The 576,716-nt window shown below is 40.9% G+C and overlaps 1 protein-coding gene across 1 annotated transcript; it reads left to right on the top strand.

Moving 5' to 3' along the window:
• The first annotated feature begins 122,881 nt into the window (after positions 1–122,881).
• On the top strand, positions 122,882–404,659 carry LOC136864930 (homeobox protein Nkx-6.2-like). The gene is made up of 3 exons (XM_067142339.2): positions 122,882–123,566; positions 282,875–283,053; positions 404,459–404,659. The coding sequence occupies exons 1-3, from the start codon at positions 122,882–122,884 to the stop codon at positions 404,657–404,659; spliced, it is 1,065 nt and encodes a 354-aa protein (XP_066998440.1).
• The last annotated feature ends 172,057 nt before the right edge of the window (positions 404,660–576,716 follow it).

The raw sequence follows: 576,716 nt of genomic DNA, 5'->3' as shown, positions 1-576,716 counted from the left end.
CAGTGCCACCGTTCAGTTATCCAGTCTGAACCTACACGGAATTCACAGACCCTTTCATCACAAAGAGGCAATCTACACCTAACGGCAACGCTGAATCACCATTTTCTCCAAACAAGATTTGAGGTCAAAATACAGAGGATTCCGTTTTGATAGACGTTTAATGGAGTTTAAATTGTGTATCTTTCATCAGATATCTTAAAATAAAATTTATAATGTGTAAATAACTGAGCCGCCTGTGAGGGGTAGTGGTTAGTGTGATTAGCTGCCACACCCGGAGACCCGGGTTCGTTTCACGGATGTACCCACGAAATTTGAAACGTGGTACGTGGGCTGAAACGGGATCCACTCAGCCTCGGGAGGTCAACTTAGTAGACGGGGTTCAATTACCACCTCAGCCTTCCTCGAAGTGTTTTCCCGAGGTTTCCGAGTTCTCCTCAGGGCAAATGCCGGGATGATACCTAACTTAAGGCCGTGGCCGCTTCCGTCCCTGTTTCTTGTCTATCTCTTCCAATCCTCCCACCCCCCACAAAGCCCCTGTTCAGCATAGCAGGTGAGGCCGCCTGGGCGAGGTACTGGTCCTCCTTCCAAGTTGTGTCCCCACGACCCAAAGTCTCACGCTCCACAACACTGTCCTTGAGGTGGTAGAGAAGGGATCCATCACAGAGTCCGAGGGAAAAAAACCAACCCTGGAGGGTAAACAGATTTAGAAAGAAGGAAGAAGTAACTGAAGACATGTTTGTATTCACAATATTTTAATTGCGAGGCGTTCTTCTGGCGATATAGGTTTCCTCATAGGTGTGTTGTTCCGATGTAAATTGTCTCTTAATTAAAATAACAAAAATCCGAATATATCCTTGGACAATTTAAAATAATTAAACTTTATCGTACATTCTCAAAAACTGATACAGTAAGTGATAGGGAATTTCGCTTTTCGTCGCTGCCGGGACAAAACCTCCTACGTGAAATATTTTAGCTTAGAACTTTGGCCGGTAAGGTTCTGTCATCTTAGGTGCAATACTGTGTGAATATTGTCAAGGCATTCTCGCTCTTCATAATGTAAGTGCTGTGGGTCAGTATATCTCCAAAAATATTATCAGGATCACATAGGAGGTTTTGCCCTGGCAACGACGTTTTGTTTTCTAAAATAGGATGACTCCAATAACCTATAGTTAAATGACGCCGACTTAATCGACTTTATAACAGCAACAGCAATGCTTCTCCTTCGGAACCCAATTCAGTAGCGCGTTTATGACTGTAGAGTGGTTCGAAATATTATGGTCGATACGAAATACAAAAACCTTAAAGAACCACTTTGACTGTGGTTAAGAGTTAGCCAAAGCTGAACCACTCACGATCCACTGTTTTGTAGTTGCAACGAGATACGTGTGAAGGCAGCCTTAGTCTTGATTTCCTCATTACGTGTGTCATCTTGTCACCTGCTTGTACCCACTTACTCATTATTTGCGACTTTCCTGTGTATTACATCCTGCTTTTGAATATCTCCTGAAGGCACCCAGTTATCACTTCCGTACAGCAATCGGCCTGAAAACAGAGCGATGTCATTTCTGTCTACCTGGGATAAGTAGTGCTGGCTTCCTACGCCCAAGCTGGCGGTTTCGATTCTGGTTCCGTCCAGTGGAATTTGATGGTGTTCAAATACGCCAAAATTGCTGGAACATAACTCCTGCAAGAAAGAAATCCGGCTCGTCGGCGACTCCGACAACCATAAAATTATTTAGTGTGGCGTAATTCCTTGCATTTTTTGGATGCGCTTGTGAACGGTTGGCTTTTGAGAGAGCTCTTGCATTATTGTAGTGATAAAGTAGTTAACACCTATCGAATTAACTTAATTTTGTGTGTTTGTGATTTATTTAGTGCTATTTATATAGTGGCGTTTAGTGCTTGTTGGTAGAAATTGGGAGTAGTGATATTAATTTAAATTTTATAACAAGTAATTCAGTTGGTCTTCAGTAAATTACATTTTCTAGGTTAAGTAGGCTAGCTAGGTGTACCTTGTTTCGAATTTAGGTTTAGGAAATACTTTAAGTAATAATTTTAACTTTAAAAATATTTGTAAATATCTGTTGGTTCGTTGGTATAATACTTACAAAGGCAGATTATCATAAGGAATAGTACCGTAACTTCCGCCGCAAGAGTTCCGGTATTTCGTATAGTTAACCGTTCAAACTATCGCGAAGGTAATAATTTACTATACTAAAAAGCACGATACGCCTGTAAACTTCGATTTAAAAAAGAAGTTAAAGAGATTACACGGTAATTTCACTGGATAATTACGGTACTTAACGTTTTTTGGATTGTTGACGATTGTTGATACCGTACTGTACATTCCGACGAGATCAAAGAGAACGGGCTATAGGCGCATGCCAGTCGTTTAAACAAATACAAAATCGGCCGATTACTTTATTCCGATAATTTGTAGCCTGAGGTCTCGGCTTACTTTGTGCTGTATTTTGCACCTTCTTTCATATATCGATTAAAAGTTAATAATTAAATTCATATAGGGCCTATCGTAATAATATTGCAGTTCAAGCCCCCGGCGTAGTTTTGACAGAAATTATTGTAGACAACCTCTTATTTTTCGGCATTTAAGTACACTTATATTCTCCGTCCCGCATAGTAGGGAAAATAATAGTAATCCATCAGCGGTAAAATTCATGTAACCACATTTCAATTTAGAATTGTAGTGCAGATACGGTATAGTTAGATAGTACAGTATATTACCTGCTATATTCGTGTGTATCTTTGTGCGTGTATCTATTAGAGCATAGTACTAATAATAATCTGTCTAAGCATTTAGTCTTGTTGGTAATCTTTGAGTACAGTAGTCCGTGCAAATTTCAAACTTGCAATTTCAATTTCTGTTTGTGCTTAGTAGTGACATACGGTACCGATATTGTAATTAGGATACGTCTGAACGTAGTTTAAAATTATTATAGTGTACTGTCCAGCAGCATAAGAGTAATATCTTATTAGAAATAGGCGTGCTTAGTTTATTATTGTAAAATTTTTGTGTAGTATAGTAGAGGTATCTGTAGAAACTCTCTTACTAAAATTTTCTTGTTTTAATTAGGACAGGCTTAACTGCAGTATAGAATTGTGTAATTTTTGTGTATTCTTTTCGGTATTCAGTAATTAACAGTAGCTTTTATCTGTTAGGGTGTTGTAGGATAAGGATAGAATACGACTAAGTAGTATTATAGTGTAGTAGTATATTAATTACCTAATTGTCGTGTGATCTTTGAGTACTAATCTAGACAACATTTCCTTCCGTTAATTTTTTGCACAAAATGAGTTATTTTATTTTTCCTTTTCTTTTCTGTTTTCCATAAAAAAAATGGATAAAGAGTGCACGTGTAGGTACTGTAGGTGTGGCGAGGCATTGAGGGGTATGAGGGAGGAGTTGGAGAGTTTGAGGGAGATGATTAGGATTCTCACAGAAGACAGATAGGAGGATAGAAGTCCCTCAAACAATGTACAGGTTACAGTAGGTGTACAAGGGGGAGGGGAAGGAAAGGGGGGAGCTGTAGAAGACAGGTGGTCTAATGTTCTAAGGGGAAGGAGATTGCAGGCTAAGGGCTACATTCAGGATCAGAACTCAGGACAGGTGTCTGTGAGAAATCGGTACGAGCCACTCCAGGTAGAGCAACAGAGGGAAGATGAGGTACAGGGAACTGTTGCTGAGATGTGTGGAAGTAGGAGGAAGTAAAAGGTAGGAAAGGAGAATGTAGAGTAGAGGATATGAAACGATAGGTGGAACAGGGTCATGGGAGGGAGATAAGTGAGTAGAAAGTAGCTTCTGCAGCTATCAGGAAAGATAGGACTGACCAGGAGGAGAGGGGATCAAATGAGGTGAGTAGGGTTGAAGCTCTGGTCATGGGGGATTCCATCGTTAGACACGTGGGGAAAGTGTGTGGAGAAAAGAGAAGCAGGTAGAGTGTTATCCAGGAATTAGGTTGAGGCAGATGCTGAGAAAAGTAGAAGAGAAGAAGGAGGGGAAAGAGAAGGTGGTAGTTTTTCACGTTGGTACCAACAACGCAAGGGAAGTTAATATAGGTACCAACATAGTCGGGGATGTGTGGGATCTGGTAAATGCAGCTCGGGTGAAGTTTAAGAAAGAGGAGATTGTTATCAGTGGAATACAGTGTAGGAGGGATACTGACTGGAGGGTGATTGGGTATTTAAATGAGACTATGGGGTAGGTATGTGGGAAACTGGGAGTGAAATTTCTGGATCCTAACGGGTGGGTAGGAGATAGGGATCTGCGCTCAGATGGCCTTCACTTAAATCGCAGTGGTACGTATAAGTTAGGAAATTTGTTTAGAAGGGTAATAGGGAGGTACATTCAGGGAAACAGTGATGTCCAGGGAGCGGTGATGAGGGTACAGAGATCTGGAAGTCAAGTAGGGGTGACGTAAAAATGTTGGTGTTGAACTGTAGAAATATTGTAAAGAAAGGAATAGAATTAAATAACTTAATAAATATATATTTACCAGATATTGTAATATTAGTTGTATTATGGCTGAGAAATGATATAATGGATGCAGAAATGTTCTCACGGAACTGGAGTGTGTATCGTAGGGATAGGATAGGAAAGGTGGGAGGTGGAGTATTCATTCTGGTGAAAGAAGAATTTGTAATCTACGAAAAAGTTAAAGATGAGAAACATGACATTCTATGTGTAAGGCTCATTACTAAAGATAATAGACAACTTGATGTCTTTGGAGTGTACAGACCGGGAAAAGGTAGTGCTGACACGGATTCAGAATTATTTAAGATAATCAACTATGTGGGAAACGATATGTTAAGGAATGTGATTGTAGCGGGAGATCTTAATTTACCAAATGTCAATTGGGAAGGAAATGCGAACGACAGGAAGCATGACCAACAAATGTCAAATAAGCTAATATGAGAAGGACAGCTGATACAGAAAGTGACGGAACCAACTATAGGGAAAAATATCTTGGACGTGGTGCTGATAAAACCAGATGAGCTGTATAGAGAAACAGAAGTAATAGATGGTATTAGTGATCACGAAGCTGTTTTTCTCGTAGTTAAAAATAAATGTGATAGAAAGGAAGGTTTTAAAAGTAGGGCTATTAGGCAGTACCATATGCCTGATAAGCAGGCATGAGGCAGTTTTAAAAAAGTAATTATGAACTGTGGAAAACGATAAATAAAAATATAAACGGACTCTGGAATGGGTTTAAAACAATTGTTGAGGAATGTGAAAACAGGTTTGTACATTTGAAGGTGGTAAGGAATGGTAAAAACCCACCTTATTATAATAGAGAAATAAAGAGACTAAGAAGGAGGTGCAGATTGGGAAGAAATAGAGTTAGAAATGGATGTGGAAGTAAGGAGAAATTGAAGGAACTTACTAGGAAATTGAATGTAGCAAAGAAGGCAGCTAAGGATAACATGATGGCAAGCATAATTGGCAGTCATACAAATTTTAGTGATAAATGGAAGGGTATGTATAGGTATTTTTAAGGCAGAAACAGGTTCCAAGAAGGACATTCCGGGAATAATTAATGAACAAGGGGAGTGTGTATGTGAGGATCTTAGAAAGGCAGAAGTATTCAGTCAGCAGTATGTAAAGATTGTCGGTTACAAGGAAAATGTTCCAGATAGAGGAGGTGGCTAATGCTAAAGAAGTATTAAAATTTATATATGATAACAATGATATTTACAATAAGATACAAAAGTTGAAAACTAGAAGAGCGGCTGGAATTGATCAGATTTCTGGGGATATACTAAAGACAATGGGTTGGGTTATAGTAGCATATCTGAAGTACTTATTTGATTATTGTTTGGTTGAAGGAGCTATACCAAATGAAAGGAGAGTTGCTATAGTAGTCCCTGTTTATAAAGGAAATGGTGATAGACGTAAAGCTGAAAATTGCAGGCCAGTAAGTTTGACATGCGTTGCATGTAAGCTTTGGGAAGGCATTCTTTCTGATTACATTAGACATGTTTGCGATATTAATAACTCGTTCGATAGAAGGCAATTGAGTTTTAGGAAAGGTTATTCCACTGTAGCTCAACTTTTAGGATTCCAGCAAGATATAGCAGACATTTTGTAATCTGGAAATCAAATGGTCTGTATCGCGATTGCCCTGTCTAAAGCATTTGGTAGAGTGGATCATTGGAGAGTACTGGCAAAAATGAGTACAATTGGACTAGACAAAAGAGTGACTGAATGGATTGCTATATTTCTAGAAAATAGATCTCAGAGAATTAGAGTAGGCGAAGCTTTATCTGACACTGTATTAATTAAGAGGGGAATTCCTCAGAGCAGTATTATTAGAACTTTATGTTTTCTTATATACCGTACATAAATGATTTGAGTAAAGGAGTGGAATCAGAGGTAAGGCTTTTTGCGGATGATGTTATTCTCTATAGAGTGATAAATAAGTTACAAGATTGTGAGCAACTGCAAAATGACCTCGATAATGTTGTGAGATGGACAGTAGGCAATAGCATGGTGATAAACGGGGTCAAAAGTCAGGTTGTTAGTTTCACAAATAGGAAAAGTCCTCTGAGTTTTAATTACTGCGTTAATGGGGTGAAAGGTCCTTTTGGGGATCATTGTAAGTATCTGGGTGTTAATATAAGGAAGGATCTTCATTGGGGTTTTCACATAAATGGGATTGTAAATAAAGGATACGGATCTCTGCACATGGGTATGAGGTGTTTATAGGTTGTAGTAAGGGTTTAAAGGTGAGGGCTTATAAGTCTCTGGTAAGACCCCAACTAGAGTATGGTCCCAGTGTATGGGACCCTCACCAGAAATACCTGATTCAAGAACTGGAAATAATCCAAATAAAAGCAGCTCGATTTGTTCTGGGTGATTTCCGACAAAAGAGCACCGTTACAAAAATGTTGCAAAGCTTGAGCTGGGAAGAACTGGGCGAATGGAGACGAGCTGCTCGGCTGAGAGGTACGTTCCGAGCTCTGAGCGGAGAAATGGCGTGGAATGACATTAATAGACGAATAAGTTTGAGTGGCGTCTTTAAAAGTAGGAAAGATCACAATATGAAGATAAAGTTGGAATACAAGAGGACAAATTGGGGCAAATATTCATTTATAGGAAGGGGAGTTAGGTACTGGAATAACTTACCAAGGGACATGTTCAATAAATTTCCAATGTCATTGAAATCATTTAAGAAAAGGCTAGGAAAACAACAGGTAGGTATTGATTGATTGATTATATTGTTATAATTACTATTCGGTTATTTATTTATTTATTTATTTATTTATTTATTTATTTATTTATTTATTTATTTATTTATTTACTGAATACTGTTAACCACAACTACGAACGTACTGCGTTAACTTTTCATCACCTTGATTCGATCTGACTTATTATAGCCACTTCCACACCAGGAATGATCCATCCATTCCAGTTTTGCAGTCCCTACGTGCCAGGTTTCATTCCAAATTACATCATATTTGTATTAGAAATGATAAGTTTCGTAACATACTGTGTGCATTTATTTTCGAGCTCCAAGATGTTAAATTGCAAGTTTTCTACACAGGCAGTCATTATGATCAAGTAGCAGGCATTTTATTATTACTTTACCATTTTAGTTGGACGGAAAGTTCCAGTGTCATTGTTCATAGCACGGATAATTTTTGATCGAGATTCTCAGTTAGTTTTAGAAAACTTTCCCCACTGGACAAGTACATGTTGTGTACTACGAAGCGCGAATTACACTCTGCCATGGATGTGCGATGCGGTGAAGTCCTCCCCCTTCTAAACGCATGTTTCTTGTCGGCAGCTGTACCGGGAGAGGAGAAGTTCAACATGATAGCTCCCATTTCCCGATTCCATTCTCTTTGAGAGACCTCCGATGGAGAAGACCTTTTCCTCATCGACTCATAGAATTCAAGATAAAACGAATTGCCTGACATTTTGTCATCCAGAAATGTTCTTCTATATAACTTTTAAACCCCCGCTGCTGCTACTATTATTATTGCCTTTTACGAATAAAAATCGATTGAATAAATTTGTCATCCTCGCCCGTTCCAACTCCTATCATTTAGGGCTGTAGCTTCTCAGAAGTTCTCCATGAAAATGGCCAATAAAAACCATTCGTTCAGTGGCAAGCAAACCACGTGCAACCAATGACTGGCAAGGACGCTTCTTACCTCCGTATAAGGAAGAGTGGATTTACGGTTTCCGTCTATTAAGATGCATAGCAATTTAGTGGCGATATGCTGAGCACTCATGTTATTATCTCCATCTCTCGCCAGCTTAAGGGTTGTTTATGACTTAATGTGTTCCTTAATTAAGATCAAATAGCTGCATTTGTTTACACCACCGGCATGGGAATATTAAAACTTATGAACCCGTAATTATGAAATAATAATAACAGATAACTTGTAATACAGTGGCAATAACTAAATTAGAAATGTTCATAATAACATTACCGTATTTGAATAGTAATAATAACCATAGGAATGTAATATAAACTGTAATAATAGTTAAAATTTTACAATGCCTAGTATAAAAATTTGAAACGTCCAGAAGAAATGGTCGCATGTCCATGTAACTTCGCACGCATATGCACCATCGACGAATATGTAAACGATTACAGTTGCAATTTCTTGCGACAGGTAGAACAGTTTTGTTCGTGTTTAGTGTTCTTACCAGGCCCGGTATAAGCGGGCGTGAACATCATCAGATGTATACTGATCACTGTGAAGTACACGGAGATGCCGCCTACTTGTGTGAGACAGCGTTTTTAGTATCTGAGAGAGACTGAAAGGGGCCTCATTGTGGGCCGGCTGCTCGAATCGTGCAACATCCCGATTCGTGGGGCATTCAGATGTGACAGTGGCCTGATATTGGACTGCATGGGAACGTGAGGGCAGGCATACTCGTCGTCAAGTTTCCGGTCGACCACGTCTGACCATCACAATGGAGGGTCGCCTTATTGTGCACCAAGCATAGCCTATCGTGTCCCCTTCACATCTGCGCCTGCCATCCTAGACTCCCTGCAACATTGTGTCATCCCGCAGACTAGCAGCATCCGGAGTGGGGAATTACCGTTCCATGAGTAGGCTGCCCTTAACACCACAACACAACCGGCTGTGGTTGGAGTGGTGCCTTGACCGGGAAGCATGGACTGCGCATTGTGTTCAGGGATGAATCGCGGTTCTGCACTACCATGGAAACAATCGTCTGCGAGTATGGAGAGAAGGCACAGCGGTGATGGTGTGGGGAGCCATCGGGTATGACTTCAGGTTAACATCTCCTTCAGGCCTTGTAACAACACTAAAGTGCTCTGGAGGCCGTTCTATCTGTCACACACCCGCCGATGGTCTGTACGAATTTAAACTGACATCCGAACGTTTCTACCGGGTGCTTCAATATTTTTGTCAGGCAGTGTATCTCCTGCATCACCTGACTTCGTTCGACTGCTCTCCATTACGTACGTTCTGGATTTACAAGGAGTGTTTTCAAGTACGTACTCTTTTGATGTAGAAAAAGTAATGAAATTTTTTTGCTAGGGGCTTTACGTCGCACCGACACAGATAGGTCTTATGGCGACGATGGGATAGGAAAGGTCTAGGAGTTGGAAGGAATCGGCCGTGGCCTTAATTAAGGTACAGCCCCAGCATTTGCCTGGTGTGAAAATGGGAAACAACAGAAAACCATCTTCAGGGCTGCCGATAGTGGGATTCGAACCTACTATCTCCCGGATGCAAGCTCACAGCCGCGCGCCTCTACACCCACGGCCAACTCGCCCGGTAATGCAATTTTTAAACAATTGTTCTTTTACATGTGAGCCTGTGCCTTAAACTACTTCTGAACGTAAGTTTCAGGCACTTGTCATATCGTGAAGCGAGTTCCTGAATTCCATCAGCATAGAAATCTGCCGCCTGATGTGGCATCCACTGCCGAGCGGTCGTCGTGGCGTTGATTTCCTAAATGCTATTTCAGGCGCAGGAACAAGGGGTAGTCACTAGACACTAGGTCACGAATATACGGAGGATGATCAAATTGTCCCCAAACAAATGAAGCGATGAGGTCTCGTGTTCGATTAGACGCGTGAGGTCGTACATTGTCATGAAGCAAGAGAATCCCCCTTGTGTGCATGACAAGCCGTTTATTTTGGATTGCGTAAGCACAACTTCCGATAATCTAAGCGTCCTGACACAATTTCATAAAGAACACTCCTTGAAATTTCAGGCAACTCATAACTTAATGACGAAATTGTAACGCATCTGTTTTCTCGAAACTTTGCATCATCTTTTTGCACCAAGTCCTCAGTATTGACAGACGGTCGCCCACTACGCTTCTCGTAGTGGACATTAGAATTGCTTTCTATAAATGCTCTAAACCCATTTTCTTACCATTCTCTTGCTCATAATGTGTTCTCCATACACTTCACTAATCTGCCGATGACTTTCAACAGCTTTCACTCCTTTTCCATTTAACAATCGAATCGCAGCGCGTACTTCACACTCGGCGGGATCGTTAATAGTCAGTGGCATTTTCAATACGCACAAGCAAACGTAAACACGGACGAATGCTTCCGTAATGGCGTTTGAGGCTAGCCTACAGATGTACAGTACGTACTGAGCGCGCATGCTCTGAACGCTGCAGCGGCCATATTTAAAAACAGTAATTTATTTATTTTCATCTCGTACTCGTCGAAGACTGAGCCCACGCCATCCAGCAACTTCTACAGACACAGACAAAGTAACACTATCAGCGGTAAACCACAGAGTTCTGATATTCTCTCCTTGGATTGTGATTCCCTTTCCAAATTCTTCTTTGATTTCTTTTAACGCTTGTTATATAGGCCTACATGCATTGAAATGGAGAGGGGACAAAGAACAGCCTTGCCTCTCTCCTTTATGGATTGCTGCTTCTTTTTCATCGCCCTCGATTTTTATCACTGCAGGCTCATTTTTATACAGAATGTAGGTCCTCCTTCTTTCTCGGTATCTGATCCCGATCACCTTCAGCATCTCAAAGAGCTTGGTACAGTCAACGTCATGAGCGTGGGCTTGTCCTTAATTCAATCCTCTTAAGATCAGATGAAAAGTCAGGATTGCTTCGTGGATTCCAACATTTCTTCTGAAACCAAACTGATCTTCTCCCAACTCAGTTTTAACTTGACTTTCCATTCTGCTGTTAATAATACAAACTATAACACATTTTTTCCATTTTTCCAGAATTTTTAATATCAGCATGTACTGCAGTAATTCCATACTGAGATAGGCCTATATTGCAAAACATATGCCTTTTAGATAATTTTCCACCAAACTTGGAAGATTATTTTCTTTTCGGTGGTATATTTCATCGTATAGTCTATAAATAGCTTCTAACCCAGTCTGAAAAGTATTACAAAATTAAAATGTATATTATCTTCTTTTCCGTATTTACCGATATTACAGATATGCGAAATTTATTAGACTCAAAGGAGAATTTACAAAATAAAAAGCCTTGGTTTTACTTTTCGCCCTAAGTTGTCTTTCGAATTCGCACCACGGAACTCCCTACCATTCAGTCAAATATTAATTCGACTAAATACAATTTGTGAAATACGATAGCCCTATTACTCGTTTTAAATTATTTCGTTGATATTATATATTTTCTATTTGGTCAGTTGACAATCCTAAAATACCAGTTTCCAAGACTTCGTATAGTACAGTAAATACGAGGGTCGAGTCATAACTCATGGCAAGCATTTTTTTTTTTCGCGAACAGGAGACAACACGGAAAATCTAAGATATGCATTTGAAAATAAAGGGCATGTTCTTATGCATAGTGCCTGAAGACAAATTCTGCCTTCAGGAGATTCTCGTAGGAAAGTGACAGAACACAGGCCATTGGTGAACATTGTTTTATTATGGTGTAGACAGCAAATACACAAGATTACGTACAAAGGACAGGTCTCCACTGGTTACAGACCTTCAATATAATCACCCAGCGTTGCCAGCGGTGGGGCGGGCGCCGCATGTGTATCGCTAACGTGTGACGCGTCTCTTCGAAATGCTGTTACGATGTCATCTTTCTTAGCAAACCGTTGTCCACGTAATGGCTTCTTGACTTTGGGGATTAGATCATAGTCACACACCTAATGCTTCCCGCAGCTCTGCATGGCATTGGCGTGCATTTCTGCCGCGGAGAACTGCTATTTATGATCGTTGCTCCTGCATGTTGACGTCCATTTTGTGACGCTCTTACTCACACGCTAAACTTGGGGGCATGCTTAGACCCACACTGTTGTTTACACCATCTAGTGGCATCATACGCAAGTACATACCATACGTTTCCAAATTCATATCTTAGATTGTCCGTGTTGTCTCCTGTTCGTGAGGGCAAAAAATGTTGCCATGACTTATGACTCGACATCCGTATCACAAAGCCCAAGTACAACAAACTCTCACAGAATCACTTCATTTGATAACATTTTGTCTAAGTATACTCAAAAGAGATGTTAAAATGGTCAACAATGGACTTGAATATTGATAAAAGGGTCAATATTAGCTATAATGTCATAACTGATGTAGTTTAAAGAGATATAGACTAACTTGTGTTCCAAAATTGACTTTAAACAGACAACAAATTACACGTGAAAGAGCTCCACTTTAGCACAAAGATATTTTCACGGTCATTTTTATAGGCAGGGAGTAAAAATGATTGTGATGACCAAATAATCGAAACCTCTGCAGGTATACGACATAAATGGTTTCTTTGGTTTCTAACTACGGATTGCCCAGACCCACTGGGAGCCCTCCCTCCTCTCCCTCGGTATTTGTCAAGTGTGAAAGTAGGAAACCGTGGCTGCCGAAGGTGGGGTTCAAACTCAATATCTTCTGTTAGACTCCCCCTACCTCGTCCATGTCCGGCTCCATGGCTAAATGGTTAGCGTGCTGGCCTTTGGTCACAGGGGTCCCGGGTTCGATTCCCGGCAGGGTCGGGAATTTTAACCATCATTGGTTAATTTCGCTGGCACGGGGGCTAGGTGTATGTGTCATCTTCATCATCATTTCATCCTCATTATGACGCGCAGGTCGCCTACGGGAGTCAAATCAAAAGACCTGCACCTGGCGAGCCGAACTTGTCCTCGGACACTCCCGGCACTAAAAGCCATACGCCATTTCATTTCATACCTCGTCCATGTACACAAGTACTGAATTCTGGTCAGGTACATCTTTAGTTGCTAAATTATTGGTTGAAAAGCGACGAGGATTGAAGCTCGCTGCCTGGTGAATGGTTTCCGTGTATAGCAGTAGTATAAGAGCAGGAGACATAACGTACGTGTGGCGCAGGGCGGAGGGTGTGCACCTGGCTCTCCTTATGCTGCCACAACTGTGGTTTGTTTCTTCATGCCAACTTACAATAAAATCAACTATAAATGCTCGCAGTTCTGCGCTCCTCTGGGTGACGGGTGCAGCACACAGCGACTATTAAGCCCATAATAGGCCTAGGGGTTGGATATAAAATCGACGACACCCATACAACATACACACAAGATATTGCCCGATACAGATTTATATTTGTGGCAGTTTTGTTGTTATCAATAAAACTAGGAAAGCGAGTTCACTCCACTCCTCCTGCACAGGCTTCACAAGCTCCTAATGCCAGAGAATATTTAATATACAGGAAATAATGTGACGGTTTCATTGGTTTGAAGTCATGGTTTTCAATGTCAGCTTTACGGAGATTTAAAAAAAAAATTCAGCCGGACAAGCACAGTTTATAAATGGAAATTTGAGATTCACTAACTGTATGTACGGTATAAACTTCATGCGGAACGAAATAGCTTCCCCATTCAAGTGGAAGTCCAATTCTTGAAACCACATCACGTTAAAAATCTGCACACATACATCTTTCAATGTTCAGTCTCCAAACCACGGTGAATTAAATCTGGTGTTTGAACCTAGCTATGTGACCTCATCTAGTTCCGTATACATTTATCTTCAAATAGTTAAAACTTGAGTCTAATCACCGGGCGAGTTGGCCGTGCGGTTAGCGGCGCGCAGCTGTGAGCTTGCACCCGGGAGATAGTGCTTTGGAACCCACTCTCGGCAGCCCTAAAAATGGTTTTCCGTCGTTTCCGATGTTTACACCAGGCAAATGCTGGGGCTGTAACTTAATTAAGGTAAATACCCCTTCTTTCCCACTCCTAGCCCTTTCATATCGTCGCCATGAGACGTATCTGTGTCGGTGCGACGTAAAGCAAGTTGTAAAAGGAAATGTCTAGTCGCCACCTCCCTCTGCTTCTCTTACTCTCCAAGATCGTGTCAATTACTAGTACACAACCTATCGTCCTCCATTCATCTCACATTATCCACCACTGAAGACGGTTCCTATGAACAGCTTCATCCACTGAGTTCATTGCTACTTAGCCTTTATCTCCTCATTGTGAAAACCGCCTGCCATTGTTCGCATCTGTACCAGCATCCGGCTCCATGGCTAAATGGCTCCATGGCGTGCTGGCCTTTTGTCACAGGGTTCCAGGGTTCGATTCCTGGCAGGGTCGGGAAATTTAACCGTCATTGGTGAACTTCGCTGGCACCGGTGCTGGGTGTAAGTGTCGTCTTCATCATCACTTTACCCTCATCACGACGCGCAAGTCGCCTACGGGAGTTAAATCAAAAGACATGCACCTGGCGAGCCGAACATATCCTCGGACACTCCCGGTACTAAAAGCCATCGCCATTTCATTTTTCTGTACCAGGAACCGTTCTCGCTACTTTCATGTCTGTTAGAGAACATTCAACTCATGAATATGATATCGTGGGTCCACCCAGCGTTCACTCGCGTACAACAAAGCAGACCAACGTAAGGACCTTTTTCTCGTTAGTTCGCTTCGTTCTCACAAGATACCGTTGATCGCAAGTGTGAGTTCACTGTGTTAGCTTTGCTACTCCCTGATTCGATTACACTTGGATTAGTAAACTGTCATCCTGGACGAAAACCCATCTTTAGTACCTGACATGATCCACCCCATCCAGTTTCAGTCCCCGATCTCACATTCAGATCTCTTAAATGTCTTCGCTGCACCTCTTTTGGGGCTACAGCACAGTTTGGTTTTAATGCCAAATTTTCGGCAAAGGCCAAACAGTTTACTATATTTCCACCCAACTGGATCCCTCCCTGTCATATTATACCTCTCAGTAGAAGATCCATGTATGCTCTGAGCAAGAAAGTGCACGTCAAACTCCTGCAACTACATTTAATCAAGGTCGCATTATACAATCAATTCTCACTGAGGACCGCTTGTCAATATAAATGTCTTCGATTGCCACTAATAAGCTACCCCTAATCCCACATTATTTTCCCTTGACACTCTGTCTTATTTGTTAATAAAACTCCTTGTAAATACAAACATTCGCTATTACTGTTTAGACTTTTCTTTCAACTTCACCTTCCACGCTCCTACACAACCTACGACTTGCCCGGTTGTCCTTCTTACACCATGCGTTGGTCTACTTGCCAATTCTATCTGAAATGAGTGGCATTCGAACCAGGGATACTGACGTTGGCAAACCGATTGTACCAGTGTATCATCCTCAATACTCTTAGAGAGGTGTGTTATCGAAATGTGAACTTGCCGCTTTAAAAAATAGCGTTCTGCTACCTGGGGCACTGAAGAATAGGCCTACTAAAGTACTTTTTTATAAAGTGCAGTCGTAACTTGATGTACATCATTTCCATAACTTGAAATTGAATCAGTCGTTGTTAAAAGGGTATAAGGGTCACTTCTATCAAAATCTACATTAACGGGCACATCTAACAGTGAAAAAAGCATGTTGAAATTTTATTATATAAAACAACCAGTAAGATATCCGTGCTTCGCTAAAGATTTAAACTGAATGTTATTATTCAAAGTTTTACATTTTTACAGTCCACTGTCAGCTGAGCCTCTAAAATACACCCTCAGTTCATACGTCAACCGGTTTTGGGGGAATGATTATTAATTTTTTGATTTTTAACACTCATTTGAACCCCATAGGGAAGAATTTGAATGTTTTAAACCCTATCTTATTTAACATCTTGAATTTAAAAGTGACCAACCTGTGAAAGTTTTATTTTGTACGTCGAACAGTAATGCAGGAATTAATAGAGTTTTAGGGGTGAATGTTTATAAATATTTACGAACGTCTAGGATATACGTAGACGACCACCCATCATTTAAAAGAAAGTACGTTCGTGCCTGAAACGATTTCGGAAGAATGGATATTGTGGTTTGAGAGTCAAGCACCATATAACCCGCTTAAAGGAGAAATATTTTGAAGTATACTATATTTTACACCTGGGAAATAAAAGAAGATTGTTCTCTTAAAATTACAACTTTGTACTGAACCCGAGTGACTTAGGCCCAAAGTCAATCATGATTTGATTGATAAAATAATATATGGTACATTTATTGAAATACAGAAGTGTAGTTGAAAATATTTCATCTGTGTAATGTCGAAATAGGAGCGAGGAAGGACGATAGACTGGAGCCTGGCGGATTAGCTCGACACAACATTTAGCTACTTCACAGCAGGGGATCTCATTAGTTGGCGAACAAGAAAATACAAGTCCACAAATAAGTCTTGGTCAGAAAGAGAAGGGGTAGGTGACACAACATGAGTAATGCGCTGGGATATTTTTGGCAGGACGGAAATTCCGTGCCGTCATGGAAAACTACAGCGGTTGCGAGGACATTCGCTAGCCTAAGTTCGGGCAGGTGGAGATTTAAATCACGTGACCGCTTGCCGGCCAATCGTTAAAATTTGATGGAAGACTCAGGGATACCATCTTAAGAGATGATGGATGAGATATTCTCGTAACTTCAAAAGTAATCAGTAATAAATTATTGTGAGTACACGGATCGATGTAATGAATTTATTAGATGTCACGCATGGAAAAATAATCAATAATTATTGACAAGTTAAATAAATTGAAGGCTGGATTTCTTGGAAACCAGACAGCTTGAATGTCATTGGCTTGACGAAGACCACGTTGTAAGGGACGCTCCCGAAGGCGCGAAATGTGAGGAGCTAAATCCACCCGTATCTCCTAAATCTGTGATCGTTAGGAGTTCATATTTAATCCAGCAAATATGCTAGCGGGGTGGATTAATTTGATGTAAATTTTAACGTCCAATTCGGAGTGCAAGTACCGATATTAAAATTCCACCCCCTCCCTCAGGGGTATGACGTCAATGAATCCGCGAGGGAAAGCCTCATCCATATATACGGGACAAGGGATACTCGCCGAAGACACTTGAAATGAATCTCTGGAGTTGAACCGTCGGTCGCAGCTAACTTAGAATTCTACGGGCGTACAGTAACTCAACATTTAATGGCGCGAGCATCCGCCAGTGTTTATAAAATGTGATCGCGCTCAAGCAACATGAACTGGAAATAGTTAACGTAGGACAGTGTTTGTCAGTTATAAATATCAGTGAAGTAAATTAATTGCACTGTAAGAGAGTAATATAAATTGTACCACAATAAGTACGTAAATAACAGACTGTGTGACGAACAGTACTTTAAGGGAATAATAGCCTGTACTTTGCAATATCGAACCGCTATCATGAACACTTCAAGAGTGCCGTATGAAACGGGCGTATCGCGGCGGACGACATAAATCGCGACGGGCGTAAAATTTGACACCTCGTCGTACGTGTCCAGGTCCATTGTGCGGTAATTGGACGAAGATTAAAATAGTGTAAAATATTAAATTTTTGGGTCTAGGATATTAATTTGTTGTATAAAAGTTAAAGTGTTCAGTGTTAACGTTATCAATGGTGAAGTATCGTGATAATTAAGGTATTAGTGTAAAATGGTAATGTGCCAGGAAATCTTTTGTGGAACTAAGCCATCAAGAATGGAGGAGTAAAATAGCAGAGAGGGGCCGAAAGGAGCCTCTCATCTGCAAAGCTGTAATGGAATACCGAGAAACTAAGATGAGTACATAACAATGTAAATAATATTTGCGAAATGTTATCGTGATGGGAAAAATGGGAATAATTTGATTAGACTTGGTTACCTTCTGTAACAAGATGAGTCGCTTAACGACCCCATCCTAAATTTGTAGCACGGACAGTAGTAAATAATAACAATGTAAATAATCGGGTCTTTTTATGTATTCAGTTTGTTGTAGATGTAAATTTTGTAGATATAGGGTAGTACGTTAAGTCATGCATGTATTCATATTTTCTTTGTAGTCAAGAATAATTTTCTTTACATTTGATTTTGGTTATGATAGTTAAATAGACCCGATATGTGTTTTTCTGTTTGTCATTTTAACGAGCTATGTAATGACATTGAAGGAAGGTCCAGCTTCGTCATACCAGTTGTGTTTTGTTGTTGATTAGTATGTTCACAGTTTCAAAGTGAAGTTGTTAAATTTGTGAGAAGCGATTATAATAAAAATATTCCAAGTGAATCATATCTGGATTGATTAGTGCCAGAATAAATCGAAATTGTAAGAGGGGTTAAGCGTTAAACATATTAAGAGTGGACTACCGTGTAACAGGCGAAAATTATTTTTTTTAAATTAATAATAATAATAATAAATATTGCAGATAAAGGATTGGACCGCCTTAAGTAAATGAGCGTTGATAAAGATGTTAAACGGGAATCTAAATTAGAATATGCAACCGATAATAATAATAATAACAATTTAAGGACGATGTTAAATCATCACGGTCAGATTAATAATAATTGTCATAATAAGAACAGTAATGATGCCGTTGGTTGATCAGTGAAATAATTATAATTGCGACCGATATCTTAATATATTTTGGCGGAAGTGACCGGTTCATTAATAATAATAACATCTTGAGTGACGTTAATAATAATAATAATATCTTAAGTCACCTATTCATTAATAATAATAATAACCACAAGAGGGATATAATAATAATAATAACAGTAATAACCATTTGTGTTTGCGTCCCACATAATAATGACGATATTAATCAAACGTGGCAGTGCCAGGAACCGTTGAGTGTAATAATAATAATAATAATAATAATTTCAAGGATTATAATTTCATGGATAAATGAATATTCTGACGATAGTTAATTAATTAATTGGTGACAACATCCCTCGATTCGTATGTTTGAATAATAAGAATGAAATATTAATGTCATTTGTTACCTCGTTATCGTACGGTTCCCGCACGGTATTTCCCACCACTTCTCGTTATCTCATCTATGGCAGTAGTCTACTGAGGCTATTTTGTAACATCTCAGATCATATGTATATAAAATATAAATGCTAATTCAGTGGTATGGCATCAGCTGGACATCGTAAGATAGGAACTGTCCGTGTAATCCATTTTTCGTAATTCACGAGAAACATTACCCAGTCCGAGTACCGGTCTCGGAAAAATGTATATAGCCGGGGTACATCATCTTAGTTAAATCGAGAAGCCGACCGTAACATGGGTTATGCTCGGGCTCCCGATAGAAGGAAGCTATATCCTTGAACAACGGTTCGATTCAAATGGAATCGATCCGTAAGTTATACTCCACTTGTAATTTCTTTCAGAAGCAACCCAGCAACATATTGATACCACTTGCGGTATAGCAAGTGATTTATTTATGTAACATGTGTGGGAATTTAAATATCGTTGCAAAATGTATCAAAGTTTCGTACGTCGGATGGCGTAATAAACTGCTCCTTCTGGCAAATTATTTCAAAGGAAACCATTCTCATAATCTTTTTATTGTAGTTAGATGATGCTTTTTTTAAAGTTAACAGTCACTTCCTAGTCCTATCATGGAGTCCTTAAATTCAAGTTTACAATCGAGCCTTCCCCATTTTTAATTTTTAATTGCTCCGTTCATTCCCGTGTTCATTTATGCCGCTATATTTATATTTGATGGCTTAAATAATGAACCGACACCCCTGAGATAAATGCTAGTCTGGGACTCGGGAGGTGGACGGGTGCAGTACGTCGAACGGTTCTGAATGGATGAGTAACGTGGTGGAACGTTTCACACATAGGATTTAAAATATATTCCGCTATTTGAAATTTTGTCTTCGTCGTTAAACCGTTTCGGAGGAAGTAGTGAATGTATTTGTTTCCGGACCTTCACCTCCATTTAACTCTCTGAGGGGTTAAATTTGTTTCAAATCTTCTGTTAATTAACACCAAGGATAACATTTGACATTTTAACATCGTAATTCAAACGGTTTCATATAAATGCATATATATGTCATCATTCCTCACCCCCAGTCAAAACACGTTAGGTGAGCTTGAATCCGGGAGATAGTGGGTTAGAATTGCACAGTCGGCAGCCCTGGAGATGGTTTTCCGTGGTTTCCCATTTTCACACCAGGCAAATTAATTAAGGCCACGGCCGTTTCCTTCCAACCCCTAGGTCTTTCTTATCCTATCGTCGCCGTAAGACCTGTCTGTGTCGGTGCGACGTAAATCCACTAGCAATAAAACCTTAGAAGTGCATTGTTTTAAGTCCATTTCTTATTTGTACCCTCATAAAAAAGAATTCAACTCCTTTTTAACTCCCTTAAGTTGAGCCCCAGAAAATAAGTGTTTATTTATTTTTAATGGAGATTCCCAATATCAATTTTCAGGTCCGTAACATCCTACCTTTTTGAGGTATAAGTATCCTCATACAAAGAATTGAACACATTTTTCAATTAATTTAACTCCCACTTAATTGGATTTTCCAAACAAATGAATACGTGTTTATTTATTTTTAAAGCAGATTACAAATACAAATTTTCATGTCTGTAACATCTTCTGTTTTTGAGATATGTCCTCATAAAAATAATTCACCCCTTTTTAAGTCCTTTTTATAACTTCCTTGAAGTGTTTTTTTCGAAAACGAAAAATACGTATTACTTTACATTTAAAAGAGACTAAAAATACCATTTTCACGTCTGTAATATATTAAGTTTTGTAGATGTACTGTAGATATTCTCACTAAAAATAATCACCCTCTTGAACATTTCCCCTTAAGTGGATTTTCAGGAAACAAATCGTACGAATTCCTTTACTTTTACAGGAGATTACAAATGCTACTTTTCACGTCTGTGTAACATCTTCAGTATTTGATATTTATGTATCCTCATCAAAAGAATTGAACACCTTCCTCACTTCTCTTCACCCCTCCCATCCCCTTAAGTGGATTTTCCGATAACAAATACGTATTTCTTTATTTTCAAAGAAGATTCGAAATACAAATTTTCATGTCTGTAACATCTTCAGTTTTGGAGATACCAGTATCCTAATAAAAACAATTCCACCCCTATTTTCAGTCCTTTTTTCCTCCCCTTTAAGTGTTTTTCCGAAAACAAAAATACCTGTTACTTTATTTTTTTAAGTATTAAAATACTAGTTTTCACGTCTGTAATATGTAATGTTTTTGAGGTACGCTGTAGATATTCCTGTTTTAAAAGTTCACTACATTTGTCACTCCTGTTCACGCCCCCCCCCCCCCCATTAAGTAGAGTTTCCAAAAACAAAAAATTTCTGTTTCTTCTTTTTAAATTTGATTCCAAATAGCAATTTTCTTGACTGTAACATCTTCAGTTTTTGAGATGTAAGTATCCTCATAAACGGCATTCAAACCCTTTTTCACCCACTTAGGTGGATTTTCATATAACAAAAATGTCATGTTTCCTTATGTTTAAAGCAGATTCCAAATACCAATGTTTACGTCTTTAAACTAAAATTTTTGAGACATAGATAGACTCTTTTTAAAGTTCACCGCCAACCCCCCCCCCCCCCTTTATTTACCCTCATAGCGATGGAATATCTAATAAATCTCCCTTTGTGAGCACCTACATTGTAATGTAAATGTATCCCCAGAATTTAATTTCCCTATGTCCGGTAGTTATGCCTCGGCGATGATGAATCTGTCAGTCAGTCAGTCAGGACACGTTATTATATACTGTACACTAGCAGTTACCCGCGGCTACGCTCGCGTGGATTTCGTAATATGATAAAAGTTGTCATTCCTCGGCATTGTACTGAGACATTATATGAAAAATCCCTAAAGTACAAAAACTCTTCGAAAAATTGAGTTTCATTTACCCCAGATTTATCCTAATAAAAATATATCCCCAAAATTTCATTTCTTCGTGTCCAGTATTTTTTGACTAAGACGACCATGCGATATAAATCTATACATGTGAGAAACAGTCTTATCTCTAGTCGAAAAATATAAATACATGTTTCTTTATTTTTAAAGGAGATTCCAAATGCATATTTCCACACCTGTAAAAACTTCAATTTTTGAGATATAAGTGTTGTTGTTTGAGTCATCAGTCTATAGACTGGTTTGATGCAGCACTCCATGCCACCCTATCCTGTGCTAACTTTTTCATTTCTACGTAACTATTGCATCCTACATCTGCTCTAATTTGCTTGTCATATTCATCCTTGGCTTACCCTTACCGTCCTTACCACCTACACTTCCTTCAAAAACAAACTGAACAAGTTCCGGGTGTCTTAAGATGTGTCCTATCATTCTATCCCTTGTCCTCTTCAAATTTAGCCAAATCGATCTCATCTCACCAATTCGATTCAGTATCTCTACATTCGTGATTCAATCTATCGATCTCACCTTCAGCATTCTTCTGTAATACCACATTTCAAAAGCTTCTATGCTCTTTCTTCCTGAGCTAGTTATTGTCCATGTTTCACTTCCATACAATGCCACGCTCCACACGAAAGTTTTCAAAAACATCTTTCTAATTCCTATATCAATGTTTGAAGAGAGCAAATTTCTTTTCTTAAGAAAGCTCTTCCTTGCTTGTGCTAGTCTGCATTTTATGTCCTCCTTACTTCTGCCATCGTTAGTTATTTTACTACCCAAGTAACAATAGTCATCTACTTCCTTTAAGATTTCATTTCCTAATCTAATATTTCCTGCATCACCTGCCTTCGTTCGACTGCACTCCATTACTTTTGTTTTGGACTTATTTATTTTCATCTTGTACTCCTTACCCAAGACTTCGTCCATACCATTCAGCAGCTTCTCGAGATCTTCTGCAGTCTCAGATAAAATACCAATATCATCGGCAAATCTCAAGGTTTTGATTTCCTCTCCTTCGATTGTGATTCCCTTTCCGAATTCCTCTTTGATTTTCTTTACTGCCTGTTCTATGTAAACATTGAAAATAAGGGGGGGGGGGGCAAACTGCAGCCTTGCCTTACTCATTTATTGATTGCTGCTTCTTTTTCAAAGCTCTCGATTCTTATCACTGCACACTGATTTTTATACAGATTGTACCTAATTCTTCGTTCTCGGTATCTGATCCCAATCACCTTCAGAACTTTAAATAGCTTGGTCGAATCAACATTATCGAATGACTTTTCTAGATCTACGAATGCCATGTACCTGGGCTTGTCCTTCTTGATTCGATCCTCTAAGATCAGACGCAGAGGAATGCTTCACGTGTTCCTACATTTATTTTGAAGCCAAATTGATCTTCTCGCAACTCAGCTTCAACTTGTTTTTCCATTCTTCTGTAAATAATACTCGTACGTGTTAAAAATTTGCAGGCATGAGATACTAAACTAATGGTACGGTAGTTTTCACACCTGTGAGCATCGGCTTTCTTGGGAATAGGTATAACAACATTCTGCCGAAAATCGGATAGGACTTCTCCTGTCTCGTACATTTTACACACTAAATATAATAACCTTGCCATGCTGGTTTCCCCTAAGGCAGTCCGTAATTCAGAGGGAATGTCATCAATTCCAGGTGCCTTGTTCATATTTGCGTCGCTCACAGCTCTGTCAAACTCTGGCCTCAAAATTGGGTCTCCCATTTCATCAAAATCAACAGCCTCTTCTTTCTCCATAACCAAATTATCTACATCTTTACCTTGATACAACTGTATCCATCTTCCTGATGATCGCCCCTTCTCGTGTAGTACCCATCCGGAGATCCGAATGGGGGACTAGTTTACCTCCGGAATATTTTACCCGGAAGGAAGCCATCATCAGTACATCATTCATACAGAGAGAGCTGCATGTCCTCGTGAGTTAGTTACGGCTGTAGTTTCCCGTTGCTTTCAGCCGTGTAGCAGTGTCAACACATCTAAGCCATGCTGAGTATTATTACAAGGCCATAGCAGTCAATCATCTAGACTGCCGCCCTTGCAACTACCGAAAGGCTGCTACGCCCCTTTCAATGAACCATTCCTTAGTCTGGTCTCTCAACAGATACCCATCCGATATGGTTGCACCTGCGGCTCGGCTATCTGCTTCATTGGGACATGCAAGCCTCCCCACCGCGGCAAGGTCACATGGTTCGTAGGGGAGGGTGATATAAGTAACCTTGTAAAAATAATTCAACTCTTTTTTCACTTCTTTTCACCCCCCGTTAAGTGTCTTTTCCGAAAATGAAATTGTACATGTTCATTTATTTTTAGAGGACATTCCAGTTATCATTTTTTTGTTGAAAAATACTGAAGATATAGGGCCTACCGGTACTCATATAAAAATTCACCCGCTTTTAACATTCTTTTCAGCCCCTCAGGTGAACTTTCCGAAAACGAAAAATACGTGTTTCTTTATTTTTTAAGGAAATTCAAAATACCAACTTTCACGTCTGTAACAGCTTCATTTTTTAGATCCTCACAAACATAATTCAACTCCTTCATTACTTATTTTCAACCCCCGCCTTAAGTTGATTTCCCGAAAAAAATTGCGTGTTTCTTTACTTTGAAAGAAGATTCCAAATACAAATTCTCATGTCTGTAACATCTTCTGTTTTTGAGATATAAATCTCCATAAACATAATTCATTTTTTTTCACGTGGTTTCACAGTCCCCCTAAAGTGAATTTTACGAAAAATACGTGTTTCTTCATTTATATAAGAGCTTCCAAATACCAATGTTCACGATTGTAACATCTTCAGTTTTTGAGATATATGTATCCTCATGAAAGGAATTCAACTAAGTTTTCACACCCCCCTGCAAGTTGATTCCCCCCCCCCCACAAATGCGTGTTTCTTTATTTTTAAAGAGATTCCAAATATCAATTTTTACGTTTGTAACATCTTTAGTTTTTTCAATATAAGTATTCTCATACACAGTAAATAATTCAACTAATTTTTCGGTTCTTTCAACCCCCCCCCCCCCTTAAATGTAATTTCCAAAAACAAAAGGATATATGTTTCTTTATTTTAAAACGAGGTTATAAATACCAATTTTGACGTCTGAAATGGGGTAAATGAAACTCAATTTTTCGAAGAGTTTTTATACTTTTGGGATTTTCAGATAATGTCTTAGTACAATTCCGAGGAACGATTACTTTTATTAAATTACGAAATCCACGCAGGTGAAGCGGCGGGGAACTGGTAGTGCCCTGATAAAAATGTATCCCCAAAATTTCATTTCTTTATGTCTAGTATATTTTAGCTCGGCGATGATTATTCAGTCAGTCAGAACATGTTATTTTATGTATATATGTAGATTTAATAACCGCGAAAGTATAGTTTCATTGTTAAAAATGGATATGTAGTGCACATGTCTCCTTCTAACACTGAACTCATGAAATACGTCGGTTGTCCATGGGTCTATCGTTCATCTATGTCTGGCTGTCTCATTCCGCATTTACTGTTACTTTTAGAGTCTGTTTATGGTTCTGCTTGGCATATAACAACAGTAGATTCTACCTTTACCAACCATGAAAGTGCACCCATCAAACAAGTTCCAGTCAACGGAAAGTCTAGCAACTAATTTACAAGATAGACAAACTTATATTAGGAGATTTTATACAGCGATTTCTGTAATAGCAAATGGTACTAGAAGGGAATGATTATCACACACCACGTGACAATTATCTATACTTGATTAGATAATTAGTGAGAGTCTGGAAAGGTACAACTTCAAAAGATACTAATGTCAGGAAACGATTAGTTGTTAATAAGTTTGCAATTACTTGCTACTCGTCGCCAAAGACCTATCTGTGTCGGTGCGACGTAAAACAAATAGCCAAAAAAAAAAAAAAAAATACTTGCTACAACAACTTGCACGGTGATTCACACCAACACCGATAACATTTAGCAAGCTGCACGACACGGCAAACAGATCATTTAAGGGGATCGGTACGGTAAACAACCTTCAAAAATTTGATTTTTCAATGTATTTTTTAATGTTTAACTACACTCTTCTAGTTAATTTTAGTAAAATAATTATTTAAATATCTGCACTAGTTTAGGAGTTATGGTTTAAAATGTTAGACATTACATAGGCTATTTAGAGAACTCTGAACGTTCTGAGATAAGGTATGGCGTATGGTGCATAACATATATTGGTGATGATGACACAAAGTCATTCAAAGCTGTGTCAGATATGCAACCGTATGGTCCTAAGTGTATCAATCACCAAAGCTGAATGTGTTGGACATGTTCAGAAACGTATGGGCACACGGCTGAAAAATCTGAAGAAAGATTTCTAGGGGAAAAATCATTCAGATGGCAAATTACTGTTTGGAAAAAATAGACTGACAGATTCTGCAATAAATATTCTGACGACCTACAGTGGAAAGGCCATAAGAAGTAACTCAACATCAGTAAATGATATGAGAACTGCTATCTGGGCTATCTGGTGCCATAAAAACACATCTGATGAAAATCCACGTCATTACTTCTGCCCAAAAAGGTGATAATTCCTGGTGCCCGTACCAGCGAGCTGTCACTGGAGGCAGAGTTCAAGAATACAGTACAAATACAAAAACACATTACCTTTAGCTGTTAAGGATGTCTTCAACGATTTAGTTGCTACTGAACTGTTGAAAAGGTGTTTAGGAGGTTATACACAGAATGCTAATGAGCCTCTCAATGCTAGGATTTGGAAAATGTGCCCAAAAACTGGATTCTGTGGAAAGACAATTGTGAAGATTGCCACAAATGATGCAGTTATGACATTTAGTGATGGAGTGAAGAGTAGGTTGGCTGTGCTACAAAAAATGGGTATGGATCCTAGTGTCATCTGTGAACGTGCAATGCTACAAGAGGTCGTGATGCGTAAAAAGTCTCCTGAAAAAGAGTATGAGAAGGCACAAAAGAAGCCAGACAAAGCAGAAGAAGATTAATACTGGAAAATGAAGCTGAGAAAACTGCTTTAGAGGGAGCATTTTAGCAGCCACTAGAAGGCTGCTGTGTCTTTACAGCGGCCATATAACTTTACAGTTCATTTTCTCAAAACTATATTTTTCAAAACCATTTCCCTTGTAACTCCTAAATTATATGGTGTATTACAATGCCACTTTTCTCTCATGATCTTAGTGATAAGAGTCTAAAAACTGACCAAACTCATATGCCTAGGGTTGATAATTGTTTGGAAAAAAAATATTTACATGCAAAAAAAGACCAAAATATGCAATATTTAAGTAATACAAAATTAAAGATACCAATTTTGCAAATATAGTTCTGGAAGTGGTCAGTGTTGTAGCCGTAACTTCAGTCAGCACACTTAAGAAAGCATAACACTAATATATTAATAAATGGCCCAGCTATGAAGGAAACGGTGAGCACAGGCACACAAAGAGCCGCCATTTTGAATAATTAATTAGCGAGTTTGATAATGCTAAAATCAATTTTGAGATATGTGCTTGCATAGTAAACATGTAGAATTCTTCATTTAGAAAATTTCGTTGTTGTACATACAGTAGAAGCCGATATAAAAATTATTTAAAATGTCAATGTTGAAGGTTGTTTACTGTACCAATCGCCTTAACAAGAAAGGACCCAATCTGTCGTAGAGATTTGACAGCGCTTCTGATAGGAAGATGGCCTGCGTTCCTCTTCTCATTAAGAATCCTCTACAAACTCAACAAGAGCATCATATCGTGAAATTAATTACAAGAACAGTTCGAACTGTTGACTTCCAAGTTGATTAAAGAGCCTCCATCTGCGGTGGAGAGATGGGCAAACATGGTCAAGGACGTGTGGATATCGACTGCGAGGGTGCAATAAGGTCCTCTGATGATTCAGGAGTCTCCTACAATACTTTACAACATTGACAGTAACCCAAACAAAATCCTCTTTGACTACGAGTGCCAATATTACTAACCCAATTCTGTTCCTTCTTCTTCTTCTTATTCCACCGGGCGAGTTGGCCGTGCGGTTAGGGGCGCGCGGCTGTGAGCTTGCATCCTGGAGATAATGGGTTCGAATTCCACCGTCGGCAGCCCGAAGATGGTTTTCCGTGCTTTCCCATTTTCACACAAGACAAATGCTGTGGCTGTACCTTAATTAAGGCCACGATCGCTTTCTTCCAACTCCTAGGCCTTTCCTACCCCATCGTCGCCGTAAGACCTATCTGTGTCGGTGCGACGTAAAGCCACTTCTTTTTCCAACGATTTTCCCACATCTGAAGGATCGCGGGTGCGAACTGTATCGCAAATGTTGATTTGTTTTACGGCCGGATGCCCTTCCTGACGCCCATCCTCTATGGAGAGATGTAGTAACTATTGCGTGTTAGTGGTGGTTGGTAGTGTAGTGTGTTGTCTGAATATGAAAGGGAAAGTGTTGGGACAAACACAAACATCCAGTCCCCCGGTCAGAAGAATTAATTAGACGTGAAGAAAATCCCCGACCCGGCCGAGAATCGAACCCGGGACTCTCTGAACCGAAGGCCTCAACGCTGACTATTCAGCCAATGCAGCCGACAATATTACTAACCCAATTGTAGGTGTCATTTTTAACCATTCTGTATAAGGGAGGAAAAGGAAATTGAAAAAGAATATGAAAATGAAGCGAAACTACTGCGAGACAAAATTTCGGGACATCGGCATCCTTCAAACCGTATTTATTATTATTATTATTATTATAACTGCAATATTCAATTTACGAGGGAAAGGAGATAGAGTTGAGTGACAGTAAAATGAAAATGAACCCATGAATCCAAGTTTCTCTTCAAAAGTGATACTGTTTCCATGTCACAAACGCGCGATTTATGATAGTTGGAAATGAGCTCTATTTCCTCGCTCATTCATAACATTTAATCTAGTTAGAGGAAATTAAACGTAATGCATGTATCACTTCCTGGAAGCGTTGCACTCATTCCCTAGAACTGCCCTAGAATTACGGAGGAACAATAATATTCCGATTATCAACTTAATAACTTCAGTTATATTGCATCATTCCGGTAATTACTAATGCAATTACACCCAAACATATTTTAAATTGTGTTACAACCTCTTCTATCAAATAGTTCAGCCACGGAATTTCTCGGAATGATGAAAGCCACACGCTAGTGTCCTCCAAGCTTTCTATATCTTCCACAGAAATTTTACACTACATTAATTGGCGTGATTATTGTATCCAATTAGAGTTTGGAAGGGCTTTTGGCCGGCTGCCATTAATGATAGTTTCATAGACTTTCATAATCCTGGCAGGTATTCGTTGGCAGTGCTTACTAAGTCTATAATGTGTGATAAAGTGCAATACCCTGATTAATGTTCTACACCATCCAGCTCTACTATTTAAATTTATGTGCACGGTACACACAGGTGAAATACGAATTGAGAGTCTCACTTTGTCGTGGGTCGTCAACATTGATTTTTCCCTTCTATATGACCTCCAAATTATCATCTTCGACCTGATCACTTATTATCTCCTTCCTTCCTCCTGACCCTTCACTTTATTCTCGTCCTCTCTCTAATCTTAGGGAACATTTTCTTTATCCCTCTCACTTTCTTCATAAACTTCCTCTTTACATGGCACTTGGTGACCCATTCTTTGCTCACTCCCAGAGGACATTATCTTCACCCCCCTTCCCCCCCTCCTTTCCCACACCAGCTAGCATCTGATCCACGCAGTTTTCATACTTTGCCTACACTCAGAGGATATTATGTACACCAAAAGCTACTCCCAGCACTTCATGTTTCACCCAAATTCAGACCCATCTTCATAACAAAGCCTGTTGGCTCCTGTTCACTCCACTATCCACCATGAAAACCTGGCACTTACGGTGATTACCCTGTTGGTGGACATTTCCCGAGGTTTTCTACACATATTCATGGACATGCTGAGATATAATAATATTATTTCAGTTCCTTAAATATCTGTCACAATCCTTCACCAAATCATTTTTGGATACGCATTGGGAAAATCGTCAACATGAGGGTGGTCTTCCGTGGTTTCTCATTTTCACACCAGCCAAATACCGGGGCTGCACCTGATGCTCCTGTTGTTGCTTCTTCATGTAATGAGCTTGAGATATCTTGTTCACCGCCATTGGCTGCCTGATAACATAACCTGAGAGATTTTGGTGTGTCTACTGATTAATTAATTAATTAATTAATTTGATCTGGGTATCTAAACTATACCATTGAGCAGGAAAGTTCTAGGATTATCTTGAGACGAAAGCGGGGTAAAATACATTATATTTAATTTCTATCACATATTTTGAATGAAATAAGTTATAAGATTCAAATTCAGCTCCATTCAAAGATACGAAATGGTACCGTACATTTTTGATACTTCGAAATGACGAAGAGGGGAGATACTCTCAAAAGTTCATCTAAGGCGAAAAAAACAGAAAATATGACTGTCTGCACGGCTCCTCTTAGTTCGTATACGTACAGAGAAAGATTTGACCGTTGTGTAGACTGATAATATTTTTGAAGGTGTAAACTATAATTTGATAATTATCGATGAGAGTGTTTGTTTTTCTAGACCAATTTGTCTAAGTTCACTGACGCCAGTTTTAGCAGCCTGAATGTCTGAATTTCCAATTTCATTGATTGGCGGAGAAAAGATTTTGTTTAGATGCCATAATTTTCAGTGTTGTGTATAACCTGGTCAGAGACAAAATAGTAAATTGGGCTTTCTTTCGGTTGGATACACGTGATAAGTTTCACAAGTTAATTTCTACAGGTGTTCAAAATATACTACAGTAAGAACACTCGTTGTATATGCTCTGCCAGGTCGATGTATAGTATAATAACTAACAATCTCAGAAGTAAGAAGGATATACAATACTGTATAAAACAGCACAGGCAAGAAGGGCCCCTGGAGAAAATGCTTTGTCCACTTCAGACATAGATATGGGTGTTAGAAAGATGTTTTAAAGATATTTGTGTAGAGCAAGATATTGTGCGGATATGAAACATGAGCGATAACTGGTGCAGAACGAACGCAAACGTAAACTTTTGAAATGTGGCGTTGTCTAAGAATGCTAAAGAAGGTAAAATGGGTACACTGAATCAGGAAAGATGGTATACCGAATTGAGATGATGAAAGGAGAGCGATTTGGAGCAATATAAGAAACAAATATAATAATAATAATAATAATAATAATAATAATAATAATAATAATAATAATAATAATAATAATTGTACCGGTTGGTACACCCATACGCCGCACATTTCAATTTTCTGCCTTAAAGTACTCCTCTACAGCTGAAACTCTGAACTTTAAAACTGAATTAATTCAACCGTTTATCAGAAGATGTCACTGTGTTAATTTCGAATTGTGTTTGTTTACTAATTATCAAGAAGTGTGGACATTCTCTTATAGATGCAAAGTGCAAAGTGAAGGAACTTTTCTTGAAGATATTTCATACTCATAAGTTTTCCTATAACTAAATTCCGTTCTTTCATTTGTAGGTTGGCAATATTAATCTTTCTTTCCGCCAGTTTTGAACTTAGCCAATCTCGAATTTCTTTAATTAATTTTGGACCAATCGTGTCCCTCTTCTTCACATTTGATGTGTAAACTTTACCCGACCAATAAACGCATGTGCGTGTGTCTTAATTATTCATGAAAGGTCTCGAATCTTCCACGAGGGTATAAAAACTGCTGATTTTCTTGTCTCTCGGCCACTCGTACAACATCTAGCTTAGTGTATGGAAGTATAGCAGGAGGCGGGAAGCGCCTCTTTCATCCGCCAGCAGCTCTTCTACAAGGTAATAGCCTTTTAACATCTTTAATTCTTGCTAGCTCAGCAGTTTAGCCCTCGGGGAAGGCCCAAAACGTTTTCAAAGTAACCTACCTTTCGAAAAATGTAACTTAGTGCCGGCTTATGTAAAAGTTTCTTATTACTTTAACTGTAAATCGGGGATAGAAAGTGCTTTACCCTCTCGAGCTCCCCTTCATTTTGGCTTGAGGTGACTACGTTTTCATAACCGATTTTCTACCCTTAATGTATTAAAATTTTCTTATACGAGTCACCTCCCTAGTGTGGGATTAGCCCCTGTTTAATCAGCCTAGTGCCCCTTAGGTTTTAACACGTGTTCATGTAGGAGTGCAAGTATACGCCTCCATTCACATTGGTATTTTGGGCCATTTAATTAACTTATTATTTTCTTTAAGGCCCTGTAGGCTCGGTACGAGATACCCCTGTTTAATTCTTGTAAGTTGCGCCTCGATGGCAAGTGTTGTAATGCATTGTATTGCCTTTAATAGGCTTGAAAGACTGAGAGCGGGTCAGCTCTTTCTTGTGTTTGAAAAGTGCCTCTGGGAGGCTTGAGGTTGAAAGTTGGGAGCAAGTGCTCCATGTAACGAGGGGTTTTCTGCCCTTTTGGTAATATGTGGTTGTGAGCTGAGAGCTTAGGAATTGTAAAAATTAGGGCTTGTGGCCCAGATTTTTAAACTCTCTCTAATTCTCAGCTTTCTTGGTCTTGTACCTGATTTGACTTGTTGTTATTTGTTAAAATCTGAAGTTTTTATGTGAAAATTGTTAAGTTTTGAAAATATAACCTTTATTGAAATTTTAATTCATCTTTCGGCCTTGTAGTTAGACCCATTCCAGCCCGCACCTTCTTTCACCTCTGCTGATCACCAAAACACGGTAACAATAATAATAACAATAATAATAATAATAATAATAATAATAATTGTTACGGGGTTACCCGTCGAATGCAGAGGTGAAAGAAGGTGCGGGCTGCAATGGGTCTATCCACAAAGCTGAGATATGAATTAAAATTGCATTAAAGGTTATATATTCGAAAATATCAAAACTTAACAATTTTCACATAAAATTCCAACAAATAACAACAAGTCAAATCAGGTACAAGACCAGGAAAGCCAAGATTTAGAGACAATTTAACAATCTGATCCTCAAGCCCTAATTTTTACAATTTCTGAGCCCTCAGCTTACAACCACATATTTACCGAAGGGCAGAAAACCCCTAATAATATGGAGCACTTTCTCGAACCTTTGAATATCAAACCTCTCTGAGGCACTTTTACCACAAATAAAAGAGCTGACCCGGTCTCAATGTCCTGAGCCTATCAAAGGCCAGCACAGACTTTGCCCTTAACTGCCCTTAAGGCACACTAACAAAGAAACAGGGGTATCTTGTACCCAACCTACTGGGCCTTAGTAGAAAAATAACAGGTTAAGTTAATGGCCCAAAATGCAAAATGAATGGAGGCGAGAATTTGCACTCCTACATGAAACTTCTTAAAACCTACGAGGCACTAGGCCGATGAAACAGGGGTTATTCCCAAACTATGGAGGTGACTCGTATACAGAATAAATTTAACACATTAAGGAAGAGTAGAAAAACGGTTACGAAAACGTAGTCACCTCAAATCCAAAATGAAGGGGAGCTCGAGAGGTTAAAGCATTCTCTATCCCCGATTTACAGTTAAAGATATATGAAGTTTTTACAGAATTCTACATGTTTAAGAGATAGGTTACATGGTAAAGGTTTCGGACCTTTCCCGCGGGTTAAACCGCTGAGCTAGCAAGAAATAAAGATGTTAAGTGGCCATTACCTTATTGAAGACTGCTGCCTGAAGAATGAGAAGCTTCCCGCCTCCTGCTACACGTCCAGACACTAAGTTAACTGTTGATGATGTGGCCGAGAGACACGAAAATCAGCAGTATTTATACCATCGAGGAAATTCGAGACCTTTCATGAATAAAACAGCCACACCCACAGGCTTTTATTGGCTGGCTAAAAGTTACACATCAAAATTGAAGAAGAAAGACATGATTGGTCAAAAATTAATTTCAGAAATAATTGATTGGCTAACTTTAAAACTGGCGGAAAGAAAAGATTAATATTGCCAACCCATAAATGAAAGAACGAAATTTAGATATAGGAAAACTTATGAGTACAAAATATCCTCAAGAATAGTTCCTTCACTTCGCACCAGGGTGCATGGTCATAGTTTTTAGTAGAGACATCTATAAGAGAATGTCCACATTTCTTGATCAATGGAAAACAAAAGAAGTGGAACTCCACACAGTATTAACAACTTCGTAATCACGAAATTAACTGTAGTGACATCTTCTGAGACACTAATGAGTTGATCCAGTTTTTAAAGTTCAGAGTTTCTCCTGTAGAGGAGTACTTTAAGGCGGAAAATTCAAATGTGCGGCGTAGAGGTGTACTACCCGGTACGGACCTCCCCCCCCTAAATGTCCTTCCATGGGGTGACACAGAAGAAGTTTTTTAACAAAATTTAATCATCAATAGAAGAAAATTTCTGCTCCCTTGCAAATAGATTGTGGGAGAATATGGAGGAGACATTAAGAATTTCCAAAGTTTTGTAGAAGAATTTTGAAGAACATTTAAAGCATCCAAAAAATTTTAAAGTCCCCTTTCTTTTGAAGTAGATAGTTAGGAGTTAATTGAACTGCGTCTTGAGAGTGTCTTTGTTGCCGTAGAATGCCAACCACACGATGAAAATTTTGACGGCAAGACCAGCCGCCGCTGCCGTTGTCCAGTCGAGGTCCTCCGGACCCCTCAAGTACCCTGAGATACCTCTCTCCCGCACTATGAGAAGGGTAGTCGTGGTGAAGGACGCCGCAGATGCGCAGTTTATTTACAGTCCCCAGATAAGCTGGCGGTTGGTGCGCCGCACATTAGCCTTTGCCGGGAGATGGACTCCGGCGCGCCGTACACAGGAAGACATCACGGGAGTGGAGTGGGCCCTTCCCCACTTCGGTGGAGGTACTGCGACGGACGGCTGCGGGGCACTGAAACAGTCAGATCTCGGTGGCAGAATTTGTTGGTGAATTTTATTTTAGGGTACGTTCTTTTTGGTGAGGCTGATGGGTCAGTGGCGTGGAAAATTATAGCCACTGGTATGGCTGAGCAGGAGACGGAAGCTTGGTAATGACAGCAAGGAAAATGACAGCAGAATAACCAGAGGGGAGGATCGTACATCAAAGACTTATTTCGATACCAATTAAAATAAATTGGGGCAGAAGACCTCTAAAACCAAATATAACCTTCACACTGTTGCAAAACGTAGATGGCAAAATTAACAGTGACATTACACAGGTTTCACCTGAGACAGGTGTACCCTAAAGATCCTCTCGGTAGCTGGATTGCTCACTAATACTGTAACCAGAGTAAGGAAATCTCAAATGATGCACGGCCCATGAAATCTGGGGGGGGGCAAGCTTGCCCGCGGGAACAAAGTTCTTAATCATGACTGATCTCCTACTTTTAGATTGGTGGGCCTCCGTCCACGATCATATCTTTCCTTAACCTTTTCATGGGAAACTTTAAGATTGGCCTTAGCCTTCTTCCATAGATCTCTATTATTATCGGGATCTATTGTCTCAGGTAGAATATCACTAAGAGACCAAAGGTTAGAAAGCGGCGTGTTGGGTACAAACTTAAACATCAATGCAGCTGGAGTGAATTTATGAGATTCATGAATCGCCGAATTCAAAGCGAAGGCTAACCAATGCCGGGATGTGTCCCACCTAGAATGATCATCATGGTGATAGGCAATTAGAGCCGACCTCAGATTACGATTGACCCGTTAAGCCAGAGATGGTTGAGGATAGTACTCTGATGTTGTTACTGTGAGATGGATAAATGAAAACAGAATTTACGGAAGAGATTGGAGGTAATGGCTTTAGCATTATCGGACACTAAATATTGACACGGACCAAAAGAAGCAAAGGGAATTTAAACAAGAAATAGTGGACTGAGCGGTAGCAAGCTTAGTCGGAAACAACCAGCAAAATCTTGTAAAGCCATCTACACACACAAGGATGAATTTGTTGGTATTCCCCTTTGATTGGGGGAAGTGTCCTACGTAGTCGATATAGAGGCGCTCCATGGGGCGCGACGCTTGATGAGAAGACAATAGCCCTTGCTTAGTGGACATGGTAGGTTTACTAAGCCAACAAGATTTACAGGTTTTTACCAATTCACGAATTTCACCGTCCATACCTTTCCAAATGAACATTTCTCGGATCTTTTCCCGGGTTTTGAAGATGCCTAGATGTCCCCCTAACGGGGTCTCATGGTAGTACTTGAAGATCATGGGTACAAGAACAGCTGGAACCACAATTTTCATCTTCTGATCATGCCTCGATGGGCAACAACATAAAACCCCATTCATCAACACGTAAGGGACGACATGTTCCCCAGAAGAAAGGGTTTCCATAATAGGAGCCAGCACTGGATCTTAACGTTGATATTTTTCAATGTCTCTAAACAACATGAGGGCATCAGTTAGAATGGCATTTATGCCAGGAGGTATGGACTCAGGAAGTGAAGAACTATCTTCCTGTTCGGAGGTCTCTACATCATTCAAAAACATACGGCTTAGTCCGTCCGCCACAACATTTTCAGACCCTCTTATACGCCTAACCTCAAACTGGCAGAAATCCTGATGGCCCAGCGGGCTTTGCGACCAGTACGACGCGGCCTAGCTAAGACCCAACTTAAGGTTTAGTTATCCGTTTCCAAGTCGAACTTGACGTGTTCCAGATAGAGGCGGAACTTCTCTAACGCAAATAAGACAGCCAAACCCTCAAGTTCATAGATGGAATACTTTACTTCTTGAGCCGATAATGTCCTAGATGCATAGGCGATGGGTCGCCTCCCCAGTTCAGTCTCTTGAAGAAGGACTGCAGCCACCGCCGACGACGACGCGTCGGTTTGGACGATGAATTTCCTCGAGAAATCAGGCATAGCAAGGACAGGGGCATTACAAAGAGCTAATTTGAGGTCTTCGAAAGCGGCTTGTTGAAAAGGCCCCCATTCGAATTTGACGCCTTTCCTGCGGAGTAAGTTCAAGTGCGCCGCTCTGGTAGCAAAGTTAGGAATAAATTTCCTGAAGAAATTCACCGTGCCAATGAATCTGGCAATACCTTTGATGTCCTTGGGAGGTTTGAAATCACGGGTGGCCTGTGTTCTAGAATGATCCACTGCAACACCATCGGGCGACACAATATGCCCTAGAAATGACATGGAAGGCTTAGCGAAAGCGACCTTAGATAGCTACACAGTTAACCCTGCCTTACGAAGGCGATTAAGGACCTCTTTCAGATGATCTAGATGTTCTTCAAAGGTCTCTGAATATGCGACGACATCGTCAAGATAATGGTATAAGTACTCGAATTTGATGTCGGAGAAGACCCTATCTAGCAGTCTCGTAATCACAGCTGCTCCCGTGGGGAGCACGAAAGGCACGCGGTTGTACTCATGCAAGTTCCAATCCGTGGCAAAAGCTGTAAGATGTTTGGATTCTTCGGCTAGAGGGATCTGATTATACGCCTGATGAAGGTCTAAGATGGTGAAAAACTTAGCTTTGCGAAACCATGAAAAACAAAAGTGAAGTTTTGAAGGGGCAAAGATTGTAACACCACCTTCCGATCTAAAGCCCTATAGTCAATCACAGGCCTGGAGCCACCTTGGTGTTTCGGGACTAAGAAAATGGGCGATGAATATGCCGACTTATAGGGCCGAATTATACCATCTTTCAGCATCTGATCAATGATCTCTTTCAGAGCCTTCATTTTAGGAGGAGAAAGACTGTAAGGTGGAAACCTAACTGGGATCGAATCCGTAACTTTAATCTTGTATTCGATAAGTTCAGTAACACCAAGAGTATTGGAGAAAACATCTGGAAACGACTGACACAGCTTACGAATACTCTCAGCCTGCTCCTCAGGTAGATGTCTAAGGTCTAACAACATCTCATCCTGGGTTGGCGAAACACATGAACATGACACAGAATTACATTTCAATAAGGGGATTTTACAGTTATTGGCAAACTTGAAGGTGCACGACTTGCTCTGAATGTCGAGCACTAGACCAGTGTGCGACATGAAGTCCGCTGTTAATATAATGGGGCAAGACAAATGCTTAGCCACAAACAGTTTTACTTTCCAAGTGAATTTCGAAATGCGAATTTTGGCATATAGGAAACCTAAAATTTCTAATGGAGAAAGGTTGGCCGAAATGCATTGAACCGAAGACGAACAAGAATCAGAGAACTTACAGACAGACTTTAATTTCGAGTACCATTCAGCCGATATAATGGAACACACACTCCCAGAATCTAATAGAGCGGTAAGGGGTTCATTATTCAACTCAATTTTGAAAAATGGTACAGATGCCGGGAAATCCGCCGCAATCCTAAGACATTATTTGGGGCATTCAAATGTGGGGTTGGAAGACTGTCTACCATGTTCAGAGCCTGAGATTTCGGGTGGTTTACTTGTGGCTGAGCCTTGGAAAGATGAATTTGTCGACTCAGCCGAAGCCACTAGTCACTTTTGATTATTGGTGGAAGTTGCAACAGAAGTTGAGCAGGAGGGGGTGCTATTAGTATAAGGGCAATTCTTGGCTATATGGGAAAACGAGCGGCATTTAAAACAGCCTAGGGATGACCCTGCTCCATTCCTTGCCCCGCTAGATTTAATCAATGGACACTTGTTCCGAAGATGGTCAGGCGACCCACAAGCATAACATTTGCTTGGTGTGATGGTTCGGCGAGGTGGAGGCCGAAAATTACTTGACAACGGAGGGTGCTCCTTCGCGACGTGTAAGGTGTCGGCATATCTAACGATTTCGGCTGAGACAACCATAGCCTCTAATTCAGCAAAGGTTTGAGGACGCGACGCAAAACACAAGTATGACCTGTAGGATGGTGAAATTCCTTCCACAATGGCCTGAACAATTTGAACTTCTGGGAAATGAAGAGCAAATACCCTAGTATAGAATTTAATGTCTTGGATGAAGTCGGCAAGATTTTCATCTAGACGCTGTACTCGGAAATAATACTTCTGTATTAGATAGGACCTTGCCCTAGCCGGAATGAAATTAGCTAACAGGTGGGCGTGGAAGTCTTCTATAGATGACTGATCAGCTATGGCTCTTATTATTTTGTCTGAGAGGACACCTATGAAGTAGGGGTAAATAATTTGAAGAATTTGACACGGAGAAAGAGAAAACACCAAAGCGTGATCTTGGAATTCAACTAAAAACCTTAAGAATGCAATGACATAATTAGTGGAATTAACTGAAAACTTGGAAATACCACTAAGCAACATAGCCAAAGGGTGAGGTAAACTACTGAACCCGGGTGACATAGTAGGTAACGGCCTAGGGTGTGGAGAAGCTGTTTCAGAGAGCGCATTATTCAAAACAAATGGAGGAATGGATGTACGACGACCGGACTCAGTTTCTAATGGGGCAGATGTTTGTTGAACTCCTACGGATTTTCTACATTCTTCCCCCTTGGAAGAATTCTCCACATTTGCTATGTTTACAACCGTGGCTCGATCGGTCTTGGGAGGAACTGTCCCAGTTAACAACTGACTAACTTTATTACACATTTTAGAAAAGTGTTCTACAAAATTACTAGCCTCCTTACCCAGAAGTTCATTTAACTTAAGAGACAATAGATCGCTCACCCCATTATAGAAATGGTACAGTCTAGCCTGTACTCTTTTGAGTTGATTTGGGGATGGATCACCTACTTCAAAAAAACTAACTACGGATACTAGCTCAGTAGTATTATCAGTGATAGTGGAGAGAGCCTCATCAATATCTTTCTCTCCCAAATTTGGGATATTAACTACAAAATCAAGGGAATCCTTAAGTTTGGTGGTATCGGCCGCAACCGTGCCTCCAGATTGAACATTTCTAATGGTTAATTCATAAATTAATTCCTCCTTGGGCAAATAGCCGGGATGGAGGACTTCGCGAGTGCCCGACATGATGGCAAAAGCTTGACAAATTTAGAAAAATAGGAAGGAAAATTCCAGCAACTGAGAAAATTGTTAGAGTTCAAATTAAATGCAATGTTTAGCCGTTAAAAGGGGCTTAATTGAGACCCATTCAACCACGCTCTGCTACCACTTGTTTTGGGGTTACCCGTGGAATGCAGAGGTGAAAGAATGTGCGGGCTGGAATGGGTCTATCCACAAAGCTGAGATATGAATTAAAATTGCATTAAAGGTTATATTTTCGAAAATATCAAAACTTAACAATTTTCACATACAATTTCAGCAAATAACAACAAGTCAGATCAGGTACAAGAACAGGAAAGCCATGATTTAGAGACAATTTAACAATCTGATCCTCAAGCCCTAATTTTTACAATTTCTGAGCTCTCAGCTTACAACCACATATTTACCAAAGGGTAGAAAACCCCTAATTATATGGAGCACTTGCTCGAACCTTTGAATATCAAGCCTGTCTGAGGCACTTTTACCAAAAATAAAAGAGGTGACCCACTCTCAATGTCCTGAGCCTATCAAAGGCCACCACAGACTTTACCCTTAACAGCCCTCAAGGCACACTTGCAAAGAAACAGGGGTATCTTGTACCCAACCTACTGGGCCTTAGTAGAAAAATAACAGGTTAAGTTAATGGCCCAAAATGCAAAATGAATGGATGCGAGAATTTACATTCCTATATGAAACTTCTTAAACCCTACGAGGCACTAGGCCGATGAAACAGGGCTATTCCCAAACTATGAAGGTGACTCGTATACAGAATAAATTTAACACATTAAGGAAGAGTAGAAAACCGGTTACGAAAACGTAGTCACCTCAAATTCAAAATGAAGGGGAGCTCGAGAAGGTAAAGCACTTTCTATCCCCGATTTACAGTTAAAGATATATGAAGTTTTTACAGAATTCTACGTGTTTAAGAGATAGGTTACATGATAAAGGTTTCGGACCTTTCCCGCGGGTTAAACTGCTGAGCTAGCAAGAAATAAAGATGTTAAGCGGTCATTACCTTATTGAAGACTGCTGCCTGAAGAAAGAGGCTCTTCCCGCCTCCTGCTACACGTCCAGACACTAAGTTAACTGTTGATGATGTGGCCGAGAGACAAGAAAATCAGCAGTTTTTATACCCTCGAGGAAAATTTGAGACCTTTCATGAATAAAACAGCCACACCCACAGGCTTTTATTGGCTGGCTAAAAGTTACACATCAAAATTGAAGAAGAAAGACAGGATTGGTCAAAAATTAATTACAGAAATAATTGATTGGCTAACTTTAAAACTGGCGGAAAGAAAAGATTAATATTGCCAACCCATAAATGAAAGAACGAAATTTAGATATAGGAAAACTTATGAGTACAAAATATCCTCAAGAATAGTTCCTTCTCTTCGCACCAGGGTGCATGATCGTAGTTTTTTAGTAGAGACATCTATAAGAGAATGTCCACATTTCTTGATCAATGGAAAACAAAAGAAGTGGAACTCCACACAGTATTAACAACTTCGTAATCACAAAAATTACTGTAGTGACTTCTTCTGAGACACTAATGAGTTGATCCAATTTTTTAAGTTCAGAGTTTCTCCTGTAGAGGAGTACTTTAAGGCAGAAAATTCAAATGTGCGGCGTAGAGGTGTACCAGCCGGTACAATAATAATAATAGTTCAGGGGTTTTCGTGGATCACAGAGGTCAAAGAAGGTGCGAGATGGAATGTGTCTATCTACAATAGTCAAAGATGAATTTTAAAACTTTAAAAACCAGGTTATATTTCCTTTCAGATCTTAAATTTTAACAAACAATTTGCGAGGCAAAAAAAACAAGATATCAGGTACAGAGGAAGTTTTGTTCAAAATAGAAAATAGAAAAACCCGGAAAGGTTAGTTGTAATTGAGCTCCCTATTTACCAAAGACCCTACATCACTAATGTAGCGTTCAGACGGATAGTCCAGGAGACGAATCTCCCAATTTCTTTTACATGATATTTAAAATACAACTATCAAGAAAGGTTACTGGTTACGGCCTTCCAAAGGCACCACTCAATCTTTACACAAATGGATATTACATTTGAAGAGAATAACCTCAATGCTTTGCAATTCAACCAAGGAGGCTGCGTTCCCAAACCCTTAGAGCCTACTCGAGGCGACCTTTTAAGTTTTACATTGGTGATTAGTGCGTCTTTGCTCACTAAAATTCACACTTTTCAGGCCTCTCTAGGCGTTACCATATCAATTACCTTTAAAGTTTACACAGCCGTGCGGTTAGGAGCACGCAGCTGTGAGCTCGCACCCGGGAGATAGTGCGTTCGAACCCCACTGTCGGCAGCCCTGAAGATGTTTTTCCGTGCTTTCCCATTTTCACACCAGGCAAATGCTGGGGCTGTACCTTAAAAAGGCCAAAGTCGCTTCCTTGCCATTCCTAGGCCTTTCCTGTCCCATCGTCGCCATAAGACATATCTGTGTCGGTGCGACGTAAAGCAAAAGTTTACACAAGGGTATCGAGTATCCAGAATACCGGGCCTTCGTGAAAAAGAACAGTTTGAATTACTGGCCTCACACCAGGCAAATGCTGGGGCTGTACCTTAATTAAGGCCACGGCCGCTTCCTTCCCACTCCTAGTCCTTCCCTGTCCCATCGTCGCCATAAGACCTATCTGTGTCGGTGCGACGTAAAGCAACTGTCAAAAAAATTACTGGCCCAAACACAAAAATGTATGGAGGCGTAAACTTGCGCTCCTCGAAATCAGAAATTAAAACCCTACTTGGGCTTGTAGTCCGATGATGCAGAGGCTAACCCCAAGTTACTGAGATGACTAGATGGACAAGTTAATTTACAATTTACAAGAGAAAAGCAGTAACAAATTCGTAGTCACCTCAAGATTAATTGAAGGGGAATTCGAGAGGGTAACGCACTCTCTATCCCCGGTTTACAGTTTAAGTCCTTAGAACGTACATGAAATTTAACATGAGAAGGAAGAAAGTTTAGGAAATTGACTGTTGCATAGTTAAAGATTGGAAACTTCTCCTCGAGTTCAGCTTGCGGAGATAACTACTGAGATAGAAGACTCGTGGCCATTACCTGTGCTGATGTTCTGCCTGCCGATGGATGAGGCCCCCCGTCTCCGCTCTAGCACACACGCTCATATGTACGACGATCAATAAGACAAGTTAAATCCAAAAGGCGTCAGCTTTTATACCCGAGAGGAAGGTTCGAGAAGGCTATCGACTAAAACCGGACACTCCCTCTCCTTTTTATTAGCGGATAAAATTAGTACAAGAAGCGTTTGATTGGCTGAAAAATAAATACACAAAATTTATGATTGGCCAGACTCCATAGCTGGCGGGATGAGTAAGAAGTGCTGCAAACCTTGAATTATCAAAGACAAAGAAAGTCCAATCAGTTCATTCAGAAAACCTATGAACACAAAATTTCTTTAAATTCCTAGTTATTCCCCTTCGCACCAGAGTGCACGACCTCAATTTTTGAATCGAGACATCTATGGAGAAAAGTCCAAACTTCTTGAAATACTTCTTGCGAACAAAAACATGAAACAAATTCATTCAGTTTATGAAACTTTAAAATAACATATTACTCTATCATTTTAGTAGTGACATCTTTTGATCAACGTCATAACTTCTTGCACTAGCTGTTTCAAGTTTTTATATAATAGAGAGCGTTCTTCAAGGCGCTTCATTTAAATGGGCGGATTGAGGTGTACCTCCCGGTACAATAATAATAATAACAATAATAATAATAACTGCGGCCTACGAGTAGCGTGCCTGCATCTTACCCTGAGGCCCTGGATTTGGAGTGGTTCGAGATCCATTTAGCCTTACAATTGAGGAGTTATCTGACGGTAAGGCAGCGGTCCCGGTATCTTGAAAGCCAAGAATAACGATCAAGAGGATCCGTCGCGCTGACCACGCGCCACCTTGTGATCTGTAAGTCTTTAGACTGAGCAGCCGTTGCTCGGTACGCTAAGACCCATCAGGGCTGTACTGACACGAGGTTTGTTAAAAATAATAATCATCTTCTTCTTCTTTCTTTATTCAGCGTCTGTTCTTCCTGCTGGCGGGATCCGCTACGTGGATTCGTTGTTTCCATTTAGTCCTGTCCGGGGCCATGTCGGGGTGGAGACTGATACTCTTCAGATCATTGTGAAGGGTATCGGCCCATCGCCTCTTTGGTCGTCCTTTTGGTCTCCTACCGGTGACTTCCAAAACGACCGAGCTCGATAGCTGCAGTCGCTTAAGTGCGGCCAGTATCCAGCATTCGGGAGATAGTAGGTTCGAACCCCACTGTCGGCAGCCCTGAAAATGGTTTTCCGTGGTTTCCCATTTTCACACCAGGCAAATGCTGGGGCTGTACCTTAATTAAGGCCACGGCTGCTTTCTTCCCACTCCTGGCCCTCCCCTGTCCCATCGTCGCCATAAAACCTATCTGTGTCGGTGCGACGTACAGCAACTAGCAAAAAAAAAAACTTCCAAAACGCAATCCGTCTTCGCGATAGTGTCAGAGTCTGACCTTAGTACATGTCCAAACCAAAGCAGAAGACTCTCGCACATTTCTTCTTGAAGCGGTACAACGCCAAATCTCTTCCTGTGGATTCATTGGAGATGCGATCCAGTTTAGTGACGTCAGCTGTCCATTTCAGCATCTTAGTCTCCATGACACCCAGTCGATGCTCTTTTTTTAGTCATAGTAGACCAACATTCACAACCATACAGTGCAACAGGTTGGATGATAATACGATAGAGTTTTGATTTGCGATTATCTTTCATCTTCCGGTCGCAAGTGACGCCGGTTGTTGTTCTCCACTTAATTCAGGCTGCGGATATCCTTGCATTGACCAGTTAGACAAGTCGGCCAGTAATCGTGGAGCCAAGAATCTTGTCACTCGCGACAGGTCCTCACCGTCTACTCGGATCTTCATTTTACTTAGGCACAGGCCGTATTGAGCCAGCCGACCGCTCGACGCTGGGTTTGGCATTGCAGATCAACCTGGGTCTCAGAGGCCAACATGACATCATCTGCGTAGAGAAGTGTCTATGGCAAAGAACGGTGCAAGTCTGCCGTTACAGTGCCCATCACTAGAATGAACATGATCGGTGACAGCGCTGAACCTTGGTGAAAGCGAACAGTGATGGGAAAGTCAATGGATGCTCCAGCGGCGGCCTGAAAATGGCTTCATGGGTCTACAGAAAGCTGCTGAACCCAGTGGACAAGTTATCCTGGTATACCATGCGCTAGTAGTGATAGCCATATGAGGACATACGGTACGCGATCAAAGGCCTTGTCAAGGTCCAGTAAAGCTAGATGGATCGGCTTGTTCTACTCACGATGCTTTTCATCCAAGAGCCATGCAGCATGGATTGCATCGGTAGTGCCACAATTCTTCAAAAATCCAGCTTGGTTTCTGGAAAGCTCAACGACCTCACGTCTACTTTTTATCATGAACACGTTCGAATACCTCCATCGCGCGACACAAAAGTAGGATCGGTCGGTAATCAGCACATTTATTTGGACTTCCCTTCATTTGAAGATGGGAACGGTGATGCTCCGTTGCCAATCGCTCGGTGTTCGACCCACTTTATTGATCTGTTTGAAGAGTCGTGCCAACCATTCTGCCGCATCCCACTCTTGAGAGTACCAGAGTTCTTCTGGAAGATCGTCTGGGCCAGTAGCTTTCCCCAGCTTCATTTCTTTCAAAAAAGCCTTGACATCTTCGATATCAATGTCCCTGACAGGCCCTTTCACAGCATCAGTGACTCGGATTGGTGGATGGGGAAATTCCTCAGATGAAATCTTCTCGGAATAGCTACGCCAGTGCTCTCTTACCTGCTTCCAATCGACCAATAAGTTTCCTGTTTCATCGTTGATGTCACAGAAGCGCTGGATGTCTTGTGTTTTGGGATGCTTCGTTTTGGTGAGTCGGCACAGTTCCTGCTCGCCCGTACGCACGTCTAGTTTTGCAAAAAGATTTGTAAAATGTGCTTTTCGTAGGTATGATCTTCTTTGCAATAATAATAATAATAATAATAATAATAATAATGACCCGCACAAACACCCATCCCCACAGTGTCCGCACAGGTAGCAACAAGACAAGAAATATAGGTTTAAAAAGAACAAACAAGTGGAAGCAAAATTATCCAAAGGTAAACCAACACAAAAGGTACTTACCACAAATAAGACAAGCGACCAGAGGCCATGGAAAGAAAAAAAGATAACGATCACTGTATGGTTTCAAATACTACAATAATAACACGTCCAGGTTCTTTTGAAGTAAATAAATATATTTAATCAGAGAAGGAAATAATTTTAAGATAACTCTGGACTCAGAACATCAACAGGAAATTTAAAAAAAAAATTAAACAGAGAAATAATATCAAAACATAACTAACCTACGGTTCGAACCGGCCTAGTTCATTGGGACCCAATATGAATTTCATAACCAGCCTATCTTCTTAGTTATAAAATACAAATAAATTATGCTTCTGTTTAATTACCTTAGATTGAGTTTAAAACCTTCAGCGTCATAAATTTAGTTACTTGCATAAAATTAATTAATTAAGTTAATCTTTCTTTACTTGTAAAATACACCAACCAAAGGAGATACTAGGCGAGGAGTTTGTATAAGGTTTCTAAACCTCGAGCGAAACGAAGAAAACCAAGAAAAACCCAAAAAACTAGGGAAAAGGAAAAATCAAGAAAATCACAACACGCGGGCGAACAGTAATACCAACCAATGGGTCAAATCACATATAGCAAATCGGCCCCAAAATAAAGACAACGGGCATAGCGTATAACTTTTCAGACAGCACCGGAGCATGAAAAATTACCATTTTCATTTAAATCATCAATTAAAGCAATAGCCCACAAACGTCCAGTACATTTTCATCACAATCATCATAATATCCATCCCCATGGCAACAACAACAATACAAGTACAGACCCGAGGGAGAGGACCAATAATAATTAAGATCACAACAATGCAATCAACAAACCGCACGAAAAGTTAAAAAAAAACGAATTTCGGAGGAAAATTAAAAGCCGAAAGAAAAGGGGAAATAACAGGCAAAAGAAAAATTCCCACCGGAAAACCTTACGAAAACTGCCTCCCTTAGTATCTTTCACAAAGCAAAAACGTCTCCTCTAACTCGAGCTCAAGACATCACCTCTTTCCTGTTAAAAGGAAAATGCCAAGAGTTTCCAGAACAAATATTACAATCTTTGTACCACATTTTTAAGAGTTTCCAATTTTGAACAATTCTAATTTTGAAATACCATACCAAACACGGGAACCGGTATCTAATCACAACATGCCGCCGAAAAAGTTATTATTATTATTAAATTCAAGTTCTGGTAAATGTTCGACGTCGTATTTCTAGGAGAGGCATAGTATGTGTCACCAACTGAATAGCACCAACTCTTCGATGAAATAGTAGCAAAATGTCATTAGAAGAAAGGATTCAAACTTACAGTCTTCCGGGTGGCGTTGAAGAAGAACGCTGTTACTTACATTAGGCCGAAGTTCAAACAAATAAAACTAGTAGAAAATACAACATCTGCGATGCTCCAAAAGTTCGTCCAGAGTACAGGAACTCATAAATCGGGGAATGTGACCCCGAAAATGCACTGGATCAACCAGGCACCATCTTGAAGTTGAACATCATAGCGGAGCTATATATGCACGTCTGTTCGGTTTCCATGTTCTCGGCAGACCACTCTCTCTTCCTCTTACAACGGTAAGCGGAAGTTGGCTTTCGTTACTCCAGGATCGGGATGCGCCAGAGGTTGCGCAGTAGGTTACAGTCCACGGAAATTAAACGACTCCCGGTAGGGCATATTAACCAACAGAGTTTACAGACCCGATGCAACTTCGAGTAGTTGCGTATAATCAAGTTTCAAATAAATAGTAACTCACCCACAGTCGTAGGAGAAGGAAGCAGTTCATTAATTTAAGTTACTATGAGGATTAAGTCCATATCTCGCAGGGAGATAAAGTGAAATAATTTCCACGGAGATAGACTCCAACTCGAAAATGTCAAACAAGGAGACAGTGTATTAATACTGTCTCAGCCTCCCGCCCAGAAACCACACGTACACTCGTACTTTATGTTACACATACTGCGGTGGTCCAGAAGTATACTAAATTTTGGTGAAGGAGTCCATATGAGTAAACGACACACCGAGATAAGTTCACTTCCATGCACTCCCTTAACACGATTGCATTATGCCTCAGGAACTCCAACATACCAATGTATATGCCTTCCAATTGTAGTTAGTACCTTTAAACCCAATGCTTGTTTAGTTCAGATATCACAAGAATAATAAGACTGTTGTACTACACCAGCCATATAACCAACATGTTGATTCATAGTTCACATACAGTAGATAAATGCATCATGATTACGATGAACTCCCGGAATAATCTTCTTCAAAAGAAAATTAATTTGCAAGTTCTTGGGTATTTTCTGTTACCATAATTATATCACCTCTATACCAGAATATGTTCCAGTTAACGAATGGAAAATTCCCAAACATCAATTTTAAACCTTTTGAGATAGTAATAGAGATATTCTCAAACTTAATATCAGTTTTATATATCGAGTTCCCATTTACCTACCAAGAAATGCAATCTTCTTGTTTCAATACCAAGATTAAACGAAAATTACCACCCGAAAAGGGAGGGACGCAAGGGAGCAAGGAACAGGGAACAAGAAAGGATCATAAATTGGTGTATGCAGTACTACATGATACCCAAGATCCAAGTATTAGCTTTAATTTAAATTTTTAACTTGCGCTCGATTGAACTAGGACCCGAGTATACCACAAAATACCCCAAATAATGTATAACACAAGCAGAACCAAGGTAACCAGAACTAACTCCAACAAGTAGAACAGAACAGAGGCTGACCTTCAACACAGCGAGCTCGCAAAATTCCAAATTTCACAAATACACCAGAAAAGATGCAAATGAATATCCAACAAATGAGGTTCAACATTCCATATACACCATGCATAACCAAGATGAACAAGAAGAAGGAGAAGGAACCAATACACAGTCAATTAGCAAAGTTTCGGGTAAGCGAAAATAGAACATAAAATATGGAAAAATCCAAGGCTAAAAAGGTAAACAAATTCATAGCAAGGGAAGAGTAGGCAGGATCAGTTGGAGACCTCTAAAGATCATTAGGATGGAGGGTACGCGTTTCAGTTTGTCATCAACAACAGACCAACCAACAAACACCAAGCTACCAAAACTTACAGATCAAAATTAAGTACAACACAGGACCATAATTAGCTCCATGGAAGCAACAGGACAGAAATAGGGACAGGAGAAACTCAGGAGGGAACAAAATCTGGAATCAGGTAACTAACCTACTGCATGGAAACATAATCACAATTCATTCCACAAAGGGACACCCAATCAAATTAAAAGGAAATTTAAAACCTCAGATCAGAAGACCCCAAAAGGAAAATAACGAGCACTGACCAACACAGCGTACACTACCGGTTACCCAATAGGGTCTCAGCATTACCTGGTCTATAAATATGTGACTTTCCGATCACACTGTCGCTCTACAGCCAACAGGTGCCTCCCCCTATCTCCCAGGGGAGCAGGCAAATAAAACATAAGTGGCGGCATACGAGGCAAGTCCATGGAAAATGCTCACAGAAGCATGAAGAAGGCAGTTCTCAACTAATAGACCCCATAATCTATTAGCAGGAAGATTCCAGTACCGACTAAGAGAATCCTAATCCGTCCCATACCAGAGTAGGAAACTCAAAGCACGGTAAGATGATCAACACCAATGTCAACAGACACCAAAAAACCACTGAGAGAAGAACACCATAGAGTGGCAGATAAAATTTAAAATGAGCATTACAGAAGAACCAAAAACAGATACGATGACATCAGATCAACCAGAAATGCATGGAGACAGGAAATGAAGAAACCATGAAACACGAAACCAGCAAGTTACAACAAGGCAAGATAGTTCCAAACGAGAAATAAATCCATGTGACGGGTTATTCCCAAATCTACAAAGGCACAAGGTAAAACATCAAGGCAACACATCGCCCATACCTGACATGCCATAACCACAATTACACACACTACAATAATAATAGTAAAACCATAATGACTACCCCAAGCCACGTGTTAGCCCTTAAAGGGATTAAAGGAATACACCATCCTCAACAACATGCTCAGTAATCAATATGCAAATCCCAAAATCAAACTTACGGTACCGTACACTTTCCTCCAAACACAGGATCACGACCAAACCATTACAGGCTAAAAGGAACTCAGTCCTCAGGTGTTATGACCCTACTGCATCACTCAACTCCAAAACAATAAGTAGATAAGGTAAAGGGTTTCACAGAACTCACAACTCGAAATGGAACTAGGCAAATAAGGATAGGTTAAATGAATTTTGCAGAAGAAGTATACCTAGACACATGATGACTTCAACAGGGTACCAAGTCAGATATGCCGAGAACTACCAAATACAAGAACCTCCATATATGATCAAAATTTTCATCAGGATGACGACAAGGTCACAAATTTCAGACAGAACGGGCTAGTTTAATAATTCCACCATAGACAATTCACCAGCAGGAACACTTGAGGCAGGCCGCACGGTACAAATACTTCCAACCAGGTAACAAATACAACCGATAATAGGGTACAAAACACAATGAAACAGAGAACCACATGCAATCAATAGTTGGAAAAGGGTAAACAAGCAAAGACACTAAAATGTCCAGGCACGTGGCCAACAAGTCACCAACCCAATCACCGATTAACAGAGTTCAACTATAGCCCATAACTACCCAATAACAGATGACATAAGGTAACATGCCTCCGTCCACCACCTAACGACACACCAAACGGACACCAACAGCAAGACAGGGTAAAAATGGAAACCACTCATGCAAAAAGCACAGCCAAGTCTCGCAGCTAGCTCTGATCAGCAATCGCACAGCAAACATGGAAACACATCACCACCGACTGGTTGTATAAAACATAAATGATGACTTCCAAGTAGATATAAGGCTCTACGCTTTAAAGTCAAGTTCCGCTCGGGACTAATGGTAACAAGACAAGGTTAGGAAACATTTACCAGACAAAGTAAAGGTAAAGAATTTCGAGGTAACTACCGGCCCAATGTAAAGAAACATCACAGGCAGGATTAATTTCAAAGTTTAACAATCATCAAGAATTAAGTACTCGAAAGAAACGGGTACCGGAATGCACACAATCCCATTTAGGCCAAAGAAGGTAGCAAGGCATAATTTCAATAGCACAGAGCAAATAACAGTAACACATGCCAATCACATAAACCAGGAAAAGTTTAAAACGGGTTCATAAGCACTAACGATGGGAGGATACGATGAAATGCCAAACAGTTCAGCAGTAAATCACACCCATACTGACCAGGCACAAGGTAGACATGCCAATAGTTTAAGTACATGCAAGGTTCGCACGCTGTTAGCAACGCAGTAGGTAAAATCAACAACGATAGTTTCTCGCAGAATGATTTTAGCACAGTCGAAGCATCATGTCAGGAAAAATAATTAAAATAATAGCAAACCTGGGAAGCAATATAAAACGTCAGGACAGATAATGTAATAAGTTCCCAGAGTACAGGCCAACGATCATAATCCAGTAAAACAAATAATGTCACACGCAACATATCCGAGCAAAACCAATAACTCGATTAAACACAATTAATTCCATAACCACAGATTAAATCATTTTCGCAGGTAGACCATGAAAATACTGAACAAATAACCACCAAGAAAATCACAGAGTACACGGCAAACTGTGGTACACTCGTAGCCCAAAGCCAATCGATTCGTGCTCAAGTGTCGGTCATTTCACAATTTTTAAGATAAATGATAATAAATTCAGATTTTAGAGTAGTTGATAAACTTCAAACTCACCAATTTACGAAGAAACAAAGAAGGGAATGATACAAGGCACCTGAAAGCAGTAAGGCAGGCAGGCGGGAAACACACGAACAGCAGCTGGTAGGGCAATACCAACATCACGTACACAATCCAAGAAGGTAGCACACAGCTCGACAGGGAACCGGACAAAACACCCCGAAGATATTAACATGAAACAAATTTTTGTACAGTTAAACAAGATGAATGCATTTCCTTTACATTTTTTATAGATATCTTAACATGCCTTTCATTACCCAGACACACCTTTTAAAACCATACAGTGACAACGTTAAGGGGATGCCAAGAGGGTCAGCTACGAGCCGACGAAACACAATAACACAAGGGTCAACAAACAGGCGAGCAGTTCTGAAGGAACAGCTCGCATACCGCACAGAGCGAAGTGAAAACAAATGACAACCACGCTCTGGAGCTACCACTGACTGACCCGCACAAACACCCATCCCCACAGTGTCCGCACAGGTAGCAACAAGACAAGAAATATAGGTTTAAAAAGAACAAACAAGTGGAAGCAAAATTATCCAAAGGTAAACCAACACAAAAGGTACTTACCACAAATAAGACAAGCGACCAGAGGCCATGGAAAGAAAAAAAGATAACGATCACTGTATGGTTTCAAATACTACAATAATAACACGTCCAGGTTCTTTTGAAGTAAATAAATATATTTAATCAGAGAAGGAAATAATTTTAAGATAACTCTGGACTCAGAACATCAACAGGAAATTTAAAAAAAAAATTAAACAGAGAAATAATATCAAAACATAACTAACCTACGGTTCGAACCGGCCTAGTTCATTGGGACCCAATATGAATTTCATAACCAGCCTATCTTCTTAGTTATAAAATACAAATAAATTATGCTTCTGTTTAATTACCTTAGATTGAGTTTAAAACCTTCAGCGTCATAAATTTAGTTACTTGCATAAAATTAATTAATTAAGTTAATCTTTCTTTACTTGTAAAATACACCAACCAAAGGAGATACTAGGCGAGGAGTTTGTATAAGGTTTCTAAACCTCGAGCGAAACGAAGAAAACCAAGAAAAACCCAAAAAACTAGGGAAAAGGAAAAATCAAGAAAATCACAACACGCGGGCGAACAGTAATACCAACCAATGGGTCAAATCACATATAGCAAATCGGCCCCAAAATAAAGACAACGGGCATAGCGTATAACTTTTCAGACAGCACCGGAGCATGAAAAATTACCATTTTCATTTAAATCATCAATTAAAGCAATAGCCCACAAACGTCCAGTACATTTTCATCACAATCATCATAATATCCATCCCCATGGCAACAACAACAATACAAGTACAGACCCGAGGGAGAGGACCAATAATAATTAAGATCACAACAATGCAATCAACAAACCGCACGAAAAGTTAAAAAAAAACGAATTTCGGAGGAAAATTAAAAGCCGAAAGAAAAGGGGAAATAACAGGCAAAAGAAAAATTCCCACCGGAAAACCTTACGAAAACTGCCTCCCTTAGTATCTTTCACAAAGCAAAAACGTCTCCTCTAACTCGAGCTCAAGACATCACCTCTTTCCTGTTAAAAGGAAAATGCCAAGAGTTTCCAGAACAAATATTACAATCTTTGTACCACATTTTTAAGAGTTTCCAATTTTGAACAATTCTAATTTTGAAATACCATACCAAACACGGGAACCGGTATCTAATCACAACATGCCGCCGAAAAAGTTATTATTATTATTAAATTCAAGTTCTGGTAAATGTTCGACGTCGTATTTCTAGGAGAGGCATAGTATGTGTCACCAACTGAATAGCACCAACTCTTCGATGAAATAGTAGCAAAATGTCATTAGAAGAAAGGATTCAAACTTACAGTCTTCCGGGTGGCGTTGAAGAAGAACGCTGTTACTTACATTAGGCCGAAGTTCAAACAAATAAAACTAGTAGAAAATACAACATCTGCGATGCTCCAAAAGTTCGTCCAGAGTACAGGAACTCATAAATCGGGGAATGTGACCCCGAAAATGCACTGGATCAACCAGGCACCATCTTGAAGTTGAACATCATAGCGGAGCTATATATGCACGTCTGTTCGGTTTCCATGTTCTCGGCAGACCACTCTCTCTTCCTCTTACAACGGTAAGCGGAAGTTGGCTTTCGTTACTCCAGGATCGGGATGCGCCAGAGGTTGCGCAGTAGGTTACAGTCCATGGAAATTAAACGACTCCCGGTAGGGCATATTAACCAACAGAGTTTACAGACCCGATGCAACTTCGAGTAGTTGCGTATAATCAAGTTTCAAATAAATAGTAACTCACCCACAGTCGTAGGAGAAGGAAGCAGTTCATTAATTTAAGTTACTATGAGGATTAAGTCCATATCTCGCAGGGAGATAAAGTGAAATAATTTCCACGGAGATAGACTCCAACTCGAAAATGTCAAACAAGGAGACAGTGTATTAATACTGTCTCAATAATAATAATAATAATAATAATAATAATAATAATAATAACACAGAACAAGCGGCTGCTGCGCGGTTTGGTCACGTATCTGTCAGCTTGCATTCGGCAGATAGTGGGTTAGAAACCCCCTGTCGACAGCCTTGAAGATACTTTTCCATGGATTCCCATCTTCACACCAGTCGAATGCCGGGGCTGTAGCTTAACTAAGGCCACGTTCGCTTCCTTCTCAACCGTAATACCGATCTGTGTCGGTGCTACGTAATGCAAATTGTTTAATGATAATAATAATAATAATAATAATAATAATAATAATAATAATAATAATAATAATAATAACTCCACCTGCATCAGTTAATGGGTGCATTGAGTATCTTATTAAGTATTGTTGCCCGTCGCAAGGCCAGATAAACGTCAGAAGAGGCACCTTCAACTTATTAGCATGGTAGAACAAACAGCTAACAAGGCTTCTACCCCAGGCCCTAGTAGATAGTAGGTTTTCTCGGTCATCGGATTCTGGGTGATGGAGAATATCCTGCGGGAATGTATTGGAGCTTCTCAAATCTCTCAAACCGAAACGCAAGTACTTCATAGGAACCTTAAATACCAGAACATTACTCAAAATCGGAAAACTGAAGGTATTAACAGATGTAATGGACAAATTTAAAATTCAAATTCTAGCATACAAGAAACTCGATATATAGATCAAGATCACTTTGAATCAGGAAATCATAGATTCTGCAAAGGACTGCCGGCAATATCCACATCCAATGAACCTCCAAGACTTGGCACAGCAATCGCAGTCACAAACAAGTATCACTGATTCAGTGCTAATTTCACATTTCCTTCCGAAGGAATTTCACTTCTTTCGATTAAATCGGGAAACTACGCATATAGGCCTACATTAATCAATACACATTTTCCTACGAACAACTCTCACCGAATATATCCACAAAAAGTATATGAATTCTGGGAACTACCACAGGAAGTAACAAACAAAATTCCAGGACCCCACGTCAAAATCCTGAAAAAAATGGCGTATGGCTTTTAGTGCCGGGAGTGTCCGAGGACATTTTCAGCTCGCCAAGTGCAGGTCTTTTGATTTGACGTCCTTAGGTGACCTGTGGGTCGTGATGAGGATTAAATGATGATGATGACGACACAAACACCCAGCCCCCGTGCCAAATTAATTAACCAACGATAGTTAAAATCCCGACCATGCCAGGAATCGAACCAGGGACCTCTGTGGCCAAAGGCCAGTACGCTAACCATTCAGCCACGGAGCCCAACGTCAATGTGCTGATAACAGACTTCAATGCAAAAGTTTGTACAGAAAAGAAATTTAGCAGAATAGGGGGACTGTATCAAGCACATAAAAGGACAAACCAAAATGATGAAAGGTTAATTGACTTTTGCTAAATGTTTGATTTAAAAATAATGTCAACACACTTTCTGGCACTGCCCAGAGAGAAGAAACCTTGGATATCCCCCAATCATCAGGAAGTTCAATTTCAAATTCATCATGTAGCAGTCACCAGGCAGAATCAGAAAGAAATAATGAATGTTAAAGAAAAAAAGGAATTATAGATTTATATCATCACTTATTACTATTAAAACTAAGGTTTCAACCTAACAAAGTCAAAATTAGAACTATAGGAACACCAAGAATTGATCCTGAAATCCTTAAGCAAAATTCAGATATCGTTCTTGGAAATGTGCCCTCACACATACCAGCTAATTGGAATGGTTTCAAATATTCAATACACCAGGCATCGCAAAAGATTGACACGCCACCAATAAGAAGGAAACATAGACGGTTGAACGGCACCTGTGACACAGCAATTGATTAAAGACTCAATAAATGGCAACGATGGAACTTTAACAAATCAGAAGTCAATTGGCAGGAATTCCTTAATATTTACAAAACCATTAGAACAGAAAATCTTTAATACGAACATGCAGGACTGGTAGAAATTGATCAAAAGTTCAAGAAAATAACGCGAGAAACTATTATAAAAAATGTAAAGAGGAACTCAAACGTCCACATGGAACAATAGAAACAAATAACAGGGAAAGTGAAAACTTCTTGCAAATTACTTTCAGAAGTTGCTGAATGCGAAATTCCCAATGACCAACTTGTTTTTGAAAAATTTACACTAAATAATAATAATAATAATAATAATAATAATAATAATAATAATAATAATAATAATAAAAATCCATAGCATGCTTGCAGTCATTCAACCGGGTCAGGAATGGAATGAATGAAGCCCCCATCTAGCTGCGAGGACATATCCATTACCTACCGTACTGTGCGAATATATGTTTGCATGACGAATTTACGCACTCCTAAAATATAATGTATTTAAGGTTAATTTTCCTCTACGCATTAACATACGAAAATAACCACAATGAAAACTGGCCTGCTGGACTGCATATCCATGTGGCAGGGAGGCGTGACCAGTCTTAAGGAGGATAATAGATGGCAACTGCATTGTCAGATACACGGTATTGCTCTCACGGCGACGAGGTGTTTTCCTATAAGTACCAAAGTTCTTCCTTACAACAATGTCGTCAAGATGATATCGCTTTATGCGTTTCTCTCAGAAATGTGCGCTCTCTTAGTTAGAGCAAAGAGAGAGAAATATTCTCCCAAAACGTGTTCTAGGTACACAAGAAAATCTATACAAGAAATTTACTTAGATGGACAAAATGCTTTTTTTTAAGAATTTGACTCAAAACCAAAAACAGGAATTCCCTGGAAAGTTAACGTCAAGAAAGACCTCGAAGAAATGAACCTATGACCAGAAAACGCGCACAAATGGTACCTCTTCGGAACAAGCATCAACTAGCACACTATTTCTCTCGACTAAGAAACCAACCTTCTCCTTTCTGTTTAATACAGCAAATGCAGGAAAACTATCCATAAAATTAGTACAATATCACCAAAATGATAACGGAGTAAATGCTATTCACTAGATACCATGACTTAAATAATCTAGCTATTGTATTCTTGAAGCCCACACACAAGTTTACCTTATCTGGGATTCACACTCCATCTTTTAGTACCTCTGTATGTATAGCGCCAAGTGGTTGGATGAGCACCGAGCTCGACAAGGGAGCTGTATCGAACGAAAACTGAATAATACATAAAGACAATTTTCGTGGTCCCTAGTTGGCCGCGATTGGCTTAAAATAATAATAATAATAATAATAATAATAATAATAATAATAATAATAATAATAATAATAATAATAATAATAATAATAATAATAATAATCCATATAATCGCGCCAATATTACTAATAATACCAATAATGTCTATACTAATGTGGTTATGTTTTGATGAAATCTATTTATTCTTGAGGTTATTCAATGGATTTAAATTGACTCCTTGGATTTTTGACTGTTAAACTAAACTACTACTCTTGGGATGGATGACGTATCTCGTGAGTCGTGGGGTTTCACTTTCTTGCTCTCTCCCCCAAGCAGCGTTATTTGAAGCCCGCTTAATCATTGTAACTACTGTATAGCAAGGAGGGTGAAGTGCACTAAGACATTCAGTTGTAATTCTGCCTGTGGTTTCCTGCCCTTCGACGTGTAAACATTCAGAGACGCTTAACTAATTAGTTTACAGCGCTTACACTGGTGCTAATGGGGGCAGCGCGCCTGCTCTCACCTCTTATTTATGATAATGAATTGGTGATTCGATTCCCTTCTTAGTGTTGGAGAAATTCGCTTTAAATGAGGTCCATGTAAATGTAACGTTCTTCCGCAACTGATCGTGTTATATCGTCATTTCACCAGCACCCCATCCTTTCTATCATACGAGAAATTCAACATACAGTATGGCAGAAAGTAAGTGTTTATATTACAGCACAAAACATACCGAACAACATAATTTCGATGGACTAATTCTAATACCACGTATGTTATAATGGTCTTACTTACGACTGGTCACACCTCCTGCCCACATATAGATATGCAGTTCATCAGAACAATTTTCGGTACCTTCATTTCCCTGAGCTTATGTGCAAAGGAAAATGAAGCCTACAGTACCGCACTGCCGGAATTAATGTTTGCATATCATATTGGCGCTCTCCTACAGTATAATTTATTTAAGGTTCATTTTCTTTTACACATTAGCATAGGAAAATGAACCCCAAAAAAATTGTTCTGATGGACTGCATATCCATACGCGAGTGGGAGGCGTGACTAGTCTTAAGGAAAATAATGGATAGGAAGATCATTGTCATATATACGTGGTATTCGAACTAGGAAATTAATTTGTAGTAATCCATTATCATTTCATTCTATTCTCCCTGTATGTAACATCTTTCCCCTCATCGTCCGTACACTTCCTGGCTATAACACTAATTTCTCCTCTCTCATCCTCAGTACTATTCCTGACTATAACACTAATTTCTCCTCTCTCATCCTCAGTACTCTTCCTGGCTATAACACTAATTTCTCCTCTCTCATCCTCAGTACTCTTCCTGGCTATAACACTAATTTCTCCTCTCTCATCCTCAGTGCTCTTCCTGGCTATAACACTAATTTCTCCTCTCTCATCCTCAGTACTCTTCCTGGCTATAACACTAATTTCTCCTCTCTCATCCTCAGTACACTTCCTGGCTATAACACCAATTTCTCCTCTCTTATCCTCAGTACTCTTCCCGGCTATAACACGAATTTCTCCACCGTTATCCACAATACTCTTCCTAGCTATAACACTAATTTCTCCTCTCTTATCCTCAGCACTCTTCCTGGCCTTAACACTAATTTCTCCTCTCTCATCCTCAGTAGTCTTCCTAGCTATAACACTAATTTCTTCTCTCTCATCCTCAATACTCTTCCTGGCTATAACACTAATTTCTCCACCGTTATCCACAATACTCTTCCTAGCTATAACACTAATTTCTCCTCTCTCATCCTCAGTACTCTTCCTAGCTATAACACTAATTTCTTCTCTCTCATCCTCAATACTCTTCCTGGCTATAACACTAATTTCTCCACCCTTATCCTCAGTACTATTCCTGGCTATAGCACTAATTTCGCCACCCTTATCCTTAGTACTCTTCCTGGTTGTAATACTTTTGTGTATTCCCTAATTATCAGGACTCTTCTTGGCCGTAATACTCTTGGGTCTCCCCTCAACTCTCTTAATCTCCCTGTTGTAATTTTCGTTCTAAGCAGTGCCACATTACGTATGGGACGAAGTTAAGGGATTCATAAATTCCCGAATATTTGCAGTGTCTTTCAAAGGCTTTCTTAGAAACGTCTGTCGAGCATGGAGTGTACTTAGTTCTGAGGGTCAATATCATATTATTATTATTATTATTATTATTATTATTATTATTATTATTATTATTATTATTATTATTATTATTATTATATCGGAGGTACACCAACTCCGTACATTTGAAACGAGCGCCTTTTAGAAGGCCATCTCTAATACGAACTGTGAAACTTCTAGTGGAAGAAATTTCAATGTTTTCGGTCAAATGTCTCTACTGTTAACTTATATGCTCCCTCTGGTGAGAGGATGGACAATTAGTTTTCAAGAGAAATTTTGTAGCCATTAGTTGGTAAAACTGAATTGTTTGTGGATTGTTATCAGCACTTCCATATCTTCCCGCCGGCCTTAAAAATTAACCAATAACGAATATTTGAAATTTATTTCATCAACCAATCAAATTTGTGTGTGTGTTCAGGGCTCGGCGCAGTGATTTCTAGAAACATCCTCTCAGCTGTAAAAGCTGGGACCTTTTGGGGCTCCAGTCCAGCAGTAGAGTGTGTTCGTAGAGGAGGCAGTGGAGGGCTTGCCTCGTCCATCTCCGGAAGGTCCACCAGCTCAAGGTAACCGCAGATATCATTTAATCAGTCTCAGAAATCTAACTCTAGTGGAACGTTTCAAAATCCTATTTTAATGTAATCCTTACATGTAACTTTTCAACAAGTCTTAAGACCTTAGTCTAACTTCGGGAATAAAGAGCGCGAACCCTCTTTTATTCCCCTTCAACTTGGATCTGAGGTGACAATGATTTCGTAAGCTTTAAGATTTATCTCTTCCTTTGGTAATGTAAATTTTCTCGCCATCTAGTTACCTCCGTAGTATAGGCTTAGCCTCAGTAACATCGGGCCATAAGCCCACATTGGATTTTTAATTACCTTCCTGTGAACTTCGAAGGTGTGCAAGTGTTCGCCTTCTAACATTTTGATTTTCGGCCAATGACGTTAACCTTCTCCACTTATTGCCCCTGTTAACTATTCTTATTCTATTTCCTATTTAATGCAATGTAGGCTGTCGACCGAGTAAAACACTGGACATTGGTTAACGTTTACCTAATGTAAATTGTGCCGTTGAGAGGCTTGTATCTTGTAGAGATTGGAGTGTAATCTCATGGAGAGTAATTCTGTGGAGCAAAGACGCTCTTTCTAATCTAAATTTTGGAGCCTCATCTCCTTTCTTGTAATTAATTGGAGCAATTGTGCTCTTGGGAATGGGGCAACATTTGAATTATCTATCTTAACTCCTACTGTACCTGGTTTCAAATAGAGCTGTAGAGCTCTCCCTATGTATTTCCAACTGTTACGTATTGTTTAACGAAATTTAAGGTGTGAAAATGAAACAAAAATCCTAAGAAAGATACAAAATTACAATTTTTTAGAATTTTTAAATTAAATTTTGATCTTTACTCTGTCCACCCATTCATGCCCGCACCTTCTTTCGCCTCTGCGTTTCACTATATACCCGGAACAATTTTTTTGATTCGTTGTGCCCAACTGTGGAGCGCGTTTGAACTTATTATGCATAATGTTTCTTCTTCTTTTCATCCCAATATCTCTTCACTTTTCACTGTGTTCCTTTCTGCGTGTTTCTGTCCAGCCTGTATTTTTTCTTGTTGGTTTCTCTGCAAATTTATGTTTGTTTACTAAGCTTCTAAATTGCATTCTATCTTGAATGGCTTCGTCCTCAATACCCATTTCTTGTAGATCTTCATGAATTTCTGCTGACCAATTGTCGCGGATTTTCAGGTTTAGAGCTAGATTTAGAATTTTCTTTGTCAGCCTGTTGTTATCCATTCTCTTTAGGTGTCCGTAGAATTTTAGTCGTCTCTTTCTGATGGTATCTGTGATTTTTTCTGTGAATTGAAAAAATTCGTGTGGTTTCTTTTTCATCCAAATTCCATTTTTGAACTTTCGTCCTAGGATTTTTCTGAGAATTTTCCTCTCTTGTTTCTCAATGCATTTCATTTGTGACCTGCCGCCAATGATCAGTGTTTCAGATGCATAAAGTGCCTCTGGTTTGATGACTGTATTGTAGTGTCGTAATTTTGAATTTTTTGATATACATCTTTTGTTGTATCTGTTCAATGTGATTTTGTAAGCCCTTTGCAGTTTAGCAGTTCTTTCTTTGTTAGCTTCCTTATTTAACCCTGCTGGCTGAATAATTTCACCTAGATACATGAATTTGTCTACTTGGGAAATTATTGCACATTTGGTGATTAATGGTTGATTGTCGAATCTTGATTTTGATCCTTCCATAAACTGCGTCTTTTCAAAAGAAATTTGAAGTCCGGTTTTTGCGGCTATTTCATGCAATTTTTCTATGGAGTGGATTGCTTCTTGTCTGTTGTTCGAAAGGATCGCAAGGTCATCTGCGAAAGCTAAGCAATCAAGGTGAATTTTGCCTTTAAGAAGTCTGCCAATGTTGAAAATTGGTGGTGGCAAACTGGCCCAGCGTATTCAAAAAATCTTACAGGACATCTGGTTTTCTGAAGAAATTCCGGAGGATTGGAAATGTGCATTGATTCACCCACTTCACAAGAAAGGAGTCAAATCAGATATTAATAACTACAGAGGAATTTCTCTCCTCTCACTCGTACATAGAATATTCTCTAAAGCTCTACTTAATAGATTAGAGAAACAAACAGACCACCTGATCGGAGATTATCAGGCTGGATTCCGAAAAGGGAGATCCTGAGCAGAACAAATCCTAAACCTAAAAACCATACTACAGATTCGCAAAACCAAACAAACAAAATAATCACCTTTGTTGACTTCGAAAAGGCGTATGATTCCATAGATCGGCAGACCCTGTTTGCCGGGCTGAGTGGCTCAGACGGTTAAGGCACTGGCCTTCTGACCCCAACTTGGCAGGTTCGATCCTGGCTCAGTCCGGTGGTATTTGAAGGTGCTCAAATACGTCAGCCTTCGTGTCGGTAGATTTATTGGCGCGTAAAAGAACTCCTGCGGGACTAAATTCCGGCACCTCGGCGTCTCCGAAAACCGTAAAAGAGTAGTTAGTGGGACGTAAAACAAATAACATTAATTAATTAGACCCTGTTCAACATACTAGAGGAATTTCAAGTCGACAGGAAAACGAGGGAATTGATTAAACAAACTCTGACCAACACAACATCATAAGTTAAGTTCCTGGGAGAAATTTCTGAACCGTTCGAAATCAGAACTGGTGTCCGACAGGGAGATGGACTATCCCCACTACTATTCAATTTAGTTTTGGAAAAAGTGATTCGTGAATGGAGAAAAGAAACTAAAGGTATAAACATTATTATTATTATTATTATTATTATTATTATTATTATTATTATTATTATTCTTATTATTATTATTATTATTATTATTTAGTGCTATATATTTGACGGCAGGTTCCGCGGTGTAGCGGTAGCGTGCCTGCCTCTTACACGGAGAACCCTCGTTCGATTCTCGGCCATATCACGAATTTTTACCTGGATTTGATGGCTGGTTCGAGGTCCACCCGGCCTACGTGATTACAATTGAGGATCTATCTGAGGGTGAGATGGCGGCCCCGGGTCTGGAAAGAGAAAAATAACGGCCGTGAGGATTCGTCGTGCTGACCACACGGCAAATTGTAATCTGCAGGCCTTCTGGCTGAGCACCGGTCGCTTCGTAGGCCATGGCCCTTCAGGACTCTTGTGCCTTGGGGTTTGGTTTTAGTTTTACGTTCGGTCTTCAGTTACGTCTCGTTGTCAGAATTTTGCCATGTAAGGAAGTTCTGCCCACTTCTGGGGTGTAGTGGTTAGTGTGGTTAGCTACCACACCCGGAGGCCCGGGTGCGCTTCCCGGCTTTGCCACGAAATTTGAAAAGTGGTATGAGTACTGGAATGGCGTCAAATCAACCTCGGAAGGTCGATGGAGTAAAGGGGATTCGATTCCCACCTCAGCCTCCTTGAGGTGGTCTTCCATGGTTTCCCACTTCTTTTCCAGGCAAATGAAGGGATGGTATCTACGTTAAGGCCACGGCCGATTACTTTTCTCTTCCTTGCCTATTCCTTCCAATCGTCTCATTCCTCACAACACTCCTGTTTAGCATAGCGGGCGAGGCCGCCTGAACGAGGTACTGGCCTTCCTCCCAAGTTGTATCCCAAGGTGGGACCACCTCGTTGAGTCCGCGGTAATAACGAACCCTGGAGAGTAAAAGGATGAAAGAAATAAACAATAATAACATCAATGAGTGGATAAAAAGGTAATATATAGATTGATAAAGGTGGTCGTAATAAGGACGTGTCGGTTTAAAGATTCCCTCCCAAGCCGTATCCAAAATTGCTGGTCTTAGATCGTGCTGAAAGAGATGAGGTGGATAACAGCCTTATCGTGCTGAAAGAGATGAGGTGGATAACAGCCTTATCGTGCTGAAAGACATGAGGTGGATAACAGCCTTATCGTGCTGAAAGAGATGAGGTGGATAACAGCCTTATCGTGCTGAAAGAGATGAGGTGGATAACAGCCTTATCGTGCTGAAAGACATGAGGTGGATAACAGCCTTATCGTGCTGAAAGACATGAGGTGGATAACAGCCTTATCGTGCTGAAAGACATGAGGTGGATAACAGCCTTATCGTGCTGAAAGACATGAGGTGGATAACAGCCTTATCGTGCTGAAAGACATGAGGTGGATAACAGCCTTATCGTGCTGAAAGACATGAGGTGGATAACAGCCTTATCGTGCTGAAAGACATGAGGTGGATAACAGCCTTATCGTGCTGAAAGACATGAGGTGGATAACAGCCTTATCGTGCTGAAAGACATGAGGTGGATAACAGCCTTATCGTGCTGAAAGACATGAGGTGGATAACAGCCTTATCGTGCTGAAAGACATGAGGTGGATAACAGCCTTATCGTGCTGAAAGACATGAGGTGGATAACAGCCTTATCGTGCTGAAAGACATGAGGTGGATAACAGCCTTATCGTGCTGAAAGAGATGAGGTGGATAACAGCCTTATCGTGCTGAAAGACATGAGGTGGATAACAGCCTTATCGTGCTGAAAGACATGAGGTGGATAACAGCCTTATCGTGCTGAAAGAGATGAGGTGGTGTACAGACTAATCTCCCTTCACGGAATGTGTGGAGTAGCAATGAAAACAAACCATCTGCGCAGGCTCGTCCAGCGAGTCGTCAGCTGGGATGAGATGAGGTCTACAGGCAGTAGCACATAGACGCATGCGCGGCCAAGTACAGCAACCTCCCAATCAATCAATCAATCAATCAATCAATCAATCAATCAATCAATCAATCAATCAATCAATCAATCAAGCAAGCAAGCAAGCACAACTGATCTGCATTAAGGGTAGTCGCCCAGGTGGCAGATTCCCTATCTCTTGTTTTCCTAGCCTGGTCTTTAATGATTGCAAAGAAATTGGAAGTTCATTGAATGTCTCCCTTGGTAAATTATTCCATCACCAGGCAAGTTGACCGTGCGGTTAGGGGCGCGCTGCTGTGAGCTCACATCCGGGAGATAGTGGGTTCGAACCCCACTGTCGGCAGCCCTGAAGATGGTTTTCCCCGGTTTCCCATTTTCACACCAGGCAAATGCTGGGGCTGTACCTTAATTAAGGCCACGGCCGCTTCCTTCACATTCCTAGGCCTTTCCTCTCCCATCGTCGCCATAAGACCTATCTGTATCGGTGCGACGTAAAGCAAATAGCTAGTTATTCCAGTCTCTAACTCCCCTTCCTATAAACGAAAATTTGCCCAAATCTGTCTTCTTGAATTCCAACGTTATCTCCATTTTGTGATCTTTCCTACTTTTAAAGACGCCAATCAAACTTATTTGTCTACTAAAGTCATGACACGCCATCTCTCCACTGACAGCTCGGATCATATCACTTAGCCGAGCAGTTCGTCACCTTTCTCCGAAGATTTCCCAGCCCAAACATTGCAACATTTTTGTAACGCTACTCTTTTGTCGGAAATCACCCAGACCAAATCGAGCTGCTTTTCTTTGGATGTTTTCACTTCTTGAATCAAGTACTCCTGGCGAGGATCCCGAACACTGGAACCATACTCTATTTGGGGTCTTACTAGAGACTTTTATACCCTCTCCTTCACCTCCTTACTACAACCTCTAAAGATCCTCACAACCATGTGCAGAGATTTCTACCCTATATTTACAATCCCATTTATGTGATTACCCCAACGAAGATCTTTCCTTAGTCTATATTAACACATAGGTACTTACAATCATTCCCATAAGGAACATTCACCCCATCAACGCAGTAATTAAAACTGAGAGGACTTTTCTAATTTGTGAAACTCATAACCTGACTTTTAACCCCGTTTATCATCATACCATAGCCTACTCTCCATCTTACAACATTATGCAGGTCATTTTGCAGTTGCTCACAATCTTGTAACTTATCTATTACTCTGTGAAGAATAACATCATTCGCAGTAGGCCTCATCTCAGATTCCACTTCTTTCGTAATATCATTTATAAATATAAGAAAATATAAAGGTCCAATAATACGGCCTTGAGAAATTCCCCTCTTAATTATTACAGGGTTAGATAAAGCTTCGCCTACTCTAATTCGTTGAGATCTATTTTCTAGACATATATCCACCCATTAAATCACTCGTTTGTCTAGTGCAATTGTACTCATTTTTGCCATTAGTCTCCCATGTTCCACCCTATCAAATGCCTTAGATAGGTCAATCGCGATACAGTCAATTTGATCTCCTGAATCCAGAAATATCTGCTATATCTTGCTGGAATCCTACAAGTTGAGCTTCATTGGAATAAGCTATCCTAAACCCGAACTGCCTTATGTCGAACCAGTTATTAATTTCGCAATCATGTCTAATATATTCAGAAAGAATGCTTTTAGGAAAGCATCAAACTGACTGGCTTGTAATGTTCAACTTTATGACTACACTCTTCCCTTTATACACCTACTAATAGCAACTCTCCATTCATTTCTTATAGCTCCTTCATGCAAACAATAATCAATTTTTAATAATCAGATAAGTACTTCAGATATGCTACTATATCCCTACCCATTTTCTTTAGTATATCCCCAGAAAGTTTATCAATTCCAGCCGCTTTTCTAGTTTTCAAAGTTTGTATCTTATTGTAAATGTCATTGGTATCATAGGAAAATAATAATACTTATTTAGTTTTAGTCATCTCCAGTCCTAGTAGGAACACTGTCACTTAATATGCGTAGGGGCGATCTTTACCAAGTCCTGATTAAGGCACATGCACAGGCTTGAATGGGAACATTGTATAATGAAAGAGCAGGGTTATGCAAGAATCTCTTGTTCCCTATCAAAATAAAATGGTAATTCGGCTTAATACTGCTTCCAGTTACTTGTGCCAAGTCCCTCATGCCCAGCCTTCCTTGGTATGCAGTTGTTCATGTTGTCTCTCCTTGTTAGGTTTAGATTTGTCCAACATTATCAACCTTGCAGCTCGTCGGTCCTGCCAAGACAACTCTTGTGTAGGCTATTTCTTAACTTCTTTGTGTTCATCGCCAGTTCCCGGAACGCCCCATCCCTCACCCGCCACAACTACCCCCCTGAGACCCCGTCCTCTTGCACTTAATCAGGCATTTCATTACAGTGATGAGTGTTAAATTAATCTTACGACTCCCCCTGGATGTTCTCCTTCCCGATCCCTATCCCCCGCCCCAGCCCGTGTACGACTACAGTTGCCCCGCTGGTTAAATCGAATCACCCACCACTTACTCTGAGCACTAGACAGGCGACGGCGAGGAACTCAAGTCAAGTGGCTTATCGTTTACAGTTTACACACAGGGTGAGTTATACTTGTATTGAAAGGAACGAGATATGTCATTAAACTCGATAAACGGATGTTCTCCATAGTACTTAATTTTTCATGGGTCAATAGTCTAACGCATCAAGATATACATTTTCCACTCTCACAGTTTTAGGCACGTTCTATTTTGGGAAGTAAATAGATTTTGTCCATCTCTGTGGTGTAGTGGTTAGTGTGATTAGCTGTTATCCTCAGATGCTGTTGTTCGATTCCCGGCTCTGCCACAAAATTCGAAGAGTGTTACTAGGACCGGAACGGGGTCCACTCAGCCTCGGGAGGTCAACTGAATAGATTCCCACCTCAGCCGTGGTTTCCTACTTCTTCCTTGTCTATCCCATCAAATCTTCTCATCCCCAACAAGGCCCCTGTTCATCATAGCAGCTGAGGCCACCTGGGTGAGGTACTCGTCCTTCTCCCCTGTTGTATCCCCGGACCCAAATTCTCAAGCTGCAGGACACAGACAGCCCTTGAGGCGGTAGAAGTGGGATCCCTCGCTGAGTCCGAGGGTGAAACCAATCTTGGTGGGTAAAAGGATTAAGAAAAAAAGGAAAAAAGGAAATAATAAATAAATAAATAAATAAATAAATAAATAAATAAATAAATAAATAAATAAAGAATGTTTATTTATTCATACGTCTATGACAGGACTTTTGCATAAAGTTACTTAATCTCATGGTCAGTACAATAGAACCATAGAAAACAGAAAACGAAGTAGAGTACCGGTTACCAAAAACAAAGAACGAAAATCGGAAAATTGGAATTAAAATACACCATCTATTCTTCAGAAGCAAAGGTAAAGTTTTAAAAATATTTCGGTTAAATGATCAAAATCAACAATCGAGTATGCAACAGCCTAAAATTAGCCCAACTTTATATACGTAATGAGTTAATAGAAACCCTTCGATAAAAACAATACTTGTTACTTTCTTCCTCCGTTTTGCCCATATCCTAATGGGGTGGCGTGTGCGAACTGTGTCGAATATGTAGGCTTGATCCTATTTTACGGTAGGATGCCCTTCCTGACAATCTCTATCTGGAGGGATGTATTCACTACTGCGTGTTTCTGTGGTGGTTGATTGTGTGTTGTGTTGTGTTGTGTTGTGTTGTGTCTAGATGAAGAGGATTGTGTTGAGACAAACACAAATTCCTAGTCTCCGATTAATAATAATGACGTGGCCTCCGGTGAGTCCCGGTACAGGTCCATCGAGCTGACGCCTTTTAAGCGACCTGCGCGTGTGTGATGAATTCTAATTCTGAAGACTGCGCAAACACCCAGCCCCCGAAATTTCGGAATAAAACCCCTTGCACCAAAAGCCAATACGCTAACACATTTAGCCATGGAGCCGGCTTTTCCCCGAGTGAGAGTACGTACATGGGGCCTACTATCTGCTGGTTGCTATTATCTGGCTCCTTGTTCTTCGGTTCAGAGGTTTCCGAGTTCGAGCCAGTTGTGATTAATTAATCCGTTTCGGGGACACACACACAGAGAAAACACAGTACCAACCACGGAATGAGGGCTGTTCTGTTTGTCGGGCTGAGTGGCTCAAAGTGGTCAGCCCCCGCGCTAAGGGCACCTAATGCTGTGACACTAAACCCGATCCCCTGCTACGAACAGTTCATTAAGGGCCTTGACTGCCAATATGACTGCAGATACTGGAGTGTAGTGTGTCAGAGAGGCCGCATTACTTGGCTTTCATGACCAGATCCGCTACCACTCATGTCAACCGCTCTTAGATGATCCCACAATCCTGGAATTGAACCTCGTGAGAGGCAGACTCGCTACCCCTACACAATGGGGCTGGCGGTCTTGTGATCCTTCCTTCTTGCGTTCTTAATCCGTTTACCCTCCAGGGTTGGTATTTCCCTCGGACTCAGCGCGGGATCCCACCTCTACTACCTCAAGGTCAGTGTCCTGGAGCGCGAGACTTTGGGTCGGGGGATACAATTGGGAATGCGGACCAGTACCTCGCCCAGGCTGCCTCACCTGCTATGCTGATTGGAAGGGATAGGCAAGGAAGAGGGAAGGAAGTAGCCGTGGCATTAAGTTAGGTACCATCCCGGCATTCGTCTGGAGAAGTGGGAAACCACGGAAATCTGCTTCCAGGATGGCTGAGGATGGAATCGAGCCCCTCTCTACTCAGTTGACCTCCGAGGCTGAGTGGATCTCATTCCAGCCCTGGTACCACTTTTAAAATTTCATAGCAGAGCCGGGAATCGAACTCAGGCCTCCGTTGGCGGCAGCTAATCAAACTAACCATAACACCACAGACGCGGCTCTTGTAATCCTACACCACTTTCATTGAACCCTGTGTTCGCAAATTATAAAAAAGATATATTAGGTGGCAAACGTTATAAAATATTATGCTAATGGTCTGCAAAGGCTTAACTTCAAGAAAAGAAACTCGTACGATTGTCGTTGTTGGTTGTTACTAGAACTGGGAGAAATCGGTCGTGGCCTACATGTTTTTACTTAACGTACGGCTTTCAGTGCCAGGTGTGTCAGAGGACAGGTTCGGCTCGCCTGGTGCAGTTCATTCTACTTGACGCCTATGAGCGACCTTCGCGTCAGATAGGGACAGGGTAAAACCCGGTGTTGGCACTTAGCCTGTTCCTGTCAAATAACACCAACGGGGTATACTGAACGCTTAATGCCTCCATCCGACGGGCGAGTAACCACGAAGTCGCATGTGCCCTCACCCCATTTGAACATGGCGGAGAGTTTTTTGTAACTGAATACGGGCTTCTGGCACGCAGTTCACTGACTACAAATAATCAGACTGGCCAACTATGAAAATAATAATAAAATGTATGGACATATTTAACGGAGCTGGTGGAGTATAATTTCATAAAATCTTCATACGTAATCTCTGATAGAATGTAATTGGATGTAACGAAATGAGCATGTGTCAGGGGTCAAGGACTGTGTATGAACATGGTCCCTAACAAATGAAGCTCTCCCTCCGGTTCGCGAAAGATATAATTTCTCAGCCATAAAGGAAATAAAAGAAGTGCGGAAAACGTCATCAGCCAGATTAAAATGGAATGAAGTTTAAATTAAGAATGAACTTCAAAGCTAAAATGACGTTTAGATGAAGAATGATGATCGCTGGAGGTTGTTAATTGCGAAGTTAGTGTGTGTGACGTCATAACCCTGTCAGGCTCGACGAAGCGGCTTGGAGACAACAATATGATTGGACAGTGATTAATGAAGAGTGGCGCATCCAAGTGGCGAACTGCGTAACTTGAGAGCATTAGGCAGCCAGGGCTAAGTGGTTATGAGCCCTAGCATGCAATGCTTGAAGCTCGCTGGAACTTCTTTTGACACTCAATACGTTCCGATGTGAATATGTGTACCGCCGCGTTACAGGTTAAATAATGCGTGCAGCTGTTAAAAGGAGAACACGCAATAATTTAGAAACCTGTCATATCTCTGAAACCATGGAAGAGAAGCAGCGTTCTTTATCAAAGTTCCTGGAATTTCTTACGGACAAGTACTCTGTTATAAATAGTTCAGTCCCTTAATTGAAAGAGGGACTCTTTCTAAGACTTGAGAAAATCCAAGACTGACAACTTAACCATGTCAGTAAAATGTGGGAAGTAATGAAGGGCAAAATTATCCGTAACAGAACCGAATTCAATGTGAAGAACTGGTGTTTGAGTAGCCTAATCTTATCAGTAAAAAACCTTCATTGGGACAATCCCATTATCGCATTACCATTGCAACATCGCCAGAAAGATAGCCAGGTTACGTACACAGCTTGCGCTGAAAAGCTCGGATGGTACAACTCTTGCTTCCTGAGCGCAAGTCAGCGGGTTCGATCCCTGCTCAATCCGGTGATATAGATACACCAGAAGCGGGTCGGTAGATTTATGGTATGTAAAAGAAATCCTACGGGACAAATGTTTCGGTATCTCGGCGTCTCTGAAAACAATAAAAGACGTAGGACGTATACAATTATTATTATTATTATTATTATTATTATTATTATTATTATTATTATTATTATTATTATTATTATTTCTTTCTTTCTTTCTTTCTTTCTTTCTTTCTTTCTTTCTTTCTTTCTTTCTTTCTTAATCCGTTTACCCTCCAGGGTTGCTTTTTCCCTCGGACTCAGCGAGGGATTCCAAGGGCAGTGTCCTGGAGCGTGAGTCTTTCTGTCCGCGGATACATATGGAGAGGAGGTCTAGTACCTCGCACAGGTGGCCTCACCAGCTATACTGAACAGGGGCCTTGTTGGGGAATGTAAAGGTTGATGATGATGATGCTTGTTGTTTTAAGGAGCCTAACATCGAAGGTCATCGGCCCCTAATGGAACGAGATGGACGACATGATATGTGATAGTTAAAATTTTAAAATATATCCACTGACTAGAGTTAAAAAATGGTGATCAAGAAATATGAGTATGAGATTAAAACAATCAGTGGGTCTAATTCACAATGCCTTATTTTCTAATAAAATAAGAGAAAATACAGGAAACAAAGCCAATAAAACATTGCCTGGAAGTGCAGATATTTATATAATTCACGTTAGACGTTAAAATAACAGCCAACGGCAGTAGCCGTGTTGAAACACCGGATCCCGTGAGATCTCCGAAGTTAAGCAACATCGGGCGTGGTCAAGATTTGGATGGGTTTCCACGCGCTGTTGATGGGGGGGAGGGGGTAAGAGAATGGAGAAGCGGAAAGGAACTGGCCACCCTACCGTACGTAAACTCCGGCTCAGGCACACCTCTGCGGAGGTTCGTACCTGCCTTCGGGCAGCATACACCCTTACCTTATCATAAAATAACACATTAAAATAGGCAACACAAACTAAAATGAGGTCAATGGGATAAATGCGCAATTAACACAAATACATTAGGACAAAGGACATCATTAATTCATTACACACGATTAAAAAACTATCCCTCATAAAGCGGATGACTGCTCGCCATCATGTGAAGGTTGGTAGGGATAAGCAAGGAAGCGGCCGTCACCGTGAGTTAGGTACCATACCGGCATTTGCCTGGAGGAGAAGTGGGAAACCACGGAAAACCACTTCAAGGATGGCTGAGGAGGGAATAAAATCCCCCTCTACTCAGTTTACCTCCCGAGGCTGAGTGGACCCCGTTCCAGCCCTCGCACCACTTTGCAAATTTTGTGGCTGACCCACCCGGAGCCTCCGGCAGAGCCATCTAATCACACTGACCACTACAGCAAAGGGGAACGGTGGCGGGCATCATTATGATCATCATCATTACTCTCCTTGCTGGCCTCTAACCCAGTTTCTTGGCGTCACCATTTCATGTGGATATAGCCCAGTTTTACGGCCAGATGAGCTTCTTAACGCCAAAATCTATTTAAAAGGACATTATATTTTGCGTGTTTATTCGGTGGATGGTAGCTTGATGTTTTGTGTGTATATGAGGATGAGTGTATTCGAAAATGTACAAACAATCAACTCCAAGTCAGAGGAATTAACCAGCGCGGCTAATTTTTTGATCCAGCTGCGAATCGAACCCGTACGCCTTTAAATCGAAACCCAGTACTCTGGCCATTCAGCCGTGGAACCGAAAGAAGATTTCTACATAGGTTAGCAAAACAGTCAAAACGTACGTTGTCCTCGTAATGGAGTGAAAACTATTAATACATAACAATCTTATAAATAAAAGGCTAGGAAAACAACAGATAGGAAATCTTGCTACCTGGTTTTTATCAATTTTCTCTTAAACAATTGATTATATCTCGACCAAACTTCAAATTTAGAATCTACTCATTCAGGAGCAGGTTTCGATATGCATATAATTTAAAAATCCCTTAATAGACTGGGGGATTTGTAGGAGGACCACAAGAGTTTGGTTTCGGTTTTCCTTTCACTATTGATTATATCGTCGACTCGTTGGCTGAACGGTCAGCGTACTGGCCTTCGGTTCAGAGGGTCCCGGGTTCGATTCCCGGCCGGGTCGGGGATTTTAACTTTCATTGATTAATTCCAATGGCACGGGGGCTGGGTGTATGTGTTGTCTTCATCATCATTTCATCCTCATCACGACGCGCAGGTCACCTAGGGTGTCAAATAGAAAGATCTGCACCTGGCGAGCCGAACCCTTCCTGGGATATCCCGGCACTAAAAGCCATACGACATTTCATTATTGATTATATCTCGACCAAACTTCTAATTTTGAGTCTACTCATTCAGGAGCAGGTTTCGATATGCATATAATTTAAAAATCCCTTAATAGACTGGGGGATTTGTAGGAAGACCATAAGAGTTTGGTTTCGGTTTTCCTGTCACTATTGATTATATTTCGACCAAACTTCATATTTAGAGCGTATTCATTCAGAAGCAGTTTTCAGTATACATATCACTTAAACATCACTAAACAGACTGGGCTTTTGTTGGAAGACCAGAAGAGTTTTTTCAATTTTCTGGTAATAATAATGTTATTAGCTTTACGTACCACCAACTACTTTTACGGTTTTCGGAGACGTCGAGTTGCCGGAATTTAGTCCCGCAGGAGTTCATTTACGTGCCAGTAAATCTACCGACACGAGGCTCTCGTATTTGAGCACCTTCAAATACCACAGGACTGAGCCAGGATCGAACCTGCCGAGTTGGGGCCAGAAGGCCAGCGCCTCATCCATCTGAGCCACTCAGCCCGGCATTTCAATTTTCTATTACACTACTGATTATATTTAAAATCTCTAGGCTATACGTGAAACGCCCTTTCATTTTAAATATTTTTGTCATGTGCATCATTTCGCTTACTCTTCAAATGACGGAGAACATTAAGGGCTTCATGCTCTGAAGTCAGTGGCTGACACCCTCCCACAGCGACAGTTATTTGAAGGATCCAAAACAGGAGAAAATCAGCGGATATATAATGTTTCGCTCGTCTTGAAATTTAACCCTACCTAATGTAACTGAACACCGAGGAAACATGAGGTGACAGTCTGTCTGGTATCTATCTGTTATATATTCCTAAAAGTGGAAAACTGCCCGACTTATTTCAACCAAACTACGTATTTGTAATCCATTCACTCTGGATTGTGTTATCAGGTGCATCGGGTGAGTTGGCCGTGCGGTTAGGGGCGCGCGGCTGTGAGCTTGCATCCGGGAGATAGTGGGTTCGAACCCGGCTGTCGGCAGCCCTGAAGATGTTTTTCCGTGGTTTCACATTTTCACACCAGGCAAATGCTGGGGCTGTACCTTAATTAAGGCCACGGCCGTTTCCTTCCCACTCCTAGGCCTTTCCTATGCCATCGTCGCCATAAGACCTATCTGTGTCGGTGCGACGTAGAGCAAAATAGAAAAAAAGTTATCAGGTGCATATGATGTCATAGCACTCACATGGATTTGGTATTTATAGGAAGATTATTCCCAAATATTGTCGATAACATTAGGTCTATCAAAATACTGTATACAACAAGCGCTTAAGAATATGTTAGTTTCGTTCCTATTTCGTTCGTATATATCGTACGACGGCTAATAGGCCTAACGCAGAGGATTCCGAAAAATTGGATTTTTAGTACAAGTCCCCTGGGACATGTCGTGCATGTTACTTGAAGGTGGGGAACCGGAAAATCTAAAGAGCCATTTTATTATTTTCGGTAGGACAGATATTAAGGAAGGTATCCTCGACGTCAAAAAACCACGCCAGAGATCAGACATACAATCCGAAACCTTGAGAGCCATGGAGAATTTCGCAGAACTTCGGGTCAGGTATTGAACCATACAATAAATTCCGAAATCGTCCTCGTTCTCTTCTCTCTTGACTTTGTTCAGCTACTTCCTATTTCCCGTTCCTGCCACGCGCTTTCGTAGGAAAATACCATTATAACTTGTCGCATTAAACCTCTGAATAGAGCCATTTTACTTCGCATAATTCCTGAAGGAAACATGTAATCCACTGTAAATTTTCGTGCGAAGAATAAATAAATAAATAAATAAATAAATAAATAAATAAATAAATAAATAAATAAATAAATAAATAAATAAATAAATAAATAAATAAATAAATAAATAATCGCCTGAGATTATAATATTGCAGACCTTTTGTTTATATATTAACTATTTCTTACAATGAAAATAACCGATCACCTTTATGTCGTAATCATTAGGACATCCACTGATAGGGCCTATTCTGGTTACCAACTAGATGACATAATTGGTATGTTCGAGATATTAGGTCGTGTTATGATTATTACAATCTGATGAGTTTCAATAGTGAAACCAAGAGAGAATTCAGAGGAAAACTATGAAACCCACCGCTGACAATTGTCACTCCATAATAGATAGATTCAAGAAACAAACACCTTTTCAAAAGTGTAGTTCATTGCAGGGTCTCCCGAGTCAAGGAGAAAGATGTCGAAAACTTAACTATGGAGGGTAGCGATGGTTTACTCAGTAGCCGTCCATTCTTTTTAAATTTTTAGGATGTTTCACAACTTGTAACGCCTCACGAATCATTCTTAGTGTAAAATATTTCTGCTTACAAATGACAGATGTTTCCTGAAAAACGATTTTGATGTTCGGCCGCAGCTGATTCCTGTGATTGGCAAAGTGTCTGCGACGTTCCTTAATCAAAGTTGTTACCTGCCTGCGTGTTTGTTGTTTGTAGGTGCAAGCTTTCGTCCAATCTTATTATTATGGAGCCATTTCTTGCCTGCCTTCCCACTATATTATATCATTTTGAGTCTAATTTCATCTACCATGCTCATTTATGACGATGTTGTTTATTTACCAACTCTATACTTCCTTGAGTTTGGGTTGGGTAGAAGTTTTCATTCTGTACCCGGACAAGGTAGGGTGGGCCTCCTAGACGGTTACGCCGTCCCTTAGGCCAGAGAGATTTGTGTTGATGACGTACCTCCATTGTTCTCCCCACTAACTCCACTCTCCGTGACTTCAGCAGAAAGATTTCCATTTGCGTTCCGAAGATTTTCAAAATATTCCTTACATCTGTCCAGTAATTCTCTAGGGCTTACAATGAGTTAATCTGTTTTACCCAGAACGGTATTCACTTCCCTTTCACCTCAATTTCTATGATTCGTTTTTACTGTCCAGAAAGTTTTCCCTCCGTTTGACCAACCCTTTCCAGGTTACTACCAATATCTTTCCACTATTTCGTTCTGGACTCTGCAATTATTTGTTTCGCTCCTATCAATCAATCAATCAATACTGACCTGTATTTAGGGCATTCTACCACGTGGCAGATTCCCCATCTGTTGTATTCCTAGCCTTGACTTAAATGATTTCAAGGAAATTGGAAATTTATTGAACATCTCCCTTGGTAAGTTATTCCAATCCCTAACTGCCCTTCCTATAAACGAATATTTGCCCCAATTATTCCTCTTGAATTCCAACTTTATCTTATTGTGATCTTTCCTACTTTTAAAAGCAGCTCGTCTTCATTCTCCCAAGTCTTCCCAGTGCAAACATTGCAACATATTTGTAACGCTACTCTTTTGTGGAAATCACCCAGACCAAATCGAGCTGCTTTTCTTTGGATCCAGTTCTTGAATCAAGTAATCCTGGTGAGGGTCCCATACACTGGAACCATACTCTAGTTGGAGTCTTACCAGAGACTTATTTGCCCTCTCCTTTACATCCTTGCTACAACCCCTAAACACCCTCATAACCATGTGCAGAGATCTGTACCCTTTAACTGCAATCCCATTTATGTGATTACCCCAATGCAAATCTTCCCTTATATTAACATCTAGATACTTACAGTGACCCTCACAAGGAAGTTTCACCCCATCAACGCAGTAATTAAAACCGAGAGGACTCTTCCTATTTGTGCAACTCACAACCTGACTTCTAACCCCGTTTATCACCGTACCATTGTCTGCTGTCCATCTCACAACATTATCGAGGTCATTCTGCAGTTGCTCACAATCGTGTAACTTATTTATTACTCTATACAGAATAACATCAAATGCAAAAATCCTTATCTCTGATTCCACTTCTTTACTCATATCATTTATATACATAAGAAAACATGCAGGTCCAATAATACTGCCTTGAGTAATTCCCCTCTTAATTATTACAGCGTCAGATGAAGCTTCGCCTACTTTAATTTCCTGATATCCATTTTCTAGAAATGTAGCAACCTATTCAGTCACTCTTTTGTCTGGTCCAATTGCACTCATTTTTGCCAGTAGTCTCCCACGATCTACCCTATGAAATGCTTTAGACAGGTTAATCTCGATACAGTCCATTTGACATCCTGAATCCAAGGTATCTGCTATATCTTGCTGGAATCCTACAAGTTGAGCTTCATTAGAACAACATTTCCTAAACCCGAACTGCCTGCTATCGAACCAGTTATACATTTCGAAAAAATGTCTAATATAGTCAGAAAGAATGGTTTCCCAAAGCTTACATGCAATGCATGTCAAACTGACTGGACTGAAAATTTTAGCTTTATGTCTACCACCGTTTCCTTTATGCGTTCCTCTGCGTACAATTCCCAATATACATCAGCTCTTGTTTGGAACCATTTTTGATACGCCTTCCTTTTACGTTCACTCACTGTCCTGATTTCAACATTTCACTGAGATATTCGTTTTTCCCAACTTTACACACTTTACACAAATTTGTTTCTAGACCGAGCGAGTTAGCCGTGCGATTAGGGACGCCCAGCTATGAGCTAGCATTCGGGACATCGTGGGTTTGAATCCCACCGTCGACAGGTCTGACGGTCATGGCTGCTACCTTCCTAATCCTAGTCTTCGATGTGTTAGTGCAACGTTAAACAAGTAGCAAAAACAAAGTTGTTTCTAGGTGTTCCCTTGCCATTTCTAGTGCAGCAGTCCTGTATGCCACCCATTCACTTTCTACGGGGTCTTTCACTCAATGTGGGGCCGGCCGGTCGCCGGCGCAACGCAGCGGGTAGATGGGCGAGCTGAAGGTCAGACGAGCACATAGCAACTCGCTGAGCTCGGGGCCGGGAGAGCGCCCATATGAATCGCATGTAAATAACAAGCACACATACTAACACATAATCAAAGCAAAATAATTTCTCACCATGTCACAGAAGATGTTGAAGATTTCTTCCACCTGCATCTACACATTTCTGGATTCGTCTAAGGAAATTTTCATTCATACGCATTCAATTTCTCTCGTGATATTTTGTTTGAGTTCATCTACAGTGTTGGCGGCAGTAACTGCAGACATGATAATAGGGCCTTTAATTTTTGAAACCACAATCACTGGGCAGAGATATAGGAATGACATTTTCGTACCATTATTTAACAATATTTTTAAACAGATCTTACGGTTTGCGGTTTTTATTCATGGGAAAATTTTAAAAATAAGGTTTATGCAACAAACCCCCACCCTCTGTGTCATCAAAAAGTTCCAGGAATAGCCGCACATTCCTAACAGGTTTCCTAAATTCAAGCCCAGTTATGATACACTCTATAATGAATCTGGTGCCCCTATCCTTCCATGTGTAGCGGTTAATACCCTTATGCTCGAAGAATGAACTCGTAGCTGCTAATCACATACTAGCACAGAAGTCCCGTAAACGCTTCCCATTCCTATTAGCTTTCATATCTTCCACACATTCACCCATCACCTTTGTATAACCTTAGTTCTATATCCAATCCTCGCATTGAAATAGCCCGAAGCACTATCCTGCCCTTGCTTTTGACCCTGACTACCGTGTCACTCAATTCTTCATAAACCTTATCAACGTCATCCTCATCTGAACCTCACATGGTAAATACACTCAGACAATTCATGTCCTAATTTCCCCACCGCTAAATCTATCCACATTATTCGTTCATTTACGTGCTTCACAGAAACTACATATATATCGCCGTGCTATAGCGCTCATGATGAACAGTCCTACCCCACACTCTGTTCATCCACTTTTAACCCATATTAAGGACACATTATAATCTCTTCCTCATTATCCATACTTTTCGGAAATCATTATCTTCTAACACAACCAGGCTGACTCAGTCAGTCTTAATTTCTCTCTTCCATAAGCACTATTAATATTAACAGCACCCCAACAAATTCCATTTCGTTTGCTAAGTTGTTTCCGAGGAACCCCTCGCATGTCAATTGGGAGTGTGACCCCTCTACCCCAATAGGTCTGAGGCTTGTTTAAAATATTCTGAACTTTTTAATTTCTGTGAAGTAGGATTCTACCCTACGTATACATAATCCCAGTAGAAATCTGTCTTTAAAGGGTTAGTAACCACCATACATTGTTCGGTCCTAGGCACCTGAGCACAAGGAGACCCACGACTCAGAATATGTCCGAGATAACTCCTCCTATTCCATGGCAACTGATATCACGACTTCCAGGACCACTTCCTAAGCCACTCGGCCGTTGCCCATGGTTCACGAACTATGGCTCATTCCACGTTAAGAAAACAGTATTACTCTTACGGACCTACAATGAGTGAACATACCCCCTCTGAGTCACCCATAATTTCTCATGATTAAGGGATAGTATACTGCACTTTTTAATGTATTATGAAAGACAGATAAAAAGGATGAGGCATTTTTTCCCGTGAGATATTAAAATAACTATATAACATTTTATTTTTTATAAATACATTCGTAGGGAGGAAGTACAATGGCGCGAACAGCCACCGCTTCATTGCCTTGCTTCATTTTCCTTCTATGTTGCTCTGGTACAAGCATCTGTGAACCGCGGGCAGATCACTTCTGTAGTTAAGTTCTTTATTGCATGTATGTTTTTAGGCTGTAAATCAGTGCGTACTTGTCTTGTGTGCCTATTTGTGTGATCTCTTTCTTTTAACATTAACACCGTGATTTCTTTTGTAGAGATGTCGTTTACGGTATTTATTTGTTGCGTGTGTTTTTCAGCCTTTATATCAGTGTAGAGGCCTAATCGTATTCTTTTGAGTGAGTGTTATGTGATTAGCCTACGTGTGTGATTTCTTTCTTTTAACATTAATAGTGATCATTAATAGTGATTTATTTGCGTTATGGGTGAGAACGTCCATAAAAATAAACAGGGAGAGGTACTGAGGAAGAAACAAAGGCAAACTCTGCTTAACGTACTTAATTACCTTTCTCGAAAGAATCCAGATAAAAGTCTCAGCTGGGTGGTTAAAGAAACTGCTGAAGCAACAGGCATTTCTGAGAGGACTGTTTATAAAGTGCGATCAGCAGCCACTACAGGACCTTTGGCTTCTCCGATTAAAACAAGAGAACGTAAAACACCACGGAAAGACAGCAGGTCATTCAAGTTCAATGATTTTGTTCGCAGTGGTGTAAGGCGTAAGGCGCACGAGTTTTTCCTTAGAAACCAACCTCCAACCTTGAAGCAAGTCCTACAGTCTGTGAAGAATGATAAAGACCTTCCTGAGTTCATAGAACAACTTTGTATCTTTTGTTGAGAGACATGGGTTTCCAGTACGAAAGGAAAGGACATTCAGCTCGTTTGACGGAAAGAGCGGACATTATATCTTGGCGTCACAAGTATCTGTCAACAGTTAAGAAATATCGAGACGAGGGAAGGAACATATTTTACACTGATGAGTCGTGGGTTAACACAGGGCACACTGTTGGGAAAGAATGGAAAGATAAGACCATTTCATCTCCACGGGATGCTTTTCTGTCAGGACTATCTTGCGGTCTGAAGCCACCTACAGGTCGTGGTCCACGGTTTGCGTTAGTTCATGCCGGTAACGAGAATGGGTTCGTGCCAGGGGCGGAGTACGTGTTTCAGTGCAAGAAGAATACTGCAGATGCTCACGACGAAATGGACGGTGATTGTCATGAGGAGTATTTTAAAGAACGTCTACTACCGAACCTGCCGCCAAACTCTGTTATTGTTCTTGACAATGCCTCCTATCATAGCCGCAAGAAAGAAGCTCTGCCTACGAAGGCATGGAAAAAAGGGAACATGCGGTCATGGCTTCGAGAACGTGGTGTAGTGTATGATGAGAACATGCTTAAAACAGACTTGATGGCCCTCGTAAACATTGTAAGATGGAAATGCGATCGCCACAGAATCGATGAAATGGCAAGAGAAAGTGGTGTCACGGTTCTTCGTTTACCACCATACCATTGTGAGCTGAATCCTATTGAACTTGTTTGGGCGCAAGTGAAGCACTATGTTGCTATGAACAACACCACGTTCAAAACAAGGGAGATGGAAAGACTCACCGATGAAGGTTTCCTACGCGTGTCTACTGAAAACTGGGCGAACTACGTGAAACACGTGAAAAATATTGAAGCGGACATGTGGAAATCTGATTTGATCCAGGACGAAATGGAGCCCTTCATCATTGCTGTCGGCAGTGAATCTTCGTCCGATTCAGATTGATAGAGGACTTCAGCCTGCAGCGGCAAGGACGTAACATTCGGTGAGTACCATAAGGTTGTTGTATAATGGCAGATATCTTACTTTGGTTGTATATTGCATAGTATTTGTGTGTGTTCTGTTATTTTCGTACTGTACAGAATTTGTTACTGAAGATTTTGATGCTGTGGTGTGCAGTGAAAAGTCATGGCATAACTTGTGCCGATACAAAAATTTGCCATGTGTTTTGTTTGTGCTTGCTTTTGTTATTTAGCTGTTCTTTCTTAAGCGCATTTAATTTACCGCTGTTTTCTTTAAAACCGCTTTTAATTTTTACTATTGTCTTTTGTTAAGCGATACGACAGCACAGTAGAACCCCACGTTGCCTGGGGAAATTTAATAATAATTGCTGCTTTACGTCCCATTAACTACTTTTACGGATTTTGGAAACGCTGAAGTGCCGGAATTTAGTCCCGCAGGAGTTCTTTTACGTGCGAGTAAATCTACCGATACGGGGCTAACATATTTGAGCACCTTCAAATACCACCGGACTGAGCCTGGATCGAACCTGCCTGGTTGGAGACAGAAGGCCAGCGCCTCAACAGTCTGAGCCACTCAGCCCGTCTGGGGAAATGTATTAAATGCAATTAAATGCATCATTCACCCTTCGAGCCCATAAAAATATTATTTGTATATTTTTTCCGCCGATTCACCGCACACTTCAATGCTAAGGTTTCTTATGTGCCGTAGTTAACCTCTGATTCTGTACAAACCAAAAATAGCCCCTGTAAACTCACCGTCCTCTTTACTTCATACAAAAAGATTTCAACTTAGTTCATTCCGCTTGTTATCTTGAAGTTAAATATTGAATTTCACAGATGTATATGCCGCCGTTACCCCGTGATAGTGTTGCGCAGAGCCGTTCGATATGGCAACCCTGTTGTCATAAGAGCAATACTGTTTTCTTAACGTGGAATGAACCATAGGACGTGACTGCAGTACCCCCCCACACCACGAACCATAGCTATTAAGATTTTTCAACAAAATATTTATATACTTGTTACATCGCCAGTAGGCTAGTATCACATATTCTTAAGGAAAGTGGCATATAGCAGGCGAGGGTACTGAAATATATTATTTTGATTCATGGTATAGCTATAACTCTTTCACTTTTCTCTTAAATCTTGTATTTAGGTCTATGGGAAACTTCAATGAGTCTCAGCTTCATTCACATTCAATGTTTGTTTGTTTTTGTTTCTTTATTTGTTGTTTAAAGGGCTTAACAGCTAGGTCATCGGCTCCATTCACATTCATAACATTGTTTACATACGTATTTTTTTGTTTTTGGTTTAAGTCGCACAAGTCAGACAGGTATCATGGCTACCATGGTATAGGAAAGGAATAGGACTGGAAACGAAGCAATAGTACCGTTAATTAAGTTACAGCCTCATCATTTGCCTTGGGTGAAAACGGTAAACCTCGGAAAAATCTCCAGAGCTGCCGATAATGGGGTTCGAACCTACCATCTCCCGAATGAAAGCAGACAACCTTTGTGAATGAAGCTTTCTTGACTTTTAGAAATAAACGAATTCCCAATACCGCGTATCAGTGTTTCTTATTTTCCATTATATATATTTAATTTACAGCACGTTATCAGGATAGTCCTTAGAGGCTCCTTGGCCCAGGCGGCAGCGCGTCGGCCTCTCACCGCTGGGTTCCGTGGTTCAAATCCCGGTCACTCCATGTGGGATTTCTGCTGGACAAAGCGAAGGCGGGACAGGTTTTTCTTCGGGTACTCCGGTTTTCCTTGTCATCTTTCCTTCCAGTAACACTCTCCACTTAACGTGGAATGAACCATAGGACGTGACTGCAGTACCCCCCACACCATGAACCACGCCCACAGGCCTGAACCCCAATCCCTCCACTGATATGTTTAGCTAGGGACTGTTTCAGTCATTAATCATTGCCCCAGAGGAGTGCGACAGACTTCGGCAACCGGCACGATTCCTATCCTCGCCACAAGATGGGGGCTTCATTAATTCCATCCCTGACCCCTTCACTAACTGGAAAACAGGTTGTAGGTTTTCATTCATATCAGGATAGTCCTTAACTTAAGTGAATGTAGAATATCCATAACAAAATAACCCGGGAAGGTGCCACCGAGTTTCACACCGGGGATCTTCAAATTCTGCACCTTTCCAAGCCTTCCGTAGAACATGGACAGAACAGTTTTGAATTAGGCTAGCTACTTTAATCCTTGATGGAACCGAATAGGAGATGAACATATCCGGAGACAGGAAGATAGCGAATCAGGTGTACTGCTTGATTCTGTCAAGGTACGAAATGTGTCAAACACATTGACCCCATAGCGCCTCATGTATGGAAACTGGTAATGCAAACAAAATGAGGCAATCTTTCTTGCATTACTGTACATCCTGCCTCGTCAAAGCTGGCCCTGGACGTGGAGAATTAGCTGAGAGTAGCTGGAGTGGAACTCGTGGTTTGAGAGGATGTTGGCTACAGTTATAATGACAGATTCGAGAGCAAAAGAAATAGCAGCAGAGGGGCTGTCAGGATAACATGTTTAATAACATTCAAATAACCAAGAGTCAAACGGCAGAAACTGAAGATATATTTTAGTTTCGTGACCTACATTTACACTTACTTACCTCGAAGCTAAATTAATTATCATAAGGCCTCATCTGTCGTGTGTAGGGAATATGGTCTGACGCCACTTAGGATACCTGCCAGTCAATTTCCACATTCTGTTTTACTCTACCAGATGGCATATTTACCAGGTCTCCGTTGGAAGCCCTACACTTAACGTTTTGTTACTCTTAACGGGTAATCAGCCAGTAAGCCACCAGACGTCTTTAGCTTCGTTGTCTACGTGGTTTCAACCCAGAAACTTGAAATTCGGAGGCCGATAGTGTACTATAAATCACACTGGAGTAGGTCCACCTAGTGTGTACCATTTGGGTCTCATAGGCCCATTCTGAAATACGTCTTAAATACTTTTTTTGCTAGGAGCTTTACGTCGCACCGACACAGATAGGTCTTATGGCGACGATGGGATAGGAAAGGCCTAGGAGTTGGAAGGAAGCGGCCGTGGCCTTAATTAAGGTACAGCCCCAGCATTTGCCTGGGAAACAACGGAAAACCATCTTCAGGGCTGCCGATAGTGGGATTCGAACCTACTATCTCCCGGATGCAAGCTCACAGCCGCGCGCCTCTACGCGCAAGACCAACTCGCTCGGTAATACTTATTTTAAAGTTACTTTATTTTCGTAAATCTTATTTTACAATAACTGCAGTATTATCGTCATATTATTGCCACAAAACCAACAAATGTAATCAGTATTATACCATTTTAGAGTGTATTTTCCGTTTGCATTGTACTAAGACATTATCTGAAAATTCCTAAAGTATAGAAACTCACCCAAAAATTGAGTTTCATTTACCCCAGAAATTCTTTGTAAACCATGTTTCCGGTATTACCTTCTTGGGCTAAGACGACTATGCCACATAGAACTGTACATGCGAGAAACAGTCTTCTCTCAAGTCGAAAAAATAAATACATATTTATTTATCTTAAAGGAAATTACAAATACCTATTCCCACATCTGTAGCATCTTCAGTTTTTGAGATATACTGCACCCGACAGGGGCATGTTCCAAGGACCTCTAGTCAAGACTGGTCATCTAAATATCGCACTATTTAAGCTATATTGTTCTGTGGATAAGTCATATGCTTGTTTTGAGTGGGAGGAAGCCTCCTTGTTGTTAAAAGGACCACAGAGGCTGCGCCCGTACAGTCGGATCTTTCTGCTCTCGGAGGGTGAAGCTATGTCAGTCGTGCTCCCAGTTTTCCTTTGTTAAGTGACTGTGACCTAAAATCGAACAGAAATTGAGTAATTCGAATGAACAGTGCAGTGTATTAACGCACGCGACGCTAATAATTTAATGTTTAAACTGTGTCGACTTGTAAAACACTTGCTTTAACTTGTAAAATTATTATTATTACACAAAGATCGCGACGCGTAGTGATAAATGAACAGTGGCTTAAAGATTCGGGGTAACTGGGTGTTGAATCGCGGACTCCAGTGTGCGCCCGTATCGTAATACCCAGTAACAGCGCTCTTTGATTCGGGACTTGATTATCAAAGTCGCGGCGGCTCGTGCGCGGTGAAGTAGTCTTTGCGACCTTTTTCGTAAAAGTGAAGCTATAATGTTAGGGATTTAAACCTTATTAAAATGTAGATGTGCCAAAGATGAGCACGTAGTTTTCCTTTGTAACAAGTCTGAGTGGCTTTAATTGTAAATATGGGACATTTTAATGATGGGAAATTTATCTGTGGGAGAGGAAATGTATTTCTCTACATAATTTGGGAAGTTCACAATTTATTATTGTTTTATAAGACCAGTAGTTTAATAGATTCAAGGGTTGATAATTTAGGATAAGCTGAAATTGGTCCGGCGTGGTTAGTTATGCGTGTGCAGTGATATTACTATAGGTTAAGTTACGCGAGGAGTAACGGAGCTACAAGAGACGCCCACAGGCCTGAACCCCAATCCCTCCACTGATATGTTTAGCTAGGGACTGTTTCAATTCAATTTGTGTCGCTTTAATCAGTACGTGTGTTACTTTAAAATACCGTGTGATGATTTAATTATGATTTATTTATGATTTAATTACTGGGGGATGACTTCATTGTGATTTAATTGCCGTGGGTGTCGCTTAATTACTGCGTGTGTGAGAGGTAGATCACGTAAGAAAGTCAGAGGACATTTAGACCTAATAATAATAACAATAATGATGACAACTGAGATCATAAATAATAATAACGATAATAAGATGAATATTAATATTAGAAGCCGGTGTCTTGATGTTTAGAGGAATGCGTGGCATTAGCTGCCAGTGGATCAGCTGTGTACGAAATACGTGCGGGAATGAGGTTTCCTTTTATTTTGGAAGTCAGGATGATTCGAATTTTGAACTCACGGTGTGAGATGTTGTAATTGCACACGTAGAGGATAATGAATGAGGAATTGACCTCATTATTATAGTGTGCTCTGCGGTAATGCGAGGTATAGTTGAAGGGGCGGTTTGTTATGCCCTTAATGACTAGGCGAGGCCAGTGACCACCCGCTGCAAGGGGAACAGTGGGCCTTGAAACAGATATACTTTTTTTTTTGTGAATTCCTTGAGTGTGGGGACTTCGGACCAAAAGAGGCTTTGCCTGACTGAATGTTAGTTCGCACGAAGCACGCTGATGGATTTACTTAGCACAGTTGATTAGTTTATTCCGGTAATAAGCGACTCGGTAGGTGATATTTAATATTTTGTTTTATCATTAGTATTTATTTGAATTTAAATGGAACTAGGATTTTCACCTACAGCTGCTCTATTGGGGTCTCCAGATCAGTCCTGGGCGTGTGCACAGTTATTCCACAGTGGTGGGATGTATGATGTGTGTCTCACGTGATACATGTATATAAAATGTGTGATTACCTTGTGATATTTTGTGTACCATGTAGTGATTATGTTTAGCGTCGACGATGGTTCTCTCACATCGGTGCGGCGAATTGTGTATTCAATTGAGAGTTCGGTTTAAACCCCATATGTTTGATCCTTGTACACATTGTATAATATTATGTTCATTTATTCTGTTGAGAATTTTTTTTCTAGAGTAGGCGTCACTCAGACTTGTCACATTGAGTGTAGAATTTATTTGCCCAGTAATACAGGATAGCTTCAGTGTTTATGATAAATGTTTCCGTACACGTTAAGTCATGGCGTACTGCATCGCGACGGGGTAGTACTCAGGCTTATCAGTTCAACACCAGATTCTTTTAAACAATTCACAAGAAATTTAGATTCGATTATGTACCTCATTTGTATATATGTTTCATTTCCACAATCATCAGGATTGAATAAACCCATTTGATTTATTTTAAAAATTAAAATAATGTATTCTAATTCTAGTCAGGTTATGCCCCGTCTTCTCCTAACCTGTACGCCGCTAAGTTATTTTATGTTATTCGCCCACTTGATTTTAACCTTTTAGTGACCCTGTAGAATTATTGCCTGAGCCTATAGGGTAGGGGCCGGGTGCAAAACATAAGTATCCCTATAAAATGAATTCAACCCCTTGTTCATTTCTTCCCACACCCCCACCCCCATTTAAGTGTATTTTCCGAAAACAAAAATACATGTTTCTTTATTTTTAAAGGAGATTCCAAATACCAATCTTCACGTCTGTAACATATTCAGTTTTTAAGATATGTATCCTCTAAAAAGATAATTCAACTATTTTTCACTCATTTTCACACCCCGTTAAGTGCCTTCTCCGAAAACAAAAAGGTACATGTTCCCGTATTTTTAAAGGACTTTCAAATACCAAGTATCTTGTCTTAACATGCTATGTTCTTGACATATAATGTAGATATACCGGTACTCATTCTAAAAATTCACCCGCTTTTCCAATTCCTTTCAGCCCCTTAACTAGATTTTCCTAAAACAATGTAATACGTTTCATTATTTTTAAACGAGATTCCAAATACCAATGTTCATGTCTGTACATCTGTAACACCTTCAGCTTTTGAGATAAATGTATGCTCATAAAAATAATTCAACTTGCTCTTCTTCTTTACTTATTTCCATCCCTCTCCCGCCTTAAGAGGACTTTCCAGAAACAAAACAATACGTGTTTCTCCATTTTGAATGGAAAATCAAAATACCAACTTTCACGTCTGTAACAGCTTCAGTTTTTAAGATAAAGTAGCCTCATAAACATATTTCAACGCCTTATTTACTTATTTTCAACCCCACGCCCGTTACGTCGATTTTCCGAGAAAACAAATGCGTATTTGTTTATTTTTAAAGGAGATTCCAAATACTAATGTTCACATCTGTAACATCTTAATTTGTTGAGATAGAAGTATCCTCATAAACGTAATTCAACTCCTTTTTCACTCCACTCCCTTCGTAACCGTTAAGCTGATTCCCCCCTCCCAAACAGTGCGTGTTTCTTTATATTTAAAGGAGATTCCAAATACCAATTTTCACGTCTTTAACATCTTTAGTTTTGAGATATATGTACCCTCACACAATGAATTCAACTAAATGTTTAATTCATTCAACCCCTTAAGTGGATTTTCCGAAGACAAAAGAACACGTGTTTCTTTACTTTGAAAGAAGATTCCAAATACAAATGTTCATGCCTCTAACATCTTCAGTTTTCGAGGTATAAGTATCCTCATAAAAAGAATTCAAATCCTTCTTCACCAGACCTTAAAACAACATTAATCCCAAGTAAATCTTTGGAAGAAGAACTTCATTTGGACATTCTAATTTGGAATACTGAAGGACTTAAGTCACTTATCTCGCTAATTCCAGATAGCTTTTGGTGCCAGTTTAATATAACCATAGCAACTGAAACCTTCCTTACAGAGCAAATCAGCATACCATATCTGTACAGCAAGTATGCCTTAGCCACTCCAAAAGAAAGAGGAAGACCGGAAGGTGGAGTCAGCATATTCCACAAAAACAACATAGGTGCTGTAAAGGAAGTTCACACAAAAGAAAACATGATACTTATCAGAACAAACAAAATGACTGTTATATGTATCTATATAAGCCCGGCTAGAAAGGTAGATGATGTCATTGAACATATAGTGAAAGCCATTACATTATCAAAAGAAGACCAAAACGGTGATATCAACTGTAGAATTGATAGACTCGATCACAAATCCAGACTTATCCTTGACCTTCTATATGATTAAGGATACACATTGATTAATAGAACGGAAGAAGTTACCTACATTAGTCGCAATGCGGAAAGTACTATTGACCTAGCTTTTGTTAAAGGCGAATGCTATAAAATACTTGCTCGAAAAGTTATGTACCAAGACCCAGTGGCCACATTAAGAAAGCACATTCCAATTTCAGTATCTGTTGACTTCGGTAAAACAAGAGGAAATCTTAAGAATAATTTTCAAATGCTCACCACAAGGAACACAGATCTTGAAGTCCTTGAAAGGAAGATGAGCAGCCTAGAGAAAATCCCACAAATGATTGAGGAGGGCCTCACCGACCTAGCGCTGGACATGACGCTGAATCTCATTAAGGAAGCCCAACTAAAAAGACCTCCAAACACTGCAAAGATATGGTTCGATAAAGAATGTTATGACCTTAGAAAAGAGACTTTAGAACTTCTGCAAAAAGCAAGACAGTCGGACAGTAATTACATACTGGCAGAATATGTGGCGAAGAGAAAAGAATATAAAATAACAATCAGGAAGAAAAAAGCTATATTCTTTGAAAACCTAGCTTTCACGCAAGCTAGGGATGCTCAGAGGGACCCCTTCATCGCTTTAAAGAAGAGAAAGAGTTGTATCACCCCAGACTTCCCAATAGCATCATGGGAACAGCATTTCTCTAAGACTCTAAACGCAAAAAATGTTCAAATAGCTCTACCACTTCGTGAGAACACGGGTCCGAGCCGATAACACAGGACGAAGTTAAAGCAGCAATACTCAGCTCAAAGGATAAAAAGGTTGTGGGACCGGACGGCATATTCAATGAAAATCTGAAAGACACTCTCGATGTACTACTAGATATATGGACCACTCTGTTCAACAAATGTTTCACTTCAGGGAAAATTCCGGAAATTTGGAGACAATCAAAATTAAATATGTTGTACAAAGGAAAGGGAGACAGAGATGATCCTGATTCATATAGAGAAATTGCTCTAGAAAATAACATCTACAAAGTGTATTCAAGAATTTTAGAGAACAGGCTCGTCGCAGAGACCTACACAAATATTCCAGAACAGCAGTTCGGCTTTATGAAAGGAAGAGGAACACTACATGCAGTAGCAAACCTCATCGATAGCATACATGACACAATCAAACATCAAAATGGTAAATTCTTTACAGTCTTTGTTGACTTCAAAAAGGCATTCGATCTACTTGACAGAAAAATTATAATTACAAAACTGGCCAATATGATTGGACAAGATAATCCACTAACCATAGCAGTCAACAATATCCTAGCCTTCAATCAGATCACAGTGCAAGATGGGAAATCATCATCGAACAACATAACTCAGGGAAACGGAGTATTGCAGGGCGACCCTTTAAGCCCCCTCCTCTTCAACATAACCTTAGCAGATATCATGCACGTCATTGACAATAGTTCAGGTGTACTTTATCAATATGCAGGCGATATTGTTATGGGTTCGAGTAGCAGGGAAGAGCGACAAAGATCAATGGACAAACTTGAAGAGTACGCAGTCAAAAACAGCCTTGTGATAAATAAGAATAAAACAGTTCAGATGGTTTTCCGGAAAGGGGGAGAATCGCATCTAGTGACAGAATACAATGTGGAGGGGTGGACCTAGACATAGTGAACTCGTTCTCATATCTGGGTGTCACTTTACAACCTACGGTCACCTCATTTACAGTACACGTAAGAGAAAAATCTTTAGCAGCCATCATATATGACATAACAAACCCGAGTAGACTATCGCTAGACACAGCCATGGCCTTATTTTACGCCAAGGTCCTCCCAGTTCTCACATATGGTATGGAACTTATTTGGGAAAGACTAACGGTGTCCGACCTTCGGACTATTGAAAATGTAAAGGCCAGATTTCTGAAACGAACACTGGCCATCTCCAAAATGTCACCATCACGATTTGCGTATGAATTATCCAAAGAAACTTTTTTACTGGAAGATTTGAAAATGAGAATGCAGCTTCCACATACGCAGCAAGAAGAGGAAGTTCTCCAAGACAGAAAGAGGAAACAAGCAGAAATCAGGCTGGACTTTTACTCAACTGATGCTATGATTGACCGCAGCTGGACCGGTCCAAATAATGGCATGAGAAGTGCTTTGAATGGGCTGGCGGTACATGGGTTTCACCATCGTCTATGCCGGCGATCAGGCTTCCATGAACCGTCTCTACATTGTGTGTGTATGTTGTGTGACAAACATTGCGATCGCTAACATTTCAGCAAGTACAACAAGAGAACAAAATCTTTAATAGAATATGCGAAAGATTAATGTAATTTTAATGCACATTTGTGCGCTATTAAATAAATAAAATCCTTCTTCACCCCAGCCCGTTACGTTCATCCCCCCCCCACGTTCCAAATATAAATTTTCAGGTGTGTAACAACTTTAGTTTTTGAGATACAAGTATCCTCATACAAGGAATTCAACTAATTTTTCAATCAATTCACCCCTTAATTGGATTTTCGAAAGACAAAAGATTACGTGTTTCTTTTCTTTGAAAGAAAATTCCAAATACAAATTTTCATGTCTGTAACATCTTCAGTTTTTGAGATAAAGGTATCCTCATGAAAAGAATTCAACTCCTTTTTCACTCCACCCCAGCCCATTAAGTCAGTTTCGCCCCACCCAAAAATGCGTATCTCTTTATTTTTCAAGGATATTCCAAATACCAGTTTTCACGTTTGTAACATCTTTAGATTTTGGTATATATATTCATACAAATAATTCAACTAATATTTCAATTCTTTCACCCCCCCCCCGTTAGGGTTTTTTAGACAACAAAAGAGTACGTGTTTCCTTATTTTTATAGGAGATTCAAAGTACCAATTTTCACGTCTGTAATGTGTTAAGTTTTTGAGGTGGACTGTAGATATGCTAATTTTAAAAATTCACCCCCTTTTTCAGTTGCCCTTAAGTGGATTTTCCGAACAAAATATTTATATTTCTTAGTTTTATAGGAAATTCCAAATACCAGTTTTCAAATCTGGAATATGTTACCTGTCAGAGATAATTTGCAGATATAGTCTTTTTAAAATTTCACCTCGTGTGTCACTCCTGTTCACCCCCTATTCATCGGATTATCCAATACCACAAAAATACGTGTTTCTTTGTTTTCAAAGGAAATTCCAAATATCAATTTTCATGCCTGTAATCTTTTAAGTTTTCGAGATACTGGTATCCTCATTTTCAAAATTCATCCCCTTTTCATCCCTTAGGGCCGGAATAGGCAGAAATCCTCCCTTAGTGAGCACCAACACGTCTTTACTCGGCGATGATGAATCAGTCAGTCAGGACATGTTATTTTATATATTGTACCCTTTTCGAGGTCTGAGTACATGGGTCGGTTGTTGGCGCTCTTAACCATGACATTAGAATAGAATAACTCAGATGAGATGTTCGAACGAGGCCCGGCATCTGTGTCCCATCTCCCCTACTGGAATGATACGCTAGCTGCATCGGTAGAGCATGCGGGTCAATTGGAACGTCCTAAAGGGCACTAATATATCTATACAGTAGGGGAACATTAATTATGAGAGGAATACTATTTACATATGAAATGAGAAGAATGAATTGTATTTTTACACACAATTTTTAATGCCTGAGAAAGTACATGGATATTATTTACACGGATATGCCACCAAATTAAACACATAAATGTATACACTACGATTTTCTTGAGGATCTAATGTCCTTTCTAGTGCTTTATCTAGATTCGCATTTCACTCTGAAAATATGTAAGACTTGAAAAGTCCAATTGAGATATTTACCACTTTATACACTTAAATCTTTACACAGAAATATAATTAAATGGAGGGATATCTTGTATTTAGCTCGCATTTTTTACACAGTTAAGTTATATATTCAGAATGATAAATTATGTCGTCCCATTGGCGAGTATTACATGTTAGACGTCGAGTGAACCAGGTGGTTGACACATTTATATACGAGCACATTTCAAAATATCTTAAAGTCGTAGCGTACCACTTATTAGAAAACTCTATCTCACCATCTCATAGCTGAGCAAACATTACCTACCGCGTGTTCCATTGGGATGTCAGTTAAATACTATTATACGACTTGGACATTTATACAACGGTGATCCCTGTAACGACACATGTTTAGCGAACTAAAAACCAATACAGTATTCAAATAAATAACACTCCCTGTAATAAATGGCAAATAGAAAAACATTCTGCATTCACGTGATAAACCGTGGACGGTATGATCCATCCGCAGTTGGCGGCAGTGGCCATAACTTCGTCTGGTGCTGCTGAGACACAAACTCAGGTCCTGTGACAGTGTGAGGTATGAACTCCAATCTGAAAGTCCCTAGACGATTTAATTAACGTAAAGAAATGGAGAGAATTCTCTCATATTTCAGAAATGTATATCTACCCAACGGTGTTATTTTCTGAATGGTTGTATGTAATTCAGACAGCGGAGAATGGGGATGACCCCCTAGCAATGCGTTCTTCTCAATGCGATAACAGTATTCTCTCTCTTTCTTCGCCTGGCTTGGCCAAAAATTCCACAAGTCAGCTGTCTGCGATTGTTCTCCCGTTCACTTTCTCGTTCAACACAGGAGACCCAGGCGGTCCAATTAGCGAAATATCTCGTCGCACGACTTTCAACGTCATTACTTTCCTAGGATGCCATATGCATCAATAACACACATCGGCTTTCATCTATCCTTATTTATACCATCAACGCGGAATTTACGCATCGCGCATAGTATTCACTCATTTGTGGAGGAATTTAGATTTCATTAACATCACATTTAATTATATCCATTGTCCGCTTGAAAAGCTTAGCCCCATCTCACGGCATGCCCAATAGATACATGTTATAGATGAAAATGTCCTATCACTCGGGATAAACAAGTTAACTTTCGCGATCCAGATAAAACACAAACCTTGTCACACCTCACTGTCATTCAATGGTTTCTTCTTCATCATCCTTAACTCATATAGGGGGATTACTTGACATTTTACGTTAAGCATCAAAAACAAAGAGCTTTAAAATTTCTGAATGACTCAAATTGGTTATAACTGATGATAAATGGAGTAATCTTAAGTGAACATTAAAAATCCCTTTAATTCCCATAATGCTTCACAATTAATCAATTCTAGGGCCATAAATATATCATGCACCAGTTCCCGTAGTAAAATAAATAAAATACGGTTATCCAACCGTGATGAAAAATCAATACAAATCCTATTAAGGAACTATTACCATCCCTTTGAAAACAGCGAATCCTACACTACATTTCTAAAGAATTAGCATGCATTAAGGTATTTACATTTTTACAGGGAATTTGACTTTCAAATATTCTAAGTGGTAGTCATCTGATCTGGATCACACTCACAGCTCACTCAGGAAGGCACATACAGAGGTTTAGCCGCACATTGCGACTACATCAACAGCAAGAAGTCCTGTGTTCTGCTGCAGTTGGGTCGATGGCATGATGACTTGATAATCCGGGAAGATCTCGATGTTCTACGGCGTGTTGAATAGGTACAGGCCTCCTGCACGACAAACTTCTTTTTTTCTTCTTCTTCCTCTTCTTCGGAGAGTGATGTCACTGGCACACAAACACAATGAGGGGATCTGACTTGATTATAATTGTGATAAATGACGACACATTATAATTACTACGATCAGAGAAACTCATTTACTCGAGCTCTCGAATCAAGCAGCGGTATTGTTCTTGTAGCTCGCTACTTTCTCCTTATTGCCTGCCTAATCCCTATCAGCAGTTTAGGCCCCTAATTACACACGTTCGTAATTTCACTGTCACTAGATTTCTGAGGCTATCATCACAAACGGAGTTTTAACTCGGCCTAATTCAGCACTATGTTTTAGGGAATGCAGATTAACTACTGTGCTTGAGGTTGTTTAGCCGATACCGCCCTAGTCAATTACATCATCAATGAGCCGCTCTTTCTTCTACCAACTGACTATCCATTATTACACAGTTATTTGAGCTCTTATGCTATTCTCTCGGCATTAATAATTTCGTGAATTTAGTTACACGATAGCATAGTCTACTAGTGTTCGATTCACATTTATTTCACTCACGTATAATTTACTCAATCATTTCAGACGTTGCAAAATCGTCATAGTTAGGATTAAAATGCCGTCCTCTGTTAATATCGACAAGCTTACACATCCACTACTGAATAATTATTTCACTGTGAGCTTTTCAACTTCGTAGCCACTATTGAATAATTACTGACTTGCCACTAACTTTGTAGCACTGTAACAAAGAATACTATTACTGAAGAGTCACCCACAGCATGTACCACCTCATAATGCAACTGGAAGAATCGAAGTACGACACATGCTTCGGTTCCCATCCCTTTTTTATAATGAAACCGTGTTAGACTCGAGGGAGAGGGTAAAACTCCTCCTCCTTACGAAATTCGCTCCGTTAATCGGATGTTCTCAGGATCGATTATGGTATCAAATTAAAGCTTGATTACCCGATTTTCCACCGATCGATTCCCATCCAGACAGCTTCGTGCGTTTCTCTAAATCTTGAAGGCATCCCTTGGTAGCCCAGTGAGGGAGGAGCCTATGGCTCGGGGAACTTTCATCTTCGACGTAGCGGTCGGCTTTCTCCAGATGGTCTGCACCTGTCAGGATGTTTGTTTGCTGCGTATATGATCACATTGCAATCATGTAAAACACTCCTTGGCGTCATAAATCACTGTGAAATTCGTTGCTTCTAATGAACCTTTAGTCACGGAAATCTGCCTTGTATTACCCAAATAGTCATTTTTGTTCTTAAAACAGTTGAAGAAATAATGTTTTCCATGGTTGAGTGGAGTGTTCGTGACCTAATTAGCTCTCTCAGCTCGGTGTGAGTATTCTCTTCTCTGTCGCGCCAGAGTGAGAGGTCATTCACTTGCAAGCGAAAGTATGACTCGTTTACGGTAAGTACGCGTAACTAGACTTGCATCCAGGGAAGGGTAAACGTGTGCTAGCTTTGGCGCTAATTAACATAGAAGCGCGCGGAAAACGGCATATTCTATCTAAAGATACCATGATATACTCTTGGTGACGTGATGAACGGTCACAATGAACAACATCTACCTTATAAAATTAGATAAACATTCGTGTTCACTGAAACATAATTTACACAAAGACGGGCTGTGCTTATTTCACAATAAAGCAGTGTTTAGAATAATTTTATTCATTATCATTGCAGCAAATTACAGTTCCGATTTTGTGTTTCCCCCACACATTCTCTTGACATTTAATACAAGTAATTTTCGATTTCCCTAACTTATAACATGTTATTTCCATACGGCTTCTTGGACGCAGTAGTAGGTTTTTGCGTGTTAGGCGTTCCTTGACGGGGCAGGTGTAGCTTGCACTGCATATTCCAGCTTCTTTCCAAGGATTTCCTCCTTAGCACTAATAACTATTATCTTTAGGCCTGCGAGATGCCTTCCTCTTCATTCACCTTGTGGTTTTGTTAAATCCAGTGCTAGCATCCTTAAGTATTGAAGTCGGCGGTTATGGTGATTTTTCCTCCGTTGCGGTTAGTTCAAAATACACACAGTGTATATTGTTTCGAATAAAATACTGCCTTTTATCGATCTAACGTAATGTAGAATGACCCAATTAGCAAACACACACAATTACATTCAACCACGAAACACTACACTTCCGTAACTGCTGCCTATTTACAAAGTCTCTGTCTAATACAAATATATCCCCTAAATTTCATTTCTTTATGTCCAGTAGTTTTGGCTCGGCGATGATGAATAAGTCAGTCAGGACATGTTGTCTGATATATATATAGATAAATGAACAGAACCTAACTTACAAAATTAGATAAACATTTGTGTTCACCGAGACTTAATTTAATTTACACAAAGACGGGCTGTGCTTATTTCACAAAAAACCAGTGTTTTGAATGCTCAGGTATTCTGGCTCGCTGGTACTACATGGGATGACTGAAAATGCTGATTAACTGGCTTCATATTCACTTCGATCCACTCGCTCAGTCATTTCAAACAGCAATTGCACGCACTCAGGTTGAAAATACAGTCTGTCAGCAATCCCTGCGCACGAAGGCTGTCCCTTACCTCGACTCCACTTCAGTCCGGTAACTAACAAAATCCACAACGTCAACCCAGTTAACTTACAGTCAACGTGGCCACTGCACACAGTGAACTACCTAACACTGGCAACTAAATAATAACAATTCAACAATCCCAACCAGCACTACAATACTCCTCACAACAACGACAATTAACATTATTCCAGCTCTACCCAGTATTCTCAACAACTGTTCCACACACTGACTCCATTCAGTACACACACACTCAGTACTCCACGGCAGTAACCCACGCAGTACTCCACAGCAGTACACAAACCATAACCCACTCAATACTCCAGGTCAGTACACACACAGTATTCAATTCAGTACGCCAGGGCAATACACACGCACAGTACCTCACTCAATACTCCACCTCAGTACACGCACAGTATTCAATTCAGTACTCCACGACAGTACACACACACAGTACCTCACTCAATACTCCACCTCAGTACACGCACAGTATTCAATTCAGTACTCCACGGCAGTACACACACACAGTACCTCACTCAATACTCCACCTCAGTACACGCAAAGTATTCAATTCAGTACTCCACGACATTAAAACACACAGTACCTCACTCAATACACCACGTCAGTACACACACAGGTTTCAGTTCAGTAATCCACAGCAGTACACATAGGGTATACAGTACGCAGCACAGTCACCCGCGCCAGAACACACACAGCGCACCACTCAGTACTCAACGGCAGTACCCCAAGCAGTACTCCACGATAGTACACAAACCGTAACCCACTCAATACTCCACGTCAATACACACACAGTATTCAATTCAGTACTCCACGGCAGTACACACACACAGTACATCACTCAATACTACACGTCAATACACACACAGTATTCAATTCAGTACTCCACGGCAGTACACACACACAGTACCTCACTCAATACTCCACCTCAGTACACTCAAAGTATTCAAGTCAGTACTCCACGACATTAAAACACACAGTACCTCACTCAATACACCAAGTCAGTACACACACAATTTCAGTTCAGTAATCCACAGCAGTACACATAGGGTATACAGTACGCAGCACAGTCACCCGCGCCAGAACACACATAGCGCACGACTCAGTACTCAAGGGCAGTACCCCAAGCAGTACTCCACGATAGTACACAAACCGTAACCCACTCAATACTCCACGTCAATACACACACAGTATTCAATTCAGTACTCCACGGCAGTACACACACACAGTACATCACTCAATACTACACGTCAATACACACACAGTATTCAATTCAGTACTCCACGACATTAAAACACACAGTACCTCACTCAATACACCACGTGAGTGCACACACAGATTTCAATTCAGTAATCCACAGCAGTACACACAGGGTATACAGTACGCAGCACAGTCACCCGCGCCAGTACACACACAGCGCACCACTCAGTACTCAACGGAAGTACCCCACGCAGTACTCCACAGTAGTACACAAACCGTAACCCACTCAATACTCCATGTCAGTACACACACAGTATTCAATTCAGTACTCCACGACATTACACACACAGCACCTCACTCAATACTCCACGTCAGTAAACACATAGTATTCAATTCAGTACTCCAGGACATTACACAGTACTTCACCCAATACTCCGCGTCAGTACACATACAGTACTCAATTCACTACTCCACGACATTACAAACACACAGTAACTCACTCAATACTCCACGTTAGTACACACACAGTATTCAATTCAGTAATCCACGGCTGTGCACATAGGGTATACAGTACCCCACACCGGCACCCACGCCAGTACACACACAGCACACCACTCAGTACTCCACGGCAATACCCCACGTAGTACTGCACGGTAGTACAGAAACCGTAATCCACTCAATACATCACGTCAGTACACACACAGTATTCAGTTCAGCACTCCACTGCAGCTCACACAAAATACCACACTCAGTACGCCACGTCAGTTCACACACAGTACACCACTCAGTACTCCACGGCATTACACACACAATAACCTACTCAGTAATCCACGAAAGTACACACAAAGTACTTCATTCGGTATTCCACGGCAGTAGACACACGGTAGCCCCACTCCATTCAGTACTCCATGGTAGTACACACGCACTGGGCCTACCCCATTCGGTACTCTAAGGTCGTACACACACACTAGGCCTACTCCATTCAGTACTCCATGGTAGTACACACACACTAGGCCAAATCCATTCAGCACTCAACAGCAGTTCACACACAGTACATCACTCAGTACTCCACGTGTCTGCGTGTTCCTTAACTCAGAAAGGATTGAAGACGTTTTTTGTAGAATAACTTTTATATTACAAGTAGAAAGGTCTGGTGCTAATTGCAAAGTTGCTTGCATGGTCTGCTTATAGCTTAAGACCAGCAGCGTGTCACGTTTGTGACCGCCGAGTACTGTACTGAACAGTGGTGAAGAGAATGAACCTCGAGAAGGGATTCCTTCCTTCATTTATACTATCTTAATGTACAAAGATCAATACAGTCATAACAGCGTGTGGCTGTTATGACCAACAGCCCTCCTGATTAACATACGCATTGCGTACAATGGGCAGTGCGAGTCATAATGTTGGCTATTCAGTGAGTAATCACCTCATGACTGGCCTTTACAAAGTTTGTCCTGACTCACAGGGAGAGTCATCTTATTTGTGAAATATATGTTATGATTAATATATACAGATCTTAGTAATAACTTGCAGTTTGGAACCTTTCATACAATACATTAAAATTAATGTTCCTGTGAATTAGCAGGAATATTAGACACAGGTGATATTTCGGGTAAGGATATAACTCCTCCCCTCTTTGTCTCTTGTTACTGTCCTCAGTAACATTTGGTTTTCTAGTTCTACAGATTACATATTTTTGATACAGATTTGTTTCTAAATATTAAGAGTATTATACATAGTATGATTATCATAATGGCCATATTAAAAGGAGTAACCTCTTTCTTTACAGTATATTTGGAAGTTAGAGGTTGGAGGTCCAGTTTTAATATATTCACGTCAAGGTGGGAATAATGGAAATGGATTTCATTTCTTGTGAAGGGTTCAAGCATGGAGGAATGGGAAGTTGTGGACATATTTCGTTGGTTTTTGTTCAAGAGTAACTCCCATAGCTGATATGGGGCATGAGATAGTAGAATATACAATACAAGGCCCTGAGATATATACAGGTTTTTTGAGAATTGGGGCATGTTTGTAATAACATAGTAGGTTTTACACTATAAAAAGAATGTGTTCATCTTTTAAGGGTTGGAATAGCTTCACATCGTTTTTCACAACTGTAAACTCACATCCTGTGGTTTCAGTTAAATTACATATGAATATTCTAGTATTAGAATAAACACATACATAAGATTGTGTACCATTTTTACATGAGACACTGGACCAATTTCATGTTGGTCCTTGCATGCAATAACTTTCTGAAGGGATAAGTATAATTTTATCCATAGCTGGTAACGGAGATACTTCATACAGTTGGTACTGGTTTGCATTTGTGATAGGTACTGACAACGCTACAATTAATTCCGAGTCCAACATAAAAACTTGGGTGTTAGTAAATGTAAGGCTTTCATACAAGTGATAGGAGTCCGTATGAATTATAGATTATGTTGGGTAGACAGATTGTAAATGCTTTATAACGCTCGTGAGATACTTTTTGTAAAACATCTTGACGTTTGTCATGTCACTGAAGGAAAGGCTGAAGATATCCTCCAGAGTTGAATTTATCCACACAAAGTAAAATATATTGGAATATTCTAGTATACTTATTTCGAAATTGTCTTTCCGTAACATACTTTGGATTACACTCACATTTAGATTTATCTGGTTGATTTCATTGAAAAACGTTTTAGCGACAGTATTGCTAAATGAGACAAGTTTGTTAATGTGCTGAATTTCATCCGTGCGGCTCTTTCTTAAAGCATTTATTTGACTCTGTAGGTGATCCAAATCGTCCTGGTCCAGATTACAGAAATGAACTTAATTGCACTTCCTAATCCATTGATTAATCCTCTGTTGTACCTGGGTGTACTGGGCAATAGTTTATCTTAGTAATGACGCCCTCGTTATAGAGGTTTGTAGATTTCTTATTTCGGATTAAGGGGTCTAGTACGTAGACAGTTTCTCCGGTTTGGTATGAGTGAGAAAAGGTAGAGGTGTTAGGTTGAACGCTACTACTTCTTAAAACCTGTAACTGCTGGCTTTGTCTTTGGATATATTCATTGATTTGAGGAGAAGGAGAAAAAACACGATCTAGAGCTTTATAGTATGGGCGATAGATTATATTGGTAGCAGAATGTACTGAGGTATTATAGTTCGTGATGGTGTTGGTTAAGAGTTGTGTGAGAGGGGTAAACTTGTCGTGATCTCTTGAAATACGGAATTTCTCTAACAGGGTGGAATTTAGTCTCTCTGTTGGGGAGTTCGATGAAGAATTTAGTGGAGTTGTAGCATGATATTTTATATTAGTAGCCTTGCAGTACTCCTTAATTAAGTTATTCTCGAACTCTCCGCCTTGGTCATAGGTGATTTGTTTGGGAAATCCATGGTGTGAGAAATACACTTGAAGTTGGTTTAGTACGGCAAGTGCTGTGCTATTGGGCAGTACATAGACTTGTCCGTACTTCGAAAATACATCCAAAGGTGTCAAGACACGAGTTTGTTCGAAGTGAAACGTGTCCACGTGTATCTGAGCAAAGGGGTGATCAGCTGTGATCGGACCTTGGTTCGATACTTTGTTGGGGTGTCGTTCATACTTATTCCTTTGACAGAGGTTACACTGATTTATTAGGTTTCGAACGTGTTCCCTCATTTGTGGCCAATAGTATTTTGCTTATAGGTGTTCGACAGTCTGTGTAATTCCATTGTGGTTTGTACAGTGATATTGTAGGATTAATTGTTTCTGTTTGTCATGAGCTTCGACATCTTCCAGTAAATTGGACTTTTTAATTATTAATTCTGAAGTAAAGAGCTTTTGACAAGTCGTAATAAACGGAACCTCTAATGTTAAATCATCAAAGTAGATAGCATATCTGTTAGACGCGATGATTATTCGGAGAAAAGATTATTTAAATCTTGATAGAGGTTTTCGTGTGTAACCAACATGATGTGTCGTGTATGTCTCTTGAACAGCTTTTGTTCAAGGACTTTCGGAATATTACCACATTTAACGATGATCTGGTTTCGGTTCTGATTTAGACTCCTTCCAGATAATTTCAAAGTAAAAATGGGACTTCTTGGTTTGAATGCACCGTTTCGTTAACAATCTCGTCCCGGTATTTGTCACCTCCAGGGATGGCTACATTTGACGTTGTTTCGTCATTCAAGTTTATCTCTACTCGCGAGAGTACGTCTGCTACGCAGTTTGACTTTCCTTTAATATATTTAATGTCAAAGTCAAATTCTCCTAGTTTTACTTTCCATCGGTAAAGTCTAGAACTAGGGTCTTTCAACGTGAAGAGCCATTGCAGTGGACGGTGGTCACATTGTACTTGAAAGTGCTGGCCCCATAAGTAGGGTTTGAAATGCCTGCAACTTTCTACAGTTGCAAGTAACTCTCTCTCGATGGTAGAATACTCCCTCTCGGCAGGATTTAGTGTCTTAGAATAGTATGCAATGGAATGCCCCTTCTGTGATAGGACACTTACCAAAGCGAAGTCGGAACTCTCTGTAGTGAGGACAAAAGTTTCCTCAAAGTCAGGGTAGGCTAACACAGGAGAGTTAATTAGAAGGGTCTTGAGAGTCTCGAATGCGCACTGGTATTCGGCATTCTCAGTATCAATTTTTGATCCCTTCTTCAGACAGCGAGTGGTAGGTTGAGCGACTTTAGCGAAATATTTAATGAATTCCCTATAGAATCGTGCCAAACCAAGAAATTGCTTGATTTCGTTGGTGGTTTTCGGTATGGGGTATCCCTTTATTGATGTTATTTTGTCGGGATTGGGCTTCACTCTGTCTTGCGATACAACGTGAGCAAGAAAAGCGACCTCCTTGTGGAGAAACTCTATTTTGTCAAGCTGTATCTTGAGGTTTACCTCCCTGAGTTTCTGGAGCCCTAGTTCCAAATGTTTGACGTGTTCCTCCAACGATTTGCTGTACACAAATATATCATCAATATACACGAAGCAAAACATGTACAAGAATGGCTGTAAGACATTGTCCGTCACACGGTGAAACGTGGCCGGAGCATTTCGGAGTCCGAACATCAAGTGCCTATTATGATTGGTGAATGCTGTTTTATTCTATGGACCTGTGGTCCATTTCTATCTGGTGAAAACCTTGGGCTAGATCTAGTGTGCTGAGATATTGGCACTTCCCTAAATTGTCGAGGATTTCTTCAATTCTAGGAAGAGGGTATTTATCCTCAATGGTCTTTCTGTTTAATTGCCTAAAATCAATTACCAATCTCCATTTCTTCTGTTCTAAAGGGTCATGTTTCTTTGGTACTATCCAAATCGGTTTACAGTACGGAGATTCGCTGTGGGTTAGTATCCAGTAATTTTTCTACCTCCTCGTTGAGTATTTTCCTTAATTGCGGGGGTATCGGTAGTTCTTTTGATACACCGGATCTTCATCTGTTGTGCGAATGTAATGTTTCATCGCACTGGAAAAGGAAAGGTCACATCCTGGATAGTAGAAGACATCAGAATATTTTGAACAAAGTTTCTGTATAGCCTAATTTTCTAACTCATTCGTGTGTTATGTACGAAGGTGATCTGTTGTGTCTCTGTCTGAAATGGAGTTTCTTTCCAAAGATTGGGTATCTACGTTTTCCAGGGTTTCGACAAGTCTGGGTTCGTAGAACTGTTGTTTCAACTGGGATTTCGTAGGATATAACACTTGGTAATCTTCAGCATGTAATATCGCATCAGGAAAATACATTCCCATGTATTGTAACACAGGAATATATACATCGCCTTCCTGGATGTTAACCGTAATTGCGGTAGACTGAGAGTCTGAAGTGAGTTGAAACATTTTTTGCTTGCTAGGGGAGTGGTAGTAGAAGGGTATGTATTTACCTGCTAAGGTGACCTTCTTCAAACCATAGTCAATTTTCGCTCCTAGCTTAGCAAAATCGGCAGTACCGATCAAAGCATCAAAATAGTTGTGCAACTGCATTACTCTAAAATTCACAGGAAATTTTATGTCATGATCGTGGAAAATAGAGTACTGAACATTATCGTCACCTATGGTCTCAGAGTGAACAGACTGAATGCAAAACGGTTCTTTGAAAATGAAATCCGGAAAGAGCGAATATGCTACAGAGGGATTCATAATGGAGTTGCAAGCGCCGCTATCAATGAGAATTTTAAGACCGCATAGCGTGATGAAAGGCAACTGAGGAGCATTGTAAATGTTATTCAGGTCTGCAGCCATGGAGACTAGGCTAAACGAAAATCCTGAGTGTAGTCCTCGTTTTCGCTTTCAAAGTACTTATTTGGAAAGTAGGTTGAGTCGACGTGAGTGCCGTATGCATTTTCCATCTGAAGACATTCTTCGCTAGAAGAGTTTTCAGAAGGAAAGTCTTCGATCGTTTCCGCGTGGAAGTTCAAAATTCCTCGAATTATGGAAACACCTGACATGGGTTTCGGGAATTGTTGATGTGATTGTTGGGGAGAGAAACGTCTACCAATATGGATGGGCGTAGGGTAGGGACAATTCGTTGAAATAGTTGGTCTCGAAGGTTGTTGGTTTCGTTGAGCTGAAGGCTGAGGAATTTGTTAAGGTGCGTTAGCAGACCAGTGAGGTCGGCTTGGTTGGTTCGGTATATGATGCGCAGGTTGGTTTGAATGAGTATATGTGTTCTGAGGTCTCCCGTGTGAGAAGGGTCTTGAAATCGTGAATGGATTATGACTTGGGTTGTGTGAGGGCGGCTTACTACTCATGAATCTATTTTGAGTTATCACCCGTGTTCCTCTTAATTGATCCATGTAGGTTTCGTGTGATCTGTCATTGTCATATGATCTACAGGTTCTAAGAGCTTCGCTGAGGTCTGTGATTTGAGCGTAGCGTAGGTGTGAGCGATATGGCTCTAATATAAAACCAAACCAAACCCCATGGCACTACAGCCCTTGAAGGGCCTTGGCCTACCAAGCGACCGCTGCCCATACCGAAGGCCTGCAGATTGCGAGGTGTCATGTGGTCAGCACGACGAATCCTCTCGGCCGTTATTCTTGGCTTTCGAGACCGGATGGCTCTAATATACCAGCTTTAAATGTGTGTAAGCTTATTTCTTCTAACTCTCTTAGTTTTTATTCCAAGATCTGGTCTCTATAGTTGATTTTACAGAGCCTTTTGTACCGAAAGTTTAGCAAATCTAAGCGTTCATGGTAATCAGTGTAGGATTCATTAGTTTTCTGAAAACAATTCGAATCGTGTATTAAGAGACTTTCGTCTCTAACATCTCCATATTTTCTTACTAACTTCTCTTTAAATCTCTCGTAACTAGGGTACGCATCTAAATCCAAAATGCTACATGCGTCTCCTTTCTATTTAGATTTTACCACATTGAATGGGAAGTCATTAATGAGGTCAGCATGTGGGACTGTAGGAGCTCTCTTAAAATTATTTAAGGAAGAGTCGCACCTTGCAAGAAAATAATCCAAGCCACAGGAAGAACTTCCGTTAAATTCAGGTAATAGTTGAATATGAGCATATTCAAATTTTGAAAGAAGTTCCTGCTCGGACATATTGGATTATTAATAATATGTAAAAGACATAAAATAAATTTATAAGCTAATAAATTATTCGTTTATTTCAATTGATGATGAAAAGCAAATAATCTATTGGATCTTGCTAGTTCGCATTCAATTGAAAGGAAAAAAGAATTGTAGGCTATAATAATGTTATTATTATTATTATTATTATTATTATTATTATTATTATTATTATTATTATTATTATTATTATGTTTGAATTGAATCAGATTATCTAACTTGGGTTCACCGAAAGTATTCTTTAAAGAAAATGAGGAGAGCGATTAACCTAATTGATAGATCTCACTAATGCACTCCTTTACTTTGTGTGGCTGATGTTTCACTTACAGACTGGAAAAGATGAACAGCGATTTCAGCATCCTCCTGTCCTGGCGTCTTGTCCTTGGTGAGTCGGGTACAGCAGCAGTAGAACGGATAGGCAACAGGCGTGTCGGCAGTTAGTCGGAAAGGCTTCCCGTGGAAGTTGACACTCATCTCCAACAGCTTTGTAGTTGATCTGGCTAGGATCCCAGATCCCAGACGAGCCCCCAGTTTGTGAAATATGTCTTATGATTATTATATACAGATCTTAGTAATATCTTACAGTTTGGAACCTTTCATACAATACATTAAAATGAATATTCCTATGAATTAGCAGGAATATTAGATACAGGTGATATTTCGGGTAAGGATATATAACTTACACACCGTTCTCCACTCCGTACTCCACGGCATTACACACACAGTACTCCACTCAGTGCTCCACGGCACTCAGTCGAGCTAAAGCCCACACACTCCCAGTTTTTATTGGATAATCAAATAAGTAGAAGAAAACGATGCTTGGTTGAAAATTAAATACACAAAATGTCCTATTGGCCAACGTTTTAAGTTGGCGGGAAGAGATCGAAGTGTTGTCAACTGTGATACACAAAAAAACAAAGGCAAATCAACTCAGTCTATAAAACCTCAAAATAACAAGTTACTTTGCAGTCTTAATCGTTCCTCTTCAGACTAGAGAGCATAACATGCATTTTTGTAGAGACATCTGTGGGAGAAAAGTCCAAACTTGTTGCAAATTTATTTTGAAGATGGCGTTCTTCAAGGCGCTTCATTTGAACGAACGGGGCGGGTGTACTCTATCTATCTATCTAGGTATTCTGCCTTATGGCAGGTCTTGTCATGGGATGAACCTCTTCCACTGTTGCCTGTCCTGCGCCAAGTTTTTCATGTCCGAATATTTATTTCCTTGGATATTGTCCAACATTTGATATTTTTTCCTTCCTCTTCCTCGTTTGCCTTTCACCATTCCTTCTATTCCTTCTTTCAGTAAACAGTCCCTCCTCAAACAATGTCCAACCCAGTTCATTTTTCTCCTTCTAATGGTTTGTAAAATACTTCGTTCTTCTCCAACTCTTCGTAATACCTCCTCATTCCTTACCCGGTCTTCCCATTTCACTCGTTCTATTCTCCTCCATACCCACATCTCTAGTGCCTCCAATCTTCTCTCATCTTTCTTTCTCAATGTCCAAGTCTCTGCGCCATACAGCGCTATGCTCCAAATGTAACACTTAGCAAGTCTTTTCCTCAAATCTTTGTTTAGTGGTCCACAAAATAATTTTGATTTTTTCCTAAAGCCTTCTTTTGCTATGGCAATTCTTTTCTTAATTTCTGTTGTGCAATACATATCATCTCTGATCATACTTCCCAAATACTTGAAGTTACTGACTTGCTCTATTTCTTCTCCTCCTATACTAATATGACAACTTCTACCTTTTCCTCCAATTATCATACTTTTGGTCTTCTTCTTATTAATTCTCATTCCATATTCTTCTAGTTTCATGTTGAGTTTATCTAACATTTGTATCATTTCACGTTCGCTTTCTCCCATCACAACCATATCATCTGCAAATCTTATACATTCTACTCTCCTACCTCCAACACAAACTCCACTATTTCCATTAAAACTTTCATTGATTATTTCTTCGAGATAGATGTTGAATAGTGTCGATGATAAAGAGCAGCCCTGTCTTACACCTCTTCCTAATTCAATTTCTTCACTTAACTCATCTCCTATTCTCACTCTTGCTCTCTGGTTTATATACAAATTCTTTATTAGCCTTCTATCCCTCCAATCAACTCCATGTTTCTTCAGGATTGTCATCAATTTGTCCCATCTGACAAATTATTATTATTATGAATAAACACTATTCGTGTCTAAGTTAGCGGCTCGTGAATCGGAATGTTGAGGTGCTGGCCTTCTGATCCGAACTTGACAGGTTCGATCCTGGCTCAGTCCGGTGATATTTGAAGGTGCTCAAATACGTCAGCCTCGTGTCTCAAGATTTACTTGCATGTAAAATAACTTTTGTCGGACAACATTCCGGCACCTATTCGTCTCCGAAAATCGTCAAAAGTAGTTACTGGGACGTAAAACCAATAACATTAGGGACTATTATTATTCCTTTGGTAACTGATTCCTTAGCACAGTTTACGAATAATTCGTTCCCAATTATAGAAAATTCCGGATTATGTGACATTTTTACATGAACTTAAGCGCATTGCCTCTATGCAAACTAAAATCTGTCCTCACGTAAGACTGAAGAGCGCTCATCGGTCACTTAGGCTGCAGTTTCGTTTTTCGGTAGGGAAACAAGTTACATTTCACTCCATCTAAATTTAAATTTAAATTTAAAAATTTAGTGTATTCATCCAAGTGATTTTTTGACATTGATATGACTATAGACGTATAGGCCCTACTACAGGACTAAGTGGCTTGTTTATTTATTTATTTATTTATTTATTTACTTATTTATTTATTTATTTATTTATTTATTTATTTATTTATTTATTTATTTATTTATTTATTTATTTATTTATTTATTTATTTATTTATTTTACATAGCGTGGCTCAGGCTATGAAACCTGCTGTTATTCCAGACAATCCTATATTGTGCTACATTGTATAAACTACAGAGTCTTAAGGTTCCTAATTGCGTATAATTAAATGTGAAATTAAACTTAAAGAATAGTTATAAGCGGAAGGTAAATTTCTGGGAGTTACTATAAAATGCATTACATTATGTACTCATTTCTTACGTCTACGTGCCATTTTCATCACTTTTTAAATACATTTCTACTGTGTACGTCTCTAATTACAGCCAGAAAGGAATTCCAGGAGCGTATCGTTGCAAGTATGAATGCGTTGTCGTAACTTATCGCGCGGTAAATTGGGAATCTTACCTTGTGATATACCGTTTGGAGATGACAAGTATTTAAGATCCGTTCTCAGATATCTGGGTGTGTCTGTGCGGAGGATGTTCTGAACAAGCGAATCCGAATTAACGTTTCTTCTCTCTGCCAAATAGAGTAACGACAGCTGCTCAAGACAGGGTGATATTCGGCAATACCTGGGCATATTTAATACAAAACGGATGCATGTATTATAAGCTAGCTGATGTTTGGCGTTGAGTGTGGTGTTTAGTTTGTTGTATAATACGTCATCATAATCGAAGATGGATAGAATTAAGGTCTGAACAAGTAAGTTCATCGTATTTAGTGGAAGGAGATCCCGTAAACTTTTAAGGAAGTCCAAAGAAAAGAATACTCGTTGGCGAATTTTCGTGGTGTGCTCTACATTTTATGTACTTTTCAAAAGTAAGCCCAAGATTCTCTACAGTTTCGTTTATTTTTATTGATGTTGCGTGCTGGTGGAATTTTAACACTTATAGGCTACTTGCACAACGACGATAACTTCGACTTGGTGACTCCATCTAGATGGATGAAAATTGAAGTAACTTACTTTCCTTCGCTCATTCCTTCCCTATTTCCTGCCACCTTGGGGTCGGGAGTGTATTGAACTATTACGTGTCTCCCTCTTTGGAGGTCAACACTGTGGTGTGTTATATTTAAGTGAAGAGATGTCTATTAAGACAAAAACAATCACACAGTCCCCGAAATAGAGGAATTATACAAACGCGGCTAAAATTTCGGCCGAGAATCGAACGCGGAGACCTCTGTATCGATGACTACTACGATGACCATTAATTCCACTTGCTCGGGGACTGGGTATTTAAGCGCGCCATAATAAATATCTTCATTTACATACACACACCACACTACCAGCCACCAGGTGGACACGCAATTGTAAATACTTTCCTCCGTGTAGAGAAACTCGTGGCGGAACAAATTAGAACCTTCAAATTAACTAAACTTAATTAATTAGGGCGAGTGAAACCTCAGTTTTAGCATCAATAAAAACCTAGCCCATTACGTAGGCCTATAGAACAACATGAAATGGAATATCTCGCCTAAAATTTAGAATTACGGTTCTTTCTTAATTTAAGAAATATGTCTTTTGTTTCGTTCTGCCCCCTGTAGGCGTATGGATACAAGGGAACAAAATTAATTTCAAGGAAAAAGTGAAGAAAGTTGTAAAATATCATTTTAGATTTGAAAGCATTTACTATATTCATACAGCCTAATGATAAATTAATGTTTCGTCATCTTCACTATCACTACCACTACAAGATTTGTGGGTCCACTTTTAGACAACTCTGACACGACATCTGACGTTGAATAGAAATCTCCGCGATACAAACATTCAGCATCATCTTTATTTTAATCAGCCTCACGGTCCTCAGTAATGTTCCCTTACCCATTTCATATTTTCTTTCGAAGTTTTCTTGGCGGTTTCGTTCTTTCTCCGCAATTTTCTCGTCAGGTTTTGTGTGAAATGATTTTCTTCTAACTCTTTCTTCTTTGAGCTTTTTCCAGAATCCTGTTTTTCCTTTTCTTTTCACTCGGTTCTTTATTTTTAAGGTCGAGTTCAAGTTTACTGTTATAGAAAGATCCGGTCAAAACAGCAGTTTTGCCCTATTTTCACACTTTGTTTTCAGGTGATATCTTAGCCTGCCTTGCCAATTCTATTGAATCTACATCCCACTATTTTCTTCTAGTCTTCTTTACACACTTCCTCACCATCTGAAATCGTTGAAAAACATTGTTTGGAGCCTTATGGTAACAAATATTATGGGGGGCGTAACGGTACACCATCCTGTTAGCAACCAGTTCAGCCCAACATTGTCATCAAACTACAGCCAATTACATGTGTTTTAAGAGTACATAGCCAATAGGCCTAGGGTACGTAAGGATAACGGGTTTCCCTTGAGTGGAAACTAGTCAAAGGTTAAAAAAAATATTTTTTGCAAAAACGTCGACAACACTAATTCATTGTGGAATCTCCTTCCAAGCTAAATCAAAACGACAGCCTCAGCTACTAACCGACTTGCTGAAAGAGTTCAACTTATTTCCGCTAGCTTCCCGCACCATCCAACAAGTAAAATTGTGCTATCCTGTTCCTCCCCGAAGTGTATTCGGCTGTAAAGCTAGGAAGAGAAAAAAGAACAAGAACGAGAAGAAAAAGGAATTTCTATTATTCCAAGCGAGCAGCGTACAAATGATTACTGTGGCAGTACTTCAAAGGTAGCCTACGTCTCGTACGGAATTTTCCTCTAATTCTTATTCATTCTGCGAGTCGGAGCGTGGAATGTTAGATAGGGTAGTCTGGAAACTGCATCAAACCAGTCTATGGAAAGATGATGCAAATAACATTATTATTATTATTATTATTATTATTATTATTATTATTATTATTATTATTATTATTATTATTATTATTATTATTATTATTGTCGTTGTTGTAGTAGTAGTAGTAGTAGTAGCAGTAGTAGTAGTAGTAGTAGTAGTAGTAGTAGTAGTAGTAGTAGTAGTAGTAGTAGTAGTAGTAGTAGTAGTAGTAGTAGTAGTAGTTGTTGTTGTTGTTGTTGTTGTTGTTGTTGTTGTTGTTGTTGTTGTTGTTGTTGTTGTTGTAGAGCCTCAGTGCCTCAGGCCGCAGCGCGCCGTCTCTCACCGCTGGGTTCCGTGGTTCAAATCCCGGTCACTCATGTGAGATTTTTGCTGGACAAAGCGTAGGCGAGATAGGTTTTGTATGAGTACTCCTGTTTTTCCTGTCATCTTTCATTCCAGTAACACTTTCCAATATCATTTCATTTCATTTGTAATTCATTAACCGTTGGCCCAGAGGAGTGCGACAGACTTCGGCAGCCGGCAAAATTCCCATCTTCGCCGCTAGATGGAAGCTTCATTCATTCCATTCCTGACCCGGTCGAATGACCGGAAAGACGCTGTAGATTATTATTATTAGTATTATTATTATTGTTACGGAGTTATCTGTGGTAGTTAGAGGTGAAAGAAGGTGCTGGGATGAATAGGTCTCAATCTACGAAATTAAAGTTAATTTAAAATTTAACAAGGTTATATTTTCTTTTCAAGATCAATAAATAACAAATATAACAGGTACACAGTAGCCTAGCAACCAATCAAGAATGTACAATTACGGTAGTTACAAGGATTTGGGCTCTGAGACCCAGACACACAATTCTTGAGCAATTAGCCCAACTTTACTCGAATATACAAGATTCAACAAAAGGGGGAGAAAACCCCTATCATGCCCGGGGGCACTTACTCCCAATTACACAGTAAAGCCTCCTCGAGGCACACAGAAATCTTTTTTTGAAAGAGCAACCCGCTCTCAAAGTTCCAGCCTATCAAAGGCCACACCAAACTCAACTTTCAAACTGACCTCCAAACACATTAAAACAGGGGTAAAAATACCCAACCTACTGAGGCCTATTAAGTAAAGAAACAGGACAATTACATGGCCTCCAAAATACCAACTTGAGAGGAGGCGAAACCGCACTACAAATACGCCTTATTAAAACCTACTTGGCACTAGGCCGCTAATGCAAGGGCTAATCCCATACTAAAGAGGTACGCCTTATTAAAACCTACTTGGCACTAGGCCGCTAATGCAAGGGCTAATCCCATACTAAAGAGGTTTAATTAATTTCGTGTGGCTATTTCTAGCCGAGTGCAGCCCTTGTAAGGCAGACCCTCCGATGAGGGTGGGCGGCATCTGCCATGTGTAGGTAACTGCGTGTTATTGTGGTGGAGGATAGTGTTATGTGTGGTGTGTGAGTTGCAGGGATGTTGAGGACATCACAAACACCCAGCCCCCGGCCCATTGGAATTAACCAATTAAGGTTAAAATCCCCGACCCGGCCGGGAATCGAACCCGGGACCCTCTGAACCGAAGGCCAGTACGCTGACCATTCAGCCAACGAGTCGGACACTAAAGAGGTGACACGATAGGAAAACTATTACATTACGAAACGAAAAAAAATGGTTGAGAAAACGTAGTCACCTCAAAAACAATATGAAAGGGAGCTCGAGAGGGTTAGGCACTCTCTATCCCAATTTGTAGTTACAGAGGCAGAATTTAAATTAAGAGTCTTTTACATTTTAGAGGAAAGTTACATGGTAGAAGGTTTCGAACCCGCCCCGAGGGTTAAACTGCTGAGCTGGCAAGAAAATAAGTTATAAGACGGCCATTACCTGGTGGTTGAACTGCTGCCCGAAGAAAGAGGCGCTTCCCGCCCCCTGCTACATAATTTACACAATGATAGGTGTTACTGAAGTGGCGCGGAGACCCGAAAATCAGCAGTTTATATACCCTCGCGGAACATTCGAGACCTTTCATGAATGAGAACACCCGCCCACAAGCCTTTCATTGGACGACCAAAAGATTACATGTCAGAAGTGAAGAAGAAAACCAGGATTGGAGGAAAATTAATTACAGAAATTACTCATTGGTCGAATTAAAAACTGGCGGAAAGTGAAGGGTTATACAGCCAACCTAAACAATGACTGAAAGAAATTTAACAAAGAACAACTTATGAACACAAAATTTCTCCAAAAACACAGTTCTTTCACTTCGCACTAGGGTGCATAATTGTAGTCCTTCAGTAGTGCCATCTAGAAGAGAATGTTCACACTTCTTACTACAGGCAAAACAAAAATACATCGAAAACGACACCGTTCAGAACACTTCAAAATTTACAAGTAGGGACATCTTCTGAGAAACTAGAGAATTAACACTGTAGTTAAAGTTCAGGTTTCCTCCAGTAGAGGAGTTTCAACTGGCGCAAAGTTTGAATAAGCGGCGTGGAGGTGTACCACCCGGTACAATTATTATTATTATTATTATTATTATTATTATTATTATTATTATTATTATTGAGCAGAGTGACCGCGCGTGTTAACGCACTACCGCTATGGAGCTAAGCTCTCTTCATTCAGGAGACGATTGGGTTCGAACCGCACCGTCGGCTGTCCTGAGAATGGTTTCGCCGGGCTGAGTGGCTGACACGTTTGAGGCGCTGGCTTGGCAAGTTCGATCCTTGCTCAGTCCGGTGGTATTTGAAGGTGCTCAAATACGTCAGCCTCGTGTCGGTAGATTTACTGGCACGTGAAGGAACTCCTGTGTGACTAAATTCCGGCTCCTCGGTGTCTCCGAAATCCGTAAAAGTAGTTAGTGGGACGTAAAGCAAATAACATTATTATTATTATTATTATTATTATTATTATTATTATTATTATTATTATTATTATTATTATTATTATTATTATTATTATTATTATTATTATTATTGACTGGTTTCATGTGGTTTCCTATTTTCACTTCCAGGCAAATGCCGGGACAGTTCCACAAACGATTCCTTCCTCCTCCTTCCCCAATATTTCAATCGCCGTAATTCATTTCATATTCATTAGCTCCTCAACTGAGGTGGCGTCCGGAAAGTCATCCGGCCGTAAAAAAAAACATACCAGAAATGTTTCATCTCACCTCATCTCCAACCCCGTATCAGAAAACGGAACTGTGGGGTATAGGCCTACATACTGTAGGCTATATTATTATTTCTTTTTTTGCTGTTTGTTTTACGTCGCACGGACGCAGATAGACTACATCTTATGGCGACGATGGGATAGGAAAATCCTAGGAATAGGGAGGAAGCGGCCGTGGCCTTAATTAAGGTACAGCCCCAGCATTTGCTTGGTGTGAAAATGGGGAAACCACGGAAAACCATCTTCAGGGCTGCCGACAGTGGGGTTCGAACCCACTATCTCCCGAATACTGGATACTGGCCGCACTTAAACGAATGCAGCTATCGAGCTCGGTTCCATTTTGTTTACTCTTATACCTATAGCTACCTTTCTTTTGTGTTGTTTGTTATCCATTCTCTCAGGTATTTTAAGCAATCTGTCCGAGATATTGGACTATGCTACTTTTAACTGTGATATTTTGAGAGGCGTTAATGATGTTTGCCATGAACGTTTTTTCTTTCAAATGATATTTGAAATCCTATTTTGGCCGCTTGTTTCTTTAACTCTCGTATTTGTTCTTGAGCATTATGTAGTCTGTCATCTGCGAAAGCTAAATAATCTAGGCCTATAATGATTTTATGTCGACTATTATTATTATTATTATTATTATGATTATGATTATTATTATTATTATTATTATGTGCATATGGAAACAATGGATCGCGCAAAGCTCTAACGATTCTGTTTTCTGAGTTGCCATACAGCTCTCATCCTTTCTCCGTGGATCCTTTTTCGTTCCTCTGTCCACTTTGCTCCAGTCTTCTTTTTCACTTCTTTCTCTGGTTGCACTTTCCATCCATTAATTTTTTTTTTTTTTTTTTTTTTTTGTATAGAGGTTTCTGTCCGCGGTGTTATTTGAGTTCATCTGGGCTTTTTACAGATCCTTCTTCACTTCCAGTACCCATTGAATATTTTTTAGATGTTCTATGTAGGTGAGAATCTTGTGTGTCAGTCTACTTGCCGGCAGTCTGCGGACGTGCTCATAAAATTTCAGACGTTTTTTGCGGATGTCTGCTGCAATGTTGGAAAGCTCTTCTGTCACTTTGCGTGACATCAGTCTATATCTATCTTCTGTTTTTCGGAGGCCGAGAATTTTCCTCATGATTCTTCTTTCTTCTTTTAAAATGTTTTCAAGGTCACCTTTCCCATTTAGTGTAATGGTCTCGCTGGCATATAAGACTTCGGGCTTGATTACTGTATTATAGTGTCTGATCTTTGCATGGTGGGACAAGCACTTTTTATTGTAACTTATATGCTGTGAACCCTACCGTAGGCTTTCCGAAATTTTTGTAGGCGAATTTTCTGGGCAGCCTTCTCGCCTCCTGTTGTTTCAAGTATTTCTCCCAAGTACTTGAAATGTGGTACTCGGTTGATTTGCCCATATGTCGTGTTCATATTTTGGATGTTAAGTTTTGAGCAGAAGAACTTGGTCTATTCACAGGAAATTTGTAGCCAACCTTTCCAGCAGAATTCGCTAAGGGTTTCAATTTATTATTAGTCTATAATAATAATAACAATTATTATTATTATTATTATTATTATTATTATTATTATTATTATTATTATTATTATAGGTATTTAGGCCTACTGTCAGTTACCCTCTGAATAGAATATATACGATTTTCTCGGACTCAGCAGGAACCTCACCCCAAATACCACCATCGGTGTCTAGGGAGTGGACTCTCTCAGTTGACTTCATCTGGGGAAATAGATCACTCAGCCCAGATCGAACTGCAACCTTCGAGGGATGGTAATTAGTAGGCCTCATCGAGAAAGGCTGAGGATTTAGATTTCAACCAACCTGTAGGCCTACTCCATTGTCCAAAGGTTTAATGTAGCCTGTCCTTTTTACAGCATGCATATCCGTATTGAAATCTGTCAGAAACTCATATCAAATACGGAACTACCAGGACTGGAGTCACATAATGTAATTAGGGCTGCGATGTTTAGGAAATGTCATATCGTCGTTGCCGGGACAAAACCTCCTATGTGATAATATTTTTGGAGATATACTGCCCCGCAGCACAAACATTATGAAGAGCGAGAATGCCTTGACAATATTCACACAATATTGCACCTTAGATCACAGAACCTTCCCGGCCAAAATTCTAAGCTGAAATATTACACATAGGAGGTTTTGTCCCGGCAGCGACATGTTTTTTCTTTGTCCATAGACTATACTATTTTCTTGTTTGATTGGATTTTGGTGCAAATCAGGTGATTATCGTCACAATTAAGTAATTTGTATGTGTTATAAAAATGCATATTTGGCTATTTTTGGCATATGGTTATATTTTGAGCAATTTTCGTAGAAACCACAAGGCCTATTTCGGTCATATTTCGGCGGTTTGACTACAGCTGTAGCTGTGCAAAATCGTCTTCATCTTATCGAATGCTAACTACTATTCACAAAACTGCTTCTCGGTATCACATCTGCAATTAATACAAGTGGAATACTCTGCCTCTTCTATCAACATTGGGCAGGAATTGTTTTCCAACAGTTTGTCAGAAATTCTGGCATAAATTAAGTCGAACTTTGTAATTATATCGAGTGCAATTATTCCTTTAGATGCTGCTAGCTTAGGAATTCATGCAAGTGTTGAAATTGTGAGAAGTGTTGAACTTTCAGTACAACATTGTCCGACTCGTTGGCTGAATGGTCAGCGTACTGGCCTTCGGTTCAGAGGGTCCCGGGTTCGATTCCCGGGCGGGTCGGGGATTTTAACCTTCATTGGTTAATTCCAATGGCCCGGGGGCTGGGTGTTCATGCTGTCCCCAACATCCTTGCAACTCACATACCACATATAACACTATCCTCCACCACAATAACACGCAGTATCCTACAAATGGCAGATGCCGCCCACCCTCATCGGAGGGTCTGCCTTACAAGGGCTGCACTCGGCTAGAAATAGCCACACGAAATTATTATATTAGTACAACATTCACATGGACTTTCGAAATGTTGTGTGATCTGATAATCTTAGCGAACTTAGTAATTTATAGGTATGTAGCCTATTCACAAATGTTTGATTAGTGAATCAAGGACAATAGACTGTGAATAACTGCTGAACATGAATATTCAGAAAATTAATATTAAAGTAAGAATAAAGAATTGCCGTTTCAATTTATAACTTATTTTAACATTGCCATGTTAAATTAATGATTTTCGGGTCATATTTTGTTATTTTTAAGTCATATTTCGTCACTTTTGAGGCAACATTTCGTCACTAATGAGGTCATACTTGCTTTCTTATTTCGGCTATTTTAGGTCTTAAACATCCCTAATAATAATAATAATAATAATAATAATAATAATAATAATAATAATAATAATAATAATAAAACCTGAGGCTTTATATGCAGGGGAAACTCTAACGCTTCATAGAAAGGGCGAGCTGGAAAATATCCTAAAAGAAGAGCGAAAAATCATGAGGAAAATTTTAGGACCAAGACACACGGGAGAAGGGTACCGCCTCCAAACCCGGAAATCCACAGAAAAATTATCTGATATTGCGGCAGACCTCAGGAAAAGAAGGCTGAAATTTTATGGACATGTTAAGAGGCTTCCAGAAAATAGATTAACCCACCAAGTTCTTGAAAGAGTTGATAAACTGAAGAATTTCCCTTGGATACAACAAACAAAAGTGGACATGAAGAACGCACAAATTCAACCTGAAGACATTTTGAATCGAAATATATAGGCATATAGAAAGGAAATTGACAAGTGGGAAGTTACTCCAGAGAATGAAGTACCAAAAAGAGCAGGTAGGCCTACCAAGTGGACGGAAGAACGGAAAAGGATCTTTAGTCAACAGATGAAAGCATCCTGGATCCTCCGCAAACGAAATCATAAATAAAGCTTCGTTTGTTCTAAAAGGGACCATTCACGTATAATAATAATAATAATAATAATAATAATAATAATAATAATAATAATAATAATAATAAAGAATTGCTAGTGGTCGTACGTCGGACTAACACACACGATGGGATAGAGAGCGGCTAGGACTGGGAGGGAAGTAGGACCGGCAGCACCTGGTAGGAAAATGATAAACTACAGAAAACCATTTTCAGGCCTGCGAATGGTGGGGTTCTAATCCACCATCTCTCGAATACAAGCTTGAAGCTATATGATCAAAAACGTAAGTTAGTCTATTATTATTAGTATATTAACTTATTATTAGCCTATTTATATTACGTCCCATTAACCACTTTTGCCCGACCGGTACGGTTTTCAAAGACGCCGATTTGCCAATACTGTGTCCCTCAAGTGTTATTTTTCGTATCAGTAAAACTTCCGACCTGAGGCTGGCGTATTAGATCACCTTCAAATACAACTGAACGGAGTGGGGATCGAAACTTAATGCCAGTGTTTTACCACTGAGGGTCTATTATTATCATTACCGTGAGAGACGGCAGCGCGGTTCGCGCCACACAACTGTGAGTTTATATTCGAGAGATGGTGGGTTCGTCTCCCCCGCCGGCAGCCCAGAAAATGCTTCTGAGTGGTTTCGGTTTTTCACGCCAGGCAAATGCTCAATTTGTACCATAATTAAAGCCACGGCTGCTTCCACCTTCCAAACTTTGCATCGTCGAAATTCTTATATGTTTTAGTGCGACTGTAAATTACCAGCAAAAGGGGAGTTAGTGTATTATTATTATTATTATTATTATTATTATTATTATTATATGCGAATAGCAAAGTACTTCGAGGCCTGCATTTGCCTTCGTTTGTGCCCATAGGCCTATTTCTTTCATTCTTTTACTGTGTGCTTCTTTGGCCTTTCCTCTTTGTCAACTTGCCATTTGTGAATTCTGGATCTGTAGATGACCCTGTTTTGGATATCTGCTGGTGTAATTCCTGTCTGTTTCAAATCTGTTTTGATTTCACCAATCCATGTTATTGTGTTTGTTTTGGCTTTACTCCTATTTTCATAGAATTCAACTAGCCTATAGGCTATGTTTTGTAAGTCGGTCTGCATGCATTCTTTTAATATGTCCATATATTATTATTATTATTATTATTATTATTATTATTATTATTATTATTATTATTATTATTATTATCATTAGAGCTTCCGTGGCTCAGACGGCAGCGCGCCGGCCTCTCACCGCTGGATACCGTGGTTCAAATCCGGGTGACTCTATGTGAGATTTGTGCTGGACAAAGCGGAGGCAGAACAGGTTTTCTCCGGGTACTCCGGTTTTCCCTGTCATCTTTCATTCCAGCAACACTCTCCATTCTCATTTCATAGCATTTATCACTCATTAATAAATCACCTTGGGAGTGGCGACCCCATTGTAATAACAGCCTATATATGTTTCATTCATTACATCCCTGACCCGGTCAATAACTGGAAAACAAGTTGTAGGTTTTTATTATTATTATTATTATTATTATTATTATTATTATTATTATTATTATTATTATTATTATTATTGAAAAATGAAAACCTACAACCTGTTTTCCAGTCATTGACCCGGTCAGAGATGTAATGAATGAAGTAGATCTAGGCTATTAGTACGATAGGGTCGCCACTCTCAAAGTGATTTATAATGACTGATAGATGCTATGAAATGAAAATGGAGTGTGTTGCTGGAATGGAAGATGACAGGGAAAACCGGAGTACCCGGAGAAAAACCTGTCCCGCCTCCACTTTGTCCAGCACAAATCTTACATGGAGAGACCGGGATTTGAATTATTATGATTAACATTATTATTATTAATATAAGAATTCCGCCAAAATTGCTATAAGCTGAGGTCAGAACTGTAGCCTAGGCCTAAGTAAATTTATTTCCAAAGAGAGTGGGCATGAGAGGTGGATGCCTCAGGGTTGTATTGATACTGTGTCTTATTTTGAACAAAATGAATGTAACCTCTTTGACCTAGTGATTTAGAAAAATATCTTTGCACAGTGCTGGCAATTTCCTACACTTGTGAAGTGGAAGAAAATGGTCAGTAGAGGTGTCAATTGAGCGGTAAAGAGAAGTGTGTCATAATAGGGATGATTCAATATGTGTAGTTAATGCAGGCCAGTTATTCTTCGTGCATGGGGAGCGAAGGGGCGGGAGGTAGGGTCATGGAACACGTGTACTCCGATATCTCAATGGCCTTAAAGGGGATACAGACTGTTGGAAACTGGGTTGATGGGTACTCGCTTGCGGACATAAGTTAACTTTTAACTTTTTGTTAACGTTACACTCATAAAGAATATAAATTGTTGAGTTGCGGGATGCTGTTGGTCAACTACCTCCGCTGCTGAACATTCATTATTACGCTAATGGTTTAGTTAAATCATGATTATACAGTTTAGGGCTTCCTCCACAAATTTTCTGGATCCAGACGGCAAACAAAGGGCTTTGTCTGGTTAACACATTTTACCGCATTTTAATTGAACTACTAAACCTTTATGCAGAGGATATTTGACTTGTAAAACATATTAAATTTATTGTGTGTTTAATATACAACTTATCGATATCTTGCGAATTTCATGATATGAGACATGCATTCTTCAATACTAATAAACATATTTTTGTGACTATATTGAAATTAAGTGTTTGTAAAATAGAAACAAATACTACAGTAATAAAAATTGATAGGCTTGTTCGATTAGAATTTCAAAAGAATGTAGTAAATTCATGAAAACACTGCATTAGTTTTCCTCATAAGAGGGGCCATTATTTATCGTGGAATCCCGTTGTGCTCACCTGTGAACTTAGATGTTAATATAAATTAACATCGTAAGAAATAGCCTACTGTGCTATTGGGTAGGCTACGTGATTTTTATATTTATCATCTGATTGACCAATTGAACGTACCTTTTTTTTTCTATGTTATTTTTGCCTGTTTACAGTTCAATTTATGTTGGAATATTGCGCCACCTAGCGCACAGATTCCAGGATTTGAGCATTTTAATTGCTGAAGAGTTGAGAGCAGAAAGCAGTCGCGTGTGGTCGACCCATGCTGACAAGTATACTTTCCAGAAAATGATATTCCGTCTTGTTTTATCGCATTTTAGCCTTCCTCTCCAGCATGTTTTTTATTATTATTTAAAGCCCCGTCTCCTGTGAATTGTCTTGTTCAACAACACTCAAACTGTGCGATGTGCAGTGTGAGTGAGCTAAGGGGGCCCGAGTGAGGGGGAGGGGTATGGGCGTGGCTTGCCGACTCGAGCGGACGGCCAATGAATCCCACGCATCGATTGTCACTCGTGGAAGGCGGGAAACTCGGGCTAGCCAATGACAAGCGCTGGAGAGCAACAGGCCAAACCCTCGACCCAATGAAATCGCCATCAATCTCTTTCAAAAGTTGCGACGCATCAGGGGGTACAAAAAGGTTTCCCCCTTCCCTCCAGTGCCGGTCTTTTCAGTGTATATTAGGGGTGTCAGCCAGTCCCTCCCCATTGTACACCGCCCTCTACCTCATGACCAGTATTCACCGGTTTAATCCCAGGCGAGCCCTCGGTCGGACGAGTCGTGTGTTTGCGTGCTGAGGCTTGCAGGCTACGAGTGTGCATGTGGCGTAGCGTGTGATATGGCAAGTGATCAAGGTGCTCTCAGGACTATTTGACTTGAGATTGTTTCGCCACGGCTTTCTTAACAGCCGCCACGACGGCTTCCTCACGCGACTTTCAGCCTCACCTCACAACGGACGATTCTCAAGGGACTTCCCGTTCCTCGCTGTCATCCTCGCCGTCTGCATCCCCAGCTCCCAGTAGAGGACATCCTTCCCCAGGACCACCAAACAACCACGGCATGTTGGACTTTACGAATGGGGCTCCAAATTGTGGGGGTCCCGGGTCGATCCCACCTCCGGCTCATCCAGTCGTGCCTTCGCCCTCAGTGTTATCGTTTCTCAATCTGAACATCGACAGTGCAGCGCGCGTGGGGACGGGCAGTAGCGCATTCATGCTGGGCAACCAGCCTCTAGCGGCATTGCACAGCATGGCTGAAATGAAGAGTGCTGCGTTGTTCCATCATCAGCAGCAACAACAACAGCAACAGCAGCAGCAGCAACAACAGCAGCAACAGAGTCACTATTCGGTCCCGCCACATCTCAGCAGCCCCGGCAGTGGTAAAGGCAGTCCTAACGGCTCCACGGCATCCAGCGGGGGCGGCCAGACTACCGCCGCCTCCAACCCTCATGGCATTGACCACATCCTGAGCCGACCGGCGCCCGTAACAACAGCCGCGGCGGGTCCAGGACCAGCTGGCCTAGCGCGGGGCTTCAACGTGTCGGCTACGGCGGCGGGTATGGCGGCGGCAGGAATGGCAGCGGCGGCGGGCATGGCGGCGGCGTCCTACTTTCACCACCACCACAGCGCGGCGAACAAACATCACCACTCTCTGGCGGAGCTGACAAGCCGTTCGCCGCTGTATTGGCCAGGCCTGCAAGGCCTCGTGAGCAACCCCATCGCGTGGCGAGACCGGCTGTCCACCAGTAAGTACCCACACAGTATTCTGTACAGAACACAATCCATAGTACGCAGAACTGCTATCAGTGATATACAGAGCAGCAGTTTCACTGCACAACAAGTCATTTTCTGACAGACACCACGGCTTTGCGGCTCCCCTCATCCCGCCAACCGCTGGCCTCTCAGCCGGGCCCTACCCAAGCTTCTCCCGTAGAGTTGAGTCGAGTTCCACTTGTCTCTGCTCGTTAGGCTAAAGTAACTGTAAGATGGGAGAAATACCTTGTTGTCTTCGATAAAAATGACTTGTTTAGTAAAGTGTACTATTTAATGAGAAGTTTATTTCGGTTTGTCTTCTGCCTCGGAGAATAGAGACTAAGTTACTGTGAGCCTGTTCTCGGAGGCCTGATGCCTATCAATAAAAATCTTACTTCTCTTTTATCCAAATGACTTCACTCTTAAGATACAGAGTAGTATCGGAGGAAATTAGCGTTATTAGCTTGATATTCTATAATTATTTAAGTGCTTTTCCTCAGAAATGCTGTTACATGGACTGGTTGTTCCCTGCAATGAAATTAAAGTTGCAAGCCTATGGGCTAGTAGGGTACAGTGCCTTCAAGAGTATTAGATACTTCAGTTGTTTCATAATTGAATAGAAAATTGTGATAGTAGTGGCATATAGCCTAATATCTTCAGTAAAACTAGATTTATCTACGTTTGCTCAAGTACGTGTAAAATTTCCAATAACATACTGTGCAATTTTTGTAAGGTAACAATTCTAGATCATTTGAAGTCAGTTATTTCTAGCGTCTTGGTGTGGGAAGAAAACGTAAACAGAAGTGGATTAACATAATCTTAGGTAACTGGTGAGCTGAACAGCTGAACTTTCTTCATGTAGGTATAAACGAGAAAATTTCCCGATACCTCAGTCAGGATGATATTCGGTAACAACTTCACTAATGAGATGTCAGAAATTTGGAATAATGATTGAAAAAGGATATGATGAATTTTGAAATGTTAACTTGGAAGGATCAAAAAGATATCACAAAGTCGTTGAACTTCCACAACGAAAATTTTCAATTCAACGTTGTGGAAAACAGCTTGTTTCATAACTGGAATGGACTAGGCATTCTGTTAATCAGCTGATTAACCGAAAATTTAAAAACAAACGAGATATATTTGCTAGATTTGCGAACAGTAATTTCAGATAAGAAAATATTTTCGTTTCATGAACATAAATTAATCGCTTATCTTTCGAGACTAAGTCAACCAAAACATTATGCAAAGTCTCTTATGAAATTTATGGCGTCACTCGCAGAATTATAAAAGATTTAAATTTATATGATAGGCTATAATAGATTATCACACACTTGCGTGGTGCTAAATGATACGTAATAATACGTAAATATTCTGTAGGCTTACGTAGGCCTACTGGATAATGAAGTTATAATAATACTTAAGCCTTCCTCAGATCTCTCATCCATAGGCTGTGTATCACCTAAATGCCACCAGCAAGGTTTCGGTACATTATGCTATTATTGTACAGTACACGACCACAATGCTTCGCACCAGGAGCGTCACATTAAGAAACACTGTTATGCAGTTTCTGTTTTAATATGGCAGAAGAGGTGTGCATTATTAAGATGATCTCCGAAATGAATGTTTTTCTGTACCAAGGACGACACCGATTGTTCGTTGTTTCTTACAGTTTCATTTCAGTCGAACATGAGCCGCAGCACACTCCTTTCCCTTGTCCTCTATTGATGTGATGTGTTTGTTTTTAGTCGTGGGAAATCAGATATAGGCCTACACATGGGTCTTGTTAGCATTCCGCCTACGATTGCTTCGATTGTAAAATTGTCAGTCTAACTTCTCTATAAATGACTTAAACTCTAAATATTAGGTACCTGAATAAATGAATGAATGAACGATCTCCAGAATGCAAGGAAGAATTTCTGACTGAAGCTTAATACAAATTAACTGTAAATTGTAGATATATTTGAATTGGCGATCGCCAGAATGTAGTGAATGAAATAACGTTTAGTTTTACTGAATACCTCCGGGAAGAAGAGTCATAAGTTACATACAGTTCCAGTCAGCTAGGAAGTTTTATTTGTATAACTTACGTCATGATTTACGTAGCGACACATCGGAGAGTTGTTAGAACGGGCTTAAGTTTTAATAGTGGAGTAAAATACGTGGTTTGTAATATTTCTCAGTCTCGAAATTGCGTTGTCTTCCTCTGGAAATATGAAATGAAATCTTGCGTTTCTGACTTCATATAGGCCCTACTGCTGTTCATGGACAAACGAAGGACCGCAATGATTCAGATGAAAGACAGGGTATTAAGATATCGATGACCTCGTTTTAATAACACGCCTGTCTGACAATGCTCTTCCTATCCTTTATTTTCCTTAAGATTTGTCACGCCTCCCAGTCACATATTTATATGAAGTCCGTCAGAATAATTTTCGTTGTGTTCATTTTCCTACGCACGTGTGTAAAGGAAAAGGGATCGTTCCGTACCATACTGTAGGGATATTGTTTGCATGGCGAGTTTACGCACTCCTACAGTATAATGTATTTAAGGTTCATTTTCCTTTACACATTAGAACAGAGCGAAAATGATTCTGCTGGACTGCATATAAATGTGGCTTGGAGGCGAGACCGGTCTTAAGGAATATAGGCTATCGTGTAGTAAGAGCAAGGGAAATGAACCTTACCGTGCCGCACTTCATGGCATATTTCAACACTCCTACAGTATAACGTTTTTTACGTTCAGTGACCTTTGCACGTAGGTCATAAGCAGAAGAAAATGAACACAATGGAAATTGTTCTGATGGACTGCACATATCTATACATATAATACGTAGCTGGGAGGCGCGACAATCTAAAGGAATGTAATGGATAGGTAGAACATTGTCAAATAGCCTACGTGGCATTAGAAATAGGCCATCGATATGTTTTACTTCTTATCATTCTTCTGTTTGACCAAGTTGTAGTACAGCTCACTGACTGACAGTCATTTACGGTTCATTCAAATGGCGTTTCCAAGGTTTCTGTATAACTTATTGCAAGATCGTTCAGGAGACTAACTGACACTACAAAGCGGCAGAGCAGCTGGATGTATTTCAAATATAGAATACACGATATTTAGGTTCTAAATATTTAAATTACAAACCTCTTGATATCGTGTTCAGAGCTACGGGACCTCCTGGTTTACGTGAATTCCGAACATAACTTTTCATTTAACATTTAAGAGTACGTTAAAGGACGGGAATGGAGAAGATGTCTTGAAGTTTTACTTGTAGCTAGTTAGTTTTACCTTTCCATGATTTTAGTTGGTTGTAACAGAAACTTACACATGAACAGCTTCGCCCGGAATCTATTTCAAAACTTCCTCGTTATATTCCATTTATTCGATAAAGCGAATTTCAGGCGATTGGTCCCAGTCTGTGGCACAGCATACAGTAGGATGTGCGTTGTTTAGTATTGTAGGAATTAAGAATTAAGTGTTCTGCACCGTCTACAGTCGTTAATGGATTACACATTATTAGAATTCAATACATTCACTCATTTTACATTTCACAATGCACTGTTCATGTTTATATCCAAGGACTCGTTTCATTGCATAGTTTCACTCTATCATAACGTTTCTACAATCTCTCAGAAAATGTAGCACAATATAAAAATAATTTCTAAACGGGAGTTCTATCTATGAGTAGATTTGTAAGGTATAAGATTTAAATATCGCGATTTCGATTAATATCTTAATTGTAAATTGTTTTCTACTGTCCATATTTTAAAATTGTTGTTTTTCGCAGATATATTAGTCAAGTTTATCATTTATTGAAACATTTTTGCTGAAAACAAGATTGAGCTAACGAAGAACTAACTCTTACCAAGGTGTAGGGCATGAATTTCAGGGAACAATTATTCATTTTTAAACTTGTTGCCTCAAATTCGGCATGGTTTTCTCATAAGCGATAAAATCTCTATTTCCTTGTGTCAGCTACTGTACAGATCGACTATTGGGACGGCAGACTGTTCTAGGCGGAGGTGTAATTAAGTGGGGAATGATTTGAGCATATGGTAATCCATGAAAACCAGTCAGTTAATACGATGTAATCCATGACCTAATCAATAAGAGAGATCAACCGAGGAAAACGCTAATGTAGCAACAAGCGTTTATGTTATAAACTGTACTGTGTGACATGTGACTGCGGTCCACTGCCTTCCTCAACATTAGCACTCTATTATACAGCCTACGTTGTTTCGTGTAGAAGGCCATGCGCACATTATCTTACAGGACGATGGCAGTCCTACAATTCTACAAATATGACGTGTGAAGGTTGACAGATTTTGTACTAAACACTTTAAATAACCATTAGTTTATTAGGAGAAATTAAAATAGGTCACTATATCCAGTAGGCCAAATTGTAAACTTTATTAAGTATGGCCATGAAGTCGAAAGTAGGTTCCGTAATCTCTGGAACACATCGTCGCTGTTCAAGAAAAACCTCGTTTCTCCCAATTCTCTTCCTATATATTATTCTCCTTAAGACTGGTCACGCCTCCCAGTCACACATGGATATGCAACCCAACAGAACAATTTTCGTTGTGTTCATTTTCCTATGCTAATGTGTAAAGGAAAATGAACCTTAAATACATTATAATGCTGGAGTGCGTAAATACGTAATGAAAACAACACTTATATTACTACAGAGCGATGCGGTATGGTTCAGTTTCCTTTACGGATAACGATAGGAAAATGAACACACCGACGTTGTTCTGTTGGTCTACATATCCATAGGCCTATGTGGCTGGGAGGCGTGTCCAGTCTTACGGACAAGGTTAGGAAGAGCATTGGGAGATACAATGTTTTGCTGTAACAGCGACGATATAGGCTAATCATCGGGACTACACTGGTGCATAACCGTATAACAGTGTACGTTCAATCTCTTGGCCTCCAAGTACCCATTAATGGTACTGAACAAAATTATTTACAGCTGATCGAACAGTCTTTAAAAGGGTTCCGTGTAACCATCTTAGCCAGCCACTAAGCTGAGTTCTCTAAGAGCTCGAATTAATACAATTCAGGTCTTCAAATCCAGGTTCTGAGAACATGGAACACTAAACTCCATACGAGAATCTGTGATTATCTTTCCGAGTCCATAGCTGTTTTTTGGAGTCTACATAAGCCTAATGTAGGCTACGATTTACACTGCCACGCAGTCTATAAAACTACCATTAACTTACGTGGTAGTCATGTTCTTCCGAATGTTGTAATAGTCACCACAGATCTGCAGTGTGTTGAAATGAAATGTTTATGGTTCTCAGCATAAGTTACATTAAAAAATCGGTTGTGATTAGATTCAGATACCTTTTTTTTCCTAATAAAGAGGTAATACTGTCACCAGAAGAAAGTCCTTACGGGAAACAAATTAAACACTTAAGTGCCTCTCTTTCATAAATACAAATCTGAACGAATAAAAATCCTAAACAAAACAATGTGCTGACTGTCACTATCCCGATGTTGTCACTACGTACGGCCTAACTAAATTTGAACATAGCGATAATTTGATCGATGATATGTTCTAATTCAATGTAATAAAGAGTCTTACCTCCGAAGTATACAACATTCTCGTCGTAGCTTGGAACTACGATTTATAGGGAACATTGTCTAATACCCGTAGGAAAATGACGTTTCCGCTGATTGTGAGAACTGAGAGGCTGCGTTTCTTACAGAGGCTGCGGTAATTAGCAGTTTAAGAAGTATTCCTTGCTTTTCTGTAAATGGAATATACGCCTAGTCGAATGGATCACGTAGACAGTGTGACACCTTTATTGTTGATTTACTCACCAGGTAATTTATTAAAATGCCTGAGCTCATTTAGCCATTAGATTGCTCTAAACACTGCACATTTGCCTAATAGGGCATATAGTCTACAAGAAATTAATAGACCTATATTTTTCTGGGATGCCTGTTATAGAAGACCACTGAGCTCCTATCACTTGTCTGTATTTAGACTGAACTCAGTTTACCAAAGCTGACCTCACGTAAAATCGAGATGTGGTGACAGGAACCGAGTTTACCCATTATCTACCCAAGTTTTCTGTATATGTAGACTTGTTATATAATATTCTGACATTCATTACATGAAATATCGCATTTTGGCGTTCCATGTCTTACTCTGCGGGAAAGGAAATCGATATCGATATCGATGTGACGACCCTACGAAAGAACTGAATCAGAAATGTAGGACATTGCACTCAAGATTAATTTCATTGGGAGGTTGATTATTTTATGCGTCATATTTATGTATTATAATAAATGCCGCCTAACGCTTCCTTGCGATTGGGATCCGTAAGCTCGATAGAATGACAACAGTCATTGGGTAAATACAGTAGTATTAAAAGAAAATAGACTAATTTCATAAGCAGTAAATATTTCGTTAGTTTCCTGAAGATGTCCTCCTAGAAGATATCGTCGCTCCTATGCCCAAACAACGAATCTGACAATGGTCTTCCTATCTATTGGTTCCCTTAAGACCGGGAGATTTGGCCATGCGGTGATTTTCCATTCGGGAGATAGTGGGTTCGAACCCAACTGTCGGCAACCCTGAAGATGGTTTTCCGTGGTTTGCCATTTTCACACCAGGCAAATGCTGGGGCTGTACCTTAATGAAGGCCACGGCCGCTTCCTTCCCATTCCTAGGATTTTCCTATCCCATCGTCGCCATAAGACCTATCTGTGTCGGTGCGATGTAAAACAAATAGCAAAAAGAAATCCCTTAAGACTGGTCACGCCTCCCAGCCACATAATGATATGCAGCCCATCAGAACAAATTTCGTTGAGTTCATTTTCCTGTGCTAGTGTGTGAAGGAAAATAAACCTTACTCTACCGTACTGTAGGACTGTATGTTTGCAGGACATATTTACCCGCTCCTAGAGTATGATGTGATGTATTAAAGGTTCATTTTACTTTACATATGCGCATGGGAAAATGAACTCAACGAAAATTGTTCTGATGGACTGTAATGTTAATATGTGGCTGGGAGTCGTGACCAGTCTTAAGGGAAATAATAGATAGGAAGAGCGTTGTCACATTCGCGGTCGTGCTAGTCGGAAAGTGTCTTGACAGTGTAGGCCTACAAATAATATTTCATGGATTTTATTTTTAATACTAATATACACTCTTCGTCAGTGAGATATATTTTACCACGACCAATAATCCTTTCCCCGTGAAATTTACCTTTCAGGTGGAACAGAGAAAGACAATTATACAATTTTCGTTTCGAAATTTCAATGAATTCGTTGGGAATAGCCTAACTTATAGCATCTAGCAGTTACTGCATATAGGACTGGGCTGTTCCATTAACTTCATCGATATAAGCATAATCTTTCATCATTTAGCTTGAGAAAACTGAAAAACACTAAATTTACCACAAGGGTAAGTCATCTGAAATTATCATACCTACTGTGGTGTAGAATGTAGGTGGGATTCTCGAACTCCCTTTCTATCCTTCCTTAAATCGAATATATTTACTTCCAAAGGTCTTACAGATGATCCGGCCGCAGTCGGTTATTCGTTCATCAGCTATCCCCGTGTTTTAATGCGACAGCATTGCGTTTCTTAAAATCAATAGTAGCTAAAGGGACGTTACACATTATTATTATTATTATTATTATTATTATTATTATTATTATTATTATTATTATTATTATTATTATTATCGTATTATATAATGAGATGGAATAAGATACTCTGTACAGAGCAGTCCATTTACTATCCACCGCCTTGAGGCTGTTCTTTGCTCAAGAGGTTCACTTAAAACAACGAAGAATGGGTTAAGTTTCCTTAGAATCTAGATTGCATTGTCAATGTTACTGAGGGAAACACTTCAGTCGGACAGCACCTGATAAAGTTACAAATTGCTCTGAGTGGATGATCAAATTAAATTATAGTAAAAGAACATTATTTTGACAGACAGAAATAAAATAACTAGTAGTTAAACATACAGAAGTATGTTTCATTTTCATCTGCTTGTTTTACTTCCATTTTAAGATGTTTGGTTTATTATTAAATGTAATTTACTGTTGCTCAGTTTCATCACTTGTCCGAACTAATTTGGAACTTCATACACAACATGGTAACTGACTGAAAACCAAGAGAAAGTTCCAATGCCAATCATCTTAGAATAAAAGTACAGTTAGCTAAATTGCACAAATAGGAACGACGCTCAGTTGTTTGGCTTGTTTCCGGGTCAGTAGAATGCAGTTCTTCGAAGTCGTAAATTTTATAGTTTACTTCACAGATTCAAAGTCAGAGCCTTCATTGTGGGGATGTACTTTTCGAGGCACGGAGACACATAATTTCAAGTGCGGTATAAGACAGGAAAACCAAATGCCACTCCGTTGTGATAATATTAGATTTCTTCGGAAAGTTGTCGTTAGGTTACAGAAAGAACAGCTGCATATTAACGGACTGGAACCTTCTCTATCTTGTTGTTAGAACTATTCATCGCCACTCCATTCCAACGTCCAATAAGCTTCCTTTTCCGAAGCTCCAGCCTCATGTGGAACAACAGCAAGGCCCTGTGCTCTAACTTCGGAGACCTAGGCCTATAGATTTACAGGTGTGCCAATGGCTTACCTGAGTTGAAACTTATGATCTCCTAAGAGTTTGCATGGCTGAGCAGATGTTGCCTGCTCATGAAGTAGCGGAAAGGAGCATTTCCATTATCAAGTGGCCTAGATAACTCTGATAATTAAGACAAAGAAGTAAAATAACTAACTCCGAAGGAATTACTGAGACATCATTTTTAAAAAATCATACTTTTCATAAGTTGACTTTCACAGACCACTCGTGATGATATTCTTTTTTTATACATGTTAGCAAATTGTATATTGTCCGCTTTGTATTATTTCATGAAGTTCCAGGATTTCTACAACCGTTTACAAGTAGGCCTAGTCTATATTAGGCGTCTCCGAAAACTATGAAGATGTATTACAATTGTTCATATTTTGTTAATCGTATCACTACTGCAAAGCGAAGCACGTCAATCGTAATATTTATAAATCTTCCCTGTGCTGTTTTCAGTACAAGCAAAGCTTAGTATGAGATTGATTTTGTGTAATATACCCGAGGGAGGACACAAAGAAAAATTCTTATTTGTGGCAGAAAAGGGTATGTACGTAAAGAATAAAACATAGCCACCGCATAGCCTAGATGCACATATTTACTAGGGGAAATGCTGTGCATTTTGCCCGTTTAGTGGCAATAGTACTACTGTAACTAAATTAATTTAAGAGAGGCCGAAGTGTCAGAATTTTGCTCTGATAAGAGATTTTGTAACATGATATGCTGAGCGCCGTTAAATGTCACCACCTGCGTTCTTTAGGCGGCCATCAAACTGGGTCGCTTCTTATCGACTACGATACGCCTCACGGCTACCAGGTCGAGTAGCTCAGACAGTAGAGGTGCCCAGCTGAGCCCGCATTGGCGAATTCGATACAAGGAAGGTGCTCAAATACTCCAGCGTCGTATCGGTAAGTTTAACTCCTGAGGGGACACAATTCTGGTACCTCGGCGTCTCATAAAACCATAAAACTAGTTAGTGGAACGTCAAACTAATAACATCTCACCCCACATCTGCAGATCCAATTTCCACCGAGGGTTTCCAGGCTGACAGGCCATTAACAAATAACCTAGCTTGAAATGCGATGCCGACACCTATGAACAAGGACTGAATCGTGCCACGTAGTTGTAAGTTTACGTCCGGAATGCAGCGTGTTTAAACCCCATCTTCGTCAGCGCTAAAGATGATTTTCCGTGGTTTCCATATCTACGTCGTGCTATTGTCGCGTTGTATCTTAATTAATGTCGCGGCCTCTACCTTGCTAGTCCTAGCCACCTCGTCTTCCAGCGTCCCAGAAAACCTGTGTTAGTGTGACATGAAATAGACACGAAAAGAAGGAATGAAAGAAGGAACGAAAGAAAGAAAGAAAGAAAGAAAGAAAGAAAGAAAGAAGGAAAGAGAGGGAAGGAGAGAAAATTGAGCAAGTCGAACGATTGACAGATGTGTTGGCCTATTTAGAGTCGAGCGCTTTTGAACTGAACCATGATTATCTTTGTCTTACAGACATAAATCTCTTAACGTTACACTGTTTTAATTAACGTTCACCATATGCATGTAATCAGTTCAAGTAGCTATCCACGTAATAGATAGCGGTAAGGGGTATCAAACATATTTTCCGGACTCCGAAGAGTGTGACAGAGAGAGAAAGAGAAAACACTGTTGAAGATGCCAGGAGCAGTTTCTGGTGAAACGTCGAGAGCCAGGAACCCAATTGAACCACAGTCTAAAAGTCTGGAAATTTTCTTCAAGCGTATGTCTCGTAAATAGTGCGTATTTCGTTATCACGATTTAGACTTATTTTCTAATTATTTAAACATAAGAGGCATGGAGGCCACAGGGATAGTTACAAATAGAGGATTCTGGAGACATTGAGTTAATTCACGTACGCTTGCAGACTAAGGCCCCATTCACAATGCAAACATAACCGTAAACTTAACGACGTAACGTAACCGTAAAATTAACGTAAAATTTGTGGTGTTCACAATGGAGGAACGTAACATTAACGTAAAGAGTACACAGCAGCCAATCAAAACACTGCCATGTTATTTAGTACGGAAGTCAGGTTTTGGGCTATCTCGCAGTTTTATATCTCAATACCTAACTTAGATGGAATCAAACAACGTGGTAGCGGACTTCATATTACTTCAAACATCTATTGCTTTGCTCCTGGGAGCTGTGTAGGCCTACGGTACCTGAAAAAGGCAATGTAAACAACGGTGCAGAAAATGGGTTCATCCCTTGAATCAAAGAAGGTTATCTCAGGGCGATTTCGGTAATCTACCGTAAGAAATGACCCTCATCAGTTCGTTTTGGACATGCGGATGAAACCTGAACTGTTTGCCTTTCTTACGATTTGCTTCCCCTTTTCTAATAAAAAGAAATGTAAGGTCTCCTTTACCGACATCTATGACCCTATCTACCACACCCCGATGAGATGTTTGGATCTATTTGTTTGGATGATATCGTTTTCGTAAAATAGTAGTCCGTCATAATGTTAAGAAATATACAGGGACACTGTTTTATTTATTACAGGGATTCTCTCTCGTCCGTTTGCCAGCGCTGCGAGCTCGTCTCCCGCCATTTATTGTCAGATTTCATTACTACAGGATATTAATTTCCACCAATTATTTTTAGGTACAGCGTATTTGTAATTCTTTTTCCTTCTATCATACATAGCCTATACACAAAGATTATTTTGAAAGAGAATTACAAGTGTTTCGTCGAAAGAAGTCATTATATCGTGCACAACACACAGTGTTTACCTCTGCTCTGATTGGCTGGTTCTTAAAGTTAACGTAAAATTAACCGCAAGAGCTTGGAGTTTGCAATCCCTTAATTTTACGGACTCGCAGTTAAGTTTACGTCGGCGCATTGTGAATGGATCCATTAGATAAGATGGCCGCTAACTTCTAGGTTAACGTTAATTTTAAGTTTACGTTACGTTACGTTTGCATTGTGAATGGGGCTTTACAGCTGAAAGGCATAACAGGCTATAATGAAGATGTAAGCTACGTTAACATGATTGAAACAGGAAGTAGTGTTCAGGATAATTGATCGAGTCAATGATTAGGGTTTTGTCATTATCAACGTTTAATAATAATAATAATAATAATAATAATAATAATAATAATAATAATAATGATTCGTCGTTATACTTTTCTGGATTTCCGCCGTGTGTAAGGAGACAGACTGTCAAATAAAATGATATTTCATGTGGTTTAACTCCGAGACTCTTCATGAAGCGTGTCCGGCTCCATGGCTAAATGTTTAGTGTGCTGGCCTTCGGTCACAGGTATTCCGGGTTCGGTTCCCGGCAGGGTCGAGAACTTTAACCATAATTGGTTAATATCGCTAATGTCATCATAATATATTCATCATCATCATCATCACGACGCGCAGGTCGCTTATGGACGTCCAATCAAAAGACCTGTATCAGACGAGCCGAACATGTCCTCGGCAACTCCGGGCACTGAAACCCATACGCCAATTCATTTCATTTCCTGAAGTGAGAAGATTTCTAGTAAATCTTTTTTTCACGCAGCAAAAGCTGAAGGAAATATCAAGTCTTGTGTATGAAGCCGTGGAAGCGTTTAAACAAAAGTGTAGCTCATTCCCTCCAGGCTATTTCTTTTATAATACAACTCCTAAAAGACGCTACAACCTCTGAAAGACGTTAAGGCACTAAGATTCGAACTAAAGCTCGTAGATAAGAGAGTGATGCAGTGAAGTACACGTGCTAAACTTGGGAAGTTCAGGCTATGAATTTCATCACCTCGCCTGCGTGGAAATCGAGTGGGTGGAGAAATACTTGGCCAGAGGCGAGCAACTGATCGATCGCCTCCAAACCCCGCCTTAAATACAGCACTACATGGCCCTTACTGATTTCACACTATAGGGTGATAACGAAATTGTGAATGAATGATTCCTTGTTTAATGCAACCTTGACCCTATTGCTATCCAGTCTTTTTTTTGCTAGGGGCTTTACGCCGCACCGACACAGATAGGTCTTATGGCGACGATGGGATAGGAAAGGCCTAGGAATTGGAAGGAAGCGGCCGTGGCCTTAATTAAGGTACAGCCCCAGCATTTGCCTGGTGTGAAAATGGGAAACCACGGAAAACCATCTTCAGGGCTGCCGATAGTGGGATTCGAACCTACTATCTCCCGGATGCAAGCTCACAGCCGCGCGCCTCTACGCGCACGGCCAACTCGCCCGGTGCTATCCAGTCTAACAGGGAGGGTTTAGTGGAAAGGAGGGTTGCGGTGTGGATTTTATCCCAGCCTACGTAGTAGGCCTATGATTCCTTTACTGACATTTCACTTTATTTTCCCTTGGATACACGAAAATTATCGGCATCGTTCTGTTAGCATATTTTACATCTATATCGGTGGCCTTGATTGAATACCTCGTATCTCACAAAGTTCTTCCTACCCATTATTTCCCTTAATACTGGTCACGCCTTCCAGCCATATTTGGATAGGCAGTCCATGAGATACGAGGTATTCAGTCTAGGCCATCGATATATTGAATGTTTCTATCCTTTTCTTCTTCAACTTCCTGTGCTTTCATTAATTTATTGGGGTGGGTACGGGATATGTACTTGGCCTAGTTTTACAGTCGGATGCCCTTTCATGACACTAACCCTAAATACAGGGATGTATCCCCTATCCTAGGCTGAGTGGCTCAGGCGGTTTGAGGCGCTGGCCTTCTGACCCCAACTTGACAGGTTCGATGCTGGCTCAGTCCGGTGGTATTTGAAGGTGCTCAAATACGTCAGCCTCGTGTCGGCAGATTTACTGGCACGTAAATGAAGTCCTGTGGGACTAAATTCTGGCACCTCGGCGTCTCCGAAAACCGTAAAAGTAGTTACTGGGACGTAAAGCAAATAACATTATTATTATTGCATTTCCTATTGCGTGGTTCTGTGGTGGTTGGAAGTGTGGAAATGTAAATGAAGAGAAGTGTATTAAAAAAGATGCCCAGTTTCCTGAACTAGATAATTAACCATTCTCAGTTAAAATAATCCCAGGCCAGTCCGGGAATCGAACCCGCGGCCCTTTGAACCGAAAACCAGCACGCTGACGATTCAGCCAAGGAACCGCACTATTCTATTTAACTTTTCTATAATTTTCATAAATAGAACTGTAGGCTAACGAGCTCCCAACGCAATGTGGCTAATTAGGGCACTAATTGAGTGACGTCACGAATAATGAGGTCGGAAAAGTTGGTTAATTGCAGTTCAATTTTATTTATGGGGTTCGTAAAACCAATCTCGCTTGCAGCGTCGTGTAATTCAGTTTAGTGTGGGGAGCATTACACATGCTGAATTGTAGCCTAATAGTTTAGCAAATTGCACGGCACGATTATTTATTATTGGTTAGTATTATTGATCATGATATTATATATCAGTGTTCGGTTTTCTTGCAAGGTATAGCATACTTATTTACGGTAATACAGATTCAACCTGGTAGTGGTGAGGACATAAACAAGGGACGGATGTTGTTGAAATGTCATCTTCTTTCCCTTCGCATTAGAACGTTGCTCAGTTATATAGACATTCATTCTGCGATACTGCAAAGGTTACTAACGCGTTTATATTTTGCATTCATTTGCATTTTTGCCGATTTGGGATGATTAGTCATTATTTAATATTTCAAGTGGGTTTTCTGTCAATATTTTGAAGAAATTTTCGATATTTTTTTAAAATTGAAGCACGTATTTATGTATTGCCGGCCGGCCCCGTGGTGTAGGGGTAGCGTGCCTACCTCTTACACGGAGGCCCCGGGTTCGATTCCCGGCCAGGTCAGGGATTTTTACCTGGACCTGAGGGCTTGTTCGAGGTCCATTCAGCCTACGTGATTAGAATTGAGGAAATATCTGACGGTGAGATAGCGGCCCCGGTTTAGAAACCCAAGAATAACGGCCGAAAGCATTCGTTGTGCTGACCACACGACACCTCGTAATCTGCAGGCCTTAGGGCTGAGCAGCGGTTGCTTGATAGGCCATGGCCCTTCAAGGGCTGTAGTGCCATGGGGTTTGGTTTATTATGTATTGCCAGATTGATCAAAATTGCCAGATTGTGTGAAGGATAACGAACCTTACTCTACCGTACAGTAGGAATGACGTAGGCCTATTTACGCACACCTGCAGTATAAAGCATTTAAGCTTTATTTTCATTTCTTCATCAGCATAGGAAAACGAACACAACGAATATTGTTCTAATGGACTGCACATCCATATGTGACAAGGAGGCGTGACCAGTCTTAGACGCTGTGGAATACGACGTTTTGCCGTTGCAGCGACGATATGGTTAACCCTAGAACTGCTTCAGGTTTATCTGACAAATACTGCAGTAATTGTCCACAATGCACAGAATTAAAAACGTTTCTGAAAGGATATCATAATCATAACTGAGCCTTATCATACATCAATATAAAGCTGAAATAACAATTTTGATAGCCTACGAATAAAATATAATTATCTTTCCAAATCATTCATAAAAAAGGATTTTTATAAGAAATGTTTTCCTACACTAAAAAGTATATTTTCACTTACAGTATGTCTCAAGAAGATGATAGTGGCAAAACACAAAGTGTCGTTGTCATTACTCATCTAGCAGTCTTCATGTATTTCTGTTCACTTAATCACAGAAAAAACATCGGGTAGGCTGCCATTTTGCTCACTGCTCCCTCAATGTCGACACGAAAGTACTTCCACTTCTGCAGCCAAATAATAATAATTTCGTGTGGCTATTTCTAGCCGAGTGCAGCCCTTGTAAGGCAGACCCTCCGATGAGGGTGGGCGGCATCTGCCATGTGTAGGTAACTGCATGTTATTGTGGTGCAGGATAGTGTTATGTGTGGTGTGTGAATTGCACAGATGTTGGGGACAGCACAAATACCCAGCCCCCGAGCAATTGGAATTAACCAATGAAGGATAAAATCCCCGACCCGGCCGGGAATCGAACCCGGGTCCCTCTGAACCGAAGGCCAGTACACTGACCATTCAGCCAACGAGTCGAACTGCAGCCAAATAATAGCCTACGATCATCACTTGTTTCTCAAAAGCTTTCAAAATTAAGGTTAAAACTATCCGTAACCAGCATTACTTGACACTAATATTATGTGATGATTTATAATATACCTTAGTTTGAATTCGGACATCGTCTCTCAGAGGGACGACCGCACTTGATCAAACAGCTGCAGTTCTAGGGTCAAATGTGCTAAATACCTTTCATGGCCGAGCAAACTGATCAGCAGTTGTTGGTGACTAAGATAGTGTAAGGAAAATATTTATAACTGTGTCTTGTGTATCCGAGCTATGTGCAGAAACACAATGTACACCTCTGATAATTAAGAGAAAGTATTTTCTAACGTGTCTCAAGCACCAGCCTTCACCTCCGCCCCTACAGCCGGTCATTCAACCCCTAGTACCTGAACGCCAAGACAAAATGGAACGGAGAAGGGACTTTCCGCTTCAGTACAGAATTATGCTCCCAAGTGTGTACTGTAATTCTGTGCAAGACAATGTCATAAGTGAAACCACCACATAGAATATTTTTAAATCAGCTGGTGAATGAATTTGTAAAGGACGTGTTTACGACAGATGGGCGTGTTTTGTTTTGTAAATAGTACGGTGTTAAAAGAGAACGGAAAATAAGTTTTTTTACAGCGACACATTAAACGAAAAATCATCTGAAATCTGTAACGAGTGTGAAGAAAAACGAGTGTTTCCAGACTCCTCGGGGAAAAACTAGGAGATAATTACTTCTGTAAAAACAAGAGGTGTGCAGTACACAGAACAGGGATGTACGAGTAGGCATATTACCTGTTAAACCATTGTAACACAGTCGCCAGAATTCAGTTTAGTCAAATTTTTTAAGTGTTTTTTTTTCTTATTAGGCTATATAGTATTTTTCCATGCATTTAAGGGCATTTTATTGATCATTCTCAGTGTATAGGTCTACTTAGATCAACAGAATCTACCCCCTTGTTATGTGTATTGGCTCCCTTTAAAATTCTATCTCAGGCGATACAAAGTGCTGGACATTTGCTCTGATAGTTCTATAACGTAACTGTAGATATAAGGAAAAGATAAAACTTAGGCCTACTTAAGTACTAGGGTGATGCAAAACACGCTCTATTCTTGGTTCATAGTTGTGGAGCACGGCCATGACCGAAATTTGCTTCTCAAAGACGAGGTGAGCTATTGACCCTTGACACCCGCTCCTTCAGGCGCTATCTCAGACACAGGTAGAAGTGCTGCCCTCCTCTGTCCTTGTTTCTACTAATGGTGGAAAGGTGTGTTAACATATCAACAATATCTAGTTTGCAAAGATTAGCACCGTTATTAATCAGTTCTTGCTCTCATTAACGTGGGTATGTTTTTGAGCTGACGCCTATTCTCTTTACTTTTCTATAATTTTCATAAATATAACTATAGGCTAACGAGCTCCCAACGCAATGTGGATAATTAAGGCAATAATTGTTGAGTGACGTCACGAAAAATGAGGTCGGTAAAGGTGATTCAGTCTAGTGTGGGGAGCATTACACTTGCTGGATTGTAATAGTTTAGCAAATTGCTCGGCACAGTTGTTTGTTAATGTTTAGTTCTATTGATCATTATTCTCGGGCACTTTAGATTACACGCTCCACTCGGCGTCTCCGATAACCGTAAAAGGAGTTAGTGGGGAGGAACCTTTGGTCGGTGCGAGGTGAAAACCCTCACTTCCCCTGCGATTTCGCACCCTGGTTTTACGCTTCTGCCAGTTCATGTTGCCTGTACTGATGCACACTTCAGTACACGAAAATATAAATTTTAATTCATAGATTATGAAAAATTACTTTTGTTATTATTGAAGGAGTCCCCTTGATACATCAAATGGAGTGAACTTTGGAACGGGCCGATGACCTTCGATGTTAGGTCCCTTTAAACAACAAGCAAGCAAGAACATTGGAACTTTGAATATAATCTTCAACATAAAACCCACAAATAATTACAAAATGTATTGTTATCGCTTTTTGAAAGATATAAATCTAATTCTCAGTATGGACATTGAAGAAATAATGCCAAACTTAATAGTAATATGAAAATGAACTACAAAATCAGGGCAAGAATCATTGGAACACAGAAAGCAATTCCAATAACAATACTGATATTATGCACATCTGCAGCGGATGTGTCCATTTAACATCACCCTGAGATTTCGCAAGCATTACAGAGCCTTGGTGTGGATTGCAAATGTCTCTTTTCAACACCAAACGGTGGCCCTACCTATCATCTGCAGTATCGCATCAAAACCGAACATTTCGCAAAACTCTTAGGAGTCCCTTTTCAGCATCAAGTGGTCCATTTAGGATCCCGTCTGCAAAGTGACGATGGCATCGATCAGGAAGTGTGAATTCAATATGGTTTAGATGCAGGGCGTGAGTCGGTCCACAACAGTGTACCGCCCAGCGGCGACGTGTGTGCCCTCTGCACAACATGGAGATACGCATGTTACGTTGGACTCTTTCAGTGTCACTCGTTGATCACATAACCACCGACGCGATCCGGCAGAGGAAGGGATTTGTTCCCATTCAAGAAAAAAAAATGCGGAAAGGGTGACTGAAATGGTATGGCCATATCCCGTCGCTCGAGATGTATACAACTTCACTGTCGATGGTAAGCGCCCACGTGGAAGGCCGATACAACGGTGGCAAGGCACTCTAGCTGCAAACATGAAGATTGCTCAGCCGACAACGAACGTTGCGTCTGATCGTTTCTAATAGCGTTCGTCGGTCCTGCACCTGCAGACAAACGCTAAGTTGAAGAAGAAGAAGAAGATTGTTATTTCAATGAAAATGTGCTGGGTACCATTACACTGTCGTTTTAGGTACTCCTTAATGACATACATGTACGCTGTTAAGAACATAATTAGTCGATGTGTCTCTACTACGGAAATTTCAGCTAGAGGTCCGGTTGATAAGTTTTTTTTTTTTTTTTTTTTGCTAGCTGCTTTACGTCGCACCGACACAGATAGGTCTTATGGCGACGATAGGACAGGGAAGGGCTAGGAGTGGGAAGGAAGCGGCCGTGGCCTTAATTAAGGTACAGCCCCAGCATTTGCCTGGTGTGAAAATAGGAAACCACGGAAAACCATCTTCAGGGCTGCCGACAGTGGGGCTCGAACCCACGATCTCCCGGATGCAAGCTCACAGGATAAGTTTTTACCAGATTGGCTGCAGATATAAACACCTTACTGGACGCCAGGATCAAAATAACGATGACGAAGTAATTATCCAATTTTCTTCGATTACTAAGGAAGTGCCCAAAAGTGCCAAATACATAATGTAGACCAACAAAGAGTATTATGCAATATGAAGTAATTCACACCCAGCTCTAGTTTAAATGAAACTGGCCAGTGACAAACCGTTTACTATCGAAGCAATCTATAGATTCGTCACAAGACTTGGTAATATATGAAGCCATCTCTTTCTAATTTCGAGTCAATCAATTAATTTATAACTGCTAGGTTCTTCAGACTGACGAAACTCATTTTGAATTAATAAGTTTATAAATTATCTGAATGCCTTTGCTGGCAGGACCTAGTGTTTACAGTGCACTATGTCTTCTGGTATGGGCTATATCAAATTTGTTATTGTCATTGACCTGTCTCAGTCTCATCCTTGGCTTTGATAATATGAAAGTGACTGAGGTATGAACGATGCTAGTAATGCCATTCCTTATACAGCCAGTCCCTGCTATTAATGGTGTGAAAATGTTGCTCATAGGATCGGTTGGTGCATGCATTTCAGTGGGCTTGACAGACTGATATGTAATAGCAACTTCTGGCTCGGTGAGGAAAGCAACGGGAAACTACCTCACTCCTCATTTCCCTGGTACGCCTCTTCAGTGATGCCTAAGCCATCTATGACAGCTGATGGCAGAGCTGTTGAGGATCCAACCAGCCTTAGGGCTGAAGACTGAACATACACACATAAATTATCTGAAAGAGAAAACACTGGAGAAAGAAACAACTTAATTAAAATAGAATGACATGTTTCGTTCTTAAAGGAATACCGTCAGATTGCATCAAATCACACTTAACAAGTTGGAATTGTATAAACATTTATTTCTGTTTAAATGCTTAGGACTGGGAGAGATGACCGTGCGGTTAGGGGTGCACAGCTGTGACCTTGCATCCTGGAGATAGTGGGTACGAACCCCAGCCGTCAGCAGCTCTGACGATGGTTTTCCATTTTAACATCAGGCAAATGCTGGGGCTGTACCTTAATTAAGGCCACGGTCGCTTCCTTCCCACTCCTAGGCCTTTCTTATACCATCGTCACCGTAAGATCTATCTGCGTCTGCGTGACGTAAAACATATTGTAAAATAAATCTTAGTACCTTGAAATCTGGCGCCGGCCCCGCGGCTTAGGGGTAGCGTTCCTTCCTCTTACCCAGAGGCCCGGGTTCGATTCTCGGCCAGGTCAGGGCCTTTTACCTGGATCTGAGGGCTGGTTCGAGGTCCACTCAGCCTACGTGATTAAAATTTAGAAGGTATCTGAACGTGAGATAGCGGCCCCGGTCTAGAAAGCCAGGAATAACGGCCGAGAGGATTTGTCGTGCAGAGAACATGGCACCTCGTAATCTGCAGCTGAGCAGCGGTTGCTTTGCAGGCCGTGGGCCTTCGGGACTGTTGCACCACCACTTTTTTAAATCTGGAAGTTATCTTAATGAAGCCCTTTTTTTCTCTCGACCCAAGCATAGAATGCGATGTGGGAGTTTTTATTCGAGAACTCTCTTCTCTCTTACAAAATACCGTTGATCCTAACTGCTATGCTGCACCTCCATTTAACTTCAGTTAGTGTAACTTAAGCCGCTACTACCATCCTGGAATAATACATATCGTCGTTGCCGGGACCAAACCTCCTATGTGTTAATATTTCTGGAGATATACTGACCCGCAGCACATACATTATGAAGAGCGAGAATGCCTTGACAGTATTCACACAATATTGCTCCTTAGATGACAGAACATTTTCGGCCAAAGTTCTAAGCTAAAATTTTTCACATATGAGTTTTTTCCCCGGCAGCGACGATATCCTAAGTAGGCCTATTTAAAATGATCTACTTGCTCCAGTTTCGTCTTCCTTACCTGACATCCAATTCCCTGTCTCTTCCCTCCTAACATCACTTTGGTCTTCCAAATGCTAATTTTCTTATCACACTCCCTGCACATAATTTCGAGCTCCAAGCTTTCAGCACATTACGTGTCAGAATAGCTCGACGATTATGCCTATTGCATTTTAAAATACAATATGCTGAATGTTAAATTCAGCATTTTAAAGCATTTACACCTTTCTAATGCTGTATCTTGTACTAGATTGGTGGAAAATAATATAATAATTTGGATTTAATACTAGAATATAATTTAACCATATACAGGGTCTTTTTCTAGCTGACTCCGCAGCACCACTCTGAGCAATATATCTCGGCAAATGAGTGACCAGGCTATCGCTTTCCGTGCGTGTTCTCCTGACACACGGAGCAAGCCATAAAAGATACCCTGTAGTTCCGCGTTCCCACCCATCATTACTAAATAAGGAACATTTAAAGGAGATGGATAACCCTCAACAAAACATAAGACCGTAAAACACATTTTAAGTGTAATTTTTACAGTGAAATATGAGCATTGTTTGTTTACTTGGCAGAAAATCAGTAATGCGGATTCTTTTCTATTTAATGTATTACAGTCGCAGTGCTGATGAAACATAAAGACACATTTTCTAATATATTCTGGACATACTTCACGTTGATCACTATCATTCAAAACTACAAACTCTAATTCGGTCGAATCTTTAAAGAAAACCTAAATCAAGGACTATAAATTTGTGCGAAAACAAAAAACAAAAAAAACTTGAATTTTAAGTCTTATTCTTGTGATTCTATGCTATGCCTTTTAAGGAAGTGAAGATATCTTCATAGGAAACGAGATATGTATTCCGCAAAAAAAAAAAAAAAACGCAATTAAATGTATGATACAAGAAAAGTGTTGAGTAGGTAGACCATTTCACTTGACAATTGGATATTTTGTCAATAAGGATATTGGAATGAGATGAAATTCATTAATTGTATTAGCTTATGTTTGTCAGAATAATGTACTGAATTGTATTGTTCATCTACTCAGAAAATTTCGGTTAGCAACAAACTAGGCTGCGAAACTTTAGAAAAAATGTGTTGTATGAAACTAGATCAACCTTTCAGTCCAACTACCTGTCCGTGATATCCCAATCATACACAGATTTCCAGAATCCTTGAATTTCCTCCTCATTGGCTAGGGATCCCTCAAATTTCTACATAACGTAGAAAGATGAGTCTGCCAATCAATCACCATTGAGTTTCATTTGGAGCAGTCGTCCAGGGGGCAGATTCCCTGTCTGTTGCTCATCTAGTGTTTTCTTATATAATTGAAAAGAATCTGGAAATTTATTGAACTCCTCTTCCTATAAACGAATATTTGACCCAATGTTTCCCCTTGAATTCCAACTGTATCTTCATATTTTGAAGTTTCCAACTTTTAAAAACACCACTCAACTTATTCGTCTACTAATGTCATTCCACGACATCTCTTCACTGACAACACGAAATATACCACTCAGTGGAGAAGCTCGTCTCCTTTCTCCCAAGTTTTCCCAGCCCAAACGTCCCAATACTTCCTCAACATTACTCTTTTGTCGGAAATCACCCAGAACAAATCAAGCTGTATTTCTTTCGGTTTCTTCAGTTCTTGAATCAAGTAATCCTCGTGAGAGTCCCATACACTGGAACCGTACTCCCTCCTTTACATTCTTACTACAACCCCTAAATACCCTAAGTTTAAAACAAATGCTATTTGTTCGAGGCGTCGACGTATACAGACAAGTTGGAATTGTATAAACATTTATTTCTGTTTAAATGCTTAGGACTGGGAGAGATGACCGTGCGGTTAGGGGTGCACAGCTGTGACCTTGCATCCTGGAGATAGTGGGTACGAACCCCAGCCGTCAGCAGCTCTGACGATGGTTTTCCATTTTAACATCAGGCAAATGCTGGGGCTGTACCTTAATTAAGGCCACGGTCGCTTCCTTCCCACTCCTAGGCCTTTCTTATACCATCGTCACCGTAAGATCTATCTGCGTCTGCGTGACGTAAAACATATTGTAAAATAAATCTTAGTACCTTGAAATCTGGCGCCGGCCCCGCGGCTTAGGGGTAGCGTTCCTTCCTCTTACCCAGAGGCCCGGGTTCGATTCTCGGCCAGGTCAGGGCCTTTTACCTGGATCTGAGGGCTGGTTCGAGGTCCACTCAGCCTACGTGATTAAAATTTAGAAGGTATCTGAACGTGAGATAGCGGCCCCGGTCTAGAAAGCCAGGAATAACGGCCGAGAGGATTTGTCGTGCAGAGAACATGGCACCTCGTAATCTGCAGCTGAGCAGCGGTTGCTTTGCAGGCCGTGGGCCTTCGGGACTGTTGCACCACCACTTTTTTAAATCTGGAAGTTATCTTAATGAAGCCCTTTTTTTCTCTCGACCCAAGCATAGAATGCGATGTGGGAGTTTTTATTCGAGAACTCTCTTCTCTCTTACAAAATACCGTTGATCCTAACTGCTATGCTGCACCTCCATTTAACTTCAGTTAGTGTAACTTAAGCCGCTACTACCATCCTGGAATAATACATATCGTCGTTGCCGGGACCAAACCTCCTATGTGTTAATATTTCTGGAGATATACTGACCCGCAGCACATACATTATGAAGAGCGAGAATGCCTTGACAGTATTCACACAATATTGCTCCTTAGATGACAGAACATTTTCGGCCAAAGTTCTAAGCTAAAATTTTTCACATATGAGTTTTTTCCCCGGCAGCGACGATATCCTAAGTAGGCCTATTTAAAATGATCTACTTGCTCCAGTTTCGTCTTCCTTACCTGACATCCAATTCCCTGTCTCTTCCCTCCTAACATCACTTTGGTCTTCCAAATGCTAATTTTCTTATCACACTCCCTGCACATAATTTCGAGCTCCAAGCTTTCAGCACATTACGTGTCAGAATAGCTCGACGATTATGCCTATTGCATTTTAAAATACAATATGCTGAATGTTAAATTCAGCATTTTAAAGCATTTACACCTTTCTAATGCTGTATCTTGTACTAGATTGGTGGAAAATAATATAATAATTTGGATTTAATACTAGAATATAATTTAACCATATACAGGGTCTTTTTCTAGCTGACTCCGCAGCACCACTCTGAGCAATATATCTCGGCAAATGAGTGACCAGGCTATCGCTTTCCGTGCGTGTTCTCCTGACACACGGAGCAAGCCATAAAAGATACCCTGTAGTTCCGCGTTCCCACCCATCATTACTAAATAAGGAACATTTAAAGGAGATGGATAACCCTCAACAAAACATAAGACCGTAAAACACATTTTAAGTGTAATTTTTACAGTGAAATATGAGCATTGTTTGTTTACTTGGCAGAAAATCAGTAATGCGGATTCTTTTCTATTTAATGTATTACAGTCGCAGTGCTGATGAAACATAAAGACACATTTTCTAATATATTCTGGACATACTTCACGTTGATCACTATCATTCAAAACTACAAACTCTAATTCGGTCGAATCTTTAAAGAAAACCTAAATCAAGGACTATAAATTTGTGCGAAAACAAAAAACAAAAAAAACTTGAATTTTAAGTCTTATTCTTGTGATTCTATGCTATGCCTTTTAAGGAAGTGAAGATATCTTCATAGGAAACGAGATATGTATTCCGCAAAAAAAAAAAAACAACGCAATTAAATGTATGATACAAGAAAAGTGTTGAGTAGGTAGACCATTTCACTTGACAATTGGATATTTTGTCAATAAGGATATTGGAATGAGATGAAATTCATTAATTGTATTAGCTTATGTTTGTCAGAATAATGTACTGAATTGTATTGTTCATCTACTCAGAAAATTTCGGTTAGCAACAAACTAGGCTGCGAAACTTTAGAAAAAATGTGTTGTATGAAACTAGATCAACCTTTCAGTCCAACTACCTGTCCGTGATATCCCAATCATACACAGATTTCCAGAATCCTTGAATTTCCTCCTCATTGGCTAGGGATCCCTCAAATTTCTACATAACGTAGAAAGATGAGTCTGCCAATCAATCACCATTGAGTTTCATTTGGAGCAGTCGTCCAGGGGGCAGATTCCCTGTCTGTTGCTCATCTAGTGTTTTCTTATATAATTGAAAAGAATCTGGAAATTTATTGAACTCCTCTTCCTATAAACGAATATTTGACCCAATGTTTCCCCTTGAATTCCAACTGTATCTTCATATTTTGAAGTTTCCAACTTTTAAAAACACCACTCAACTTATTCGTCTACTAATGTCATTCCACGACATCTCTTCACTGACAACACGAAATATACCACTCAGTGGAGAAGCTCGTCTCCTTTCTCCCAAGTTTTCCCAGCCCAAACGTCCCAATACTTCCTCAACATTACTCTTTTGTCGGAAATCACCCAGAACAAATCAAGCTGTATTTCTTTCGGTTTCTTCAGTTCTTGAATCAAGTAATCCTCGTGAGAGTCCCATACACTGGAACCGTACTCCCTCCTTTACATTCTTACTACAACCCCTAAATACCCTAAGTTTAAAACAAATGCTATTTGTTCGAGGCGTCGACGTATACAGATCTTTTGCCCCTAATTACTCTCATAATCATGTGCAGAAATCTGCACCCTTTATTTATAATCCCGTTTATATGGTTACCCCAATGAAGATCTTTCCTTATTTTAATACCTGGGTAATTACAGCGATCCCCATAAGGAACTTTCACCCCGTCAAAACAGTAATTAAAACTGAGAGGACTTTTCTTAATTGTGAAACTCACAACCGGTCTTTTAACCACGTTTATCATCATACCATTGTCCGCCTCCTTAGCGTACCGGTTAGTGTTAATAGCTGCCGGCCTCGTGGGCCCGGGTTCCATTCCCGGTACTGCCAGGAATTTAAGAATGGCAGGAGGGCTGGTATGTGGTTGAAATGGTACATGCAGCTCACCTCCAGTGGGGGTGTGCCTGAAAAGAGCTGCACCAGCTCGGGATGAGGACACGAGTTTGCAGTTTGCATCATACCATTTCTCACTGTCCATCTCACAACATTGTCGTGGTCCTTTTGCAGTTGCTCACAATCTTGTAACTTATTTTTTACTCTATACAGAATAACATCATCCGCAAATTGTCTAATCTCTGATTCCAGTTCTTCACTCATATCATTTTTATATATAAGAAAATATAAAGTTCCAATCATACTGCCTTGAAGAACTCCCCTCTTAATGAGTACAGGATCATATAACTTAATGCTTCACCTACTCTAATTCTCTGAGTTCTATTTTCAAGAAATATAGCCATCCATTCATTCGCTGTTTGTGTAGTCTAATTGCACTCATTTTTGCCAGTAGTCTCCCATGATCTATCGTATGAAATGCCTTATTTAGGAAAGATATTCTACATGACAGCCTTCATTTTCTCACCTACAACAAAAACGAGGAAATGGGGAACTTAAAGAGTTTTAAAATTGACCAATTCAAGTATATTCCTAGCTCAATTGCAAATGTGACATCAATGAACAATATGCTCTAATCAGGAGAATCAGCTTTCCCCTTTATCACTTGAGAGTGTTTCGCTTCTGTATAAGTGGTGCTACTAGACGATAAATACTGTAGTGTTTGTGGTAAGAGCATTATGTGCTGGTTTTTCCATCTGAAAAGCTAGCTACATCAAGTTAATTACATTTGCGTGCACAACAAAAATCATAAACCAGAATGGTGACCATGATTCCAAGCTATGACGATAAATAATGATGTTTGAACGAGCGAGTTTATGGACGCAAATATGCAGGCATCATATCTCCCATTTAGATGATGGTGCTACATTAATATAGAGCTTTCACCTGTCATGGTTTCATGAGCCTTCTTAATCAACACTAGTCTCACTTTTGCACATGCTCGGTTAGTTCCTAGGCGTGTCACTGCTAATATGATCGCTCAGGGATTGAGAAGGCCACGACCCGCCTGAGAGTTAATTGCAGCTGCATGGCTCCATAATCATACTCATCAGCATTGAGTCGCATCCAGAGTAAGTTTCAATTACCGCTCTGCATTTACGATACAAAACGGTGTTCTGTGGAGGCAGGAGTTGCTCTCTTGCAATTAGACTAGCGATTCCAAAACTTACCATCACCGTAGACCCATCTTTCGATGGGTTACTGGGTTTTTACTGGGTTTTTCTGAGCCCATGAAACTCTCGAATGGAATATGAATAGCTTATACAGAGAGCGGAAAAACATTTTTTCGTACTTATAAAACTTAGGCCTACATACACACACTATTATTAAATTAAGTCCTTTATTGTCATCCACAGCTTTCTATACCATGCTGGCTCGCTCTACAATTGCCTGATAAACTAGGAAAGAATGTATTACCTTCTATAAATTGTAGCCAGACATTTACCTGAGAGAACTGTTTAAGAAGACATATTTTACTGCCACAAGGACTGAGTAGTGGGCGTGGCATACTGCAGTGCATGATTCTTTAATTTTTAAATGCCATTTGTAGTTCAAGTTTAAATGTAAAATTTTGGGATTATATTCTACTTGATATGTACCTTCAATACAACCAATAAAAATAAGTTGTGATTTTTTTTTCATGTTTTCTGTCTACGTCTCCCCTTAAAGGAGTGTTGCTGAGTATTGTGAGGATAGGAACGATAGGTCTGCGGTGATTATTTCCGCCTGCCTACTTCCCAAACGCTTTGTAAATAATAGTAGTATTATTTGCTTTAAGTCCCACTAAATACCTTTACGGTTTTCGGAGACGACAAGGTACCGGAATTTAGTCCCGCAGGAGTTCGTTCATGTGCCATTGAATCTACCGGTACGAGGCTGACGCATTTGAGCACCTTCAAATACCACCGCACTGAGCCAGGATCGAACCTTGGGGCCGATGACCTTAGATGTTCGATCCCTAGCTCTGCCATCAGCTGTCATAGATGGCCTATGCATCACTGAAGAGGAGTACTAGGGAAATGAGGAGTGAGGTAGTTTCCCCGTTGCTTTCCTCACCGAGCCAGAAGTTGCTATTACATATCAGTCTGCCAAGGCCACTGAAATGCATGCACCGACCGACCCTATGAGGAACGTTTTCACACCATGCATAGCAGGGGCTGGCTGCATAAGGAATGGCATTACTAGCATCGCTCATACCTCAGTCACTTTCATATTGTCAAAGCCAAGGATGAGACAGAGACAGGTCAATGAAAGTAACAAAATTGCTCTAGCCTATACCAGAAGGCACAGCGCACTGTAAACACTAGATCCCTCCAGCAAAGGAATGAGTAGAGCCTAGTATGCGCTGATCGTTGAACCTGCACCTAGTGTCAAAGAAGCATCGGGAATATTCAAAAAAATACGCAAATGAATGTTGCGTCGATTTGAACTGTGTCGCTAGGTTGGATGGATACATTTTGATCAGCTGCTCTGAGGTACTGTACGTCTGTCCATATTCATTGTGTGCAGCTAAAAGGAAAAAGAGAGAAAGGTGTGGCACGTTTATGTTGGAGCGCCGGGAAGTTTGGCAACGAATCGTTTAAGATCATGTCTCCGGAAATAATCATTCGTAGACCTACGGTTCCTACGATAACAATACTTGTACTTTTACACTCTCACACTTCTCTAATTTTTCCTCACCCTGTATTCTGGAGCTAATATTGACCCTTTCAGGCCAGATTGTTGTCCCACGAAATACAATTTTTATTTCGATGACTTTGGCTTCTTAAAAGGAAAAGAAAACACGAGTTCATCAAAGAAAATATTCTTCTTCTTCTTCTTCTTCTTCTACTTCTTCCATCATTTATTCCACACCCTGCTAGGGTCACGTGGTTGAACGGTGTCGCATGTGGTGGGGTTTATACATTATTGTTTGTTTCTGTAGTGGTCTGTAGTATGGTGTGTTATCTTGTGAGCGTGTGCGTACAAATACAAATGCCTAGTCCCGGAGTGAGAGGAATAAACAAAATGGGATTAAAATTCAAGGCTCGGCCGGGAAATAGCCTTGGAAACCAGAATATAGTGATTCAAAACAACGAAACTAATTTTACAATTCAACAACTGTCCATTGTGTTGGTTGAAATACAATTGGGCAACCATTGCTCAAGTCCTTGAAAGCCTCATTCTCATCCCGGCCTGTGTTGCTTGGGGTCGAGTTAAGGGCGAATGAGGGTGAAGTGTGGAGGGGGTTCGCTCGCAATTCGTGTCCACACCAACTATAAATATACAGGCATATTAGTCTCCATCATATATCGTACGCTTTTATTGGACATTTTCAATTTTTAAAAACACGGCGCCACCTTGTTTCTCGCGATTCCCCCTCGAGGGATGAGCCTGTGGCTAGCAAGCGCACATAAAGGAAAAGTTTGGGTTATATAATGTAGTCTGACAAACAAAAAATAGAGTAGCCCTTGGTGCGCGAGCCATATCGCGCTCTATATGGACGGACAAGACCTTTATACGTGTACATCACGGCCTAACTTAATTAGGGGGGGAGGGGGGCAATCGTCCTAATGGGAGCTCACTTCTGTTACAAAAAGTGAACGAGACGCGACATGCGAAAAGAAGATAATTCTATCCCCAATAGCGCATCATGATGTATAAAAACATACATCACCATTATACGCTCTCTTTTAATTAAAATGGCTATAATAGAATAATGGACGATGAGCCCGACAATTACTGATAAACACAAAACAAAAAAATCAAATTGAACATAAACTTTGTTGTGTGAACTAACAAGTCCTCTCTTCCTGTCTCAATGATCACAAGCGTAATGACCTGCGTTCAACACTCACCTGAAGTAGTATAGAGTAAAGTGGCAGTCCCGAGGTGCCTCGCTTCAACCGTAGTTCTCTCTTTACGTCTCACCTGTTTTTTTCCCAGGTTGTTCGAATAATTTGAGGTCCTAAAGTTCAGCAGTCACTGGCCTAGTGTTATTGGCTGTCTCTTAGCCGGAGGTTCCGGGTTTGATCCCGCCAAGATCAGGGACTTTCATCTGGATCTGAAGACTCAGTCTACATGAGAACAATTCACTCATTCCGGGGAAAAACAGATAAGTCAATTTTTCGTTTTTTTTTCTTTCAGTTATTGCAGTAACCTACTAAGGTGAATGCTCTCTATCCTTTGACACTAACAATATTACTCATTCCGTTAATATTGAAGAAATAGTCCAACTCTTTGTCTGAATGGTCAGCGATGAGGCCGTTGGTTCGGAGGGGTCACGGGTTTGATTCCCGGCCGAGTCGGTGATTTTAATGGCGTCTGATTAATTCTTCTTGCTCGGGGACTGGGTGTTCGTGTTTGTCCCAATACTTTCCTCTTCATATTCAGAAAACACTACACTACCACCCACCACAAGAACATGCAATAGTGATTACGTCCCTCCATACGTAGGGTTGGCGTCAGGAAGGGCATCCGGCCATAAAACAGGACCAAGTCCTCATGTGCGGCACAGTTCGCCAGACGAAGAAGAAGAAGAAGAAGAAGAAGAAGAAGAAGTTAATATTGAATAAATAGCCAAATATTACTTTCATATAATTCAAGAATACAAAACAGTCCCCGGTAAAACCCAGATAAGTTGAGTTATCTTGTTAATATTCTGAATATTGTTAATAAATATGGCTTCAACAAGCTAAGTCAGTTTGTCTTGCGTCTAGTATATTTCCTGTAGTTATTGTGGAGGTGAACAATATTATATTGTAAATGAATTATTGGCAGTGAATTTACACAGCTGTTTCTGTTAAAAAGAACTAATAAATCTTACAAGTTAACAATAGACAAGTATGACTTACGCGCTTTGGTTTCTACTGGTTCACATAAAATGATAATGTCCGGTCAATATAGGACACGTCCGCCTCTGTGGTGTAGTGGTTAGTGTGATTAGCTGCCACCTCCGGAGGCCCGGGTTCGATTCCCGGCACTGCCACGAAATTTGAAAAATGGTACGAGTCCACATAGCCTCGGGAGCTCAACTGAGTCGAGGTGGGATCGATTCACACCTCATCCATCCTGGAAGTGTTTTCCCGTGGTTTCCCACTTCTCTTCCAGGCAAATGCCGGGATGGTACCTAACTTAAGGCCACGGCCACATCCTTCCCTCTTCCTTGTTTATCTCTTCCAAGCTTCTCATCCCTCCCCGCACAAGGACCCTTTTCACCACAGCAGGTGAGGCTACCTGAGCGAGGTACTGGTCATCCTCCCCAGTTGTATCCCGCGACCCAATGTCTCACGCGCCAGGACACTGCCCTTGAGGCAGTAGAGGTGGGATCCCTCGTTGACTCCGAGGGAAAACCAACCCTGGTAGGTAAACAGATTAAGAAAGAAAGAAAGAAAGAAAGAAAGAAAGGAAGGAAGGAAGGAAGAACAACTTAGGACAAGTCAGTTTCATTCACGATTCAAAGCAGATGCAACCAAAACCATTATCTAAAAAGCTGTTTAGTAAACGCAGAATGGTTTGACAACATTCGGTGATTTCGTATTATTAAAAACATTCTTTCCCTGAGAACTTTAATTTTTTGACTTACCTTGTTATTCCGTGGCATGAGTGAATTGAAGAGGGGAACGGCCGAACGTCGTAATCTGCAGACCTACGGTTTGCGCAGTGGTCTCTCTGTAGGCAAAGGCTCATCGGCGCTGCATCGTCATGGGATTTGTTTGTTTGTTTAAATGTGTGTAACGTCGGCGGTCGTCGTCACATGGCTTGAGTTTAGAAGGCCAACACGCTCGTCAGCTCGGCGGTGGTCATCAGTCATCAGCCCACAGACTTGTTTTATGCAAACCCCACCTGCTCTATCCTGTGCTTAGCTCCTTCGTCTCTGCATTGGATACAAAAAGTAACGCCACCGAGTCACGCAACAATCAGCTTTCATTCGAGAGATGCTCGGTTCGAAGCGCACTGTCGGCAGCTCTGAGGGTGGTTTTCCGTGGTGTCCAACTTTCACACCAGGCAAATGTTTAATAAAGGCCACGTACACTTCTTTCCCACTCCAGGCCTTTTCCTATCCCATCGTCTCCATAAGACCTGCCTGTGTTGGTACGACGTAAAACAAATTGTAAAATAAACAAGGCCCTTGGAGGAGTGGAATTTAGAGACATCCACTATCCGTTACCTCATCATTGACTGGGATCGTGGTTAGTCCAATGCCCGTCAACCTTTGTCCCCTGGAATTAACCAGATTCTCGTTTATGGTGCAGGCTGAGTGATCCTCAAAGCCAAGTGCATCTCCAGAATTGGAAGCCTCAGTTGTAAGCTTTTCGAATTCCTAACAGGGAAATCGAACCAATATCCTTCCGGCTGAACCGAGCTCTGCTGGACAGTCCTTATTCTGATGTTTTGGTACAGGCCTCTTCATGTCGTGTTCTCCCAACACTTCTCTCCTGTCTACTGAAAGAATCACCACCGAGCAAGTGGCTGTGCGGTTTGGGTCACGTAGCTATCAGCTAGTATTCGGGAGATCAGTGGGCTCGAATCCCACTATCGGCAGCCGTGAAGATGGTTTTCTGTGGTTTCTCATTTTCACAACAGACAATGTCCGGCTCCACGGCTACGTGGATAGCGTGATGGCCGTTGATCACAGGGGTCCCGGGTTCGATTCCCGGCAGGGACGGGAAGTTTAACCTTAATTGGTTAATTTCGCTGGCACTGGGTCTGGGTGTATGTGTCGCCTTCATCATCATTTCATCCTCATCACGATGCACAGGTCGCCTACGGGAGTCAAATCAAAAGACCTGCATCTGGTGAGCCGAACTTGTCCTCGGACTCTCCCGGCACTATAAGCCATACGCCATTTCATTTACCAGGCAATTACCTTAATTAAGGCCACGGCTGCTTCCTTCCCAGTCCTAGCCCTTTCCTGCCCCATCGTCGCCACGAGACCTATCTGTGTCGGTGCGACGTGAAGCAACTTGCAAAAAAAATCTCACCTCCAAAATATTCCCGAGGATTCTGTTCTCTTTCTTTGTAATCTCACCTTCAACATATTCCCAAGGCTTCTGTTCCCTTTATTTCTAATCAACTCTCCGCGTAAATGCCTTCAGGAACGTGTTCTTAATTATAGTTTTTTTGAGGCGAACATAAAGGCTAATGTTGGTTAAATTTCCAAGTTCGTTAAAAATATTTAAGAAATATTTAGGTAAACAATTGATAGGGAATCTGCAACCTGGGCGACAGTCCTAAATGCAGATCATTGATTGATTGATTGATTGATTGATTGATTGATTAATTGATTGATTGATTGATTGATTGATTGATTGATTGATTGATTGATTGATTGATTGATTGATTGATTGATTGATTGATTGATTGATTGATTGATTGATTGATATTCTCTTCTTCAGAAAAGATTGTCTACATTGTGTGTCTTTGTTTCTTCCATCACTAGTTATTTCACCAACTGTTAATGTCTCACTTTATGTAAGATTTTATTTAGGCCTAATTACCTGATAAATGACCCACCCCCCGCCCTATGGCACTACAGCTCTGATAGGCCTTGGCGAACTAAGCGACCACTGCTGAGCTTGAAGACCTGAAGATTAGTAGCTTGTGCGTAGTCAGCTTAACGTATGTACCCTTCGGGTTTTCTAAACCGGGGTCACTGTTTTACCATCTGATAGCTCCTCAATTATTCTCACATCAGCTGGGTGGACCTGGAACTATCCCTCAAATCCTGGTTAAGAAGTCCCTGACCTGTACGGGAATCAAACCGGCGCCTCCAAGTAAGAAGATGTTCACGTCTATTTCTTTTCTTTCGAACAATGATGTGAGTGACGGAGTGTTCGTTCAGACCTTCGGCATTGGATTATTGACGGATCTTGACGTTTCGTGACCGAATAAGCGGGTTTTGAAACAGAAATGTGATCTCCTTTCGAGGCATTTGCGCTGCAGATCGACATCATGTTACTTGCCCCAGGCGACTGAGTTAGAGGGTTGTCCCTACATTGTTAATGGATGACATTTCTTTTACATTCTGTATAGCCCTGACAGCATGAACGCTACTGAGGTATGAGTGGTGCTGAGTAATGTCTAGTGCATCTGAATGCTATGGTTCATGTTGCAATAGCATTTTCTAGCACAGTCAGAAATTGACTAGCAAACTACGCCAACGTTTATGAAAACTGCAAAACCAAAAAGGAAACACATGATTGGAATAAACGTTTTACCACAGATTACGTAAATGACAGTACACACATGATTAAGTTTACAGATCGCTAAATGAGCTTTGAGCTAGAGTATCTCCACGCACTGCAACCGTCGTGACAGGGAATCAAAGAGGTTCTGGGCACATTCCTGGGGAATCTCACCCCACGCAGTTTGTATGCGAGTCCGAAAATCATCGACACTTGTTACTGGAGGACCGTGACGACAAGTGGCCGATGCCCGACGGGTGACATGTCAGGCAAACGTGCAGGCCAGTGATGCAGTGGTACCTGTCGTTCTTCGAAGAAGGCTTGCACATTCTTTGCCACGTGTGGCTGGGCACTGTCCTGCTGAAATGTGGCATGTGAAGTTGCCTGAAGTAGGGGGATTACCTTGGGCTCTAAATCCTCCCTCATGTGCCGGTTGCCGTTCAGATTACCTTTAATACGTAGGAGGCAAGGTCATTTGTTATACCCAATGGCGTCCCAAAACATCACACTTGGTGTTTGCCCGCTATGCCGCTAAAGAATGCTGGCTGCTAGATAGCGTCTAACACGTGTTCGGCCATCGTTGTAGGACAGGTTAAAGCGGGACTCGTCTGAAAACACTACATTTTGCCACTGAGCACACGCAAGTGACGGCGTTCGCGTGCCTACAGCTGTCTGAGTGCGGTTTCTGAACAATAGAAACAGACGCAATTGCATTTGTGCAACCAGTACAGTCCATAGCATACGGCGTCGAACCGTCGATGAAGACAGGTTTACACCTGTTGCAGTCCTCGAGCGTCGAGCCAGCACTGTTGATGAATATGTACTGTGCATTATGGCCTTTCGGACAATAAGATGATCATCCCGTACTTCGGCCATATGCGTGGTCCAGTCGCTGCGTACGACCCCCTTCTATCTACTGCTTCGACATGCGCATCAGTGTTGTAGCAGATGCACTTTTCAAGACGAAACGTCACGGTGTAACAAACCCACTTCCCGGAGACTGATCATACTGCCCCGTTCGAACTCACTCACATGCTGATATTGCGCCATTTGAAGTCGACGAGGCTTAGCAGCTCTCCACTGACTAAACTTGGCGTAACACTGCCGTTCTCCGCCACACAAGACAAGGCCCTGTTAGGGATACATGCACCTCATCTCTCTACAATCCTAATCACTTATTGCTGACACATTGTTCTACACATCCATCGAGTTTGCATTCATCCGCGCCTTTCTTCCACGTCAGTGAACCTCACACCTCATCTTGCTTTTCACGCCATCGGTTACCGCTGTTTCCCCATAATCCCATAGGACTTTCTTTTACCTCTTAACAATGTACTGGCACAGCCACGTCTTGTGGCGCCGATAGGACAGCAAAAGGCTAGCAAGAAATCGACCGTGGCCTTGATTAAGGTACAGTCTCAGCATTTGCTTGGTATGAAAATAGGAAACCGCGTACAACGACTTTCAGGGCTACCAATAGCGGGGTTGGAACCCGAATGCAGGCTGACATCTGCGCCACTAAAACTATGCCGCCATTCGCAGGAGTTAGTCAATCAAAACACTCCCCACTCACATCAGTCAACTGCGCCAGGATTCAATTTTGTAATCTCGGAGACAAAAGGCGTACAGCTAATATCTAAACTATGTATTCAGAAAAACGTTCAGCCTCCTAGCATTTTAAATCAAGATGATCAATGTTAGAATGTAGCCGGGAATAAAACGTTTATCTTTACAAGGATAAAGAAGTGTGCAGTATTCTCCACACACGGTACAAGCAGTAGTTATTTACGTCATTTAGAATTGGTTTTAAATTATTCTTCCCTACTCTCCTCCCTCTCTTCGAAAAAAAATTTCCCTCTGTGTAGGTCTCTACCAAATATGCAAATCGAATGCAAATACGTCTACAACATTGCAAAACGTGCATTCGCGGTATTTGAATGGACTTCAGTATAACTGTAGAGCTACTTCTCAGTGTAACCTCAACCGGTAGTCTTCAATTATTATTATTATTATTATTATTATTATTATTATTATTATTATTATTATTATTATTATTATTATTATTATTATTATTATTATTATTATTATTACCTGGCTCCATGGACGAATGGTCAGTGTAATGGCCTTCAGTTCAGAGGAGCCCCGGGATTTATCCGTGGCCGGGTCGGAGATTTACACTGACTGACAGAGCAAATGCAACACCAAGAAGGAGTGGTCAGAACTTTATGCCAATTGCAGGGTAGACTGACGTCACTGAGGTATGCTCATGATGTGAAATGCGCCGCTGTGCTGCGCACGTAGCGAACGATAAATGGGACACGGCGTTGGCGAATGGCCCACTTCGTACCGTGATTTCTCAGCCGACAGTGATTCTAGAACGTGTTGTCGTGTGTCACAGGACACATGTATAGCTAAGAATGCCAGGCCGCCGTCAACGGAGGCATTTCCAGCAGACAGACGACTTTACGAGGGGTATGGTGATCGGGCTGAGAAGGGCAGGTTGGTTGCTTCGTCAAATCGCAGCCGATACCCATAGGGATGTGTCCACGGTGCAGCGCCTGTGGCGAAGATGGTTGGCGCAGGGACATGTGGCACGTGCGAGGGGTCCAGGCGCAGCCCGAGTGACGTCAGCACGCGAGGATCGGCGCATCCGCCGCCAAGCGGTGGCAGCCCCGCACGCCACGTCAACCGCCATTCTTCAGCATGTGCAAGATACCCTGGCTGTTCCAATATCGACCAGAACAATTTCCCGTCGATTGGTTGAAGGAGGCCTGCACTCCCGGCGTCCGCTCAGAAGACTACCATTGACTCCACAGCATAGACGTGCACGCCTGGCATGGTGCCGGGCTAGAGCGACTTGGATGAGGGAATGTCGGAACGTCGTGTTCTCCGATGAGTCACGCTTCTGTTCTGTCAGTGATAGTCACCGCAGACGAGTGTGGCGTCGGCGTGGAGAAAGGTCAAATCCGGCAGTAACTGTGGAGCGCCCTACTGCTAGACAACGCGGCATCATGGTTTGGGGCGCTATTGCGTATGATTCCACGTCACCTCTAGTGCGTATTCAAGGCACGTTAAATGCCCACCGCTACGTGCAGCATGTGCTGCGGCCGGTGGCACTCCCGTACCTTCAGGGGCTGCCCAATGCTCTGTTTCAGCAGGATAATGCCCGCCCACACACTGCTCGCATCTCCCAACAGGCTCTACGTGGTGTACAGATGCTTCCGTGGCCAGCGTACTCTCCGGATCTCTCACCAATCGAACACGTGTGGGATCTCATTGGACGCCGTTTGCAAACTCTGCCCCAGACTCGTACAGACGACCAACTGTGGCAAATGGTTGACAGAGAATGGAGAACCATCCCTCAGGACACCATCCGCACTCTTATTGACTCGGTACCTCGACGTGTTTCTGCGTGCATCGCCGCTCGCGGTGGTCCTACATCCTACTGAGTCGATGCCGTGCGCATTGCGTAACCTGCATATCGGTTTGAAATAAACATCAATTATTCATCCGTGCCGTCTCTGTTTTTTCCCCAACTTTCATCCCTTTCGAACCACTCCTCCTTGGTGTTGCATTGTCACTGTCAGTCAGTGTAAATCTGAGTGCTTAATTCCCTTGGCTCGAGGACTATGCATTTGTGGTGTCCCCAACAAGCCTACAACTAACACACAATACTATTTTCTACCACAAAAACATGCAGTTTCCCGGACATGGCAGGTGCAATAGCCTACACATTCGTCGGAGGGTCTGCCTTAACAGGGGCCGCACCAGGCTAGCAAAAGCCACACGAAATTATTTTTTTATTATTATTATTCTCCGTGGCTCATGCGGGAGCGCATCGGCCTCTCACCGCTAGGTTCCGTGGTTCAAATCCCGGTCACTCGATGTGAGATTTGTGCTGGACAAAGTGGAGGCGGGACAGGTTTCTCTCCGCATATTACGGTTTCCCCTGTCATCTTTCATTACAGCAGCACTCTCCACTATAATTTCATTTCATCTGTCAGTCATTAATCATTGCCCCACAGGAGTGCGACAGGCCTCGGCAGCCGGCACAATTCCTATCCTCGCCGCAAGTTGGGGGCTTCATTCATCCTATCCCTGACCCGGTCATTGACTGGAAAACAGGTTGTAGGTTTTAGCTATTATTATTATTATTATTATTATTATTATTATTATTATTATTATTATTATTACTACTATTTACAATTTGCTTAACGTTGCACCAACACCGATAGGTCTTATGGCGACGATAGGATAGAAAAGTGATAGGAATGGGAAGAAATCGGCCGTGGGTTTCATGTAGGTACAACCCCAGCATTTGCTTGGTGTGAAAATGGGAAACCACAGAATACAATCTCCAGGGCTGGCGAGACTATCTTTCGAATGCAAGTTGACAGTTACATAACCCAAAACACATAGCCTCTCGCTCAGTTATTATTATTATTATTATTATTATTATTATTATTATTATTATTATTATTATTATTATTATTATTATTATTATTATTATTATTATTATTATTATTATTATTATTATTATTATTATTATTGGATATGATTGTCTTTAAGGGGTCAAATATCGAAGTCATCGTCCCCACGTAAGCTATTAGTTTCCTATTATTGTTAACATCGTGATTTCTAATATTAGGTGGAATCTGAACATGATTTTCGATTTCAACAATCTCACCTTCATTAATACTGCGACCATGGCCACCTTGGTGAGACATTAGGCGTACCCCTCGGCTATCACACCCTTGGTATTAGTCAGTTCATACACGCTGCGCCCAAGGTGGCACGATCGGCCTGCATTTATGGGTGCTAAATTGCGAGAGATCCGTGTTGACTGATCTGTTGGTAGGCCTAAGTACAGGAACATATTCAGTAATCGGCATCTCAGAGAGCTATTGATTAGAGTTGATGTATTCACAATGCTGTCAGTTGTGTACACTACTTTATTTACACATTCTACACACTCGCACTAATTAACTGCCATCTTGAAGCAAAACACTACTACGAAGAGTAAGAAGAAGACTTCATCAGTCGCATGTCAACTACCAACCCAACAAAATTCACATACTCGACTTCAAACACTCGGCTAACACGACTTCCACACAAGTCTGGTTAAAAAACTCAATTCTACTCCCAAGACTGCCTCTTTATATACATTGCCTGGCCAGGCTTCTAGAAGAATATGACAAAACATGTTTTCCTCGTAAATTCGAGAGTGTCCAATAGCCTGTTTAATATGTATAATACGTTTCTAAACAAATCTAGTCGCACGTTTCATTGTTCTGGACTTATTAGTGTACTGCACAACGTTGCATTGGTTTGTACATCAGATATAGGCTATAGGTAAAATTCATATTAATTTATATACAGCAGATATTTCATGACATAACATCGCAAATAATAATAATAATAATAATAATAATAATAATAATAATCGATATTTTGCATTATTTACCCATGGGTTAAAAAATATTGCTTCAAGTTCTATTAGTCTATTACACTTGCCTCAGAGTAATGAAAATAACGGAAACTCAGCAATAATACCCTGGTGATGGATCTAATTAAACGGGCTAGATACAGAGGCCGTAGGGGCCAGAACAAAAAGTAAAACCTAATTTAAAAACGAAGATGGCTTTCAAAACCTTCCATAATATATATAAAACGAAAGGTGCTTTTCTATACATAGCAAAATTCCTTATTCCTCATTACACCACTGTCGTCAAGTCGGTATCGCTCTATGCGTCAAAATCCTTATCCTCTCCCAAAAATGTGAGCTCGATAAGTAAGAGCACTAAGAGAGAAAGATTCTTCACAACAAACTTAGCCCAAACCAAAAAACGGAATCTAGGCTACATAAGAAAATCCAGACAAAAAAAATATTCTAATGTAGAGAATATCATAGATACAATGTGCAAACTCAGAGCTCTCGATGGACAAAACGCATTTTTAACAATTTTGATTCAAAACCAAAAGCAACAATTCCCTTGTACGTTAAAGTCAAGAAAAACCTCGAAGAAATGAGTCTACGACCAGAAGACGCGCACAAACGAGACCTTTTTAGAACAAACATCGCGACTGTTGGAACTTTCCGAGATGAGAAATGGACAACTGATGCAAAATGATCTGATGAACGTCGTGCTGGACACAGCGAGCTCATGAAAACCTACTGGATCAAACTCCAAAATGCTCGACGAATCTTATCGTGGTCCCTAATCGACAGATATCCGAGTAATAATAATACTACTATTAATAATATCAATAATATAAGTGAAAATATCGACGAGTTCAACAATTTCAAATTGACGACGACGGCGATTAACATGATGATGCTGATGATGAGATGAGCGCATGTGGATTTGGTTGAGAATGCATACCTCTCTTCTTGGAAAGAATGACTTGAATTCCCTATCTAAGTGCTGCACGGTGATCAACAACACCATATGTTTCCATCACGTGTATACTGGGTAGATGTAACAACTAGAACACGGGCTTCCTCTCGCGAATGGATATTACGCTTATGATATAGGGTCATCTCTTAAACCTTGTCGATAACAATCCATCCAATAATCCTATAATAAGAACGGAACTGGAAAGTCAATAATTCCAGTAACAGTTTTATCTTTAAGAGGATAATAAATTTTATTGGTTTTACGTGTCACTAACGACTTTTAATGAGCTCAAATACGTCAGCCTACTGCCGGCAGATTTACGGGCAGGAAAAGAACTTCTCGGGGCAAAATTCCGGCACCTCCGTGTCTCCGAGAAAACGTAAAAGCAGTCAGCAGGACGTAAAACCAATAACATTAATACTGTTACGAATAAAACAGCGTCTGTTTTATTAATATAATTTATTTCAGACTGACCCAATAAATGCACACACACATACAAACACACACAAACACACATACAAACACAATTCTAATCAATTTTGAACAGCCACACGTATTAATTGCTGTGTAATTAGAAGTCTCTCTTTCTTCGGCACAACAGGCGGTCCGGCCCGTTGGTATTACCTGGCGATAGCTATAATCCTTACTTTCACTTCTTCAAGTCCACTCATCCCGTACACCAGTTGCTGGCTACACAGCATACGACGACTGTTCCTCGGATCGATTCCAGAGACAGTCTAGTAATTCAAACAGTCACACGCAGTGAAGAAATAAACAGCAACACCTCAACAGTATTCAACAGCACAACAACGCTCACAACAACAACACTCATTTCACAGAGGTACACACACACACAGTACACAGTCTTCTGTCCCGTACGCCGTCTTCAGTCCAGCTACTCTCTGGATACTCCTACAGCACAACTCCTCGTTCAGGCACTAGCCACAGCCAACATCTCTGTCGCTGTCAGCCCAGCCACATAATCCCAATACACTGAGTCTCACACTGACTGCTAGTCCATCAGTGACTGAATGTTCACGGCTAGCCTCCTTTTTGATAGTTCGAGTGACGTGTACCAGAATATTCGCGACGTGGCTAGAGAAGGAACATTCTCGTTGCATCTTCCAGAAACTCACACGTAACCCAGCTGACGAGAACAAAACACTGAATGGTCGGCTGGGAGATCACCGGTCCTCTGACCCACAAGCCCCTTCCAGGAAGTACCGAAACGGGATACCACACGAAACAAACCGCGCAGTCAACTAGCTTAGTTTGCTGGAAAGTGTAGGCTTAGTTGATTAGACGCTTGTGTCCGAGATCAAGAATCAAATTCCAGCGGTGACACGAATGTTGCAGTTCGTTAGAGGTTGTCCTTTGGGCCGCTAGATAGTAGCTGACATCGCGGCTAATTTCGGTGCCATTTGAGTGCGGCAATTCCCTATTGTTGACTTTTGGCAAGATAAATAACTTTTGCGGTACCAAATTCTGACATCATGGCATCTCTTAAAATCTATAGGGCGTATCATAACTATACCGACAAAAGAAATCAGCGATGCTCTTCGTTTTATGTTAAGAGCGAAGGTGAAAGCGGGTTGGCGGAGAAAATGAGGTTACTTCCGGGCGCGCGTTTCAAACTGATGAACTTGCCGTATTTGCTATGCCAGAGAGCCAGCCGCTGCCATTTGCTCTGCGTCGTAGAAGGGAAGGGAGGGGTGGTGGGAAGTGGGAAATGGGAGACGGAGGTAATGCGCGAAATACACAGTGCATCTAAATAAGAGAGGGGCAGATTGAACATCTACTGTAATCAAACTATTGGGAGTATTGTTTCTTTCGTTCAGTATTTCATTCCATTCACAATGTTGTGAGTGAAGAGATACCCAATCATGGGACGGCAGCGTTGCATCCTCGAGCACGCTACTGCGACCAACAGAAGAGGGAAGAAACGAACTGGTGCATTCCTCGACTGACAATTTTGTCTTAATTACAGTGTGTTCTTATACTGCGTGTGCAGTTACACTTGTTCAATAAACGAACTGTGCACAAACCTATGCGAGTCGAACGAGGGAACTTGTGTACATTCTCACGGAGCATTACCTCTGTCTCCATCATACACCCCACTTCCCCTCCCTTCCCTTCTCTACCATGAAGCAAGGCAGCGGCTTGTCCTCTGGGAGATCAATTACGGCGATGCCTCAATGTGAATCCCGCGAAGGAAGTGATAAATTAACCTCATCTCCTTGAAAAGAAAAATTGCCTTCCCCAGTTTTATTGCACCATCGTTCTTAGACAACACGAAGAGCATACCTGACTTTTTGTCGGGATAACTATGATACAATCTGCATAGCAATATGTTGTTATACATCATAGATTCCAATCAAATCAAATCAAATCAAATCAAATCAAATCAAAATCTTTTTATTTGCAAATGAGGTGTCTACCTCGGTGGCAAATGGTACACTAAAATACATTATTTTCAAGCACTAAATTTTAAATTAACAAGAGAAGAAAAACATTTTTCTAGAATATAATAATATACAATTTATGCTAACAATTTTTTCTATTAAACAAACAGATCATCCTTAATAAATTTATATTGTTTACAAAATTATACTTATAATATCTCGTATACTTACAAACATAGTCAACTCATATACAGTATGTGGAATTACTTCAAATAATACTATGCAACTGGTATAAGATTAAAATTTACATTGCATTTATTTACTTTTTTTTACCCATTTTGGAACCTAAGTAGCATAACGACCTGCTGCGTTACGTTCTTTTTACTGAAATCATTTATGCATTATGTAGGCCTATGCATCTTTCCTGTTTTCTGGCTCTTTTCCCACATGGACTCGGGATTCATGTGGACTTGGATCTGTTTTATGTTTGGGTGCCCTTCCTACCGCTAAGCCTATGTGTAGGGACAAACTGAGGCATGGCTTCTACTTAAAGATCCGCAAAAAGAAGAGTTTCCGTGAAAAATAATGACAGGAGTACCATTTATCAAGCCCCACATCTAGGCCTACATATAGTCCAAACGAAATAATCAATGCTTTATAACCCTGCACGTGTGCGTTATAATGAGAGAGATGTGCGTTAAGACGAACGCAAATACCCAGTCCCCGAGACAGAGGAATTAACCAGAAGCAGTGGATTTTGAACCCGAGACCCTTGGATACAAAGCCTCGATTCTGACCATTCAGTGAAAGTATGTCTGAGTATACGTATCTGAATACTTGAAACGTCAGTACAATGGAATGGCGAGCGAGTTGGCTGTGAGGTTACGGTCGCGCAGCTATGAGCTTTGCATTCATGTGATAGTGGTTTCGAATCCCTTCATCGGCAGCCCTGGAAATTGATTTCCGTCTTTTCCCATTTTCACACGAGGCAAATGGTGGGTCTGTACCTTAATTAAGGCCAAGTTCACTACCTTCTTAATCCTAGCCGTTTCCCATCCTCCCGTCACCGACAACATTCCATGTGTTAATGGGATGTTAAAGAAGTACCAAGGTAAACAAAAACTCCATGGCACTACAGCCCCGAAGGCCCATGCCCTACCAAGCGACTGCTGCTCACTTCGAAGGCCTGCAGATTACGAGGTGTCGTGTGGTCAGTATGACGAATCCTCTCGGTCGTTATTCTTGGCTTTCTAGTCCGGGGCCGCCATCTGACCGTTAGATAGAACCTCAGTTATAATCACGTAGGCTGAGCGGACCTTGAACCAGCCCTCAGATAAAGGTAAAGTCCCTGACCTGGCCTGGAATCGAACCCGAGCCTGGGGATAAGAGGCAGGCACGCTACCACTACATAAAACAATTGAAACATCTTTGCTTATTTGATATGTAATCACGGAAGGAGTAAGCCTCCACTGTCGGCAGCCCTGAAGATGGTTTTCCGTGGTTTCTCATTTTCACACCAGGCAAATGGTGGGGCTGTACCTTAATTATAGCCACAGCCGCTTCCTTCCCATTCCCAGGCCTTTCCTATCCCATCGTCGCCATAAGACCTAGCCTATCTGTGTCGGTGGGACGAAAAACAAATAGCAAAACAATATATTCGTTCATGTTATCTCCGTCTTCTCTGTGTGTGTTTCTACTTAAGGAAACACGCTTTATTTTTAATTGATTTTACCCAGAAATATATAGGCCTACAGCAAGATAATGTAAGGCTAGTTAGTTAACTTAAGTCCTCAGCCACTTCGTCCCATGACGAAACCACTGTTGATGATATTTTTTATCTCACATATGTGTATCATTGACATTTAGCACAGCATGCATCGGTCTTCGTCAAAAAAGTGGCGGGTAGTGGGTAGTGTGTCTCACTAACCGCGATGTACTGATCAAACAGTCGAGCGTCGTCTTCAACTGTGTGGCGGTCAGTTCCTAGATTCGCGTGGCATGGACGGGGCTAATATGAGGTTGGGCAAACATAGGCTTGTTAATAACGCGAGCTGATCAATCTAATAACAGGGACAGAGGCTGATAAAACCATTCGGCTTGTGTGCTGTTGACACATTGTTGTTATTACACGTGGTGCCATCTGTCGAGCGCGTGTCACTGTGGTCGTGCCCGCGTATCGATCACACCGCTCAACTTCTATCTTCATAACAAAAACTTACTGCCTGCTGGAACGATGAGTTTATCACCCACTGGAGGACGTGGGATCGACTGCGTGTTTACTGACGAGCAGGGGCGCCGGGCAAGTGGCCGCGTGGTTTCATCCTGCATTCGGGAGATAGTTGGCAGGCCTGAAGATCGTTTTCCGAGGTTTCCTATTTGCACACCAGGCAAATTCTGGGGCTGTGCCTTAAGTAAGGCCACGGTCGCTTCCTTTTGTTTTTACAAGTTGCTTTACATCACACCGACACAGATATGTTTTACGGCGACCATGGGACAGGAACGATCTAGGAGTGAGAAAGAATCGGCCGTGGCCTTGATTAAGGTACAAACAACCATAGCATTTGCCTGGTTTGAAAATGGGAAACCACGGAAAACTATGTTCAGAACTGCCGACAGTGGGGTTCGAACCCACTATCTCCTGGATGCAAGATCAAAACTGCACTCCCCTAACCGCACGGCCAACTTGCGCGGTAAAAGAAATACAAATTGTGTGTCTAAAAACTTACGTTAAAAACATAACAGTCTAGTTTTCTCGTAGAATGGTACCAAACCGAGTTAAGAAAAACAGCAAATTGCCTCAAATTTGGCATTTTAAAAGAGAAACTGAAAGTCTAAAGTCTTTAGTATAAAACTTAAAATCTTTGCGGAATATTTAATTCTCGCTCATATACAGAGTGTTCCTACGAACAGTTTCGAGGTTCAATTTATTTTTTCTTTCTTGATTATTGCATTGTCGTTCAATTTTCCTTGCGTTATGTTACTGCGCAGGTAAGTTTTTAAATCTTCTCAAGGCGGAAACAGAATGTTCTGATGTAGGCCTAAGTTACATTTAAAGACGGTTATAGTTAAAGCGATCTTTAGCAAACTTAGATAGGCTCTACCTCTGGAATCAATAACCCTTTAATGAAATTTTGGATGAATCAGATCCAATTAATAAAGTAAAATATCCAGCAACTTCTTCTGTCAAATTATTATAACATACTCACAGAGAGAATACGATTTTTCTTAATTTTTTGGGATATATGCAGGTAGTAGGCCTATATACGGACTAGTGAATGATTACACTCCCTGTATTGTGTGAATATTATTCATGTTTGAAATACATTGTGATTGAGAATAAAATAAACAAAATTTTCTTGGTGGGCGCCTCAGCCCCCGGACCTACCCACTCCCCTCCCTACGTTGCCAACGTATGGTCAAGAATGCCTTGGTATTGCTAGGGTTAAGGACTATCACGAAAAAATCCCCGCCCCTTCTTCTTTATTTTCTTCTTTTATTATTTTTATTTTATTTTTTATTATCTACTGTAGTTTTAATCCTTCTTCTCCCTGCCTGTAATGGGTGTTGAGCTCGAACACCGGTGACACTGCTGACGAGGAAAGCTGTGAAAGGCCCTGCTGAGCACAATCCAAAATCAAGCTTGTGGTTCAATGCGACTGTTGATATCCTGATCATAGCCACGGGACCTCCAATTTCGAAATGAAACTGAATCACAGGGATGCGTGAATTTTCATTTCAAAAATGCCATATGCATTGGCTGGGATGTGAACCGCGGCTACGCGGTCACTCGCCTATCACATCGTCTAAGCACAATCCATTCGAGAGTCACGTCAGTTAGAATTCCAACTCTGATAACACGCAATTATTTTCCATGGTTTCTCACTCTGTAATAATGCTAGCTTATGTGTTTATCTTCGTTCGACCAAGAAAGCCTAGGAAAATACATGAGGAAGCCGTTTCGCTGACCATGCACCACACCAGAATATGTTTAGACAGCAACCCTATAGTCAAGCACATTCTCCTTAACGACAGCTGTCATAATTTTGCCCTTTAATATTTCTCTGACGTGTCACTTAATCTTATCGACATGGAGGTGGAGGATGGGGGTGGCGGATTTGGGGTCACGTTTAAGGCCTCTTTCACACCAGCGCGGTCCGGGCCCGGATCGGAATGTCGATCCGAGCTACCCTGGAAGGCCCTTTCACATTAGTAGCCCGGATCCGGGCGTTTTCATGCCGAAATGAAACGAATTGTTCCAGTCTGTGTTCAGAGGTCACAGTGTCAGCATCTTAAGGTAGTGAATAGAAGAAAAATGGCTATGCTTTACATGTTGTATTTGAAAAAGAAAGTACTCCCGCGACAGAAACGTTTGGATCCACGCGGTGGGTGTAAATAGGCCGATTGATGGTGTTTTTCAAAAGTTACGATGGAAGCTACAGGGTGACGAAGACAAGTTCTTTCACTTCTGTAGAATATCCACAGCAACGTTTGACGAACTGTTACAGAAGATTGAGGTACACCTGATGAAACAGAATACAAAGTTTAGAAGGAGTATTCATTCCTCCTATAGAAAGACCGATCGTCACCTTGAGGTAAGTTCAAAGTTGAATACGTTGGTTTATAGTCTGTCCAGTCTACTGAGCGCTCTTACAGTTATTTGTTGTTTATAGTTCTAATAATATAATAATGTTATTTGTTTTACGTCCCACTAACTACTCTTTTACGGTTTTCGGAGACGCCGAGGTGCCGGAATTTCGTCCCGCAGGAGTTCTTTTACGTGCCAGTAAATCTACCGACACGAGGCTGACGTATTTGAGCACCTTCAAATACCACCGGACTGAGCCAGGATCGAACCTGCCACGTTGGTGTTTATAGTTCTAAATAGACAATGATGACTTACTGTTAGTGCAAATAAGGTTAAAAATAATGTTTGAGTTAGGTAATATTTTGGAAAATAACCTTTAAACCATAGTTGCCAGGAAGTTTATTGCTAAAACATGTGGAGTGAACAATACAAAATCATAGCTTTTTACGGCAACTTGCAGTTAATATTTTTCATTAATAATAGTTGTCCAACAAAAAATCATTATAATATTACAGTAGGCCTTAAATGAGTGACAAACTATATTGTTTAATTATTGTTACTTGAAACCACCCCAAGATCTAAGGACATATAATCCATCTGAGATTCACTGTCTTGGTTAGACACCACAGAATTTTCATCGGAAGCGGTTGAATAGGGTGATACCAACTGATTTGTTGGCTCTCAGTTAGGTTGGTCCCTATGTCCACTTCTTTGATTAGGCCCATACTGAAAGGCCTGATAGGGCTCCTGATTTGACCACCCCGAAAAACCTGGTTGTGTTTGGCCTTGCCATCCAAATTGCCCAGATACAGTTGGTGGTGGCCGGTGGTATTGCATTCGTTCTCGCTTGATGTCCTGGAGGAATTTGCTGTTTGCAAACTCGGGTCTTTGTGGGATAGAGATGTTAGTTCTCCGTCAGGAATTAAATTGGTCCAAATTCTGATGTAGACTGAGTTCATGTGACTATCGAGAAGTGGAATACGCGTTTCTAAACATTTCGACATCAACATGGGGAATCGAAACCACGTCCTTCCATCTGGACCGTGCTCACTGTTATCACCTCAGTTAGCCATACATTTAAGTACCCTTAAAATGCCAAGCGGCTGTACCAGGATTCGATCTCAAAACCTGGAACAAATATCTAAACAAGTAAGCTTCACAGACAGTCTTTAGTCATTTAAGTTCCAGGAAGACACTGTTCTGCTATGGTTCCTCACTCAGCAATCCTCCACACGTGACACACGTCGCGTTATAAAGACAGGAAGCAGCACATGAATGGTTCAAACCAGAGGCACCACGACTTTCAACGGCTTTAGCATCATTGTCCACAGAGCCTCCGGAGAAATCGTGGAATGAGGTCTCGTTTCGAACCTGAACACATATTCCGGGCCTAGTGTTAGATGGATGCACTATTGTTCGTCCAAGACATCCTTACGTTTGCCTTCTATTCAACCTTGCAAGTTAGTTAATAATCCTCCATTGATTCGGTACAGGAAGCAGGAAATACGCATGTGAAAGTCAATTCAGCCAACTCCGAGAGGAAGAATTTCTGCACAAATGGATCAATACAGATGGAAATTGGTTTGTGCAGGTATGAAATTATACGTTGTTGCAACTGATATGGAACAGACGTTAATTTGAAAAATATGTCAATGATGAAATTCATAATCACATCCTCTCTGTAAGATATTTTTATGGTCATGGATTAATACGAATTCCGCACAATAAACAAGACAGCTAAGGTTATGACGCACACTATATTATTCCATTGCGACAAGTGCCGCCGTGTCCCTCTGAGAGTTGCTATTGTCAGCATCACACGCAAAGAGATTGTGCACATTTGAAAGAGATGGTATTTCCGAAGTTCGACGTTCGCGAAATATCGCAAATATCTCCGTGGTGTGTGATGGGACATACTCGGACCGGGTACGGCGGACGGTGAAGTCCTTCTCTCAAGCCAGTGAGATTTGTGGCAATGGTGTGATTTTCGGAGAAGGTAAGGTGGGTACGGCCGTGGCCCAAAATTGGAACTGTCCCGGCATTTGCATTAGTGCAGGAGAATGGAAAACCCTGGGAAAGCATTCTCAGGACAGCCGAAGGTGTGCCCAAGGCCGACCTTCACTAGTCTCACTACGGCTGGACCGATGTAAGAACGCATGCGTCTGGTTGTTCACCTACTACTACTACTACTACTACTACTACTACTACTACTACTACTACTACTACTACTACTACTACTACTAAAATGTTTTCATTCTTCTCCTGAAGCGGGAGGCGGGTCTCTTAGACGGTGACGGCATCTCTCAGGCAGGGAGATCAATTACGTTGAAGGAGATCCTCGAAGAAGATGAGGGGGTTGGCGGCCGTGGCCTATACTAGGAACGGTCCTGGCGTTCGCCTTAGTGCAGTAGAGTAGGAAACCACGGAAAACCATTCTCAGGACAGCCGACGTTTGGGGCAAGCCGTGAGGTCCAGCCCTGCCCCGTCTCCCGAATGCAGAGGCGTAGAGCCACGGTAGAGCCGGTCAGAGTGCAGAGCTGTTGGACCACGGACCAGCCGTGGCCCTTATGGCCGAGACCCACTCTGCATCTACCGACCCTTGTTCACCTTGCCTTTCTTAGTTGACATTACAAATCATTTGGGTCAGTTTACCCTCCAAGGTTGGTTTTTCCCTCGGACTCAGCTGGGGATCTACCGCCTCAAGGGCAGTGTCCTGGAATGTGAGAATATCTAGTCCGAGATACAACTGGGAAGAAGGACTAGTACCTTGCTCAGTGGCCTCACTGCTATGCTGATCAGGAGCCTTATGGGCGATGGGAAGATTGGAAGGGATAGACAAGCAAGAGGGAAGGAAGCGTCAGTGGCCTAAGTTAGGTACTATCCCGGCATTTTCTTGAAAACGAAGTGAGAAACCACGGAAAACCAATTTGGGGATAGCTGAGGCGGGAATCGAAGCCCCTATACACAGTTGACCGCCCGAGGCTGAGTGGACCCCGTCCCAGTCCTCGTACCACTTTTGAAATTTCGTGGCAGAGCGGGAATCGAACCCAGGCATCCGGGGGTGGCAGCTAATCGCACTGACTACTACACGACGGAGGTGGACTTATTTTCTTTACACAGAAGATTATGGCCGCTAATTGGCTCCGTAACCTCGTTAACCTCAAGCTGAGAGACCGCTTTATCTGTAGCTGAGCAGTTCCAAACCCCGCCGCATGGAGTCTGATAGTAGAATGACGTCTTCCCAGGCTTCTCACCAATGCGCCCATGATTCGAATATCGGAAAATGCATGTGGGATTCTTTAAATGGAAAGGTCACGTCCTATAGTTCGGATGTGTTAGTGATGACGATGTCAACAGACAGAACCCCTCCGTCGTCAGCCCTGAAGAGAGTTTTACATGTAATATTTGTTCAGAGTGGCTCGGATCTTAGTACTGAGTTCAGGCAGACATGTCCGATCCTGCCTCAATCCGGTGAAATTTGAATGTGGAAATTCCCAGCTTCATGTTTGCTAGATCAAAATAGCTCCTACGGGACAAACTTCCTGCACCTCAGTAATTCTAGGATTCCTTCCTGCGTAGTTATAGAGACGTAACACAAATAGCATTATTATTATTATTATTATTATTATTATTATTATTATTATTATTATTATTATTTCTGGATCCATGGCTAAATGGTTAGCGTGGTGGTCTTCAGTCCAAAGTATCAAGCATGTGAGAGCGCGGTTTGGGTCTCGTAGCTATCAGATTGCTTTCGGGAGACAGTGGGTTCGAACCCCGACTGTCGGCAGCCCGCAGCTGATTTTCAGTGGTTTCCCATTTGCACACGATGCAAGTGCTGGGGCTGTACCTTTATTTAAGTCCACGATCGCGTACTTCCCGCTCCTAATCCTTTCGTGTCCCATCGCAGCTGTAAGACCTATCTGTGTCGGTGCGACGTAAAGACAATTGCCACATTGAACCAACTATGTATTTAAAAATTTTCAGTATCATTTTAAAGTTCCTTTTGAGGAATGAAAAAATGATAATGGAAAGCATTCTTCGTTCATACATAATTTGTACATTATTCTTGTTACCTTTCACATCGCATGAATGTCTGGGCACCATTTCATTGCAATTCTGTTTATCTAAAGGGAACATGGTAATTTTGTAGATGGATCACTTTGGCATCAGACCCTCCAATTGTAAGAAAAAAGTCCAAAGTGTGTCGGGATTGATTCCCGGCTGGGTCAACTCGAAATACCTACCCCGAAGGCCGCGAGCCAGTATTATTATTATTATTATCATTCTACTGAGTCTTGCCCCGGTGCGGTGTACCAGTGTTACTCAATATATACTTGGGCTTTAGCAGTACGACGTAAAACGCCGTTAAAATAGCAACAGGAAAGGGACTGCGGCCATATTATGCAGTATATTTCCATTATTTTAGCTTCAGAAGGAAAAGGCGACTTGCGCCATGACTGTGGCTAACATGTGGAACGGAGAAAGTTCCATACTAAGTCCAAACACCACAACTAAACAGGTCATAAATATTGAAAGCATAGGGCTTTTCACATGAAGTCATAAAAAGAGCTATTAATTCAGTGTTCCAGTTAGAATTCGTCATTGCTTTCCATCTAACAGTGTCTGAAGTGGAAAGAATTCCATGATTACGTGCCAGTCATTTACAGGAATACAAGAAACCCTCTCAAGGCTAGGGCAAAATAGAACCAAACGAGGAGGCCGGCCCAGTTAGCTTGCAGCTGGCGATCAGGCCGACGACAACAGAAACAACAGCACATCACATCACGAGCTATGAGCTGCTACAACAGAGCCATCTGGCGCACCATCGCGATATTAACTCGCTCCAAATCAAACAAACATCCGCTCGGCCCGGACATTATAATTAATCTGTGGTCTGCAATAACGAGCGTGACAGACGTCGAGGGATAGTGGGCCGGGGGGGGGGGGGGAGGGGGACACAACGCCACTCCATTCATTGTTGGCGAACTACTGAGTCAACAATAGGTACTTTTATCAGACTGTAATCCCTACTAATTGTAGCTTGACATTTCGTTTTGACATAGTTACTGTAATCATTGTTTATCTAATGACAGAGATAAGGATGTAATTAATACTGACATTTTTATTAAAACAGCCAGTTGCAGAAGTCAGGCGCTTAGACGTCGAGGCATCTATTATTATTATGATGATGCTTATGCTGATTCACCTAACATGTCTACTTGATGTGAAGTAATCAGATACAATGACAATGGTGATTGTTGTAGCACGTAAGATACACCGATTTTGTCAACTAGGTCAGTAGCTCCATTTACTTAATGTGGTTCAGTTCGCTGGGAAAAGATTAGGAAGGAAGCGGTGGTGGGTTGTACAAGCTCAGCATTCGTCAGGAGGTAGACTAAATTAGATGAAGAGCTCGGCATAAAAATGTAGGTAAACTGGGCAGGAAACATCATGATGATGATAACAATGAGTGTCGACGATTTGATTGTAATATGTGTCAGAATTTGAAGGGCTTGGGGGTAATATCGAGAGTGAAGAAGAATTTCGTGCTGGGTTTAACTGACTGAGGGTGTTAGTTGTCGGACTGGCATGCAACTGATTGGTACAGTTTAACCAAAGTAACGGCAAATCTCAAGTGTCACAGGGAAACGACATAGAGGACATTTTTTCTTGTATTTGTTTTTCTAGATTGGTGTCTAGAGTACAAATGAATTTCCAAGTTGAGGTTATATGTAAATCAAGTTTTTAACACAGTAACGCACCTTGTCGTAAACTGACATAACCCTCCATCACCTTCCTTCAACGCAAAAAAGAGAAAAATACATATATACGTCATTATAGACCGCTAAGCTTCTGTGAATTTACTAAACGTTGCACAATCCTCTATTTGCAACTAGTGCTGTGGCCACATTTACTTCTATACCTCTTATCTCTAAATCGTTAGAAACAGAATCTAACCATCGTCTGCTTGGTCTCCCTCTACTCTTCTTACCCTCCAAAACAGAGTCCAGTATTCTCCTAGGTAACCTGTCCTCCTCCATTCACCTCACACGACCCCACCACCGAAGGCGGTTTATGCGTACAGCTTCATCCATCGAGTTCATTCCTAACTTAGCCTTTATCTCCTCTTTTCCGAGTACCCTCCTGCCATTGTCCCCCCTCTTTATACCAACAATCATTCTCGCTACTTTCAAAAAAAGAGTTGATGGCGTAAACCCACACATGACAGTATCAGGCAAGTCACTTAGCGTGACCAACTAGTCGTAAGTCACAGTTAACTGTAGGTTGTACAATCGCGATCACAAGAATTCTGGGTGGAAAAGGAAACAGGTAACGTTTGGGCGAAGATTTTGGCCAACCCTGAAGATGAAGGAGAAGTAACCAAGGCAACGTCACATGTGTTCGTCTTTCAGGAGGTGTGGCTTGCGACGTTGCACGCTCAGAGGTCACTCCCAAGTCCATTTTTTCGGGAACTGATTAAGATATTTCTGTGGTTCCACATTCTGGTTATACTATCTTTCCCTAATCAGGGAAAACAATTAATTAACTGTAATTTAATTGCGACGAAGAGTGCACAATGTAATCCCACCCCAATATATGGCATTTCATTGTTTGATCAGCGCTGACCATAACTCCATAGGCACGGATTTCCAAACGCCCTTGTGTCTCTGATAATCATTATTTTAAAGCCAGGCTATTTTTACTTTGGTTATGGAAGATAACAAATATTATTATTATTGTTATTATTATTAGTAGTAGTAGTAGTACTGTAGTAGCAGTAGCATTAGCAGTATTACCGAGCGAGTTGGCCATGCGGTTAGGGGCGCACGGCTGTGAGCTCGCATTCGGGAGATGGTGGGTTCGAACCCCACTGGCGGCAGTCCTGAAGATGATTTTCCGTGTTTGACACCGCCACTAAAATTGCTCACAGTCTGAGTAAAACCAAGGACAAATTGTCCCCAGTTTTACATTCTGGGTTATACGAAATTCCTTGTACTTGGCGGTAAAGTATACATCGGCCAAACATGCCGGTCCATTGGTACCCGTATCAAAGAACACGAACGTAATATTCGTCTCAACCAACCAAACAAATCGGCGATAGCTGAGCACGCTCTGTTGTCGGGTCATGATGTCATGTTCCAAGATGCTCGAGCTCTTACCCACACTAGACACTACAAGTCCAGGATTATACGGGAAGCTGTGGAAATACGTAGAATTCTTAACAATTTCAACAGGGACGCCGGCTATCAATTAAGTAATACCTGGTTGCCAGCCATTAAGAATTTACGTAGGTAGTTCTCTTCCCTGTCCCTTCACTATTGTTATTTCGTCTCGGTCTTTTCCAGATTCGTACGTTCCTCGTCGCCAGATGTTCCATTCCAGGCGTGTCTATATCATACACCTGTCAATGTCATATGTTACGTACACACGATATCTGAACCGCTTAGACTGATTCTATGGTTCGGTCAGCTTCCGCTTCTCGTGGCGAATGAACGCACCATTTCCACTTATATTATAACGTCTAAATTTTAAAGAGTCATTGTTTAAGAAGCCTTTCTCGTGGATAGTCGAGATTTCAAGACAGTATCATGTCAATATTTATTAGTATGCAATGCTAATTCAGTTTAGTTGTAAATGTGAGTGTTACTTCTGTAGATAATTTATTTAAATACATCAAGAGAGAAAATTTGTTTTATAATAGTTTTCTTACTATTAATGATCATTCTTTCACATAATAAACAGCTTACCTCTGTTATTATTATTTACTCCAATTAGTGTAACACAAAATAGACATTGTTCTATCCAACATTGAAGTTGTATCAATCCCAGTCAAATAACGTAATCCTCAAATTTCACGTTATAGAACTAATTTCAAGAAACTCTATGATCCCCCACCACCTATTCTAGTACACTACAATCTTAGATACATTATGGAATTCAAAAAAACAACAATTAAGACAGATCAATGCCTGTACTGAGGTGCGAACTGTTTATTCTCTCTCCTGAAAAAAATTGCTTTTTGTGGCTTGCGCCATTTGGCCTGTACATCATCGATATGTTTGATAAGAAGAGAAGTATGGAAGTCAGTAGCCAGGCCACGCAGTGTACGGGGCAACGCGTATGCCTGTCACCCGAGGGCCCCGGGTTCGGTTTCCGGCCGGGTCAGGTGTTTATAATTGTACATTATTAATATCCCTGGCCTGGGGACTTGTGTTTGTGTCGTCCTTAATGTTTCTTTCCTCACTTTCAACCCTTTACACTTCCACAATTTACAAATACACGCAGGTTCATGATATAAATGCGAAGTAGGGGCAAAAGATCTTCCTAGGTCGACGCCCCGAATAAACAGCATTTAAAAAATGGCAGTCAGTATGAAGAGCACTATTACTTTAGCATAAATAGACTCTAATAATAAAACGTGTTGCAGTTTTCGTTACATCTTTTGAAATGATACAGTAGGAGAAAGAAAGCCCCTAGCGGCCGCTGGCTTCACCGTTACCGTTACCTCTTTGATTGAGCCGAACGCGCCTCTACTGCCTCCATTTACTTCTTCATTAATATATTTTGCGACAATTAATATGTTGGAAATTTCAGTAGAGTGAATTCTATTCCACGGACGCAAAGCTGACACCAGCATGGAGACAAGCAGATTATGATCTTCGACAAGCGAGGCTTACCATAGACGGGTTTCACTTCAGATGCTGGAGCAACAAGAAGTGCCACGACACAGATGGACGGTGCATCTGCACATTGTGATCGTTATCACTTGATGATGTGTGAGAGAAGACATGTGTTCCTATACCCGATACTATGTCAAATTATTACCAATTTATTTATGCGCATTGTTCGAATTTCTACTTAATAATAATGTTAACACCTTATTTACAGAAGAATGGAAGCTGAGTTAGGAGAAGATCAGTTTGGATTCAGAAAAAATGTAGGAACACGTGAAGCTTGACTTTAAGTCTGATCTTATAGGATCGAAACTAGAAAAGACAAGCATGGCGTTCGTATATCTAGAAAAGGCATTCGATAATGTTGATTTGACCAAGCTGTTTGAGGTTCTGAAAGTGATCGGAATCAGACAGCGAGAAAGATGAATTATCTACAATCTGTACAAAACTCAGTCTGAAGTGATAAGAGCTCTGAAAAAAGAAGCAGCAATCCAGAAAGGAGTGACGCAAGGCTGCAGTTTCATTGTATATATAGAACAGGCGGTAAAGGAAATCAAAGAAGACTTTTGAAAGGGAATCACAATACCAGAGAGGAAATCAAAACTCTGAGATGTACCGATGCCAATGTTATTTTATCTGAGTCTGTAGGAGATCTGGCGAATGGTGTGGACAGAGACTTGGAGAAGGAGTACAAGGTGAAAATAAATATATCCAAAACAAAAGTAATGGAATGCAGTCGATCGAAGTCAGGTGATACAGGAAATATTAGATTAGGATATGAAGTCTTAAGGAAAGTAGATGAATATTTTTACTTGGGTAGCAAAATAACTAACAATGGCAGAAGTAAGAAGGACATAAAATGCAGTCCAGAACAAGCAAAGAAGGCCTTTCCTAAGAAAATAAATTCGGCCAACTTCGAACATTGACATAGGAATTAGAAAGATGTTTCTGAAGACTTCCGTCTGGAGCGTTGCGTTGTATGGAAGTGAAGCATTGACGATAACTCATTCAGGAAGAAAGAGAGTAGAAGCTTTTGAAATGTGGTGTTACAGAATAATACTGAAGGTGAGATGGATTGATCGAATCACGAATGAGGAGATACTGAACAGAATTGGTGAGAGGACACATCTTATGACACCCAGGACTTGTTCAGTTGGTTTTTTACGGAAGTGTAGGCGGAAGAATACGGTTGGGGTAGACCAATGTATGATTATGACAAGCAACAGTAGATTTAGGTTGTAGTAGTTAAGTAGAAATGAAGAGACTAGCACAACATAGGGTGGCATGGACTGCTGCATCAAACCAGCCTATGGACTGATGGCCAAAATAATAATAATAATAATAATAATAATAATAATAATAATAATAATAATAATAATAATAATATTTAAGGAAGAAACTTCGATGTGAGTCGTTGACATTACTCAAAAAGGTTCTTCCCTAGCTGAGGAACAGGGGAAGTGAGAAATGGCAATGCTATATAAGTTTCATTTAACGACCCTTCAACTACCATTGGTCACTGTTGTGCTGAAATTTTCTCCCAAAAATATTTTAGAATTTCTATTAACGTGGATCTCTGAAACTTAAGCATTTAAAATTGACACAAAAGGTGAGCGCCTAGCCATTTTTGTGCAGACGAAGAGATAACGTATAAATTATAGCCATTTTCCTCATTATATAGGGCCTACCAGTACAGTATCACGTCCTGGTTATCACTGTACCGGCCTTGAGTGGTGAAGTAAGTAAACACGGAGCAGCTAATCAATAACATCAAGTACACAGTGGCCACACATCATCGTGTTCTGTGTGAAGTAAGCTTACCAGACGTCCCCTAATTTCACTTTCTGTCTGCGGCGGAAATTTGTCCCTGACATTTAATCACATGCTCCCTGAAATCGCTGGATTTTCTGTGTTCATGGTTTCACGTGAAAAAAACATTCTATGGTTTCATAACTCGTCATTTTTATAAAATACACGATTAGTATCCTTCAGTGTACTCTCTGGATGCGGTGTCTTTGGTCTAGGAACACCTCGCGCTCATATAAGTTACATTTTGTTTTAGATATAACTAAATGCAAGTTCCTCAAAATGTTACATCGCTTAGTTTGCTGCAGTTTGTTGTGTCTTTAAGCATGTGGTACACCTGCAAGCTGATGATGTTGTTATTAGAGTAGGTTATACAGTTTGAAAATGTCTAAGAAAACGAAACTGTTCAGTAAATGATTCGACGATGAAGGAGCTCACTTTCCCCGTCGAGGTGTTAATGAATTCGCTGTCATTTTCTTTTCCTTATGGCCAACAACGTTTAGTGTGGGAATTGTAAGTAAAAACTCTGTTGTGGAGCACGTGGGAAAAGAAAAGCATGAAAGAGTTTTGAATGGTGAAAGTGGCACCATGAGGTAATTAAATAACTAAGTTAGTATGTAAGTAGAATGAGAATTTGAAATGTAACCGAATGCACTTTACATCTGACCTTAACGGACCGAATTAAGAAGGACATGCCCACGTACATGGCATTCGATAATGTTGATTGGACCAAGCCGAAGGTGATCGGGTCAGAATAAGAATTATCTACAATCTGTATAAAACTCAGTCTGCAATGATAAGAATAGAGGGATTTGAAAAAGAAACAGCAATCCAGAAAGAATTGACGATGCTCCCTTTCGATGTTTATAGGTCTATAGTACATATAATAAAGGAAATCAAAGTCAAATTCGAATAGGAAATCACAATCCATGGAAAGGAAATCAAAGACCTGAGATTTGCCGGTGATATTCTTATTTTATCTGAAGCTGCAGAAAATGTGGATAAATTGTTGAATGGTATGGACGGAGTCTTGGGTAAGGAGTACAAGATGAAAATAAATAAGTTCTAAACAAAAGTAATGGAGTGCAGTCGAAGTCAGGTGATGCAGGAAATATTAGATTAGGAAATGAAGTCTTAAGGGAAGTAGATGAATATTGTTACCTGGTTAGTAAAATAACTAAAAATGGCAGAAAGGACATAAAATGAAGACTAGAACAAGCAAGGAGGGCTTTTCTTAAGAAAAGAAATTTGCTGGCTTCGAACATTGATGTGGATATCAGAAAGATGTTTCTGAAGGCTTTCGTCTGGAGTGTGGCATTGAATGGAAGTGAAACATGGACGATAACTAGCTCAGAAAGAAAGAGAATAGAAGCTTTTGAAATGTGGTGTTACAGAAGAATGCTGAAGGTGAGATGCGTAGATAGCATTACGAATGAAGTGATACTGAATCGAATTGGTGAGAGGAGATAGATCTTCTTAATTTGACGAAAAGAAGAGATAGAATCATAGGACACATCTTAAGACAGCCAGAACTTCTTCAATTGTTTTTGGAGGGAGTGCAGGGGGTAAGAACGGTAGGGGTAGAGCAAGGTATGAATATGACAGAGTAGAGTAGATACAGCATATAGCAGTTACGTAGAAATGAAAAGATTAGGTTTTTTACAAGTTGCTTTACATCGCACCGAAAATATTAGGACAGGATAGGGTGGTATGGAATGCTGCATCAAACCAGTGTTTGGACTGATGACTTAAACAACAACAACAACCGAATGGCAAAATAACACGCAGCATAACACAAAACTGGTTTTTACGTGTCTTTATATCTGTCCCTGGAAACAATGAATGAATTGTGGTAACCTTGTGATGGCAAGCTTGTTGATCTCATGATCGTAAGTCATGGGAACCACACTTTTACATGGTATCCGAATGCGAACCACCGAGACGTGACTGTAGGTTGATCCTTACCCTGTAGGCTGGTTGGATACTCAACAACTGCCCCCAGGGCCGATGACCTTTGATGTTAGGCCCTTTTAAACAACGAGCACCATCATCACCAAGCAACAACTCCACCATCAGCTATCATAGAAAGCTAGTGAAATGAGATACTCTCTCGTTATCTTTCCCCCGACCGTTACACATGAATGTGGCAAGCCTACTGCGAGCGAAACTCGCCCACCATCCTAGGCTGTACACTGTAAGGCTACTCAAGGGCCGCTTTTAACGTAGAGGAAAGTTCGAACACCGCATGCAAGAATAAGAACGTTCTTTCAATACCCAGTAACTGAATGTATTTTTCCTGAATACAAAATAATGCAAGGCCGGGGTGAGTGGCTCTGGCCTTTTGACAGGTTCGATCCTGGCTCAGACCGGTGGTATTTGAAGGTGCTGAAATACGTCAGCCTCGTGTTGGTAGATTTACTGGCACGTAAAAGAACTCATGCGGGACAAAATTCCGGCACCGCGGCGTCTCCGAAAATCATGAAAGTTGATAATGGGAGGTAAAGCAAATAACATTATTAACTAATGGAGGAAATGGCATCTTACCTTATACCTAGGTATTAACAGTTGCTTAAAAAGTAATCCACTGGGCGAGTTAGCCGTGCGGTTAGAGGCGTGCGGTTGTGAGCTTGCATCCGGGAGATAGCGGGTTCGAATCCCACTGTCCTGAAGATGGTTTTTAGTGGTTTCCCATTTTCACACCAGGCAAATGCTGGGGCTGTACCTTAATTAAGGCCACGGCCTCTTCCTTCCAACTCCTAAGCCTTTCCTATCCCATCGTCGCCATAAGCAGTGTCGGTGCGACGTAAAGCCACTAGCAAAAAAAAAAAAGTAATCCAAATCCTCTGTGAATAAAAAATGTTCTCATAAAAATGAACAGTAAAATTTCATTGCTATTGAAAAGAACATACAATACATCAGAGTTCTGGCAACAGTTACATTGAAAAAACATGCGGGTGTACAGCACGGGCTGTAATGATCGTAGGAGTCTGGAATTTCGTACATAAGCAATGCGCTTGCAAACTATGCCAAAAAATATTAGGCGAAAATATGGCACTGCAGGCAGTCAGAACGTGTAATTTTCCGTAACACGGACATCAGAATGTTCTTTCGGTAGAGTCACGTTGTGTCAGTTTTTCGGTTGTTGCAGGAACAACTATTGCATTCAGCTTACATGAGTGTTTGGTGTGGTTTTATAAGCCCGTTTTTCTTTGAGGAGATGGCCCCTCGTGAGTCTGTTAGGTGGACAGTGACATCTGCACGTTATAGCGACCCCCTTCTGCAACATGTAATTCAAGCTTGGCAAAAAAAGAAACACGTTATTTTTATGAAAGATGGGAAAACACTACATGTCGCCAGTGAAAGATTTGCTGCGAGAAACCTTCAGTAACGGCCGCATTGTATCAGGGTTTTCGCCAGATGTGTGACGTTCAGTATCCCCCGACCTAAATTCATGTGGGGATATTTGAAGGATCTTGTCTATCAGGATATACCGTCGCTCCTATGCCAAAACCACGAATGTGACAATGCTCTTCCTATCCATTATTTCCCTTACGATTCGCCACGCCTTCCAGCTATATGTTGTTATGGAATCCAGCTGAACAATTTTGAGTTCATTTTCCCATGCGCATGTGTATAGGAAAATGAACCTTAAATATATCATACTCTAGGAGGAGGTAAATATGTCATGCAAACATACATTCCTACAGTACGGTAGAGTAAGGTTCATTTCAAAATGTAGCACGAGTTATTCGGCCATCTCAGGAAATCTCTTTAGTGAATAGATCATTCTGCTAAGATACGTTGGTTAGAATAAGTTTGTTCAGGAATTTTAAGGAAAACAAAAAAAGTCATGGCGCGACAGCCCCGAAGGATTATGACCTACCAAGCGGCCGCTGCCCAGCCCGAAAGCCTGCTGATTATGAAGTGTCGTGTGGTCAGAGCGATCGGGGCCGCCATCTTACAGTCGAATGGCTCCACTAGAGCCCGGAGATTAGACAAAATGCCTTTTTTATTTGGGTGTTTATATCGAAGTGTGATATAGAGACAAACATGTTTCCGTGCATTTGAGAACGGTAAGATCAGGTTTTTTGCCTTTTTTTTTTGCCTGTTTTAGCTTCCGTTGTCTATTTGATAGTTTAATGCCTCTTATGCCTCCTTATGAGTTTTTGTGGATATTTTCTGCTGTTATTGATTGCACTCAAAACGCTAAGAATCTAAACGGTAGGCTGCACCATATATTAAAATATTAATCAATGGAAATAAAATAAAATATGATTCCAAGGCACTGTGTTAATAATAAAAAAGACAATTTCATTTTATCTCACTAGATAAAAGAAAACATTTACACACAAAAATTTAATCAAATCTCTACTGAAAATTCACTCCACAAGCCAAATGGTTAAGAGGCTTGTCAGGCTTGTTCCTGCTAAGTACGATTAAGTGGTGGTGGTTATTCTTTTAATGTAAAGAACAACTTGGTAATCGCCTTCTATTAACACTAATCAGATATCGGCAAAAGAAAGGCAAGGGCCACGAATGGCGTGAAAAGAACAAAAGTTGACCAAGGGGGTTCGGGTATGAGGAACCTGACACAAGTACGTGGAAGCAACGTCAGACTCAGCTAGGGGAACCGCGGTCGCCAACCCGCACTCCCAAGCTGAGAGCATCTGTCCCCCTTTTAGTCGCCTTTTACAACAAGCAGGAGATACCGTTGACGTTATTCTATCACCCTCATCCACAGTAAGATGTAAGATTAAGTAGTAAAATGGCATGCAGATGTCCATTACGTACCTTGCATTTAACCATTTTTATTATTTTAGTGACCAATTTTGTCATTATAAATGCCTATTTTAATTATTTTACTGCTTGAATGAAAACATACAACCTGTTTTCCAGTCCATGACCGGGTCAGGGATGGAATGAATGAAGACCCCATCTAGCGGCGAGGATAGGAATGGTGCCGGCTGCCGAAGACTGTCGCACTCCACTGGGGCAATGATTAATGAATGACAGATGAAATAAAATGATAGAATGAAAGACGACAGGGAAAACTGGAGTACCCGGAGAAAAATCTGTCCCGCCTCCGTTTTGTCCCGCACAAATCTCACATAGTGTGACCGGGATTTGAACCACGGAACGCAGCGGTGAGAGGCCGACGCACTGCCGTCTGAGGCACGGAGGCTACTATTTTACTACTTAATTCCTAGATTTTAAGTGCTTATTTGCCTGCCTATTTTAGCCAAAATAAAAGATTGGAAAGGATAGACAAGGAAGAGGGGAAGTACCGGCCTTGGCCTTAAATTAGGTACCACCCCGGCATTTGCCTGGAGGAGAAGTGGGAAACCACGGAAAACCACTTCCAGGATGGCTGAGGTAGGAATCGAACCCACCTCTACTCATTTGACCTCCCGAGGCTGAGTGGACCCCGTTACAGCCATCGTACCACTTTTCAAATTTCATGGCTGAGCCGGAAATCGAACCCGGGCCTCCGGGGGTGCCAGCAAATGACACTAACCACTACACCACAGAGGTGGACTATTATAATCTCTCCTAGTCAAATTTTGCCAAATCGTCCACTTCTCGCGAACTTGATTCAGAATCCCTTTGCTCGCGATCCCATCTAACCAGCTCATCATCAACTTTTTTATAGCACCAAATTTCAAAGGGTTCTGTTATTTTTATATTTGTTCATGTTTTCTTCTTCCCTGTGCTACGTTGCATACGAACGTCTCCAAAAACATCTTTCTAATAAGCATGTCTATGTTTGAGGCAAGCATTTTTCTCTCTATTATATGGTCAATAACAAATGAAGTTTTAGAAACCTCAAACTTCCCTGCGAAAAGGACGGCACGAAAAGGATGCCCGTGATACAGACGCAGCTGTTATCACATGTGTCACACGTAGTCCAGATGAAGCCACACTGCCCGGAGTATGTACAAGATTATATCGCAAGGGGTGGGGAAACACGGCATAAAACTAACGCCACTTAATGCAATGCAACTCTCCGCCCCTCCACTTCCGAGTGCAACATGGGGTGTATGTTTAGACCCGCATCCTAACGACGTGTTTATACCGCGTGCTGTCTAGGTTTGCCCGTCAGCTTGCCCACGTTCCGCACTTTCAGGTTGTGTTCGACGAGGAAGACGAAAATCTCTCTCAACAGTGTTTGAGCCGAGTTATCATTTAGACATTATGCGAGGTGTCTGTTAGGTAAGAGAGATTCGGAAGGGACAAAATCATGTTTATTGAGTAGTAGGAAAAAAGGCTCAGCGCAAGTTTATTACTGTTAAAGCAGATCAGCAGCTGTTATGGTACAATAATTGTAAGGCATCGTCCATAGCGAACCACCACACCGGTAACGCGATTGGGGGTAGGGGGGCGAGGGTTCAAAGCCCGCCCCCCAACTTTTTCTGGAGAATTACATTTTTATTCCATTATAGCCGCCTGAAGCTAGGAAGTATTAAAAAAACGTGCAAACCTTGCTGTCTTATCGGCTAATTCTTTCCTTTAGCTTCTTTAATTATTACGAAAAAGCCAACAAAACAAACCCCATGGCACTACAGCCCATGAAGGGCCTTGGCCTACCAAGCGACCGCTGCTCAGCCCTAACGCCTGCAGATTGCGAGGTGTCGTGTGGTCAACACGACGATTCCTCTCGGCCGTTATTCTTGGCTTTCAAGACCGGGGCCGCTATCTCACCGTCAGATAGCTCCTCAATTCGAATCACGTAGGCTGAGTGGACCTCGAACCAGCCCTCAGGTCCCTGCCCTGGCCGGGAATCGAACCCTGGGCCTCCGGGTAAGAGGCAAGCATGCTACCCCTACACCACGGGGCCGGCATTACGAAAAATACTTAGCGGAAATACGCACAAAATGCCGTTCGTCTCGGCTAGCCGAATTGTACAGCGCCACAGCAAGAGGTGGAGACCCGCGGAGCAATGTGTAGTAGGCCTATGTTCTGCGACGAAGGGTAGCAGGGGGATATTTTTGTCAAGGTCATCCGCTTGGCGCGGGCATTCGTCAGTCGCAGTCAATGTATCTGTTCAGTTCTATCTAGTGTCTGTTTCCTTTTTACTGTGTAGTCGAACACTAAATGACATTTAAATTATGTAATCACGCCATACCTCTATTTAATTGTAAAACAAGCGTAATTATTGTTCCTCTGGTGAAAGTTTTATCGTATAGTACTGCGGTTAAGTGAACGAATCGTATCCATGATTTTTTTTTTTTTTTTGCTAGGGGCTTTACGTCGCACCGACACAGATAGGTCTTATGGCGACGATGGGATAGGACAGGCCTAGGAGTTGGAAGGAATCGGCCGTGGCCTTAATTAAGGTACAGCCCCAACATTTGCCTGGTGTGAAAATGGAAAACCACGGAAAACCATCTTCAGGGCTGCCGATAGTAGGATTCGAACCTACTATCTCCCGGATGCAAGCTCACAGCCGCGCGCCTCTACGCGCACGGCCAACTCGCCCGGTCCCATGAAATTTTGTTATAACGTTTGTCCTAAATGGAGGATAACACTTGCTTTCACACAAATCAACAGTGAAATTAGTGGTAAATTAATAAAGACCATTATTACTGGAGAAATATAGACACGTAACTACGGCGAATATTTCGCTGTAGCACGACTCTCTTCTGTGGCATTCCGCTTTATCGTTATCTTTTGTTTCCTTGCTGAGGTCCAGGGCGAATGGAAGTGCTATGTCTGTGAATTTTCAATATCTTTGTCCATCACGACTAGCGCGGGCAGTTCAGACGGGAAAATGGAGGTGAAAACAGTATCGTAAATAATACAAAAGTCATTTTTGTTGAAAGAAAAATAATATGATTCCTGGACCAATAGTTATATTAAATAATGAGTTATGGGCACAGCAGGTGTAGTGGTTAGCGTGATTAGCTGCCACCCCCGGAGGCCCGGGTTCGATTCCCGGCTCTGCCACGAAATTTGAAAAGTGGTACGAGGGCTGGAACGGGGTCCACTCAGCCTCGGGAGGTCAACTGAGTAGAGGTGGGTTCGATTCCCACCTCAGCCATCCTGGAAGTGGTTTTCCGTGGTTTCCCACTTCTCCTCCAGGCGAATGCCGGGATGGTACCTAACTTAAGGCCACGGCCGCTTCCTTCCCTCTTCCTTGCCTATCCCTTCCCATCTTCCCATCCCTCCACAAGGCCCCTGTTCCGCATAGCAGGTGAGGCCGCCTGGGCGAGGTACTGGTCATACTCCCCAGTTGTATCCCCGACCAAGAGTCTGAAGCTCCAGGACACTGCCCTTGAGGCGGTAGAGGTGGGATCCCTCGCTAAGTCCGAGGGAAAAACCGAACCTGGAGGGTAAACAGATGATGATGATGATGATGGGCACAGCAAACCAAAGAAGTTCAGTGAGCGAAGACGTCACACACACAAAAGTGTTACATGAACAAATGACATACTGAAGCGCTGTGGAATTCATAGTCGTAACGTAGCAAAGTATGTTTGTATATTTTTTCTCTGGTAATAATCGAATTTGTTAATTTACCGCTAATTTTAATCTTAATTTGCGTTAAAGCAATATCTTCCGTTTAGGACCAACGTTATAATGAAATTTCATAGGTACGATTCGTTCACATACCCTAGAACTGTTATTACCGAGTTGGTAGACTGTCGTCCTTTACGTCTCTATCGAAATTCGCTCAGAGAGCATCAAAAACTTACCATTTTATGGCTATTTTTTCAATGTTGATGGCTAACTCCCACGCCACCCCGCATCCCGCTATATCCCCCACACCCGGGTACTTGTTGTTGTCTATACATTTTGTGCCCCCCCCCCCCGCACTTCTTATTCCCAATTGACACTACTGCACCACACCTTGCACTCAGGACTGGTACAAGGAAACTTAGCGCCCTAGTCGAAGGCTTCAGTGGTGTCTAATGGGAAACCTTCTCTTAAAATGTGGAAAGTTCAATTGTGGTTGTATCTTATTGTATGCACAGGGTGTGACAGTAAGATATGTACAAACTATCACAACACATTCCTCACACGTAGAAGAGGAAAATATGTTATATGGAGACGGGTCCGCAAAGTCTTTATTCCCACGTTAGAACTCATTTTCTACAGGAAACACACAGGAACAGAAAGTACCAGGACACACCGCGAAACTTTCAAAATGCGCTGTTGTTGGTTAAGAATTTTAGGAACTTGGAGAAATATTGATCATCAATCCAATGTATTTGTGTGTGTAAAGTATAATTATGTGATCTCAGGCCAAATGTCCCAAGCCTTGGAGATGACCGGAGCGTGCTACTGCATTTCCTAATTGTTCCCTGTTCATCTCCGCCACACCTGATGTTGTTAAGTCCCTGGGCAATATAATGAAAGTAGCACGTTTCACTACTCACAGATATCAGTTACCTACGACGACCAAAGCTATCCCAAGCACCTTTAGCGAATATTCAGTAACAGCTACTTGAATATTTTATCGATGAGACACAAGCAACTGAAATTTGCAATAAGATGACTCGCTTAAACGATCTGAGAACTTTGCAATTTGATCCAGGTCTTCACCTGAGAGTGCGAAATATGACCGGTGTTAGTCATTTTGGTACTGTAAAATGATGCCCCCGCCAGAGTAGCTGCGCTTATGTATATCGTCCTTGTGTTGACTCGTGAAGTAAGTTCTCAAGGAGAAACAGACTGTCATACAGTATCTGACATATTTTAACTAAAATATAATACATTATGTATCATAATCCAGTCTCTTGGTAACATTGTAGTTTTCAGTTACATTCTTGCACAGACTGGGGGAGAGAGGAGATTAATCTTCAAGAAACGTTAACCCTTAAATGCACAGCATTGCATATATGCAAAGGAGAATTTACTTGCTTGCTACATCTGCTTTATGATTTTACAAGTGTCCATTTACTTCTGCCTAGCAGACGAACTCGCTAAGGGTCGCTAGTATATTAAAAATTGACATTAAAAAAAAATATTTTTCTTGCTAATAAGCTGGAGTGGTGTAAACTTTAAACAGTGAAAGTAAATAAAATGTTGTTTACCGCAGAGAATTCGCGAGCCAGGACATCCTTAAGATGGAAGTCTGGCAGCTTTCCATATACCGATGCGTAAAACATTCAAAATTCATAATATTTTGACTGATACAAATTAAAAAATATATTAATTTTGACAAATATTTTAACGAATATTTTTCTGGTAACAATATCTTATTTTGGAATGAAAAACAATCATATTTAAAATAAATAATAAATTGCGCATTTAAGCTATTTGCTTTACGTCACACCGACACAGATAGGTCTTATGGCAACGATGGGACAGGAAAGGGCTAGGACTGGGAAGGAAGCGCCCGTGGCCTTAATTAATGTTCAGCTCCAGCATTTGCCTGGTGTAAAAATGGGAAACGACGGAAAACCATCTTCAGGGCTGCCAACACTGGGGTTCGAACCCACTCTCTCCAGAATACTGGATACTGGCCGCACTTAAGCGACTGCAGCTATCAAGCTCGGCGCGCATTTAAGAGTTAAACGGAAAAAAATAGCATTTTTGTCATCCAATGGTAGTGGTTCCTCCTCTTATTTGACATGAATCAAGCTATTGTTCTGGTAAGCAACGAGTTGAAGTTCGCAGAATGGAGCTGCATGGACAGTTAGAGCCTCTCGACCAGCCTTATGGAGGGAAACAGAGGTACCAATTCATTTAACAGTACAATAGTGGCATTGCATTCCAACACACCCACCTTCCTTTTTATCACCATTCACCCAGTTATGGTCTGTGTTGAAAAAGTAAATATAGGCTGTTTTTTTGTACCTGGATATACCCAGACAGCTACCAGGCTTTGAAAGTTATAATAAAGGAAACAACATTTACAGATTAGACTAGGGACCGAAATTATGTTCATCAGCTTCCTGATTTCATAACTTTCGGGATTAGGTTTCCCTGAGATTTCTTTCGAGTGATAGGGATATTTCCCTGAGGATGCGCGGAACCTCAGACAAAAGCATTCTCCTCTGCGCTTTCCTTTTAACAATAATCTCTAGTACATCAGATGGCATACCAGTTATTTGCATTATTCTCGACCGTATTTACCTCCAGGAATTAATCTGGTACTCATTTTTGGGGTAGACTGATTGAACCTCAGAGTGATGTGCCTCTCCATAACACAGTTTTGCTGTGGCTGTCAAGCTATGAGCTAGCACGTCCAATTATCAATAATGTTGTCGTCCTCTTAGGAACTGTGGACAACCTTCATAGAATCTTCGCACGTTCAATATAGGACATAGGCTATGTATTTCTGGTGTTGTAAGTTCTCCAAAATAACTTTTTGTTATTACGGGTAGAGATTGAAATATCCGCGGTGGTATTCGAGTTGTTACCAGCCTGACAACAACATCATTAAAGTGAAGCTATTGGTCGGAAATAGCAGCCGTCCCAGGAGGGCTCATTGGACATGTTGCATAGCAAGTTCCTGATGCAACAACATTAATTCGACAAAACCTTGCTGTACATTGTGAGTTATAAACATTGCAACATGGTTAGGATAAAAATACTGTGGAGCATCTGTTGTATTTAAACCTTTTACAATTACGAATGACAAATTTGTTAGAGTAGCAGGAACGAATCCTTGTGCTATGCTGGACTAATTCTGTTCCCAATGACGTCACTCACGGCTATGATCTCTGTGTGTAAATGTGTTTACCCGCAGGCTTTCGTTGATCCGCCACCAGCCAAATGTTTCATGATCGGCTTATCATGAAACCATCAAGCATGGAACACCTTGTACATATCAATAATGCGTTCCCATATTACGCTCTGTTTGAGATTCGGCTTTTGGCCTCCTCTCCTGCCGCCCCTGCCACCCACTCCCCCAACACATGTGTATACACGCCTAAATACTAATACACACTGTAAGTAATGTGTGTTTAGCCCACATCCCATATGTTAACATAAATTAATGCGATAAAAAAACCGAGCATGTAAATGTGTAGTCGATATATACTGAGCCTTCCAAAGAAATAATGGCAATTATTTTTCCCGACACTGGTTTTTTGGTGCTTAAATTTAATCCTACTGTTGAAATATAGAATATTATCTAGTTTTTACGTTCGCCATTCCGTGTTTCATTTGGGGGCGCTTTGCGCAGTGACGCGTATGGCCAAGCTAAATCACGGCACACAGCCTGGACATTTGAGCGACTCCTCAAATAAAATAAACCCCTTAACCCCAAAAATTATGTAGATAATCTCTCGACCATAAAACAAATAACTAGCTAGACATTGCAGACGTTAAAATCGTGCCATACAGACACACAACAAACACAATAAATTTGGACGATATAATAACAGCGTACCTTTTAAATACAGTCATCTGGTTATCCACGTCATAAACAAGTTAGAAAACTTGTTGCTTCTTCAATCAATTGAAATGAATTATGATCCAATAACGTGTTTCATTGCCGTACACTCGGGCTGAAGCTATTCAAATAGATTTGTATATAATTTGGACTAATTAATATTGCTCGGTAACGGACAGTGGACCAGTAGCGGAGTGTCTGCTTCCAGGTCCCGAGGTCATGGCTGTGGTACTCGGTAGTCCTTTCGACACCCCATATACAATATGTATGGTGATATATTTGATGTTTAGCCGACAGCGTTAATACTGAAAATCAGCAACTAGACGCCCGACAGACTTCCAGGATGATGATCATGACGAGGATGCGTGTTGCTGAAAGGGGCCTAACATCTAGGTCATCAGCCCCTAATGGTAGGGGGTGAAACGAAATGTAATGATAATTATAATTTTAAAATTTATCCACTGACTATAATTAAAAATGATGATGAAGAACGAATATGAATTTAAAATTATCAGTGGATCTAATTCGCAATCCTTAATCAATTTATGTAATAAAAAGATTGAAATAGGATAAGACTTCCAGGTTCATCTGCCATCTTGTAAGGTAAAACGTCGAAATTGACATTCGGGTAGGCTAAATGGCTTCAAATCAAAATGCCTCCATACGGCAGCTGAGGCCGGAGGTTATTATTATTATTATTATTATTATTATTATTATTATTATTATTATTATTATTATTATTATTATTATCATTATTACTATTATTATTATTATTATTATTATCATTACTATTATTATTATTATTATTATTATTATTATTATTATTATTATTATTATTATTATTATTATTATTATTATTATTATTATTCTAGTGGTTTTAACGTCGAATCTGCTCGGACTTCTTTCTTGACAACGATGTGATAGGAAAATGTGAAAGAAGTTACTGTGGCCTTAATTGAGGTACAACTCCATCTTCCTTTCTTCTGTTTTTACAATTTGTTTTACGTCGCACCGACACAGATAGGTCTTATGGCGATGATAGGATAGGAGAGGCCTAGGAGTGGGAGGGAAGCGGCCGTGGCCTCAATGAAGGTTCAGCCCCAGCATTTGTCTGGTGTGAAAATGGGAAACCACGGAAAACCACCTGCAGGGCTGCTGACAGTGGGGCTCGAACCCACTATCTCCCGGATCCAAGCTCACAGCTGCACGCCCCTAACCACATGGCCAACTCGCCCGGTGAAACTCCAACTTCAGCATTTGCATTGTGTGAAAATGAAAAACCACGGGAAGCCATCTTCAGCGTTGTCTGTAGTGAAATTCGAACCCATCATATTCCGAAAGCAAGCTAACAGCTACACGTCCCGAAATGTGGAGGCAACTCGCTTGGTATATTATTATTATTATTATTATTATTATTATTATTATTATTATTATTATTATTATTATTATTATTATTATTATTATTATTATTATTAGACTTAAGTTACACAGGCTGGAGGAACTGCTGCGACAGTGGTGAGTATGTAGCTAGATGACTCATCAAGAATCGAATTTATTAATGATGTTATTATTAATATTGCTAGATACCGGTAACGGAAATCAAATGTGGCACTACTGTCCTTAATATTAAATAAGCAACCTGGTGGATATCGCCACCAGCTTCTCAACAGGTTGGCCGTAGCTCCAATCCCGACCAATGCATATGGGATTTTTGAAATGAGTATTCACGCCCCTGGTGGCTATTTCTAGCCGAGTGCACCCCTTGTAAGGCAGACCCTCCGATGAGGATATTTGGCATCTGCCATGTGTAAGTATCTGCGTGTTTTGTGGTGGAGGATAGTGTTATGTGTGGTGTGTGAGTTGCAGGGATGTTGGGGACGGCACAAATACCGAGACGCCGGGCCACTGGAATTAACCAATCAAGGATAAAATCCCCGACCCGGCCGGGAATTGAACTCGGGACCCTCTGAACCGAAGGCCAATGTGCTGACCATACAGCCAACGAGTCGGACACGCCGCTGGTGTTGCGGTTTCACGATAAGCCGGCGGTCCCTTGACTAGGTAATTACATCCTTAGTCACGGAAAACTACAAGCTTGGTATGCTTGAACTACCTCACTGGGACGCTTTCTATTGTGCTGGGAACTGCCGCCCTCAGGAACTGGTAGGTAGACACTGCAGACCTTAAAATACCACGAAGGAGGCATACCAAACACAGAAATCACGACTTTCTGAGAACAACTGACCGAGGGCGCTGCTACGAAGTGTTAAATAAGTGGCCTAATGAAAATAATAGACCTAATAATAAGAATAAGCAGGCTTGATGCAAAAGATACAGGGCATTATAAAATGAACACCCTCAAAAGCCATCGAAGACAGGTGTGAACAGAAGAGCCACAACTCTCCAACTGTGCCAGGATGGTCGACTGCGAGGTAATTTAAGTACCGTTGAAAGGCAAGTATGTATCTAAATTTGGTATATTTCTTCGTTATTTTTATCAACACTATGTCAGCACTGATGAACGTGTTTAGTTCCCTTCTGTCATGATACTGATAGACTGTGACACCCGAAGGTGGTTTCGGATTGTATGTCACCTTCCCTCTCGCTTCTAAGAATAGGAAAAAGGAAGGTTACACATCTCTTCACGTTGTTATAAGGTTATTTAGAGGTTGCAATATGGAAGTAAAGGATAGGGGGTATAAGTCTCTGGTAAGACCGCAGTCAAAGTATGGCTTCAGTGTATGGGACACTCTCTAGGACTATATGATACGAAAACTGTAAAAGATCCAAAGGAACGCAGTACGATTTGTTCTGGCTGATTTCCGACGGAGGAGTAGTGTGACGAAAATGTTGTAAACTTTGTAGGGAAATAAGTCACTAGGAAAATCCGTGAATAGTTCCATGGCCTGTTACGAAATGTTACTTTTCAGCGTATTATCTCAAATGAATAATATTGTTAACTAATTCTTGTGTGGTCCGTGCACAGGTCAGTGATTGTAATATCATCTAACGGAGATGAGCGGCAGCAATCGTCAGTCAGTGTATTATTGCCCATAAGTTTTTAGGGGTATGAGACATTGTCATCACATTTTCTTTTCTTTCGGCTTGGTGATATGAGGGCTTTAAAAAACCCCAACCCACCGCCCCATTCCTTTTTATCTTCATTCTTGGAGCTTTTTTTCTCAGTTTGATATCATGATGATTTTCTTCTCGATGAATAGCGGTTAATGACCACACGGATTTTTTGCTTATAACAACAGAAACCATCGCCAGTTAGTGCGTCAGCATGACGACTGAACACTAGTTCCACCTCAGCGATGATTGACTTAAGAATGAAAATACAATTTTGTGAATATATCCATTGTCCGCCTCTGTGGTGTAGTGGTTACCGTGATGAGCTGCCACCCGGGAGGCGCGGGTTCGATTCCCAGCTCTGCCACGAAATTTGAAATGTGGTACGAGGGCTGGAACGGGCCTCGGTAGGTCAAATGTGTAGAAGCGGGTTCGATTCCCATCCTGGAAGTGGTTTTCTGTGGTTTCCCACTTCTCCTCCAGACAAATGACGGGGTGGTACCTAACTTAAGGCCACGGTCGCTTCCTTCCCTCTTCCTTGTCTAACCCTTCCAATCTTCCCATCCCCCTACAAGGCCTCTGTTCAGCAGAGCAGGTGAAGCAACCTAGGCGAGGTACTGGTCATGCTCCCCAGTTGTATCCCCCGACCCAATGTCTCACGCTCCAGGACACTGCCCTAGAGGCGGTACAGGTGGAATCTCTCGCCGAGTCCGTGGGAAAAAACCAACCCTGGAGGGTTAATAGATTAAGAAAGAAAGAAAGAAAAGAAAGAAAGAAAGAAAGAAAGAAAGAAAGAAAGAAAGAATATCTCCATTATTATAGATCTTACAAAAAAAATTAATGAATTATAAATTATTGGATATGAGATTATCTTGGCGTGTGGTCTCCTGAAAGGCCTGGTGCAGTTTTTTTTTTATTGACACTGTACAGGCGAACTGCGCATGTGTGATCTACGATGGATTCTATTGCTGAAGACGGTACAAGCACCCAGTCTCCGAGCTAACGGAATTAAATAATTAAAGTTAAAATCTCCGAACCGGCCGGGAATCGAACCCGGCGCCCGTTGATTGGGCCAAATGCCAGCATGCAAACCACTTAGCCTTGGAGCCGAACATAATAATAGTCTTACGTCCCACTAACTACGTTTACGGTTTTCGGGGAGGCCGAAGTGCCGAAATTTTTTCCTGCTGGATTTCTTTTACGTGTCAGTAAATCTATAGACACGAGGCTGACATATTTGAGCACCCTTAAATACCACCGGACTGAACCGGAGTTCAACTAGCCAAATTGGCTTCGGAAAGCCAGCGCTCTACCATTTGAGTTACTGTTGTTGTGGTGGTGGTGCTGGTGGTGGTTGATGATATGAAGGGCTTGGGACATTAGACCCATGTTGTTGTAGGGTCTAACGTGTGCGAGATATTTGGAAGCATTTGGAAGAATGTCCAGGGACTGAAAATGGGATAATATCCCACTGCTCTCTTCAAGTGAGTGTGGAAGAACTCAGGGAAAAGCACACATAAAATAGCAGTGAACGTTGCAGCTTCTGAGTCCTGTGATGAAGGAGTGATGCAGGGTAGCCTATTTTGACAAGAACTTGGCACAGATTTTAGCAGAAATAATCTCAGAAAACTAATCATCTCCGGTCTCATTGGTTGAAGCCTCCTTTGTGTGTTAAGGTCCTAGCCGCGTGTTTATCTTTGAACTTGGGTTCTAACGTATCCTCTTCGCATCTTTACCTTCGCCAACTCGTAACTTTATCAATGAGGAGAAACTGACCAGGAATATAATTGCTTATGAACTTACTTGGGCTGATATTCCTACTGCACAATCCGATCACGGAAGGGAAGGCCTTCTTTTGAGTTACTGGAAGTTCTGTTATCAATGTGCTGAGCCAAGTCAAGCGTCCGGTCACGTGTGACGTGACGTGACATGTCTTCTAAACGATGTCATGAATTACTGTGGAGTATTTTAAGAATAATATTCACAGAGGAAACTGGAGATCTCGGAAGAAGCCACCCTCATGAATACCTTGACCAGCACAAATTTCACAGGTAGTTACCGAGGTTGTAACCCAGGAAACAGTGGCGGATATTATATTTCCAGCTACCACTGTTTCGAGTCATTGGCTGCATACTTTCGGGTATATGATTTATGACTACTGAAATACATGTCATGGACATGTTTTGGGAAAATAATGAGATGTTCTTGATGCAGGTGTTGAGCTTTCAGGTGAAATCCACACTGCAGATCAAACTGCGTCACTTCAATACCGTGCACGCGTGACCTGGTATATTACGCACAGAATAAGTATGATTTATTGTATTCGTTTGCATCTCATATTTCAAGATAAACCCGAACAAGTTTTACTTTTAGTATGAATAAGCTCCAATACTATTCAGTGTATTTTAAAGCAATTCAAATCATGCAAATTAGCCACACTGAAAGGGTGCCCAGGTGCAAGCTGCACAGAGCCCATAACTCATGGCATATTCTCTTTTCAGGCTGATGAATTCAAAGGATCGGCTTGTCTCGGAGGCAGCTCCAGGAGCGGCCGGAGGCTAGTGTACTCAATTCCCTAAGTCGGTGGTTTGAATTAACACCATGTTTCACTTCTCTCAGCAGTACGTGGGAGAACAATGTTGACAAATAATGGAACAATGGCTCTTTCTTTCTTGATGGAAACTTAATGCTCCATTAGGAGTTCGTTTACTTCGCATTAGGCTTACGTTGAGCTGTAGCCGGGCATGTCCTAGACCTGGTCTGGGAAGAAATTCTATTAATTCTCACAAGTTGACGTTCTTATGAACCACTAGCTGTAGTGTACGGAGAAGTTCGTCCTTTGCGGCAATAATGCCATCTGACGGAAATGAGTGGCAGCGGAAGAGACAAAGAGTTCAGCGGCGCTTCGTTGTTGCAGTTTACTTTAAACGTATAAGTGTAAATTTTACATTCTGAAAATGGCTAAAGCATAGGCTATTTCTCTTTACAGAGAATAAATCATTTGAATCAGTAAATAAATCACCACTGATCTGCATTTAGGGCAATCGCACAGGTGGCAGATTCCCTATCTGTTTTTTACCTAGCCTTTTCTTAAATAATTGCAAAGAATTAGGAAATTTATTGAACATCACCCTTCGTAAATTGTTCAGTCCCTGACTCCTCTTGCTATAAATGGATATTTGCCCCAATTTGTCCTCTTGAATTCCAACTTTATCTTCATATTGTGATCTTTTCTACTTTTAAAAACACCACTTAAACTTATTCGTCTACTAATGTCATTCCACGCCATCTCTCCACTGAGAGCTCCGAACATACAATTTAGTAGAGCAGCTCGTCTCCTTTCCCCGAAGCTTTCCCAGCCCAAAACTTTGCAACATTTTCGTAATGCTACTCTTTTTACGGAAATCACCCAGAACAAATCGAGCTGCTTTTGTTTGGATTTTTTCCTGTTCTCGAATCAAGTAATCCTGGCTAGGGTCCCATACACTGGAACCATACTCTAGTTGGGGTCTTACCAGAGACTTATATGCCCTCTTCTTTACATCCTTATTAATCCCTAACCTCCATGGCAAGACAACCTTTGAAGGGCCTTCGCCTACCAAGCGACCGCTGCTCAGCCCGAAGGCCTGCAGATTACGAGGTGCCGTGTGGTCAGCACGACGAATGCTCTCGGCCGTTATTCTTGGTTTTTTAGACGGGAATTACATCCTTACTACAACCTCTAAATGCCCTCATCACCGTGTACAGAGATCTGTACTCTTTCTTCACAATACCGTTTATGTGCTTACCGGTACCTCAATGAAGATCGTTACTTATATTAACACCTAGGTACTTACGGGGATCCCCATGAGAATAACTTGAAATTTCTAATTAATTAAAGTTCAACCAGGCCAAAAATCGCCATAGCTTGAGAGGATTATGTTACTCGAGGTCAGCACTTTTTTTAACCGGCAAGGGAAGTGGTTTCAGTCCGGTAGTCGGTGGAGGTAACGGACGATTAGCAGTTTAGATTAAGTACAGAAAACTTTTTCAGTGTTACTAAGGTGACAGTTGAGGACTGCTGCAATCATTATTTGTCACACTTGTTCATAACTCCGCCAATTCACAATTGTTGACAAGTTCGCGCAACCTAAACAATCTTGTACATATATAGGGTACGCTTCATTTAATGTTATTGGATTTACGTCGCACTAAATACCTTAAAGTTTCTGGAGACGCATGATTTAAAGTGATTTGATGGAATTTAGGGATAATTATATTAACGCCGTATGGTCTCTTGAGAGGCCTAGTGCAGGTCTTTTTCTAGGAGACGGCCTGTAGGAATCTGAGGATGTTCTTATCGAACGAAACATGTCATTCTTTGTTTATTAGCGTGTGTATTTTTACAGGTGTGGTACTGTATAGTGTTGTAAGTAGTGTATTTGACGGACTGTAGAAGCTTCAAAGTTACGTTAACTGATTCGACACAAAAGAAGTATTTCTTAATAAACAAAAAATAAAAATAATAACATACAGTGTAAAGCAGAGTGAAGAGGAAGGAAAAGTCCGTAACTTCGGCACTAACTCAGATAGCTCGTGACAATACCTGACCACCTTCGCTTCCAGAAATGTATCTTGTACTCATTTCTGTTGCAGGCTGAGTGAACTTCGGGGCCATGTGCCTCTGCAGAGGTGCACGACTTATTTCTAAATCATTCAACAACTTCCTGAAGAAACCGAACCCACTTCTCCCGGTAAAAGAATGAAATGACATATGGCTTTTAGTGCCGGGAATGTCCGAGGACATGTTCGGCTCGCCAGGTGCAGGTCTTTTGATTTGATGCCCGTAGGCGACCTGCTCGTCGTGATGAGGGTGAAATGTGACGAAGACAACACATACCCCCAGCCCCCATGTCAGCGAAATTAACCAACCCGGGACCCCTGAGGCCAAAGGCCAGCACGCTAAACATTTAGCCATGGAGCCGGACCGTCGTCCCCCGGTGAGAACGGATGACGCCTTTAACAGACTCGGACAGGCAACTACGTATTACCTTAATTGTTTCCATCTCTTGATGGATAAGATGTATACCTCTCATGACACTTCATTCACATGGTTGCTGAAATAAGTAATGATATTCAGGCCACAGTAAGTCCCTGAGGATGCTGTGAAAAGTGTAGGCCTACTCGAGTGGTCAGTAGCACTTTAGTGAGGAAAGTAATGGCGAATTAAGTCGCTCCTCACTCCGCGATGACCTTGTTGGTTGGCCGCTTGCCTGATATGACTGCCGAGGGTTTATGGGGTTTTAAAATACATACATACACACACACACAAATTATCATTATAGACCGTTATGCCTTTCAGCGTTAAGTCTGCAAGCCTCTGTGAATGTATTAACTACACCACAATCCTCTATTTGCAACTAGTGCTGTGGCCTCGCTTAGTTCTATACCTCTTATCTTTAAATCTTAAGAAACCGAGTCTAACCACCGTCGTCTTGGTCTCCATCTACTTCTCCTACCCTTCATAACATATTCCATTATTCTCCTAGATAACCAATCCTCCTTCATTCGCCTCACATGACCCCACCACTGAAGCCGGTTTATGCGTATAACTTCATCTATCGAATTCATTCCGAACTTAGTCTTTATCTCCTAATTCCGAGTACCCTCCTGGCATTGTATCCACCTGTTTGTACCAGCAATCATTCTCGCTACTTTCACGTCTGTTAGTTCTAACTTATGATGGTTATGAATAAGATATCCTGAGTCTACCCAGTTTTCGCTCCCGTAAAGTAAAGTTGGTCTGAAAACAGACCCATGTAAAGATCTATGGAGACGTTAAGACTTGGGCAGTCCAGTTCGACTGTATTAGGTTTCGTGCCAACACCGGGTTTCACCCCATCTTTACCTCATCATCATCATCATCATCATCATCATCATCATCAACAACAACAACATTATGTCAGGCTTCATGGCTAAATGGTTAGCGTGCTGTCTTTTGGTCACACGGGTCCCGGATTCGATTCCCGGTGGGGTCGGGAATTTTAACCATCATTTGTTAATTCCGCTGGCATTGGTCTGGGTGTATATGTCATTCCCAGCACGGCGAGCAGTTCGCCTACTGGCGTCAAATCAAAAGAACTGCTCCTGGCGAGCCGAACATGTCCTCCGGCACTAAAGGCCATAACCTAACCTAACCTAACCCCATGGCACTGCAGCCCTGAAGGGCCTTGGCCTACCAAGCGACCGCTGCTCAGCCGGAAGGCCTGCAGATTACGAAGTGTCATGTGGTCAGCACGACGAATCCTCTCGGCCGTTATTCTTAGCTTTCTAGACCGGGGCCGCTATCTCACCGTCAGAGAGCTCCTCAATTCTTATCACGTAGGCCGAGTGGACCTCGAACCAGCCCTCTGATCCATGGGCCAGATTTAATCCTGGGCCTACGGATAAGAAGCTGGCACGCTACCCCTACACCACGGGGCCGTCACTGAAACCATACGATAAATAAGTCAGACCTGAAGTGGTAGCATACAGCCAATTGTGGAGACATTCTCGACTAGTTGTACCAAGATGGCGAGGGACCACTTATTGCTGTGTAACTCGGCAGTCCGTTAGTGTTCCCTTCTGAATTGAGGTCCATTTTCATTTCTTCCACTTAGTGCTCATCTGTGTCTAATACTGTCTCAACTTACTTCATCTCGCGTGTTCAGTCTTTGGTGGTCAAGTCTTGTTGTCTTAAGTTACGGGATCGAAGGAATCTTCTGTTTGCCTACCTTTCAACAATATCTTCACTCTTCGGTGGGCCTTGAGGCATCGTCAATCTCCGGCATCAGTTATTATGCTGACCATTCATTTCTTTAAAAATTAGTGAAGGTGGATTACATGAATCTGTTGACCACCTACACTGTGCATTAGACTGCACCTTTCGTGGGCCAGTGTGTTTCAAGAGTGAGCTAAAGATATTACCTTGTACAGACTTAGTGCTTTTTGAGAGTAACACTTGAAAATTATGGTTTATATTTATGGCTATCTAGTGCAATTTCGGGATGTTTGGTGAACACTGAGCGTCTCTTTAGGAGGTAAAATGTAAATTTGTGCCCTCTTATCGATGTGTTGCAGTTCTTTCTAGGCACACACCCAATGGAGGTGAGTCGCATGGCATTTATAACAACATTCCAGCATTCTTGCCTATCTCAAATTTCTGTCGGTAATGGGAATCGAATCTTACGCTACGGGGGTGGACATTTAGGAGGTAACCCAAATACATTTATTCATGTTAAGTGATTAATCTAAAATAAATTGATTACTGATGGTAAAATATCATCATTTGAAACAGTATTTACTTGAATGAATTCGATATTATCACCAGGCAAAAATATTCAAAATTAATTCTTGGCCTATAGGTTTCCTTTGATTTTTTGGTTTGCGCCTTATATCATGTATGCTATATTTAATGCTCGCGAACGTTTACTGAAGAGAAGATGAAGAGGATAGTAGCATATAAAATATAGTCACTGTAATTATTTCTTTCTTTTGAAGGTGAAAATTATCTCATCTTAATTTCTCGCGAAAGTTCAGAAGTATTGTATCATTGGTTGGGTGCAGTGTCTATGGTGTGCGGTTTTTTGATACTATGTACAAGATGTTTGTTACTTTCTTGTATTATTTTCGGCTTTGACAATATGAAAGTGATTGGCGTATGAGAGACGCTAACAGTATAATTCCATATCATGAGATATAGACTCTCTTATAGGGTCGGTTGATGTAACCATTTCAGTGGGTTGACAAATATTTGTAATTGCACCATCTGTATTAGGGAGGAAAGCGACAGGAAAATACTCATTTTCCTAGCACACACCTTAAATGCAATCTGGGCAGCTGCTAGTGGGACGTCCGCGGACCCGATCAGCCTTTGGACTGAAAACTGGGCAAATAACGAAAACAGCTCTTGTGATACTTATCTCAATACATAGGCTAAACTTATCCAATTATCTGGTACTGAGAAGCTTTCAATAATCGATTTCCAATTTTCATAAATAAAAAACAAATGGATCTATTGACCTGAAGCGTCGACTGCTCTGGGGGTAGTTTTCAATTGTTTACTCTATTTTCACCTGGTAGGCTATGTTCAGAGCACGATCGTTGCCTTCTCTATCTCATCGTCGCTGAAAGCCAGGCTAGGCCTATATATACCGAGCTCGATAGGTGCAGTCACTTAAATGCGAACATTATCGAGTCTTCGTGAGCTCTTGGGTTCGAACCCCAATGTCGGCAGTCCGGAAGATGGTTTCCCGTGGTTTTCCATTCTTCATATCAGGATTGTACCTTAATTAAGGCCATGGCCGCTTCCTTCACACTCCTAGCCCTTTCCTATCTCATCGTCGCCATAAGACCTATCTGTGTCGGTGCGACATAAAGCCAATTGTAAAAAAAACAAACCAGTCAATGTAATTGCGAAGTTGAATAACTTTTCAAACAAGTAATAACACGTTAAAGTAACTAATGACTGGCTCATACGGCCCCTGGAGGTACTCTTGTGTGGAGGAAATCCGGCCCAGCCCCGTAGAACGTAACAGTTTTTTTTCTTTCTTGTAAGGTTTCCACATTTACCTAACACTTGACTCCATCCAGCTCTTAGCCTTCACTGTGTGACTGATTTGAGGTAAATCTGGTGAAACAAAAATAAACAATGTTATTCTCGGTGTGAAGTGGATGAAGGTTCAGAAATTGCCTCCTTCAGTGAAATTTGCCATGATTGTAGTAAGAATTAGAAGAGATGGGCTGGAGGTGAAAAGTAACTAAGTTCCACCGCCAAACAAGCAGAACACCTACAGCATACGTCAATAACCTATTTTTTCTGAAGTAGCCTACACTTGAAGACCATGTCTAAGTTATTGCTAACGAGCTCGATAGCTGCAGTCGCTTAAGTGCGGCCAGTATCCAGTATTCGGGAGATAGTAGGTTCCAACCCCACTGTCGGCAGCCCTGAAAATGGTTTTCCGTGGTTTCCCATTTTCACACCAGGCAAATGCTGGGGCTGTACCTTAATTAAGGCCACGGCCGCTTCCTTCCCACTCCTAGCCCTTCCCTGTCCCATCGTCGCCATAAGACCTATCTGTGTCGGGGCGACGTAAAGCAACTAGCAAAAAAAAAAGTTATTGCTGCCATGTAACAAACACAATGAGGAAGCTAATATGACCGTGATAGGTTAAAAAGCGTTTTCGAACTAAATGAACTATTGTGGTTTTCAGTATTATAGGAGCTGCCTGGCTAAGGCGACTGTGCTGAATTCGATTCACCCGGAACAGCGTGGGTTTGAATCCCCGGGAGGAAGTCGAAACATTTGAGAAACGAGATTTCCACATTCGGAGGTGCACATGATCCTGAGGTTCACTTAACCTACACCGAAAATGCGTAGGCCCGTACAGGTTAATTCCCGGGGGAAAACAAGTGTCAAGGTTAGGCCTTGACCTTCCACCCCTCGGAGGGCTGTCATGGCTTTCTTATCGATATTAGGATTCATCTCAGTATTTTAACAGTATTTAACCAGCGAGAAGTAGTGTTACCGTCCTCTTATCGGTGGAGAGTAACTTGCCATTCATGTTGCCAGAGGGTTAAGAGGGGCAACACTGGATAGCTACTTAAACACCAACCCCTTAAATGGGCCAGAATTTCTACACTCTAATGTACCTCGGTTCATGACAAGCAAGACGGTCCTGTACAGTAGATGTTGGGAGTTGAACATGGAAGACAAGGTTACTTTCTCAGCCTACTGTTTGGCTTTCTTGTCCGAAGCTGCAAGAACTCTGTTATAACCCTCTCACGAGAATTAAAATCCTTGGATGAGCTGAAAATCGAACCCATATCTCAGAGTAAGGGGCATAGGTACTGCACCGTCACTGATATACAGTAATCCTTACTCTCACTAGTAAGTGACGTTGTAAACGTAAATTATTTCTTATACACCTACAGTTTCAATGAGAACTTGCTCAATCCAACGCTGGTCTCAAGAACCGTCCACTCAGCAAGGGCGAGCATCAAAGTGACATGTCTTAACAGTCACCTCGAAAAGCGATTAAAACTTGAATAAAAGTCGTTGGCTATAACATTCCACTTGGAGATGTAATAAAGCCAGCACCGTTGATGGAGACATCCGTTAGTTAGCTACAAGGCTGCATGGGGGAGTTTTACAGCTCTTTTAATCTCCTCGCTCCCTCATCTGCTGCACAGCCAACTTTATGGATTCGAACATTTCCTGTCTTAAACATATTCATCAAGGACGTCACTTACCTGACAGAGCCATCAGTCTCTGACCCCGTGTGGGTCGTGAAACATTCCAGATACGAAGAGTGACTAAATACACTACTGCTCAAAAGTGTTTTAAACACACTTGGGAGATAACAGGTAGTATTACTAAATAAGACCAATATCGCATTAGATAAAGTGGGCACTATTCTAACCTTGTCTGATGAAAGAGGTACCGTATATTTTTAAGATGAATCATCGATCAGCCATATAAAAACACTTACCCTAAATATATGTTTTAACGCAGAATGTATCTGTAATTCACATAAGCTGACTAAATAAGCATTGGCAGTTAAAAACTGCTTAGTGCTTCACAAACAAGCTTAAGGTAGACATTGTTTTGTGTAGTATGTAGATATAAAAAATGGTCGTAGCACAAGTGAAGAACATGAGTCATTGGGAAGTGTACATTATAATATCAGGATGGGAAGTCTAAGTTCCTAGTAAGAGAATTCGATTTTTCACACCAGTTGAACCTATCAAGGATTTATCTCCCGTATGCAGTTATCAGATTGTGCCTCTTCCGATTGACTTCTGATAAATTTCACCGTGGGCGGATGCTGAGTGGCCTACGAATGGCGACGGCTTGTCCGTAGCCCGACAGTTCTGAATTCAGACCGACCAATCGAGCAGAAGAGTGGTGGCCATGGCTGGTCCGTAGTCCGACAGTTCTGCACACCGACCGACCAACCGAGCAGAAGAGCGGTGGACATGGCTGGTCTGTAGCCCGACAGTTCTGAATTCAGACCGACCAACCGAGCAGAAGAGCGGTGGCCATGGCTGGTCCGTAGTCCGAGAGTTCTGCACACCGACCGACCAACCGAGCAGAAGAGCGGTGGCCATGGCTGGTCGTAGCCCGACAGTTCTGAATTCAGACCGACCAACCGAGCAGAGGAGCGGTGGCCATAGCTGGTCCGTAGTCCGACAGTTCTGAATTCAGACCGACCAACCGAGCAGAAGAGCGGTGGCCATGGCTGGTCCGTAGTCCGAGAGTTCTGCACACCGACCGACCAACCGAGCAGAGGAGCGGTGGCCATAGCTGGTCCGTAGTCCGACAGTTCTGAATTCAGACCGACCAACCGAGCAGAAGAGCGGTGGCCACGGCTTGTCCGTAGTCCGACAGTTCTGCACACCGACCGACCAACCGAGCAGAAGAGCGGTGGCCACGGCTGGTCCGTAGCCCGACAGTTCTGAATTCAGACCGACCAACCGAGCAGAGGAGCGGTGGCCATGGCTGGTCCGTAGTCCGACAGCTCTGCACACCGACCGACCAACCGAGCAGAGGAGCGGTGGCCACGGTGGAGCCTCTGTATTCGGAAGACGGAGAGGGGCTGTTCCCCACAGCCGGCCTGTCCTGAGAGTGGTTTTCTGTGATTTTCCATTCCCCTGCACTAAAGCGAATGCCGGGACAGTTCCTAGTCCAGGCCACGGTCGCCAACTCCTCACCTCGACCGCTCCAAATCTCTTGGCATGAGGCCGTCCTCTCCCCTCACCCGCTTCAGGGGAGGAATGTGAATGAAAAGATTTTGTAGCAGTAGTAATTTCACGTGCATACACTCCAGTGTCAGTGGGTAGTACCTGAAACATCCCGCTCTGATGAGTCTATAATGTCAGCCCTGGTTTATAGAGCAAACGCCTGTAATATTTTGCATCTATTTTTTCATAATGTCAAGATGTATGTGTCTACTTAGAGTAATACGGATTTTTATCACAAGGGAAGGCCTAAGGTGAGATCAAGGAGTGAAGATAAATACGTGTCGGTGACCAGTAAACTTTTTCGTTTCAAGTTGCTTTATGTCGCACCGACACTGATAGGTCCTATGGCGACGATGGGACAGGAAAGGGTTAGGAGCGGGAAGGAAGCAGCCATGTCCTTAATTAAGGCACACTCCCAGCATTTTTCTGGTGTGAAAACCATCTTCAGGACTGCCGACTGTGTGGTTCGAACCCACTATCTTTCGAATACTGGATACTGGTCGCACTTCAGGTTTTCGTTTCAAACTAGCGTCGGTGCAGATATCAGAAACTAATCAGAGGAACCTGTGAGTGTTTCTACAGTAAAGTCACGTCTTTTTGATGCAAATTTTAAATTCTATATTTCGGCGTTGAAACGCCAACTGAGGGCTGTCAATGTCATTGTCAGCAAAAAACTGTGTTGAGGCCGTGGCAGAAAAATTTGTCTTTTAATTAGTGCAAAAATGTGTTACTGTCGAACCTCGATATATCAAATCTCCATTACTCGGATTTCCAGTATCTGGAAGTAACTGAAATTTCCCGGCCTTTTATCCTATTCCTTACGTGTATTTATTTCTCTATTACTCGAAAATCGGTTGCACAAATTTCTCGAAGCAAACATTTCCTCCCTTGAAGCAAAGAATAAACTACACTATAACTCGAATTTTGTGCGACATTAACTGTGCAATACGGTATTTGTGGTTTGTGAGGAACAGTTACAGAAAGGGTTACAGTGATGCTGGGAGCTAATATGACTGGAACCGAAAAACTAAAACTTCTAATGATCGGAAAATCGCCTTAGCCTCGCTGTTTCTCGGGTGTGAATTAATTACCGGCCGCGTACGAAAGCAATCCCGGAAGTCGCGGACGACAAGCTCCATTTACGAATCTCGGCTGCGTGGTATTGACGAGAAGTTTCAACGTGAAAGGAGGAAAGGTTAATCGTAACAAACAGAAGAGACTAAGGGATTTTTTTCCAAAGGTGTTAACGGTGGTATGATTCTTGTTTCAATACTGTATGTACTGTATCCTGTGTTCTAAAAGTGACTTTAATAAGGGTTATAGTTAAAGTGATGCTGTAAAGTAGAGTTTGTTTGTATATTTTTAAGTACTGCTAATAAGAATGTATTCAGTACAAGCCCGTAGATACGTATGATTCAACTGTGTGCTATACAGGCTCAAAAACGGTATTCTCTATGTCTCGAAATAAAATTTATCTCCCGAGGTGATTCGTGATACCGAGGTTCCACTGTATTTACGAATGAATCGAAATTTGAGCTGTTTGACACAAAACGCGGCAAGTTTGTTTGACGTGTAAATCGAGAACGCAAGATACCGCAGTGCATCAAGCATGGAGGGGTCTCAATAATGGTATGGGGTAGCTTTAACTGCAGTAAGACATATAACATTGTCACAATTGCGGGTATCATGAAAAAGGAGTGGTTTCATGTAATTCTCTAACTCCAAGCAAGATCACCATGTTTTACTGGTAGCTATCACTAGATGCAATGGTTCATAAATTATGAATCATTTACTTTTATTACGAAAATAGCTGCATTTTCGTGACTTAAGTGTTGTTGTTCCTGGTGTGGGAACATTGGACTTTGGTGAAGCTTTTCCTGTGGTCTATGTTTCTGATCATCTTCTTTACCTCCCCGTGGTTCGAGGTCCTTACAGGGGTTAGACAAGGCTGTAATATTTGTTGTTCAAAGAATACGCGGGTCATCTATTGAAAGGTATAAAGAGGCAGAGAGGGATTCAGTTAGCTGGAAATGTTATAAGCAGTTAGACCTATACCGACAACTTGGTCTTAATGGTAGATTTTGCTGAAAGCCTGCAGTCTCATGTATTACAACTTACAAATATAGGTGCAATGAATATGGTATGAAAATCAGCGTTTCCGAGACTACAGTGATGTCAGTAGATAAGAAACCTAAGAGAGCTGAATGCCAGGTTCCGAATACAAAGGTGCATCAGGTGGATCTTTTCAAGTATTTAGGAAGTGTGTTCTCCCAGGATGGTAACATAGTAAGTGAGATTGAATCAAGGTGCAGTAGGGCTAATGCAGTGAGCTCGCAGTTGCGATCAAAAGTATTCTGTAAGAAGGAAGCCAGCTCCCAGACTAAACTATCTTTACACCGGTCTGTTTTCAGAGTGAGTGAATGCTCTGTGGACTCAGGATATGTTATTCATAAGTTAGAAGTAGCAGACATGAAAGTAGTGAGAATGATCGCTGGTACAAGCAGGTGGGAACAATGACAGGAGAGTACCCGCTAGGACTATGAGATAAAGGCTGTGTTAGGAATGAACTCGATGGATGAAGCTGTACGCATAAACCGGCTTCGGTGGTGGGGCCATGTGAGGCGAATGGAGGAGGATACGTTACCTAGGAGAGTAATGGACTCGGTCGCGGAGGCGTATAGTAAATTCACAGACGCTACCAAACTGAACGCTGAAAGGCATAAGTGTCTAAAGTAGAGATGTATATTATTATTATTATTATTATTATTATTATTATTATTATTATTATTATTATTATTATTATTATTATTATTATTATTATTATTATTATTATTATTATTATTATCATAAGCTCGGCTCCAAACCTAAATGTTTAGTTTTCTGGCCTTTAATCCAAGAGGTTCAGGGTTCGATTCCCAGCCGGGTCAGGGACTTTAGCCTTCATTGGCTACTTCCGATGGCTCGGGAACTGGGTGTCTATGTGCTGTCTTCAGGGTTAGATGTCATCCTCACAGACGTGGAGGAGGCTAACAGGGCATCAACACGAAAGACCTACACCAAGACACTTTCTGGAGGCCACACGCCATTACAATTATTATTATTATTATTATTATTATTATTATTATTATTATTATTATTATTATTATTATTATTATTATTATTTCTGGCTTATATCTCAATTTACCTAGGTCACTTTTGTGTATGAAACTGACCCAGTTTTGTACCCGGATTCCACTCCTATCGCCAGTTCTACACAGAGGAATATACTTACAACATCGTGTTTTCGCGGTGATTGATAGTGTGAGGGGTGTATATGTTTGTGTACATGAAGGGATGTATATTAATCGAAGAAAAACGCCCAGTTCCCGAACTTGAGGAATTGGCCATTCGCTATTAAAATCCCTGGCCCGGACTAGAATCGACCCTGGGGCCTTTTGAACCGGAAAAAATTCGCTTACCATTCGGTCAAGGATTTGGACGGAAAATGAAAAAAAGGAAATTTTATTTTTTTATTTTACGATTTTCTTTACGTCGCACCGATATAGATAGGTCGTACGGCAACGATGAACTAGGATTGGGCTAGGGGTGGGAAGGAAGCCATTTCCTTTACGTAATAATAGATCTACGTTCATGAGGCAGCCGTATTTTAGCACCTTCAGATATCTAATCTTAGCTCAAGAAACCTTTGTTAGTTAGCACGGCCCTCATGACGTCAGGAGCCGGGTAGCCTATCACCGATAGTGCTTCCTCTGAACTCCAACTGAGGTAGGTCATGAACTAGACCTGCCAGTGAGATTACGAACTGCTTCATGGATGTGAACTATTTATGTTATGAGCTGGTAGCATTTTGACGCGACATTGGCAGCCCCTTGTGGTTAGATTTACCGCGTAAGCGTGCGAGAGCAGGAGCAAGAGCGGGGGCGTCGCGGCGACAGCTGGCGCCCAACAAGGGCCGTCGAGACACGCGTTTACAGACTATCCTATCTACCAACAAACAGTCCACTTTACAGACTAGCCTATCATGTCCGAACTGCCCGCAAGTCTCCTTACTTGGCAGTACCCTCAAATATTCAAATGGAGTTCATTTTTTGAACAGTTTTCTATGAACTGCGAGCTCAGTTCGAACAAAGATCCCTCCTAAATAAATTTCGAAGTATAACCTGGATGGCTTTCTGTACCCAATGGCAGGTTCGATCCCGGTTCAGTCCTGCATATTTGCTTGCCAAAGTTATCCCCGTGCAAGTCATGAGGGAGCTAATGATATCGGTTACCTCGGCAATAAATAATAATAATAATAATAATAATAATAATAATAATAATAATAATAATAATAATAATAATAATAATAATAATAATAATAATAATAATAATAATACCGGGGGAGTTGCCCATGCAGTTAGGGGATCGAAGCTGTGAGCTTGCATCCGGGAGATAGTGGGTTCGAACCCCACTGTCGGCAGCCCTGAACATTGATTTCCGTGGTTTCCCGTTTTCACACGAGGCCACGGGTGCTTCTTTCCCACTTCCACGCCTTTCCTATCCCATCGTCGCCATAAGACCTCTCTGAGTCGGTGCGACGTAAAGCACATTGTAAATAATAATAATAATAATAATAATAATAATAATAATAATAATAATAATAACAATGGCTTTATGTCCTGCTAATTACTCCACGGGCCTTCGGAGATACCGAATGCCGGAATTTTTTCCCGCAGGAGCTCGTTTACGTGCCAATAAACCTACCGACGCGAGGCTGATGTATTTGAGCACCTACAATTACCACCGGACTGAACCAGGATCGACCGAGCTCGATAGCTGCAGTCGCTTAAGTGCGGTCAGTATCCAGTATTGGGGAGACAGTAGGTTCGAACCCCACTGTCGGCAGCCCTGAAAATGGTTTTCCGTGGTTTCCCATTTTCACACCATGCAAATGCTGGGGCTGTACCTTAATTAAGGCCACGGCCGCTTCCTTCCCTATCCCATCGTCGCCATAAGACCTATCTGTGTCGGTGCGACGTAAAGCAACTAGAAAAAAAAACCAGTATCGAAACTGCCAAGTTAGTGTCAGAAAGCAAGCGCCTGAACTGTATGCGCCACTCAGCCCCGCTCGGCACTAAATGTGATAAAGTGGTTCAATTAATGCTCGATCACCTTTGCCCCAATGTTCAGTACTAGCATCCACGGACTACAAGGATATTAATAGTGTAATAGTGTGTATTGTTTTACAGGTAAGCCTACAGTGTGTTTATAGTGTTATCTACTTTATATCGAAATTGTTGTGTGATTGACAGACTTTAAAGTTTTTGTTACATTTTACATGGAGAGACACGATCTTACACTTATGGAAACGTAGTCTACTACTCGTAAAGCAGGCTAACGTATTATAGCACGACGGATACAAACTACATTGAGACAGAAATATCTTGACTGACAAGAATGTAGCATATAACAGGCAATCATGTTCGGACGGTCGATTTTACAGTGATTTGAAGAGCAAATGCTCAGTCAGCTTATCAAACGGAGATACAGAAATATCAAGTGCTAGCACAGTCCGTTAAAAATCAGTGGTAAGTGCACGACGTAGCCATAGAACCCGTGGTAACTCGAACGGAACATTCTGAAATAGTTTCTGAATGGAAACATCCAGAAATATGCAGTTCTCAACACCTACAGAGTTATGCGCAAGTTCTTCAACGACACGAAAATATAGAATATTTATTCATTTATTAAAATACGATTGGGTTTGATGATTCTTTATCCGCCGGGCAGAGTGGCTCAGACGGTTGAAGCGCTGGCCTTCTGACCCCAACTTGGCAGGTTCGATCCTGGCTCAGTTCGGTGGTATTTGAAGGTGCTCAAATGCGTCAGCCTCGTGTCGGTAGATTTACTGGCACGTAAAAGAACTCCTGCGGGACTAAATTCTGCCACATCGGCGTCTCCGAAAACCGTCAAAAGTAGTTAGTGATACCTAAAGCAAATACCGTTATTTATTATTGATTCTTTGTCCACGCAATGACGGTAATGTACCAGAGAGAAGTCCCTGTGCTAAGGAACGTGCCTTCAGATACGCCGGGATGTTGTAATAATTAGGCCTACTCACAGAATTTTCCAAACGTGTCAAAAGCCAGGAAAATGGAGTTGTCAACTTAAAAATTCTTAAATGTAATCTATCTCAGGCGGAATCGAACTCGCTTTATTGGGAACACATAGCTAATGACTAGTCGACTCATTCTTCTTCTTCTTCTTCATCTAGCACACATGTGGGATCGCAGGTGCGAATTGTGAAGCACATGTTCATTTGGCCCTGTTTTACGGTCGGATACCCTTCCTGACGCCAACCCTACGCGGAGGGAAATAATCACTATTACGTGCTTCTGTGGTGTTTGTTTCAATGTGTTGAGAGAAACACAAACAGTTAGTCCCCGAGCCACATGAATGGAGGAGTGTCTGTTCAGAAGGTGCTATTTCCATTTCAAAAGCATTTTTAGTATTTCATCCATACGCATTGCAGAAGTTGAATACTATCGAATGCCGTGAGCAATCCAGACCAGAAAGCCGTAATTCCTTAAAACTAGCACCAAACCCTATCATGGGAACGTTCCATGTCCCTTTTATTATACTGGTACGTTTCCCTGCGTTTTCCACGCCATTCTTAGGGTGGAAATAGTGCCTTTTGAACACACACTCCTCAATTAGTCAGACGCGATTAAAATCCCGACCCGTCCGGGAATCGAACCCGTGACCATCTGAACCGAAGGCCTCAACGCTGACCGTTTAGCCAAGGAGTCTGATGACTAGCAGACTGCGCCACCTAAGTCCTCGCACACAAGTAAACACACGAGAAATATCCGAGGCATAATCCCAACTTGCACTTGAATTTAAACTAAGGTGCCAGTGGTGATGGAATGCTTTCAGTAAACCATGCAGATGTCTTGAAGATGTGACCCTTTAATATTGCTAACAAGAAATGGCCATGTGATGGAATAGCGCTTTGACAAGGGGTTACAGCTGACAGTGCAGGCAGGTAACATTGTATCACCGGCCTGAGGAGTGGCTTCAAGATATTTCAGTGTAGATAGAATCCTGACAGTATTCTTGATTCAGGTCTTAATGTGAATTTGATGGTCAACGGGACCTATTTTAACACTTGATAGTGACAGCAAAATTTATGAAGGATTCGAATATTTTACAGTAATTGCCTGTTTATTGCTTTGTTTAATGTTCTACCAAAGTCAGTGAAGATAGAACGAGGTATTTCAAAATCCCTATGAAATAAAATATGCTGTACAGCTTTACCCATTCTTGAGGTGAATGATGGCTGTTGTAAATGACAGTGCGACCATCGCGGCTGGGAAGCACAGTTCATCATTGAAAGGGTGCAGCTTAAATTGCTTTACGTCTCTGACAAATTATATTGAGTTTAAGTAACGTGAAGGAAGAAGAAAGTTTATCCTATTATCTCAACTTAACTTAAAAGGATTTATGAACATGTTATCGAAAAGTTTCGCTCTACTTGCGAACACATTACAATAAATATCCCCTCTTTCCTCTCTTTCTTGTTGCATCTTGTGGTCCAACGAGTTCCTTAAATTAAATTAATTTCGCCATTCGTTTAGTGTAAAGGTTTTATTCCCAGATAGCAGAAGATGGTATCATACAAGCGTCAAACTTGATTGCCATAATCCATCAGGTTGAGGGATATTGCCTTGAACATACACTGATCGCTGTACATGAACAAATGGCGATATTAACAAGAAGAACAGTTTTCTTCTGCCGAAGATAGCGGGGTCGATTCTAACTGAGGTCGGTAGTTTCTAGTAAGAAGAAAAGGACTCTTCTGGGACAAAATCGCGACAACATGATGTCTCTTAAAATTTATTATAAACTGAGGGACAATGAATGAATCAGAGCTCGAACCCCACTGTCCGCAGCCCTGAAGATGGTTTTCTGGTTTTCCGTGATTTCCTATTTTCACACCAGGCAAATGCTGGGGCTGTTACTTAATTAAGGCTACGATCATTTCCTTCCCACATCTGGCCATTTCCTATCCTACCATCGCTGTAGGGCCTATCTGTGTCGGCGTGGCGTGAAGCAAATTATAAAGTATGAATAAAATAAATACTTCATATTTTCCTCGCGCATACTACTACTACTACTACTACTACTACTACTACCAATCTTTCTTTCTTTCTTTCTATCTTTCTTAATCCGTTAACACTCCAGGGTTGGTTTTCCCTCGGACTCATAGAGGGATCCCACCTGTACAGCATCAAGGGCGTTTGTCATTCTTGTTGTTTTTGTTGCCAACTACACTTTAAAGTATAGCGTTGCATTACCAAACATATTTAATTTTAATGAACTCTTTTCAGATGTAATGTTTATAACAACACCGAGCACGTGTGCCCTCCATAATTTAGCTTTCCTTTTAGAATACCAAATTAATTTGTTAGCAGCAGTCATTAAGTCCTGAGAGGCATAAGCAGTAAGCAAGCTAGTACCAATAATTTGATCATCAATATCAGACAAATTGTCAATTTTAGGAATTTCATTCCTAAACACACACATATAAATATTCAAACATACTTTGCCTTTGTCACGTAAGTTGTAAAAGCACATGTTCAGCCTCTAACCTAGTAATACACCAGATTCTTCTGGCTTATACAACTCAAATGCATGATAGCCATCGTCATTAGCATAACTATCAATATGAATTACACTTTTCTTCACTATAGGTCGAGGAGACCTATACATAGGAAAGCCTGCACGTCTGTACCGTGTCATAGCTCTCGCCGCAATAAGCAAGTCCTTTTTTCGGGGGGGTGGGGCGATGCCCGCTCCCTCCGCGTGGCAATCGATTCTGTTCTACATTGCCTCCGACATGCTATTAGTTCTAAAAAGAGAAAGATAGCAGGGAGGAGCGGGAGTGTGATACAACAGGAGTATCTGCCTGTCCCCATGCTCAGCATGTTATCAGGCCAGATGTGGTGATGGGTATCGATAGTGGTCTAATCGGGTAGTAAGGGTCAGGACAAAACCACATAGGCAGAAATAGAAAGATGCCTACATGCAAAACCTGATATTTTGTAGATAGCACATGCAAGGATGTGTTCTGGAGAGGTCCAGGTAATTGCGTTATTTGGGAACAGGAATCATGCACAAGTCATAAGCCTATTCCTCGCCAGTCCAGTTATTCAGGGGATCATTCCTTCTGAGCACTGCTGTGGCTAGCGCGGGCCTTGCCGGCTGCCGAGCCATGCGGCAATAGCCACTAGGGCCTCTCGCACCGCCCGACATCCGACACCGTCGGGTGGCCCCCCGCGCAGTTGGCGCACACCGACACCTCCCTAAGTGTAGCACAGGCCGTGTAATGATGATCACCACCATAGCGGTTGAACTTCACCTGGAGCCCACAGTCAACCTGACGGTGACCCCACCTCAAACAGCGGAAACACTGCAAGAGCTGGTGAGGGGGACGTTCTGTTCTACTTGTCTGCCGCTACACGTTGAGGTCCTCTCCTGATTGGCTCCTCGTTGGGTTGCCTCCCCTGTCGCAGTCCTGGGTTGCGGTCTGTTGTCCCTCTCCTTGTGGACCGATGTCGTTTTCGTCTTCTTCTTCTTCTCCTTCTACCTCCTCCTGGTGCGGGGACGGCGTCTGCTTCCTGGTGGTGGTGGCCTGTTCTCGGCGGGGGAAGAGGCTGCGTCCTGGGAGCGTTCCTCCTCCTGGCCTGGTGACCGTGGTGTGGCGGGTCCCCCCACTGCAGGGCCGTCTTCTCCCTCCTGGCTGGCAGCGGCTTCGCTCGTTGCTGGCATCTCTGTACATTCCCTGTCGTGTAGGGTGCATATGGATGTCTGCATCGTGAACGAGGTGCTAGTAGGCCGGGTCTGAGTAGCAGCCTCTGAACGCCCGAGGGCGTCCGTGTCCGTGCCGCATTCCGCCGTCCGGGTCGTCTTCCTGGTCTGCGCCCGGGTGGTGGGCCTTCCCTGGGTGGCCCAGGAAGATGGTGGACGTTCCTGGTTGGCGGCCTTGCTGGTCTGTGTGTACCTTGTGAAGTACAGCAAAGCAAGTCACGACTTCTCAGCTCTTATATACTGCAGCCGCCGAGCATGCGCAGTAGCAGTGATTAGGGTTGGGCTGACCGGAACATTAATTTGTTCCGCAACATTAGGAGCTTGAGGCGGTGTGTTCCGGTACAGAGTGCCGGAACACGGGACACAAAACTGTAACTGCGTCGTAGAGAGAACTTTGAGAGGCAACATGACATGCTTCGCGTCAGCTGGAATGTGCCTGTACCGAACGTGCTGTGTCAAGGCCGCATTAGATAGATTAGTTGGCCTTGGCTGTGTCTGACTGTCGATACCGGCTGTGTGCCGTCCTGTGCTGGAATGTAAACATTTTTTCATCCAGTTATATCATTAATTCCAAAGCGATGACCTATTTTTTTCTTGGGCTTAACAGTTTCCTTAAGGTCCAAGTTAATTTTTAACGTCAATCTCCGAGAAAGAGTTGAGGGAAATTTTCGAGATATTAAAGAAAGTAAATGGAAGTTGAGAGGGAAGGAATTCGAAGTGCACAGAGCATAGCAGAACGAAAGTACAACAATGTATTCATCCAGTTATATTTTTAATTCCAAAGCGATGACCTATATTTTTCTTGGGCTTAAAAGTTTCCTTAAAGTCCACATTAACTTTTAACGTCAATTCCCGAGAACATGTTGAGGGAAATTTTCGAGATATTAAAGAAAGTAAATGGAAGTTGAGAGGGAAGGAATTCGAAGTGCAGAGAGCATAACAGCACGAAAGTACAACAATGTTTTCTTCCAGTTACATTTCTCATTCCAAAGCAATGGCCTATATTCCTCTTGGGCTTAAAAGTTTCCTTAAAGTCCAAATTAATTTTAATGTCAATCCCCGAGAACGTTTTGAGGGAAATTTTCGAAATATTAAAGAAGGTAAATGGAAGTTGAGAGGGAAGGAATTCGAAGTGCAAAGAGCATAACAGCACGAAAGTAATTAAACCGTACGAAAGACGGTAAACTTTGCATAATGTCGCATCGGAGTCCTGTTCAGGACTTTTTTACTAGAAGAAAACCGGACGGAGTGAAATGCAATTTATGTTCTATTTTGTCTGCAAAGGGACCTTCAACCGGCACAATGACAAGACATTTCAAACTTAAACATCCCAAGTTTTTATTTTCGTGTTCCGCTTGTATATTGTGTACGTGAATAGAGCACTGACGAATGTTTCTTCAACTGTGCGAGTATACTTTTAATTGGTGAAAATAACATTGTGACATTTGTAAACACGTGTACTGCCAGTGTAATCATGACAGGTGTTTTCAGAATGAATGAAAACATTCTTATCCTAAAAAGAAAATTTAGACATCATTTTTTGGGTGAGTATTTCATTCAGAGTTCCGACTGCTTTCTCACGTGCCGTGAAGTTTTATCCTGGCCCTAATTACTTACAATACAGGCCAATATATTCAACTGGTGAAAATATTCTTGAATTAGTTACTTTTAAACACATGCACTGCCATTGTAACCGTGTTATGTGTATTTCATATTGACCGGAAAAATCTTAACCTAAAAGTAGCCTTTAAACGTGATTATTGGGCGCGAATTTCAGTGCTCCGACCGTTCGTTCACGTTCCGTGCAGTTTTATGCTGGACATGGCCATAACTACACACAGGCACACACCACACAGCACGTTCCGTACAGGTTCATTCCCGCTGGCGCGGAGCATGTAACGTTGCCTCTCGAAGTTCTTTCTACACTCTGCAGTTACAGTCCCACGTCCCGTGCGCCCACTGCACAGTTCAGCTAGTAGGCGAAGAGCAGTGCATTGTGGCGCTTCTGACGGGGCAGCGAGTCAGTGTCTCCGTCTCGCTTGAGAATGTTTCGGAACAATTGACACTCGGTGTTCTGGAACAGCGGAACATAACTGTGCACCGGCACAGTGTGCCGAAACAGTGACACAGTGCCCAACCCTAGCACTAATAAGGACTTAGAATTCTGCCAGGCAAGTCTTACAACGTCCGCGCTCCCCGTAATATTAGGGAGCGCGGCTGCGGTCGAGTACTGATAAGGAAACAGGATGTACGCGGGATGCCTCGCGTTAGCGAGTGTCCTAGAGCGTGAGACTTTGGGTCGGTGATACTAGTGGGAAGAAGGATCAGTACCTCGCCCAGGCTTCCTAATTTACTATGCTGAATAGGTGCCTTGTGGGAGGATGGGAAGATTGGAAGGGATAGGCAGAGAGGAGGGAAGGAAGCGGCCGTGGCCTTAAGTTAAGTACCATCCCGGCATTTGCCTGGAAGATAAGTGGGAAACCAAGGAAAACTACTTTGAGGATAGCTCAGGACGGCCCAGGATGACTGAGGTTGGAATGGAAACCTCTCTACTCAGTTAACCTCTCAAGGCTGAGTAGACCCCATTCCAGCCCTCGTACCACGCTTCAAATTTCGTGGCAATACCGTTAATCGAACCTGGGCCTCAAGGGATAGCAGATAATCATGCTAACCACTACACCACAAAGGCGGCGGATATAATAATAATAATAATAATAATAATAATAATAATAATAATAATAATAATAATAATAATAATAATGGTGTGTGGCTTGCGGGAAAGGTTGGTGCAGGTCTTTGAAGTCCATGTCCATGGATGACATGTTCAACTGTGAGTATGGAGCCCTATTTATTATGAAATCTAATGTTGAAGTCTGCATAAACACCCAGTCCCCGATCAAGAAGGCCACCGTTCTACCGTCTGAGCCACACAGCCCGCTAGCGGTTTAACATCGGCGTTATGTGTTCGGTTATGCTGAGACGGGGAAATGCTAGAACTTGGAAGGTAACTGCCGTGACACTAATTAAGATAGAACACCAACATTTGCCTGGTGTGAACATGGGGAACCAGGGATAAACACCTTCAGGGCCGCCACAATCTCCGGATTGCAAATTTACAGCCACATCACAGTACCACGTAGCTAACACTGCCAGTTTATTATTATTATCATTATTATTATTATTATTATTATTATTATTATTATTATTATTATTATTATTATTCGATTCCTGTGCAGTGCGTTGAATACACTTAAAGCTTACCTGGAAAGTTCTCAGTGTTTTCCGGTATAGACATACATTTTGTACGTTCTTGAAAAGACCCATATCCTAAAAGGTAACTTCCTTTTTAGCTTAGGATTTCACGGCCGGCGTCTCGGTAAAAGTAGAATGGAATTTTCGGGATTGTAGGCAGTGATACATATTGAACCCTTTGGTCCACTCTGAAGGATACCTACCTTCCTTACCTATCAGCAAAATTTCATCAGATCTGTCTCTTGAGTCGTTTCGGGTTCTTCGTCACTTGCTGAGGTAAAATGTAGGGTTCAGTAATCCTAGTCTATCTACTCAAATGAAAGGTCTATTCATAAAATATTTGTATTTTATTTTGGAAAACTTTACTGAAGAAACTAATAATTTGAAATCCATGTATGATTCGGACTCTATCTTGTCCACTTAACACCACAATCATTTTTACACAGAGGGGCCGAACGCTGGTTTGAGCCTTTGACTTAACTGCCTGGTGGGGATCCTTACTAGAAACCATTGTCTCAATTATTGAATAAAGGAAAGTCTGGAAATCCTTAAATTCGGATTCCATGTGAGACTACATGTACCATCATAATGATTCTTGATGTTCCCGCCCTCGTAACACGAACTCTGAACTCTGGGTATAATAAAGGTAGTCCAATCGGTGAGTGCCACACAGTGGTTATACGGCATGGACCCTTAATTGAATCGATGTGATCTGTGACTATGTCATGGACCGACCTCTAAACTTCTAAGTTACTTTAAAGTCATTGTGGATGATGACCGCAAGGAAAATGATGCTACAGTGGCATATGGCCCTAATCTAAGTCACTGAGGTTGATGTCCCCATGACCATCCAAGTTCTTAAGCTGACGGCTAAACACAATTAAGTTACATCGGTTGATGACCAAAGTTTCCACTTCACTAACCCCAGCACATTTACTGCTCAGTCAATCAAAGTCCAATAATGCAACAACAACAAAAACGCTCACAATACTTTGTGGCAGTAAAATCCATTACCTTCGGATATGTCCCCTTAACCGTTACGTTAACATTGAAATTTTCCCAGAAAATATAAACTAAGATATCCAGAAAGTATCTCCAAGTTATTCGCTTGCTTTATAGTTATTTCACAAATATGGTTCTACTGAATTTAATAATTAAATAAATTAAAAATGATTTAATGAAATCTTAATGAACAACAAATTCTATCTCCACGGACGAATGGTTTCTTTCACAAGTCCCTACTGAACGTTTGACGCAGTTATATTCAGTTGACGTTTAATGTTTATCATGTATTGTTATTGTGCAGCTGGAAAAAATTTACATCATTTATTTTCAGTATTATATCTTGTTTCATGACATCACACTTTAAATCTAATCTAACCCTAACCATTATTAATACTTGGATAAACCTAATAATTACGTACAACACAAAAGTAACTCGCCGTATAATGTAAGCCGATTACGATGTCATATCTTGTCATAACATATCATAAAGTTTTGTGCACCCTCACAAATACAACAATCATCACTACCACCACTCTATATTTTGGAAAACCCTGAAATTGGCTAACCTCGCTCATTATACTCTAACTTCATGGTTTCAGATATACATTACGATCTCAATTAAACAGATTCACAGTGTCCAATAACCTACACGTTATTTCCGGATCAAAATTTCAACTAGTTCCCGCAGTTAATGACCTCCATTGCCAAGAATGCAGTCTCGTTTCAATACGTAACACTCTACACAAGTTCCGTTATACTAAACTGCCCCCTATCGATCAGCTGGCGGCATTGAAACACACACGGCCCTCGCTCTGTCTCTCAGTTTCGACATGAAACACATGTCTATCGTCATACATGATTGGCCTCTAAGAATGAACCCCTTTGACTTCGCAAAATAGAACAAAATACGATATTCTGACCAAACAAATATGCACATAGATTTACTTTTAAATGTCCCACAATAATTGTACACGTCGCAAATTAATACCGGCGTGGATTCTCGCACTCTACTTTCCAACCCAAATATTCATAAAATCTTCCTCGGGCTCACACCAAAGTTTCCGGGTTCACAACAGGCTTCCAATCACCTGATTTGCAAATCCTATCTCAACTCACACGACAAATCTAACCTCTGGTCTCAAACTCGGCGGCTCTCACTGACAAAAGAACTGGATTCGAAATCCTTACTAGAATTCACGACGCCTAATAACGAACAATACTTTAATAATGAACAACTTCGCATAAAATGATCTCCTATTTTAAAACGGGATTTTCACAAAAATGAGTAACAAGTTTAACTGTTATTATTGTCACTCCGACACGGTTTAAACGGACATAGAATACGTTACACTTCATGACAAAATTCACCGATCTGCATTACTCAACACTACATACAGCGCTTCCGCCCGATTGAAAATGGGTAACCACGGATCCCTTATGCACCAATTGCATCAAAATTCCAACTGAAAATTTTACGTCGAATAAACATCTTAATTTGACATCGCAAATTATAGGCAATAAATACACGGAAATGACGATCTACTTTGGACGTGATATCACTTCGAAACCCTCATTAATAACTTTTTACAACATTACACGGCGTTCGCAATACTTTTAAAATTTATCCAAGCAGAAATTAAACAAATGACCTTTCGTCATATTTCTGACATTCGCCAAATTATATGGGTGACCAATTGCGTCATAAATACCCATTCCAAATACATATATGTTTGACATCATAAAACAAGATATAGTAGGCGGTAAGATGGCATGTCACCTACCTTATTTTATGTCAGCGTTCATCTTTGGGCTCACCTGCGACCCTTCATCATATATTTAGCCATTTTTACATTTCTGGCTGTACATAGCATTTTTCTTCCTGTTTCCTGGAAGTAAAGCATAAAAAGAAATGCCCGTCACTTGTCGTTTTTGTTGATCGCACTCGACTGATTAAATTAATTACCCGCACTCGAATTACTTTCTTTACCACACAAAAATGTATAAATACTTCTTCGGTACCATAACCGTCCTTTTTATACAATTACTTCTGCTCAAAAAACTGTCTCCACATGGAGTCAAGACCCCAGCCACATCGGCTAAAATCTGTTGGTTGGACTTAGTCTACTTCTTGTCGATCGATTTACAGAACAGTTCAACCCTCTGTCTACAGCCTCAACGATACAAATGCAAGGGTTTCAACATGGTGTCCCTTCTTATCTATAGACAGTCCCTCTCTCCAGCCATTTTCCCTTTGCCGCCAAGAAAATTTGCGTAACTTTTTCGACTTACATGAACTGTATTTAAAAGAGTTTTTGATGTAACCACACACGTGCTACGTTGCTAGTGGTACTGTTCCTGAATCCTTAAAATGTATTCTTATTAAATTAACTGGTTAAATGACCTCATTTGATAGGCAGTATTTTTTGGCGACTTAGCGTGGGTAAACTATACACGCGCGTCCTTCTGAAATAATCCACAGAAATAGCTTAGCAGTCTCAAATCCATCTTACTAAAGACCAAGTGTCTTATAGATAAATACAGGACCCTCATTATATTGCGCTCACCACTAATTCTTTCGTTTAATTGTATTTATTCAACATAAACTTTCTTCTGTATCCTTCCACATTCGACACGTGCGGAAGACGTCACTTATCATCGCGTGGGAATCAAGGCAGCCACCTCCTTCCTTGCCACGTGTCACTTCCGTGATATCAAGAAACATTCAAGCTCCTCATCACAATTGACATGGGGCCTCATGTAGTAACTTTCATACTTAAAATTCGTATGGCACAAAGGTCATGGGTTCAATATTCATATAGCCTACTCAATTAAACCATGGCCTACAGGCCCGGACAACGTATTCAATATTCAATTTCCATTTTGCTAGTGTAGTCTCTGTGTCCGAAATTTTAAAATTGAATACATGCAGAAAATGACTGGCTAAGAGGCAACGTTGTCAGCTAAGAGCATATTGGTAGTGTCGAAATCACCCAATGACCTTCTATTCATAGAAGTCTGCAAGGCCGAACCAATTAGGTATACTGTACTTTAATGTTTACACTGAAATAATGTTTTATTTTATTTTCGTTTCGGTCGTCCATTGACCACGTTTGACAGTCTTTACAGTATTTTTCTTATTGTAACTTGTGTAACTTGCTCACATTAGTCGCCTGACAGCAAAAAGCATGAGCTATAATGATTTACTGTATAAGATCGGAGATAAATTGTTATGTATGTTGGGTATTTAGCCCGAAGGCTGGTTTGATCCTCTGCAGCTCCGCCAACAGCTATCATAAATAGCCTAGGCGTCACGGAAGAGGCGTACTAGGGAAATGAGGAGTGAGGTAGTTTCCCGTTGCTTTCCTCACCGAGCCAGCCGTTGCTATTACATTATATACCAGCCTGCCAAGCCCACTGAAATGCATGCACCAACCGACCCTATGAGCGATATTTTCACACCATTCATAACAGGGACTGGCTGCATAAGCAATGGTATTACTAGCATCACTCATACCTCAGCCACGTTCATATTGTCAAAGCCAAGGATGAGACTGAGACAGGTCAATGAAAGTAACAAAATTTATTCTAGCCCATACCAGAAGACATAGTGCACTGTAAACACTACATCTCGCCAGCAAAGGCATGGAGATAAATTAACCCACACCAATTCCATTTCTCACTCGATACACGTTTTTCTTCATAATGTTGGTATTGAAAATTTACAAAGTCTATGGCTAGCACTGTCCATTACCGGCCCTGGGCCAGCCAAGTCGAACACTGTCCATCAAGACAGCCTGCAGATGTTGGAGTGATACATCACAAGCATGAATATATCTCAGACCGGAGTGCTTGGCTTTCTTGACTGGGTTCACTATCGCTCGTATATCACCCAGCTTTTCATTTGCAGCCATGATGCTGAGTGAACCCTTTTCAAACTCAGTTCAGAACTGAAATCATTGCAGTAGTCAGATATCGATTCTGGAGCATTTTCTAGAAAGTTGGAAGGCAACCCCTGCTCTAATAATAATAATAATAATAATAATAATAATAATAATAATAATAATAATAATAATAATAAGCCCGCCTATGTGGTGTAGTGGTTCGTGTGATTAGCTGCCACACCCGGAAGCTCGGGTTCGATTCCCGGCTCTGTCACGAAATTTGAAAAGTGGTACGAGGGATGAAACGTGGTCCGTTCAGCCTGGGGTGGTCAACTGAGTAGAGGGGGATTCGATTACCTCCTCAGCCACCCTCGAAGTGGTTTTCCGTGATTTCCCCACTTTTCCTCTCAGCAAATGCCGGGATGGTACCTAACATACGGTCACGGCCGCTTCCTTCCCTCTTCCTTGTCTGTTAGTTCCAATCTTCCCATCACTCCAACATGGCCCCTGTTCAGCATAACAGGTGAGGCCGCCTGAGCGAGGTACTGGTCCTCCTCTCCACTTGTACCCCGGACCCAATATCTCGCGCTCCAGCACACTGCCCTCGAGACGGTAGAGGTTGGCGCCCTCGCTGAGTCCAAGGTAAAAACCGACCGTGGATGATAAACGGATTACAAAAAGAAAGAAATAATAGTATTTTTAAACGTCCCTTACCGATCGATCATAATACTGCTAGGGAAATTGGTCTTCAACATCACAGTAAATTGTTCGCGTTTAAACACTTAAGTACTAACCAACCTACAAAAGAAAAAGGATTTAAAAGTTAATGAAAGACTCAATTTCTACGTGATATTTTCGTTTCAGACTCTTAACAATATTTCTGCCAAGGAACTGGTACCATGTTTCACTGATATTTATTAGAACAGGATAGTAAATCGCCCACTAGACTTTCTTCCCCATCCTGGACCCGCTACAACGGTCGAAGGCAAGAGACCGCCCCGTCTGCTTTCTTCCTTGTGTGGTGTTCCGCAATATACGGCCAATACGAGGCTCGTATAAAACAGGAAGCAGCAGTCAGCAAAATATAATGGCATCATCAACCCCACATCGTAGTATCTTTATGGCGCATCTTACAGCATTCAGGACACACCAGCAGCGTTCCTTCCTACCTAACAGATCAATCATGCTCTCTGAATAATAATAATAATAATAATAATAATAATAATAATAATAATAATAATAATAACAATGTTAACGGCTAAAGTTTTGATATATTTATATCCAGTGTTTGGGAAGGGTAATATATTACTGAGTAGTAAATAAAGAATCAAACCAGAGCAAGTCCGTGGTTATGGCCAACCAAGAGACCGCTAGTCAGTCCCGAAAGTCTGCAGATTACGGGGTGACCCTTGGTCAGCTCGTCAACTTCTCTCGGCCATTATCCTTGGCTTTCTAGACCGGCGTCGCTATCTCTCTTTCACATAGTCTCTCAATTGTTTTCACATAGGCTGATTGGACCTCGGATCAATTTCATATCCAGATAAAATCAATTATCTGGCCGGGACCTCAACGTTGGGCAGGCTCACTAACCCGAAGGGCGGCGTATTATTATTATTAGGCCTACTACTATTATTATTATTATTATTTCATTATAATAAAAATAATAATACATTTTCGCTCCACTATCTACTTCTAAGGCACGCCGAGGTATCGACAATTTGTCCTGCAGGAGTTCGCTTACGTGCCAGAAAACACTAACCTATCTTACTTGAGCGCCTTCAGATACCGCCGGACATAGTCGGGATAAAAACTACCAACATAGGCTCAGGTCTATGGTAAAATTGATTAGTGCGACAGAAATCCAATATTTATTATTATTATTATTATTATTATTATTATTATTATTATTATTATTATTATTGTTGTTGTTGTTGTTGTTGTTGTTGTGGTTGAAGGTGTCTGGCCGAAGCAGTAAAGGCATTGTTGGTTCACCCGGAATGACGCAAGTTCGAATACCCATCGCTCTTGTTGTTTGAGTCATCAATCCTCAGACTGGTTTAATTCAGCTCTCCATTACAACCTATCCTGTGCTAACCTTTTCTTTTCTACATAACTACTATATCCTACATCTGCTCTAATCTGCTTGTCATATTCCTACTTTGGTCTACCCCTACCGTTCTTACCACCTACACTTCCCTCAAAAAACCAGCTGTACAATACCTGGGTGTCTTAAGATGTGCCTTATCATGCTATCTATTCTTCCCTCCGACTCAATGCCTAAATGGTTAACGTGCTGGCCTTTGGTCCAGAGAGTCCCGGGTTTGATTGCCGGCTGGGTCGGGGATTTTAACCTTCATTGGCTAATTCCAATGGCTCGGGGGCTGGGTGTGTGTGCCATCTTCAGCATTAGAATTCATCCAAGACAGGGTCGAATCCTCACAGACGCGCAGGTCGCCTATAAAGCGTCCATTTGAAAGACCTGCGCCAGGGCTCTCCGGAAGCCACACGGCATATTATTATTATTATTATTATTATTATTATTATTATTATTATTATAATTATTATCTATTCTTCTGATCAAATTTAGCCATATCGATCTCCTCTCACTAATTTGATTCAGTATCTCTTCATTCGTGATTCAATTACCCATCTCACCTTCAGCATTCTTCTGTAACACCACATTTCGAAACTTCTATTCACTGACTTTCTGAGCTAGTTATCGTCCATGTTTCACTTCCATACAATGCCACGCTCCAGACGAAAGCCTTCAAAAAGCATCTTTCTAATACCTATATCAATGTTCGAGGCGAACAAATTTCGTTTCTGAAGAAAGGCCCTTGCTTGTCCTAGTCTGCATTTTATGTCCTCCTTATTTCTACCATCGTTATCATTTTACTACCCAAGTAACAGTGCTCATCTACTTCATTTAACACTTCATTTCCTAATCTAATGTTTCCTGCATCACCTCAATTTGTTCGACCGCACCCCATTACTTTTGTTTTGGACTTATTTATTTTCATCTCGCATTCCTTCACCAAGACTATGTCCATACCATTCAGCAATTTCTCCAGATTTTTTGCAGAGTTAGATAAAATAACAATATAATCGGCAAATTTCAGGGTTTTGATTTCCTCTCCATGGACTTCGATTTCCTTTCCGACTTCGTCTTTGTTTCCTTTACCGCCTGTTCTATGTAAACATTGAAAAGGAGAGTCGACAAATTGCAGCCTTGCCTCACTTCTTTCTGATTTGCTGCCTCTTTTTCAAAGTCCTCTATTCTTATCACTGCAGACTGATTTTTGTACTGGTTGTAGATAATTCTCCTTTCTCAGTATATGACTCCGATCACCTTCAGAATCTGAAATAGCTTGGTCCAATCAACATTATTGAATGCCCTTTCTAGATCTACGAACGCCATGTAGATGGGCTTGCCTTTCTTAATTCGGTTCTCTAAGATCAGATCTTCTGAAGCCAAACTGATCTCCTCCCAACTCACTTTTAACTTGTCGTTCGATCCTTCTGTAAATAATAAGTGTTAAAATTTTGCAGGTATGAATTACAAAAGTAATGGTGCTGTAGCTTTCACACTTGTCAACACTGGTTTTCTTGGGAATAGGTAGGCCTATAACAACATTTTGCCGAAAATCGGATGGCACTTATCCTGTCTCATTCATATTACACACTAAACGGAATTATCTCGCCATGCTGGTTTCTCCTAAAGCAGTCAGTAATTCTGGGGGTGTGTCATCAATTCCTGGTGCCTTGTTCCTACTTAAGTCTCTCAGAGCTCAGTCAAATTCTGACCTTAAAATTGCGTCTCCCATGTCATCAGCATCAACAGCCTCTTCTGGTTCCAGAGTCCTATCATCTACTTCTTTACGGTGATACAACTGTTGGATATGTTCCTGCAATCTTTCTGAATTTTCTTCCTTCCATAAGAGTGGTTTTCCATCTGAGCTCTTAATATTCATACACGTCGTTTTCCTTCTCCAAAGGTTTCTATCATTTTCCTGTATGCAGCATCTACCTTTCCTAGGACCATACAACCTTCAGCATCCTTACACTTCATCAGGAAGTCGAAACATTTAAGGAATTATTTATCCACTTCTGGAGGTGCACATGGTCTTGAGGTTCACTCAACCGACACCAAAAATGAGTACCAGGTTAATTCCTGGATGCAAAGGCGGCCGGGCGGAGGATACGGTGAAGCCTTTCCCCTCCAAGGGCCTCCATAGACTGTATGGAGATGAGTGGTTTTGGTTTGTTTTGCAATTATTATTATTATTATTATTATTATTATTATTATTATTATTATTATTATTATTATTATTATTCAAGTACGATTTATTAGCTGAATGGTCAGAGTTGAGGCCTTCGGTTCAGAGGGTCCGAGTTCGATTCCCGGCGGGGTCGGGAATTTTATTCCCAACACTTTCATCTTCATATTCAGACAACACACTAAACTACCAACCACCACAGAAACACGCAAAAGTGATTACAACCATCCATATAGGGTTGGCGTCAGGAAGGGCATGCAGACGTAAAACAGCGCCAAATCCACACATGCTACTCAATGCGCACCGGCGACCCCACAGATGAGGGAAAAGCGGTAGAGTATTTTTATTATTATTTTAATAGTTTGTTATAACTTAAAGGAAGAACTATAACAATTAACATCTAATGGATAGGCCTATCTATAGGCTAGTGCCTAGCTGAGATGTTAAAGAAATATTCCGTTCACCTGGAAGTACTTGGGTTCTATTAACCGTAAGGATGTCAGAAAATTAATAACGGACAGTCAAATGAAAACATGTCCCCTACCAATAAGTATTAGCAGGATATTTCGTAGCTCAAAAATATTCGCCAGAACTATTATGATATCTATCTCGCTGGTTGATGAGACCGTCAAACACGTTTTAGAAAAATGTGTCAGTCGGTACCCAGTCACATACGTCGTTGGCGATGCAAACCGGTACCCACGAATGTCTGTTTTCAGATGTGAAAATCGCATGGGGAGAGATCCGGGCTGTAAGGAGGCTGTTGAAGAATTTCGCACAACATCTCTGAAGCTTAGTCTATTCGTCATAGAGTTGACATAGTGTGGGCGATCGTTATAATTTCTTTGTGTATTTCTTTCTTCCTTTCTTTCCTTCTTTCTTAATTGTGTTCCTGAATAACACAAATCCAATTATTAGAAACATATCGATGGCCTAGTTCTAATACCACGTATCTGACAATGTTCTTCCTATCCATTAGTTTCCCTAAGAATGGTCACGCCTCCCGGACACGCATGGATATACGGTCCATGTGAATTTTCGTTCTGTTTACTTTCTTATGCTTACATGTTAAGCAAGCTAAACCTACTGGTCGGAGTTTTACAATCAAATGCTTCAAGTTCCAGTTGTCATACTTGGGTAAATTCGTGTGATTTTTTACTGAAGAAATCTCAGTAACTTACTCTGCACCATTTCAATAGCTACACTGCATTTTGAGCGCCAGGGATTCCAAAGGACTGTAGCATATTCCAGCCTTCTCCATGCAAATAAATACTCTTCGGATTAGTGAATTTCTAGGAACATTTGCTTATAAAACCTAACATTTTATATGCACGAGCAACCAAATCATTCATGTGGGGACAGAAAGTTAATTTGAGTGAAAAGTTCATTCCAAGTCCGTGATACAGTTCATTACATGGATATACCAATTTTAAATCTGATATATATTCAATGCTGACTTTAGAGGTAAAATATTAGAAAGAGTTATGAACAATGGAAGATCACTGGTCAGCAACCAAAATAACAAACGGCCGAGCCTCGGACCATGAGGAACACTAGAAATTATAGGGGTGACTTCAGGTAGGGCATCCGGCCGGAAGACAGGACCAAGTCCTCATGTACTGCAGGAACTTGGAAATGCATTTCCTAAACGTTCTTGAATTTTAATTCTTCTATTTTAATATGCATTTTGATCCCAAGGTAGTAATGATAATAATAATAGAAATAATAATAAACAATAAGTGTCCAATACACATTGGTTTACATTCACAATATGTTTTTATCACCAGTTTTCCTTCTTTTAACCCAGAGTTCTGTTTCTACCAGTTTTGTTCCGTTATCCCTGCATGTCACAACCTCACCCCTCCTATTTCTACTTAACTCCCAGTATTTATGAACTAATATTATCTCATTATTGTCCAACAGTTTCCTTTGAGCGCGATGGCCACTATCGATGGATTCCAGAAGCAGGTGGGTTCATATCCTTCCATCCGCAGTTCTTGTAATCGTCTTCCTTAGCCTTCAGTCTAAATTTCAGGCGGTGATTCCTTGTTCGGTCATGGTTGCCTTCTTACCACCGTCTGTCTAAAACTAGAGATATGCACCAGTGTAAAAACAATTGCCTTGTGGAGTGTTTTTCGAGCATTTAGAGTCGTCTCTGCATAGAGGGCACTAGTGGGCGTCGAGTACACCCACTATGCATGGTTCCAGAGGTAGCATCGCTGTAGATATAACCAGTTATATGACAGTGGCTAAATATTTAGCCACCTATATTTTTCCTGAGTGATCAAATTTTATTTTTTATTAGAAGAATATTATTTGTAGCAGGGGTAACGGTTGGTTGGATGTAATTTGATTTGATATTGTTTTTTCAAATGAACTGCAGAACCTGATGGCTTTATATTTAGCCACTGTTCATTTCTAATGACAATAGGCTGGTGGCTAAATATAGCAATAATTACAGAAACACTCAATATATAGCAACAAACTGAGAATATACACAACGTGTGATATTGCTTGGTATGCAAGAATTCAGTGTCTAAATATTTAGCTACTTTCATCCCAAATGGCAGCCCAGTGCAGGAAATGGCACACAGAACAGAAAGTGGCCAAATATTAAGCCACTGAACGTCTGCAGATACCAGCAAATTGAATAAGGCTCAATATCAATGGCTTCTGTCAAACATATTCAACTTTATTGAAGTGTCTAGATATTTAGCCACTATTCATGTAGGCAAAATAAACATAAGCAATAGCCTCCCCGTCACATGACTTGCTATTGTCTTCCTTGTCCATGTTTGGTTCACTAGTAATAGTACGCGATCTCAAATTGATTTCCCTTATCAAAACCCTTGACATGCCCCCAAAACACCATGTGTAACACAAAATTGCACACCTCACATTTGCCGATTATAATTCCTTTGGCTTAGATGTGCATATTCTTCATAAAATCAACCTGTAGTATGCTGTCATTCAGAACAAGTTCTGAATTATTCGCGCTCCACGTTGTGGTGACACTTTGTGATTTTACCACAAATGCATGTAACTCTTTATGAATGAAACAGAATTAAAATATTCATGAAATAAAATATTCAATCGTTGGACTATGTACTCACACTTAGTACTTACCTAATTACTTACACATACAATTGTTGATTGGCGCCAGCTACAAATAAATGTAACGATAGTAGAATGATAATCTTGAATATCTCTAGGGTGTGAGATAATAACCTTACATTGACAGCATAACATATAGGTTCTGGAAAAAGGACATTGAAGTTCTGTTTCCCAACTAAAATTTGAGGTTATCTAATCTACCCTTGAAATAAAACAACTAATTGTATTTGATTCTAAACAAAATATATTCTTTAAATTTATAATTTTAAATGGGGAGCTTTGCTGCGATAATGTAGATGATAATATCAAATTCTGAAATTACATCTGAAAGAAACTCTAGACATTAAATTTGAAATCCTCTTGACCGGACATTTAAAAGTTGTAGAAGAAATTTATCCCGCACTATTTCACTTGACAGTACCTTAAACACTTTGAGTGTTATTACGACGTATTCCTTTGAACTGGTATTAGCTGTAGGTTCTCAAACCTAATTTGGTGAAGTATCATTTTGTTTTCACAATTGAGATATAGCATGGCTTGAAATTATATTCACACTTCACAATCAACTTAACAAGCAATTCACTGATAACTGTTAGTCTGCATTACGACGACTCAATGTTCGGCTGTCACTGAACTGACACAAGAACTCGACCGAACAGATACACGAAACACACTCCGAACACTTAATCCATTTGATCACTGACGACTACGTATCCTTGTCTGCTTCTTCTCCATCTCACTGACTCACTGACCAACTGTGGCCTCACACTCCAAATGACTATCTATCGACCAAAGTTCCATCTTATTGACTGTTCACCATCCGTCTCACTGACCGACTCATTGACCGACTCACTGAGAGTCCACTTCCATCTGACTAGCTGCTATAGGATCCAGTTCCTTATATAGACATTACTTGACACATGGTATAACACCCATGCCATTTCTGAAACAGCCCATGATGTCACTCCCACCCAGCTCCAAAGTATTACAGGTTGTGTTGAAATATAGCCTCAGGCTATCTCATGGTTCTAAATGCATACAATGACAGAGCGATGACTCGACAGTTACTGTAACCGTATTGCACCATATGTTGCAATGTTTTAAAGTTATTTCACAAAATACATCCACATCTGATATTAGGCAGCAACTCTCACTCTACATAAGTTTAATGCTAATATAAACACATAAATATACATAATAAAATAAATACGATAAAACGAACGATAATTAATACATAGCTAAATCAGATTATAGAATTGAATCAAACAACAATAATAGTTACAACAATAGTAGTAATAATAATAATCATCATCATGATCATTAGTCGTTATGCTAATTACTGAGCGTCGTGACCTGATAACTCTGTCATTTCCGTGTTACAACCTTGACGAGATGTCTCCATCCCGAGCGATTTTCACATTTATTTAATATGATCTGAAGTGGTAGACCAGTGATCTTCGCCTGATATGTGCATCTACTTGCTGTTCTTCTTCGTGCTTTACTGCCTTCGATTTTGCTTTGCAAAATGATCTTTTCCAAGTTTTCCCCGTCTCGTATGAAAATGTGGCCAAGGAACTGGAGGTAACACTCATTCATACGGGAAGATAGACGTTTCTTGACGCTGTGTTCGTCCAGAATGAAAATATTAGCTCTTCTTCCTGTCCAGGGTATACGTAGCATTCCCCGCTAATAATAATACAGATGCAATAATATTACTAATATTAATGTAAATATAATAATCATACAGATAAAATAATAATAATAATAATAATAATAATAATAATAATAATAATAATAATAATAATAATAATGATAATAATAATACAATACTTGTAACGGGATTTGAACCGTTACATCTATCAGCTGTTCACTTTTCCGCAATGAACTACCCTTTTTCTCTGTTACTGTAATCACCAGAGCCCGCCGCTTTTATCTGGATAGGAAGAGCATTGTGTCATACGAGATCTTTTTTTTGTTTGCCATTTGCTTTACGTCGCACCGACACAGATATGTCTTACGGCGACGATGGGATAGGAAAGGCCTAGGAATTGGAAGGAAGCGGCCGTGGCCTTAATTAAGGTACAGCCTGATGTGAAAATGGGAAACCACGGAAAACCATCTTCAGGGCTGCCGACAGTGGGGCTGGAACCCACGATCTCCCGATTACTGGATACTGGCCGCACTTAAGCGACTGCAGCTATCGAGCTCGGTCATACGAGATCTTTCCTATCCCACGTCGCCTAAGACCTCTCTGAGTCGGTGCGACTTAAAGCAACTAGTAAAACAAATATTAATAATAAAGATCATTGCATTCGGGAGATAATGAGTTCAAACGTCACCATCGATATCCCTGAAGAATATTTTCCATGATTTCTCCACTTTCGCCCAGGCAAATACAGGGTAGTGCCGTAATTATGGCCAACGCCGCATCCCTCTCAGTCCTAGTCTTTCTATCTCATCGTCGAGGAAAATCTGTCTGAGTTAGGACGACGTTAACGCACTAGCAATAATAATAATAATAATAATAATAATAATAATAATAATAATAATAATAATAATAATAATAATAATAATAATAATAATAATAATAATAATAATTTTTGCTATTTGCTTTACGTCGCACCGACACTGAAAGGTCGTATGGCGACGATAGGGTAGGGAAGACCTAGGAGTCGGAAGGAAGCGGCCGTGGCCTTAATTAAGGTACAGCCTGGTGTGAAAATGGGAAACCACGGAAAACCATCTTCAGGGCTGCCGACAGTGGAATTCGAACCCACTATTTCCCGGATGCAAGCTCACAGCTGCGCGACTCTAACCGCCCGGCTAACTCGCCCGGTAAATAATAATAATAATAATAATAATAATAATAATAATAATAGTAATAATAATATTAATAATAATAATAATACCAGCATGTATCGTCGCTGTTCGGGCAAAAGGTTATATCTCACAATGCTATTCCTATCCATTATTTTCCTTAAGACTGATCACATCTCCCAGCCACGTATGGATATTGGCTACAGTCCGTCAGAACAATTTTTGCCGTGTTCATTTTCCTATGCTAAACGGTAAGGAAATATTAACCTTAAATTCATTTTACTCTATGAGTGCGTAAATACGTCATGCAAACATACATTGCTACCGTACGATCCGGTAAGATTCTTTTTCCGTTAAACACTCAGGGAATATTTCAAATAGAAGGCTGAAAGGCTTAACAAATTATTATGAAAAAGTATGTATGTATGTGTGTGTTTAAGTTCTTAATATTATTGTGAGCAAGCGCTAGCAGAGCCCATGTCAAGTAGCTGGTAAACAGCGAGTCACTGGCTTGTGATTGTGTCTGTACAGCATGAACTCGTGTTGAATTTCCAATAGCTAGCCATCCAGTGTTCCGCTGAGTCGACAAGAAAACAGCGTCGGAAGGGGTCAGGCGCTTGAGATTGGTTGGGGCGTGCTTCCCCGGGGGGAGGCTTGCAGCCCGGGATCATATTCAATATTGTAGTGGGCCATTGCTGGAGCTGTCTATTGCCCACCGGCGACAAGCATTCCATACACTCCCTCGCAATCAGCTTACAAAGTTCCATATTCCGATTTCTTTCGAATAAACGATGTCTTCTTTCCATGTTATTCCTGAATATTGTTTAGGGATAATTCAACATATGATAATCCCACTACATATTGCAAGCATCTTTCTGTTGAAAAGCTGGATAATAAGAATGCATTTTAACACACGTCTTGGACATCAAATTCGAAATGAAGACGTTCCACTTCCCTGGCAGCAAACTGTGACTTCTTAAAACTGTTGTACTGGCTTGAACTATTTCTTCTCTTACGCATTTTAATAAATTTTAATACATATGACTAGAGCACGGAAGTTAGGCAAACTGCCTTTTTTATCTGACTGGATATATTGAAGAATCAGATAGAGATAAATATGTTTTCGTGTATTTAGGAAGTGTAGAGACAATTTTTATTATGCCTTTTTTGCCTATTTTGGCTTCCGTTGCCTATTTTAAGATTTAAAGCTTTTTTTGCCTTTTTGATCGTTATGCAATTTTTTTCTGCGATTTACACATTTAAAACAGCACATAACGATTTTCTGTTCATCGAAGACAAAAAAGGCTGCACAAATTAAATTACATACTGCCGTTACAAATATCTATTTAGAGTATTGTTCCCTGCAAATCGTTTATTTGTTTTCAGGCATTCGAAAGATTATATTCTCAACCCATTCATTTAACCTCTGTAAATAGCAGAACCTTCATTAGTGAAAGGAATGCACAAGCATAATGAATACCAGGAAAGAGAGAGGATGAGGGAAGTACGTCTCTTCTCCTTCCTCACACCCCTTTTGCTGTGACAATGCGTAATTACCTCGTATTCCCGATTTTGAAATAAGAAGATAATGTAGAGGAAGGGAGGAAATCACTTCTGTCTAACAGGTCAAACATAAAGGAAGCTGTTAGTCTGCTGTTGAACTAGTTAAAGGCAACTCGGGTGTTCGCGCTGACTTATTTATCATGCCAAAAGTTTCATCGTTGCGTGGTAAATTACATGGCTATGTTCGCGAATTCAGTTCGGATACACTTTACGCTGATGGAGCTATACTATTTTGCAAAATCTGCGAAAAGTCTATTAAATCACGAAAAAAGTACTTTATAACTCAACATTTTGCAACAACGAAACATAAGTCTAGGTTAAATATTGTTGGCCCTAAGATCAATTTAATATCAACAGCAGTTACAACATCAAGCAGTCAATCTCAGTTTTCCCTGGATCTATGTAAAGCCATCTTGGACTCCGGAATTCCGTTCTGGAAACTGGAAAATCAATTCCTCAGGACGTTTCTGCAGAAGTACACTAAAGAAGAAGTTCCTTCAGAATCCACATTAAGAAAAACGTATTTCAATATCTCCTTTGAAGGGACCCTGCAAAGGATTCGAAGCAGAGTTGGAGAAAAGAAGATCTGGATCTCCATTGATTAAACAATGGATGCAATGGGACGTTACATGGCCAACGTCATCATTGGAACTATGGAAGCAAAGCAAACTGACCTATCATCAGTATTTCTTTTGACGACAGAAGAGATGGAGAGAGCAAATGGTTCCACAGTGGTTTTACTATGACTGGATGGAATACGGCATGATGTTGTCCTACTTTTTATCACAGATGCGGCATCTTACATGAAAAAAGCAGCTAGAGCCTTGAAAGTTCTCTTTCCTAAAGTGCTCCACCTCACATGTCTAGCCCATGGACTGCACAGAATTGCTGAAGAGATAAGAAGATTGTATTCTCACGTGGATAAGTCAGTTTCGAATACCAAGAAAATCTTCCTAAAATCACCCTCCCGAATCCGAGTTTTCAAGGACGTGGCACCAGAGCTCCCTTTACCTCCACAGCCAGTTCTCACCAGATAGGGAACCTGGATCTCGGCAGTCATATATTACAGCAACAATTTGGACAAGATACGTGAGGTACTTCATGCCGCATCAGTAGACGAAGTTGCTTCAGTTCGCGAGGTAAAAATGTTGTTGGACCATGAAGAGCTCAGAAATGATCTGGCATTTATAACAGCATATTATAGTGTGATACCGGAAGCAATCTTGAAGTTGGAGAAAAGAGATGATTCGCTGGTATCGTCTATGGCGATCTTCGAAGATGCAGTAAATCAACTGCTGCAAGCACCAGAAGAAAAAGGAAGCAGTGTTATTGAAAAGTGTAAAAGTGTTCTGATTGCTAATGTGGACATTGAAAAAATGAAGAATATTCGTGATTCTGCATCCATAATATCACTTCTCAGCAATGATTCAGCTCTTATTACAATATCTGTTAAATATGTGTCTATTCAATTACTTCTCTTCTTTTAATGAAAATACCTGTACAGTTTAACACCGACTAATTTATGCCATCTTTACTGAGTTTCTGTTTTAACTGGCATGTGTCCTTTCGAAATAGCTTGTTTCAAATTTGCGCCAATCACTTCAGTGGAAGTAGAACGTTCCTTTTCCATGATGAAAAACATTCTTTCTGACAAGCGTCTATCACAGTTGATACTTTGAAAAAGCACCTTGTTGTTGTTTGTAACCAAGGAAAATAGTAGTAAGTACGCTAATTAGGCCTATGTGACAAATTAATAATAAAGAAATGAATAAGTATTTAAAATACATATTTTCACATAAAAGGAGTGAGACTCCTCTTTGCTTCCACTCCTAATAAATGCGTATTTTAATTACAGTATTGCCTAGTTTCAGTATTTCAAGTGTCTTTTTGCCTACCTATTTTAACCAAAAATAAATGCCTAATTTCCGGGCCCTACATATGACATACTATGTAGAAGGGATTCTGACTGGAGGGTGATCGGCGGTTTTGATGAGACTAAGGTGTGGGTACGTGGGAAATTGGGAGATCCTACTGGGTAGATAGGAGACGCTCAGGTGGCGTTCACTTGAACCAGAATGGTACGTTCAATTTAGGGGGTTTGTTTAGAAGTGTTTTAGGGAGGTACATTCAGGGAAACGGGCTGGACTAGGGAGGGAGTGGAACCCAGTAAGGATGGCATAAATTTGTCGGTGTTAAACTGTACAGGTATTTTCATTAAAGGAAGAGAAGTAATTGAATAGACACATGTTTAACAGATATTGTAATAAGAGCTGAATCATTGCTGAGAAGTGATATTATGGATGCAGAAATGTTCTCACGGAACAGGAGGATTCATACTGGTGAAGGAGGAATTTCAGGCTAAAAAACGTGCAACATGAAATTATACGTGTAGGGCTCGCCTCTAATAATAAAATGGCAACTTGATGTTTTTGGGGGATACAGACCAGGAATAGGTGGCCCTGACGCTGATACGAAATAATTTGATAAGATAATCAGCTATCTGGGGAACGACAAGGAGAGGAACGTTACTGTAGCGGGTAATGCAATGGCGTATGACTTTCAGTGCCGGGAGTTTCCGAAGACATGTTCGGCTCGCCAGATGCAGGTCTTTTGATTTGACTCCCGTAGGCGACCTGCGCGTCGTGATGAGGTTGAAATGATGATGAAGACGACACATACACCCAGCCCCCGTGCCAGCGAAATTAACCAATTAAGGTTAAAAATCCCGACCCTGCCGGGAATAGAACCCGGGAACCCTGTGACCAAAGGCCAGTACGCTAACAATTTAGCCATGGAGCCGGATACTGTAGCGGGTGATATCAATTTTCCGATTGTTAACTGGGAGGGTAAAGCAAATGAGAGAAAGCTTGACCAACAAATGGTTAAATAAGTTAATCTACTAAGGACAACTGCATCAGAAAGTGACGAAACCAACTAGAAGGGAAAATATTCTGGACGTGGTGCTGATAAAACCAAATGAGCTCTATAGAGAAACTAAGTTAAGAGACGGTATTAGTGTTCCCGAAGCTGTTTTTGTCGTCGTTAAGGTTACAAGTAAGGTTGTAAATATAGGACTATTAGGCAATTCCATGTGATTGATAAGAGAGGCATCGGGTAGTTTAAGAAATGAATTATGATAGGTGGAAAATTGCAAATAGAAAATGTTATCTGCCTATGGGATGGGTTTGAAACAAGCATGTACGCTTATAGGCGGTGAGGTATGGTAAATACCCACTTTGCTATAACAGAGAAGTAGAGATTGAGAAGGTGGTGCAGGTTAGAATGGAATAGAGTTGGTAATGGTTGTGGAAGTAAGGAGAGATTAAAGGGACTTTTTAGGAAATTGAATTTAGCAAGAAAGTTAGCTATGTATAACATGATGGCAAACATAATTCCCAGCAATGTGAATTTTAGGTGAAAATAGACCGGTATGTACAGAAACAGGTTCCAGGAAGGAAATGCCAGCGATCAGTAATGAACTAGGGGAGTAAAACAGAGAGGACTTACAGAAGGAAAAAGTATTTAGTCAGCAGTATATGAAGATAATTGGTCATAAGGACAATGTTCAGGTAGAGGAGGTTGCAAATACTACTGGAGTACTGAGATTTACCTATACTAATCAAATTATTCACAAAAAGATACAAAAGTTGAAAGCTAGAAAAGCAGCTGTGAGTGATAAGATTTCTGGGGATATATTAAAATCAATGGGTTGGGATACAGTGCCTTTCAGAAGGATTATTTTATTACTATTTGCGTGAAGGAGCTAAACCAAATGAATGCATAAGTGCTGTAGTAGCCACAGTGTACAAGGAAAAGGGTGATGAACAAAAGGCGGATAATTACAGAACAATCAGCTTGACAAGCATTGCATTTAAGCTTTGGGAGTACAATTATTATGATTATTTTAGACGCGTTTCAGAAATTACTAACTGCCATCAAAGAAGTAGACCTAAGTTCGGGAAAATCTAATCTAGTGAGGCTCAACTTGCAGGATTCCAGCAAGATATAGCAGTTATTCTAGATTTAGGAGATCAGATGGACTCTGTTGCTTTTCAACGGTTTTAATAGGGTTGATCATGGGATAGTACTGATAGAAATGAGGGCTGCTGGACTCGACAAATGAGTGGTTGAATGGGTGGCTACATTTCTAGAAAATAGAACCCAGAGAATTAGAGTATGTGAAGCATTATATGAACCTATAACAACTAAGAGAAGTCTCCTGCAGGGCAGTGTTATTGAGCCTTTATGACTTCTTATGTATATTAATGGTATGTGTAAAGAACTGGAATCACAGATTAGGCTTTTTGCAGATGATATTAAACTGTATAGTGTATAGAGTAATAAACAGGTTAGAGGATTGTGAGCAACTGCAAAGGTACCTCGACAACGTTGTGAGATGAACAGCAGGCAACGGTACGATGGTATACAAGAGGAAAAGTCTCAGTTTTTTGGACCATGTTGATGGAGTGAAAGTACCTAATAGGAATTACTCTAAGTATCTAGGTGTTAATATAAGGAAAGATCTTCTTCGGAATAATCACATTAACAAGGTTGTACATAAAGATGGCAGATCTCTTCATGTGGCTATGAGGGTATTGATGGTTTGTAGAAATGATACAAGAGAGAGGGCGTATAAGTCTCTGGTAAGATCCCAGTTACAGTATGGTTCCAGTGTATGGGACTCTTACCCGGATTAAGTACGAGAACTGGAAAAGCTCCAAAGGAAAGCAACACGGTTTTTTCCTGCGTATCTCCGAGTACAATGTGGTGTTACGAAGATGTTGAAAAATGCGGGATGGGAAGACTTGGGAGTCAGGAGACGAGCTTTCCGACTAAGCGGGATTTTCCGAGCTGTGGAGAGATAGTGTGGAATTACATTAATAGACAAATGAACTTGAGTGGAGCTTTTAGAGGGAAGAAAGATCGTAATACGAAGATAAAGTTGAAATTCAAGAGAAAAAATTGAGACAAATATTCATGTATAGAAAGAGGAAGCGGAATTAGGGAGTGGAATAATAGATCAATGGAAATATTCGATAAATTTCCAAATTCTTTGAAATTATTTATGAACTCTCCTGGGTGTCAGTCCTAAATGCTGATCAATAATGATTGATACACAATTGAGTGATATATGCAGCATATGCGGGTCTCATAAAGAATCTATCTGCCTGACAAGCGGCACGCATGAGCCGGTCAGGCTTTTTAACAATGGATTCTAAATGAAATTATTCCCTGTCCCTGTGAGCAACTGTAATTTTTAAAATGATTGTGCTAGCTTAAATTTGAACTTACATTTTTGTGTTTTAAAATACACAGAGTGCACGAAAAAGCTGCCACGTGGCAACAGACACGCATGGTCCAGGCACCTGTCCTGGATGTATGTATGTATGTATGTATGTATGTATGTATGTATGTATGTATGTTGGGTATTCAGCCCGAAGGCTGGTTTGATCCTCCACAGTTCCACCAACAGCTGTCATAGATAACCTAGGCATCACTGTAAAGGCGTACTAGGGAAATGAGTAGTGATGTAGTTTCCCGTTGCTTTCCTCACCGTGCAGAAGTTGCTATTACATATCAGTCTGCTAAGCCCACTGAAATGCATGCACTAACCGACCCTATGAGTGATTTTCACACCATTCATAACATAGACTGGCTGTATAGGAAATGGTATTACTAGAATCACATAGTGCACTGTAAACACTACATCTCACCAGCAATAGCAAATTTTAAGTGAAGATATTTCAGACACCTGGGAGCAAACTTTGATTTTCTTAACGGTTGTGCGAGCTATGTTTTGTGATTTAGCATACAGAATGGCGCAAGGAAAAGCTCTCCGCCTGGCAAGTGACACGTATCGTCTAGTCCAGTGGTATCCAAAGTGTGGTACGCGTACCACTAGTGGGCAAGTCAAACTTATCGTCTAGTCCAGTGGCATTCAAAGTGTGGTACGCGTACCACTAGGGGGCAAATCAAACTTATCGTCTAGTTCAGTGGCATTCAAAGTGTGGTACGTGTACCACTAGGTGGCAAGTGATACGTATCGTCTAGTCCAGTGGTTTCAAAGTGTGGTACGCGTACCACTAGGGGGGCAAGCGACACGTATCGTCTAGTCCAGTGGTATTCAAAGCGTGTACGCGTACCACTAGGGGAAAGCGGCACGTATCGTCTAGTCCAGTGGTTTTCAAAGTGTGGTACGCGTACCACTAGGGGGCAAGCGATACCTATCGTCTAGTCCAGTGGTATTCAAAGTGTGGTACGCGTACCACTAGGAGCAAGCGATACCTATCGTAAAGTCCAGTGATATTCAAAGTGTGGTACGCGTACCACTAGGGGGAAAGCGACACGTATCGTCTAGTCCAGTGGTATTCAAAGTGTGGTACGCGTACCACTAGGGGGAAGCGACACGTATCGTCTACAGTAGTCCAGTGGTTTTCAAAGTGTGGTATGCCTACCACTAGGGGCTAGCGATACGTATAGTCTAGTCAAATGGTTTCAAAGTGTGGTACGCGTACCACTAGCGGGCAAGCGACACGTATCGTCTAGTCCAGTGGTGTTCAAAGTGTGGTACGCGTACCACTAGGGGGCAAGCGACACCTATCGTCTAGTCCAGTGGTGTTCAAAGTGTTGTACGCCTACCACTAGGGGGCAAGCGACACGTATCGTCTAGTCCAGTGGTATTCAAAGTGTGGTACGCGAACCACTAGGGGGCAAGCGACACGTATCGTCTAGTCCAATTGTATTAAAGATGTAGTACGCGTAGGCCTACCACTAGGGGCAAGCGACACGTATGGTCTAGTCGAGTGGTTTTGAAAGTGGGGTACCTGTACCACTAGCGGGCAAGCGACACGTATCGTCTAGTCGAGTGGTGTTCAAAGTGTGGCACGCGTACCACTAGGGGGCAAGCGACACGTATTGTCTAGTCCAGTGGTGTTCAAAGTGTGATACGCGTACCACTAGGGGGAAAGCGACACGTACTGTCTAGTCCAGTGGTGCTCAAAGTGTGGTACGTATTCCACTAGGGGGCAAGTACGCGGGCTTATCTCAAGTGGTACTTAGTTTTGTTCGTAGCTTCTGACTGTTTCCAGTGAGCAGTTCAGAAAAGCTCGCTCATTTTTAATAAAATATGTTTTGATTTAGTTTTTTGGTTTACCATTACACTATTCATTCAACATATGTGTCAGTTTGTATCTCTAATTGACTAGGTATGTAAAAATGCTTACTTATGCTGCATTGCTCTTTTTAACTTTTACAGTAGCAGTGTATAGGCTATTAGTACAATAGTAAGTGTTGCAATTTTAATTACACTCGTATATACCAGGTGGCTCGCGAGCGCCTTACGTTCTACTTACAATTGTCCCGCATGCACTAATGATGCATGGGGATGCCTAATCACTTGTTTTCCAAGGAGCGCTACAACGTGCTGTATTGTGGATGTTGTGAAACAAATAGCAGTAATTTTACTGCACACGTTCCATAACACGGTGGATTTGGAAATACGCCAAAGGTGCAGGAAAAAATGTTGAATAACTTATTAATTTATACACGTGTTGACATTCCATTCTATAAAAGAGTTGTTTGTATGAAACAAAACTTTCGGCGAAATACGTGTGCAGACGGCAGACGTCTGTTTGGAGCTTCGGCTGCATTCGTACCAGATTCTCCACAGATTAAAATTATGTCTGTTTATTCGCCGTTGCTGAACACACTAGCCATTGCCGATATGTAGACAGCAAATGTAGTGCTGCTGTACACTTGTACATACACCAGCTTAGTACTATGCGGTCGTAAACGAGGTTTACTAATGCAAGGGGTTGCATTAAACGAGTAGCGCTGAGGAATATGCTGCGAGCGTCCGTCCGGTTGTTATCTCCTCGTATTCTGAAGTAACCTGCCTGCTGGCAGTAGTGCTCCTATGCAAATCATATATTTTGCGTGCGGGACATTTATAAGTAGAAAGTATGGCGCTGACGAGCCGCCCGGTATACCGTTGCTAGGCATTGAAACTTCGTAGTTCCACTCACGAGAGAAAACACGTTTCTCCATCTGCCTTTTGAGGGCTTGTCGCGTTGCCTGAGAAGGGAACAGAAGTCTCCAATGGTCGAATAATTGGGCTACCATTCAGAACCGAAAATGCCAGGGACAGTTCTTCGGCCATTGCTGATCGCTCAGTGTTGGCCTTCTTCTGTAAACTTTAGTCCCAATGAGTTACGAGGTTTCCTTTACCCAGCGACAAAATATACGCAATACATTGATGTTTTGATGTAGCAGCTTAGCTGCTTGCCTGTCATCCCGGGGACCCTGGTTTGATTCCTGGTGTTGCTGGGGTCGGATTTTCAGTTGAATATCACGTGGTATCTGGGAGGGCATGCGACCTTAAATTCCCGACCTCAACTCTTTCATGCCTCAGTGCGTACAGGGACCCTGAGCAAGCGGAATGAACTGCGGAAGATGATTTGAATACCACTGGCAGCCAGAGCGTCGGGCGGCATTTTCTTGCACCACTTTGTATTTCGAAAACATTCTCTTCGGAAAGGTAGCGTATAACGATATGTGTAATCGTAGTAAATGCGTTAAATTTTCGAAACGGTAAACATTAGAATGAAGGTGGAAAGAGTGTTCCTATAAAAGTTTAAAATTCTTCACACCAGAGAGGTGTTCTAAGTTTCACCTTCCACTATTTAATAGTTGTCTTGCTGGTCTTATTTCTGTTCTTGGTTCTGTCTTCAAAGGTTTTTTGTCATGGTGGTAAGGAACGGCATTCGAGGAAGATTGTGTAGTTGCCTTGCGCTAACGGTAGCGAATCCGTCCTCGAAAACCGATGTAAACGGCGAAGGGATCAATCACGTGCCCAGGAGGAAGAAATCTTTCGCTAAACCGTCAGTCTACTGTAAAGCATCTCTAAAATCAGTCGCGGCTTATGGTTATTGAACTATGTGCTAAAATATCTAAGTAAAAACCGAACAAACTACATATAAACCCACAAAAATATACAAGAAAAGTACAGTACTCACTCACTAAGGATAAATGATGCCCATGCGTGCTTTTTTTTCTGTTGTAGAATTTACTAATGACATTAGAGTTGTAGCGCTCGATGTTGGCAACCATGTTATTCTCAATTGAGAGCATAGTATGGGCACTAAGCCGTTGCTGTGACTTGGTGTTTCAAAGAAAGGTCTTGATCCATCGAGGGAAGATGAACATCGCCGCTGCGCGAGCAAAACCTCGTACCCCACAATGGTCTTCCTATCCATTACTTTCCTTAAGACTGGTCACGCCTCCCATCAACATATGAATATGCAGTCCATCAAAACAATGTTCGTCGTGTTCATTTTCCTATGCCGCTCTGGAAAGGAAAATGAACCATATTGTGACGCACTGTAATGTATATTTTCATGCAGTATTTATGCACTTCTACAGCATAATGCATTTAAGATTCATTTTCCGTTACACGTCAGCTTAGGAAAATTGTTCTGATGGAATGCATATCCGTGTGTGACTGGGAGGCGTGACCACTCTTAAGGAATATAATGGGTAGGAAGAGGATTGTGTGATATAAGGTATTGCTCACACAGCGACGACATACTTCTAGTTCAGCTATTGTCATAACTGTTGTAACTATTCTCAACAATTTGATGATTTAAGAGAACATGTCTTGTAAATTACTGATCAATATGAACTGAAGGAGTGGTACAGCTTCTTCAATGTTACTGACGTATGGTGTCTGATAGGTAAAATTGGAGCCTCCGTCGTCAGTTTACGTTCCTCTGGAGTTCTGTAAGCCTGGGCAGCAGCATTAAGTTCCCTTTCATGAAAATTACTTGAATACGCTTCGAATTTAGAATAATCCTATAGTTTTGCATCTCTGGGAGGAGTAGCACAGGGAGAGACAGCGAAAAGTTACGGTTACTTTAGCTGCTGCTACCGCGCAGTTGGACTGGGGAAATGTTTGCTTTGTTCCCGAGTGTCGGGGATAGAGTGCGCGGTCAGACATGATTAGCGGTAAACGTATGGGATGAATGTTTAGTTTACGAGTGGAGTTCTTGTTAAGCGCACTTTATTAGTGTTGCTGAACCTTTTTCGTGTTAGCTGTCACTAGGGTGATATATGGTATTGGAGAGGTGTTCGATGACTGAGTATTTTTTTTTTTTTTTTTTTTTTGCTAGTTGCTTTACGTCGCACCGACACAGATAGTTCTTATAGCGACGATGGGACAGGAAGGGCATAGGAATGGGAAGGAAGCGGCCGTGGCCTTAATTAAGGTACAGCCCCAGAATTTGCCTGGTGTGAAAATGGGAAACCACGGGAAACCATCTTCAGGGCTGCCGACAGTGGGGTTCGAACCCACTATCTCCCCAATGAAAGCTCACAGCTGCGCGACCCTAACCGCACGGCCACTTGCTCAGTGCCGAAGCGTTCAACATAAACAGAGCTGATTCTCAGTTTCTAACGTCGGATTATCATGTAGCTGTCCGGCTCCATGGCTAAATGGTTAGCGTGCTGACCTTTGGTCGCAGGGGTCCCGGGTTCGATTCCCGGCAGGGTCGGGAATTTTAACCTTAATTGGTTAAATTCGCTGGCACGGGGGCTGGGTGTATGTGCCGTCTTCATCATCATTTCATCCTCACCACGACGCGCTGGTCGCCAATGGGAGTCAAAGCAAAAGACCTGCAGCTGGCGAGCCGAACATGTCCTCGGACACTCCCGGCACTAAAAGCCATACGCCATTTCATTTTTTTTTTCATCATGTGGCTTAGAAATTTAATAGAATAAGGTTCAAATATAGGCTATATGGGAGGTGCCCTTATATTTATTTATTCTTTGAAAAACGAACCTAAGCTTCTCCTTTTGATGAGAGATTCAAAATGTTAGTGTACTTCTCCGAGGAAATGTAGGAATAAAATCTTAGTTCAAGTCCTAGAATAACTATTATAATTCTAAATCCTAATAATTTCAGCTACACCTACTACTAAATAATAATAATAATAATAATAATAATAATAATAATAATAATAATAATGTGCCTCCCTGGCTCAGGCGGCAGCGCATCAGCCTCTCACCGTTGGGTATCGTGGTTCAAATCCCGGTCACTCCATGTGAGATTTTTGTGGGACAAAGCGGAAGCGGGACAGGTTTTTCTCCGGGTAATCCGGTTTTCCCTGTCATCTTTCATTCGAGCAACACTCTCCAATATAATTTCATTTCATCTTTCAGTTATTAATCATTGGCCCAGAGGGAGTGCGACAGACTTCGGCAGCCGGCATAATTCCTATCCTCGCCGCTAGATGGGGGCTTCCTCATTCATTCCATTCCTGACCTGGTCAAATGACTGAAAACAGGCTGTGAATTTTCAATAATAATAATAATAATAATAATAATAATAATAGTAATAGTAATAATAATAATAGAGTTACTTGTTTAATGACCGCTGTAACACTTAAGTACATTAAGCAGAGACGGGACTGTCAGAATTTTATACTGCAAGAATCCTTTGATTTTGTTCAATATTCAACATTTAGAGGCAGATGCATTCCGCACAAGATTTTAAGTTGTAATATTTCATATACACTAGTGTTCTATTTATCCTGGCGCAACGATGATATGAAGGTACTAATAAAAGTACGATAAGGGGACCATGATATCAGAAAAACCTTATATCCGAGCGAGTTGGATGTACGGTTCGGGTCACGTAGCTATGAATTTGCATTCCAGAAATATTGCATTCGATCCTCACTGTCGGCAGACCTGAGATAGCTTTCCATGGTTCCGGATTTTCACACCATACAAGGATGTACCTTAATTAACGGCGCGGTCGCTTCCTTCCCAGCCCTAGCCCTATTCTTTCCCATCGTTGCCATAAAATAGACTTCAGTAGTCCCGAATCCGCGTGACGAAAGTCCAATACAAAAAGCTTCTATTCGGGGCTGAGTCGAATGTGAACTTGAAGTAATGTTGACTATCCCATATTGAAACTGCCAACTATCTGCCAAAAATGAATAAAATCTATTTGAATTTTCTACTTCAAATGCGATAAATTTCCCACGTGTGTGTCGAGCCCGTAAGGGTATCTAATAGTGATAGCGGACACTGTCTTCCGTCTGTACGCTGTGATAGTTTGTTGTTACTTTTTCATTTGAGTCGGAGACAGCTGCAACACCCCTGAGGAACACATATAAGTCGCCAGATGTCGGCGTAAAGTTACAAGAAACTCTACGACAAGGAGGAAATTAACTCAACAGCCCTGGGCACTGATCTTATTGCATTCTTAAGAACATTCGTCCTTTGGTTGTGCCGAGATGTATTGCCAGCCTCCCGGAATCTGAAGGTATTTATTGAATGAAGGTCTGGGATGCTGGGAGGGAACTTCATATCATCTGAATACACTATTTTCTTACTGATAGGCCTATAAAAATTAGATAGGCTACATACACAGATCGCAATGTCTTCTGTCTTGTGATGGTGAGCCACTGTGCCGACCATAAAGTTATCATCCTTCGTAAGTTTTCAGGGATAAGTTGTAAACAAACTATAACTACAATAAGATGAGCCAGATATGCCTAATTTGTGCTGTAGAGAATATTCTAGTAAATATTAGGAGTTCTTACTTTGTAGCCTTCATTGCCAAGTCGCCACGGTATCGTGGTGGTGGAGAGAAGTGTGGTGGATGTCCGCTTCCAGCGCCGCAGCCTGTGGTTCGGAGGATCCCGGGTTCGATTCCCGGCCGCTTCGGCATATTTAGTTGTGCCTGACTCGGTGACTGAATGTTTGTGCTTGCTTCGGTACACACCTCTTCATCACCATACACAAAGACGCAGTAGTACACACATCCCTCTACATATGGTTCGCTGGTTCGCCCCAAACTGGGCCAGCGTGTGCGTGAAGAAGAGGAGGGGTTGTAGTGTGTGAGAATAGAATGAGGAGGCCAAGACATGAACATGACAACGAAATTAGTCTTCTTATTGGCTCTTTCTCACAATTTATTGGGGTCACAATTTGGAGTGTAATTAGGCCCAAGTTTTTCTGCCGGATGTCCTTCCTGATACTAACACAATGTATAAGGACGTATTTACTATTGCATGCTCCTGTGGTGTGCTGTATGTAGGTAAAGAGAAGTGTATTAACATGAACATAAGCTTCCAGTGCCCGAGCAAGTGGAATCAGCCATTCGGAGTTCAAATTGTCGGCTCGACCGCGAATCGAACTCAGGGTCCACTGAGTCGAAGGCCAGTTCACTAACCACTCAGCCAAGGAGCATTCCATATTGCTTGGCATATGGCTGTCATGCGAAATTTAGAGAAAAAGGAAAGGGAATGTATAGGTATTTTGAGGCAGAAACAGGTTACGGGAAGGACATACCAGGGATCATTGATGAGTGAGAAAGGAGGACTTACAGAATGCATAAGTATTCAGCCAGCAGTATGTACGTGTAATTCGATTTATGGGTAATGTTCGGATAGAAGAAGTGAATAATACTAGTGAAGTACTGAAATTAACTTATCATAGGAAAGACATTTACAAAAGATGCAAATTGAAAGCTAGAAAGCAGCTGGGTTTGATATGACTTTAGGGGATATGCTAACGGCAATAGGTTGCGATATAGAGCCTTATCTGAGATGTTTATTTGATTACTGTTTGCATGAAGGTGCTATGCCAAATGAATGGGGAGTTGTTATAGTTGCCCCAGTGTACAAAGGAAAGTTGATAAACAGAAAGTGGGTAATTACAGGCAAGTTAACTAGTTGTAAACTCAGAGAAAATATTCTTTATTATTATATTAGACGCTTTTGCGAAATTAATAACGGGTCTGATAGAAGGCAGTCCTAGGTTTGAAAATAGTGTTCAAGTGCGGCTCAACTTGTAGGATTCCAGCAAGATACAACAGGAATTTCAGATTCAGGCAGTCAAATGGACTAAATTACCATTCACCTATCCAAAACTGTTGAGAGGATAGATAACGGGAGACTGCTGACGAAAAGGAGGGCTGTGGGACCAGACAAAAGAGCGGCTGAATAGGTGGCTACATTTCTGGAAAATAGAGCTCTGAGAATTAGAGTAGGAGATGTATTATCTGATCCTGTATTGACGAAGAAGGTGGTCCAGCAAGGTAGTATTTTTGGAACTTTATTTTCTCTTATGGCCTATATATAAATTATAGGAATAAAAAACTGAAATCACAGGTAAGTCTTTTTGCAGATGATGTTATACTATAAGCCTAAAGGACAATGAGTAAGTTACAGTGTTAAGAGCGACTGCAAAATGACCTCGATACTATTGCGAAGTGGACAACAGACAAACGGGATGAAAAGCCAGATTGTAAATGTAACCAAGAGGAAAACTCCTCTTAGTTTTAATTCTTGTGTTGATTGGGTGAAAGTACCTCGCGGGGATCACTGTGGGTACTCCCGTGTTATTATAAGGAATGATGTTCATTGGGGTAATCACATTAATAGGATTGTAAATAAAGGTTACAAATCTCCTCATATGCTTATGAGAGTATGGTATTAGTAAGGATGTAAATGGGAGGGCGTAAAGTCACTCACTGGTAAGACCCTAATTTGAGCGGTTCCAGTGTATCAGGGTTACTTGATACGACAACTGGAAAACATCATAAGGAAAGCACCACGATTTGTTCCGGGTGATTACTTAAAAAGAGAGTTGTGTTAACGAAAATATTGCGAACTTTCGGATGGGAAAACTTGGATGAAATGCGACGAGTTGCTCGACTAAGGAGTATGTTCCGAGCTGTCAGTGGGGAGATGGCATGGAACGACACGAATAAGCCCGAGAGAAGTATTTAAAGGTGTGAATGATCATATGATGAAGACAAATTTGGAATACGAGAGGGAAAATTGGAGAACATATTCATGTATAGGCCTACTATAGGAAGAGGAATTATGGATTGGAATAATTTATTCAGGGGAAATGTTCGATAAATTTCCGGGTTCTTTGAAATCATTTAAGAAAGGAATAGGTAAACAATTTATAGGGAACCTGCTACCTGGGCGGCATCCCTAATAATGACTGATTGATTCCATACCTTATTACAATGTTACACACAGGTGTTTGTAGTAAAGAAGTTGGAGAAATTTCTGGAATACTTTCTTTTGCAGCGAAGTCTTTGGAAGGACTTATTTTCATTTATTTTTCTTACGTTGTTGCTTAATATTTTGAGTGAAGTTTAAGGTACTCATGATTAATACACATAAGTGTGTTCTATTATTTGATGATGCAGCATTTTTGCATTTGTGTCTTGATACAGGCCAGGGCAAAATGTAGTTTCCCGCGAAGTTTCAGTCTCATTTACGTTTCTGACAGTATGGAAGCTGCTGTGGTTTGGGTAGTTTTGACATTCGGAGCACGACTAATGCTATAGGCTAGTAGTCAGGAAAGCCTCATCACGCCTTGTACGCCGCTTTATAACCGCATGAGTTTCGGTGGTACTATTTGAGGATCCAACCAGCCTGCGGAGTGGAGTCTTAACACGCACATATCTTTCTTTTCTTAGGTTAGGAGTTATCGTCTTCTTTTGCTGACCAGCTATTGAGTGCCCTTTAGTTTTTCGTCTGTTTTCGTTTCGGTGGGACGTGAAATGAATGGCAGGAAAGGGAAGAGGTCATGTGATCAGGTGGTGAGTGAGGCAATGAGTTTCCTGCTTTTAGCATCACTCCATTGCTTCAATAACACGAGGCTGCTTTATGAGTGAAGTTCTCGAGACCATTTCGTCCGGTGGAATGAAGCCCAATCCGTTCTTGATTAAAAATTCGATTGATATCAAAAGAGTGAGCGAGAGAATATGGTTTCTCTCTTGTAACGCAGCAAAAAGCGCCCTGGTCGTCATAAACAAGTGTTCTTATTAAATGTAGATCCAAGATGGCTGCCAAACGTGGTCTTTTTGTGTCGCGGGAAGCCAAGTTATCCTCTTGTACAAAGCAGAACACGAGGTCCCAGGAAATTATCATTTCCGTTTTCCTTTCGGAATAGCTTGAAAACGTGGTGGTAGTGGTGGTTTTAAAGCCATATTTCTGAAAGTGGAAATAATAACCCCTAATATTCCTGCAATTTGCATGTTTTAAAGCGGACGGGCCAGGACGGGGACGACAAAACCATAGTGTTGTGAGCTTGCTATTAGCCTGCTACTTACCCGGTAACACACACATTACACTCCCCTCGCAACTGCGGCTGGTGAAAACATTCCCTTATCATCGCCCTTGTCACATTATTTCACTGAGTTCTCCCACATACTTTTGTAATTGTGGAAACAAGGAGCATAGCAGGAGTCTGCTTAGGTTAAATGTTACTCTAATCACTGACCTTTTTAGTACCACTTCATTCTGATTCAAACATTTCATTAGCCTAAGGTCAGAACTGTAAGTACGGTTTTAACTGTCAAAAGTCCCGTAAAACATTCACTATGAAAGTTTCTAAGGGTGGTTTTCTTTGAAGCACCTGTTACATATCGGAATCATCAGATACCGGGTTCAGTCAGTGAGTTCTCGGACAAATATCTTTACGTTGGCCAATTTTCAGACCGATTTTGTTCTACGGAAGTGAAAATTTCGTCGACTCTGGATAGCTTCTTGATAAGTTACAAGTAACAGGTATGAAAGTAGCAAAAATGATTGCTGGTACAATCCGGTGGGAAAAACGGCAGGAGGAAATGAGGAAATATGAACGTTAGAGTGTTGGTCACACTGAGAAGTAATTTGAAAAAGTTACGTCGATATCTCGCGAATTCAAATGAGTTTTACGAGGCGGTGTTGCTATATCTACATATGGCTTTATCGGGCTTGTGATCCATTGCAGGAAATGAGCATCAAGCACTATGGGCAGAGCCTATCAGCAGAGAGGACCTTGTTCAAGTCCCACCCCTGGAGATGTTTATTCCTTCTATTGGCGCTCTCAAGCTGGTCATAAGCCCCGTGCAGATTTAGCAACACCGCTCCATCTGAAGTCGCCCGCGAAGCGATCTGATTGGCTAAATTCATCAGTTGTTAAAATGACAACGGCGCGAGATATCTAATTACTTTTTTCAAATTATTTATCAGCATGATCAACGTTCTAACGCTCACATAACCGGTTCACGTTATTTATGCAATCCCGTATAAGCCGAGGTCATGTGAGACGAATGGAGGAAGGAGGCTACCTAGGAGAATAATGGACGGTAGGAGAAGTAGAGGGGGACAAGGCGACGATGGTTAGAGTCCGTTTATAATCATTTAATTTTAAGAGGTGTTGAAATAACAAGGCGAAAGCGCCAGTTGGAAACAGGAATGTGAAGGAGTGTAGTGAATTCACAGAGGCTTCCAGACTGGACGTTGAAAGGCATAACAATCTATAATGAAGATGCATATATGTTTGTTGTAAAATCACCGAACGCGTTGGCCACGTATTTAGGAGATCATGGGTTCGAACACTACCATCGATAGCCTTCAAGATGGTTTTCCATTCTCATCCTTTAATTAAGGCCATGGTCGCTTCCTTAGTCTTGTCACATCGTCGCCGAAACCCACCCGAGTTAGTGCGATGTTAAACAACTAGAAGACATGACGGCGGGGCCGCGGACGTGAAGTGCGTCGCACAAGTGCACTTGGCCACGTTTTACTGCCGGGTACCCTTCATGACGCCCCACTATAAGGACGGATGTAATCACTATTACGTATTTCTTTGGTGGTTGCTACTGTATACAACAGATGAAGAGAAGTGTATTGAGACATACTGTACCCAAAATAAGTCCCCAAACCAGTTGAATTAACCAGATGCAGCTAAAATTCTCTACCCGAAAAGGAATCGAATTCAGGGCCGTCTGAAGCGAACGCAAGGCTGCAAGTCTACGTCGAACGTTGTGCCAAGAAGCCGAATAATAATAATAATAATAATAATAATAATAATAATAATAATAATAATAATAATAATAATAATAATAATAATAATGTTTTTTACGTCGGACTAACTACTTCAAAATAAGAGCCTGTTATTCCTAGAATGAGAACTGATATGTGTATGAAATACTGAACTGTATTTCAGTCGTGTGGTGTAGTTCCCGGCGTGTAATTTTTAGAGCGAGGTGAATGGCGTGCGTTACTCTAGCGGTCATTATAACAAATCAGAGAATGTCCGTAATTTCATCCCCCTTCATTTCATTTGTTATTTATGAAGTTTATTATTATTATTATTATTATTATTATTATTATTATTATTATTATTATTATTATTATTATTATTTTCAGATGGGAACACGCAAGCAGTGGGTTAATGAGGCTATGAAAAAGGCTGCTAAGGCAATGAGGGACAAGATAATGGGTTACAAATGTGCAAGTAAAGCGTTTAACATCCCACGGGCAACGCTGAAAGACCATGGTAAAAATAATACCAAGAAAATATTTTTCATAAATGGCCTTCAAGTAATTCATTATAGGGAAAGTGTTTGGTAAGGTTAGAAAAGAAAAATATTGATCACCACGTTAGTGCGTAATAATAATGCCGTGTGCTTATTTCTAGCCGAGTGCAGCCCTTGAAAGGCAGACCCTCCGATGAGGGTGGGCGGCATCTACCATGTGTAGGTAACTGCGTGTTATTGTGGTGGGGGATATTGTTTTGTGGGACGTCAGTGCGTTAGCCTAATGGTTTCCGATTCATTGATTCAGAAGACAAATTGGTTCGAAGTCCATCCCAATAATTTCTCTGAAGTGAACAAATTGCCGACATGTGATGACTATCATAAGGCCATAGGCATTACTTTTTTTTTTTTTTTTTGCTATTTGCTTTACGTCGCACCGACACAGATATGTTTTACGGCGACGATGGGATTGGAAAGGCCTAGGAAGTGGAAGGAAGCGGCCGTGGCCTTAATTAAGATACAGCCCCGACATTTGCCTGGTGTGAAAATGGGAAACCACGGAAAACCATTTTCAGGGCTGCCGACAGTGGGGCTCGAACCCACTATCTCCCGATTACTGGATACTGGCCGCACTTAAGTGACTGCAGCTATCGAGCTCGGTCATTACCTTTTCAATTTAGTCCCAGTCAGGTCCTAATTACAAATATTACATCACCTTGACGATGAGTTTAGTAAGCATTTTACTCACGATAGGCTATGCACATAAAACAAATGACTGTGACGCCTTAATTATTGTCATAAACATATTCAGCTTATAAGTTACGACTTATTTTGGGGGTTCTAAGTTTTACCGGGGATTTAGGAACAGAGGCCCTTCCAGAGCTTAGACTACTTTTAAGAAGAAAATATTTCCTAAGGATTAACCGGGATTCGAATCACGATTGCTTGTGTGAATATTACAGTCGTTAATGTGTGGTTGTAATTTTCATAAATTCGGTGAGGGACGAAATTACGAACACAGTTTTGGTAGTTTAGTTTTTGTGCTGTTTATGTTAATGTCAAATATTCACTATATTACGTTATAACAGTTTCATTGTAACTTGCCCGTAAGTGGAGAGTATATTCAGTAATATTTATACGGTACCAATTCTTAGTCTTGTCCATAATATTCCTGAATTTCTACAAGTCCAAATCTACTGAGGGAAAGATATATGGGCCCCCTACCTCAACCTACAATGCTAGTTCATTTTGGCCCGTCAACATAATTTAAAGAAAGCAGGCAATCTGAAGAAATCTGCCTATGCTGGGAAGACCTAGTGTTATGGGCTAGAATAACTGTGCTACTCTGTCTCTATCCCATCACTGACTTTGACAATATTAAAGTGACTGCACTACGACCGATGTTGTTGAAGCATTCCTTAAGCAGCTCATAGGGTCGGTTGATGCATTTCAGTGGGCTTGGCAGACTGTTACGTAACAGCAGCTAACGGCTCGGCGAGGAAAGCAACGGAAAACTACCTCTCTCCTCATTTCACTTTAATCCTCATCAGCGACGGCTAGTTCATCTACGACAGCTGTTGAGAATCTAACCAGCCTTTGGGCTGTATCATATGTAGGCTACTGTATTACTCCTTCACTGAGCGGAATGACCACGCGAGTTAAAGCGCTATACAGGATCTGAATTCGGGAGACGATTGGATTTGCACCCCTCCTTCTCCTCTTCCGAGAATAGAGTTTCTAGTCCTTATTGAGGGTTGCAGAAATTGATGGGGCTCTAATAGAGTGTACCCCAATGTTCCAAAACTCATCGTAGACCAGTTCGGTGGCTGAGAACGAAAGGGTTACAAATGTTAAAAGATATGCATTTTTGATATGTTACCATCAATGTACAAGTTACTTCGACCTCTACAAACTCCGAAAATGTAAAAACACAAAATCTACTGTATTCATGCCAGGAAAACTTCTAACGGTTTATGTTCTAGCATTAGGCGCTTTGCTTATTTCTAAATGGTACATTTTGAGTTGTAACTCTTTTCCAGATTATAATGAATGATATAAAGACTATGTACATACAAATTTTCATCAAAATTATGTAATGACTGTAATTTTGAGAGGCAACTGCTAAAGCTTTAAACTCTTCTCTTGAAAAACCATGGATTTTGAATTGTAATCCTTTCGTTCTTGGCCATGGAATTGTTCAGGTTAGAACATAGTGCTCGCTGCTAAAATATTGTGATTTAACTTATTACTGCATAAGGGCCCGGAAATGATCGCCCTTGGCAGCTGAACAATCTCGAACACCGCTCTGTTAAGGTCCATATTCCTTACTGATAGGCTATATAGCAAAGCAAAGTCATCTCCGTACAGGCCATGAAGGCCCTTGGAGGAGTGCAAGGTAAAGGCTTCCACTATCCGTAACCTCGGCACTCGATGGGGTAGAGTGGTTAGCTCTACGCCCGGCCGCCTTTGCCCCCACGAATTAACCTGGTACTTATTTTTGGTGTAGGCTGAGTGAACCTCAGGGCCATGTGCACCTCCGGAAGTGGAAATCTTGTTTCTTAAATTTTACGACTTCCTGACGGGGATTCGAACCCACGTCCTTCCGAGCGAACCGAGCACGCCTTTGCCGCCTCGGCCAGGCAGCCCCTGATATATATATATATATACTAGCTGATGTACCCGTGCTTCGCTACGGGATTCTCAGAAAGACTGACTTGGTGGTTTTCCTAACTGAATTCAACATAGGTCATTACAAAAACGTTAGTAGGAATGTAGCGATTGAAAGCAATGTTATCATATAAAATACTCGATCAAATGAAAAACCGCACACTTTCTCACTTTCAACGAACAGTACTACGGTGCCGATCTAACAGTCCAAAGTTCCGGAGCTGGAATAACCAGGTTGCAGACTGCCGTGATCACTCCTCTGTCATTATTCCGTTAAATATGCACACTACTCATTCCAATCAGTACCTCAGTGTAGGGATTGAATAGCTCGAATACTATGATGAACCAGTGTGTTACGTACCAGATATATCAGGAAATGTATGAACCAGAGGAATGGCATGCTAAAGAAGAAAGTTATCTTACTCCCCAGCTACTTCCCGCCAATATACACGCAGGCTGTTACAGTCGGTACGACCAGGCGAGTTGCCCGTGTGGTTAGGGGCGCGCAGCTGTGAGCTTGCATCCGGGAGATAGTGGAATCGAAACCCACTGCCGGCAACCCTGAAGATAGTATTCCGTGGTTTCCCATTTTCACACCAGTCACACCAGGCTGTACCTTAAAGCCAAGGCCGCTTCCTTCACACCACTATTCATTTCCTATGCCACCGTCGCCATAAGACCTACCTGTGTCGGTGCGACGTCAAAAGAATTAAAAAACCTCGGTACGCTGCACTAATCCTATCTGTCGGGGATGAGAGGAAACAGGAGACAAAAAGCACATAACAACAAACAATGGTCAATGTAATGTTATTGTTGATAGAGTTTATGAGCTTTCTATATTGCAGGCCTTCACATTAGTTTTCTTTCGACTCTGTGATATTAGGGTGTCCTACAAAATTATTTATATCGTAGACTGTAGTTCCTTATTCTCAGACTTTACATACCGATTTTCACTAAATTCTGTTTATCCATTTTCTCGTGACTCTGCGCTGATATGGACTTCGTAACAAAAATCCAAATTCATGAATATCTCTGATTATATGCGTTACGGTAACAATGTATAAGACATAAGTGATCGGAAATTTAATAACTTCTTACATAACTACTACTAACTTACGACATAACTAAAGTTATGTTAGTTATGTACCTAGTATGTATCGATACGACCACTAATAACATAAATATCTTATTTGAGCATTACATTTCAGGCCTTCCCCTAAACTACCATTTCACTCAGTGCGAATAACATTATTGATAGCCTAGATTATAGCGACCTATTCCCCGACTTTGCATACCAATTTTCGTGAAGATACGACCACTAATAAAATAAATATTTGACAATTAAATTTTAGGCCTTCTCCTAAACTACCATTTTTCTCAGCGTGTATAGCCTATATTGTAGCGAAATATTTCCCATCTTTGTCTAGCGATTTTCATTAAGACACGACCACTAATAACATAAATATTTGAGAATTAAATTTCAGGCCTTCCCCTAAACTACCATTTCACTCAGCGTGATTAAAATGATTTATAGCCCAGATTGTAGCGGTTCATCACCCGACTTTACATTCCGATTTTCATTAAATTCTCTTCAGCCGTTTTCTCGTGATGCATGTACATACATACAGACAGACAGACAGACACACAGAGAGACAGACAGAAATTACGGAAAAGTAAAAAATGCATTTTCTTGTTACTGTGGACATGACCGATTCAGAAATACCATCCTTTTCAAATTCTGAGCAATGTACAGACAAAACTCTTATTTTATATATATAGATATCAGAGTAAATAACAGACAGTTGAAAGTATGTTTAAATATACTAGTTTTTATGTCAACTTCAGTTCAGTATTTTCTCTGTCTAGCCCATGAAAATTATTTCGTCCCGTTCCTTCTGTAGTTGCTATCCAGAGGTTTTCTTACAAACCGACGACCTGTGCTGTAAGCAGTGAACCCAATCGGGTGTGTTTGAGAGAGGTAGAGGGCGGGAAGTGGAAAGGAGAGAGAGAGAGAGAGAGAGAGAGAGAGAGAGAGAGAGAGAAACACTACTCTTTTAATAAGGCAGAGTACAAGTTAGTTATTTAGAGAGCAGGCGGTACGGTAAGCTGGTCATTACATCATAGTTAGGACCCGTACACACCGTGCAGCAAACTTCACCGACCGCACGCAGCCAAGACGGCCCTTACAGATTAACAGAAAAATATAAAATAATTCCTTTGTCTTAATTAGTTCCCGATTACTGTGAACTTTTAGCATCTTGTTTTCCTTCAACACCACTTTCCGAAGTTCCTTGGGACTGGCTTAGCACCCATCCTCAATTCAGGACTTGTTACCTGTACTGGTGAATTCGAACTCTGACTAAACCACTACGCTAACGAGCTTCCTTTCAGAGTCTCTATCACAAAAGAATAGATAAATCGTTTCATACTGAAGCAGAGTAATATGCAGTACTGCAGGCAACAGACTGGATATATAAAATAAAAAGTTTGGGTGCGCTATAAATATCTCTTCTTCTACTTCTTCTTTTTCTACAGGTTCTCCCACACCTGTGGTGTCGTGGGTACGAAATGCGACCATATGTGGATTTGGCCGTGTTTTACGGCCACTTGCACTCCCTATATGAAGTGATATAGAGGATATAGGCCTAGGCCTGATCACTGTTGCGTGTTTCTGTGGTGTGTTGTCTGAATATGAAGAGGAGAGTTTTGGACCATGCACAAATACCCAGTCCCCGATCCAGAAGAATTAATCAGAAGCGATTAAAATCCACGACCCGACCGAGAATCGAAGCCGGGACCCTCTGAACCGAAGGAACTACGCTGACCATTCAGCCAACGTGTCGGACTACATTAGGCCTATAAATAGGCCTATAAGGCCTATTGAGTATAAAAATCAATCGTCTGGCATGTAGCATTCGTAACAGTCAAATAGGGTACGAGTAATATAAACAGCCATAACTTAAGGGACTTTTGGCGCTTGTCTGCTGTTAATACATTCTGCTCTTGCTTTGAAAGGTATTGCTATAGACCCTATAAGTGGAATACGCTTTGTCAACTACGTTAGTAGGATATCGTCGCTGCCGGGACAAAACCTCCTATGTGATAACATTTTTGGAGATATACTTACCGCAGCACATACGTAATGAAGAGCGAGAATGCCTTGACAATGTTCACACAATATTGCACCTTAGATGACAGAACCTTACCGGCCAAAGCTCTAAGCTAAGCTATTTCACATAGGAGGTTTTGTCCCGGCAGCGACGATATGTCGCATACTAACACAGTGGAAGTATCGCTCGTCACAAGTATACGATCTCCAGCGACAATCGTGTACCCATGTTGAGGTTGTACAATAGATGCAGTACGCAATGCCGTCCGCTACAGCCATCACCAGTTAACCGCGCCAGCTCATCGTATCGCTGTTGTTTCGTGATTTTTTGACGAATACAAAGGTATCTGTGTTTCCCCGTCCTCCCTATTCTCCTGACCTAACCGCGGTAGATAATTTTCTATTCCACAAAGGTGAATTTACCCTCATTCGAAGTCGATTTTAGTCAATTGAAGAGTCCAAAATGAAATAGCTGGCAAAACTGTGTGCGATCTCCCAAGTTGCCGACCATGACCTGTTCCATGAGTGGAGACGGCGTTTGGAACGTTATGTCAATAGAGGACGGGAGTACCTCGAAGCAGAAAAATTAACTAGGCTACTGGAAATATCCCTAAAAATTAATTTTCAAAGTAAGGTTACGGCCTGGCAAATAGCCTACAGTTTATTATCTGTGACTAGCTACCTCTGTTTATAAAGTATTATTATTATTATTATTATTATTATTATTATTATTATTATTATTATTATTATTATTAAGAAGAAGAAGAAGAAGAAGGGGAAAAATTGCCAATTAATTAATGTAAGTAAGGAAGAGGTTATCATTATTCTCCTTTGTTTTGTGATTGCGAACGCGAGTATGAACGTAGTAGCGCTGTGCTGTAGCTTTACATCGTCATTTCCAGTAAAATATGATACAATTAATATTCTCTCTTTGTTTCGAAAGTTGTATCGGTGTAACGTAGAAATAAATGCCATTAATGCGAACACAGCATTCGTGCATTGGAAATCAATCACCTGTTTCCCTGGCAATACGATAATGAGCCCCTGCCCCCTCCCTCCTCCCGTGGAGCGATGAAGTACACTTTGCGCGAGACTGTACGCATTAGTCCTTAATGTGTGTTTCATTGGTTGTTTAGCAAGGGGTTCTCCGTAGGCGGAATGATATGAAATAGTACTTGATGCACAACCTTAATGCAGGTCCCTTATATTATGAGGTTTTAAGATGTGCCGGAGCAGCCCCGAGCGGAGGGCCAAGCTAATTAAGGACATTTCAGACTGTGTATTAAAAACATCAGCCCCGCAAGAGATTTGAGCAATTACGTATCGGCGAAGCAATGTCTCCATTATTACCCAAGGACTGCGTCTCCACGGACTAATCCAGTACGATCGATTCCTTCCACTTTACTAAGCGTTGTGTTTCAAAACCATATATCTTCACCAAGATGTAACCCAGGGAAGAATGCTTGCAGCAAAGTATTATTATTATTATTATTATTATTATTATTATTATTATTATTATTATTATTATTATTATTACTATTATTATTATTGAATTAATTAATTTAATTCGCTTAACGTCCCATTAACAAATTTTATGGTTTTCGAAGACGCCGAGGTGCCGGAATTTCGTCCCACACGAGTTCTTATACGTGCCAGTAAATCTACCGACACGAGGTTATCATATTTGAGCACCTTCAAATACCACCGGACTGAGCCATGATTTAACCGGCGAAGTTGAGGTCAGAAGACCAGCGCCTCAATCGTCTGAGCCACTCAGTTCGGCAATTATTATTATTATTATTATTATTATTATTATTATTATTATTATTATTATTGAAAGACTTTGACGAGTTATTTTCATTTCCGTACCCACTCTGCCACACCCTTTTTACCGGGCGAGTTGGCCATGCGGTTAATGGGGCGTAGCTCTGAGCTTGCATCCTGGAAATAGTGGGTTCAAACCCCATTGTCGGCAGCCCTGAAGGTAGTTTTCCATGGTTTCCCATTTTCACACCTGGAAAATGGTGGGGCTGTACCTTAATTAAGGCTACGACCACTTACTTCCCTCTCCTAGGCCTTTACTACCCCATCGTCGCCATAAGCCCTATCTGTGTCGGTGCTACGTAAGACCTACTGCAAGAAAATACCCTTTTTTCCCTTCTCTTTACGCGTCGAATTGATTCCTGAAATCTCTGTACAATTGCGTGCAACATACATTAAAATCCCTTCAATTTTTGGAACCCCCCCTACGTAAGAGTAGGCCTGCACAGGACTAGCCAGCACTGCCTATTCGCTAAAAGAACTTTACATTCTTACATTGATAAAAATATGAAATCCAGTCACCTTCAAAGTTGAAGCAACGTTGTAAGTAGTTACTTATTGAATGAATGAGAGTCTGAGGAGCTGCGTGACGTTAGCTAATGTATGGGGCACAAGTGCGAAAATGAAAAGATTACGCTACCTTAGGCGCACTTTCGTTGAGCGAAGGATCTGCCAGATTCATAACACATTCACGGCTATAATATTCACACAGGCAACCTGGATTCGAATTCCGGTTAATCCTAAGGAACTATTTTGTTCGTAAAAGTGACCTCTGGGAGGGCGTCGGTTCCTAAACCACTGGCAAGAATTCAAAACCCTCAAATTAAATAAATAAATAAATAAATAAATAAATAAATAAATAAATAAATAAATAAATAAATAAATAAATAAATAAATAAATAAATAAATAAATAAATAAATACATCGTATACGCTAAATAGGCTATCCTTTTTTTACGTGAATTAAGGCATCAATGTCATTCGTTCTATGCGCTTAACCTACTTATGCTTCTTTGTCGAGGTGATGTAGGCTTACTATTTGTAATTATGACCTATGTGGGACTAAATTGATAACGTAATGACTATTGCCTTATGTTGGTCATCACATGTTAGCAATTTGTCCAATACATCATTCTAAAGATGTTTGGGGACGGAATTCGAATCCATTTGTCTTCTGAATCAATGAATCGGAGACCTTTAGACTAACGCACTACTGTGGTGATCCGCCCACTTTTACGGTCGGATGCCCTTCCTGACGCCAACCATATGTGGAGGGATGCATTCACTATTGGGTGTTTCTGTATTCGTCGGTAGTGTGATGTGCCGTATAGGCCCTGTAGGCGAAGATAAGCGTATTAAGACAAACACACTGTCTCCAAGTCGGAGAAAATTACTACACGCTGTTAATACCCCGGACCGGCCGGGAATCGAAACAGGGACCTCTCTGAAGGGAAGATCAGTATGCTGGTTATTTAGCAAAAGAACCGGCTAACGTGGTGATCAGTACTTGTACGGAAATTAGTCTATTAATAATAATAATAATAATAATAATTTTATTTCCTTTACGTCCGACTAACTAATTTTTCGGTTTTCGGAGACGCTGAGGTGCCGGAATTTAGTCACGCAGGAGTTCTTTTACGTGCCAGTAAATCTACCGAAACGAGGCTGACGTATTTGAGGACTTTGAAATATCACCGGACTGAGCCAGGATCGAACCTGCCAAGTTGGGGTCAGAAGGCCAGCGCCTCAACCGTCTGAGCCACTCAGCCCGGTACGGAAATTATTATTATTATTATTATGGTAATAATAATAATAATAATAATAATAATAATAATAACAATAGTGGCGTGTGGCCTTCGAAAAAGCCTTTTGCAGGTATTTCGAGTTGACTCCGTATGGGCGACCTGCGCGTCTGTGAGGATGTGGCCCTGTCTCTAAGTTCTAATGATGTAGATGTCACAAACACCCAGCCCCCGAGCCGTCGGTTTTAACCAATGAAAGTTAAAATTTCCGACCTGGTCCGGAATCGCACCCGGGACCCCTGGACCTAAGGCCAGCGCGCTGACCATTTAGCTAAGGAGCCGGACATGATGGTAATGATTTTTGCCGATCTAGAAAAAGGATTGTCAGTAAAGTTGAGAGCTCGGGTACTCAGCTCGTGGATGACTGTAATGGTTCGTCCCGCTCCTTTATAATGAAGAGTCTCTCTGTTTCCTTGCTGGCGGTCCAGTTTTTTCTTCTCCCGCCGCCATCTTTCCCTCATTCCTTCACTTCGCTCCAACTTCACCGCTTTATATCTTGTACCTCTCCCCTGCCCGCCCTTCTACAATAACCTTAATAGTGTGGCCATCGCGCAAGCGCATTGAACGCACCAATCCCAGAGCTCCATTCTTAATACCATCATTATTGCTACTATAAACCTTATAAAAAGAGCTAAAGAAAAGTGGACTCCATTTTTCTGATATTCTTGGAAAGACATGATGAGATCTTGTGAAGGAGGTGGGGGTTGTTGGAGTACAGTCTTGTGAAGGGCGCGCCGGTTTACATTCATGGCGTAGACTCACTCACAAGTCGGCTCACAAATTGATGAGCTAATCAAGAGTCCAACTTATCGTAGCTCACGACAAAAGGGGAACTTTCTTATTTTGAAGTTAAACATTGTACTTTTGGGTTTATAGGCCTACGTCATTAACACGTTTTGCGTGGCTTTTCTTCCCCAGTCCATATTATCTGGAATGACAAGAAAATGACGTTAAGTGTTACTAATTCTATATTCTGAACAATAAACCACCAACCCCATGGAGCAACAGTCCCGCAGTGCCTTGGCCTACCAAGCGACCGATGCTCACCCCGAAGGTCTGCAGAATACGAGGTGTAGTGTGTCCTGTACGGTGAATTCTCTGGACCGTTATTCTCGGCTTTCTAGACCGGGGCCGCTACCTCACCGTCAGACCAGATACCTCCTCAATTGCAATCATGTAGGCTGTGTGGAGTTCGAACGAGTCCTCAGATCCAGGTAAAAATCCCTGACCTGGCCGGGAATTGAACCCTTGGCCTTCTTGTAAGAAGCAGGCACGCTACCCCTTCACCATGGGGCGATTGCATGAAACTGCCAGTAAATTATATTTCCCGAACTTCTTTACGATGACATCATGTAGGCTACAGTAGTTTCGTACGTACCGGGGAAGTCGAAGGATTTTTGTTTGCATTCTGTGAAACTGAGATACAATAGCCTATTATAACACAAAGGCTACGTTGTTAACAACTATCTTCAACTTATTTTAGTTCTTCCTGGGGTCACATCTACTACCCTGGCTATTATTTTCCTCTGATTTATAAAGAGAAAATTTCACCGCAGTATCAAGCGGGGTTCGAACCCTGGCCAGTGTTACTTATTTGTTTGCGGGCGGACTGCCGTAGTGGTCCAGCCACTCGATTACCAATCCTAGTGTCCATGATTCGAATCCAGAAGATTTTGGGTAGAATTTTCAGCAGGGCCAGCGTGACAGGAAAAGCATCGGACTTTAACCGCCCGAGCTGGTCACTCCACCATTCCCACATAGATGTAACAAGGTCCGGAGGAAAAAAACAATGTTTATATATTAAGTAAACTCGTGTCCTCATCCCGAGGTCGTGCAGCTCTTTTCAGGCACACCCCCATTGGAGGTGAGCTGCATGTACCATTTCAACCACGTACCAGCCCTCCTGCCATACTTAAATTTCTGGCAGTACCGGGAATCGAACCAGGGCCCCCGAGGACGGCAGCTAATTACACTAACCGTTACGCTACGGAGGTGGACATTTATGAAGGCTATTTTATTTATTTTATTTATTTATTTATTTATTTATTTATGAAGTCATTTACATATTTATGTGTTTATTTATATATCTGAGAGACAGGCTAGTCTTTGCATCTGGCATCATTTACAAATTAAATACCGTAATATTTTCACTCTACTGCTCAAGCTAAATATTTTAAGTTATGAGTTTGGTAGGTGGTGTGAACAGACTTGGTCTACAATCATTTCAGAAGACGTGTTGCCAAGTTTAATTGCTGTCAACGAAGTACATCTACGGTTAATTATTTAATGGAGAATATATAATAGGAAAGGGAAGCAATGCGTAACAATAAATATTACGATACGTTATAGTAACAAGAAATGAAATGGCGTATGGCGTTTAGTACCGGGATGTGTCCGAGGACTTCGGCTCGCCAGGTGCAGGTCTTTTTGATTTGACCCCCGTAGGCGACCTGCTCGTCGTGATGATGAAGACGACACATAGGTATACACCCAGCCCCGTGCCAGGGGAATTAACGAATTATGGTTAAAATTCCCGACTCTGCCGGGAATCGAAGCCAGGGCCCCTGTGACCGAACCATTTAGCCATGGAGCCGGACACAGTAACAAGAAGAAAACAATAGGCTACATATTAATGAACGTAAAACACTCTGTGTACAGATAAACCTCAGGGTATTAACTAGCTAAAGATAATGTGCTTGTTCCTTTCTGGCACGGAGATTTAGAGATATAAATTCGATCACTTTCTGTGTGAGTAACTGTCCACTGTTGCAAGTGTTCGTCAAAAATAAGAGAAATTACTCTAATGTGGCCTACTTAAGGTGAAGGGGGTGTGTGGACGGAGCAGATAATAGCGTATCATTGCATTGACAGCTGTAGGTGAGCAGTGCTGAGGGAACAAAAAGATACGAACTGCTACATTAATTATCTGTGTGATTTTACTGGCCATCAGCTCCGCTGTGCGGGGAGGGTGTCACGCCAATATTGAGGCCTGCGAAATGCCACGGTACTGTATTGATAACACATCAATTGGAGCGATAATGTGGAATTGTTGGCGGAGTGTGGCTTGCAGCTATGTTATTTTGATTGAATACCGTCGGGAGACTTGGGGTCACATCTCGTGTTCATATCGATTGCTCATTTTTGTTTGACTACTACTCCGCGATGAAGATTTCAGTGACAGTCCAATCGTGGTCGTTCTCCTTAATGTTATAATATCGCTCTAACGGCTGTTGATGTTAAGAGAGTAAATTTCCTTGTGTTGTCATCAAGAAATCATTCAGCATTACGCCGGAGTATGATTTCGGTGTCAAAGATCGTGAATATTTTGTGAGCCAAGGACAGCGGTCATTGTGTTCCTCATCTGAAACCGGGATTGCTCGGTGTATTCAAGCTCTGCCCACTGTAGTCACTAGTCACGGATTCAGTGGCAGGAATCTTCAAGTACTTCACTTCTGAGACTAGGTTTGTACTGTCCAGAACATACACCACACATAACACTAGCGCCCACCGCACTAACACAGCAGATACCGCCCACCCTTGCCGGGTGTTCCTTTACCTGGATTTCCCAATTATTAGGCTACATATGCATTAAGCCTAGTTTTACTGCAAGATGCAGTTTTCCAGATTCCAACAGCCACGTGAAATTATAGTTTTTATTTATTTATTTATTTATTTATTTATTTATTTATTTATTTATTTATTTATTTATTTATTTATTTATTTATTTATTTATTTATTTCCTTTCTTAATGGGTTTACCCTCCAGGGTAGGTTTTCCCTCGGACTCAGCGAGGGACCCCACATTTACCGCCTTAAGGGCAGTGTCCTGGAGCGTGAGACTTGGGGTCGGGGATGAAACCGAGGACGACGACCAGTATATCACCCAGGCGGCCTCACCTGCTATGCTTAACAGGGGTCTTGTGTGGGGGAAGGGAAGATTGGAAGGGGTAGAGAAGGAAGAGGGAAGGAAGCGGCCGTGTGCTTAAGTTGGATACCATCCCGGTATTTGCCTGAAGGTGAAGTGGGAAACCACAGAAAACCACTTCGAGAATGGCTGAGGAGGGAATCGAACCAACCTCTACTCACTTGACCTCCCGATGCTGACTGGACCAAGTTCGAGGCCTCGTATCACTTTTCAAATTTCGTGGCTGAGCCGGGAATCGAACCCGGGCCTCCCAGGGTGGCAGTTAATCACACTAACCACTACACCACAGAGACAGACGTTATTATTATTATTATTATTATTATTATTATTATTATTATTATTATTATTATTATTATGCCTTCGTAGCGTAACGGTTAACACTATTAGATGCAGTTCTCGAGGGCTCGCGTTCGATTCCCGGTACTGCCAGAAATTTGAAAAGGCAGGATACTCGCTTATAAGGGCACTTTTAATATCAATCGTCTTCGGGTTGGTAATGTGACCAATTTTCAGTTTCACCAGTACGTCCTACAGTATTTACTAATGAACTCAGAACTTAGAAACTGCTCAGATGAACTGAAATAGATATTTCCATATGACCGTACAAGCCAACCCCGCGGTCTAGGAGTAGTGAGTTCACCGCTTGCCGGGAGCCTGCGGGTTCGATTCCCAGCCAGGACAGTGATTTTTGCTTGTATCTGAGCGCTGGTTCAAGACCCACTCTAAGAAATGAAATGAGATAGAGGACCCGGTCCAGGGGGCGATGAATAATGTTAGAGGATTCATCGCGCTGACCACTTTCATATTGTAATACGCAGGCCTTCGGGCTGAGCAGCGGTTGCTCGGTAGGCCGAAGGCTGTAGTGTGATGGTTTCTGGAGTTTTCACAAGACCGTAAACGTTTTTCTTTTCTTTTTTGTATTTTCTGTGGAAATAGCTCTAATGAAGAACTCACTAATTGGCGAGTTACCTCCAAACAATATGTTCGCTCTAAAATATTTTGTAATTATGGTGCTTGAACCCGATGTTACTACAATGACCGTGATTAATTCTACAGGCGAATCAGGCAGTTGCTTTTATGTCTTGGGAGGAAAGCTATAAATAAATAAATAAATAAATAAATAAATAAATAAATAAATAAATAAATAAATAAATAAATAAATAAATATAGTTTTATGACAATACCTAGAAAACTTACTTTGAGCACTTAAACGTTTTAAGAAAGTGGTCAATCCTGTAAATAAGAAATAGAGTACTTTTAAATAATTCTTCACCCTGTGTTCAGAATTCCAGGTAGTGACGAAATTAATTCGACGCAACTCTCCAAAAATTGAACCTATCATAGTCCACTAATAGGGGGAATTATTGTCGTTCGTATTGTGGATTTAATGTAGGCCTATGTGTATGTGTGTGTTCTATTTTGGAGTAGGCTATTTCTTTAAAATATCCGTTCGTATCTGGGATTATGAACAGTGTTCCTAGCCTGGATATGGCTTCATCTTAACAAAGCCTGGTGTAATAACTGGAACGAACAACTAGCGGGAGATCTCGATCATTCACTTACACACTCCTGAGCCAATATATCTGTTTCAAACTCCGGAAAGTTCCATAAAGAGGGGAATGTTGTTGGCTTTTAAGAGATTCAACTGGTTAATGTGGCGAATTGTCTTTGTTAGAAAGCTAAACAGACTGCACTCTTCGACGGATGAAATTTTCCTGCTAAGACTAGACAATCTGGCTGCTGCTAGTTATATAAAATCATTAGCAAATATTTCATACCCGTTTGTTTGTACCATTAAAATGATGCATAAGCCATGCTCCCACGGTACGAAAACATGGATATAGGATTTATTGCTCATTAAATATGGTAATATATCACGCTTAAAACGCTATTTTAACATGATAGCATGTGCAGTCTGCACACAAAATTTTCTGATCTTGTTTACTAGGGTCATGCTATACCCTCAGGCGATAACTGTTATCGTCACCAATTAATACTTCTGAACTGACATGGGCAGAAAAAACTCAATAGGACTCTTCGTTCAACACCGAATTCGTTTTGTTCAACTCTTAATTGTGAGAGAATAACGTGAATTATCATTTCGGAAGGTTATATACAGTCTTATGGACTGAGGGTATGACAGCAGATTAGGATTGTCACCAGCTTCTCACAGGGTGTCTGAAGTTCGTATCCAGACCAAAATATGTGGATTTTTGAAATGATGTCACATTCCTGTTGTTCGGTATCGTCGTAAAGTGGAAATCGAGATGAAATTTTCCTGCTAAGACTAGACAATCTGGCTGCTGCTAGTTATATAAAATCATTAGCAAATATTTCATGAAGAAGACGCTGAAATCTAAGTCGACACACTTCTTAATGAAGTTTGGATAAATGTCCTACATAATCAATCAATCAATCAATCAATCAATCAATCAATCAATCAATCAATCAATCAATCAATCAATCAATCAATCAATCAATCAATCAATCAATCAATCAATCAATCAATCAATCAATCAATCAATCAATCATTTAGGGCTGTCGCCCAGCTGGCAGATAACTTATCATTTCTTTACCTACTTTTGTCTTAAATTATTACAGAGAACGTGGAAATTTGTCGAGCATATTCCAAATTTTTTAAAGCTCCGATCGAGCTTATTCGTCTACCAATGTCAACATTCCACGCCATCTCTCCACTAGCATCTCCCATGATAACTCTTAGTCGAGCAGCTCGTCTCCTTACTCCAAAGTCTTCCCGGTCCGAAGTTTGCAACAGTTTCGTAACACTACTCTTTTGTCGGAAATCACCCAGAAGAAAACCATGCTTATTCCCTTTGGATCATTTCCAGTTCTCGTATCAAGTGATACTGGTGTGGAACCCCTGCACTAGAAGCATACCTTACTGGGGTCTTACCAGAGACTTACACGCACTCTCCTTTACATCCTTACTACAACCACTAAATAACCTCGTAACGATTTGAAGAGATCTGTGTCCTTGTTTTTTACAGTCTCGTTAATATGAACACTTCCCCTTATAGTAACACAAAAGTATTTACAGTGAAACCAGTGGGGCATTTTCACTCCATCGGCACAGTAATGAGAACTGAGTGGACATTTCCTCTTAAACCCTGACATTTCATCCCTTGTAGCATTCTCTCGCGTCTTACCGTTCTTCATGCTATTCACTATAATGGGAGCATATCATATACTAAGCCTAGAGATAATTATGGCACGTGGCCTTCGGAGGGGCCTGTGCAGGTCTTTCGAGTTGACGTCGATGGGCGACCTGCGCGTCTGGAAGGGTGGGAACATGCCTAGGATGAAGTCAGCACGAACACTCAGTCCCGTAGCCAAAGGAAATACCCAATTGACCCGGCCGTGAATCAAACTCAGAACCCTTTGTATAAATGGCCAGCAAGCGTATTACATAACCACGAATCTGGTTACACCATAGCGATGTTTGTATAATAAATGTAATTTAAATGCAATTTAATGAACATTCAAGTGACTGTGTTGTGTGTAAGACAATATGTGCGAACTATATAATAAGTTTTCTCATTTTGAATGACCGGGCGAGTTGGCTGTGCGCGTAGAGGCGCGCGGCTGTGAGCTTGCATCCGGGAGATAGTAGGTTCGAATCCCACTATCGGCAGCCCTGAAATGGTTTTCCGTGGTTTCCCATTTTCAAACCAGGCAAATGCTGGGGCTGTACCTTAATTAAGGCCACGGCCGCTTCCTTCCAACTCCTTGTCCTTTCCTATCCCATCGTCGCCATAAGACCTATCTGTGTCGGTGCGACGTAAAGCCCCTAGCAAAAAAAAATCATTTTGAATGTAGAAAGATTTGAACTGGACGTAAAGTTTGTGTCAAACAAGGGTTATCACATTCTCATCGAAAGATCCTGCGATTTTTATAAAGATATTCCAGAAAATATAAACTGTGTTGAAATCTTATGAATTTCTATCTCCCAACGACAATTGTATGACTGATTTTCAGGAACATCATGTACAATAATTTATGACAATTTATTACTGAACCTCTTCCGAAATTTTGACTAAATCTTTCGAAACGTTTGAGTCCTTTCTTTTGGATATGAAAACACCGGTTCATTATTTCAGTCCAGAATAAGTTCAAGGAATTGTCCATCTGCTGGTGACTATTCAAAATTCCATTCATATTCTGAGTTACAAGCTCGTCGGTAGACATCTTTTGATTCAACTACTTCTCACTGATAAGCTCTTGATTTCCTGCTAATTTTGGCACACAGTCGTCACCAGGTACTTCTTAGGTAAGGTTAGAAGGAATAGCTTGCTGATGAAACACGTCAAATTACGAACTGGGTTTGGTGGGGACGTTTTGTTTGTAATATAAGAACGGATTACGGTGGTTTGTGCATTAATTGTACGTACTCTGCTATTATTCTGTATTCAATTATTAAAATGGAATTGAGAAACGTTTTACTCATTAATTTGCTGGTGTTGATGAGGCGGGAGGTCGCCAATCCCACAGGGCATTAAACCCCTCTGCTAACAAAATAAAGGGCATTAAAATTTCAGACCTAATCATCGATTTGTTAAAGAGATTTTCTAGCCGTACGTCAACACATTGAAGGATTAACAACAAATGCTCATATATATTGTAAACCCAAATGATACACAAGAGTGCATTGTCATCGATGCTTTGGAAATACACTCTACAACAGCAGTAAATATCCCGTTGTTGACCCTAGGTGAAAACGTAGCTCCCTTCAGGTACATAGACGTTAAACTAAAAGCTGATTACTCTATTAGGCCTAATTTATTCTGTTAATCAATGATTAACTAATAGTGAAGGATTGTTATTCACACCACGATCTTTTGGAGTAAAAATTCAAGACAGCAAAGCCCTGCCAGGGTAGTTGCCTTCGGGTCAGAGGGCCCTTGAGACTATAATCACGACATCAAAACTAATGAAAAATTATACGCCTGCTTCCTATTTATAAATTATATTTTCCCCTTCATTGTCGAGGCCTTTCACAGCATTTTAAATCTTGGAGTATTTTAATCAGAGTCACCCACAATGCAGAAGACTTCATCAATGCAGCTTACTAGTACTACATCTTCTGTGAGGCTGGTATGCAGCGTGTCAAAGTGGTGACAACGGGCAGGACGACTGCGAAATTGCTACCGGTAACGATTTTTATTTGTTTAAATCACGTTGCAATGAGAACGCATAGTGTGAGGTCATATACATGGTCTCTCACATAAACCCAGACCGAACGCACGGCAGCTGCAGTATGGGAGGCGCGCGCGTAGTTCTCGACCTTTCAAGCAGGCTGCATGAGTTCGACCTGGTAAGCATTAGTCGCAAGTCTGAATCTCAGCTCTTAACATGGTGAGATAGTTATCATTGCAACACGGCATTTATGTAAAAGTTTTGGTTTCATCTTAATGGTCGTATGAACAGACAATCTTACTAATGTTTTTGAAGTCCCTCATTATGACAGGAGTATTGGTGTTTGGTTTTCAGTTAGTGTAAGACGAATAATAGGGCTTAATTTTTTCGAGACGGCAGTAAATGGAGAGAGGCACCAAGATGACATTTTGACGCAGTTCTTCCATCAGTTTACGGAAGAAGAAAGATCGCGTGGGTGGTGTAAACAAGATTCAATCCCTGCCCATACAGCAGAATATTCCCTTCTTACAATCTCGGAAGTGTTTGCAAACAGAGTGTTCAGTGCTTCCCCCTCAAAACATAACGAATGAAATCTGAAACAGAGGTATAACTCACTCTCGTCAGCCACAGTGTGGTAACCAGTTGCAATGCCTGTATAACCCAGGAAGACGACACTTCCAGCACGTTTCACACGCTTAAAGCAGGGCGGTTGAGGCACCGTGAGTTCGGTTTGAGTGTATACGAGACGCCCTGTATTACGAGGTCTATCTGTATTAGCATGGATGATGTTACATATTCATGTTTCCATACATTTATCTTACAACTTCGGTGACCTTACAAAATATAAAATCACTGTTGGGTACCTGGAAGGTAATCTTTCGAATTAATATAAAACCAAAAATGAAATTAAGTTACTAAATATCAGGTCGTACCTGGGTGCATAATTCGAGAATTCAGTTCCGATGGAAGACCTTACCTCAGTCACAGCTCAAAACGTGCTTTTGGCTGTAGGTAAACTGGTTAATGAACAAATAAGGACTACTAAAATATTGATTTATTATGGCTTCTTTCAGTTAGCGAAGTGAGGTCGCCTGGTCCCTTCGTATATTTAACAACATTCTACAACTGTTTTCTACAGGTTCATTATCCTACAATCTAACAGAGCTGCATTGTACTGACACTCACAAACTCCCTGTATAGAATAATTTAAATAGTAGTAATGTAGAATTACAAATATGAATGTGAAATAATATTGCTTAAATGCGCGGGCACATATTAATAGAATTGGTTATTTCAGAAACCACGCAAGTCCATGTTCGGTCAAAATAGGTTGAATGCATATTGACTATGTTAACATTATATGTAGGCCTACTGTATTCTCACCTTTAAGATATACAGTATACATATCCGCCTCATTATGAGGGTTTTACAGCGACCTTGAATTTGTGTTCATTTTCTTATGCTAATGTGTAAAAGAAAATGAACCTCACTGTACCGCCTTGTATGATTTCATGGCGTATTTACGCAGTCCTACAGTATAACGTAGCTTATTTAAGCTTCAGTTTCTTTTACACGTAAAACAAAGGAAAATTAACACAACGAAAACTGTTCTGATGGAGTGAATTCATATCGTCGCTGCGAGAGCAAAACCTCGTATAAACACAATGTTCTTACTATCCATTATTGGTCTCGCCTCCTGTTACTACACAACATCTATATATATATATAAAACTAGCAAGATACCCGTGCTGCGCTACGGTATTATACTGAAATATATAATTTAATGCTTATTGTTTTATATATAATCCGCCGTAATTCGCGATATGACTGATTTTCTGAGAGAATCCGCCAAAATTCGCGATCTGACTCGTTTTCTAATAGATTACGGCAAGTTTCCTCCCGTTTTTCAATCTTTCTTTCCAGCAATCGATTTCGTACCTCCCGGGCTAGGTCCAGGTATTCCACCCGGTCAGCTGGGTCCCTAAATCTTCGCCATCTTCTCCTATAAGCATTTTAATATGGATCAAATTCTTCAGGAGATCCGACGTGGTGTCGTCTTGGGTGCCTTGGCGGTACTGAACCCGCGGTCGGACTGCATTCTTAGTCATTACCCGTCCAGGACACGCTTCCAGCGCGGTCCGCACATTTGACGACGGTCCAGAACATTATTATTATTATTATTATTATTATTATTATATTATTATTATTATTATTATTATTATTATTATTATTATTATTATTATTATTATTATTATTATTATTATTATTATTATTATTATTATTATTATTATTATGGATGTTCTGCACCCCATAGCAAGATGCAAGACTGCTACTTGGCGGTAAATTACATCTGCTGCCATTGTCATTGTTGACAATTTGACCAGCACCATTGTCGCGCGTAGGCAATTGTGTGGGATTTCTGGCGATACGAATGACATACTTCCGTGCATTAAGACCTTATTATAGAGGTGATCAATTGGACGGTCAATCTCATTCCTATCGTTTATTTCAAAGGTGTTCAAAATCTTATTTATATGCCAGGAGAATCTACTGTAATCTAAGAACGTTCTCCGAAGAAAAAGATGGCTCTTGAAAATGAACCCAGCAAAGATTAAAAATGATCGGTTTATGATCAGAATAAGTACATCGAAAATCTACAGCCTGTTTCCAGTCATTCGACAGGGTCAGGAATGGAATGAATTTAGCCCCCATCTAGGGGCGACAATAGGAATTGTGCCGGCTGCCGAAGCCTGCCGCACTCATCTGGGGCAATGGATAATGAATGCCAAATGAAATGAAATGATATTGGACAGTGTTGTTGGAGTATTCTGAGAAAAATCTGTCCCACCTCCGTTTTGCCCAGCACGAATGTCACGTGGGTGACCGGAATTTGAACCACGGAACCCAGCTATGAGAGGCCGGCGCGCTGCCCCCTGAGCAACGGAGGCTCCTTATAAGTGCATTATGAACAGTAAAATCAATTGGTCTCACCTCATTTTACACCCCACTGCCGTTACGTTTATTTACCCTCCACCCCCACCCCCAAAAAATAAGGCGTGTTTCTTTATGTTTAAAAGGAGATTCCAAATACCAATGTTTACGTCTATTACCCTCAATTTTGAGATATAAGTATCCCCATGAAAATAATTCACCTTTTTTCACTTCCTTTCACACTCCTCCCGACCCCCTCCCACCCTTATGTGAATTTTCCGGCGAAACTCTTGTTTCTTTAAATAGTAAAGGATCTTCTAAATACCAATTATCACGACTCTAACTACATCAGTTTTTGTTTTATGGGTCCTCATGAAAGGAATTCAACTCCTATTCACTCCCGCCCCCAAGATGATTCTCCCCCCACCCCAAAAAAAAGACGTTCTTCTTTGTTTTTAAAGCAGATCCGAATACCAATTTTCACATCTGTAACAACTTTAGTTTTTATTAGATGTAAGTATTCTCATACAATTAAGTCAATTACTTTTTTAATTCTTTTACCTCCTCCCCCACTTTCATTGGATTTTCCGAGAATACGTGTTTCTTTACTTTTAAAGCAGATTCCAAATATCAAATTTCACGTCTTGTAACATCTTCAATTTTGAGATATCAGTAGCCTAATTAAAGAATTCAACACCATTTTCAGTCACTTTTTCTCCCCCCCCCCCCTTCCACCCAAGTGGTATTTCCGAAAACAAAAAATGCACGTTTCTTGATTTTTAATACAGATAAAAATACCATTTTTACACTTTTGTAACATGTTAATTTTTTGAGATATACTGTAGAAATTCTCATTTTATAATTTCACCCTTTTCTTAGTTCCCCTTATGTGGAGTTTCCAGAAACGAATCACCTACGTTTCTTTACATTTACAGGAGATTCCAAATACCACTTTTTAGGTCTGTAACATATTACGTTTCTCAGGTATTCTGTAGATATAGCCTTTCAAAAATATCACCCCAATTTGTCATTCCTGTTTAACCGCCATTAACTGGATTTTCCAAAAACCAAAAAATACGTGTTTCTTTATTTTTAAAGGAGATCCCATATACAAATTTTCAGTTCTGTAATATCTTCAGTTTCTGAGATATATGTATCCTCATTAAAGGCATTCAACCCATTATTCACCCTTTTACACCCCTCCTATTGGGATTTACAGAAAACAAAAAAATACATGTTCCTTTATTTTTAAAGGAGATTCTAAATATCAATTTTTACATGTGCAAAATTTTAAAGTTTTAAGATATAGATACACACATTTTAAAAATACAACCCCATTTCAACCCCCACTATGTGGAGTTTCCAAAAGAAAAAACAAAAATGTTTCTTTATTATTAAAAGAGATCACAAATGCCAATTTTCAGGTCTGTAATATCTTCAGTTTCCCAGATATAGGTATCCTCATTAAAGGCATCCAACCCCTTTATCACCCCTCCTATTGGGATTTTCCGAAAACATAAAGTACATGTTACTTTATTTCTAAAGAAGATTCTAAATACCAATTGTTACATCTGTAAACTTTTCAAGTTGTAAGATGTAGATACACTCATTTTAAAAATTTCACCCCCCTTTTCACCCCCATTATTTGGATTTTCGAAAAACGAAAAAAATACCTATTTCTTTATTTTTAAAGTAGATCCCAAATACCAATTTTCAGGTCTGTAATATCTTCAAGTTCTGAAATATAAGTAGCCTCATTAAAGGCATTCAACCCATTTTTCACCCTTTTCCACCCTTACTATTGGGATTTTCCGAAAACATAAAATACGTGTTTCTTTATATCCAAAAATCCCCTCTTAGCGAGCACCTACATCTTAATATGAACGTATGCTCAAAATTTCACTGACTACTGGACATAAAAAAATGAAATTTAGTGGATATATTCATATTAAGATGTAAGTGCTCGCTAAGGGAGGATTCTTGGATATTTCGACGCTAAGGGGGTGAAAAGGGGGTTGAAACATTAAAAAGAGTGTATCTATATCTCAAAACTTTAAAAGTTTACAGATGTAACAATTGCTATTTTGAATCTCCTTTAAAAATAAGAAAACACGTATTTTTTTGTTTTTGGAAAATCCCAATAGGAGGGGTGAAAAGGGTGAAAAATGGTTTGAAACCCTTCAATCAGGATCCCGGTACTTATATTTCAGAAACTGAAGATATTACAGACCTGAAAATTGGTACTTTCGGTCTCTTTTAAAAATAAAGGAACACGTATTTTTTGTTTTTGGAAAATCCAATTAATGGGAGGGTAAAAATGGGGGTGAATTTTTAAAATGAGTGTATCTATATCTCAAAACTTTGAAAGTTTACACATGTAAAAATAATGAAACACGTATTTTTTGTTTTCGGAAAATCCCAATAGGAAGGGTGGAAGAGCGTGAAAAAAATGGTTGAATACCTTTAATGAGGATACTTATATCTCAGAAACTAAAGATATTACGGACCTGAAAACTGGTATTTGGGATCTCCTTTAAAAATAAAGGAACACATATTTTTTTTGTTTTTGGGAACTCCAATTAATGGGGGGTTGAAAAGGGTGGTGAATTTTTAAAATGAGTGTATATATATCTCAAAACTTTTAAATTGTACAGATGTAAAACTTGGTATTTAGAATCCCCTTTAAAAATAAAGTAACACATATTTTTGTGTTTTCGGAAAATCCAAATAGGAGGGGTGAAAAGGGTGAAAAAGGAGTTGAATGCCTTAAACGAGGATACTTATATCTCAGAAACAGAAGCTATTACAGACCTGAAAATTGGTATCCGGGATCTCCTTTAAAAATAAACAAACACGTATTTTTTGTTTTTGGAAAATCTAATTAATGGCGGTTAAACAGGAGTGACAAATTGGGGTGAATTTTTAGAAAGAGTATGTCTACACTATATCTCAGAAACATAAAATGTTACAGACGTAAAAATTGGTATTTGGAATCTCCTGTAAAATTAAAGAAACATACTTGATTTGTTTTCGGAAACTCAACTTAAGGGGAACTAAAAAGGGGGTGAAATTTTAAAATGAGCATTTCTACAGTATATCTCAAAAACTTAACATGTTACCGAAGTGAAAAAAGTATTTTTTATCTCTATTGAAAATAAAAAGACATGTATTTTTTGTTTTCTGAAAATCAACTTCGGTGGAGGGGTAAAAGTAACCGAAAATGGGGTTGAATTATTTTAATTAGGATACTGATATCTCAAAAGCTGAAGACGTTACAGACGTGAAATTTGGTATTTGGATTTTCCTTCAAAAATAAAAGAATACGTATTTTTTGTTTTCGGATATTCACCTAAAGGGGGAGGCAAATTGAAAAATTATTTTAATTATTTGTGATGAGGGTACAATTATCTCAAAAACGAAAGATTTTGCAGACGTGAAAATTGGTATTTGGAATCTGATTTAAAATTAAACAAAGATGTATTCTCGAAAAATCCAATGAAGGCGGTGGAGATGAAAAATTGAAAAATTAAAATTTCATTTTCAAGAGCCATCTTTTTTTGATAGAGCCCAAAGTTAGATTCCAGTAGATTCTCCTGGAATAAAAATAAACATTTAATCACATTTGAAATATACGTTAGGAATGATATTGACCGTCGTAATAATTGGTATTTAGAAGATCCTTTACTATTAAAGAGACAAGTATATTTGCTGGAAAATTCAATTAAGGGGCGTGGGGGAATGTGAAAGGAAGTGAAAAAAGTGAATTCTTTTTATGGGGGTACTTATATCTCAGAACTGGAGGTAATAGACGTAAACATTGGTATTTCGAATCTCCTTTAAATATAAAGAAACACGCCTTCTTTGTGTTTTTTTTGGGGGTGGGGTGGGGGGCAAGTCAATTAACGGCGGTGGGGTGAAAAAAGAGTTGAGACCAATTGATTTTACTGTTCATAATGTACTTATTCTGATTATAAACTGATCATTTTTAATCTTTCCTGGTTTCGTTCTCAAGAGCCATCGTGTTTTTAATAGAGCACAAAGTTAGATTCCAGTAGATTCTCCTGGAATATAAATAAAAATTTAATCACGTTTGAAATAAACGATAGGAATGATATTGACCGTGCAATTGTTCACCTCTATAAAAAGGTCAATAATTCACGGGTATATCATTCGTGTCATCAGAAATCTCGCGCACTTGCCTACGCGCGACGATGGTGCTGGTCACATTGTGAGCACTGACAATGGCAGAGGATGTACTTTACCGCCAAGTAGCGGTCTTGCATCTTGCTGTGGGTTTCAGACCATCAATAATAATAATAATAATAATAATAATAATAATAATAATAATAATAATAATAATAATAATAATAATAATAAAGTTCTGGACCGTCGTCAAGATGTGCGGACCGCGCTGGAAACGGGTCCTGGCCGGGTAATGACTACGATTGCAGTCCGGCCTCGGGTTAGGCATCGCCAAGGCACCCAAGACGACACCACACCGGATCTCCTGAAGGATTTGATCCTATTAAAATGCTTAGGCCCTATAGGAAAAGATGGCAAAGATTTAGGTACCCAACTGGCCGGGTGGAATACCTGGACCTAGCTCGGGAAGTACGAAATCAATTGTTGGAAAGAAAGATTGAAAAATGGGAGGAACTTTGCCGTAATCTCTCAGAAAAGGAGTCAGATCACGAATTTTGGCGGATTCTCTCAGAAAACGAGTTAGATCGCGAATTTCGGCAGATTATATATAAAATGTTAAGCATTCAATTATAAATTTCATTATAATACCGTAGCGAAGCACGGGTATCTTGCTAGTACTGCAGATGAGTGTTATTAGAAGAGTAGTGTGTAGCGTTGTGCTAATTTACATGGGTGACGTCGTGTTTCAGTGGCGCCAAACAGCATGACACTCGTGGACAAGGATGGCAAGAAGAAACACACCCGTCCCACGTTCAGTGGACAGCAGATCTTCGCGCTGGAGAAAACCTTCGAGCAAACAAAGTACCTGGCCGGGCCCGAACGCGCCAAGCTGGCGTACGCTCTGGGCATGACGGAGTCGCAAGTCAAGGTAAGTTTCTGACCTCAACGTACTTCCTATTATGAGTGAAGTTTGCAGGGAATCATTCATATTTCATTCAGACGCATGGACATCAGCCATTCACCACTGAAACATGATATTGAAATTTTATTTGAATTAAATTACACTGGGTAAATGAAATAGCGTATGGCTTTTAGTGCCGGGAGTGTCCGACGACAACTTTGGCTCGCCACATGCAGGTCTTTTGATTTGACGCCGGTAGGCGTCCTGCGCATCGTGATGAGGATGAAATGATGATGAAGACGACACATACACCCAGCCCCGTGCCAGCGAAATTAACCAATGGTGGTTAAAATTCCCTACTCTGCCGGGAATCGAACCCGGGAACCCTGAAACCAAAGGCCAGCACGCTAACCAGTTAGCTATGGAGCCGGAAACTGGATAAATGACAGATTAGGTGGATTATATCAGTGATCTCCGATAACTACCATTTCTTTCAAACCATTTTTTTTTCCATAGCCATTTAAATAAATGTATAACGTTGTTTAATAATTTATATAGAGACTGATTACAGTAAATTAATAAGCCTAGAGGCTACAAGTCGTAATTAAGGGCTTTAATTTTTTTAAACAATTTTATGATGATAATCATAGTTTACCAGATTGAGTATTCCTACTTTGAGAGTATAATAGTAAACCTATTTCTGGGCTGCTTTATATCTTCACCTTGATGTCATTTTATGTATTTTTGGAGATATTGATCGCAGCCTACAGAACCACACATTCTAGTCAGTTCATTACGATAATTATGAGTTCTGGTACAACGAGCATTACCTAAATCCACTATGTTGAAGCGTAGTTTGTTCAGATTAAAATACCAGGCTACTTCACGTGCTGCTGCTGCTGCTGCTGCTGCTGATGATGATGATGATAATAATAATAATAATAATAATAATAATAATAATAATAATAATAATAATAATAATAATAATAATAATAATAATATATAATAATTCGTAGAATATTAATATTTCGATTCTTAAACGCCGTATTTATCACCAAATAAATGGAATATTGTCAGTAATATCTCGTGCATCACATTTCCCGTCACTGTCTCGTGTTCTTATTAATCTTCAGAAAAATGCTGTCAAATGGCACGTATTGATACGATATGATCGGGCTTCTTGAAGCACACTCCAGCCTACATAGTACGACTGCCAATGTCATGGAGGATTCCGTATTCACAAAATCGCTTATTAACTTGTTCATGGTCCGGCTCCATCGCTAAGTGGTTAGCGTGCTGGCCTTTGGGCACAGGGGTCCCAGGTTCGATTCCCGGCAGGGTCGGGAATTTTAACCACCATTGGTTAATTTCGCTGGCACGGGGGCTGGGTGTATGTGTTGTCTTCGTCATCATTTCATTCTCATCACGACGCACAGGTCGCCTTCGGGCGTCAAATGGAGAGCCGAACATATCCTCGGTCACTCCCGGCACAAAAAGCCATACGCCATTTCATTTCACTTGCTCATGGTCCGATATAGATATCCTCATGACAGGACAGTGTAAGTTTATCAGTTGAGCAACGAGCGTACTGATATTGATATGAGCTCATATAACAAAAGATCCATTCATGACGTATAATTCTATTCTGAGAACGTAATGAGATAATTTCTTACATTTTTGACTCTAGACAACTGGAAGATTTCATGATGTAAGATGGGATATTCGATCATATCAATTCATTATCTTCAGGTTATCGAATGAACCCGTATATCTCATCGTCTTTCACGAGTAATGACTGTCTTCTTTTGGAATGTTACTGCTTCATTTCAGTGCAATACCATGTAAACTGCAAACTAAAATATTTTATAATTATTTTTACATGTTGTAGCTGCATAACGAAAAACAATGTGCCGGTGTATAATTGGCCTGCAAATTAATTACAATACAATAGCGTCATTGATAATCATCCAAATCTGAAATTTTAATGTTAATTAAAGTCGACATCTATATAATTTAGTATTAAAATTCGCTGGGTTATATCATCCTGTTGTATGTGTATGTATATATTTCAATTAAAAACAGTGGCGGAAAGGTGGATTTACAATTCATTTAGCCCATAAGTTTCCACAGAATGACACTGCCTGTGACAATACCGATATGAAGTTGCACAACTGTTATAAACCTCCGAACTCCACTTAAGTATCATTTTACACGTTTGGTATCTCCTACAGGAGAGTATCTACAATATTATATTGTTAAACATACTACAGTTCAATAAGCATAACCGCTAGATGAGTGTCACAGACAAGGAATGGCTGGTGTCCTAGTAATATCATCATAATGTGTTAATTGAACGAACATATATAACCAAAGTGATAGCAAATACACTACTGGGCACTTCTGTATTCTTCCGTACTACACTGAGAGACATGTTAACAGTGGTGCACATGGTGGCCCGACCTTAAACATCAGGCGGCAATATTGAAACTAAAAACGTTCCATTTTAAAACTGATAGAAATAGTGATTTTTGCCTTCTTCTACTACGACAGTTGAATGTTAACAGAGGCTACTGATACAAACAATGCTCCTCCCATCCCTTAATTTCCTTAAGACTTGTTACGCCTCCCAGCCACATATGGACATTTAGTCCGTCAGGACAATATTCGCTGTGTTCATTTTCCACTGCTTGCGTATAAAGAGCTTACGAAAATGAGCACAACGAAAATTGTTCTGATGGACTGCATATCCATGTGTGGCTGAGAGGCGTGACCAGTCTTAATGGAAATAATGGATAGGAAGAGCATTCTGAGATATAACCTTTTGCGGGAACAGCGACGAATGACACTCAGTAATGATTTCGTTTTGACCGAAACCTAGGCTGAATGGTCATCATTGAGGCCTTCGTATCAGAAGGTCCCGAATTGGATTCCCGACCGGATCGGGGATTTTAGTCGCGTCTAATTAATTCTTCTTGCTTGGGGACTGGGTATTTATGTCTGTTCCAACACGTTTCTCTAAATATACAGACAACACACTACACTTACACCCACCAGAGAAGCATGCAATAGTGATTACTAGACCTCGGATTTGTAGGTGTTTGAATGTTATTTTAGCTGCCTAAAATAGACTCTCAAATAGGTTCTAAAGTATTTTAGGCAGCTTCTATTTTATGTATTTTAATAGGCATCAATTAAAATACCATGTTTATTTTGCAAAATTGATAATAACTCGTTAGGGGGAAATATAAAACATGTTTCACTCCCCTCTTTGCTGCAAACGTCACAGATACAATTTTACCATCCGATGTGAAATGCGGAATCTCCTGTAACTACATTTTAATTAAAGCCGACTTGAAGCCAGACACTTTGGGCATAATTCATAGTGAATAGTGTACTACTACACTCTGTTTCCAGGCCGTATCGCTAGGTGCGCTGGCAATCAATATCTAGCGATATCTCGCTAAGTGGCACGTATTCTCTGCAGTGTATTTGGTGATAGTTATAACAACAGTAGAGGTATGGGCGTTGTTGACCACCTTCCGTTGAAGATCACCGTGTTGGGAACATAGAGGTAGTAAATAATACACTAGAGGTAGCACTGGTGCTGCGTCGCGTGCGAAATTGAGTGAGCGCGCTGTTTGGCAAAAGCTGGATTGTTTGGCACCGTTAGCTACTACTGGAGCTTCCCGACAAATTGAAGTATAGGCCCTACTTCTCTGAAGAAAAATGCCAGTCTCCTGTGCAGCTTAAGGTTGCATAGAGACGTTCATAAAGGGCAATGGCGTGCCATTTCACACGTATTTTCCTTGAAATTCATTTCTGTGCGTATAAAATAATACTTTGCGTGACACTTATTGTTATGTGAATTGGCCTTCTTGTGCTGACTTCACGACTGAACCACCTGTCGGCGTGAATGAGATTCTTCGGATCTTAAATTGAAGACTGAAATTTTGGTTTTACGAAATAAAAGGGATGACATTTTCCTTTCACTGAATGGGCATGCCTTTGAAAGCTAATATCCAGGACATCATGTGCATGTTACCGAGCGAGTGGCTACAGGATTTAGGTCAGGTAGCTGTCAGCTTGCATTCAGGAGATAGTGGGTTTAAACCCCACTGTAGGCAGCCCTGAAGATGGTTTCCAATTTTTACACCAGGGAAATTTTGGGGCTGTACCTTAATTAAGGCCACAGTCGTTTTATTCCCAGTCTTAGCCCTTTCCTGTCCCATAGTCATCGCAAGACCTATATGTGTCGGTGTGACGTAAAGCGAATTGGTACAAAATAGAAGATAATAAATTGTGGTCCGTTTTTCACTTTTTGTGTGTAGGATATTTATAGTAGGCCTATTAAAAGCTATCGAATATATTTTGTGTATATCGATGCCTTACTTCTAAAACCTCGTATCTCCCAATGCACTTCCTATCCATTACCTTAATTAAGACTGGTTACGCCTCCCAGCAGCATATGGATGTAAAGTCCATCAGAACAATTTTCGTTGTGTTCATTTTCCTATGCTGGTGTACAAAGGAAAATGAACCTTAAATACATCAAACTGTAGGACAGCGTGATTTCGCCATGCAAACAACATCCCTACAATACGGTATGTTAAGGTCCATTTTCCGTTACACAACAGCATAGGAAAATGAACACAACGAAAATTGCTCTGATGGACTGCATATAAATATGTGGCTGGGAGGCGTGACCAGTCTGAATTAAGGTAATGGATAGGAAGTGCATTGGGAGATACGAGGTTTTAGAAGTAAGGCATCGATATACACAAAATATATTCGATAGCTTTTAATAGGCCTACTATAAATATCCTACACACAAAAAGTGAAAAACGGACCACAATTTATTATCTTCTATTTTGTACCAATTCGCTTTACGTCACACCGACACATATAGGTCTTGCGATGACTATGGGACAGGAAAGGGCTAAGACTGGGAATAAAACGACTGTGGCCTTAATTAAGGGTAGGAAGAGCATTGTGAGGTTTTAGAAGTAAGCCAACGATATACAGATTGTTGCTTTTCCTTCGTACAATACGTGTAGCAGTCCCCGTTTCTACCTTACCAGATTTTACAACTTAGAGACTAGATGTGCAACACCGTGGGAACATCAGAGTCCTTTACTTTCGTCAATATTACTATTCTATTAAATGTTATATAGTATATATAGCTACAAGCATCATAAATTATTGACCGAGCGAGTTGGCCGTGCGGTTAGGGCTACGCAGCTGTAAGCTTGCTTCCGGGAAATAGTGGGTTCAAGCCCCACTGTCGGCAGCCCCGAAGATGGTTTTCCGTGGTTTCTCAATTTCATACCAGGCAAATGCTGGGGCTGTACCTTAATTAAGCCCACGGGCGCTTCCTTCCTACTCCTAGTGCTTTCCTATCCCATCATCGCCATAAGGCCTATCTGTGTCGGTGCGATGTAAAGCAAATTGTAAAAAATATTGTAAGTATTTTTTCAGTTCTCTTCAATCATATAATTGACTACTCTCCCTTTCCATCAACGGAAATCATTTTACAAGCTAAAATCTTAAAGCGAATCATACATTTAAAGAATAGCTAAATAAATCTCCATAATAGGATGAAACCACAACCGAGTGTCATATGTCCACTTGTAATCACGTTTAGAAAACATCGACAGTAATAATAACAATAATAATTTCGTGTGGCTATTTCTAGCCGAGTGCAGCCCTTGTAAGGCAGACCCTCCGATGAGGGTGGGCGGCATCTGCCTTGTGTAGGTAACTGCGTGTTATTGTGGTGGAGGATAGTGTTATGTGTGGTGTGTGAGTTGCAGGGATGTTGGGGACAGCACAAACACCCAGCCCCCGGGCCATTGGAAATAACCAATGAAGGTTAAAGTCCCCGACCCGACCGGGAATCGAACCCGGGACCCTCTGAACCGAAGGCCAGTACGCTGACCATTCAGCCAACGAGTCGGACATAATAATAATAATAATAATAATAATAATAATAATAATAATAATAATAATAATAATAATAATAATAATAATAATAATAATAATAATAATAATGGGTCTACGTCCCATTAAGTATTTGCACGGTTTTCGGAGACGCTGAGGTGTTGGATAATTTTCCTACGTGAGTTCTTTCATCTGCCCCTAAATCTATCTACAGTAGGCTGACATATTTGAGCACCTTCAAGTATCACAAGGCTGAGCAAGGCTCGAACCTGCCAACTTCGGCTCAGAAAGCTAGGGTCTAAACCGGTGATGATAATATTTTGTATACTTTATCCCAAAATCTCGCCAACGTTCTTATGCCTAAAATCTCGCTCATCCGCTTTGTACGTGAGAGGAGATTTTCGGTCGTTGGGAAGAATTATGCCAAATTCCTGGTCATTTACACAAAAAATAACGAAATATACGTGCCCTCCTTCTAAACGTATGTTGTTACAAAATGAAATGGCGTATGGCTTTTAGTGCCGGGAGTGTCCGAAGACAAGTTCAGCTCGCCAGGTGCAGGTCTTTTGATTTGACTCCCGTAGGCAACCTGCGCTTCGGGATGAGGACGAAATAATGATGAATACGACACATACACCCAGCCCCCGTGCCAGTGAAATTAACCAATGATGGTTAAAATTCCCGACCCTGTCGGGAATCGAACACGGGACCCTTGTGACCAAAGGCCAGCACGCTAACCATCTAGCCATGGAGCCGGACATATTGTTAGAAGACTTAAAATGAGCAGTAAATTGATTTTGTGCCACTTAACTGCACCTGAACACCGTCCTCTTTTATCACGCATTTAGTCCTGTATTCATGCTTTTTGTGCTTTATTTTTTACTGGAGAGAAGCATCGCAAGTGTACTGTTGTATCTGAGAATATTTACATGTAAGAATTTTAAACCTTATCTTGTAACCGTACAACTAGGTTACAGATTCCATTCAGTATTTATTATTATTATCATCATCATTATTATTATTATTATTATTATTATTATTATTATTATTATTATTATTATTATTATTATTATTATTATTATTATCATTATTAACCCGATTCATTAGATTTCATATATTCTGTTTCTCATCATTTAGACTGTAATAATTAGGTATCGCGTATATTATTGTATTTAATCATAGGTTAAGTGAATATGTTTGTAATTATTCTGTATTGTAGTAAGTGAGATTTGTTGGTTTCATATTGTCATGCTGTGGCTTGTAACTTTGGCTAGATGAGCTGGCATAGTATTTTGCAATCGAGGCTATGTTTAACTGTGCAAGGAGATTTCCCGGTGACGCATTCGGTATAGTCATTCTCGGACCGCTTGGGTACGCTTAGACGACACATGACTGATGACATCAGTGCGTGGACACGTGATTGCGACCAAGTGTCAGTATTCGCCAGCTACTGTATGTGGAAGTGGAAGGGATGAACAGTGAGTGGGGAGATGAGTCGTCATCGCGAGGTGATATAAGTCGAGGCAACGGTAGTGAGAGAGGCAGATGATATCACTCAGTTCACAGTACTCAGTTCATCATATCTATTCAGTTGATAGTACTCAGTTCATAAGCAGTTGATATCGTGCAGATCATATGTAACAGTCAGATGTATCAAATGGAAGAAGTGGTCTTAGTGTGATGGTCAGAGCTAAGAGTTGTGTTTGAAGAGATAATCATCGAGGAAGTCTACAAGTGGTGGTTGTATCCGAGCAGAGACGGGTACTATGCTGATAAAGAAACATCATCTTCTTGTGAGGATGGACTTCACAAGATGTTTCAATAATATTTTCCAATTATTTAAAATATATTGAGTGGACGTAATTACATTGGAGCTCCCTACACGCGTACATGGTATGTAGGCCAACTCCTTGTTATATAAGAAGATAACAACAGACGGCTCCTGACTTCAGCTCACAGGTTTTCCCAAGAATTTTCAAGTTCAACAGCGGTGTATGCAGACAACAGGTAATTAAAGCATCAGACATGTTATGCATTCATAACATGAAGAAGAGTGTAATCAGCGGCGATATCACATCTCACTTCAAGTTCATGCCAATAGTTTTTTTTTGTTTAGATTAAATTTTCCTTTTCTTTGTACCGCAAATCTCACGATATATTTCTTTTGTTAAATTAAAAGACGTAAATGATTGTTCATTGTGACGTAAATTTAGTCATAAACTCAGTTTTATTTTTAATTATAATAAGTGATTCCAGTTCCATGTACAATCCTCAATTGTGGAAATGCAACAGTAATTTAATATTGTCCTGATCCATATCCCTGTATATTGCCAAATATGTGAGTTTATCACCTCACGCCTTGAGATAATTGATATAAGAGGTATGCTCTACCGAATTTTGTTGTTTTTCTTAAAAAAGCAACTGGCGCTCAAACAAATGTTATTTATATTATGTGGAAGATATGAAGGTATAAGAGTAGTGGTCGGAGTAGCCACAACCTGGCGCCCAACGTGGGGCTCGAAAGGTTCAGAAAAAGTGTTTCTGAATGGCAATATACATGGATCAGTTTTTTTAATGAGTACGCACATGTTAAATTCACCGAGTAATGTTAGGAAGGTCATTTTGTTGAAGTTTGTATTTAAGGGGTAATGTCAGAGGAATTGCAAGGGGAAATAGCTTTGAGATCGCGAAAAATAAGTAGGAAACCGAAGATGGACAAGGATAGCAATATGCAGTCAGGTGATGAGGCTGAGGTTATTGTGTCCAAGGAAATCCAAGGTGGTAACATAAATAGGAAGTTGGTGACTAAGGTGGGACCTGCTGAAAGTCAGAAAATAGTAGAAACTGAGGAAAACGCTGTCACGCAAGATCAAAGTAAAGGGGTGATTGACCTGGGTTTATTTAATTTGCTGATGTCCAAAATGACTGAGCAGAATAATGCCATGAGTGAGAAAATTGAAACGGTTATTAGTGAGAAAATTGAATCTCAGAATAATATTATGAGTGAGAAAATTGAAACGGTTATTAGTGAGAAAATTGAATCTCAGAATAATATTATGAGTGAGAAAATTGAATTTCAGAATAATATTATGAGTGAGAAAATTGAATCTCAGAATAATATTATTAGTAAAAAAATTGAAGCTCAGAGTAATGCCATAAATAGTATTAATAAGAAGATTGATGATGTTAGTAATAAGATAGATCATAAGGTGTTAGAAATAAGTAAGCAAATTAATAATATAGAAAGTAAAGTAAATAAGGAGTGTAGTGATATCAGAGCTGAGATGGAATTGGGTCGGAGCAATCTCCATGCGGAAATAGAACAAATTAGTGAGACATGCATCAAACAGATTGATGAATTAGGCGCCAAGGTCGAGTCCAATAAAGGAGAAATCAATGAGTTAGTAGAAGAAAGGTTTGAAAAGATAACCAATACAGTGGGGCAAGAAACTAGGAAATGTATTAGTAGGGTAGAACAGGTGGAAAGAAAACTTGGAGAAGTAGGTGATCTAGAGAGTGAACAAAAATCATTATCACAGAAGGTGAGAGAATCGGAAGAAAAATTACAGGAGAAGTTAAGAAAAATTGAAGAAAAGGCTGAGGAAACATTGGAAGAAAAATTTCTGAGTTGCCAGAGAGTACTCCAGAAAGAAGTGCGTGATAGTAGAAATGTACGTGAAATAATTGTAAATAATGGTTTAATCACTAGAGATCATGACTTACCTAAGTTTTCTGGGAAAGAATTTAACCCGATGGAATTTATGAGAGTAGTAGAGAAGAAATTTGCTGTTCAATTAAGAGACAATATTATTAGCTGGGAAACTGTATTGGAGATCTTATCTAATGCTTTCGTAGGAGAGACTAAGTCTTGGTTTCAAGTATATAAAAGCTCGATGTCTAGTCTAACTGAATTTAAGGAGAAATTCATGGCTAAATTTTGGAGTGAAGGTGTTCAGAGTAGAGAGAGAGAGAGAGTAATGTTTGGCAGGTATAATTCTAACGAGGGTGTTAGAATGACTGAATACTTTTTGGCTCATGTTTTGGTGTGGAGAAATTTAGAATGTATTGGACCTGAGGCTGATATAGTTAGACTTATGGCTAAGCACTATCCCGATAGAATAAGAGAAGCTGTTTGTATGCAAAGAGTGGAGACTATTAAGGAAATGGAGATTTTGTTGGAAAGTTTTGATGCTTTAGGTAGTAGCTTGAATAATAGTAGGACACTAAATAGGAATGTAGAAGGAAGGGGTAACCAATCTAATAATCAGGACAGGACTATGAATAATCGTAACTACAGAAGAGAATATCAGGAGAGACCTAATAATAATTTCCACAGGGAGAGAAATTATCAAAATAGTTCGGAAAATTTCAGGACTGGGAGGCGTGATTATGGTAATCAACCAGAAGCTGGGAGGCGGGAGAATACAGGCCATAATAATAATAATAATAATAATGACGCTAGAGGAAATAGGCAACAGGGGAGGCCGACTGAGGTGTGTAACCAACAAGTCGTAACCGAACCAAGTACTTTAAACGCGCAACGGACTGTATAAACAGGTCACTGAGACAGTCCGTAAATGGTGAGTTCACGTATAAGGTAGATAAGCATGTTAATGTCGACCAGCCTATAGTTGTAAGTGAACATGATTGTGACCTAAGTAGCAATAATTCAAATGTTTTAAGTGACGACTTAATCGTAGACAATAAATTTTATAAGTGTAATTTAAATTTAGATATAAGGCAAGATTTGTTAAGTGATCTTATATTATGTAATGAGGATAATTTAAGTAGTGTTACTGTTACACCGACGATTGAACTGCTGATATGGGGCAGAAAAGTTAAGATTTTGTTGGACTCTGGTAGTGAGAAGTCATGTGTAAATTCCAAGCTGTATGAGGAAGTTTTAAGAGAGAAGTATGAGGTAGCGGAAATTCCAGTGAGGAATACGTTCATCGTAACAGCTGTTGGAAACAAGTCTCAAAGAGTGAATAAACAAATAGCTGTCCCCATTAGCATAAGTGGAGAATGTATTTTCCAACCATGCTTAGTTGTGCCTAATTTAGTTTATGCCGTTATTTTAGGTACCGACTGGTTAACGTGTCACAAGGCTAAATTAAATTTTGATCTGTGTAATGTCAATCTTATTTGGGGAAAGAGTAGCAGGGAAGTCAGTTTACCATATGATGTTTTGTCAGAAATTAGTGCGAATAAAGTGTGTTCTAGTACGGAAGGATCTTGTGAAATTCCTAATATGAGGAAAAATATTGATGTCTGCCATGTGTCTATACAGAGAGATTCTAGAGATGAATTGTATGAGACAGTGGAGAAATGTAATTTAGCGGAAAGTCAGAAGGACGAATTGTGTGAATTATTGATATCACATAGTGATGTTTTTAGCGATCGGCCTGGTAGAACACATCTTTATGAACACAAATTTAATGTTATTGATAACTCAACTTTTGTAGGATCGAAATATCCCATTCCGTTAAAATACGCTAGCGCTGTTGAAGAGCAGATTGACATTATGCTAGATTATAATATAATCGAACCATCATGTAGTCTTAATTTGAATCCACTTGTTATTATACCTAAGAAGGATAACACGGTAAGACTGTGCATTGATGGCAGATTAATGAATATGAGGATAGAAGCCGATCAGCAAAGGGCGGAGACGGTAGAGGAACTTATTCAACGTTTTGAAGGTAGAAAATGGTTTTCTACTTTTGATTTGTCGTCATCTTTCTGGCAGATTCCACTTAGAGAAAGTGACCGTCCACTTACGGCCTTTGCATACAAGAATTGCTTGTATCAGTTCGCCAGGGTGCCCTTCGGGACCCGTACTTCTTCTGCAGCATTAGTTAGAGCCATGAATAAAGTATTAGGGAGAGATACGGATAGTTTTGTGACCATGTACATCGATGACATTGTTATAGCATCCCACACGTTTGAGGAACACATGAAACACTTACAGATTGTTCTACATAAAATCAGGGAAGGGGGATTTACATTAAAACTGAGTAAATCGACATTGTGTTCACAACAGATCACATTTTTGGGACACACTGTATCTGAACAGGGGGTTAAACCGGAACAGACGAGATTAGACAAGATAAACAACACTCCTACTCCACGTAATGTTAAGCAATTGAAATCTTTTCTGGGAATGTGTAATTACTTTCGACGTTTTGTGGGTAAATATTCTGCGCTGTTAGAGCCGTTTCGTGAGCTATTGAAAGGAGGTGCGAAGTGGAAGTGGAGGAAAGAACATGATGAGGCTTTCCAGAAGTTGAAGGATGGATTTAATGAAGCTGTTATGTTGAGATATCCTATGTCAGATCGTGAATTTATTCTCATGACTGATGGTTCAGAGAAGGGAGTTGCTGGATGTTTATGTCAGAGAGATGATAACGGCAATTTAGGCATAGTTTCCTTGGCAAGTCGTGGGCTCAGTATGGCAGAAAAGAGATATACGATCACTGAGATTGAATTTCTTGCAATCATGTATTCATTAAGTAAGTTTAGAATGTATGTTTTAGGTAATAAATTCGAGATATGGACTGACCATCAGGCTTTGGTATTCTTAAATACTTATAAATTAACTAGTAATCGTATGACTCGTTGGATTTTAGCCATAAGTGAATATGATTTTAAGATACGTCATATTAAAGGGAAAGATAATGTTATGGCTGACTTTCTCAGCAGGTATCTCCCTAAGGAGGAAAATACTGTCTCTTTAGAGGTGAAAGAAGGTATTTTGATTTGTGTTGGCTCGATGACTGATAATACTGCAGAAAGAGATAGACTTCGTTATCTGTTGTCCGAGCAGGAAAGAGAAGAAGAGTTGGCGGGACTGTTGACCTCGCTTAGAGATAAGGAACCAGGTACTGTTCTAGTGAACGGTAAATTTACGTATAAGTAATGTAATGGTTTTCTCACTCGGAAATGTTATTCTGGGAAGTTCAATGTATGTGTACCTAAAGCCCTGCAAGAGGATATGATTTGGTTTTATCATAAGGAGCTGGGTCATTTTGGAGCAAATAAGGTCTTATATGCTATTCAGGGTAACTTTGTGTGGAGGAATATGGGAAGGCACGTGAGGAAAATACTCGCTACGTGTGATCTCTGCCAACGCTCTAAGCACCCGACTAGACTTCTAGAGGGGCCCAGGCAGGCTGTTATTGTTGACAGACCCGGGAAGCTTATTAGTGTTGATCTGTTTGGACCGTTAGTTAAATCCAGATATGGTTACCAATTTGTTTTTGTCTTGATTGATGCCTTCAGCAAATATGTCAAGATGTACCCATTGAGGAAAGCTACAGGGAGGGGTTGTCTCAAACAGGTCGTGGACAGATATATTCCTGAGTTCGGATGTCCCCTCAGAATATTATCTGATCATGGCAGCCAGTTTATTTCGAAGATCTGGAATACCAAACTAAATGAACTGGGGATCAAAACTATATTTTCATCGGTACGTTGCCCGCAAAGCAATATGGTTGAAAGAACGATGCGTGAAATAGGACGTATATTTAGGGCATATGTGCATGACAAACACAACTCGTGGTTTTCACAGTTGAGTAATGTCGAACGTTGGTGTAACATCACGTTACACGAGTCCACTGGATTTACGCCCTATGAAATTCATCACGGCAGGAAGCCTACTGATGAAATTGCGAGTATGTTAGGCTTGGACTTGGGAGAGGAGAAAACTAAGGATTTTTATATCCAGATGGCTAGGGAGAATTTAAAGAAAGCAGGAGATAAACGTATTCGCCAGCAGAAAAAGACTAAATTGGATGAATTTGAGCTTGGTGACAAGGTTTTACTCAGAGTGCCACTCCCGTCATCAGCAGAAGCTGGTCAATTTTCTAAGTTTTTCTTGTTATATCAGGGATACTTCACCGTAGTGAAACGGATTGGGAAATGTGCTTATTCATTAGAAGACAAGGAAGGAAATATCGTAGGCACATACAATATAAGAAATCTTAAGAAATATATCATGTGAGTTTGTTGATTAAGTTTCATTATTATGTTAATTCACCATATTTTATGAAGCTGGCATTGCGAACAGGACTTCAGTGAAATTAGCGTGTGTTGTGATAATAAGTGAGGCACGGCAGTGCAATAAACTCCAGTGCTTGGAGACAGTGTATATAATGAAATGTCTTCGAGAATTACTTTTGAACACTCAATGAACGTTTGAAACGACAGAAGTGAGAAAGAAATGTAATCTGTATGTAAATAATACTGTATAATCAAAGTGAAAATGATAATTGATAAATGTTTTATATGTGTAACAACGAACATCCAGATGGATGATACTATGTACCAAATTTGTAAAGGTCATTTTTATACATGTATATATGGTGTACTCGATTTCAGGTGATTGTGTATATATTTCATGAATCAATCGATTCATTTCATCGATTATTTCATGAGGGAGGCGTTCTGTAACCGTACAACTAGGTTACAGATTCCATTCAGTATTTATTATTATTATCATCATCATTATTATTATTATTATTATTATTATTATTATCATTATTAACCCGATTCATTAGATTTCATATATTCTGTTTCTCATCATTTAGACTGTAATAATTAGGTATCGCGTATATTATTGTATTTAATCATAGGTTAAGTGAATATGTTTGTAATTATTCTGTATTGTAGTAAGTGAGATTTGTTGGTTTCATATTGTCATGCTGTGGCTTGTAACTTTGGCTAGATGAGCTGGCATAGTATTTTGCAATCGAGGCTATGTTTAACTGTGCAAGGAGATTTCCCGGTGACGCATTCGGTATAGTCATTCTCGGACCGCTTGGGTACGCTTAGACGACACATGACTGATGACATCAGTGCGTGGACACGTGATTGCGACCAAGTGTCAGTATTCGCCAGCTACTGTATGTGGAAGTGGAAGGGATGAACAGTGAGTGGGGAGATGAGTCGTCATCGCGAGGTGATATAAGTCGAGGCAACGGTAGTGAGAGAGGCAGATGATATCACTCAGTTCACAGTACTCAGTTCATCATATCTATTCAGTTGATAGTACTCAGTTCATAAGCAGTTGATATCGTGCAGATCATATGTAACAGTCAGATGTATCAAATGGAAGAAGTGGTCTTAGTGTGATGGTCAGAGCTAAGAGTTGTGTTTGAAGAGATAATCATCGAGGAAGTCTACAAGTGGTGGTTGTATCCGAGCAGAGACGGGTACTATGCTGATAAAGAAACATCATCTTCTTGTGAGGATGGACTTCACAAGATGTTTCAATAATATTTTCCAATTATTTAAAATATATTGAGTGGACGTAATTACATTGGAGCTCCCTACACGCGTACATGGTATGTAGGCCAACTCCTTGTTATATAAGAAGATAACAACAGACGGCTCCTGACTTCAGCTCACAGGTTTTCCCAAGAATTTTCAAGTTCAACAGCGGTGTATGCAGACAACAGGTAATTAAAGCATCAGACATGTTATGCATTCATAACATGAAGAAGAGTGTAATCAGCGGCGATATCACATCTCACTTCAAGTTCATGCCAATAGTTTTTTTTTGTTTAGATTAAATTTTCCTTTTCTTTGTACCGCAAATCTCACGATATATTTCTTTTGTTAAATTAAAAGACGTAAATGATTGTTCATTGTGACGTAAATTTAGTCATAAACTCAGTTTTATTTTTAATTATAATAAGTGATTCCAGTTCCATGTACAATCCTCAATTGTGGAAATGCAACAGTAATTTAATATTGTCCTGATCCATATCCCTGTATATTGCCAAATATGTGAGTTTATCACCTCACGCCTTGAGATAATTGATATAAGAGGTATGCTCTACCGAATTTTGTTGTTTTTCTTAAAAAAGCAACTGGCGCTCAAACAAATGTTATTTATATTATGTGGAAGATATGAAGGTATAAGAGTAGTGGTCGGAGTAGCCACAATCTATATCCACACAGTATTAAAAGTCCCCCATTTGCATTTATGAGTAGTCCGGCTAAATGGATAGCGTGCAGGCCTTTGGTCACAGGGGTCCTGGGTTCGATTCCCGGCAGGTGCGGGAATTTTAACCATCATTGGTTAATTTCCCTGGCACGGGGGCTGGGTGTATGTGTTGTCTTCATCATCATTTCATTCTCATCACGACGCGCAGGTCGCCTACGGCCGTCAACTCAAAAGACCTGCCCCTGGCAAGCCGAACCCGTCCTGGGATCTCCCGGCACTAAAAGCCATACTCCATTTCATTTCATTGATGGGTACAGCGGAGCGAGTTTTTTCCAAACAGCTGCGATTTCAACATGCTCCGCTCGCTACAGTGATTCTCTCGTAGACGGTGGCGCCAATGCTCCCTCTAGTCTATCATTTACTATCTCAATGGTAGGGAAACTGACTGGAATGTGGATGTATTATTATAGGCCTATGGAGAAGATGTGAAATATTACGTAATAATTCAATACAAGGAGCTGTTAAAAGGTCTACTCGTAATATGATGGTGATCATATGATTATCTGGCACATCCAAATGCAGTTAATAACCATCACTAGCCAGTGTTTTCTCTCTGCTGAAAAGTGATTTACTTGGTTTCACCAGTTGTAGAATCAATAGTACACAGGAACCTCGTTTATCCGGCTTAAGTGGAAACGGATCTGATCCGGATTATCGAAAATCCGGATAATCCGGAAAACTAAAAAACAAATACAGTACGTGTCATATAATCTATTAACATAAGTTCTACATTAATACCTTTTTTCAATTGTACAAAAGATATCAGATCACTTTTCGTATATTTATTACTCTGTTTTATGTGTGAGTTTTTTGTTTTACATTTGTATAGCGTTTGCGCGCAGCACGATCACCAAGAAGTTTTACTAACAAGAGTTCTGCCGGTGTGGTTTCAGTCAAGGTTTCTAAATAGACCGTCAGTTTGTTCAGCTGCATTTTTGCCTCTCCATTAGTCATAGTTTCTTCTGATAGAGCGCCGGTTTCATTCTGGAATTCACCGTCAGTGAATTAATAGTGCGTTGCATTCAGAAGAGCGTGGGTTTGAATTCCACCTCGGCCGTTCTGGAAATGGTTTTCCACGGTTTCCCACTCTGAATTTCAGGCGAACGCTGAAATGGTACCTTTGATAGCCCGTGGCCGCATTACTCCCAATTCCCGTCCTTAACTACCCTTGGCGGAAAAGACATTCAAGAAGAGTCGACTCCGTAAAAGAAATACTGTACAATTAAAAATAAATTTTTATTATTTTCGATCCGGATGAACCGGAGATCAGGATTAATGAGGGACGGATAAACGAGGTTCTGATGTGCTATCATGACAGGTAAACTCAGGTAAACCCAATACAAAATTCTTTGAAACAAAGGAGTGAAAGGAGAACGATAAAAGTGAAGAGTAATGAAGCGCATATGAAAGTTGCAAACAAGAAATATCTTGATACTTATGAGTTACTGCTGCTCCGTCTTCATTAATAGTTCCTAATGCTGTAGCTGGAGATTCGGACCGAATATGAGTACATGAAGTGAGAGTAAAGATCGTCATCATAGCCACATTACTGGAAGGAGATAGAAGCAAGGAACAGCGTCCAGCCAGGTTGCATGACGCTCCCTCCACACCCATTACGGCTCGATGGGCTATCAGCCGGTGGCTCATTAGATGACTTATCATACTGATGAGGAGCCTGGGCTAATCACGCATCCACAGGCGTCACACATGCATAATGGCGCAGATAATTGAAGCCAATGGCTTGTTATTTGGACACGTCACCGGGAGGGCATTACCGAGGTCATACCTTCAGCATCTGATGAATTTATTTCCTTCCATCACATACAGACAGTGTGCTACAAGTAAATTTACTTGTTCGAAGCAATAACTCTTTCTGGATTTCCTTTAAAAACCAGTTTTGAGAAGAATATTGCCAACCTCCTTTCAAAACGACCCTTCTCGGTGATCTCATTCCTTAATTAACCCGTGTTTGCAGAAATACGCAATGAAGACTTTCTCAGTTCTCATGCCAATTTACATGTCCCGCATGCTAGGGACGTTTTTGTTCAAACTGAACCGCATTTTTAGAATAAGATATCCGAATAAGATTTAACTTTGTATTTCGCCTAGGTGCCTCCGAAATGTGCTGTTTATTTGATTACTTCATCAGATCGAAAAGGAACTGGGATGGCAGTTGCTATGATCTTAATTAAGTTGAACATAAGAAAAAACAACAAAAGAACGTCTTCTGGGTTGTTGACTAAAGTTGGAATCCATTATATCTCGAATACAAGCTTATAGCTGCCCTGACCGTAGATACTTAGCTCGGTAATTGTTTGAAAAAGTAATGACTTTCTTTGATTTATCGACATTACACATATCGCACATGAGTAATTATGTGCGTATCTTGAGTGTCCCAACAAAATATCCATTGACCATTTATTAGTAGCAAATTTCATAAAAGAATGTGCGATCGTGTCAACCTGACGTTTAACAACAGCACATGCAACTATATGGATAATTACTCATGTGCGATGTGTGTAATGTGGTTAAATAAAAAAAAGTCATTACTTTTCCAAACCATTACCGAGCTAAATATCTACGGTCTATAAGGCAGTTCAAAACCATGTATTCATTTCTACCTTTCTTTGGGGAGGATTTGGTGGACTACATTATTTGTACATTATCGATGGAAATCCCTTGAGCTCTAGAAGTAGATAGGATATCTCTGCCGTTTCAAAGAAATGAAGGGATCTCAATGAACCAATTTACTGGCTTTCTTTGGGCACCGTACTCTGTAATCTTGAATTAGTAGAAATCCTTACGACTCATTAAGCCTACTTTCACTTATCCTTGAAAAATCGCAAACAACGTAAGGATAAGTTTCCATTTATACTATGTAGTTCTAACTATGGCAATGATACGTTCTAACGCAATAATATTCTTGTGGCCGTGGTTGGCACCTTGCTTACCATTTAGCACCAACGCCCATATTTTCTGATTTCTTATGCTTATTATTATTATACCCAGGACATATTGTAAACGCTATTAGGCCTATTCTCATATAGCGGCAACCGCATATTTAAAATTTGGAGAATGTGGGAAAGATATCGACGTAGAGTTCCCAACTAAAGAACTGTATGACGAAATGGAGATGGCTTTTCACTTAATTTGATAACTTGGAATTTTGAATCAGTCAGTATGTAATCAAATTTCCAAACAATTTGAGCGGTTGATCAATTAAAAAATTTAAGTACAGTAGAAGTAAAATATCAGATCACCATTAGCGGCATATAATACTGATATGATAGGCATAAAACAGTGTGAGTGATCAAACAAATAAGAACCTGGAAGAGAAAGACGCATTTAGCTCTACACCGTGATTTTCTACTAAGGGAAGGAGATCAGAGGTTAAAAGTTTCGATTTTCGAGCGAATATCTTCAGAAATAAATAAATAAATAAATAAATAAATAAATAAATAAATAAATAAATAAATAAATAAATAAATAAACAAGTACACAAATAAATTGCCTTGTAAATCCCGTAAGGGCTATCGCTTCCTGTAATGCAGGGACAATGCTCAGTAGGTCCTGAGGTTATTTCCTAGTGTGTTTCGTGAGAACGTGGTACTGCATGTTGTGCATTTGTGTAGTCTCACCTCCGACTGAATGCAATTGTGTCGTTTTAGGATCCACAATTCGTCGAAACGTATTATTACATTCCTGACACTAGTAAGTTACAGCTTTTCCCCAGGGAGAGTTGAGATTCCTTCTTTTTGAAAGCATACCCCTGCACATTTCGTTCTAGCATAGCTTCTCCTCAGAATGTTTGTGGAGATGTATTGTAAGTTCTTGAGCTTCTCCCCACGTGGACATTCTCTTTAACATACTTTACACTTGCATGTCCTCTTTTCACTATGTGACATAGGAAATATTGATTGTAGCAATTAGTAGTGACGAAATATTTCATCAAAGTATTATTTACAGCTTTTTTAGGAATGGAGCTCTTGTTGTGTAGATTTCAAGTAGGCCCCTACTCTTAACATCTGAAATGATTTCAAGCTGTCAAGTGTTAATGAGTGGAAAATATGAACCGTATAATTCTGCTCCGTTTTGATGCCTTCTTGGTATGTCACGGTTGTAGTAAATTAGTTACATCACTGTTGTGTTTCTTGAAACCCCAGACCTAAACAAAATATCGTCGCTGCCGGGACAAAACCTCCTATGTGGAATATTTTAGCTTAGAACTTTGGCCGGTCAGGTTCTGTCATCTAAGGTGCAACATTGTGTGAACATTGTCAAGGCATTCTCGCTCTTCATTACGTATGTGCTGTGGGTCAGTATATCTCCAAAAATATTATCACATAGGAGGTTTTGTCCCGGCAACGGCGATATGTAACTTTTCAATTTAAATTTCACGGAATACTTTACTTTACGTTTTAAAACCTCGTATGTCCCATTGATCTTCATGGTCACGCCTCCCAGCCGCGTATTTATATGCAGTGACATAGTCGTTGTTTGTCTGACAAAATTAATTTAAAATCAACAACGGATAGGCCTACAGAGTTCCAGTTCCTCTGTCATCCGGTAGAATCAAGCGGGAGCTCACACTGATACGGAGGCACCCGAAATAGCGCCGAATGTATATGTCTGCACATAGTAGGTAAATTTTATTATTATGTCCACTCTATGGATAAGTAGTCAGCGTCTTGGTCTTCGCCTTCTGTTCTCGGGGATGCGGATTCTATACCTGGCTGTTTTCAGATATTTCAATCTTAAACGGTAAATTTACTTGGCTCGGGTCTGTGAATCTGTGCCACCCCAATATCGCATCATAATGCTGTTTCACACAGCTAGCAAATGCAACCCTCGTCGTAGGATTTGCCTTACGGGGGCTGTATCAGGCTAGAAATACCCATACAAAATTATTATTATTATTATTATTATTATTATTATTATTATTATTATTATTATTATTATTATTATTTGCGCTGGGATATTCCCTCTGCTTATGTTGGGAACTAAGAACTATCCTGCAAAATCATGTTAGTCTAATTAATGTTATTGGTTTTACGCCCCACTAACTACTTTCACCATTTTCGAAGACAGCTAGGTGCCGAAATTTTGTCCCGCAGGAGCTCTTTTAGGCAAAAGCAAATCTGTCGATACGAAGCTGACGTATTTGAGCTCCTTCAAATACCACCGGACTGAGCCATGATCGAATCTGTCAAGTTGGGCTCAGAAGGCCAGCCCTGTACCGTCTGAGCAACTCAGCCCGGCTCTTGTAAAATCCTTGAATCTCGCACTAAGGGGACGCTTGCCTGCACTAAATATCAAAATGATCCCAGTCGGTGATTCCAAAACGTCGGTAGTTCCCTTGTAGGTCAAAAACTACGTTGAAGCAAGTAAGACTCAGGCCTATGCCTTCGATGTTTTCTTGCTATTTTGTTGGACCATGTGTTACAGTGGATGTAAATGGTGTTCAGTCAGTACACACTCCCTTCAATTATCTCGTAGACCCAGAAACACTTACATAAGAATACTGTTAACACAAAGTCAAGATATCCATGAGTTTTGATATGAAAAATAAAACTCTTGGGTGAAGCAGTGCTTGTGATATCTAACAACCCACTGGGTTTTCTTTATGAGCGAAAAATAAGTGGTCGAGACCTAAGGGCATAGAGGAAACAAGTTAGTAGAATGATGTGGGCGTGTAATAGTGCTTCACACTCCCCTGTGCTCAGATGGTAGGGGGAGGAGGTAATTCCACAGCCAACTCGCAATTGGCTCCATGATTCTATCCAACCGCGCCTTTTCATATGTAAATTGTTATGGAGCTGTTTGTAGCCGGACGAGGGCTTAACCCAATTGCCCCTGTGTCTTGATTAGATTCACTCCGTAGTTCCTCCAATGGCGGGCAGAAGAGGTGGCTCTGTGCATAATTAGAACAACTCTCGGAAAAAATAATGATCCTTCAACTCTCATATGAGACTTATCACATGTTGTGGAAGTGCAAAGTCCGGTTAACTATCCGACACAATGTTGGCGATATTGCACTACAGACTAATAGAAATATGGTGAAAAGTTACCACTTTTAATTTATGCTGAACCGACGTATGGTGCGCGTTGAAATGCAACGTTCGATAGGTATGTAACATGAAACTAATTCGGTGGAAGTTTGGTCGTCATAAAATGTTAACCAACTTCTCTGCAAGATGACTCGCGACTGTAATATTGCAAAATGTTACCAAAAAAATTCAATTTTTAATTTTAACCTTAAAAAATCCCTTTCAAAACCCTCATAAGTGTTTCCCTATAGACATTTTAAAGATCTAAGTGCTGGGTTTAAGGCGACACGATATTCTGGTCATTTTGGTGAACTTTTTTAATGACTGAAATTGAAAGGATTGAGTTTCTATTTCCTTGTCAAGAAGTTATTCCGCTGAATTCAAACGATTTATCACCGTAATAATCCTTTGCTTGCCAATTGTAATTTTACATTTAAATTCCATTTCTCCCATAATATTCTGCCAAATGTAACAACATTTGTATGGGATATGTATCACAGCTATATTAAGAAACTTGCTTATGGAATTTTTGATTGCAGAATTTTTCAAGTATCGGTAATAGGGATTTTTAAGACCAAAATTTTAGAACATAAAAATTACACAAACTTTAGTACGATAGATCTCCTTATATAAATTATGTACAGAAAAATCAATGCGTAGTGCTTTTAAAAGAAGTATTATCTACCTAATTACGAAATGTACATTAACATTTTAATTAAATTTCATGAAAAAAATGGAAATATAAATTTGAAAAAATATTTTGGCATAATGGTTCATGTTTGTGGGTTACTGTAGTCACGTCCTAGTTCGTGAACCACGGGAAACGGCTGAGTGGCCAAGTAAGTGGTCCTGAGAGTCGGGATACCAGTTGCAATGGAATGGGAGTGGGCATCTCGGACATATTTTGAGTCATGGCCCTCCTTGTGCTCAGGCGGCTAGGACTATACAATTCACCGGTGGTCCATAACCCGTTAGAGGAGAGATCCTCATTTGGACCATGTGCAAGTAGGGTAGCATCCTGCTTCATGAATTTACCGAGCTCAGAACATTTAAAGCAAGCCTCGGACCTATGGGAGTAATGGAGTCCCACTCCCATTTGACAGGCGAGGGACTCCTTTTAAACAACTTGGCGAACGAAATGGAATTCGATGGGGAGCTATCAATATTAATGGGGCTTATGGAAGAAAGAAGGTAGAACTGGCTGAGTCAGCAAAGAGGATGCATCTGGATGTGCTACGAGTAAGTGATATTCGGGTAAGGGGAGATAACGAGGAAAAGATAGGAGATTATAAGGTGTACTTGACGGGTGTTAGAAAGGGAAGGGCAGCGTCTGGGGTAGGGCTCTTTATCAGGAATACCATTGCACGCAACATAGTTTCTCTTAGGCACGTAAATGAGCGAATGATGTGGGTAGATTTGTCAGTTGGAGGAATTAGGACGAGAATTGTGTCCGTGTACTGTATTCACCATCTGAGGGTGCAGATGAGGATGAAGTTGACAAGTTTTATGAAGCACTGAGTGATATCGTGGTCAGGGTCAACAGCAAGAACAGAACAGTGCTAATGGGCGATTTCAATGCGAGAGTTGGGAATAGAACTGAAGGATACGAAAGGGTGATTGGTAAATGTGGGGAGGTTTGGAAGATAATGGGAATGGGAAGCGTTTGCTGGACTTCTGTGCTAGTATGGGTTTAGCTGTTACGAATACATTCTTCAAGCATAAGGCCATTCCCCGCTACACATGGGAGGCTAGGGGTACCACATCCATAATAGACTATATCTTAACAGACTTTGAATTCACGAAATCTGTTAGGAATGTACGAATTTTTCGCGGATTTTTCGATGATACAGACCACTACCTGATCTGTAGTAAACTAAGTATCTCTAGGCCTAGGGTAGAGAAAGTGAAATCTGTGTGCAAACGAATAAAGGTGGAAAATCTCCAGGACGAGGAAATTAGACAGAAGTACATGGATATGATTAGTGAGAAGTTTCGAACAGTAGATAGTAAGCAGTTCAGGATATAGAAAGTGAATGGGTGGCATACAGGGATGCTGTAGTTGAAACAGCAGGGGAATGCCTAGGAGCAACTGTGTGTAAAGATGGGAAAAGGCGAACATCTTGGTGGAATGATGAACTGAGAGCAGCCTGTAAACGTATAAGGAAGGCTTATCAGAAATGGATCCAAACAAGGGCCGAGGCAGACAGGGATTTGTACGTAGATGAAACAAACAGAGCGAAACAAATAGTTGTTGAATCCAAAAAAAGGCATGTGTATATTTGAGTAATAACCTGGAGAGGCTAGGTCAAGCAGCAGGGAAACCTTTCTGGACAGTAATAAAGAATCTTAGGAAGGGAGGGAAAAAGGAAATGAACAGTGTTTTGAGTAATTCAGGTGAACTCATAATAGATCCCAAAGAATCACTGGAGAGGTAGAGGAAATATTTTGAACACCTTCTCAATGTAAAAGGAAATCATTCTGTTGGTGTTGCAAGCAGCCAAGCTCATGGGGGGAGGAAAATGATGTTGGTGAAATTATGCTTGAGGAAGTGAAAGGATGGTAAATAAACTCCATTGTCATAAGGCAGCAGAAATAAATAAAATTAGACCTGAAATGGTGAAGTATAGTGGGAAGGCAGGGATGAAATGGCTTCATAGAGTAGTAAAATTGGCGTGGAGTGTTGGTAAGGTACCTTCAGATTGGACAAAAGCAGTAATTGGACCTATTTATAAGCAAGGGAACAGGAAGGATTGCAACAACTATCGAGGTATCTCATTGATTAGTATACCAGGCAAAGTATCACTGGCATCTTGGAAGGGAGGGTGCGATCAGTCGTTGAGAGGAAGTTGGATGAAAACCAGTGTGATTTCAGACCACAGAGAGGCTGTCAGGATCAGATTTTCAGTATGCGCCAGATAATTGAAAAAATGCTACTAGAGGAATAGGCAATTGTGTTTATGTTTCGGAGATCTAGAGAAAGCATATGACAGGATACCGAGGGAAAAGATGTTCGTTATACTGGGGGACTATGGAATTAAAGGAATATTATTAAAATCAATCAAAGGCATTTATGTTGACAATTGGGCTTCAGTGAGAATTGATGGTAGAATGAGTTCTTGGCTCAGGTTACCTACAGGGTTTAGACAAGGCTGTAATCTTTCACCTTTGCTGTTCGTAGTTTACATGGATCATCTGCTGAAAGGTATAAAATGGCAGGGAGGGATTCACTTAGGTGGAAATGTAGTAAGCAGTTTGGCCTATGCTGACGACTTGGTTTAATGGCAGACTGTGCCGAAAACCTGCAGTCTAATATCTTGGAACTTGAAAATAGGTGCAATGAGTATGGTATGAAAATTAGCCTCTCGAAGACTAAATTGATATCAGTAGGTAAGAAATTCAACAGAATTGAATGTCAGAGTGGTGATACAAAGCTAGAACAGGTCGATAATTTCATGTATTTAGGTTGTGTGTTCTCCCAGGACGGTAATATAGTAAGTGAGATTTAATCAAGGTGTAGAAAAGCTAATGCAGTGAGCTCGCAGTTGCGATCAGTAGTATTCTGTAAGAAGGAAGTCAGCTCCCAGACGAAACTATCTTTACATCGGTCTGTTTTCAGACCAACTTTGCTTTACGGGAGCGAAAGCTGGGTGGACTCAGGAGGGTACTCGGAATGAGGAGATAAAGGCTAATTTAGGAATTAACTCAATGGATGAAGCTGTACGCATAAACCGGCTTCGGTGGTGGGGTCATGTGAGGCGAATGGAGGAGGATAGGTTACCTAGGAGAATAATGGACACTGCTATGGAGGGTAAGAGAAGTAGAGGGAGACCAAGACGACGATGGTTAGACTCGATTTCTAACGATTTAAAGATAAGAGGTATAGAACTAAATGAGCCACAACACTAGTTGCAAATCGAGGATTGTGGCGACGTTTAGTAAATTCACAGAGGCTGGCAGATGAACGCTGAAAGGCATAACAGTCTACACTGACTGACAGAGCAAATGCAACACCAAGGAGGAGTGGTTCGAAAGGGATGAAAGTTGGGGAAAAAACAGAGACGGTACGGACGAATAATTGATGTTTATTTCAAACCGATATGCAGGTTACACAATGCGCACGGCATCGACTCAGTAGGATGTAGGACCACCGCGAGCGGCGATGCACGCAGAAACACGTCGAGGTACAGAGTCAATAAGAGTGCGGATGGTGTCCTGAGGGATGGTTCTCCATTCTCTGTCAACCATTTGCCACAGTTGGTCGTCCGTACGAGGCTGGGGCAGAGTTTGCAAACGGCGTCCAATGAGATCCCACACGTGTTCGATTGGTGAGAGATCCGGAGAGTACGCTGGCCACGGAAGCATCTGTACACCTCGTAGAGCCTGTTGGGAGATGCGAGCAGTGTGTGGGCGGGCATTATCCTGCTGAAACAGAGCATTGGGCAGCCCCTGAAAGTACGGGAGTGCCACCGGCCGCAGCACATGCTGCACGTAGCGGTGGGCATTTAACGTGCCTTGAATACGCACTAGAGGTGACGTGGAATCATACGCAATAGCGCCCCAAACCATGATGCCGCGTTTTCTAGCGGTAGGGCGCTCCACAGTTACTGCCGGATTTGACCTTTCTCCACGCCGACGCCACACTCGTCTGCGGTGACTATCACTGACAGAACAGAAGCTTGACTCATCGGAGAACACGACGTTCCGCCATTCCCTCATCCAAGTCGCTCTAGCCCGGCACCATGCCAGGCGTGCACGTCTATGCTGTGGAGTCAATGGTAGTCTTCTGAGCGGACGCCGGGAGTGCAGGCCTCCTTCAACCAATCGACGGGAAATTGTTCTGGTCGATATTGGAACAGCCAGGGTGTCTTGCACATGCTGAAGAATGGCGGTTGACGTGGCATGCGGGGCTGCCACCGCTTGGCGGCGGATGCGCCGATCCTCGCGTGCTGACGTCACTCGGGCTGCGCCTGGACCCCTCGCACGTGCCACATGTCCCTGCGCCAACCATCTTCGCCACAGGCGCTGCACCGTGGACACATCCCCATGGGTATCGGCTGCGATTTGACAAAGCGACCAACTTGCCCTTCTCAGCCCGATCACCATACCCCTCGTAAAGTCGTCTGTCTGCTGGAAATGCCTCCGTTGACGGCGGCCTGGCATTCTTAGCTATACACGTGTCCTGTGGCACACGACAACACGTTCTACAATGACTGTCGGCTGAGAAATCACGGTACGAAGTGGGCCATTCGCCAACGCCGTGTCCCATTTATCGTTCGCTACGTGCGCAGCACAGCGGCGTATTTCACATCATGAGCATACCTCAGTGACGTCAGTCTACCCTGCAATTGGCATAAAGTTCTGACCACTCCTTCTTGGTGTTGCATTTGCTCTGTCAGTCAGTGTATAATGATAATGCATGCATGTAATTTTGGCAAAACTAGTAATTATTGCATGTGAAAGAAATGTTCGTGATATTTCTATTTTTTTATCTAGGTGACATTCCCACGAAGTTTCGTGAAAATCCATGCATTAGGTAAAAACATATTTTTATCTCCGGCGTGTCGCCTTGCCCCTTTCTGTCACGATGTCAGACAACATTAGCTTCAAAGTACTTTCGGACTGCCATTACAGTAACGCCGCTGAAATATGTTTACGTTGTAGTAGGCCTACGCTGTGCGTATGAGGAGAAAGACATCCATGGGAGTAATTTACAGTACTACGCTATATTATAGCAAGTAACTTATGTTTCTTAAAATTTTCAGTTGCTTTTTCCTACCTTAAAACTTTTTCAGCTCTTTGCCATGTATAAAATGCTCCTTGAGACAGAGTTCTTATCGGAATTACCTGAAATTTTAAGCGAACGATTGACTATGTACTGGAATTGTAACTTATTTTCAGCTGAATATTACATTCAAGGTTTTGCTTCCAAAATAGCACGATGCTAGATTTTTGCCTATTGAATGAATAATCATAAAATGAAGGAATGGTATTTCCAATAGTTTGCACATGACTGCAAAACCCGTTGTCGTTCTTAAATAATTGTATGAGTATTTTTGAAATGTATGCCAAATTATAGCCCAAAAATATTAAAACTGTACCACACAGAGCATTTTCCATTCAACACATCAGAATATAAATGATTTGCCAATAATTTTACAACTCTTCAGCTCCATATTCTGTGTGGGGATATATCTTATTAAGATGTGCTTGCATTTTACTTTTGGTTTTGTGAAGTGGTAAATTGTAGAGGTTCAAAGTGTCAGTCTTGACCCCCTTAACGATGAAGGCATCACGGGACTTACACAGTTTAGTGAAATCAGAATGTTACTCCAAGTAGACCGAACCTGCCACCCAAAGCTCCACCATCTGAATGATTTAGCCCGGCTCTGAACAGTAAACAGGCGAGTCCAACGCTACAAGCGAAGTTTCTGGAAACCTTGCATGTACAAGAAATGTACGCCGACCGGTGTAAAATGGTTGTACGTCCCACTAGCTACTATTTACGGTTTTATGGTCCTTCAGTGCAACAAGTTGTGACATTATTATTATTATTATTATTATTATTATTATTATTATTATTATTATTATTATTATTATTATTTATTTGCTTTACGTCGCACCGACACAGAGAGGTCTTATGGCGACGATGGAGTAGGGAAACCTAGGAGTGGGGAGGAAGCAGCCGTGGTCTTAATTAAGGTACAGCTCCAGCATTTACCTGGTGTGAAAATGGGAATCCATGGAAAACTATCTTCAGGGCTACCGACAGTGGAGTTCGAACTGACTATCTCCCGGATGCAAGCTCACAACTGCACGCCCTTATCCGCACGGCCAACTCTCCCGGTTTTATTATTATTATTATTATTATTATTATTATTATTTTTAACAAATACATCGCAATTGGGAAATATCCCGGTGTCAGTGTAACTTACAGTAGAGTGATCATAAACTTAAACATAATTATCCAACAACAACAACAACTGCAAGAACAAGAGTACAACAAGCAATTTCTTGGAATGAAAATATCACAAGGAATATTACTAGTTTAACATTCTAAATCCAGCATCATCACATTCAAATTCACATAAAACTTAAGTAAATTATTTCCAGTGCTTAACACTACAGAAGCCATTTGTTTTCAGTTTGGGCTCAGTTTATAATTGTTAGGTCCTTCATCCTGCCGAAACAAATTTTGAATAAATACACTTAAAAACATGATAACAGGATTATATCACAAAAAGAAATAACTTAATTAAGAATAGAATGCAATATTTCGTTCCTGAAAGAACATCATCAGATTGTATGAAACCACCCTCCAATATATCGTCGTTGCCGAGAAAAAATGAAATGGCGTATGGCTTTTAGTGCCAAGGACAAGTTCGGCTCGCCAGATGCAGGTCTTTTGATTTGACTCCCGTAGGCGACCCGCGCGTCATGATGAGGGTGAAATGATGATGAAGACGGCACATACACCCAGCCCCAGTGCCAGCGGAATTAACCAATTATGGTTAAAAATCCCGACCCTGCCGGGAATCGAACCCGGGACTTCCGTGGCCAAAGGCCAGCACGCTAACCATTTAGCCATGGAGCCGGACGCCGAGAGAAAACGTTGTGAAGACCGTGTCAGTATAGCTCCCAAAATATTATCACATAGGAGGTTTTCTCCCGGCAACGACGAAATATTACCCGAGGGAGCCAGGATCGAATCTGCCAAGCAAAAAATGAAAAAGTTAAGGAAAGACAGATTTTCTAGTAGTAGTGTAAGTAGAATCACTGAACACGTCCATTAGTTTTGTACTGAAATATGAGATGAAACAGCACTTGGTCGATGCGCCTAGAAAAACCGCTGTATGATCTATCTCAGCTTAGAACTCTGACCACAACGGTTCTGTCATCTAAGGTTCAATGTTGCATGAACATTATCAACGAATTTTCGTTCTAACTAATACGTGTGTTGCGGATCAGTATGACTCAGTCAGCAATGTCACATAGCGGTATTTCGAGGCACAACGACGGTTTGTAATATGCATTAACAATTGAATAGACGTTAAAAATATATTATTTCAATAATAATAATAATAATAATAATAATAATGATAGTAAATTTTCAACACGCAAGACCGGCCAGAATTTGATTGTCTCCATCTAGTCGTCTATGAATGGTAAATTCACTCCTTTGAGTAGAAGTTCTCCATCGAAACGTGATTGAAAATTGGAACCGGTAACGAGTTAACAGCAGCGTATATCCAACAAAATACCAGCAGATTTATATTTACGTACTAAATTATCAATGTATTGGAATAAAATTACTTTCGGTCAAGATTTTTAAAAAAATAATTATTTTGGATTATGGTGCAAGTTAGTAATGGGTATTTGATTACAGATTATCTGACAATTTTATTTTACACATTACAGCAAGTAATATCCCGGCTTTTAACAAATGTAATCGAAATTTGTAATAGCCTAACCCACGCTGACTTTGTCCTGCCGAAGTGACGAGGGCCCATTTGATTGGTCATTTAGAACTTGATAGGCATATTGCCAGTTTTGAACTGGTTCTTGAAATCAAAAAACCTTTATCTGTACAGAGGATTAATAAGAACCCGGATTCTAATATTAAAATATTCTCCGGCTGTATGGCTAAACAGTTGGCGTGCTGGCTTTTGGTCCAGAGGGCCCCGGATTCTATTCCCGGCCGATCGGTGATTTTCCAATAATTCGGTGGCTGGGTGCGTGTGCAGTCTTCAACATTGAAATTCATCTTAGGTTCCCCGTTCACTCAAACGCGCAGGTCGCCTATCAGGCGTCAACTCGAAAGAACTGCACCAGGCCTCTCCGGAGGTCACACGCCATTATATTTACTCAAAATACTTAGTAATAAAACACGAAACGTCCAATTTTCTTACTGAATTATTATTTTCACGAAGATCAGTGCCTATATACAATGATATGATGACCAAACTGTTGACAAAAAAAGAAAAGAAACCCACAACCTGTTTTTCAGTCAGTGGCCGGGTCGGCGATGGAATGAATTACCCCCCCCCCCCCAATCCTGCGGCGAGGACGGAAATTGTGCCTGCGGCTGCCGAAGCCTGTCGCACTCCCTGGGGCAAAGATTAATGACTGACGGATGAAATGAGATGGTACTGTATTGGAGAGTGTTGCTGAAATGAAAGATGACAGTGAAAACCGGAGCATCCGGAGAAGAACCTCTCCTGCCTCCGCTTTGTCCAGCACAAATCTCACATGTAGTGACCGGGATTTAACCACGGAACCCTGCGGTGAGAGGCCGATGCGCTGCCGCCTGAGCCACGGAGCATTAACGACGAAACTCTTGACACTGGGATTGAAATGTGAATACATTTCTATTTTCAACAGTTTAGAACATGGCTTTCAGTTATTACTTCTTGATGAATGCGGTAGGCTATTTTTGTATTTTTTCCATGTTAGCGAGAAATGAAGCTGTTAGTGGCGTCTCCGTCCAACTTGAGGCTGAGCTAACCTAATATGGAAGCTGCTGAGGTGTGAATAGTGCTGAATAAAATTTCCTAGCGTGAATGTTCAGGACAAATAAGGCAACAACAGCAGGTTAAGCAAGTAGAGACCAAGCATAAGCAAGGGCAGCACGCGACCACATGGCTAAGTCCGAACTTTTAATTCAATAAATACAATCATAGGATAACAGTATGTTATTATTATTATTATTATTATTATTATTATTATTATTATTATTGTTATTATTATTATTATTATTATTATTATAGGAAAATGAAAATTAGCCTTTCGAAGACTAAAATGATCTCAATAGGGAAGAAATCTAAGAGTGCCGGGCTGAGTAGCTCGGCGGGTAGTGCGCTGTCCCTTCTTAGCCCAAATTGGCAGGTTCGATCCTGGCTCAGTCAGGTGGAATTTGGAGGTGCTCAAAATATGTCAGCCCCATGTCGGTAGACTTACCAGCATGCAAAAGAAGTCCTGCAGGAAAATATTCCGGCACCTGGGGGTCACCGAAAACCGTGAAACCAGTGTAGCAGTGGGAAACACACAAAGCTCTACTTTCCGAGCTATACTTTATACATTTTCACTAATGGTTTAACGTCGCGTGTAGTCAGATAGGTTTTTTGTCCGACTCATTGGCTCAATGGTCAGTGTACTGGCCTTAGGTTAAGAGGGTTCCGGGTTCGATTTCCGGCCGGGTCGGGGATTTTAACCTTCCTTGATTAATTCCAATGGCTTGGGGTCTGGGTGCTTGTGCTGTCCCCAACATTCCTGCAACACACACACCAATACAGTTGGTCCGTTATTGGATATTATAAATTTTCCAGCTAACTCATTCCTGGTTGCCAGCGTTTCGCCCCAGTGTGCTATGTTGGGCTCATCAGTTGGTAAATAGCACACCTACCAAGACGCATGGCTAGTGCATACCGTGGAGGCTAATGCAACTAAAAATGTTTTCATTCCTTCCCTGAAGGGGGAGGCGGGCCTCTTAGACGGTGACGCCGTCTCTTACGCCGGGAGATTTGTTACGGTGAAGGAGATGCTCGGAGAAGATGAGGGGGTTGGCGGCCGTGGCCTATACTAGGAAATGTCCCGGCATTCGCCTTAGTACAGGAGAATGGAAAACCACGGGAAATCTTTCTCAGGACAGTCGACGTTTGGGGCCAGCCGTGAGGTCCAGCCCCGTCCCGTCTCCCGAATGCAGAGGTGTAGAGCCACGGTAGAGCCGTGGCCACCCCTCATCTGCTCGGTTGGCCGGTCAGAGTGCAGAGCTGTTGGACCACGGACTAGCCGTGGGCCTTATGGGCCGAGACCCACTCTGAATCTACTGACCCCGTGGAGGCCACTGCGTAGGTCACTTGGAGCCACCGGCAGTGCCAATGCACTATGAGAGACTTAGTCTCATTTTCAAAAATTGATTCCTGCCTGGCTATCAGATGACAAAGATGATGATTCCCATAGGGAGCTATACTTTATACATCTTCACTAGTGGCTTAACGTCGCGTGTACTCAGATAGGTTAAGAGAGTTCCGGGTTCGATTTCCGGCCGGGTCGGGAGTTTTAACCTTCCTTGATTAATTCCAGTGGCTTGGGGGCTGGGTGTTTGTGCTGTCCCCAACATCCCTGCAACTCACACACCAATATAGTTGGTCCGTTATTGGACATCATACATTTTTAAGCTAACTAATTCCTGGTAGAGCCACGATAGAGCCTTGGCCACCCCTCATCTGCTCGGTTGGCCGGTCAGAGTGCAGAGCTGTTGGACCACGGACCAGCCGTGGCCACTTATGGGCCGAGACCCACTCTGCATCTACCGACCCCGTGGAGGCCACTGCGTAGGCCACTTGGAGCCACCGGCAGTGCCAATGCATCAGGGAATCAACATCTTTGTCAAATCGCACGCCACACATAACACTATCCTCCACCACAACAACGCGCAGTCACCTACACATGGCAGATACCACCCACCCTCATCTGAGAGTCTGTCTTACAAGGGATGCACCCGGATAGAAATAGCCACATGAAATGATTAGATAGGTTTTAGGCGACGTGACTATAGGATAGGAAAGGAAGAGGATTGGGAAGGAAGTGATTGTGGCCTGAATTGGAGTATAGCCGCTGCATTGGCCTGGCCTTAAACTTAGAATACCTTCAGGGCTTCCCATGGCGTGCTTCGAACCCCCAGAAAACTTACTCTACCGTACTGTAGGAATGTATGTTTGCATGACATATTTACTCACTTCTAGAGTAGGCTATGATGTTTTAAAGGTTCATTTTCCGTTACACTAGCGCATAGGATAGTGAACTCAACGAAAATTGTTCTGATGGACTGTACAGTATATCAATATGTGGCTGGGAGGTGTGACCAATGAAGAGCATTGCCACATTAGCACAGCAGTGATGATATGCGTTTCTTTTACACGTAGTTTATAAATGTATTATTATGTATTAAATCCGATTACCGTCCAGGGTTGGTTTTTCCTTCGGACTCAGCAGCGAGGGATACCACCTCTACCGCCTCAAGGACAGTGTCCTGGAGCGTAAGAAATGTGTTCGGTGATACAACTGGAGAGGTGGACCATTACCTTGTCAGGGTTGCCTCACCCGCTATGTTGAACAGGGTCATTGTGGAGACTGGGAAGAGTGGAAGAAATAGACAACGAAGAGGGAGGGGCGTTAGGTATCGTTCCGGCATTTGCCTGGAGAAGAAGTTTGAAACCACGGAAAACCACTTCGAGTACTCTATTCAGTTGGTTTCCCGAGGCTGAGTGTACCCTGTTGCAGGCATTGTACCACTTTTTCAAATTTTGTGGCAGACCCGGGATCAGGAATGTGTGCTTTCGGGGGTGGCAGCTAACCACACCACAGAGGTGGGCGGTTTATACATTTTCTACTCAAAATTAGTTTCAACAGACTGAAGAACCTATCAGTTAACTGAGTCAACACGGTGGAGCTAACACATTCGTTTTATTTCCTGCTAGGCCGCCTCCATAGCGTAATGGTTAGCACTATTAGCTGCCGTACTCCGGGGCCCGGGTTAGATTCCCGGTACTACAGGATATTTCAGACTGGCAGGACGTCCGGTAGGTACTGAACTCCATTGGAGGTGTAGGCCTACCTCAACAGAGCAGCACCACTTCAGGATCAGGACACGAGTTTATTCGGCTCTTCAGCGTAGTCGCCATCGGGTCCAGAAGGCCTCGGGTTCAATTGCAGACCGGGTCGGAGATTTTAACCTTAAACGGTCAATTCAATTTTGTACTGTCCCCTACATTCCTGCACCTCACACGCAACACTGTCCTCCACTACAATGGCACCCAGCTTCCTATGCACGGCGGATGGCGGAGTGTCTGCCTTACAAGGACTGTACTAGCCTGGAAATTGTCACAAGAATTATTATTATTATTATTATTATTATTATTATTATTATTATTATTATTATTATTATTATTATCTGCTGCTGGTTTTCACGTTCAACTAACACTTTGAACGTTTTCGGCAACTTAAGAATGGGACAGAATTAAGATTGTTAGACTAGCGGCCGAGGCCTTGATTCACATACAGTCCCAAAATTTACCTGGCTTAAAAGAAATGGAGAAACCGCAGACAACCATGTTTAGCAGTGCTGGCAGTGGGCTTCGAATCCGAATTCAAGCTTACAGCTGGTTCGTCCATGCAGGCAGCTCTCTTGATATCTTATAATGAATAATCTACAGCTTCTAGAAAGGCACGTGAAAAGCTGGAATGGTATCTAAGGCCATGGATTACCGATCAATGGCGATCAATACCTGCAGAAACCTGGCCACATCTCTATGGACTATCCTCGAGTTTATTTCTGGTGGAAAAATTGAGAGCAAGGGAGAGGGCAAGTGGTGAGCTGAGGACTGATGGTTCACATCAGCAGAAATCACCAGATGCACATGTGCATGGGTTTACATAGCGCTGGTAACTTCTACTCATTCATAAGAGCTAAAACCATACAAGGTGCATATGTCTGAAGTCTTTAGAGGCTCGTTATATTTATTTTCATGGGGCGAACCTTTTCCAGACTTTCCTTTATTTCTATGTTGACATTTTCCAGCAAATAAGCAGGAGTAGTAAACGAGTATCATTTTTCGCCGTCTCTCACTCTCCCCCCAGTGCGCACGTCTCTCTAATTCTTTTTTGTCATCTCTCCTCCACCGCCATATTTACATTTTTATTGAAACTCAGCGGGGATTTGCATGTAAGCCGCTACACCACAACTGCTTGCATCATGATATAGAGAAAATAGCTTCTGCAAGGACAGCCCACGAAATGAAAATACTGTTTCACAGGACACGAAAGCCTTCAGACTATACGCAACCTATTTTTTATTATTTTTTAGTCTTTCTTTTTCCCCCCTCTACGAAAAGCCCGACACGCGAGGCTTTATTCAATTATCTGCCTAATCCTCCAATTATAACGAGGATATCCAGGACCGCCGACAGATGGCAGCAAATAACAACTGACTGACGAAAATCTCCCCTCCCCTTACCCGCCCTTCTCTGCCAGCCCCTCCCTGTAACCATGGCAACACGGCGCCACATAACGTGGCCTGAAATGAGGTGAAACTAGTCGAACAAGTTGAATTAATTAAGCGGGAATATCTCTGTGTGTTTACAACAAAGTAAGATTGAGATGGAGCGTCTAACTGAATTAGCAATATGAATGTCGAACTAAGTGTCTGTCCCTCCCCCCAGGCCGCACACCATTACCTTCTCAATTCAATTTAAGCAAATCTCTAATACAATTCGAGCTCCCTCGTGGCTCTACGAATTTCAGCCTAAGCCGCATACACAATCCTTAGAGACTCTGGAAAGATTCTTCCAACTTGAACGAGCCGTTTAAAAAAACCTAATTCATATATTCATTAAATATCTTTTCAAAAAGTAGAATATCAATCTTATCCTTTCACGCACTTCATGAAACAGTTTAGAAGCTTGTTTATTCCTGTTTTACTGGGGGTGGTTGATGTAGATGTTTCGTTCCTTAAAATAGCACTCATCTATTTTAATAATGCTGGTTTAATGTACCTATAACAAATAGACTATGTATTATTTTTTCATCTGTTTACCTGATTCATTTCACGGTCAAAGGAGATCTTGAACCTCATGCACAGGTCTATACAGAAATTTTTATAGAAAATACAGTAGATCAACTGCATTAGAACAAGGTGTTGAAATGCATGTCCCGGAACATGATACCACATAGGCCTACTATATCAGCATTTATCTCGAAAGAGTGTGAGGAGGTCATATTCACTCAATGTCCGAGCTGGGGTTCAAATTTCGCATCTCCAAATGGTGGAGATTTCCAATAAAGTAGCAGGGAAAGAATTTGAGTGCACCTAGACTCTAACATGGAAATTTTGACTTCCCAAAACGAGAGTTATCTTGGAGCTGTGATAATAATAATAATAATAATAATAATAATAATAATAATAATAATAATAATAATAATAATAATAATAATAATAATAATTTAATAATTTAATGGCGTGTGGCCTCCGAAGAGGCATAGTGCAGGTCTTCCGAGTTGACGCGTCTATGAGGCTGGGGCCCTACCTGCGATGAATTCTGATGATGAAGACGGCACACACCCACCCGGCCCCCGAGCCATCGGAATTAACCAATGAAGGTTAAAATCCCCGACCTGGCCTGGAAATGAAAGGACCAAAAGCCACCGCGCTAACCATTTAGCCATGGATCAATATTCTTCTTCTTCTTCTTCTTCTTCTTCTTCTTTTCTTATTATTCTTATTCTTATTCTTCTACCGCTTTTCCCACATCCTTGGGGTCGCAGGTGCGAACTCTGTTGCACATGTGGATTTGGTCCTGTTTTCCGGCCGGATGCCCATCTTGACGCCAAGCTTATATGGAAGGATGTCATCACTATTGCGTGTTTCTCTGGTAGTTGGTAATGTATTGTTTGCGTGAATATGAAGAGGAAAGAGTGTTGGAAGAAGCACAAACACCCAGTCCCCGAGCCAGAAGACTTAATCCAACACGATTAAAATCCCCAACCCGGCCGGGAATTGAACCCGGGACACTATGATCCGTAGGCCTCAATGGTTCGGACAGCCATGGAGCAATAATAATAATAATAATAATAATGATAATAATAATAATAATAATAATAATAATAATAATAATAATAATAATAATAATAATAATAATAATAATTTCGTGCGAGATTTTTTAGCCTCGTAAAGCCCTTATAAGGCAGACACTCCAACGAGGGTGGACGCATAGAAAACGGCATGTTAGTTTGGTGGAGGTTAGTGTTGTGTGTGGTGCATAAGTTTCAGGAATTTTGAGGACAGCACAATCCCCGATACAAGCGAATAAACCATTCAGGAATAAAATCCCACGCTCAGCTTTGAATGAAACGTTAGACTCTGAAATCGCGAAGCCAGGTTGTAGACTAGTCCGCCACGGAGGTGGAAAACAATGTGAATGAACTCTGGCGGAAATTACCATAGAAAACCTACCAGAGATTGAATGATTGAACTGTAGTTTCTCGTGCGCGACAGCTTAGGAACTTCTAACCCATAGGTGGATAATTACAGAGCTCCGTTCCTTGAGCTAATGGCATGAACGCGGGATGAACCGAGAGCAGCTCACTTCTAATAGTTCGTGGTGTGAACACTAGATGGCGACATGCCCCAAGCCGCAAGCAAAGCCACAACAATGTACCTGGATAGTATACACAATACTGTACAGTGGTACAGTTCGTTTGTCGTTCATTGTTTATGCTGTATTCCTAAAGCTTTAATGTTGGCCTACAGTATTTCTATGAGAACAGGCAGCAGTCAAAGGAGAATTTAGCTAGCACATGGCGTTTTTATACAATATCAATTATTTTGTTTGCTCGCCATAATCTAATACACTGAAGAGAACGAGACATTAGGCACAATAAAACTGTTAAAAGTTTAAATTTGATTACATACGCGCCCCGTCACTAGTTGTAACTGAGAGCCGTGCAAGCAGATGCTAGGCTGTACTCTGCTCATTGAGCCGAATTGTGCCCGTCTTTGTTCTAATCGGACGTTGCTCCACATTCTGAGACAATGTTAGAATTCAAGCGTGAATAAGTGATAAGTTACTAGGCCTAATGCTATTAGTTTTACTGTATGTCCCACGAACTACATACATACACACACGGTTTTTGGTGACACAAGACGTCAGAATTTTGCTCCCCATGAGTCCTCTTACTTACTGGTAAAGTCCACCGACAGGAGGTTGGCGTATTTGAGGACCTTGATATATAGAAGTACCACCGGACTGGGCAGCCATCGAACCCAGCTACTTAGGCTGAAAAAGCCAATGCTCTACGTCTGAGCCACTTAGCGCGGTATTTCGAAGTAGGCTAAGTGTAATTTAGGAAACACCATACCACATCTGGAGAAATTATTGTCATCTCGTCCGATAGCCGGTATCACGTATTCATAACATGTTCTTAGGTTGTAGCATAAAACATACGAATACAGGCTACTAGTACTATGCTTAGCGTTGGTGGGAAGTTCATTAGAGCGAGGATGCTTGCCCAGTTGTACTTCCTCATAAAACAGTAATCGCCCCCAATCACCACTTAATAGCAAGCCCTGTAGCTGGCAGATCAAATGCGTATCGAGTTGTATACGTGTTGCTATCATACGCGTTGAAGGGAAGCAGAAAACAGGACTAAATATGGCCTACCACTTCAATTTCGGGATCTACTGCAAACTTTTCAGAATTATCTAGATCTGAAACATCTGCAACATAATGGCTCTATAGTTTAGGATTAAACAACTTGAAAAAAGGTACAGTTTGCTTCTAATTATGACCTAGCAGTGTAATGAAAAATTTCGATAGGCTATTGGTAAGCGTGTTCTGTATATGAGCTGCCGAAATTATATTCAAAAATTGTAATTAGTAAGGTACAAGGGACAAGAAATATCTAATTGCACTTCAGATTAATATGAAAGGGAGAAGTTTAAAACAGAAACACGTTCATAATACTCCGAACTTACATATTGTCGTTGCCGGGACAAAACTTCCTATGTGATAATATTTTTGGAGATATACTCACCCGCAGCACATACATTATGAAGAGCGAGAATGCCTTGACAACATTCATACACCGGGCGAGTTGGCCGTGCGCGTAGGGGCGCGCGGCTGTGAGTTTGCATCCGGGAGATAGTAGGTTCGAATCCCACTATCGGCAGCCCTGAAGATGGTTTTCCGTGGTTTCCTATTTTCACACGAGGCAAATGCTGGGGCTGTACCTTAATTAAGGCCACGGCCGCTTCCTTCCAACTCCTAGGCCTTTCCTATCCCATCGTCGCCATAAGACCTATCTGTGCCGGTGCGACGTAAAGCCCCTAGCAAAAAAAAAAAAAACATTCATACAATATTGCACCTTAGATGACAGAACCTTACCGGTCAAAGTTCTAAGCTAAAATATTTCACATAGGAGATTTTGTCCTGGCAGCGACGATATACTCAAACAAGGAGCTAAGAACGATGTATTTTTAGATTGAAATATTTGAAAATCTGAACAAAATTGTTCAACATTTAACACAGGTTTTTATGGTGTATTTAGGTCATGTTCTTCTATGCACTCGCATAATCCCCGTGTATTCACATGTTACACACAAATCTTATCAACTAAAGTTCTCCTTTTGAGTTTCCAGGAAGAAGTCCTTCAGAAAACATGCAGCAAACATCCAGATAGTTCCTTTAAGGCGTTTCAAGCTCGCTATCCTCCTCATTTAGAGAAGACTCTTGGTCCCTTTTCGAATAACATTTTCGCTACTCCATTGCTTGATGCTCTTCCTCAAGTTTTTTTTAATGTGAGATTTGTTTTGAGATGAACCCGTTTTTTTCTTTACCAACTTGACTGGCTTTGAACTGAACATTTTTTTGCCGTTGTCAATCGTAGGTTTGTCCAAGGATGTATTCAAAGCTTCTTTTTATGGTATTCCAATGATGGAGGCATGCTCTAAGCTATCCCATATTTAGACCAATCTTACTAGCCCGTGGTGTATGAGTGCAATTTCAAATACACCAGTCATAACTGCTTATACCTATTTATTCAGTTAATAGTCCTGTTTACTAAATTTATCTTACTATATCAGGTACGTGGTGTAACTTTCAAAATAGCACTTACTTCAATAGATACACGCACTAAAAGGAAACAAACATACGAGTACCTAATAAAATATTCAATAATAACGTGACGGAATCGTAATCACACGTCATATTACACTGCATCTGAACTACCTGGCTGTTAGCGACCAATTGCTCCTGTGTAGTTTCTGTGTTCCAGAGTAACAATTTCACGCTATTTCCACCGGGCTGAACCACGCACCAGAACGGTGGCGTCTCCTAGCCCATTTTTAGATCCTAGCCTGTATTTGGAACTCCTCGTCTAACCCGATATTTATATAGAATGAATGATGAATGAGAGAGGAGAAACTGTCTTCACGGTGACTGCTATACCTACTATTCGCAAGAACACAGCAGGTAATTCAGGTGTAAGGCTTCCAACTGATTTTGTAATCACCCAAACCTCACTAAAGCGTGCTTCATCATTCAGACATGGACGTTTTTAAAGAATGCTATTTGTTCGGGGCGTCGACCCATGTGGATCTTTTACCCCTAGACATGGACGTTACAGTTCTATTAATCTATCGGGATGATGAGGTTGATGTGAGCATGCACGTCTGTAGTTTTACATGAACATTGGTACATTGACTGTAGCTTTTACTACGAATTCGAGCAACACGAACGTGAAATTTCTTTTTAACACTCACTCATGCATTGATCAAGGTCCGAACGATGACTGCCTTGATGAGAAACCAGGATGTCATTCAGTTATCATAGCCTCCATGATATTATTACTATTATTATTATTATTATTATTATTATTATTATTATTATTATTATTATTATTATTATTATTATTATTATTATTATTATTATTATTATTATTGCCCGACTCATTGGCTGAATGGTCAACGTTGAAGCCTTCGGTTCAGAGGGTCCCGAGTTCGATTCCCGGCCGGGTCTGGGATTTTAATCGCCTCTGATTAATTCTTCTGGCCCGGGGACTGGGTGTTTGTGTTTGTCCCAACACTTTCCTCTTCATGTTCAGACAACACTTCACACTCTGCACCACAGAAACACGCAATAATGATTACATCCCTCCATGTAGGGTTGGCGTCATGAAGGGCATCCGGCTGTAAGACAGGGCCAAATCCACATTTGCACCACAGGTCGCACCCCTGACCCCACAGGTGACGGAAAAAGCGGGAGAAAATAAGAAAATATTATTATGATTATTATTATTACTCTTCTTCTTCTTCTTCTTCTTATTAATTATGTTAGACACACTAATAATACAACTGAGTATTATTCTTCTATTTCCAAAAGAGTTGGTTACTGGGCAGGAGCTATGCACCTGTAAGCTTGGGTTCGAATCCCATCATCGGCAGTACTAACAATGATTTTCCATGGTTTCCTATATTCACACCAGGTAAAAGCTGGGGATGCACCTTAATTAAGGCCACGGTCTTCTTCTTGCTAGCCCTTTGCTAACGAAGGTCTCTTGCTTCCCAGTCCTAGGCCTTTCCTATCCTATGAGCACCGACAAACTTTCTTAGTCAGTACGACGTTAAACTTCTAGCAAAATAAACGAATCTATTATTCATATAAGTTTCGCCAAGATGTCAGTCATATTGAGCGTAGTGATAGAGACAGCAGGCACTGGGGCTTGATCTTCTCCGTACCCCCAGATTGTGTCAACACGTATGAAATGCCGTCCTTCCACATTTACTGGCGAACGTCTTACACCTGATTTCAATCTGCGCAGTGAGTTCCACGTTATCTAGACTTCAGCGCTGCCTGCGTTATCCACACATCCTCCTCTTCCTCTGATACACTCACTATGTACTGAATATTACTTGAACCGGGCGAGTTGGCCATGCGGTTAGGGGCGCGCAGCTGTGAGATCGCATCCGGGAGATAGTGGGTTCGAATCCCACTGTCGGCAGCCCTGAAAGTGGTTTTCCTTGGTCTCCCATTTTCACACCAGGCAAATGCCGGGGCTGTACCTTAATTAAGGCCACGGCCGCTTCCTTCGCATTCCTAGGCCTTTCCTGTCCCATCGTCGCCAAAAGACCTATCTGTGTCTGTGTGACGTAAAGCACTTAGCAAAAATATATATATATATCTTAATTGAAGATAGTTGTTGTGAATTATAATAAATGCTAATAAGCAAAGCCACCTCTCGCTCTACAGGATTCAAAAGACCCTTGGATGAGTGGTTGGCTCTGTGTCACGCAGCCGTTGTTAAAACATAAATTAACCTGTAGGCTGAGTGAACCTCATTTTTTGACTTTCTGACGGGGAATGAAAGCCACGTCGTCTGAGGTGAACCGAACATGCTTTTACCACTTCGACTAGGCAACCTCAAATAAATGCTAGTGCCTGGCCGCCAAGGGAGCAACCAATTTGGCACACTCGGTAAATTTTACTGTCGGTAGGACGCCCAGTTTTCCTCCCCCTCGGTGTCGGAGTAGCGAGCCTGCCTTTTACCCTGCGGCCGCGGGTTCGATTCACGGCCAGGTCAGGGATTTTTACTTGGATCTGAGGGCTGGTTCGAGGTCTACTCAGTGTACGTGATTATACAATTAAGAAGATATGTGACGGTGAGATAGCGGCCCTGGTCTAGAAAGCCAAGAATAACAACCGAGAGGATACGTCGTGCCGACCCGTAATCTGCTGGCCTTCGGGTTGAGCAGCGGTCGCCTGGTAGGCCAAGGCCTTCGCGGCTGTTGTGCAATGAGGTTTGGTTTAGGACGGCAAGTTATTTTCCTGTCATTCTCTAGCAGGTGAGCTGCTCAATAAAGTGGATATTAACTTCGGAAATCTCACGACATGGAATTTTCCAACATGTAACATCGTAATACACCAGGCTAGTGAGTTGCGAGTCCAGCCCCTTTTCAGCATAACTACCTCGGTTCAAAGGGTCCCACATTCCATTCCCGGTAGGGGGGGGGGGGGGGATTTTAACCACGTCTGGTTATTTCCTCGGACTCGTTTTAACTGTATAAGCCACATCACGTCAACCGCCGTAATGTGAACTCAAAATTAATTAAACGTTATGTATAGTAGCAACTGTAAGCATCCGTGGCTCAGGCGGCAGCACGCCGATTTCTCGCCGCTAGGTTCCGTGGTTAAAATCCCCGTCACTCCACGTGAGGTTTGTGCTGGACGAAGCGGAGGCGGGACAGGAGTTTTCCCGGGTACTCCGGTTTTCCCTGTCATCTTTCATTCCGGCAAAAAATATCCAATATCATTTGATTTCATCAGTCAGTTATTATCTTTGTCCCAGAGGAGTGCGACAGGCTTTGGCAGCCAGCACGATTCCTATTCTCGCCGCTAGATGGGGGCTTCATTCATTTATTCCTGACCCGGTCAGATGTCTGGATTTTCATTTTCATTGCTTAGTAGTAAATACCGGGCGAGTTGGCTGTGTGGTTAGCGGCGCGCTGCTGTGAGCTTGCATCCGGGAGATAGTGGCTTTCAACCCCATTGCCGGAACCCCTGAAATGGTGTTTCGTGGTTTTCCATTTTCACACCAGGCAAATTCTAAGGCTGTGCCTTAATAATGGCCACGGACGCTTCCTTCGCACTCCTAGCCCTTTCCTATCCTATCGTCGCCTTAAGACCTGTCTGTGTCGGTGCGAACGTAAAGCAACTTGTAAAATAAAACTGAAAACTATTAGTAAATACAGTAGACACTGGATTTCTGGGCAGTGATAGGTAAAAATGCAAACTAATTTTTTTATTAAGAAGTGTCGTAAAGCCCGCAATGCAACGAGAGCAGCATACATTCTGAGGACCATACACTTGCTCACTAAAAATCAGAGCACTAGTAGAAAATGCCATATGAGTTCCATTAATGAGTACTGTAGAAAAATGAACTACCAAATGAGGCTCGAAGCATGGTTGAGGAAAAGATAAAGGCAGGAAAAATACCGTATGAGTTGCGTCTCACTTCTTTCGAACTGTTCCAATGGGGTATCTTAAGTTTCCAAACGTTTCTTAAAGGATGTTGCACAATGTACTTGAAGAGCCACATCACCATATTAGTGAGACTCCTAGGGATCGCCAACAAGCTTAGAGAGCTAGTAGTAACTCAACTGACCATCCTGTTGTAGCCGTGGAAGAAAATAAGTAAAGGGGAGGAAAATAGGAAGGAAAGAAGGAAGGAAGGTAGGAAGGGTGGAGGGAAGGAAAATATATCTGGAAACGATCAGCCGGAAAGGAGGTCTAATGGTTTTCACAGTGTGGGAACTAGGAAAAGCGGATTCGTCTCAAAGGGTACGCAAATTTATCACAGCTCCTAACCCTTTTCGGCGAGCCGTTCAGAAAAGAGTTCAGCCAGCTCATTTTCAATAAAATCCTATTTTGATTTCGATTTTTGTCTACCACTACACAGGGTCCCCTTTCTGAACTATTAATTCTAAAATACGTCTCAGTTTGTAGCTCTCTTCAGTTTGTAAATTGTAAATGTTAGGATGTGGAGACTCAGACGATCCATCTCTATAAAGGAATTTCCGCATTCTTAAGTCAACCCTCGTGTCGCTCAGTTCGAGAATAATAATAATGTTACTAATACCAGTATACATATCGTTGCTAGGCAATGAAAAGCTCGTAATTCCACTCACGAGAAACCATGTTTCTCCATCTGCCTTGTGAAGGTCTGCCGCGTTGCCTGAGAAGGGAACAGAAGACTCTAATGGTCGAATAACTGGGCTATCATTAAGGAGTGGAACATTTCTTCGGCCATTGCTCACCGCTCTGTTTTGAACTTCTGTAAACTTTACTCCGAGGGTGGTACGAGGTTACCCTTGCCCAGCGACGATATGAAAAAATGAAATGTCGTATGGTTTTTAGTGCCGGGATATCCCAGGACAGGTTCGGCTCGCCAGGTGCAGGTCTTTCTATTTGACTCCCGTAGGCGACCTGCGCGTCGTGATGAGGATGAAATGATGATGAAGACAACACATACACCCAGCCCCCGTGCCATTGGAATCAACCAATTAAGGTTAAAATCCCCGACCCGGCCGGGAATCGAACCCTGGACCCTCTGAACCGAAGGCCAGTACGCTGACCGTTCAGCCAACGAGTCGGACAGCGACGATATAATAGTACACAATACATTGGTGTAGCGTCTTAGCTGCTTGCTTGTCATCCCGGCGCACGTAATTTGTTCTCTGGTGTTGGTGGTGTCAGGAAGGGCACACGACCTTCAATCCTCGGCCGCAACTCTCTCTCGCCTCAATGCGTGCAGCAGAAGATGATGAAAATAGTTAATATAATTTGGCATCCAGCAACAATCATTTGTTATTTCTGGTGTAATAGCAACATAGCCTACTTGTACTTTGGGGTACGCCAAACAAAAGGTTTGAATACCACTGTAATAGGTATTGTACCCTTCTTATTCGTCGTCTTCTTCTTCCTGATCTTTCCCCAATTAGTTTGGGGTCACACTAGGCTACATGTGGATTAGGCCCGATTCCTTTCCTGGCGCCAAACTTGTATGGTGGTATGTAGGCCTACTGTATTTACTGTTGCGTAGCTCGTTTTTGTCTTTTGCTAGTGATTTAACGTCGCACCAAACCATCGAAGGTTTTGGGCCACGCGAGGACGGGAAAAGGCTAGAACTGGGAAGGTAGTGGTCGTAGTCTGAATTAAGGTACAACCCCAGCATTTGCTTGGTGAGAAAATGGGAAAGCAGCTGCTGTTGACGGTAGAATTCGAACCCGCCATCTCCCGCATGCAAGCTCACAGCTACGCGACCCTACTCGCCTGCTTTGCCTGGCTCTTTGGTGGTTGGCAGTATGAATCATTGTAAAGGTTTAATGTCGCACAGACTCAGATGGCATAGGACTGAGAAAGAAGCGGATGTGCCATTTTGCCTGGTGTGATAATGGAAAACCACGGAAAACTACCTACAGGGCTGCCGTTTGCGGGATCCGAACCCACCACCTCCGGAATGCAAGCTTATAGCTACACGACCCGTACCGTGCTGTAGTGTAATGCGTTGCGAGTGAATGAAGAGGAGTGTATTAAGACGAACACCCTGTCCCCCAGCCAGAGAAATCGAGACGTGGCTAAAATGAAGGGAATCGATCATGAAACCCATGAAACCTTGACCATTCACCCAAAGAGCCGGAATTTCATTATTATTATTATTATTATTATTATTATTATTATTGTTATTATTATTAATATTATTATTATGCAGCCAGTCCCTGCTATGAATGGTGTGAAAATGTTGCTCATAGAGTCGGTTGGTGTATGCATTTCAATGAGCTTGGCAGACTGATATGTAATAGCAACTCTCGCTCGGCGAGGAAAGCAACGGGAAACTACCTCACTCCACATTTCCCTAGTACGCCTCTTCAGTGATGCCTAGGCCATCTATGACAGCTGATGGCAGAGCTGTTGAGGATCCCACCAGTAGAATCGCTGACGGACTGAACATACAATCATACATTATTATTATTATTATTATTATTATTATTATTATTATTATTATTATTATTATTATTATTATTATTATTGTTGTTGTTATTATTAGGCCTAGTGGTTTTTACACCCATACGAAGGCTACGGGTGAACCGTCATTCGGAGAATCGGTGTCCTGGAGTGAGAAAGTACCGTCAGCCTATCACTGATGTGTTGATATTTCCTTTCACTTACATCCTTCCCTCCCCTTTGCGTGTCATCATCATGAACTGCTTTTATTCCTTACCTGGAGAGGGTAAGGTGGGCCACATTTGCTGATATGGTGTCTATAGTCCCTGCACATGAAAGTTCCGGTGTAGAAATCTCTACCTCTCATTCTTATTCTTCTCCTCCTTCTTATTATTATTAAAATGTAGCACACGAAGATGAAAATCCATAGCCTGTTTTCAGTCATTCGACCGGGTGAGGAATGGAATGAGTGAAGCCCCCATCTAGCGGCGAGGGTAGGAATATTGCCGGCTGCCGAAGCCTGTCGCACTCCTCTGAGGCAATGATTAATGACTTACAGATCAAATGATATTGGAGAGTTTTGATGCAAAGAAAGATGACAGGGAAAACCGGAGTGTCCGGAGAAAACCCTCTTTCTCCGGCACAAATCTCACATGGAGTGACCGGGATTTGAACCACGGAACCCAGTAGTAAGTGCCCAGCGCACTGCTGGCTGACCCATGGAGGCTCTATCCTATGATTGCATTTGATTAATAAAAACATTTTTAGATTCGGACAAAGCCATGTGGTCGCCAAGGTTAACAAACCGTGCCTGCTGTACTGCTATGCTTCGTACCTACTCGCTCAACCTGTTGTTGTTACGTCATCTGCCCTGAATTTCGACGCTTACACTGTATTCGCTTTGGTGGCATTTAATTTTGTCATAACTGCTCTTGATTGCCCAACCCCTGTGAAATGGATCGCCAAGTCTAATACTGGAGGGTGTGAGAGTGTCTTCAATTTGATTAAATTTGTAAGTCATGTCAGAAGGCCAAGCGGCCTGTGATTGACATGTGCATTGTTGGTGCTCGATCCCATCTGGCAGTCGACCATTTAGCTCTACTCTAAAACATCAATACAGAATTTGCTATGCGGCCACAAAAGGATTAGTGTCGCGTCTGAAGGAGAACAAAGAAGGAGATAGATCCACCCCTTCCAGTGGCTCTATGTAGCGTGACTGGAGCGGGGGAAAGGACTGTGATATGCTACGTTAGTGAGACTTTAAACAAGCTGTTAATACAGATGTGTTTAACTCCATTGGACTCATCGCCTCTTTTTCCTTTTTGTACATTTTGAACGTGACGGGTGATAAGTAGGCCTATATGTTTTAGTGTAAGTCTACTATCACAAGTATAGGCCTATAGATATGTTTCTTTCAAATCTGCTTTCAAGTCCATTCTTCCGAAATAAGAGCCATTTAATTTGTTAATGTAATCCATCTCTGCTTAATCATAAACTGCGCCTTGACATGACAATAACTTCAATAACATTATATAGGTACTCATTTAAAAATCTTCTTACGACAGTGGTCTACAATGCAATAAAACATTCAGTTGACTATAGCGTGTACATCATTCTTCCCTGATTAGTGCAGTGACTTAGCTGTTAATCTTCCGCCCAGCCGGCCGCGGTCCGAACCTCAGTGAATTATGAGTTGTAAATTTCACCTGGAATATTACGTCCCATCGAACAGATAATTCGACATTCACATACCCTACTTAAGTCATAATCTACATTATCAGCACCAATTTTCCAGGAACCGGGCTTATTAATTAGTTAATTAATAAATAAATTAATTAATGGATTCACCGAACTCGATATCTGCAGTCGCTTAAATGCGGCCAGTATCCAATATTCGGGAGATAGTGGGTTCGAACCCCACTGTCGGCAGCCCTGAAGATGGTTTTCCGTGATTTTCCATTTTCACACCAAGCAAATGCTGGGGCTGTACCTTAATTAAGGCCACGGCCATTTCCTTCCCACTCCCAGCCCTTCCCTGTCCCATCGTCGCCATAATACCTATCTGTGTCGGTGCGACGTAAAGCCAATAGCAAGAAATTTATTTATTTATTTATTTATTTATTTATTTATTTATTTATTTATTTATTTATTTATTTATTGTCCACCTCTGTGGTATAATGGTTAGTGTGATTAGCTGCCATCCCCAGAGGCTCGGATTCGATTTCCGGCTCTGCCACAAAATTTGAAAAAATGGTACGAGGACTGGAGCTGGGTCCACTCAGCCTCGAAAGTTCAACTGAGTAGAGGGCGGTTCGATTCCCACCTCAGCCATCCTCGAAGTGGTTTTCCGTGGTTTCCCACTTGTCCTCGAGACAAATGCCGGGATGGTACGTTACTTAAGGCCACGGCCGCTTCTTTCTCTTTTAGTTGTCTATCCCTTTCGATCTTTCCATCCCCCCTAAAGGCCCCAGCATAGCAGGTGAGGCCGCCTGGACGAGGTACTGGTCCTCCTGGCTAGTTGTATCCACCGACCCAAAGTCTTACGCTCCAGGACACAGCGCCCTGGCCAGTACACGGATTTGTACCTAAACCTCAGGGTTGGTTTGAGGTCCATTCACCCTACGTGATTACAATTGAGGAGCTATATGACGGTGAGATGGTGACCCCGGTCTAGAAAACCAAGAATAACGGCCGAGAGAATTCGTCGTGCTGACCATGCGACATCTCATACTCTGCAGGCCTTCGGGCTGAGCAGCTGTCGTTTGATAGGCCGAGGTCCGTCAGGGCTGTAGTGCCATAGGGTTTTATCAATTAGGTTGTGAAGTTTGAAGACTTTGGTGAACATAGAGAAATCTTTGCCCTGAATGTCGATCAGGATGTGTATCATAACAAGAAGTTAATAAGGTACACATTGCTACTCTCCCGAGCAATTACTTTCACTCCCTGCAAATTGGGAGCGTTTTAATTTAGATGAAGTCATTCTATCATTCATGAAAACTATACGAACCTAATTAATTGCCCAGAACAGTTTTTAATTTAACGTAAATATCGAGCTGACGGCTTCGCCCAATTGTAACGGAGGAGTCATAAGCCGAGTGGCCCTTTTCATCGGAGTTAAAGAGCGTGGCAAATGGGAGGAACAATGGCTTCCCCGGGGGGATCGCGGCAGGGAAGGGAGGGAATGTTCAATACAGCACCGCCCCCAAAATGATGTGGTTACGTTTTCAATAATGTATAGCACGGTGCAATGATTTGTCCTCGGCTATGACCGCAAGTGAAGGTAAGAGGAGAGGTTGTTTAAGCAAACAAGCAAGCAAATCCTAGGATTTAACTAAGGGATATTTGGGAGTGGTTTTGGTTTCCCAAACCGAGGGTGGAGGGAGGGGTGGGTGTTGTCTACAGCGTCCTGGGATTACATCTCACTTTCATTACGATTGGCCCAGATGAAAACACAGATCTTGGAACGCGGCGAGAACATAATCTCACTTTAGGGCCCCCTCAAGTAACCTCTAATACCAATGTAACTCTCGGTTTAATTTCCTATATTTGGTTTGCTCAAGACGGACTGTAAGGAAACACTGCGATGAACTAAGGAAACCGAAATATAAACAGACTGATCACAGGAGCTCATGATAAACACAGACAATGTAACCAGCTATTTGAAGGAAAGCAATTGAGTTGAGCTAACAAAAGGCCAGAGAAGTTTACATGTTTCTAAATGAAGAGACCTGGTCCCAAGGGTAGGGGAAGCGTCTATGTGCCTTACTGGAGTGCTCGATTCTTGATTTGTCCAACGATGTAATTCCAGGTCAAGTGAAAATTTGTCGTAATATAAGATGCAGCGAACTGGTCATGAACAGACAGAGAAAGTCTTCAGTATGATAAACTGTATCTTCAATATTTACTGGCCAACAGTTGTCTTGGTAAGCTTATGTTATGACCCTTTCAAAGAGCGAGCAAGTTGGCCGTGCTGTTAGGGTCGCGCAGCTGTGAGGTTGGATTCGGGAGATAGTTGGTTCGTACCCCATTGTCAGCAGCTCTGAAGATGGTTTTCCGTGGTTTCCCCATTTTCACACCAGGCAAATGCCGGGGCTGTACCTTAATTAAGGCCATGGTCGCTCCCTTCCCATCCCTGGCTCTTTCCTATGCCATTGTCGCCATAAGACCTATTCGTGTCGGTGCAACGTAGAACCAATTTTAAAAATAGGGAAGTCTATAGGGCAAAGAATTTAATTCCATTCACTTTTAAATTTTGAACATCTGGATTCGTAAGTACGCCAAAAGGTATTTCTAAATTACCGTTAGCGAAAATATGAACACGTTTCGGTAAATTGTGCCAATTATATCGTCTCGTATCCCACAATGTCCTTCCTATTCATGGGTATGCAGTCCAACAGAACAATTTTCGTTGTGTTCGTTTTCCTATGCGGCCGGGTAAAGGAAAATGAACCTTAAATACATTATACTGTAGGAGTGCGTAAATAGGCCTAAGTCATGCAAACATCCATTGCTACTGTACGGTACAGTAAGGTTCACTTTCATTTACACACGAAAATGAATGCAACAAATATTGCTCTAATGGATTGCATATGCATTCGTGGACTGGGAGGCGTGACCAGTCTTAAGGAGAATAATGAAAAGAAGGACATTGTGGGATACGAGGTTTTGCGTGTGCAGCGAAGATAAAATTTACAAGGGGCTGCCTGGTCGAGGCTCTAAAGACGGGTTCGGTTCACCCGGAAGGACGCAGGTTGGATTCTCCGTCAGGAATTCGAAAAATTTAAGAAACGAGATTTCCACTTCTGAAGGCGCACATGGCCCTGAAATTCACTCAGCTTACACAAAAAATGTGTACCAGATTAATTCCTGGGGTCTAAGGCCGCCGGGCTTAATTCTAATCACTCTCCAGCATCAGGTGCCGTGGTTACGGGTAGTGGAAGCCTTTACCTTCGAAGGACCTTCATGGCTTTTGCATTGCTATATAATGTACACATATATATTCGAGAATGTATTGGCAGAGAATGCTCTCCATTTCGTTAGATTCCTGGCATGAAGTGCTTCGTGAGGAAGAGAATAGTTTTTGTACCGAGTTTTGGTAGGATGGCGAGTACATTTTCCACTCCTCTACCAGTCAACAATATCTGATCTGTATTCCAATAGTTAATTCTGCTTAACTTGGGATATTTGACGACTTCAAGTGTTTTAATGTGGCATTGTCTTCATTCATTGAGGAAAGCAACAGGAAACTACCTCACTCCTCATATCCCTGGTACGCCTCTTCAGTGACACCTAGGACATCTATGACAGCTAATGGTGGACCTGTTGAGGATCCAACCAGCCTTCGGGCTGAATACCCAACATGCATTCATTTATTGTATACCTGATTGTCAACCAACGAGATAGTAGACAACTCAACTAGACTGCTCATTATTAATGCGAGTGAAAAAGTTGGGCGTAATCAGCTGCCACCGACGTAGGCAATTCATCTACTAGACACCAGTTTAGTCCAGAGATGTGGTACACAGTAGCTTAGAGCCTTAAGTACTACCTGGGAGATCTTCTGATGTCTCCATAGACACCCAATTCAGTAGGGCCTATTACAAAAAATAGAATGCGACTCTCTTGTGTGTCGAATATTTTAAGGGAAAGGATTAACGTATCAACCTGTGAGTGAAAGAGTCGGGTTCGAGCCCTGCTCGGTGCCCCGGATTTGATTCCCGGCCAGGTAAAGGATTTTTACAACTAGGCCTATCTGAGGGCTGGATCGAGGTCCACTCAGCGTACGTGATTACAATTGAGCAGCCGTCTGACAGTGAGGTAGCGAGCCTGATCTAGTAAGCCAAGAAAAACGGCCTATAGGATTCGTCGTACTGACCACACATCACCTCGTAATCTGCTGACCTTCGGGATGTGCAGTGGTCGCTTGGTAGAACAAGGACCTTCGGGGTTCCGGGTTTCAATAGTAATAACGATAGGCCTATCTGCCATGACTGAGTGGTCAGCTTCTTCGCGTTCGGTCCTCACAACCCACGTCGAGGAATTCTAATCGTAAAAGGCTAATTCCCTTGGCGCGATGACCGGGTGTTTGTACAGTCCCCAACATTCTTTCAATTCAGATACTGCATAGGCCTATAACACTATCCTCCACGAAAATAGCACGCGAACCGGGTTCGATAGCTGCAGTCGCATAAGTGCGGCCAGTATCCAGTATTCGGGAGATAGTGGGTTCGAACCCCACTGTCGGCAACCCTGACGATGGTTTTCCGTGGTTTCCCATTTTCACACCTTGTACCTTCAGTAAGGCTACGGCCGCTTCCTTCCCACTCCTAGTCCTTTTCTCTCCCCTCTTCGCCATAAGACCTATCTGTGTTGTTGCGACCTAAAGCAACTTGTAAAAAAAAAAAAAAAAAAACCACGCGCAGTTTCTCATCCGCGACAGACAACCCCCACACCCACTGGAAGGTCTGCCTAAAAGAAAGAGAACACGAAGTTAATTAAAAAAACACTATCAATATTAAGAGACTCAGAAGAAACGGAATATGCTCCTAAAGAAATGAAGCTAAGCTCTCTTAAATGACAGCCGAGTTTGATAGTTTCGATCCCGCTACGTTAAAAACAGGGAACTGAACGTTAATATGGAAATTTCCACGGGATAGCTCTCTCTGCTCTGTTATACTGAAGTATATTTGCACAACTGGGGGCATGGTAGCTGAGTAACATGTTTGCTTGTGAAATTTTTGTAATGAAATAGTCTATAATGCCCATATTTTCAAATCCATACAAATGTGGAGATACCGTGGCTGTTGTCGTGATAACAACAATCACAATGAAACTACAACTACCGGGCGAGTTGGCCGTGTGGAAGATAATGGGTTCGAACCCCACTGTCGGCAGCCCTGAAGATGGTTTTTCCGTGGTTTCCTGTTTTCACACCAGGCAAATTCTGGAGCTGTTCCATAATTAAGGCCACCGCTACTTCCTTCCCACTCCGAGGCCTTTCCTATCCCATGGGCGCCATAAGACACACCAATTCCTTCAATCTTATTTCACGGAGCACCAATACAAACAAACGAAACTGTAAAGAATCTTGTCTCGTTTTTGATAAGTACTTAAACAGGAGGGAGCACACGGAGAAATTTGCGAACGAGTATTCTTTCCTTTCGACTCCCTTCAAAGTTTACGGGATCTACTTCCACTCAATACGGGGAAGTTTCTTGTTCAGTGCTTAATTCTACCCATCTTCGTAATATACATCCATCTAAACACCACACTTAACGCAAAACCTCAGCGGGATTATAATACATGTATCCGTTTTATGTTATATATGCACAGGCATTGCAAAATATCACCCTGTCTTGAACAGCTGTCGTGGTTATATTTGGCGGAGAGAAGAACCCTTCACTCTTTTTCGCTTGTCCAGAACATCCTCCGTACAGACGCATCAAGTTTTCTGAGAACGGGTCTTAAACACTTGCCATACCCAAACAGTAAATCTACAAGGTCAGAAACCTCTTTCCTGCTGAGTTTCTCAATTTACCACACGACAGGTTACGGTTTCTCATTCATACCTGCAACCATACGCTCCTGGAATTCCTTTAAGGCTGTAGTTAGAGACATACACAATAGAAACGTGTTTAAAAAGATATGTTATAAACGGTACCATGCATAGCCTTAAGAAATTAATATATAATGAATTGTTTCTTTATAGTAACTCTCAGAAATGTACCTTTCGTTTATAACTATAAGTATTTAAGTTTAATTTGATAATTAATTATATGTAATTAAGAGACTTAAGACTCTGTAGTTTGTACAATGTTGCACATATAAGATGCGTTGGTATAACAGCAGACTTCATAGCCTGAGCCACGCCATGTAAAATAAATAAATAAATAAATAAATAAATAAATAAATAAATAAATAAATAAATAAATAAATAAATAAATAAATAAATAAATAAATAGCCAACATAAATAAATAAGACCTATCTGTGTCGGTGCGACGTACATCAAATTGTAAAAAAAAAAAACTACAAGCCTGCTTGCTTGTTGCTTGGGGAGTCTTTCCTCTTGGTGGAATGGAGAAGGAGCCAAATGTAATACACTCTCACACCTTTTGTTCAACCCTTTATAAAATTTCAGTGAAGTGTATGAAGATAGTGTACATGCTTTTTGTCGGGATTTGAGAGCGATGGTATCAAACACGACAGCTAATTGATGTAGACGGATCTCATTCCAACATTTTTACGTGACATTTTAATTTTAAAGGAACGGAATATGTACAGTTAGATTATATACTACATGAAGGTTCAGAAAAAATAAAAACAAATCACTTCCATTGTGTGTAGGTAAGCCATTTCACGAAAACATGCAAATAGATCTATATGGGTGGCTGCGTGATAAATCTTGTTTGGCGTGCAGGATAGTTCTATAAATATTTCACTGCTAAAATATCTTATGGGATGCATGAAAAATAAAAACCACGCAGTGACAGTTTTGGGATTAAAACCGTTTCGATGAAAAAGTGAGATTGCTGTATATCTCCGTTCATCTCCCAGTACCCGCGCTATATAAACCTTGACAAATGAGGATCGCACTCCGCTGTCACGTGATAATGATTGAGGACCTCAGACCCCCTAAACCGCCCCAGCATGCAACTGTGATGAGCCCACAGTAAGGGTGGGGCAGAGAGAGGAGGGGATGTATCACATGCTCTATATGAAGAGATGAAAGCCGGGAACAGCCTCGCCGTAATACACACACATTTATCAATTTTCAGCCTGGAAAGGGAGACATGACGTCACCATAACCACATTTTGGCGGTTCTATAGCACCTTGCTTGCCAGAAGACACCTACATAACGACCAGGTTCTTTTAAATCACACCAAGATAAAATGTAATGATTAGAAGGCCTGGCGTCAAGCAAGTACGAATCAAACGTTGGAGCAGGAGGCTGTGGCTATTGTGAGCGAGATTAACCCGTCTCTCCTTTGTCACCTACCCCTATTACTTTTAAATAGATAGCCATTCGTAGGGAATGGGGTGATCACCCCAATCGAACACACAATAGAATTAGGGTGTTTTAATCCGTCATCGTGCACTGGACTGATAAGATCAAGACGCCACGCTATGGTCGAACACTTCAAATGACAGAGAAACCATTTGCAATTAGTTATGTGGTCGTGCAATTCAATACTGTTCCTGTTGCAGAATGACCTTCAGTAAATACAAGTTCTGTATCGAAATATCTACAAATGAGCAGTGATAGTAGCTTATAGGAGGGCCGGCGTAAGATTGCAATTGACAATTGTATTTCTCCTCACCCATCAATCGTGATGAAAAATCAACTACTTTTTATATATTTGTATATAATTATACATTTTATACATAGTAGTTCGTATTAAATTTCACATAGTACTTATAACATTTTATTTTTTACAAAAATATGAGATTTTTTTTACATTAGTTCTTTCCATTTTATTGTCGTTGGCGATATGGCAAGTGGCTGCTTGGTTTCATCACCAACAGACCTCTCTGTGTCAGTGCGACGTAAGGAAATTGCTGTTGGCTAGTATGTTCATCGTAAGCTCTTGGTGACGATGTAGATAAAAGCGGCCAATGTTTGTGATTACGATGGAAAAAATAAACAAAGTCTTTCCAGATCAAAACAACATTTCAGGCCATGCACCTCCTCTTCCTAAGATGGGCTCAATTCCGAGTGTTAAATTCCACATGGAACCATCGTTGCAAAATCAATGTTTCGTGAAAACTGAATTATTATTCCAACACCCCGTTTGCACATGAGTTATAGTTTTTGATCCTCCGGATTTGCTTATCGCAGCCATATCGTCTAGACATTCGTAAACGAGGAGGAAGAATCGGACTTGTTCTACCAAATAAAAGTAAGTAAAGCAGAACATGAATAGCCTACATTTAAAAACATTTTTGCTCTTTAGGCTTTTTCAATCGTGAAATTACCAGCGTTTCTCCCCGGTGTAGCAGTGGTCTCATCAGTTGGATTGCTACACCTTATTTTTGATATGAATGAATTTGTTTGTAAGGTGTTCTAAAACTCCTGAGATGTAAGATTTCAATATTCTGTAATGTTCTACCAACATTTACTTCTTTTATATGCACTTTTGTATTTCAAACTTCGGTGTTCTATTATCGGAACAGTCGTCACGAATGGCTCCGTAAAGTATTTGATTAATGTTTTCAATTATAGGATGAATGGGTGTAATGGGTACCATAAAGTTAACTTAGAATAATATGCATACACGCATAGCTATAACAGTTCACATATTTTTGTCGACACTATTTTGGATTTAGGCTTATGATTGATCAGATATTTAGCATTGGCCTACTTCCGCTGGTATGAACATTGCCGTCCACGAGAACGGGCAGGTGGAATTTGAAACAACCTCTTTTGACCGCCTTTCTAGAAACCAGTTAGTTGCTGAAGCACAGTAACCCGTACTGGAGCAATAAGCAGTGAAATCGTTGGAAATGACCCCAGTGAAGTTCCATTCACACAACTAATGCAGGCAGCTGATACCTTCTTCTTCAGTTACTCATAGACCCCAGTGTAAAATTTTAAAAAATCTGGTTCTCCAGGTAGAAATTAGGCTATTACTGATTTGCCCCCACAGAAGCCTAATAAATGAGGTCTAAAGATGTTTCTCAAGGAAATTCTGGAATTAAGCGATGACGGAGAAGTTTTTAGTCCGATTCGTGGTAACACAAACCTTTATGCTTTCCAGATAGATAGTTCCAACCTGAATGTTTCAATGGAAGAAATCTGAATGTTCATTGATATTTTATTAGTTTAAAAATACACTCAGGTACTGAGAGTGAAAATATACTGGGAACAAAGCGATGATTCTCACAATAAAGACATTTCTTGGAACAGAATTATTGAAGTTATGACGAATTTGCATGTTATCCACAATCGTATCAGCTGGAAGGAGGCAATAAAATTACATAAGCCCGAGAATCTTTTGAAGTTGGGTGGAAACAATTTAATCATGAAATTTAAATCTTTTAGTTAAATAAACCATGATGCCCTGTTATGGCAGACATGGAACGAAGAGAATTCACGATAAATTGGTAAGATTTGGATCCACAGCCTGGTGTCTTTGTTCCACATTTGGGCACTTGCTGCAGAGTGCACTGTATCAAGGAGCAAGTACTGGGAACACAACTCCACGTCTTGGATCGGAACTTCAGTGGTAATTGACCTTGTGAAGGAGCTTCCGAATGATAAAAGCTATAATATGTTTTTGAGAATTTCTTTACTTCAGCTCCCTTGCTTGAAGATTTGGATGCCATGAAACTGGGTAGATCCGTTCAACTGACACGAACTTGCCGAGCTCAATCTCACCTCAGTCCGGTGGTATTTGAAGGTGCTCAAATACAACAGTCTCGAATCAGTAGATTTAGTGGCAAGTAAAATAAATCCTCTGGGACAAAATTTCGGCACCTCGGCGTCTCCGAAAAGCGTAAAAGTAGTTTGTAGGACGTAAAACTAATAACATCAACATTATTAAAACCCATTCGAACGGGATTCTGAAAGCAGCGTTTCCAGAACCAAAAGTAAGCACTAAGAAACCACATGGGATTAACAGGATGTCCCGCAGAGCGTTATTCTTTCTTTTCTTTCTTTTTCTACCGCTCTTCCCACACCTGTGGGGTCGCGGGTGCGAACTGCGTCGCACATATGGATTTGGCCCTGTTTTACGGCCGGATGCCCTTCCTGACGCCAACCCTATATGGAGGGATGTGATCACTATTGCGTGTTTCTGTGGTGGTTGGTAGTGTAGTGCGTTGTCTGAATATGAAGAGGGGAGTGCTGGGACGGACACAAACACCCAGTCCCCGAGCCAGAAGAATTAATCAGAAGCGATTAAAATCCCCGACCCGGCCGGGAATCGAACCCGGGACCCTCTGAACCGAAGGCCAGTACACTGACCATTCAGCCAACGAGTCGGACAGAGGTAGGGTGAAATGACGTTAGTAGACGATTAAGCTTGGGTGAAGCTTTTAAAGGTAAGAAAGACCAGGATATAGAGTTGCAATTCAAGAAGACAAAATGGGGAAAATATTTATTTATACGACGAGGAACGTGGGATTGGAATAATTTATCAAGGGGAAATGCTCCACAAATTTCAAAGTTCTTTGAAAGCATATATGAAAATGCTAGGCAAATAATTGATAGGGAACCTGCCACCTGGGCAACAGCCCTAATTGCAGACCATTGATGCTAATAATGTTATTGGCCTTACGTCCCACTAACTACTTTTTCGGTTTTCGGAGGCTGACGTATTTGTCCACCTTCAAATACCACCGGACTGAGCCAGCAACGTATCTGCCAAATTGTAGTCAGATGGCCAGCGGCTCAACCGTCTGAACCAATCAGCCCGGCGCTTGATTGATTGATTGATTGATTGATTGATTGATTGATTGATTGATTGATTGATTGACCTGATGGCTAACAAATGGCTCGTGGCTTATTGTTATTTATATGCCACTCTCATTTTAAACTCTACTATCGGTTTATGTATTGGTGGTGGTGGTGGTGGTGGTGGTGGTGGTGGTGGAAATGGGGAGGGTCTAGATAAGAACGTTTACGAATACGCGGTCAGTATCGGCGGCGGATAAATGGTACTGACGGCTGTTATCATTACCCCCGGCGCTCAATATAATTATCAACAATGTGTGATTGCTCTACAGGTGGACGGAGAGCTACGAGATTGAACGAGTAGTGTACAACAACGAGCACGTAAAGTGTCTCCATCGCCTGTCACGAGCAGAGTTCATCCAGTTGATGAACTTCAGTTCAGTAACGAAGGCCATTTCATTAGCAAGTCAGATAAACAATCCAGGCGCTGGACCAAAGAAATAACTTGAAAATGAAATATGTCAAGTGTAACGTCGCATTGAATGCAAAGTGTTCCGTAAATTTTCATCAGAAGTAGCTTTTAGAAAGAACTCGGGTGTAAATAATTGTTAGAAACGTAGTTTCCTATTATGCGAAATGTCTGCAAATTTTGTAAGAACCATTAGATTCTTATCAATGTTCTGATTTGGCTCACGATGGAAGTATTTGTGTCCGAACTCTCTGAACTCTTCAAAAATTGGTAGGAAAGCTCAAATATGGTCGCTGAGAACGACTCCTGTGAATATGGTGCGGAATTGGTACTATTTCCTTCGCTCATGTTTGTGAGTAAGGTGGACATGCACTATATTCTGTTAATTCCACTGAGTGGTACAGCTGCCCCTATTCACTCAGCTTTATGCAACCCGAAGATTTTAGTTCAACCAAAAAACTGACCTTGGCTACTCACAGCGATGTCTGGTCTTACTACGCTTTCTATAATTCGTTCAATTGTGTCAACGAAACCAGCATTAACGAGAAAATACCGAATGATTGTAAAGAATCGTGAAAATTCTGTATTACAGAAACTTCATGTACAGAGAATATGATGGCTGAATGACTAGAAGTAGTGTTGATATGAAGCTGGCGAACGACAGCTCGTGATAGCCGAGCGTACTTGAAGTTAGAGGAGGAAAGCGTAGCTCGTTAATCGGAGGTTCGAGTCCGATATAGGACGACTCTTCACTTCGTTGTTAAATGTTCGTGTGAGTCGCGTTGTTGAAGACAAATCTAAATCATGATCAGTTCTCATGTTGTAGGTACTCTGCTATGCTCATTTCTAAGTAGCTCTTAAAAGAGCTATTTGCAGTAAAATAAACTATTACCGGCAGAGGTACTTGTGCATGGCGATTCGATTAATGAAGGAAATGTTCAAAATGACAACCTCTTTCTTTAACGCATATCTGAGTACGGTAGAGGTGAGTCATTCTTGCTTGCTGCAGCGTATCTGGTGGAACCTGCCTGCACTATGCTGTAAAGGTTACTATGTGCTCTTTCATGTGCCTTATGTATGAAGTCCAGTCGTTCTTCGAGTCGAACGTGCGCAGTTAGTTGGTTAAATGGGTGTGTCATAATGCTGACAATAAGTGCTGTGCACTTCATTCGTTGTAGCCGTTTGCCATATAGAAGTCGCATGCTATTATTCCTTTCTGATGTATGCTTTTTTTCTAAAGTTGAAAAGTGACTTTTGAGACTTAAGGAAGTTAAACCTTAACAATTTAAACCTTAATTACGAATGCCTTACGAGTATAAAAATAAAAATTGAAAGCTCGCAGCTACAGTATATTCGAACTCTGAATCCGCTGGAAAAATCACATGCTGGCTGCGATTAGTACCATGTAGCCACTCCAGGCGACGAAGAATAGGTCTCGTATCTGTGTACCAATGGAATAATCTACGCTAATGCTTTGAAATTTATCTTGTATGTTACAAGTTCTGAACTCGATGCAGACAGATTTAGATTGCTGCAAACACCACAGCGTGCTAATGAATCACGTCTCTCTTAAGCCCAGATAGTTGCAACCATTCCCTACGAGTAGAGTATATACCTATTATTTAGTTAAAGTCCGACTCGTTGGCTGAATGGTTGGCGTACTGGCCTTCCATTCAGAGGGTCCCGGGTTCAATTCCCGGCCGGGTTGGGGACTTATAACCTTAATTGGTTAATTTCATTGTCTCGGGGGCTGGGTGTGTGTGGCATATTCAGCATTAGAAATCATCCTAGGTAGCGCCCTTAACTTCACAGACATACAGGTCGCTTCATAGGGCGTCTACGAGTAAAAGACCCACACCAGGCCTCTTCGTAGTACACACGCCATTATAATACTTGGTTAAATGAGTCCAGCATTATTTTCCAGGTGGTATTCACAGTGAATTTGTGCGTAGTCGGTGCTTACGTGGTGATAATTGTTATCTCTGTTTATTATAACTTCCTTAGAAGAATATCTGCGACCTCAGAAAAGTCAAGTCTTCGTAAAGATGCCCAGAAGAGTACGAAATAAAATTTTTGAAATGTATGACTCATAACGTTCCGAACCCCCACTACTCCCTGCAGCTTACCCATGCACATCTAACATGCCTAATTCCACGCAGCTACTTCCTTATTGAGTGCTTGTATTCTCGAGAAGAGCGAATGTTCTCGCTTCGTAAAGTTACAGATGTGTTACAGCCGTATGGTCCAGTTTCATGACTTTATTGAAAGCTATGGCGTAAGCTATCACATCTGCTGTACACCATTTGTCTACCATAGCTTATAAAATACTGTAAAAAACGCGCTTCTATCAATTTCGATGTGATGAGACTATACAAAATGGCGGTGAATTGACACGTCTGTAATTGGTTTTAACCTCTCACGTATTCTGTCAAAAGAAAATGGCCTCTTGAACCAATCAGGTGCGCAATTCTCTACCGACAGCTAAAGGAGTGGCTATGGTTTGTACAGTACAGTGAAAATGAAAACCTACAACCGGTTTTCCAGTCATTGACCGGGTCAGGGATGTAAAGGATGAATCATATATAGCCTATTAGTACGATGGGTTCGCCACTCCCAAAGTGATTTATTAATGATTGATAGATGCTATGAAATGAGAATGGAAAGTGTTCCTGGAAAGAAAGATGACAGGGAAAATCGGAGTACCCCGAAAAAACCTGTCCCGCCTCGGCTTTGTCCAGCACAAATCTCACATGGAGGGACCGGGATTTTAACCACGGTATCCAGCGGTGAGAGGCCGACGCACTGCCGTCTGAGCCACGGAGGCTCTTGAAGAGTACAGTCATATTTCGTAAATATGACTAGAGTATTGGACTCCGCACTACATGAAATGGTACAGTGTTTTTGAGATGGGCCTAATTTTAGCATCTTGTACCGTTTCTGCATTGTGCGGAGAAGTCTATATCGGACTAACTGCACATAAAATTGCTGCAAGATGTTGCGCAAGATAGGACTAAGAGACATTTAATCCCTAGCTGTCCGGCTCCATGGATAAATGGTTAGCGTGCTGGCCTTTGGTCACAGGGGCACCGGGTTCGATTCTCGGCAGGGTCGGGAATTTTAACCATAATTGGTTAATTTCGCTGGCACGGGGTCTGAGTGTATGTCTCGACTTCATCATCATTTCATCCTCATCACGACGTGCAGGTTGCCTACGGGTGTCAGATCAAAAGACCTGCATCTGGCGAGCCGAACTTGTCCTCGGACACTCCCGGCACTAAAAGCCATGCGCCATTTCATTTCATGTCAATCCCTTGCTGATTACATATGTTTGGGTAAAATAGGGGCATCAGTACCACTCTGTATAAGAGTCATTATGAGCTGAATATTCTTTGCCGCGATCTCCAATATTGGCTGAATTCGAATAGATTTTTGTGGAGTATCTTACTTGAACATCACGGTGAAAATTGTCATATACTCGTATTATGCATAACATGTAGCACCACATGGAATAACCTACCGTTGTGTATGGAATATTGTATGATACATACTCTATGAAGATAATACGAGTAATTTTATCTTTTTAACACCCATCTTAACTCGAAACATTCTTCAGAGACGCGAACCTATCGGAATCTTGCTTCACTGGACTTCCCTCAGGTTGTGGAAGCCAATGGCACGGAGTTGTTGCATTTAAACAACCTCAAACGAAGAGGCGCAGAGTCGACCGAACAGCCTACAATTCAAACAGTTGCGGCTTCATGAAGTTGTGAAACTTACAACCTCCTCACGTGAATGTTCCACTCCTATGTTGAGGCTCTACCTTACCTAACGTCACAGTCGCTACTTTTCCTACCTCTTCGCGGAAAACCTATGTTAAACAAATTGCAAAAAGAAGAAGGAAGGAGCAACATAAATAAAAGTGATTTTTTTCTTCAAATGCTATTTCGCTGTTAATCTACGATCCTATGAGATTGAGCTGCCTGTATTTGCATCCTAGTTTCAGACACTTAATTACTATGTCCATGTGTCCGACTCCTTGGCTGAATGGTCAGCGTTAAGGCCTTCGGTTCAGAGGGTCCCGGGTTCGATTTCCGGCCGGGTCTGGGAATTGAACACAGGAACACGTGATAGTGATTACAGCCATCCATACAGGGTTGGCGACAGGAAGGGCATCCGACCGTAAAACAGGGCCAAATCCACATATGTGTGACACAGTTCGCACCCACGACCGCATAAGGTGTGGGAAAAGCGGTAGAAGAATGTTTTTTAATGCTATTTATTCGGGGCGTCGACCTACGAAGAACTTTTGCCTCTACTTGAACGAAATCTGATGAACCTGCGTGTGTTATATAAATGGCGGAGGTATAAAGTGTTGAATGGGAGGAAAGGAACATTAAGGACGAGACAAACACCCAGTCCCCAGGCCAGGGATATTAATCATTTACAATCAAAAGCCCCTGACCCGGCAGGGAATCGCACCCCGGGCCGCCGGATGACAGGCGGGCGCGTTGTCCCCTACACCGCGGAGCCGGACAGAAGAAGAATTACTATGTTCATGTATCATTTTCTTGATCTCTTTTTGCATATCTTATCCTGTCTGCTGGACTTTATTACAACCGCACTTAATTTAAACCCGTGCGACCGCCGAAGCTGGTTCCTGCACATAGCTTCTTGCAACATTTTCCTTCCTATCTCAGCCCTTACTTCTTTAGTAGAAGTTCAACTTTGTTTACATCAGTTTACACCAGCAATCAAATCTTGTAAATATCATCACGAGTCTATCCAGTATTTACATGCATACTGCAAACTGAACTTGAAAATAAAGCTAATTTACTTCCTTCTTACAAAATTCCAGCGATTGCAACAGCGAACGCACTACACTTCGATTCGATTTTTTATCCCTTGACCCCTATCCAGAGAGAATGCGTACACATCCTACACTTGAAATGGCTTAACTGTTTCAATTTTCAACACATTGAAATTTGACGACATATAGAGACGCAATTAGGAAGTATTTTATTTATTTATTGTCCGACTCGTTAGCTGAATGGTCAGCGTACTGGCGTTCAGTTCAGAGGGTCCCGGGTTCGATTCCCGGCCGGGTCGGGGATTTTAACCTTAATTGGTTAATTCCAGTCGCCCAGGGGCTGGGTGTTTGTGCTGTCCTCAACATTCCTGCAACTCACACACCACACATAACACTATCCTCCACCACAATAACACGCAGTTACTTACACATGGCAGATGCCGCCCACCCTCATCGGAGGGTCTGCCTTACAAGGGGTGCACTCGGTTAGAAATAGCCACACGAAATTATTATTATATTTATTTATTTATTTATTTATTTATTTATTTATTTATTTATTTATTCATTCTTGAATTACATTTATGGCGAAGTCAGGGCTCACGGCTCTCTCTTACACTTAACAACTTTCAATAATAATACTGCATTGTAGACAAATTTTAAAATAAAAATAAAAGTAAGATATATTTATTAAAATACGAAATACTAGATACAGATACGCATTGCTGTTGATACAAGATAAAGGAAATTAAAATTAAATGTTTATTACATTTAATGTTATCCAAATACATGCGCCAAATTTTCAAGTGAAATTAATTTATAATAATGTTCTTATAATTGATAGCAGGAAATGCAGAATACGAAGTATGTAGTTTCCCCACGAAGTTTATGAGAAAATGTGTTTCACTTACAAAGAAAATTAATAGATGAGATGATTACTTTGAAAGATTTCATAACAATTTGTTTAAAAAAGAAGGGAAATTACAGCTACTAACAGTAAAGCACAAGAGAAAAATGAATGCAATGTATTTGAAATAGATAGCGTTGTTTGCTAAGGTAAAAAGGGGCATATCTTACGAATATGGGATGGGCGTATTATGAGATAGGTCTCTAAGATTACAAAAAGGACTGTACTAACCGAGATGTTGTATTCCGCGATCTCATTCCCCCGCAACAATGTTTTTAATTAGCGAGACTGCCGCCAGGGGGGAACACAGAGGAAATGCAAGCGAAGCGGGAGCTGTTAAAAAAGAAGAGAAGAACGTGAATCACAATAATAAAAAAATAAAATAACGAGATTTTGGAGATGAGAGGAAAAGAGCGAATATTAAGCCGCGAATTCTCATTATATTAAAAGTGGGCTTTTATCTTTTTATTTATATAAAGGACAAGCGCTCCTTGTTATATTATGAAGCTAAGTTATTCACAGTTTCTTGCAGCTTAATTTTAGGGCTGTATAGTGAAGTTTGAAGAAGAAGGGGAGGAGATGGAGATGCGTGTGCAACTGCTGGTTAGCGGGAAGAAAGTTTCAGAGTAAAGATTTTGGTTCGAGTTTGAAACGACTGAGGATGTTAACAAGTTCACGTAACACTCATTTCAGACCAAAAATATACTTCTAGCTTTGCACGTGTATTAGTATGCACTAATAAAGGTAATGTTTTAATTCTTATCATACAATACTGTGAGATTCCTAACTCTTTGACTAATTTTAGAAATATTATATATCTGCATTTAACTTGAAAATTATGAATATCTGCATTTAAAATGGAAATTATGAAAATTAACATTCATTAAATAAAATACACACTTGTCGGACCTTGTACTCACACTTACTTGTGACCTGCTTACTTACACATACGTTATTTGAAGGGCGCCAGCTGCCACTCAGTGCAGCAATAATAGAATGAGACTCTCGACTATCTCTAGGGTGTGGGGTAATAAGCTTACTTTTGACAACATACCATATAAGTTCTGGGAAAAGGAGATTGGCGTTCGGTTTCCCCATTAATTTTGAGGTTAAGATATTTTACTGTCAATGAAATAAAACTATGAATTCGTTTGATAGAACAATATATATTCTTTAAATAATATAAAAAAAATAGTGAGTCTTGTTGCGATAAAACAGATGAGAATATGAAATTATGACATTGCAACTGAAAGAAACTAGGCATGAATTTGAATTCTTCTTGACCGGACATTTAACAATTTATACGAAATATTTCCCTCACTGATTCACTTGACTGTACCTTCAACACTTTTAGTGTAATTACGACGTAATCCATTGCTCTGGTGTTTACTGTAGATGTGTCACGCCTAACTTGGTGATGCGTCCTTGTGACTGCTTCTTCTCCATATCATCTGACTTCTTTGTAAGTCAATATGGTATTACCTCTTGGCAGGTCCAGGGTTGCCCTCTCTGACTCCTTGGTAAGCCTTGCGTCCGTGTCTTCAACTGAATGAGCGACCAACCTTTTGGTCTCACTCTCTCAATGACCAATAATTAATGGCTCACTAAGTCTTCACCACCTCTCGTTCACACTCGTTGGCTGACCACCTAAGGCCTCTTGATCTAGTAGACTACTTCACTGTACTGCATCCGTATAACTAATGACTGACGCTACAATATGCACCCACCTTTTATAGACGTTGGTTGACACAGCTACGTAATCTCCAGAAATAACAATGACATACTCCCACCTACGCGACAGATATTACATCCAGTGGTGAAATAGCCCCGGGCCGGCCGACTCTCTGAGCGCATGTCTAAATAAATACGATGCCGTAGCCATGGAGTGGCGATGACTTGGCAGAATCGCCAGTGGTATAGCAATATAACAACGTCACTTCCAATCTCTGATATATACAACAATTCTCACTGTACAGGTATTGAGTGTTATTCTACACATACGTATATATGCATACATCTAAGTACAATCTTGCAAGCAACAGGCATTGCAAAATTGAATTAAATAAGACTGATAATTACAATAATAGTAACAATATCACAGATAACATAATAATAATACTGACATAATAATAATAATAATAATAATAATAATAATAATAATAATAATAATAATAATAAAATACAGATAAAATCATACAATAATAAAAATACAGATATCATCTTGTAACGGGATTTGAACCGTTACAATACCATCGTATCGTTCATTAATAGCTCAGAATATTGTATTCGGCACTGAACGGACAACGTTTTCCACCTGGCAGAAAGAATGATCCCAGGAGCATGGTTTATGCAAGGAGAAGTTTAGTTATGGATATTTCCTTAATTCATTTATAAATTTATTGACAATCATGATGTAGACTAAACAGGTATGTCAAGGCCACGAGCTGACTGACATGAGAAACAGCTGTTACGAGCGCTAGCCCAGGACGTACAATACGTGTTCATAACAACGGCAGTGCGTACAACATATCGTCGCCGCACCGGTAAAACCTCGTATCCCACAATACTCTTCTTAGCCATTATTCTCGGTAAGACTGGTCACGCCTCCGAGCGACATATGGATATGCAGTCCATCAGAACAATGTTCATTGTGGTCATTTTCGTATGCGGGTGTGTAAAGGAAATTGAACCTTACTGTACCGCTCTGTAGCAATGTATGTGTGCATGGCGTATTTACGGACTCCTACAGTTTAATGCATTTAAGGTTCATTTTCCTTTACCCGTCCTCATAGGAAAACGAACACAATGAAAATTGTTCTGATGGACTGCGTCTCCATACGTGACTGGGAGGCGCGACCAGTCTTAAGGAGAATGAATGATAGGAAGAGCATTGTGGGATACGAGATTTTGCCGGTGCGGTGTGGATATGTAGGCCTACATATTCCTTCATATGAGGACGTACATAATTAAATGTGTTCAACACGGGGTGTGTATGAAATGTGTCCAACAACATGCTTTGTAATCACCGTGCACTAGAAAAAATAAATAATAACTTTAAAGCAATGAAGTACAAAATGAAAGGAATTTATATTTTAGGGGCTTAACATGTTCAGCTCTCCTACGAACAATTGTGAAGTAGAATAATAACGCTACCACATCGCTTCTGATGCAAAACGTCATGATTTTATAAACTTAAAAAGTAGGCTATGATAAAGGTGGCATTTGTTCAAACAACCATGTTGATACAGAAGTACACAAACACAAGCAAATTACTGTGTCAATCCTTATGCCACAGCCTATGTAGACGAATGTTTCAACCATTGCTTGTAGACCAAAACAGGTAACAGGAGCCTGTCATTGATAGGTGACTCAGCAACGTGGGGAAGTACAAACCGACTGAGTGGAAGAGCCTTGCGCCCGCGTGCACGGGCACTGCGCTTACGGCGGGCAAGGTTCGACAGCCGTGGACTACATGATAGGCTACACCGAAAAGCGTGATTATTTACAGTATTTTCAGTCACTTATCACTCTTACCTTAATTTGACTACTGCTTGACTTCGACAACGTGGAGGTATAATCATAATATTATTATTTTTACGTCCAAATAACTACTTTTTACGGTTTTCGGAGCCGCCAGCAGAGGTATTAGCGATTCTAGACACACCATTCATTCTGCACCCAGTCCCTATGATAGCTCACAGGTTTGCATTTCACTGGGCTCGACTGACAGCAACATCTGGCTAAGTGAAGGAAGCAACGCGAATCTACATCACTCCTCATTTTCCTACCATGCCTCTTCCGCGACGTCTAGGCTATCCATCTAGTACCTGTATCAGTAGGCCGTCCAACTACTCAGCAGCTTTCTTGGTAGACCCAAGTTAGTTACCTCATTCATGCTACATTAAAAATAAACATATGGTTATCACGCTCAGGGTACATACCTTACTTTGTGCGTATGCCTTGTAGCTGCTTCCAACATTGGCTTTCGTTATTGAAAATTAAATTCCAAATTCCGGCCCTGTATAAAGTTGTATAGCTTGGTCCCTCTCTTCAAAAGATTTACTAAAATCCATAGTGCAGCCAACCACTGGACAGCTTTGCTATTCGCTTTACGTCGCACCGACACAGTAGGTCTTATGGCGACGATGGGACAGGAAAGGGCTTTGAGTGGGAAGGAAGCGACCATGGCCTTAATTAAGGTACAGCCCTAGCATTTGTCTGGTGTGAAAATGGGAAACCACGGAAAACCATCTTCAGGGCTGCCGACAGTGGGGTTCGAACCCACTATCTCCCGAATACTGGATACTGACCGCACTTAAGCGAATGCAGCTATCGAGCTCGGTGGCACCACTGGACAGAAAGAAATGCTAGGCCATCCCACCAGGACCACGAAGTGGACAGTAAAGGTTCCCACTCTCCATAACCTCGGCCCTAAATCGTATAGAGTGACAGCCTTTCCGCCTAGTAGTGAGTGAGCCCCAGGGTCATGTGTAAATCTCATTTCTAAATTGTTCAGTGTCCGGCTATGCAGCCCCGTTAGACAACGACGTCGAATATATTCCAGAAAGATTTCCCGGCGTATGCGAAACGTTAAAATGAGTTCTGTCCCATTCAGAGCCGGTGTCTTTTATAATTCTGTATTACCTTCTAATGCTCCATCCTAGATTAAAACTTTGGCAGGGACTGCATGCGTCCATACCCCTATTATTTGCTTCTGCTTTTGGTAATATAATGCCATCCACTAGGGCACGGTGAAAGTAAAGTAATTTATAAAAATAACTTGAAAGCCGGGTCAAAGGTGCATTGAATAAGTAATCCCGAACCCTTCGAATTGACGAACAAACAAATGTTATTTCTGTGGCTTGGTTCTAAAAGGGCCAATGTCACGAAACCTGTTTTTGAGCTATGAGCATTTGAAGTTTTGCGTATAGTTTTCAAATTATTGTTTTCAACAACTAACTTTAAATAACTTTATACTTTCTTTGTGGAAGTCACCTTGATAAGCGCTAATTTTTTCTATCGTATTCTTTAAAAATTGCCAGGTCTCTAATCTTTATTGGTAATCTAACATTATTGGCAAGGGCTTATTTAATTAAACGTTAACTGTTCGTTTAGTACTTAACAGAGACATTGGCCCTTTTAACATGTTGCAAGCCAGGATAAAACGTGTTTGTATCAGTTAATATCTCAATTTTTCGATAAAAAATGACATTGGCCCTTTTTGAACCAAGCCACATATTTAACATTATAGAATAAACCGTTAATTTGGATTCAATTAATCTTTTTATAACTCAGTTAAAACGATTAAACACTGTCAATGATAACTTATCGCTTACTGAGTCTTGTATATCATCGTTGAAGGAACAAAACCACGTATCTCACAATGCTCTTTTCATCAATTATTTTCCGTAAGACTGGTCACGTCACCGAGCCACACATGGAATGCTGTCCATCAACATAATTTTCGTTGTGTTCATTTTATTTGCATGTAAAAAATAAAAATTTACAGCCTGTTTCCATTCATTCGACCAGGTCAGGAATGGAATGAATGAATCCCCATCTAGCGGCTAAGATAGGAATAGTGCCAGCACACAATGAAAATTCGTTGCTGTAGGTCATATCTCACAATATTCTTCCTATCCATTATTCTCCTTTAGACTGGTCACGCCTCCCAGCACATATGGATATTTAATCCATCAGAACAATTTTCGTTGTGTTTATTTTCCTATGCTAACGTGTAAAGGAAAATTACCCTTACCGTACCTCACTAGAGGAATGTATGTTCGCATGACTTATTTACGTACTCTTACAGTATAATGTAATTAAGGTCCATATGCATATGCATATGTGGCTGGTAGGCGTGACCAGTCTTAAGGAAAAGAATGGACAGGAGGATCATTGTCAGATAGCCTACAAGGTACTTCCCCTTCATCGACGATATGTAATTGTAGACATGAAAAAATATGATAAAATTTTTTAGAAAATATTTTTCTTAAAAATGAGTGCTCTATAGAGTATAATTTATTAAAATAATGCATCATTATTCATCATACCTGTCGATAAAAGTTCAGGTGCGAAAAGGCTAAATCTGTTTCTCACCAGTTCTGCACCACATACGGGGTTTAATTTTAATTTCCAATACACCCTGTCGGCTTCCATCTGACTTCTTCAGAATTGGACATTACTTCGCCTCTGAAGTTTCGGTCTATTTAGGAAATCATTCTCCACCTCTACGTTTGTTCTTTACGTCCGAGCATGAGAAATCTATAGAAGGAGGATTCATGTGTTCTTTGCTCTGTCGGCGAAGTGAAATGAAGCCATTAAGGCGTCTGACCGCGCGCGCCGGCCAACTTGCAAGGTTTAATCTCATGAAGGAGCACCCCGGACACATTCTTAAGGCGCCCCGTTACGAGTCCGGGGGGAGTACTTGAAGCGTGGCCAAGATCATAAAAAGCGAGAAAAAGGAAATATCTACGAGATGAAGGGAATAATAATAAAAATAGAAGAAGATAGAATCCTTATTCGACCATTTTCCTCGTCACTAAAAAGCAAGGAAGAAGAAAACTGCTCTATACAGCGAGAGATTGGAGAAGGAAAGCGCACTACGACAGTTATAAAGTATTATAAACTGCTAAAGTCTATTCAACAGTGACCAAGGGTAAACAGACAGACGCCACCACGGCTCTAAAACCATTTGGAAAGCTATACTTCAGAAAAGTGGAGTTACATCACGACCAGTCTACATTACTGTGACGTGAAACACACGAGATCTGCTTCACCATGCCAAGAACATTCGTCAGAGAGTTGGTTGGCATTTCTGAAAACATCTACCTACTTCTTTTTTTTATGTAGACCGAGATTACTGAATACACGAGCAGTAAAATGTAAAGTCTCTTCCCAAAGTATTCTTCTTCTTATTCTCTCTGCCGAGCAAGACGCGTGGTTTGCGGTGAGTAGCAGTCAGCTTGCATTCGGAAGATACGGGGTTCGAACCCCACTGTCGGCAGCCTTGAAGATGTTTTCCCGTGGTTTCGCATTTTCACACCAGGCAAATGCTGGGGCTGTATCTTAATAAGGGCCATGGCTGCTTCCTTCCCGCTCCTAGCCCTTTCCTATCCCATCGTCGCCATAAAATTTACCGTGTCGGTGCGACGTAAAGTATCCAAATTATTTTTCCTACTTCTTTTTCTTCTTGTCCTTCTTCTCCTTCCTAATATGTTGGGATCAACACTCGACGTGGATTTGCCCCGGTTTTAAGCCAACCCATTGTGGAGGGATGTATTCACTCCTGCGTGTTTCTGTTGTGCTTGGTATTAGGGTGTATTGTGTGTAGTAACACGAACACAAACACCCAGTCCCCAAGCCAGCGAAATTAACCGTACGCAGTTTAAATCCTCGACCCAGCTGGGGATCGAACAAGGGCTCTCTGAGATGAAGGCAAATACGCTGACCATTCGGACCTTGCCACATTATTTTCTTCTTCTTCATGCTCATCAGCGACTTTTCCCAGCTAGTGGATCAGATATGTAGCTCCGCTGTCTCCATTTCATTCGGTCGTGGGTCATTGTAGGGGTGTAGCTCGTCCCTTGAATCTCTTTCCGACGTCTTCCAATGTGTAGAGCTAGAACACGAAATTTCAAGTCCGGCTCTAGGGCTAAATGGTTAGCGTGCTGGCCTTTCGCACAGAGGGCCCCGGGTTCGATTCCCGGCCGCGTCAGGGATTTTAACCTAAATTGGTTAATTCCAATGGCTCGAGGGCTGGGTGTGTTTGGCGTATTCAACATTAGAAATCATCCTAGGCAGGACCCTCATCTTCACAGACATGCAGGTCGCCTAATAGGCCGTCTACGAGAAAAAGACCCGCACTAGGCCTCTCCGGAGGCCATACACCATTTATTTATTTATGCAATTTCAAGTCAGAATACAGCCACCACTCTAAAGCACTTTGATTACCACTACTTAATTTCTTCAGAATTATGAACGAAGCACTTACTTTGGTTTCTTGCGTTGCGATAGGAACGGGCTACGAGGAAGAAGTCACCCATCCATTCCATGACACACTTTTGGAACATAGGCAGGGCCAGCAACAAAAGCGAAGCCAAACGACATGGAGGATTTAATGGCGTACATTTCGCCTGAACATCACCATTTTTTCAAGAACCTACCATGTGACACTCCCACAAGGGCTTTCTCGGCTTCACAAGAACAGGCGGATGAAGGAGAATATATATATTTTTTGAATCTGAATTTTGTATAAGTTTATGTTTGGAAATATTTGTTGTAATAAAATTATAATTACATATTCAAGAAAGGCGGTTTCTTTACTTTTTCTTTATTAGAACCAAGGAAGACGAGAATAAATAGAGAAGATACAAGCAAAGCACGTTCAGAGCACAAAGGGAACAAGTCCATAATTTTACTTTTCCACTCAAAGTACAATGTAAAAGCATTTAATTCTATGCCTCCTTATTACGAGAATATCGTCGCTGCCGGGACAAAACCTCCTATGTGAAATATTTTAGCTTAGAGCTTCTGCCGGTAAGATCCTGTCATCTAAGGTGCAATATTGTGTGCATGTTGTCAAGGCATTCTCGCTCTTCATAACGTATGTGTTGCGGGTCAGTATATCTCCAAAAATATTATCACATAGGAGGTTTTGCCCCGGCAACGACGATATATTATACAAAGTATCTTATATTATTCAAACGTTTTAAAATACTGTAAGCTATTAACTATTCAGCAGAAACTTTATACCTGTCTGCCTCAAAACTGTCTTATTGTGACTTGATTCCCTTTTGCTCTGAGCACTCATATAAGATTTAAGAGAATGGCTGCATTACAAGGCTTGCCTCCAGTAATTAGCATTCCGTTACTGAAATAAATGGCAAACATTCCTGCGATTCCCGACCGAGTTTTATTACCTCTCTGTTCAAATGAAAGCAGTTTGGATTTTGTAGTTGCTATAGATGGAAGTTAAGTCCATACAGTGCGATTAAAAATAAACAATCCATCAATAGAACGACATCTGAATGTTTATTGCAATCGGGGAAAATGTCAAGCGTAATTTTATAATCTCGTATGGAAGCAACTAGATTTTACGAGACAACTGCATTGTACGTCAAAGCAGAAAATGAATTATTGAAGGCTGCGATGTATCGCTCGGTGAGCAGGGAAATTATTAATGGCCTCCCCGTATTCAAAACACTGAATGTTGATACACCCCGATCGCTGTGGAGTATTAATTGAAAATTTATCGAAGTTTCAACGTCAAAAAGTGTCAGATTCATCATGTTCGTTATTTCTTTCTCTCTCCTTTTTTAGTCAAACGAACAAATACAATGAAATCCAACGCGCAACACAAATCCAGCATTGATTTCAACCGTCATTTAGAAAATAACATGGGGTTTTCGAGGGATATCAACTATGGCAATTAATCAAGCTTCTGATTTGCCTATGAGAAATTGAGCCGCCAAAATAATTCCTGAACAAATTAAAATGTTTGCTCCAAGCTTGTACTGGATTACACGACTGAATGCTTTTATGTAGGAGAGAGTTGTGAAATAATTATTTCCTATTATAATATGTGCTTGTTTTAGAGTCATCGTGTGCTTACTGACACCTGGTGTTACGTTCATCGCCTCTAATCTCATGGGTTAATTCGCGCAAAATTGAAAACAAATCGGTGTGTAGAGTAATACTTATGTCAAAGGTCCTAATTAATAACAGTAAAGACCTCATTCATAATTGAAAACGGTACTCGCACAACAAGAGCTTCATGTACGGGTTAGGAATTATAACAACATTATTGCAATCAGGATAATGGGAGTTTTCGTAGTTATGCAAACTGTGGAGTTCTGGAACAGTATTCCACTAAAGCATGGAGAATACAGTTTCTCGCCAGTTCAGACACGTATTTACTCTAATTCCTCCTCCTTGTATCATAGATGTTTAATTTAGACCGAGCGTGATGGTTGCGTGACTTGAAAAAATATAGCTGTGAATAGGCATTCGGAAGATGGTGGGTTAGACCCTCCTCCCACACGTCCATATCCTTGGAGATGATTTTATGTGCTTTCATATTTTCCATTAGAACTATTTTCCTTGTGTTCATTTACGTATGCCCATGTGTGAAGGAAAATGAGCCTTACTCTACAGTGCAGTAGCAATGTATGTTTGCATGACGTATTAACGCTCTCCTAGAGTATAACGCATTTAAGGTTCATTTTCGTTATCCGTCAGCATAAGAATACGAACACAACGAAAATTGCTCTGATGGACTGCATAGCCATATGTGGCTGGGAGGCGTGACCAGTCTTACGGAGAATAATGTATAGGAAGGGCGTTGTGGAATACAAGGTTTTGCCGGTGCAGCGACGATATTTATGACAACAACAACCATAAACTTCAGGGCATTGAACAAGATATGGAGGTAAATACGGGTTAGGGATGAATATTCGTGAGAGCATCGAAATATTCCTAGAGCAGAAAAAGGATGAAACCGCCACACAGTGCTGTGCATTAATGGCGTTTCGGGACAAAAAGAAAACTGAACGTAAATCGAGGTTTTACTAATGAGACGTCCTCTATTGGCGGCTTTTAATCGAAACAAGATCTTTCACGACTCAAAAAATGAAAGAATGCACATATAAGGTATATAAATTATTTGCGAAAACAATGGTCATTTGTGCAACCCTAACGGGCGGTACGTTCACTTATTTCAGTGTTTAACAGTCTTCTTCATAACCGGGAGAAATGGATTCGTGACATCATAATTACAAGACATGCTCACTTCCTGTGACAGCTTTTTCAGCATATATAGGTACGCGGGCAGCTATTCACCCTTACAACCTACCAATATTTTTTCACACGATTGTGTACAAGACATGTGATCGGGGCCAGGAGAGTTGTTCCAATGATATCTAACGGGAGACCGTAACATTTCCGATCGTATTACGAAGAAACTTGGTCGCACAGAGGAAATGGATAAGCAGGACACTTTTACACACTTATGGCATGTTTGTACTAGCTATGAAACGTGGCGTGAAGTGTAGGAACTTATGAACGTGAGAAAGTTCTTTTGTATGGAGAATAAACATTGTACTGTTTCATGCTCCGATTTTACATCCGACAAATGAGGCTACTCCGAGATTTTCAGCATCTTCTTTACTACACGTCCGAATGTTCAATGTTTGTCAGAATTATAGCCCTTTCTTTCAGTTCTGAATCACATTCTCGAGTTCAGCTTGTAATTAATATACATAGTAGTGCAGAATGACAAAATTACAGACAATGAATTGATTCACTTGCAATCGAAGTAGAGAAAACTGATGGCAACTATGTACAAAGTGTCTAAATGAATCTAGGACAATACCAAACTGGATCTCGATCCGAAATCAATGAACTTTTATCTTGCTATTCTACTTTCGCACTCGTATCATTTTTGAAGCAGGCTTTTGCGGTATTCACCTAAAACTGAATCACACGTCCGTAACTGTTTCAATCAATCAATCAATCAATCAATCAATCAATCAATCAATCAATCAATCAATCAATCAATCAATCAATCAATCAATCAATCAATCAATCAATCAATCAATCAATCAATCAATCAATCAATCAATCAATCAATCAATCAATCAATCAATCAATCAATCAATCAATCAATCAATCAATCAATCAATCAATCAATCAATTAATCAATCGATCAATCAATCGATCAATCAATCAATCAATCAATCAATCAATCAATCAATCAATCAATCAATCAATCAATCAATCAATCCTGATCTGCATTTAGGGCAGTCACGCAGGAGGCAGATTCCCTATCCGTTGTTTTCCTAGCCTTTTCTTAAGTAATTTTAAAGAAATTGGAAATTTATTGAACACTAGCAAGATACCCGTGCTTCGCTACGGTATTATACTGAAATTTACAATTTAATGCTTATCGTTTTAGATATATAATCCGCCGAAATTCGCGATCTGACTCGTTTTCGGCGAGAATCCACCAAAATTCCCGATCTGACTCGTTTTCTATTAGATTACGGCATGTTTCCTCCCATTTTCAATCTTCCTTTCCAGCAATCGATTTCGTACTTCCCGGGCTAGGCTCAGGTATTCCTCCCGGTCAGTTGGGTCCCTAAATCTTTGCCATATTTTCCTATAATCATTTTTAATATGGATAAAATCCTTCAGGAGAACCGGCGTGGTGTCATATTGGGTGCCTTGGCGGCACTGAACCCGCGGCCGGACTGCATTCTTAGTCATTACCAGTCCAGGAGCCGTTTCCAGCGCAGTCCGCACAACTGACGACAGTCCGGAGCATTATTATTATTATTAATATTATTATTATTGTTACTACTATGTGTTGCTGTAATGGCTGATGACAGGGAAAACCGGAGTATCCGGAGAAAAACCTGTCCCACCTCCGTTTTGTCCAGCACGAATGACACATGTAGTGACCGGGATTTGAACCACGGAACCCAGCTGTGAGAGGCCGGCGCGCTGCCGCCTGAGCAACGGAGGATCCTTATAAGCACATTAAGAACAGTAAAATCAATTGGTCTCACCTCCTTCTACACCCCACCACCGTTAAGTTTATTTACCGCCACCCACCCCCCCCTCCCCACCAAAAAAATTAAAAGAAGGCTTGTTTCTTTATATTTAAAGGAGATTCCAAACAGCAATATTCACGTCTATTACCTTCAGTTTTGAGATATAAGTATCCCCATAAGAATAATTTATTTTTTCACTTCATTTCACACAACTCCCCCCCCCCCCTCACTAAGTGAATATTCCCGCAAAAATTACTTGTGTCTTTAATAGTAAAGGATCTTCTAAATACCAATTACCACGACTCTAACTTCTTCAGTTTTTTATTTATGTGTCCTTATGAAAGGAATTCAACTCCTTTACACTCCCCCCTCCAAGATGGTTTCCTCCCAAAAACGCGTTTTGCTTTGTTTTTAAAGGAGATCCAAATACGAATTTTCACGTCTGTAACAGCTTTAGTTTTTATTAGATGTATGTATTCTCATACAATAAAGTCAACTAAATTTTCAATTATTTCACCCCCCCCCCACTTCATTGGATTTTCCGAGAATACGTTTTCCTTTACTTTTAAGGCAGATTGCAAATATCAAATTTCACGTCTGTAACATCTTCATTTTTGAGACATCAGTAGCTTAATTAAAAGAATTCAACACCATTTTCAGTCACATTTACCCCCCTCCACCCAAATGGCATTTCCGAAAACTAAAAATACACGTTTCTTTATGTTTCATAGAGATAAAAAATACCATTTTTAACTTCTGTAACATGCTAAGTTTTTTAGATATACTGTAAAAATTCTCATTTTAAAATTTCTTCCCTTTCGAGTTCCTCTTAAGTGGAGTTTCCAAAAACAAATCACCTATGTTTCTTTACATTTACAGGAGATTCCAAACACCCACTTTTTACGTCTGTAACATTTTACATTTCCAAGATATTCTGTAGATACAGTCTTTCAAAAAATTCACCCCAATTTGTCACTCCTGTTTAGCCGCCATTAATTGGATTTTCCAAAAATTAAAAAATACGTGTTTCTTTATTTATAAAGGAGATCTCATATACAAATTTTCAGTTCTGTAACATCTTTCGTTTCTGAGATATATGTATCCTCATTAAAGGCATTCGACCCATTTTTCACCCTTTTACACCCCACCTATTGCGATTTAGAGCAAACCAAAAAATACGTGTTCCTTTATTTTTAGAGGAGATTCTAACTACCAATTTTTATATCTGTAAATTTTAAAGTTCTAAGATATAGACACACTCATTTTAAAAATTTCACCCCCCCCCTTTTCACCCTCCAATATTTGGAATTTTCAAAAACGAAAAAATACGTGTTTCTTTACTTTTAAAGTAGATCCCAAATACCAATTTTCAGGTCTGTAATATCTTCAGGTTCTGAAATATAAGTAGCCTCATTTAAGGAATTCAACCCATTATTCACCCTTTTACACCCTTCCTTTTGGGATTTTCCGAATACAAAAGAATACGTGTTTCTCTATTTTTAAAAGAGATTCTAAATACCAATTTTTACATCTATAAACTTTAAAAGTTTCGAGATATAGATACACTCATTTTAAAAAAACACCCCCTTTTAACCCTCCCCCCCATTAATTGGATTTTCCAAAAACAAAAATACGTGTTTCTTTATTTTAAAGGAGATCCCAAACACCAATTTTCAGGTCTGTAATATCTTCAGGTTCTGAAATATAAGTAGACTCATGAAAGGCATTGGACGACTTTTTCAAACTTTTTCACCCTTCCTATTAGGATTTTCCGAAAACAAAATATACATGTTTCTTTATTTTTAAAGGAGATTCTAAATACCAATTTTCACATCTATAACCTTTAAAAGTTTTGAGATACAGATACACTCATTTTAAAATATTACCCCCTTTTTACCCCCCCTTAATTGGATTTTCCAGAAACAAAAAAATGCGTGTTTCTTTATTTTAAAAGGAGATCCCAAACACCAATTTTCAGGTCTTTAATATCTTCAGTTTCTGGGATATAAGTAACCTCATTAAAGGCATTTAACCCTTTTTTCACCCCTTTTCACTCCTCCTATTGCGATTTTTCGAAAACGAAAAAATACGTGTTTCTTTATTTTTAATGAAGATTCTAAATGCCAATTTTTACTGCAAACTTTAAAAGTTTGGAGATATAGATTCACTCATTTTAAAAATTCAACCACCCTTTTCACCCTCCCATTAATTGGATTTCCCAAAAACAAAAAATACGTGTTTCTTTATTTTTAAAAGAGTTCAAAAGTACCAATTTTCAGGTCTGTAATATCTTCAGTTCCTGAGATATAAGTACCGGTATCCTGATTAAAGGCATTCAACCCATTTTTCCCCATTTTCACCCATTTTCACCCCTCCTATTGGGATTTTCTGAAAACAAAAAATACGTGTTTCCTTATTTTTAAAGAAGATTCTAAATACCAATTTTCACATCTGTAAACTTTTAAAGTTTTGAGATATAGAGACACTCATTTTAAAATTTAACCCCCCTTTTCACCCCCTTGGTGACGGAATATCCAAAAATCCTCTCTTAGCGAGCACCTACATCTTAATATGAATATATCCTCAAAATTTCATTCCTTTATGTCCAGTAGTTTTGGCTCGGCGATGATGAATCAGTCAGTCAGTCAGGACAAGTTACTTTATATATATATAGATTTCCCTTGGTAAGTTACTCCAATCCCTAACTCCCCTTCCTAAACGAATATTTGCCCCAATTTGTCCCCTTGAATTCCAACTTTACCTTCATATTATGATCGTTCCTACATTTAAAGACACCGCTCAAACTTATTCGTCTACTGATGTCATTCCACGCCAAATCTCCTCTGACAGCTCGGAACATACCACTTAGTCGAGCAGCTCGTCTTTCTCCCAAGTCTTCCCAGCACAAACTTTGCAACATTTTTGTAACGCTACTCTTTTGTCTGAAATCACCCAGAATAAATCGAGCCGCTTTTATTTGGACTTCTTTTTTCCAATTCTTGGATCAAGTAATCCTGGTGAGGGTCCCATACACTGGAACTATACTCTAGTTGGGGACTTACCAGAGACTTGCCATCTCCTTTACATCCTTACTATAACCCGTAAACACCCTTATAACCATGTGCAGAGATCTATACACTTTATTTACAATCATATTTATGTGATTACCCCAATGAAGATCTTTCCTTATATTAATACCTTGGTATTTACAATGATCCCCAAAGGGAACATTCACCCCATCAACGCAGTAATAAAAACTGAGAGGACTTTTCCTATTTGTGAAACTCACAACGGTTATCATCATACCATTGCCTGCTGCCCATCTCACAACGTTATCAAGGTCATTTTGCAGTTCATCAAACCAATTAGGTCCTACAATGAACCTTAGTAGGATGATCAATTAAGGTTTCACGAACTCAATGGCGACAGTCATTCTTCCGTAAAATATTATTTACTCACTGCAGTTTTGAATTGAACCTGGTATATCGCAAGCATAGATTGGATTAAAATTCGCTAGGAAGAGCAATTAATACATCAAAACATCACTGCACGCCTGCTGTTGTTACACAGGCAGGACAAAATGAGCGATTAAAACAAGAATCCGGCAGTTTCCTGGGTTTGCTGTTTCTGTGGTTGCCCATTTTCACTTGCAGGCAAATACCGCGACAGTTCCTATTCATAGACCACAGCCGATTCCTTCTATCTATCTATGGCGCAAGAGCCCCGAGGGGCCATGGGCTACCAAGCTACCGCTGTTCGTGAGGTCAGCACGACGCAATTCCTCTCATCTTATCCAATTGCATTCAGCCGTCGATCACTTCATTTTCATTAGCTTCTCAAACGAAGTTGGTCTTAGGAAGGGCACCCTACAGTAAAACCACGTTATATAAATTCATTTTTCGTCATTCCCGATCCCGTATCAAGAAACGGGACCAGGTGTTAGACAAACAACATTATTATTATTATTATTATTATTATTATTATTATTATTATTATTATTATTGTCCGAATCATTGGCTGAATTGTCAGCGTTGTGGCCTTCGTTTCAGAGAATCCCGGGTTCGATACCAGGCCGGGTGGGGGATTTTAATCGCCTCTGATTAATTCTTCTGGTCTGAAATCGAAGCCGGGACCCTCTGAACCGTAGGCCTGAACGCTCTCCTTCTTCAGCTTATCGCCCTTATTTTGGGGTCACTGGAGCTATTCCGACTCATTTTGATTTTGACCGGTGTTTTAAGACCGAATGCTCTTCCTGCAGCCAGGTGATTTTTGAGGTGAAAATCTTAACCAAGGATTGACCGGGATTCGAATCTCATTCTTTTGGGTGGGAATACATCAGCTTAACTACCGGGACAATCGCGTCCTATTATTATTATTATTATTATTATTATTATTATTATTATTATTATTATTATTATTATTATTGTCCGACTCCATGGCTAAATGGTTAGCGTTCAGGCCTTTGGTCCAGAGGGTCGCGGGTTCAATTCCTGGCCGAGTTGGGGATTTTAGTCTTCATTGGTTAATTCTAATGTGTTGGGGAATTAGAATTCATCCTCATACTTCCGAGTTGGGTTTGGGGTAATGTATTCCGTTTTTAATTCTTGGTTCTAAGATTTTCCACATGATTATTATTATTATTATTATTATTATTATTATTATTATTATTATTATTATTATTATTACTACTATATTTCTCTTTCTCCGTTAGTCTCTTCCAGGGACCACGAGATAATTTCAATGCTTCATCCTTTGTTGTTCCTTTCCCTTCCTCCAATACTCCATCTGCTCAATATGCCTCTTTATTCCTGTCCTCGGACCATTTTGAGCCTGTTTTCTTTCCCTCTGGAACGTGGAATCCTTCCATTTTTAACACTTTCTTTCTAAGAAACTCTCTGTTGCTTCTTCTTCTCTTATGTTGTTTATTTTTAAATCTTTCTTGGCTTCATGAATCCAGGTTGTTGTTGACTTCTTGTTCCAAAGATATTTGAAGGTTATTATTATTATTATTATTATTATTATTATTATTATTATTATTACCGTTATTAATTACATTGCTAGGCCCAAACGAAAGATCTCGTGAGTTGGAATTTTGTATGAAGTACAAGTAGTGTGAAGGAAGGAAGGAAGGAAGGAAGGAAGGAAGGAACGAAGGGAGGAAAAATGAGGGGTAAGAAATGTTATGTTTCAGATGGGGAAGTTTGAGGACCACTGATCTAGAGATTTAGAATACAGCAGATGAGTACCTATCGCCTGAGCTTTTTCTGCTCAAGGCGTGAAAATAACACTTATAAATTATCTTGTCCACAATGAAGCGTCATTTCTCTTTAAGTAGAGTAGAAAGAATGGAACATGTTTGCTCAATATACGTGAGTTTGATCGATGTGGTGACTAGCGCTAGATGCAGCATTGTTGATTGCCGCGAGCAAGAAGTTATGAAAGCTTACGTCAACCTCAGCGTAAGTGATCAATAGCTTGAACAAACGCAGAGTATCACTCAAATTAGAGGGAAAGCATACAGGAGAGAGAGGTAGAAATAAAGAAAGAAAGAAAGGAAGAAGTGGTAGGGGAGGAGATTGAGAGAGAGAGAGAAAGAAACAGAGACGTGGAAAGGGAGAAAAAGGGAAAAAGAGCTCGAACCCTAGGAGTCGGATATAATTTATTACATGATTACACTTCGAAGATTTGATATCATAAAGCGAAACACAACATTTCCTGGTTTATTGGTTTTTCTCCAGCTCAGAGCCAAACAAGATGTGAAGGTGGGGATGGGGAGGAAGGAGAAAAGCCAGGAGGTGTTCGGAGCAGCCACAACAATATCCTCGTCAACTTACGGATTTAGTGTGTGCCAAAGTCAACACCAAACACTGATCAGTATAATGCATGTGTTCACAGCGGATTTAATTCTTCTCTTTTTTCAATTTTTATTTATGTATTTATTCAAGCAATTATTCATTTTTATATCTTGGCTAATTTATTGTTTTATCGATTGATTTGCAACTTTATCTGCACCATTTTTACCATTCGTGGATGAGATAGTGTGAACATTAAATTGTCAGAATAAATATTTGATGGCTTCCAGCCTGCAACTGAATAATGACAGTCTCTTTTCAATACTCGTTGTTTTTAATGTATGCAAAAATGCGTGTAATTATCTTTATACATAGTAATGCTGTTTGTAATTGATGTAAACATTTGTTAATTGGAAGAGCAGTCTAGGTTCTGTTTGGGAAATTAATTCGCAGAATGATTAAAAATGGCGTCTATCATTGAGCTCAAACTTGGCCATTACTCATAAAAAATAGGGCGTATGTTAAGTCTGAAAAGTTACTGCTAACATTCTGTAACATGATTCCGCGCCTTTCAATTGACAGAGCTATGTCCTCATTCTAGCAACACAGTCTGAATGGGAGATTTATAAGGATAATATTATGATAGCGACAATGGAATATTAATGACACTGGAGCCCAATGTAAGTGGTGTCTGCAGTTATAGACGATTGTAAATTGTGGAGTATGCCTCGGGTTTCAAACATGTTGACTGCCTCAACCCTTAAAAATATCTCAGTTTCGAGGTCTATCAATTACTGCCTGTGACGAAGATTTTTGGTTTTGTTTTTTGCTAGTTTTTCCTTCCTTGCCATTAATTTTAGGTCACACCAGTTGAGACAGGTCTCATTGTGACGATGTCTGACTGCATAGCTGAGTGCTCCTTGACTTGGTCGTAGGTCCTCAGGAATCTGTGTTCGATTCCCGGCAGGGTAAAGGATTTTAATGTTAAACAGGGACAGGGTATTTGGGAATTCCTGAAAGTTCCTGCAATCCACCCATCACACACAGCCCTTCCTCTATGATATTCAGCTTCCATTACACGGCCAATACCGCTCAAACTCCTCCGAGGTCTGTCTTATAAGGGCTGCACCATTCTATAACTAGCCAACCGAAATTTGTTTTAGGCCTGTTATTATGATTATTATTATTATTATTATTATTATGAAATCGATGTGGTAGGTCAGGGCTATGTTTGGGAGGGAAGTGACCATGACCTAAATTAAGGGTGTGAAAATTGGAAACCTCGGAAAACATTTCCAGGGCTGCGGATGGTGGAATTCAAACCCAAACCAAGACATGAAAATGATGTGGATAAAATGTTTAGCTCTTAATTAAACCTACAAGAAAGTCTACGACAGTTTACTGTATGTATCTCTTGAATAGACAACACACAATGAGCGCTGGTATGGCTACTGTCGTTATATAGCAAAGTATATGGACCAAAAACCTTCAAAATGAGCCACACGGTAAGCGGTAAAAATGCAGCAGTGTATTTCCCATCAGTAATATAAATTAAGAAGCCTGCTGTATAAGAAAATTGCATCCAACGCCCTCATCCATGTTTGCATGGAGCATCGATGTGCTACACGGTCTCTAATATAAACTCAGACCGAACGCACGGTGTTTGTAGTCTGCGCTACGGCAGCTGCCTCAGCCGAAATTATGTCGCGGGCGGCCGCCCTGCTTTAAGCGTCTATACAATCTTATATGAAAGCTTACCTTTTGATAGGTGCTGGAAGTGTCATCCTTGCTCTGAGGCGAGTGAGTTCTGCCAATGTAATGTTTCTGATTTCATTCGTAATGTTTTCCTTCAGTTCCTCCAATGTGTGAGGATTTGTTCGATACATGTTTTCTTTCAGTTTACCCGACAGGTAAAATTCACTCACTGTTAGATCTGGAGAACGAGGGGGAAAGAGACCAGCACTGATCACTCTGTCTGCAAACACTTCCAAGATTGTAAGAAGGGAATCTTCTGCTGTATTAACAGGGGCTGCATCTTGTTGAAACCACCTATGCGAATTTTTCTTCCGTTAACTGACGGAAGAACGACGTCAAAATGTCGTCGTGGTACTTCTCTGCATTTACTGTCATCTCGAAGAAAATAGCCCAGTTATTCGTCTAGCACTAACAGCACACCAAACACCAGCCTTCCTATCATAATGAGGGACCTCATAAACACCATTAAGATTTTCTGAGCACCAGTAGCGAGAGATAGGACTGTTCACACGACTATTAAGATGAAACCAGACCTCATCCGAAAAGAACACAAGCTGTGGGTCGAATAAACGATCATTCAATTATGCAAGAAGATACCACTGACAATATCTCACTCTTGTGGCTGGATAAACAATGGACCCGTGTAAACCTGTACGGTTTGATGTATAAGTAATAGCTTTGTAGCTCTGTGTGCAGAAGACACCGAAATCCTCACTTGTGCTAATTTTGTGAGTGATTTTTTTCGGTGATCATTCAGGATTCGCACCAATGTCATCTACATTTTCCTCTGTTAAAACTGTTCGTGTGCGCGTATGTTTTTTTTTTATTGAGCACTGAGCCAGTTAGTTTCAAATTTATTTACAATTACGTGAATCTGTGTTCATGAGCAAATATATTGCGTAACCCGTCAAGCCGTCTTGTATTTAAAATAACTTTTACATACGAAAATACGGTGTTGCAATGATAACGGTCTCACGATGTTAGCAGCTGAGGTTCAGACTGGTGACTCATGCTAGCCAGGTCGAGCACATGCAGCCTGCTTGAAAGGTCAAGCGCGCGCCTCCCATAGTGCAGCTGCCGTTACGTAGAGTACAAATACCGTTCGTTCGGTCTGGGTTTATATGAGAGACCCTGGACATTGCTTGATGGGGAGCCGGGCGCTAGCCACTCTTGGTTGAAAATCAGATCTTCTTGGATCGTTCTTTCTGGCCAAAAACTGTTCTATCGGGAAATTCCTTTCTTAAGCCTATGCTTAAACCTTTGTTTACTAATATTTACTGTATTAATGACTTCTAGACTGTTATGATGCTTCGCCTATTTTTAATAATAATAATAATAATAATAATAATAATAATAATAATAATAATAATAATAATAATGTTATTTGCTTTACGTCCCACGAACTACTTTTTACGGTCTTCGGAGACGCCGAGGTGCCGGAATTTAGTCCCGCAGGAGTTCTTTTACGTGCCAGCAAATCTACCGACGCGGGGCTGCCGTATTTGAGCACCTTCAAATACCACCGGACTGAGCCAGGATCGAACCTGCCAAGTTGGGGTTAGAAGGCCAGCGCGTTAACCGTCTGAGCCACTCAGCCCGGCTCTGTTTAATCAGGTTCCAGTTGTGCAATACTCGCCTGTTTAGCTATTAACTTGGTTTCGGCATTTGTTGTATAGGCCTACTGAGGTTATCTCTATTAGGCTTCCATTCCATTCTTTCACGTCGGTACATTCAAGATCATCTCTGCATGGTTAACAAAGACCTTAACGGTTACGTATGTTTGCATGCAGGTGATAAATATATATATTCTGTTTCATATATTTTTAATTGCAAGTACCCTTTGTAGGTGTTCAAAGAACGTTTCTATGGTTGCTCTACGAAGGCAATCTCGATTTGAATGCTCTCATTTTTCTCAGTTCATATATTTTTTAGTAGTTTTTTAGTAATGTTGTCTATGTTTTGGTGGAGTTCCTCACAGTTACATTATAAGAATAGAAAATATAATTTGTATTAAGTAATGTTTCATACAATAGCCAACGTCAAAAAATAAAATCACGATATCCATCCATAGACCAATAACTAACTTATTAATTTCGAAGTATTCCCGCACTGAGTAAAAGGGACTTAAAAAGCTTATTTCTGATGGCAGTTATTTTAGATCTGATCGCATCTTCAACTGAACAACGAAATGGCTGGAACCTGTCTTTTGCAACTTATGACGAGTTTCATCGACTTGGTTAGCTGACCTGGTATTAACTTATGAACGTCACTTCTAAGCTTAATTCTGTCTGGTTTTGCGTATAATTTAAGAAATGCATTATAAATATTCTCATAATAGTTATGGCAGAGGGATTAATAGAAAGAAGCCCACAGTAGGCCATCATAGGAGTTATTATTTTTACAAAACTTAATGCCCTTTTCTAAAAAACTAAAATTTCAGAAATCCGGCTGCAGATTCCCTGTGAAGGAATGAAAAGTAAGCCTTTCTAAGATATTTATCTCTGATAGGTCTTAAGAGATACCGTACGCTACTCTTCATAGTTTACTTGAAATAAAGACTGTGTGAGCATTCCAGTTCAAATTTGGATCTTAATTTGTTCCCAATAACTTAATATGCTGATTACCATAATGTAATTGATTTTCGTTTACGTGAAATATAATTGACTGAATCTTTTTTATCATTTACCGTTAGCTTGCTCGCAAAGAACCATTCTGCCATGTTCAATGATTGCTTACGTAGCACACTGAGCTCTTCAACTATCTTAGCCTCATTTAAAAATGTAGTATCAACTGCGTATAAAAGATGAACAGGCATTAGACCCTATACTACCGGGTAAGTCATTTATTAGCACAATAAATATAAATGGACCTAGGAGAGAGCCTTGTGTAACTCTGTGTTGAACGTGAAGGTCAGTTGATCGAACACCTCCCTTTTCAACCACTTGCTTTCTATTGCTCAGGTAGGAAACTATAATGTTCAGCTGTTCATTATTAACACAACAGTAATTCATTTTTTAAATTAAAACTGAATGGGAGATGCAATCAAAGGTTTGCAAAGGACACACAGAGTGCCCTTAGCAACTGTTTTGTTTTTTAAAGTTGAATTAAATGTTGCAAGAGGAATTCTATTGCTTCAACAGTTGATTAACCGTTTCGATTAACCAAACTGGTTCTTGCACAGAGGGCTAATTAGATCCAAAATAAAATACTAGTCCACCATTACATACTCTGGAAATTATTTGCTAGTTGCTTTACGTCGCACCGACACAGATAGGTCTTATGGCGACGATGGGACAGGAAAGACCTAGGAATGGGAAGGGAGCGGCCGTGGCCTTAATTAAGGTACAGCCCCAACATTTGCCGTATGTAAAATGGGCAACCACGGAAAACCATCTTTGGTGATGCCAACTGTGGGATTAGAACCCACTACCTGCCGAATACAAGCTGATAGATACGTGACCCAAGCCGAACAGACACTTGCTCGGTATTTATTATTATTATTATTATTATTATTACTATTATTATTATTATTATTATTATTATTATTATTATTATTATTATTATTATTATTATTATTATTAGACTATTGCTGCTGTTAGTGTTTTAACATCGAGCCAACTCAGACCGGTGTTTTGAATACGGTTGGTTAGGAAACAGCTAAGTGGTATGTTCCGAGTTGTCAGTGGAGAGATGGCGTGGAATGATATCAGTAGACGAATATGTTTGAGTGATGTCTTTAAAAGTAGGAAAGATCACAATATGAAGATAAAGTTGGAATTCAAGAGGACAAACTGGGGCAAATTTTCGTTTATAGGCAGGGGAGTTAGGGATTGGAATAACTTACCAAGGGAGATCTTCAATAAATTTCCAATTTCTTTGCGATCATTTAAGAAAAGACTAGGAAAACAACAGATAGGGCATCTGCCACCTGGGCGACTGCCCTAAATGCAGGTCAGTAATGACTGATAGATAGCTAGGACTTCAAAGGAAGCGACAGTGGCCTTAACCGAGGTGCAGCGTAGCATTTTCCTTATGTGAAAATATGAAAACAGGGAATATCATATTTAGGACTCTCGATAGTGGGCTTCGATCACACATCCTCCCGCAAACATGCTATCAGCTACATGAGACGGACCGCGCAGCTAACTCGCTCTATTGTTATTATTTTTATTATTGTTTGGCAATGAAGTTGGCTATGCAATACAGATCCTATAACTGTAGCCAAACTTGCATTAAGAAGATGGTGGATTCGAGCTCGAAGTCAGAAGCTCCGTAAGATGATTTCCTGTGATGCCATTTTTCACTTCATTCAAATACCAGAGCTTGCTGTAATTCAGGCGACAATTGCCACCTTCCTCGTTCTGGTCCTCCACGATTCCAGTGTCGCCGAAAGTCTTTGAGTTTTAGCGCGAGGTTGAACCACTATGTCACGGTTATTAATGAATCTGAATGAAATAGAGACTAAATTATTCCATTTGATGTCTTGATTATCCTTGATATTCTTAGTTTTGGAATGCTATGTACGTATTGTGGTCGAACTCCAAACATCCCCAGGACTCACCGTATTATTTGACTGACAAGAAGCTCCCTGACTTAAACTTCAAAAGCGGTTTATAATAAGGTATGAGTGGACGTTGTAGACGAGGCACCCTGTACTTGCCCTCCTATCTGTCACTCATAAGCTGAAAGCCCGTGACCACGCAGCGACCCCAAGCGCGCTCGGTGTTAACGCTGTAGAGAACAGCCCACCCAATAATTCAATATTCTCGTGTCGCAGTGAGACACCGGGATTTCAACACGGAAAAACACACAAAGAGAACTACGATAAAGGGCCGAAGGAAGAGAAAAGCCTGTAATGTCAGAGGGAAGGGATCTATTTGGGATTCTCTGAAAAGGGAAAGGGAATATAACACTTTTTCCGCTATTGCCCGGCAGTAAATACTAGTACAAGCCTGAGTTCATGTTCCACACCAGTACACTCATAATACCATACCTACCTTACCTAAAATAACTTGGTGGATGCACAAAGATGAAAACAATTATTATTATTATTATTAATAATAATAATAATAATAATAATAATAATAATAATAATAATAATACCTTATCTCCATGACCATCGTCGCCACCAACTTTACCTATTCAAAGCTTTCCGAGGAAATTTGCATCATTAATCTGGAAAGATCAGAAAGGCATGCGAATTCCTGAACAATAACAACCTAATGATTCGAAACGTATAATCTAATTTCCTGAGACGGAAGACACTTTACAAAAAGCTGAAATGATATAGCGCTGCCTTTCTACCTCATGTTACGTGTTTTGAACCCGACTCAGTTCGGTGGTATTTGAAAGTGCTCAAATGCGTGAGCCTCGTTTCGGTAGATTTACTGCCATGTAAATGAACTCTTGAGGAATGAAATTCCAGCCCTTAGACTTCTGCGAAACCCGTAAAAGTAGTGGAACGCAAAGAGAATAACAGAGTTTATTATAGCACATTAGAGAAGGAGAAAGGAGACCCGCTGCTCGACTAAGCGATATGTTTCGAGTTGTCAGTGGAGAGACGGCATGGAATGACATCAGCAGACGAATAAGTTTAAGTGGTATTTTTAAAAGTAGGAAAAGACACAGTATAAAGATACATTTTGAATTCAAGAGGACGAATTGGGGCTAATATCCGTTTATTGGAAGGGAAATTAGGGATTGGAATAATTTACCAAGAGAAATGTTTGATAAATTTCCAAATTCTTTGATATTATTTAAGGAAAGCCTCCTGTAGTTAAACAACTGATATGAATCTGTCCCTGGGCGACTGCCCTAAATACAGATCAATGGTGATTGATTGATTGATTGATTGATTGATTAATGTTAGATAGATAGATAGACAGATAGATAGACAGATAGATAGATAGATAGATAGATAGATAGATAGATAGATAGATAGATAGATAGATTGATTGATTGATTGATTGATTGATTGATTGATTGATTGATTGATTGATTGATTGATTGATTGATTGATTGATTGATTGATTGATTGATTGATTGAAGAAAAGAACAGATCCTACTTTATGACCATTATGAATTTGTTAATATTGGCGATATTTGCTTACATTTCTTTTGCGCTGTGTGGAATTGTTTTGGGGAATTTACATATTCCTACATTAGCGCTGTCTGTAAATGAACTGTTATTAACACTTTAATTTGTGCTTCAGCTTGAAATTGCTCAGACTTAATATTCATTCCTAAAAGGCAATCATGCTGTAATATCCTAAGGGGAAAGCAAAAAAGAATTTTGAAATTTACTTGACGTATTCAACCTGCCGATTTACGGAATAGTTAATAATTTAGCCTATGCATTGATGAACTTGCACTGATGAACTTCCGTAAATTTTTGGTGGTAGTTGAAAAACCTATCTTACACTAGCTACTTGCTTTCCGTCACACCGACACAGATAGGTCTTATGGTGACGATGGGACAGGAAAGGTCTAGGAATGGGAAGGAATGGGCCATGGCCTTAATTAAGGTACAGCCCCAGCATTTGCCTGGTGTGCAAAATGGGAAACCACTTAAAACCATCTTCAGGGCTGCCGACAGTGGAGATCGAACCCACTATCTCCCGCATGCGAGCTCAGAGCTGCGTGCTCCTAACCGCACGGCCAAACTCGCCCGGGATATCTTACACTAAACTGATATGTAATTCACCGCGACAGTGAAACAAAGCCGGCTGTTTACTTACATTAAACTTTTAGGTGTGAAATAATAATGAGTCTCTAAAACTTTTCAATTCATTTAGCCCACTCGCCTACTGGGTATTTTATTAGAAATTTGGTTGACATAGAGAGTCTGTTTACTGGAATTCGACTTGGCTCATGCACTAGAATAGCCACGGTTTGATGAGCAATTTATCTGCGGCATGACTCAACATTGATGCATGTGTCCTTAGGTGTTAATACGATAACATCCATAACGTATGGCAGTTTGCATGCATTACGCTGCGTAATAATATGCTGTTCTGTGGAACCATGCCAGCCGGGATATGTTTAACATTTGCTCTACAAGTGTTCTGTTGAATACCCCTCTTTCGCTTAGCGTACACCATATAAAAATATGATAAACGCAAAGCCAACATAAAGAATAGCGTTATTTTTGCGGTGAAGTTTTTGCGGAGCCTGTGATAATAACATGTTCGTTCCTTGTAAATCTCATAGACTATACTGCAAAATCTTTAGCTGTCTATCGTTAAATCAAACACATTATACCTTTACATTTCCTTTCTTAACCTGCTTACCCTCCAGGGTTGGTTTTTCCCTCGGACTCAGCGAGGGATCGCACCTCTACTGGCTCAAGAGCAGTGTCCTGGAGCGTGAGACATTGGGTCGGCGGATACAACTGGGGAGAATGACCAGTTCCTCGCCCAGGCGGCTTCACCTGCTATGCCGAACAGGGGCCTTGGTGAGGGGTGGGAAGATTGCAAGGGATGGACAAGGAAGAGGGAAGGAAGCAGCCGTAGCCTTAAGTTAGGTACCATCCCAGCATTTGGCTGGAGGAGAAGTGGGAAACCACGGAAAACCACTTCCACGATGGCTGAGGTGGGAATCGAACCCACCTCTACTCAGCTGACCTCCCGAGGCTGAGTGGACCCCGTTCCAGTCCTCGTACCACTTTTCAAATTTCGTGGCAGAGCCGGGAATCGAACCATAGCCTCCGGGGGTGGCAGCTAATCACACTAACCACTACATCACAGAGGCGGACATACCTTTACATGATTTCAAAAATTATGATCGTTGTCACCGGATCTCCCGCTGTAGGTCACACGCTATATACGGTACATGGTTTTGGAAGTGAAATTATACCACTTCGTTTATGGAGTCTTAACGCATGTCGCCAAATCAAAAGAATTATTGTTTCCTTTTTGTAGGCCTAGTTGTCTACTAACAATTAAGAGTAGTCGGGCAACGCGGTGTAGTGGGCAACGCGTCCGCCTGGCACCCGGCGGCGCTGGGTTCATTTCCCGGCTCTGTCAGGTTTTTTAATTGTAATTGATTTATATCCCTTGCCTGGGGACAGGGTGTCCTTAACGTTCCTTTTTTCACATTCAACTCAACACTCTACACTTCCTACATTCCAATTACACGCAGGGTCGTATCACATGTTGCAACTAGGGGCAAAAGATCTCTATAGGTCGATGCCCCGAACAAATAGCATTTTTTATTAAAAAGCAACACATAAGCTTACAGGTTTTCGGTGAAACAGGGATCTTGAAGGGCTAGGACTGTTGAAAGTAACGGCGATGGCCTAAATTATCGTACCGCCCAGATTTTTGCTAGGCGTGAGCAAGGAAATCCACGGAAAACCATTTCAGGACTGCCGACAGTGGAGCTCGAAGCCACCATCTGTTGAGGACAAGCTGAAAACTTGTGCTGCATAGATAACTCACTCGGCTATTATTATTATTATTATTATTATTATTATTATTATTATTATTATTATTATTATTATTATTATTATTATTATTATTATTATTATTATTATTATTATTATTATTATTATTTACACCGTCCGACATATTGGCTGAATGGTCAGCGTCGAGGCCTGTGGTTGAGAGGGTCCCGGGTTCGATTCCAGGCTGAGTCGGGGATTTTAATCGCCTCTGATTAATTTTTCTGGCCCGAAGACTGGGTGTTTGTGTTTGTCCCAACACTTACCTCTTCATATCCACACAACAAAACACACCACACTACCAACCACCGCAGAACACGCAACGGTGATTACATCCCTCCATATAGGGTTGGCATCAGGAAGGGCATCCAGCCGTAAAACATGGACATATACACATGTGCGACACAGTTCGCACCCACGACCCCACAGGTGTGGGAAAAGCGGTAGAAAAACAATTATTATTATTATTATTATTATTATTATTATTATTATTATTATTATTATTATTTACTTTGTCAGTTTACCGTCGAGGGCTAGTTTTTCCTCGGACTCGGTGAGGGATCCCACCTCTACAGCCTCAAGGGCAGTGTCCTGGAGCGTGAGATATTTGATCGTGGATACAACTGGGGGGTGCCATCGTACAAATAGCCTATATATGATTCATTCGCAACATCCCTGAGCCGGCCAGTGACTGGAAAACAGGTTGTAGGTTTTTAATTTTCACAAAGTGGGGAGGAACAGTACCTCAACAGGGGCTTTGTGGGGCATGGGAAGATTTTCTTGTTCACAATTTGCTTTCCGTCACACCAACACAGATAGTTTCTATGGCGAGGATGGGATATGAAAAGGCTAGCGACCGTGGCCTTAATTAAGACACAGCCTCAGTATTCGCCTGGTGGGAGAATAGGAAACCACGGAAAACCATCTTCAGGGCTCCCGACAGTGGGGTTCGAATCCGCTCTCTCCAGAATGCAAGGTAATAGCTACGTGAACAAAACCGCTCGGCTCGGGTAAATTGAAAGGTATAGGCATGGAGGAGGGAAGGAAGCGGCCTTGGTATCCCGGCATTTGCCTCGAGAAGAACTGGGAAACCACGGAAGACCACTTCGAGGATGTCTGAGGTGGGAATCGAATCCCCTCTACTCAGTTGACCTCCCGAGGCTGAGTGGACCACGTTCCATTCCTCGTACCACTTTCAAATTGTGTAGCAGAGCCGGGAATTGAACCCGGGCGTCCGGGGGTGGCAGCTAATCACACTAACCAGTACACCATAGACGCGGACATTATTATTGTTATTATTATTACTGAATCCTCAGTCTGTAAACTGGTTTGAACCGCAACAGCTGACCGTCACTGACGAGGCGTAATGGGAAAATGAGGAGCGAGGTAGTTTCCCGTTGCTTTCCTTATTGGGCCATAATGTGCTACTTTATATTAGACCGAGCTCGATAGCTGCAGTCGCTTAATTGCGGCCAGTGTCCAGTATTCGGGAGATAGCAGGTTCGAACCCCACTATCGGCAGCCCTGAAAATGGTTTTCCGTGGTTTCCCATTTTCACACCAGGCAAATGCTGGGGCTGTACCTTAATTAAAGCCACGGCCGATTCTTCCCACTCCTAGCCATTTCCTGTCCCATCGTCGCCATAAGACCTATCTGAGTCGGTGCGACGTAAAGCAACTAGAAAAAAAAACACTTTATATTAGCATGCCAAGCCCTCCCAAGTGGTAGATGCACAGACTTTTTGAGCCCAATTTGGGGGATTCGATCCTAGCTTTGTTCCATGATATTTGAAGATGCTAAAAAGGCCAACTTCAGATTTACCGGGATTTGAAACAACTCGCTCAGAACTCAGTTTTCAATATCTCGGCGTCCCCGAAAACCGAAAAAGTAGTTCTTGGGACGAAAATCCAATAAGATTAATTTCAAATAACAAGGCACGTCAAGTTAAAAATACTTGTGATGATAGATCTCAACCCCATTTATCTTTGGGACCATGGAGTAGCGGCAGCTGAGTGACTCAGAGCCTGGTTTCTCACCAAGGAGCTCACAATGTATATAATAATTGTTGAAATGAAAATCCGTGTACTAGTTGTTCGAACTGCATGTAAATCTGCAGGTTCCATTCTTATGATAACATATAGACAGCCACGTATATCTGTAGGACTATTAGCTTTGTATAGTTATTATATGACCGAGTCAATGACTACAACCACTTTGATCCTCGTAGCTTGCATTCGGGTGATATTGGGTTCGAACCACATTGTTGGAAGCCCTAAAGATGGTTTTCCGTAGTTTCCCGTTTTCACACCAAGAAACTTCTGTAGCTGAAACTTAATTAAGACAACGGTCGCGTCCTTCCCACTTCTAGCCCTTTCCTATCCCATCGTCGTCATAAGACCTCCGCGATGTAAAGCAAATTGTACAAAAACAACAACAACAAAAAATCATCCTGTGAGGTACCAAAACGAGACTGCCTTTTAGAGGTGGATAATGTGTGCTTGATTCACCCAAATGGTCGTGGGTTTGAAGTTGAAAAATTTAGCAACAACATTACCACTTCTGTAGACATGTAGTCATACGATTCACTCAGCCTACACCAAAAAATATCCTAAAATCTCTCAAGTGCCTTTATGGAGTGTACGAAGATGGGGCGTGGTCTAGCGGAGGACTGAACACACTCGTTGGGATCTTTCAGTTAAGGCCATTATTAAGTCCATTAACTAACTCCATGAGTGGGCGAGTTGTCCGTGCGGTTAGGAGCGCGCTGCTGTGAGCTTGCATCCGGGAGATAGTGGGTTCGAATCCCACTGTCGTCAGCCCTGAAGATGGTTTTCCGTGGTTTCCCATTTTCACACCAGGCAAATGCGGGGGCTGTACCATAATTAAGACCACGGCCGCTTCCTTCCCACTCCTAGGCCTTTCCTATCCCAAAGTCACCATAAGACCTATCTGTGTCGGTGCGACGTAAAGCCACTAGCAAACAAAAACTAACACCATGGTACTAGAGCCCTGAAGGGCCGTGGTCTACCAAGCGACCGCTGCTCAGCTCGAAGGCCTGCAGATTACGGGGTTCCCTGTGGTCACCACGCAGAATCCTCTCGGCCGTTATTCTTGGCTTTCTAGGCTGGGGCCGCTATCTCACCGCCAGATAGCTCCTGAATTCTAATCACGTAGGTTGAGTAGACCTCGAACCAGTCCTCAATTCCAGGGAAAAATCCCCGACACCCCTACACCCCGGGGCCGGCTATTAAGTCCATTAGTAATTTAAAATGCAGGGTCTCTCTTATAAACCCAGACCGTCCGAGACCTAAGCAGCAGTTCGGGAGCGTGCACACGCTCGACCTAGCATCCCAGCTGTCAACATGGTGGGACAGTTATCATTGCTACATCGTACCTTCGTATGTAAACGTTAGTTTAAGTACGAGCCGGCTCGACGGGGACGCGATGCATTTGTTCAGGAATTTACGTAAATGTAAATAATTATAAAACTACTGGCTCAGTGCTCTATAAAAACATGCGTGGATACGAACAATTTTTGAACAGTCATAACTCTTACTATTGGTGTGCAGAAAATCCTAATGGTGTTTATGAAATCTCTCATTATGAATGATGACGCTTCCAGCATATTTTGTACGGTAAGATTTCATATGAGATTGTATACACGCTTAAAGCAGGGCGCCCGTGCGCGACGTAAGTTGAGCTGAAGCAGCTGCTGTAGCGCAGAGTGAAAACACCGTTCGTTCGGTCTGTGTTTATGAAGGAGACCGTTGAAGTGATATTGTCATTATTAAGATGGAGGGTGCGGATTCAATTTTCAAAATTAATCATTTTAGGTTTCAATTTGGATGCGAAATATTCGTCTTAACGCAAGCCCTCGTAGGTAACTATCCCCTTTTTTAGCTCCATCACACCGCTACCGTTTCATTCTCTTTGTTTACTACCCATGGAAACAAGAACGAATGGCTTTGGCACACGATACAGAAGATGAACATGTCCGCAAGGTAAATAATAACCAATGAGGAGGCTACTCGCTCAAAGACACGGTAATTCCCCGTGAGAAGTATTGGACGTGAATGCGGGCTAAACAGAGCTCGCCAGAGGATTTTCCCAAAGCAGCCTCACAGACAGTAAAAAGATAAATGGTACTGTTTTCCATTTGCAGAGATGAAACTTACCGTACCATCATAGTTTTTGCAGGCTGTCAGGAGGGCTCATGTGATGATGGCTTAGCGATCCGGACACAAAGCCGCGTTAAACCAAGCTGACTAATGGCACAAGCTGACTCTACCTGCCGGGGGCTTCATTACGGGCGACGCTCGCTGTTAATAAGACCGCTATGTAGATGCATTTTTCCTTCTTACTGCTCGATAAAAGCACGGAAAGCGTTTCGAAAGGCATCAATATACAATATAAATACATTCCTGTAGGATTATCGTTGTTATTATTTTATTTAACGTGACGTGGTGCTCATAAGTGTACATGTAAACCTGTTCCGTTCTAGTATGTTTCTATGCCATTGATTTCGTTTGAGAATTAAGTAAAAAATAAAAATTGTAGTTTAATGTGACTGTAGATATCATTATCATAGTTAGCCTACTATAATAATTTCGTTTGGCTGTTTCTAGCCGGATGAAGCCCTTGTATGGCAGACCCTCCGATGAGGGTGAGGTGTGTTGCAGAGATTGTTAGGGACAGCACAAACACCTAGTCCCCGGGCCAAGGGAATTAACTATTTAAGGTTAAAATCTCCGACCCGGCTGGGAATCGAACCCTGGGCCCTCTGAACCGAAGAGTACTGCGCTGACCATTCAGCCAAGGAGCCGGATATCATAGCTACTGAACCTCTATATTTACTTGGAAAAGGAACACAGGAATCTTACATATAATGATTGTACGGTCTGTTAGAGTACTAGCCTATTATATGTGGGTTGGATATTGTCTTTATTGTCCAGCTCTGTGGCTAAATTGTTAGTGTTTTGGCCTTTGATCTAACGGGTTCCGGGTTTGATACCTGTCCATGTCGGGGATTTTGACATTCATTGGTTAACTCCATTGGCTCGGGGTATAGGTGTGTGTGCCGTGTTCAGCGATAGAATTCATCATAGCCTATATAATAGGACCCCGTCCTCCCATACGCACAGGTCATCTATAATACGTCAACTCGGGAGATCTGCATCAGGCCTCTTCGGAAGTCACACATCATTGTAATATGTACTTTTTGGGTGCTATCTTACCCAGAGGTTGGCGAAGTTTCGTATTCAGCTGAGTGATGCATTCCTTCTCGAGAAGCCTATACTCAAATGTATTCTAATTCCCGGCTCCTTGGAAGAAGGTCAGAGTAGATACCTTTAATCTAGAGGGCCCCGTGGACTTTGTTTGCCGTACGTCTTCATTGTAGATGGTTATGCCTTTCAGCGTTCAGTCTGCAAGCCTCTGTGATTTTATTGAACTCCGACTCAACTATTTGTAACTTTTTCTGTAGCCTTATTTAGTTCTGTGCTTGTCTTGAAATAATCAGAAACTGAGTCTAACCATCGTCGTCTTGGTCTCCCTCCACTTCTCTTACCCTCCATAACAGAGTGCATAATTCTCTTAGGTAACCTATCCTCCTTCATTCGCCTCACATGGCCCCACCACCGAAACCGGTTCATGCGTACAGCCTCATCAATCGAGTTCATTCCTAAAGTAGCGTTTATCTCCTCATTCCGAGTACCCTCCAACCATTGTTTCCACGTATTTGTGCCAGCAATCATTATCGCTACTTTCATGTCTGTTACTTCTAACTAATGAATACGATATTCTGAGTCCACCCAGGTTTCACTCCCGTAAAAGCAAAGTTGATGTGAAAACAGACCGATGTAAAGATTGTTTCGTCCGGGAGATGACTTCCTTCTTACAGAATACTGTTGATCGCTACTGCGAAATCATTGCATTACAGTAGCTTTACTGCACCTGGATTCAATCTCACTTAGTATACTACTATCCTGCGAGAATAAACATCCTAAACACTTAAAATGATCTACCTGTTCCAGCTTTGTATCCCTAATCTCACATTCATTTCTCTTAGGTATCTTACCCACTGACATCAACTTAGTCTTGGAAAGGCTAACCTATTTATCATACTCGTTGAACTTTTGTTTGTCACATCTTGTTAATTCTTCTGCCTCGAAAATTTGGTGGTTCTCCCAATGGTAAACGCAATATCATAACATCTTGTCCTGTTAAAACGTAAACATATGATAAAGTGAGTTTCATCAACATTGTTGTCCAACTCCATAGCGTAACGTCAACACTATTAGCTGCCGACCTTGAAGGCGTGGGTTCGAATCATGGTACTGCCAGAAGTCTAAGAAGCGAGACGGCTGTTTTGTGGTTAAAATGATGTTTGCAGCTCCCTCCATTGTAAATGTGCCTGAAGAGAGCTGCACCGCCTCGGTAAGAGAATACGAATTCATCAACATTGCAAATAAACGCAGATTGAGACTGACTGTATGGTGGAAGTAGACCGGCGGAACAAGGAATGTAAAAATTAAAAATATTCTGCAACGTTAACCCCCACCCCAACAAGAAAGCAGCATAGTTACTGTAGAGTAATACAGAAACTAAACGGTGGTCTCTGTGTGACACGGAAAGTCTTTTTTACTCTAACAAACAGATCAGTTTCATAATTTACAGGAAAAATGTGCATTGTGTAGGATCGACTGGGATATTCATAACCCACTGTTAACAAATGTATGCCTTCTTACCGGTGAAGAGACAGGTAAAACAAATTGCTGTTCCAGCACTTTTTCTGAAGTTCGTTTGCAGGAACTCCAGGAATAACTCAGTGAGGATGGCCCAAGAAACTGTCTGCAGAACCTCTCAGTCCTGTCATGAGACGTACATTAGTATTCTCGCCGAAACATGTGACTGAATTGCGATCCACAGGACTCGCTGAGATATTCATTGGAACGAAACACTTGGCTATTGATTGATTTGTATTTTTTCTCCGTTTACATTTCCCTCATCATGCAGCACATGAGACTATGAGGCACGTATCAGTACTTTTGCATTTAAATGAACTGTTCGTGCGGACCAAGTTCAAAGATAAATCATTGCGCAATTTAATTAAGGATATGAATACATTCTACACTGTTTTATTGTGTTTAAAACTCGCATATCTGTGTCCCCAGTTACAAACTATGGATAGGAATGATAATGGTAATAATGATAATGGAAATTAGTTTCCTCGTTATGGAACACGCATTTTATATGTTCTCATACACAGTGTGATGTTGTTTTCGTTGGTAAAGTGACCATCTCGATAAGAGCTACCGGCTTGAACTGATTGTTTCGTTGAGTCCCAGGTTGCGAGTTTATTTTGGAAACAGGTTCGTACCATTGGAAGACTTTCACAACCATAGTGGACTAAGTACAACAGTGATAAGTTTGGGGATTAATGCAAGCTGGGACTAACAAGACTTCGATATATTCACTGACACAGCAAACAAAGTCCATAATTCATTCTCTGCTTCACAGAGGGTAGCACTTCTGTGCAAGGTGAAGGTTACTAAGAATTTGTTACTGCCAACGTGAACAAAGTCTATTAATCTACAGACCATTATTGTTTGTTTGTGAGTATGTGTGTTTCATTTAGACTATAACATGTTTAACAATTAAGATTATGTTCCTAATTCATCATTTCACAAATATCTACATCCCAAAAGACTGGGTACAGAAGATCAAATCAGCGAAGCGGAAGAATCCTCATTTTAAAGTGTTCAAGATGAAGACAGAGAGGAATTCTTATCCGCAAAGGCTTTGGATGAATCAATCACCAATAGGAAAAAGACTGTTCATGGCCAAGCTTCCAATTGGCTATACACAAGGTGGTTAATTGTGGTGAAAGGCTCCCCCTTTCCAAATATATTTGAAGGAAAATCTCAATAAAGATATCCACGGTGCACGAGCAATATCTCGTGTACCGCAATGCTCTTCCGATCCACTACGTTTCTGAAGACTAGTCACGCCTCCCAGCCACAGTTTGTCAGAACAATGTTCATTCGTTCATTTTCCTATGCCAGTTTGTACAGGAATATGAACCTTACACAGTGCAACCGCGATATCTTGAATCACCTCGGGAGCTAAATTTTATTTCGAGTTATCGAAATATCGAGATATAGAGAAAATTGCTTTTGAGCATGTAAAGCACATAATCGAATCATATGTATCTACGGGATGATACTGAATACATTATATTTAACAGTGCTTAAAAATATATAAACGTTACCTTTTTTGCGGCATCACTTTAATTAAAACCCTTATTATTGTAAGTTTTTAGAAGACAGGATGCAGTACATAGAGTAGTGAAGCAAAAACATACCTCTATCAACACCTTTGGAAAAAGTCTGTTAGTCTCTTCTGTTTGTTACTGGTAACCTTTCCCTCCTTCACGTTGAAACTTTCCGAAAATACCACGCAGCCGAGATTCGAAGTGAAGCTTAACATCTGCGACTTCGGGTGTTGCTTTCGTGCGTGACCGGTACTAAATTTACACCAGAGAAACAGCGAGGCTTAGTCGATTTTCCGATCACTGGAAGTATTAGCTTTCCGGTTCCCGTCATATTAGCTCCCAGCATCACTGTAACCCTATCTTTGCTTTACTTGTTAACTGTTCCTTATAAAATGCAGTTAGTATATTCATAAACTTGTATTGTCTTATAAGTAGAGGCTACATAAAGGGGCTTTTCAGCCTCAGTGGCATGTATATCATCATTATCAATAAATTCAATTCAATTCAAAACACAAATACCATATTTCACAGTTAATGTCGCTCAAAATTCGAGTTACAGAGTGTTTTTTGCTTCAAGGGAGGAAATGTTTGCTTCGAGAAATGGAGAAATTCATGTAACCGAATTTCGCGTAATAGAGAAATTAACACACGTGAAGAATAGAACAAACGGCCTGGACATTTAAGTCACTTCGAGATACTGAAAATTCGAGTAATGGAGGTTCGATAAATCGAGGTTCGACTGTAGTACTATAGGCTACTGTAAGCATGTTTCACGATCTATTTACGCACTCCTACGGTATAATGCATTTACGGTTCACTTTCCTTTAAACACCTGCACAGGAAAATGAACAAAGCGATGGACTGCTTATCCATGTGTGTCTGGGAGGCGTGACCAGTCTGAAGGTGGTAATAGATCGGAAGAGCGCTGTGGGACACGAGGTATTGCTCGCACACCGTCAATATGTCTTTCTTGGAGACAAAATAAGAGTGCTGGACGATCATTATTATCATTGTCATCTGTCATTCAAGAGCCCCGCTATGGAATTCATCGAAGAATCTCTACAGCTAAGACGGGGACACGAGATACCTCTTGCCCTATATATCTCCAATTCATAATCACTTCTTCAAGAATCTCCCAGTTCAGACTGGTACAAGTTCAATTGGTTCTGTAAACAACGCAGAAGATTACAGTGATGAATTTGAATACACTGATTGAGTTGAGTTGTGCTGATATGGTTATGTGGGAGAAATGTCAAAAAAAAAAAAAAAAAAAAAAAAAAACAATTTGTATTAACTTATGCTACTTTTTTACAATGTGTTTTACGTTGCACCGATGCAGATAGGTTTTATGGCAACGATGGGAAATGAAAGGGCTAGGACTGAGAAGGAAGCGGCCGTAACCTTAATTAAGGTACAACCGCAGCATTTGCTCAGTGTTAACATTGGAAACCACGTAAATAATGTTATAAGCACAAATAATGTCTGACTGGGATGTTTATTATTATTATTATTATTATTATTATTATTATTATTATTATTATAGTGCTTTTACGGCCGCATCGGACCACTGTAGTCAATTTCTGTCCGGTCTTCTATGATGTTTTATGTTTTATCTTTTCTGATTTTCCAGTATCTCTTCGTGTTTATTATAAAGTAAACGGAACATTTCAATTCGCAGCTTAAATTGTCATTTTTATTTCATACAATAAATTAAAATTCACAACCAGAGTGGACCACGCCCATTTCTATTTTTACAAAATGAAATTCCTCACCAGGGTTAATAACTTTTCATTTCATATGTACTCCAAATTTGAAGTTAGGAAATAGCCTAGTTATTAAAAATTTCCTAAATTAATTTAAATTTCCAGGAATTAATTATGAGCAAGGAAATTTAGGACTCATTTTTTCTAAACTATTCCGAACGAACTTCGGTGAGATTTGTTGTGAACCCCTCACATACAACGTCCTCTGTCAGAAGATGGGAGCACCATAATATTTCCGAATACAATTGAATCACTTATTTTAAAAGGGGATAACTCCACAAAGACGAAGAGAAGACTTCTTTCTGTTCGTTTCATTATTTTTAAGAACACACACGTCGATTGGTGCTAAAGTAGGACGTATTCGCTACTGTGCCGCGTGTAGAGAAGATAATTGACATTTGTGTTTTATTACTAGCAGGGGAAAACTACGGGATTTGTCATGTTTCAGAAATAAATGTGTGGCAGGCCTGAAATTAAACCAGAAAAATTCGATCCCTTTGTACAAAAGAAACAATGCTGAAACAATGGGAAAAGACACTAGTAGAACTGAAAAAATGTAATTTGCTGACCAGCAGTTTCTTCACTATGAGTACAATATTAAAAGGAAAGAGCAAGTGATTCCTAAGCTCTGTATTAGAAGGTTAATGGCCAATATCTTTCATTTAATGAAATCTGGCAACGTTCCCATAAATGACATTAAGTTTCCTACACAACAAATGAATATGCCGAAAATGTCCCCATAAAGAAATGAAATTGTTAAATTATATAAGAGAACCACAGTATGAAGGCTTTTACAATCATTTCAAGACTTCACTTGCCACATACGAGAATGAAGTTGACTGATAAGTAGCCGGTGCCCAGCCGACATTCGTGAAGTGTTTGAGTATCAAGTAAATGGACTGTATATTGTAATAATTTAGTCTATTGTCATAAATAATATCTATTACTCTGTAATGCTGTGTTATGTTACTTTTAAACTCCTTATTTTCTAGTAAAGTTAAAGTTTCTTTTTGATGGGACGTCCAAACCAAACCCCATGGCACTACAGCCCTTGAAGGGCCTTGGCCTACCAAGCGACCGCTGCTCAGCCTGAAAGCCTGCAGATTACGAGGTGTCGTGTGGTGGGCACGACGAATCCTCTCGGCCGTTATTCTTGGCTTTCTAGACAGGGGCCGCTATCTCACCGTCAGATAGCTCCTCAATTCTAATCACGTAGGCTGAGTGGACCTCGAACCAGCCCTCAGGTCCAGGTAAAAATCCCTGACCTGGCCGGGAATAGAACCCGGGGCCTCCGGGTAAGAGGCAGGCACGCTACCCCTACACATGTCCGGAAGATAAATATGACAGCAGCAACTACGACATATTTTTCCAACAGGATAATATTATCTAGATACATTGCGGTAAAAGACCCTAAGCAATGACACAAGGAAAAAATTGTGCTAACGCAAAAAATTGTAGGCTACAATATTTATTCCTTCTCTTGAAAAATATGCATACTAGAATTTCGTCGCTACCGGGAAGAAACCTCCTGTGCGTGAAACATAAAACTGTACAGGAGAGACAAGAACATCTTTCGTTTCAAACAGCAGCGTTGTGAAAGACCAAGATTATGAATAATTCTTGCTTATCATTATCACTTAGCTTCTGTTTCATGTTTTCTGCAGAATGTTGATATTCGCCATAAAATTAACATAATTATGTTTGATATAGCACACAGGAGATTTCATTTTTTTGCAAAATGACACATAGGAGATGTGTTTCATTAGATTACACCGTTATTTTAAAACGTTAACCACATTCAGAGTTCAGATTATGATAATGGCAGGAATAATGGTACAGAACTGCACCCTTTTTAACTATCGGCTGCAGTACATAAGTACATGATCTCACACCCATACACTTGCTTGCACATTCGTGCATGTAAACTCACACCATCACTCAGCATGTTACTTGTAGCCTACAATACAATGTTTCGCTTCTTTTGTGTCAGCATAAGGTAAGATATTTTCAAAAATAGCAGCTATAATTTTGAAATGTCACAGAGGATGTTCTGGTCAGATTGTAGAGGGCGGTCTGGGCTTCCCAGTAGTACCAAAATCTCATTTTCACTCATTGCTGCGCATAGGAGATTTTTTCCCGGCAGCGACGATTTATTCCCTTTCAGAAATAGGCTAAGGAATTTACTTGACAGTTGTGGATTGCAGAACACCTGCCATCATATAACATAATGTTTGTCTAACCCTTAATCCCGTTCCCTGAGACGGGATCGGAGATGAGGTGAGGTGAATGTATATGTCATGTTTTACAGCCGACTGCCCTTCCTGACGGCCATCTCATTTGAGGAGTTAATGATGACGAAATGAATGATCCCGAGTGTGGGTAAGGAGGTGGAGGGAATCTGACGTGGCCTACGGACAGAAACTGTTCCAGCATTTGCCTGGAAGTGAAAATGGGAAACCACGGGCCATTCTCAGGACAGCCGACTGTGGGGTTGGAGCCCACGTGTCTGCCGAATGCAGAGCTTGGCTCCTTCGCCTCGTAGCACGTTAACATGCTCGGCCATTCCACTTGGTGGTACAATAATAATAATAATAATAATAATAATAATAATAATAATAATAATAATAATAATAATAATAATAATAATAATAATAATAATAATAATTTGTCTACCTTTCGTTCCCCACATAGTGCCGCAGGCGCGATTTGTGTTCAGCGCCACCTTCCAGTGTGTTTCTGGGGTTTGCAATGTACTCAGCTTCAATTTCAAATTTGGCTGAACAGTTGAGGCTTGATGCCATTTCTGCTGTCAATGAGTCCGGCTCCATGGCTAAATGGTTAGCGAGCTGGCCTTTGGTCACAGGGGTCCCGGGTTCGATTCCAGGCAGCGTAGTGAATTTTAACCATAGTTGGTTAATTTCCCTGGCACGGGGCCTGGGTGTATTTGTCGTCTGCATCATCATTTCATCCTCATCATGACGCGCAGGTCGCCTACGGGAGTCGAAATCAAAAGACCTGCACCTGGTGAGCCGGCGGACACTCCCGGCACTAAAAGCCATACGCCATTTCATTTCATTTGCTGTCACAGAAATTGGTCCTTGTGAAATCACTTCTGAAGAAGGCGGAATTCGAGCTCAAGACACTTGGCATGATAATGCTTTCTGAGCTGATGAGTCTAAGTTGGTGGTTTGTATCCCGGCTCGGTCCAGTCGTATTTGTAGGTGTCAAATACGCCAGCCTCATTAAGTAAATCATGCGGGGCAAAATTCCGACACCTCGGTACGGCATCAAAAAATCCGCAAATGTTGTTACCGGGACAAAAAAAAAACCAATATTATTTGATGCTAATTCTAGGTGATTACATGTACTGAACCTGGAAACGTTGACAGGAGTTTCTTGTGAAGACATATCAGAGGCAAATATAGACATGAAAATAATCTATTTGCGTAAATGTTCGTTTGAGCTTGCGAATAAATTAGGACCTCATGCCACTAATCATGTCAGTAGCGTAGTCATGTTGAAACACTTCATCCCGTTAAATTTCTACAGTTAAGCAACAATGGTACAGAGGAGGAGCGGAAGGAAATATTCCTCTACCACAAGTGAACTGTGGCTCAAGATGCATCATCATATCAGTGTCCCGTGGCCTAGCTTGGGTGATTGACTAGATCGTCGACGTGCAGGTTTGGATAAGTCACGTGGCCTAACTCTGGTCCGTCTCTAGGTTGCCCAAGTGCAGGTTTGGATAAGACAGGTAGCCTAAATTTGGTCAGTGTCTAGATTGCTGAAGTGCAGGTTTGAATAAGGCACGTGGCCTGACACTGGTTCGTCTCTAGGTCGCCGACCTGCAGGTTTGGATACGGCACTTAGCCTAGCTCGGAGCACTGGCTAGGTTACCGACGTGTTGGTTTGGATAAGGAACTTGGCCAAACTCGGGCCACTGGCTAGGTTATCGACGTGATGGTTTGGATAAGGAACTTGGCCAAACTCGGGGCACGGACTAGGTCGCCTACGATCAGGGTTGGATAAGGAACTTAGCCTAGCTCGGAGCACTGGCTAGGTTACCGACGTGATGGTTTGGATAAGAAACTTGGCCATACTTGGGACACTGGCTAGGTTACCGACGTGATGGTTTGGATAAGAAACTTGGCCATACTTGGGCCACTGGCTATGTTACCGATGTGCAGGTTTGGATAAAGCTTGTGGTTTTTTGTTAACAGTCACATTACATTGTCCTGAAAACCAATAGATTCAACTGTATATGGTAAAGTTTACGTTTTTCTTAACCATTCTTTAAGTTAATGTTGCTGATACATATCCTGGGCCGGGGACGTCCCTGTCCATTAGCTCAGTATTCTGGTGTGTGTATTGAGAACGTTTAAAACCTGAGTCAAGATGAAGTCTGTTGTTTCGTATAATAATTTTATTTGGGCTTTGGGGTGGAAGGGGTGTTCCCGAACTTGAACTAAGGTACTATCGTAGAATGATAGTGGGCGAGTGTGGGGGATACACAGCAGACAAGTCGTTATCAGCGCCGGGGCTTTTCAGTCGTATCGTTAAGGAAAACTGCTCTATTAGTATATTGGGTGATGTCTTTAGGCTAGGTTGGACTAAGAACATAAATTATGAATTTTCCCATAAAGTTTCGTTTTCCTTTCTTGTTTCCAATTGCAAGACTAAGAAAGGTTCTATACCCTGTGTTCTGTGTGGAGCATGTACAACTGTCTTCTCCCCCACGACCTCACTGCGGTTCAAACAAAACACTACCGATATGGCGCATTGTACACGGTTTTATTGTAATTAATAATCGGCCGGCGTGGCGCTTTGTACGGGGACTGCTCGCCTGAGCTCCTTTATTATTAGGAAATGAAATGTTGGTTAAGTTAAGCCCTGGCCTCCATCTAGACCCCAATAAGCAGCCTTAACATTGTTACTTAATCTCCTGGTGAAGCTGTAGGGAGCTTTCGCAAGATGTCGCAGCTGTGCTCAGCTCACCAAGATGCAACTCACTGCCTACACACTCTAGCTTCGAGATGACTTTGTTGTTGATGTTGCTTCATTATAGGTCTTGGGAAATCGAACGTAATAAGTACCATGCACCGAGTGAGGTGGTTACGTGGGCTGAGCCACGTAGCTGTGAACTGGTATTCCGGAGATGGTGGCTTCGAGCACCATTGTCGGCAGACCTGAAGATGGTTTTCCGAGATTTCTCATGTATACTGGAGGCAAAAGCTTGGGCTGTACCTTAATTAAATAAATTAAATTAAATAAATAATTAAAGAATAGCTTAGGTTATGTTAGGTCTGACTCCTAACCTGCCTACATGTATTATTTGTAGAATAAATCGACGGCATTAAACAGAAAGGAACCGACCTTGGGTACTTTCAAAAAATGAGCTGGCGACATTTTTAGTGTGGCTTGCCATTGCCTATTTCCAGCAAACATAAACAAGTCCTAAATGCATAAATCCGTTATTAAATAATATACGTCTAAGAAAATTTCCTTGATGCCAAATGTAGCATTTCCGTTTCAAAAGAAATGGTTGAGGTGGTGGTCACTTTTATCGGTATAGGAAATACACTTTTATACTCAAACACTAGCCATGGACCATCTTCACCCATTCGTTCAAGATGAATGAGATATAGGATTATGGCTACTGCAAAAAACCACCTCGAAAATATTGTGACATGGTATGAAGTAAGGTTGTAATTTTCACCACGAGGAAAATTCCTTTCAATTTTATTTACTGAGCTGATGTCGTGATAGTTCCTCATTAGAGGTGCCCAGGCGTTAATATAAGGAAAGATCCTCATTTGAGTAATCATACTGTAATTGTTATAGGGGTGTTTAGGGGTTGTATATGGATGATTCATAAGTCTCTGGCAAGACCCTAATTAGAATATCTTTCCGGTGTACTTGATACGAGAACTGAAAATGATCCAAAGGAAAGCAGAACAATTTGTTCTGGGTGATTTCCGAGAAAGGCCTAGTGTTACGAAAATGTTGCTAACTTTGGGCTGGGAAGACTTGGGATAAAAGGGACAAGCTGTTCCGAGCTGTTAATGGAGAGATGGCGTAGAGTCACACTACTAGACGAATAAACTTGAGTGGACTTTTAAAGGTAATTTGCAGATAAAGTTTGGATTCAAGAGGAGAAATTGGGACAAATATTAATTTACAGGAAGGTGAATTAGGGACTGGAATAATTTATGAAGTGAAATGTTCTAAGTTCTTTGAAACCATTTAAGAGAGTAGTAGGTAAGCAATCGAACTCGCAGTATTTGCACAGGCAAAACCTCATAATTATCCCACAATGCTCTTACTGTACATTATTCTCCTTATGACTGGTCACGCGTTTCAACCACACATGGATGTGAGTCCATCAGAACAATTTTTGTTGTGTTCATTTTCGTACGCCCGTGTGTAAAGGAAAATGAACCTTACTGCGCCGTACTGTAACAATGTATGTTTGCAGGACGAATTTACGCAGTCCTACAGTATAATGCATTTAAGGTTCACTTTCCTGGACTGCGTATCCATATGTAGCTGGCAGGCGTGACCAGTCTCAAGGAGAATAATGGATAGGAAGACCGTTGTGGGATACGAGGTTTTGCGCTCTAACTTACCACAAAAAGCAGCTGAGTATTCACCGCCCTTTGTTGGAATCAGCTTGGAGATATTTTTTATGACCGATCGGTATTCCCTTTCCTAAATGTTGAAAATTCCCGATCATTCAAAAAATAAGTTGCTTAATCACAGACATTTGCTTCACAGATATGTTATTTGGTAAGATTTCAGACTTAGGAGACGAGCTGGGCCTGAGCATTTTGACACAATCACGAAAGTTCTTTTCAACTGTGAAGTACTGAACGCATTCGTTAAATGTGCTCAGAGAAGGAAAGAATGGCAATTCCAGGAGAAAATCAGACGGCCCGTTGTAATTGATATCAGGACTCTGTACCGGCTGTTGAGAGAAACTGCTTCCCGCGCAGAGAAAGATGTTTTCGCCTGAATTGTGGTCACGGTTCTTATTAGATTGAGTGCATACTACCAATGCCAGCAACTCTTGAATGCAAACTTCCACAATAATCAACCACATAGAGTATATCGTTCCTGTGCCTAGAAAAATCGCTATGTGATAATATTTCAGTTTCGAATTCTGACCAGAAAAGTACTCTCACCAACGTTCAGTACTGCGTGAACAAATCAATGAGTTTTCGTCCTAAGTGATATCTGTCCTGCATAGCGGTGTATGGCGGCGCAACGAGGATGTTTACAAGCACGAACGAACACACACGTGAAAATAAAAAGTGCTACGCAACAAATTATGATAGCGGACGAGTTGGGTACGCGGTTCGGGATGTTAGTTTGAATTCGTGGGTAGTGAGTTGGAGCCCCACTATCGGCAGCTCAGAAGATAGTTTTCCATGATTTCCCATTTCACGACAGGCAAATGCTGTGGCTGTACCCTAATTAAGAAAGTGGTCACTTCTTTCTCAGTCCTAGGACCTTTCCTATCCTCGCCGCAACAGGTACCTCTGTATTGGTGCGACGTAACACGAATGATAAACGAAAGAAAGCAAACAAAAGAAAAATACAGAATGTCCATTTAGTGAGAAAACATGGCCATCCATGAGCATTCCAGAGGACAAATTATGCGTTTTGAGTTTAGGTTATGGAAAAAGAGTCACAAAGAAACAGGATATTAAAATAAATACGACAGAGCCCGTTGGCCGTGCGGTAACGGTCGCCTAGCTGTGACCCTGCATTCGGAAGATGGAGGTGTTCGAATCGCCCCGCCGGCAGCCCTGAAGATGATTTTCCACGGTTTCCCATTTTCACCCCAGGCAAATGCTTGGGCAGTGCTTTAAATTATGTGCGACGTTAAATCACTAAGAACTGTGATGACAAGACTGCTTCCAGCATCCGCCTGCTGCTTATGATACATACGATTTCTAACATTTAAGGCAAATTTTTAAAACCACACCAATCACATTGTTTGCGCAGTCGAAAATGTACACGAAGTGGAAGGGAAAATTCGTCTTCGTGTTAGAATAATAATTCGCTAGTGGCTATATTCACATATCGGTGGCTTTCTTTTAAAACCTTGTATATGCTAATGCTCTTCATGGTCACGCCTGCCAGCCACGTATTTATAGCTAATTGCTTTACGTCGCACCGACACAGATAGGTCTTATGGCGACGATGGGATAGGAAAGACCTAGGAGTTGGAGGAAAGTGGTCGTGGCCTTATTTAAGGTACAGTCCCAGCGTTTGCCTGGTGTGAAAATGGTAAACCACGGAAAACCTTTTTCAGGGCTGCCGACAGTGGGATTCGAATCCACTGTCTCCCGAATGCAAGCTCACAGCCGCGTGCCCGTGACCGCACGGCCAACTCGCCCGGTCACGTATTTATATGCAGTCCATCAGAATAAATTTCGTTGTGTTCATTTTCCTGTGCTGAAGTGTAAAGGAGAATGGACTTTACCATACCGCATTGTAGGGATGTTGTTTGTATGGCGAACTTACGCACTCCTACAGAATAATGTATTTATGGTTCGTTTTCCTTTAAACACTAGCACAGACAAATGAACCCAATAAAAATTGTTCTAATGGACTGCATATAAATATGTGGCTGAGAGTTGTGACCAATTTTAAGGCATATAATGCGTAAGAAGAAAATTGGGACATACGGGGTTTTAAAATAAAGCCATCGATATGCTTTTCTGGCAATTAATATATCTGAAAGTTACCAACGGCACTTTCGTGGCAATCCTGCTGGCTCTTTTCTGATGAGGAGTCGAACCCACGTCCTGTCTGGTGCACAAAGCGCATGTTTACTGGCAATAAGAGAAACAACGTGAAATTAATTAATGAAGCATAGTAACATGCCAGAATTCTTAAGTAAACCACTGGATACAAGATCTGGGTGTATTGCAGGGAAGAAATGCTGGTGCCCAACTCTCCTTGGAATTACAAGAGAATGTTTAAATTCAAATTCCCAAGCGGCCACACCATTCTTGTGTTGTAAGCTTCAAGGTCCCTCAATATTAACCCTTTCCCCACTCCCCCGTCTCGACCACATTTTGCAAGCAGCGCCACGATGCCTCTATAGGAGCCTTCCTAATACCACTTCATTTAGGCGATAAGGGAGTGGGTCTAAGGGGCGGTCTTTATCTCCCCCTCCCTCCGTCCGCCATGATTGATGGGCATTACATGCCGGCCTAAATACCGTGTAATTTGCAAATACAACGCATAATTACACTTGATTACCAGCGCCCTCTATTCGGGACTTCACTTTATGATAAAAGATAGAGGAAAGCAGGCGGAGAGGAGTGAGAGAAGGGAAGGATGATTAAAGCGGCGGTGATGTACTGCGCCAACAAGAGAGAGACGGCTATGTAATTAGCAAGACGGGCAAACTCCAGCTCCTGAGCAAGCAAAACTGAACTCAGAGGACCTTATTATACAACTCCATAGCTACAAGAGTGCTATGAATTACAGCTTACTCAGACACTCCAATATATAACAATTATGAGCAGTAAGCTTACGTTTGTTTATTTTGTCAAAGTTAATATTGCTCTGTGCAGCTTTTTAAGATTCTACCCTTGTTTTCCCTGGCCTCATATGAACTAACTCTTCTGCAATTCCAGGGTTCAATTTGCTGTTTTCGTAACACGGGCAGTAATTATATGGGGAGAGTTACTCAAGCACGGTGTAGGAGGACTGGGAAGGTGATTGGAAAGGAATCTGCCGTCCAGCTAGCGCTGTGGTTAGGGTGCAGAGCTGCACCAACGACTCTGGACTCTCGTTATCCGACACCTTCCCTTCCATTACCACCAGCTGTGAACGTTGTGTATACAGCTTCTTTCACTTCCGAAAATATTCTAATAGGATATTTAAGTGAAAACTGTAGAAGCAGAGATCGTCTGATGTTCTTTTGTGGACCGTTTCGTAAAATCGCAGACAAGCTTGGTAATGGTCTTGAAGGTCTGGGACTCGGCTCAAAGGCTATAGGGTTGTGCCACCCAAACAATTGTTACTTCCAGACCGTTCTCATACTCATCCAAATTCTCGAGACACTTTACTTTTCAGATTTCGTCCGTTACGCAGAGTCCAGATTCCGGTCCCAGAAAATGTTCTTTAAAATGACAAAGAATTCTGAATAAATGATTTAGAATTACGAAGAAAATCAAAACATGGAGATAACCTCACCATTTTTAAATCTATGCTGCCAAACAAACGAATATAAGTAAGAAAATATTCAAAATAGCATAACTTCACGGTGTGAATCCTAGAAGGGATTTCGATCTCTGGACGAGGTGTACGTCAGAACTAAACTATATGTGCAATATTTTACTTGGTCCTAACAGTACAAATAAACAAAGTAGTACCCATCTAGAAGAAAAGAGTACAAGTCATTTTCTGACTTATACTCCTTTTTCATGGCAGGTTAGAAATATCGTCAATAAATAAGTCATTGTTTGGGTCATCAGTACATAATCTGGTTTGATGAAGCTCTCTACAGGCCTACCACCTGATCCTGTTCTAACCTTCTCATGTCTGCGCAACTACTACATCCTACGTCTTCCCTAATCTGTTTGTCATATTCTTGTCTTGGTCTACCCCTACTGTTCTTAACGTCTATACTTCCCTAAAACGAACTGAACAAGCCCCGAGTGTCTTAAGATGTCTCCTATCATTCTATCACTTTTTTTGTCCGGCTGCTTGCATGAATATTCTGAGTAGTGGCCTTCGATTCGGAAGGCCCGGCGTTCGATTCCCGGATGGGTCACTAATTTTAATCTTAAATGGTTGGTGAATGCCGCCCCCGCTCGTTGGAGGATCTGCACCAGGCTAGCATTAGCCACACGATATTATTATTATTATTATTATTATTATTATTATTATTATTATTATTATTATTATTCACTCTTCTTATCAAATTTCGGCAAATAACTCTGTCTACCTATTCGATCTACCCATCTCATCTTGTGCATTTTTCTGTAACTCCACAATTCAATAGCTTCTATTCTCTTTCTTTCAGAGTTTCTTATTGTCCCTGTTTCACTTGCATACCATGCTACGCTCCAGACGAAAGTGATCAAAAACATACTTCTAATACCTATAAGTTTTCAGTGTTCGAAGTGAGCAGATTCCTTTTTTTTTAAATGTACTATTTACTTCTACCATTGCTAGTTATTTTACTACCCAAGTAACAATATTCATCTACTTCCTTTAAGACTTCCTTTTCTAATATAATATTTCCTACTGAGGAAGTGGCTGCATGGTTTGGTTCACGTAGCTATCAGCTTGCATTTGAGAGACAGTGAGTTCGAACCCCACTGCCGGCAGCCCTGAAGATGGTTTCGGTGGTTTCCCATTTTCACACCAGGCTAATGCTGGGGCTGCAACTTAATTACGGCAACGGTCAATTCCTTAAAACTCACAGCCCTTTCGTATACCATCGTCGTATAATAATAATAATAATAATAATCATTATAAGCTTAATAATAATTACAACCTCAGATACTGTGTGTCGGCATTTTATTTGACTTGATTTAGGCTGCCTACGTTCCAATTTCTACGTTCACTTGCACTCCACCAGTTGGCTCTTTTGGTCTTGTTGGCCTAAAGAGCAAATGTGCTACCAGAGATCTTTTACTCGACAAGATCGTACAACATAAGGCGCCAAATGGAGTCCCTTCCACCCTTAAAATACCCGACTACCAAGTGAGTTAGCTAAGCGGTTTGAGTCACGTAGCTTTGAACTAGCATTCGGGACGTGGTGGGTTCGAACACATGGTCGGCAAACCTGAAGATGGTTTTCTGTGGTTTCCCATTTTTACACCAGGAAAATACTGGTGCTGTACCTTAATTGAGGCGACAGTCGCACCCGTCCTATCCCACCGTCGCCATGAGACCTGTCTCGGTCGGTGGGGCTTAAGACAAAATACCACGAAATAGGCTATAAACCGGGCGAGTTGGCCGTGCGGTTAGGGGCGCACAGCTGTGAGCTTGCATCCTGGAGATAGTGGGTTCGAATCCCACTGTTGGCAGCCCTGAAGACGGTTTTCCGTGGTTTCCCATTTTCACACCAGGCAAATGCTGGGACTGTACCTTAATTAAGGCCACGGCCGCTTCCTTCCTATTCCTAGGCCTTTCCTATTCCATCGTCGCCATAAGACCTATCTGTGTCGGTGCTAGGTAAAACAAATAGCAAAAATAAAATAAAATACAACTACCTCTGCCGAGTTTTTAGCCTACGGTCTTGGCATTCGTAGGCGGACACTCTACCACTGGTCTACAGAGGAAGATAAATCAATAACTAAAATAATGGAGCAGATGTCACTCTACGTGGTGCCAAGCATATTTGGATGGTCGATTTTGCAGTGCCCTGCTGTTCATTCTTCAGTCAACTTCTGAAACGAAGCTGCATAAATATCGAGTCAGTTCAAGAACGGTGGTGAGTGACCGAGTAACAATAGTACCAGTTGTGATTTTAGCGGCAGGCCTGGTGCATTATCACCTGAAAGTATCCTTGAAGATAATACAGCTGCCCATCTATCTGACAGAAGGATATCCAGATATCTTCAGTTCTCAGCAGCTCCAGGGTTATGAGCATGTTTCTCAATGAAAATTCACAGAAAATTGAGAAAGCCATCTAAAGTACAGTATGGTTGTGCTGGAATGAACTAAGGCTGATACAGGCGTCGGAGCAGCCATGGCGGCTGGTAATCACGAAGAAAAAGGGATTTGAGCACTTTTAGTTATTGCAGCTAGCACCACTATAGTACAATGACACTAAAGTACCAAATAATAATGGCGTATGGCCTCCGGAGAGGCCTGATGCATGTCTTTTTCTAGTAGACGGCCTATTAGGCGACCTCCATGTCTGTGAAGATGAGGTCCCTAACTAGGACGACTTCTAATGTTTAATACGCCACACACACCCAGCCCCCAAGCCAATGGAATTAACCAATTAAGGTTAAAATCCCCGACCCGGTCGGGAATCGAACCCGGGATCCTTTGAACCGAAGGCCAGTACGCTAACCATTCAGCCAACGAGTCGGACAAGTACCAGATGAGACAAGGGGAGAATTATTATTATTATTATTATTATTATTATTATTATTATTGAATGCCAGATTGGAGATACAAAGCTGGAACTGATAGATAATTTCAAGTATTTTGGATGTGTGTTCTCCCAGGATGGTAATATAGTAAGTGAGATTGAATAAAGGTGCAATAAAGCTAATACATTGAGCTCGCAGTTGCGAACAACAGTGGTCTGTAAGAAGGAAGTCAGCTCCCAGACGAAACTATCTTGACATCGGTCTGTTTTCACACCAACTTTCCCTTACCAGAGCAAAAGCGGGCGGGGAATCAGGATATCTTATTCGTAAGTTAGAAGTAACAGGCGTAAAAGTAGCGAGAATGATTGCTGGTACAAGCAGGTGGGAACAATAACAGGAGGGTACTCGGAATGAGGAGATAAAAGCTAAGTTAGGATAGAACTCGATGGATGAAGCTGTACGTATAAACCGGCTTCAGTGGTGGGGTCATGTGAGACGAATGGAGGAGGATAGGTTACCTAGGAGAATACTGGACTCTGTTATGGAGGGTAAGAGAAGTAGAGGGAGACCAAGACGACGGTGGTTAACCTCACTTTCTAACGATTTAAAGATAGGAGGTATAGAACTAAATGAGGCCACAGCACTGGTTGCAAATTGAGGATTGTGGCAACATTTAGTAAATTCACAGAGGATTGCAGACTAAACGCTGAAAGGCATAATGGTCTATAATGATGTATTCTTATTCTTATTCTTATTCTTATTCTTATTCTTATTCTTATTCTTATTCTTATAAAATCATTGACGAGCACCCTTTATTGGCAAAGTGTAGATAAAGCTCCGTGTATAAAGGTTTACTAATGACAATATTAATGTTATTGGTATTTCGTCTCACTAACTATTCTTACGGTTTTCGAAGAAGCCGATGTGTCGGAATTTTACCCCGCAGACGTTCAGGGAAAACTACTGACACGAGGCTAACGTACTTGAATGCCTTCATATCGATGGCCTAGTTCTAATACCACGTATCTGACAATTCTCTTCCTATCAGTTATTTTCCTTATGACTTGTCACGCCTCCCAGCCACATATGAATATGCAGTCCATCGGGACAATTTTCGTTTTGTTAATTTTCCTATGCATGCGTGTAGAGGAAAATGAAGCTTACCGTACCGCACTCTAGGAATGATGTTTGCGTGTCTTATTTACGCACTCATACAGTATAATGTATTTACTGTTCATTTTCCGTTACGTGTTGGCATAGGAAAATGAACACAACGAAAAATGTTTTGATTGACTGCATTTCCATATGTGGCTGGGAGGCTTGAGCAGTGTTAATGAAAATAAGGGATATGAAGTGCATTGTCAGGTACGTGGTATTACAACTAGGCCATCGAATTACCATTGGACCGAACCACCAACTTGTGTTACTGAGCGCGGTGTTTATTGACTAGCCAGCAAATCACGAAGAACTCCTTCCTCTGGGCCGTGCGTGGTCCAACACAGGGCACATGTATTGCTGCAGAGTAGTTACCCAACCCGCGATGTGCCGTTCTACTGCAGCACATTTCCCGTGCGGTGAGTTATGATTAGTAAGATACTTTCCACTTCAGCCTGCTCTCTAAACACTTTTAATTGCTGTTTCCCTCCGACGCTCTTAACAGTGTTTTCTCGGTCTGGGCACGGAACACGACAGGCCGCGTTTTCAATCAGCAGAACTCGCCTCCTCTAGCGATCATTTTATGCAGATGAATGTCTGTAGCTGTTGAAGCACTTTTTGCGCTATCCATAGAGGCTACTGTCTGTAAGTAAGTGTTTGCTAGTCTCTGATATAAATCTGTGTAGACCATATCAAATCATTTCAATATTTCAATATTAACATGGTACCGTACTTGGTTTTAATGCTGGATAGGCCAACAAATCAAACATTTTTTAACGTTAATAAGTGATTCTTATGGTTTTGTTGTTACTGATTCCAGATCTGACCTCAATTGTTTTCTATCACCCACGGTTTCGTCACAATATGACTTCATTTAAACCAGAACATTTATGAAACATACTACTAGGCTATAGGAATGAGAACTAAATTAATGTTACAACGTGTACAAAGTATTTATTTATCCCTGTTACATAGACTTATGTGTCCATTTTCTTATAGTTCTTTTCCCTCCGCTCCTTGGGCCGATGACCTTAGATGTTAGGCCCCTTCTTAAAACTTCTGGTATCTCTTGTGACACGCAGTAGTCTCCCATCATACGAGCAGCCTTGATACCTTCCTTCCATCACTTTCATAACGCTCCCCTTGCTCCTCACTCACATCCCACAAATTGTCTGGGAAAAACCAAGATGACTGTCCAAAACGTGAATCTTCAGGCTCATGAACTTATTCAGCATGCTGGCTACAATAGAAATGTAATTTGGGTTCTTCTTGTTGCCCAACAACTTGATGAAAACCTGCCTGAATGATACATAAGCCTCACTCTCATTACTCGGTTCACCCCGATGGTCATGGGTTCGATTCCCTGTCAGAAAGTCGAAAAATCTAAGAAACGAGATTTCTACTTCCGGAGGTGCACATGATCCTGAGGTTCACTCAGCCTACACGAAAAATGAGTACCAGATTAATTCCTGGGAGCAAAGGCGGCCGGGCGCAGAGCTAACCACTCTACATCAAGTGCCTAGGATAAAACCTTTACCATCCTTCGCGGCCTTTACGGAGATGACTTGGCTTTCTGCATCATTTTTATGGACGAAATTGTGAAATGAAATGAAATGGCGTATGGCTTTTAGTGCCAGGAGTGCCAGAGGAAATTCCCCCACAGCTTTTTAGTGATTACAAATACTTTCCAATCATGTGGATGCCGGGCGTTGAGAGGTCCTTTCCTGCATATAAACTGATATTAACCGATACACGTCATAAATTTACTCCTAAACATTTGGACCGAGCTCGATAGCTGCAGTCGCTTAAGTGCGGCCAGTATCCAGTATTCGGGAGATAGTAGGTTCGAACCCCACTGTCGGCAGCCCTGAAAATGGTTTTCCGTGGTTTCCCATTTTCACACCAGGCAAATGCTGGGGCTGTACCTTAATTAAGGCCACGGCCGCTTCCTTCCCACTCCTAGCCCTTTCCTGCCCCATAGTCGCCGTAAGACCTATCTGTGTCGGTGCGACGTAAAACAACTAGGAAAAAAACATTTGGAAAATGTCATCAGGGTACTGTAAATCAAGTTACAGCCTCCAGGAAAACATTTATGGAAGATCAATCAAATTTCATTAGATGTATAAATCATACATCTCGTTGAAGAAACAAACTCTCGTATCTGAAAATGCCCTTCCTGTCCATTATCTTCCAATAACTGGTCCCGCCTCCCAGCCACATATAGATACGAAGTCCATCAGAACAATACTCGTTGTGTTCATGTCCCTAGGAAAGTGTGTAAAGGAAAATGAACCTTACCGTACCGTACTGTAGGAATGCATGTTTGCATGACGTATTTGCGCACCTCTGCAGTATACTGTATTTAAGGTTCATTTTCCTTTACACGTTCGCATAGGAAAATGAACGAATAAAAATTGTTCTGTTGGACTGCATATCCATATGTGGCTGGGAGGCGTGACCAGTCTAAAGAAGAAAAATGGATAGGAAGAACATTGGGACGTACGAGGTAACATTCCTTCACCGACGATACATTTAGTAGATAATACGAGTAGCATATTTCAATGCATATTTTCAAAATTTTAAAGCATATCGTCGCTGCCGGGACAAAACCTCCTATGTTAAATATTTTAGCTTAGAATTTGGACGGTAAGGTTCTGATGCAATATTGTGTGAATATTGTCGAGGCATTCTCGCTCTTCGTAATGTATGTGCTGTGGGTCAGTATATCTCCAAAAATATTATCACATAGGAGGTTTTGTCCCGGCAACGACGATATTTTAAACTTTTTGACAGCATAATACATTCATGTACACTTCAGATAATATTAATGCATACACGTCTTATGTCTACTTATGACCCATGTATGTAAATTCTATAATCAACCCACTTGTGTACTTAGCAGCTCGTCTATTTTTGATCAAACGTGGTGCCTCTTTTCAGTTGTAAACCCACATGGATGTTCATTAGCAGTCTTCCTGTTTCGTTACATTAATTACGTCTGTTTTTGTTACAGGTGTGGTTCCAGAACCGACGAACCAAATGGCGGAAGAAGCACGCTGCCGAGATGGCGACAGCTAAGCGCAAGCAGGAGGAGGCTGAAGGACTAGCGGAGGGCGATGGTTCCGACCGTGAAGACAGCGACCTCGGTGGACGTGCCACGGCAGCCAAGCGGTTGAGGCGAGAACTAGCTGAAGAAGAACTGGCTCGCCAGTGAAGCACATTTTTCTCCTCATCTGGATTTGCACTTGACGTTTAAGTGTTAAAGCCCAAAGTAGGGGAACTGCATATGCGCAAGAGTTATGTCAGCTGGGGACATTCCAATACTCTCAGTATTGCTCGTTTATCTCAGTAGATTTGAGTTCCATTGACAGTTGGGAATCAATCATTTCTATAAAAATAGAGTGCAATGTGAAAACTATTACGTGGGAAGAATTGAAATTGCTTTGCGTTCCACGTTGCATCAGTGAAGACATGACCTTCGGTTTCAATTGTGTTGCAATTCTTGATTTGCTTTACTGTAATTTTTCTTTCGAATATGGCTGTGTGTGGTCTTAGAAGACTTATAGTTAGCTGCTAATGAAAGAGGACCCTCATGAACATGGGGCACAGTTGAAAAGACGGAACAATGGCTGTCATATTGTTGGTCGATTTTAAACTGAATAGTGACTGAGTTCCCTAGGTAAAGTGTTATAGTCCTTGGTGAAAGACACTGCCTGTCAACTCTTTTACAACCTATACCTCTAACAAGGAGCGGCGGTGAATGTTGGTATACTATTGAAACAGTGTTTATTTGCTCATTTTAGCTCCCCATAGCAGTGATCATATTTGTTTTGAGTCATACTGAGGAAATGTTTAAGCAAACTAGAACCATTATATTGTTTTACGCGAAACAAATGGAGCATTGGGTCACGTTGCGCAGAACAACCTGATCCGATCTCCAAACATACTGTCGCTTAAGAAACAATATTGCGTATCTGACAATGTCCTTAAGTCTGGTGACGCCTCCCAGCCACATACGGATATGCAATCCTTCAGAAAAATTTCCGTTATTTTAATTTTCCTATACCATCGAGTAAAGGGAAATGAACCTTACAGTGCATGGCATGGCGAATTTGCGAACTCCTACAGTATCATGTATTTACGGTTCACTTTCCTTTATACCTCAGTATTCGTACATGAGCACAATGAAAATTATTATGATGGACTGCATATCAATACGTGTCTGTCTTCAGGGAATATATTAGATATGCGGTATTGTTTCTTCAGTGACGATATACCGTTATACAACGCGTTCGAAATTTGGGAGATAATATTTTAACAATGGTGGTACAATAATTGCCTCTGTACCAATGCTGAAACGAAATGTATATTCTCTGATTCATTTCCTTCAGCCCATTAACAACAGTTGGTCGCAATTTTGGATAAACACATAGAGATAACAACAAACATTCCCCCTAGTGTAACTTTACTCCTTCAACCTTAGACCGGGCAAGTTGGCCGTACGGTTAGGGGCGCGCCGCTGTGAGTTTTTATCCGGGAGATAGTGGGTTCGAACCCCACTGTCGGCAGCCCTGAAGACAGTGACCACGGCTGCTTCCTTCCCACTCCTAGGCCTTTCCTATCCCATCGCCGTCATAACATCTATCTGTGTCGGTGCGACGTTAAGCAAATTTAAAACAAAAATAACCTTAGAATTTCTTCGTCATTGGAAAATGTTTGCCGAACGAGTTTCCCTCAAACTTTGTGTGCTTATCCATAACAAGTTGGCACTCCAATATTTAATGAAATGATTAAGTAAGTTTGGAAGAAGGCTGCTTCTCTACTTAAATGCGATGTCTTTCATGTTTCTGACAACATTGTCTGGAAGTCTGAAAATTTCTTGTGCTCAACTCTACACTACACAAGGGAATCATTCATTCAGTGTAGTAATTATCGTGTATTATGAAATATAATTGCCACTCGGGAGGCTAAAATTAGGGCAATAAACACTGTTTACTCTCCAGTCATTTCGCGATTGTTCCTTGTAAGTTTAGGTAACCTTTCTTGAATAGACTTCGTGAAATACTACATTTTTATTATGTTTAGCAGTGATAACATTCCTTGCTGGAAACTATACAGACTTCAATGAATGTGACTTTATTTATTACAGGGTATTTGTATTGCATCAAGTGCTCAGGATATGAGAAAGTGCAAATTCAGAAACGTAATGCAGCCCCTGCAGAATGGACAGATACAAAGTATACGCTATTACCTGATGTCATGGAAGTATTGGACTAGCACGCCCTAAACTAGTAGAGGTACCGTAGTTCTGTACAGTGACGTATTGACTTGTGCACTCGCGATACGGACAGCAGTGAGTGTTCTGAGTGAATGAAATGGTGACGACTACGTACGATGTGTCGGTGGTAACCTCCTTGAGAACCTGTCTCATTTTATATGGGATACGCGGGGAAAAGAGGTAAATCTTGGCAGCTACATTGGCTATTTGAAAAGTATTTGAATGAGTTTCTTCTGCACGTCGGTACACGGAGAAGGAGGAGAATTTCATTTTGAAGCTATCACAGCTTGAATAAGTAGATATCATAAAGTTATTAGGGTTTTTGCTGTGCGAGTACCATTAAGCCTGAATGTTTCGCGCCTTTTGAAGAGTCTCGGTATTCTATCGGATGACTAATATTTGAAAGACAATCCAATATGTCCCAAGTGGCACGTAAGAGTTTGTAAGTAAAAGTTCAATGGTTCATTTTCACGGCATAGCAACTTTCATCAGATTTTCTGCTATTTTTCCCGGCACTTCCTATACGAAAGTGTTGAATTGGTGCTTTATTTCGCTCCCCAAGATATCCTCGGCGCCAATATGGCATTATAGAAAATAGGCAGTTATCAGACGAATGGCCATACACACATAGTAATTAGACTGATGACTATGGTCCTACAATATTCATTGTTTTAGTTTGCGTCATCAGTCAGTAGACTGCTTTCATTCACCTCTCCATGGCTCCTTACCCTGTGTTAACGCTTTCATTTCTATGTAACTGCGACATCCTACATCTGTCCTAATCTGTCCGTCATATTCATGCCTTGGTATACACCTGTACTTCAGTCAAAAACTAACTGAACAAGTCCTGGGTGTCTTAAGATGTGTCCTATCATTCTATCTCTTCTTCTGGTCAAATTTATCCAAATCGTTTTCCGCTCACTAATTTGATTCAGTGCCTCTTCATTCTTGATTCCATCTATTCATATCACCTTTAGCATCTTCTGTTACACCGCATTTCGAAAGCTTCTCTTCTCTTCTTTCTGAGCTTCTTATTGTCCATGTTTCATTTCCACACAATACCATGCTCCATACGCAAGTCTTCACAATGATATCTTTTTAATTCCAATAACACTGTCTGAAATGAGAAAATTTCTTTTCTTAAGAAATGCCTTCCTTGCTTGAGCTAGTCTGCATTTTATGCCCTTCTTACTTCTGCATCGTTGGTTATTCTGCTACGCAAGTAAAACATCCATCTACTTCTTTTAAGACTTCATTTCCTAATCTAATATTTCCTGCCTCATCTGATATTGAATTTGGATTTAATTATTTTCATCTTCTACTTCCTCAACATTATGACCATACTATTCAGAAATCTCTGTAGATCTTCTTCAGACTCAGATAAAATAACACTATTATCGGTAAATCCCAAAGGTTTGATATCTCCTCTCCTTGGATTGTGATTCTTTTCCATATTTCTCTTTGATTTCCTTTATCGCCCGTTCTATGTGGACATGAGAGGGGACAAACTGGAGTCTTACCTCAACTCTTTCTGCATTGCTACTACGTCTTTTTCATAGCCCTCGATTCTTATGACTTTCACTATGTTACGCAATCCTATCATTAACACCAAGAACATATTATTTGAATCGGCCAATTGAGAACCCTTATACGTAGCTTGAGTTATCATTGGATTCTTATGCTAGGAGGCAAGATAGAGCAGAACGCAGAGAAACACCATATCTTTGTAGATTATGAACATTATTAACTGTATATTTATATGTTCGTTTAATTCTCTTTCCTAATTAGTGGTGTGTAGACAGTTGTACTTGTTTCTCTCAGAAGTTACATAAAACACTTATAATTCTCCAAGAGATTGACATAATCCCGTCATCGTAAAGAGGAGATGCAACGGGAACTGTCTATCTTCCGTAAATACATAGAACCATACCTTATAGCTTAATGTTGTAAACAACATTTTATTAATATGGTGTCGATTTTGGATTCATAAGTATGAACCGCACCAATTTGTATTCCCTTGATGTGCAACAGCCCTTGTCCAGAGAAGCATGCAAGTTCATTAGTGTTACTGGGTGTGATAGAAATATCTAATAGACATGGCTACTGTGTATTCTCCCACCAAATCAAGGTATGATATTCAGGGTTATTCTAGGATTACAGTGAACTATGGGACAGGTTTTAGCAGACTGTAGATTGACACTTGAGTAGATCTGTATCAATCACAGAAGAACTTTGAAAGCATGCCTAGTTCATATTCCCTTCCTATCTCCTCCTCGTATACTTATAGCCAGATTGAGAATTAATGCAATGAAAATAAATGATCAGAAATGGCAGTCATACACATCGCCATTTGTAGCGACAGACACTGTTTCTGAGAGAGGAGAGTTCAATGTGAAACATTCAGATCTTGAGCCATTCGCGCAGTAAGAACTACAAGGACTTTAGGGATTTGCTATGTGTTTATGCGATTGACTAAAAAGAAAGACACTACTGACGCACTCTCACCAATTCATTCAAACACGAACCTATTTTGAATAACGGTTGAGATTCTCAATGAAATGAAACCACGTAAAAGTATTGTTATGAAAGTGATATTTTTCAAACACTCTCTAAATGCTATATTAAGAAAACAAGGCCCAGTTGTATTACGTAACCAAAGAGTAATTATAACTACACAGTTTACACGTTTAGAATTAATTATATGATAGAGATATAATTTGCGAAAGTGTCAGATCTGTAGCGTTGGTATTACTAAATCCTCCACTGAGTCCTCTGTAGAAACTAGTCAGCTGGCCGAGAATTTTATTTTAAACCACGCCTGACAAAGTGTGAGAGAATGAATGAAAGGGAATGACGGAGCAGAAGGAAGATGAATGTTTGTAACTGAAAAAAATGTTTTTACAAATAATGTCCAAATAAAAACCAATGTCCCAATTCTGTTCTGACTGGAGGACATTGCATGTACTTCAATACGCTGCAATGGCAATTCCCGGACTGTATAATTCTTCTCTGTGTAAGTAAGATGCATTATAAAGAAACTCCTCCTAGTTAATGTGTGTGCCCGTGGAATAATTGTAAATGTTGTGTAAATGAAAGATAATATTGATTTTGAAAATAAGATGTAACAGATCTTGTATATGTATGAATCGCTAATATATGATAACACTTATTTGTAATATAAATATGTTGCCGAGATTTTGCGTTTTATTTCTTCTTATCGAAATACCCTATTGTTCATAAGTTAGACTTGTCTATAACCATTACGAGAGCATTTCCTAGTGAAATGCTTATACTCTAGGTGAAAATCAGCTCATGACACTCTGAAGAAGAAACAAGATTTGAATAATGTATCTTGAGCCTTGAGTGGTCTTGAGAGATGAATTCTAACATCAGAAAACTGATTAATAGTTGCAGTTTACTGATGATGGAATTTAGTTTTCGAAAACCGGTTCTAATGAATTTTAATTTGTGCTGATACAAACTATTTGTTTCTTTTGTATTTTGAATCATCAGTACTGTCTCAAGTATTGTATGCCGTTTTCATTCTATGATGATTATGGAAATTTATTTCATTGTAATATTTATTGGTACATGCGTATTATTTCGTAGTTCATAAACTTATCTCAAGGTATAAGGGTTGTTCAGGTGAAGCATAGACTAATGTCTAGAAACTTACACTATATGTACTGCGGAAGATATACTGCATCAAAACGACAGCATACGATTATATTTTGAGAAAGTCTACATATAATCACCCCCACCGTTCAGCCACCTGTTCCAGCCTTGAATAAGTGTCTCTATATATACACAATGATGGATGCTGGTCACTGGTTGAACCACTCTCCTACAACATAGGGAACAACTTGACTGACAGTAGAACGCTTACTCTTCAGAGCACTTTTAAGAAGACCAAACACGTGTCCGTTCCAAGAGGAGAGATCTTGGCTGTAAGGCTGGTGATCCATAACATCCCAGAGAAAACAGCGCCGACTATCCATTGTTATGACGTGCGTTACCGTGGAGCACAAGAATACCTCTGACGGTATTATCGGTCAATGCGCCTTCACTGCATAAGAATTGAATTATGCCACGTTGTATTCATTTTGGACTTAACTATCAAATACGAATATTGCTTCTACTGAGCGTACGCGTGTCTCACACTGGCCATGTATTCAGCTGTTACAAAAACACCAAACCATGTAGTGCTGCAACCTGTTGGCTTTTCTGTCGGCTATTAACAGTGTTCCCGGTTCTGTCTATTTGTCAACTGAACAACCCTTGTATATCGCTGTCCTAGATCAGTACCAAGATGCATTGAAAATGACTGCATTTAAACATTTAGTTTATATGCTGTGATTCAGAAAAGGTATTAAGGAAGCATTAAAACATCGTTCTCGGAATGCGAACGAACTTCAGTTCAAGACCAGACAGAGTGAGAAATATTAAGTATGTACATTATGCCCGTGGCTATTGCACAAAATTACATGTTTTAAAGATGTCTTGGTATTGAATTAGGCCAACCATATGCCTATGAGCAAGGTAGAATTAATGGTCACATGTTTCACAAACATGTTTTTCGACAAGACACGTTCAACTTATTCAGACACTTTCATTTTATACGCCCGCCATTCCGTATGACTCCAAGGATCCAGAAGAAACTGGCACAAATATAAAAATACATGCAAATTACTTTCCCCATTTATAATCTAATGACAAAAGTGTGCATTAAAATGGAGTGCAAAATATTGAATGAATCTTTCAAAATATTAGAACATATCGTCGTTGCCGGGACAAAACCTCCTATGTGAAAATATTTTTGGAGATATACTGACCCGCATTATGAACAGCGAGAATGCCTTGACAATATTCACACAATATTGCACCTTAGATGACAGAACCTTACCGGCCAAAGTTCTAAGCTAAAATATTTCACATAGGAGGTTTTGTCCTGGCAACGACGATATACCATCGATCTCATTTCCAGTAATACTGATTCTTTCAGGATGGCTACCACGGGCTGGAAAGCTGTTTCTCGACCTCGAAGAGGGGACCTTTACCGCACATGCCTTCTTCTTCAGGTTATATCTCTCACTGAAGTGCGGTATGCATGGTCTTCTTCTCGTCAACGCGGACTGTTTGATGGTTTTCCTGTTCCGTTGGGTCTAATCTTAATCCTCGTTTCTATTATGTTAGCTCGGCGATTACTGCCGTCGTCACCTCCTCATAACATTTCCAGTGCTGTTTACGTAGTGATGCGGCAATCAACAGCGCACCCTATGATGACGAAGGTTTCTCAACATATCATCTTTAGAACACTTTTCTAGCACAAGATCCAGGGCCTGACTGTCTGCACAGTGTTGTATGTTCATTCCTTCCAGGTACCGCAAACATGAAGTAGAAATAAATCTATCCTTGTGTAGTTATACATGAAAAGTTCTCATTTTTAGTCAAAGAATTGAACTATCCAGACCAAGCGAGTTTGCTATGCTGTTTGGATCGCGCACCTGTTAGCTTGCATTCGGAGGTGTTGGATCGAACCTCACTGTCGGCTGCCCTGAAGATGGTTTTCCATGGCTTCCATTTTTACACCACGACACATTTCCATCCCAATCCAAGCCCTGAACTATCCAATCGTTGCCATGCGAACTGTTTGTGTCGGTGCGAACTTTCAATTACTGATATTTTATGTTGATGTTTAGTCTAATACTGTATCAGCTTACAAAAATCAATGGTTTTAGCCTCTGAATATATGAGAAATGACACAGAATGACGTAACACATGGAGTGTTTCCCTTTCCCCCATTTCCACTTTGTCTAACTTATATCACTTTTCCGCAGGCGCTCGTCAGATAACATGGGCGGAACTGAATCCATGATGGATTGAAAAACATCACCAGTGAAAGAGTCCATCAAAAGTTTTAAGAACAGTTAGCACAAACAGCCTAGTGCATTTTTACTGTGTGATGCTCTTTTGTCTATCCTGCGGGATCCTGTAGTCACGTCTTAGTTCGTAAGCCTGATAGTAGTTATAGATCAGATGTGGGCATCTCAAGACATATCCTGAGTCGAAGCTGTCCTTGTGCACAGGCAGCTAGGACTATACAAACACGCTGCGGTCCTTAAACAGTTAGAATGAAAATTGTGACTGGGAATGTTGGCAAGTAGGGCTAGCTCACTATGTCATACAAATTTATAACACTAAGAATGTCTTAAGAAAACTTTGGACGTATAGGAGAGATAGATCGGAGATTCCTTGGAGGCAACTTGGCGAACGAAATGGAGTAAAATGAGATGCAATCAATATTAATTAGGCTTATGGAAGAAAGAGGGAAGAAAGCAAGCAAGAAAGAAAGAAAGAAAGGAAGGAAGAAAGAAAGAAAGAAAGAAAGAGGAAAGAGATAAAGTAGAACCTTCTGAGTCAGCAAAGAATATGCATCTGTGCGTGTTAGGAGTTAATGACCTCCGCGTAATGGGAGATAACGACGAAGAGATCCTGAGGTGATCTTAACAGGTGTGGAAACGGGAAGGGCGGAGTGTGGGGGAGGAATGATCAACAGGAACATCGTAGAACGCAACGAAGTTTCTGTTAGGCTCGTAAACAAGTGAATAATGCGGGAAGATTTCGTGGTGTAAAGAATTAGGACGAGGAGAATCTCAATGTATTCAACATGTGAGGGGGTAGACGAGAATGAAGTAGAAGAGTTTTATGAAGCATTGAGTGACGTCGCAGTCACGGTCAATAACAAGGAAGCGGTAGGGTTAATAGGCTATTTCAGTGGAGGGAACTGGAAGGAGAACTGAAGGAAATGAGAAAGCTAATACTCTTAGGCTTCCAACTAGGGTATGTACGGTTAACGCCTTTAGGCCTGAGGTCGAACTCGAGGTCTGTAAATTTAAGCCTGGACACGTAGCCAGCGTAAGGTCATGTGAATTTACGAGCGCGCTATTAGCTAGGAGCCCGTCTTGGGGCCACTGGATACCGGGTGCTGCAGAACCCCTGAAAATTATACTACTTTTGTGTAAAACATATCCATGCAAAGTTCGAATGTATGGACTGTCAGTAGTTCAGCTAGCAATAATCACACCTTCACTGATTGCGATACTGCCAGTGCACGCAGTGGTACTTCCTCTTAAGGCAATAGTCACCACTACCACCATCAGTCAGCATGTCGATGGCATATAAAGGGAATGAGTGACGTTCAGGGAATCGGTAGAAGCAGCAGAAATGGGATGTCCAAGAACAACAATCTTTAATGACCAGGAAACAGGAGCGTCTTCATGGAATGAAGAAGTCAGGTCCGAACACGAATTTATGTAGACAGGGAACTGCAAATAGAGAGAAGAAATAAGAATTACTGTACAGACCTAGATGGAATTATGGGAAGATATTGGAAACCATCTGGAAAGGCTAGGTTGTGCGGCAGGGAAGCTTTTCTGGACAGTAATTAAAAGCAATTAGAACGAGAGGCAAAAGGGAAATGAATGACATTTCGAGTAAATCAGGTGAACTTGTACTTCCCTTGTAGTCACTGTACTGTTGGAAGGAATATTTTGAACATTTTTTTTCAAAGGGAATCTTCCAGCTGAAATTAAAAACAGACTAGTTCATGGTGAAAAGAACAACGATAGCAATCATATACGCTCCAGGAAGTGGAAAGGCTGGTAAATAACAGGGGCGAATGCTGGTCATTAAAGTCAGGCTTGCTCTTCCATTCGTGAAAGTTGGTGGGGTGGGACATGCATAGTTCTGAATGAATAAAATTTATAAACCCAAAAATCGCTAAATCACATGAACATTTTAATCATGCATTCAAACTGGTTACGTCACACCTTCAAGAATGGCCAAAAGAATAACAATCAGACACATTTTATAATTATTAACAATCATGACAAGCCAGTGATTATATAATTTAAAGAAGTAAACGTCAAACTATGTACACAGAAAAACTGCTACTATTTATTAGATCTTCCTGCTTGAAAACAAACTCTACTCTGCGACTTCTCTTTACAAAACCATCAATAAATTCATCATAGAAAGAGGACTGTAATCTATTTTTTGCAAGCAATCCTTTTTCAATCGACAACATAGCTGAGATACAGAGAACGAACGTACATATTCTCTGTTTTTCTCCCTGTGCTGTGTCTTTAAATCTGGCAGCGCCGGACAGGGCCTACCATTCTTAATAATGTCTGTTTTCTCTTGGATAGTCCTCCGAGAAAATAGATTTGATAACAAGCTGTCAATAATGCACGGTTCGGAACCCATTGCAGCACGTCAAATCATTCAGAATAGATGATCAGGAACCTACAGTACACTACTCACTGACACAACACACTAGATCTGTAGCTCTCAGACCAGAGCTTCCAACTACACATTACAAACGTGACAGCATGCAACCGGCCTTGGAGAGAAGAAACCTGCGCGCGCATACATTTCTCGCTTTGTCGACAGCTCCGCTGAAGCTCCTAAGATACGAGCAAGCCTCGCTGGACTCGCCAAGATAAATGCAACATGCGATTTGTATAATGCAGATCTATTACAGATACGGTACATATTGTAATTTTTTTAACTCGCCTGCTTTAGAAAAATATTGCGCTTGCGCAGCAAGCGTAGCATGCTCGGAGAAATCGCCCCTGGTAAATAACTACAGTATCAAAAAGAGCAAGAAGAGATAGAGTCAGACTTAAAATGATGAAATGGGAAGGCAGAGATGATAATGCTTCATATAGGAATAGGGTTAGTATGAAATTTAAGTTAGGTTTATCCAACGAAGTTTACAGTATTATAGATAAGCTGTTATTCTCCTCTAAGCTATCTACGTAAATACTCAAACTCTAATAATTACTCAGTGGATTTATCACACCATGAAACAACGCAAAGACCTAAAGACACTTCAACGTTGGATGAAGACACTCACCAACCTAGAACACTTCAACGTTGGACAAAACAAGAAACCAAACAAACGAAATAAACTCTTCTCAAATATGGACAGCATAAACCCACGATGACCTGTAAGATCACAAAAATCATTGAAGTTAAATAAAATACCAATAACTGATCATAACGAGTCATGTATTTAAATCATAGCTAGCTCCAATAATAATAATAATAATAATAATAATAATAATAATAATAATAATAATAATAATAATAATAATTAATGATTTCTTCTTCTTATTATTATCATCTCCTACTGGACCTGCATCTGAACCACAAAATAGGTCGTTAATCCAATCCTGGATACTCCTCTCTGGGTTAACTTCACACGCATTACAACTGATTTTAAAATCCCCTTGTAAATTAACTTAAGGATTACTCATAAATCACTATAACCTATCCTCGGCTGCAAAACTCAGGCTGCATGCTATATATATCGTATTCCAAAAATCATATTCCTTGAATAAATTCAAAGAATATGTCCGGTCACTGACTCGAATATACTCATGTCCACAAGTTAAGGGATATTTGAGATCCACGAGAAGTAGTTTTGTCATGGCGATGTGAGGACTAAACTGTGGTTGGACAACACGGAAACACATGCCAAAGCTGGTAGCTCAGTACGAGACTGATTTGTGTCCCAGAAACAGCCCGTGTGGGCAGAGGTCTTGCGTACAGCTGTTCTGTTGTGTGCGTTTAGCACACAGCATTCGAGTCCTAGGAAAACAGGATGACACAGTGAGCATATTAGGATGACATTACGCGTGGTTGGATCATCGGCACTAGATGCCGGCCACAGTCAGCGCCAAGTGAACCAGGCGTAGTGTCATTTTACGCCTGTCGAGAAGATTCAATTAGGGAGGAAACATTCGACGGCAGTACGGGAATGATCGACCACGTGCTACAACAAAGCGTCAGGATTGTTATAATTGCTTAGAAGCCCGAAGACATCAAACCAGCAGAGAACCTGCACTGGCTAGAGACCTCGCAGCAGCCTCCGGGTCACAGATTTCCCGTCAGACTGTGTATCGTCGGGTTTGAGAAGTTGTCCTGTATGCTCGGCGACCCGCCAGATGCATTCCCCTCACACAAAGGCACCGCGTGGCTCGTCAAATGTGGTGTCTTGCTCATCGTTACTGAACTCACGCACATTGGCGTAGTACTCTGAGACGCGATTTAGCCTGAAGAGTGACTCGCTGCCTGTTCATCTGTCGCTTCCCTGGGACACGTTGCAACCCTGCCAATATTGTGGCGGCGCCAGTGTTCTCGTCTGGGGTTGAATCAATTTAAAAGCACGCACCCCACTCTATGTATTTCCTACGGGTACTCTGACGGGTACTGTCTATAGGGAGGACATCCTTTAACAGTATGCGCGGCTTTCTCGTGGTGCATATGGACCTGGGTTCCATCTGATGGACGATAATGGGTAGACGAGTACCTACAGCATGAGTACATCACACGTCTGGGGTGGCCAGCTCACTCTCCGGACATTAGTCCAATTGAACATGCATTGAACGCTCTAGGCCGAAGGCTTGCAGCCCTAGCACGGCCACCACGGACCAATTTCGACCTCCCAAACGCGCTTGTCCAGCAATGGGATGCGTCGCCATAAGCCATGCTGGACAGCCTGATCCAGAACATGGGGGGCCGTTGTGCATCCTCTATTGCCATGCGAGGACATCACACCCTGTATTGACGTTGTGTATGTCACCGATGGAGGGGCACATTGCATGGTCAGTGACACCCACTGTCCATGTGCATTCTGGCATGGTTAGTGACATCCACTGTCCATGTTAGGTTTTCCTGCATATCTTGCATCAGTATCCCTATGTCGCGAGTCGCATTGTTGCCATGGCACCTTTTAGTGCACACAATATCGCCGTGCCCCACGGTTTTCCGTCGATCTCGAAGATCCCTAAACTTATGAGTGTATATTCATAATTATTTACAGATGGCTCAAAATGCGTGTGCTTAAGAGAAATTTGGAGGTAGGTACCATGTTTACTTTAATCCTAATCATGGGTAGTTACCATACCTCTATCCGTTATTAGAAATACATCCTTGATTATAACAAGACTTAATTAATTTAAATTGTCAATGTAGGGTCTTAAAAATTTTACAATAAGAATAAAATATATACTTAATTTCATACTTCTGCATCCAATTTAATCAATGATCTTGCTTTCAATTATTTAGCAATTATATAATTTCACAGTTACTGCGGGTATTAAACACAATTTATTACACAACTTCGAGGCTCGATGTTCAAATACATTGGGAATACTCTCATACAAACTCTCAGATAGGGGAAACATATATTATTATTGAACGCAGGAATCTCTTTACCACTGCAAAAACAAAAAAACCACTGGAAATCAATCACAGTGAGATGATGTCCCTATTCAGATATAAAAATTATCTTTTAGTCTACCATATATAAAACTTTATTTGCTTGGGACTATAACGCAAAATATTACAATCTAACACCCAGCGTGCAATTATGAACAACTAATTCTATCTACTTTGCAACACTGCAGGTTCGTTGCACTGCTAACATGAAAGTGGGACAAATAATCATTCATTAAAATTCACCCCCAATTGACAGACAAGATCTTCACTCGATATGACAACATGACCTTCAATAAAAGCTTCACCTACGGTTGGATCAAACAGTACGATAAATTGAAATAATATAGCGCATTCTTGTAAATAAACTTTAAAATTTGCTTCAAAAAGGGCTTGCATGATCTACACTTTGTCCTAATTATCATCAATCGTTTTAAGTATGGGATATTTATAAGTCGTAATCAACAAATTTACGGTTGAGGGCGTTGCTGCATCAGACATGCAACGTAGCGTGACTCCGATGCGGGTATATAAACACGGATATGGCAGTCGTGTCGTGCCGAGGTGCGGTCACGTGAACTATGGTGACGTTATTACCAAATGCGTCCAAACAGGACCAACGTGTTGTTATTCTGTTCTTGGCTGCCGAAAGACGAACACCGGTGGACATCCATCGGAGAACGAAGACTGTGTATTGTACCAGGAAATGCCCGTACGTTATAGCTTGAGGAGCATGAGATGCTACGCAGGGCGTGTACGGCACATAAATTTGGAGAGGGTACAGAAAGTGAGAGGATTTGCTTTGAATGAAACTCTGATTTTTTTCAAATTGTTTGTTTTATTATGAAAAGTCAAGTACATATCACCTTAGTACAATAGAAGATGGATTGGGTGTGAACTTTCTCCTTCCTGCAGCTGGCGATGTCCCGCTTTTCTCTGCTACTCCTCTCGTTCTCACCATGGATCAGCTCTCTGCACCATGGGATCACGTGCACTCCAATGAGGGAAGCTCTAGAAGTTCTTGAATTTCTAGAAATTCTTGAAGTTCTTGAAGACGTTGAAGGTTTAGGAGCTTGGTTCGCCGAGATCACTCACTCGGAAGGTAGCGCGAACAAACGCATTTAAGCCCTTGGACATACTGGGCATATTAGTCTGAGGTATAATTTATGAACCGATTTTAATTATTCAATGAAAGGATAAGAAAATAAATGCACAGATGCCGTGTCAAATCTCAATAAAAAACCGAAAACAAATGTTTCTTTAAGGAAAATAAACTAGTTACTTGAGAAAGTAAAGAAATTAACTCTCATGCGGCCGAATGTCAATAGAATCGAACCCGCATTCTTCTTAACGTAAGTTACACTTGGCACAGATTATGATATTGTGCACACGAAGGAAATAGTTCGCTTATGCTTTTAATGTTCGAAGAAGATAACACAACTATTCGTAGAGTTCTACTACTTTACGATTGCTTTGCATGTATTTACAAAGTTTATTAAACACTGCTGTGACACTATGAATGTCAATTACTTCACTTTTGTGGAAGACGTTAAATGCTTTACGTGGGAAATTAGTTCCATTCACACTCACTCTTATGTAGACATATGGCAAGAAATAGTACTATTAGACTATTAATACAGGAGTGAAATTATTTCCGTTCACCCACACTGTCATGTATATGTAATACTGGTAAGACTTTATAATAACTTGATCGTGAAATCAGCTCCGTTCGCTGATAGTCCTGAGATCATTTAAAGATATCGTGAAATTACAAGTTAATTCACACGTGAAGTTTTAATGTTTTCCTAACATTCAAGTTCTTTTTGAGAACATACAAGTCGTAACGCACTGTTCAAGATTCTAAGTTCGCTACCTGCAGAAATATTTCAATCACTTTTAGATATTTACCACTTGATAAAATGCAAGTCCTAATGCACTGTTCAAGATTCTAAGTTCGCTATCTGCAGAAATATATTTCCATCACTTTGAGATATTTAAAATACTGCACCTCTCGATTCTACGACTGAGCTCGCAAGACTATTGAAATGTTTCAAAGTTCTTCTGACCGTAACTTAGCAGAGTTGAGATAGTAGACTTCGATTCCGTTATGTAACATAGCAGCACAAACTTCCATCAGTCAACCGCCCGGGTTCGACTGTGGGACAAGACTGTGTTGTGTGGAATTATCGCTTCTCTTTTATACAAAAGTCGCGGAGATTGAAGCTGTTTCATTTTTCTCAATAACTTCCTTAATCCTAGGTGGATTTATATGAAACTTGGTGGTATTGGTGATATTCAAATTATGTGTACGGTGATGTTATTCTGGTATTCGTAGCGTAATTAATATACGAGTTAGACTATTTGGAAGGTTCTATGCATGACGCAACTTAAGACTTGGCGAGTTGGAGCTGGCTCCTACGTCTCGCCATATGCCTGCTGTAGCCGGCTGCTCTGTTGGCGGGCGGCGCGTATTTTAAATTTAAAATACTTCAACACTGATGCTGGACCGACGTTTCTGGTTCAGTATGGGGCAGCATGTTTGTCGAAAACCACCGTTGCGGAATGGTGCACCAGGGTCGCGTATCGACACAAGACGCTGGTCGATCTGGGAGGCCAGCCGCAGCCATTATGAACAACAACAAGCGGGCGGTGGATGCGACGATTATGGCGGCCAGGCGCATAATATCGGTCCCCTCAAAAAGGCCTTGAAGAATCGACACTTCCTCTTGGACGAGGATGTGAAGCAGGCGGGACATGGTGTTTACCACACGGGGATCTTCAACCTGGTGGGATGAGTGCCTCAGTGTTCACGGCGATTTTGCCTGATTGGCATCTCGATTCAGGACTGTACGGCCGTCGAACTGAAACGGCTTGATCAGCCCTTATGTTGCTGTTCTCGTCGCTCAGAAATAAATCATGAACGATACCAAAGATCCTTCCAACGCCGTTCCTAAGACACACTTTCTTACCTTAATCTCATTCTGAACAACTAAAATATCTGTCAAAGTCCACACATAAAAACTGGCTTTAAACTTATAGATAATGCCAAACACACATACCCTAATCTAAAAACATTATCAGGTTTTCTTATGGCGTGTGGCCTCCGAAGAAGCCTGGTGCAGGTCTTTCGAGTTGACGCCTTGTAAGCAACCTGCGCGTCTGTGAGGCCCTACCTATGATGAATTCTAATTCTGAAGACGGCACACACACCCAGCCCCGAGCCACTGGAATTAACTAATATAGGTTAAAATCCCCGACGCGCCCGGGAATCGAACCTGGGACCCTGTGGACCAAAGGCCAGCACGGTAACCATTTAGCCATGGAGCCGGGGATTATCAGCTCTTATAAGCCTACTATTTATTTAAAATCCATTGGACCGCTTATCTGTTCACCATCATAGACAATAGGTCAGACCATGGTTTCGTTAGCACGGCCCTTCAGTCTAGCCTTCCAACTTGGCAACCATTGGAGTTTTGGGTATCACAGATTGGGTTGACATTTTCATACACACGTGAGAAGCTAAATGAACACTAAACCATGCAGGTTATGGAAAATGTCCTTTACATAATCACCTGATAACTCTAATTGTCAAACAAGAACACTTACAACAGGTTCATGCGGGACCAGAATTATTGTTAGCAACCCTTCGTCAACGTTGTTGGATTCTGAATGGCAGAACCGTAGCCAGACAGCAAGTGCACAAATGCGTAAGTAAACTTGTTAAATATGGGCACTAATGTAATATGGGCGTATTTAAGAAATTGGTCATATTTCACGCAATGGTAGCGAGTAGAAGCATGCGCTCTGCTAGGTTGGTGATCCTGAAGTGCCATTGCTGCTGAATGTGTTGAAGATTGTCTTCTAATGTGTTGAAATAAGCTGAAAATAACATGTTTTGAGGTATATATACCAGTCTACTCTTCCAAAATTGAGCTGTTATAATAAATTTTAAATAAGTTAAGGCACTACGCGCAAAATACGTTTATTTTTCAAGAAATATTATTACGGGCTGCTTTCAAGGTTAGTGTAGCATATGTTTTACCAAGTGGACACGCGCTTAGAAGTTAGTTCTTTCTCAGTAATGCCAACTTCTAAAAAGTGTCACTAGGGCAAAAATGGGGAGTGACATTGTACTTTATTGTATTTACGTGACGCGTTCTGAGCGAGACTTGTTATTCTTTATTTTTACAGCAATCTTTACGTTTTGAATGCTAATCGATTAATATACCCTAGAGCACTTAGCTGTTTCACAAAAAATTATATATATTCTTCCAGATGATGATGCAAAATAGGAATGAACGAGCGCATATCCGTCAGAAATGGGATAAAGAGGATATGTCGCGTGCTGTAATAGATAAAGGAAATGGCGATTGTAACCAGATACAAGCATCTAGAATTTATAATGTGCCTAGACAAACTTTGCAGCGGTATTTGTCGAAAGATGAACGAACCATGTCCATTCATGGACCATCCTAACTTCCTTCATCTGTCCATTTCTCTTCGCCAGTGAGAGCAGTACCTAGCCCTTTTTAAGGAAATTAGTCCAGTTCCAGAACTGAAGATGACGACTAGCAACTGGGGAATACGTAAGTGTTCTGCAAGAAAACTTACTAGTGAAGACATTCTAGCTTCAGCGCAGGCCTAACGCGGAAGCCAGTAAAGGAGGTATAGCGGTAAAGCGTAAAGCCATAAGGAGGAACACAGTTCTCTGTATTTGTCCTGTGCATGAGGGGAATTTTTATGATGAAAATGAACGGCAGAAGTGGACTAAGTGTTGTGGTTCATGTGCTAAGTGGTTCCATAAGGACTGCGTAAAAATGGAAGGTTATTCTTTCTATTGTAACGAGTGTAGTTAAAAACACTTTGTCAATAATAATGACTCACAATGCTCTCGTGTGATTAGTTTTGTTAGATTAATACTTTCTCTTTTTATATTACACACAATTTGGGCCAGTTTTATGTTATTTACATTTTCTAGTACAGTACGATTGAGCCCTAGTTGAAAACTTAATAATGGTATTAGTTTTACTCCCTTGGTAGCATTTTTTCATGATCAGTGCTTAATTATTATATATATTTGCCCCTATCTTCATAAATGCATGTTCAATACAACCACCTCGTTATAATACAAAATGAATGTAATCATGTCTGTTACTCTAATTTTTATTTAATAACTTGTGCCCATATTCCCGACAAATATGCCCATATTACCTTAAGAGTTTGGCAAACATGGGCAGTTGCAAGGTTTGCTGTGAAGCTACACAGTACGTAAACCACTATGGATTGGAGGCTGGTTCAAGCTTTATTAGAATGGGAATGGTTGCAAGTTTTGAAGAACTTTTTACCAGGAGAATGGAAGTTGTTTCAGTGCTCCTTTTTTAAGATACATCTTCTGGTGCCCATATTTGCCAAACTTACCCTACACAAAATAACACTTTGCTGTTGTTAGTGAGTCAGCACACGTTCGCAAAGTACAATCGCCATGTATCAGTTTATATATCCGATTACGTAAATGTTCACTGGTTCTCGATTTCAATGAAGATGAGTTACTGCAACTCAACCAATTAGGTTATAATAGGATATATATGAAACCCAATAACAAATCTCGGTGTCAACAAAGAGTGCGGACTAGCAGTTACGTGAATCCGAGTTCGCATAGCACAGACCATTTCCGGCATTGCGACGCACATCCGGTCACGCTACCACCCAGTTCCCCACCAGCATGAACTACTACCCTCCACCCCGGCGATGACAAGGGCTTTTCAATTTTCATTCCCAGTGCATTATAGTTCATTTCTTCTTTATTTTGAAATTGTTATTACGTTGCGTACAGGGTAGTCAGAAATAGCGTGAACCAGGTTGGTCATACTGATAAGTAATTTGACAAAATTAAGTCGACATCTCGTTTTATCAGCTCCTGAATTTGGCGAATCAGATCGCTTCGCGGACGAATTCTGCACGTTACCTGGTCGGGTTTGAGAGGCAGGCTGAGAAATGAGCATCAAACACTAACACATCGTGGGTTTCAGCCAGTGCCACCGTAGCGTGCTTAGTATGGGCCGAGCCTATCAGCAGAGAGGACCTTTTCAAGTCCCTCCCCTGGAGTAGTTATTTCTTCTAGTGGCGCTCTCAAGCTTGCCATAAGCCACACGCAGATTTAGCAACACCGCCTCGTAAAGCCCATCAGAAGTCGCCAGCGAATCGATCTCAGTGGCTACCTTCAGCAGCTGATAAAGTGACAAAAGCGCGAGTTTTTTTTTCAAATTACGTAATCAGTATGACCAGTGTTCTAACGCTCATATTCCCCGTTCACATTGTTTCGATCATCCTGTATAATATGATAACCGGTATTCGTATGGCATACTGTTTTTATCGATAGCATAGCCTCACACCACTAAGAAGCCTCACAGTTAAAACATTAAAAAAAGTACATGTGATGTGAGATATTATATTCTATTAAAAGCCAGACTGCAGAATTTAACATACGAAATGAAGGGTCACATAATTATCCAAGTATCAGATTACATCTTAGATGAAAATAAAAATATCAATATTATAAATGCATTGTGTTAGGAAGTTAATAGAAGTACAAAAATTAAATCACTACATTTTCACCCCTTATCTGTGCAGGAAATGTGGGCTGGCTGGAAGACTGGTAAATACTAGGGTAAAATAATAATGCAAGCATTTATCATTAACTGGGTAGAAATAGTTTGCCATATGTGTTAAGAACGGCATCATAGGAACTATCACTAGCTTGAAATCGATCGTAGAATGTTAGAACAAAGTCAATCGATATTGTTGTCCGATTCAACAAGTCCTTTTGTATTCGTAAAATTGACTTTCGGGGGCATAAATATTATTTTATGGCATAAAAGTGGAGGTGATACTAGTTAATGTAGAATATATTGTCAAACAGATGCTCGTTAAACATTCCTCAATTTCTTGGTCACGTTGCTACTATCTATGAAGCTGTGTATGAAGTCTGTGAAGATTTTGAAGTCTACTATCACAATCTAACAATTGATACAAATACTTCTTCAAGCTAGCTACTGGGCGGTAAAAAGAAAAGCTATGTAAGGGTTTCAACCCCGTAAACTCAAGTGTTCCTCCATGCTGGCAACACAATATGGATAGCTGACTGTACCTGCTACTACTAGAACAGCTTAATATCGTGTCTGCGTACTGTAAAAAAGAAATGGTAGTTGTTCTCGCGCTTTGCAGTATTTAACTCACATGTTCAAGTATTAATACCGCACCGGCTAAACCCGTATCATAACTCCAACTTCGTTGTTACTGAGAATTTCATGACCCTAAATATCTTTCATATCAAAATGTCGACTAAATTCCAACTGTCCCTGTACACAACAGTTTTCAAGTATTTGACCCACAAAGGCTGGCTATTACCGAGTCCTTTCTTCGGACATTGACTGACGTGAACATAAAAGACAGACAAGGCTTCCCGCTAGGCTGTCCCTATTATCTCCCCAGCTAACAGAGAACATCTTTAAGGGATTCACGCTTTACCTCGTTAATTATTAATCGGCTGATCTCATTTACTTGATTCCAAATGGTTAATGAATTTCTAATGCTGTCGTGGCATTACTATATCCTTTTCCATGACGAAATTTTCTTATTCAAATTTCGGTCCAATTGTTTTAATACTGTTAGCGTCTTCTTAGCTATATCTTGGTGATCTTTGTTCTTTCTTTCCCTAGTTATGACTTCATGGTGTCTTTAGTGAATTAAATGCGCTGACATTGAAAACTTAGTTTCCAGACAATCATTAATAAATATAATAGGCTGTTAATTCATCTTGAATTTTGACCAAATTTATCCAACTATTAACTCTGTTCATATTCATAAAATTTATCTGATTTTCTGAAGATATATACACTTAAGGAAATGGAGAGGTGTTACATTGTTGCAGTTGAACATGCAGGACGAGTGTTCGGTTGTGCTTCGATGATTACGCTTTCAGGTCCCTCTGACCGCAAGTTTGGGCAACAAAAAAAAATACAGAATGTGCCCAATACGAGCTGCAATACATTGATGAAATCGTCGAGGCATGGAGTCAATAAGGCCCTGGATCGCTTCCTGAGGAATTGTGGCCCATGCTTGCTGCACTGCACGGGTCATTTGTTCCAGAGTTGTGGATGGCTGAGGACGGTTGGCCAGTTGTCGACCCTTCATGTCCCACACATGCTCAATAGGACTGAAGTCCGGGGATCTGGCCGGCCATTCTAAAGTTGTAATGTCGTGGAGAGCTTATCTGGAGATGCGTGCAGAGTGAACCCGGGCATTGTCCTGCTCAAACATCCCATTAGCAATGTTCGCCATCATAGGGACAACCACTGGATTGAGTACCCTATCAACGTACTGTCGAGCAGTCATAGTGCCCTCAACAAGCATTAATTGTGATTTCACATTAAAGCCAATAGCTCCCCAGACCATAATACTTGGTGTTGGCCCTGTGCGCCTCTCGACAATAAGATAGGGGCGGTTCCTCTCCCCGGCACGCCGGCGATCACTGCGTGCAAGACAGAGGCGTGATTCGTCACTAAAGGCGACCCTATGCCATTCGTCGACCCACGTCGATCTTTCTCGACACCAGACCAGCCTTACACGTCGCTGTTGTATGGTCAATGGAACACCTTCTGCAGGGATACGGGCTTGTAAGCCAGCTGCACGCAGGCGATTACCAACTGTTTGTTGTGTAACGTGGGGCGCCACAGCTGCTCGAATTTGCGCTGCTCTTGCATGGGGCCATCTGGATGATGCGGCGATCCTCCCTCATAGTTGTCTGTCGCGCTGGGCCTGTGCCAGGTCTACGAGTGTGGGTACCTTCATTTGACCACTGCTGCCATATACGTTGTACCGTAGATGCCTGTCGGCCAACACGTGTAGCGACAGTCCTTAGCGATAATCCAGCCTCACATAGCCCAATTATCCGAGCCCTCTCAAACGGCGACAGTTGTTGATGGCGTGCTCTTCTCTGTCGTCGAGGCATGTTTGAAGGGGAACACTTCACTGCACAGACTGCAAGTCAACTACGCTACACCAGAGTCCGTATACTGCAGTTGATTCCTCCGCGACCAATCACGTGGGGAGACCTGTAGCAACAATCCAATGGTTCTGAAACTTTGATCGTTTACATACCTACATGGCATCATTCCATAGTTTGAAAATCAACACAAACGACCAATGCCTTCATGATGTTGCAATTTCCATTTTCTTAAGTGTATTTTTCAATGAAGAAAAATTAGTGCCGAAATGTTCTCATTCGCTAGATTAGGTACAGTTCTGAAGTAACTTTGCTACGACTCCAGTGATCCACGAAGATCCTCGCTCCCTTACCGATAGAATGACTCTCTCTGCCTCTCTCGTCTTTTACGACGTAACAAATGGAGTCTTTAATTCCCTGCTCTGCAGATAGAAATTTTCCAACAACGGAAATTCATAATGGAAACAAATATTCAACTTCGAGCATAAGCTCGAATTCATTTTTCCAGTTCCTATCTAACTGTTTGAAAGTAGTCCTATTCCTCTCGTAATAATTCGTTCTGCCACCATAATTTCAGATTTCCTTCAGTTATTTTGTGAAAGGCGATATCCATTTACCAAAATATATCTAAATCTAACTCTTGAGATTCATTGCCGGATTGTTGATTCGAAATTTCGAAATTAAAAATTTTGGTTGGCTGCATCCTCTTCTTCCAGAACAGTTACTTCTGCTGGATTTCCCTAAAATAGCTCTACTACGTTCACTTGCTGAGAGAATCACCTTCTGGTACATGGTGAACTTTCAAATTAGTACCACTAAAATAAATTATTTTATCCCACTTAAATTCTGGAATTTATATTCACTGTTGTGAAAACATTTTACAACTCGGGTACAACACAGCTATTCAAATTTCGCATAATGTTGTGATATGAAATAGATTTTTCGGGCAATGGTGGGTGAAGCTTTTCTTTCTTAGCTTCCTCAGACCGCGATCGGCTTGTCCTCTGAGGTGTTCTGCTGTTTGTTTAACACACAAATCTGGAAATAGTCTTGAATGAATAGTATGAGTAACGATCGGATGCTATGGACTATGAGGATACCGGTTAAAGTGAACTACCGATGTATTCTCTCCATATATTCATGTATACTGACATTATTGCACTGAGATGATGACAGGCTATCACTCGCTGACGAGTATGATTGTCTTCCTCAGATGTCACTGGTAAGTCTATGAGTTCTTAGATGACTGCTGGAGACCAATCCTCTAGTCACAAACATGGCAACATTGCCAGCGTTGAGATCCAGCTGTTGAGGGTTATTCATCCTGAGGAAAGCCCGCTTTTACGGAGCAATTCTCTTCCCAGATTCAAATCTCCCGCGTTGTGTTCGAAGTTCTTAGGGCCTTCGTGGATAAGGCGTCACCATACCAGATGGTTAGCTGCCTTTGTTTCCCAGTTAGTGGTGTTGATGTGACAGTTCTTCATGTCTGACTTCAGTACGTCCCCGAACTTCTTTTGTTGTCCACCCTGGTGTCGACGGTCATCCTGTAGTTGAGCATACATAATTTGCTTTGGGAGTCGAAAACCAGGCATACGAACGACATGACATGACCTGACGACCGACTGCTGCACCAGCACAATTCAGGCGATACTGAATTTCACCAGTTATATTATCATTTTATGAGAGGTGACTACAAAGGTAAGCATAGTTTTGGATTTTTTGCATGATCTCGTCGTGGACTATGATGGTAGAAGGGGCATTATGTGTCTTTTGGATGTTGGGACGTAGACCGATGCTCTTGTATCGTCTTCTGAGGTGGCCTGAACAACATTTTCATCTACATACTGGAGGTCCATAATCCAGGCAGTAGAAACCTTGGGGTCTTGGCACGCAGTCTGCTAAGGTTGAATAAACCTCCTTCAATTATATGCTCTATTTCTCTGCCTTGTGGTAGTTCAGCCTTAACAAAGTAAAGTATGGTTCCAAAAGAAAGTTAAAATAGTGTGGGAAAAATTACACTTCCTTGCCTTACATCAGTAGTGTTCTCAAATCGTTCTCCAGGCCCATTATGACAGGCAGTATGTCTATCTACGTCGCATACGGATTTGCGCAGTAGATTACACAGATTTTGGCTGTGACCTGCATAATTCGCCTGGATAGATTACTCTCCGGGTGTCGAATTGAATTGAGAACATGCTTGATCTCCAAGTACTGAATGTCTTGTTTAAATTGAAGAGATGTGAATTTTGACCCGTGTTCAGTTAAAAACATTCTGATTTACCATGGTTGTGATGATGCTATTTCTGATATATCTCAACACTAAATTGGAGTTGATGTATCAAATGATTAAATTTCAAATGTAACACTGGTATATTCGAACCACTTACTTTACATTTAAATTAACACCAGATTTGAAAAACACATTTAAACTCTTAAACAAAAATTAATTGCAGGAACATGCAACGAAATGTATATACTTCATTCTGAGAATAAACAGACATTAAAAAGTTGATAGATGTCACAATAATATCAAAACAAAGAGAGGATCTCAATATCAAATACCAAAATGTAAATGTATGACATTAACAAACACTTTGATGTCAATTTACATAACAAATAACGCCCTTACTATTTCCCAAGTACTCTAACATTGAAACTGCTAGGATTCACAAATTCTATTGACGTTGTGATCATAATCCAAATTAACAAAATCAAAAATTACACTCCTTTTCCTCTTCTGTGGAATGATTATACTTGAAATCGTGCAAATATCACACATATATATAGCAGAACAAATTCACTTCACTGCAGAACGAATTCCTTCATAATGACAATCAAGTATGCACAGATAATAATTAAGGAATTGGATGATAATAACAACACAGGCCTATACTTCACGAATAAGTCACACCTTGGCACCAATAGGCCTACATAACATCTGAAACGTCGGAAAATTCGTCTACAGAGAGATCAAGGGGAGACCTCACGCTCCTCTATAAATCTGTAGCCAAAATATAAATAGTATACTGGTATATTCAATACAAGGTGCTGGGACTACTTTCATACAACGGGACGTTAGTGATTTGCTAATTCCTAAATCAACTACCAAGGCTTGTCGACTACACATGCAATTCGTAAAAGAATATTCACTACCTTCAATGATTCATAAGACAATTGCTCGAAGATGTGATATTTCTACTCTCGTATTTACTATTTACTACTTAATCTATCCGAAAACATTCCTATCGAAATGACATAACCTCTGTAAAATATTCTCAAGAAAAACACCGATTTACTACAACGAAAATATAGATGGACAAGATGCTAGCTTGCGCTTGTAAATCACGAATTTAGACATACTGTACACTTCTTGAATGTTGATTACACAATGGAATAATACTTAATACCTTTTGACAATCCTGAAAACGCCACCGAGGGCTTACACTATGCAGGAAATTATTTGGTCATCCCTATCATGAAAATTATACCGTCCGCCTCTGTGGTGTAGTGGTTAGTGTGTTTAGCTGCACTCCCGGAGACCCAGGTTCGATTCCAGGCCCTGCCACGAAATTTGAAAAGTGGTGCCAGGGCTGGGACGGTGTGCACGCAGCCTCGGGTGGTGAACTGAGTATAGGGGTGTTCCATTACCACCTCATCCATCTTTTGAAGTCGTTTTGAGTGGTTTCCCACTTCTCCTACAAGCAAATGCCGGGATGGTACCCAAGTTAAGGCCACGGTCAATTCTTTCCTTCTTACTTACCTATCCCTTCCGATCTTCCTATCCCCCCACAAAGACCCTGTTCAACATGGCTCCTGAGGCCATCCGGACGAGGCACTTGATGTTCTCCCGAATTTCATCCCCCGATCCAAAGTCTGACGCTCCAGGACACTGTCCCTAAGACGGTAGAGGTGGGATCCCTCGCTTTGTCCGAGGAAAAACCAACCCTGGATGGTAATCGGACTAATAAAGAACATAGAAAGAAATCATTACCAATGAATTTATAATTTTGAAGACATGTTAAGTTTTACAATACAATATCACTTATTACCATCTGGCCTCGATCTGAGATCCCGTCTCATACCTTCATACAAGTGATAACTATCGAATTGCATGAAGAAATAAATGCAAAAAACTTTTACTAGATGATCAACTTTCATTAACAACGTTGAACCATGTGAAATATAACATTGAACAGAGGACACTCGAATATTTTCACACAGAAATCGTCGCCCGAAGACAATCATCACCTACTGAATAAATACTGGACATGAATGATCTAAACATAAACATCTCCATCTGCTGGACAAGCACGAACTGGATCTTCAAGAAGAAAACATTCAAAAGACAAATTGCTCCCTCAACACTTGCTGTCTTTTGATAACACGTTCGAGCAGCCCCAAAATTTAACATTATTTACTAGTACATCAGCTGTGATTTTATAGCCTTAATTAGTTACATTACGTTAACTAGAAGGTGTGATTCAGAATAAATGACAATGCCATACAATATTTTACGAAATAAATGATACTCTGCCTATTTAATTATAAGGATATATTATCAGACTCGATGTGGTGACTCTATTTACATATTTCATATATTTACAGCATTTCATTATTCTTACGGGACTACCCGTAGGAGCAGACTGAAAGAAATGGCAGGGCGAGGATACTGGACGAAGCATACACAAAACATTATATTTTGAAACATATATTTGCAGCAATAATTTTCCTTTCTATTCTTTATCTGAATGAAAAATAATATTTTGATACAAAAACAAAGCAACAACAAGTATTGCAATACTGGTTTAATAACGGGAAATAAATAACAGACACACTTAGAAACATAGTTAATTCAAACCCGGCGAGGAAAGACTCCCATTTTCATACAAGGCTTTCAGTCGAAACCAGAAAAATAGGTGGTACAATTATTTAAATCTTTGGCATTAATGAGATTAGTAAGGCACTAGCCTTATCAAATGAAGTCCCCTAGTGCAGGGAATATAATACCTTAGTTGGTTCAAAGAGGATAGAAACAGGAGCTTCCAGAACGAAGTTACCAAGAAGGAAATCGAATTCTCAAGTTCAAGTTTATCAGATGGGCTTTGAACCCTGAACAACAATTTAGAGTTTACAGTTTACAATGGTCTAATGGGCCACGAAATGGCATTAAATTAATGAATTCACGTCAGATCACCTCTTGCAACATTTAGCAGAACACCAATATCGGCACTTAAAAGCTTAACGAGCTTTTACACTCCCTACCTTTATTTTATAGGGGAGCCACACCTAATAATAGATGGACAGATCCAGAACACAGGAGCCGAAGCTCATACTATAGGCCAAGAAATGGAAAACAAAGGTTTTCCGAGAACAAAGTGAAAGGGATGCTGAAGACCTCAAGCGATCCCGTGACATGACTTGCCAATAAAATCTAATAGGGCAGAAGGCCCGGTAACACAGAGGATAAGCCATGCTACATGGTGAGTAAGGTAAGTTTAAGTCCACAACACAAGATTAAAAATATAGAGTAAACAAAACTTAGTCACGAGAAAACAATGTTAATAGGAGAAACAAAGGAACACATTCGTGCATCCTTAGAGATTACACAATCAATCAATCAATCAATCAATCAATCAATCAATCAATCAATCAATCAATCAATCAATCAATCAATCAATCAATCAATCAATCAATCAATCAATCAATCAATCAATCAATCAATCAATCAATCAATCAATCAATCAATCAATCAATCAATCTGATCTGCATTCAGAGCAGTCGCCCAGGTGGCAGATTCCCTATCTGTTGTTTTCCTAGCCTTTTCCTAAATGATTTCAAAGAAATTGGATAATTATTCAACATATCCCTTGGTAGGTTATTCCAATCCCTAACTCCCCTTCCGATAAACGAATATTTGCCCCAGTTTGTCCTGTTGAATTACAATTTTATCTTCATATTGCGATCTTTTCTACTTTTAAAGACGCCACTCAAACTTATTCGTCTACTAATGTCATTCATTCTCCACTGACAGCTCGGAACATATAACTTAGTCGATACCTCGTCTTCTTTCTAACAATTCTTCACAGCCCAAAATTTGCAACTTTTTTGTAAAGCTACTCTTTTGTCGGAAATCGCCCAGAACAGATCGAGCTGCTTTTCTTTCGATTTTTTCCAGTTCTTGAATCCAGTAATCCTGGTGAGGGTGCCATACACTGGAACCATCTTCTAGTTGGGATCTTACCAGAGGCTTATATGCCCTCTCCTTTACATCCTTACCACAACCGCTAAACACCCTCATAACCATGTGAAGAGATCTGTACCCTTAACGTACAATCCCATTCATGTGATAACACAGTGAAAATCATTCCTTATATTAACACCTAGGTACATACCGTGATCCCCACCAGGAACTTTCAGCCCATCATTGCAGTAATTAAAACTGAGAGGACTTTTCCTATTTCTGAAACTCACAACCTGACTTTTAACCCCGTTTATCATCTCCGTGAGGGTTTTACATTATGTCCGTAGACTACCTAAAAAAACCTACATGTTTAGTCCTAACGGAAAATAAAAACCCTACATTGAAATTTAAGGAAAACGCAGCATGACCTAACAGTCACAAGCTAAGGGGAACTCTGTCACACGGAGATAATAACAAAACTTTCAGGAATATTCGGTAACAGCTATTCTCGAAAGCACAGTTCGAACCTACCTGAATCCATCTGTTCGAGATAACCTTTTGAAAGTTTGGAACGGAAAGTAACCAGAGCATTCGCTACGAGTAACTTCTCGCTCCCCACGTGGGCAGGACGCAGGATCCGCAGCTCTGGCCTCAAGGCTGTTTCGTGCGTCCAGACCATTGTAGCGGCGGGAAGTACCAAGATCTATACCTCCTGAAATTTAGTAGGTCCCACTTCCAGATCATTCAGGGCAGCTGGTCCATTTTCAGTCAGCTTCCAGCTTCTTCGATCTACGTTATTCAAAGGAGTAAATTAGTGTTCAATCACCACTGCTCTGCATTAAGGGCAATCACACAGGTGGTAGACTCCTGATCTGGTGTTTACCTAATCTTTTCTTAAATAATTGCAAGGAATTTGGAAATTTATTTGAACAAATCCTTTGGCAAATTATTCAAGTCCTTAACTCCTCCTCCTCTAAACGAATATTTGCCCCTAGTGCACTGAACAAAGCAAATATTTACTGAAGTTGCAGGATTTATTCAGTTTGACTGATACAGTAGGCGAAGTTCCGCAGTCTAGATTCGAACCGTAGTCGGCGAGCTGGTGATTACGGGTTTATGCTATATAGTAATGCATGTTCCTATGTCCCTGTAGGGCCACGTATGTTGACTAACACTAATTTGGCCAGCAATGAAAATTGTGGTTCCTAACGAAAGGAGGCTGATGATTGTTGCATGTTATTTAAAATGACTGTGTGCAAGCATCATCGATACGTCGTCGTGAAGTGACTTGTTTTGTTTCGTCCACCAGTCCTAAATGAAATGTCTTCTCACCAGATTTTTCACAAGTACTGCAAGTAAAAAAGTAGGAAATGACAAATAGGCAGCGCCTCCCCGCAGCCATGCCGTGATGGTGTGTTGGAGCGGGCCACACGTGGTTTGAGGCGACGCCCGTGCTGCCAGCAGGGATGTCATCCTAACAACCTCACGGCGACCGCAGGGAAGTCTCCACTGCCATATCGGAAAAAAGTTATCGTTTCTGGAAATACGGAACTTCTAGGCGTAATAGTATTCGCTTCAGAACTCTTCGATCCTTTTCTGGTTTACAATAGTAGTATTGTTGTTAGTTTTGCGTACCACAAAATACTTTTGACGTTTTAGATCTCTAGACATTTTTTAAGTCTAGTAAATCAACCGTCACGATGCTAGAGTATTAAACATTTCCTGAGAGACAAAATTCTGCCAGAAACCGTCAGTTTAGTTAGTGGGCCGTAAAACTCATTATTAATAGTAACTGAACCAAAGGCTGAACGATCCAGCTCGATTTTCAGTTCATTACAAATACTTCCTTCCAGCCGCGCGCTGCAAGGGCAGCGTAACTCTTTCTTATGCGGAGGCCCTTGCTACAGGAGCAGAAGTTGCATCTATGTTGGGTCTTCGTCCGTTGTTCACGACTTGAGGGAGGTAAATTGCCTCTCACAAGGTTGTGCAAATGCAAAGTATTTTAAACAAGCTAAACTGCTACTATCAGTTATGATGAATTCACCCTGTAGGAAAATACAGTAGCAATACCATCAATAAGGAACCATGTCTGTAGAAGCATATAATTCTTGCTCATTGATGAAGCTATTCTATTCCCTTCACTTCCTATGGTCTCCAATCCTGTCATTTCTGATGTGTTTCTTTAGCGTCATTAATAGAAGCATACGAATTGCATAGGGGCCATTTCGCAAAAAGAAAAAAGAAAAGATGGGTCTTACGATCTTGTGCAGCAGATGTGGGTGTGGTAACTCAGTGATTTAGTTCGTAACTCCACACCAAAGCGATTCCCGTTCAAATCCCTGTTTGTGTATTCGAGATATTAAAAATGATCTGCCTCGAATAAACCAACTATCTTTACGCGAAATATTACAGCAGTATATATACATATAGCCCGATATAGGCTTCCCTACACAATGCAGAATCTGTAAAGGAGGCAGTAAGTGAACCAACCCAGAGCCCACGGTGAACAGCCCCGAAGGCCCATGGCCTGACAAGCGACCGCTGCCCTCCTCGAAGGTCTGCAGATTACCAGGTGTCGTGTGGTCGGCATGATGAATCCTCTCGGCCGTTATTCTTGATTTTGTATACCGGGCAGTAAGTGAAGCCCATCCTAAAATCACTGTACCCTTTTATGTAGAGTGGAGTCCACTTCTCTAATGATAGGTATGAAAAGTTAGTGCACTGTACAAGCTATATTCACCCTTATAGCTGATTGGGCCAACAGCCAATGGTGAAGCGGTATCTTAAAACATGTGATAGGTTGTGACGAATTACAGACACGCCTACTCACTACCATATTGGATAGTCTGTATCAATGCATTTGATAAAACAAGATTTATTCAAGTTAGGGTACAAACTATGTCACGTAAATGGTGCAGAGCAGATGTGACAGCTTACGCCATGTAATTACAACGGTTAGATCGTTAAATAAGGGGTTGAAACAGGCGTAACTTATAATGATGTAACACATCAACATTTTTCCAAAGTAGGAACTTCTGTCTCCTAGTGAATAAGAAATTATAACGTACGATTTAAGTTGCTGTGTGGAATTATGCCCGGTAATATGTAATGGTTTGCAGAGCAGTGAGGTTTCGGATTCTCCTTTCCTCACGACTTCATTTTGTGCTTGGATAGGCATTTTATATGAAGATTTGATATTCCTGGAGTCTCAGATACCCTTGTAGCGACGTTATAATAAAGTAGGCACGACATCCCTCTCTTTACATGTCACTCTCGACATATCGAAAACTAACACCGCCTGTGGTCGACCACGTTGTGTGTTCCACTGTCAGCATTATATTGGATCCATTCAAATCGTAAAATTAAGCAGTTTCCTCAATGTACCGCAGTCCGACTCGTTGGCTGAACGGTCAGCGTACTGGCCTTCGGTTCACAGGGTCCCGGGTTCGATTCCCGGCCGGATCGGGGATTTTAACCTTAATTGGTTAATTCCAGTGGCACGGGGGCTGGGTGTATGTGTTGTATTCATCATCATTTCATCCTCATCATGACGCGCAGGTCACCTACGGGTGTTAAATATAAAAGATCTACACCTGGCAAGCCGAACCCTTCCTGGGATATCGCGGCACTAAAAGCCATTCCACATTTCAATGTACCAAAAGGTTTTAAATTGTGAGACGCGGATAGCTTTATCAAACTAAAGAACTTTCGAATATCACTTCCGGCCTAAAAGCAGTTCCGGAAACCGCTTGTTTCTTTATTCGTTTTCTTTTTGATTCACATCGTAGCCAAATAAACTTATTTACTTTGATGTGTTCCTTGGTTGAATACCCTCAGGCACTCTTTGATTTCTTGAAAATATCATGTAGTTATAAGGGCTTAAGTGAAACTCTGCATTGACTCACATTAGCGCTCGTAGTGGTAGAAAAAGGCAAACAGCGAATCTAATCGACCGTATAACGATGAGTGAGAAAATGATTGTAATTTATAGGAATAGCTAAAGAATATATTCTCATACTTATTTATATTTTATTTACCTAAAACTCAAATAAAAAAAACCTCATGGTTCATGTTTGTGGGTTACTGTAGTCACGTCCTAGTTCGTGAACCATGGGCAACGGCTGAGTGGCCTAGTAAGTGGTCCTGAGAGTCGGGATACCAGTTGCTAGGGAATGGGAGTGGGCATCTCGGACATATTCTGAGTCGTGGCCCTCCTTGTGCACAGGCGGCTAGGACTACACAATTCACCGGTGGTCCATAACCCGTTAGAGGAGAGATCCTCACTTGGACTATGTGCAAGTAGGGTAGCATCCTGCTTCATGAATTTACCGAGCTCAGAACACTTTAAGCAATCCTCGGACCTATGGGAGTAACGGAATCCCACTCCCATTGGACAGGCGAGCGACTCCTTGGAAACTACTTGGCGAACGAAATGGAATTCGATGGGGAGCTATCAATATTAATGGGGCTTATGGAAGAAAGAAGGTAGAATTGCCTGAGTCAGCAAAGAGGATGCATCTGGATGTGCTAGCAGTAAGTGATATTCGGTTAAGGGGAGATAACGAGGAAGAGATAGGAGATTATAAAGTGTACTTGACGGGTGTTAGAAAGGGAAGGGCAGAGTCTGGGGTAGGGCTCTTTATCAGGAATACCATTGCACGCAACATAGTTTCTGTTAGGCACGTAAATGAGCGAATGATGTGGGTAGATTTGTCAGTGGGAGGAATTAGAACAAGAATTGTGTCCGTGTATTCACCATGTGAGGGTGCAGATGAGGATGAAGTTGACAAGTTTTATGAAGCACTGAGTGACATCGTGGTCAGGGTGAACAGCAAGGATAGAATAGTGCTAATGGGCAATTTCAATGCCAGAGTTGGGAATAGAACTGAAGGATACGAAAGGGTGATTGGTAAATGTGGAGAAGATATGGAAGCTAATGGGAATGGGAAGCGTTTGCTGGACCTCTGTGCTAGTATGGGTTTAGCTGTTACTAATACATTCTTCAAGCATAAGGCTATTCACCGCTACACATGGGAGGCTAGGGGTACCAGATCCATAATAGACTATATCTTAACGGACTGTGAATTCTAGAATTCTGTTAGGAATGTACGAGTTTTTCGCGGATTTTTCGATGATACAGACCACTATCTGATCTGTAGTGAACTAAGTATCTCTAGGCCTGGGGTAGAGAAAGTGAAATCTGTCTGCAAACGAATAAGAGTAGAAAATCTCCAAGACGAGGAAATTAGACAGAAGTACATGGATATGATTAGTGAGAAGTTTCGAACAGTAGATAGTTAGCAGGTTCAGGATATAGAAAGTGAATGGGCGGCATACAGGGATACTGTAGTAGAAACAGCAAGGGAATGCCTAGGAATAACTGTGTGTAAAGATGGGAAAAGGCGAACATCTTGGTGGAATGATGAAGCGAGAGCAGCCCGTAAACGTAAAAAGAAGGCTTATTAGAAATGGCTCTAGACAAGGGCTAAGGCAGACAGGGATTTGTACGTAGATGAAAGAAACAGAGCGAAACAAATAGTTGTTGAATACAAAAAGAAGTCATGGGAAGATTTTGGTAATAACCTGGAAAGGCTAGGTCAAGCAGCAGGGAAACCTTTCTGGACAGTAATAAAGAATATTAGGAAGGGAGGGAAAAAGGAAATGAACAGTGTTTTGAGTAATTCAGGTGAACTCATAATAGATCCCAGGGAATCACTGGAGAGGTGGAGGGAATATTTTGAACATCTTCTCAATGTAAAAGGAAATCATCGTGGTGGTGTTGCAAACAGCCAAGCTCATGGGGAGGAGGAAAGTGATGTTGGTGAAAGTATGCTTGAGGAAGTGGAAAGGATAGTAAATAAACTCCATTGTCATAAAGCAGCAGGAATAGATGAAATTAGACCTGAAATGGTTAAGTATAATGGGAAGGCAGGGATGAAATGGCTTCATATAGTTGTAAAATTAGCGTGGAGTGTTGGTAAGGTACCTTCAGATTGGACAAAAGCAGTAATTGCACATATCTATAAGCAAGGGAACAGGAAGGATTGCAACAACTATCGAGGTATCTCATTGATTAGTATACCAGGCAAAGTATTCACTGGCATCTTGGAAGGGAGGGTGCGATCAGTCGTTGAAAGGAAGTTGGATGAAAACCAGTGTGGTTTCAGACCACAGAGAGGTTGTCAGGATCAGATTTTCAGTATGCGCCAGGTAATTGAAAAATGCTACGAGAGGAATAGGAAGTTGTGTTTATGTTTCGTAGATCTAGAGAAAGCATATGACAGGGTACCGAGGGAAAAGATGTTCGCCATACTGCGGGACTATGGAATTAAAGGTAGATTATTAAAATCAATCAAAGGCATTTATGTTGACAATTGGGCTTCAGTGAGAATTGATGGTAGAATGAGTTCTTGGTTCAGGGTACTTACAGGAGTTAGACAAGGCTGTAATCTTTCACCTATGCTGTTCGTAGTTTACATGGATCATCTGCTGAAAGGTATAAAATGGCAGGGAGGGATTCAGTTAGGTGGAAATGTAGTAAGCAGTTTGGCCTATGTTGACGACTTGGTCTTAATGGCAGACTGTGCCGAAAGCCTGCAATCTAATATCTTGGAACTTGAAAAGAGGTGCAATGAGTATGGTATGAAAATTAGCCTCTCGAAGACTAAACTGATGTCAGTAAGTAAGAAATTCAACAGAATTGAATGTCATATTGGTGATACAAAGCTAGAACAGGTCGATAATTTCAAGTATTTAGGTTGTGTGTTCTCCAGGATGGTAATATTGTAAGTGAGATTGAATCAAGGTGTTGTAAAGCTAATGCAGTGAGCTCGCAGTTGCGATCAACGGTATTCTGTAAGAAGGAAGTCAGCTCCCAGACGAAACTATCTTTACATCGGTCTGTTTTCAGACCAACTTTGCTTTACGGGAGCGAAAGCTGGGTGGACTCAGGATATCTTATTCATAAGTTAGAAGTAACAGACATGAAAGTAGCAAGAATGATTGTTGGTACAAACAGGTGGGAACAATGGCAGAGGGTACTCGGAATGAGGAGTTAAAGGCTAATTTAGGAATGAACTCGATGGATGAAGCTGTACGCATAAACCGGCTTCGGTGGTGGGGTCATGTGAGGCGAATGGAGCCGAGGATAGGTTACCTAAGAGAGTAATGGACTCTGTTATGGAGGGTAAGAGAAGTAGAGGGAGACCAAGACGACGATGGTTAGACTCGGTTTCTAACGATTTAAAGATAAGAGGTATAGAACTAAATGCAGCCACAACACTACTTGCAAATCGAGGATTGTGGCGACGTTTAGTAAATTCTCAGAGGCTTGCAGAGTGATCGCTGAAAGGCATAACAGTCTATAATGGTAATGAATGTATGTATGTACCTAAAACTCGTAGCTCATATCACAACATGGACTTTGTGAATTTTTGCTAGTGGTTTAACGTCGCACTCACCCACCGACAATTTTCGGCGTTGTAAGCAAGGAAAAGCGACTATAAATTTCAGCCGTAGTGCTTGTACAGGAAACCACTATGTGTAAGTGGTGGTTATTTGAATAATGGAGAAGAATGCGGAGAAGCAAGACATAATGCGTGAGAGCGATTTCCCGGATGAAGATTGCTGACTTCGGATACATGTCGATAGACCTTAAAGACAGAGGCGTGAAATGATATCCAGTAGGTTTATCCTATATTTATGTACTGTAGGCCTATTATTATTTTTAAAAATTCTTCCTCCACCTAGAGACTGTGCAAAGACAAAGAAAACCCAATACTGTGAATACTGATTAAAAATAAATAGTTTATAAAAAATCTTAAAATTAAAAATGGTTGTGAAATTAGATCTGCAAATTACAACAGTACTGAAAAACAAATTATTTTAATAATAATAATGGTGTATGGCCTCCGGATAGATCTGGTACGGGTCTTTTCCTCGTAGACGGCCTATTAGGCGAGGGCCTACCTAGGATTATTTCTAATGCTGGATACGCCACACACACCCAGTCCCCGAGCCATTGGAATTAACCAATTACTGTTAAAACCTCCGTCCCGGCTGGGAATCAAACCCGGGACCCTCTGAACCTAAGGCCAATCCGCTGACCATTCAGCCAACGAGTAAGACTTGTAATATAATTAATTAAACAAATACATTAAATGCAACAAAAACATTAAACCATTTATAAAGTTTTAAGAGCAACCTTATAAACTATTGCTGTAAATCTTTAAAAAAACATAAGTATTATTCGGACTTGAGGTCAGTTGATCTTATTCCGATGAGTAGCCTATAGATGACTTTTCAAAACGAGGATAGACCCCACTTAGAGCTTTTAGCCCTAGTCCACGAGTCCATCTGTGCTGATCCCGAAGACTCTCCTGATTTCCACCACCTCTTTGGGAATCGTCTCCCTGGCACCGATTATAAGACCCATCAATTGGATATCCTCTAGCTGGCATTTTTCTGTGAAATATGGCACTGTAGGCAAACATATAAGTTTCTTTTCGTCGTCAACTTAGGCTAGGTGAGTTAGATGTGGCTCGTGTCTTATCGTGGGGTCTATAATATAGCCTGCTTTTCCGTTAATGGCGATCATATCAATATTCCTTGTGCTGCGATTTCTTGCAAGACCATGAACCTCGTCCTGTACTTGAAAGGCTTTGCCTCGGAGGGAGTGCGCAATATATGGCCTGATGATATGGTGGTGGGAGGTTCTGAAGTGTTTCACCAAAAGGACAGAAAACCAAGACGTGAGCTAATATTTCGGTCACACCGCATCTACTGCAGTGTTCTTTTTTTGCTAAGGGCTTTACGTCGCACCGACACAGACAGGTCTTATGGCGACGATGGGATTGGAAAGGCCTGGGAATTGGAAGGAAGCGGCCGTGGCCTTAATTCAGTTACAGTCCCAGCATTTGCCTGCTGTGAAAATGGGAAACCACAGAAAACCATCTTCAGGGCTGCCGACAGTGGGATTCGAACCCCACTATCTTCTGATGCAAGCTTGCAGCCGCGCGCCCCTAACCGCACGGCCAACTCGCCCGGTACTGTAGTTGGTATCGTGATGGAATCTTCCCGGTATGGCTCTTACAGGCGCCACGTTACATGCCATTTTTAGAAAATTCCTCCACTCTGAACTAGAGAGACCATCATGCCTTTTAATCCAACGACGCACGCCTCGGTAGCGTAACAGTTCGTGTTATTAGCTCCCGTCCTCGGGGGCGTGGGTTCGATTCGTGGTACTGCCAGGAATTTAAGAAAGGCAGGAGCGTGGTATGTGGTTGAAATGGTACTTGGAGCTCACCTCCAGTGGGGGTGTGCCTGAAAATAGCTGCACCACCTCGGGATGAGGACACGAGTTTATTTTTAAAGCCCAGCGTACTGTCCTTCGGTTCAGAGACTCCCGGGTTCGATTTTCGGCCGGGTCGGGGATTTTAACCTTCATTTTTTAATTCCATTGGCCCGGGTACTGGGGTTTGTGCTGTCCCCAACATCCCTGCAACTCACACACCACACATAACACTATCCTCCACCACAATAACACGCAATTACCTACATATTGCAGATGCTGCCCACCCTTACAAGGGCTGCACTCGGCTGCCACACGAAATTTCTACTATTATTATCCAACGATCACAAGGGTCGAATTCTTTACTTCGTAGCTCGACTCATTCCTTCTATATTGAGCTGGAGAATTCTGATCATTGGTCCGAGATTTCTATTTAGCGGGCCCTTAGAAGGATCATTTCCATTAGATTTTGTCATTGTGATGAGTTTTAAGTCAGGAGATCACTAGCAGTATCTGGCTGTCGAATGCTGACTATTTTCCAACTACGTTAGCAGGGGCACCACAGGCTGGAATCAGAACAGGCCATGGAAAGTGCGCTGACTTCCTCTATAAATGGGGCAAACTTCCCTCCCCGGAATGCAGCTGCGGTGCCCCTAAGGAAACAGTTCATCATATAGTGGAACAGCGCTTATCAGGGTAGCCCAAAAGACTTTCTTGAGCCAAATCCCTCTTGTATAGACTATTTGCAGAGCTTGATGGTGAAATTGTAACCTACATAGTGTACTGTATATTTAATTTGTGATTGCGTGTTTTAATTTTTAATGTCATACTCTAAATAATAATAATAACTTCGGAGCTGACATCACTTCCCAAATTCCTGATCCCTCAGTACAATTCTAATTGTTCTTGGCATTGTTCGTAGCAACCCTACTCCTAATAAGCCCTGCTGATGTTAACAGAGTGCCCATCAAGCTTCGTATATATCTAGAGATTCAGCCATTCCATTTAACGACATTCACGCGAGGTAAGCCTCCCATCACGAGACATTATACATAGTCAATTCTCTTCTTTAGCAGCCCAAGGTACGTAGTCTATGCTTCTGAGTGAAGTTCCTTTCTGCAACTGAACTGGGGCATAGAGGAGGCAGCAGCGGGTCGATGTAGAGCCAGCTCGCACTACAGGTGGGTCGTAAATATACCACGTACCACACGGCACTGTCTACAGCTGTGGCAACCCTCATTCCCAATACCGGTAATAATTAATATCAGTATCAATTCTCTTGGAGTCAGGTAGCCTATTCCGACAAACACGGCAAAGTGCGAGCCCAAATGAGAACGGACTCCGATAGCCTTTTTTTACTATCTAAATGCAAATACATTAATATAAGCCGAATTAATAGCAACAAATATGCGTGTAATTTATTTATGAAATAATAATAATAATAATAATAATAATAATAATAATAATAATAATAATAATAATAATAATAATAAACATTGAACATCCTTAATGTTTTCGGGGTTGACCTGAAACTGCTGGCGTTAACTAAAGCCACCATGACAGATACAGAGCACAAGATAAAGTTCCAAGGATGTCTCTCGGATTCCTTTGAGGTCAAAACAGGAGTCAGACAAGGCGATGGGCTCTCTCCGATGCTTTTCAACTGCGTTCTTGAGAAGATCATTCGGACCTGGTGAACGAGATTAATGGAAAGCAACTATAGCCCGCTGAGAATTGGAACGAAGTACAAGGGCTATATAACTTATGCCGATGGCATTGCTATTCCGTCAAGCGACGTAGAAACCGCTAGGATTCAAGTCGAATTGTTACAGAAAACTGGTCTGCAGATATCGTTTGAAGAAACAGAAGTAATGTCTGCTATCAAGGAAGCACCATCAAAACTCCGGACGAAATTCGGGGATATCAGGCGACTAGACCAATTTAAGTACCTGGGTGACATCATGAAAACTGGACTGGAAATGGAAGCAATAGGAAGCGAAGCGAATGCACAAACTTCAAATAGCCTACCAAACGTCACGCAGGGTCTACAGAAACAAATGCCTTTCCCAAAATACTAAGATACGTCACCATGAAACGTCTCTGAATTCAGTAGTTATGTATGCAGCCGAAACCATTCCTCTAAATGCCAATAAACGACTCCTCGAAGAATTGGAGGAAAAGGAGCGCAGAATCATTAGAGGAGTCGTGGGATCCAACTACAAGAACAGCATCCACCAAAAATGCAAGGAAATATATAGAAAAAAGAGAGAATTACATTTACGGTCCGCAAAGACGGGTATGATTTTACTGCCACGTCAGGCGAATGGAAACAGGTTGAGCAAACAGATCTTTCACTTGTTTGATTCAAAACCTAAAACCACGACGCCCAGGATTAGAAGCACCAAGGAAGACATACATGTGCTACAGATGAAATCGGAAGACGCCTTTGACAGAGGTCTTTTCCGGAAAAAGGAAAGTGACGAACGGGCTGAACCGAGACGAAAAGAAGAAAATAAGGCAACGTGTCCCTTAGACAGCTTGATGATGCTTCCTGCTTAAGGGGGTTTAACATCTAGGTCATAAGCAAAATTCACTCCCAATGTAACACGATTTAACGTGGTCCTCGATGGCCCCAGCGAATAAATAAATAAATAAATAAATAAATAAATAAATAAATAAATAAATAAATAAATAAATAAATAAATAAATAAATAAATAAATAAATAATAATGAAATGCATTCATCACCTTCATTATAGAGAATAATGACTTTCAGAAAGCCTAAAACATTATATGCGTGCTCCGTAAATCTCTGTGAAATAGGGTGCTGGTATTACTTGCACATTGTCCAAGTATGTTCACTCTTAACGGTTTACGGACAGCCGTGCCGGTGAATTGGATAGCCCTAGTCACCTTAGCACAAGGAGAGCCACAACTCCAATATGTCCGAGATGTCCAATCCCGTTCCATAGAAACTGGTACTCGGCGTCTCAGCTACTCAGCCGTGGTCTATTTTTCACCAACTAAAAAGTGTGAAAACTACCGCACCATTAGCCTAGTCCCTCACGCATGCAAAATTTTAACACGTACTCATGGAATTCGATGGGGAGCTATCAATATTAATTGGGTTTATGGAAGAAAGAAGGTAGAATTGCCTGAGTCAGCAAAGAGGATGCATCTGGATGTGCTAGCAGTAAGTGATAATCGGGTAAGGGGAGATAACGAGGAAGAGATAGGAGATTATAAAGTGTACTTGACGGGTGTTAGAAAGGGAAGGGCAGAGTCTGGGGTAGGGATCTTTATAAGGAATACCATTGCACGCAACATAGTTTCTCTTAGGCACGTAAATGAGCGAATGATGTGGGTAGATCTGTCAGTTGGAGGACTTAGGAAAATAATTGTCTCCGTGTATTTACCATGTGAGGGTGCAGATGAGGATGAAGTTGACAAGTTTTATGAAGCATTGAAAGACATCGTGGTCAGGCTCAACAGCAAGAATTTAATGGGCGAATTCAATGCGAGAGTTTGGAATAGAACTGAAGGATACGAAAGGGTGATTGGTAAATGTGGGGAAGATATGGAAGCTAATGGGAATGGGAAGCATTTGCTGGACTTCTGTGCTAGTATGGGTTTAGCTGTTACGAATACATCCTCAAGCATGAGGCTATTCACCGCTACACATGGGAGGCTAGGGGTACCAGATCCATAATAGACTATATCTTAACAGACTTTGAATTCAGGAAATCTGTTAGGAATGTACGAGTTTTTCGCGGATTTTTCGATGATACAGACCACTATCTGATCTGTAGTGAACTGAGTATCTCTAAGCCTAGGATAGAGAAAGTGAAATCTGTCTGCAAGAGAATAAGGGTAGAAAATCCCCAGGACGAGGAAATTAGACAGAAGTACATGCATATGATTTGTTAGAAGTTTCGAACAGTAGACAGTAAGCAGGTTCAGGATATAGAAATTGAATGGGTGGCATGCAGGGATGCTGTAGTAGAAACAGCAAGGGAATGCCTAGGAAGAACTGTGTGTAAAGATGGGGAAAGGCGAACATCTTGGTGGAATGATGAAGTGAGAGCAGCCTGCAAACGTAAAAAGAAGGCTTATCAGAAATGGCTCCAAACAAGGGCCGAGGCAGACAGGGATTTGTACGTAGATGAAAGAAACAGAGCGAAATAAATAGTTGTTGAATCCAAAAAGAAGGCATGGAAAGGCTAGGTAAAGCTATAGGGAAACCTTTCTGGACAGTAATAAGGACTCTTAGGAAAGGAAAAGGAGGGAGGGGAAAAGGAAATGAACAGTGTTTTAAGTAATTCAGGTGAACAAATAATAGATCCCAGTGAATCACTGGAGAGGTTGAGGGAATATTTTGAACATCTTCTCAATGTAAAAGAAAATCATCCTGGTGGTGTTGCGAACAGCCAAGCTCATGGGGAGGAGGAAAATGATGTTGGTGAAGTTATGATTGGGGAAGTGGAAAGGATGGTAAATGAACTCCATTGTCATAAAGGAGCAGGAATAAATGAAATTAGACCTGAAATGGTGAAGTATAGTGGGAAGGCAGGGATGAAACGGCTTCATAGAGTAGTAAAATTAGCGTGGAGTGTTGGTAAGGTACCTTCAGACTGGACAAAAGCAGTAATTGCACCTACCTATAAGCAAGGGAGCAGGAAGGATTACAACAACTATCGAGATATCTCATTGATTACTATACCAGGCAAAGTATTCACTGGCATCTTGGAAGGGAGGGTGCGATCAGTCGCTGAGAGGAAGTTGGATGAAAACCAGCATGGTTTCAGACCACAGAGAGGCTGTCAGGATCAGATTTTCAGTATGCGCCAGGTAAGTGAAAAATGCTACGAGAGAAATAGGCAGTTGTGGTTATGTTTCGTAGATGTAGAGAAAGCATATAACAGGGTACCGAGGGAAAAGATGTTCACTATACGGGGAGCTATGGAATTAAAGGTAGATTATTAAAATTAATCCAAGGCATTTATGTTGACAATTGGGCTTCAGTGAGAATTGATGGTAGAATGAGTTCTTGGTTCAGTGTACTTACAGGGGTTAGACAAGGCTGTAATCTTTCACCTTTGCTGTTCGTAGTTTATATGGATCATCTGCCGATAGGTATAAAATGGCAGGGAGGGATTCAGTTAGGTGGAAATATAGTAAGCAGTTTGGCCTATCCTTACGACTTAGTCTTAATGGCAGATTGTGCCGAAAGCCTGCAATCTAATATCTTGGAACTTGAAAATAGGTGCAATGAGTATGATATGAAAATTAGCCTCTCGAAGACTAAATTGATGTCAGTAGGTAAGAAATTCAACAGAATTGAATGTCAGATTGGTGATACAAAGCTATAACTGGCCGATAATTTCAAGTATTTAGGTTGTGTGTTCTCCCAGGATGGTAATATTGTAAGTGAGACTGAATCAAGGTGTCGTAAAGCTAATGCAGTGAGCTCGCAGTTGCGATCAGCGGTATTCTGTAAGAAGGAAGTCAGCTCCCAGACGAAACTATCTTTACATCGGTCTGTTTTCAGACCAACTTTGCTTTACGGGAGCGAAAACTGGGTTGACTCAGGATATCTTATTCATAAGTTAGAAGTAACAGACATGAAAGTAGCAAGAATGATTGCTGGTACAAACAGGTGGGAAAAATGGCAGGAGGGTACTCGGAATGAGGGGTTAAAGTCTAATTTAGGAATGAACTCGATGGAAGAAGCTGTACGCATAAACCGGCTTTGGTGGTGGTGTCGTGTGAGGCGAATGGAGGAGGATAGGTTACCTAGGAGAATAACGGACTCTGCTATGGAGGGTAAGAGAAGTAGAGGGAGACCAAGGTGACGATGGTTAGACTCGGTTTCTAGTGATTTAAATATAAGAGGTATAGAACTAAATGGGCCCAGAACACAAGTTGCAAATCGAGGATTGTGGCTACGTTTAGTAAATTCACAGAGGCTTGCAACTGAACGCTGAAAGGCATAACAGTCTATAATGATAATGTATGTATGTATGGAATGACAAGTTGAAACTGAGTTGAGAGAATATCTATTTGGCTTCAGAAAAAATGTGGGAACACGTGAAGCAATCCTGGATTTACGAATGATCTTAGAGGACCGAATTAAGAAAAGAACAAGCCCACGTTCAGAGATCTACAAAAGGCATTCGATAATGTTGACTGGACCAAGCTGTTTGAGATTCAGCAGGTGATCGGGATCAGGTACCGAGAAAGGAGAATTATCTACAGGCTATACAAAAATCAATCTGCAGTGATAAGAACCGAGCAGCAATCCAGAAAGGAGTGTGGGAGGGCTGCAGTTTGGCCCTTCTCCTTTTCACTGTTTACATAGAACAGGAAACAAAGGAACTCAAAGAGGAATTTGGAAAGGATATCAAATTTCAAGGAGAATGAATCAAAACTCTGAGATTTCCCGATGATATTGTGATTTTATCTGACTCTGCAAAAGATCTGGAAAAACTGCTGAATGGTATGGACAGAGTCTTGGGTAAGGAATAAAAGATGAAAATAAATAAGTCCAAAACAAAAGTAATGGAGTGCGATCGAACAAAGACAGGTGATGCAGAAAATATTAGATTAAGAAATGAAGTCTTAAAGAAGTAGGTGTCTATTATTACTTGGATAGCAATATAACTAATGATGGCAGAAGTAAGGGGGACATCAAATGCAGACTAGCACAAGCGAGGAATGCTTTTCATAAGAAAAGAGATTTGCTCATCTCGAACATTTATGTAGGAATTAGGAAAAAGTTTTTGAAGACTTTCGTCTGGAGCTTGGTACTGTATAGAAGTGAAACATGGACGATAACTAGATCAGAAAAAAAGAGAATAGAAGCTTTCGAAATATGGTGTTACAGAAGAAGTCTGGAGGAGAGATGGGTGGATACATTCACGAATGAAGACATACTGAATCGAATTGGTGAGGGGAGATTCTTTCGGCTAAATTTGATCAGAAAAGGAGATAGCATGATAGGGCACATCTTAAGAGACCCAGGTCTCGAACAGTTGGTTCTTGAGGGAAGTGTAGGTGGTAAGAACGGTAGGGGTAGACCAAGATATGAATATGACAAGCAGATTAGAGCAGATATAGCAAGTAGCAGTTATGTAGAAATGAAAATGTTAGCACAGAATATGTTGGCATGGACTGTTGACTCAAACAATAACAAGTCATTCCTTTATCAGTCTCAGATCACGGGTACTGTATGGGGCAGGTCGAATGTGGCTCATATCCTTACCAGCAATGCCAGATGCAGGTGAAGTGGATGTTTGTGTGAATGTGCTAGGTGATTTGTTAGTATCATTTGTTGTGATACCCTTAGAATCATTGTAAATTCCTTTCTCATCGGGCGAGTTAGCCATGCGGTTAGGGGTGCGCAGCTGTGAGCTTGCATCCGGGAGTGGGTTTGAACCCCACTGTCGACAGCCCAGAAGATGGTTTTGTGTTGTTTCCCATTTTCACACCAGGTAGATGCTGGGGCTGTACCACACTTAGGTCCACGGACGATTCCTTTCCACTCCTTGGCTTTTCCTATCCCATCGTTACTATAAGACTTGTCGTGACCTACCTGTCCTGAGAGACGTTCTCGTAGGTTGGTCACCAGGCAATTGGATGTTGAAGTATTACCTGTCGTGCCGAGCGGAAAGTAGAGAGGTAATTGTAGGTGTGACTCTGTCTCGCAACTCACGAAATGAAAGAATTGATAATCTCCACCGACTTTTATTTCCTAAGACGACTAAGTATACTATATACAAGTATTTACAAGTTGGATATGTCGTTCTGAAAAAAGAGAGAGCTTGCTCCACGCGCCTACTCTACGACTACGCGTATATCTGAATTTTGCCCTGCGGCACGTATAACTTCCTGAACCGAACAACTGCTCGAAAGAGCCTCGTTCTGAAAAGTACGAATCACTGGTTGGGAGATAGCCCCGCGCTATCTTGGCCTAGGGTTATATCTGCTCTCCTGATTCAAAGGTCGATCCCTTCCCACCATCCTAGTGGTTGAGTCTTATGGGCGTTACTTAGCTATTCACCTTGTCGGTGGCGCCCTCAACTAATTACTCTCGAATAATTATCCCAATATGTTCTGCCATCTGGGCCCTACTGTCTCTGTCTCACTTTGTACTCATCCTTCCTTGTCTCTTGACTGGCCTCATTCCCTGCCTTGTCCCTTTGTCGGACGCCGGCCGCCCGCCACACATACCAACTCTGTTTGTCCACATGAAATAAACAAGCTTCCGCTCTGGTCAACAAGCTTTCGTAAACGCGTTTCACAAACTGCTCTCCCATACATGTAACTTCTTGAAAAGTTCCTTCTTCCTTCTAAATGTTAATTCTGTCTATAATTATTTTACAATTACTCTGATACTACAAGGTGTCTCATATCAATGATTATTATTCTAATACTAATTTATTTCCCTGGACACCTTGGGTTCGAGTCTCGGCTGCGAATCCCGGCTGCCGTCCATCTGGCAGTCCGCCGGTTCGAGCCCCTGGGGAGGTAGGTACACGACAGACCTATCTGTGTTAGTGCGACATAAGGCAGAATTGCCAAATTCCTTTCTGACCTGTTTGACTTGCATCGCTGTCAACTGCCAAGTCTTCGAGGTTTGGCATGCTATTTTCTGTCATGCTTGTCACATCATGTTTAATATCTTGGCCAGTACTGATTGGTGGGTATTTGGGATTGGTGTTCGTTATGGTCCGACTGAGGTCTAGGCTTGGTTGTTGGTTAAATTCTGGGAGGAGTTGGCCAGGTAATGTGCTTTAAGACGGGGAAATTGCACTAATACCTGAAGGTAGATCTGTCTAAGAGGCAGGCATTTCACGGTCAGGTTTCCTACGTTTGGTATTATTCTCCTCTAACGTGAGGAGTTCTTCATTATCGGCGATATGTTTATTTACAGTAAGAGTGCGAGCAAATTCCGTTGGAGCCTAGCCAACTGCACAGTGCTTGTGTTTGTTTACAAGTACAGTATCGAGCTGTGTGACCTCACTGCCAGGCCGAATGCTCCATGCTTGTGTTTGTTTACAAGTACAGTATCGAGCTGTGTGACCTCACTGCCAGGCTGAATGCTCCGTGCTTGTGTTTGTTTACAAGTACAGTATCGAGCTGAGTGACCTCACTGCCAGACTGACTGCTCCGTGCTTGTGTTTGTTTACAAGTATCAGGCTGTATGACCTCACTGCCAGGCTGACTGCTTCGTACTTGAGTTTACTTACAAGTATCAGGCTGAGTGACCTCACTGCCAGGCTGACTGCTTCGTACTTGAGTTTACTTACAAGTATCAGGCTGAGTGACCTCACTACCAGGCTGAATGCTCCATGCTTGTGTTTGTTTACAAGTATCAGGCTGTATGACCTCACTGCCAGGCTGACTGCTTCGTACTTGAGTTTACTTACAAGTATCAGGCTGAGTGACCTCACTGCCAGACTGACTGCTCCGTGCTTGTGTTTGTTTACAAGTATCAGGCTGTATGACCTCACTGCCAGGCTGACTGCTTCGTACTTGAGTTTACTTACAAGTATCAGGCTGTATGACCTCACTACCAGGCTGAATGCTCCGTACTTGTGTTTGTTTACAAGTATCAGGCTGAGTGACCTCACTACCAGGCTGAATGCTCCGTACTTGTGTTTGTTTACAAGTATCAGGCTGTATGACCTCACTACCAGGCTGAATGCTCCATGCTTGTGTTTGTTTACAAGTATCAGGCTGAGTGACCTCACTGCCAGGCTGACTGCTTCGTACTTGAGTTTACTTACAAGTATCAGGCTGTATGACCTCACTGCCAGGCTGACTGCTTCGTACTTGAGTTTACTTACAAGTATCAGGCTGAGTGACCTCACTACCAGGCTGAATGCTCCGTGCTTGTGTTTGTTTACAAGTATCAGGCTGAGTGACCTCACTACCAGGCTGAATGCTCCGTGCTTGTGTTTGTTTACAAGTATCAGGCTGAGTGACCTCACTACCAGGCTGAATGCTCCGTGCTTGTGTTTGTTTACAAGTATCAGGCTGAGTGACCTCACTACCAGGCTGAATGCTCCGTGCTTGTGTTTGTTTACAAGTATCAGGCTGTATGACCTCACTACCAGGCTGAATGCTCCATGCTTGTGTTTGTTTACAAGTATCAGGCTGTATGACCTCACTGCCAGGCTGACTGCTTCGTACTTGAGTTTACTTACAAGTATCAGGCTGAGTGACCTCACTGCCAGACTGACTGCTCCGTGCTTGTGTTTGTTTACAAGTATCAGGCTGTATGACCTCACTGCCAGGCTGACTGCTTCGTACTTGAGTTTACTTACAAGTATCAGGCTGTATGACCTCACTACCAGGATGAATGCTCCGTACTTGTGTTTGTTTACAAGTATCAGGCTGAGTGACCTCACTACCAGGCTGAATGCTCCGTACTTGTGTTTGTTTACAAGTATCAGGCTGTATGACCTCACTACCAGGCTGAATGCTCCATGCTTGTGTTTGTTTACAAGTATCAGGCTGAGTGACCTCACTGCCAGGCTGACTGCTTCGTACTTGAGTTTACTTACAAGTATCAGGCTGTATGACCTCACTGCCAGGCTGACTGCTTCGTACTTGAGTTTACTTACAAGTATCAGGCTGAGTGACCTCACTACCAGGCTGAATGCTCCGTGCTTGTGTTTGTTTACAAGTATCAGGCTGAGTGACCTCACTACCAGGCTGAATGCTCCGTGCTTGTGTTTGTTTACAAGTATCAGGCTGAGTGACCTCACTACCAGGCTGAATGCTCCGTGCTTGTGTTTGTTTACAAGTATCAGGCTGAGTGACCTCACTACCAGGCTGACTGCTTCGTACTTGTGTTTGTTTACAAGTATCAGGCTGTATGACCTCACTACCAGGCTGAATGCTCCGTGCTTGTGTTTGTTTACAAGTATCAGGCTGTATGACCTCACTGCCAGGCTGACTGCTTCGTACTTGAGTTTACTTACAAGTATCAGGCTGTATGACCTCACTGCCAGGCTGACTGCTTCGTACTTGAGTTTACTTACAAGTATCAGGCTGTATGACCTCACTGCCAGGCTGACTGCTTCGTACTTGAGTTTACTTACAAGTATCAGGCTGAGTGACCTCACTACCAGCCTGAATGCTCCATGCTTGAGTTTGTTTACAAGTATCAGGCTGTATGACCTCACTACCAGGCTGAATGCTCCGTGCTTGTGTTTGTTTACAAGTATCAGGCTGTATGACCTCACTACCAGGCTGAATGCTCCGTGCTTGTGTTTGTTTACAAGTATCAGGCTGAGTGACCTCACTGCCAGGCTGACTGCTTCGTACTTGAGTTTACTTACAAGTATCAGGCTGTATGACCTCACTGCCAGGCTGACTGCTTCGTACTTGAGTTTACTTACAAGTATCAGGCTGAGTGACCTCACTACCAGGCTGAATGCTCCGTGCTTGTGTTTGTTTACAAGTATCAGGCTGAGTGACCTCACTACCAGGCTGAATGCTCCGTGCTTGTGTTTGTTTACAAGTATCAGGCTGAGTGACCTCACTACCAGGCTGAATGCTCCGTGCTTGTGTTTGTTTACAAGTATCAGGCTGTATGACCTCACTACCAGGCTGAATGCTTCGTACTTGAGTTTACTTACAAGTATCAGGCTGTATGACCTCACTACCAGGCTGAATGCTTCGTACTTGAGTTTACTTACAAGTATCAGGCTGTATGACCTCACTGCCAGGCTGACTGCTTCGTACTTGAGTTTACTTACAAGTATCAGGCTGTATGACCTCACTGCCAGGCTGACTGCTTCGTACTTGAGTTTACTTACAAGTATCAGGCTGAGTGACCTCACTACCAGGCTGAATGCTCCATGCTTGTGTTTGTTTACAAGTATCAGGCTGTATGACCTCACTGCCAGGCTGACTGCTCCATGCTTGTGTTTGTTTACAAGTACAGTATCGAGCTGTGTGACCTCACTACCAGGCTGAATGCTCCGTGCTTGTGTTTGTTTACAAGTACAGTATCGAGCTGAGTGACCTCACTACCAGACTGACTGCTCCGTGCTTGTGTTTGTTTACAATTATCAGGCTGTATGACCTCACTGCCAGACTGACTGCTCCGTGCTTGTGTTTGTTTACAAGTATCAGGCTGTATGACCTCACTGCCAGGCTGACTGCTTCGTACTTGAGTTTACTTACAAGTATCAGGCTGAGTGACCTCACTACCAGCCTGAATGCTCCATGCTTGAGTTTGTTTACAAGTATCAGGCTGAGAGACCTCACTGCCAGACTGACTGCTCCATGCTTGTGTTTGTTTACAAGTATCAGGCTGAGTGACCTCACTGACACGCTGACTGCTCCATGCTTGAGTTTGTTTACAAGTATCAGGCTGTATGACCTCACTGACACGCTGACTGCTCCATGCTTGAGTTTGTTTACAAGTATCAGGCTGAGTGACCTCACTGACACGCTGACTGCTCCATGCTTGAGTTTGTTTACAAGTATCAGTCTGAGTGAACTCATTGCCAGGCTGACTGCTCCAGTTCGTGCGTAACCTCGGCCGAGGTACACTGAAGAAAATGGAAATTGCAACACCCAGAAGGAGTAGTGCTACATTGCTGTAATTGAACATGCAGGATGACTGTTCAGTTGTGATTCGATGATTACACTTTCAGGTCCCTCTAACCGCAAGTTTGGACAACAGTCAATACAGGATGTGCCCACCACGAGCTGCAATACATTGATGAATTCGTGGAGGCATGGAGTCAATAAGGCCCTGGATCGCTTCCTGAGGAATTGTGGCCATGCTTGCTGCACTTCACGGGTCAGTCGTTCCAGAGTTGTGGGTGGCTGAGGACGGTGGACCAGTTGTCGACCCATCATGTCCCACACATGCTCAATCGGACTGAGCATTTGGCGGGCCATTCTAAGGTTGTGATGTCGTGGAGAGCTTCTCTGGAGATACGTGCAGAGTGAACCCGGGCACTGTCCTGCTGAAACACCCAATTAGCAATATTCACCATCATAGGAAAAACCACTGGATTGAGTACCCTATCAACGTACTGTCGAGCAGTCATACTGCCCTCAACAAGCACTAATAGTGATTTCACATTAAAGCCAATAGTTCCCCAGACCATAATGCTTGATGTTGGCCCTGTGTGCCTCCCGACAATAAGATCTGGGCGGCCCCTCTCCCCGGTACGTCTGCGCACACGATTCCGGCGATCACTGCGGGCAAGACAGAAGCGCGATTCATCGCTAAAGACGACCCTATGCCATTCTTCGACCCACGTCGATCTTTCTCGACACCAGGCCAGCCTTACACGTCGCTGTTGTGGGGTCAATGGAACACCTTCTGCAGGGACACGGGCCCGTAAGCCACCTGCACGCAGGCAATTACCAACTGTTTGTTGTGTAACGTGGGGTGCCACAGCTGCTCGAATTTGCGCTGCCGTTGGATGGGGTTCCATCCGGGCGATCCAAATGATGCGGCGATCCTCTCTCACAGTTGTCCGTCGCGCTGGGCCTGCTCCAGGTCTATGAGTTCGGGTACCTTCATTTGACCACTGCTGCCATACACGTTGTACCGTAGATGCCTGTCGGCCAACAGGTGCAGCGACAGTTCTTAGCAATAATCCAGCCTCACACAGCCCAATTATCCGAGCCCTCTCAAACGGCGACAGTTGTTGATAGCGTGCTCTTCTCTGTCGTCGAGGCATGTTTGACGGGGAGCACTTCAATGCACAGAATGCATGTCAAATACGCTACACCAGAGTCCGTATACTGGAGTTGATTCCTCCGCGACCAATCACGTGGGGAGACCTGTAGCAAAAATCCAATGGGTCTGAAACTTTGATCGCTTACATAACTACATGGCATCGTTCCATATCTTGAAAACCAACACAAACGACCAATGCCTTCATGGTGTTGCAATTTCCATTTTTTTTAGTGTAACACGGCAAGGGGCGTGTCGGTAGTGTGTGGTTATCGCGTAGTGCAAGTGTGTGCTCCTAAGACGTATTTTGTGTAGTCCTTGGAAAATTGTACGTACTATCATGGCAAGTATCAAAAAAGAACACCATAATATGTGTTTTCGAAGACATGATTAATAGGCCTTCTCCTTTAAAAATCGATCGTTGTCAATGCTATAAAAGTGATGCCAGAATTCTTTCAATATCTCTAACATCCTGTTTCTGGATTCACAATCCGATAAGAGCTGTAATAACTGAACATATGTGGCAGGGTGGCGGTATCCACACCTCTGTTCTCCTTCAAGCACAAGTTAGCACGCAGAAAATGGTGTCGAGACCAGAAAACATGGGGCCAATTATGATTGGAAGAGAGTACTATGGTCCAATGTGTCATTCATCACCTTGTTTTGAACAACAGTATGGGTTTATATATGACGGACGTCTGAAGAAACCTATGCGTCGGACTTCCGACCGTTAAGCATGGAGGTGGCTTTGTGACGGTGTGGGCTGCAATTTCATGATATTCTGTTCACCCTGTTCCTAATCTCAAAGGATGAATTTCAGCCAAGTAATATGTAGACATGCTGGGTGACCAAGTGCAACCAATGGTATGGATGTTGTTCCCTAACAAGAACGCTATATTCACTGTGTTTAGGCCTGGGTTTGACGAGCATGCTGATGGTCCTCAACATCTCCCCTGATACAACCAATCGTCCAACTTATTTATTCCCTATCATCTGCGCTACGTTTTAGAGCAGAGACTTCGTTGCATATTTCTTTCCCATCGTTATTGACGGAACTGAGTGCTGAACTCCATGACGAATGGTACAACATGGGATACAATTTACGTCCTGCATACATGCATTCCGCGACCAGTAGAAGTTGTGGTCCACGTTTTAGTCAGGTTCATAGAGATGTTTCCTGTATCTCTGTATCTGTTTATCTTTCTTTCTTTCTTTCTTTAGAACATCGTGAATGAAATGCATTTGATAAAAATTATCTTAGATATAAACACCATGATGGATACTCAGTATGATGCTGTCGACCCCATTATGCAGGATGACAGAGGGAGTGGATGGTTGGAGAAGTGTGATATAATGTCAATAGTTGTTTAGAAATAGCACAGAAGCGGAATTAAATTTAGTTATACATTATACAAGAACAACAAAATAATGACATGAAAACAATGTATTAGTAGAAACTAGGGCTCTGTGCTGTGTCAAAACACGAAATTACATGATCAGGAAAGAACAAGACTAAAAAGAAAACAATAATGAAAATATGATTTGTGGTGTGGGTTACTGTAGATACGTACTAGTTTGTGAACGATGGACATTGCAATAGGAGTGCGCATCTCGAACATGGCCCTCCTTTTACTCAGGCGACTAGTGGTGTTCTATAAAACTTTATAGGACAGATTCACACTACTGTATGACTGTGTGTGACTGGGGTAGCATCCCATGCATGTACTGTATATCTACTACTTTTTCCCACTTCCTGATACGGGGTGGGGGATGAGGTGAGATAAATTAATACGGCGTGTTTATTTACGGCCGGATGCCCTTTTTGACGTGAACCTCAGTTGAGGATCTAATGAAGATGAAATGAATGATGGTGAACGAAATTGGGTAAGGAAGGGAAAGGAAACGGCTGCGGCCTATGAATATTAACTGCCCCAGTATTTGCCTGGAAATGAAAACGGGAAAGCACAGAAAACAATTTATAGCACAGCCAATGGTGGGGTTCGAACCCACGCGTCTCCCGAAAGCATAGCCGTAGTGCGTTAAATGCACACCAGTCCTCTTTGTTAGGTTAATTTCCTATATTACCGGGCGAGTTGGCCGTTTGGTTTGGAGCGCGCAGCTGTGAGCTCGCATCCGGGAGATAGTGGGTTCGAACCCCACTGTCGGCAGCCCTGAAGATGGTTTTCCGTGGTTTCCCATTTTCACACCAGGCAAATGCTTGGGCTGTACCTTAATTAAGTCCACAGCCGCTTCCTTCCCATTCCTAGGCCTTTCCCCTCCCTTCGTCGCCATAAGACCTATCTGTGTCGGTGTGACGTAAAGCAAATAGCAAAAAAACCTATATTAGAAAAAAATTAGCGAGATCAGAATATTTTAAACGAAGTCCATTGTAAAACATCAGCAGGGATGCATAAAAGTAGAGCTGTAATGGTGAAATATGGTGGGAAGGGAGGGATGAAATTGCTCCACACAGTAATAAGATTAGCATGGAATGTTAGTAAGATCACCTCTGATTGGAAGAAAGCGGTAATTGCACCTATTTATAAGGAAGGGAATATGAAGGACTACAGCAACTATCGAGGTACTTCATTGCTCGGTATACCAGGGGAGGTGTTCACTGGTATCTGGAATGGTGGGTGCGATCAGTGGTTGAGATTAAGTTAAAAGAAATCAAGTGTGATTTCAGAGCACAGAAGAGCTGTCAGGATCAGATTTTCAATATACGCCTGGTATTTGAAAAATGCAACGAGGGAGTTATATTTGTGTTTCGTAGATCTAGAGAAGGCATATAGCAGAGTATGGAGGGAAAGGATGTTAACCGTACTGAAGGCTTATTTGGTTATGGGTAGATTATTAAAAGCAATAGAGGCATTGAGGGCCAAAAATATGACTTGCGATTAAGGTAACGATATGAAATTCACGAAACTCAGTCGCCATAGATTACCAATGATTCACCACAGTGATAGTTTGTAGTCGTGTCACTACCAGTGTGCTAGCTTGCCAGTGTATTAGGGAAGGTGCGGTGTCCAACTGATGAGCACATTCCACACAGGTACGGAAGACTGGTAATTTTTGACGATTGAGTTTCCTGATTTTCAAAAGGCAATTGGGTTGACAATCGGGCTGCAGTGAGAATTGATGGTAGAATGAGTTCGTGTTCAAGGTGCATGCAGGGGTCAGAAGGCTGTTATCTTTCACATTTGTTGTTCAGCTGAGGGCCTGCAATTTTACACCTTGGTACATGAAATTAGATGCAGTGATTACGGTATGAAAATAAACATTTCAAAAAATAAGGTGATGTCCGTAGGGAAGAAATCTGAGATAATTGTCAAGTTGGGAATACAAAACTACAACAGGTTTACAGTTTCAAGTATTTAGGTTGTGTATTCTCCCAGCATGGTATTATAGTAAGTGACATTGACTGAATGTGCAGAAAAGCTGATGGAGTGAGCTCGTAGTTGCGCTTAACAGTATTCTGTAAGAAATAATTCGGTTCCCGTACGGAACTATCTTTACAATGGTATCTTTCAGACCATATTTTCTGTACGAGAGTGAAAGCTGGATGGACTCTGTATATCGTATCCATAAGTTATAAGTAACAGACATAATGTACCGAGCGAGTGGCTGCGCGGTTATGGCCACGTAGCTGTCAACTCGTATTTGGGAGATGGTTGTTTCGAATCCCATTGCTTGCATCCCTAAGACGGTTTTACGTGGTTTCCCATTTTCAGTCCAGGCAAATGGACGGGCTGTACCTTAATTAAAGCCACGGCTGCTTCCTTCCCAATCACTGTTTTAGCGCAATAATGAAACACTAGCAAAAAGAAAAGAAAAGAAAAGGCAATTGCATAGTAACTAATACAGAAATTAAATCATTCCAATCCTTAGTCCTGTGATTAACAATAGATCGACCGGTAAAGGAATTACCACTGTAGTCGCTTTACATGGTATTTACAACACCATAACTATTCGAGTTTGCGAAGGAACGTATTAGAAGCCTCAAAGTTCAATTAAATGTCCAGACGGCGAATAAGGCAAACTGAAACATCATTTAGGCTAGATTCCGGGTACTAAGGTCACATTTCTTTCTGACACACGAGGGTTGGATTTTGAACTAAGTTCTCATTCTTTCATCAACTCTCATGAAGTCTGATTGCTACAATTAATGCATTTCATTACCTGTAACATCTTAAATTCTGTCCCAACATACACAATACCCCAATAATGGTCAACATTTTACCTTATGGTTTGAAAATGTACTGGTTTTTGTCCTTCGGAGCCTCCACCAAGTTATTATAACTGGTTCCACAAAATTCCTGGAGACACTTTGCCTGGTATATTGATCTCAAAAATACCACAATTGTGGTTGTAACAATTCCCGATATCTTGCTTGTATACTCGTGTTACAAATGCTTACGTCCAATCGAATGGCGCCTCATCGATGGTAATACTTCATGATTTCAGTTTTTTAGAATCATCTTATTAACGACGATAATGTGAAATGAAATAATCTGGCTAAAATATAACGTAAAACATACACGATAATTGAAACAGAAAAGTGTTCTTTTCTCATGATTATTTTATGAATCATTTTCTTACACCCAGTGTTGTCGTTTATGATACTGTAGAGTATTTGTCAATATTTTCACTTCTTGAGGATTGATGTGTGAACGCATTCCCATCGTTGGTTTAATCTCAGTGAATTCTGCCATTAAGTACATTATCAGAAATATTTTCTTTTACACTGAGTAGTTGAGATACTAATTTTCTCTGTCTAATGACCGTCTAGGGTGTCTATGGTGGGCAGAGTGGCTCAGAGAGTAAGGCACTGGTTTCCCGAGTCCACATTGGCGGGTTGGCCTAGTCGGGTGGAATATGAATGTGCTCATGTACTCTAGTTCAGTGTAGGAAGGATTAGTGACTGGCGAGACTGTACGTTTGGTAGCTCGAATTCTCCGAAAACCATAAAAATAATTAGTGGGACGTAACACCAATAATAATACTCTCGGATCTATAATGAATGCCGTCCTTTTGTTTTTCCTTCCGTTTTTGATGTTCTATATTTCATTCTAGAGAAATCTCCCTACCGGCATATTAGGTCTTGTCCAGTAATTTCAAAATCCTTTCTATATTTATTATTGGACTCGACAATTATTTCTTTGGAAACCACACACCCCTGGGAGAGGCCGCCACCTCACGAAATGTGCTGATTAAGAGTGCATGCTTAACCTCACATGACTTTACTTGGCGGGCGATTTGAAAAGTTGGGCGGTTCTCTAAGAGTGCACCCTTAACCTCATATGATGTTAAGTTGGCTACGTGTTCAACCTTAACCTCACATACCTCTGGGTCGACCTTTGATTTTACTCTACAAGGGTGTTGACATTACAGATCCAAGTTTGACGCCAAAAAGTGCAAGCTGAACCAAACTGCCAACGTGTGTGTGCGCGCGTGATAAGACGCGAACTCCTGCGGGACTAAATTCCGGCACTACATTATTTTTTATTATTGGGTATGCATGCTGAGTGTTTAGTAAGTAGGTGGGTTGGATCCTCTAAAATTTTTAATTATCGCCCCACTTCGAACGGATGTTTGCTGCCAAGGTAAAGGAGCCACGGGTTTGATTCCTATTCTTGTCGGGGAATTCTTAAATTTCTTGTAACTCGAAGGTTGAGTGTTTCAAATTTAACGCACAGTCATTTAGTTACTATGTTAGTCAGCAGTCAAATGGCAAGAGTGCTAAGTTTGATTCCCAGTCGGAGTAGGTTTTTAATTTCTTGAAGCTCAAACGTTAGGTGTATTTGAATTAAACGCACGCTTTCAATGCGCAGTCATTTACTTGGCATGATACTCAGCAGTCCATTGGGAAGATCCATGAGTTCCATTCCCCGTCATGTGAAACGTGAATTCTTTTTCGGTTCTGAACACAAAGTTTTAATCTCTAAGTTTTATCAACAATATTGTAAGCTACTACAAGTCTCTAGAGTTCAAATCTATAAGGTCGAAAACTTGAAATATAATATTCAGTGTTCCAAAAACTAGAACCAACAGCGCGTTACGCCTTAGCTCACTTGCTATCGTCTTTGACTCTGCAGCCATTCAGCTTCAAGACCTTGAAGTAGCTTTCTAACGTAATGTCCTTATGAATAAACACATGTCTTAAACCCCACACCATTCCCCTGGTAGCGTGCCACCATGTTATTCCAAGTTCAGCTCTGAGCACTAGACCATAGCTCATTCCCTTTAACCCTTTTACTCTTCTGCCCTTTTGCCTTTAAGCCCTTTTGGACTGTCGCTCTTCAGCCATTCAGCCCCTTTGCCTTTTAGCCCCTTTTCCATTTAGTCCCTTAGGTCTTTTCTCCTCAGCCCTTTAGCCACGCAGCCCCTTTCGCCCGTTAGCCCTCTTCCGTTTAGCGCCTTAGCACTTTTTCCCTTTAGCCCTGGTATCCTTTCGGCCTTTAGCCCTTTTGTCTTTATCCCTTTAGCCTTTTAGCCCGTTTGTCCTTTTGCCCTTTAGCCCTTTTTCTCCTTTGCCCTTTAGTACTTCCAAGTTCAGCTCTTAGCCGTAGGCCACAGCTCATTCCTTTGAGCCCTTTTGCCCCTTTTCCTTTTTCCCTTTTGCTCTTTAGCCCTTCCAAGCTCTCTGTAAGCCCTAGGCCTTAGCTCATTCCCTTTAGACCTTTTGTTCTTTAGGCCTTTTGTTCTTTTGTCATTTTGGTATTTAGTCCTCTTGCCCTTTAGTCCTTTAGCTATTTAGCCCTTTGCACTTTCTACTCTCGCTCAGCTCCAAGACCTCATTTCGTTCCGAGCTTAGGTTCCAACGTTACGGCCCCTATAAATAAAGCATATGCATTAAGCCTTACGCAATCTCCCAAGTCCTATCTGTGCAATGTGTAGCCGCCATCTTGTTTTAAGTTCTGATTCCACCAAAGTGACCATCAAATCTCTCCTAGAGCTAAACTGGACCATGACTCATCATGTCTAGTTAGATTAAGCCTGGGATCGAATCTCAAACTTAAGTCTATAACGCCCTTGTAAAATTAAGCCTTGTTTTTTAATAATAATAATAATAATAATAATAATAATAATAATAATAATAATAATAATAATAATAATGTCCGACTCGTTGTCTGAATGGTCAGCGTACTGGCCTTCGGTTCAGAGGGTCCCGGGTTCGATTCCCGGCCGGGTCGGGGATTTTAACCTTAATTGGTTAATTCCAGTGGCCCGGGGTCTGGGTTTTTGTGCTGTCCCCAACATCCCTGCAACTCACACACCACACATAACACTATTCTCCACCACAATAACACGCAGTTTGCTACAAATGGCAGATGCCACCCACCCTCATCGGAGGGTCTGCCTTACAAGGGCTGCACTCTGCTAGAAATAGCCACACGAAATTATATATAATACAGCAATTTCTACAGAATTCATCTTTCCTTTGACTTGGTTGACTTCTTACCTTACATATGAAGCTTCCACTATCTGTTATATTATTTTGTTCTTCTCCATCTAACAGTGTTATTGTTTTATGTACTTTGTCGGCGTTTCGAATGCAATACATTATTCTTTGTCAAGGTGACTGAAGTACCCCTAGTTGATCCGAGGTAGTCTCCCAGGGAGCTAAAAGTCAACTACGAATATGATCGAGCTGAGTTTAAGTTCTCATTCCCCTCCCCCTAGGGGCCGCCATGAAGGTAAGGCCTTCTCTCTGGCCAGAAGATTTGGCGGGTCACTGTACCTCGCCTTATACAGTCTCACCTCATCCCGACGACCACAAACCTCAGGTGGCGGGGTGTCTTGAAACATTCCGCTCGGCGGTCAGCTGGGAGTTGCCGGTGCTTTTACGTAACTAGAGAGTTCGTTCTGTATTTTGTTATCTGCATATTGATAATCTGCGTATAACAGACATCCAAGAATCGCTCATTTTTCAGCATTTCCTTAAATTTGTGTTGTTCCTTTGTTTCTTAATTTTTTCTAGCCTATGCGAAACTTCTTTCGGGTTCAGGGAAACAGCTGCTATAATCTAGGTCCTTGGTGTGACGGATAAGTTCTTTAAATCCGGTAGGTATCAGACGGTCCGTTTCGTATCTGATACGGCAGCTACATTCAGAGTGGTAGACCAAGGGCCTGTAATTCTTTTGTCCTTGAATGGTACAGATAACGAACTAACTTCCTGCGTAGGTTGCAAAATATGGTCTTGATGTCGTATTTGATCAGTATCTTCCCAAAATTATCTGCCATATTTCGGAGGTAAGGAAATATCGCTGTCTTCGAGCAGATCAATTCCTCCCCCCCCCCCTGCATTATCTTCCACATGTCGTGTAGCGAGTATCGATTTAGAAACAGAACACAACAAGCTATAATTTCTGTTACTCTGCTAAAATGTTAATTTATTACACAAAATAAACCAAATAAGGACTATATTTTAGCATTTGACTGAAGTTTTTCAATGAGGTACCACTACGATGTACTCCTAGAATGGCGGATAGTTGATGTGAAGCCATTTGTATACTCCATGTTATGTTACCAAAGACTGAACGATCATTGTTCAAATTTCTTATGTTGGACTTCAATTCGTAGAAGAATTGAACACGGGACAATTGGGGGTAGAATCGTGCAATATAAATCCCTGGACACTGTTGACAGAAAAATAGTGACTTTTGGAATATTATTAAATCAAGTCAGAAGAACTGTAAGATCTAACCTACGAAGCAAAGAAGTGCGAATTACCGCCTCAACACAGGCTATGAATGCTTTGGTGTTCACCTCCCCCACATTCAGTGACAGGCACTGAATCATACGCGAATAGTTCACAACGATGGAGGAAGACAATGTTTTTCTACTCTCAAAATAACGTAAGGCCAAACATTCTTCCAATCTCTAACAGAATGCCAAATCTTTATGGAAGAAATTTTAAAAACCTCCCTTTGGAACATAACACCAAACTCTACCTAGAAAAAGAAATACGTGAATATAGTAGCTATGAAGCCCACCAATGTATTATAATCACGTGATAATGTAATACACCTGAACACTGTACATCTGGCTTTATCACCACCGAGGGACGACTGTCTAAACACTTGAAATGGGTCACCTGAGCATCTGTCCCCAGTCCGAAATTATTTCTCTAACAGATGCAATTACTGTGTGGAGCAAACATAAGAAGCGGGTGGTGAATATACACAATAATAATAATAATAATAATAATAATAATAATAATAATAATAATAATAATAATAATAATAATAATAATAATAATACGACCTGAGTCAACTAGCGTGTTAGTAGTCGACCTGCTGTTCCTGAGATCATTAGTTCGATCACAGTTGAGGTCGGTAGCATTTGACAGTGCTTAAATGAGACGATACATTGTTGTTTGTTTTTAACGCGCTAAGGAATAACTGTGAGAGAAAATCTGACATCTTGACGATCTCCTTGCAAATTTCAAAGAAAAAAAACCGTTCAAGGCACTTCACAGCACTCAGTCACCTTACATGGTAGTAGAGCAGCAAGTCTCTGTTCAGGTCAAGTGCACACTTAAAAACAGGAAATTATATTAAAGAATTAATTAGTTCTGACTCGGGTCCATAAGGGGTATAATATTAATACATTTTTGATGAAGCTATGAAATATTTTTTGTAAAGTTTCTTCATATTTCTTAAAATATATTTTTAAAAATATCTCGCGGGCCGTGTGCGGCCGCTGATATGGGGAATGCATAAGTCAGAGTACCGAGGCCTTATGCTCGGCTGGGACTATTTTTTTTGCTATTTGCTTAACGTCGCTTAATGGCGACGGTGGGATAGGGAAGGCCTAGGAGCGGGAGGGAAGCGTACGTGGCCATAATTAAGGTACAGCCTCAGCATTTGCCTGGTGTGAAAATGGGAAACCACGGAAAACCATCTTCAGGGCTGCTGACAGTGGGATTCGAATCCACTATCTCCCGGATGCAAATTCACAGCTGCGCGACTCTAACCGCACGGCCAACTCGTCCGGTCCGCTGGGACTTAAACGGATGGTTGGTGAACGTCATTATATGACTTACACCTCACATTAAGTGTAGAATATTGTGGGATTACGCACGTTGTATGGTGGGGCGTGTGTAGTCCTGTTTTGAGTGGTAGAGAGCACTGTGTACACACGGTAATTAAATTGCTTGTTTACAATACAGCAAATGTCGCTGCCTAGGGTCTGTGTTGAGCCTGGGGTGAAGACTGGTAGTAGTGTACAGTGCAATGCCTATTTCACAGTCTGACCAAGTCAGAATTGTGGCATTGATTCAGGATGAACATACACAAACAGCAGTATCATGTGTCGTGGCGGTTACCCAAAGTACAGTGCCAAAAACGTCAAAAAGGTACCGTGAGACTGAACGACCGAGGTGGACAGCGCCAAGTCAAGACCGGTACATCGACGTCACAGCGCAGCGCAGAGGAGACCAACTTCGATCAGTCACTATTAATCTGCATTTGGGACAGCCGCCCAGGTGGCATATTCCTTATCTGTTGTTTTCCTAGCCTTTTCTAAAATGACTGTAAAGAAATTGGAAATTTATTGAACGTCTTTCTTGGTAAGTTATTCCAATCCCTAACTTCCCTTCCTATAAACGAATATATGCCTCAATTTGTCCTCTTGAATTCCAACTTTATCTAGATATTGTGATGTTTCCTACTTTTAAAGATACCACTCATTCGTCCACTAATGTCATTCTAAGCCATCTCTCCACTGAGAACTCGGAACATACCACTTAGTCGAGCAGCTTGTCTCCTTTCTCCCAAGTTTTCCCAGCCCAAACTTTCCAATACTTTCGTAGTACTACTCTTTTGTCGGAAATCACCCAGAACAAATAGAGATGATTTTATTTGGATTTTTCCAGTTCTGAATCAATTAATTTTAGAGAGGTCCCTCTTCGACGTCAATGCTCACCCTCATCAGTGAGGAATTTCATGTTAGAGGCGGGTATCAACCAAGTGAATTGGCCAGTTAATTTACCGGACAAGAACTGCATTAAGCATGTTTGGGAGAGCTTTGAAACGTCTACAACTTCCAAAAACACTTCCGGACCTCAGTAGATTACTCAGGTAGAATAGGACTTTTCGTCAAGATGACTTCAATGTACTGATCCCAAGCATGTCACAGCGTGTCAGACACCTGAGCAGTGACGAAGGAGGTCATGCATGGTACTAAGGCAGAGGAAGAAGGGACAACAGTCACTTAAATAACCACAGATTGTAACCTCCTCATTATTAATGTCTGTTTACGTTATATATTGGAATAAAGATCTTTGAGTTTGTGCAAGTTTACAGTTGCAGGCTGTATGTCTCTGTTAAACAGCTTTTTGTAACTTTGTTTTTTCAGTGCATCCCTGATATTCCAAATAATTTGAGGTTGTGTAGTATTCCTTTACCTTGAATATTCTAGTGCTTGTACTTTCCTTTATTTCGGTTTTCTTCCTGATATAGAGGTACGCATAGTGTAGTTGTTCAATTGTTAATTTTCTGTATTTACTTACGACACTAAGCCATTTCCTGAAATTCAACGTGTGTTTTGGAATACTACGGAACCATTTATTTCTGGCATTTACATTATATGTTGAAATCCATGCTTTTAATTAATACCCGGAATGCATTCTGTTTGTGGGATATCATAAACATTTCACATTTTCCAATTATGAATTACTCCTGGTAATCATTCTCATATCAGGGAATTTTTTGTACATATTATAAAAATGAACCGGTATGCGTTTGTGTGGGATAATTGCAAGAACCGCCGATCGGATTTTCCTGCGGTTTTCACGGCTATTCAGAGAATTTATCGAGGAATACATCGGTGAATGCTTTTATCCACATCAGAAAGGGAGCCGAGCAGTTTATTAGCTTATGGCACTTTACACATACAGTATTACATAAGTGCAATAAACAACATCACAATACGTAGATAGATGCACTGAGACAATCAACAATTCTTCAAAAGAGGATTTAGAAAAAATAATGTTCGGACTGTCCAGCCACTATACTGCATGGCCGAAACTGAAGCTGTCATAAATTCCTCCATAAGTCCGGAGAATGCTCTTGTTTTACACTTAGCGAAATGTGCTGGTCTCCCTGCTCCGCCTCACTAAAATCGCAGCTAGGGAAAGATCGCAAGTCCCATTTGCGAAGCGATGAAGCACATCGTCCATGGCCGGTTCAAACACTGTTGAGTGCAACAAGGATTTTCGTGGCAGATCTGAACTAGGAGGGGGATGGTGTACATTGAATAAAGGCTGCCACTCTTGTGAAAGTACACTGCATTATTCGCTTCGCCATTCGTTTGCAGGACTGAAGTAGCTTGAAAGGACCTCAGACATCCGACGTTGAAATAAACCAGCTGCTTCGCTGTTGCTAGGAAGAGACAAATTCATTGTCATTTTTGAGTACTCTCGGTCTAAGTTATTCATTCTCCTTAATCTAGGAGGTTCGAAGTGGCTGAGTTCAGACAGCCGGAAAGGAGGGGTGTATTTAAGTGTTCCAGTGATATTCCGCATGGTTTTATTCAGGACAACATTAACCTTCCGAACATGTAAGCTGTTCTATAGAACCGTACTCCGCTGATGAATAAAACAGCCCGATAGCTGAAGTGTGAACGAAGAGGCTCTCCATGCAGAGCCAGCAAGTTTGTGAAAAATGTTGTTCCTTGTCCTTAATTTAGCAGCACTGTCTGTTAGATGAGTGCAGAGAGACAAAGTTCGATCACGAGTATCTCCAAAGTACATAGGATGAGAACTGTGAAGTAGAGGATCCCCACTGAGTGACAAATTTAGGATGGTTTTTGACGGCCTATTCAAAAAATAAAACAGGTCTCTGCTTAGTTGGTGTTTGGAGTCAGGCACCATTTTCTAAACTTCACACTCAAAACGATCACGTCAGCGTTTATATTTCTCTCTATCCCATCCAATGAGGTGTATTCAAAAGCAAGATCTAGATCATCAACTTATGCAACTGGCGGAAGAAGGTAGTTGGTATGTTCGCGATGTACAAATTAAAAAGCAATGGCGAAAGCACCGATCCTTGCGGGAGTTCGTTATGGAGAACTTTCAGTTTGCTATACTTACTGTCCATTGCTATATGAAGCTTCCTATTTGACAACACGTAGTTTAACTGTATTATTAACTTGCATTCAGTCAATTTAAAGCACGCATGTAAAACTCCATATCTCCAAACTCTATCATATTCTGCTGCGAGGTCTTCCAAGACCACTTCAGTCTTCAGTCGTTTCTCGAAACCTGACTCCATGTAAGTTGTCAAAACTAGAACTTGGTCTTCACAACTTCAATGTAATCTGAAAACCGCCTGTTCAACTGGAAGAATGTTAAACATTTGAGTACTGATCCTATTGTAGGGGAGTCTTTCCAGTAGATTTTAACAAACACTTAATGGGGAAACTGGCAGGGTAATCAGCAGAATGACCTCTTTGAAGGAAGGAAATAATATTAGTACACTTGAGCACTGGAGGAGCTTTTTCTGCAAGTAAAATCTTTGAGAAGATCTGTGACAGCCATTTCCTTGCTTTCTTTCCACAGTGTATAAGAAATATAGGGCGTATTTCATCCATACTCGGAGCTTTTCAGTTTCTAGTCCCCTTCACGGCTATCAGAACATCCTCTTCAGTGAAAGGAGTGAAGGTATCGAAATACAGTGTATTTTCAGAAAGTATATTCCTCGTCCCGTTAACCTCCTATGGTGCACATTACGTCTCACTTTTGACAAACCAGCAATAAGACTTGTTTAGGTGTAAATGCCAATTTGGGATGAGGAGTATGAGGTACTCGACCTAGCTTATTCAAAAGGCTCCATACCTTTCCACTGGAATGCTTAATTTCTATGCATAGTTTCAGTTCACCTAGACCGTCTGACTTCATCTAAAGCAAGGTCACCAGCAACGTCATTTCCTCCGTTCTTCCGGTATTCATTGTAGGGCTTGTCACGTGCTTCCTCCCAACCTGATATACATTCTTTCCTCACTCCTCTGAGAATATGTTTCTTAACCTGGCCTGCAGCAATAATGTGTGGTATGGTACGACTCAGGCTTGTACTTCGCTGATGTGTAAAACTTAAGGCCAGAGCACGTCTGCACTTGGCGGCTGATCGGAGACGTGTGGAAGTGAACGACGAAGAAACGAGTGAGCGGTTGCGAGGTTTTGGTCACGCAGCTGTCAGCTTTCATTTGGGAGATAGCGGGTTCGAACCCCACCGTCGGCAGGCCTGAAAAAGGAATTTCTTACTTTTCCCTTTTCACACCAGGCAAATTAATGCTCTACCTTAATTAAGGCCACGGTCACTTCGCTAACATTTTCCTACCCCTTCGTCGCCATAAGGCCTCTCTGTGTCGGTGCGACGTAAAGCAATTACTATAGTAAAGACAGATAAAACAAGAACGTCCCTTCCGTTGCTTTACATCCTAAGTGAAGCAGGGGAGTTGGAAATTTCTTTCATGGGAGCTCTTCAGCATGACGGAACCCAATGAAATGGAGCTATTGCATTTCAGCATCCTCAAGTGCCACGGACATAACCCCCATCCCTGAGAACGGAAAGAGAAACAACTATCTTATTACACCACTAAGATTGTTATGAAGAACACACATGTACAATGACCTAGAAAACAGAAAAGGAGCCCCGGCGCAGAAGCAGTACATTAAAGGCTTTGGCCTGCCAAGGGATTCACTAGTACTTATATCAAAACACCAGCCACCATGACACAACTCATCTCTGCCGTGGAAGGAACGAAAGGGAGCAGTGGAATTACACCTGAAGAATGTGACATCACCAATTCTTCTTCAGCTGATGATGCGGTCATGTGAGGAGAGGTAATTTCGGAGAATAAGGACTCGATGATGGAAGGTAAGAGAAATAGAGGCAGAACAAGTTTACGATGGTTAGATTAAATTCTTAGTGATTTCAAGGTAGAAGGTGCAGATGTAGACGGGCCAGAGTTTTAGTTTTGAATGTAGGACAGTCGATCCACTTAGTTCACACACATAGGCTTGTAGACTGAACACTCAAAGCCGTAACAGTCTGTAATGACAACAACAACAACAACAACGTATGTGTGCATATATGTCTTCCTAATTTCGGCCCTTTTGTTGCGCGGTCAGCGTCACTGCCTTCTGCACAGGGGAACCTGATTTCGTTTCCATGCCGGGTAGGGGATGTAATTCGAGCAAAGGCAATGTCTCTGGCTTTGGGAATGGGCGCTAGTGTATATTTCATTACACATCTCTACATACACACACTACCAGCCACCACAGGAACACATCCATCAACATAGGATTGACGCTATGTAGGGCACCCGTTCGTAAAATAGCGGCAAGACCACATGTGCAACTTAGTCCTCCAGGGTGTGAGGAAAACGCGGTGGAAGAAGTATCTTTCAATATCTGTTTAGGCAGATGCTGGCGTAATGAATCATTCACTTATTATTATTATTATTATTATTATTATTATTATTATTATTATTATTATTATTATTATCAATAAACAACTAGTGATCATCATTTAGGGCAGTCTGCCAGGTGGCAGATTCCCTATCTGTTGTTTACCTAGCCTTATCTTAAATGATCGCAGAGGAATTGGCAAGTTATTGAACACTTCCCTTGGTAAGTTATTCCAATCCCTAACTCCCCTTTCTATAAACGAATATTTTCCCCAATTTGTCCTCTTGAATTAGAACTTTATCTTCATATTGTGATCTTTCCTACTTTTAAAGACACCACTCAAACTTATTCGTCTACTGATGTACTCCCACGCCATCTCTCCACTGACAGCTCAGAATATACAACTTAATCGAACAGCTCGTTTCCTTTCTCCCAAGTCTTCCCAGCCCAAACTTTGCAACATTTTTTTGTAACGCTACTCTTTTGTCGGAAATCACCCAGAACAAATCGAGTTGCTTTTCTTTGGATTTTTTCCAGTTCCTGAATCAAGTAAACCTGGTGAGGGTCCCATACACTGGAACCATACTCTAGGTGGGGTCTTACCAGAGACTTATATGCCCTCTCCTTTACATCCTTACTGCAACCCCTAAATACCCTCATAACCATGTGCAGAGATCTGTACCCTTTATTAACAATCATATTTATGTGATTACACCAAGGAAAATCTTTTCTTATATTAACACCTAGGTACATACAATGATCCACAAAATGAACTTTCACCCCATCAACGCAGTCATTAAAACTGAGAGGACTTCTCGTATTTGTGAAACTCACAACCTGACTTTTAACCCCGTTTATCATCATACCATTGCCCAACCGTGAATCTCACAACACTATCGAGGTCACCTTGCAGCCGCTCACAATCTTGTAACTTATTTATTACTCTGTACAGAATAACATCATCCGCAAACAGCCTTATCTCTCATTCCACTAATTTACACACATCATTGATATATATATATAAGGAAACATAAAGGTCCAATAATACTGTCTTGAGGAATTCCCCTCTTAATTATTACAGGGTCAGGTAAAGCTTCGCCCACTCTAATTCTCTAAGTTCTATTTTCTATAAATATAGCCACCCATTCGGTCACTCTTCTTTCTAGTCCAATAGCACTCATTTTTGCCAGTAGTCTTCCATGATCTACCCTATCAAATGCCTTAGATAGGTCAATAGCAATACAGCCCATTTGGACTCCTGAATCCAGGATATCTGCTATATTTTGCTGAAATCCTACAAGCTGAGCTTCAGTGGAATAACCTTTCCTAAACCCAAAATGTCTTCTGTCAAAACAGTTATTAATTTCGCAAACATCTCTAATATAATCAGAAAGAATGCTTTCCCAAAGCTTACATGCAATGCATGTCAAACTGACTGGCCTGTAATTTTCAGATTTATGTCTGTCATCCTTTCCTTTATACACAGGGCTACTATAGCAACTCTCCATTACTTTGGTATAGTCCCTTCAACCAAACAATAATCAAATAAGTATTTCAGATATGGTACTATACCCTAACCCATTGCCTTTAGTATATCCACAGACATCTTATCAATTCCAGCTGCTTTTCTAGTTTTCAACTTTTGTATCTTACTGTAAATGTCATTGTTATCAGACGTAAATTTTAATACTTCTTTAGTATTACTCACCTGCCCTATCTGTTGCAACCAACAATATTTACATACTTCTGACTAAATACTTCTGCCTTTTGAAGATCCTCGCATACACACTCCCCTTGTTCATTAATGATTCCTGGATTGTCTTTCTTTGAACCTGTTTCTGCCTTAAAGTACCTCTACATACCCTTCCAATTTTCGCAAAAATCTCTATGGCCACCAATTATGCTTGCCATCATGTTATCCTTAGCTGACTTCTTTGCTAGATTCAATTTCCTAGTAAGTTCCTTTTATCCTTACTTCCATAACCATTTCTAACTCTATTTCGTTCCAACCTGCACCTCCTTCTTGGTCTCTCTACTTCTCCGTCATAATATAGTGGATATTTACCATTCCTTACCACCTTCAAAGGGTACAAACCTATTTTCACATTCCTCAACAATTCCTTTAAACCCATCCCAGTGTCTGTTTACATTTTTATTTACCCTTTTCCATCGATCATAGTTGCTTTTTGAAAACTCTCTCATGCCTGTTTTACCAGCCATATGGTACTGCCCAATAGTCCTAATTTTAGTACCTTCGTTTCTTTCACATTTATTTTTAACTACGACACAAACAGCTTCGTGGTCACTAATACCATCTATTACTTCGGTTTCTCTATAGAGCTCATCTGGTTTTACCAGCACTACATCCAAAATATTCTTCCCTCTAATTGGTTCCATCACTTTCTGAATCAGGTGCCCTTCCCATATTAACTTATTTGTAATTTGTTGTTCATGCTTCCTGTCGTTCGAATTACCTTCCCAATTGACATTTGGTAAATTGAGATCTCCCGCTACAATCACATTTCTTTCCATGTCATTTCCAACATTGCTGATTATCTTATAAAATAATTCTGAATCAACGTCAGCGCTACCCTTTCCCGGTCTGTACACTCCAAAGACATCAAGTTACCTATTATCCTTAGAGATGAGTCTTACACCCAGAATTTCATGTTTTTCATCCTTAACTTTTTCGTAGCTTACAAATTCTTATTTCACCAGAATGAATACTCCCCCTCCTACCATTTTTACCCTGTGTGTATGTTGAGTATTCAGCCCGAAGGCTGGTTTGATCATCTGCAGCTCCACCAACAGCTGTCATAAATAGCTTAGGCGTCACTGAAGAGGCGTACTAGGGAAATGGGGAGTGAGGTAGTTTCCCGTTGCTTTCCTCACCGAGCCAGCCATTGCTATTACATATCAGTCTGCTCAGCCCAGTAAAATGCAGGCACCAACCGACCCCATGAGTGATATTTTCACACCATTCATAACAGGGACTGGCTGCATAAGCAATGGTATTACTAGCATCACTCATACCTCAGTCACTTTCATATTGTCAAAGCCAAGGATGAGACTGAGACAGGTCAATGAAAGTAACAAATTTGATATAGCCCATACCAGAAGACATAGTGAACTGTAAACACTACATCTCGCCAGCAAAGGCATATTCCTATCCTATCTCTACGATACACACTCCAATTCCGTGAGAATATTTCTGCATTCATTATATCATTTTTCAGCCCTGATTCAACTCCTATTACAATATCTGGTAAGTATATATCTATTAAATTACTTAATTCGATTCCTTTGTTTTGTAACCTGACAAACCCCGGTCAGATATTATTATTATTATTATTGTCATTATTATTATTATTATTATTATTATTATTATTATTATTATTATTATTTATTCATGTGTATATTTCATTTATGTGTGTATTTAGCCGTCGCGGCTTATTAACTCTTTTTGGAACTCTCGTTATTATGGATACTCTCTATATTTTATTTGGGACTAGTGTGTTTCGATCACTCAGTTTATCTCCCGGTTGTGTACGTGACGAGTCTCCGAGCGGGGGTTTACGTGTTGACGGAGCTGAGGTGGAAAATTCCAGGAACTGGGCTATTTTAAGACGCTGTTGTGTTGGCTTGGGCTAGTATGGTGCAAGCACGCGTCGGCAGTTGGAAGTTGCAGCTTGCAGTGTGGAGATGTGATACTGGTGGTAATCGGAGAGGTGTTTTGTACGAGTTGTGGGAAGATGTCCCATGCCATGTTGGGAGTTCGAGATCTGCTGTTGAAGGAACCAGGGAGAAAGATGCTGGAGTGTAACAACATTCTATGGTTATGAATGTTAGCCATATATAATTCTACGGAGAGTTTCCGTAAGGTAACGCGTTGGGCCTTTTCAAACTATACCAACGCCATCAGCAAAGTGGAGTCCATTCTTGAAAAATGAGTCATGACTGCGTGTGAATATTTTGCGTTGCGGAATAAACTGAGTACCAGTTATTGAGAGAGAGTTATTTCATAAATTAAGACATTTATTATTTATATCAATATTCTCTTTATTTTGTTATATATGTTCAAGGGTGTATCACGACGAGCTCTGCTCGGATTTCTAGGTAAATACAGGTTTAATTGACTAAGTATATTGTATGAGATTAATATATATTCTGTTTAATTTCTATGGGTGGGGGAAATTACCAGATGGACTCCTTTTCCAATATTAATTTTTTAGGTATCAAGTGATTCAGATCTCCTTGTCACAAGGCAACGACCCTGAAGATGAGTTTCAACAGCCGGCAAAGTTTAAGAATTATTTATTTGTATATTTATGGCTCCCAAATTCCATTAGTCATTATTATTTATATTTATATTTAATAGAGAGATTTCAATGTCGCTAGCAACGTGGGGCAAGACTGATCTGAGTCACGATAGGGTATGCACACAGAAATGGTATAGTTGCTCTCAGATTTCATGATATGTACAGTTGTTGTGGAGATTTCTTGTTCGCTGTGGAGTGTATAATATGTCTTGTGGAAATTTTGCGTATGTGGGAAACGCAAGGTGATGAGTTGGACGAGAGAAAATATTAATCTGTTAAAATTAAGAAATAGGAGTGTGGAAAGGAAAGTGCATATTAATTGTAGTACAGGGGGAGCAAACTATACCGTTGACATGATTAATTCAGAGAGTGAAGCCACAATGGGCGATAATAATTTAAATGTTGTGTTAGATTCGATGGTAACCGGGGACAATGCTTCATCATCTCTATCAGAGCAGAGTAGCGATAACAGTGACCATCAGCTAGACCAATTAGTTCATATTTTGAGTGAATTTACTAATAAACTTGAAAGTAAACTTAGAGAGCAGAATGATGAGTTAACACAGAAACTTGAAAGTAAACTTGAGGATAATAATCAGAAAATGGAAATTAATGTTGCTAAAATTGAAAAACAAGTTCAGGAAATTAGTGATAGGATGGATAATCAAGTAAAGAGGTTAAGTGAGAAAGTCGATTCAGGTATTATGGAGATGAGGAAGGAATTAAACTATCAATGTGTAGAAATTAATGGTAAATTGTCTGAGCATGATAGGCAAATTGAAGAAATTAGGGGTATATCTGAATCAAATAAAAGTGAATTTAACCGAGTAATTTGTAACGTTGCTAATAATCTTGAAGCTAAACTTGTTGAAAATAATTCTAAATGTCAGGATAAAATTTTAGATAACTTTAACAGTATTCACAATGTGATAAGTAAACAAGGTGTAATTGAACATCAGGTCAGAGAGAACGCTAGTCATATTGATGTATGGAAGGCAGATGTATTACAGAGGGTTGACGAAAAGATTCAATCAGTCAGGTCCTCAGGTGATGTTCAGAGTTCTAGCATACAAAGGCATATTATTAAGGAAATTGAGCTGCCTAAGTTTAATGGTAAGCAGTTTAACCCTCTGGAATTTCTCAAGGTAGTGGAGAAACGTTTTACTAGGAGCTTGGAAGAAGGTGTGTTAGAGTGGGACTTGGTAGATGATATGTTAGCAAGTGCGTTTACGGGTGAAGCTAGGAGTTGGTATGATGTTTATAGAGGTCATATTAAGGGTTTAAGGGGATTCAGGGAGTTGTTTATGGATAAGTTTTGGGATGAGGAGATTCAGGGTAGGGAAAGAGATAGGATTATGGCTGGGAAGTATAAGGGTAATGAGGGTATTTCTCGTACGGAGTATTTTCTTGTGCACGTGGCTATTAGTCAGAACTTAGAAGAGAGTTTGCCAGAGCAGGATATTGTTAGGAGGATGGCTAGACATTTTAATGAAGATATTCAGTTGGCCATGTGCATCCAGCAGGTTAAGACCATTAAGGGAATGGAAGGGCTGTTGCAACGTTTCGATTCTTTGGGTAGGCAGGTAGGACATAGGAGTGTGGGGGAAAATAATCACAGGAGAGGAGTAGCATTTGAAAGTAATCGTAGGAATGGGAATGACTATAGCAGAAGGGATCAGGGTAATGGGAATAGGCAGGAAGAAACCAGGATTAATTTCAGGAATCAAGATAGTAGGAATTTTAATTCTAGTAATCAGTCTAGGGATTTGAATGATAGGGGGAGAAGGGATGAGAGAGGTAATAATAGTGGTAATCAGCAGAATCAGAATTTAAACTCCAACGGGATGTCCTAAATAGGTCCGTTAGGAGATCCCCACTTGATGTGCAAATCCATGTTATCAGGGAGGCTTTTGAGATTGATGTTGGTAAGGATTTGTTGTGTGACCAGGATAGTGCTAAGGAAGGTGGTTCGTCTGAATTATTGATCAACCCAGCTATGGAGGCTACCATATGGGGTGTGAAGGAGAAATTGCTTGTAGACTCGGGGAGTCATAAGTCTTGTGTAAATTTTAAATTTTGTGAGGAAGCTCGTCGCAGAGGTGAGATTATTGAGGAGATTCCTGTGAGGAACACATTTATTATCACAGCAGCTGGTGCTAAGAGTAATCGTATTCGTAGTCAGGTTATTGTTCCTATTGAGGTTGGTGGTCAGACCATGTTGCAATGTTGTCTTGTTGTGCCTAATCTGGTATATTCCGTTATACTGGGGAATGACTGGCTATCTGAAACCAAGTGTGTGATTGACTATGATACTGCTGTTTTGAAATTTCTTGTTGGTGAAGAACGTAAACCGATTAAGCTTAATTATCAGGTGGATAGGAGTAGTTTTGTGCTTCATTGTAGTCATATTCAGGTTATTGAGGAAATTGTTGAGGATGAAGTCGATGTTAAAGTTAATAATGCAAGTATCAGAATTAATGACAGTATGGTATCGGAAAGTCAGGATTTGGTCAGTGAGGTGGAGAAAGCGGTGCGACGGACATGCCTGGAGGAGCAGCAGAAGAGGGAACTTTTGAATGTTTTGATGGAGAACAAGGAGGTGTTCTCTGGTGAATTAGGGTGTACTACTGTGTACGAACACTCATTTGATATTTTAGATAGGTCTAGTTTTAATAGTCCTAGATATCCGATTCCTCATGCTCATGCTCAGGCGATACAGGAGTATGACCCTAAAGTTGTTCATGTTAAGGGTACTGATAATGTGTTAGCTGACTATTTGAGTCGGAATATTTCTGTGACAGCTGATGAGGTCAGCACTGATTTTAGTGAGAATATCTTGGTATGTGCTGATAAGTATGACGAATGTAGAGAGGAGAGAAGGAAACTCTCGAAGATGAAATTGGAACAGGGACAGGATGAGGAGTTGTGTGATATTTTATTTGAGTTAGAGGCTGCTGAGCCTGACACTATTGTGGAAAAAGGGAATATGAGATATAAACTTCTGAGTGGTTTAGTAGCTCGCATATGTCATAAGGATGTATGGAGGGTTGTAGTGCCTCAAGCCTTGCGGAAAGACATGATTTGGTATTTCCATAAGGAATTAGGTCACTTTGGTGCGTAGAAGGTATTATGTGCAATTCAGTATCACTTTGTGTGGCGCAATATGGGTAGACAAGTCCGTCAGACTTTGGCTACTTGCGATGTGTGTCAGAAGTGTAAACACCCAAATAGGTATATGCACGGGCCGAGGCAGGCTGTGATAACCGAGGATATAGGTGCGTTACTGTGTGTGGACATCTATGGACCGTTGGTTAAGTCTAGGTATGGCTACCGATATATATTTGTAATACTTGACTCGTTCTCTAAATTTGTTAAATTATACCCACTTCGGAAGGCTTCTGCTAGAGGATGTGCCAATGCAGTGAGTAAGTATTGCGAGGAATTCGGTAACTCTAGGAGGATCCTATCCGATCACGGCTCACAGTTCACTTCGAACATCTGGAAGAAGACTCTACAGGACAGAGGTATTCAGGTAACATATTCGTCTATAAGGTTTCCTTGTGGAAACATGTCTGAGAGAGTCATGAGGGAACTTGGACGGATGTTTAGGACCTATGTAAGTCATAATCATAGCTCTTGGTATGAACATTTAAGTAGGATGGAAAATTGGCTCAATGTCGCAAGACATGAGAGTACTGGTCTTACACCCATTGAGGTGCACTTTGTGAGAAAGCCTGATTTTGAGTTGGCCAAGATATTGAGGTTGGAGAGCGTGGAGGAGGTTCCTCAGGATCTATTTGTACAGCTTGCTAGGGAGAAGCTGGTTAAGTCTGGTCAGAAACGTGCTAGGATAGTTCAGAATAGGTGCTCTGATAGTTTAGAGGTAGGAGATGAAGTATTGTTGCGAGTGCCTCACCCATCTAACGCTGAGGATAAGACCATGTCTAAGATTTTTCAATTGTTTAAGGGTCCTTTTATTGTTGCGAGAAGGATAGGGAGGTGTGCATATTCCTTAATTGATGCTAATAGGAAATGTATTGGAACTTATAATGTGTTCAATTTGAGGAGATACCATCGGGATCCCTAATGTTGTATATTGTATATTTGATGGGTAGTTTGAGGAGCTGTCCTTGGGCCATCAGCCACCTGATTTGTGTTGTTTTGCCAACATTTGCATCTGTTGGAAAACAAAGGGGGAGTATTGTAACCTGACAAACCCCGGTCAGATATTATTATTATTATTGCCATTATTATTATTATTATTATTATTATTATTATTATTATTATTATTTATTCATGTGTATATTTCATTTATGTGTGTATTTAGCCGTCGCGGCTTAGTAACTCTTTTTGGAACTCTCGTTATTATGGATACTCTCTATATTTTATTTGGGACTACTGTGTTTCGATCACTCAGTTTATCTCCCGGTTGTGTACGTGACGAGTCTCCGAGCGGGGGTTTACGTGTTGACGGAGCTGAAGTGGAAAATTCCAGGAACTGGGCTATTTTAAGATGCTGTTGTGTTGGCTTGGGCTAGTGTGGTGCAAGCACGCGTCGGCAGTTGGAAGTTGCAGCTTGCAGTGTGGAGATGTGATACTGGTGGTAATCGGAGAGGTGTTTTGTACGAGTTGTGGGAAGATGTCCCATGCCATGTTGGGAGTTCGAGATCTGCTGTTGAAGGAACCAGGGAGAAAGATGCTGGAGTGTAACAACATTCTATGGTTATGAATGTTAGCCATATATAATTCTACGGAGAGTCTACGTAAGGTAACGTGTTGGGCCTTTTCAAACTATACCAACGCCATCAGCAAAGTGGAGTCCATTCTTGAAAAATGAGTCATGACTGCGTGTGAATATTTTGCGTTGCGGAATAAACTGAGTACCAGTTATTGAGAGAGAGTTATTTCATAAATTAAGACATTTATTATTTATATCAATATTCTCTTTATTTTGTTATATATGTTCAAGGGTGTATCACGACGAGCTCTGCTCGGATTTCTAGGTAAATACAGGTTTAATTGACTAAGTATATTGTATGAGATTAATATATATTCTGTTTAATTTCTATGGGTGGGGGAAATTACCAGATGGACTCCTTTTCCAATATTAATTTTTTAGGTATCAAGTGATTCAGATCTCCTTGTCACAAGGCAACGACCCTGAAGATGAGTTTCAACAGCCGACAAAGTTTAAGAATTATTTATTTGTATATTTATGGCTCCCAAATTCCATTAGTCATTATTATTTATATTTATATTTAATAGAGAGATTTCAGTTTACAACGCTTCTACAGTTGAGCACTGACATTTTTGTCATCCCTACTTGATTTCCAGTTCCCTGTTCGCTTAACACCGCTCCCTAGGCCACCCCGTTTCCCTGAATGTACCTGCCTATAACCCTTCTAAACACGTTTCCTAACTTATATATACCATGGCGGTTTAAGTGAAGGCCATCTGAGCGCAGATCCCTGTCTCCTACCCACCCATTAGGATCTAGAATTCTCACTCCGAGTATCCCACATACCCACTCCACAGTCTCATTTAAATCCCCAATCACCTTCCAGTCAGTATCCCTCCTAAACAGTATTCCACTGATAAAAATCTCCGCTTCCTTAAACTTCATTCGTGCTGCATTTACCAGATCCCACACACCTCCGGCTATGTTGGTACTTATACCTGCTTGCCTTACGTTGTTAGTACCAACATGAAACACTACCACTTTCTCCTTTCCCTTTTCCTTCTCTTCTACTTTTCTCAACATCTGCCTCAACCTAATTCCTGGATAACACTCTACCCTGGTTCCCTTTCCTCCACACACTTTCCCCACATGTCTAACGATGGAATCCCCCATGACCAGATCCTCAACCCTACCCACTTCTTTTGATCCCCTCCCGTCCTGGTCAGCCCTATCTTCTCTCACTGCAGCAGAAGCTACTTCCTCCTCCCTTTTCTCTCTCCCATGACCTTGTTCCACCTGTCTTTTCCTTTCTACTACACTGCATTTCCATTTCCTACCTTTTCCCTTCTTCCTACTTCTACACATCTCAGCCATAGTTCCCGGTTCCTCATCTTCCCTCGGTTATTCTACCTGCAGTGACTCGTACCGATTTCTCACAGACACCTGTCCTGAATTCTGATCCTGAACAGAGCCCTTAGCCTGCAATCTCCTTCCCCTTAAAACATTAGACCACCTGTCTTCTACAATTCCCCCATTTCCTTCCCATCCCTACTTTATACCTACTGTATCCTGTACATTATTTGAGGGAGGCTTACTTTCCTTCCTGTCCTCTGAGAGAATCCTAATTATCTCCCTCAAACTCTCCAACTCCTCCCTCATACTTCTTAATGCCTGGCCACACCCACAGTTCCTACACTTGCACTGCTTATTCATTATTTACGGAATAATGGGAAGAAATGGAAAAAATAAAATAACTTATTCTGTGCAAATAAAAATGAAAGGAAAGAAATATTGTCTAGGATAGTTCACAAAGATCACATAACAACAAGGTAATTAATATAAGCTACTACTACACTAAAATACTACTTAGCTGTACGAATTTCTTTCTACAACACCGCAATAGAATGAAAATTGCTGTTAATTACTGAAAACCGAAAGTGATACCCAAGAATTAGGTCTACACAATTTTAAACTGCAGTCAATTCTACCCTAATTACTGCAACAGAATTCTAGTAAGAGAGTTAATACAGATACAACACATACTATAGATACTACAGATACTATACTACACAAATATTTCACAGTAATAGATTAAACACACTAATTTAGAATAGGATACCTACTATAATACACTGCAATGATTTTAAACTACATTCAGACGTATCCTAATTATAATACAACAGGTTATTACTAAGCACGATCTGAAATGGAAATTATAATTCAAGTTTGGAATTGGCAAGACTACTCAAAATAATAGAATAAGCACTCTAATTTCTGATAAGTCACTACAATACACTACAACAGTTTTCAAACTACTTTCAGACGTATCCTAATTACAAAAGGTTATTATTAAGCACAAATAGAAATGAAAATTGCAATTAGGCCTAAAGTTTGAAATTCGCTAGAACTACCGTACTCAAGGATTACCAAGAAAGTTAAACGCGTAGACAGAAGATTATTTCTTTAGTATTATTTTATCCTACTATGCTCTGATAGAAATGAAACCTTGCGTTCGGTTAAATGCTTAAGTATCGAAAGGATTGCCGTACACAAAGAAAAACACGAATATAACACGCAAGATACTATCTAATATACCTTATCTTTACTACAATTCTCAACTGAAATGTGGTTATATGATTATTACAGCTGGTGGATTACTATTATTTTCCCTACTCCACGGGACGGGGACAAAAGTGTCCTTAATTAGGCCTACTGAAAAACACGAGGTTGTCTACAATAACTTCTCAAAAATATTTCTGTCATAACTACTCCTACTACTTCGGGGACTTGAACTGCAATTACTGGGATATATGAACTTTATTATTATTATTATTAGCTAACCGCCCATAAGAACTGAAAGATCAAGGGAGCGAAATATAAATTACGGGTACTTTAACTACCTACTCAGATCTACAAATGATTGGAATACAAGATCAGCTGATTTTTATTTATATTTGCTTGACTGCAGTGCACCCTTTGTTCAAGACTGTATCCAACAATGCAATATTATTATTATTATTATTATTATTATTATTATTATTATTATTATTATTATTATTATTATTATTATTATTATTATTATTATTATTATTATCTTGCTAGTGTAGTAACGTCACACTAACACATCGAAATTTTCAGTAACACTAAAGTGGGCAAGGGATAGGTTTGGAAGGGAAGCGGCCGTGCCCTGAATGACGGTACAGCTCTAACATTTGTTAGGTGTGAAAATGGTAAACCACTTTCAGGGATGCCGAAGGTAGGATTAGAACCAATAACCTCTCGAATGCAAGTTCACAGTAACGTGACCCGAACCGCGAGGCGCAAATTGGTTGACACTAGCAATATTATTCTCATGTTAACTTCACGAGGTTGAGGATCTTAGGTCATAAAGCACGCATCTTCTCCGACTGGACCCTGGGATTTTGTGATGCAGATTGGACTACCTCTGAGTAGTGCGGTTTCAGCGTCAGAGTCTTTCCTAGGCATGGGTGAAGGAAGTCTTCTGCGGTTGGTCGTCTGTCTCCTTGTCAGTGGCAAGGAGGGTATGGTTCTGCACATCACTGTCTTAGAAATGTTTGTGTAGATACATCCAATGAACGTGCCTACCAGAGTGCTTGAAATGTGCTACATTTTCAAGGGAAATTGATGACGGGGTCATAGAAATGAAGTAGCGAGGGTGGACTATAATTGGGGTTAGCGGACCGAGTCTCCAGGGAGCACTTGAGGAGTAAGCAGGTGCGCGATGCAATTAATCTGGAGCTAATTGATAACAGTTCAATACGTGATGTCACCGCTCAAGCCCCCTATTATCGCGTAGCTTGATGTGTGTCGGGGCGCCTCCGAGCTCACCTAACCCATTATACTGCATTACACTTTGTGTGAGCACGTCTTCACTGGCCCTTCGAAGGAGGAAACGTTCTGGAATAAAGTACAGCTTTGGAGCCAGTCAGCACGTTTAATAGTGATGCTCCACTGTCGTGTGCAAGTAACATCAAATAACGTACCAATATAAACCTGCAGGCTACATTAACAAAGGATCACAAGGAGAGGCCAGACCCTGCGTCCAACCGATTTCAATGAGCTTCATTGTACCTGCTGGGGGACACTCAACAATAACTCGTGTATAAGTGTCTAGGTCAATACGCTTTCGGATCCTAAAAAAATGAGGACAAATGTCATGACGCAGGATCTGCTTCAACCAAGTGCAGATGATAGAACACCAAAAGGCGAACACATTTTACTTACACATATCAGGTCCGCATCCTAATAATTTCCAAAAATTAATGAATCCCCGATTCCAAATGCAAGGCATATTTACTTGGAGAGTTACGCCGCAACCAACCGGAGCGGTGGCCGAGTGGTCACCAAAATTGTCTGCGCACCTCGTGACTTTGAGTCTCGTCGCAGCTATATGTCATGTACAAAATAAATTATTATTTGAGGGAACATGAAGATAAAAATGCAAATCAGATTATTCGGCAAATTGAAATGAACTTTATTGTTTAACCTCAATTAGCAGAGAGAGAGAGAGAGAGAGAGAGAGAGAGAGAGAGAGAGGGAGAGATACTCAGCAGAAACTGTGAGAACTTTTAGGCCTATAAGTTATTAATTTCAGTTGGGGAGTAAATTGGAATGGAATTTGGGGAATATTTTCGTTCTCATTTTTATCTACATATTCCCTCAAATATTAATTTATTTTGTACATAAAATATAGGTGCGACGAGACTCAAACTCAAGTTATCGAGGTTCTTATACAAGTACGTTGACCACTCGGCCACCTCTCCGGTTGGCTGCGGTTAAACTCTCCAAGTACACTTGTATATGTGCTGTATTGGAATCGGGGATTGATCAATTTTCGGAAATTATTAGGTTACGGGTCTGACATGTTTAAGTCAAATGTGTTCGCTTTTTAGTGTTCTATCACATGCACTTAGTCCGAAGCGGATCTTGCATCATGACAATTGACCTCATTTTTTTCGAAGACGAAAGCGTATTGACCTAAACTCTCCCACCCCCACCCCTCAGACACACGTACATTGAAGCTCTTTGACATTGGTTGGACGCAGGGTCTGGCCTATCCTTGTCAGCCTCACACTCTTAACCGTGCAAGCCAACAACTTACCTAGATGTCGAGTGATCTAGTACAAACAGACAACGTGCCCTCACCGATTTGATGCACTTTCATTATACGCACGGACCATGTCGAGAACATGGACCGGGCGAGTTGGCCGTGTGGTTAGGGGTGCACAGCTTTGAGCTTGCATCCGGGAGACAGTGGGGTAAAACCCCACTGCTGGGAGGCCTAAGATGGTTTTCCGTGTTTTTATATTTTCACACCAGGCAAATTCTGGTGCTGTACCTTCATTAAATCCACGGCCCCATCCTTCCCACTCCCAGGCCTTCCCTGTCCTATCGTCGTCAAAAGACCTATTTGTGCCGTTGGACGTAAAGCAAATTGCAAAGAAAACAAGAACACCGAGTGGGGCTGAGTGGTTCAGGCTGTTCAGCCACTGGCCTTTTGATCCCAACTTGGCAGGTTCGATTCTGGCTCAGTCCGGTGGTATTTTAAGGTGCTCAAATACGTCAGCCTCGTTGTCGGTAGATTTACTGACACATAAAAGAACATCTGCGGGACTGAATTCCGGCACCTTGGTATCTCCGAAAACCGTTAAAGTAGTTAGTGGGACGTAAAGCCAATAACATTATTATTAAACCTTCGAACTGTTCAAACTGCAAGGCGCAACTCCTGCCCATTTCTGAGAAAATAGAATAGGCATTTTTCAAGAGTTCACAAGACCAGCGAGCAACATATTTATTCCTACAACTTAGAAAAAGCACTCTGCATCAAGAGTTCTTGCTGCTATCTGCTTCTCTGTGGGAAATCGGATGTTACAGTACTTATTGGAAATATGTCTACATATTGTAAAACGTTGATTTTTTTCAAGAATTACGTAGCTATAGTTACAATTGATAGTAACGAGTTTAATATCACATTAAATACCCGGCATCTCACTAGCTTTTGCTTTTTATTCGGGTTAAGGGTAGATCAAAGCATCCACAAAATGTTTTCCACACGTCTTCGGTGATATATTTGTTTTTAGTCGTTTAGAGTACGGTATCCCCTTCATTATATAGGGCAGGCGGTAAAAGAAATCAAAAAGGACTTTGAGGAGGAATCTCTATCCAAGGAGATGAAATCGAAATTTTTAAATAATTGGATGAAATTTTTATTTCATCAGAGTCCGCAGATCTGGAGAAACTGCTGAATGGTATAAACACAGTCTTGGAGGAGGATTACAAGATGAAAGAAAGTAAATCCAAACAAAAGTAATGACGTGATTGGAACAAAGTCAAGTGATGCAGGAAATATTACGAAGGGCGTACTATATTGTTTTACACTTTATTTTTTCTACTCAAATAAAGTACATTACACATCAGTTGTTACGTCCACCTTCTCAACATAATCTCCTTGTAATTGTATGCACCATTGCCATCGATGTGTCAGTCTTTCCAGACCTTCCTAAAAACATTCTTTTGGACTGCTGGGAACCCATACCTTGACAGCTGTGTCCATTTCTGGAAAATCCGCAAAACGGCGACCACGTATATGTTTCTTAATGTTCTCGAACAGGTGATAATCACTTCGTGCCAAGTCGGGAGAGTATGGTGGGTGTGGCAGCACCGTGAATCCCATTTGATTAATGGCAGCGATGGTCTCTGGGCTAGTGTGGGGGCGGGTATTGTCATGTTGCAGAAGCACACCTTTAGCCCATTTTCCTGGCCGCTTAGTCTGAATGGTACGACGTAAGCGCTTAAGGGTAGCCACATATGCTGCGCGGTTAATCGTGGCCCCAAATTCCAATCAGTCAATGAGGATGATTCCTTTTGTGTCCCAGAACACTGTCGCCATTCGCTGCCAACTGATGGCACTGTTCGACATTTCTTTGGCGGTGGACTGCCCCTATGCTTCCATTTAACGAATGTTGTTTCGTTTGTGGTCATGGTAATGGAGCCATATCTCATCACCAGTCACAAGCCTAACCATGAAGTCGGATGGATCTTGATCATGGCGTTGCAAAAGTTCTCTGCATACGTCCACATGCCTCTGCTTTTCGTCTGCAGACAAGAGTCTAGGCACCCACGTGGATGACACCTTCCCCAACTGTAAGTGGCCGTGCACGATCAGCTGCAGGGTGTTTTGGCTAATTCCCGTGGCTGCCTCCATTTACATAAATGTGATGCATTTGTTTCCTTGGATGGTGTGTTCGACTCGGGAATGTTGGCTGGTGTTGACACTGTCACATTCCTTCCAGAAATGGTTCAGTTGTCCACCAATGTGCGCCCTGTTTTCCAACCTTCCACCCAGTTGTAAATTGATTTCCGTGACGGCGCATGTTCTCCACAGACTGCCACCAAGCGCCGATGAATTTCTTCTTTGGTAACGCCTTCTTTCTATAAGAGCCACGTCGTATAGCAATGTTCCTGACGGATGCTATCCGCGTTGTCTGCTCCTACGCCGACAGTGTTGTTATGAAATGGCTATGACGACTGCATTCGTTGGCCTATGTGCTTGTGTTGCTACCAAAAGGTGGAACAAGACACTAGTTACACGTCACCATCTTCAAAAGTAAAATGTGAACCATACCCGGATGTACAAAAATTAACTGTGAAACAATATAGTACGCCCCTCGTAGATTAGAAAATAAAGTCTTGAAGGAAGTAGATGGTTATTGTTACTTTGGTTGGACGGTAACTAATGATGGCACAAGTATGGAGGATATAAAATGCAGACTAGCACAAGCAAGGGAGGCCTCACTTAAAAAAGATATTTGCTCGCATCGAACATCGATATAGGAATTAGAAAGGTGTTTTTGAAGACTTTAATCTGGAGCGTGGCATTGTATGGAATTGAAACGTGGGCAATAACTAACGCAGGACGAATGAGAACAGAAGCTTTTGAAATGTGGTGTTACAGAATAATGTTGAAGGTGATATGGATAGATTATATCACGTATAAAGAGATAGTGAATCGAATTGGCGAGAGGACAACGATTCGGTGAAATTAGACCAGAAGAGAGAGAATGATAAGGCACATCTGAAGACAACCAGGACCTGTTCAGTTACTTTTTGAGGGAGGTGAAAATGGTAAGAATGAAAGGGGTAGACCAAGGCATGAATATCAATCGTATTAGAGTAGGATGTAGTGATTACGTAGAAATGAAAAGGTTCGCACAGGGTAGGGTGGCATGGAATGGTTGTTCAAACCCGTCTATGGACTGATGACCCAAACTACACAACGTGGTTTTAGGAGCTGTGTTTCATCTAAGAATGCCATATAAACCGGGACGGTACTGAACATAATAAGCATAGAAGCAGTAACATATAAGGCATCTAACGTACCGAACTAAGGCTGCATTTAGCAGAATTTCTGGTTGAAGCATTGTGGAATTCATTCTCTTAACTGCATTCTCCTGAAAACGTACGAAGGCATTTATTCTGTAAGTACTTCCTCGTCCGCCTCTGTGGTGTAGTGGTTAGTGTGAGTAGCTGCCAGGGATTCACTCAGCCTCGGGAGGTCAAATTAGTAGAGGTGGGTTCGATTCCCCCTCAGCCATCCTGGAATTGGTTTTCCGTCGTTTCCCACTTCTCCTCCAGGCAAATGCCGGGATGGTACGTAACTTAAGGCCACGGCCGCTTCCTTCCACCTTTCTTATCTATCCCTTCCAACCTTCCCATCTCGCACGAGGCCCCTGTTCAGCATAGCAGGTGAGGCTGCCTGGGCGATGTACTGGTCATTCTCCACTGCCCTTGAGGCGGAATCCCTCGCTAAGTCCGAGGGAAAAGCCAGACCTGGAGGGTAAACAGCATAAGAAAGAAAGAAGAAAGTACTTCCTCACAAGGTGTTTTCAAATTATGAAGGAAAGCAATCAACGAAAATACTACGAGGTTAGGTGCAATCCGTGGATCACGAGTGTGTAAACCTGAGAGCTTGTTCGTTGCGCTAAGCGTTCATTGTGAGAACTTGGTGTGTGCTGGCATTGTTAAGCTGCTCTTTGCCGTAAGCGTTCACTGATGATGATGATGATGATGATGATGATGATGATGATGATGATGATGATGCTTGCTGTTTAGAGGGGCCTAACATCTAGGTCATCGGCCCCTATGGTACGATTTGAGACGAAATGCGAGTACAATTTAAAAATAATAAAATATTCATCCACTGACCAGAATTCAAAGCGGGATGATGAGGAATGAACTGATGAATATGAATTTAAAACAATCAGTGGATAGGATGCGCAATGCCTCACATCCCCAGAAACAATATTACTGACCAAGGGACTGCTTCCAAAGCCCAATCCTGAAACGATGATGCTTGTCTAAATGGGCCAATATCTATGGCAACGATCCCGCATAATGGCACTTATCGCTAGTAAAAGAGAACAATGGTATTTCTCAAGTTGCGGTACTAATCAAAGGTAGCGTAAACTCACGGTGTTCCGAACATTATGGTACTACTCACAAGTATTGTACCTCGTACAGGTAACGCAGACCTATGGTGTTTCTCACACAATGGCGCCACTCACAGCCAACGCAAACCGATGAGGCTCCTCAGCTAGGTGTACTAATAACGGGCGCCGGTATTCCCGTAGTGTTCCTCACATAGTGGGTACTAATCACAGGCAACGCAGACCCACGGTGTCGCTCATATAGTGGTACAACTCACAGGGTACGCCCAGACCTATGGTGTTGCTCACATGGGTACGACTCACGGGTACTGGAAACCCACAGTCCACACGCACTGCTGCTACGAATCACAAACCTATTGTGTACCTAATATAGTGGCACTAGTCGTGATGGTACTAAACAGAAGTAGTTTCATGTTTCTAAGAAAATCATCCTTTTGGTCGCCCCTTTTAGTCGCCTCTCACGACCGGCAGGGGATACCGTGGGTGTATTTTTCGTCTGCGTTCCCCACCCACAGGGGGTAGAGAGAGAGAAAAAAGAAGAAGAAAGAAGGGATCCGTCACTTCGAACAATGAAGTAACGGACGAAGAAAGGCAAGGGCCACGAATGGCATGGAAATGAAAGACACCCTAGGCCTCGAATGCTCTAATACCGTCGGGGTCGGAAAAGAACAAGAGTTGACCAAGGGAGGTCGGACAGGATAGACGAAAATGAGGAGCCTGGCACAAGTGGAAGCAATGCTAAGACTGAGCTAAGGGCCCCGTGGTCGCCAACCCACGCTCCCAAGTTGAGAGCCCCTTGGGCCCTTTTAGTCGCTTCTTACGACAGGCAGGGGATACCGCGGGTGTATTCTACATGTGCGTCCCCCACCCTCAGGGGGTTAAGCGTTCATTATGGGAACTTGGTGCGTGCTGGCCGTGTTATGCTGCTCTTTGCCGTAAGCGTTCATTATGTGAACTTGGTGCGTGCTGGCCTTGTTATGCTGCTCTTTGCCGTAAGCGTTCATTATGGGAACCTGGTGCGTGCTGGCCGTGTTATGCTGCTCTTTGCCGTAAGCGTTCATTAAGGGAACTTGGTGCGTGCTGGCCGTGTTATGCTGCTCTTTGCCGTAAGCGTTCATTATGTGAACTTGGTGCGTGCTGGCCGTGTTATGCTGCTCTTCGCCGTAAGCGTTCATTATGTGAACTTGGTGCGTGCTGGCCTTGTTATGCTGCTCTTTGCCGTAAGCGTTCATTATGTGAACTTGGTGCGTGCTGGCCGTGTTATGCTGCTCTTTGCCGTAAGCGTTCATTATGTGAACTTGGTGCGTGCTGGCCGTGTTATGCTGCTCTTTGCCGTAAGCGTTCATTATGGGAACTTGGTGCGTGCTGGCATTGTTATGCTGCTCTATTCCGTAAGCGTTCATTATGGGAACTTGCTGCGTGCTGGCATTGTTATGCTGCTCTTTTCCGTAAGCGTTCATTATGGGAACTTGGTGCGTGCTGGCATTGTTATGCTGCTCTTTTCCGTAAGCGTTCATTATGTGAACTTGGTGCGTGCTGGCATTGTTATGCTGCTCTTTTCCGTAAGCGTTCATTGTGGAAATTTGGTGCGTGCTGGTCTATTTAGGCTGTGAGTTTACTTGTTTGCCGTAAGCGTTCGTTGGAAAAGGAACTAAACTTTAAATACCTTACAGAAGGAGAATGCCTTTGCTGGCAGGACCTAGTGTTTACAGTGCACTATGTCTTCTGATATAGGCTAAAGCAATATTGTTACTTTCATTGATCTGTCTCTGTCTTATACTTGGCTTTGACAATATGAAAGTGACTGAGGTATGAGCGATGCTATTAATGCCATTCCTTCTGCAGCCAGTCCCGGCTATGAATCGTGTGAACATGTTGCTCATAGGGTCTGTTGGTGCATGCATTTCAGTGGGCTAGGCAGACTGATATGTAACAGCAACTTCCGGCTCGGCGAGGAAAGCAACGGGAAACTACCTCACTCCTCATTTCCGTAGTACGCCTATTCAGTGATGCTTAGGCCATCTATGACAGCTGATGGCAGAGCTGTTGAGTATCCAACCAGTCATAGGGCTGAAGACTGAACATACATACATACATACATACATACATACATACATACATACATACATACATACATACATACATACATACATACATACATACATACATACATACATACATACATACATACATACATACATACTGTGGCCGTTCACGGTACTTTAGATACCATATCGTGACATCCCATATCAATAATATGCCGTTCTCCGCGACATTATACGAACGATGCGCTGCTACTTCAGAGGACAAGAGGCTCTGCGCGCGTAATGACAAGGGCGAGTCATACGCTAGCCAGCAATTAGGATGTTTCTCTCTCCTGTGCGAGTGAGTTGGAAGGAGTAAAAAGTCATGTGACAGCCCGCGAGCCATGCTTAATAAGTCGGGTTAACTTAGGGAGAAGTAATTCCCTAAATATTTGTTGGTGATTTTAGTGATACCAACCAAAATCTTCATTTGTTTCAGAATTTTCAATATTAATAATAAGAATCGTGTGATATTTGACTTACGCATCTAATATTCATGAATAAGAGCTTGTCATGATCAGGGAATTATTTAGTTAAAGATGACAACGAAACTTCTTCCATTTATTCAACTTATCATTGATTACGTTATCTGAATCGGTGCAGAGAATTACAGAACGTCGTCACAGGTCTGGCGAGGTGAGCCTATCCTGGAGTTTGGCAAGACGCAAGTCAATCATTGCACAAGTGGTAAATGACGCTTTGGCGATTATAATTAAACCGCCGATCCTAAGAGAATAAGATTCGATCAGTAAAATATGGAAGGTCAGAGCTATCTTTTGATATGCAGATCATCGCCGACAAACGGCTTTTTACGGAACGAATCCCGATATGAAGGCGTACTTAACTCCCACTCTCGGTTTTTTCCTCTGTCTTACAAAAGAAATCGGACAGGAGACCACTTACCCACTATCTACTGTGTCTGCGTGCTGTCCAGACGTGTTAATATTTTGCACGACCTGTGAGATTGTGCAATACTTTCATTAAGTGATGAAGTACTGCAATTGTGAGATTTAACTAGCAGAAGTACTGCATAAATCATTATTTAAGCGCAGTGATTATTGACGTGCACACATTGTGTAAATTTCGTGTATTTATAACATTTTGTATCATGGTGTAATCACCGAAGGTAGTGAACGAGGAATAACCCACCTGTTATGAGCTGCGTAGCATTGTTGGAATTACAATTAGAACGCTGAAAAGGCGAATTTGTTCAGGAAATTGTGGCTCACGCATAATAATAATAATAATAATAATAATAATAATAGTAATAATTGGGCAGCGTCTGCTGAAGGTACAAACGTGGATGTGAGTTGTCTTACATTGTGAGGGGATGTGAAATAAGCAAATAAGTGACCCTTAACGTTGGATTACAGTGCAAGTGAATACGTGATAGTTCAGCAATATTGGGATAAATTTAACCATGCCTGAGTGTAGTGCGTATTACAAGTTGACCCAATTATAACCATAGTGTTTTCCCCTTTGCATATTGGAACGAGTGATCGCTTATCTGGGAAGAGAATACACGAGTCACTTACCTACCCAGCATCTCATTGTGTTGGATACCTCCAGGATTATTATGCACGGTGAAGTCTACAAGATGAGGAATCTTATCCCGGAAACGAACCAAGGACCTCACGACATCAAAGGCAGCAAGATGATGGCTTAAGCCATTATGAGTGTGCTTCCTCGGACAAGAATAATCACTCAAGATAAGTACATTTTAAAATTTACTATGTTTGAAAGTCATTTCCCTCCTGTACATAGTTAGAATTAGCATGTCAAGTAGATTAAAAATGTGAATGATGATCGCAGGCTGTTCGAAGGGATTAAACATTTTAGTTTGTGTAGTAGGAAGTTTGTTACTGGCATGATGACCAGTAGTTAATTTAAACCCCTTGGAAAGAAATGCATGTTAGTTATAAGATTCCAGTAATGATTTTTTTTGGTCTTCAAGAAGTGTTATGATGGATGGAAGTGGTATCCATCTAGGTAATCTCCAATGTTATGATAAAATGAGATGCTCTGCCTCTTCAAAGAATACGAGGATGACTTGTATGTCATGTATAAGACGGAGTATTTGAGGAGTTCAAAATGATGTTTTTAGATGCGAGTATAATTTCTAGATCGTGAACTTAATATGTATTTTTTTATTGAATGTCTTGAATTAATATCCCTTATGTAAATATGTGCGAGTGTTCGTGGTATTGAGCCGGAAGTGGTGGTCGGTGAATATTTTTCGATTGATAGTCAAGGCGATATAAATATGTGCCAGAGATAATTTATGCAAAGCGTGAAGAAATGCACCACGCTAGTTATATTGGGATTAGGTTGAATAGAACCATGTGAGAATTAACATGTTAGCGTTGAGCTTGAAGAAGCCGTGTTGGCCCGAATTTTATATCGAGGCAGCTTATTAAAGAGAGATATCTTCCCCCGACTGTATGAAAGGGAGGCGGACGAAAGTACCGTTACGCTAGAGAAAGTACCAGCTGGGTACAAGGGCTGATGAAGCTGTGGGCACGGTACAAGCCTTGACTGTGGAGCATTGAGTGACCATTCACCTTTTAACAATATCCGACGGACATTTACGCATAGAGTAGTTAATTGTCACCGCGATTGAATTAATATATTGGGAACAATAGACTTCCTCCCAATTTTATTTTTGTTCATTCCATCCGATCTAGAAATTCAAAACATGCATTGCAGTAAGAAGACCATGAGTTCGACCCCATCTAGGGCAACATGTATTATTGCTATTATTTTTGGTAATGGAAGGACCATTCCCTCCATATAATCTTGTATATATGATAAAGGGTCATATTATATGTTTAGTAGTAGTTGAGTGTATTATTACATGTAAAATATCGTGTGATTGTCCACGCGCCATCCATAAGTCCAATATTATTTTATGTTAATTGATTAAATTTTTTTAAACCTGGAGAAATATGCCTATGCGATTAGTTACACCTTTGTAAATAATAATGAAGTTAGTTATTCGGGCTAAATATGACTTTCAGATATTTTGGAATGTGCTTGTCATAATTAACATACTGTCTTAATCCTTGATTGCGTAATGATACGATCACAAGAAATTATGATATGTCAAAACTCCAGTTCATGATTAGAAAGCTGGAATGATATCACAAAGGGTGATCATTATAGTGCCGATTATTATGTATAATTAATTGATTAATTAATTAATAAATGCCTAACAATGTTGTGAATGATAGAGGTAGTATCAAGTGAAAGGCCTCTAAATATCGGGATTATTGGTGTGGAATACTAATTCCACAAGACAATTAAATAATAATTTCATTAATTTGAATCCCGCATTTTTTTGTAAGTAAGATTATTTACGGCACATTTCGTTTTAGTTGTGGATGTTCTTTCTCAGTTGATAATAAATCTGATATTCATAAAACTTTAAAACATCATTCTTCTGATTTAGTAGTGACGTTGTATTCCTCTTATATATTGAGATACCTACTTATAAATAATTTATTTAATGCCCATTAGTCCGAACGTACCATAGACCTGGAATGCTCTAAAATTATAGCCGTGGTTATTCTGAAGTAAGGATGATGAGAATTCGATTCTAGGGCCGTTCGTCGAAGATCTCATCACGTATTTTCCATTCGGCCGATGCACTCACGAATTATTATTATTATTATTATTATTATTATTATTATTATTATTATTATTATTATTATTATTATTATTGTGCACTGAAGCCCCGGACAGGCACAAAATTGACGCCTATGGTTCGTGGAGCATTGTTGTGTATGGGCAAGTTTTATATCGCTATTGTGGTGCTATAAGTGACGTCCAAAAGCGAGTTGCGTATTGCTTGGCGGGCAAGGCTGTTAAAGCACAAGCTTGAACACCACTATGATGAATGGAAATACCGAATGCATTTGTATAATTAAATTTGTTAGGAAAGAGGAATACAAGATAGATGAAATCAGAACGTGTGAATATATTATTTATAAGGAATTAACATGTCAGATGGAGTGTTTAAGCCACGACCATCGACAGGTATACCACACGTGACGATATTAAAAAGAGTGACAGAAATAAATTAAATTTTGATAGGAAGAAGAATGAAAGATCGTGTGTCCAGTTTAAATGGAAACATACACGGTAGTCACTCGCAATTATAGTAGACCCAATGAAGTTGTGGAACTTCAAGGAAACAATGAAATGATTTTCCCATTATGAGGATAAAGTGGCTGGAAAGAATTCTTCGAATTCTACCGGTTACGGGTCTATGCTCAAGGTGATGCATTTGCAGCAGGCCTTAGTAATTTAGGGGACATTCCATTATTAATGAATTGGATATTACGGTTGAGAAGGGAAGCCTCATCCTATTATTCTCATTTCTTTTTAATGATAAACAGTGAAATGTTGTCAGCGCATAGACGAGTAACTATCTGCTAAAGCATTTTATTAGTCTTGAAGTTGAATGCATCCAATGTTTATTTAAAATACCATATTTTTGGTACATGTAAAGCACCGAGCCCGTCCTATGTCGCGGGTTCGATTAATTTTATTTAGAAAGGGCTAAAGTAAAGTAATTTAAATGTTATTTCGGGATATTATTGGTGAATAAGCCATATGAATACTGAGAAATTTACAGTTAATTGTTAGGAGGCGTGACACAGCTGTTGTGAAGCTGATTTTGATTTTTGATTTTTTTTAATTTGAGAAAAAATATATATATATACACGCCTGCCTAAAATTAGGTAATTGAATCACTGTGATTAAGACAATTGTGATCATTTTTGGTTCGGGGGGTACACCTTTTCAAATATTCTCAGAATGGAAGAGTTGAGAGGAATGATGTCCAAAATGATGGCGGACAATCAGGAACGTTTTGAAAAACAGGAGCAGGCAAATGTGGAGTTGAGGGAGCAGTTAGATGAACGTTTAAGGAAACAGGAACAGGCTAGTGAGAAACAGGAACAGGCTAGTGTGAAACTTGACGAACTTTTTGGGAATCAGGAAAGGCAACTCACTGAGCGTTTAGAAAAATATGAGACGTCGTGTAAGGCCCAAGGTGCAGAATTAAAACAACATATCACTTCACATATTGATGACGTAAATGACAGTATAGGGTCGATGACCGAAAAAATGGAGCAGACATATACTCGTTTAGACCAGCGTTTGAGGGAAGTAGACGCGAAGATGATCGCCTGTGAACAGAAGATTGAAAATCTGGAAACGAAGGTGGATACCGAAGCTGAAGAGATCGGAAATTTACGGACCGAATTCGAGGAGTTGTCATTAAAACTCAGGAACTTGGTGGACAACTGACTCAGGTCATAGAGTGTACCGAAGTAAGATTTCAGGAATGTTTTAACCAGAATATAAACCCAGTAAAGGACGAATTGCGTTTATACACCAAGGGAAAGCAACGGGAAACCCAGAAATTAATTGAAAATCTTGAGAATAATGTTGAGAAATATGAATTAAAGGCTATTAAAGCGTGTATTAAGGTCGATGTACATGATCAATTCATTCAAGAATTACAAGAAGAAGTTGAGAATTTTAAAATTCAGGGATTTCAAGGAGATGAGGTATTGAAACCAATCTTAAAGAAACAAGATAAGAATCAGCAGGACGTTCAAGGGAATGAGACCGAACCAGAAGTAACGCGAGACACGTCACATATTAATGAGACTCCTCCAAGTCGTCTTCCTCCAAGATACAGTTCGACTCCTGTGGACATGAGCTCGATGCCATTTTATCACTTCATCCGTATGTCCAATGATGAACCAAAGAAGTTTGGATCCAACACACACATGACACCTAAAGGTTTTCTTGCTGAGATGGATCAATACTTTATAGACCATAACATACCTATAGACAGCGTCTTAGATTATTGAGAGATACCTTGCCGAACAACCTCTCATTTGGTTCAAGGCATTTAAAACTGTTTCGACAGCTATGAAGAATTCAAACGTCGATTCCTCGATAGGTACTGGGGGATCGAATCTCAGCAGAATTTACGTTTAGAGCTTTATTCTAGGCGATATTCCGCCGCCGGTCAAACAAGGTTTTCAGAGTACTTCACTCATCAGCTTTTACGTATGAAAGAGCTTGATAGCCCACCATCAGAATTAGAATTGGTCTCAGCGATAGGTAAACAGCTACCGCTGGAGGTACAAAAGACACACATTTCAGCAAATGTTAGGACGGCTGTTGAAGCTGAACGTATACTACGCCAGCTTGATCAAACTATTAATAGCGGACACTTTAAACAGAGACATCAGGAGGCGATCAATACCATGAACGTAGAACAAAAAGAAGGGTCGTTTAAATCCAGAAATCAGGGTACAAATACCGAAGAATGTAAAGTAATTTACCCAACACCGAGGAGAGATAATAAGAACCCTCCAACATGGAATTGGCCCAGGGATCCATATCGAGACGCTTGGAACTCTCGAAATTATGAATATCAACGTCGAACGGAGAGAAGAAATGGACCCAGGTATAATCAAGGGGACAGATTTCGCAGACCATACTCTAGATGGAAAAATGGCAAACGTCAGACATGGGAAAGACCTAGAATTTCGGATAGCCAGATACAAGAACGTCAAGCCGAATCTCGTAGATATGTCGAGCAGTTAAGAAACCAGCCGACTGGAACAGATAAGTGGCAGAAACCAATTCAGAAAATGGCCACTTCAGGAGAATGTAAAGGAGTTGTGAGCTTTCAAACTCAAACCCAAGATACATGTAACCAGGAAAATAGACTCAATCCCCATGCTACTGAATATTCCGTAGGGGGTGGAGCTATAAGGAAAATAAACCTGTAAATCTTTGAAGTATACTCGAAAGGCAGAGGAAAGAATAGTAAGCTAACGATGTAGTAGAAGAGAACTGCATATTTATACATACAACGTTGCATTAGTTTTATCACCATAAGAATAGATAATAAGATGTGCCAGGAATATTACCCGCAGAAGATCCTAGAGATCAAGGTAATGAAGACCTGAGTGAAGAAGATGAGAACGAGGAGATGCCTGACGCTGTAGATGATCCTGAGATCGACGAAGAAGAAGATGATGTGAATTGCATACTCATGGAACAAGATTGCCAAGACGAAGATTACGATGATGACACTTTAGATGAAGAGGATTGCTCCGAATGGGCGGAAAGACGTGATATGATGACATTGGCATATTTACGTATTTTTATGGAAAGATATGAAATCATACAGGAAAATACAATTCTTCGTAAGATTCAATCATGAATATTTGAATTACTATGAGATTGGTAAGAAAAATCACTGTTTGTGATTTTTTTTAGTCAAAGCAGGCGAGAGATGTGACCGTTCACGGTACTTTAGATACCATATCGTGACATCCCATATCAATAATATGCCGTTTTCCGCGACATTATACGAACGATGCGCTGCTACTTCAGAGGACAAGAGGCTCTGTGCGCGTAATGACAGGGCGAGTCATACGCTAGCCAGCAATTAGGATGTTTCTCTCTCCTGCGCGAGTGAGTTGGAAGGAGTAAGAAGTCATGTGACAGCCCGCGAGCCATGCTTAATAAGTCGGGTTAACTTAGGGAGAAGTAATTCCCTAAATATTTGTTGGTGATTTTAGTGATACCAACCAAAATCTTCATTTGTTTCAGAATTTTCAATATTATTAATAATAATAAGAATCATGTGATATTTGACTTACGCATCTAATATTCATGAATACGAGCTTGTCATGATCAGGGAATTATTTAGTTAAAGATGACAACGAAACTTCTTCCATTTATTCAACTTATCATTGATTACGTGATCTGAATCGGTGCAGAGAATTACAGAACGTCGTCACAGGTCTGGCGAGGTGAGCCTATCCTGGAGTTTGGCAAGACGCAACTCAATCATTGCACAAGTGGTAAATGACGCCTTGGCGATTATAATTAAACCGCCGATCCTAAGAGAATAAGATTCGATCAGTAAAATATGGAAGGTCAGAGCTATATTTTGATATGCAGATCATCGCCGACAAACGGCTTTTTACGGAACGACCCCCGATATGAAGGCGTACTTAACTCCCACTCTTGATTTCTTCCTCTGTCTTACAAAAGAAATCGGACAGGAGACCACTTACCCACTATCTACTGTGTCTCCGTGATGTCCAGACGTGTTAATATTGTGCACGACCTGTGAGATTGTGCAACACTTTCATTAAGTGATGAAGTACTGCAATTGTGAGATTTAACTAGCAGAAGTACTGCATAAATCATTATTTAAGCGCAGTGATTATTGACGTGCACACATTGTGTAAATTTCGTGTATTTATAACATTTCGTATCATGGCGTAATCACCGAAGATAGTGAACGAGGAATAACCCACCTGTTATGAGCTGCGTAGCATTCAAGCTACTGTTATATATGTTCGATGGATTCGTTTGTGGCTAGATTAATTCACTACTAGTAAAATACAGTGTAGTGTTGCGGGAGCATTGTTGGAATTACAATTAGAACGTTGAAAAGGTGAATTTGTTCAGGAAATTGTGACTCACGCATAATAATAATAATAATAATAATAATAATAATAATAATAATAATAAAATAAAAATAAAAATAAAAATAAAAATAAAAATAATAATAATAATAATAATAATAATAATAATAATAATAATAATAATAATAATAATAATAATAATAATAATTGGGCAGCGTCTGCTGAAAGTACAAACGTGGATGTGAGTTGTCTTACATTTTGAGGGGATGTGAAATAAGGAAATAAGTGACCCTTAACGTTGGATTACAGTGCAAGTGAATACGTGATAATTCAGCAATATTGGGTAAATTTAACCATGCCTGAGTGTAGTGCGTATTACAAGTTGACCCAATTATAACCATAGTGTTTTCCCCTTTGCATATTGGAACGAGTGATCGCTTATCTGGGAAGAGAATACACGAGTCACTTACCTACCCAGCATCTCATTGTGTTGGATACCTCCAGGATTATTATGCACGGCGAAGTCTACAAGATGAGGAATCTTATCCCGGAAACGAACCAAGGACCTCACGACATCAAAGGCAGCAAGATGATGGCTTAAGCCGTTATGAGCGTGCTTCCTCGGACAAGAATGATCACTCATGATAAGTACATTTTAAAATTTACTATGTTTGAAAGTCATTTCCCTCCCGTACATAGTTAGAATTAGCATGTCAAGTAGATTAAAAATGTGAATGATGATCGCAGGCTGTTCGAAGGGATTAAAAATTTTAGTTTGTGTAGTAGGAAGTTTGTTACTGGCATGATGACCAGTAGTTAATTTAAACCCCTTGGAAAGAAAAGCATGTTAGTTATAAGATTCCAGTAATGATTCTTCTTTTTTTGGTCTTCAAGAATGTTATGATGGATGGAAGTGGTATCCATCTAGGTAATCTCCAATGTTGTGATAAAATGAGATGCTCTGCCTCTTCAAAGAATACGAGGATGACTTGTATGTCATGTATAAGACGGAGCATTTGAGGAGTTCAAAATGATATTTTTAGATGCGAGTATAATTTCTAGATCGTGAACTTAATATGTATTTTTTTATAGAATGTCTTGAATTAATATCCCTTATGTAAATATGTGCGAGTGTTCGTGGTATTGAGCCGGAAGTGGTGGTCGGTGAATATTTGTCGATTGATAGTCAAGGCGATATAAATATGTGCCAGAGGTAATTTATGCAAAGCGTGAAGAATTGCACCACGCTAGTTATATTGGGATTAGGTTGAATAGAACCATGTGAGAATTAACATGTTAGCGTTGAGCTTGAAGAAGCCGTGTTGGCCCGAATTTTATATCGAGGCAGCTTATTAAAGAGAGATATCTTCCCCCGACTGTGTGAAAGGGAGGCAGACGAAAGTACCGTTACGCTAGAGAAAGTACCAGCTGGGTACAAGGGCTGATGAAGCTGTGGGCACGGTACAAGCCTTGACTGTGGAGCATTGAGTGACCATTCACCTTTTAACAATATCCGACGGACATTTACGCATAGAGTAGTTAATTGTCACCGCGATTGAATTAATATATTAGGAACAATAGACTTCCTCCCAATTTTATTTTTGTTCATTCCATCCGATCTAGAAATTCAAAACATGCATCCTGCAGTAAGAAGACCATGAGTTCGACCCCATCTAGGGCAACATGTATTATTGCTATTATTTTTGGTAATGGAAGGACCATTCCCTTCATATAATCTTGTATATATGATAAAGGGTCATATTATATGTTTAGTAGTAGTTGAGTGTATTATTACATGTAAAATATCGTGTGATTGTCCCGCGCCATCCATAAGTCCAATATGATTTTATGTTAATTGATTAAATCGAATTTTTTGTAATCCCGGAGAAATATGCCTATGCGATTAGTTACACCTTTGTAAATAATAATGAAGTTAGTTATTAGGGCTAAATATGACTTTCAGATATTTTGGAATGTGCTTGTCATAATTAACATACTGTCTTAATCCTTGATTGCGTAATGATACGATCACAAGAAATTATGATATGTCAAAACTCCAGTTCATGATTAGAAAGCTGGAATGATATCACAAAGGGTGACCATTATAGTGCCGATTATTATGTATAATTAATTGATTAATTAATTAATAAATGCCTAACAATGTTGTGAATGATAGAGGTAGTATCAAGTGAAAGGCCTCTAAATATCGGGATTATTGGTGTGGAATACTAATTCCACAAGACAATTAAATAATAATTTCATTAATTTGAATCCCGCATTTTTTTGTAAGTAAGATTATTTACGGCACATTTCGTTTTAGTTGTGGATGTTCTTTCTCAGTTGATAATAAATCTGATATTCATAAAACTTTAAAACATCATTCTTCTGATTTAGTAGTGACGTTGTATTCCTCTTATATATTGAGATACCTACTTATAAATAATTTATTTAATGCCCATTAGTCCGAACGTACCACAGACCTGGAATGCTCTGAAATTATAGCCGTTGTTATTCTGAAGTAGGGATGATGAGAGTTCGATTCTAGGGCCGTTCGTCGAAGATCTCATCACGTATTTTCCATTCGGCCGATGCACTCACGAATTATTATTATTATTATTATTATTATGGTTATTATTATTATTATTATTATTATTGTGCACTGAAGCCCCGGACAGGCACAATACATATATACATACATACATACATACATACATACATACATACATACATACATACATACATACATACATACATACATACATACATACATACATACATACATACATACATACATACATTCATACATACATATACAAAAGGAGAGCGTATAAACGCCATGAAAACATACATTTTTGCATTGGGAACGGTAAGGTTAATTTACCACTACACATTAGCATAGGAAAATAAACACAACGGAAATTGTTCTCATGGACTGCAAATCCATATGTGGCTGAGAGGCATGGCCAGTCTTAAGGAAAATGGATAGGAAGAGCACTGTCAGAACTAGGCCATCGATATGGTAACAGTATTATACTTAAAATCCATTAATTAAAACAGAAGTACATGTTTCGTTCTATCAACTCACACACAATATTTATGTTTATTTCTGTTTAAATACTTACGAACTTGAAATCTAGAATTTATCTTAATGAAGTCCTGCCTTGATTCCAATTCAGCATATAATGTATTCTTGTTGCTATACATAGGTGCAATCCTTTCTATTTACAACTTTATTGGTATTTCTACAATTGGGCTTTCATGAGCGTAATAATAGTTTCAGTTTTAGATTGTTGAAATGTATCTTCGAACAAAAAGAAATTCCTTACTTACTTACTTACTCCATGGCTCTACGGCCCTTTAAGGACGTTGGCCTCCTTGACCACAGCTCTCCAGTCGTCCTAGTCTTCAGCACGCCTACGCCACCTCCTGACTCCAACGGTCCTCAGATCAGTCTCCACATCCTCCAGCTATCTCATCCGGGGCCGACCTCTCCTTCTCCTGCCCCCAGGGTGTCCTATCAGTGCTTTCCTTGGAAGTCTTCCCTCCTCCATCCGTTGTACATGCCCCAACCATCCAATTCGTCTCATTTTGATTGATGTCACCAAGTCCGGCTCCTTATAAAATAATCTTATTTCTTCATTTGTTCTGATTCTCCATAAATCTCCCTCCTTCACCGGTTCAAATATCTTCCTCAGTACTTCCCTTTCCCACACATTTAATCTCCTCTCTGTGGCCTCAGTCAATACCCATGCCTCACTTCCATACATAAGCAATGGTTTAATTATTGTTTTGTAGAAGTTTTTACTTCTCAGAAGGGGATACAATGCCCTGTAGGATCTGTTGGCAGCCTTAATTCGATTTACAATATCTGTCACAACTTTATTTTCTGATGTTATTACTGAGCCAAGATATGTGAATTCCTTAGTGATGAATTTCCCATTTAGCCTATGGGCAAGTATTTAAATTGTATTTTTATTTTCTGTTACCCACAGTTTCACCAGTTTTTTAAATTGATACTTTCTTCACAATTCTATCATTTCTGAGCACAGTTTGTTCAAAAACTTTATGAAATACAACTTAAGTGTTCTAGAGCCGTATTTTGAAAACACCTGCTGGTCTGAAAATAACCGCCTCAATCCTATCTTACTTCGATCTCTAAAACCTCCAAAAATCTGATGTATTCATGCCAGGAAGCACTTACTAACGGGTTTCAATGTTCTAACATAAGACGCTTTGCTTAATTCGAAAGGGTACATTTCGAGTTGTAACTGTTTTCTAGGTTATAATAAATTATGTAAGAACTAAGTACACACCAATTTTTATAAAAGAAACGTTTTAACAAGTCTATTTTTGAAAGTCAATTATGTAACGGCTAAAAATTTAAATACTCTTCCTGAAAAATCGTGGATTCTGATTTTTAACCTTTTCGTTCTCAGCCATCGGTATGGAGTATTTCTAAAAATATGATCTGGTGTTGTTTGAGTCATCAGTCCATAGACTGGTTTGATGCAGCTCTCCATGCCACCCTATCCTGTGCTAACCTTTTCATTTCTACGTAGCTATTGCATCCTACATCTGCTCTAATCTGTTTGTCATATTCATACCTTGGTCTACCCCTACCGTTCTTGCCACCTACACTTCCTTCAAAAACAAACTGAACAAGTCCTGGGTGTCTTAAGATGTGTCCTATCATTCTATCTCTTCTTCTCGTCAAATGTAGCCAAATCGATCTCCTCTCACCAATTCGATTCAGTATCTCTTCATTAGTGATTCGATCTATCCATCTCACCTTCAGCATTCTTCTGTAACACCACATTTCAAAAGCTTCTATTCTCTTTCTTTCTGAGCTAGTTATCGTCCATGTTTCACTTCCATACAATGCCACGCTCCACACAAAAGTCTTCAAAAACATCTTTCTAATTCCGATATCAATGTTTGAAGTGAGCAAATTTATTTTCTTAAGAAAGCTCTTCCTTGCTTGTGCTAGTCTGCATTTTATGTCCTCCTTACTTCTGCCATCGTTGGTTATTTTACTACCCAAATAACAATATTCATCTACTTCCTTTAAGACTTCGTTTCCTAATCTAATATTCCCTACATCACCTGCCTTCGTTCGACTGCACTCCATTACTTTTGTTTTGGACTTATTTATTTTCATCTTGTACTCCTTACCTAAGACTTCATCCATACCATTCAGCAACTTCTCGAGATCTTCTGCAGTCTCAGATAAAATAACAATATCATCGGCAAATCTCAAGGTTTTGATTTCCTCTCCTTGGACTGTGATTCCCTTTCCAAATTTCTCTTTGATTTCCTTTACTGCCTGTTCTATGTAAACATTGAAAAGGAGAGGGGACAAACTGCAGCCTTGCCTCACTCCTTTCTGGATTGCTGCTTCTTTTTCAAAGCCCTCGATTCTTATCACTGCAGACTGATTTTTATACAGGTTGTAGATAATTCTTCGTTCTCGGTATCTGATCCCTATCATCTTCAGAATCATAAATAGCCTGGTCCAATCAACATTATCGAATGCCTTTTCTAGATCTACGAATGCCATGTACGTTGGCTTGTCCTTCTTGATTCGATCCTCTAAGATCAGACGCAAAGTCAGGATTGCTTCACGTGTTCCTACATTTCTTCTGAAGCCAAATTGATCTTTCCCCAACTCAGCTTCAACTTGTTTTTCCATTCTTCTGTAAATAATACGTGTTAAAATTTTGCAGGCATGAGATACTAAACTAATAGTGCGGTAGTTTTCACACCTGTCAGCACCGGCTTTCTTGGGAATAGGTATAACAACATTCTGCTGAAAATCGGATGGGACTTCTCCTGTCTCATACATCTTGCACACTAAATGAAATAACCTTACCATGCTGGTTTCTCCTAAGGCAGTCAGTAATTCAGCGGGAATATCATCAATTCCAGGTGCCTTGTTCCTATTTAGGTCACTCACAGCTCTGTCAAACTCTGACCTCAAAACTGGGTCTCCCATTTCATCAGCATCAACAGCCTCTTCATGTTCCAAAACGAAATTATCTACATCGTTACCTTGATACAACTGTTGGATATGCTCCTGCCATCTTTCTGCTTTGTCTTCTTTCCCTAGAAGTGGCTTTCCATCTGAGCTCTTAATATTCATGCACCTAGATTTCCTTTCTCCAAAGGTTTCCTTGATTTTCGTGTATGCAGCATCTACCTTTCCCAGGACCATACAGCCTTCGACATCCTTGCACTTCTCCTTCAGCCATTCTTCCTTAGCTACCTTGCACTTTCTATCCACTTCATTCTTTAATCGCCTGTATTCTTTTCTGCCCTCTTCATTTCTAGCATTCTTGTATTTTCGTCGTTCATCAATCAGGTCTAGTATCTCCTGAGTTATCCACTGATTCTTAGTTGATCTTTTCTTCCTTCCTAACATTTCTTCAGCAGCCCTACTGACTTCATTTTTCATGACTCTCCACTCTTCCTCTACTGTGTTTCCTTCGGCCTTTTCATTTAGTCCTTGTGCAACATGTTCCTTGAAACAATCCATCACACTCTTTTCTTTCAACTTGTCTAGATCCCATCTTTTTGCATTCTTTCCTTTCTTCAATTTCTTCAATTTCAGATGGCATTTCATGACCAACAAGTTGTGGTCAGAGTCCACGTCTGCTCCTGGGAAAGTTTTGCAATCCAAAACCTGGTTTCTGAATCTCTGCCTAATCATAATGAAGTCTATTTGATACCTTCCAGTGTCTCCAGGTCTCGTCCACGTATACAGCCGTCGTTTGTGGTGTTTGAACCAAGTATTGGCGAGGACTAAATTATGGTCAGTGCAGAATTCAACCAGCCGACTTCCTCTTTCGTTCCTTTGTCCCAATCCAAATTCTCCTACTGTGCTACCTTCTCTTCCTTGGCCTACCACTGCGTTCCAGTCTCCCATCACAATTAGATTCTCGTCACCTTTGACATATTGTATTAAATCTTCTATCTCCTCATATATTCTCTCAATTTCTTCATCATCCGCTGAACTAGTAGGCATATAGACCTGCACTATTGTGGTGGGCATTGGTTTGGTGTCTATCTTGGCGACAATAATTCTTTCACTATGCTGGTCGTAGTAGCTTATCCGCTGCCCTATTTTCTTATTCATTATTAAACCAACTCCTGCATTACCCCTGTTTGATTTCGTGTTGATAATTCGGTAATCGCCTGACCAAAAATCCTGTTCTTCCTGCCAACGTACTTCACTTATTCCAACTACATCTAACTTTAGCCTATCCATCTCCCTTTTCAGATTGTCTAACCTACCACAACGATTCAAACTTCTAACATTCCACGCTCCGACTCGCAGAATGTCAGTATCCATCTTCCTGATGATCGCCCCCTCTCGTGTAGTCCCCACCCGGAGATCCGAATGGGGGACTAGTTTACCTCCGGAATATTTTACCCGGGAGGAAGCCATCATCTGGTGATCAGCAATATAACATTCAATTACTTTTTCCCTGTATTCGATGATTGGATACCTGTCTATACCTTTCACAATGTAAATTTAAACCTTGCTAATGATAATAATAACAATAATAATAATCGTACGGCCTCAGATTCCAAATTGCACATATTCCGAACGTACGAGAGGGGAAATTTTACCGGGTGTTTGAAATGGCTGATTTGTTTAAACTTTATGACAGCGTCCGGCTCCATGGATAAATGGTTAGCGTGCTGGCCTTTGGTCACAGGGGTCCCGGGTTCGATTCCCTGCATGCTCGGGAATTTTAACCATCATTGGTTAATTTAGATGGCACGGGAACTAGGAGTATGTGTCGTCTTCATCATCACTCCATCCTCATCATGACGCGCAGGTCGACTACGGCAGTCAAATCAAAAGGCCTGCATCTGGCAAGCCGAACTTGTCTTCGTACACTTCCGGCACTAACAGCCATACGCCGTTTCATTTTTTTTGACATGCACTTAGCATTCCAACATTAATTGTATGGAGTGCGAAGACTTCTGACCACCTTTCGAATATCGACTAACTTGGCCGATATCGAACTCAGGAACTTGAGAACTACGAAGGTATAACACGACTTACGGAAAAGTCCAAATTATTACCTTAACTCAGTTTTCTCGTTCTCTGATATACAGTTTCTGGACTAACCTCTTCTTTGTAATCAAATCCCAATGCACCAGCGCCAGGGAAGTGGTTTTGTTAATTTTCGTTTGTGAGGTTCATGGAACGACATCTGGATTTAGATAACGTTTTATGACATGCAACGTTCTTACGCTTAATGAAGTTGATCACTGCACTACCAACCACAGAACATCATGACCATCTTCTAGCAAATGTGCGAGTCCTTACATTCACAAGCACATCACGTCTGACGTGCTCGTTAAGTCGCAGTGATGTCTGTTCCCCGTAAAGATGTGCTCTGCTAATGAGTTTGAAAATTTGTGTCACCGCTATTCTAATACTGTAGTGGTAGTCTTCCTGCCGTAACGACTTCCTCGTCGAGTATAGCACCACATAGAAATACTGGAAAATACTTTTGTCTTCAACAAAACATTTGATTTATTATTATTATTATTATTATTATTATTATTATTATTATTATTATTATTATTATTATTATTATTATTATTATTATTATTAGATTATTATCACTGTCCGACTCGTTGACTGAATGGTCCGCGAGCTGGCCTTCGGTTCAGAGGGTCCCGGGTTCGATTGCCGGCCGGGTCGGGGATTTCAATCTTCATTGGTTAATTCCAATGGCTTGGGGGTGGGTGTGTGTGACGTATTCAGCATTAGGGCCCTCATCATCACAGACATGCAGGTCGCCTAATAGGCCGTCTACGAGAAAAAGACCCGCACCAGGCCTCTCCGAAGGCCATGCGCAATTATTATTATTATCATTATTATTATTAGTAAATACGTCCATTTAAGACTACGCAAAGTGTTAGAGGCGTTTATATGCCTTCCACCGTGCACATATTTCTTCTTTTACTGTGATCTTCTTTTCCCCCTTTAGTACAAGTTTTTACGGTCGTTCATTCCATTGTTAACTTCCCATTTTTGGATTTGTGGAGTCAAAAATCCCCCTGTTTTGAATTTCTGCTTCTGTGATTATCGTCAATTTGAGGCGGTTTTATATTTATTCCTGTTTTGTTACAATTCGACAAATTGTTTTATTTTGTGTGCTATAATGGAAGACATTTACAAACTAATGATTGCAATCTAAATAAAGAAAGAATTCGTTTTCCAAGTAAGGAATATATAAACTCAAATGCCTTGAACCAAACTGTAATACCACATTTAGGCCCTTTTTATCCATATTTTATCCATATTTATATTTAGTGTTATCATCGCCGTAAGAGCCAAACTTGCCTGAGCGACGTAAAGCAAATTTTAAACTAAACAACTAAGTAAATAAATATAATTACAGTTTGAGCTATTTGGAGTTTCGCATTTGATAACACAGTGATTCCTAGAATGCGCATACAAAAGCCTGGACAATGTTTATGGACACTAACATAGTCAAATTTTCATAATGAATAATTCTCAAGCTTCTATTTTATATATTGAACATCTTCTCAACGTAAAAGGAAAACTTCCTGGTGGTGTTGCGAACAGCCAAGCACATGTAGAGGAGGAAAATGGTGTTGGTGAAAGTACGCTTGAGGAAGTGGAAAGAATGGTAAATAAACTCCACTGTCATAAAGCAGCAGGAATAGATGAAATTAGACCTGAAATAGTGAAGTATAGTGGGAAGGCAGGGATGAAATGGCTTCATACAGTAGTAAGATTAACGTGGAGTGTTGGTAAGGTACCTTCAGATTGGACAAAAGCAGTAACTGCACCTATCTATAAGCAAGGGAACAGGAAGGCTTGCAACACCTATCGAGGTATCTCATTGATTAGTATACTGGGCAAAGTATTCACTGGCATCTTGGAAGGGAGGGTGCGATCAGTCGTTGAGAGGAAGTTGGATGAAAACCAGTGTGGTTTCAGACCACACAGAGGCTGTCAGGATCAGATATTCAGTATGCGTCAGGTAATTGAAAAATTCTACGAGAGGAATAGGCAATTGTGTTTATGTTTCGTAGATCTAGAGAAGGCATATGACAGGGTACCGATGGAAAAGATGTTCACCATAAGGGGAGACTATGGAATTAAAGGTGTATTATTAAAATCAATGAGAGGCATTTATATTGACAATTGGACTTCAGTGAGAATTGATGGCAGAATGAGTTCTTTGTTCAGGGTACTTACAGGGGTTAGACAAGGCTGTAATCTTTCACCTTTGCTGTTCGTAGTTTACATGGATAATCTGCTGAAAGGTATGAAATGGCAGGGAAGAATCCAGTTAAGTGGAAATGTAGTAAGCAGTCTGGCCTATGCTGACGACTTGGTCTTAATGGCAGATTGTGCCGAAAGCCTGCAGTCTAATATCTTGCAAGTGGAAAATAGGTGCAATGAGTATGGTATGAACATTAGTCTTTTGAAGACTAAATTGATATCGGTGGGTAAGAAATTCAACAGAACTGAGTGTCAGATTGGTGATACAAAACTAGAACAGGTTGATAATTTCAAGTACAGTATTTAGGTTGTATGTACTCCCAGGATGGTAATTTAATAAGTGAGATTGAATCAAGGTGTAGTAATGAAATGGCGTATGGCTTTTAGCGCCGGGTGTGTCCGAGGACATGTTCGGTTCGCCAGGTGCAGGTCTTTTGATTTGACTCCCGTAGGCAACCTGCGCGTCGTAATAAGGATGAAATGATGATGAAGACAGCACATACACCCAGCCCCCGTGCCAGAGAAATTAACCAATGATGGTTAAAATTCCCGACACTACCGGGAATCGAACCCAGGACCCTCTGAACCGAAGGCCAGTACGCTGACCATTCAGCCAACGAGTCGGACAAGGTGTAGTAAAGCTAATGCAGTGAGCTCGCAGTTGCGATCAACAGTATTCTGTAAGAAGGAAGTCAGCTCCCAGACGAAACTATCTTTACATCGGTCTGTTTTCAGAACAATTTTGCTTTACGGGAGCGAAAGCTGGGTGGACTCGGGATATCTTATTCATAAGTCAGAAATAACAGACATGAAAGTCGCGAGAATGATTGCTGGTATTAACAGGTGGGAACAATGGCAGGAGGGTACTCGGAATGAGGAGATAAATTTTAATTCAGGAATGAACTCGATGGATGAAGCTGTACGCATAAACCGGCCTTGGTGGTGGGGTCATGTGCGGCGAATGGAGGATGGTAAGTTACCTAGGAGAATAATGGAGTCTGTTATGGAGGGTAAGAGAAATAGAGGTAGAACAATGCGACGATTGTTAGACTCAGTTTCTAACGATTTAAAGATAAGAGGTAGAGAACTAAATGAGGCCACAGCACTAGTTGCAAATACAGGATTGTGTCGACGTTTAGTACATTCACAGAGACTTGCAGACTGAAGGCTGAAAGGCAAAACAGTCTGTAATGATAATGTATGTATGTATGTATGTATGTATGTTTTAACGATTAATCTTCAAACCAAAGTGAAAAGTTGCCCGACTAAATTATAAATTAATAAAATTATAGAAAATCAAGAAAAATTTATTTTTATTGAAGGGGAGAATACAGAATTTAATGGGCCTTTTCACAGGTATTTAGAATACGTCTCCGGTGTTCTAAAACAGCAAATAGATTAAAAATAAGGACCACGTACATTGGACGTGCACTGTACTTGCACCACTACCACCTTAAGTGTCGAGCTGCGATATCCGCCATTTTGTCAGTATACAAAGGACCCCTTAAAGAGTTGATCTGTGGTGTTGGTTCAAACTCGACAATTTGGGAAATAAACAACTCATATATCAGCCAAACACAACACAATTCCATACCAGGTACAAAGAACACAAAACCATACTTAGACACTCAGGGTTCTGTGAACACCATTGGGGATATCATCACGGATATTAGAATATTACACATTGCCGATGTTTGTACAAGGACGGTATAGAAAATAATACAAACTTATTAAATATGAAGGAGACAATATAAGTGCACACATCAAAGAAAGCCAAGCGGAATAACCTTAACGATCACTCACCGTAAAGATTCTCCACTAATAACGCTACTAAATTAAGTGATGACATGTGTTTCCAGTGTTCCTTGGGAATGTTACAAGACTGAAAACAACTTGAAATAACACTAGATATCAACGGATCACATTAGGCAGAGGAAAATTCTTAAAACTAAGATTTTACAGTACGTTAATTAAGCCAGAATATCTTCGTGGATCGGAAAAATCAATTGTGAGTCGGGAAAAACACATCGAAAATATTATGAAAAAGTCATAAGGAGAATTCTAGGCCAAAAACTCACATGAGAACAGTAAAGATTCACAAAACAAATAATCTGATAATAGCCTGCCGAAACTAATTCCTGATAAGTAAGATTAGAAAATGCCTGAAAAACAAAACAGTTGTTGACAGATTATAATTGGGAACGATGCAATGGCAATTGCATAGATACTTCAAATAGCTGTTCATTTTGTCCATATCAGCAGATACCACAGTAAGAAAACCACCAACACAAGAATAAAGCTAACAACATCAACCACAATAATAAGGATTTCGCTGAATTATTTAGACACACTTCAGAGTACAATTTGGAAAACTTGGGCTTCTTCGTGTGTTAACAACGCTGTTCTTCAGAAAGGAGGCTTATTTTTCAGTATATTAGTAACTTTCCTGTAGTTGTGGAGCTCCAAGCTGCACGAGAGCTTTGATAAAGTCTAGTCCTTGGTGTTCAGTCTTCGCGCTTTCAGGGAAGATGTAGTTTACATCCCCATCAGTTGTATCTCTACACGGGAAATTGTATGTAGAGGTGACACCTATCTTGCTTGTTCAGATGAGCCGGAAATTACCCATGATTACATCTTATCCGTACAATGGTAGTTATCCGACCCTGGCCCATTGAACGTCTGTATACCATGGCTGTCTCGGTATACAGAGTGGTCGGAAAAAAGCGTGAACCGAGTATATAAGCGTTAGTGCGTTCGTCATATTGATAAGTAATTTGAAAAATTTACTTCGATATCTGGCGTCGTTGTCTTTTTATCAGCTGCTGAACTTAGCCATCGGGAGAAATCAAATGGGCTTTACGAGGCGGTGTTACTAAATCTGCACGTGGCTTGGTCGGACTTGAGCGCCATGCCGAGAAATGAGCATCAAACACAAACACACCGTGCGTTTCAGCCAAGGCCACCGTAGCGTGCTTGCTTGTTCAAGTACCTCCCCTGGAGGAGTTTATTTCTCCTATTGGCGTTCTAAAGTCGGCAATAAGCCACGTGTAAATTTAGCAACACCACAATAAAAGGAAGTCGCCTGCGAAGCGATCTGATTGGCTAACATCAGCAGCTGATAAAATGACAACGGTGCGAGATATCTAATTATCTTTTTCCAATTATTTATCAGTATGGCCAACAATCATATATCAGGTTCACGTTGTTTCCGATCACCCTGTACTTGGCTGGATGTAGGCATCATGTCTGCCGTATTATTGGTGGTCTGTAGTCCACAAAGCTGTCCATTCAGTATAGTTCTGGCACTTGTTTTTTAGCATAAAAGTGTGTAGGGGAGATGAATCGCAAGAAACCCCGTGCTTTGCCAATCTATCAACAATATTATTACACAGGGTTATTCACCTAACATGTTACACGCAAATAACTTCTAAACCATTAAAGATATCAGCATTCTGTTTTCATATTCGTAAATAGAACGCAGGGTCTTGTAAAATAACGTGCTACTTAGTCTCATGGGGTGATTAACAACCGAGATATTGATACTAACTCCATATTTTTAAATAGAAGGGCACACATTTATACAGCTGATTTAAAAGCTCATCTGCGTGCAAGTTCAAATATCTAAGTATTTTCAAAATCGAATAATTCATTTTTGAGATATAAATAAAAACAGCATGCGCGATTTTGCATGCCGTATCAGACGGCGTGAAGTCGGGCAAGGACATATTGAGGCGCAAGCTGCTTCCTGGCCTTGATTCCAGCCACAGAACGGATACCAGGCATGTAGGCCTACTGTAAACATAATGTGATGCACCGCAACATACCCTGGGTGTGCAACGTTATTGTATGACTGGCGAACACACAACGGGGAAGGGAGATTAAAGTTGCATTGTTTTGTTTTGACATGTAATAGGCTGCGCTCAGTTTAGCGTTTTATCTGACGGATAGGAATGGGAAGGATTTGGAAAGAAAGTCGTCCGTGGCCTATCACAAAGGTACCTATCCGGTATTTGCCTGGTGTTGAACATGCGACACCATGAAAATCAATGTCAGGTTGGGCGAGGCAGGACTCGAACCTACGCTATCCCGAATGCACGCTACTACAGTCGCGCTGGAGCTCTGCGGAGATTAATGCGTGTAAAATAAAACATAAATAATAGTGTTGCTGCCATCTCACTACGATCATCTCTGAACATTTGCTTTTCTAGAAGAAGCACTTCCGGTGTTTTATGTTATGTTTATTTCTCAACTCATAGAGTAGTATGAACTGTACACTAAAACCAGTGACAATTATAGCTTTCGTTATGTTCCTTTCAAGGCAAATTACTTATTTTATTCGTTTTAAACACATCAACCCTTTCTGTCCTGTCATGTGTTCGCTTGTCATACACACTTTGCAAACGCATCACATGTGTACGAGGTGCTTACATGCCTGGTATCCGTTCTGTGGCTGAACTCACTCCCAGGAAACTGCTTGCGCCTCGATATGTCCTTGCCTGACTTCACGCGTCTGATGCGGCATGCAAAACAGCGCATGCTGTTCTTATTTATATCTCAAAAAGTAATTGTCCGATTTTCAAAATACTTATATATTTGAACTTGTACGCATATGAACTTTTAAATCAGATGTATAAATTTGTGCCCTTCTATTTAAAAATATGGAGTTAGTATCAATATCTCAATTGTTAATCACCCCATGAGACTAAGTAGCACATTATTTTACAAGACCCTGCGTACCATTTACGAATATGAAAACAGAATGCTGATAATTTTAATGGTTTAGAAGTTATTTGCGTGTAACATGTTAGGTGAATAACCCTGTATATGACTCTTGTATGTCCTTTAATCCACAAAAAATCAACGCTGTGTCCCACCCCATTCAGGTGTAAGCACTGCCCCAAAAGCTCCTTTAGTGCGGATACTAGATTTCTCGAGATAACAACTGGGACGTCTCCCGCGATGCCACGTGACTTACCGTACGTGTAAGCTTCACGTAGTCTAACCAATATACTTTATCTTTTATATCATGGGATAGTAATCTCTCAATGAAATTAAATTGCAATAAATGTATTATGATCCTAAAGTCTAACAATATTCTCATTAATGCAGCGTAGTTCTAATTCAAATAATTAATGCCTACAATAATATACACTTACAAGTATGTATCCTTTTTTCAGAAATAGTTTTCACTGATATGTTTTCTTTCAGCAGCGGCTTGTTTTAAGGAATGTATCATCTCGTCGCTGCTGTGCCAAAACCGGGAATGTGACAATGATCTTACGATCCATTATTTTCCTTAAGCTGGTCACGCCTCCCAGCCATATATTGATATGCAGTCCATTTCATTTTCGTATGCGCATGTGTAAAGGAAAATGAACCTTACTATACCGTGCTGTAGGAATGTATGTATGCATGACATATTTGCCTCCTCCTAGAGTACGATGCATTTCTTTAAGAAAAGTAGACTGAGCTAGGATAGAACCTGCCAAGTTGGGTTCTATAGTCTTAGTTACTCAGCCAGACAAAAATTGATGCTTTCATCTGCACATTCATCGTGTGTAATGTAACGGCTAGCACTACTAGCTGCAAATCCTCAGGGGCCCGGTTTCCATTCTCAGCAGTGTCAGAGATTTTAACATTAATATGTTAATTCGTCTGGTTCGGGGGCTGGATTTGTGTGCCATTTTTATCATTAGAAACCATCTTGCTGTAAGTCACAAACATGTAGGTCGCCTATAGGCCGTCTACTAGGGAAAGACCAGCACCAGGTCTCTACGGAGGGCATACGCCATTATTAAATATTATTATTATTATTATTATTATTATTATTATTATTATTATTATTATTATTATTCCCCACCACTATTTGCTGTAATCAATCATACACTATTTATTTCATACGCGTAGTATACAACACAGGTGCGACACATTTTGTTTCACATAACCCATTAAAGTCCGATGTATTCTTTTTAACGACAGTGCCTTAATTATTAACAAAAAACCTATAAAGGTCTAACTTAGCAAATTTCATTCTGAATTATATAAAGTGTGTTTGGCCATAAATGTGTTTATAAATAACAAGCGCGGTGTTTGCAATTTATATGTCAGCTCATTAACATTCTCAAGATATCCTTCTATATTTTCTGTCTTCAGCAGAACCTATCCAGTTGTCATTCTCACGTGCACTTTCTAGTGTGCCATTTCACTGTTCTGAGATTAGAATTCAGTGGAGTTAAGATGGTCGCAATTGACGATAACGAATTTAAACAGAAGGCACAAACTCGATAATATATCAAGGAGATACGGTATAGCGCGAAGTCGAAATAGTCAAAATCCACATGGCATTGGCTAAGACAAAACAAGACTTAGAAGTGCTAAAGACAGTACTATTGTAAATTGATAAATGAACAAACCATCGTAAAGACCGAACGCATTACGTCCAGGAGGCTAGACACGCATCTTTAAATTCATAGCTTAGAAGAAAATCATTGGAAAAAGAAAGATTTACAGCGTTAAACTAACTGAATAGCGTACACATACAATAGAAATATTATAATCTACGCGATAAGGAGAATATTTTAGAAGTAACTGATATACAGGAGTTGATCACGGAAAAGATAGGGCCTTGATTCCATTAAAAGGAAAAGAATTCTCTGTAACGCAGCGATAACAATAAAAAAACAATAGTATACGGTACAAAAAGCTGAAACAACAGCAGACATAGATCAGCAAGATTAAGGCGATGCAATTCAAGCTAAACGAATTCTCATTGAAATTGTTATGTTAGAAGGCTTTGAATTCAGCATAATGTTGCAGCTAACTTCATACATGTATTTTTATCTTCCTATCTCGCAGGACGAGATCGCCATGCAGTTCTAAGAAGACTATGGGGAGATTGTCTGGATGAGGCCAATCTGGGATGGCGGCAAAGACTGACCACATCTCCGAGGACATCTCGATGGTCAGCGGCGGAATGCGAACGTCAAACCAGAGCCGCAGATGACGATGCAGACATAAGCCAATCACGGAGCCGAAGGGAAAAGATAAGTTATTCACTAAATTAAGGTAAATGATTGTGATACAAATTCAAAAGTAGACATTTTAGTTGTTTACAAGTAGATGTTAGATCGTAATGATTCAATTATGTTAGATTCTCGTGCAATAGTTATACATTTGTGTCGACATACATGGAGATAGGTATTCATCTTAAAGACAAGACCAAATCTAATTAGGGAGTGTGATATGAATGATATGATAATGCCATTGCAACGAAACCAAAGAATATTGGAAGGTTATGACATGTGAAATGCGAAGTGCATAGTGGTAGAATATTTTAAGGTTATATGTGAAGTGATGATTGATATATTGGGATATGAAGGTTAGATATTGCCTTAGGAAATTAAAGTAGGTTTATGTATATGGATATGAGAATAAACCGAACACACATCGAGAATAGATATGAAGATATTGATCCAATGAAGTGAATAATTGGGAAAGAAATTATTTTAAGCGTCAAGATGAGTTATATATGAGGGTTATTGGAAGGAAATGGAAGAGATATGATTATAATATATGAAATGAAGGTAATGTTGTGATGTTATATGAGTATAATGAAGAATGGAAAGATAGAATATATATTGCTACGACGATAAAATAAAAAATGACATTTTAAAGAGAAAGATGTCATTTGACGCAACCTAGGATCATTTATGTTCGCGATACCATTTCATTGATAGAGAATCCATATCCTACAATAGTGACAACGTGTTGTGGTAGTTATAATGTGTTATGGTAGGATTAGATCATCACAATGAATCCTTATAGGAAATGTCGGTCATTAATTTGATAAATGTTAACCTAATATCTCTACCATAAAGTTATATTTCCCTGAGTGATAAGATCACATGGATAGGCAATATAATTTTCTATAAATAATTCTGGAAGGATAGATGGTTTCTAGTATCTTCATGAAATAAATCCTTGCATATTTAAATAAATCACACAAGGTCATAGATTAAAGTTCAGACATTCATGTGAGAATATGGTTGATTAGTTATGTTTTATGGTTCATTTGGATCGAATAATAATTTGATAAATGATACAATGATGAGTAATGTTAGATTTTAAGGTGAATTTTAGCATATCGTCGCTACCGCGACAAAAACTCCTATGTGAAATATTTTAGCTTAGAACTTTGGCCGGTAAGGTTCTGTCATCTAAGGTGCAATATTATGGGAATGCTGTCAAGGCATTCTCACTCTTCATAATGTATGTGCTGCGGGTCAGTATATCTCCAAAAATATTATCACATAGGAGGTTTTGTCCCGGCAACGACGATATGTTTTCGCTAACAAGAAATACTTATCTTTTTCCCGACCCACGCAAGTATGTTATGATAATCCAGAGACAAGCACAAAAATGATTCTCATCCCAAGTTATCAGAAGAAAGGAAATGAATTATGATGCTGATAAAATTACATATTTTATATAATTCAAACAACTTGACATCATCCTTGAGTTTCCAAGTGAATTTGTACTTATTTAAAGAAATTTTAATTTTAATGTATATATTTTCTTGATTTGAAGTATGATGTGAAAGTGAGTTACAAGTTCATTTCAGATATTTATAATTTTTACTGTACATAACCAACATATTATTGATCAATATTGATAGTTCATGCTGTCGAAGCAGATTCAATTAATTCAATGTAAGAAAATAATTTTTCCTTCATTTCATTTTCTCAATTTTGGTTAAGGATATTAGATAGATTTAGAAAAGTAGGCGTCAAATAGATCATATTCTCGTGTAGCCGGCGATCCGCAGGATGGAGACGTCCATCACCATTGCCGGCAAATAAGGCGTTTATTTAAGAAGCCGTTCTCTTTTCGGAACTCACTATAAAAGATATATATATATATATATATATATATACACATCGAACCCTGAGAGTAAGCTGGCCTGGATTTCTTTAACGTCCCGCCCTGGACGCACGAAGGGCGTACTAGATTTCAAGTTTTCATACAAATGGTTTTATAAACATAATTATTACGCTTCTTCACACACCAAACAATTGGATGTGCTGTTTGGGTCACGTAGCTATCTACTTGTGTTCGGAAGATAGTGGGTTCGAACTCCACTGTCGGCAACCCTAAGATGGCTTTCCGCGGTTTTCCATTTTCACACCAGACAAATGCTGGGGTTGTACCTTAATTAAGGGCACGGTCACTTCCTTCCCACTCCTAGCCCTTTCGTATCCCATCGTCGCCATTAGACCCATCTGTGTCGGGTCGACGTAAAACAAAATTTTAAAGGCTTCCTAACGTAAGCAATAATGACATGGAAAGGGGAACTTTATGATGTTTAGTTACGGCCATCAATTTCTATCAGCATGAAAACATACCATCATGAACCTTTTACAACGTATGTTAAACAGTTACAGTAGATACTTCCCAAATGGCTTCACGGCGTAATGTGGGCGAGTCAATATGTCAGTTCGATTTAGAACAGTAGGCCCTAAACTACGCACAATGTGTACATCTTTGTTATTATGATACAAAATAAAGCAATTCAAATATTGTGAATTAAAATAGTGTACGCTACAAGGACAGAGGTGTTTCACGTTTTAATTTCGAAATTCCAGTCGAACTCATCTGTAAAACCTCACATTGTAACGTAAATGACGAATATTTCCGTATTCGTAGAATGATGTCTTCTCACTAAAATTAATTGTATAGCAAATTAACTTGGGGTGTAGTCTCTAGTCGTGACGATAGCTGTGTTGGTCGTTGTGATCAAGGGACTGAGTAGAAGGTGATTCGATTGTGCACTCAGTGTGTATTGTTGTGTCATGGCGGATATTTATTTCTCTGGGTTCCCATTTAGCTTTGTCACTAATTCGCTTAATATTGTTGTGGAGATATGTACTGGAATCAATGAAAAGTGCTCTATTCATTCTCTACTTCTTCCCTTGTATAATTGTACCACTGATATTACTGGGACCTTTTCACAGAAACGTTAACCTAATTGAATAATCCATTTTACATATGATAAACTTTTTTAATACATTGTGCTAGCACATCTGTCATAATCTTGTTAAGGGTGTCAATTTGTATTGTTACTGGAGGAGCTAGCTCAGTGGGGAGCGCTTGGGGGACATAAGTCATAACATTAAGTGGTGGGAGCATCGCTGTGACGTGTACTCAGCCCCATAATCCAATTGTGTCCTGACGAAATCATAGCAGCTTGATTTGATAACATCGAGAGCCTTCCGACCTCGTCACTGTTTCTTGTGGTCTGAGCGTTTTCTCTACAGGCCGTGTCAGTTGACAGGTAGCAAGAATACACTGCGATTATTGTAGTGTGATCTTTTCCTCTTCTAAGCGCGTCAATTCTCAGGTAGCGAGAATACACTACTATACGATTACTGTGGTCTGAGCCTTTTCTCTCCTGGGCGCGTCAGTTTACAGGTAGTGAGAAGACTATTATACGATTACTGTGGTCTGAACTTTTTCCCTTCTGGTCCTGGTCAGTTTACAGGTAGTGGGAAGACTACTATAGGATTACTGTGGTCTGAACTTTTTCTCTTCTGGTCTTGGTCAGTTTAGACTACTATACGATCTTTTCTTCTGGTCGTGTCAGTTTACAGGTAGCGAGAATACACTACGATTATTGTGGTCTGATCTTTTCCTCTCCTGGTGGTGTCAGTTTACAGGTAGTGAGAATACACTACTATACGATTGTTGTAGAGCTGACCCCACGGTGTAGGCGTAGCGTGCCTGCCTCTTACCCTCAGGCCACGGGCTCGATTCCCGGCTAGGTGAGGGATTTTACTGGATCTGAGGGCTGGTTTGAGGCCCATTCAGCCTACGTGATTGCAACGAAGGAGCTGTCTGACTGTGAGATGGCGGTCCCGGTCTAGAAAGCTTAGACAACGGCCGAAAAGATTCGTCGTGCTGAGACATCTCATAATGTGCAGGCCTTCGGGATGAGCAGCGGTCGCTTGATAGGCCATGCAAGCCCTTCCGGGCTGTTGTGCCATGGGGATTGTTTTTTGTATGGCTTTATAGTATTATTGTGGTCCAGCTTCTTCATTTCTGGACGTATCAGTTTATATTTAGAGGCAAGACACTTTTGCACCATTATCGTACAGTATGAATCTCTCCGGTACGCCTCTGGGGTGTAATGGTTAGTGTGATTAGCTGCCACCCTCGGAGGCCCGGGTTCGATTCCCGGTTCTGCCACGAAATATGAAAAGTGGTACGAGGGCTGGAAGGGGGTCCACTCAGCCTCGGGAAGTGAACTGAGTTAGAGGGGTTTCGATTCGCACCTCAGCCATCCTCGAAGTGGTTTTCCGTAGTTTCCCACTTCTCTTCCAAGCAAATGCCGAGATGGTACCTAATTTAAGGCCACGGTCGTTTTCTTCCCTGTTCCAATCTTTCCATCCCTTACAAGGCTCCTGTCCAGCATAGCAAGTGAGGCCGCCTGGGCGAGGTACTGGTCCTCCTCCGCAGTTGTATCCTACGGCTCGAAGTCTCATGCTCCAGGCCACTGTCCTTGAGGCGTTAGAGGGTGGATCCCTCAATGAGTCCAGGGGAATAATAATAATAATAATAATAATAATAATAATAATAATAATAATAATAATAATAATAATAATAATAATAATGACTGCTTCTGTGGTGTATTAGTTAGCGTGATAAGCTGCCATCCCCGCAGGCCGAGTTCGATTCCCGGCTCTGCCACAAAATTTGAAAAGTGGTACGAGGACTGGAACGGGGTCAACTCAGCCTCGGGAAGTCAACTGAGTAGAGGGGGTTCAATTCTCTCCACAGCCTTCCTCGAAGTGGTTTTCCGTAGTTTCCCACTTTTCTTCCAGGCAAATGCCGAGATGGTACCTAATTTAAGGCCACGGTCGCTTTCTTCCCTGTTCCAATCTTTCCATCCCTTACAAGGCTCCTGTCCAGCTTAGCAAGTGAGGCCGCCTGGACGAGGTAATGGTCCTCCTCCCCAGTTGTATCCTACGACTCGAAGTCTCATGCTCCAGGCTTGAGGCGTTAGAGGTTGGATCCCTCAATGGGTCCAAGGGAATAACCAACCCTGGGGGTTAAGAGATTGAGGAAGAAAGCAATAATAATAATAATAATAATAATAATAATAATAATAATAATAATAATAATAATAATAATAATAATAATAATAATAATAATAATCGTCGTGTCTACTTCTATATAGTAGCCAACATTAGCAGACGAGTGCTGTAAGTAGTTGTAAAATCAAGCCACTTGATAGCGTTAGTGGCGCTGTCTCGTAGGAAAGAAAATGTTTTTTCGAAACAGTTTCCGCTATTACCTTGTGGTAAAATGCAACAAGCTGATTCCCCAGTAGTGCAATTGGGTAGCGCACTGTACTTATATGACAGTAGTCGAGAGATGGAGGGGTTGTGAGTTCGAGTCTCATCTGTGAAATATATTTCAGATGTAAACTTTTCCCTTTGCGTGAAGCTAATGATTATGAATATGTCTTTGAAGAAATGAAACTGAAACTGACAATGAACGATTTATTTGGGTCATTTCACAGGGATGGGTACAGAGGTTCTATTTCACACAAATCTACAGATCGTGCACCTCACAACGTCACTGTTGCTAGTTGAAACATTCAGTAACGTCACTTTCGTAACACATTTTGTCGCGTCACGTTACGTCACGTCACGTCACGTCACGTCACGTCACGTCACGTCACGTCACGTCACGTCACGCCATCCCAGCCGGAAGACATAGGCTATTCACGTCATTATACAGGATGGACAGGTACTCATTGAACGAATGAAGATATGTTGGGAAGAAAAGGAGAAACATTGTACTAAATAGTTCGAACGCACTCCTTAGTTGGAAATAAAGAATAAAAAAATAATAAAAAATGTTATCTTATTGTAGTGGACGCAGAGGGAAAAAGCGAAACATGAACCGAGGGTTAAATGTTGACAAATTTATTTAGTAATGACTCCCATTTTCTTTTCTTTACTGAATGATGATCTTTCAAAAATCAACGATAAACAATTGATTTAACAAGACGAAATTAACAACAAACAAGCTTATAAGCTTGATTAATTCACAACTGCGGAGACGTGAGAACTCCCATTTCCATTACACAAGTCTTTAGTCAAGTCAGTACATAAATCTTTGGCATCATTTAGTCAGGCACTAGCCTTTACAAAATGTAATCTTCTAGCAGAGGGAATATAGAGTTTTACATTGTTCAAAAGGAGAAGTTGTACCTTCTAAAATAAAGTTATCCAGAGGGGAAAAGTATCCTCAAATTTAAAGTCACATTATATCAGAAGGGTGCCAAACCCTGAGATACAATGTACATTTCACAGTTTAAACTGTCTAAAGGGCCTGTAAATTACATTAGATAGTTGGAATTACAAAATGGCTTTACTTCAAATATCTTTAGCAGGATTCAACATTCTGCTCTTGAAAGCTTATACAGCTTTCACACTGTCGGCTCCATGGCTAAATGGTTAGCGTGCTGGCCTCTGGTCAAAAGACCTGCATTCGGCGAACCGAACTTAATCTCGGACACACCCGGCACTAAAAGCCATACTCCATTTAATTTCTTTCACACTCGCTACCCTTATTTTGTTAAGGAGTCACACCAGAAGAGCATGTCGAAGGATCCAGGATCAAAGCAATACAAAAACCAAAGCCCATGTTACACGGCCAAGCAATTAGAAAAACAACGGTTAATGGAAAATATCGAGAACGAAATATGAAAATGGAGTCTGAACCCACTCAAGCACTCCGCGGAAAAGGCTTACGTTAAAATCTAAAATAGCTTAAGGCTCGATGACACAGAGGATAAGACACGCTACATGGTGCCTAAGGAAGAAAAGTTCAGGCCCCAACACTTAGTCACCATGAAACAAAGTAAATAAGGGAAACAAGGATACACACTCGTGCGTCCTTACATTTTACGAAGTTCCCATGAGGGATTATTACATTAAGTCCGTAGACTCCTTAGGAACCTTACATTTTAAGTCCTAGAAAGAAGGAATAAAACCCAACATTAAATTTAGGAAACACAGATCGACCTGTGAGTTACATGTTAAGAGGGAACGTAGTATACCTTCCCTTTACCACAGGTAGGTAATGTTCACAAAATTAGATAATAGTTCTACTTTACCTTGTGATGCCACCTCTTTACGCCAGTCCGAACGTATGCATTTCCCGAAGCTGGCCCCGTCAGTTAACATTGCACTCTTAGGTTCAAAATTCAATGCTATACGTAGGGAACTGGCTGACTGTTCTAGAATAATGATGACATATACTGTTTGATTGGTGGAACTTTCTGTTAGAAGGCAGAAATCTAATTGGGGTGATCAATGTTACAGCTCATAAAAATAAAAAACAACTGGAAAGGGATCAGGTTGTCAAGCCTCAAAACATGAACATTCTCAATCATGTTAATTACAATTCACAACAGTAGGTGGCACTTAGAATCACCAGTAGAGAAACTTGTTAAGATAGAATGAAATTCTTGGATATGGTATAGTTTGGTATGTCGTCTGTGAGATTTCACTACTGTCACTCGGTATAGGGGGGAGTTCTAACTCCAACTCAGTTCGAATATTGTACTAATAATAATAATAATAATAATAATAATAATAATAATAATAATAATAATAATAATAATAATAATAATAATAATAATAATAATAATAATAATAATGACATACATACATACATTATCAATATGGACTGTTATGCCTTTCAGTGTTCAGTCTGCAAACCTCTGTGAATTTACTGAACGTCGCCACAATCCTCGATTTGCAATTAGTGTTGTGGCCTCATTTAGTTCTATACCTCTTATCTTTAAATCGTTAGAAACTGAGTCTAACCGTCGTCGTCTTGGACTACCTCTACTTCTCTTACCCTCCATAACAGAGTCCATTATTCTTATTCTCCTTGGTCACCTACCATCCTCATTTGCCCCACATGACCCCGCCACCGCAGACGGTTTATGCGTATAGCTTCATCCATCGAGTTCATTCCAAAATTAGCGTTTATCTCCTCATTCCGAGTACCCTCCTGCCATTGTTCCCACCTGTTTGTACCAGCAATCATTCTTGCTACTTTCATGTCTGTTACTTCTAACTTATGAATAAGATATCCTGAGTCCACCCAGCTTTCGCTCCCGTAAAGCACAGTTCGTCTGAAAACAGACCGATGTAGAGGTAGCTTCGTCTGGGAGCTGACTTCCTTCTTACAGAATACTGTTGATCGCAACTGCGAGCTCACTGCATTAGCTTCATGACACCGTGATTCAATCTCACCTACAATATTACCATCCTGGGAGTACATACAACCTAAATACTTGAAATTATCGCCCTGTTCTAGCTTTGTATCACCAATCTGACATTCTATTCTGTTGATTTTCTTACCTACTGACGTCAATTTAGTCTTCCAGAGGCTAATTTTCATACCATACTCATTACACCTATTTTCTAGTTCCAAGATATTAGACTGCAGGCTTTCGGCACAATCTGCCATTAAGACCAAGTCGTCAGCATAGGCCAGACTGCTTACTACATTTCCACCTAACTGATTCCCTCCCTGCCATTTTATACCTCCCAGCAGATGATCCATGTAAAGTATGAACAGCAAAAGTGAAATATTACAGCCTTGTCTAACCACTGTAAGTAACCTGAACCAAGAACTCATTCTACCATCCATTCTTACTGAAGCTCAATTGTCAGCATAAATGCCTGTGCTTGATTTAATAATCTACCTTTAATTCCATAGTCCCCCAATATAGCGAACACCTTTACCCTCGGTACCCAGTCAAATGCTTTCTCTAGATCTACGAAGCATAAACACTACTGCATATTCCTATCGTAACATTTTTCATTTACCTGGCGCATACTGAAAATCTGATCCTGACAGCCTCTCTGTGATCTGAAACCACACTGGTTTTCATCCAACTTCCTCTCAACGACTGATCGCACACTCCCTTCCAAGATGCCAGTGAATACTTTGCCCAGTATACTAATCAATATGATACCTCGATAGTTTTTGCAATCCTTCCTGTTCCCTTGCTTATAGATAAGTGCAATTACTGATTTTGTGCAATCTGAAGGTACCTTACCAACACTCCATGCTAATATTACTACTGTATGACGCCATTTCATCCCTGCCTTTCCACTATACCTCACCATTTCAGGTCTAATTTCATCTATCCCTGCTGCTTCATGACAACGGAATTTATTTACCATCCTTTCCACTTCCTCAAGCGTAATTTCACCAACATCATTTTCCTCCTCCCCATGAGGTTGGCTGTTCGCAACATCACCAGGATGATTTCCTTTTACATTGACAAGATGTTCAGAATATTCCCTCCACCTCTCCAGTGATTCCCTGGGATCTATTATGAGTTCACCTGAATTACTCAAAACACTGTTCATTTCCTTTTTCCCTCCCTTCCTAAGATTATTTATTACAGTCCAGAAAGGTTTTCCCGCTGCTTGACCTAGCCTTTCCAGGTTATTACCAAAATCTTCCCACGACTTCTTTTTGGATTCAACAGCTATTTGTTTCGCTCTGTTTCTTTCATCTACGTACAAATCCCTGTCTGCCTCGGCCCTTGTTTGCAGCCATTTCTGATAAGTCTTCTTTTTACGTTTACAAGCTGCTCTCACTTCATCTTTCCACCAAGTTGTTCGCCTTTCCCCATCTTTACACACACGTGTTGCTTGGCATTCCCTTGCTGTTTCTACTACAGCATCCCTGTATGCCACCCATACACTTTCTATATCCTGAACCTGCTTACTGTCTACTGTTTGAAACTTCTCACTAATCATTCCATGTACTTCTGTCTAATTTCCTCGTCCTGGAGATTTTCTACACTTATTCGTTTGCAGACAGATTTCACTTTCTCTACCCTATGCCTAGGGATACTTAGTTCATTACAGATCTGGTAGTGGTCTGTATCATCGAAAAATCTTCGGAAAACTCGTACATTCTTAACAGATTTCCTGAATTCAAAGTCGAGTAAGATATAATCTATTATGGATCTGGTACCCCTAGCCTCCCATGTGTAGCGGTGAATAGCCTTATTCTTGAAGAATCTATTCGTAACTGCTAAACACATACTAGCACAGAAGTCCAGCAAACGCTTCCCATTCCCATTAGCTTCCATATCTTCCCCACATTTACCAATCACCCTTTCGTATCCTTCAGTGCTATTCCGAACTCTCCCATTGAAATCGCCCATTAGCACTGATCTATCATTGCTGTTGACCCTGACCCCGAAGTCACCCAATGCTTCGTAAAACTTGCCAACTTCATCCTCATCTGCAACCTCATATGGTGAATACACGGAGACAATTCTAGTCCTGATTCCTCCAACTGACAAATCTACCCACGTCATTCGCTAATTTACGTGCCTAACAGAAACTATGTTGCGTGCAATGGTATTCCTGATAAAGAGCCCTACCCCAGACTCTGCCCTTCCCTCTCTAACACCCGTCAAGTACACTTCATATTCTCCTATCTCTTCCTTGTTATCTCCCCTTACCCGAATATCACTTACTCCTAGCACATCCAGATGCATCCTCTTTGCTGACTCGGCCAGTTCTACTTTATTTCTTCCATAAACCATTGATAGCTCCCATCGAATTCCATTTCGTTCACCAAGTTGTCTCCAAGGAGTCCCTCGCCTCGCAAATGGGAGCGGGACTCCGTTACTCCCATAGGTCCGAGGCTTGCTTAAAATGTTCTGAACTCGGTAAATTCATGAAGCAGGATGCTACCCTACTTGCACATATTCCAAAGGAGGATCTCTCCTCTAACGGGTTATGGACCACCGGTGAATTGTATAGTCCTAGCCGCCTGAGCACAAGGAGGGCCATGACTCAGAATATATCGGAGATGCCCACTCCCATTCCATAGCAACTGGTATCCCGACTCTCAGGACCACTTACTAGGCCACTCAGGCGTTGCCCATGGGTCACGAACTAGGACGCGGGGCTGCAGTGGTTGCATATGACCTTGGTTTTTGAGAAGGGGATTTGTAAGCCGAATTTTTCTGAGCATTTCTTGAGGGTTTCGATTTGACTGATTACCTGTTTTTCGTTTGTTGTTGTTATTATTATTATTATTAATTAAAGTAATTAATAAATAATTGTTCATAAGTAATAATAATAATAATAATAATAATAATAATAATAATAATAATAATAATAACTTTACATCGTTATTCTCAACCGAGGAATACGATTGAACTTACTAAGCTTATGTGTTTGCTTTACCTTTTCCCCAAACCTCTTCATCTTCTCCCTGTAAATTTTCTCGCGTTCTTCTATCCAGGTTTCGCTGGTTGTAGTATATGTTCGTCTCCAAATTGGTGATTGTCGAGTACTTTTCTGTCCTGTACAGTTTAACCCATCATGCCGATTTCGTAGAGATCTTTTTGAATTTCAATTATTTGCTTGTTCTTGCCTTCTATTGAGAGGGCAAGGTTGAGACTTCTATCATTGTTAATCCTGAGGGCGTGATCCCAAAATTTCAATCTCATTTTCCTGAAAGTGCCTGATTTATTTTCAGAATGCAAATATAGCTTTTGAATGTTCTTTTCATCCATATTCTCTCTATGGAGTGAGGGCTTAAGGATTTTCCAAGGATTTATATATCTGCTTCCAATGATCAAGTTTACGGATGCCTACAATGATACTGATTTGTCTTAGTTTTGCTTTCCGTAAAATTGATTATTATTATACCTATTCGAGGTGATTCTATCGATTTTTTAGCTGAAAGGTTCTCTCTTTTTTCACTTTATGTTCTCGTAACTACTTGAATTTAGTTACTTGAGAAAGTTTGCCAAATTGAGTTATCCTGGGTTGCCCATTAAGTAGAAAAAATGATCCTCCTTATAATAAATTATATTATTATTATTATTATTATTATTATTATTATTATTATTATTACTATTATTATTATTATTATTATTATTATTATTATTATTATTATTATTATTATTATTATTATTATTACTACTACTTCAAGTAAAAGACACCGGAAACTAATCAACTCTCCCTGGAGAACGCTCACGTTGACCGGCGTCTTACACCATTTAATTAAGTATCTGTCTTTATAGATTTCTTTACTTGGTGTTGAACGTCCTGTTTGCACATAGCTGAGATGGTTAAGGTCTAAGACTGGAATTCAAGGTATAGTCACAGCCATTTGTCATGTGTCTCAAAATCATGTAAATAAAACTAAGCCTTAATTACTCTATCTCTTTACTGATATTGGAACATTCCTTCACCAAACTTTAATTCGAATTCTCACTTTTTTATTACCCGAAAGATACTTTATTCACGTATATTCTACATCCAGGGAATTTTCAGCTTGATCTGTATACGCAGTGTGAACTGTCCTGTGATTTTAGAGTTCGTGAAACGAATATTTGACTGCTAACCTTTGACTAAAGATGAATGTGTATATTGGATTGTAATGGGTTAGAGTTCCCACTTGTATTTCTTCTAGTACATATACACTATAAAACTTCTTGAAAACTGATTGTATAATGATTACAATTATTCTAAATTACTGAAACATTGATAAGGACAGAGTGATTTGGTAGGCTTGGCTCCAATTCGAGAAAAACGAGAAAACACGCGACTAAATCCTCGCTGTCGAATGTGAACAACAAATGGCCACGACATGAGCTACGCCAGCTATTGACAGCATCACTTATTAATGTCAATTTCCATGGACCAATTTCGAAGATTGGAAACAAGTAATAACGAGATTGCGTTTTTTTCAACGAATAACAAATGTATACACAAGCTGTATTTTATCTCCCATATCAAAGTTGAAATTCATGTAGATCGGAGGGCCCCATTACAATTGTTTGATTCGTTAATGCATGGTTCTTTCCATACTTGAAATAATAAGTGCTAGCTAGTGCTGTATTTGATGGTAGCGAAGGAAGGGAGATCCTCTTGGCTCCTCTCCTGCTTTACTTGCCAAGGAATTGTTATTATCGTAAGTTGAAGCTGAGAACGTAGGATGTCACCAAGCTTCATGTACATGCAGATCGCATTTTCCTTTCATTTCAACTTTTTTTTGAAATTGCTGATATTTTAGTTGAATATGTACAGTAAGAACACGATATTCCATATCCCACATTAACATGTATCATATGTATACAGAGTGTATCAGAAGTGATGCCTCGCACCCAATGAAGTTGCTCCGCAGATCGCTCTCTCATACACACATTGGTAGATGTAAATGAACTCATCAGGTACCTCGGCGTAAATATCAATAATGAAGTAATCTTCGACGAGGCAGTTGTTATGAATCCTCAGCAAACGTATTGTTAACGAATGCAGCCTGGAGCTCTTGAAGCCTAACCAAACGCTGTCGATCATTCCTCAGTTCTTATGGCCCAACAATTTATTCCGCAGATCGCCCACCCATCCAACGTTTGACGAAGACCAGAACAGTTTTCTAGAAGACGTGGACTAGCTTTGTGAGGAGCAGTGAGGTAGGTTCCACACGACTGTCCTGATGGGATGATATAAGTCTCAGAAAGGTTTCGCGGCTTAGACCGCATGAAAGCCAATTGGAAGGATTGCTTACAGCACTTCAGTATTTGTAACAGTTTGGTCCACCTCCATTCCACCCGAGATTTGGAACGTATACTCGGCATCGGTGAGCTAGACAATAACCACTGGACGGATAGGCGAATGAGAAAAGTGTTGAGAATACAAGCCTTCCACACTTCATCTTCTTGGAAACTGAGGGGGAAAGGCATTGGAGTATATGCAGACTATCCCTCCTCTGCGAACCATATGACTTTGCCGCGGTGGGGAGGCTTGCGTGTCCCAATGATGCAGATAGCCGCAGGTGCAACCATATCGGATGGGTATCTGTTGAGAGACCAGAATAACGAATGGTTCATCGAAAGGGGGATAGCAGCTTTTCGGTAGTTGCAAGGGCGGCAGTCTAGATGATGGACTGATACGGCCTTGTAATAATACTCAACATGGCTTAGCTGTGTTGATACAGTTACACGGCTGAAAGCAACGGGAAACTACAGCCGTAACTACCTCCCGAGGACATGCAGCTCTCTCTGTATGAATGATGTACTGATGATGGCTTCCTCTCGGGTAAAATATTCCGAGGTAAACTAGTCCCCCATTCGGATCTCCGGGTGGGGACTACACGAGAGGGGGCGATCATCAGGAAGATGGATACTGACATTCTGCTAATCGGAGCGTGGAATTTTAGAAGTTTGAATCGTTGTGGTAGGTTAGAGAATCTGAAAAGGGAGATGGATAGACTAAAGTTAGATGTAGTTGGTATAAGTGAAGTACGTTGGCAGGATGAACAGGATTTTTGGTCAGGCGACTACCGAATTATCAACACAAAATCAAACAGGGGAAATGCAAGAGTTGGTTTAATAATGAATAAGAAAATGGGCAGCGGCTAAGTTACTACGACCAGCATAGTGAAAGAATTATTGTCGTCAAAATAGACACCAAACCAATGCCCACCACAATAGTGCATGTCTATATGCCTACTAGCTCAGCGGATGATGAGGAAATCGAAAGAACATATGAAGAGATAGAATATTTAATACAATATGTAAAAGGTGACGAGAATCTAATGGAATGCAGTGGTAGGCCAAGGAAGAGAAGGTAATACAGTAGGAGAATTTGGATTGGGACAAAGGAACGAAAGAGGAAGTCGGCTGGTTGAATTCTGCACTGATCATAATTTAGTCCTTGCCAATACTTGGTTCAAACACCACAAACGACGACTGTATACGTGGACGAGACCTGGAGACACTGGAAGGTATCAAATATACTTCATTATAATTAGGCAGAGATTCAGAAATCAGGTGTTGGATTGCAAAACTTTCCCAGGAGTAGGCGTGGACTCGGACCACAACTTGTTGGTCATGAAATGCCATCTGAAGTTGAAGAAATTGAAGAAAGGAAAGAATGTAAAAAGATGGGATCTAGACAAGTTGAAAGAAAAGAGTGAGAGCGATTGTTTCAAGGAACATGTTGCAAAAGGACTAAATCAAAAGGCTGAAGGAAACACTATAGAGGAAGGGTGGAGCGTCATGAAAAATGAAGTCAGTAGGGCTACTGAAGAAATGTTAGGAAGGAAGAAAAGATCAACTAAGAATCAGTGGATAACTCAGGGGATACTGGACCTGATTGATGAACGACGAAAATACAAGAATGCTAGAAATGAAGAGGGCAGAAAAGAATACAGGCGATTAAAGAATCAAGTGGATAGAAAGTGCAAGGTAGCTAAGGAAGAATGGCTGAAGGAGAAGTGCAAGGATGTCGAAGGCTGTATGGTCCTGGGTAAAGTAGATGCTGCATACAGGAAAATCAAGGAAACCTTTGGAGAAAGGAAATCTAGGTGTATGAATATTAAGAGCTCAGATGGAAAGCCACTTTTAGGGAAAGAAGACAATGCAGAAAGATGGCAGTAATATATCCAACAGTTGTATCAAGGTAAAGATGTAGATAATTTGGTTCTGGAACATGAAGAGGCTGTTGATGCTGATGAAATGGGAGACCCAATTTTGAGGTTAGAGTTTGACAGAGCTGTGAGTGACCTAAATTGGAACAAGGTACCTGGAATTGATGACATTCCCTCTGAACTACTGACTGCCTTAGGAGAAACTAGCATGGCAAGGTTATTTCATTTAGTGTGCAAGATGTATGAGACAGGAGAAGTCCAATCTGATTTTCGGCAGAATGTTGTTATTCCTATTCCCAAGAAAGCCGGTGCTGACAGGTGTGAAAACTACCGCACCATTAGTTTAGTATCTCATGCCTGCAAAATTTTAACACGTATTATTTACATAAGAATGGAAAAACAACTTGAAGCTGAGTTTGGAGAAGATCAATTTGGCTTCAGAAGAAATGTAGGCATACGTGAAGCAATCCTGACTTTACGTCTGATCTTAGAGGATCGAATCAAGAAGGACAACCCCACGTACATGGCATTCGTAGATTTAGAAAAATTATTCGATAATGTTGTTTGGACCAAGCTATTTATGATTCTGAAGATGATAAGGATCAGATACCGAGAACGAAGAATTATCTACAATCTGTATAAAAATCACTGTGCAGTGATAAGAATCGAGGGCTTTGAAAAAGAAGCAGCAATCCAGCAAGGAGTGAGGCAAGGCTGCAATTTGTCCCCTCTCCTTTTCAATGGTTACATAGAACAGGCAGTAAAGGAAATCAAAGAGAAATTTGGAAAGGGAATCACAGTCCAAGGAGAGGAAATCAAAACCTTGAGATGTGAAGATTATATTGTTATTTTATCTGAGACTGCAGAAGATCTCGAGAAGTTGCTGAATGGTATGGATGAAGTCTTGTGTAAGGAGTACAAGATGAAAATAAATAAGTCAAAAACAAAAGTAATGGAGTGCAGTCGAACGAAGGCAGGTGATATAGGAAATATTAGATTAGGAAATGAAGTGTTTAAGGAAGTAGATGAATATTGTTACTTGGGTAGTAAAATAACTAACGATGGCAGAAGTAAGGAGGACATAAAATGCAGACTATCACAAGCAAGGAAGAGCTTTCTTAAGAAAAGACATTTGCTCACTTCAAACATTGATATCGGAATTAGAAAGAGGTTTTTGAAGACTTTCGTGTGGAGCGTGGCACTGTATGGAAGTGAAACATGGACGATAACTAGCTGAGAAAGGAAGGGAATAGAAGATTTTGAAACGCGGTGTTACAGAAGAATGCTGAAGGTGAGATGGATAGATCGAATCACAAATGAAGAGATACTGAATCGAATTGGTGAGAGGAGATCGATTTTGCTAAATTTGACGAGAAGAAGGGATAGAATGATAGGACACATCTTAAGACACCCAGGGCTTGTTCAGTTTTTTTGAAGGACGTGTAGGTGGTAAGAACGGTAGGGGTAGACCAAGGTATGAATATGACAAGCAGATTAGAGCAGATGTAGGATGCAATAGTTACGTAGAAATGAAAAGGTTAGCACTGGATAGGATAGGGTGGCATGGAGAACTGCATCAAACCAGTCTATGGACTGATGACTCAAACAACAACAATCCTAAAGCGAAATTCTGGGTGAGAAAACGAACTGTATTATCAAACTCTAAATGAATCAATGCTCTGCAACGGTTCGGTGGTTCAAGTAGTAGCCGGCAGATGCCGTCACCCAGTTTGTGTTGAGGTTGAAACTGTATTACATGCGCTTGGATTATCTTATAAGGAGGAATTACAAAGGAACGTTCGTTAACACAAAGTGAGAACAGCTTTTACCTCTGCAATGTGTGAATCAGATTGGTAACTCCATGAAGAAGTTCGCTGTATATCTTCTGCTGGTCTTATAAGAAGAGACGCCGTTACGATCTATGGTCACTCACAGCGAGGCATGGTGGTAGATCCAACTGTCCACTTTGAGACAGACTTTAAACAATTCAGAAAAGAAAATCTACGAACCGATCATCCCGTATGTCAGTAAACACTACAACATCCCTCCAGAGAGATGGTCTTGTAACGGTTCAAATCCCGTTACAAGATGATATCTGTATTTTTATTATTGTATGATTTTATCTGTATTATTATTATTATTATTATTATTATTATTATTATTATTATTATTGTTATGTCAGTATTATTATTATTTTATCTGTGATATTGTTACTATTATTGTAATTATCCGTTTTATTCAATTTTGCAATTGCCTGTTGCTTGCAAGATTGCACTTAGATGTATGCATATATACGTATGTGTAGATTATCATTAAACACCTGTACAGTGAGAATTGTTGTATATATCAGAGATTGGAAGTGACGTTGTCATATTGCTAGACCACTGGCGATTCTGCCAAGTCATCGCCACTCCATGGCTACGTCATCGTATTTATTTAGCAATGCGCGCACGGACTCAGTCGCCGCGGGGCTATTTCACCACTGTGTGTAATATCTGTCGCGTAGGTGGGAGTATGTCATTGTTATTTCTGGAGATTACGTAGTTGTGTCAACCAACGTCTATATAAGGTGGATGCACATTGTAGCGTCAGTCATTACTTATACGGATGCAGTACAGTGAAGTAGTCTACTAGATCAAGAGGCCTTAGTTGGTCAGCCAACGAGTGTGAACGAGAGATGGCGAAGACTCAGTGAGCCGTTAATTATTGGTCATTGAGAGAGTGAGACCAAATGGTCGGTCCGTCACTTAGTGGAAGACGCGGACGCAAGGCTTACCAAGGAGTCAGAGAGGGCAACCCTTGACCTGCCAAGAGGTCATACCATATTGACTTACAAAGAAGTCAGATGATATGGAGAAGAAGCAGTCGCAAGGATGTATCACCACGTTAGGCGTGACACATCTACAGTAAACACCAGAGCAATGAATTACGTCGTATTTACACTCAAAGTGTTGAAGGTACAGTCAAGTGAATCAGTGAGGGAAATATTTCGTATAAATTGTTAAATGTCCGGTCAAGAAGAATTCAAATTCATGCCTAGTTTATTTCAGTTGCAATGTCATAATTTCATATTCTCATCTGTTTTATCGCCACAAGACTCACTATTTTTTGATATATTATTTAAAGAATATATATTGTTCTATCAAACGAATTCGTAGTTTTATTTCATTTACAGTAAAATATCTTAACCTCAAAATTAATGGGGAAACCGAACGCCAATCTCCTTTTCCCAGAACTTATATGGTATGTTGTCAAAAGTAAGCTTATTACCCCACACCCTGGAGATAGTCAAGAGTCTCATTCTATTATTGCTGTACTGATTGACAGCTGGCGCCCTTCAAATAACGTATGTGTAAGTGAGCAGGTAACAAGTAAGTGTGAGTACAAGGTTCGATGAGTGTGTATTTTATATAATGAATATTAATTTCATAATTTCCATTTTAAATGCAGATATTAAGATTTTCAATATAAATTCAGATTAATATGTTTGTAAAGATAGTCAGCAAGTTAGGAACCTCTCAATGTGGCGCCCAACGTGGGGCTCGAATAAATTCAGAATTTGGTCTGAATGACAGCATATCATAGGTTCATTTGGGAAGAGTATGCACATTTAAGCCAACGGAAGTATTACCGGTAAATGTCAAGAGTGTAATTTTGTGATATATAGTTGTATTTTGGGGATATGTCAAGGGATTTGAAGAGGGAAATTAATTTGAGATCGCGTACTATCACTAGTGAACCAAAGATGGACAAGGAAGACAATAACAAGTCATGTGACGACGAGGTCATTGCTTCTGCGGACATCCAAGGTGAGATTGAAAATAGGGAGCAGGTAAGCACGATGGAAGGTTCTGAGGCAATTCAGGAAAGTGCAGAAATTGAGAAGCATACTGAAACCCAAAAGGAAAAAGTGGGGGGAATGAACCAAGATTTTATAAAATTAATGATGGCCAAATTTACCGAGATCAGTAATGAAAACTGTAAAAAACTGAGTGAAAATAGTAATAAACAGATTAACTCTCTAAGTAGTAAGATGGAACAAATAATTAGTAGTAACGAAAATAGTAAGAAAGAGATAAGTAATAAAATCGAAGAATTGATTAATGGTAACAGTGCGATTAATGATAAAATAGATGGGCTAAGTGAATCACTTAATTCTAAAATAGATACTAAGATAGTAGAGGTAACTAGTCAAATATCTAAGTTAGAAGATAAGGTAAATAAAAAGTGTGTTGACCTTAGGGAAGAAATGGATTCGAGTCGGAGCGATCTTCATACTCAAATTGAGCATGTCAAAAGAACATGTACAGAGAATATCAAAGAGTTAAGTAATAAGATTTCGAGTAATCGGGAAGAAATTCATGAGGTAGTCGAGAAAAGATTGGACAAAATTTACAATGCAGTTAGGGAAGATACGAGGGAACAGATTAGTAGAATTGAACAAATTGAAAGCAAACTTGTGGAAGTCAGTGAACTACGGAACGAACAGGAAACGCTATCACAGCAGGTGAGAGAGAGAGAGGAAGAATTGCAGGAAGACGTGAGAATAGTGGAAGAGAATGCTGAAAGAGCAGCGGAAGAATAAGAAGAAGAAGAAGAAGAAGAAGAAGTGAACTGCCAGGGAGTGGTACAGCAGAAAGGTAGAGGTAAGTCGGCGGGTGAGGTGATAGTAGTGAGTGGTTTGTTCAGTAGCGATCGTGATTTAACTGGGTTTTCTGGAAAACAGTTCAGTACTACAGAATTGGTAAAAGTAGTTGAGAAAAGATTTACAAGTAAGTCGAGGAATAATATTAATGAATGGGAATATGTGTTGGAGATTTTGTCGAATGTTTTTATCGGTGAAAGTAGAATATGGTTTCGAGTATACTGGAATAATATGTCTAATTTAGGAGAGTTTAAAGTGTTCATTGATAGGCTTTGGGAGGAATGTGTGGTAGGGCGCGCGTGCGAGAGAGAGCGCATGATGTCTAGGGAAAGTAGTATAGTAGAGAGAGAGGGAAAAATGTTAGCCGTGTATCAGAGGAGAGGGGGTGATCATGATGAGCAAAGGATTAAGAGTTGTGTCGATGGTGATAGTGGTCGGAAGAGTAATCAGAGAGAATCGGGAGATGGGAGGCGTATGGATTTGAGTTATGAGAGAGAAGGTCAGAAGAGTAACGAGAGAGAATCGGAAGATGGGAGGCGTATGGATTTGAGTTATGAGAGAGAAGGTCAGAAGAGTAATCAGAGAGAATCGGAAGTTGGGAGGCGTATGTATTTGAGTTATGAGAGAGAAGGTCAGAAGAGTAATCAGAGAGACTCGGAAGATGGGAGGCGTACGGATTTGAGTTATCAGAGGGATTATGATAAGCCGAATATGAAGGTTATCAAGGTGTCGTTATCGAGCCAGTGTATTTCAGATTCACAGGGAATCGGGTAAGTTAAGTGGACAGGCTGAGGGTAGTAGATGAACAGGTATTTAGTATAAGAAGTTATGTAGTAAAAGTAGATTTAAGAGTAATGTGATTGTGACCTAAGTAATGTTAAGTGAGTTATTTAAGTAATGGCGTAGTCGTAGATAATGAAGTAATTAATAGTAGTAGTAAGGTAGACGTAAGAAGTGTTCTGTTATGTGATGTAAGTACTTGTAATGCCGAGAATGTGATGTAAGTAGTGAGGGAATAACTCCGATGATGGAAATTGTGATATGAAGAAGGTAAGTGAAGGTACTATTAGATTTTATAACAGCCGTGGGTAAGTCAAAGTGAGTAAATAAAATGATAGCGGTACCAATCATAATTGAAGATAATTGTAAGTTTCAGCCATGCCTTGTTGTACCAGAACTTGTGTATTCAGTTGTTTTAGGAGCTGACTTGGTTGCAAATCATGGAAGTAGAGTAGACTTTAATTTAGGTAGTGTGTGTTTGTTCTACGAGGAAACTAGCAAAAAAGTACGTATTAATTATGATGGTCTGAGGTAAGTGTGTTGGTGACGTGTGTTCTTTGAAATATATGAGAGGTAAGTGAAGTTGTTCCTAGTGAGAGGAAATGTTTTGTTGGGTGTGTTACGTGCCTGTACGACCAGTATCCGTGGGATAGTCGGTATGAGGCAGTGACGTGAGGTAATTTGAGTGAATTACAGGAGGAGTAATTGTGTTCGATGTTAGGTAAGCATCGAAATGTATTCAGTGGTAAGTGAGGAAGAACACGTATATGAACATAAATTTGTAGTAAATGACCATTGATCGTTTGTGGGAGGTAAGTACCCCAGTCAACTTAAATGTGCTAGTGACGTCTAAGAACAAATAAACATTATGCTGGATTACGGAATAATTGAACCATCTTGTAGCCATAGTATTGATTCTTTAATTATTGTTGCAGAGGAGGATGTGATTTTTTGAGATATGTAAGTTAATAAGGGCAAAATTGATTCAGTTTGAGTGACAGAGTGCTACTCAGAGTTCCATTTCATCATCTGCAGAGGCGGGAAATATGTTGAAGTTATTATTTTGTATCAGGGGTATTTCACTATTGTGAACCGTATCGGGAAGTGTGCATATTCCTTAAAAGATCAGGAAGGGGATATTGTCGCTATTTATAATATTATATATGTAAGGAAGTATTTCACGTGAGATTTGTTGAAATAAGAGTAAGATGATTAAATTTTGTGAGAAACTGGCAAAATAAAATTAACATCTGCGATATGCGTGTGAACCAAGTGTCGTATTGGTGCATTGGAAGAATAAGTGCTACATTGTCATGTACTGTGTGACAAAACGGAGAACAGGACATTGGACAGTTAACTGCGATAACAATATGCGAGAACAGTTCTCATATAAGTGATATTTCACAAAAAGTTTTGATATGTTAAAAAAAAAGAAGAATGTAGTGTAATCATTTAAAATTATTTGTATGTGCTAAATTGAGTGCTGTACTCTTGTGATTTGTATGAGAGAAAAAGAGAATGGGACACTGAACAGTTATCTACGATGGCAATGTGCGAGAGAAATTCTCATGTGTGATATTTTATAAAATGTATGGATGTTAAAAAATAAAATTATTGTTGTATACTCATTGAAAGTGTTTATATGTGTCAGTGTTATATATATATATATATATAATTTTGTTCATAAATCAATCGATTCCTTGTTCTTCGATTTATTTATGAGGGAGGCGAATTGTAACGGTTCAAATCCCGTTACAAGATGATATCTGTATTTTTATTATTGTATGGTTTTATCTGTATTATTATTATTATTATTATTATTATTATTATTATTATTATTATTATTATTATTATTATTATTATTATTATTATTATTGTACCGGGCGGTACACCTCCACGCCGCTAATTTAAAATGTGCGCCAGTTGAAACTCCTCTGCTGGAGGAAGTCTGAACTTTATTGACGGTATTAATTTTCAAGTTTCTCAGAAGATGTCACTACCTGGAAGTTTTAGAGTTTTTGAACTGTGTCATTTTCGACGTATTTTTGTTTTGCTTGTAGTAAGAAGTGTGAACTTTCTCTTCTAGTGGACACTACTGAAGATCAACAATAGTGCACCCTAGTGCGGAGTGAAAGAACTATTTTTTGGAGAAATTTTTATTTCAAAAGTTTGTTTCTTGTTAAATTTCTTTCTGTTATTGTTTAAGTTGGCTGTATACCCCTCTCTTTCCCCTTGTTTTGTATTTAGCCAATCCCGAATTTCTTTTATTATTAATTTCTGACCAATCGGATCTATCTTCCCTCAACTTGAAGATGTTGCTGTATCCTACCCAATAAAGAGTTTGTGGGAGGGTGTTTTCATTCCCCTAACGCCTCGAACCTTCCGCGAGAGAATATAAACTGCTGATTTTATGGTCTCCGGGCCACTTCTGTTCCATTTTTCAGTGTGTAAAGTACATAGCAGGGGGCGGGAAGCGCCTCTTTCTTCGGCAGCGGTCAACAACAAGGTAATGGCCAATTAATAACTTCTTTCTTTGCTAGCTCAGCAGTTTAACTCTCGGGGAGGGTCCGAAGTTTTTCCATTATGTAACCTTCCTTAAAAATGTAAAGAAACTTGTATCTATCCTATCTTTTAAACTACATATTGGCATAGAGAGTGCTTAACCCTCTCGAGCTCCCACTCATATTGTTTTGAGGTGAACTCATTTTCTCAACCTATTCTTCCTTAACATTATGTAAATTTGTTTCTTTTCTAAAGTCACCTCCGTAGTATGGGATTAGCCCTTGCATCAGTGGCCTAGAGCCAAATTAGGTTTTGAAACAAATACATTAGGAGTGCAGATCGCCTCCTCTCAAATTGTTTCTTTAGAGGTCATTGTAATTACCCTTTTTCATTTAATTGACCTCAGTAGGTTGGGTATGTTACCCCTGTGTCTATGTCCTGAGAGGACAACTTGAAGGTGGAGTTTGGTGTGGCCTTTGAGAGGCTTAAAGTTGAGAGCGAGTGGCTCTTTTTCGAAAATTGAGTGTGGTATGCCTCGTGGAGGCTTTTCAGTGTAATTTGGAGCAAGTGCTCCTGAACATGAATGGGGTTTTCTGCCCCTCTGGTAAAACTTATTTTGAAGTAAGGTTGGGCTGATTGCCCACGAATTGTGAAGTAAGGGCGCTGAGCCCAAATCCAGTAAATATTATACCTACATTTTGTTGACTTGCTACTCTGTACATGCAATGCTTGTTATTTCTTCATTTTAAAAAGAAAATATAACCTTGTTAAACTTTACATTAACTCTGATTCCGTAGTTTGAGACCCGTTCACGCCCGCACCTTCTTTCACCTCTACCTACCGCTAAAACACGGTAACAATTATTATTATTATTATTATTGTTATTATTATGTCAGTATTATTATTATTTTATCTGTGATATTGTTACTATTATTGTAATTATCCGTTTTATTCAATTTTGCAATTGCCTGTTGCTTGCAAGATTGCACTTAGATGTATGCATATATACGTATGTGTAGATTATCATTAAACACCTGTACAGTGAGAATTGTTGTATATATCAGAGATTGGAAGTGACGTTGTCATATTGCTAGACCACTGGCGATTCTGCCAAGTCATCGCCACTCCATGGCTACGTCATCGTATTTATTTAGCAATGCGCGCACGGACTCAGTCGCCGCGGGGCTATTTCACCACTGTGTGTAATATCTGTCGCGTAGGTGGGAGTATGTCATTGTTATTTCTGGAGATTACGTAGTTGTGTCAACCAACGTCTATATAAGGTGGATGCACATTGTAGCGTCAGTCATTACTTATACGGATGCAGTACAGTGAAGTAGTCTACTAGATCAAGAGGCCTTAGTTGGTCAGCCAACGAGTGTGAACGAGAGATGGCGAAGACTCAGTGAGCCATTAATTATTGGTCATTGAGAGAGTGAGACCAAATGGTTGGTCCGTCACTTAGTGGAAGACGCGGACGCAAGGCTTACCAAGGAGTCAGAGAGGGCAACCCTTGACCTGCCAAGAGGTCATACCATATTGACTTACAAAGAAGTCAGATGATATGGAGAAGAAGCAGTCGCAAGGATGTATCACCACGTTAGGCGTGACACATCTACAGTAAACACCAGAGCAATGGATTACGTCGTAATTACACTCAAAGTGTTGAAGGTACAGTCAAGTGAATCAGTGAGGGAAATATTTCGTATAAATTGTTAAATGTCCGGTCAAGAAGAATTCAAATTCATGCCTAGTTTATTTCAGTTCCAATGTCATAATTTCATATTCTCATCTGTTTTATCGCAACAAGACTCACTATTTTTTGATATATTATTTAAAGAATATATATTGTTCTATCAAACGAATTCATAGTTTTATTTCATTTACAGTAAAATATCTTAACCTCAAAATTAATGGGGAAACCGAACGCCAATCTCCTTTTCCCAGAACTTATATGGTATGTTGTCAAAAGTAAGCTTATTACCCCACACCCTAGAGATAGTCAAGAGTCTCATTCTATTATTGCTGTACTGAGTGACAGCTGGCGCCCTTCAAATAACGTATGTGTAAGTGAGCAGGTAACAAGTAAGTGTGAGTACAAGGTTCGACGAGTGTGTATTTTATATAATGAATATTAATTTCATAATTTCCATTTTAAATGCAGATATTCAGATTTTCAATATAAATTCAGATTAATATGTTTGTAAAGATAGTCAGCAAGTTAGGAACCTCTCAGTCTGTAATAGGCTTTATATTCGATTGCAGAGGCAGTGTAACGACGTATACAGTGAGTCTCATGTTTAGGTTGGGTACTCATCACCCTACGTTAGAGAACATCATAGTAAACACTACAACATCCCTCCAGAGAGATGGTCTTTAATAGGTTTTATATTCGATTGCAGAGGCAGTGTAACGAAGTATACAGTGAGTCTCATGTTTAGGTTGGGTACTCATCACCCTACGTTAGAGAACATCATAGTAAACATCATGAAAGTTCTACTCAGCACCCTAAATCACCGTCGCTATCAGACATAGGTCACGGCAATTTACAGATTCTGATTTGTGATGATCACAATATTAGTGTGGGCCATTTTATTCTTTAGATTAGTATATATCCTTCTAGTCATTTGGATTCTATTTAAAATTCAAGATTCCTATGGTTTGTCACAATTTGTGAACTAATGTCACCATGGAATATATATGTAAAACACTGATTCCACCCTAGGCAATTACCGATAGCTAACATCATCATGTGCCTGGAACCTTCCGCGTCATCCTCTTAACGCTACAGAATACCAGCTTGAACTTATCCCAGTCACTGGAACCATGCTGGTTTACTTTGTTTCACTTCGCCGATCGTTGCACGTCGGATCTCCTTATTGACGTCGAGTAATATATAAGTTAAATGCACGCCTCCCTCGCCCCCGAATCATATTCTCGGCCATCCAGGTGGACAAGCAGCAGATAAACCAAAAATATAATAATTCACACCACTATATCTCACAGCCGCAGCATTCTCAGTCTTCTTCATTCTTTCCCTGCCTACACCTTCATGGAGCCGTGAGTGTGGTGTCGTATGGCAAGTCGGTGCGAGAAGTAATCGAATGTTGTAAATACGGTGCCTTTCTCAGAGGCCTCAATCAATCACACAATGAATGGAATGAAAGCGCCACTGATCGGCATTTAGGGCTCTCGCTCAGATCACAGATTCCCCAAAAGTCTTTTCTTTAATGCTTTCAAAGAACGTTTAATTTTATGCATCATCTCCCTCGGCAATTTATTCCAATCCCTAATTTCCCCTCCGATAAACGAATATTTGCACCAATCTTTCGTCTTGAATTTCATAGTATGATGTTTCCTACTTGTGAAAAAAACCGCCGCTCAAGCTTATTCGTTTAATAATGTCATTCCACGCCATCTCTCTTTCGACAGTTTAGAACATACCGCTTAGTCTAACAGCTAGTCACCTTACTCCCAATTCCCTCCAGTCCAAAGTTTGCAACGTTTTTGTGGGAAGTCTTTTGTGGAAAATCATCCACAAGATATCGTGCTATTTCCTCTGGATCTTTTCCATTCTCGAATCAATTAAACCTGCTGAGGCTGACAAATACAGTAACCTTACACTTATTGGGGTCCTACCAGTAATTTATTCCCTCCCCGCCCCCGTTGCACACTTCTAAAACACCTAAATAACTAAATAACCAAGATACAAGCATCAAATGGCTAGATATTTGTGAAAAGTACCACTATACAGTGCCACTTACTGGAATCGTTAAGACTGAAAATCTGCGCGGTATTTCTGAAAATGTGTTAAGATTTAAACAACCCTCGAATGTGGACTTCGTCAAGATTTTAAGCTCCATCCCCATATGGAGGGTTTAATTCAACTACCACGTGCTTCATTGTTGGCTGACAGTGTGTTGTGGTGTGTGGAAGTGAAGAGGTATATATTAAGACAAAACACAAATATTCGGCTAAAATTCTCTGCCACTCCTGAAATTAATCCCGCGAGCATCTGAACCTAAGGTCTCTATGCTGACAATTAACCTGCCGTCCAGACTATGTTCCAACATTCCCAATGAAGAGGCGATTTCAAATCGCAATTATTACATACAAAATTGCCTTTCAACGTCTAATAATTGCGAGGGTTATCAGTCTCCCCAAGCAGCTAAAATCCATCGATTAGACCGCTGGGTAAATAATACTGTAATGTATTTAAGAAGTCGGTCACCTGTAGGTGTCCTCATTTGTCCTCATCTCAACCAAATTAGCATTGTACCGTTACTTGACTGGAAGACATTCTCGTGGACGAGATTTAACAGCAATTACGACAAACTTCTGCTAGAACACCATACAGGATCACTATATTCCTTGAAAAGTTCCCATCTTTCGCCCTGTCTGAGGAGTGAACACGGTACCGTATCACGATATTCACTGAAATGTCCCCATTTTCCTTCTCCACCCAAATAGACGCAGTAAGACTAGCGATCGCTATATAAAGGAACACTCTATTCCCTGAGAAGTCCCCATCTTCTTTCTCCACCCAAATAGACGCAGTAAGACTAGCGATCACTATATAAAGGATCACTATATTTTCTGAGAAGTCCCCATCTTCTTTCTCCACCCAAATAGACGCAGTAAGACTAGCGATCGCTATATAAAGGATCACTATATTCTCTGAGAAGTCCCCATCTTCCTTCTCCACCCAGCTAGGCGCTGTCTGACTAGCGAACACTATTCGTTCTTACTATATTCTCTGAGAAGTCCCCATTTTCCTTCTCAACCCAGCTAGACGCTGTCTGACTAGCGAACACTATACGTTATCACTATATTCTCTGAGAAGTCCCCATCTTCCTTCTCCACCCAGCTAACCGCTGTCTGACTAGCGAACACTATATAAAGGAACACTATATTCTCTGAGAAGTCCCCATCTTCTTTCTCCACCCAAATAGACGCAGTAAGACTAGCGATCACTATATAAAGGATCACTGTATTCTCTGAGAAGTCCCCATCTTCTTTCTCCACCCAAATAGACGCAGTAAGACTAGCGATCGCTATATAAAGAATCACTATATTCTCTGAGAAGTCCCCATCTTCTTTCTCCACCCAAATAGGCGCTGTCTGACTAGCGAACACTATACGTCATTACTATATTCTCTGAGAAGACCCCATCTTCCTTCTCCACCCAGCTAGGCGCTGTCTGACTAGCGAACAGTATTCGTTCTTACTATACTCTCTGAGAAGTCCCCATTTTCCTTCTCAACCCAGCTAGACGCTGTCTGACTAGCGAACACTATACGTTATCACTATATTCTCTGAGAAGTCCCCATCTTCCTTCTCCACCCAGCTAGGCGCTGTCTGACTAGCGAACACTATTCGTTCTTACTATATTCTCTGAGAAGTCCCCATTTTCCTTCTCCACCCAGCTAGGCGTTATCTGACTAGCGAACACTATATGTTATCACTATATTGTCTGAGAAGTCCCCATCTTCCTTCTCCACCCAGCTAGACGCTGTCTGACTAGCGAACACTATATGTTATCACTATATTGTCTGAGAAGACCCCATCTTCCGTCTCCACCCAGTTAGGCGCTGTCTGACTAGCGAACACTATTCGTTCTTACTATATTCTCTGAGAAGTCCCCATTTTCCTTCTCCACCCAGCTAGGCGTTTTCTGACTAGCGAACACTATATGTTATCACTATATTGTCTGAGAAGTCCCCATCTTCCTTCTCCACCCAGCTAGACGCTGTCTGACTAGCGAACACTATATGTTATCACTATATTGTCTGAGAAGTCCCCATCTTCCTTCTCCACCCAGCTAGGCGTTGTCTGACTAGCGAACACTATATGTTATCACTATATTGTCTGAGAAGTCCCCATCTTCCTTCTCCACCCAGCTAGGCGCTGTCTGACTAGAGAACACTGTACAGGATCACTATATTCTCTGAGAAGTCCCCATCTTCCTTCTCCACCCAGCTAGACGCTGTCTGACTAGCGAACACTGTACAGGATCACTATATTCTCTGAGAAGTCCCCATCTTCCTTCTCCACCCAGCTAGACGCTGTCTGACTAGCGAACACTGTACAGGATCACTATATTCTCTGAGAAGTCCCCATCTTCCTTCTCCACCCAGCTAGGCGTTGTCTGACGAGATCAAGAGGTTACGCATCCCCCACCAAGTCGAACGTGAGGTGGCGAAGTTAAAACATTCCTGCCAAAGTGAAACAGCGATATTTCGAGCCTCTCTTTATAATGTTCTACATTTTACGCGTTCTCGCTTACCCTCGCCGGCTCCCCAGCTTCTCACTCTGCCCCTCCCCATTTCCCGCATTATAGGGGCACAAACATTGAGCTTTCAGCAAGGCTCTTCCACTACATTTGTAGATTTGCCTTGCTGGAAATTTGTAATAAAAGTTATGAGACTACTAGACACTGTCAAAAGCTTACACAATATTCACACGATATTAATTTCCAAGTCTGTTTCCAACTCCGAGTTCATTCTTTTGTTGTAGGTACAGAAAGATTTAAGCATGAAAGTACTGCGTAAGTTACCTTGAATTATTGATGATGATTATTATTAAATAATAGTCTCTTTATCCGTGTCGTTCGTTTCTGGCACGTTGAATAGCTAAGGGACAAAATGCGAACACCCAGTCGTCAGCTGTCTTCTATTGAAGAGGCGTTGAACAATTATTATTATTAGTATTAACCCGCCTGGTGGCCATGTTCGTTGGTTAGTCGATTTTCACCATCACAATGTTGGCCGACACGGTAAGAGAGGTGGTGGTGATTGCATGCAAAAACCCTGGATTTACTTTCAAACCTCTCCGCAGTGCTCATATGGAGTGAGCGCATATGAAGCTGTTGATGTTGATACCTCTGTCGGATGGAGCAGACACCTTGGTGGTATTCGACAGGAGTAGGCTACGTGCCGGCTTCGGGTTTTACTCTCTTTCTACTTCATTATTGTCATTCCACATCCAGACGCGCAAGTTGCCCATGGATGTCAAGTAGAGAGTCCTGCACCAGGCGAGTCAACATGTCCTCGGACACTCCCGGCACTGGAAGCCATACGATAGATAAATACAGTGGAAGCTCGATATCTCGAATCACCTCGGAAACTAAATTTCATTTCGAGTTATCATCAAAATTTCGAGATATAGAGAAGAACGTTTTACCGATCTCGATAGCTGTAGTCATTTAAGTGCGGCCAGTATCCAGTATTCGGGAGATACCGGGTTCGAACCCCTCTGTCGGCAGCCCTGAGGATGGTTTTCCGTCGTTTCCCATTTTCACACCAGGCAAATGCCAGGGCTGTACCTTAATTAAGGCCACGGCCGCTTCCTTCCACTTCCTAGGCCTTTCCTATCCCATCGTCACCATAAGACATATCTGTGTCGATGCGACGTAAAGCAAGTAGCGTAGTAAGTTACTTCGAGATACTGAAAATTCGAGTGATTGAAGTTCGATATATCGAGGCTCGACTATAATTACTAATGGGTTTATTGAAGCTAATAGCCATACATAAAAATGAAAGGTTATTCACCACATAAGTCCTTAAGAGACGGCGTCTCCTATTACACCACTCAGCGTGGTATGGTTCACATTTCTGTCCGCATTGTTCACAGACGCCCTCTAAGGCTGGCTCGTGGAATGCTTTGGTTTTACACACTCGAAAGAGGAATCCGTGTACTGAGAAACGAGTTATCATATGTCGAAGATCAGAGTCGGGCGCTTTCCAGTCTGAAGATGTCATAGCTTCAGTTGCGTAGAACTCAAACCATATATGTTTTTTTCATCGCTTGTAGCCCAGTTAGTAGGCCTTGATAGGCGAATGTGGGCGGTAGGCGCATTTGTATTTTTATATCCTCTATATAAAAGGACTCCCTGGTTAATTCATAAGTTAGTGTGGAAAAGTTACATTTTTTCTCAATTCCTCTCAAGTTGATTTTGGTGAGATAGGGCCAAATTATTTGTATCCCACACGTTGCGATGAGGGTTAATTTACTAAAGAAGATCTTCATAGACTTGTCAATAGTCTTCACAGAAGATTGATATCGCTCATCGCAATTACAGCTGCTGTCACCCTCTTTATGACATGATTCGTGTAGGAGGTTCTGGAAGTCTCCAAGGTTACCCCAAGATGTTCGACTCGTTGGCTGAATGGTCAGCGTACTGGCCTTCTGTTCAGAGGGTCCCGGATTCGATTCCCGGCCCGATCGGGGATTTTAACCTTCATTGGTTAATTCCAAAGGCCCAGGGGCAGGGTGTCTCGTTCGGGAGGTAATTAATTAAGTAAATGAATGTCCGCATCTGTGGTGCAGTGGTTAGATTAGCTGCCACACCTAGAGGCGCTGGAACGTGGTCCAGGGGGGTTCGATTTCCACCTCAGCCATCCTCGAAGTGGTTTTCAGCAGTTTCCCACTTCTCCTCGAGGCAAATGCCATCATGGTACCTAACTTAAGGCCATGGCCGCTTCTTTCCCTCTTCCCCGCCTGTCTCTTCCGATCTTACCATCCCTCTACAAGGCCCCTGTTCATCATACGAGGTGAGGCCACCTGGGAGAGGTAGCAGTCCTCCTCCTCAGCTATATCCCCCCAACGAAAAGTCTCACGCTGTAGGACACTGCCCTTGAAGTGGTAGAGGAGGGATCGCTCGCTAAGTCCGAGAGAAAAACTAACATTACAAAGTAAACGGATTAAGAAAGGAAGAAAAATATTAAAGTAAATAATAATAATAATAATAATAATAATAATAATAATAATAATAATAATAATAATAATAATAATAATAATTCTACCGGAGGTACAGCAACTACGCACATTTAAAACGAGCGCCTGTTAGAAGGCCATCTCTAATACAAACTGTGGAACCTCCAGTGGAAGGAGTTTGAACGTTTGTCGTCAGATGTTTCTATTGTCGATTTATGTACTCCGTCTGGCGAGTGCACGAACAATTAATTTTCTAAGAAATTTGTAATTTTGAAGTTTTCAGCACTGAAGGGTTGTAAATTCATTTTCGTGTTCTTAGGTTATTAGCACTGCTATCCCTTCCTTCTTCTTGTAAGTGTTCGACCAATCAGGAATTTTTGATATTTATTTGATTATCCAATGGGATTTGTGGGTGTGTCCGGGACTTTTGTCCAGATAATTCTGGAACCTTCCTCTCCGCTATAAAAGCTGGGACCATTCGGGCCATGTTGTCTCTCGAACGCTCCAGTCCAGCAGTAGAGTGTGTTCGTAGAGGAGGCAGGGGGGAGCTTGCCTAATCCATCTCCGGAAGGTCCACCAGCTCAAGGTAATGGCAGACATCTTTTAATCACGTAATAGTCTGTGAAAGCTAACTCGAGGGGAAGGTTTCAAATTTTCTTAATGTAATCTTGCAATGTAAATCTGGTTTAAGACCTTAACTTAGGGATTAAAGGGCGGGAACCCTCTTGTCAATAGACAATCTTCGTAGAAGTTTTATATCGCTCATCGCAATTACGGCTGCTGTCACCCTCTTTATTACCTGATTCGTCAAGGAGGTTCCGGAAGTCTGAAAGGTTGTCCCCAAGATTTTTGACTCGTTGGCTGAATGGTCAGCGTACCGGCCTTCGCTTCAGAGGGTCCCGGATTAGATTTCCGGCCCAGTCGGGGATTTCAACCTTCATTGGTTAATTCCATTGGCCCGGGGGCTGGGTGTTTATGCTGTACCCAACATCCCTGCAACTCATACAGCACACATAACACTATCCTCCACCATAATACGCAGTTACCTACACATAGCAGATGCCGCCCACCCTCATCGGAGGTTCTGCCCTACAAGGGCTGTCCACGACTAGATATAGCCACACGAAATTAAAATAAATTTAATCCAAGATAGTTGAAATCATTAACGTTTTTTTGCTAGTGGCATAGGTCTTATGGCGACGATGGGATAGGAAAGGGCTAGGAGTTGAAAGGAAGCGGCCGTGGCCTTAATTCAGGCACAGCCCCAGCATTTGCCTGGTGTAAGAAAGGGAAACCACGGAAACCCATCTTCAGGGCTGCCGACAGTGGGATTCGAACCCACTATCTCCCGGAAGCAAGCTCACAGCTGCGGGCCCTTGACCGCACGGCCAACTCGCCCAGTTTTGCGATTTTTAGGGAGACTTGTTCATAGAATTGTTGATCTGACGCGGCAACTCTGCCACCCCATCTGAATTTCATGTGAACCAATTTGTCCATGCTTAACTGGAATTTGTTTCTTTTAGCCCAGGATACCAGGAGATCACAGCATTTCTGTAAGTCTTCTAAATTGGAAGAGCCACGGGCCATGTCTTCTGAATAGGTATGTAGAGAGATTTGCCCTTCAAATTTTCTTCAGTATTTCCACGATATCTGCAGTATGAGGTTGAATAAGAGCGTACTAATCGGGTTACCCTGTAGAACACCGCTCGTCTGGGTGATAGGTTGTGTGGATTGAAGATTTTCTCTTACAATGACTGTATTATCCTGTAAGATGTTTGTCAGTTTCCTTCTCCTAACATTTCTTCAAGCTTATCAGTAAGAATCTCACTATCCAGCAGGTCGAAAGCCTTTTTGTAGTCCATAAAAAACATGGTATTTGCCTGCTTTATGTATCAGAGCTTCCCGGACGACTTCCAGTAAATTCTGTATCGCGTGAAAGGTTGACCTGCCTTTCCTGAACCCGTATTGTTGATCGCGGATGCTATCGGTACTTAGCAAGGTGAGTCTATCCGTTACGAATTTGGAAAATACTTTGAAGATTGCATTTTCCAAAGCGATACCTGTATACGAACTGGGAGAGTCTGGGTTTCCTTTAACTTTATATAGTTTCCTCAATGAGGTTTTCAAGCTAGATTGTATTTCGCTCATCTCCAGACACTTGTTGAAGAGTGCAGCCCATATTTTTCCCAAGAATGGAAAAGCGTTATTCAGGTGTTCGTTATAGATGTTGTCTAGGCCAGCGGTTTCTGATTTTTAAGTCCCTGTATTGTTGTCCTCACCTCATCCTCCGTAATGGTGGGGAAGCTGCAGATTTCTCTTGTGCTTGTTCTGTTCAGTGCAGTTCCGTCATTGAGAATGCGCTGGAAGTGGGTTACCCATATATAACCGTGGCAATGGATGTGCAGAATTTTGGCAATCTTGGCTACAATGCGTCAAAGTGGTTTATATTAGCGGCTTTTAGAATTTTTCTTCCTTCCTCTTCCAGCCAAGCAGCCTTTTTTCCTTTAAGAGCGTATTGAATTGTCGTCTTAAGACGTTATAATCTTGAAGGTGTTCTTGAGTCCTAGACGATCTTGCTCTATGGATAAGTGTTTCATTTTCTCGTAGCAGAGAGTGTCGAACCATGCTTTTAATCTTTTTGTCTTTAGAGTGAGAACTATTTGTGCGTTATTTGTAGTTTGCCCAAGGGTTAAGGCAACTGCTTCAATCTTCCCTTGTTGGATCCCTTCTATCACTTCGTAGGAGGATAAAGCGAACTCTTCGAGATTGCTGATGTTTAAACTTCCTTCTTCTGCTTGTTGTTTTAAGGGGCCTAACATCGAAGGTCATCGGCCCAAACTTCTTTTTACCAATAGTCATTCTTCCCTTTCACTTGTAGGTGGTGTGCAATTTATGGTAGGTGTTTCCTTAAGAGCACCCTGTGTGAGTACTCGAGTACCTTTATATCCGTTGCCTTATTGGCTGTACTATCGTACTCATACCATTGTAACACATGCAAGTTGGGAGGGTAGGGTCATTTGAAATTTTAAATCCGTCTTCCTCCAGCTATTCGCTAACTGCGTTGCTGTTTGCGTCTTCACTGTCAACGTGGCAGTGGAAATCGCCTGCCAGGATGGTATCTATGTGAGACTGTGTGACACTGAGCACGTAAGAGAGGTTTTCAACTATTTCTCGTGCCGTGCAATTTGGTTGAAGATATGCCCCAATAATATTTAGAGCCATTGCTTTTTATAGCTAGAGTGTTTGCAGAGCTGTAGAAGCTGTAATGCGAGGATAACCAAGGTCTTAACAGACAGGTGGCTCCACCACAGTTGTAATATCCTTCTATGTTGATGTACTAAGTTAAGAAGGGTTCTACTAAGATATCAGCTCAGAATATTTCTGGAGGACTTAAGTTCCTAACACTGTTAAGCCGTTCTGCATTCCATAGAAAATTTTATAATTTATTCCATGTCCACCCCTTCGTTTCTTTTATGTGATCTCCCAAGCGGGAAGCGAAAGGGCCGTACAGTTATTCCTTTGGGCCAAAAGTTGGAGTTTTCAGTGTCCTCCAAATTCTGGATGAGTATTCCTACTTGAAAGGACTTATTGTATCCTGGAGTTCTAAGTTTCACACAGACTATATTTCGTTTTGTTATGTTTCTCTTATTTAAATAGCTTATAATTTTCTCCGTAATCGTGTTGCTCGATACTTTACCCAGGGTCTTCTTTCACCAGTTTGGAAGGTGCCATCTTCGTCTTCTCCTGCGTCTATTGTGGTGTTAGGCCTTGGCCGCTTCCTTCCCTCTCCCTTGTCTATCCCTTCCAATCTTCCTATCCCTCTACAACGCCTCTGTTTATCATAGCAGGTGAGGCCACCTGGGCGATGCACTGGTCCTCCTGCCCAGTTGTATCCGCGATTAAAAGTAACGTGCTCCAGAACACTGCCCTTGAGGCGGCAGAGGAATGACGCCTCGCTGAGTCCGTGGGGAAAAAACCAACCCTGGAAGGTTATTATTATTATTATTATTATTATTATTATTATTATTATTATTATTATTATTATTATTATTATTATTATTATCTGAAGTATAGTCCTCACGGAACTCTTGTGTCAGATGAAATCTTCTTTGAATATTTCATTCAAGTAGGCATTCCAACAGCGGTAATGCAGGAATAAAATTATTGACTGACTGACTGATTTGATTTGATTTGATTTGATTTGATTTGATTTGATTTGATTTGATTTGATTTGATTTGATTTGATTTGATTTGATTTGATTTGATTTGATTTGATTCATCTGGCAGTCCTAATCCTTGATTGAATATCCATCGTGCTGGCTTTCGATTCAGAAGATGCCGGGTTCGTTCCTCGGCCCGGCTGAGGATGTTAAATGCGTATGGTTATACGTTCATCTTATTACACTTCTTGACACCTACATACTGTACAACACAACAGACTGTAAACAATACTAGAAACACGCAATAGTGAAGACATTCCCCCTCGTCAAGTTGGCGTTAAGAAATCTTTTCTTTAAATGTTGGAAACTATGGTCACTTGGGTGGAGCTTTGGGCAGAATCTAGTGATAAATATGACAAGCAACTTTCTGATTACTAAAACACTATTCATATATGGGAAATATATATACGAAAAGGCGATTCCAAGGGAAATTATCTGAATCCTGGAACACAATATAGGTAAAAGTCACTTTTCCTCAAAAGCATTCTTTTTAAACAATTCTTTGTATCCAGTTGCCTGCATATTTCAAATTAGGGTAAGTATAAAATGACGCTCGACAGTAAGACAAAATCCATGAACTATGGCGTAAGACTTACTTGTCTAAAGAGAAACGCACGAGTGATCAGAACTACGGCGTAAGACTTACTTGTCTTACAGCTAACGGAAACATACGAGGGCTCTGAATCACTTTTTGCCACTCTTAATTATTTCCCGCTAAAGCACATTCGTTCATTTAGTGGTTAATGTGCGGCCAACCGTGACCACGAAACGCGATTATTGCGTAAAATCAATATTAATTATTAAATCTGTGAAACTGGTAACGTTCCATGCGCAAACGAACACGGAGATATATGTTATGTTTTAAATGAATAGGGAGAGAAGATTGCAGCCTCACTTATTAGAACAAGGACAATTAATCAAATGGAGCTGAAATAAGCTAATGAAGAACTGGCGAATATTATGCTCCTTGCAAGTCTTTTAAGTTCGATCCAGTTTAATTTGTCGTTCATCAGATTCGATTTGCTATCGAAGCAATGGGTTACATTTCACTCCAGTCACTGCAAAATATCATGGAGAAATTATACTGTAAAATCCCTACCAAAGAATGTCTCAGACTGTTCTTTTACCAGAAGAGATATCGTCGGTGCGCTCTTTTCTGTCCATTATCCTCCGTAAGACTGGTCACTCCTCGCAGCCACATACGGATATCCAGTCCATCAGAACAACGTTCGTTGTGTTCATTTTCCTATGCGAATTTGTAAAGGGAAATGAACCTTAAATGCAATACATTGTAGGAGTGCGTAAATACTTCATGAAAATATACATTCCTACAGTGCGGTAGAGTAAGGTGTTTTCCATTACAAGTTGGCATAGGAAAATGAACAAAACGAACTTTGCTCTGATGGATTGCATGTTGATGAATGGCTGAGAGGTGTGGCAAGTCTTAAGGAAAATAGAAGGGTAGGAAGAGCATTGCGCAACACGAGGTACAGCTCGCGCACCCTCGATATGGTACAAAATTATAGTATTGATTGTCATAATATTTTATGCCTGAAAATGAATACGTGAAACATATTTCAGCTTCGTAAACAGCCATGAAGAAGGTTTGTAGTCCTGAACACCTAACAGAATTATCAATTTCTGGACTAAAGACGAATAATAACACTCAGCCTCTTTCCCATAGGAAAGATGTTCATGTGTTATTGTTTCAGTTCTCATATCTTAACTTCTCGTGTATAGAGAAACCTTGCTCCTTTGTATCCCCCATTGATGGAGATAGTAATGCCATCTGTTAGAGATGGGTGACAGCAAAGAAAGAGCAACTTCAAATCGAGATCCAGTGTCATGTCTTTTGATCAAGTCTAGGCTCGGCGATACTGGGGCATTGCATGAGAAGACTTTCAACCACACTTCCCTCGTTCTTCCTTCAGGTATTTATCTTCCCAATTTGACAGTGATATTCATTACCTTCCTGATCAATGGGGGCTAAAAATCGTGTCGTTATCAATCAATCAATCAATCAATCAATCAATCAATCAATCAATCAATCAATCAATCAATCAATCAATCAATCAATCAATCAATCAATCAATCAATCAATCAATCAATCAATCAATCAATCAATCAATCAATCAATCAATAATTTTCTGAAATGATTTCAAAAACATGGAAAATTATTGAACATTTCCCTTGATAAATTATTCCAATTAGTAATTCCTTTTCCTATAAAGGAATATTTGCCCCTATATATCGTCTTCATTTGCAACTTTTATGTCCATATTATGATCTTTCCCATGTTAGAAGTTCCATTCAAGCTTATTCGTCTACTGATGTCATTCCACGTCATCTCTCCACTGACAACTGGGAACATACCACATAGTCGAGGAACTCGTATCCTTACTCCCAAGTCTTCCCAGCCCAAAGTTTGTAATATTTTCCTAACACTACTCTTTTGTCGTAAAATATCCAGACAAATCGTTGTGCTTTCCTTCTGATCTTTTCCATCTTTTGTATCACGTAATCGTGGTGTGGGTTCCATACACTGGAACCATACTCTATAGAGGTCTTAACAGAACGTACACGCCCTACTTTTTACATACTTACTTCAACCCCTAAATACTCTCATAACCATATGAAGAGGTCTGTAATCTTTATTTACAACCTCCTTAATGTGATTATCCCAATGGAAACCCAATCTTACAAACACAATCGTGGCAAAAACCAACGCCATCTGTGTGTAAGCGATGCTCACTCTTGAGTATATAACTTCTCTGTTCCTACTCATTGGATTGTGATAAGCCACATTGAGGGAAATTATGGATATCCATAATTTAATACTGGTACATTTAATTTAAAAATAATTAGTCGATTTTGCATTTATTTAACTCGAACAATTTCTTTACAATTTGCTTTACGTCGCACCGACACGGGCAAGTCTTATGTCGACGATGGATGAGGGAAAGATTAGGGCAGGGAAGGAAGCGACTGTAGCCTTAGTTAAAGTACAGCTTGGTAGAGCATTTGCCTGGCGTGAAAAGGGTAAACTATGGAAAACCATCTTCAGGTTTGAAGATAGTGCGGCTCGAACCCACTGCCTCCTTAATACTGACTGATGGCTACGTGACCCAAACTGCGCACCCAATTTCAATCAATCAGAACATCAGTCAGTCAGACAAAAAGATAAAATGGGTTCAAGAGGTTAGTTCGAATGGCTTTGCATTGTAAACTGCGAGCAGAGGACAAGGAGGTACCAAACACAGCCGCTACCGCTAGCAAGTGAACTTCTTGGTTACGTGGCGAGCAGAGCACAAGGAGGTACCAAACACAGCCGCTACTGCTAGCAAGTGAACTTCTTGGTTACGTGGCGAGCAGAGCACAAGGAGGTACCAAACACAGCCGCTCCCGCTAGCAAGTGAACTTCTTGGTTACGCGGCGAGCAGAAGACAAAGAGGCACCAAACCCAGCCGCTACCGCTAGCAAGAGAACTTCCTGGTTACGCGGCGAGCAGAGGACAAAGAGGCACCAAACCCAGCCGCTACTGCTAACAAGTGAACTTCTTGGTTACGCGGCGAGCAGAGGACAAGGAGGTACCAAACAAAGCCGCTACTGCTAGCAAGTGAACTTCTTGGTTACGCGGCGAGCAGAGGACAAGGAGGTACCAAACACAGCCGCTGCTGCTGGCAAATGAACTTCTTGGTTACCCGGCGAGCAGAGGACAAGGAGGTACCAAACAAAGCCGCTCCTGCTAGCAAGTGAACTTCTTGGTTACGTGGCGAGCAGATCACAAGGAGGTACCAAACACAGCCGCTACCGCTAGCAAGTGAACTTCTTGGTTACGTGGCGAGCAGAGCACAAGGAGGTACCAAACACAGCCGCTACCGCTAGCAAGTGAACTTCTTTGTTACACGGCGAGCAGAGGACAAGGAGGTACCAAACACAGCCGCTACCGCTAGCAAATGAACTTCTTGGTTACGCGGTGAGCAGAAGACAAAGAGGCACCAAACCCAGCCGCTACCGCTAGCAAGAGAACTTCCTGGTTACGCGGCGAGCAGAGGACAAAGAGGCACCAAACCCAGCCGCTACTGCTAGCAAGTGAACTTCTTGGTTACGCGGCGAGCAGAGGACAAGGAGGTACCAAACAAAGCCGCTACTGCTAGCAAGTGAACTTCTTGGTTACGCAGCGAGCAGAGGACAAGGAGGTAGCAAACACAGCCGCTGCTGCTGGCAAATTAATTTCTTGGTAACGCGGCGAGCAGAGGACAAGGCGGTACCAAACACAGCCGCTGCTGCTAGCAAGTGAACTTCCTGGTTTCGCGGCGAGCAGAGGACAAGGAGGTACCAAACACAGCCGCTACTGCTAGCAAGTGAACTTCTTGGTTACGCGGTGAGCAGAGGATCCGGAGGTACCAAACCCAGCCGCTGCTGCTAGCAAGTGAACTTCTTTGTTGCACGGCGAGCAGAGGACAAGGAGGTACTAAACACAGCCGCTACTGCTAGCAAGAGAACTTCCTGGTTACGCGGCGAGCAGAGGACAAGGAGGTACCAAACACAGCCGCTGCTGCTAGCAAGTGAACTTCTTGGTTACGCGGCGAGCAGAGGATCAGGAGGTACCAAACCCAGCCGCTGCTGCTAGCAAATGAACTTCTTGTTTACGCTGTGAGCAGAGGACACGGAGGTACCAAACACAGCCGCTGCTGCTAGCAGGTGAACTTCTTTGTTGCACGGCGAGCAGAGGACAAGGAGGTACCAAACACAGCCGCTACTGCTAGCAAGTGAACTTCCTGGTTACGCGACGAGCAGAGGACAAGGAGGTACCAAACACAGCCGCTGCTGCTAGCAAATGAACTTCTTGGTTACGCGGCGAGCAGAGGAAAAGGAGGTACCAAACCCAGCCGCTGCTGCTAGCAAATGAACTTCTTGGTTACGCGGTGAGCAGAGGACAAGGAGGTACCAAACACAGCCGCTGCTGCTTGCAGGTGAACTTCTTGGTTACGCGGCGGGCAGAGGATCAGGAGGTACCAAACCCAGCCGCTGCTGCTAGCAAATGAAGTTCTTGTTTACGCGGTGAGCAGAGGACACGGAGGTACCAAACACAGCCGCTGCTGCTAGCAGGTGAACTTCTTGGTTACGCGGCGGGCAGAGGATCAGGAGGTACCAAACCCAGCCGCTGCTGCTGGCAAATGAACTTCTTGGTTACGCGGCGAGCTGAGGACAAGGCGGTACCAAACACAGCCGCTGCTGCTAGCAGGTGAACTTCTTGGTTACGCGGCGGGCAGAGGATCAGGAGGTACCAAACACAGCCGCTGCTGCTGGCAAATGAACTTCTTGGTTGCGCGACGAGCAGAAGACATGGAGGTACCAAACACAGCGGTTGCTGCTAGCAAGTAAACTTCTTGGTTACGCGGCGAGCAGTGGGCAAGGAGGTACCAAACACAGCCACTGCTGCTAGCAAGTAAACTTCTTGGTTACGCGGCGAGCAGAGGGCAAGGAGGTACCAAACACAGCCACTGTTGCTAGCAAGTTAACTTCTTGGTAAGGCGGCGAGGTGCGTGGTGGCCCGCGACTGTAGTCATTGAACAGTCTTCTTTAATTTCTCTCTGGCTAAGAGCTTAAAGGTTAAAAAGGCCATTTCTTAACTCCTACTTGACGAATTATGGTAAAACAAAGTGTGGGGACGTTCTAGATGTACTTAATTTAATACCGTTTATATTCATAAAATAAGTGGTTTAGTGGGCTTTGCATATAGCCTAATCAATTAAAACAGATCTACAAATAGACAAAAACATTCAAAATCGTGACAAAACCCGAATATTTGAACAGACACTACATTCTTATTATATCAGTAAGATTGTGTTCGACAGGCTGGAAACTTATCCCTCTTCATTCCCTGGTGTCTGACAATGCCGCGCTCGCTGGCACGTTTGATATCTACGTAGCCTACTTCAGGTCTAACAAGACAGGCTTGATGATGAAAGGAATAAGAAAAAATCATTGCATGGTTTTGTTCTTGGTAACTGTTATTTCGCATCGGTAGATTTAGTGGCACGTAAAGGAACTCCTGGGAGGCAAAATTCTGGCAACTCAGTGTCTCCGAAAACCGTAGGGCCTACGAGTGTTAGTGGGACATACAAAATAATAACATTATTATCGTTTGACTCCCTTCCAAGTGTGATTTTCGCTGAAAAATGAAATGGCGTATGGCCTTTAGTACCGGGAGTGTCCGAGGACATGTTTGGCTCGCCAGATGCAGGTCCTTTGATTGGACGCCTGTAGCTGACCTGCTAGTCATGTTATGGATGAAATTGTGATGAAGACGAGACATCAAGCCAGACCCCATGCCAGCGGAATTAACCAATGATGGTTGAAATTCCTGACCCTGTCGAGAATCGAACCAGAGACACCTACGATCAAAGGCCAGCACGCTAACAGTTTAGCCATAGAGCCGCACTGATTTTAGCTATATTCTGCAGACTCATATTTCCACTAATAACAGCCCCGTGAATAAATTAAAACTAGGGAAGCATCAAAGCACAGTTACTAGAACCACAAGCATTTGTCCCATGACCCTTACATAATGTTTCTGTACTTGTCAATCTTCCTGGGCGGCCCAATTTAAACCAGAAACAAAATTTTAAAAAATGACTTGTAGCTTTACATCTGTGATGAAATCTTGATCATAGCCACGGGACTTACAGTAAAATCCAATTCATAGTGAAATAAATGCATTGGCCGAGAATCGACGGGTTGCCGCCATGATGAGAAGCCAGTCACGATTTCACTGGCTAAACAAAATGATGGCGTAATCATCGAATGCATGAATATTATTTTACGAAGTACCTGCGAAATGCCAGAGAAAAGTATTCGTGTTCTGGCTAACGAGTGTGCCGTCGTGAGGTTCTGGGTCGCCGAGCGCATCCTCCTTGCCGGCCCTTTAACAAATATTACGTCACTGGAATAACTGATGCAAGTGTAATGGACTAGGATAATTTGGAAACAATTCTCTAATCCATGGGTAAATTATTATTATTATTAGCAGTAGTAGTAGAAGTATGATTTACGTTGTTCAGCCTCCGTGGCTCAGGCGGTAGAGCGCCGGCCTCTCACTGCTGGATACCGTGCTCCAAATCACGGTCACTCCATGTGAGATTTGTGCTGGACAAAGCGGAGGCGGGACAGGATTTTCTCCGGGTACTCCCGTTTTCCCTGTCATCTTTCATTTCAGCAACACTCTCCTCTATCGTTTCATTTCATCTGTCAGTCAGAGGAGTGCAACAGGCCTCGGCAGCTGGCACAATTCCTATCCTCGCCGCAAGTTGGGGGCTTCATTCATTGTATCCCTGACCCGGTCATTGACTGGAAAACAGGTTGTAGGTTTTCACATTATGATTTACGTAGTTATGTACGGACTTTATTTGCTGTAAATCGTGATCGTATTATGTGTGTTTTGAATGATCTGTATCGTGTAACAAAACATGTGAGGTTATGTCATGATACATCTGCTGTGTGTAATTAATAACAGCTTATTTAATGTTAGAACACATAATTAAAAATATAAAATTTATTATTACTTGTATATATAATGTATAAATCCAATGTAATGTTGTGCAACACAGGGTAATAATCCAGAACAACGTATCTTTAGCACTAGAGAGTTACAGAAAACTCCATTAATTGTAAATAGGTTATCGGATACTCTAAAAATTATGAGAAAACATGTTGTGTCATACTTTCCCAGAAGCCTGGCCAGGCAATGTATATAAAGAGGCAGTCTTGGGAGTTGGAGTTTGAGGTTTTAGGAAGACTTGTAGTGGAAGTTGTTAACCGAGTGTGTGAACCCATGTTGTGATTCTGTTGTGTTGGTAATTGGTTGACATGCTAATGTGGCACTTTTCTTCTTCGTCTTCGTAGCAGTGTTTTGTCAATATGGGAGTTTATTAGTGTGTGGGTATAATGTGTATATAATTTGTAAATAAAATAGCTTACACGATTGACAGCATCTCGCGTGTGCGTCTTTTGGGTAACATAGTTTATTTTAATATACAGTAATTATTTGGGACTTCCAGTCAGTCACAATGAGAAGTATTTCATTCTTTAAAGTTGAATTTCACGTTAGAATAAAACGTGTACCTGATCACATAAATTTTTATGTCGTATGACCCATAAGATGCACGTTGTAGGTCTTTTGAGTTGACGCCGTATAGGTGACTTGCGCGCCTGTGTGGATGGGGCCCTACCTATGATGAATTATAATGCTGAATGAGGACGGCACACACACCCAGCCCCCGAGCCATCGGAATTAACAAATTAAGGTTAGAATATACGACACGGCCGGGGATCATACCCGGGACCCTCTGAACCAAAGGCCAGCACGCGAACCATTTAGCTATGGAGCCGGAAGATCACATCAATGTTTTGTGTTGAATACTGATATGAAACTAATTTCCCACTTCACTTCCTGGTAAATACCTCGACAGTTCCTTTTCGTAGGTCACAGCTGATTCTTTTCACCCTCTTCCTCAATTATCCATTCACCATCATTCATTTCATCTTAGTCAGCTCCTCAACCGAGGTTGGTTTTAGAAAGGGCATCCAGTCGTAAAATCTCTCTATATAAAATAACATGCCCTGACTGACTGACTGACTGACTGACTGACTGACTGACTGACTGACTGACTGACTGACTGACTGACTGACTCATCCATCAACGCCCAGCGAAAACTAATGGATATAAAGAACTGAAATTTTAGGGATACGTTTGTATTACAGCGTAGGTGCTCACTAAGGAAGGTTTTTTGGATATTTCGCCGCTAAGGGGGTGAAAAAGGGAGTGGAATTTCTAAAATGAGTATATCGATATCTCAAAAACTGAACAGATCAAAGACGGGAAACTTGATATTTGGAATCCCTCTTAAATGTAAAGGAACACGTACTTTTTGTTTTCGAAAAATCCACTTAAGGCGGGCAAAATAAATGAAAAAGCGGTGATTTTTTTAAAATGAGTATATCTCAAAAGCTTAACGTGTTACAGAAGTAAAAGTTGATATTTGGTATCTCCTTTAAAAATAAGGAAAGATATATTTTTTTGTTTTCGACAAGTCCACTTTAGGGGTGAAAAGAACTGAGAAAGCGGGTGAATTTTTAAAATGAGTCTACCTCAAAAACTAAAAATGTTACAGAAGTGAAGGTTGGTATTTGGAATCTCTTTTAAAAATAAGGAAACACGTATTTTTTGTTGTTCTCGGAACGCCCACTTAAGTGGTGGCGTGGAAGGAAGTGAAGGAGTTCAGATTACGAAATCCACGCGAGCGAAGCCGCGGGCAACAGCTTCTATGTCATATACGTTTATCTCACCTCATCTCCATCCCATATCAGGGAATGGAAGGAACTAAGGGGTAGAAAAACAACAACAACAACAACAACTGATGTGAAAGGCATGATACAATGTGTATAAATAACGCAGAATAATAAGCATCTGTAAGATAAAGACAAATTAAAGACAATCAGGGCGAGCGGCTGAGTATTTTGTGTCACGTAGCTATTAGCTTGCATTCGGGAGATAGTGGGTTCGAACCCCACTGTCGGCAGCCCTGAAGACGGTTTCCTTAGTTTCCCATTTTCACACCAGGCAAATGTTATGTCTGTGCCTTAATTAAGGCCACGGTCGATTCCTTCCCACTCCTAGCCCTTTCCTATCCCATCGTCGCCATAAGACCTACTTGTGTCGGTGTGACGTAAAGCAACTTGTGGAGAAAGACAAGTATCACTGTAGATGGTATTCATTGTTATGTTAAAGGAAATACGTACTCTCTTACTTGGCAGTATATCAAGCTCGTCCGTCCACTTAATACCGTTAAAGTGGGTCGGAAGGAGGATTTCGAAGGACTGCTGGTCTATAGCATGATAGTAAATTTGCGTCCTCGTCCCTAAATGGTGCAGCTTCTCTCAGGCACACCCCCAGTAAGAGCGAGCTGCATGTACCATAGACATAATATGGGCTTTCGGGCTTATACCGAGTCGAGAAAACAAGGTGAAACACTTTACGTTTTGCTTCGAGTGCTAGCGCTGTACCACGTACGGTGAACCATCTGCTAACGTCTAAATTCAAACATTCGTTATTGTAAAGGAAGAGTCGAGATTACTTCTGAAGACGCAAAGCAAATTTCTCTGCGAAACGTAAGGAGTTTTCACCCTGTTTTCTTGACACGGCATACGCTGTAAAGCCCATGTCATGTCCACAGGTGCTAGCCGTGAAAACATCATGTAGGCCTACCAGAGTATTATTTATTTACGACAGTTCTGTTCAGAAGCATGGAAGGTCTAGAGCAAAGGGGTGAACCGCCTTGTACATATTCAATTTCTACCAGTACTGGGGATTGAAATCGGGGCTCTCAGAACGACGCTAACCGTTACGCTCTTGCATGAAGAACGCGGGCAATGTGGGGTAATGTTTGGATCTTTTTAATGTTAAAAACCTTTCCTAGCAAACGCACTAGGGGTCCCCATGCTGCCAAAAAAGTAAAACTAAGATATTTTCTCATTTGTGCCGAATGCTGAAAGGATGAAGGGCCTGGAAAGGCTTCAAATTGTGAGTCTTGGAGAGTTCTATTAAACTAAGAAAGCAAATTTCGGAAATCATTTCCGGCCTAAATGTAGTTCCGGGCAAATTGCCTAAAATCGTTTGTTCCTTTTCTTTTTGTTATTATTAATGTTTTACTTACAATGTACAACACACAAATTAGAAAATAACATGATAATATGAATAAGTAACAACAAACAGCTACAAATACAATAATGTATCTGATGAGCAAATGAGAATAATGCAAATTAACAGCAAAAATAGAGATAGTAATAATAGAAACAACAATAATAAACCACTATGAATATAATATGCAAAATGGTAAAATCGTACTAAATGAAATAATAGTAATAATACAAAAGAAGAAAGTAGCAAATAAAATTTCAATTTTTTTGAACTGCACTTTTTATATTTTTATGTAATAGGATTATACGTTTATAAACATAATGTCAACCACATAGGCTACTTTGGAAACGAAAACGTACAATTCATATCTAATCCACACGTATGCCATTCAGTTCAGTGGCTAAACGAAGGACACATTTTCTGAGCAATTTGGTCACCTTATATCTGGAATATGCCCTCACTGAAGTGGCTTTCTAAGTCTCTAGCAACCTAGTTGGCCACTGAAACATATGTACCAAATGTACCATGACTGCAGGACAATTTACTCATATCCTCTTTATGAAAATCCTAGCCAAATTAACTTATTCACATAATTCTCTCAGCAATGTATTTTTGGTTCAATAACCTCAAGCATTTTTTTTTTGGAAAATGTCTACACCGAATGGAGTTATGAGGGCTTAAGTGAAACTCTGCTTTGACTCACATTAGCGCTCGTAGTTGTACTTACGTGAAACAATGCATTGACTCACGTTAGAATTCGTAGTGGTAGTAAAAGGCAAACTGCTGATCTAATCGACTGGAGAACGACTATTAAGAAAACGATTGTAATTTATAGGAATAAATAAAGAATATATTCTCATACTCTATTATATTTTGTTTTACTAAAATACGCAGCTGATATCCCTAGGATGTTTTCTACATTGAGTTGCTTGCTTGAAGGGCTAAAACTGTGGACTTTTTAAGCAGTGGTTTAACGCCGCTCTAACGTGTTGCCGGTTTACGACGACTCAATGAGTGGGAAGGTAGCGGTCATGGCCTTAGTTGAAATGAGGGCTATTGGACTAGACAAAAGAGTGGGCGGTTTAATTTATAGAAAATAGAATTCAGAAAATTAGAGCAGGTGACGCCTTATCTGACGCTGTATTGATCAAGAGGAAGACTAAGACTAAGGAGACGAGCTGCTTGACTAAACGGTATGCTCAGGGCTGCCAGTGCAGATAGGCGTGGAATGGCATTGGTAGACAAATTAACTTCATTGGAGCCTTTAAAAGTAGGAAAAATCATACTCTGAAGAGAAAAGTGGGAATTCGAGAGGGCAAATTGGGACAAATATTCATTTAAAGGACAAGGAGTAAGGGAATGGAAGGTGCAACAAGGGACAATTTCGATAAATTTCCACGTTATTTGAAATCATCTGAAACAAGTCTAGGCAAACAATTAATAGGGAATCCGCCACCTGGACGAGAGCCCTAATTGCAATGATGAAGGTACCGTCCCGACATTTGCCTGATGTGCAAATGGGAAACGACGGGATGCATTCTTCAGGGTTACAAACTGTGAGATTCGAGCCCACCATCCCTCCAAATTCACACTCAAAGTTGAATACCTGTCAGCAAAAATGTTGTAACCCTCACTTTTCTAGAATGCTGGGTTTCCGTGCATAAACGATGCATGCGGTCAGAGTGAGGCATGTAGGAAGTTATGTTGGTAAACATGTACGTTAAGCGCCTTTTTTCTTTTGTTTAAATTTCGTGCGGGTGCAGAAACGTTGTATCAATTGAGGAAGAAAGGCGTGTGTCGCTAAGTCCGAGTGTGTGCAACGATATAAATAGGGGACGAAAACGCAAAATTAAGTATAGTAAATGGAAGAGGAATGAAAAGAAATACAAGCAGAATTCGGGGCAACCATATTTAGCCCACAATAGCAAATCAGTGCCTGGGAAAATCCTTGCTGAAGAGGCGGGTGCAAAAACGTTGTTAGCCAATGTAAGAATATCAACGTGTTTAATGGGAGATTCTTATGTCTTATACAGTATTTTAATCCGTAATCATAGTTTTTATTCTCGACTGTATTATAAACGTATATTATGTATTATGTATGCTGTATATACATATAAATATGTCATGCTCTCTTTACAGATTGCTCATTGTATTCATTAAACCTCAAAGAGTCGCGACGGGTGTTGACAATACCCCATGTTCATTTTGTAGGCGAAATCTTGCGATCGACTTTGTTTAGCGTGCTATAATCCCTTATACCTCTCAAAGTGACCTTCACAATAAAGTGTTGAGCGAGTGGTTATAATTAGAATTGCTGTGACAGGCGTTAGCGCTCTTTCTTCACAGGTGGGGTGTCGTCATACCCCCACGCGACCACTATCGTAACATTTCTGGCTCAGGACTCAGTTCTCGCTTTAGTGGTGATAGTCTCATTTTCTGTGAAAATGTGTGGTTATGAACGACAGGAGGCTAGAATACGCGAAGTTTTAGAAGAAGATGAAAGTTATGAAGAAGATCTCGATAAGTCAGATCCAGGGGAAAGCGACAATTGTGAGGAACTTATCCAAGGCAGTAATACAGAGACTGATAGTGAAGGAGATAATGACGGACAGAATGATAATGATTCAGTTCACCATGAAGGAGGAAATCATTACTTGGATAAAGATAAACAGACTAAGTGAAAGAAAGATCCCCCTCCAAGGAACGTTAGGACGCGTCAACGAAACCTAGTATTACATCTCCCTGATGTCAAGACCCGTGCTAAAAGTGTTAAGTCAGTGCTCGGATGTTTTTAGCTACTTGTGGATGATGTGCGTAAAGCTGGAAGGGAATTAGTGAATTCCACAATGCGTAAAAGCATCTATCCGGAAAGCCTGCCGAAAACCATTCGGGGAAAAAGCGGAAAAACTAACTGGTGCTGATGACCCCAGTAAGACTACAAACATCCTAGAACGAGCTCCGATACAATCACGGTGCACAGTATGTCCCAGAAACAAAGATGTAAAGAATAAATCGTACTGTGATCGCTGTTGTAGAATGATGTGTCTGAAACATGAGGAATATGTGTGAAAAAATATTACCAAGATTCAGGTGAGCCACAAAGTGATACAGACCAAGTTTCTGACCTTGTGTTATGTTGAATGTATTCTTACATGTCTTTACTTCAATCTGATACCGGAAACATTGAGTATAATTGAAAAATATACTTGCATTAATTTGTTTTGTACTGAAATGCAGAAAGTTATTTAACATTTCAATATTTTCGTATGCTTGGTTTTTTGTAGATGAATATTGCGCATTTCATGATTTTCATATGCTAGTCTCGTTTGTAAATCTACATTACACATAATAAAATACATTTTTGGAGAAAAATGTCTTTAGGTACGTTGTATTATGAAATGATAGTTGGGGTCTTGGCAACACTCCGCGCGACTACTAACGTTTCAGAGGAGTGAGCGACTCTTTGAGGGTTAAACGAGGTATTGCCTGTATTTGCGGAAAAGGAAGCTAATCTGCTAGACATGTGTCGATACATTCGTGAAAAATATCGAGGTTTTTATGAGAACCTAAAGAAAAAGTGAAGTGACAATATAATGTTTATTCATCATTGCAAAACATTCTCGAAATGATATTGCTGGTGTTCGGTGAATTCTGTTGAACAATGGGAAGCTCTAACAATGTGTACTGCAAATTAGAAGGCTGGTTATATTTCATTATTTTTATACGGAATAAAACAATAAATAATATTAAAAGCTATAAATATTTTCAATAGCATAAACGTTGTAACCCGAAAGAATGTGCTACTTCCGTTACAGTTACAACCTTTTTGTACGGACGTCCGACTGTCATATCTTATATCTTGATTTTAAAGTCGCACATTGTCAAAATTATTATGAATTAATAACTAGTGAACTCATTTAAAATAATTGTCAATGGCAGAATAAGCATTCACAAAAAATTCGCTTGTTTATTTGTTTTTCTTCTCTCCTGAAAAATTTGCATTTTGAGGGTTACGACGTTTTTTCCGGCAGGTACCTATTGTGTTAGGGGATGCGAATTGCTGAGCCAACTCATTCGATGTATTAGGATCCCTTGGAATGAGAAATGATTTGGAAGGAGAAGAGACAAACGTGGCAGTCCAGCTCCTAGGCTGAATCGCCAGCGTACTGGTCTTCTGTTCAGAAGACCCCGAGTTCGATTCCCGGTCGGACGGATGATTTTAACTGCTTAAGGTTAATTCGGTTTGAGGACTGGATATTTGTGGTCGTCCCTTCCCATCAAAAATATATAACACACTACTGTACTAACCACCACAGACAAACACAATACCCAATTTGCTTTACGTCACACCTACACAGATAGGTCTTATGGAGACGATGGGACAGGAAAGGGCTATGAGTCGGAAGAACCGGCCGCGGCCTTCATTAAGGTGAAAATAGGAAAAAAACTGAAATCCATCTTCAGAGCTGCCGACAGTGGGGTTCGAACCCACTATTTCCCGAACGCAAGCTCACAGCTGCGCTCCCCAACCGCACGGCCATCTCTCTCGGTAAAAATGAAACACACCGGGCGAGTTGGCCGTGCGGTTAGGAGCGCTCAGCTGTGACCACGCATCCGGGAGATAGTGGGTTTGAACCGCACTGTGGACAGCCCTGAAGTGGTTTTCCGTGTTTTCCCATTTTCACACCAGGAAAATGCTGGGGCTGTACCTTATTTAAGGCCACGGCCGCTTCCTTCCCATTCCTAGGCCTTTCCTGTCACATCGTCGCCAAAAGACCTATCTGTGACGGTGCCTTTTGCGGCAAACCATTCGTCGAGCCATTTTCCAACTTACTCGAAATTGCTGAAGTTGTGGTCTGCGGGCGTGTGTCCCATTGATACAGAGAGGTGATAGTCAGATGGCGCCAGGTCGGGGTAGTGCGGCAGGTGTGGAAGGATGTCCCATTCAAGCGATTTTAAGGCGTCTTTCACTGGTTTTACTGTGCGAGACGGCGCATTGTAGTGTAACAAAGTCATTTTGCCATGTCTTCTGGCCCATTCCGGTCGTCTTTCGATCAATGCGCGATTTAGTCATTTGTTGGCCATAGCGTTGTGCATTAACGGTTTCACCGACCTTCAGGAGTTCACAATAAACAATACCGCTCTGGTCCCACCAGAAACGAAGCATGGTCTTCTTGCCTTGGTGTTGAAGGACCGGCTTCGCGAGGTGACAGCCACGATTTTCTCCACTTCGGGTTTTCAAAATAAATCCATTTTTCGTCACTCGTCACAATTCGATACAGAAATGATTTTCTTTCGTGGCGTTGAAGTAGCATTTCGCAAGTGACTTTGCGATTTTCCATTTGGCGTTCATTCAAATCGTGTGGGACCCATTTACCGAGTTTACTAATCTTCCCCATTGCTCGTAAAGGTCTGCTGATTATTGTAACACTTTAATGCTTGTGCCAATTGCTGTTGAGTTTGAGTTGGCCATCATCGAGACTGGGCACTGTCTTTCACATAGAAATCACCACGATGAATTGTCGAAACCATATCTCACATGTTCTAATCGATGGAGCGTGTTCACCATAGGTTTTTACAACCATCAAACGATGACTTTCCACAGCATTTTCTTTCGATTAAATAAGAAAAGCAATGCGTGCCTCAAATGTTCTTTTTCAGCCACAAACGTTGACATGATCACTGAACAATACAACACAGACGCTAGCGTTTGCGCACTCGACTCGTGTGTGATGGTAGGTTAACCCCGGATCAGGCGCGTCATATTTTGTAACACGTTTGGCGTTTGGTCGCGTGTGGGACTGGTGTCACCCAAATAATTTGAGGTCCTTCTCCGTAAAATAAACTAATGATAAGATTCACCACTGACAATATGATTTATTGGATTTATATAAAGATATTAAATCAAAAGCAATTAACTGAAATATCCATATTTAAGGAATATTACCCATTTTACAAAAAGTGACATAATCTGAAAATTTTTTACAAGCTTTTGGTTTAAACTATCTGTATTCTGTTTCAAATATTAGTCCTTACAATACTATTTGAAAATATCGTCGCTGCCGGGATAAAACCTCCTATGTGAAATATTTTAGCTTAGAACTTCGGCCGGTAAGGTTTCGTCATCTAAGGTGCAATATTGTGTGAATATTGTCGAGGCATTCTCGTTCTTCATAATGTATGAGCTGCGGGGCAGTATATCTCCAAAATATTATTACATAGGAGGTTTTGTCCCGGCAACGACGATATACTCTATAATAAGTGTTCTCCAAAAATAGAGAGTAACAATGTAATAGGGATGTAATACAGCCGCCAACAATGATACGTAAGTGGCGGTTATTCTGCTACACAAATAATCCAGATATCTTTGAGATGCTCCGCACAGACTCACTTTTTGCATTTCGAGCACCATCTTCTAGTGGTTTTATCACGAGATCTGCCACTCAGATGACATCTACCTCTAGCCCCATGGCGGTCTTCCAACTGTACACACTCTTCCGTCCCCAGTAAAACCCGAGCGCGTCTTCTAATCTCACGTGGTATTTGTGGAAACATTGATCGGCGTTGAATTTGGGGTTTAATCATTTCCCAAGCCATATTTTTGAGGAATTCCTTCCTTTTCATCTTTGTTCCAAACTTCTGATTTGCCTTGAAAATAATAAATGCGTTTATTGCAGCAATATTGAGTAAGTAACAGAACACTGCCGTTGGCTATCGCTGTGAGTTTCTAGCAACATCATATTTCTGAGAGAGCTGGTCCACAAAATCAACCCCACCATTAGTATATTATAAAAACTTATCATGTCTGGCTTCTTTTGTTCACCTGTGTCCATGTCTAGAGCGTCGTCCTGGTGCATTTTTGAAATTACCAAAACAGTTTTGTTCTCTTTACTACAATATGACACAAGTGTGCACTCTTCCTGAAATCCGAAGAGGGAAGACTTTTCTTCCCTTCGCTTTTGCAGTAAAAATTCTTTCGGAATTTCCCTCTTGCTACTTCGTACTGTACAGATATATGTCAGGGACTTATCTGTAAGAAGGGCTTTGGACAAGGGAATAATGGAAAACCAGTTATCTCCGGTAATATTGCGATTTGTTCCCTGCACCGGCTCAACTAATTGCAAAACAATACCTTGTGCAGTGTTGCTCCGTGTGTATTGACCTTCTGGTTATGCACCTACATATCGATGGCTTACTTCTAAAACCTCGTATCTCCCAATGCACTTCCTATCCAATTTCATTCTTAAGACTGGTCACACCTCCCAGCCGCATATAGATGTACAGTCCATCAGAACAATATTCGTTGTGTTCATTTTCCTATGCTAACGTGTAAAGTAAAATGAACCTTAAATACGTTAAACTGTAGGAATGCTTGAATTCGCCATGAAAACAACATCCCTACAATACTGTACGGTAAGGTCCATTTTCCATTACACGTCTGCACAGGAAAATGAACACTTCGAAAAAGGTTCTGATGGATTGCATATAAATATGTGGCTGGAGGCGTGCTATGTGTTAAGGAATATAATGGGTAGGAAGAACATTGTAACATACGAGGTTTTAGAAGTAAGCCGACGATATGTCTCAATATTAATTGTATAAGCAGTTTTGGCATCAACCAAAGCAAATGTTTTAATCCCATACTTCGCAGATTTTCTGGAATTAAACTGTTTGAAAGAACATCTGCCGCGAAAAGTTGCTCGCTCAATAAAATGAAATGGCGTATGGCTTTTAGTGCCGGGAGTGTTCGAGGACAAGTTCGGCTCGCCAGGTGCAGGTCTTTTGATTTGACGTCTGTAGGCGGCCTGCGCGTCGTGATGAAGATGAAATGATCATGAAGACGACACATACACCCAGCCCCCGTGCCAGCGGAATTAACCAATTATGGTTTAAATTACTTACCCTGCCGGGAATCGAAAGCGGGAACCCTGTGACTAAAGGCCAGCACGCTAACCATATAGCCATGGAGCTGGACGCTCGTCCACTGTTAGGTGTTCACTGGGAGAAAAGTACTTTTTGAAGTTGTTCACCATTAGTTCAAGTAAGTCCCGCATAGGTGCAAATTTATCAACTTCTCGGGGATCAGTTCTGTCTCTTATATCGTCAAATCTCAAACATCTTAGAAGGAATAGGAATCTCTTGTCTGTCATGGTAAGATAGCACGATTCCAAGCCATTGCCCTTGCTGTTGTCCCACAAATCACGAATGATTTTCCTGGACATCTAAGGGTACCTATCTGATAGAGAAGACCGATTAACGATCGTACTTCTATCTCCTCGGTTGGTCTGGCAACTTTGTTACGCTGAAATATTTTTTTTTACTGTGTCCATGTAAACATTGGTGCAGAAAGTGATCATTTTTATAACTGTGTCGTCTAGGAAAAGTGAGATTGTTGAAAGATCAGTGTTCGTATCTCTAGAAGTATTCTTCACACCTGGTAAATGTGTTATATTCCGGCTACGAGTTCGCACGTTACGGTTAGGTTTTACTTTCTTCCACTTTTCTCTGTTCTTACCTGTGTAAAATCTCTCTGATGCATTCTGTCCTGTTTCATCTGGCTCGTCCGCTTCATTTTCCACGTCTTCTTCCTCTGTTTCGGTCTCATGTTCACTAACAATAACTGCATCCTCTTCTTTCTTCAAGTGAAATATCTTCCTCCTCGCTAAATGACTCATTTATCCAATCAGTTATAACTGAAGGATCCACCGAGTTTGCAGTCCTCTTTTTTTAGGTCCGGCATGGTAGCAATAACATGTTATCAATCGTATAAAAACAGAAACAATCTTGTAACATCATGATCTAATGATGAGGTTAGAGTATATCTTTTGTTGCTATTGGCTTTACGTCGCACCGACTCAGATAGGTCTTATGGCGACGATGGGACAGGAAAGAGCTAAGACTGGGAAGGAAGCGGCCGTGGTCTTATTAAGGTCAAGCCCCAGCATTTGCCTGGTGTGAAAATGGGAAACTACGGAAAACCATCTTCAGGGCTGCCGACAGTGGGGTTCGAACCCACTATCTTCCGAATACTGGATACTGGCCGCACTTAAGCGACTGCAGCTATCGAGCTCGGTCCATTTATTTTTGAATTATTATTATTACTCATCGAGAAGAATTTTAAAAAAATGTTGCACCATTGGTCGCGTGGGGGACACCTGTCACCCACCGATGTTAAATGGATCCTGCTTGCCACAAAAATGAAACTGTCAAGAGAAGCATTATCAGGTATTGTTGGTGACAATATTCTCGGAAGCTACTAAAAGTTTCACGGCTCGGAACAAACGAAATACCAATGGCATAAAGTAATAATGACCTGGGTGACGCCTGCTCTAGGGTTAATATCAGACGAACAAACTGGCGTACGTGTCAAATTAATACGCTGCGTACTGTTCGCTGGCGCCATCTCTTAGTGAAACAGGTTAAAATTCTGGGGCTGTACCTTAATTAAGGCCACGGCCGCTTCCTTTCCACTCCTGGCCCTTTCCTGTCCCATCGTCGCCATGAGACATATCTGTGTCGGTGCGACGTAAAGCAAAAAGCGAAACCGGTAAAGACTTACGCATACACATGGTATTAATTTCAGTTAATAATTATTAGTAAATCTATCACATTGAACTCAAGCTGAACTTTGACACATTCTTCAGCAAACGTGAACAAATATATAACAAAAATTGAAGGCACGTGCGGTGGGCATTTTCGTCTCGACATGATTTGCCGTTCATAACGGAGAGCGGGTTTACATAACTAGGGTAACTGTCCACCGATGACAACACATACGAGTCCGCCAGTAACTGCCGGAAATTCAAAAGCGGAAATATGTAATACAGTTGAAATTCCAAACGTAGTCATAGAGAAAGTGAACATGGTTTTTGCGAGAGATTTTTAAGTACCTTAGCAGGACCTTTAAAAATGGCCGTAGACCATATACCCCAGAGAATGGGATAACCTTTAGCGCAAACCACTCAATTTTAGTTTTTGGGCCATTTTGGCTTTAAAAAATCACCGCATTCCGAAATTGTGATTGGATGCGAGGTGGTGAAATTTATTTTTCAAGTAGGGTGGTGAGTATGAGGAGAATATTCGATGAAAAGGGGGTAGGCTAAAGCATACATATTATGGTGCTGTTTGAGTTTATCGCGAGCTCAATAGCTGCAGTCGCTTAAGTGTGGCCAGAATCCAGTATTCTGGAGATAGTGGGCTCGAACACCACTGTCGGCAGTCCTGAAGATGTTATTTTGTGGTTCCATAATTTTCACAACTAGCAATGATGGGGCTGTACCTTATTTAAGGTCACGCCTGTTTCCTTTCCACTTCTAGCCCTTTCCTGTCCCATCGTCACCATGAGACCTATCTGTGCCGGTGCGACGTAAAGCAACTTGGAAAAAGAAAAAAAAATCATGATCGCAGTAACGCAGGTCACATATATAGCGAACACAAGCGTTTGTCATTAAGTATAGCAGTCAGGTCGTTGCACACGACGTTACAGTAGTCGAAGTGAGGTAATACCAGATTGCTAATGAGGCGTTGATTTAATACTCAACTAAATATCGTCGTTGCGGGAACAAAACCTCCTATGTGATAATATTTTTGGAGATATACTGACCCGCAGCACATACATTATGAAGAGCGAGAATGCCTTGACCTTATTCACACAATACTGCACCTTAGATGACGCAACCTTACCGGCCGAAGTTCTAAGCTAAAATATTTTACATAGGAGGTTTTGTCCCGGCAGCGATGATGTATAGTGAGGGACAACGTGGCAAAATGGCGAAGGGCACCTGCAAATAGAAATGTGAAGACTTGTAAACAAGAATGTTGATTTGTTCGAAAGTCAAGGTGCCGTACCAGTGGAACTGGGATATGCCGGGTCTCGGAAGCTTGGCCCAGTAAATCTTGCGTATCCCAGCACATTCGAATACAACCGGACCGAGCAAGAGGGCGCACGGTTTGCTTCACGTAGCATTCGGGAGCTAGAGGATGCGAATCCCACTGTCGGCAGTCTTGAAGGTGTTTTCCGTAGTTTTCCATTTTCACACGAGGCAAATGCTGCGGTTGTACCTTAATTAAGGAGGCTGTTGCTTCCTTTTACTCCCATCGTCGCCATAAGGCCTATCCGTCTGCGTTGGTAGGACGTAAGGGAACTGAGGCTGGACCAAACTCGACACCTTGAGCTCAGGAGCCAGCGCTCGGCCGTCTGAGTCACTCCGCCGGCCCCTATCAGAATTCGCTATGTCCGTTTCGGTAGCATAACGTTTAGCTTATCAGCTGCCGTCGTCGGAGTCCAGGGTTCGATTCCCGGCACTGCTAGAAATTGGCTAGAGGGTTGCGACGTGGTTAAAATGGTTCCCGCCGTTCGCCTACATTCGAGGTGATTGCTTTACTGTTTGTTCTTCACTGTCCTACTCACTGTACACTGAAATCAGCAGAGTTTCATGTTCAACAATTATAATTTCGGTTCTTTCTACATTTTTTATTGCCCACCACAGCGAGTGATTTCCGCACTGTTCTCCATGTGAACAGAAAAGCATCGATGCTGAGTTATTGAGTGTAAATCTCAGTTAATGCTAATCTATTCAAAACTAACCACAAAAAAGTCATTAAGTTAATTTCAAAATGCGTCCTCGCTAACGCCGTCCCCAGGCGTCATTATCAGCTGATCGCTCGGTACAGGTCGTCTCGTTAAGCCCAGCCACCTGCACTCGTTACGTGGAGCCTCACCTACTTGTGGGTTTGTTCAGCC

Source organism: Anabrus simplex, chromosome 2 (genome assembly GCF_040414725.1).
Source record: "Anabrus simplex isolate iqAnaSimp1 chromosome 2, ASM4041472v1, whole genome shotgun sequence".
NCBI classification, from domain to species: Eukaryota; Metazoa; Arthropoda; class Insecta; order Orthoptera; family Tettigoniidae; genus Anabrus; species Anabrus simplex.
This window is presented reverse-complemented; position numbering and strand designations above follow the sequence as displayed.

Excerpts from the sequence above, each read along its gene's own strand:
- LOC136864930 (XM_067142339.2), top strand. The coding sequence starts at position 122,882 with ATGTTGGACTTTACGAATGGGGCTCCAAATTGTGGGGGTCCCGGGTCG. Across the intron at positions 123,567-282,874 it reads GCGAGACCGGCTGTCCACCA|TGGCGCCAAACAGCATGACA; the intron begins GTAAGTACCCAC and ends GTCGTGTTTCAG. Across the intron at positions 283,054-404,458 it reads TGACGGAGTCGCAAGTCAAG|GTGTGGTTCCAGAACCGACG; the intron begins GTAAGTTTCTGA and ends TTTTTGTTACAG.